The sequence below is a fragment of the Puma concolor genome, chromosome C2 (assembly GCF_028749965.1).
Source record: "Puma concolor isolate L17-30 chromosome C2, mPumCon1.1.hap2, whole genome shotgun sequence".
Taxonomy (NCBI): Eukaryota; Metazoa; Chordata; class Mammalia; order Carnivora; family Felidae; genus Puma; species Puma concolor.
The window spans coordinates 131178491-131755206 of record NC_141675.1 but is presented as its reverse complement, the minus strand read 5'-3'; the positions used below and the strand labels follow the sequence as shown (position 1 = coordinate 131755206).

Genomic DNA, 576716 nt, shown 5'->3' with positions numbered 1-576716 from the left:
TTTAACTCCCACCACCTTGAATTAATGGAGATACAGTTGGGCCAAAATTTTACTACTTTATGTATTGAATGTCTACCAAGTGCAAAGCATTATATGGGATAAAGGATAAATTAAACACGAGTCACACTTGATCTAAAAGGAGAAAAACCTTCTCATACATAATTGTAATATAAGAATCATTCTGGTAGAGGCTATATATTTTAGAAAATGGTCAGTATATGGCAAGTTGTTTATAGAATCCCAGAGAGAAAAGTTATTCCTTGAACATAAGAAAAATAAATATACATGAAATAATAATAATATAGTTTTTTTTTTTTTAACCAGAGGCACTCATTTATAAATACTGGAAAACAATCAAGACAAGAATTTTAAAAATTGAGCAAGCAAGATGGATCAGGTAGTAAATAATAATTCCTTAGACTCTTGAAAATGGTAGTGTTTGAATTTTTTTTTTTTTTAATGAAAGATTCCAGGAAGCTAGAGACTTCTGGGTAATGTTTAAATCATTGGGAATTGATCTGACATTTAATGGCAAAATGTTGACTCTCTAATGCCGTAACAAGGTCAATAGGTCAAGGGACCTCCATTTCCTAACCTTAGCTGTTCTCTTTACATGACATATCAGAGTATTGATCAAGGCTGTTATGCGGGATTGGGCATAGAGTTCTATATCCTTATTATAGTGTTCTTAAAAAACTAGGTCTAGCCAATATATTGTATTCTGCTATGATCTGCATTTTTTTGTGTGATCCCAGCGAAGGGGTCTTGCTCTGTTTCTTGTTTATCCTCCTGCTTTGATTTGTCGGCATTCCCTGGGCAAAACTTATGTCTTCTTCTGAATGTTCTGTATCCCGGGTTCATTCACTGATGGTCTTAAGACTCTCTAGGCTTCCACACTATATTTTGTCTTCAAACTTCATTGATCTTCCAAACTCAGTGATGCTACCAAAATGGTAGTCAGTTTTGACGTCCCTAGAGCTATGACATTGAATGATTGAATTCACATTCATATTTGCTAGTCATTATATTTTATGTGATTATGGAAATATTGGGTACTGGTTTCATAGGCCCAAACTAACTCCTTCTTAGATTTAAACAATGAAAGAATAATTCAATTTAATTTCTAACACTGTAGAACTATACTACTTTAGCTTTTCCAAAGAGCTTTTATACATTTTCTCATTTTATCCTCATAACACATCTGTGTATAATAATTCATAAAAGGACCCTAACATTTCATCAAACGCATTTCCATTGCAGATGACTAATGTGAACCATAGGAATAGGACAATTGATTCTTGAACCTTTAGTGTATCCTCATGTTCTTAAATTAAAGTCATAAAAAGGTTGAGAGGGTATGGTGGAGACTGTGAATTGTCCACCAAATCTGTGTTCCACTGTTTCCATAGCAAAACAGAGTCATGACTGGGATGAAGCTGCCCAGGCATGGACCATATTTTCCCCTTTCCCTTGGCAGCTAGTTGTGGCCATAAGACTAAGCTCTCTCCAGTGAAGTATGAGCAAAAGTGATGGATTCCATTCAAGCCTTGCCTTGAAAATTTGTGTGCTCACTCCTACAGCTCATTCTTCTTTGTCACAGCTGAAATAGCCATGACAAGACAAACCTTAGAAGCCACGTGTTGACAGTGCAAGGACCGCTTTCATTCTGGGTTGGTTCCTAAATGACTGAGTGGAGCAGAACCCTTCCATTGCCTTCCCTCCCCTGCACAGATTAGCATATTATTACTTGAGAGAGAAATTATTAGCATATTATTACTTGAGAGATAAATCCACTTCTATATTATTTCAGCCATTACACATTTTCAGGACATTTACTTCAGTAAATATTGCTGTAGATGGCTACTTGATTTTACTAGGAAAAACTTCAGAAGCATTCAAGCTGGGGTTGATGATGAGACTGAAAATTATCAAGTCCTGACTTTATTTCCTCTCTCCATCAGATATTTGATGGTGGGGTGGGGTGGGGGGAGGTTAGGATAACAGGAATAAAAGAGAGGTAGGTCAAGGTTGGAAGAAGCAGTTATGGAGGCAAGAATTGTACTACAGAGATGTTTACACCTACTCAGAAATGAGAGTGAATAAAAACATTAAAAAAAATAGAACCAGAAAAGTACTCCCTCCCATTTTTTTTTTTTTTTTACTACATAAAGTCTTTATTGAGTATTCAAAATTCATTGGGTATCACCAGCTAATGGATTCTTAACTCTTTGTGTTTGATTTGCTAATTATTACAGTGAATTAAGCACAAAGAATTCAGCAAGGGTTCTAAAGTAAGCCCTGCAGAATAGTCACCCTGGACACATTGCAGAATGTAACCCCAAGTTTTCTTCTTAAGTCTTTTCCAATCAAATTGTGTCTTTTCTCTTTAACACTTGTCACTTAGATCTTTATCTTAGTAGGTCATCTCAGAAGTCTTGCATGCTAGAATCCAGAGAAATAGAGAGATAAGCATCACCAACATTTATTGATGAGCAACGACTTAATACCCTCCAGAGGTGCTCCTACATACATTCACATGAAAACGGGACCAGAGAGAAACTTTAAAGGGACCTCAAAGGAGAAACCATGGGGATAACGTGTGCAGTAGCTCACAGTCACCCCTACCCTAATAGTATCTGATCTGAACCTGGCATAGCTTCAGAAAAAGCCATGTGTTCAGGCTAAAACAAGAATGAGAAAAAAGGAGAACGGTTGCTTTCTTCTAATGTGGTAAATAGGGCATGAAGTTTTCATGGTTAGCTAGTAGAACCAGTTTTACAAGTTTTCTACTTACCCAGAGGGCTCAGCCTGAAGGGAGAAAAAATATTTTTATTCAGGAAATATCCTAAGACTTTTGGTAGGGCGTTTAAATTCGGTATACCGAATAAAGACCTATATTCATGTTGTGTCTCCATTTATTGGGAAGAAGTTTGAAACTGAAACTGTTACATTTTAAAAGTTTTTCATGAGTGCCATACCTTCCCCTTCTGGTTTTGGCATGAGGAAGCGATAAAAGAAAGCTTCCTTCTTTTGTATCCTCCTTATGTGTCCTCTTATTACTAAGTTTTGGTAGATTCCTCATATTCATTTAGGTTTCTCTCCCAGATCGTTTATTTTAAATGTCAGGAAATGATCAGTTAATGGATCCAGGTTTTGATTCTTCTCAGTTTGGAGAAGAAATAGCTTTAAGTAAGAAATTCCCACAAGGTGCCCATATGTGTGTCCCTCTGGGTGAGACTGAGTGAGAGAAAGCCAGGCCCACAGCTAGTGGCAGAGAATGTGACACAGGGAAAGGAGACAAAGAAACCTCAAGGCAATAAAGCGAACTCTTAAGGCAATAAAATGTTGAACATATATATTTGCACATTTCAAATTTCCTTTCAAGTTTCAGCATCTCTCAACAGAGTGGAGGTGCCTTCTACATATGGCTGCTTCTGCGGATGGTACTGGTGGGGGAAACAGAACAAGGGGTAGTTGAAGAGACAAGAAATACATGTGTGTTTGTATGTAAGGTTCATATCACTCTTTCCTCTCTCCTAGTTCCGTTGGTGGGAAGTATTCTTATACTGATTCTTTCATTTAACAACTTGTCTGCTTTGACAAAGACAAATCAACTTCAGCTTTTGGTGACCCCTAGGGAAATATTCTATATCTAGTGGTGAAACGGATTGATTTTATTAAAGCCACTGTGAAATCTCTGCTTCCTCAGGAAGAAAATTATATTTTTCTTCACTGAAGATTGAATAAGAGAAAATAATCTGAATAAATATTATATGTCATATTCAATTTATAAATATATAACTAGGGAGGGTACAAAGATTGCCTTTAAACTTCAAGTTTGGAACTAAATATATATACATATGCATATGTTTTACATATTCTTAGTGGAGAATACTAATAAAATTATAAAGTCTTAATAACTGAGTGTTTCACCCACTCACAAATTAGAATTTTTAATAACACTTAAACAACTTTTTCTGAATCAAGAGCAAAGTACTTTTCTTCCATTTTTCATTTGAGGAGCTGAAATTTTATCTTCAAAGTTTGGTTATGCAGCTGATAGCTGGCTTAACAAAATATCCCTGATTCCTCTTCCACAAGGTCCTCTCTTATACTTAAATTCAACCCTGTGCAGCAGTTTTGAAGCTCTAAAACAATTACAAAATTTTCTGGTCTTTAATGATTCTCAAAGACTGTGAGAACTCAGGTATGCCACAAAGGCATTTGAAAAGAACAAGAGGGACAAGTATTGGCTTCGTTCCATTCAAATTAGGGTAGCTGCATTACTGCTAATTTTTTTTTTCCAGTAAAAGCTGTTTCTCTACGTTTTCCCTATCCTCTAAACTTTAGCATCCTGGATCACAAAAACATGTGACAATCCTATCAACAAACAGCCCATATTTTTATTAAGTAGACGGAGGAAGGTAGAACTGATTTCTTTTTAAAATTTTATTAATTTTTTAAAATCTTTACTTATTTTTGAGAGAGAGAGAGAGAGAGAGAGAGAGCAAGTAGGGGAGGAACAGAGAGAGAGTCACAGAATCTGAAGGAGGCTCCAGGCTCCGAGATGTCAGCACAACTCCGGACGCAGAGGTTGAACTCACCAACCGTGAGATGGTGACCTGAGCCGAAGTCAGAAGCCTAACCAACTGAGCCACCCAGGCACCCCGGAACTGATTTCTTATTACTGAAAAGTGATGTGAGCAAGAAGGGAAAATCCAGCCTGTCACCATCACTCAAGGCAAGGTTGTACTCAGCATCAAAATTAAAGGGAGACCAGTTGAAAATGAAAACCCTTTACATACTTCATTTTACTCAACTCTTCTTTCAACCTCTCCTTGGAAAAAGAATGTTTTGTTTTGTTTTCTTTTCCTTGTTTTACATTTTTAAAAAAATGTTCATTTATTTTTGAGAGAAACAGAGACAGAGTGAGTGGAGGGGAAGGGCAGAGAAAGAGGGAGACACAGAATCCAAAGCAGGCTCCAGGCTCCCATCTGTCAGCACAGAGCCTGTTGGGGGGCTCGAACCCACAAACTGTGAGATCATGACCTGAGCCAAAGACGAACACTCAACCCACTGAGCCACTCAGGTGCCCCTTGCTTTGTTTTTTCTAAGCAAGGAGCAGTGGAGATGATCTTTTCTTGGACAAGCCAAAGTCTGTCTCCTTGTCAGGTTGAAGAAGACTCTGCCTCCCAGAACCAGAGTGCAGAGCTGTGATTCTGGTTCATGACAAGAACAAAGGGTGCTTGTTGGGGGAGCAGTCAAGCACGATGGCATCTCCCTTGCTGAACCAGAAATTAAAGCACTGCTTTAAAAATTATACATATGACACTTTGAGCCATGCCAAGGATCCTTTTCTCATTTTAGTGTCACTAGTGGTTAGTTTGCTTGTTATGTGACATCATTTTTTTTTTTAACGTTCATTTAGTTTTGAGACAGAGAGAGACAGAGCATGAACGGGGGAGGGTCAGAGAGAGAGAGGGAGGCACAGAATCTGAAACAGGCTCCAGGCTCCGAGCTGTCAGCACAGAGCCCAACGCGGGGCTCGAACTCACGAACCACGAGATCATGACCTGAGCCGAAGTCGGACGCTTAACCGACTGAGCCGCCCAGGAGCCTCTGTGACATCATTTTTTAGGAGCCATGAAACTGTGAGAAGAATGGAAAGACCATAATATGGTCCTGTGGGATACCACTGCTTGAAAAGCAAAATGTGTATTAAACATGTGCGAGCAGGGATTAGGAGTCAACTGTCTGAAGCAGAACACATGTGATTTCTACATGTCTCTTCCCTCCAACTTCTTATTTTGAAAAATTAAAAAAACCTGAAGAAAATTGCAAGTATAGTACGCTAAACACACATATGTCCCTTATGTAGATAGGGGTCGTCACTTTCTATATGTGGCCATTGGCTACTTCAAAAGTGGTTAATCCATATTGAGGTGTGCTAGTCTACATGCCTTTCTAAAAATAAATATTTCCATAAGTTTTCTGAAAAGTGAACAGACATGCACACACACAGATAATTTATATATATGTATATATATATACAATTATGACTTGTATACACACACACACACACACATATATATACATACATATGAGTTCATACCAACAAATAGAGAGAACACATATATGTGTATATCTATGTGCATATGTTTAACTATGGATCTAGTTTTCATTTTCAATAAATCACTGAGAAAAAAAAGAGATACTTTGGAGAGGTGAGATGAGGGTTTAGGCATCTTTCTTTTATTTTTATTTTAGAGAGAGAGGGAGACAGCATGGGCAAGGAGGGGCAGAGGGAGAGAGAGAAAATCTCAAGCAGGCTCCGTGCTCAGCACAAAGACCAGTGTAGGGAAGCCGTGTGTAAGCACAGTCCCACCACTGTGAGATCATGACCTGAGCTGAAATCAAGAGTCAGACACTCAACTGACTGAGCCACCCGGGTGCCCCAAAGCATCCAGCTGTTAAAAAGTTCTTCACATTTCTCCACGGAGTGGACCTACGCCTAATTAGAAGTTTATTAATTCTCACATGGAATATATTAGAAATAACAGAATCTCTCTTTTATTTTGCAAAATAAAAAATAAAAATATGAGTTAAAAACAGAAAGCTTAAACATTAAGATGTTTCATTTTGGTGATTATGATTTTACAAGACAGCTTAAATCCCAACCTTGCCTGTTTGAAATCTTCCTTGTTTCACTACCTACTCCAATGCAAGCTAAAATATAGGCTGGTCAACATCTATCTGAGATCAATTCTAAATATAATAATCAATATCCAGAGATTCACCATTGGAAAATCAGTGAAGCCATTAAAAGAAGGTTTAAAAACCAGCAGTCAGTGACTTTGAACCTCTTTTAATCTGCTCCCATATAAAATGGAGCCAGACTGTTTAAGAAATAAATAGAATATAGTCAAATGGATGGTGTTGCCTTCTGAGTCGTGCCTTCCTTTGAAAGATGATTCTCTCATGAAAGTGTGTTTTTTAAGCATATTTCTATTACTACCCATAAAAGTACCATATCATGCTTCTTGGTAAGTGGATTTGAATCTTGCAAACTGACTTGTCTAAAAACCAAGTAGGATGATAAGATTGATAAAGCTTCCTGTGTTAGTCAACTCAGGTTGCCACAATAAAATAGCAGAGCCTGGGTGGCTTAAATAACAGACGTTTATTTCTCACAGATCTGGAAGCTGAGAAGTCCAAGATCAAGGTGTCGGCAGGAAAGATTTCATTTGGAGGTCTCTTCTTTTGGCTTGCAGGAGGCCACCAGGTCACTGTGTGCTCACATGGCCCTTTCCCGGTGTGTGAGCAGAGAGAGAGGGCTCTGTCTCCCTCTTCTTATAAAGCCAGCAGTCCTACTGAATCAGGACCCCACCCTTGTGATTCCATTTAACCTTAATTTCCTCCTAAAGGACCTATCTTCAAATACACTTCTATTAGGGGTTAGGATGTCAACATATGAATTTTTGAAAGGACACACTATCTGAATTTTTGACCGCCCCAAAGGCACTAATTATAAAGAACAAGGCTATTTTTTAATTTATTTTTTATTTTTAATGTTTATTTATTTTTCAGAGAGAGAGCATGAGTAGGGGAGGGGCAGAGAGAGAGAGAGAGACACAGAATCCAAAGCAAGCCCCAAGCTCTGAGCTGTCAGCACAGAGCCCGACGTGGGACCCGAACTCCCGGACCATGAGATCATGACCTGAGATGAAGTCGGACACTTAACCGACTGAACCACCCAGGCGTCCCAAGAACAAAGCTATTTTTATGCACATGTGTGGTTACAGCTTAAACAGTCCAGAATATACTTCCAAATGAAAGCTTTAAAAAAAAATTTCATGGCGTGCTAGCAATGTTTGAAAAAATAGGTAAAGCACTTCTTTCTTTTTTTTTTTTTTTTTAAGTCAACAAAATAACATATTTCCTTTTCAGAAAACTTGGGAAATGAAGAAAAAAATTGAAGAAAATTGAAACAATTTTATGTTCTTAAAATTCTCTCAGAATCACATTTTCCCAGTACCTTTCCTAAAAAAAATATACAAACTTGGAATTGTATCACTGAGAAATGTTGTGTCCTGTTCTTTTCCATTTAAAATTATTCCATGAACACTTTCCAAATTAAATAATTTATGAAAACTTCTCTTTGAGTGCTTTTTGTTGTTTTCATTTCTCCCTGTTGTACGTAAGAGTTTATTAATCCTTGCTTTTATTTATTCATTCTTGTATATAAATATTTGTTGCAGGCCTGTTTATTTCCTTGGGATAATTCTCAAAGAGAGAAATTACTAGGTCAGAAGATATTAATAATTGTTAGATACTTGATTCATATTGCTGAACAGCTCTCCAGCTAAACTGCATCACATGAAACTCTCACATGATATTTGAGAGGGGCAAGTTCATTTGCCAACACTGGTCATTACACTTAAAAACATCTTTCTCAATTTGTAAAGGAATCTGCATCTGGTTTTATTTTGCAAGTGAGAATTGACTTTGTTTTTTTTGTATCTGCTTATTCATCCTTTTCTTCCATTTCTGAATTGCCTATTTTCATCCTTTGTCCACTTTTCCCTTTTCCTTTGAGAAAGTCAAGGTTTTTGTTTTGTTTTTTTTAATTAATTTTTCTGCTGATTTATGATATTTCAAACCTTTGTTATGTAACATTATAATTCAGCTTTTTACCAGGTTTTTTTTAACTCTTGATTTTGTATGTTTCTTAGAAATATCCATTTCTATGTAGTAAAACTATCAATCTTATTCTGCCTGGCAGTGGTTCTCCAATTTCATGTGCTCCAGAATCTCCTAGTGTGTTCACTAAAACACAGATTCCTAGGCCCTGTAGATCAGGGTGTATCATTCATTAATTCTCTGGTGGGGTCCTGGCAACTGTTTTTCACAAGAAATGCAGCTGATTCCAAATGAAGTAGTTTATAAACTACACTGTGAAACACTGCCTTGCAGTTTCTTGCTTTCGATTGATACTTAGTTTCTCTCAGTCATGTCACATGAACAGCAAGGTAAGTTTTCTTCTATTTTCTCATGCTTTCATTTCTCTACATCTAACTATTCGATTCAGCTCGAATGTATCTTACTGTCTGCTTTACCTCAAAATATTGAACCATTTTTCCTAGCACAATTTATTTAATAACAATCCAACATTTCCCCAGTAATTTACGATTCCAACTTCACCGCTTACTACAATTTTGTAAATATTTGAGCTTATTGCTGAGCTTTTTTTCCCCTGTCCTATTGATTTATCTATTTCAGCCTACTGCTTTAATTACTCTAGCCTTTGAGTATTTCTGTTACTATGAACAATGTCCTCTCCCCATTACTCTCCTTATTCAAAAATATTTTTGGTAATTCTCACCTGTATAATTAAAAAAATTAGTTTGTCAAATTAAAATAATAACAATAATAATTTTTTTTTTTTACTGGAGTTGTATTTAATCTATAAAATAATTTGAGGAAAATCACATCAGTGCAACACTGAGCCTTCACTAAAACATATATTTCTATTGATTTATACATTCTTTTATGGCTGCTATAGTCTGAGTGTATGTATCCCTCCCTCAAAAGTCATATGTTGAAACCCTAACCCCCAAAGCTGATAGTATTAGGAAGTGAGATTTTGTGAGGCGCTTAGGTCATGAGTGAGATTAGTGCCTTATTAAGATGCTCTAGAGAGATCCTTAGCCCTTCCCATCACAGAAGGACCCAGCAAGCTGGCTCTGAATCAGGAAGGGGCCCACACCAGAAGGCATGGTATACATATGTGATACTCAGATACTTATCAAATGGATAGAGATGGGTCTCCTTACTTGAATTCAGTACCATTTTGGTATTGTAGCCATGATGAGAAATATCAGTAACCAGAAAAGTTTTGGTAGTAGTTTAACGATCTGCTCTTTTCACTTGTAAAATTCATATTTAGTCTTTGTTTAGACCCTGAGTTTACCAATTCTCCTGATGTTCATGACTCGAAAACACGTCTGTTTTTAGATAAAATGCCATTTTCTGGATACAAAAGTATAGAAAAAAATATTAAAAAAAGATTTTAGCTGGTTTGCGAAGTCCTCATGATAGACAGTTAGATTATATCCCAATGTTCTGGTTTTTAAAAATCGTCATGGTTGACCCTGCCCAAATTGAAAATTGGTCATTGATCTCCCTCTATCCATGTATGGAAAAAAGGGTTCATTTGAAAAATTATAACTAAATAAACACAAAAAGATTTTTTTCTCGACAGTTCAGAACTTTATTATACTGTTAAAGTTGTTCCAAAGTAGGATAGAATTTAGTTTAAAGCTACGAAAGAAAGGAATTCTGGATGCAGAACAGAAGTGGATCCCTTCCTGGTGGCCTCTAGGGCAGACACTCCCTGCTTTGTTCTTGTTTCCTCGTCTCAGTCAGATCTGTAGCCTTCCCTTGGGCATCTTTGTCTGACTGGTTTCCTGCCCTCCACCTGGGGCCAGAGAGAGAGGAAGAAAGGCTTGTTCTCATATCAGGCCCCTTTGGAAGCAATCCTGGAGTGTAGGAGATGACAACAAAGGAAGAAGGGAAGGGAAAACATACCAAAATGGACTTTCAAGACTTTTCTAACTCACCTTTAGGACAGGGATTTATAAAGATGTGTTTCTTATTCTTAAGGATAATATAAAAATGAGAGGAGGTGACAAGCCCTATTGCAGAACTCCCAGGGAACATTATCCTTGGTAACATGGATGAAAGAATGGTTAACTCTGAAAGGGTAGATGAGGCTTCTGAATATTATTGAGTTTGGTGTGCTTCAGGGAAAGATGGCCAGTTCGTTGGCCCATGGAGCTTTAGATAGGTTCAAATTTAGATATGAACTAGACAGGCTCGAACAAGGAACATGAAAATGGAGAAACAGTGAGGAGTCCTGTAAAGTGTGTAGCAGGTCTCCTGGAATAATACGGTGTGGTGAAAACCTATGAACAAGAATATTTTAAGAAAGTACGTTAGTGGCACCTGGGTGGCTCAGTGGGTTAAGCATCTGACTCTTGATTTTGGTTCAAGTCATTATCTCATGGTTTGTGGGTTCCAGTCCCGCGTTGTGCTCTGCGCTGACAACAAGGAGTCTGCTCGGGATTCTCTCTTTCTCTCTCTCTGCCCCTCACCTGCTTGTGCTCTCTAAATAAATAAATAAATAAATAAATAAATAAATAAATACTTAAAAAATGTTAGTGAAGGCCAAAGGTTTTCTCAATAGCATCTATGTTAGTTTCCTATGGTTGGCAAAACAAAGTACCATAAAATGTGTGGATTCAAACAACAAAAATATATTCTCTCAGGGGTCTGAAGGCTAGAAATGGTAAAACGAGGTGTTGCCAGGGCCATCCTCCCTCTGCAACCCACAGAGTTATCCTTCTTTGCGTCTTTCTGTCTTCTGGTGGTTTGCTGACAATTTTTGGTGTTCCTTGGCTTACAGCTGTATGATTGTAATCTCTGTTTTCATAGTCACAGGCATTCTCCTTATTTATGTGTATGTGAATATGATATTTATATATATATGTATATTAGTATTTATATCTATACATAGGTATATAGATATAGTTAGAAATACTAACATTGTAGTAAATTGGTTATTTTCTATTAATGTAAACTCCTCAGCTATTCCAATCAGTATTAAAACACTGATATAAGCTTATTAGATTCTCTCTCTATAGGTTTACTTTTATGTGTCTGTATATATATACACATATATGGGTGTGTATATATACATAAACACTTTCCCATACTTTGTACTATTTGCCAAGATTCTTAATATTACATAGTCACGAAGGCAGGCAATATTGTCATAAGATGAAGGTCTGACATGAGGAAGGCATTTGCATTTTATAGTCTAGTGTACCTATTTTTCCTTCAGAGTTCAGAAAATCAGCTTATTTGCTTGTTCTATGTTTAGTAAAAAGTTGTTTTGTTAGAATCCTATTTCTGCCCCCAAATTTTCCAGCATAATAAATACCTCTGAGAATTTTAAGATTTTCTCTGCCAAACATGCTGCCTATCTTTAAATATTTGTGAGTATATACTTCCTATGTACCCTCTAAAACATATATAGAATGTGTTTTATTATTCATTAATAAATATTTTGGTTAATTAAACATATATTCGAATTGTGCATCACTATAAGGTTGTTTGATTTAGAACAGTATTTGATTTCAGGGATAACTTGCATCATGAAAACACTTAAAAATGTGAGCTTATTTCCTTGTAATCTCTCCTCAGGAAAGTAAACAGGAACTGTTGAAGACATACCCAGCGTGGCTCAGGGACTACTTTATTGGCTCAGTCCAACTCTCAAGTGTGCTGGCATTTTTCCTTTTAAGGACAGTGAAGTCATATCTCTGAAGGCCACGGTGTCATGCACAGGGAAGCCGCCGCCATTCCCTGACCAGGTTCAATATTGCCCCCATCAGGAGCATTTCTGCAATGGAAGGTTTCACTTACCTCCCAGCAGTTTAAAGAGCAGGGAGAGAGAGAGAACTTCTGTTTTCACAAACAAATGAACAAAACAACAGAAATGATAGAAAAACCATTATTCTCCATCTAAATTGGAGGCCCAAACAAATCCTGTCTGATTTGACTTACAGATTCTAGTCTGACTTTCACATTCTTCCTTAATGTCCGTCCTTTTCTCAGGGCCACGAGGCACACTTTCTGTTATGATGTGAGTCAGCTGCAAGGATTCGTCTACTTGTCTCTTGACTGTTAGACAACCTTGCCTTTTCATTTGGCTTTTAACTGGGCAGGCTGTGGTCTCTTAGGTTTAGCTTTGGGAAGCTGCCCCCTACTGGGCCTTGGTTGGTGGGAGAACTTCAGGACCTAGGAAGGAGAGCTAGTGTAGTTGTCTGTGAGTGGACCCTGGACTTTGGAATCTTTGGATAACACAGTTGCTTACCATCTTGTTATCAATCTGGAAACCTAGTCAAGCGATACATTTCCAATCCCCTGACTGTCTCATGACCAACCTGTAGGTACTAGGCAAAGTTTAGTCCAGAAGGACTGCCATAAAGTTGTTGACTGGACCCTGTCTCAGGAAAAGTTTAGCGTGTCCTGGAAAACTTTATCACACACCACCAACTCTGAGAGGTCAAGGGTATTATGTAGAATAGTAACGTTCTTAAAACTGACTCATGAACTGGGCTGTGAGTAACCGATTCATCCCTAGTCTGACAGAGAGGATATCAGGTGGCCCAACATGCACTTCCTGAGGATCAGTGACAACAGGGATAAGGAAGGGGTCAGTCATGTAAGAGAAAGTCTGGACAAAGGCTAAGTCAATACCAAAGAAGCTGTCGGTCTGTCTGCATTTTTCACACTGCCCAAATGTTCCACTCAGCAGATTCTGGCGCAAAATGTAGATAATGTTATAAGTAGTTGGTTCTGAAATCATGGTCACTGTTACAGGGCACACGCTTTCTATGAGAATACTTCTGTTTCATTAATTATGCTTTCTTTTGAAAATGTAACTAAATGTAAGTGATGTCACTTCTGCCGCTTTTACAAATAGGTTTTGAGTACTTAATTGTATATGATAGATGTTAATATTTCTGTGTTGGATGTAAGAGAGGTCATTATAGTAAGCAATGCCGTAAAATATTTGTTTTATGTTAAGAGAGAAATACTCGATCATTTTTATTTACATTCTTGTGCAGCTTGGGTCAGGTTGCCCTAAGGAGTTCTATTTTCTAAAGAATAAATCTATGGAACGACTACATCATAGATTCAAGGTACAGTGTGAAACAAATACAGCCTCAGGACTTTTGCTATCCTAAAGAGAAGAAACAGTTGTTTTGTTTAAACTTTATTCTTTATATGTAAAACTAAAGAGTTTTATATATACTATCCTTAATTTTCTAAAACAGTACAAAAAAGTCATTACAAATCATTTTGAATAAAACTTTGATTTATTATTTTATTTTTAAAGACCTTCATGAGTTCAAAGTAATCAACAAAAACCTTTCTGCCCTGATAAAATATAAATAACAAAAATAAATCTACTAGTGATATAATTTTAAATGCAACTTTAAAATAAAATATATATATATTTTTAAAAGACTATTTTTTTCCTTATGATCAAAGAAAGACAAGTTACCGGATTACCTTTAGGCATTTATGTTGATATGTTTGCATTTATTCCAATTAAAGAAAGATACAGTACATTGAAAACAATGACAGAAGGTTAAATTGTGTCTTAAATATAGGTAAGGAAAGAGATTTTTATTTCTTATTTTTTTTTTTTTAAAGAAGCAAATAGGGTAGAGAGCAAACAGGCTGTTATGAAATGACTGAGCCACAGAAATGAAACGTACAGCAAAGGGAATATAGTCAATGGTATTGCAATAGTGTTGTATGGTGACAGATGGTAACTACACTTGTGGAGAGCATAGCATAATGTATACAGTTGTTGAATCACTATGTTGTACACTTGAAAGTAATGTAACATTATGTGTCAACTGTACTTCGATAAATTAAAACATAAACAAAAACCAAAAAGTCCAAATAGGGTAGAAATTGCAGTGGCCAGCAGGGGGCTTCTTTTAGGTTCCTTTTTTCCTTTAAATTAAGGGCTACACTGAGAATGCATTTTACTCTTTAGTTTTGCATATAGGGAGTAAAATCTAAATAAAACAACTTTTTCCTCCTTTTAGTTTACTTTTCTACTTCCTTTCCCACCACCAGTCTTTCTCGAGACCTATAACATGTGATCCCTGCTGCCTGACCACTGCTGCCTTGGACCCCACCAATTAAAATTCTATCTTTGAAAACTGCTCAAGGGAGGATTTGGATGATGGGCTTCCCACCAGACATAAATTAAAATTAAATTAAGAGCAAGGAAGCATATTCTTGTTTGATGATTTAAATGGTAGTTACAGAGACCTGGTTTCACCCTGAACCATTTGGGAAGGACTTTCTGAAATGACTGGCTTGAATAGTAGTATAAAAGGTAATGAATGGTCATGTAATATGACATTTTAATAGTGTTGTGTTTTCCCCGGAATTTGAGAGTGGATGAAAGGCCTCCAGAACTAATAGGCAGATTCTGACCCATTTTGGAACATAGCTTCAAATCGCCTTCTCATTTTTTGATTTGCATAAAACTACCTCCTATTCACCTCCTTTTTGCGGGCCCATTTCATAAATGTAGGCTCAATTAGTTTAACGGCAGTGCAGAGCAATTCAAGAGATGGTGAATGGGAAGGTAAAACTGTGTCATTTGTTATCCAGGTGAAATCTCAAGATAAATTGAAACTGACTTCATGTAACTTTTCAAATAAGAATGGGGCTCCAACAGGGGAGATGAGCAAGATAGTAATAGTCACTTTGAAATCAGTAATTCCAGATTCAACACCCAATGCACGAAATTGTTAGGATTTTGTTTTAACTCAAAGAAAATGAAACTTTGACTGTAAGGATAATACAGAACAGAATGAGTTAGGGTCATGTTCCCCAAACTGGGATACATAGCAGGGTGACATGGGTTACCCAATTTACATGAGGATTTGGAATAAAAGAAGATAAGTGATATAGCTGGCAAAAAAATTTTCAAATACTTTTTTACTACTTTGATAGGGCTATGTTATGAATGGGAGTATAAAATTCAAATGATTCACCTAAGATAAAATATGAAACTTCAAGAAATTTTGAACAAAGGGCTCCTGTAGAGTGAACCCCTCCTTTTCAACCCCTACCTTAGATATATTAATTAGATAAATGCTTTGGAAGCCAAACTATCAGATTTTTCATCTTGGCATAGTTAACTTGTCACACATCAGTACGACTGGTCATGACTTCTAGCACAATTGAAGAATTCTTAGAAAATTAGGATTATAGAGTTGAATATTGCCTTAAACCATTTGTGTGGGTAAAGGTATAAACACCGCTGTAAGTGTGTTTGTTCGAAGTCTTAGGATCTACCTGACAGGATAAGAGGGAGAAGTTGGAAGCAAAGATATCACAACTATTATGAAAACATAACTCTGATTTATATGTGCTTGAATAGCTTTGTCTTCCACTACACCTTCATTCTCAGGGTTATCCTTCAAAATAGGGAAGAAATGTATTTTTACTACTGAATGATTTAACCAGTGTCCAAGATTATGAATTACAATGTTGAATTTTAAGACTGTTGTTTATGGACCTAATTTGAGCCTAAAATTTAATAGGTTCCTTCTCTGGTCCTAAAATAAGAAGTCAACAAGAAAAGAATTCATAATTTTATCTAGTTGTGGTTTACAATTCCTGGGAATGATATCGAATACAATTTACTTGGTCCAAATTACTCCTTAATATCTATCAGTATAACTATCCTAAGGAAAAGATGCCCTTTGATACCATAAGGAGCCTCTGATGAGCATTGAAGGAAATGTGCAAAAATAAAGCCCCTGTATTCTTTCTTTTAAACAAAACTATATCATTCTCCCCTTTTAAAAATTTTTTTCTTTGCTCTTTTTATTTCTTTTTCTTCTGTGAAAGTTAGTGTATGTAATCATGCATTCATTGAACATGGTTACCTCTCAAATTTTTCTTCCCTTGTTATTATATTACTTTGGAAAACTTTGATACAAATATCTTAGGAGGAAAATGAACCAAAGATCACTTAGTTACATGGCACTAACGTTTAATTAAAATATAGTTTATCTTGGTTGATAAACCAAGGTTGCTCAATTGGTTGAGTGTCCAACTTTTGCTCAGGTCATGATATCATGGTTTATAAGTTCGAGCCCCACATCGGGCTCTCTGCTGTCAGTGCAGAGCCTGCTTCAGAGCCCCTGTTCCCCTTTCTCTCTGCCTATCCCCCTCTCATGCTTGCTTCCTCAAAAAAATAAATAAACATTAAAAAAAAAAGAAATACTGATATTCTAAAAAAAATAAAATATAGCTAATCTTTTGTTCAGGTGTGAGCCATTCATATCAAATTACCCAGAGCCTTATTGCCGATGCAGAGGCAGTTGGATTTCTTTCTGCCATATTCCTTCTTCACCCTCGGTCTATTTCTCAGTAGTTTGTCCTGAAGGCATCTTAAAAAACAAACAACCCTACACTCAATTAATTACATGCTGAAAAAGAGCCTTAGAGATTACAGTAAACTTACTGTATTAGTGACTTCAAATTTCTATGCAAAATTATTCCATGCCCATGGTAGCAACCTCCCACCCTGGTCCTAACTTGGCTGTGTGACTTATTTTGGCCAATGGACTTACAGCTGACTTGATGCAAACAGAGACTTGAAGCACACTTCCTTCCGCATTTCTGCTTCCTTTTGTGGACCCCTGGAACTGCCATGGGAATATGCCCTGGCTATCCTGCAGGAAAGATAGAAGAGGAGTCCAATGAAGGAGAGCTGAGTTTTCCCAGTGATGCCACCAAGATCAGCTAACTACACGGACCAGTCAGCTGATAGCGGATGCCTGCGCAGGCCTAGCTGAGATCAGCGAACACCGCTGGTTGAAAGAAAGAAGTGGCTTTTGTCTTCAGCCACTAAGTTTGGAGTGGTTTGTATGCAGCATTAGCAGATAAATGCAGGTTTATTTGTTCCAGACTTTCATTTTAGAGTGAGAAAACGGATGCTGGGGATTTACATTTCCCCTTTTTAGAGCTGCTAAACCTTCCCAATATTTTAGAATTGAGAACTCTAGTCCTGTATTATGTAAGAGCCCAAATAACTAGTTATGGATAAACTACTCAGTCCTTAGCAGATAATTCCAGACAATAACATAGTAAATAATGTTGCCTAGAATTGTTTTGGTTAGTATTATGTTTAAGGTTAAAGATTTTGTCAAGACGAAGCTATGCATTACATTGCAGAAATTGTGATTTATGTGAAATTACTCTCTTGTGCAATGCAAAGTCTTGTTAGTTTGCTGAGTTTGTAGTTGTGTTTGATGTTTAAGAGGTTAACCCTGTGACGTAGGTTACTACTGTCCTCTAGAGACTGGGCTGGTTTCCAATTGCTTTCAAGTTGCAATTCAAATTGTTGTCTTTCGTATATAACAACTACAGTAAAACCTTAGATTGTGGGTGGCTTGTTCTGTGAGTGCTCCACAAGATGAGCAAATACCTGTAATAAATTTTAACTTGATAAACAAGCGATGTCTTGCAATACTTGTAGTCCGTGACACCAAACATCACATGGTTACAACTGAGCCAATGGTTCTCTCTCTTTCTCTCTCTCTCTCTGTCCCGCTGCAGGATTGTGGGTGATCATCTCCCTTGCTTGGACGCCTGGTCTCAGGCCACAGCGTTTGGCAGAAATTAGTGATTTTTCAGAATGGTGGAAGGTGCCCACAACTGACACTAGTGTATTTTTTGTCACTTCCAAGCACCTTTGGACAGTCCTTTGCTTTTCCATATAAGAGTGAGCTTAGGAAGGCTTTGCTTCATTCTAGGTCAGGCTGCCTGCAGATATAGACCCTTTCCTCTGCTGCCTTATTGCCAGTAACATTAAATACAGCAGTTGACACAAGTTTATTAATACTGTACTGTAGTCAATACCCATGCAAGTGTATACAATGGCCCCCATGCAGAAAAAGGTTGAAAAGAAAGGCGGTGAGAAGGAGATGATTACTGTGTAAGTTAAGAAGGAAATCATTGAAAAGTGGGAACAAAGTAGGTGAGTTACCAAAATTGCAAGATTTTATAAGAAGTCTACATTTACATCTTGTCAGCAGAGGAAGAGGGGGAAAAGTGGAGGAATCCCTCACTTCAAATGAGGTTAGGGAGATGTGTAAAATGTGGGAAACGGTGCAAAATTTCGTAGAAAAGAACCACCTGAATAAGGCTGTTGCAGTGCTAGCGATAAATCTGTTTAACGGCAATGCCATGTTACATTTCTGCGAAATCCTCGAAAGAACACAAAAGCAAGTGTTATTGGATAGGTTCCTGGTTAAAGTTGCGTGAAAAGAAAAAGATTTCCAGTGAGCCAATAGATAGCAGTGATTCTGTTAGCGATAGTGAAAGTCGTCCTACTCAATAAGCTGCCTCTCTCTTGTGTCCCTCACACCAGCCACAAAGATTTGCAAAGGTAAGGGCAGGTTAATTTGCTTCTTTTTCTTTATGTTTTGTACTTTATTATTTTGTATTATATTACAGTATTGTAAACATTTTTATACGAATATTTTTGGGTTGTGGAATGAATCATATGAATTTCCATTATTTCTTAGGGGGGAATTCGCTTTTATATACAAGTAATTTGGATTCCAGACATGTTTCCAGAATGAATGATGTTCACAAATCAAGCTTTTACTGTACACTGTTTTAATTCTTGACTCGCAAACATGACTGACAATAAAATTCTAGTCTTTGGAACTGGAAGACTTGTTACCCTGGAATATATGTAAAAGTAACAACATATGAGTTAGGGTGGTTCTTGTCTAACTGAAGCTTTCAGGTCTAAAATATGAGGCATTCTACCAAAATGTCTTTTCTTATGGCATACGTTTCTTATGACCATATTTTTGGATTGAGAAGTGTACATTCAGATATTTTTCTCTTCTAATATTTTGCTATTTAGTATGATTTCCATTTACTAAATGTATTCCTTATTTTCTTCAAAATTCTTACTATTTTGATCTGGTATATTATTAGTTACATATCATTAGTTAATTATATATAATATCTGGTATATTATTAACTCCAGGACAGCACTGCAATTGATTTACTCTGATTTTCGTTTATTTAATGACATGGCCAATACTGCAACGTCATTAGTGCACCACAAGAAATCTATATTTATGCTTTATATTAAATCTATAAATTAAGTTGGTTTCTCTAGTCTTTCTTTCTACTCAGGTTAATTTTTTATGTGTGTGACAAGATATAAAGAATTTAAAAGGAAAATCTTAAAAAAAAATAGTTTAGTGAAGAAGGGATAGTTCAGTGAAGAAGACCAATGCTTCTCTCACTAAAATTCGTAAGAGACCATATTAATATCATTGTAATTGTTACATTGTTCCTAGTAAGTTATTGAGTGCTTCCAACACAAAAGATGAAAAAAAAACAAACAAAACCCTAGAATATTAGTTATCTAATAAATACAAGAAATTACAATAGGTACAAAATGTACAAAAAATTACCCAAAATTTAATGGCTTAAAACACTTAGTATCTCATGGTTTCTGTGGGTCAGGAATCAGGAGCAACTTAACTGGGTCCTCTGCTCAGCATATCCTACAAGCTACTATTATGGTATCATCTGGGGCTGTGACCTAATCTTGAGGCTCAGCTGAGGAAGGATCAACTTCCAGACTCATTCATATGGTTGCTAGCAGAATTTAATTGCAAGTTTTTGGACAGAGGGTTTCATTTCCTCATTGACTGTTGGCCAGAGGTGAGCCTCAGTTCCTTGATACATGGACCTCCTCAACATGGGAGCTTGTTTTATCAAAGCCAGCAAGAGAGATAATCTGCAACCTAATAACTTAAATGACATGACATCACTTTTGCTATATTCTATGCATGAGAAGCAGGTCACTAGGTCTAGTGCACGATCAAGGAAGTCAAACAAGAACATGAGATTATTCAGAATGTAGGGATAATCGGGGAGCTTCTTAGAAGTCTACCAAGCATAGTTAGAGTGGTCCAATTGTCTTAATGTTGTCCCCTTTCATATATACATCTTTAAGCTTAATTTTTCTTACCAATAACATTTAATTACATTTACTGTAACATCACAGGCAAATGAGATCATTGTAATATACACCAAAAAATTGCATAAAGTTTGCATGAAGTGGTTAAGCATTTAGTTCTAGAGTACTCTGGCAACATTAGTGAAAACGTGGGTGTTCAATAGTGTGTTGGGGTGCTGTTTTCAGGTTTCATTTTACCGGTGAGTTGTTCTCGTCTATAAAAAGAAAAAGTTTTGGCACAAAAACAGACACATAGACCAATGGAATAGAATAGAAACCCCAGAACTAGACCCACAAACGTATGGCCAACTCATCTTTGACAAAGCAGGAAAGAACATCCAATGGAAAAAAGACAGTCTCTTTAACAAATGGTGCTGGGAGAACTGGACAGCAACATGCAGAAGGTTGAAACTAGACCACTTTCTCACACCATTCACAAAAATAAACTCAAAATGGATAAAGGACCTGAATGTGAGACAGGAAACCATCAAAACCTTAGAGGAGAAAGCAGGAAAAGACCTCTCTGACCTCAGCCGTAGCAATCTCTTACTCGACACATCCCCAAAGGCAAGGGAATTAAAAGCAAAAGTGAATTACTGGGACCTTATGAAGATAAAAAGCTTCTGCACAGCAAAGGCAACAACCAACAAAACTAAAAGGCAACCAACGGAATGGGAAAAGATATTTGCAAATGACATATCGGACAAAGGGCTAGTATCCAAAATCTATAAAGAGCTCACCAAACTCCACACCCGAAAAGCAAATAACCCAGTGAAGAAATGGGCAGAAAACATGAATAGACACTTCTCTAAAGAAGACATCCGGATGGCCAACAGGCACATGAAAAGATGTTCAGCGTCGCTCCTTATCAGGGAAATACAAATCAAAACCACACTCAGGTATCACCTCACGCCAGTCAGAGTGGCCAAAATGAACAAATCAGGAGACTATAGATGCTGGAGAGGATGTGGAGAAACGGGAACCCTCTTGCACTGTTGGTGGGAATGCAAATTGGTGCAGCCCCTCTGGAAAGCAGTGTGGAGGTTCCTCAGAAAATTAAAAATAGACCTACCCTATGACCCAGCAATAGCACTGCTAGGAATTTATCCAAGGGACACAGGAGTACTGATGCATAGGGGCACTTGTACCCCAATGTTCATAGCAGCACTCTCAACAATAGCCAAATTATGGAAAGAGCCTAAATGTCCATCAACTGATGAATGGATAAAGAAATTGTGGTTTATATACACAATGGAGTACTACGTGGCAATGAGAAAAAATGAAATATGGCCTTTTGTAGCAACGTGGATGGAACTGGAGAGTGTGATGCTAAGTGAAATAAGCCATACAGAGAAAGACAGTTACCATATGGTTTCACTCTTATGTGGATCCTGAGAAACTTAAGAAAACCCATGGGGGAGGGGAACAAAAAAAAAAAAAAAAGAGGTTAGAGTGGGAGAGAGCCAAAGCATAAGAGACTGTTGAGAACTGAGAACAAACTAAGGGTTGATGGGGGGTGGGAGGGAGGAGAGGGTGGGTGATGGGTACTGAGGAGGGCACCTTTTGGGATGAACACTGGGTGTTGTATGGAAACCAATTTGACAATAAATTTCATATATAAATAAAAAAAAAAAAAAAGAAAAACCACAAAAAAAAAATAAAAAGAAAAAGAAAAAGTTTGTTATATCTTTTTGCTCTGCTCCAATGTGGGTCAAATAAAATACGGAAAACAATACTGAGAAATAGAGAATGCAATGACCAGAACGATTTGTACTCACAGCTGCTATTTCACATAATATTGGAGAAGTAAATTTCTCAAATTCTTAACTGTGCCAAGCTTTGCAATAGCTAGAGCTATAGAAAGAGTGAACAAAGCCTTTTTTACATGACATTTAGATGTGAATAATTTCTGATATTGAGAATTCTCTGTAATTAACCATATAGATTCTGATAATATAAGGAGCTGGTCATCCCAACACAAACTGGCACAAAAGATCAGAGCACTCTCTACGTTATGAAAGGATAGAATCTAAACGACACCAGGTAGGAAATATTTCTCTTCACTTTACTTAATCAAGGTTTTCATCAACTCCTTCATATAAGGTTGAGGCAGACATTACAAATCCTCTCCAATATCAAGCTCACAAAAGTTACAATTTATAGCAGCTTTTCAGCTATGTGGGATCATGTGACTTTCTGGCCAAAACATCAAAATCCAAAGTGATATCTGTCACTTTCTAGACTAAAGTTAGAATAGAGGGTCTGAAATCTTCATGTACTCTCTTCCTCCTGCCATGGCAACCCGTGATTTTCAAATGATGGAGTCTCTGTCAACCTGAGTCCTTGATTATGTAGAGGAAAGCTTCTGCACAGTCCAGTGATGGACATGTATTATATCTAAAGTGATAAGTTTTTTTTTTAATGTTAAGACCCTTTGTCTTCGTTTTTCTATTGCTGCTGTAACAGAGTACTCAAACTAAGTAGCTTATAAGCAATGCAATTTATTATCTTACACTTCTAGAGGTTAGAAGTTCTAAAATCAATGTTTTGTCAAGGTTGCACTCTTACTAGCTGATTTAAGGGAGAATCTGTATTCTTGCCTTTTCCAGAATCTAGAGGGCACTTACACTCCTAACCTTGTAGTCTTTTCCTTCATCTTCAAATCTATCAGCATAGCATCTTTAAATCTCTTGTATCTGTCTCCTTTTTTTCCTCTTTTTCTCTCCCTTCATTCTCTGCTTCCACCGTCACATTTCTTTCTTTGACTCTGACCCTCTTGCCTTCGTATTATAAGAACTCTTGTGAATACATTGGCCCATCCAGATATCCTGTGTAATTTTACCATCTCAAAATCCTTAACTTAATCTGCAAAGCCCCTTTTGTATGTAAGGTAACATATGCATGGGTTCTGGAAATTTAGATATGGACATCATTGGAGATATTTAGCCTACCATATCTTTGAATTTAGGGGTTTATGTTACAGCTTACTGTATGATGAGTAATACATAAGTCACTGGAAGTTAATAGCAGAACTTTATTGTGCATTAACAATAGTATGAATATGCTTAAATTAGCTATTTAGTGGATTCAACTAGTCTCAACTTTCTCTTTATGGGATTGCAAATTACAGAACTTGCTTATGAAAGATATGTACAAAATGCACAACACTGATAGTTATGTATCACTCTCAGGTTTCCATTTGTGCATGTGATGTGGTACTGGTGGGGGACTGTGTGGAATACTCTTGTTGTATGGTCTTCAGGTCACAATAACTGCCTTTGCTTTAGGGATTTAGCCTTATCAACTTTGGAAGCCCAATGTGTCAACCTCTTTAGGCTGGTTCTAGAAAGCAATTCATACTGGCAAGATATATTAGAAAACAGACATCTACAATGAATGATGCTTATACTGTAAAGATAAGGACAAAGGTTTCTTATTCCAGGTTGATAGTTCTTACCAAGAAGTCATAGTCATTCATCTTTGTATGAGATTTAGTTTGAACATGAAATCAGAAAGTTTTAATTTGTATGAGGAATTTTATGCTGATGGTGTACGAACAATAAGGAATGCTTATGAATTTTCTCATTCTACCCTTTTGAAAGGAATTAAATACAAATTAATTAAATGATGTATTTAATAGATGAGAACTGTATTTCCTAAATAGCATTGGGCTCACATAAATTCTTCTCATTCCAATGGTCTGTGTAAGATAAACAATTTACTTGTTTACTGAGCCTTATCCTGAAATATTTATTTATATAATGGTCAATCTATAATATGGCTTTAATATCAACCAGAGTGCTCTGTTTCTATTGGCCTTTTTACTTTTGTACATTTCTCCTCTGTTCCTTTTTCCCTCTGTCCCCTTTCAGCAGCATCCTCATTTACTTGCTACCTTTGAATCTGCTGGCCCTGAACTAAAGGCTTAGCTACTGTGGTGGTAGTGGTTGGGGGGCAGTGAAGCTCTTGCTGTCTTCACTTAGGTAAATGACTGAAGTTAGGGCCGCATATACCTAACCTAAAGGGGGGAGGGGAGGAGGAGAAAATACTTCCATGGGAGGAACACATGAGTTTCTTTAGGAAACATAAATGGATGCTTAGAGAAATGAATGAGGGAGATAAATTTGTGTGACAATGTTTGTTTATGTAGGTGTGGGTGGTCTTTCTCTATCTTCTTCGTGGCCGTAAAACTCCCCTAGAGAAGGGATTTATGATAGTTTAATTCTTTTGGGAGGCTCTGCCTGTAGGCAGATAAGGGGAATTCAGAAAAAGTTTCTTCATGTGGCTATATTCTGGATTCCTTAATTTCCACTGTCTGAAACTTTCCTGTAAGTTTCAAAAATAAGACGATGTGTTGTTGGATGGCCCCATATCCCACTGAACTTGTCTCCTAGTCCTGGGGCTAGCCCAGTCTAGTTAAACAGTTGTGTCTCATTTCTGGAGGTAGTGGTGCAGATGGTGATGGGGTACCCATCAAAGTGAGGCCTTTGTAAGGGACAAATGGGCATTTAATGACTGATCTTTCCAGGGAAACAAAAGAAAAATAAAGATTAAAGTTTAGAATAGACTCTAAATCCAGGTTGTTGGTTTTTCGTTTTCGTTTTTGTTTTTTCAGTCCATTTAAAGCGTCTTTAGACGGTGGAATGAGGATGGTCATGGCAGTGTCACCGTCACAGCTATTTCCTAGAGCAAAGTACAGAAGATGCAGGTGTTCCAGTGAAGTTTCTGAGTGGCCCACACTGTTACAGTGATCAATCTTTTGTATTAATTAAGTCATCCAGCTGATTGAGCTTATGCAAATAACTATATTGCCAGAGTTTCCTGAATTCTGGAGTGATCAAGTAATCAGAAAAAGATAAATGCTTCATTTTTATTTACAAAGGTGTGATCTATTAAATTGTTGTATATAGGTGGCTCAAGAGAAAAAAAAAAGAAAGGGTTCTTTATATCAAGCAGACAGAACATTAATGGATCATCAATATTCCAAGAAAAAGTCATACAAAATTATAATAAGTCTTCATTAGCTATTCAGTCCCACATAATTAATTCTTGTCCTGCTTGATCTTAAGTGGTTAGTGGTTTTACAAACTCATCACCTTCTCCGTTAGTTGTGGAAAACCTTACTCTATCCAGTGCATGATCTTAAAGTTATTTAGGCAATACCCTCAGAAGCTTGTACTCAGAGTACCTGTCATAGTCTTTTCCATAAGTCTCTGAGACAGTTTTTTGTTGTTGTTGAAGTTGAAGCCTTTTGAGTACTACCTGACTGTAAGAGCTTTCAGAAAAGCATCAGGGTAAAACAATAACCATATGTAAATGACAAGAGACTTAAAATGGCTGTGGTTAAAGATCTAATGAGGGCTTACTATAATGCAATTGAAAGGGAAACTTGGTTGTCTGTCACATACAACATTTTAAGTTCATAACCGGAATCATGCCTGATAAAATTATACCAAGACATGATGGACAACAAAGACATTGTCAAATTTCTAGGAACTTTATATAATTTCTGAAATACCCATATTAATAATACGTACACATACAAATATAACCTAAGAAACTTAATAATCTCTACTTATTTGACAATGCTTCCCATACAAGTTAGCATATCAAATAAATCTAATTAGTTTGGCATCTTTCTTTTTACAAGGTGAGGGAACAAATCCTTTAAGATTAAAAAAATAATAATGTTTATTTGTTTTTGAGAGAGAGACAGAGCTTGAGCAGGGAAGGCGCAGAGGGAGAGGGAGACACAGGATCCGAAGCAGGCTCCAGGCTTTGAGCTGTCAGCGTAGAGCCCAACGTGGGCTTGAACCCGTGGACCCCCAGATCATGACCTGAGCAGAAGTTCGACGGTCAACCCACTGATCCACTCAGGCACTCCTCCTTTGAGGTTTTCTTAGGGTTCCTTTGAGATATCTCAAATTCATTTCAAAGTCAAGAAGACTTCCTTTAAAATTTGATTTGGAGAAGTTGTCAAAATGTCAAAACATTTGAACACTTGACTAAACAGGATCATAGATCACTATGAAATAATACTTAGTTATCTATTTAGCCAAAGTGATAATAAAAGATTTTTAAAGTAAATATAGGCAGTAGCATAATTTTAAAAAGTACTTAGCTCTTTTCACGTTAAGAGAGGTCAAAAAGATTTGGTTCCATTAAATCTGTGAGGACATGATAAAAACAATATAGCACAGGAAATTATTCAATAAAACACAGGATCTTTGTTTCCTAGGTAGATTACTCAAAAGGTAAAGAAATACCTTTTGCAAGCTCTTACTAAGAGAAGAAAACTATGTCCTTTTAAAAGAAAAAAAAAAAGCCAAACTCTAGTTTTTCGTTGGTACACTATTGATATGAAAGCTCATTTAAAAACCTTGTAATAAATCCATTCAATCTTAGCCAGTTTGACCATGTGAGTGATTCTCTCTTGCTCTCTTCTCTCTCCTATCTTTTCTGCCAACCCATTATAACTTTCTATATCCATTCAGATTTTTTTCTTTCATTTTCCTCTTTCTCATTCTGGAACAACCTTTTAAAAACCTCTAAACAATTAGTTTAGGACAAGATTACCTTCCCTTTTTCCTTAATGAAATCATTCTACATTCTTTGAATACTTTGCATAGAGTTTTTTTTTTTTTCTTTCTCTCTTCAATCTTATTATTGCCAGTAGTTTCATTTACATATATTGATTAAAATTTTTACCCCTTAGTGACCTTAATTTGTAGGAAAAAGAGTAGACAATATGAACTGTCATAAATCAGCCTTCTGTCTTAGATTAGCAAGTTTATGAATACATCATTACATAATTTCTAGAGGCATATGCTTCTTTTTTTTAAGTTTATTTATTTATTTGGAGAGAGAGCACATGCATGAGGGGAAGGGCAGAAAGAGAGGGAGACAGAGAGAATCCCAAGTAGGCTTTGCACTGTCAGCACATACTCACAAACCTGGAGATCATGACCTGAGCTGAAATCACCAGTTGGACGCTTAACTGACTGAGCCACCCAGGTGCCCCATCTAGAGTCATAGCCTCCTGAGAGTAAAAATTTTTAATATGGCAAAAAGAACATGTCTATTAACAGACCCAAGTCACTCTCTTCTCTCTGTAAATATCAGAAGCTAAAAGTATATAAATTTAAACTAATGCTTAGTAATTAATGTCTCAGTATTCTATCTTATTTAGAAACAATATTCAATAAATATCAATAATTTAAATTAGTATAAATTTAAGGTTTCAAGTTACCAAAAAGATTTTGGAAACTACTTCTAAGCAGATAAAGTATAAAACCTAATTATTGTTGAATTGTATTGGCAGGATTGTCCGAACACTGACTCAGGTTGATTAAAATCAAATCTGTAAATTTTGTAATCTTAAACATCTAATACATGTTAAGTAAACACAAGCCTACTTGACTAGTAAATCAAGGCAGAATAAAAATTGTATTTCTGCATATATTTAGTGCTAACAGTTCTGAAGGTAAGCAATTTTTACTAACTTAATGTTACCAAACTGTTCTTATTTTAAAAAATTTCCTAAACTATGTGACTTTGAAAAAACATTTGGGTTAGCTACCATATTGTTGAGAGTTTTAGGAATATTTAATTTATCAGCACTTTTTTTTTTTTTTTAAGTAGGCAGGGAGGGATCGAGAGAAGAAATTCTTTGTGTTGGGCATCTACAGTTTGAGTGAGACCTAATTGAGAAGAAGGCTCAGAGGAGCCTGATTGAAAAAGCTGAGGCTTGGGGCAATTGCTATTCAAATTTTCCTTTCTCCTAAGTATAGGATAGTCCTTTTCTTAAGGTCCTGGCTTTTTACACCATCTACAAGTATCTTGAAATGAATGGGGAAGGCCTTGTGGTTGATAAGAAAAATGAGTGGGCTTTGTTACTCCTAGAGTTATATTTCTGTTTCTGCAAAGGCTCGATTTATATGATAAAGATTATTGATTTTAATTCCTCACTTTTATTGCTTTCTTGCGAGCTACTTCCAAAGAAATGGTTGGCAGCCTCAGCAGTAACGCTAGGGCTGACCTGTCCGTCCAACATTATTTTGATTCTTACAATATGTTTTTTACATCAGGAATAAGATTTCCAACTAAGTCAGAAATCAAAAGATTCCTATGTTCAGCGGTCCTGGATTTAGAGTTGTCTGCCTTCGGAATATTTGTATAAGTTGTTCAAGAAAGGCTTTAGGACATATTTTCTCCTTCTGAGTATAGAGCTCCACTTTAGTCCAATTAACATTTGGAGAGAAAACTCATAAAACAGCTCCTATAAAACCCTGAATATTGCCTGTAACTAAGCCAACATTGATTTACCAAAGGGTCTAGAAGAGGGTGTGACTATTTGTTATCCTGGTGAGGAGGATTTTTTCTGGTTTGTTGCATAACTACACTAAAACTGTGGGTGGGAGGGTTTATGGTCGGTTTGGATTTAAATTTTTGTTCTGAATCTGAATTCTGCTCTTTAATTTTGTCAGGAAGATATTTCAGGCCAGCCATGATACTTTTGTCCTTCTTTCAATCTGATCTTCTCATAGGTACCAGTAGCACATTGGTGTAGGATGAAAACTCTCTGCCCTTTAAAAATCTTGTTAAATATAAAAGTTTCTCCGAATCAAAGGATATGTTATCTGGCCATTGATGACTAGGGTCTCCAAAGTTATAACTGTTCCAAAATGTAACTCAAACCAGTAAGACTTACAGCTTAACTATGGACACAAGACACATCCCCCAAAAGAATGCAGAAGGTACAATCACCATGATCCAAAGTCACTCCCAAAGATAACCAAAGACCAAGAAAGAGACTTAGATGAAATTGAGAGTTGGCAGTGGTCTGTAGTTCACCAATTGCAAATGAGATGCCCAGGCTACCCACATTTCTGTCTAACCAACTACAAATTCTTAGGGCCTCCCGATCTCTGTGAACACAGACCCAGCATACAGAAAATCACAGAGAGAATGCTGTCATGAAAGAATGCTCTCAAGGGATCAAAGCCACGCCATCAGGACACAAAATAAGACAAAGAGGCCACAATAGCTACATGTGGGAGGGAAAGGATCTATAACAAGAGTACTCAAACCAGGAGTCAAAAATACCCGAAGTACTAGTTCCTTCAAGTGTTTTCTCCTGGTCATCTACATCCTGGAAAGAAAGATCAAGGAGAGGTTCTTATTGCCCTAGCCCAACTAGACCTTTAGCAGAGTTCCAGGAGTTTGACTCTTCAGGAAATTTCCCTTTTCCAACTTAGTCAGAGATCCCAACGTCTCAGCTGCAGCCTCCAGAGTGATTGATAGATCCTAGTCCTTCCATCCTCGTCATCAAACTGTCAGGGAGGAAAAACTTTTCCTTTACCCGCTTAGATTAAGGAACTGTGTGCCTCAAATTAACCTGACAAAAGACAGATTAGCAAGAGAAAAAAAAAGTTTATTTGTAATGAGGAGGGAGCACACAAAACAAGTGGTTCACTAAATGGCTAAAGTTAGTGGTTTATATATCTAAATCAAAAGGTGGAAGGGAGGAGAGAGAAAAGCGTTCTGGGATGAACAAATGAGTTTCTTTAGGAAAAGCAAATGGGTTCTTAAGGAACAAACAGGAGATAAGAAAGCTTGTGGTAATGCTTGTTCCTGTAGGTGCAAGTGGTCTTTTTTCATCATCTTCATGGCCATAAAACTCCTGGAGAAAAGATTTTATGATAGTTAAATTTTGGGGGGAGGCTCTGCCTTTAGGCAGATAAGAGGAATTCAGAACAAGATCCTTCACAGTGCTATACTCTAGATTTCTACCACAATCCCCTTACAGCTACTCTCCACCTTAACTTCCATGATTGTCCTGTTCTGTAATGCAAGACATAATTCCCTAAAGCCTCATACAAAATGACAGTGAGGCCTGATGTATTAAATATAGCATGTACTGTGTCTATTTTATTTATTTATTTATTTATTTATTTATTTATTTATTTTACTGTGTATATTTTATTTATTTTTTTTTTCAACGTTTATTTATTTTTTGGGACAGAGAGAGACAGAGCATGAATGGGGGAAGGGGAGAGAGAGAGGGAGACACAGAATCGGAAACAGGCTCCAGGCTCCGAGCCATTAGCCCAGAGCCTGACGCGGGGCTCGAACTCACGGACCGTGAGATCGTGACCTGGCTGAAGTCGGACGCTTAACCGACTGCGCCACCCAGGCGCCCCTATGTATATTTTAAACCACTGGCTAGTTGAACTAGATTTTTCAGTTTTATATATATATATATATATATATATATATATATATATAAAGTTTATTTTGAGACAGAGTGCACGTGTGTGTGCAAGTGCATGTGCGTGCTCGCCCGCGAGTGGGGGAAGGATAGAGAAAGAGGGAGAGAGAGAATCCCAAGCAGGTTCTGTGTGGTCACTGCAGAGCCCAATTAAGACCATGCATGAGATCATGACCTGAGCTGGAATCAAGAGTTGGACACGTGACCGACTGAGCCTCACAGGCATCCTTATGTACTTATTTTTTAAATGATCATGTGCTGTAGGGAATACATGAAAGACACCAGAAACCCTGACTTACTTTCCAATGTCTCATAAAGTTGTTCAATCTGAAGTTGATTTCTTGAACTGTGTTTTTTTTTTTTTTCTTATGTAAGGTGAGGATAGTAATATCATTCTTATAGGACTGATAAAAGATGAGATAAAGAAGGATGGAAAAGCTTGGTAGACAGTAGTAGGCATTCAATGCATCTGTGTTGAATCTAGATATCGTTGAACCCAACTTCTTATCACGGCCACAAAATAAGACATTACGTTTTGTCTCTGTTTCCATTCAGTGGCTTGTCTTACTTTTAACACAGTTTTAATTATAGCAAAGATATAATAGTGTATTCTTATTTTTTCAGTTAATGTTATTTGATATATGTTTACACTACATTAGTACCATGTTATCCCCTTTAAGGTCATTATGCTATGTTGTCACTAAAACTCAGTCAAGTGGAATCACACAGTCATTCGCAAGTGCTGGTTATTTGTTTGGCAAGGTGGAAGCTTATACTTTTAGATCATAAATTAATGACTAAGTTAATCTCCCTTTTTTAATTAAGAAAAGTCAACTAAGCATAAATGTTGATTAAAAAGACAACGGTACTGAAGGCAGCATATAGATAATATATGTTACACAAATTACTTAGCCTGTGTCTTTCCATGAAGAGTAAAGAGGGAATGAAGGTGATTGTCTGAAATACATGAGCATAAAATCTAACAAAACAATGTTTACCTCAACCATATCTATGACTTTTTGCAGGAATTATCTGTTTAATTATTTCAATAATCCACTTAGCTTCTTAAAATTTTATCTAAACCCTCTTTGTTTAGTTACTAAAAAATCATGATTTTTCCCTTCACTGTTTTATACATGTAAATATTGAGAAGATAAATAATAAAGAGTGACTACTAAGCTCCTTATAGGAGGTACTGAGAATAAAGGCAAAATACAAAAATAAAATTTCAAACTGTTAACATTATTTTGGGTGGAATTTTTTTTCTTTTTATTGTTTTTGCTCAATATTTCTTAGTCTTGAGGTAAACTTTAGGGAATAAGTATCCTAAATGATTTCTATAGGGTATAAATTCATCTGCTATTCCTTCATGTAAGTTATTTATTTTTAGAGAAAAGTTGATTTTGAAGTTGAGACTTTATCAGGCCAAAAGGCAGCTAAAATCCAGCCATGAAACTGATCTCATTTGCACATCAGTTTGAATTCAGGTATCTGTGAAACTCTTGAATTTTTGGATTTTCCCTCATTTTCCAGCTGGCCTTATGGTCAAAGAAGAAAGGGGTATAATGTTTGTTGTCTAAATACCAAACATTAATTGAATCATTTAATGGGTACAGATACTAAAGAAAAAGAATAAAACAGAGGCATTTCATTCCTCACAAAGAATAAAATAGCTTGCACTCCATTTATTTAGTATTCAACCTCTTTTGGCACGCACTCTTTTCTTCTTGCTTTCACTGTTTATATTCCAAAATCTAAAGGCATTTATCAGATTGCCTTTGGAGACTGCCTGTGAGGATAGGGATTTGCAATCACTTTCAAAGATCACAGCATCTTGTCATAGAAAACATTCATACTATTATGAAAAGAAGTAGTCTATACTAAAAATATACAAGTGTCACTTCAAATCTAAGCTCTTAAATACGAAGGAGGATATCTGGTCATGCTTCTGCTCCCTCAACTCTCACAGTCTGGAAACTTGCAGAAATTTCTCTTAGCAAGTAACCCAACAACTAACTACGCAGTATAATAAAACCTTAGGAACGTACCCTGCATTGATTAAAAAATGTAAAACAACAAAGAGCTGAAGTCTAGTTTACAGTCATCAATTTTGCAATACACACTTGTAAGAGTTTAGAAAGTATAAGTAAGGGTTAAGTGCACAATATCTTCAGAGGACCTTTGTAAAATTTTTGAGAATATGAAATAGTATACAACATTCTAAAGGATTTATCATTCTGACCTGTTCATGACTTGGGATAGATATCTCCTCCAACTCAGTCTCGATCAGTTCATATCATGAAGGATTTTATTACACATTCTATCTTCTGCTATGGGGTGCTCTTTCCCCAAATACTCCTGTGACTTAATTCTTTATTTTCCTTTAAGTCTTCACACAAATATCACCTAGATAAAATAGCATCTCTGCTGTCTCCAGGGCACATTCTAGCTCTCGCCCTGTCTTTTTTTTTTTTTTTTCTTCTTAGCTCTTGTCACCAATTTGACATACTGTGCATTTTTTTTTTTATTGCTTCTCACCTTCCACTAAAATGTAAACGTTATGAAAGCAGAGACATTACTGGTTTTGTTCGTTCTTTGTTCTCACGGCCTACAGTAGCTCCTGGCACATAGAAAGTACACAATAAATATTTGTGGAATAAAGGAACAAATGGACTTGTTTGCTTGACTCTGATGCAGAAAAATAGACTAAGGAAAAGACACCGATTGATAAATAACTGATAGAATATTAACACAGAGAAAAGACCCTTTCTATTTGTGCCTGATGTTCTCAAATCTATTTGTTATTTGTTTTTTGCTGGGCTTGAAATGTAGGCATTCAGCCAGGAGCCTGCATGCTGACTAATGAGAAAGAGATACAGATCTAGCCCAGCAATATTCATACATTCTATATGCATTCATTTTTCTCTAGTGACATTTTAATATATTTTGGTGAAGATATTCCTAAGATAATGAAGATATGTCGAGTGAGCATTGAAAGTGATGAGTCTTTTTTTCCATTATCAAAGACAAATACAGGTGTGTAATATATGCAGAGCATTGAAAGTAGGGAAAGAAAATGAGAGAATCCCAAGTAATGAAAAGAAATTAAAGCTCTCCAGTAATGAAAAGGAAGGCCAAACTGAAAACATAAATCTCTAGACTCAGCAACGATTTATGCTGATGTAGAGTGAGTGGACCAATGGCTTTCATGATGTGATTCATTTTGAAAAAAATGTCATTTCCACTGCCAAGTAGAGTTCATGGTTTAGTGAAAATTTCATCTTCAGTCTAATCACACGAGCCAAATTCTGGCTCTATTAATTCTAATATGAGGAATGAACTAATTCCTGAGCTTATTTGTGAGATTCTAGGAATAATATCAAGGAGGGATGGTCACAGCTAAGGTGAGATCTTGGTATATTTACATCAGTCCTTATGCTACACACTGAAACTTCTGTGTAATATGACATTAATAGAAGAAAAATCACTTAATTCAAGACTGCTTTAGACTTCTTCAAAAAGACTCAGAAAAATATCAACTCACTTATAATGCAGTCCTGATTATGGTACAACCATAGGGTATGCGATCATGAATTATGTTACCAGAGATTCATAGAATTACAAGGCAGGGGAGAATGCAGGTCATTTTCAAACCAGACCAAATCTGAATCAATCCAGAGATACTTCACAAGGTTTGGAGATTGGGTTTTAAAGAACCACTATCGTTGATCAATTTTTTTTTTTAAATTGATAACATGGCAGTAAATTAAATTAGGACATCTCTAATACTGGATATGTAATAGCAAAATTCGTGCAAGTAGTTCACACAGTTTGTACCAAGAGACGATTAAAATGATGGGACACCTGGGTGGCTCAATCAATTGAGTGTCCTACTCTTGATTTTGGCTTAGGTCATCATTTCACAGTTCAGGGGATCGAACCCCAAATTGAGCTCTGCACTGACAGTGTACAGCCTTCTGGGGATTCTCTCTCTCCGTCTCTCTCTAACCCTCCCCTGCTTGTATGCTCTCTCTCTCTCTCTCTCAAAATAAATAAATAAACATTTAAAAAAATGAATCCAGCTATTTTATTGGGAGGATGGGCAATTTCTCTAGAAGATAAATTAGGTAGTAGTAGCTAATACAAATAATAGTCACACAGTGTAGGGCTTCCTACACTAGTCTGCTCTATATTGGGTGTCATGCATTATACCATAAAATTTGACTTCAGTATTTTTCCAAAAATTAAGGATTGGTTGTTTAATTCAGTCACTAATAAATTGATTTCCAATTCTTCTGGCTGGAGTAAGTAAATATTCGTAGAAGTAGAGAAGAAAAAATGAAAGCCAAAGAGTAGATGTAAAGATAGATGCACCAGACTGCATAATGTTGGTTGTTGTTGAGCTGAGGTTTAGATCAGGAACAGGACTGCTTAGTACTGTTCCAGATGACAACAACCACTTAAATGGTCTTTTGCTGAAAAATCATCTACTCTTTCATCTGCTGGAAGGGACTAAAACCCACAAAGTTGAGTCAGCAGATTTTTCAAAACTCTGGGTAAAGTTGTTATACTCGAGAGGAATATATTTTAACAACACTGTTAAAAATCATAATGTCACATTGTGACACAATCCTCAATGTGTATATCTTCCGATAAGTCTCTCAGTTACTATAGATTTTCCCAGTCATTGTTTGTTTGTTTACAGAAAACAGTACCCATCGACTTAGGAAGATATCACTTGTTTCAAGTTTTGGCCAGTATTTCCATTTGCTCTAGTTTGAATTCTCTCAAAGTGGTTGGCTTCCAAAAACAAACGTAGAGTATGAAATAATAAATCAGAATCTAAAATACAATACATATTTGGAAAGCTTATTCTTCTATCTTCTCAAATGAGTGGAACTTTTGCCAAGATAAATAGCCTATGTTTTCCAGTATGACATTTAATCAATATAATATTCTTTCCTTTTGAAAGCTAAAATTAATTTAGCTATATTGTTATTTGAATGAAATATGCAGAATAGAAAACAAAATATAATTAGGCCTCAATAAACTTCCAACATGGCTTTCTCTAACAGTTGCATATGAAAAGAAAAAAAAAAAAAGCAATATAAAGGCTTGTTTTCCTGAAACACCATCTGTTATTTTTGTTTGAATTAAGCTCAGTGCTCAAAAGGTTATGGATACTGTGCAAGTAATTAGCACCATTATGAGAAATGTTGTTACTTCTAAGTATTGGACCTCCACAATTATACACATATAGAATTCCAAAATGATCTCTTTCATCAGAGATGTGACTAAATTTCTCGCTTGCCCTGTAATATCAGCAATGTAATACTGGATTGTCAATTTGTGTGCTCTGAAATGCAAATAAAATTGGAGCTTGTTTTGCATATTTTCCATCTAATTGTTGTTTTCTTTATGTCATAGAGATAGAGACTTTGAAGAAAGTGGTCATGAAATTGCTATCAATTATCTATAAATTATATTGATTTCTCTACTTTAGGGGCATTAGTTTTCTTATAACTAATAAGGGGAGGCCAACAAATTTCAAGTACTTTTATATATTGAGTAAATATCAGTAAATGTTTTGTACATTGTTTCCCCCCTGTTCTTTGGGAACAGTGGTCCAGACATAGTTAATGGGTGGCACATGGTTATAGATATTTTATATGAAGGTTATATCTGTCCTTTAACTTACAATTAAAATGACAAATCTCAGATTCATGTTTCTCAAGCATTGCTCTTGGAATGTTTTCAGAAATAATCTTGAATCAAACCAAGATAGAAAACTAAATGGTGTTTAAACACAGGCCTGACCTAGTCAAATCAAGGCTTTTACACCACCTATGAATTCCAAGAAAGTAAAAAGTAGTCGAAAATTCACAATGCTCTTTAGAGTCCAGCAGTTGTCTGGCCATAAGCTTCATCAGGGTCAGTGCCATGTCATTGCTTGCTATGGTCAGCGTCAGTGATTGCCATCTGGTTAACTCATTTAACGATGATCATAACTAACGTTAAGTGTACACGTGAAATATACTGAATGCTTTATGTAAATGAAGTCACTCAATTATGACAACAAATTCCTTATGGTGGGTGCCATTATTATCTCCATTTCAACGGTGAGGAAAGGAAATAACACGCTCCGTTGTCCCAGGAAGCAAGTGGCAGATATGAATCGAGGCAATCTGGCCTCAAGGTAAGTCTGTGCTCTTACAACCTACCCAAAGAAGCCAGCCAGCAGCTGAGGTTTGCTTTATGACTGTCTTAAAGGACAAACTTCATGAAGGAAGTCCAATGTGTAAATGAGGGCTCAGTCTCTACAATAATACTAACAAGCCCTTAGACGACATTTGCTCTGTGCTGAGCACTTTATATCGACTTAATCTTCAAACACCCCTAAGCGTTGTGTAAAGTGAGACACAAAGAGATGGAGAGCTTGCCTAGGACTGCGCCATAGTGGCAGAGACAGGCTTTGAGTTCAGGCTGTCTGACTACACTCTATACAGCCTCTACTCTTATGGGATATGGTATCATATCTTGGACATTTAAGACCTTAAGTATAATGGGAGAAATGCCGTTTATGGGAGCCAAATTAAGAAGAAAGAGAAAGGAACTTATGAAGTGCCTTTCAAAAATTAAAATTCAAGACAATAGGAAGAAATATATTTAAAAAATCAATGACAGTAATACGTGGACACTCTACAATTTAATCTACAATTATCTTCCTGTCTCAGTACTTGTTATAGGTTGAAATGTGTCTCAAACAAATTCATATGTTGAAGGCCTAACCCTGAGTACATCAGAATGTGACCTTATTTGGAGATAGGGTCTTTACCAAGGTAATTAAAGTAAGGTGAGCTTATTAGGGTGGGCTGTAATCCAGGTTGACTGTTGTACTTTAAAGGTGAGGAAATTTGGACACAGACACACGCTGAGGGAAGATGATATAAAGAGATTTAGAGAGGGGCGACTGGGTGGTTCAGTGGGTTAAGTGTCTGACTTAATTTTGGCTCAGGTTAAGATCTCACAGTTTATGCAATTGAGCCCCTCATTGGGCTTTGTGCTGATGGTGTAGAGTCAGCTTGGGATTTTCTCTCTCTCTCCCTGTCTCTCTGCACTCTCTCTTTCTCAAAATAAATAAATGAAAAAAGGGGGGAGAGATCTAGAAAGAAGACAGCCATTTACAATACAAAAAAAGAGGCGTGAAACCCAGCTTTCCCACAAAGCTCTCCGAAGGAACTACCCTTGCTGATAATGTTTCAGATTTCTAGCCCCCAGAACTGTGAGACAATAGATACTTATTGTTTAAGCCACCCATCTTGTGGTACTTTGTTATAACAACCCTAGCAAACTGGTATGGTACTCTTAGATTAAAATTAGCAGAAAACCATTTCGAACAGCTTAGCCAAAAGACAGAATTTCAGGAAGGATACTGGGACCTCTCGCGAAATCCAGGAAAGTCTGGACAGCCAGCCTGCCGCTTACAGACTGGAGGGCACCAGGAGGTCAGGCAGTATCTATCTCTAAGTCTCAGTCTCTCTGCCTCACAGGCTACATCATCTCTAATTCTTCTCTTTTTTTTCACTTTTCCACACGACTGTACTAACAAATACTTCCTAATAATTTAAATCTCAATTCTGAACCCATAGGAGAGAGAATCTGATAGGCTTGACATGAGTAAAGTGTTTATCCCTATTTCAATCAGCTATAGCCAGAGTGGCAGGGCCATGTGGGGTAAATATGGCTTTTGGGAGCAGGGCCACATTATGACTTTTATGGGGCCTGGGCACTTTTGTCCTCATGGGTGGGCCCTATCATCCCTAAAAGAATTATTAAAAAATTATGTTTTATGATCATATTGACATAAAAATTATTATATATTAAAGCATTTTCCTTGACATGCAGTTTACATCTAATAAAGTGTGCCTACTGTGCCTAATATGGCTTTTTTTTTGATGAAATGGACTTTTTAGAGAGAGAGGAAAACTATACGGATATGTATATATTCCTATTTAGCTAGGCTTTCCAAAGCCTTTCCCATCACTTTTTCAGTGAGACACTTGTAACTTGTGGTGTTGATGATAATACAACCAATGTTAATGCTGGAAAGCATATTTTCCTTATATGTTCCCCTATGTAAATGCCTTCCAGATTTATAACTGAAAGTTTTTGACTTCCAGCTCCTGATTCCCATATTGTCTCAAGGATGTAGAATAATCTGGATGCTTATGATAGAAAAGACCTGGGGTAAATTATTTAAGCTCTTGGACACAGCTGAGTATTTTCAAATCCCTTCTCCAATACACAGGGTTATATTTTATTAGCTATATCCATGATAACAATTCACTGAAGCATATGCCATTAGTCCATCTTTCATAAGTAAAATAAATCAAGAAGTCCACTTATTCACTAGGAAATACATATATCTTGCCTTTAAGATGACATTTAATTATGGGTCAAATTGAACAACTGTAGAGGTCTATTTTCTGTGCTAGAGGCATGAAGGGGCTTCTAAAACTTATTCAACTTCTCCAACTATTATGTGCCACTTTTGAGTCCTTTCATTTGTGCTAGCTATCATGATAGCAATGCAATAACAAAGGCAGGATGATAAGTGTGCAATTATTTTCTGAGTTTCAAATCTAATAGGTTGGACATATGACTTAGTTGGATATAAGCATTACACCTAAGTGACTATTTCAAGTGGGACTACCATCATATGACTTGAAATATCCAGAGAAGCCCATCTTTGGGGAAAACAGCCACAGCTCTTGCACAGTTGTGGGTTACAGAGGTAGGGGTAGTTTCACAGAAATTGGGTGGCTTATTCTGAGAAATCAAGTTAAAGGAAGGTTCTGAAGAGTCCAAATAGAGCTATACACTGGAGCTGTTGCAGATGTTAGCAGGTATTGGTTACTCAGTGTCATTTTAGGCTGCGTATACAATGTGCATTGCATTCACCTTGAGACTGCCAGCTTTGAGAGTGAAGGATCACCCTCTCCAATAATAAAATAAGTATGAAAAGGTGGAGCAGAATTACCATTGGACTATTGGCTATTCAGTCTGGAACCATGATAAATTATGGTGGTTAATTTTATGTGTTAATTTGACTGGGCCACAGGCTTCTCAGATACTTGTTTAAACATTATTCTGGGTGTTTTTGAATGAGAGCAATATTTGAATTGGTAGACTGAGTAAAGTAGATTGTCCTGCTTAATGTGGATGGACTTCATCCAATCAGTTGAAAGCCTGAATCAAACAAAAAGGCCAACCCTCCCTTATGCCTGCCTGTTTTGTGCTGGGACATCAGTCTTTCTTTGGCCTTCAACTTCAACTAAAACATTGGCCTTTCTTGGGTTTTGAGCTTGCCAGGTTTCAGACTGGAACTGAACCGTCAACTATACCATCGGCTGTCCTGGGTCTCTAGCTTGCCAACTGGGGATGTTAGGACTTAACTTCTCTAATCACAAGAGCCAATTCTTTATAATAAATCTCTTTACACATAGATAAGATATATGTCTGTCTGTCTGTCTGTCTTTCTGTCTGTGTATCTATCTGTATCCCGTTTGTTCTGCTTCTCTGGAGACCCCTAATACAATGAGCACATTTTAAGGAAGGCCCAGTGTAAATTCCTGCCTTGTAACCTACCAAATATTTACTTTTTATAATTTGGCCAAGGTGAAACTAGCACATTGTAGGCTCTCAAAAGGATTTACTATAAGGAAAAAACAATGAAATAGTAGTTATGATACTCATGATCAAACATTATTTCAGAACAGAAGCTTTTGTTTCAATCTAGTCATCCCATTTTGAAATTGGACTAGATTAAAGCTTTAAAACTAGTGAGCTGTAGCACATTTCTGCATAGTTAATGGGGTACCTTGAAAAGTTGAAACTTTGGGCAGGTAAAAGCAAGTGGAGAAGAGGAGTTAGAGATGGGGCACCTACTCTGAAAGCCTCCTCCAGAAGCAGCGTGGTCCTTTGCCCACCGGAAGTGGCACCATTGAGTGGCATTGTAGCTCATGGAGATGAGATCTACCCATTAGCCAAGGTGAAACTGTTAAGCAAGCTGAATAAGCGGGAGGCCGGCAATGTCCTAGCAGCTAAGGTGTCATGGCACCACGTGTATAAGGACAGCAACTGGATCTTCCTGGGAAGGCTTCTGCATGAACTGACCAGAGGAGATCTCCTCTGTGTGTTCTCCCAGGACAGTGGGATTGTTAACATTAATCTCATGCTAGACAGAAAGACAGACACGTTTAAAGCTTGAAGTTCTGTTTTATCTGCTATGAAGACTAGCAGAGTACAGTTTTGGCCGTTGACAATGTTAATGGACACAAGTGCACCACGTGTCTTGTTGCCCCTGCTTCGGGCCTCGGGGGGTGTGAGTGGCACAATCACAGGGCTCTGGGAGAGGGGCTATGGGGACCAGACTCCCTTACTGGGTACATCTGAAAGCTCTTGTGAGGAAAAACTCTCAGAACAGCACAAACTAGAAAAGCAAAAAAGAAATAAGACCAAAAAAAAGACTGCTGTACGACTTAAAGACAAATAGGGACAGACTGACCAGCCATCATCCCTGGCAGCAAGAGGCCAGTGGCCAGATTAAAATGGAGAATAACATCCCAGGCTGCTTCTTAAACATATTAAAGTGACAATCCAGTGAAGAAATGGGCAAAAGACATGAATAGACACTTCTCCAAAGAAGATATCCACATGGACAACCGACACATGAAAAAATGTTCAATATCACTCATCATCAGGGGAATACAAGTCAAAACAATAATGAGATACTACCTCACACCTGTGAATGACTAACATTAACAACTCAGGCAACAACAGATTTTGGTGAGGATGTGGATAAAGAGGATCTCTTTTGCACTGCTGGTGGAAATGCAAACTGGTGCAGCCACTCTGGGAAACATTATGGAGTTTCCTCAAAAAATTAAAAATGGCCTACCCTACAACCCAGCAATCGCACTACTAGGTATTTATCCAAGGGATACAGGTGTGCTGTTTTGAAGGGGCACATGCGCCCCAATGTTTATAGCAGCACTATCGACAATAGTGAAAGTCTTGGGAAAGAGCCCAAATGTCCATTGACAGATCAATGGATAAAGAATATGTGGGATATACATACAATAGAGTATTATTCGGCAATCAAAAAGAATGAAATCTTGCCATTTGCAACTACGTGGATGGAACTAGAGGGTATTATGCTACACGAAATCAGTGAGAGAAAGACAAATACCATATGACTTCACTCATATGAGGAATTTAAGATACAAAACAAGTGAACATAGGGAAGAGAAGCAAAAATAATATAAAAACAGGCAGGGGGCAAAACATAAGAGACTCAAATATGAAGAACAAACAGTGGGTCGTTGGAGAGGTTGTGGGAGGGGGGATGGTCTAAATGGGTAAGGGGCATTAAGGAATTTACTCCTGAAATCATTGTCGCACTATATGCTAACTAACTTGGATGTAAATTAAAAAATAATAATAATAAATTAAAACAAACAAACAAACAAACAGACAAAAAATAAAGTGAAGTTAGGGCTACGGAAGACCAAAAGCCTCAGCCCAGATGCCCTGAGGCTGGGGACAGCTTGCAGCAGCGTGCGGAGTGGGGGCTGAGGAAGGGGAATTCAGGTTCTGAGCCCAGCCCTTCCTCAAAAGCTGGAGAAGGAAACAGAGAGCCCATTAGGGAAAGAAATGGAAACTCAGTCACATTTTAGGTGATAAAAGACACAGCCGCAAACATTCTCCAATCCCAAGGACCACGGGTGGGACCAAGATCTGCTCAGATCCTCATATTTTGAAATGAAATGTGATATTTTGGGGCGCCTGGGTGGCGCAGTCGGTTAAGCGTCCGACTTCAGCCAGGTCACGATCTCGCGGTCCGTGAGTTCGAGCCCCGCGTCGGGCTCTGGGCTGATGGCTCAGAGCCTGGAGCCTGTTTCCCATTCTGTGTCTCCCTCTCTCTCTGACCCTCCCCCGTTCATGCTCTGTCTCTCTCTGTCCCAAAAATAAACGTTGAAAAAAAAAATTAAAAAAAAAAAAAGAAAAAGAAATGAAATGTGATATTTAAAATACTATGGGATGGAACTTTTTATTAACTTGATAATTCCTGTAAATAAAGTAACAGATAATTTCCTTAAGGTTTGAACACTTTTTTTCCCCTGCAATCATTTAGAAATCTACAACAGTTGTGAAATTACCTTAACTGGATTTCAGTGGCTTCTTTTGTAAGCTCCTCGGGATTTTGATGCCTAAGATCTTAAGAGTAGTGCCCTATAGTTTTTCACCATGTGGTATCTACCTCCCATGGTATCCTACCTAAATATTACCATTCTCTACAGAACAGGATCTGCAAAAGGTATTGGCAAATAACTAGAAAACTAGATAACCTCTATAGTCTTTTATAAATAACTCGATAACCTCTATAGTCTTTTATAGTTTCGAGCTTCTCAGGCTACCATGGGAGAAATTCAGCTAGCATAGAAGGGATTTACTGCTATCATGTATTTTTTCTAACAAGCAATAAAAAAATATTCAAAATATTTAGGTTCCTGCTCCTATATGAGTTTATGTTTTTTGTTTGTTTATTGAGAGAGTGACGGGGGAGGGGCAGAGGGAGAGGGAGAGAGGGAGGGAGAGAATCCAGCATGGAGCCCGCTCTGGGGCTCGATCTCACCACCGTAAGGTCATGACCTGAGCCAAAATCAAGAGTTAGTCATTTAACCGACGGAAACACCCAGGTGCTCCATGATTTTATGTTTTTAATAGTAATAGAAATTGTTTTCTCCCCATTATAACTTTAGCTAATAATAAAGGGCAAAGGATATTCTTATGGAAAGCAGTATTAGTTGATATACATAACTAATCATACATGCATTACGTATCTCTGTTAGCACATTCTTGCTATCTCTACTTTGTATATATACATGTGTATATATATATATATATATATATATATATATAGGTACATATATATACACACATACATCTATACATCTATATATATGTAAAATTCAAGAAAGCATGCTATTTTATTCTGTCTCACAAGAAGTTATTTTATTTGCTAGAGAGCTTGGGATATGTAAAATGATATGGCATAATTGGAAATGCAAAATGTTTCCCAGATTCTGTTAGTATTTGATGTTTGATTGATGAGTATTTCATTCCCATTTGCCATTTCATATTCTGCATATGGACAGAATTGTGTATATGAACTCGCAGAGGTTGCTACTTAGGATGGAAACCTTAAGCTAACCTTTTGGAAATTGCCTGTGCATTTTAAATAAGAAAAAAAAATTCCAAGATTCTAATATCTTGAATGATTTTGAATACTGTAACTTTGGGCCAATCGTTCCTTATACAGGCATACCTTATTATACTTCATCCTGTATTTTTTACAAATTGGAGGTTTGTGACAGCCCTGTATTGAGCAAGTCTGTCAGGACCGTTTTTCCAATAGCATTTGCTCCCTTTGTGTCTCTATGTCAAATTTGGTAATTCTCGCAATATTTTCAACTTTTTCCTTATTATTATATTTTTTATGGTGATCTGTGACAATGATTACAACTCACCGAAAGCTCAGATGATGGTTAGCATGTTCAACAATATGTACATTCTTTGACATAATGCTATTGTATATGTAATAGACTACAGTATAGGGTAAACTCACTTTTTTTTCCATTCTAATTTTTAAATTTTTTTAAAAAAATCTACATCCAAATTAGTTAGCATATAGTGCAACAATGATTCCAAGAGTAGATTCCTTAGTGCCCCTTATGCATTCAGCCCATCTCCCCTCCCATACCCCTCCAGTAACCCTGTTTGTTCTCCATATTTAAGAGTCTCTTCTGTTTTGTCCCCCTCCCTGTTTTTATATTATTTTTGTTTCCCTTCCCTTATGTTCATCTGTTTTGTCTCTTAAAGTCCTCATATGAGTGAAGTCATATGATACTTGTTTTTCTCTAATTTCGCTTAACATAATACCCTCCAGTTTCATCCACATAGTTGCAAATGGCAAGATTTCATTCTTTCTGATTGCTGAGTAATACTCCACTGTATATATATACCACATCTTCTTTATCCATTCATCCATCGATGGACATTGGGCTCTTTCTATACTTTGGCTATTGTCGATAGTGCTGCTATAAACATCGGCGTGCATATGTCCCTTTGAAACAGCACACTTTTGCTGGGTCGTAGGGTAGTTCTAGTTTTAATTTTTTGAGGAACCTCCATACTATTTTCCAGAGTGGCTGCACCAGCTTGCATTCCCACCAACAATGTAAAAGAGATCCTCTTTCTCCGCATCCTTGCCAACATCTGTTGTTGCCTGAGTTGTTACTGTTAGCCATTCTGACAGGTGTAAGGTGGTATCTCATGGTGGTTTTGATTGTATTTCATGGATGATGAGTGATGTTGAGCATTTTTTCATGTGTCGGTTGGCCATCTGGATGTCTTCTTTGGAGAAGTGTCTATTCATGTCTTTTGCCCATTTCTTCACTGGATTATTTGTTTTTTGGGTGTTGAATTTCATATGTTCTTTATAGATTTTGGGTACTAACCCCTTATCTGATATGTTGTTTGCAAATATCCTCTCCCGTTCTGTCAGTTGCCTTTTAGTTTTGCTGATTGTTTCTTTCAACTTTTATATGCACTGGGCAGCCAAAGAATTCATTGGACTTGCTTTATCACAATGTTTGCTTTCTTGCAGCGTTCTGAAACCATACCCACAACATCTCTGAGTTATGCCTGTACAAGAAATATATTCGGCCTAAAATTTTTCTTTAAAAAACTTAATAATTTTGCACTGCTCTATGCAGAAGTTACCAGTACTATAAGTAATGAGAGCATTGCTAATCAGTGTTTACTCATCAATAGAACTTTGTATAATAGACATTTACTGTGGATTTTAAAGATCTTTCCTTTTTAATCTTTTCTTAAAACTAACTCAAAATAGAAAGAAACGCTTTTAATCCAGTTATCAGGACCAAACTGTTTTCATTTTTCCACACTTCCTTCCAGACTTTGCCTACATATGTGCATATTTTCCATAGTTGCAGGTCCTTTCTTCCTTCATTTACTTGTTTGTTCACTCATTCAAGAAATACTTAAGTTTCTACTAAATACCAGGTGCTATAATATAATTGTGGATACAAAAGTGAATGTGACACAGTGCCTGGCCAGAGGAGGTCAGAATACGGTGGACGAGATGCATGTGCAGAGAGTAAAAGCAGACCTGGTGCTAGAACCACACTGGTTCTAGGGTGCTAGAACTGTAAAAGGGGACACAGGCAAGGGAGCGGGGCAAATGAAGTGAGAAAAGACCTCGTGGGCAGAGATTCCAGGATGTGCAGAATCCAGAGAAGTTGGAAGTAGTTCAGTGTAAATGGGACCACAGGATCTTGCACATAATTGTGAGAAATGAGGCTGTTGAAAAACAGGTACAGGAAAGTTCTCACATGCTATACAAGCTATTTGAGCTTATCTTACTTTGAAGGAGTCAGAGATTTTAAAGAGAAAGTAACATGATGAGAAATAGATTTCTGAAAAAAGCACATGGTGGGAAGGTGCAGGATGAATTAGGCTGGGATGGGGAGCTGGAAGCAGAAAGAGGAGTAGGAAGGCAATCCTGTGATTTAAGGAAGAGATCGTGAGGGTGTGAGCTGAGGCAGTGTGATGCAGGAGAGAGAGAGGAATTCAGGATTTCCGCACACGTTAGGAGATAATTTTATGAGGCAAGGGAAGACCCTCAAATTTCTGACTAGAGAATACAAGAAGAGGAGCAAATATCTGTGATATAAGAGCAGAGTATCCATGGTCGGGAGGGGGTGGGGAATGTTAGGTGATGACAGAGAAGGTGAAGTTCATTTTGCTTCTTGTTGAAGTCAACCCAAATAATGGGTTGACAGTGGCACAGGCTTGATTGGAAATGATTGGTGACCAGAGTATGAGCAGTTCACAAGAAAGTTGACAGAGGACACCAGGTAGCACTAAGAGGTAAACAAATATAAACGACAACTTTACATATTGTCTTTTGCTTGTTATAGGCTTATATAATGGTATAGTCCACCAAAGGCAACTTTCATAGCTACATAATGTGCCATATAATGAACACAGAATAACTTAGCAAACATGTAAAAATATTTTTCCCCTAAAAGAGCTGTGCATTGAGTACATTTGTGCATAGGCTTTTTTTGGTGTGGTTGTTTTTTGTGTTATTTTTATAGGACAGATTCTCAGGAACTGCGTCACTGGGTCAAAGGATACGAGTGGTTTTAGCCATTTATCATCATTTGTACATATGATGTTAGGGAATGGATTCGGGCATAAAGAATTTGACAGGTGAAATAAATGACAGAATGCTGAACTGAAATTCATAGCTTTGGTGAATATGCCTAGAAATACTACATCATTTGGTCTGAGGCTAATCATTTTTTGCACATATTATCTATTCATAATAAATGCGGTTCTAGAGTTAGACTTCCACCAAAAGTCATTTCTTGACTTTGTAACACTCCTGCTTGAGTGATATATTTCTCTTGTTATTTAAAGTCCTAATAGAAGGAAGCAAAATACTTGTTTTATCAACATTAGGAAAACTAATCTTATTTTTTTTTAAGAATAATTTTTCTAAATTTCTTACTTGTTTATTTTGAGAGAGACAGAGACAGCATGAGCTGGGAAAGGGCAGAGAGAGAGGGAGAGAATCCCATCCAGGCTCTGCACTGCCAGCGCAGAGACCCATGAGGGTCTTGAACCCACGAACAGTGAGATCATGACCTGAGCTGAAACCAAGAGTCTGACACTTAACCGACAGAGCCATCCAGGTGCCCCAAACTAATTTTATTCTTAATTCTGTAAGGTGAGAGTAAAATTGAATGTATCATTTGAATCTTCATCTATGGAATCTTTCGTGGCTACCTAGGTCACCTGACGAAAGCAAGCAGTTTATAGTTTTGATGTTTTGTATTTATATGGAGGAGTCCACTTATTGTCTAAAATGTGTAACATCCAATAATCATAGGTGGTAAATGGAAGATAATCCACAAGTTAAATAATGATATTTGTTATCAAAGACGATCACTTTTAGGAATAGATAATTTGGGGCAAATCTGTTACATAAAACGCAATAATTTGTGTTGCAATAATTAAGTTGCCTTGACAGGCCTATTGTTGATTTTACTGTCTTTTTGCCCCCTGTGTTTTTGCTTTTCATTTGTAAAAGAGGAAGATGACACATGATATGAGTTTGGCTCATGTGTCTGAATATGGCTCCACAGGGAAGGCTTGATACAGCTGAAGCTATTGCTTTTTAGAGACCTTTTATTTTGAGCAGCTGCCTTAACAGCCTTCATCTTTTTATACGAGCTGTATCTCTGCGATAGGAAGAGAAAGATATGACTGAGCAATACTTTTTGACTAAAACTTAAAATTACAAAATCAGAGGTGGATGTTCCTGAAGTTATATTTCTATAATATGTGACAGATACACAATTTTCTTATCCTAGTTTTAAAGCATTCCCTTAAGCCCTGGAGGTTTTTGTTTTGTCTCATTCACACAAATTCCTTGCCATAAACTATTGCATTTGGTTTAGTAGTTTGAGTCCTTATCCAGAAGGCATCTCAAAGGGCTCATCTACAAAAATAGATTCCAGGGCCACTCATTCTGAGGAACAATTCAATACCTCCTTTCCTCTCCTGCCCCTATATGCACATGAAAAACCTCAGTTCGTCAGCTGTTAACGTCCTTTAAAGAATGAGTTATGCTTGTTCTCTCATCGTGCTTAACCCGAGGACTAGGGTGGAGTCAACCACAGCTTCATTCGTGAGCTGTAGCATTTGACTCAATTTACTAGTCGCTTTGGTACATTCAAGAAATAATCCAAATTACCTTTTCATTTTAGTGAAGGAACTAGTCAGGGAAAGTGCACTTTGATTTGTTGAGAGGCAGAAGTTCTCTCCTAAGTGACATCCCCCTTGGCCTTCTAAAGTCTAAATTGAACTGCAATATCTCTTTCGATACTTTGTTGCATTTGATTCTTTTACTCTTTAATTGAAAGCCACTTTGTGACTGTAACTGCATAGAAGATAAAAATATACCGAGCTTAGGAGTGTGGTCTGCTGAATGGGTGAGGACTTCAGATTTCCCCTCATGAACATAAGTTTTGAAATAAGAGCATGCAATGGTTGTAATAATAGAAAAAAATAGAAGGGGCATCTGGATGGCAACTCCAAATATATATCAATAATGCCCTAGAGTCCAACACAGAGGATAAGCAATTTTTCAGAGATGCGGACTTTTTCTGGGGGCTTGTTCATTCCAGCGAGTTGGATTTAGAAGAGAGTAGGCCTAGAAAATTCTCCCCTGGCAGGGCTTGTCTTTGGGGTTGGCTTGAAGCCAGGTTTGTTGGTAGGAAAAGCTTGAATAACAGGATAAGTGTCAGAACACCACTTCATATTTAAACTCAGAGAAGTTTGATATGTTTAAATAATCTTGAACATAGATGGACTTGTACAGGTAGCCAAATTAGAGGAATACAAGCACAGGGCAGAAACATAGTTGATGTGACATTTTTACATTTTTAAGTAGGTATTTCTTAGGATTAGTATTCTGTTTTGTTTGACTTAATATGTAATGACTAGCATTAAGAATAAAGGTCTTATACTTTTAAACCCCTTAATTGAATATTTTATAGGAATGGGCATCGCTTTGTCTTTAGCTGTTTTAGTTAGTGAGTAATGATTAGCAGACAGCATGATGAGTACCAAAAATAAAGCCTTCTCTGAAAATGCTAGGAATTTTTTGTGTGAAGTGTTCCCACATTTTTTATTGTAATTTTCTTTTCCACGGTGTTTTTGAGACATTTCTGGCATGTTACTTTAGCTTCTTGTTTGATTTCTGTCAAACAGGATTTTTCAGTAGTTGTGTTGCCAGTGAGAGGAAAAAGCAGATCATTGTTAACGTTAAAATGTTACTGAGATTTCAAAGGTGGGGGACATTATCTTTTCCTGTTTTTCTTTATGCTACAGCATCTGCAATGTACTGTTCTCAAAATAGTAAGGAACTTTTGGGAAATAAGTTTAGTTAGTTCTAGTTCACGAATTTCTCACATAAAACCAACAAAAAAGGTAGTGCCATCAGATTAAGCTATTAAACTATATTTACATAGTCTATATCTATAAACTATTAAGCTATACCATTACAACAATAACTACCCACGATATTGACTTACCAGAACTTATCCATTTTTATTCATACTGACCTTACTTCCAGGATAAAGGATTTTCTTCTTATTTCTATTGGTTATGAATGGAAGTCATCAATTTTTTTTTCTGACTTTCATCTTAATGGTTTGAAATAAAGAGTCAGATGCATGGCTTTCAATTTCTTTTACTACTTTATTTTATTACCTGGTTATTTTAAGGTCAGAAGATTGCCATTTCCAAAATACATAATAGAAATAATAAAGCAGTAAAATTTGGACTTAGATAATATGGACATTTTTCTTAAAAGTGTCAACATGATTTACAAATTATTAAAAAGGCAGTAAAATTTGAACTTACATAGCATAAACTTTACCTTAAACTGTCAGATACATGATTTTAATGCTATTTTATTAATATATCACTAATAACTATTTTTCTTATCAACAGAGAAAGTGAAGTAAAATCCAGTTACTCAAAAAATCATTAGATTTGGAAACACTAGGTATTCATGTGTTAATTTGGTTTCATTTGTCTGAAGTCTATAGTTCTGTATTATCTGATATCAAGTCTATATAATCAAATACCTGAAGGGAAAGTGAGGGTTTTTTTTTTTTTTTTTACTGAATCAAGCTCCAAACATTATTTTTATGTTAGTTATATGGAGAATTGACGAAAGTGGTTTCATTTAAAGGCCATCTGTAGGAGATAATTGCTTCAGTTTTCCATTTAGCTAGAATGATCCTGACCATAATGCCCTCTTCTGTTGAATTCTTCCTCAAAGTAGGATTCCAGAATCGCTACAAAATCTGAAACAGTGATCTTCATTTGGGTAACTCAGCATCCACACAGAAATCCTGTCATCATTCATTTGTAAAACAATAAGTCTACATATCTAAAAGAGTTTTTCATAAGAAGAATGTTCCATAGAAAAAATAGTTCTCAGGGAAAAATAATTGGCCTTTCCCTTAGAGAAGATGCTATTAAATAGTGTGTTATGAGAATGGGTAACATTTTCCTGGTCTTTGTGATTTTTTCCAACATAATTTTGGTTAGAGAAATCATTTCAAAATAGAATAATCAGTCTATAAGTGGTTCTTTTGAGGACTGTTAAGTGAAACGGCACAAAATAAAGCAATCATTTGTGTTTGCAAAACTATTTTCATTCCCAGGAGGCTTGCAGCATTTGGTATTTCTAGAAAGCTACGGCAGAAGTGGTGCTAGAATTGTGATTTTTGCCAAGAAAAATATTCCCTAATGGCAATAGACCCTCCTGAAAAGAATTGAAAGTTAATAATAATAGTATGTTCTATGTATTGTCAGTATATTCTCTAATATTTATTATTAAGTATACATCAAGTATAGCCAATTGTGATAATAACAATTATATCATAACCTTATAAACACCTGTTGTCAAAGATCTTTGAAGCAAAGCTTGTAAGATCAGGTACCAACAGGAATGTGTTCCTTGAAATGATATGATTGTTTCAAAAATATCCTCCACCAGTCTCTCCCAGTGCTTACATGGTCTGAGTGTTTGGGCCAAGTGCTTGAAACATTAAGACACAACAAAAATAGTTTTGAATGTTTTCTTGTTCAAAGTGCATTTGTTGTCAGGACACTGATCATTTTATATCTCGTGTCTCAAGTGTTTAAAACACTATATTACAGGCTTGTGATTCCATGTTGGGTAATTTTAAGTCCATGTGTCAGTAGTGAACGAGCTGATTAGTAGAGTGGAGGACTTCTGGGATCTCCCCTTCCCTTTATTGACAATCCTTTATAAAGAGAATGCCAGTCCTGCAGGCTAATAATAACAAATGGTGCTCCCTCCCTTGTTCATTAGACATGCAGCAGTAAGATGGGTAGGATAACTATGGAAGTATATTTGCAATATGTTCTCTTTGCTCAATACTCGTACAAATACTGCCTGCCATCTCTATTTACTCAAATTAATAATGTATAATAGTATTTTTAATGTACTTACAATGTACTTAGAGTCTCTTGTAGGTTCCTGTGATCTTGAATTAGCGCTCATTTCAGACAATAATGGCGGTATTAGAAATTGCCATCCTCATCTTTTGCAATTATTTTAATTTTCAAAGTCACCATCATAGTACTTTTCATATTTTGAAATTTCTTCTTTTTTTTTAACTTCACTTTTCAGTTGAAGACCGTTATTCACCCCTGGAGGACTCATCATGTTAGAGATTTTCAACTACTGTCCTAAAATGGATGCTTCACTGGAATAGTTTCATCCCATTAGGAATGTGGGAAAACAAGCAGCTACTTACCTCTTTTGGCTTAAACCAAAAGAACGTCCAATTGAAAGAAATAAACACAAACTATTCTGGTGATACTTCTAGAAAATGCACTAATGACCTGAGTGCTTATGGGTCATCGTCATTGTCATCATCACCATCACCATCATCATCATCATCATCATCATCATCAAATATAGTACTTCCCATGTGTCCAGCACTGTTCTGAGATCCTACCCATATTAACTTAAAAAGAAGCCTTTGAGGTAGGTACTGTTCTTTTGGGGGGGGGGTGGAGATAAAGGAGGCAAGGAGAACACGGAGGCAAGACTGGTTAAGAAACTTGCCCTAATCACCCAGGTAGAAGGTTCCAGAGCTAGAATTTGACGCCAGGCAGTTAGGCTTCAGAATCAACCCTGAGTTATCATGTTTTAGCTTCATGTCATTATATCTTTCCTCTACATTTTTTATGGTTTTGTATAACTTTGGGTGAGCAAACATTCACTTGAACGTTCCCATTTTTTAATCTTTTATTGGGGCTTTGAAAATATCTTTTTAATAATAAAAACTTATAGCTGCTACAAAATTCCCAGAGCATGTAACTTTTGAGAAGTCGTTCCAAGCCTTCATTTGTTTCTGGCCCAACTTTTTCTGAATCATCATTTACAAAATCAGAATAAGGCTGATCTTATAATATTGCCATGTTCAGCTCTCCAAAAATAACTGAGTAGCACATGACCTACCATTCTTATGGATTCTATTGAACGATGAGCTCGGCTGCTTGTACAAATCATTTTATTTGCCTTCTCCTTTAATACTGTTTATCAGAAAATCAGGAGGCAATATTTCTTTTTGTGGTGCTACTCAGAATATAAGAATTTTACACTTGTAAAATGTGCTTTCATATGTAGCCCACTATTATAACCAAAGCCAATTAAAGTGTGCTGAGTTACAACTATTTTCTAAATCACTAAATGCCATATTATGTTTGTTATTGCCTTAAAATATTTTTAAAAATCGAGTTAAAAGAGCTTGGGTGGATAGAATTTAGCAAGTGGCAAAAAGAAAAAAAATGACCTCTTGATTGTTAGATCAAATGCAGTTGAATTTTGACCTGCCTGTGATGGCCTTGTCCACAGTTAATGACTAAATTGATCTATTCTTTGTTGATTTGGTTTTTTCTTGTCAGCTTTAAAGATCAATTTTTGCCTTATTGCTCAGGTTGTCATGTACCCACCTATCAATCAGGGATATGTCTCAGGTAAAGATAGACAATAAGGAAGTCAGATCGTTGAGTTGAAGAAATCACAGATGTTGAGGAATACAATTTTTTAGTATTTTGTTTCATCAGTTTGGCTATTTATATCTATTAAAATGTGTAGATAATGAATGACTTGCTCATTACTTATTAAATGTCTCTTGGTGTATGGTGATGATCTGGATTCTATCCCAAATCAGGCCAAGAACCTGATAGCTTATGGTTTATAATCTAGGGCCAGAAAAAACAAGCATACATTAAAAAAAAAAAATTAAGTTTATTTATTTTGAGAGACAGAGTGTGAAAGCACACATGGGGGAGGAACAGAGAGAGAGTGACAGAGAGAGAATCCCAAGCAGGCTCCACAATGTCATCAGAGAGCCCAATGTGGGGCTTGAACTCATGAACAAAGAGATCATGACCTGGGCTGAAATCAAGTTGGATGCTTAACTGACTGAGACACCCAGGCACCCAATAAGCATAATTTTTTTTAATATAATGGATATTTAAATAATGGATACATTATATGTGGAACAGGGAAGAGATAAATGCATTTTGTGGTAGCAAAGATTGATTAAGAGTGTTTAACAAAGGGGTTTAGAAAAGGTCTCTTTGCCTTAATGCTAGTCAGAGGTAATTCATCAATGGGGTATATTTTCAAGAGGAGTTGGACACAGGGAAATAGCTGTTAGTAGGCTTGATTTGGTGTAATAAAGACATTCTAGGAATGGACTTTAACATGGAAAATACAGATGTGGAATGATAGCACTGGAGGCAAGGTACAACGTGGACCTTGCAAGGCATAAATAAATAGAAGGCAGAACTAAAAGTTAAAGACTTTCCTTAATTCTCTGAAAGAAAGTGGTCTTTTAATGAAGCCAGAGTACTATGAAGACCCTGTTCACACCTGGAAAAAATGTATAGAATGTGTTACATTTAAATTAAAGTCATCCTATAACAAATTAGTCATTAAGTATATTCTAGAACACTTTCTTAACTGGTGTCTGAAGCACCTGGAAAACAATCATTAAGATTTCATTTATATTTGGTGATAGGCAGATCATTCCCTAGAACATTGTCTAAATGCTGCTGAGAGATGTAATTTGACTAGTAGATTAATGGTTTCTGGTGATCTTAATGTTAACATAACATTTGGAGGCATTGCTCATCAGGGGTGCAATATTGTGTTTCACAAGATGCATGAGACAAAGGCACTTAATGAGTTTTGGCTGCACTGCACATATTGTGCACAACTCTGTTCAAACTGTTACAGGCTTCCTGCCAAGATATGTAGGAGAAATTGCCTAAAAGATTAGTAGAAGAAATGGCTTCATCCCCTGCTGTGTACCCTTGTGATTGGTTTGTCAACAGTTGGAGAAAATTTTGGTATAGACAGTAAACAATTAGTGTCCATTGATAGAAAGGCTGGATGCCTATAGAAGATTTATGAAAAGAGAAATAGTGACTTAGTATAGTAATTTCTTCTTTGTGATAAGTGGTGGCTTTCATAGGTAATGGCTACTCCTAATATTCATTATTCATGTCCATTCACATTTTTAATAAAAATGATCTGGGATAAATTCCATTTGATATACTTCTAGAAAGTGAACGGCTAGATAACATTGCAAGTTTAATATTCCTTTTTTTTGTATACATAGCAAAAATATAAAACTATTCACATCCTTATTAAATTTTAAACATAGATAAATAACAATTAAAGTTGTTGCCCATTAATAGTATACAAATGAAAAGTGGCAAAGGCTGTTTGTTATCCTACGTGGTCTGCTGCTTAGAGGACACACATGCATAAACATTATTCCTGGGTTGTAGAATCAGTGTACAATTGAAGAATAAATTACCTATAAAATTTTAAACATACACAACTGGAATAGCTTTATTTAAAAAATTGTGGATTTTTACAAATTCTCTAGTGTATACTCTTTGTTGGTTATCAACATTTTTTCTTGTATGTTATCTTAAACATATCCATTCTTTATCAGCTTATAAATGTTTTACACAGTAACAAAGCTTAACTTTTTTGTTACCCCATTACAAAACATATTGGCCAATATTTATTGGATGTTTTCTATGTGCCAGGAACTGTTCAAGGTGCTTTATATGTGTTAACTTATATATTAACTCACAATAACCCTAAGAGGTAATTACTGTTATCAATATCACTTTACAGAAATGTGAGGTACTGAGTAATCAGGAAGTTTGTCCAACCTCAGAGCTGGCAAGTGGTGAAGTGAGGACTCAGTTTGGATAGTCTGACTGAGTCAGTCCTGTCAACAAGTATGTATATTACCTTTTCAGATTTTCTGGGAATAAATGTTTGTGGTGACTTTGAACTGTAGAATGGTTTTAAATTAGAGGATCTTTTTAGGGGTGCACATGTTACGTTTTTAAAAAAGGTAACAGCCAAACTAAGATTTGAAATAAGTTTGTGTTCAGTATAATTATTATTTTTACCGTAATAACTATTTTACATATATGGCTCAATAAATCAGTACATTCATACTGTCGTGCAATTATCACCACTATCCATCGGCAGAACGTTTTCTTCATCCCAGAATGAAATTCTATACCCATTAAATAATACCTTCCCATTCTCCCTTTTCTCAGCCCCTAGAAAACACTATTCTACTTTCTGTCTCTGTATCTCACTTTTCCCTTCTATAAAGTGATGCTGATAACAGTAATTAGCTCTTAGGGTTATTGTGAGTTAATAATAGGCTTAGCATAGCATAATATCTCTTCAAAGCTATGTCAGACTGTAAGGGGAGGCACTTGGATGGTAGCGTTCTTCTAAGATGAACCCAACATCATTTAAATTGCTTGCTATTTCACTATTGCTTTCTGCCCAAAGAAAAACACTTTCATGGTATGGGTGTTGGGTGGGGAGTGGGGATAGCAGGGGGCTGTGAGTGGGAAAGAGGCAAGATGGGAAGGAAGGAAGTTTGAAGAACCTAGTAGCAGGAATGAAATAGATAATTGGCTTATAGCAGGATTCCAGTGGGGTGTGTGTATGTCTGTGTTTATGTTGGTAGAGCTTGAGGAGTTAGGGATAGATATATCAGAATTAACTGTGAGTTGTTTTCAAACTATTCTTTGCTGCCTTTCACTTCAGTTCTTCAGGAATCAAACTAGAGTCTTTGGGGGTGGAAGTCTATGCCATTTGTAGAAGCCCTTTTGGTGGCGTAGGTACTCCCCAAAGCTCATACCCACACGGCTTTATACACCACTACACAGGCACTCACACATCAGTTAAGAACCACTGCACTGACTATACCATATAAAAAGGAGAAAAAAGAAAGGCTAGTCCATAGCTAGCCTAACCTGATTACTTTGCAACACATTTGGTAAGATGGAGGCAAGCAGAACTGGGAATTTCAAGTATATTTCGGCCAACGATCTTGGACAATGATGCCAAGAAACAGAGAACATGGTCGTAGTTATGAAACACAAACAAACAATGACAATGACAGAAAAACAATGACAGAAAAAAATCAAAAGATGGCACATGCACAGAGTTAGTCTAGGAAGGCTCCACGGGCTCAGGACTGAGGCCAGGAAACAGAGCCTGTGGATTCATCAACAAACACATAACTAGATATGAAAATAAGCAAAAAATCAATTTAACACCTGTTTCAAGACAAACACTGAAGTGCTCTGTTTTTGGGGATTTGATCATTTCACTTTTAAAATTGTTAAAATAGATTCCTATGGTTCATTTGAGATGAATGCCTAATTCACTTATTTTTTTAGAGGTCTTAAAAATGAACATATCTTGAGTAAAGTTCAGGCAGGATCACCAACTTGTCTTGATTTTCCCAGGACTCTGTCAGTTTCAGCACTGAAAGTCACAGGTTTTCTGGTATTCCTTCAGTGTCAGGCATTTGGTGATAATCGGTCACTCTAAGTTCAAGACATATTTATTTATAACCATATCTTTATCATTTTATGATAGATATATTAATTATATTTTCCTACTCTGTATTTCTTTCTGTTTTCATTTTCATATGTCAGAGTAATAAATAGTATACAATAAAGCCAACTTTTCTTCGAATTGCAAAACTGTAGTTCTGAAGCAGACATTTTTGCTTTCAAAGGAAGAAGGAGGCAAAATGTTATTGAAAGCAGTTGCATTTAATGCTTAAAGTGATACTTCCTAAATTGGATACCTGGCTAGTGACCAGATGTTTTAGGAATGTATCTTAATTAATTATAATGTCTGGCTTCAAAATGCACATGCATGTGTTTGGAAAATCTATCTGTTGGACATATATGTCTTTCTTAAAATAATTCACTCCGATGGAAAGGAAGAAAGCACAGGTGTTAGAATTATTGCTTTCAGATATTCATTTGTTCTCAGATATTCATTTAAAACTGTTCCTTTTTCTTCTAATATTAGCATTTTGCACTATTCATTTCCCTCTAGGCATTGCTTTAGCATCTTCCTATTCCTTTTGATACACTGTTTTTATTTTCATTAAGTTCAACACATGTTCTCAGTTTCCTTTCAACTTACTCATTGACCCGTGGGCTATTTAGAAGTATGTTGTTTTATCTCCAAATATTTTGCAGTTTTATAGATCTTTTTATTATTTGATAACTTTTTTTTTTTTTTTTTTTTTTTTTTTACGAATGGAGAAGACACTGTGTATGCTATCAATTATTTTCATTTCGTTGTGGTTTGTTTGAGGCACAGATTAAGGTCCATCTTGCTGAATGTTCCATGTCCACTTAAATAAATGTTGAATCTGCTGTCGTTGGATTAAATCAGTTAATACTGAAGTCTTCTAGATCCTTAGCGATTTTCTACTTGTTCTATCAATTACTAAGAGTTGTGCTGGAATCTCAATCAATAGTTGCAGAGTTGTTCATTTTTCTTTTAAACCTTAGTAGTTTGTACTTCAGCTCCGTTGCTAAGTGCGTACATATTTAGGAATTTTATGTCTCCTTGGTGAATCTAACCCTTTATCATTGTGTATTTTCTCCCTTTATGCCGTGTAACATTCCTTATTCTGCAGTCTATTTTGATAGTAATATAGCCACTTCAGCTTTATTTTGATTTCTGCTTGCATAGTTTGTTTTCCCCATCCTTTTTCTTTTGGCTTACCTATCTTTATATGGAAAGTGGGTTTCTTATAAACAGCATAGGTTTGGATTCTGCTTTATTCAATTTGATCATCTCTATATTTTAATTAGTATGTTTTAATCATTTACCTTTAATGTAACTATTTTATGTGGTTTAATTGAAATATGCCCATATTGCTACTTTCTAGGTGTTCTGCTTGTTTTTCTCTTCCACTTTTCCTTGTTCTGCCTGCTTTTGAATCATTTACTATGATTCCATTTTAACTTTATTGGCTTATTATTTATACCTCATTATTTTAGTGTTTTCCTTGGGTTTACAGTATACATCTTTGATTAATCACAACTTACCTTTAAGTAATATTGTAACATTTCGTGTGTAATGTCAGAAACTTACGGCAGTATACTTCCAATTCATCCCTCTCAATTTTTCGCTATTGGTGTCATAAATTTTTCAGGTCTTAGAAAAATACAACCTTTAGGACAAAGCTAGTCATACTCATTCATTTATGTATAATTTATGGCTACTTTCATGCTACAAGGGCACAGTTGAGTAATTGCAACAGAGACCTATGTATGGCCCACAAGGCTGAAGATATTTACTACCTGATATTTTAAAGAAAAAATTTGACAACTTCTGCTTTAAACAGTTATCCTTTGCAGTGTGATTAAGAAAAGATTATCTTTTATATTTACTTTTGTTTTAACCATATTTAGCAATCTTCTTTTTTTTTCCCCAAGAGATCCAAGTTCTTGGGTTTTATCATATTCCTTTTTGCTGAAGAACTTCTCTTTAATATTGTAGTTCAGGTCTGGTGGTAATGAATCTCTCAGTTTTGTTTAATCTGAAAAAATATTTGTATTTTATTTTTTAGTTATTTTTGATGAACATATTTTTCCTGGCTTCACAGTTGTATTTTATCTCTCACTCCATAGTCTAGCTTGCATAGTTTCTTTCAAAACTTCTGTACTAATTCTTACTTTTATTTCTTTGTATATTTTTTTATTTTTGGCCATGTCCAGTACTTTTTCTTTGTCTTTAATGTTCAACTATTTGAATTTGATGTGCCTAGGGGTAGGTTTCTTTGTTTCCTGCCTCTTTTCTCTGTGTTCTCCTTCTGGGATTCCAGTTACGCTTATGTTAGATTATTTGATATTTTTCCACTGCTCTTGAATGCTTTATTATTTTTTTCAATTTCTCTCTTTCTTATCTTTGTGTTTTAGCTGGTGTAATTTCTATTGAGCTATCTTCAGATTCATTGGTTCTTTTCTTGACTACGTCAAATCTAATGAATCTCTCAAAGTCACCTTTCATGACTATTACCATTGACTTTTATTTCTAGCAGTTTTTTCAACTCTCCAACAATTTCCATTTTTTTCTGTTGGAATTCCCAATCTGAGTGTTTTTCAACTTTTGCACTAGATCTTCTAACATATTAATCATAGTTGTTAAAAAAATTCCTGCCTGGGGATGTGGAAGTGGCTTTGTCGGTTAAGCATCAACTCTTGATTTTAGCTCAGGTCACGATCTTACTCATGGTTCATGGGTTTTGGTCCCACGTTGTGCTCTGTGCTAAGAGTGCAGAGCCTGCTTGGGATTTCTCCCTTTGTTTCTCTCTGCCTTTCCCCTGCCTGAACTCTCTTTCTCAAAATAAATAAGTAAACAAACAAAAAAAAAAATCCCAATCTGATAGTACTAACAGTTGCAGTGCTTCTGTTTGGATAGTTTCTAGTGCTCTACTTTTAAGTTTTTAAGTTTAATGATATTTTCTCTATCAGTATCTGCTAAACCTATCCTAGAGGATAGTTTTCATTTCTTCTTTGAGATTTCCTATTTTTTCCTCATTATGTGTAAGTTTTACTTTAAATCTATCTATCTATCTATCTATCTATCTATCTATCTATCTATTTAAGTTGATTCATTTATTTTTAGAAAGAGAGAGAGAGAGAGAGAGTGCACATGCATGTGTGTGAGAGGGGGGAGGAGCAGAGAGAGAGGAAGAGAATCCCAAGCAGGCTCTGCACTGTTAGCACAGAACCCAATGTGGGGTTCTATCCCATGAACTATGAGACTATGAACTGAGCTTAAATCAAGAGTTAGTCACTTAACCGACTGAGTTACCCAGGTTTGCCTCAACATATTTTTCATCACTGCTTTAAAGTTTCATAATTCTATCTCTTTTTTTTTTAATTTCCATTTTAGGATCAATGTTTATTTATGACTTTTTTTTTATTTTCTTCTTTGCATATCTAGTAATTTCTTATTGGATGGTGGACATTGTTGAGCTCACATTGTAAGTGTTTGTATTTTATAGACTGTTAATAGAATGTTGAAGTTTGCTCACGTAGACAGTACATTTTCTAGAGTGTGTGATTTATCATTTTGAGACTTCATTTTAAGCTTTATTAGGAAAATTCTCTAGTAGAACTTTTATTACAGGACTATATTAGCTACTTTTCATGTATGGTTTTTCTTTTTTACAAAATTTTTAATGTTTATTTATTTTTGAACAACAGACAGAAAGCATGAGCAGGAGGAAGAGCTGAGAGTCATGAACCATGAGATCATGACCTGAGCCAGAGTCAGACACTTAACCGACTGAGCCACCTGAGCGCCCATCATGTATGGTTTTTCTTAATGATAATGGACACTAGCTCAAGTTCAAAAAGAGAAATGTGGTATGAATCTAGTATAAGGGCTTGACACTAGAAAATTCACAATAAAGTACCTATTTAGAAAAACCATGAAATCTTTATTCATTTATTTATCAATCAAATATTATTCCCATGAGGACTACGAAGGTATTAAAAAGAAGAGGCAGATTCATGGATTTTAGGCCAGGAAATGTAGAGAGGGTTGTGGGAATTCTGAGGAAAGAGTACAGTCTTCTGGTTTTAGGAGATGCTAGGAAGTCAGATTCATGAAGGAAGTGATATTTTAATTGGATCTTCAAGGGAGGAAGGAAGGAAGGAAGGAAGGAAGGAAGGAAGGAAGGAAGGAAGGAAGGACTTACATTATGAGGTCTGGTGGAGGAAACACATTTCAGGCATTGCTAAAGGATATAAACAATTTTAGAAAACTGGTAAAAATCAGCATGTCAAAGGTGTCAAAAGAGTTATGTGGGCATATAATAGTACTTAATATGGTTACGGTACATGTAAAATGAAATAATGCATGTAAAATGCTTAAAAAAGATTTGACATGTGGTATGTACTAAAATATTTTGAATGTATTTGGGGACGAATATTTGATATTTTTTGTTTTTATTTTATTTTATTTTATTTATTTTTTAAATTTAATTTTTTAAAATTTACATCCAAATTAGTTACCATATAGTGCAACAATGGTTTCAGGAGTAGATTCCTTAGTGCCCCTTACCCATTTAGCCCATCCCCCCTCCCACAACCCCTCTAGTAACCCTCAGTTTGTTCCCCATATTTATGAGTCTCTTTTGTTTTGTCCCCCTCCCTGTTTTTATATTATTTTTGTTTCTCTTCCTTTATGTTTATCTGTTCTGTCTCCTAAAGTCCTCATATGAGTGAAGTCATATGATTTTTGTCTTTCTCTGACTGACCAATTCCACTTAGCATAATACCCTCCAGTTCCATCCATGTAGTTGCAAATGGCAAGATTTCATTCTTTTTGATTGCTGAGTAATGCTCCATTGTATGTATGTGTGTGTGTGTGTGTGTGTGTATATATATATATATATATATATATATATATATATATACCACATCTTCTTTATCCATTCATCAATCGATGGACATTTGGGCTCTTTCCATACTTTGGCTATTGTTGATAGTGCTGCTATAAACATGGGGGTGCATGTGTCCCTTCAAAACAGCACACCTGTATCCCGTGGATAAATGCCTAGTACTGCAATTGCTGGGTTGTAGGGTAGTTCTATTTTTATTTTTTTGAGGAACCTCCATACTGTTTTCCAGAGTGGTTGCACCAGCTTGCATTCCCACCAACAATGTAAGAGATCCTCTTTCTCCACATCCTCACCAACATCTGTTGTTGCCTGAGTTGTTAATGTTAGCCATTCTGACAGGTGTAAGGTGGTATCTCATGGTGGTTTTGATTGTATTTCATGGATGATGAGTGATGTTGAGCATTTTTTCATGTGTCAGTTGGCCATCTGGATGTCTTCTTTGGAGAAGTGTCTATTCATGCCTTTTTCCCATTTCTTCACTGGATTATTTGTTTTTTGGGTGTTGAGTTTCATAAGTTCTTTATAGATTTTGGATACTAACCCTTTATCTGATATGTCATTTGCAAATATCTTCTCCCATTCTGTCAGTTGCCTTTTAGTTTTGCTGATTGTTTCCTTTGCTGTGCAGAAGCTTTTATTTTGATGAGGTCCCAGAACTTCATTTTTGCTTTTGTTTCCCTTGCCTCTGGAAACATGTTGAGTAAGAAGTTGCTGTGGCCAAGATCAAAGAGGCTTTTGCCTGCTTTCTCCTTGAGGATTTTGATGGCTTCCTTTCTTACATTTAGGTCTTTCATCCATTTTGGGTTTATTTTTGTGTATGGTGTAAGAAAGTGGTCCAGGTTCATTCTTCTGCATGTCGCTGTCCAGTTTTCCCAGCACCACTTGCTGAAGAGACTGTCTTTATTCCATTGGATATTCTTCCCTGCTTTGTCAAAGATTAGTTGGCCAGATGTTTTTGGGTCCATTTCTGGGTTCTCTGTTCTGTTCCATTGATCTGAGTGTCTCTTCTTGTGCCAATACCATACTGTCTTGATGATTACACCTTTGTAGTATAGCTTGAAGTCTGGGATTGTGATGCCTCCTGCTTTGGTTTTCTTTTTCAAGATTGCTTTTGACTATTCGGGGTCTTTTCTGGTTCCATAAGAATTTTAGGACTATTTGTTCTAGCTCTGTGAAGAATGCTGGTGCTATTTTGACAGGGACTACATTGAATATGTAGATTGCTTTGGGTAGTATCAACATTTTAACAATATTTGTTCTTTCTATCCAGGAGCATGGAATCTTTTCACATTTTTTGTGTCTTCTTCAATTTCTTTCATAAGCTTTCTATAGTTTTCAGTGTATAGATTTTTCACCTCTTTGATTAGATTTATTCCTAGGTATTTTATGTTTTTTTTTGTGCAACTGTAAATGGGATCAATTCCTTGATTTGTCTTTCTGTTGCTTCATTGTTGGTGTATAGGAATGCAACTGATTTCTGTGTGTTGATTTTATATCCTGCAACTTTGTTGAAATCATGAATCAATTCTAGCAGTTTTTTGGTGGAATCATTTGGGTTTTCCATATAGAGGATCGTGTCATCTGCGAAGAGTGATAGTCTGACCTCCTCCTGGCCAGTTTGGATGCCTTTTATTTCTTTGTGTTGTCTGATTGAAGAGGCTAAGACTTTGAATACTATGTTGAATAACAGTGGCAAGAGTGTACATCCTTGTCTTGTTCCTGACCTTATGGGAAAGCTCTCAGTTTTTCCCCATTGAGGATGATATTAGCGCTGGGTCATTCATATATGGCTTTTATGATCTTGAGGTATGCTCCTTCTATCCCTAATTTCTTGAGGGTTTTTATCAAGAAAGGATGCTGTATTTTGTCAAATGCTTTCTTTGCATCTATTGAGAGGATCATATGGTTCTTGTCCTTTCTTTTATTGATGTGATGAATCACGTTAATTGTTTTGTGGATATTGAACCAGCTCTGTATCCCAGGTATAAATCCCACTTGGTCGTGGTGAATAATGTTTTTAACGTATTGTTGGAGTCAGTTGGCTAATATCTTGTTGAAGATTTTTGCATCCATGTTCATCAGGAAAATTGGTCTATAGTTCTCCTTTTTAGTGGGGTCTCTGTCTGGTTTTGGAATCAAGGTAATGTTGGCTTCATAGAAAGAGTTTGGAAGTTTTCCTTCCATTTCTATATTTTGGAACAGCTTCAAGAGAATAAGTGTTAATTCTTCCTTAAATGTTTGGTAGAATTCCTCTGAAAGCCATCTGGTCCTGGACTCTTGTTTTTTGGGAGATTTTTGATTACTGATTCGATTATGGGTCTGTTCAAATTTTCTACTTCTTTCTGTTTCAGTTTTGGTAGTGTATATGTTTCTAGGAATTTGTCCATTTCTTCCAGATTGCCCATTTTATTGGCATATAATTCCTCATAATATTGTCTTATCATTGTTTGTATTTCTGCTGTGTTGGTTGTGATGTCTCCTCTTTCATTCTTGGTTTTATTTATTTGGGTCCTTTCCTTTTTCTTTTTGATCAAACTGGCTAGTGGTTCATCAATTTTATTAATTCTTTCAAAGAACCAGCTGCTGATTTCATTAATCTGTCCTACTGTTTTTTTGGTTTTGATAGCGTTAATTTCTGCTCTAATCTTTATTATTTCCTGCCTTCTGCTGGTTTTGGGTTTTATTTGCTGTTCTTTTTCCAGCTCTTTAAGGCGTAAGGTTAGGTTGTGTATCTGAGATCTTTCTTCCTTCTTTAGGAAGGCCTGGATTGCTATATACTTTCCTCTTATGACCACCTTTGCTGCGTCCCAGAGGTTTTGGATTGTGGTGTTATCATTTTCATTGGCTTCCATATATTTTTTAATTTCTTCTTTAACTTCTTGGTTTGCCCATCCACTCTTGAGTAGAATGTTCTTCAGTCTCCAAGCACTTATTACCTTTGCAAATTTTTTCTTGTGGTTGATTTTGAGTTTCATAGCATTGTGGTCTGAAAATATGCACAGTATGATCTCGATCTTTTTGTACTTACTTAGGGCTGATTTGTGTCCCAGTATATGGTCTATTTTGGAGAACGTTCCATGTGCACTGGAGAAGAATGTATATTCTGCTGCTTTAGGATGAAATATTCTGAATGTATCTGTTAAGTCCATCTGGTCCAGTGTGTCATTCAAAAGCCATTGTTTCCTTGTTGATTTTTTGATTAGAAGATCTGTCCATTGCTGTGAGTGGGGTGTTGAAGTCTCCTACTATTAAGGTATTACTATCAATAAGTTTCTTTATGTTTGTGATAGATTTATATATTTAGGTTCTTCCACATTTGGCACATAAATGTTTACAATTGTTAGGTCTTCTTGGTGGATAGACCCCTTAATTATGATATAATGCCTTTCTGCATCTCTTGATACAGTCTTTATTTTAAAATCTAGGTTGTCTGATATAAGTATGGCTACTCCAGCTTTCTTTTGTTGACCATTAGCATGATAGATGGTTCTCCATCCCCTTACTTTCAATCTGAAGGTGTCTTTAGGTCTAAAGTGGGTCTCTTGTAAACAGCATATAGATGGATCTTGTTTTCTTATCCATTCTGTTACCCTATGTCTTTTAATTGGAGCATTGAGTCCATTGACATTTAGAGTGAGTACTGAAAGATACGAATTTATTGCCATTATGTTTTTTGTAGAGTTGGAGTTTCCGGTGGTGTTCTCTGGTCCTTTTTAATATTAGTTGCTTTTGATATGTATATATATATATATATATATATATATATACACACATATATGTATATACATGTATATACATACATGATATATATATACATACATGATATATATATATATATATATATATATATATATATAATTTTCATCTTTTCTCCCCTCAGAGAGATCCCCTTAAAATTTCTTGCAGGGCTGGTTTAGTGGTCACAAACTCCTTTAATTTTTGTTTGTCTGGGAAACTTTTTATCTCTCCTTCCGTTTTGAATGACAACCTTGATGGATAAAGAATTGTTGGCTGCACATATTTCTGATTCAGCACATTGAATATATCCTGCCACTCCCTTCTAGCCTGCCAAGTTTCTGTGGATAGGTCTGCTGCAAACCTGATCTATCTTGCCTAGTAGGTTAGGGACTTTTTTCCCCTTGCTGCTTTCATGGTTCTCTCCTTGCCTGAGTATTTTGTGAATTTGACTATGATATGCCTTGTTGATGGTTGGTTTTTGTTGAATCTAATGGGGGTCCTCTGTGCTTCCTGGATTTGATGTGTCTTTCCCCAGGTTTGGAAAGTTTTCTGCTATGATTTACTCACATAACCCTTCTACCCCTATTTCTCTCTCTTCCTCTTCTGGGACCCCTATGATTTTGATGTTGTTCCTTTTTAATGAGTCACTGATTTCTCTAATTCTTAAATCGTGCTCTTTTGCCTTAATCTCCCTCTTTTTTTCTGCTTCATTATTTTTTATAAATTTGCCCTCTATATCACTGATTCTCTGTTCTGCCTTATCCATCCTTGCCGCCGCTGCATCCATCCGTGATTGCAGCTGAGTTTTAGCATTTTTAATTCCATTCTGACTATTTTTTTATTTCTCTTATCTCTGCAGAAAGGGATTCTAATCTATTTTGACTCCAGCTAGTATTCTTATTATCGTGATTTTAAATTCTGGTTCAGACATCTTGCTTGTATCTCTGTGGGTTAAATCCCTGGCTGTCATTTCTTTGTGCTCTTTCTTTTGGGGTGAATTCCTTCATTTTGTCATTTTGAAGGGAGAAAGGAATCAATGAGGTAGAAAAATTTAAATTAAAAAATTTAAATTAAAAAAATACTAAAATTAAAAAATTAAACACACACACACACACACACACACACACACAAATCGAATAGATGATGCAAGATCCTAGGTGTGTGTTGGTCTGGGTGTTGAAAGTGGTTTGACAGATTGGACAAAAACCAAAGCGGGGGGGGGGAGGAAAAAAAAAAAGGAAATCGTTTGAGAATTTGAAAAAATGAAAACACTGAAGTAGACTAAAATGAAATGATTGGAGTAAAATAGAATTTGAAAAATATACACAAAAGTAAAGAATATAGTAGAAAAAATTAAAGAAAAATATTTTTAATAAAAATTGAAAGTAAAAATGACTTTTTTCTTTTTCTGTATCCAAGAAAAAGAAAAGAAACAAAAAAGAGAAAAAAGAGAAAAAAAGAAAAAAAGGAAATTGTTTGAAAATTTGAAAAAGTGAATACACTGTAGTAGACTAAAATGATGGAAGTAAAATAGAATTTGAAAAAAATTACATAAAAGCAAAAAAATATAGTAAAAAAATTAAAGAAAAATATTTTTAATAGAAATTGAAAGTAAAAATGAAGTTTTTCTTTCTGCATTCAAGAAAAAGAAAAGAAACAAAAAAGAAATAAGAAAAGAAAAATATCGTTTGAAAATTCGAAAAGATGAAAACATTGAAGTAGACTAAAATAAAATGATGGAAGTGAAATAGAATTTGAACAAATTTAGACAAAAGTAAAAATATAGTAGTAAAAATTAAAGAAAAATATTTTTAATAAAAATTGAAAATAAAAATGAATTTTCTCTTTCTGTATTCAAGAAAAAGAAAAGAAGTGTAAAAGAGGGGAAAAAAAGGAAAGAAAATTGAATAGATGGACCTGCTAACAGATTGAAGTAGGACTGAAATTACTTCGTTTCCCTTAGAAGTCAAACTATGAAGCACTTTACAATCCATAAACTAAGCTGGCGGTGAGACTTGTGTTCTTGAAGAGCGAAGTTGGCCCAGTTGTGTGGGACTCAGTGTAAAGTCTCCGTTCTCCACTAGATGGCGCTGATAGCCTACTGGGGTGGAGTGTTGCGGCGCTCGTAAGTGCGTATGCACAAGCGCGGGGGGGAAAATGACTCCACCCAGTAACCCAGTCTGTTCTCCCGGATCAGCAAGAGTGCACCCGTCCTGTCTTCAGCTTTCGTCCACTCCCTGCTTTTTCACTCTCCGTGACCAGGCCGCAGGCAGTACCTCTCTCCCGAGTTTTGTCTCAGATGCAGATGTTTTCCCCAGCCCCTTACTTCTGAAGGAATGTGGCTTTGACCCGTTCTGCCCCTCTGCGGGAGGGTCTCACCAAGCAAGGCCGAACTTTGGCTGAACCCAGTTCACTTGCTGGCCCTTGCTGCTGCCGGTGCCCCGAGACTGCGGCCAGGTGCCAGGCCGCCGCTGAAAAAGTTCGCGAGATAGTGTAGCAGCTGCATTTCAGGGATTATGGGAAATCACAAGACACAACTGGCACCAGGCTCTACCCTTAACGACCTTGTTCCAGCACCAGCGAATGTGGCCGTTTTCTGGGATCTGCTGGGACCGGGTGGTTTCAACAGTCTCCACCAAATGTCCTTCCAGCAGTGGAACCGCTTTTCCCCGTGTGGCCTGAGAACCTCCCGGACCCCACTCTGTTCCTGGGGATTCGACCTTCCCACCAGAGCACCACCAGGTATCGAGCTGCGGAGCTGCAGACTTTGCGCTCCCCTTGTTTACAGTCTTAATGGAATTTAAACCCTCTCCTTTCTCCTTTCTCCTCTCTCCGTTCACAAAAGCACCTCCCTTCCTGCTCCTTCTCGCTTCTCAAGTTTACCTCTCCGCACCGCGTACCTGCTGAATTCTGTGGTTCAGTTTGTGCAGACTGTTGTGTTAATCCTCCAATCAGTTTTCTAGGTGTGTAGGATGGTTTAGTGTTGGTCTGGCTGTATTTCATGGACACGAGACACACAAAAAACTTTCCTGCTGTTGCGCCATCTTGGCTCCTCTCTATGTGATATTTTTTAAACTGGAGATGAGAAGCTTGTGTATATTTATTAAAAAATAAATGTGAATGTCCCATTACATTTTTAAGAGATATTTAAAACCACTGTTATTTTTGTTTCTAAAATTATTAAATTTTTATTGTCTTATTTTTAAGATTAAACCTTATTTATTGAAGACCCTCTATAAAGGTGGACATTTTAATCTTCATTCTTTAATTCTGGCAATACACATCATAGCATTAGAAAGAGAAACATGCTTTGAACTTGACTTCGAGAGACTTAGATCCATAAATATCTGAACAATTATACAAAAATAATTCTCTGTTTTTTTCAGTTATATAGGATTTACATTTGCAATTTATAATTGATCTTTGTCATGTTTGGTGACCTTGACTTTTTGACATCGTTGCCAAATATTCAATCATTGTTATATAGATTCATGTTCTTGTCATATATCTAGTAATTGATCTATTCTTTATTATGTTAAACCTATTTGGATTTAGAAGGATGGGCTTCTTCCTAATTAACCTTAGCTGTTATGATAAGATTATATTGCAGATTGACACTGGCAGTTTATTTTATGACATTGTTTATTTGGTGTTCAGGAAAGCAGTTAATCACTTAGCTAAAAAACTGTCAACCAGATTGTTTTGGGAGCCAGAATTTGGCTTTCACAGTTTTAAAAAAAAAAAAAAAACATATTTTGACACAAAACTAGAGAAATAATCATGGAAATCACTAAGTACCTAGGAACCAAATCCAATTTAAATAGCATATAAACTTTTAATAAAAATTACATAAATTTCTTGGAACTTGATATTATAAATAGCAATAAACCAGTGGAAAAGATGCATTACTGTGACGAAAGAAATATTCACAGGAGTTGAGATATCCATGTGTTCAAGAACATCAGGAAAGGGGACTTGTGATTGATATAAGCTTCTAATATGGAGGTTAACATTTTTGTTCCCTTTTTAGGTAGAGTTCATGTATTCTGAAGTATTTGTCAAGCTGCTTCTACTTTTGTAGGTAATGAGACAACAGATATAGTAAATATAAATTTAGATTTCAGGATGCCTATAATTAGATAAGACATATTTGTATGACATAACGAAATGAGAAATTATCTTGTTCAACCACCTTACTTTATAAATAAGGAAATTTTATGTTATTTTAGCAATTCATAGACATGATAGGATTTTATGGTAGAGTTGGGGACTCAATGACAAGTTTTTATTTAAAGAAAAAATTTTTAATGTTTACCTATTTTTGAGAGAGAGACACACAACATGAGTGGGGGAGGGGCAGAGAGAGAGGGAGATACAGAATCCGAACCAGGCTCCTGGCTCTGAGCTGCAGCACAGAGCCCAATGTGGGACTCGAACTCATGAACCCGTGAGGTCGTGACCTGAGCCAAAGTTGGATGCCCAACCAACTGAGCCACCCAGGTGCCCCTCAGTCACAGGTTTTTAAATCTTTTCTTTGTTTCTACACTAAACAAAAGAATATGGTTGGGTTGCCTTTTCTCCTTCTGTGCAATGGGCATTATCGTCATGCCATTTTATCACAATCATTGTGAGGATTAACTGAATAAATATTGCAAAACAAATGTTAAGAATATATTAAAGACTCAACCTGAAGCTGTGAGCAGCAGCATTATTTTCAGTTCTGTGTTATCTGGCAAAGACTATATTTAACGCCTTAGGAGTTTAGATGAAAACATAATTAATGTAGAATGGATAAGCAGATTCTCGGCCACACAGTAGAAGAGCACATGGTTCCGTGCAGTGGTTAAACGAGGGCTTCTAGACCAAGGCAATTTGTGTGTAAACCCTCTGTCACTCACTAACAGTACAACTATGTACATTCAGTTATAATTTTAAAAGCTTGAGCTTCCTCAGGTTTATAATGATAAAACCTGTGCTTAAATGTGTCAAGCGCACAAACTTGGCGTATTTGCAGTATATGTTAGCTTTTATTTTGCTACTAGCCAAACAATTTGATAAAATCTAACAACTGGCTAATGAAGTCAGTATAGCCAGAGGAAAAAATATATTTAAACTAGTTTGTGCTGTATATATAGAGCTTAATTATCAAATTTTAGTAACATCAAGGTTAGGTTTTTCCAAGGCTATAACTGAAATGTTAGAATTTCTTAGTAATTACTAAAAATATTCATTTTGCCATTTCTTTTCCATTTTATTTTTAACTTTTTCTTGTATACAAAAATCCCTAAATGAAATGTTTTTAGTAAGAACTCTTTGTTTTAAAAGGCTACCAGTGTGATTAGTCTTGAAATAATGTCAATAAGTAATATATGGTGATGGTATAAATATTACACTCGATTTTTCTCTATTACCGTTTTTAAAAAATGAGAAATGCGTTAGGCTAACAGATGCAATGGGAGCACAATCTTATCATTCGTATTATATTACTCCTTGTCAGCAAAGAGAATTGTCTATCACTAGTAGAATTTAATCTGTCACTATACAAAGAGAAATTTTATGTTAATAGATATTGACCCTGATATTTTCATGTGTGTACATGTGTGTGTGTGCGTAAGACTTCTAATGCTTTTAGACATTAGAAAGTAATATTATAAAATCTTGATACTAATTGAATGCTAAGGAAAAATTAGCAATGAGTAAGGGACAAAGTAAAAATGTTCATTTTTCCCCTTTGTCCTTTGAAGAATGAGATCCAATAGATACAACTCTGAACAGTGACAGTATATTAAATATCTATTGTTACATAACAAATTTCTCTAAAACTTAGCAGCTTAAAACCACAAACACTTATTATTTCACAGATTTTGAGTCAGAATCTGTGAGTAGCTTAGCTAGGTGCTTCTGCTTTAAGGTGTCTCATGTAGTTTCAGTCAAGCCATTGGCCAGGGTTGCAGTCTCATCTGAAAGCTTGATGGGGAGAAAAGTCTGCTTCTGATCTCATTCACATGGTTGTAGGCAAGCCTCAGTTCCTCCTAGAATGTTGCATTGAGGGCCTCATTTCCTTTATGGCCGCTGGCCAGAGACCTCTCTCAGTTCCCAGTCATATTGGCCTCTCTATAGGGAAGCTCACAACATAGAAGCTGACTTTCTCTAGAGTGAGTGACCTCAGAGACAGAAGGCCCTAGGCAGAACCCACAAGGATTTATAACCTAATCTTGGAAATGACAAACTATCACTTCTGCCATATCCTAATGTCATACATATCAACTCTGGTATGAAGTGCGAAGGGACTTCACAGGGTTGTAAATAGCAGGAGCCAGCAATCATTGGGAGCCATTTTGAAGACTAGCTACCACTGAGGGAAAGTTGTTCTCCTTATTTACTGACAAAGAGAGTGTTGCTACCATACCTTATTTCTAAAGCTCTTGGGGCTATATTCTCTGCTTTGGGTGGTGATTTCTGTGACACTAGCCTGTAAACTCACTGAAGTTCTCATCTTACTGATTAGCTAGTACAAAAGACATAAGGTGTTGGTCTAAGCAGACATTTGCTTACTTTTTCTCCTGGTTTTCTCCATAGAACATTTAATCTGTTTCATCAGCCCTTCAAGGTTCTGAATCTCTCTGTAACGTAAATTGAAAGGAGGCTTTATTGAGGATATTTACATAAGGTATTAGAATTCCCTTTATGCCATTTCACCTCTAGAGTGCACCTTTTAGAGCTAGTCATCTGCATCCAAGGCTGGGCTTTAAAACAGTTCTTTTGCAGTTTAGGGCCCCGTAGCTCTCTTTTGTGAGCAAAAGAGGAATTGGCTGAAACTGGGATCATTTCCAATAGACAGTTTAAGAAAGGTCATTGCTGGGTTATCTCTGTGACCAACTGACATGTATAATAAGATTTGAAGTCTTGGTGAAAATAGTAAGTTTAACATATCAAATAGTGGCTTATCAAAGTGATCACACTTTGTTGGCTGGAGGAGTTTTGTCTCATTTAAATTGTGTATATTTTTCACTCAGAACAAATGAATGAAAGAGTATTTAGGCCTTCCTCCTGATTCAACCAGATTTTTTTTTTTTGGGGGGGTCACCCAGGCTCCAGTGTTTGCTGTGTAATTGATTCTGAGCATCTGATAGACAGGTTGAGGCAGGCAAGCCACAACCTCAAGGTCTCTTTCCTGAAACTGCCTTATTATCTCTTTCTATATTTATTTTGCCTGTATTTTGGAGTTGAATTTAAGTGCTTGTGCCAATATATCATATATCAATACGTGATTGCTTTTTCTACTGCCTTAAGAGTGGCAGGAGAGAGCATAGCTCACATCTATAGAATGGGGTTACTCTTTTAGCTTCTTTAATCACATGTGGCAGGTTTGTTATTGTTCCTAACTCTGTGCTCCCTCCCCAGGAGGTATACCTCCATTCCCTTTGCCATATGACTGCCAGTACCTTCTTATAGGCAGAATATGCTTGCCATGTCATTGTTAGGTTTGGCCATGTGCTTTATTTTTGTAATAGCAGAAATAGCCCTCCATCATCAGTTTGGGTCCCAGAATAAGAAAATATGTGGAGCAGGACTGAACAGAGTTGTAGCAACTCTCAAACACGTGAGTGGGAAATGCATGTTTATTGTTGCAAACAATTTTTAGATTTTAAGGTTGTTTGTTTCCATAACCAAAGCTGATTACTACACCATAATCCTGTGAAATGGTCATGTATCATGATGGATACATATCATGGCTGCCAATCATAGAACAGCCTGTCTCCTATAAAAAAAGGGCTGCTGGCACCAGCCATCATTTCACACATTTGAAAGTAATAAGGAACAGCATTTTCAACTGTGAAGAATATTTATAAATGTACTTGTTTTCTGTCTCTATAAAAAAGAGGATTCAACAGGCTAGATGATGTTGAGCAGCTTAAGTTCAAAAAGAGAAGTGTGGTATATGTTAATCTAGTATAAGAGTTTGACATTATAAAGTTTTCAGAAAAGCACATATTTAGAAAACCTACGGGATCATCATTTATTCGCCTGTCAATTATTATTCCCATGAGAACTAGGAAGATAGTAACAGGAAGGGACAGATTCATGGATTTTATAGCAGGGAATGTACAAAGGGTTGCAGGAATTCTGCAGAAAGAATACAGACTTCTGGTTTCAGGAGGTGGTGAAAAGTCAGACTCATAGAGGAAGTAACATTTTAATTGGACCTTGAAGGGAGGAAAGGAGGAAGGAAGGATGGAAGGACTGACTGAAATTATGAGGTTTTTTTTTTTTTTTTGAAATTATGAGGTTTGGGGCGCCTGGGTGGCGCAGTCGGTTAAGCGTCCGACTTCAGCCAGGTCACGATCTTGCGGTTCGTGAGTTCAAGCCCTGCGTCAGGCTCTGGGCTGATGGCTCAGAGCCTGGAGGCTGTTTCCGATTCTGTGTCTCCCTCTCTCTCTGCCCCTCCCCCGTTCATGCTCTGTCTCTCTCTGTCCCCAAAATAAATAAACGTTGAAAAAAAAAATTAAAAAAAAAAAAAGAAATTATGAGGTTTGAGAGAGGAAAAGATACTGAAAGTTAGATCCAAAATTTAGAGCAAAATGTCAGAGATGAAAAAAAAAGGGATGTTTCTGAGAAACAATTAGCATTTTAATTGTAATGCAGCATAAAGCCAATGGAAGGTAATAGGCCCAGGTGCCTGTATAAAAAGTCTTCAATGTCAAACACTTGAGTTCAGGTTTTGATTTCTAGGAAATGGGGAAGCATTGAATAATTTCAAGTAGGGGAGTAACTATTGTTATTACTCAGAAAGATATATATGGTAGCAATAAGTAGTATATTTGACTCCTTCTATCCATTTTTCCTCTATCTTTCCCCTTTTCTCAAAAATATACTATGAAAATTGTTACTTGGGAGCCTTATCGAATTGAGTACTTCTTGGAGAATTCTGATCTTTGGTAAAGCAATCTTACTAAGTTTTGCTTTCATCATTTACCTATCTGTTTGGAAACATTGTCATTCCTTCCTTCCTGTTTGTCAATTCTAAATCTACCACTTGGTTACAAGCCTCTCTATAAAATGTCAAGATTTATGGTCAGACTTCTAGGGTGAAGACATGAAATCCTGCAATGAATAAAAGACTAGGAGATGACAGGAAGGACATAATGAACTTCTAGTAGCCACGAAAGGTAATGTTTTCCTCTAAGAAGGCAGCCCAGCCATTTTACATTTGAAGCTCATTGTCTGTGGGTCATACACATAAGTGATACTACCGATGTTTAACCCAGGTATGCTTTACTCTAAAGTCACTTAAAACCTTTACTACTTCCTGATATTGGAGGGAACAGGAATTTAACAGACATACCAGGACATACCATATGTCATAGAAAGACCAAAATTTTAGTAATTTGTTCTAACATCTGGGGCACTTTAAGTTTTGTAGATTGATTCTAAAGGCAAATATTTAGCATATTGCTTAAATTATTTAAGATACACCTTAGAATGGATAGTGTATTCTAGTCTTCTGTGAAAATTTCCTAACGGTTGTTTTCTCTATTCTTGGTTATCAGTACTTACTTTTTTTCTCCCTGTAGTTCAGTCTAGTAAAAATGGGAAAACAAAGCAAATATGAAAAAACAAAAAGTATCTCTGAGTCTATTTCAGAGTTAATGAGGGCAAAATTGAGAAGTCTATATCCTAGTTTCCAAAAGGGTCTAGGGTCAGTGGTAGTGGTGTAGTAAGAAGATCCCAGGTCAGAGACAGGTGATGGCTTTTCAAGAGAATAAGTTCAAAGGGCAACTGTCAGCGACATGTGAGTAAAAAGTAGTTTTCCAGGAACGGAATTGAAGAGGGGATCAATTTTCATGTAGGTTGGAGAAAGGCCTCCGTGGTTTTTTCCCCTTCAAATTTTCTTAATGTATAATTTACATAAAATAAAATACACCCATTTTAAGTATACAAGTATGATGAGTTTTAATGAATGTATAACTCACATACCACCAAAATCAAGACTTAGAACACTTCCGTTATCTGCCCCGACCCCCCTCTGCAAAGTAACGATATATCTCTTCCAGTCGGTTCTTTCTACCTATGACTCCAGGCAACCAACTAACTTGTAACTCATGGTAAAATAGCTTTGCTCATTTTAGAATTTCCTATAAATGAGATTATAAAGTATGTAACCTTTTGTGTTTATCTTTTGTTCACTATAATATTTTTAAGATTTCAAAAATCTATCTCTATATATATATTTATTTTGCTATAGGTTTATATTCCATTGTATTGATATCCTACATTTGGTTTATCTATTTGCTTCTGATTAGATATTTTGATTGTTTCCAGTTTTTGGAATCCATGAGAATAAAGCTGCCTATCAACATTTAGGAACAAATCTTAGTGAACATATGTTTTCCTTTCTGTTAAATAAATTCCACCTAAAAGTGGAATTTTTGGGTCACATATAAGGTATATCTTTAACTTTTTAAAGAAAATCTCAAACCATTTTTTCTTTTTTTTTTTTTTAACTTTATTTATTTTGAGACAACAGAGACAGTGCGAGTGGGTGAGGGGCAGAGAGAGAGGGAGATAAAGAATCCCAAGCAGGCTCTGCATCACCATCATGGAGCCTGATGTGGGGCTTGAACTCATGAAACCATGAGATCATGACCTGAGCCGAAACAAAGAGCTGGATGCTTAACCAACTGAGCCACCCAGAAGCCCCTCAAACCATTTTCCAAAGAAGTTGTACATTTTACATTCCTACTAGCAATGTGGAAGAACTCCAGTTGCTGTACAGCCTCTTCATCATTTGGCATTGTTTTTTTTTTTTTTTTTAATTTTTTTAAAGGTTTATTTATTTTTGAGAGAGAGACAGAGCAGGAACGGGAGAGGGTCAGAGAAAGAGAGGGAGACACAGAATCGGAAACAAGCTCCAGGCTCTGAGCTGTCAGCACAGAGCCGGATGCAGGGCTTGAACTCACGAAATGCTAGATCATGACCTGAGCCGAAGTCAGACGTTTAACCGACTGAGCCACCCAGGCGCCTCATTGGCATTGTTTTTTTTAATTTAGCCATTCTAGTTAGTCTGTGTAGTCTGACTTAATATTGAACATCCTTTCATGTGCTTATTGGCCATTTGTATGTTTTCGATTACAAATTTCAGTTCAAATCTTTTGGGCATTTAAAATTGTGGGTGTATGGGGCACCTGGGTGGCTCAGTCAGTTCACCTTCTGACTTTGGCTCAGGTCATGATCTCATGGTTTGTGGGTTTTAGCCCTGCTTTGGGCTCTGTGCTGACAGCTCAAAACCTGGAGTCTGCTTCCGATTCTGTCTTCTTCTCTCTCTAACCCCCATGCTGTCTCTGTCTGTCTCTCTCTCTCTCTCAAAAATAAATAAACGTTTAAAAATGAAATAAAATAAAATTGTGGGAGTATGTATGAATTTTTATTTTTAAGTTTAAGAGATCTTTGTTCTACATGTAAGTCCTTTGTCAGATATATGTATCTCTTAATCTGTAACTTTTCCTTTCATTTATTTACAGTTTTTATTGAAGAGCAGTTTTTATTTTTAATGAAGTCAATATAACCACAGATGTCAACATTTTATTGTATTTCATGCTTGTGTCTTGTCATGAAATCTTTGCCTTCTCCAAGTTTGCAGAGATTTCTGCCTGGTTTTTTTTTCCCCCTAGAAATTTCATAGTTAGACTAATTAACTATTTTGAGTTAGTATTTGTACATGGTGTCAGGTGATGGTTAAGTTTTAGTTGTTTCCATATGGATATTGAGTTGTTTCAGCACCATTTGTTGAAAAGACTTTCCCCCATTTATTACTTTGCCATCTATATTTCAATATAGACTATGATATACTATATCAAGTGACTATGTGTGTAGGAGTCTGTATCTGAGTTTTATACTCTATCCCATTGATCTATACATCTCTTTTTACTATATTTTCTTTTTTTTTAATTTTTTAACATTTATTTTTGAGACAGAGACAGAGTATGAGTGGAGGAGGAGCAGAGAGAGAGGGAGACACAGAATCCGAAGCAGGCTCCAGGCTCTGAGCTATCAACACAGAGCCCAATGCGGGGCTTGAACCCACGAGCTGTGAGATCATGACCTGAGCCGAAGTCAGACGCTTAACCAACTGAGCCACCCAGGTGCCCCAGTTACTATCCTTTCTTGATTACTGTAGATTTAATCTTCTACCTTCCATATTTGTTTTCAAAATTGTTTCCCCATTCTAACTAATTTCCTTCCATTTCCATAAAAAACTTTAGGTTATCTCATCAATATCTATAAATTAGCCTTCTGGGATTTTGGCTGGGATTTGTTGAGTCAATAGATTAGTTTGGGCAGAAATGACAATTTACCAATCTTGAGGATTGTGTTCAACTAACATAGCTTATATCTCCTTTTATTTAGGTTTTCTTTAATTTCTCTGAACATTGTTTTAGAGTTTTTAGTGTACAGGACTTATGTTTCTTTTGGCAGATTTTTCTGTGTTTTATAGTTTTGGATGATATACTGGTGTAAAATTTTATATGTTGGCCTTGCATCCTGAATTCTTTTTAACTTCATTTATTAGCTTTTTAGGTGATTTCTTAGAACTTTCTGCATAGAGTAAATTTCATGTGCAGATAGACCCCTATTTGTCCTATGTTACTGTTCTTTCTAGAACTTAAAGTACAACATCAAATTGAAGTGATGAGAGAGGAAATTCTTACTCTCACCTTGTTTCAGTTTTATGGGGAAGGCATTTAGTTTTTTCCATTAAGTATGATGTTTGCTATAGGCTTTTCAAAGATTCCATTTATTGAGTTGAATAAATTCTTTGCAATTCCTCGTTTGCAGAGTTTTTTTTTTTTTTTAATGATGTATGAGTATTGGATTTTGTCAAATACCTTTTTTCTGCATCTATTCAGATGATTGCATGCTTTTTCTCTCATTTTAATCAACCTTACATTCCTGGATGAATTATCCTTGGTTATTCTGTATGTCCTTGATTTGATTTGCTTATATTCAGGATTTTTCTGGGACTGGAATTCTTTTTGTGGGAAGATTTTAAATTATAAACTCTGTTCCTATAAATGACATAAGTATACTCAATTTATTATTTCTTTTTGAGTCAGTTTTGGTAATTTGTGTCTTTCAAATAATTTTCTTATTTGTGTTGTCAAATTTATTGGGATAAGATTGTTCATAATATTCCCTTATAATTCCCTCTTAACATCAGTCGCTTTTGCAGTGATATTCTTTTCTTTATTTTTCTTGATTATTGACCTAGCTAGATGTATTAAATTGATCTTTTCAAGACCCAGCCTTTGTTTTTATTGATTTTCCCAATTCTTGGTCCATTTTTTGTGTTACTAATTTTTGCTCTTTTATTCTTTCCTCTTTCTATCTCTTTGGTTTTACTTTTCTTTACTAGCTTCTTAAGACAGAAGCTCTGATCATGTATATTAATATTTTTTCTTTTCTTATAAAAGCTTTTAAAGCTATAGATTTCCTTCTAAGCACTGATTTAGCTGCAACTAAGATTTTGATAAGTTATACTTTCATTTCTTTTCCCAAATATTTTCTAAATTCCTTTGTGAGCTTTTCTTTGACCTATGGCTTATTTATTTTATTTTATTTTATTTTATTTTATTTTATTTTATTTTATTTTCAAGTTTATTTATTTTGAGAGAGAGAGAGAGAGAGAGAGAGAGAGAGAGAGAGTGAGAAAGAATGAGGGGCAGTGAGAGAGGGAGAGAAAAAAATCCCAAACAGGTTCCATGCTATCAGCACAGTCATGTCAGCTCCATGCTGTCAGCTGCCCCTGATCTATGGCTTATTTCGAAGTATTTTATTTAATTTTCTCATATCGGGGGTCTTCTACATATCTTTGTGTTATTGATGTTTTATTTAAATTCATTGTAGTCAGATAATGTATTTTGATTTATTTTAGTATTTTATATTATTATTATTTTTTAAAGTTTATTTATTTTGAGAGAGAGTGTGAGCAGAGGAGGGGCAGAAAGAGAGGGTGAGAGAGAGAATCCCAAACAGGCATTGCACCGTCAGCCTGGAGCCCCACACAGGACTGGAAGCCATGAATCGTAAGATCATGACCTGAGCCAAAATCAACTCAGGATGCCCAACTGGCTGAGCTACCCAGGTGCCCTTATTTTAATATTTTAAAATTTGAACAATGTGAACGTACACTGAATTGTACACTTGAAAATGGTTAAAATGATGAATTGTATGTTATGTATATTTACAACAATAAAAAACGTTAGCTATAATACAGAGTATAATAGTTTTTGAAATTGTATATGAAGAAAACTGTTGAGATTTGCTTTAATATCTCAGGTCCAACTGGTCTATAATAGCTCTTCCAGTGTCAGTGTATATGCTGCTATTGCTGGCTACAGTGTTGGATAACTGTTGATTAGGTCCAGTTTGTGGAGAATGTGTTGGGCATATCTTTTGTATCCTTACTGATTTTCTGCAGAGTTGTTCTACGAATTACTGAGAGAGGAATGAAATCAACTATAATTGCAGATTTTTCTGTTTCTCCTTTCAATTCTATTAATTTTGCTTAGTGTTTTTCTTTGTTTGTTTTATTTTGTTTTGTTTTTGAGCTTTGTTCATGGGTGCATGTCTATTTGGGGTTAAGGGGTTAGGTCTTGTTCATGACTGACTCCTTTATTATCATGAAAAGTCCCTTTCTCCCCCTAATGACATTTCTTGTTCTGAAGTCTACTTTGTCTGATATTAACATAGCTACTCCAACTTTCTTATACTTAGTGATGGCATAATATATCTTTCCCCCCATAATGTCTTTTATTTGAACCTATCTATGCTTTTACATTTAAAGTGTGATTCTTCTTGGGTCTTTTTTGATGTGTTTTCTTTATTCCAATCCTCCCACTTACCTTTTTTTGTAACTATTAATGTGATTGGGTTAATCTATGATCTTACTGTCTGTTTTCTATTCGTTTCAGGTTTTTTTTTGGGGGGGGTGCTTTTCTTTTTCTTATTGGTTGTTTTCTTTCTTTTCCTGTTATCTTTTTGGCTGAGTATTTTTGATATCACTTTATCTCCACTCAACTTATTACCTGCAACTCTATTTATTTTAGTGACTGCTTTGTGTTTGAAATTTATTCATGCATATTTAAATCATATTATTATATAAGTTAATATTATTTATATCTCTTCTCTACTTTATGATAATATACTGCTATTACTCTCTCCTGTTCTTTGCACTATTTGTATCATACACAATTATTAGCTACTGTACATTCATAAATTCCAGCATATTGTTTTTTTTTTTTGTTTTAAACAATTATTTTTATTGTGGAGTGTAGTTACTATATTGACAGTATATGACAACATAGGGCTCTCTAGGCCACTCCCCTTCTGTGGGGAATCTATGATAGAAATTGTGTTGACGATGAGAGATTCTCACTGTGTTAGATTCAGTTGAGGCAGGGATTCTCCAGAAGAAGGAGATCTCTCTCTTCCTATTTTACTATTACCAGAACTAATGGTCCAGGGGACTCTTATTCCTTGGGTGCTATGCAGATCATAAGGTATACCACCTTGTTTCTATAATCAAATTGATTATCATATCAGGAAATGAGTTTGACAAAGTGATCATGAGGGGAGTGCCAGCCTCGTCATCAAAGGTAAAATAGTAGGTGTCATTGTTAACATAACAGGAGATATCCTCATTCTCAAAGGGCCCTCTAACACCTTCATCATTTTTTTTGGATGTCCTCATACTTGGCAGCTTTCTCCATGCAGTAGGTCAGACCCATAACCAACACATTAGGGGTGGAGACACAAAAAGCCATGCTAGTGAACTTCTCAGTCAACTTGGGGATGATCTTGCCTACAACCTTGGCAGCTCCAGTAGACATATGAATAATGTTCTGGGTATATCCATACTGTCATGCCAGTTTCCCAGATGGGCCATCCACAGTCTGAGTGTCAGTGATGATATAGACTGTAGACTGTAGTCCCTCCATGATGTCAAAGTCATCCTGGATGACTTTGGTTCAGGAGGCAAAGCAGTTGGTGGTGCCGGAGGCATTGATGACAGTCTTGAGAAAGTTGTCATAATTCTCATGGTTCTGGTATGGACACTGTGTTGAGGATGGGGGCATCACAAATATGGAGGCATCAGTAGAAGGGGTAGAGATGATGACCCTTTTGATTCTAGCCTTCAATTAGCCCCAGGCCTAATAGATTCCACAGCATGTTTAGCACCAACAGTATTCCATATGTTGCTGACATCTTGCTTTAGAGATAGAGATGGCCTTCCCATTGTTGACAGACTTCTTGTTCTCAGCCTTGATTGTGCCACGCAAGTTGCCATGTGTGAAACCATAGCGTAATGTGTTAGACCATGTAGTTTATGCACTAAATGGGACATTGATGATGATAATTTCCTATTTGTTGAAGTTAAAAGCAGCCTTGGCATCCAGACGCTTAATATGGACAAATCTATTTACTCTGACCTTAACCATCGTGTCTCGGGGATGTGACTGACACTGCACAGTAACGTATGGCTTTTGTGGAATAGGGAGAAGCAAAGGGCAAATTACCTTTTAAAGAACTTAAAAATGAGGACAATATTCTTATGTATTTACTCCTACTTACCATTTTTGGTGCTGTTTATTCCTCTGTATAGATTCAAGTCTTCATCTGGTATAATTTCCCTGCTCCCAATGGTTTCCTTTAACATTCCCTCTAATGCAGATCTGTTGGTGGAAAATTTTTTAGAGCACCACGTTTATCTGGAATCTTATTTTACCTTTGGAAGGGTATTTATGCTGTGGCCCCAGGATTTTAGCCAGCAGAGGGCGCTCTGCCTCTCTGCAGTTTCGGATGAGGCTAGAAGCTGGACCTTTTGCCGACCTCTAAGCTCTCACTGAAGCTGGAGTCCTGATCATGATTCCAAGTCAGCTGAGAATTGTTTTAGTTCAAGGCTTGACAAGAAAAGAGAACAGCTGCTGTCTACAGTCTACTAGATAAATGAAAATATTACCAGGAAGTGGTAATAGTTTACTTAAAATAGGTCAGCAGAAATTTGTAGTATCATTCAAATATTGAATTTTTTTTTTTTTTTTCTAGAAAGTTTACTAGTGTGAGTCATAGCTTAATTTTCATTCCTGGGGGAGAATTGGTCTAGGTTTGCTTTTCATGTAAGTCTTTTTGTCCCCTCCAGGGCAGTGTTCTAAGTTCAGGTTTTTCCTCTTGAAAATGTCCATTCCTTTATAATGTTGTCTCACAGGTACATAGTTGGAGCATTTATATTCACGATTTGAACCTGAGTGCCGGAGTATTTTGTCACTTGTCTGAAGATTATATTCTATTATTAATTTCATTTTAGATATATGAATGTAATGCTTTATTTTTAAAGAATCTTATCATTTGTTTTGAAATAGAAGTTTCCCACCTATAAAAGCCCATGAAATGTTCCACATGCAGAACCACTCAAATCTTGTAATGACAGGTTGATGGCCAGGACTTATGTTACAATAGTTAGTGAGTTTCCTCTTGCCAGGATGTTTTTCATTATATGTGGGAACTCATGAGTAATGAAGCCATTTTCCTTCATTCTGTGATAGAAGTTTTGCCTATTCTATTTTGAAGCTAATCACCATTCTAGAGGCAGCTGGACAGACCTTTGTAGACACAGCTTTGTTACATACTGGTTGCAGGACTTTGGGCAAGAAATTGAATTTCTAAACCTCAGCTCCCTTTTCTGACATTGGGATAACCATAGTATTTAGCTCATAGGGTTACGGCAAGTTTAATGGGATAACACACGTAAACCACTAGGTACAGTGTATGCCACATTAAGGCAATAAATGTCAAGGATTATTTTAATTAGCTTTAATGTTCAGTGAAGGAAATACATGAAATTAAATAAAATTGAATTATCTCCATTGCATGAATAGCTCAGGAAGCATGGAGAGAATGCAAGAGAGATAAACAGTTAAATGGGCAAATGCTAATGGTTTTCTAATTTAATGGAACATCCTGGTAACTCTAATATAAACAGAATGCATATGGTTTTCTGAGAACCTTTCTGCTATAAACCAGTACTGCTGGTCCAATGTAGTGGAAAGGCCACGGGGCTTTGTATCAGAAGACTCTGCTTTATCATGGCTCTATCACTTCCGATTACCTAATTTTTGCATATAAGCCTATTATCCTCTTTGGCCAGAAAGTTTCTGACGCCTTGTCTGGGAAGAGCACTGGCACTAAGAATAGGTGAGACTATACTCCAGAAGTAAATAACTGGATCTCACCTGCAATGGATTGAATTGTGCCTCCCCAGAGTTCGTATATTAAAGTCCTACCCGTCCCCCAGTGCCACAGTCTGTGACTGTGTTTGGAGATAGGGTCTTTAAAGGAGCAATTAAGTTTAAATGAAGCCATTGGGGTGGAATCTAATCCAATATGACTGATATATCCTCATAAGAAAGGAAGATTAGGACACAGACACACACAGAGCGGAGACCATGTAAAGACATTGGAAGACGATGGCTGTGTACAAGGCCTTCAAATGACACCAACACTGCTGACACCTTGGTCCTGGACTTGTAGTTCCAGAACTGTGAGGAAATAATTTCCTGTTGTTTAAGCTACCAAGTCTGTGGTACTTTGTAATAGTAGCCTTAGCAAACGAATACACCAGCTGTTTGTTTCCATTCTCCTTTGTTAGCTTGATTTCTTCAGGGCTGGGAGCCTCTACTATGTGGGTAGTGGTCATAAACTTATGAGGAGCCCTCTTCGTCCTTCCCTTAAATAAAAATAATTAGATGTCTGCAAAGTGGAAGACGGCTGAACTGAACTCACATTTCAAAGGCTCTATTTTCCTTTAAGTGCGGAGGTCTGACAATATGTCACAGATTAAAGTCTGTCAAGATACAGCAGTGGGGCTACCTCGTGGCTCTCCTCTGAACCTTGTGAACTAAGTTTCTTCTACGTAGAAAGATCCCTCTGAAGGAGAGAACAAAGACAGACACCTCTTTCTAGTCTTCAGAGACTGACATATGAATATCAGATGCTGCTGCCTAGACTATGAGGGAAGTGAGTATACCCTCAAGACAAATATACTAAAGGAGTGATTGCCTCTAGAAGGCCAAAGGAATAGTGCAGATATTCTGAATATTACAAAAGGTTACTAGTGAAGCCCTCATGTTCTTAATGTTAAATTGCCAATTGTTTTTTGTTTTTGTTTTTGTTTTTGTTTTTTTACTGTTAAAAGCAGCAGGTTCATTGCAAAATGTGGGTCGACTGTAAGAGCCTTTTAACTTAACACCAGTGTTTGTTTACTGTTGCTGCAATGAAAAATTACCATGAATTTAGCACTTAAACCAACACCCATTCATTATCTCTTAGTCTACAAAGTCAGAATCTGGACATAGCATGGCTTAACTAGGTGGTTCTCAGCTCAACATCTTACAAAGGCTGAAATCAAGGTATCAGCTGGTCTGGCCTGGGTTTTTACTTGGAGGCTCTGGGGAAGAATGTTCTTTCAAGCTCTCTGTGGTTTTCAGAATCCAGGTTTTTGTAGGTGTAGGATTGAGGTCCTATTTCCTTGACACATAACCTCCTTCATTTTCAAGTCACCAATAGCGGTTCAAATCCTTCTCCTGTTTTGACTATCCAACTTCCCTTTCTGTTTCCCAGCTGGAGAAAGATCTCTGATTTTAAGGGCTCCTATGATTAGGTTAATGCCACCTGGATAATCTCCTTATTTTAAAGTCAGATGATTAGTAAACTTACTATCATCTATCTATCTATCTATCTATCTATCTATCTATCTATCTATCATCTATCTATCTATCTATCATCTAATATATTACTGGGAGTAATGAATACATATTACAGAGGCCAAAGTTCTGCCTATCACACATCCTTAAGTGATACCCACTTAGTTTACAAAAGTGAATTTTTATTTCATTTTGGAACAGTTATAAACATATAGCTAATATTTAAATAATGACATTTGACTTTCATGGATGCACTTGTCTTTGCATTTTTATTTTTTACAATAAAATCTTCATTTTTCTCTCTGTCTTACAAATCCAAGCCCAATTCAGTTTTTTGGTACTGATGGACAACTCCATGATTATCTCTGGGCTACTTGGATAACAAGTCTATTAATTTGGGCTTGGTCATGAAATGCCACTCTTTAAAGAATTCCAAATATGAACACAGGTAACGATAGTAAGATACTCCTAATTAGAAAAACCCCCTTTATGTCAGTGGTTCTGAAACATTAGGATGTATCAGAATCAGCTGTAGAGTTTGTTAAAAACATGGATGGCTGGGGGCGCCTGGGTGGCTCAGTCGGTTAAGCGTCCGACTTCGGCTCAGGTCACGATCTCGCGGTCCATGAGTTCGAGCCCCGCATCAGGCTCTGGGCTGATGGCTCAGAGCCTGGAGCCTGTTTCTGATTCTGTGTCTCCCTCTCTCTCTGCCCCTTCCCCGTTCATGCTCTGTCTCTCTCTGTCTCAAAAATAAATAAAACGTTAAAAAAAAAAAAAAAAGAACAAAAACATGGATGGCTGGGCTGCACTCCTGAGTTTCCGATTCATTATCTATAGGATGAAGCCTTTTTAATGAATTCCTAGTGATGTTATTACTACCAGTCCAAGGTCTACACTTTGATAACCATTTCTTTAGCTTATTTTATTTCTGTTTATCCTATTTATGAAAAAGCACAAATTTGGTGCTTCATGGCTTTGGGGATATCTGTAATATACATGTTACTGTGATTATATTTAACCCATAGAATAATGTGCATACAGTAGAAACCTGAGAAGAAATGTAACATTGAAAGAAGGGATCCTGATCATAATGATATTTAGGGCATTTTCCTTATGTTCCATGTGATGATGAGTTTGTTTTTAATCTCTTATCTATTTTCTTGCTTTATCTAAATATGGCCCTATTAGTATCAAGCATAAAACAGTAAGAAGTTTTGATAACAAGAGACATCCAAAAAAGAAAGAGAATGGTTAGCATTCAAATGTTTCTATGGGAAGTGTGTCCAGGGAAATTGTTAAAATTGTGATTTAAATTTCATTCCTCATGTATATAGCGATGTAGTTGTCCACATTGGGTAGCATCATGTTTATTCTAAAAAAAGTCATGTGGGAGGATTTACCATAATATATTTCATAGTGAAGATGGGAAATTTTCAGCAAATAAGGATAGTACTTTTTGCATATGACAGTTCTTTCAGATTACAACATTTCTATGAGTGGTAATTATCACTAATTCTGATGAAGATAATATTGATAAAGTGGTTTCCATAAATGTGGTTCTCTTAATATATAGTATATAATACTATATATTACAATATAAGGGTAAGTGTCAAAATTTTAATCTGTAAATGGAGACATTAAGGTGAGGAATATGGAAGGCTATGTGATACACTTTGGAGGAGAGGAAGCACAGAAGGGAAGAATTCTGATAAAAGAAGAGGGAAAAAAGATGATAGAGCCAATGAAAGGGATTAATTTCTCATTTCCCATGTTATAGTGGATTTCTAATTCTCTCCTCTGACCTGTTTCTTCAGTATGACTTTAGTCAGTCTGCTAGAACCCTAGTTGGGAAAAGTAGGGATATATATTCCTCAACACCTCCAAAATTCTACATGGAGTTCCTTGAAAACCAGGCAATCTCACTCTCCAATAATTACCCTCCTACCCCCTGAACATGCCTGCTCAGCTGGAAACAGCACCAAAGGCCATGGGAAAAGGCAAATGAGTTTTACACATTGAGGCTGTTAAGGAATTTTTGGTGTCTACATGGGATTTAATACTTAATTTTTTAAATATGTGTTTTGGGCTTTAATATACTGAAAATGATTTGTGGTATGAGTTTGGGGCAAAAGTAGACCTAGAAGCAATGTCAAAAGTTAATATATAGCCCAGCCGTGGGCTGAGGCTCTAGCTTGAGATGATTCATGACGGAATAGACAGATAGGTCTGTATCCTGTGTAGGGTAAGTCGTTTTTATACAATGGTGACAATGAATTGGAAGCAGATGAACAAAAGCCTCGGGCTTACCTCAGGTTCTAATGATTTGTGGGTTCTGGAATAACAACCTCAAGAATGTTCCCTTACATCAGCAAGTTTGTTGTTTTCATTTTGGTCAAGGATACTTCCATGCGAGCTTAGAAGCTTGAAGCGACTCCAAAAGTCACAGAGTCCTGCCATGCAGGAAGCCAGAGGCGAATCCCTGCTAAGTGCTACCGTTTATTTTCTCTCTTCAAGTTGAAAATTGCTACTATGGATCTTGGAACCAGATAGCGCTCCTAGGCCATATTTTGTGATTAAGTGGCTGATCTATCAATGGGGGTGAATTTACATGCATAGAAAACATCTTTCAAATCAAAGTGTAGTGGCAGCATGTGGGTCTGTGAGATGAAATAGAAGGACCCAGAACAGGTATTAAAGTCCTGTCCAATCAATCTGGGATTCATTTGTTTGTTGTATGTATGAGAGAGCATGGTTTCTACTTACGTCAGAGGCCCGTTCCAATTTGAAGCTTGTTATGTTTGGGGACGAGGGGAGGGCTCTTCTTAGACCGACTTAAGAGACAGGGAGGGGTGAAAGGAGGAAACGAATACGGTGTGTCCTTGAGAAGTATCCTGAAGAGAAGTACAGCACTGTTCTTTTTCACCAGCTTCAGGAGGCACAAAAACTGGTACTAACAAGGCAGAAATACTAGCTTGAAGTGCATGCGATGTGCTGGGCGCTAGGTAAGATGTTTACGTTTGATTCCAATAACAAGGAATTTGAGGACTCTGAAGCTCAGAGTGGCAGAAAGATTGTGAATGGATTGTAAGGCTGGGTGATATCTGACTTCAAGGCTCACTCGACATACTGAGGTGTTGTGGAAATCTGATTAGAATAGTGACCAATGACCTGGGTGATTTTGCAGAAGTCAAAGTGAGTCATAGTGTTCTCATAGGTAAAACACTAGATTATCTGTAAGGTTTATTCAGAAAGGTCCAAAAAACATGATTGCATTCCCAGGAAATTAAGTTAGCGTTGTAAAACGCTCACCTCCATTTAACTTCAGCTTATGCGAAGTCCTTTGGGTCTAAATACTGAGCCATTTTAACAAGATAGTCTATTATTGTCATATTGTTGTTATTATTATAATTATTATTAAGAAGATAGCATGACAAATAACAAAAATTGGCACCAGCAATAACTTTCTTGGTTTTACTCATTCTAAATTGGTTTCTTTTCATTTCTCAAGAGGAATGAGGAACATTGAGCATGGTCCTAATGAAAGTCCTGTCACGAGCGTCACAGACACTTAGACCCTCACGGAAGCCTCAAGCCTCAACCTGCACATCCCTAACTGATCTGGGCCCTGTGCACCTGTCCGGTCCATCTCCTACCGCTCAGATAGAGCCACGTTGGCCCTCTTGCCTGAAACCCTCCAGGCTCTGCTTCCCCAGGACCTCCCTATTCTCTTTGCCAGCCATGCTCTTCTCATAGATACTTTCATGGCTTATTCCCTCATTTTATTCAGATCCAGACACAAAAGTTTCCTCATTAGAGTGGGGTTGTTTGACCACCCCAGCCTCCACTGGCTCTCTCTGTCCTTTTGCTCTGCTCTGTCTGTCTCCATAGCACTTACTCTTATACTGTGTTACACATTGATTTCTTATTTATTTTTTCCTCCTCTGGTCCCTAGTGGACCCTAGACTGTAAGCTTCAAGAGGTCAGGCAACATGCTTAACTTGTTTCGTCAGTGTACCCCAGGCCCCAGGACAATCCTGACCAAGCCAATGCCCAATAAACGTTATATATGCTGAATGAATCGATTGACTGGTTGCAAGTAATTTCTGTTTAATAGTGTTTGATCAGAATAGAGCTTCTCATGGAAATTAAAGCCCAATCAAAGGGCTAACCAGATTAATTCCCCCCCTCTGTCTTTGCTTTAAGTAGCAGGCAGGAAATTCCTGGGATAGGGCACCACACAGAAGCTAGCATCAGTTTAATTAGAGAGGATTCATTTTAAATAGCAGAGTCATTTTGACCCCGTGTTAATGAGGGAAAACCGACGTCGCAGCTGGGGCTCCTCTCCTGGCCTTGTCGCTGCCGCCGCGCAGATCTGGCGGGAGCACGTTCCACTGCACCCAGGCTGCCACTGCGACACGAGGTGGTGCCACTCGTCTGGGCAACCAGGGCATCTCCTGCGGGAAGGTCAGCCACACGGCACCGTTATTACGAAAGCATGCAGGAGCCTCTTCCTCTACAGCAGGCCTTTGGGAGGAGGCACGGGGGAGGATCTCAGCGTCAGGAATCGGGAGAAAAACCCGCTTCTGAGGATGCCGGTACACGGAGACACTACATTGATGAGTGACGAAAAGATTGAGAGGGGAAAGGCAAGGGAGAGGCTGGATGACGTCTGCTCCTTCCCCTTGCTTCCTGTGTGTACCAGCATGTTCCGTACTTGTGGGGGGAGGGGCGCACCTGGGACCCTCCAGTGAGCCTTAGATGCACTCCTGATTCACAGGTTTACTCTCCAATTTTAAGAGTGTGCGATGAGGGGAGCCTGGGTGGCGCAGTCGGTTAAGCGTCCGACTTCAGCCAGGTCACGATCTCGCGGTCGGGGAGTTCCAGCCCCGCGTCAGGCTCTGGGCTGATGGCTCAGAGCCTGGAGCCTGTTTCTGATTCTGTGTCTCCCTCTCTCTCTGCCCCTCCCCCGTTCATGCTCTGTCTCTCTCTGTCCCAAAAATAAATAAACGTTGAAAAAAAAAATTTTAAGAGTGTGCGGTGAAAAAAGCAACGTTCATTTATATTAGTGGCATTTTATTTCAATATGGAGCATCGAGCATAGGTTAATGAGTGTCTAATCTATGAGAATCTGTGTGCTTAGAACTGAAGCCACAAAGTGTCATAAAGCATGACTCCTCTGGACAAGGTAAGGTTCTGTAAATGATGTTATAAATACCACCTAAGAGATAGGAGCAGGACCGAATGGTCTTCCCAAGGAAAGTGTGGCAATAACTGGGGGGTATTGGGGAAGGCTTCAGTTAGAAGGTGATATTTGAATTTGAAAGATGAGCAAGAATTTTTCAGTCAGAAATGTCAGGGAAAGGGCATGCTGTGCAGAGAGAGCAGCATGTATCAAAACAATGAATTAGATTGGGGTAATGGCAAGAATTTTGCTTTCGCTGGAGGATAGGATGTGTGTGCGTGTGTGTGTCCACTTGAGTGGGTTTATCTGTCAAGGTTTGTTCAAGAAAACCTCAGCACTCTTTATATTGCAAGTTTGAAATGTTTAATTCAGGAACTTAGAAACTTATACTCATTGGAAAGCCTTGGGGAAATTAAGACTATCCTAGTATGGAATGATCCTGAAGAGCTTTCAGGAAAACTAGGATACAAAGAGAGAGGGAAGAAAACCGAAAGAGACTCTTAAATACAGAGAACAAACTGAGGGTTGCTGGAGGGGAGGTGGATGGGGGAGTGAGTTAAATGGGTGATGGGCATTAAGGAGGACGCTTTTTGGGATGAGTACTGGGTGTCATATGTAAGAAATGAATTACTGGGATCTACTCCTGAAGCCAAGGCTACACTGTATGTGAACTGACTTGAATTTGTATAAAACAGAAACCAAAAAACCAAAAAAACGGAATCAGCAGAAACAAACAAAAAAAGAGCCCACTCAGAAAGTGCTTCAAATCTCCTGACCACCCAAGCATCTGCCTGCAATATCTGAGGAATAATGCTCTCTTGTTGGGGCACCTGGGTGGCTCAGTCAGTTAAGCATCCAACTTCAGGTCATGATCTCACTGTTCATGTGTTCGAGCCCCACGTTGGGCTCTGTGCTGACAGCTCAGAGCCTGGAGTCTGCTTCAGATTCTGTGTCCCCTGTTCTCTCTCTGTCCCTCCACCATTCCTGCTCTGTCTCTGTCACTCAAAAATGAATAAACGTTAAAAAAATTAAAATAATGCTCTCTTTTTCTCTTTACCTCCCAATTCTTGTGTGATGCCTATCAATAGTAGATTCTAAATCGGAACCACGTAGGAGAAGGATATTCTCAGTATCCTCTTTGTTCTTAGCTTCTTCAGACCTTAAGGAGGATAGAGTGATGTTGAATTGATGGGAGAGAAGCAAATTCAGTGACAGACAGGTAAGGTTGGTGGGAGTCTTACTATACGGCTTTCATGGTATGATATGTGCTTGTACTTCCTTTTAGAATCATTGGGGAAATTAATGATTGTCTTAACAGGGAATGAAATGATTAACTGAGTTTTATAAAGAATAATCTATTGCTTTTATTAACAGAAAACTAAATTTATAAATGTAAAGAGAAAAAATAAGGAATGAGAGAGAAAAGGAAACATTTTATGACATTTTGGTAGTTCTGTGAAAGGAAATAGAGATAGAAGGCAAGGAGGCCAGTTGCTTCCCAAGATTTCACTTTCCCTTAACAGCCAAGTTTGTCTCTGGGAATATTCATGTAGCCCCTATACATCACCAGTATGCTTACAGAAAGAGAAGCACCCTGATAGTTTGCACTTTCATACTTTCTCAATTCTGTTCACTTAACTAGCAACAAGAAAAAGGTCACCCATGACTTCTGTTGCAGAGAATGCTAGCTTTCTACTAAACATTTGCATTATCCTTGCACAGCATAGAGGATGTTGTGAAATAGCTGCTCAGCCATGGCCTGTCCTTCCCAATTCTCTCTTATTTATGTGGGACAATACGACTAAATTCTGTTCAGTGGAATATGGGTAAAAGTGAAGTACACCACTTCCAGAATGGATGTATAAACCCCTTCCGCATCATCCAATGAGCTCTTTTCTCATCTGCTGGTTGGATGAAACCCTGCCAGATGGCCTTGGAAGCCACATAATAAAACAGTTAGAGTCTCCATGAATTTAGGTCCCAGAACCACATTCAGCCCCATACCATCCTGCTGCCACCACCGCAAACTGAACCATATGGGAAGAAGAAAAATATTTCCACTTCATTAAACCATGGAAATTTTGGAGCTTTTCTGTTACCATAGTTAGTAATACTTTTCTCTATGCTACTCTGTAGCATTAAGTACCATCCCATTAGCACATAATGCTAGTAGCCATTTAAATGAGAATGTCTTTGGGGTACTTGAAATGTAGATAAGAAACTCAGGAGGGTCTGGATATACAGAATTTTGGAGTCATGAGCACATAGGTGGGAGCTGAAATCATGGGCCTGGGCAGGGTGTTTCAGGGAAAATGGATAGAATGAGAAAGGAAAGCCAATATAGGAATCTCGGGGAGTCAAGCAGGAAAGGTACAGGCAGAGAAAAATGGCAGCACAAAGTGTGGAGAAGTTAAACTATATTCTGTCCTGGAATTTATGAGAATTCAAAGAAAGGAAAACTATGCCAAAAGCTGAGTATAAACAATAGGTCACTAGACTACAGAAAGCAAAAGTAAAATTGCTGTGCAGTGAGGAGTTAAAAAATGTAGTGAAAGTGGAAACAAATTACAGCTGATTCTAGAATTGTAACAGTAAGGATTGGAGACACATAGTTTCAACATCAGCAAAATGAACTCATGCTTTTATTATTTTTTTTTTAATTTTATTTTTTTTAATATATGAAATTTATTGTCAAATTGGTTTCCATACAACACCCAGTGCTCATCCCAAAAGGTGCCCTCCTCAATACCCATCAACCACCCTCTCCTCCCTCCCACCCCCCATCAACCCTCAGTTTGTTCTCAGTTTTCAACAGTCTCTTATGCTTTGGCTCTCTCCCACTCTAACCTCTTTTTTTTTTTTTTTCCTTCCCCTCCCCATGGGTTCCTGTTAAGTTTCTCAGGATCCACATAAGAGTGAAACCATATGGTATCTGTCTTTCTCTGTATGGCTTATTTCACTTAACATCACACTCTCCAGCTCCATCCACATTGCTACAAAAGGCCATATTTCATTCTTTCTCATTGCCATGTAGTATTCCATTGTGTATATAAACCATAATTTCTTTATCCATTCATCAGTTGATGGACATTTAGGCTCTTTCCATAATTTGGCTATTGTTGAGAGTGCTGCTATGAACATTGGGGTACAGGTGCCCCTATGCATCAGTACTCCTGTATCCCTTGGATAAATTCCTAGCAGTGCTATTGCTGGGTCATAGGGTAGGTCTATTTTTAATTTTCTGAGGAACCTCTACACTGCTTTCCAGAGGGGCTGCACCAATTTGCATTCCCACCAACAGTGCAAGAGGGTTCCCGTTTCTCCAGATCCTCTCCAGCATCTATAGTCTCCTGATTTGTTCATTTTGGCCACTCTGACTGGTGTGAGGTGATATCTGAGTGTGGTTTTGATTTATATTTCCCTGATGAGAAGCGACATTGAGCATCTTTTCATGTGCCTGTTGGCCATCCGGATGTCTTCTTTAGAGAAGTGTCTATTCATGTTTTCTGCCCATTTCTTCACTGGGTTATTTGTTTTTCAGGTGTGGAGTTTGGTGAGCTCTTTATAGATTTTGGATACTAGCCCTTTGTCCGATATGTCATTTGCAAATATCTTTTCCCATTCCGTTGGTTGCCTTTTAGTTTTGTTGGTTGTTTCCTTTGCTGTGCAGAAGCTTTTTATCTTCATAAGGTCCCAGTAATTCATTTTTGCTTTTAATTCCCTTGCCTTTGGGGATGTGTCGAGTAAGAAATTGCTACGGCTGAGGTCAGAGAGGTCTTTTCCTGCTTTCTCCTCTAGGGTTTTGATGGTTTCCTGTCTCACATTCAGGTCCTTTATCCATTTTGAGTTTATTTTTGTGAATGGTGTGAGAAAGTGGTCTAGTTTCAACCTTCTGCATGTTGCTGTCCAGTTCTCCCAGCACCATTTGTTAAAGAGACTGTCTTTTTTCCATTGGATGTTCTTTCCTGCTTTGTCAAAGATGAGTTGGCCATACGTTTGTGGGTCTAGTTCTGGGGTTTCTATTCTATTCCATTGGTCTATGTGTCTGTTTTGGTGCCAATACCATGCTGTCTTGATGATGACAGCTTTGTAGTAGAGGCTAAAGTCTGGGATTGTGATGCCTCCTGCTTTGGTCTTCTTCTTCAAAATTCCTTTGGCTATTCGGGGCCTTTTGTGGTTCCATATGAATTTTAGGATTGCTTGTTGTAGTTTCGAGAAGAATGCTGGTGCAATTTTGATTGGGATTGCATTGAATGTGTAGATAGCTTTGGGTAGTATTGACATTTTGACAATACTTATTCTTCCAATCCATGAGCAGGGAATGTCTTTCCATTTCTTTATATCTTCTTCAATTACCTTCATAAGCTTTCTATAGTTTTCAGGTACAGATCCTCTAAATCTTTGGTTAGATTTATTCCTAGGTATTTTATGCTTCTTGGTGCAATTGTGAATGGGATCAGTTTCTTTATTTGTCTTTCCGTTGCTTCATTGTTAGTGTATAAGAATGCAACTGATTTCTGTACATTGATTTTGTATCCTGCAACTTTGCTGAATTCATGTATCAGTTCTAGCAGACTTTTGGTGGAGTCTATCGGATTTTCCATATATAATATCATGTCATCTGCAAAAAGCGAAAGCTTGACTTCATCTTTGCCAATTTTGATGCCTTTGATTTCCTTTTGTTGTCTGATTGCTGATGCTAGAACTTCCAGCACTATGTTAAACAACAGCGGTGAGAGTGGGCATCCCTGTCGTGTTCCTGATCTCAGGGAAAAAGCTCTCAGCTTTTCCCCGTTGAGGATGATGTTAGCTGTGGGCTTTTCATAAATGGCTTTTATGATCTTTAAGTATGTTCCTTCTATCCCGACTTTCTCAAGGGTTTTTATTAAGAAAGGGTGCTGGATTTTGTCAAAGGCCTTTTCTGCATCGATTGACAGGATCATATGGTTCTTCTCTTTTTTTTTTGTTAATGTGATGTATCACGTTGATTGATTTGCGAATGTTGAACCAGCCCTGCATCCCAGGAATGAATCCCACTTGATCATGGTGAATAATTCTTTTTATATGCCGTTGAATTTGATTTGCTAGTATCTTATTGAGAATTTTTGCATCCATATTATCAGGGATATTGGCCTGTAGTTCTCTTTTTTTACTGGGTCTCTGTCTGGTTTAGGAATCAAAGTAATACTGGCTTCATAGAATTAGTCTGGAAGTTTTCCTTCCCTTTCTATTTCTTGGAATAGCTTGAGAAGGATAGGTATTATCTCTGCTTTAAACGTCTGGTAGAACTCCCCTGGGAAGCCATCTGGTCCTGGACTCTTATTTGTTGGGAGATTTTTGATAACCGATTCAATTTCTTCGCTGGTTATGGGTCTGTTCAAGCTTTCTATTTCCTCCTGATTGAGTTTTGGAAGAGTGTGGGTGTTCAGGAATTTGTCCATTTCTTCCAGGTTGTCCAATTTGTTGGCATATAATTTTTCATAATATTCCCTGATAATTGTTTGTATCTCTGAGGGATTGGTTGTAATAATTCCATTTTCATTCATGATTTTATCTATTTGGGTCATCTCCCTTTTCTTTTTGAGAAGCCTGGCTAGAGGTTTGTCAATTTTGTTTATTTTTTCAAAAAACCAACTCTTGGTTTCGTTGATGTGCTCTACAGTTTTTTTAGATTCTATATTGTTTATTTCTGCTCTGATCTTTATTATTTCTCTTCTTCTGCTTGGTTTAGGCTGCCTTTGCTGTTCTGCTTCTATTTCCTTTAGGTGTGCTGTGAGATTTTGTATTTGGGATTTTTCTTGTTTCTTGAGATAGGCCTGGATTGCAATGTATTTTCCTCTCAGGACTGCCTTCGCTGCGTCCCAAAGTGTTTGGATTGTTGTATTTTCATTTCGTTTGTTTCCATATATTTTTTAATTTCTTCTCTCATTGCCTGGTTGACCCACTCATTCGTTAGTAGGGTGTTCTTTAACCTCCATGCTTTTGGAGGTTTTCCAGACTTTTTTCTGTGGTTAATTTCAAGCTTCACAGCATTGTGGTCTGAAAGTATGCATGGTATGATTTCAATTCTTGTAAACTTATGAAGGGCTGTTTTGTGACCCAGTTTATGATCTATCTTGGAGAATGTTCCATGTGCACTCGAGAAGAAAGTATATTCTGTTGCTTTGGGATGCAGAGTTCTAAATATATCTGTCAAGTCCATCTGATCTAATGTCTCATTCAGGGCCCTTGTTTCTTTATTGACCGTGTGTCTAGATGATCTATCCATTTCTGTAAGTGGGGTGTTAAAGTCCCCTGCAATTACCACATTCTTCTCAATAAGGTTGCTTATGTTTATGAGTAATTGTTTTATATATTTGGGGGCTCCGGTATTCGGTGCATAGACATTTATAATTGTTAGCTCTTCCTGATGGATAGACCCTGTAACTATTATATAATGTCCTTCTTCATCTCTTGTTACAGCCTTTAATTTAAAGTCTAGTTTGTCTGATATAAGTATGGCTACTCCAGCTTTCTTTTGGCTTCCAGTAGCATGATAAATAGTTCTCCATTCCCTCACTCTCAAACTAAAGGTGTCCTCAGGTCTAAAATGAGTCTCTTGTAGACAGCAAAGAGATGGGTCTTGTTTTTTTATCCATTCTGATACCCTATGTCTTTTGGTTGGCGCATTTAATCCGTTTACATTTAGTGTTATTATAGAAAGATACGGGTTTAGAGTCATTGTGATGTCTGTATGTTTTATGCTTGTAGTGATGTCTCTGGTACTTTGTCTCACAGGATCCCCCTTAGGATCTCTTGTAGGGCTGGTTTAGTGGTGACAAATTCCTTCAGTTTTTGTTTTTTGGGAAGACCTTTATCTCTTCTTCTATTCTAAATGACAGACTTGCTGGATAAAGGATTCTCGGCTGCATATTTTTTCTGTCTAGCACCCTGAAAATCTCGTGCCAATTCTTTCTGGCCTGCCAAGTTTCAAAAGAGAGATCAGTCATGAGTCTTATAGGTCTCCCTTTATATGTGAGGGCAGGTTTACCCCTTGCTGCTTTCAGAATTTTCTCTTTATCCTTGTATTTTGCCAGTTTCACTATGATATGTCGTGCAGAAGATCGATTCAAGTTACGTCTGAAGGGACTTCTCTGTGCCTCTTGGATTTCAATGCCTTTTTCCTTCCCAGTTCAGGGAAGTTCTCAGCTATTATTTCTTCAAGTACAGCTTCAGCACCTTTCTGTCTCTCTTCCTCCTCTGGGATACCAATTATGCGTATATTATTTCTTTTTAGTGTATCACTTAGTTCTCTAATTTTCCCCTCATACTCCTGGATTTTTTTATTTCTCTTTTTCTCAGCTTCCTCTTTTTCCATAACTTTATCTTCTAGTTCACCTATTCTCTCCTCTGCCTCTTCAATCCGAGCCATGGTGGTTTGCATTTTGTTATGCATTTCGTTTAAAGCGTTTTTCAGCTCCTCGTGACTGTTCCTTAGTCCCTTGATCTCTGTAGCAAGAGATTCTCTGCTGTCAGCTATACTGTTTTCAAGCCCAGCGATTAATTTTATGACTATTATTCTAAATTCACTTTCTGTTATATTATTTAAATCCTTTTTGATCAGCTCATTAGCTGTTGTTATTTCCTGGAGATTCTCCTGAGGGGAATTCTTCCACTTGGTCATTTTGGATAGTTCCTGGCGTGGTGAGGACCTGCAGGGCACTTCCCCTGTGCTGTGGTGTATAACTGGAGTTGGTGGGCGGGGCCGCAGTCCCACCTGATGTCTGCCCCCAGCCCACCGCTGGGGCCACAGCCAGACTGGTGTGTGCCTTCTCTTCCCCTCTCCTAGGGGTGGGATTCACTGTGGGGTGGCGTGGCCTGTCTGGGCTACTTGCACACTGCCAGGCTTGTGATGCTGGGGATCTGGCGTATTAGCTGGGGTGGGTAGGCAAGGTGCACAGGGGCAGGAGGGACAGGCTTAGCTCGCTTCTCCTTAGGTGATCCACTTCAGGAGGGGCCCTGTGGCAGCAGGAGGGAGTCAGATCCGCTGCCGGATGTTTGGCTCCGCAGAAGCACAGAGTTGGGTGTTTGCGCAGAGCGAGCAAGTTCCCTGGCAGGAACTGGTGCTCTTTGGGATTTTGGCTGGGGGATGGGCGGGGGAGATGGCGCTGGCGAGCGCCTTTGTTCCCCACCGAACTGAGCTCTGTCATCCGGGGGCTCAGCAGCTCTCCCTCCCTTTGTCCTCCAGCCTTCCCGCTTTCCAAGCAGAGCTGTTAACTTATGACCTCCCAGACGCTAAGTCGCGCTTGCTGTTGGAACACAGTCCATCAGGCCCCTCCGCTTTTGCCAGCCAGACTCGGGGGCTCTGCTTGGCCGGCGGGTGGCCCCTCTGCCCCGGCTCCCTCCCGCTAGTCCATTCAGTGGGCACCGCCTCGCCGCCCTTCCTACCCTCTTCCCTGGGCCTCTCGTCTGCGTTTGGCTCTGGAGACTCCATTCTGCTAATCCTCTGGCGGTTTTCTGGGTTATTTAGGCAGGTGTAGGTGGAATCTAAGTGATCAGCAGGACGCGCGGTGAGCCCAGCGTCCTCCTACGCCGCCATCTTCCCAATCCAGCCTGAACTCATGCTTTTAAAAAAATATGTATTATTACATATTCTTTTTTATTTTTATTTAAAAAATTTAATTTCAGTACATTAACAGTGTTATATTAGTTTCATGTGTACAATATAGTGATTCAACAATTCTATACATAGTAATGTATAGCCTTCATCATGCTAAGTGTACCCTCAATCCCCTTCACCTATTTCACCCATTCCCAGACCTGCCTTCCCTCTGGTAACATCAGTTTGTTCTCTATGCTTAAGAGTCTGTTTCTTGGTTTGTCTCTCTCTCTCTCTTTTCCTTTGCTTGTTTTATTTCTTAAATTCCACATATGAGTGAAATCAAATGGTATTTGTCTTTCTCTGACTTATTTAACTTAGCATTATACTCTCTAGCTCTCTCCGTGTTGTTGCAAATGGCAAGATTTCATTCATTTTTATAGCTGAGTAGTATTCCATTGGGTATCTATATCTATATCCTTTCTTTAAAATTTATTAATTTATTCTGAGAGAGAGAGAGAGAGAGAGGGAAGAGGGGCAGAGAGAGAGAGAGAGAGAGGGAATCCTAAGTAGGCTCTACACTGTCAACTCGGAGCCTGAAGCGGGTCTTGAACCCATGAAACTGTGGGATCATGATCTAAGCCAAAATCAAGAGTCAGAGGCTTAACAGACTGAGCCATCCAGGCACCCCTTATATCTATTCTTTATCCATTCATCAATTGATGGAAACTTGGGCTGCTTCCATAGTTTTGCTATTATAAATAATGCTGCAATAAGCATAGAGGTATATATAATTTTTCAAATTAGTGTTTTCATATTCTTCGGGTAAATAATCAGTAGCACAATTACTGGAACGTATGGTAATCCTATTTTTAACTTTTTCAGGAAACTCCATACTGTTTCCACAGTGGCTGCACCAGTTTGCTTCCCACCAACAGTGCACCAGGATTCCTTTTTTCCACATCCTCACCAACACTTGTTTCTTGTGTTTTTGATTTTAACCATTCTGACAGGTGTGAGGTGATATCCCATTGTGGTTCTGATTTGCATTTCCCTGTTGATGAGTGATGTTGAGCATTTTTTCATATGTCCGTTGGCCATCTGGATGTCTTCTTTGGAGAAATACCTCTTCATGTCTTCTACACATTTTTTAACTGGATTATTATTACTTTTCTGGTATTGAGTTGTATAGTTCTTATATCACTTGCAAATATCTTCTCCCATTCAGTAAGTTGTCCTTCAGTCATTGTTTGCTATGCAGAAGACTTTTGCTTGTTTGTTTGTTTGTTTGTTTGTTTTTTAGAGGGGGGGCCACAAGTGAGCAAGGGACAGAGAGAGAAAGAGAGAGAGAGGGAGAGAAAGAGAGAAGCAGGGCTTACCTGAAGCGGGGCTTCTGCTCACTGGAAGCAGGGCTCAAGCTCACCTGATGTGGGATTGGAACTCAGAAACCATGAGATCATGACCTGAGCCAAAGTCAGATACTTAATGACTGAGCCATGCAGGTGTCCAAAAACCTTTTATTTTGATGTAGTCCCAATAGTTTATTTTTTCTTTTGTTTCCCTTGCCTCAGGAGACACATCTAGATGTTGCTGTGAATGATGTCAGAGAAATTACTGCCTGTGCTCTTTTCTAAGATTTTTATGATTTCAGGTCTCACATTTAGGTCTTTAATCCATTTTGAGTTTATTTTTGTGTATGGTGTAAGAAGGTGGTCCACTTTAATTTTTTTTTTTTTTTTTTGCATGTAGCTGTCCAAATTTCTCAACACCATTTGTTGAAGAAACTGTCTTTTTTTCCCATTGCATATTCTTGCTTCTTTTGTTGAAGACTAATTGATCATATAATCTTGTTTTTTTTCTGAGTTTTATTTTCTGTTCTATTGATATGTGTCCATTTTTATGCTAGTACCATACTGTTTTGATTACTATAGCTTTGTAATATAACTTGAAATCTGGAATTGTGATACCTCCACCTTTGTTCTTTTTCAAGATTGCTTTGACCATTTGGGTCTTTTGTGAGTCCAACCAAATTTTAGGATTGTTTGTTTCAATTCCAAAAAAAAAATGCTTTTGGTATTTTGATAGGAATTGCATTAAATCGATAGATTAGAGTCTTTGGGTAATATTGGAATTTTAACAATATTTATTCTTCCAATCTATGAGCATGAAATATCTTTCCATTTATTTGTGTTGTCTTTAATTTCTTTTATCAACATTTTATAGTTTTCAGAGTATAGCTCTCATCTGTTTGCTTAAGTTTATTCTTTGGTATTTTATTATTTTTGGTGTCATTGTAAATGGAATTGTTTTCTCAATTTTTCCATTTCTCTTTCTTGAGCAGATGCATTTAATTTAAAATTTTTTTAATTTAAATTATCTTATTTATTTTTGATAGAGAGACAGAATGCAAGCAGGGAAGGGGCAGAGAGACAGTAGAGGGAGACACAGAATCCGAAGCAGTCTCCAGGCTCTGAGCTGTCAGCACAGAGCCCAATGCGGGGCTCAAACACATGAACCATGAGATCATGACCTGAGCTGAAGTCAGAAGCTTAATTCCTGACCGAAGCCACCCAGATACCCTGAGCAGATGAATTTTAAATACGAGGATAAGTTTAAACAGGTTTAGAAGCTGAAAAGGAAGGGTCAGCAAGAGGGGATATATTGAAGATATAAAAGGAGATGGACATTAAAAAGGCCTTTCAAGACACAATAGAATGGTAAATCCATGAGGAGAGGAGCTTCACTTGTCTTGTTTAACATTGTATGCCCAGGTTTAGAATATCCTGGTGCTAGAAGGCAGTCAAAAAAACATTTATTGAAGGAATGCATGAAGAGAAGAAGACAGGAAAGGCGGGGTGGGGGGGATGAAATCAAGAATACAAATAAAGGTGTTATCTTTGGAAGAAAGGGAAGGCATCCTCTGGGACAGAAGGGAAGGAGGGAAATCTGGAGAACATGCAGATAATATAGGAGGTGGAGTTTATGACTGATGGTTGCTATTTTCTCTGTGAGGTAGGAGGCTATGCCATCTGTTAAAACATGAGTGGGTGAGTCCAGTTAAGTGATTTAAAGAAGAATGGTAAAGGTTTGTAACAGCTATTGGCATGATTAAATATGGTTATTTACTTGAGATGAAAATACTGGACAATCCTAACAATGCATAAATTGTGAGAATTAATTCATTCATTTGAGATCATTTAAAGAAATGTTTACAGAAGAGAAAACACTGGATAACTGGATTTTTAATCTGACAAGATTTGATTTTAAGCTTAAAACCTGAATATAATTTTTTTTTTCGCAGATTATACAATCTCAGACACTATGGTGGTCTTTATCTATGAACTTTAAGGTTCTGTCTTAACATCACATTAGTAGTGGTAGCATTGTGCAATGAAGACTTCACCATTTGGTAAAATTATGGAAGAAATAAATTATCTTTTATTCTTTGATTCTTTGATATTCTCTGATTAAGTCTTAATGCCTTTTATGAAGAAAACAGAAGTGAATAAATTCTATGTGAATACTTAAATTTTATAGACTGACACTGGCTCTGAATATGTACATTTCATAATATTGAACATCATGAATATTTCTATGTATATAAAGAGCTGTTTGCTTAGTATTTTAGTACACTGTCAAGGCATGTACCCTTTTATCAACTGAATTCATATAACCTTGGACATGACTCATTCATTCAGGGAATTTTTGTTTAAAATTTTTTAACATTTATTCATCTTTGAGAAACAGAGAAAGACAGAGCGTGGGCAGGAAAGGGGCAGAGAGAGGGAGACACAGAATCTAAAGCAGGATCCAGGCTCTGAGCTGTCAGCACAGAGCCTGAAGTGGGGCTCGAACTCACGAACTGTGAGATCATGCCCTGAGCCGAAGTCAGAGGCTCAACCGAATGAGCCACCCAGGCGCCCTGAGGGAATTTTTGGGGAACACTTGCGGAACCCTGGGGACATAGCGAAGACCAGAACGGCATGGTTTTCCTAACTCATGGGGATGAATATATGAATATTTTCATTAGCTTCACCATGAGCTCTTCCCAAAATTTCCCCATGAACTATAGATTCCTACATCTTCACAATTTTATTGAGTCCATGTTGAATTGGACTCACCAGTTATTTGCTCATATCTCATTTTGCCATGATCATATGAGAAAAGTATGGATGTGAGCAAGTCCCAATTTTATTTGGCTGGAATATTCTAATGTCAAGATTAAAGGTTTTGTGTTGTATGAAAGACTGTGAGAGAAGTGGACAATGGAATCTATGCTTGATGGATGAGTAGTAATATTTTAAATGCTTATTTTTTTTTTAAGTTTATTTGTTATTGAGCGACAGAGAGAGACAGAACGTGAGGGGCAGAGAGAGAGACACAGAATCAGAAGCAGGCTCCAGGCTCTGAGCTGTCAGCACAGAGCCCGACACGGGGCTCGAACTCACAAACCGCAAGATCATGACCCGAGCTGAAGTCGGTCGCTCAACTGATTGAGCCACTCAGGCGCCCCTCAGTAGTAATATTTTAAAATATGAAGAAAACATAAAGGAATCTTTAAGTACAACAATCTGCAGTGCATATACACTTTTGCGCTGCTGTCCATCAGGCTGAGGCAATTCAGATGTAAGACAATTATCTGTGGAAGTCCCTTTGACTATCATTGTATTATGATTTATATTGTGATGGGTTCTCTCTTTGAGGACAGAACGTCCTCCAGGGAGATAAAATAAGTATTATCTTATATTTGAGCACATATCCCTCCTTCCCAACCCCCCCGCAAAGAATGGAATGGCTCTGGAATTTATGCTTCAGCTGGGAATGGAAAGCTTGACTTTGTAATTTTACATTTTTAGTATAAAGTAGGGAGTTGAGATTAGGAAATCTTTATTTTGCAGTTAGTATATGATGATCAGTATTTCCTACTATAAACTGCCACGTTTGCCAATTGTGTAATTTTACAATGATTACTTTTTGTCATTGAACTGTGTATATAAATAAAAAACACAGTATAGATGAAAAGATTCTTTCATATCTACAAATAAAGTAAGGAAATCCTTTTTTGGTGAGTGCTACAAATTGCAATTTTTAAACAGTAATGGTAGAAAACACCACATAACATGAGACCTACCCTCTTTACAGAATTTTGAGTACAACACAGGGCTGTCTGTTCTGTATTGTTAATGACAAGCACAGCGTTGTACAGATCTCTAGAACTTTTCAAATCTGCATGGCTGAAACTCTAAACCAATCGAACAGCAATTTTGCATTTTCCCCTGCCATCAGCACCTGGTAGTCACCATTCTACTTCCTGTTTCTGTGAATTTGACTATTTTAAATTTTTTTTTTCAAAGTTTATTTATTTTTGGGACAGAGAGAGACAGAGCATGAACGGGGGAGGGGCAGAGAGAGAGGGAGACACAGAATCGGAAACAGGCTCCAGGCTCTGAGCCATCAGCCCAGAGCCTGACGCGGGGCTCGAACTCACGGACCGCGAGATCGTGACCTGGTTGAAGTCGGACGCTTAACCGACTGCGCCACCCAGGCGCCCCTGAATTTGACTATTTTAGATAGTCATATATAAGTGACTGCACTACATATACCTGGAACCACGTATTATTTGCCTGTCTGTGACTGACTTATTTCACTTAGCGTACTTTCCTTAATATTCATCCATGTTGTTGCATGTGACCGGGTTTCTTTCTATTTTTATGACTGAATAATATTCCATTTTCTATTATACCACATTTTAAAAATTAATCTGCCAATATTTATTTAGGTCATTTTTACCTCTTTATTATTGTTGCAATAAACACAGGAGTGCAAATATCTCTTCAGGTTCCTGATTTCAGTTATTTTGGATAAATACCCAAAGGTGGGATTTTTGAATCATATGGTAGTTCTAAAGTTTTTGAGGAAACTCCACATTGTTTTACAAGTAGTTTACCATTTTCCATTCCCACCAATAATATGTAAGGATCCAATTTTCTCCATATCCTCACCAACACTGGTTAGTGTGTGTGTGTGTGTGTGTGTGTGTGTGTGTGTGTGTATGCACATATGTGTGTATTCATAGTGGCCATCCAAACAGGTGTGAGGTGATACCTCACTATGGTTTTGATTTGCATCTTTTCATATACCTAATGGTCATTTATATATCTTCTTTGGAGAAATGTCCACTCAAGTTCTCTCCTCAGATTATTTGATTGATTGATTGATGGCTGTTGAATAGTAGGAATTCTTTATGTGTTTTGGATATTTACTCTTTATCAGATATATGGTCTGCAAATATATTCTCCCATTCTGAAGGCTGTCTTTTTCACTGTCTTGATTGTTTCCTTTGCTGTGCAGTAGCTTTTTACCTTGACATAGACCCATTTATTTTTGTTTTTGTTGTCTGTGTGTTGGGTGTCATATTCATAAAATCATTACAAACATCAATGTCATGAAAATCTTTCCCTATGGTTTTTTGGGGGAATTTTATTGTTTCAATATAGTTTTATGCTTAAGTCTTTAATCCATGTTGAGTTGATTGTGTGAAGTTGATAGCGTAAAGTAAGGTAAATTTCCATTGGTCTGCATATCTATTTTTACTGTGTGTCTATTTCAATTACTATAGCTTTGTAGTGTAGTTTGAAATCAGAATACTGACACTTCCAGCTTTCTTCTTTCTCAATATTTCTTTATCTATTCAAGTTTTTATGTGGTTCCATAAAAAACTTTAGGAAATATTTTTCTATTTCTGTGAGAGATGTCATTGGTATTTTATTGAGGATTGCATTGAATCTATGGATTATTTTGGATAGCTTGGGCATTTTAACATTAATTCATTCAATCCATGAAACTGGGTTATCTTTCCATTTGTGTCTTCCAACAAAGTCTTTTAGTTTTCATTGCAGAGCTCTTTCATTTCCTTGGTTAAATTTATTCCTGTTTCTTGTTTTTTATGCTATTATGAGCGGGATAGTTTTTTTTTAATTTATTTTCTGATGTTTTATTATTAGTGTGTAGAAATGCCACTGATTTCTGTATGTTGATTTTATACCCTGAAACTTAAATGAATTTGTTGATTAGTTGATTACTCCTAACAGTCTTTTTTCTTGAGTCTTTAGGATTTTCTGTATATAAGATGACATCTGCGAATGACAACAGGTTTACTCCTTGATTTCCTATTTGGATGCCCTTTATTTCTTTGTCTTTTGTAACTGCTATACCCAGTACTTCCAGTACTATGGTTGAATATGAGTGGTGAGAATGGGTACCCTTGTGTTGTTCCTGATCTTAGAGGAAAGCCTTTCCATTTTGCACCATTGTATATGATATTTGCTTTGGGTTTGTTGTATATGGCCTTTATTATTCAATTTTTCAGGTATAGTTTTCTTAAATAGTTTGTCATTAGTCTGTATGCCAGAATTAAAAATGACTTATATGCCAACATTGCAACATTATAGTATTCTCTATTTGTATATTTACACTTGCCAGCAACTTTTATACTTTTGTATTGCTATCTAATGCTCTTTTGTTTCCATTTGAAAGTGTTTCTTGTAAGGCAGGTCTAGTGATAAACTTCCTCATATTTGTCTGAGAATGTCTTTCTCTCTCTTTCACTTCTAAAGAATAGCTTTGCCAGGTATAATATTTTTGGTGGGCAGTTTTTTTTTTTTTTTTTTTTTTTGAGCTCTTTGTATGTTTCATACCACTCCCCCTAGCATGCAATGTTTCTGCTGGGAAATTCACTTATAATCTTCTTTTGGTTATGGCTGCAATTCCATTGTGTGTATGTGTTTGGGGGTGTGGGGTTCCTGCACAACACCAAGTAATTCTCCAGACACCAGCAGGGTTTCCAAGAATTCAACTCAGTATTGACACTATCTACCTGGAAAGAGCATCAGACACCACAGGTTAAAGTTTAGTCCTACTGCACCCACTTATCCCAACTTCGGATGCCAGTCACAAACTCAAGTTATTACTTGTAGTTCTGACCAACCAGCTATAGATTTGGAGGCTCTAGTGACCCCCTTCTTGAGTTTCTGACATTGTTAAATCAGAGGTTCTCATAACCTCCTCCTCAGGTTCATTTAATTTTCTAGACTGGCTCACAGAACTCAGAAATATTTCACTAGTTTGATCACTGGTTTATTATAAAAGGTTATAACTCAGGATCAGCCAGAAGGAAGAGGTGCATAAGGCAAGGTATGGGGAAAGATCATGGATTTTTCAATGCCCTTTTCAGGTGTGCCATTCTCCTAAAATCTCTATATGTTCAACAATCTGGGAGCTCTCTGAACCCCATTTTTGGAGGGGTTTGTGGAGGCTTCCTTATATAGCACGATTGATTAACTCATTGGCCACTGTTGTTTGACCTCTGTTGTTTGGGGAGTAAAACTGAAAGTTCCAACTGTCTAATTACATGATTGGCTCCACTGGCAACCAGCCCTTCTTTAGGGATCCAAATTCACATCATTAACGTAACAAAAGATGCCTCTAGCCTTTTCATCACTTAGGAATTTTCAAGAATTTTATGAGCTCTGTGCCAGAAATGGGGACAAACACCAAATATATATTTCTTATTAATTATAATATCACAAGTCTTGTGGGATTCTCTTGTATATGATGAGTCTTTTTTTTTTTGCTGCTTTCAAAATTCTTTCTTAGTCTTTGACTTCTGACAGTTTGATTAAAAAAATATGCCTTTGTTTGGATTTCTTTGGATTCATTCTAGTTGGAATCTATTGGACTTGTTGTATTTAGATGTTATTTTTCTTCCTAGATTTGGGGTGTTGTTGACCATTATTTGTTTAAAGAGCTTTTTGCCATTTCTCTCTGCCTTCTTGTTCTGGGACTCCTAAACTGGGTGTATTGGTCTTTTTTGATCATGTTATATAAATCTCATGGATTTTCTTATTTTTGTTTCTTTTTTTCTTTGTTTCTTTTATTGGATAATTTCAAATGACTTATCTTCAAGTTTGCTTATACTTTCATCTAATTGAAGGTATCTGTTGTTGAACACCTCTAGTAATTTTTCAGTGCAGTTATTCATACTTCATCTGTAAGATTTCTGTTTGGTTCTTTCTAAATATTTTCTATCTTTGTTGATACTTTTACTCATTCACGCATTGTTTTCTTGAGCTCATCAAGCATTTTATGATGGTTATTTTGAATTCTTATTCAGTTCATTCATATACTTTTGTTTCTATGGGTTTGTTTTCTGGGGGTTATGTTTGTTCTTTTGATGGGCCATGTTACCTTCTTTCTTCAGGTATTTTATAACTTTTTTATTGGGATTTTTGCATTTAAAAAGTGGCCACCTCTCCCAGTCTTTACAGACTGGCTTTGTACTGTGTAAGACCTTCACCAACCAGCCCAGCTAGAAATTCTGACAGCATCTGAAATCTTTTTGGCAGATAGTGTAACTTCTCTGGGCCTATGTGTGCAGTTTCTCAATTGCTGGTTTCTATTTCAGGAGCTTGCAATCCTCTGCTCTCTCTGATATCTGTCTGTGGAACTGCAGTTCTCTAGTTCTACAAAAGAAATCTGCCCAGCTTTCCCTTGTTCTCAGTGGCCACTAGACATCCACAGTATACCTATCAGCACCCTATGTTACATACCAGCTTCCTCAGGCAGCCCACTGAAAAGTTAGAACTCAGGACACATATTCTACTCTTTTCCTGCCCTCTTTTTTACAATTTTTTTTTTAATGTTTATTTAGTTTTTTTGGAAGAGAGGGAGAGTCAGAGCACGAGCAGGGGAGGGGCAGAGAGAGAGGGACATACAGAATCTGAAGCAGGCTCCAGGCTCTGAACTGTCAGCACAGAGCCCAACGTGGGACTAGAACTCATGGACCGTGAGATCATAACCTGAGCCGACGTCGGATGCCGAACCGACTGAGCCACCCAGGCGCCCCTCTTTTCCCGCCCTCTTGAGGGAGTAGCATCATGTTGTGCACCTTCTCGTGATCAATGCTATACTGTACTGATCATAGCAAACCACCTATCTCTTTCCTATCTTCTAGCAAGTCCCCAGACATCCAAACTATGTTGGTTCTATCAGTGCTCCCAATGAGATGAGACAGAAGTCATCCCTTGGGTAGTCTTTAACAGAGCTGGAATGTCAGACACATGTTCCAGTTCTACTCCTCTCACTCCCTTCTAAGGGAGAATCTCCAAGTTGTGCTACTTCTGCCAGTTGTGCTGAGCTATGCTGGCTGCAACAAGCCACCCACTGCTGTCCTTTGTTTTCAGAAGTCCGCAGGCATGGAGAGTATACTGGTGTTGTCAGTCCTCCAAATGAGTGAGACAGAAACCAGTTCCTCAGGCAGCTCTCCAATAAGCCAGAACATTAGAGGGATGCTCCACTCTTCACTTTCCCCTTAAGAGAGTGGTCTCAGGATGAGGTGCTGTCTCCTGGTATTGAGTCTTGTGTTGTGCTGGCTTGGGGGAAAGTCTGATGCAGGTAAAGTGAAATTACGCTTCTGACCTGTTTCAGTGTAGCTGTTCTCGGTTTTATTTTTGCCTAGGGTCTTGCAACTTCTTGATTGGATTCTGGAATTCACGTAAAGATATTTTGGTCCATATATCATTGTTAAATCTGTGCTTTTGAGCATTAAACAAAGGCTGGGTCATCTTGCTAACATCAACCCTATTACAGATTGTTTTGAAACGTTTCAGTATGTTAACAATTAATTTTATTCAGATTGCTTGCATCATCAAAAACTATCCATCAATGAGACTCTTACTTAAAAACATGTGAGTAGCCATTGGGATGAAAAGGTCAAGAACCTTCTGGGAAAAAAAAAATTATTATTGATTATCAGTTTCTAGCTGTGTAGTCTCTCCCTTGATACTGGGGAAGCCTTGTTTCCCTTGAAATAAAGTTCATAAATAGGGTATTAGGAGGTAAAAAAATAGGTAGTACTCTGGGGTCTTCACTTAGAAGCTTTAATCTCAGCAATTTTGACCACTACTCATTCTTCTGAAGCATCCCTTCCCTAGAAGAAGATGGTTGGAGATTGAGAAAATGGGGAAAACATATTCTGGAGAGAGGATTTTTTTTTTTTAATTTTTTAACGTTTATTTATTATTGAGAGACAGAGAGACACAGAGCGTGAGCAGGGGAGGGGTAGAGAGAGGGGGAGACACAGGATCCGAGGCAGGCTCCAGGCCCCTGAGCTGTCAGCACAGCGCCCGACACGGGGCTCAAACCCACAAACTGTGAGATCATGACCTGAGCCAAAGTCGGTCGCCCAACCAACTGAGCCACCCAGGCACCCCTGGAGAGAGGAATTTTACCTGAGAATGGTGTAGGTAAGATTTCAGCAACATATTTCCAAACTCTCTTTAATGTGCAACATGGGATTTTTGTCATAATTTAAGTGGAAAAAATGTGATTTTTATACCCAGATAGTCAGGAGAGGATTTAAAGTTTGTTTTTTATTCTTTCTCTTTTGCTCTGCTTCCCCTCATTATTTTATTTTATTTTCCTTCATATGTATTCGTCTACTTGTTGCCATCCCTTCCTTTTGAATGTTTTTATGCATTTTATATTGTCCCTTGTATATTGCCATGCATGCTCACTAATTCTACTCCCTAATTCTAGTTTATCTTACTTTTCCAATGACCAGTGTGTGTTCTTTTTCTCCTTTATCTGGCCCTCCCTTTCTTCTCTTTGGAATAATTGCTTAATGCTTACAAAGAATGCCTTGAATGCTAAATCTATAATTCAGACACTGATTTTTAAGCAGAATCCAAAGGTTGCATTTGAGGCTGGCTCAACTATGTATCTGCCATATGCCACTGAAATAATCTATTGTTTATTACTGTTTTATTGTGTTCTTATACCGTTTTATACTGCTTGGGTGTGATCTGGCACTGTTAGCTTAGCCACTTCAAAATTAATCAAGCCAGCTGGAGGAGTGTAATTTAGAGGAGTAGCACATGGGTTTGTAAAGGCTGACATCTTGAATGTGCTCTGGGGGTGTCTCATGTTTCTTTCTATCCTAGTTGCACCCAAATAAACCGTGACAATTAAAACACATATCCACACTCACTCATCTGTATATGCACAAAAATCTTTGAATTGTTCGGTTTTTACTGAAATATGAAGCAAATGAAAATAATAGTATATGGAGTTCCTTTAGGTCATAGTAAGTCTGTGGTATTTGTTAGCATTTAAGTATGGTGTGGTATCTAAGTAATGGTTATTTCCAGTGTATTTTCTATTTTTAAAATTCTTTTCATCCTCCTTCTGTCTTTTCTTTCTTCTGCAAATACGTAAGGAGCATTAACTATGAGCCAGAGACTCCAGTGATGAATAAGGTAGTCATGGAGATGTTTTATAGGAGAGACATATAGTGTATACAAACACATAAATAGTGAAAAATATATGATTTTCAATAGTGGTAAGTTTCGGGGCACCTGGGTGGCTCAGTCGGTTGAGTGTCTGACTCATGATTTTGGCTCAGGTCATGATCCCAGGGTCCTGGGATCCAGACCTGTGTCAGGCTCCTTGCTGAGTGTGGAGCCTGCTTGGGATTCTATCTTTCTCTGTCTCCCTTTACTCCTGCCCTGCTCAGATGGTTTCTACCTATGTCTATCAATTAAAAAAAATTCCAATAGAGGGAAGTTTTATAAAGAAAAGTCATAATTGTATGACACAAATTCAAGCAAGTCATCTTCAAGGAAGTGGCATTTGAGCTGACACCTAAATGACAAGAAATAGCCAACCACAGGAGCACCTGGGCTCAGTGTTCTAGACAGACAGACAGCAATTATGAAATTTTCAGAGTTTAAGGAATATAAAGCAAGCCGAGAATGGTTAATGAGGGGGAAAAGTGGAAAGATGTTAGTTCAGAGAGGTAGGCAGGGTTCATAGGCTGATGAAGGTCATGGGGAATGGGTTAGATTTTATTCCAATTGTAACAAGAAACTGTTGAAGAGTTTTAAGGAAGGAAGTGATATGGTTTGGTTTATGTTTTTAAATTTTTTTTTGAAGTAGGCCTCACATCCAGCACAGAGCCCACTGTGGGGCTTGAACTCACATCCCTGAGATTAAAACCTGAGCTGAGATCAAGAGTTGGACGCTTCACCAACTTAGCCACCCAGGTGTCCCTAGTTTATGTTTTTTTTTTTTTTCTTTTTTTTTTTTCAACGTTTATTTATTTTTGGGACAGAGAGAGACAGAGCATGAACGGGGGAGGAGCAGAGAGAGAGGGAGACACAGAATCGGAAACAGGCTCCAGGCTCTGAGCCATCAGCCCAGAGCCTGATGCGGGGCTTGAACTCACGGACCGCGAGATCGTGACCTGGCTGAAGTCGGACGCTTAACCGACTGCGCCACCCAGGCGCCCCTAGTTTATGTTTTTAAAAGATGACTATGGCTGCCACATAGGAAGTGAGGAAGGTAAAGAATGCAAACAAGAACTGCAACACTCCAGCACAAATATATTAAAATGCTTGTCCTAGAATACAAAAAGAGCCACAGAACTAGAACCCTTGTCTCCTGACTCAAAGTAAAATCTTCTTTATTATTGTATTAAATTGAAGATATACCTATGAGATATACCATAATTTTGTCCTCCAGATATAATCTTCCTTCCTATCGTCTCAGAGTATTTTAACAATTACTCAGTTACCTTTTAATCTATTTGTCTTGTGGCTTTACCTTGCCAGGTTATAGAAGTATGTTGTACTGTCTTTATTAAGGTATAGCCTTTAGTGAGGATATGCTTGGTGCATGTGCTGTATGTTTGATTAAATGTAAAAATATCGTTCCAGGATACAATTGAGCAGATTAATACCTTCTCTGTTGAGAGAAGACACTGAGAAATAAGACAGTAGTGAAAGAAAACTAATTCTTAATGCTTACAAGTGCTTTTCATAATTGGTTTCTATTGGTTCTATTTAATTTTCCAAGGGAAAATTGTTTACTTTTGTAAAATAACTCTTGTCTGGAGACATTTGGGTGAATATATGAGATAATTCATGCACCGTTTAAAAAAGTAGAAGTTTTAGATGAAGAGTGGATACTATGTAGCCATATTAATTTAAAGTTGAACAGAATAAAACTGTTGCCAATCCTTTTAGTTTTTCCATTAACTTATTTATTCATTAATTTCTTCATTCAGCAAATCTTTATTGTGTAATTTGTGTGTGTAATTTGTGTGTGCAGGGATAGATGCTCTCACATATCTTTGACTTCTGAAGTACTAATCTTCCTTTGTCCATTTCTTTTGTTTTTTCTTTTTTTTTAATGTTTATTTATTTTTGAGACAGAGAGAGACAGAGCATGAATGGGGGAGGGGCAGAGAGAGAGAGAGAGAGAGAGAGAGAGAGAGGAGACACAGAATCTGAAGCAGGCTCCAGGCTCTGAGCTGTCAGCACAGAGCCCGACGTGGGGCTCGAACTCATGGACTGTGAGATCATGATCTGAGCTGAAGTCGGACGCTCAACCGACTGAGCTACCCAGGCATCCCGGTTTGTCCATTTCTTATTTCATGGGCTAATATATTCCCCTAACTTCTTTATGTATTCTAGCAATTTAGTTATGGTGTCCTTGCATATTTCTGCTAGGTTGAGCATTTCAGTCATGTTTCTTCTCTGTTAATCCCTTTCTATGTTTCCTTGGCTCCTTATCTCCACACTCTTCTTCCTTAGTTGCAGCCATCTGATCTTGCTTGCACATTCTAACATAGACTGTTCTCTGGAACTTGACCTGTCCAGTTTGTTGGTATTTAAGCAATCTTTCCTGAGTAATATGTAGGACACAACATCAAAAGTCAACCTTACTGCTAGTTGTATTTATGGTTTCTTTGCTCCTGATTTCTAATGATTATAGTTCTTCTTTTTCCAGCGATCAGTTCTCTACCTGAAATCCTGCTTTTCTCCCAAGTAAGAACATGTCATTTGGCTGGAAAGCCTAGCCTTGAACCATAATTCTATATCTAGGCTAGACTTCTCTGTCTAGTCTCTGCACATTACTTACTTTAGACCTTCTGTGTCTGTTTGCTTCACCTTATAATATGTGACCTTAAGTGATTGGATTACCCCCTTTATGTATTAACCAAGAGAGATTCTAAGGTCTTTTCAGATATCCATCTCCTACTCAGAGGAACTCAATACAATCTATTTTCCCAATCCCCCACAATGTATATACTGACATCTCTAAGGTCACAAATAGCTTTCTGTTTGGTGTATTCAGTGGGCATTCAATAAGGGTTGCCATCTGTTTTGATCTTTGGTACACTTGTCTTTCCTAACCCAGTTTCTTCTTTCTTTCTTTCTTTCTTTCTTTCTTTCTTTCTTTCTTTCTTTCTTTCTCTTTTATTTTGCTGTTTTTCACAGTTCTTCTCTGCTTCCTTCATGGACTTCTGCCACATGATCCATTCTTCTAATGTTGTTTTTTTAAATCAGGATTCTGTCCTTGAATCATTTGTCATTTTATTTATTTATTTTTTGTTTTTTAAAAAAATTTTTAATTTTTTTTTAAGAGAGAGAGAGACAGAATGTGAGCAGGGGAGGTGCAGAGAGAGAGGGAGACACAGATTCTGAAGCAGGCTCCAGGCTCTGAGCTGTCAGCACAGAGCCTGATATGGGGCTCGAACTCAGGGACCATGCTATCATGACCTGAGCTGAAGTCAGATGCTTAACTGACTGAGCCATCCAGGTGCCCCAATCATTTGTCATTTTAATTACTCAGCGGACAATCTCATCCACTCTTTTCTTTAATTTTTTTTTAACATTTATTTATTTTTGAGACAGGGAGAGACAGCATGAACGGGAGAGGGTCAGAGAATCTCATCCACTCTTATTTCAATGGGCATTTGCCCTGCCTTAATCCTCATGCTCTGGATTCATATATCCAACTTTCTGTCAACCATTTATCATTACCTTGATCTTAATATTTTGCAAACTGTGTCATTTTCTCTCAAAATCGTTCCTTTTCCTAAACTTTCTGTTTAATCATCTTTCTTTCCCATAATTCCATATCTATAAAGTCCTAAGTTCTAATAGTTTTAATGCCTAAGGACTTCTTGACGTTTTCTCTTCCTTTCCCTTTTATCTCCACTACTTCAATTCTAGCTAGATAATCACAAAAGTGTCCATATTGATCTATCTGCCTCTGGTTTTGTCATCTTCAAGCCCAACCCTTATAGGACTGCCAGAGAAATCTATTTAAGTTGTCAATAACGCTAAGTCAGGCTGCTACAGAACCTTTTTGCAACTTCCCATTACTTATAGACTAAATTGCAAACTTCTTTTTACGATATATACAAGTCATCTGTGATCTTGCCTATACAGATTCGTCTCATCACCCACTGCCTAGAACTTCGGGTTCTGCCTAGAACACAGAACTATTTGTAGTTCTTTGCAAGTTTTGCATGTTTGCCTCTTTGATCCCATGGTCCCATTTACCTGGAGACTTCCCTTCTTCTGCCTGACTGTTCTCCCCTTTTCACTCGCTCCCACTGTTAGTCATTTACTGTTCGTCTTCAGCTTAATTTCATTTTCTCCATTTCTTCTGGCATGACTAGTCCAGTGCTGGCACTCCTGATTCCTGTCCAACATTCCTGTGTCATGGTGAGCGAGATGTCCTTCAGCAACACTCCAAGGTACTATGTGCTTTCTAATATATATTGTATTGATTATCTGTTTATGTGTCATAACTTCTTTTGCATTTTCAATGGTACTTGGATTACCACTAATCGCAAAATACAATTCATTAAATATTTGTGGGTTGTTTGACTTTCAAGTAAGTTTATTTCAGTAAAGAAGCAAGATGGATGCTGTTCGTCTCTTGGCCCTTTTTTTTTCCTCATTCTTAAGCATCTTACTAAATATTTTTGGAATAGTTATATTGGGAGGTTTATTTTCTATGTGGAAGAGACAGTTTCAAAAACCTTAAATAAGTAAACTGAACTATTCCAAATAATATAAATCTTATTTCTTTTAAAGCCTATTTTCACCCTAAAACTAATAAATATTTATCATAGAAAATGACTAGTCTTCTTTCTGACAATTATGTTAATTTCAAAAGAATTGAAAGGATATGCCATTTCTTGAGACACTTGTTTTTATTTTAATTGTATGATCTTGGGTGACTTGCTTAAAGTTTCTATTTCTATTCTGTTAAATACTAATATCTTCTAATAAACATTAAAATGGACAGAATGCCTAACTTAGAAATTCTGCTATTGAAGCTATTTTTAAATAGTGTATCATGATTAATATATATAATATCCATGTGATCCCTTCACTCTTTAATGTGATACTATTTATTAAATACTTAACCATTTGCTAGCCACCGCTTTTCAATGCGTTATGTATTATAACACACTTAGTCTCATTATAGCCGATAAAGTATTACTATCTTCATTTCACAAATAAACTAACTCATATATGCAGTCATCAAGTTACTTGGCCAAACACACCTCTTATGAACTAATTGGATCCCTCCATCCAAATTAATTTGTTGATGCTTTTTTTTTTTTTTTTTTTCAATGCTTATTTATTTTTGGGACAGAGAGAGACAGAGCATGAACGGGGGAGGGGCAGAGAGAGAGGGAGACACAGAATCGGAAACAGGCTCCAGGCTCTGAGCCATCAGCCCAGAGCCTGACGCGGGGCTCGAACTCCCGGACCGCGAGATCGTGACCTGGCTGAAGTCGGACGCTTAACCAACTGCGCCACCCAGGCGCCCCAATTTGTTGATGCTTTAACCTCAATATAACTGTATTTGGAGATAGGGTCTTTAAGGAAATAAATAAGGCTAAATGAAGTCATAAGGGCAGGATTCTCACCTGCTAAGACTTTTGTCCTTGTAAGAAGAAGAGACACTTGGAGATGTGTGCACACAGAAAGAAGGCCAGTGAGGTCACAGCAAGAAGGCAGCCATCTATAAAACAGAGAAGAGAGAGAGAGAGGGATCTCACCAGAAACCGACTCTGCTGGCAACATTATTATAGACTTCTAGCCTCCAGAACTATGAGAAAAGATATTTCCGTTGTTTATACCACCCACAATATCCTGTGGTATCCTCCTATGGCAGCACTAGTAGGCTAATATGATATCTAGCTAGCAAATAGCAGATTGGAATTAAACCTATAGGATGGATTCAAAGCATATTCTTAGCTATTATACTGCCTTAAAAAATTGCCTTGACACTTCAAGTTCAGTTGAAAGTTTATAATGATTATATGTAAAAATTTAGCTGTTTAATTTCTATTTCAAATGCATATTTTCCTTTCAATAATTATTTACTCCTGGAAAGCAATTTTGGACTATTTACTAAATTCTTTAACAAACTAATCCATGCCCCCATAGGAATGTTTATACCCTTTGATCTTACTTCTAAAATTAAATCTCTCAAAAGTCATTAAAAAGATTTGAAAAAAGTAACAGCAGATGCCCCATAAATACAAAAATACAAATGATTATGAAAGAATAATATAAAAATTATATTCTTAACAAATTGGACAATATAGAGGAAGTGGATATACTCCTAGAAACATACAATCTTTAAAAACTGGATCAGGAAGAAATAAAAAATCAAACAGACCAATTACTAGTAGTGAAATCAAATAGATAATCAAAAAATTCCAAGCAACAAAAGTCCAGGACCAGATGGATTCACAGGTGGATTCTATCAAACATTTAAGGAAGAGTTAATACGTATTCTTCTCAAATTACTGTACAAAATAGAAGAAGAAAAACTTCCAGATATATTCTATAAAGTCAACATTACCCTGATACCAAAATCAGACAGGCACTAAAAACAAACAAACAAACAAAAAAACAAACAAAAAAAAAAAAACAACAAAGTAAAGGCCAGTATCCCTGATGAACATAGACGTAAAAATCCTCAGTAAAATATTATCAAACTGCATTCAACAATACATTAAAAATATATGACCAATTGAGATTTATTCTGGGGATGAAAAAATGGTTCATTATTCACAAATCAATCAATATGATACACCTCATAAAATGAAGGATAAAAATCACATGAGCATCTCAAGAGATGCAGAAAAATCATTTGAGAAAATTGAGCATCCATTCATGATAAAAACTTTCAGCACACTGTGTTTAGAGGGAACATACCTGAACATAATATAGGCCATTTATTAAAAACTCACAGCTAACATCATATTCAATGGTGAGAAGTTAAGAGCTTTTCCTCTAAGATCAGGTAGACAAGGATGTCCACTTGTACCACTTTTATTTAACATAGTACTAGAAGTCCTAGTCACAGCAATCAGACAGGAAAAATAAATAAAAGACTTCCAAATTGGTAAGGAAGAAGTTAAATTGTCACTGTTCACAGATGGCATACTATATATAGAAACCCCTAAAGACTCTACCCAAGAACTGCTAGAAGTAATAATTGACTTCAGTGATACACAGAAATCAGTTGTATTTCTATATACTAATAACAAAGTAGCAGAGAGAGAAATTAAGAATTCTTAACTATTCTATTTACATTTTTACCAAAAAGAATAAAATAACTAGGAATAAACTTAACCAAAGAGGTAAAAGACCTGTACTCTGAAAACTGTAAGACATTAATGAAATAAATTGAAGACAATACAAATGGAAAGATATTCCATGCTCATGGTTTGAAAATATTAATACTGTTAAAATGTTGATACTACCCAAAGCAATTTATAGATTCAATGCAATCCTTATCAAAATACCAATAGCATTTTTCACAGAACTAGAAAAAATAATACTAAAATTTGTATGGAACCATAAAGTTCTTGAATAACCAAGGCAATCTTGAGAAAGAACAAAACTGGAGGCATTACAATTCCAATTTTAACATATACTACAAAGCTATGTTAACCAAACCAGAATGGTACTTGTACAAAAATAGACATGTAGATCGAAAGAACAGGGAGCTAGCAATAAACCCATGCATATCCAGTCGATTAATCTATGACACAGGGGTAAGATTATACAATGGAGAAAGGATAGTCTCTTCAATAAATGATGCTGGGAAAACTGGACAGCTACATGCAAAAGAATGAAAGTGGAGTTTTTTCTTACACCTAACACAAAAATAAACTCCAAATGGATTAAAAGCCTAAATGTGAGAGATGACACCATAAAACTCTAGAAGAGAGCATTGGAAGAAATTTCTTTGACATTGGCCATAGCAACATTTTTCTAGGTATGTCTCCTCAGGCAGGGAAACAAAATAAAAAATAAGCTATTGGGACTACACCAAAGTAAAAAGCTTTTGCACAGTGAAGGAAACCATCACCAAGATGAAAAGGTAATCCTAGTGAATGGAAGAAGTTATTTGGAAATGATAGATCTGATAAGAGGTTAACATCCAAAATGTATAAGGAATTTATACCAAACTCAACACCAAAAAAACAAATAACCTGATTAAAAAACGGGCAGAGGATCTGCATAGACATTTTTTTAAAGAAAATATACCCATGGCTAACAGACATATAAAGAGATGCTTAACATCACTAATCATCAGGAAATAAAAATCAAAACATGAGAAGTAACCTTTACCTGTCTGAATGGCTAGAATAAAAAAGACAAGAACTAACAAGTGTTGATGAGGATGTGGAGAAAAGGAAATACTCATGCACTATTGGTGGGAGTGTAAATTGTGATAGCCACTGTGAAAACATGGAGATTCCTCAAAAAATTAAAAATAGAAATATAATATAATTTGATAATTTTACTACCGGATATTTATCCAAAGAAAATGCAAACATTAATTTGAAAAGATATATGTACCCTCTGTTTATCAAAACATTATTTATAATAGCCAAGATAAGGAAGTAACCTATGTGTCCATTGACAGACGAATGGATAAAGAGGATGTATATATATATATATATATATATATATATATATATGCCACAAAAGTAGATATATAGTGTAATGTTATTATAATGTATATAATAACAATATAACATATACTGTAATAATATATAATTATATGTATAATAGAATATTACTCAGCCATAAAAAAGGGTGAGATCTTGCCATTTGTGACAATATGGATGAACCTAGAGGATAATATGCAAAGTGAAGTAAGTCAGGCTGAGAAAGACAAATACCATATGATTTCATTTATATGTGGAATTTAAAATAAACAAACAAATGAATAAGAAAAAGACAGGCACTTAATAATGAATGAGCAAAGCAACAGACACTTAAATACAGAGACCAAATTGATGATTGCTTAAGAGGGTGGAGAATGGGGAGATGGGCAAAGTGAGAGAAGGGAAGTAGGAGATACATACTTAGAGTTATGGAATGAATAAGTGATGGAGATGGACTGTACAGCTTAGGGAATCTAGTCGGTGGTTTTGTAATAGTATTGTACCATGACATTGGGTAGTTACCCTTATAGCGAGCATAGCATTACACATAGACTTGCTGAATCACTATATTGTACACCTGAAACTATTGTAACATTATCAACTATATTTCAATCAAAAAGTTTGAAAAATAATAATTATCTAAATAGTTAAATGAACTGTTAGTCAGTGAATATATTGTAACTATTAAAAACCATTTTCAGAGACTTTTTTATGATGTGAGAGATGCTTAGAATTTTGTATTAAAAAGCTTGCAATGCTGTATTTATAGAACCATCCTAATTTTATTAAAATAGCCACCTACATATACAAAGATATATGTACCTATGCATATTAAAACTAACATACATCTACTATGTATATATGTGTATGCATGTGCCCATATATCCATACATAGATACATGGTAAAAAGAATGATAGGAAATATGTTAACAGTTGTTATCTCTGGTGGTGATTTATGGGTGAATTTCATTTTTCTTCTTTATATACTTTTTGTATTTCTCATTGAATATAAAGTAGCATGCTTATATTATTTATCTCTAACTAGAAAAAAATCCTAAGTCATATTATTTGAAAAAATTATTACCAAGTTCTTTGGATTTTCTGAGTAAATTTTGCATTCCTCCAATTAGACTGTTTACTGTGAAACAGCATCAGGCTGTTCTAAGTTCTTAAGGTCTGAAACACTGATAGTTCCTTATTACTCCCAGTGAATGCTGTTTGGAAAACTAAACCCAAGGAGGCACTTCTGTGTTTTCTTCTTTCTTGTTTTCTTCTTCAACCTGTGCAGAACAGGTGGTAGAATCACTTCGAAGGTTCTCTGTTACCTAGAAATCCTAGCTGTCATGATACTAAGGATGGCTAAGAGTGACTTAAATGATGGATGTCTATGAAGGCCTAGTTTTTCCATTTTTCTGAGCCTGATGGTATCAGCAACTTAATAGGCTAAATATCTAATTATTTGAACATTTGGATTAAATTTGGATACTTGGATTAATTATGTGGATCAAGTATCTGTGAAGAAGAACAAATGTGTTGCATTTAAGAATTTAAGAATACTATTTTCATGGTTCTAAACCCTAGAAAACCAGTCCTATACAGCTTTCTAAATGTGTTCTCTTTAGGTACAGTATAAAAATGAATGTCTCACTCCTTGGTTCTTCTGTATGGTGTGTATATAGGCAAGTATATAGTTTTTTTTTTTTTTTTAATTTTGTAGTTCTATACAGTATTACTTAAAGAAACTTCCCCTTTGCTTCTGCCCATCTCCAGCATTCTAAATTTGCAAGCTTAATGCTATTTTAATATAGTTTTAAAAATTCTAGAGCACTATAAAAAGAGAGTATGAAGAAAAAATAAAAATAGAATGATATAAAGAAATGGGGAAGGAAATGAAAATAGGTTGGAGAGAATATAGGATGTGGGTGTGGTATGTGTAAATCTCTAAGAATCTAACTCTAAAATTACATGATTCAGTGTAATATGCACATGTGATTGGAAATATCACATACTTTGCATTAACCAGGAAAATTAAATATGAATATGGAATCAATTTTTCTCTCTTCCTTTTCCTCCCAGTAGATGCAATATCTGTTGAGTTTATGTTGGAAGACAAAGAAAATAAGAGAGAGAGAAAAGCTTATTCAGATTCTAATACTCTTTGTTTCTAAATCTTCTAGTGATGACTTTTTTTTTATTTTTTTTTTATTATTTTTTTTTAATTTTTTTTTTCAACGTTTATTTATTTTTGGGACAGAGAGAGACAGAGCATGAACGGGGGAGGGGCAGAGAGAGAGGGAGACACAGAATCGGAAACAGGCTCCAGGCTCTGAGCCATCAGCCCAGAGCCTGACGCGGGGCTCGAACTCACGGACCGCGAGATCGTGACCTGGTTGAAGTCGGACGCTTAACGAACTGCGCCACCCAGGCGCCCCTAATGATGACTCTTATAATTAAGTAAAAACAAATCCAAGAGACCATCTAACCATTTTACAGCTCAGTTATATAAATGGTTTTTCTTCCTAAATTAATTAACTAGATAGGACACATTCAAGAAAAGCATAATGTGTCAAATGTCTTCATGACAAACTCGGGTTAACTGCACGGTTTTGAGTGTTTTGGAAACTTGTCACAATTAATGTATCGCTACATATCACATTATCAAAATTGGAAAAACTGACTATTAAGGAGTTGCTTCTTTGAAGTGAATTTTCAGATAAAAGCATGTGATTAAAGTAGAAAGGGATAGGAGAGGATATGCTGACCCTGTTTGTACTTTATTTCTTCAAATTTCTTTCATTTGGTCATTCAGTATATTTACTTGAGTGTTTACTAGTTATTGATCACCTTTTATTCTATATTTTGTTTGGGTATGTTACATTTTAAAATGGGCTTTACTTCATTATTTCAAATATTTGAGGTAGGATATGCTACTTGGAAAGAGGATTGAAGTATAGTTACTGGATACAGCATTTGTTAACTTATCAAATACATCTCACCCAGTATATGGTGAAAACAGTATACAACAATTTCAATCAATGAAAATGACTTAGACTGACAGAGTTTGGAGAAAGAGTAGGTGTGGAATTATTGCATAAAAATTCTATAATCAAATCAAGCGTTTTTCCCTGTGGAATATGTTAAGACGTAGGGATATTTTTACCATATGGAATTATTCTTTGCAATGGGAATTTTAAGGAGATTTTAACTGGAACACAAGCAGGAAGGTAGCAGAAACTTCTAGGAACTTGGAACTCATAAAAGTACCTTTTGTTTATAAAATGTGTACTTTACAAAATGAGTTTACACTCATGTTCTCAACAACACTATGAGACTGGCAATAAGAAAGCTAAACTAGAGATTTTAATTAGGGGGAGCAGCATGGGGTAACTCAGTGGTTTTTAAATTGTATTCTAGATCAGTGCTTCTCAAGTTTATAATGCACACCTAGGAGAACCACCTGGGGATCTCCTCACATGGTAGATTCTATTCAGTTAGCTTGGCATGGGACTGAGATTCTGCCCTGCTGCCATGCTTTCACGTGATGCTGATGACCACTTTGAGGAAGGGCTTTGAAAGTTCTAGGACTTTCTAGGAGTTGTTACTGCTTTGGGCCTGAGAAGGAAGAGGTCCAATGGAAGTTCTTAAGACTTTGGCATCACTTTGATTTGATCATATGTTGAAGTTGCACATTCAATTTTATTTGAAGAACATTTTGTCACTGATTTTTTTTTCTTACCCACTGGTTCAAAGTACTGGAGGAAAAAACTAAGTTTACATCATCACTCCAGCAGTATGTATCCTCAGTCTCACAGGATGTGTTTGGTCTTCTATAAAGTAAATGAAATCAAAGACAAAAATCTCCAAAATAACTGACAGACCTATAAATTTGATAATTGTTTTTACTATAAAACTGTTAGTAAGTGGTAGAATCAGAGGTTGGACCCAGATCTTCCAGGTTCAGGATTCTTCTCAATACATCACATGTTCATGCAAATGTTTCTGGAGGTCAGAAAACAAACATGGCCTTTTTGTTCATGGTGAGTAAAGGCGGAATCATTGGTTCTGCGAGAGGATTCTAATAAAAAAAAATTGGAGAGTAATAGCACATACCGTGTGATGAGAGAGGAGAAAAACTTTCTTGCTCCTTATAGATGATCCTTGAGTATCTTGGAGAATTCAGGGTCAATGAATCATAGAATTTAGAACTAGAAGGGATCTGGAAGATTTTTCTAATTTGAACATACTGTTGCAGTCACAGAAGTTAACTAACTAGTCCCAAGGTCACCAGAGAATTAGTGTAAAAGTTTGGAATAGGCTTTGGATGTCCTGGTTGTTGTATGGATATTTTTGTACTTCTTTTTAGTCCTGTAACAAACCTGTTACTAGTGCTGGTAATGTGAAGCCATGTGGAAGATTTCATAGCTTTTGTTTCTTCCATCACCCCTTCTCAGCTTCAGCTCTCCTGCTAGTTCCATCATTTCATGAAGATGATATAAATAGAAGCAGAGCAGCAGATAGTGAAGCCAACAGAAGCCAGAGAATACGCACTGGGGAACTGAGCATCGACCAGATTACGGAGGTCCTATTACTTCTTCACAATAGAAATCGCCACCATCATGCAAGTTTTGGATTCCCTGGGGTTAGTGCATTCTGGTGCAAGCACCCCTCCCTGGGATACTGGGTAAAGGGTTGAATTTTATGAGAAGATAATGTGAAGCCATAGTTAAAATAAGAGATGACATTGAAGGAGGCTCCATGAATGCAATCAAAAAATTATTTTCAAATCCAGTAATAAAAAATTTTATTAACAATACTATTTTCCCAGACTAGTTAGTATTTATTGATAACTTAGTACATAGTAGACTATTGTGTTTTATACATCTTATATCTTTTATTTCTCAAGTGCATTCAGTTTCAAGCCTGTGTTGCTAGAGTGATAGCAAAAAGAGATGAAAACGGCAGCCCACAAGTAAGCTTCTGGAAGATTGACTTTTTTGTTGAATTTGCAGTTGTTTGACTTAATGCAGCAAACCATCTGCTTTCTTGGGCATCCTATGGGCACACATCTTGGCCAGGTCACTTCAGACCTCTCACTTTATATTTGATCTTGTAATGTAGAGCCTGCAAATGATTCTGAGGCTCACTTTTTCTCTTTAAGACACACAGAACCACTTAAAACATGTCATTATTTTCTGTTTCTGTTCTTTTTCCATCCCACCTTAAGAATAATGAGTATAAACCAAGAAATCTTATTTTAGGCTTCCTAATTCTTAATCCAGTACTTTTGACATTAATGGTTGATATGGTCTAGATTTTATTGTAATTGTCATTCCATTTTCTAAAATTAAGTTCTTTATTGTAATTTTAGTACAGTTAACATACAGTGTTACATTAGTTTCAGATGTAATGATTCGACAATTCTATGCATTACTTAGTATGGAGATTCCTCAGAAAGTTAAAAATAGAACTGCCTTATGATCCAGTAATCACACTACTGGGTGTTTACCCAAAAAATATAAAAACAGTAATTTAAATGGATACATGCACCTCTACGTTTATTGCAGCATTACTTACAATAGCCAAATTATGTAAGCAGTCCAAGTTTCCATTGAAAGATGAATGGATAAAGAAGATGTGGTGTACATATTGTCATTCCATTTTATTTTTTTTTATAAGAGCATCAAGTTTCACTTTAAGGTATCAAAATAATTGCTTTTTCAAATATGCCCTTAAGTCCTCCCCTTCCTTTTTTTTTATTTGACTATAGTTGACACACAATATTACATTAGGTTCAGGTGTGCAGATTAGTGATTTGACAAGTTTTTACATTATGCTATGTTCACAACAAGTATGGATAGCTACCATCTGCCCCATTTTGTCACTACTATGATATGATTGACTGTATTTCTTATGCTTTGTTTTTTGTTTCCTTGACTTACTCATCCCATAACTGGAGGCCTATATCTCCCTCTCCCCTTCACCCATTTTGCCCAACCTTCCTACCCTTTGGTAACCATCAATTTGTTCTCTGTATTTATAACTGATTCTGCTTTTTATTTCTTTATTCACTTTGTAAAGATTCCATTTATGAGTAGAATCATTTGTTATATGTCTTTCTCAGTCTGACTTATTTCACTTAGCATAACACCATTTAGGTCCAGCCATGGTGTCTCAAATGGCATGATCTCATCCTTTCTTATGGCTGTGTAATATTTGCGCGCGCGCACACGTGTGTGTGTGTGTGTGTGTGTGTGTGTGTGTGTGTGTACGCGCATGTATGCACACCACATTTTCCCTATAGGTTTGTCTATTGATGGACATTTAGGTTACTTCCATGTTTTGGCTATTGTAAACAATGCTACAATAAAGATAAGGTTGCATATATCTTTTTAAGTTAGTGTTTTCGTTTTCCCTGGGTACATACCCAATAGTGGAATTATTGGATTGTATGGTATTTCTATTTTTAATTTTTGAGGAACCTCCAGACTATTCTCCACAGTGGCTAAACCGATTTACATTACTACCAACAATACATGAGGGTTCTCTTTTCTCCACATCCTCACCAACAGTTGCTGTTTCTTGTCTTCTTGATTTTAGCCATTCTAATAGGTGTGAGGTGACATCTCATCATGGTCTTGATTTGCATTTCCCTGGTGATGAGTGATGTTGAGCATCTTTTCATGTCTGTTGGCCATATATATGCCTTCTTTGGAAAAATGTCTCTTCAGATCCTCTGCCTGTTTTTTACTTGGATTATTTGGGTGTTTTTTTGCTATTAAGTTGTATGAGTTCTTTATATATTTTGAATATTAATCCCTAATCAGATGTATCATTTGAAAATATCTTCTTCCATACAGTAGGTTGTCTTTTTTTTTTTTTTTTTTTTTTTAAGTAGACTCCATGCCTGATGTAGTTCAAACTCATGACCCTGAGATCAAGAGTCCCATGCTCTACCAGCTGGGCCAACCAGGCATCCTCAGTAGGTTGTCTTTTTGTTTTCTTGATGGTTTCTTTTGCCATGCAAAATCTTTTTATTTTTTTGTGTAGTCCCAATAGTTTATTTTTACCTTTGTTTCCTTTGTTTTAGAAGACGTATCTAGAAACAGTTGCTATGGCTGATGTCAGAAATTACTGCCTGGTGTTCTCTTTTAGAATTTTTTATGGTTTCAGGTCTCATGTTTAAGTCTTGAATCTACTTTGAGTTAATTTTTATATATGGTGTAAGAAAATAGTCCAGTTTCATTATTTTACATATAACTATCCAGTTTTATCAGCACCATTGGTTGAAAAGACTGTGTTTTCCTTATTGTATATTTTTGCCTCCTTTGTCATAGGTTAATTAATCACATAAATGTGGATTTATTTAGGGGGTCTCTATTCTGTTCTTAATAAAATAGAATTAAGTTCTCTTCCTAATTTGTTGATCTATCAGCTACAAATGTTAACCCCCAAGTATATATAGTTTGTTTCCTCTGGAGAAAAGAGTTTTATGAAGTTGATAACCACTGTGTAAAGTATATTACCAACCTGTCAGTATGTCTGTGTGCTATGTCTAGTATCCTGGGTGTTAGAGAATGCCAGTGTTCCATCTATCAAAGTCATTATAGATAGAGATTACCTGTGATATGCCAGGGCCTGCGGATTCAGTACTGAATACAACAGATGATCCTACCCTCATGGAGGTGACATTTAAGTGGGAGGATAAACATTATGATTTTATAGACATGGATCTCATTCTTCTTAGTCCTCTACCTACTTCATCTTTCTCTTTGATAATATGATCATTTATATTCTCCATGAAATATTTTCCAAAGACTCCAGAAATATTATTGGTAGGATTCATTTGGAGTATATACATTTGTAATTTTGTATTGCCATCTACTTTTTTATGTGCAAATGCCTTTTCTCCATAGCTAGATCTGATCATGTTTCTACTCACTAAACCTCTGAAACCAAATATGTGGTGTTTTCCTTCCATCCAATAACCAATTCTCTAATTTTCTCTATATGACTTGAATATCCTACAATTCAATCCAGTTCTGTCACTAAGTACTTGGAGTTGGCACATATCTTATAAGTCAAGGGCTCAGGCCCACAAGATTATCCCATTTCAGATGCCCATGGTAAGTCTCAGGTTTCCTTCTGTACTGCTGACCAACCAGTTATAAATTCAGGGGATTCTCACAACTCCCTCTTCAGGTTTGATAATTTGCTAGAAGGGCTCACAGAACACAGGAAAAAAAAAAATACCCTCATTAGTTTATTACATAAGCTAGAACTCAGCAACAACCAAATGGGATATATAGGGCAAGGTATAGGAGAAAAGATATACAACTTCCATGTCCTCTCCATGTATACCACCCTCCTAGCACTTTAATGTGTTCACCAACCTGGAAGCTTTTTGAACCCCATTGTTTACACGTATTTAAAGGTTAACAGGTTTTTTTAAAGGTTCCATTATGTAGGTGTGATTGGCTGAATCATTGGCCATAGGTGATGAACTCAATCTCTAGGTCCATGGGTGGGACTGAAAGTTTCAGGTCTCTAATCACATGCTTGATATTTCTGGCAACCATCCCCCATCCTGAAGCTGTGTAGGGACATACACAGAGTCACCTTCTTAAGATAAACTCAGATGTGCTTGAAAGGAGATTTTTTTTATGAATTACAAAAAATATTCCTGTTATCCCTATCACTCAGGACATTCCAAAGGTTTTAGAAAATATGTATCAGCAACTGGGGACAAAGACCAAATATGTATTTCTTATCACACTAGAGTCCTAAGTGTGTAAAGTCAAGGATCACTGCACTTTTTTATTAAATTTTATTTTGCAAACATTTACATACACAGAAAAAAGTATAAAGGAAGATAAAGCGAATGCATGTAGCCACCACACAGCTTAAGTAAGTGAAATATTATCTGTATATTTGAAGTCCTCTGTGTTTTTCTCTCTGATCATGTCCTACTTCTTTTTTGCCTCTTCAAGAAGCCACTGTAAGGTAAGCTGTTTACCTTACAGTGCATTTCCAACACATCAACTACATATGCCCCTAGGCAATATGTAATAATATTTTCTTGTGTGTTTTAAGAGCTTATATAACTAATCTCATACCAATGTGTTCTTTGTTAACTTGCCTTTTTCCCTTAATATTTATGCTCATGAAAATCCTTCACACTGATAGGTATAGCTGTATTTTATTCCTTTTCTGTTATATAGTATTTTATTGTTTGAACACACCACAATTTATTCATTCCTTTATTTGTGGATATTTAGTTTTTTTCTAACTTTCTACTCTTTTAAGTCCTTATACCCCATAATTTATTATAGATGAAAGGTAATCAGTAAATACACTATATAATTTTTATTTCAAATTATAAGTTATCATTATATTACCATCTCATATGGAAAGCTGTTCGTCTCATTTAGCTAACTGTGTTTTTCAGTTTCAATGTCTTTCATAGTGAGGTGTTATAACCCCAAACTCAGTGACCCTCCCCTGTATTTTCCAGTGGTCAAATTTCAAGCTGAAATCAAAAACAGAAAGAGTGAGAGCTAGCGTTGAGGTGAATTTTTTCAGAGCTTTATAGTAAATTAAAGGTCCAAAGAGAATTTGATTAGGAATTTAATGATAGGACTTAACTTGCGGTGAAACATGGCTACTGAATGCCATTTCTCAGCACACAAACACTGCTATTTTGCAGTCTGTCTGCATTACCTTCTAGACGGGACTTAACTTGTATTTATATTTGAGTTATTTATAAATAAATCACTACTTGCATGGCTCATTTTCTATAAGGAACACTTCCAGAATTGCTTTAAAGACAGCAATTGGCTTGTGGCTGTTATTACTCAGTGCTCCAGAAGACAGGCCCCCTGTGGATGCTGAAGGGCAAAGAACACTTGCTGCCACTCTGCTGTGCTCTACATGGGTGTATGCTTTGCTTTTCTGGCATGGCTTGATTTAACCTACTGGGAAATCCACCCAATTGGCTTAGATCTGTTAGAGTCTCTCAATACTGGGTACAGACTGTGCGGAGAATACAAATGTGCCAATAAAAAAAATAGCTTCACCGATGACTAGTTTCCCCCCTTCCCCATATTTCTGAGTTGTGCTGCAAATCAAATAGACAAATGTAGAAATTCAAATGTCTGTGTGACTTTTTGTTGTTTGGCATTTATCTCAGCGAATGAGGAGATGATGTCATATCACAAGAGAGGTGTGATGATAAGTGTGAGGACAAGTCATTCCTTAACAAGGGAAGATTAATGTGCTGTTCTAAAATGGAACTATTACATGTGCTGTTTACTCAAAAGGAGTATGAAAAGTGAACAAATGGAGCTGTCAGACAAAGTGCTGATGACATACAAAATATTGAAATAAACAGCTGATGATGCATGAAGCATTGAAAAACATGTTGATACCCCTGTTGGCTCCATTGCTCATTTATTTCCATGTGATTGTCCTCTTCGGAATGTGATATAGCTTTTGCTCTGTTAACAGTCTTCCAGGTTGGGTCTTCAGAGTGACAAGGAGTCAAGGAGTTGGGCAATTTTCCATTGACTATAAATTAAGAGAGATAACAAATTAAAAGAACTCAAAAAAGGGAAAGCGGTTTTCATGGTTCACAAGAAATTATTTTTGACTGAAAATTAATTAAATCAGTCATCATGATTATGGAAATGGCTAGCTACTCAGAAATCTGTTCCGTTTTCTATACACACACCATGAACACATCGCTCAGCATTCTTTGCAGTTGAGTTAGGGCCATGCGCCTAGTTTAGACAAAGACGATGTGCATGTAAGTATTGAAAGTCAACTCCAGACTTAGCACCTAAAATCTGCTGTGAGATCCTTCATTTGTTTGCTCTGTCTGGAAGTGAAAGACTCCAAAATGGCAAAACCACATAATGGAAGGAACTCAGATCCATGAGTCCTCGCCTGAAGAAGAGACAGCCATGAAAGCTGCCAAATGCATAAGAACTTTCTATGCTCAAGAAATAAAACTTTATATTGTCAACAATAAAATGTGGGTGTTTGTTCAAGCAACTAGCATTTCTATCACAATATTGTAAGCAAATAAGTTTCATTAAAAATTACATTTTTTTGTTTTAGATAAGTTATATGATCTACTAGGTTTTAGATTTCTTTAGTTAATAGAACTTTAATTGGATATTCCTACAACTGAATCGAAACAATGCAGTTTAAGAGGAACAGACAATGGATTTCACTTCCAAAAAGGAGACTTTATGACTCACTTGAGTTTTGATTTCTGTTTCTCAGAAATCCTACAGTTTCTAATCATTCAGATCAATCCTTTGTAAATAATTTTTTGTAGTTTCTAGATCACTTTGGCCTCTAAAATACAATAAATCATTAGAAATGAATGATAGTTTTAAAACTTTCTGACAGTTGTAGGAAGAAATCATAAGATTTAAAATGGGCCAAAAAGATTGTTTAAGCACATCCTTCTGGGTTATTCCATTCTATGGTTCCATGGATTCTCTATGCCTTTTGTTGTCTTTGAGCTACTTTATAACTCTTTCGGTTGCAGATAACTAATAGCAATGCAAATGATTCTTGTCCATAGACATACAAAAGAATTTTGCATAGTGAAAAGAAGATTGCTCTCCCTGGTGCATGACATCGATCCCTCCCACAGAATAAGTCAGTTTTGTATCTATTTATAACTGTATTTCAGTATTATTGTCTTTATATGTGTGGTTCTTTGATTACTCTTTTGATCCATTTATAGTATCCTATGGATGGCCTCATTAATTGATGGATTAAATAAAATCTTTGATGTGTTCATTTTATATTTGTATGGGAGTCATGAATATGTCCTCTTTTTAAAATCACCCTTTAACAGTTTTGGAGGTCCCGTCAAGATGCCCAGGGAATTCACCTGCCATAGTCTGGTAATATCATTGCCTAAGCCCAAAACCTCTTGCTCAACTCCCAGTGGTTGAATCCCAAGTGGCAATAGAACTATAATTCATTCTCTTTTTCTGGAAAATTTTTTTCCTTTCCAGTGATTTTGTGTTTTGTTTTTGTTTCTGGATTGTACATGGCTGACGTGAGTTATGAACCACTGGTGGCAGCAGTTACTGGAAATTTGGTTTAATGGTCTGTTTTTGATCTCTGTAGTTGAGTGAGAGAGAGAGAATCTGGTTTGTTGTTCTTTGTATTTGTTGATTTGTTTATTTTTCAGCTTAAATTACTGCAGAATTTTGTGCACTGAGGAGAAGTATAATTTTAATATCTGGACTATTAAGGTTGTGTTTCTCTCTTTACAGCTGACTTGTAGCTAAAGTTTTAAATCTGAAACTAAGCACTTTATGAGCCTGTATGTCTATATTTCTTTGATTCAGAAAGGTTTTTACTTCTTGTTTTGGTGTAAAATATCTTCCTAGAGGATATTTAATAAATTAGATTGTGAAGTCTCTCAAAGGAGTTTTGCTCTGATTAAATTATCAGCACAAAAATTGAGCACTACTAAAATTTTAGAAAAATAATAAATTTTAAACTTCTAATACTTTAAATGTACTTGACTTTAAAAATTCTTATAGAAACTGAAAAGAAATTCTTACAGAAACTAACTTAGAAATATTTTAAGAATTCAGGTTTATGTAATAAAGGTTAATCTTTTGTAAGTGAGACTAGATCAATAATTTTGGCTTGATAAAAAGAGCTATGTCTTCTCTGAGTTATCAATGTTAAGTAAAATATAAGCATGTTTGTCTTTTAGGTTTGTGTTTTCTATGCTGATACAGGTTTACTGATCAAATAAAACAGCATTACTATCATATAAAGTTTAAGATTATGAAACAAATAAATTTGTATTCACCAGGAGTAATGTTTGTGACAAAAGTTTATTTTGACAGTAATTATGTTTTATAGTGTGTCTGCTTGAAGAAAATTTCCAATATCTGTAGTTAACTTATCTTGAATTGATATTAAATTGATGGTTAATCATTGGAGACCTCGAAAATGTCTAAGTAATACAGGTGCTGGTTACTAACCATATTTAAGTTCATATACTTTATTCTCATTTGTATGTGCTAATGAGAAGTCACTGGTGCGTTAATGCATGTGTTTACTTTTGCCACTTTGAGAAAGTATCTAAAATACTTGTGTGACATTAGAAAGTTGTGTGATGTGTGCCCATGTGCTTTACTCATCCACTAAAATGCTTGCATATGACAGACAGTTATTAATGAGCCACCTCCCACCCCAGTTTTCTCTGTGATTATTTATTGAAGAGGTTAATTAATATGAGTGATTGAAACTACACTGGGAATGATAACAGAGAAATGCAACTGTTTGTACTTTAGAGGAAAAGAGTGTTTTTGTTTTAAAGTAGCAGTTTTCAGGGTTTGTTTGTTTGTTTATTTTTCAGTTCCTGAACCCATTTCACCCTTATACTCTTGAGATTCATTGAAGATCCCAAGGAGTTTCAGCTTATGCGAATTATAAATAACAATCTTAACCATGTGAGGAATTGAAACAGAAATTAAAAAAAAAATGCTTATTGATCCATGTTAAGATCACAAAGATGAATGCATTGTATATGAACGTAAATAGTATCTACTATGAAACAAGTTATTACCTCACAAACATTCTGAGATATGTCCAAGTTAAAACATGAGTTTGCTCCATAATATGAACAAACATAAAGGTTGAAATTTGAAAAGTGAATTTTTTTTGGCTTTGGTTTATAATATTGCATCTTAAAAAAGCTATGAGGGGCACCTGGGTTGCTCAGTTGGTTAAGCATCCAATTTTGGCTCAGGTCATGATCTCACAATCCGTGGGCTCCAGCCCCGCATCAGGCTCCGTGCTGACAGCTCAGAACCTGGAGCCTGATTTGGATTCTGTGTCTCCCTCTGTCTCTGGCCCTCCCCAGCTTGCACTCTGTCTCTGTCTCTCTCTCTCTCTCAAAAATAAATAAATATTATTTTTTTTTAAAAAAAGCTATGAAATAGGGGTGCCTGGGTGGCACAGTTGGTTGAGCTTCTGACTTCAGCTCAGGTCATGATCTCCCGGTCGAGGAGATCGAGCCCTGCGTCTGGCTCTGTGCTGACAGCTCAGAGACTGGAACCTGCTTCAGATTCTGTGTCTCCCTCTCTCTCTGCCCTTCCCCACTGATGCTCTGTCTCTCTCTGTCTCAAAAATAAATATAACCATTAAAAAATTTTTTTTTTTAAGCTACGAAATATGTTGTAGTGTTAGCAGACCCTACTCAGTGAGTTTGCTGCCTTGGTTTACTGATTGTCTTCACCTACAATATGAAAGGTTATTCTTAAAATTTTTTAAGTTTATTTATTTTGAGAGAGAGAGTGAGTGTGAGCGAGGGAGGGGAAAAGACAGAGGGAGAGAGAGAATCCCAAGCAGGTTCTGTCAGGGAAGATCCTGATGCGGGGTTGGGTCTCATGCACCGTGAGATCATGACCTGAGCCAAAACCAAGAGCTGGACACTTCATGAGCTGGGGCACCCAGGCACCCCGAAATGTTATTCTTTACCTTCTGTGTAGTCTATATAGATTAGCAGAGAATCTGTATTTTACCAAAAATAATTTTCTGTGCTTTTCATTGACTTATTTGACTTACTTTCAAGGACATATTTCTTTATTATGCAAAATGAAAAAAGAATGAACGAAGGTTCCTCACTTACAAAAGAGCTAAGGTTTCTAGAAGCATCCTAATTTCCATGTTTATTTTTAAATGTTTTATTGTTCCTGTACTTAAACAGGTAACCAAGAGAGTGCCCCAGATTTCCTCCTAAACATTTCACCTTCCAAATTCAGGTCCTAAATGTAGAAAAAATAAAATAAAATTTTCAGCATATCTTGTACTCCCAAACTATCTTTGGGATTTCCCAGAGGGTTCCTGAAAAATCACAAAGATTTGTTCTTTTGCTTATAAAAAAAAGACGCTAGAGCTATTTAGATCTTTTTGCTACCCTGTTATAAGAGTTGTGGAGCAAAAGCTGTCAAATTAGAAGAGACATTCAGTCTTCCCTAGGTTAAGTTTGCAAATATTTCAGAAATCATATGCTTCATTTGAAGTCCCTTGTCTGTCAGTGTTTTGCTTTCCATAATATATTTTAACCTCTCATGAAACTCTGATCAAATTTCTTATGAAATAGTCTGTCAGATTTTGTATAATTGTCAGAGTCCTAGACTGTTTTATGTGATGATGTGAAGCACCAACTATAGCATTATCTGTCACTTTTCAGTTTTTACTTTGCCACAGCTTTACTTTTTTCATTTGAGTCTGTTGAAAAAGACAGTTGTCCCAGGGTTTCTTATGCCCTTGTGTGTCTTGCTGGGAATGCAAAAATTTCAAGGCCCTGACTGCTCTTTCACCCTGCCACTTCTCAGGGCCGTGTTCTCATGATTCACTTTAGGAAAGAAGTAATATTTCTTTCTGAGACAAAAATTAAGGCTTGCTTACTGCTTTCTTTTTTTTTTTTTTTTTTTAATTTTTTTTTTCAACATTTATTTATTTTTGTGACAGAGAGAGAGAGAGCATGAACGGGGGAGGGGCAGAGAGAGAGAGAGACACAGAATCGGAAACAGGCTCCAGGCTCTGAGCCATCAGCCCAGAGCCCGACGCGGGGCTCAAACCCAGGGACCGCGAGATCGTGACCTGGCTGAAGTCAGACGCTTAACCGACTGCGCCACCCAGGCGCCCCTGCTTACTGCTTTCTAAAGAAGCAATGGATTTCCCCAAACTCAGTGTTCTTCAGATCGTAACATAAACCCTCTGCCTGCACAGCATCCATCTGGGCTTTCTCTGTCACCCCAGTGGGATCTGGGGACAAGGGAAACTAATGCAATTTTATGTTCATATGCTTGTTGTGATATGAGGAATAAAGTCCTTTGTCTCTGACCAAAGAGTCTCATATCTTCTGTCAGAATCCATAAGAAGGTAACAGGATATCTCAGTAGCTTTCAGGTAGGGTGAAATCAAATCCCACACTGAACAAAAGCTAGCATCTTCTAGGCCAGTGGTTCTCAAGTGGAGATGAACATCACACTTAGCCAAGAAATTTTACACATGTTTAGACCCTACTACCGACTTGCTGAATCTCTCTTCTTGATATTCTTGCTATATTCTTCATATATGAAATATTATTTCTCAGAAATATTGTTGCTATATCTTTTTTTCCCTTAAAGCTATTCTATTTGTTTATATCAGATATAGCATTTAATGACATCTTTAAAATTTTTTTTTTCCAACGTTTTTATTTATTTTTGGGACAGAGAGAGACAGAGCATGAACGGGGGAGGGGCAGAGAGAGAGGGAGACACAGAATCGGAAACAGGCTCCAGGCTCCGAGCCATCAGCCCAGAGCCTGACGCAGGGCTCGAACTCACGGACCGCGAGATCGTGACCTGGCTGAAGTCGGACGCTTAACCGACTGCGCCACCCAGGCGCCCCTAATGACATCTTTAAAAACAGACTTAATCATTACTCTTAGAGACTTATTTTTTGGAAGACTTTGTCATCTTTGGTTTTGATGTCATAGAAATAGTCATACTGCTGTTAATTGCATTATTCCTATCAGAAACCTCATCCAATTTTCACATTTGAAAATTGTAATAAATTAAACCCAGTAATTAGTTCTCTGTCATCTACAGATAGTATTTGTTTTACTCTGACGCTTGCTTGTATGGAGGCTCAGCTGTAAGCTACAGGAAAAAGTTTGTGTCCAACAAAGGAGAGTTTCAGAGCCTCAAGAAAAAGGACTGTACTTCAAACTGTTGATGTATCTGGGCTGATCTTACATTGCTCAGAGTAAGGGTCAGCAAATTATGGCCTGCTGGACAAATATATCCATTGTCTGTTTCTGTAAATAAAATTTTATCGAAACATGGTCACATACACTTATTTATGTGTATTGTCTCTGGCTAATTTTTTTTGCTACGATGATGGAATTGAATAGTTGTAATAGAGAACATCTGGCTTGCAGACCTTAAAATATTTACTATCTGAGATTTTACAGAAAAAGTTTGCTCTCAGACTATACCTGTAGATGGGTCTAGATTTTCATGACTGCTTTTCATTGAAAGTAGATGGCTTAATGACACTGGTAATGTGAGATCAAGGAGATCAAGAATTAGTTAAATAGGTCTGAATGAATTCATGATGAAATTTTTATGACAGTAAATTTTTGTAATATTGTATTTTTCTGTTTTCTGGATAGATGAGGGAGTCCTATCTTTTTAAAAGCTATTTATGCCCCACAGTAATTTAGTAAATGCTGCTTTTGTAAACTAAAATGAAAAATTGTAAGTAATAGCTGATTCTCTCAGACTTTCTGGAATTCCAAAGCACTTAGTCTTTACTTTTGGTGATAATATAGTTATGTGTATAGGTTCAGTAAAAATCTGTCCTCCATTTTCCATGATTATAATTGGACAAAACAATTATACAACCAATGCCTTGCTTGAAATGTCACTTTTGAAAATAATACACTTTTAATCAAACATGACAAGTCACCCTTAAAGAACTAAAGTTGATTTTACATATGGAGCCAATGGCTAGAATGCATCCTCAGGAATATTGACTCTCAGAATTCCAGTCCTACAGGTAGTAAGATGGTCACTTCCTTGCAGCATGGGCTCTGAAAAATTTGGGGACCCTTAGAACAGAGGAATCCATTTAAATTTATAAGGTACTGGAGATGAAATCTGGAGTAGATATTTTCTTGGGTTTGATTTTCCAGTCTTAGAAGAATAAATGAGATGTTCATAAAGGTCAGACCAGAGATTCCGTATGAAAACTTTCAGACAGAAGTTAAATTTAAAGCCTTGGTGGTTGCTTGATATTGTACAGTTCTAGGTTGGCAAAATAAGCTCAAAGAGATTTATTAACACTCTTGTTGCGCCTGTGTAAATAATCAGGCCAAACATAATGGGATCACCATTTTTTGTGTGATGAAGGATAATCCTTCTTTGAGATAATTATGATCTTAAAATGGAGGGTGACTAGAGACTGTATTAATGTCTTGCTGCTGCTGTAAAAAATGTATCATGAATTTAGTGACTTAACATATTTATTATCACATTATATAGTTATGAGGTCAGAAGTCAGAAATGGGTCCCAGTAGGCTAAGATGAAAATGTAAACAAGCCTGCATTTCCACTGAGGCCCTAGGGAATAATCTGTTTCCTTGTCTTTTTTTTTTCCCAGAGGCTGCCTGGGCTCCTTGGCTCATGGCCTCCTTCCTCCATTTTCAAAGCCAGCAGTTATACCAGCTCAACCTCTGCTTCTATCATCACCTCTTCTCTGATTCCAATTCTCCTAACCCTGTCTTTTCTTATAAAGATCCTTGTGATTACATTGGGCCTGTCTGGATAATCCAGGATAATCTTCCAGCCTCAGGATCCTCAATGTAAACACATCTGTATGATCTCTTTGACCATGTACAAGTAGCATATTCATTGGCTCTGGGGATTAGGACATGGACATTTAGGGGCCATTATTCTGTCTACCATAATGTGACAAGTCCGAAATGGGCTGGAAAGATTACCGAGTATCTTCTTGAAAACTAAGTGTTGCCTGGTTATTTGATTTTTATGGCATTTCTGCAGCATTCATTGCCTTTAAGCTTTGGAACAACTCTGTAAATTGCAGGTAACTGATACAAAGCAGATGATTCTTGAATATAGACATCTAAGTGCATTTTATCCCATGGAAATACAATGGATTTCCCAGCAGTACCACAACAATCTTCATGGAATAAGCCAATTTTGTAAATTCATTTCACCATTACCACTTATAAAGGTTTAGTTCTTTGAAATCCCCTTTGAACTAATTATAACATCTTTTTGGTTTCCTCATTAAATAATAAATTACAGTCTTTGACATATATTCATTTTATAGTCTATGAAAGTTGTGATTATACCCTCTCTTAACATGTAGCATTTAACATGGAGATTCACAATCATATACAAAAATAGATAGGATAGGAAAAAAAGTTTCATCACTTAACCCCAATAATATCAAGCTAAAGTCAGTCCTGTTCTTTCTACACTTTCTTCCAGTTTCCTCTGTCCTGTTATTCTGAAGTGAATTCCAGAGACCATATTATCTTATCCATAAGTATTTATTATGTCCCTTTAATTATAAGGAATCATTTAACATAACCACAATACTAAAATCTCACCTAAAATTAATAATTTCTTAATATAATCAAAATGTCCAGTGTTCAAATTTCTGATGAGATTTATTTACAAATGACATTTATCTGTTGTTGTTGTTGTTGTTGTTGTTGTTGTCGCTGCTGTAACTTAAAAATCCAGGACAGGGGCGCCTGGGAGGCTGTCGGTTAAGCATCAGACTTCAGCTCAAGTCATGACCTCACGGTCTGTGAGTTCAAACCCCATGTCAGGCTCTGTGCTGACAGCTTGGAGGCTGGGGCCTGCTTCAGATTCTGTGTCTCCCTCTCTCTCTCCCCCACTTGTGCTTGCTCTCTCTCTCTCTCAAAAGTAAATTAAAAAAATAAAATAAATACAAAAAAAATAAAATAAAAATAAATAAATAAATAAACCCAGGACACAAATAAGATTCATACTTTGAGACGTTTTGATATATATATGTTAAGTCTCTCTTTTTTGAAACTATTTTATTGATGTGTATTCTCTGTGCAATAAATCGCACCTACTTTAAGTGTACAATTTGATGAGTTGTCTCAATATCTTTTATTTATTTTTATTTATTTTTTTTAACATTTATTTATTTTTGAGACAGAGACAGACAGAGTATGAACGGAGTAGGGTCAGAGAGAGAGAGAGAGAGGGAGACAAAGAATCTGAAGCAGGCTCCAGGCTCCAACCTGTCAGCACAGAGCCCCACTCGGCGCTCGAACTCACAGACGGTGAGATCATGACCTGAGCCGAAGTCGGAGGCTCAACCGACTGAGCCAATCAGGTGCCCCTCAATATCTTTTAAATGTATGATCTCCTTCCCTATCTTTTTCTTCTTATGGTTTATTTGTTTAAAATAAATTTGCCTATAGTTTTCCAGAGTATGTATCTGCCTGATTGTTACCCTGTGCTACAATTTAATACATTCCTTGGTCTTCTGCACATCTTGTAATTGGAGGTCAGTGTCTTGTTCCATTAGTTTGTTAGAATTTGAAAAATTATGAAATTCTACTTTCTTGTTCATTTCTTATTTATTAGCTAGAATATTTCTATACAGAGAAATGTCTCCTGGTCTTTTATTTGATTATCCAGTGGTATAGTTCATGTAGGAGAGGCGATAAATAATCCTTTCTCTTTATTTACTATTTTCCAAAACTTATCAATAGATGCCAAAAATCTATCTGGTAAAATTTAATACATAATTTAATTAATGAATTAGAAGTAAATAATTAAAAATACAAGAACAAAAATACTTCTAAAATATTAGAAATAGAAATATGCTTTAAAGAATATGTATCTCAAACAGAGAGCTAACAAAACACTTGGTGCAAATATGCAAGTATAGATGAATTTTCTTACTGCATGTAATAGGCAACTTTCTCCAGATTAAAAAAAAAGGAAAGACAAGAAAAAATAAATCAAGTAAGCAGGCAAGAATGTTCACAATTATTATTGTTTTTAAATTCCTGGTCAACACAGTATGATGTAAAACTGAAAACACATCATCATTCATGTAATGGTATAAATATAACTCTTCAAGATTAATTTTTAAAAAATGTATTGTGAATATGGGGCATGTAGGTGGCTTGGTCAGTTAAGCATTTGACTCTTGATTTCAGCTCAGGTTATGATCTCATGGTTTGTGGGATTGAGCCCCATGTGGGGCTCTGAGCTGATGATGTGGAGCCTGCTTAGGATTCTCTCTCTCCTTCCCTCTGCCCCTCCCCTGCTCACTCTCTCTAAATACATACATACACACACACACACACACACACACACACACACACACACACACATATATATATATATATTTATATGTTGTGAATAAGTTTAAGTGACATTTATATAAAATCAATGGCTTTTCTACTTATCAGTCGTGAAATATATAACACAGCTACATGAAAATAGATTGAAAATAGATTTTGCGTATAGTAGCATGAAAAGTGTTACATATCTACTAATAACTTCAATAAGATACATAAAGAAAACCACCAGATTTACCAGGAAATATAAAAATAAGACTTAAATAGTTACACTGCAAAGATACAAATGCTATATGTGTTTAATATAATAGGTATAAATAGCTCACTGGGCTTTTTTTTTTTTTTAACAGACTAAACCATTATAAAGTTATCTGGAAGAAATAACTTATAAAGATTTAAGAAAACAACAGAGAATTACCTACTAGATATTGAAATTAATTATAATGGGGCATATATTATAATAGAAAGGTACTACCATGAGGGTGGGCAGATAGATCAATAGAAAAAGCTAAATGGGCAAACAGATCACTACATATACTAAATTTAACATTGATGAAGATGGCATCACACATTAAGATGAGAGGAGAGAGAGATTTTGAAAAAGAGATAGGGAGAAATTGACTAAATTTTTGAGGGGAAAATAAAAACATTGTAGATCTTTCCTCATACTATAGGGCAAAGTAAATTCAGATGTTTAAATATTTAAATGTAAAATGAAAACCAGAAAAGTTTGTGAAGGAATGGGAAAAATACAGATTTAATCATAAAAGATGTACTTTTGGACATTAAACAATTTTATAATCACGTTTTTGCAACATGCTAACAAAGGGTTATAAGCTCAACTTATAAAATTAATTAGAAAAATCCAGTAAGGGGTGCCTAGGTGGCTCAGTTAGTTGAGCGTCTGACTCTTGATCTTGGCTCAGGTGGTGATCTTGTAGTTCATGGGATTGAGTCCTGCATTGGGCTCTGCCCTGACAGCATGAAGTCTGCTTGAAATTTTCTCTCTCCTTCTCTCTCTCTGCCCCTTCCCCACTCACGTGCATGCACTCTCTCTCTCTCAAATAAATAAATGAACATTAAAGAAGAAAAATACATTAAGAATTATAGTAGACAAATGACAAAGTTTATGAACATTTTTCAGAGAAAGAAATACAAATTGTTAGCTAGTATACTTAAAAGTTTATCCAATTAAAAACTATAGAAAAAAGGCTACCAAATTAAGAAAGCTGTTTTAAAAATAATAATACTCTATCTTGGCAATAGTATGGTAGAATTTATATTATTATTAAATAAATTATTATTATAAATTAAAGTTTGTTTTGTTTTGTTTTTACATCATTTGGCATCTTCATCAAGAGCCTTAGAAATGTTCACATACGTACATTCTTTGACTCGGAAATTTCACTTCAGGGAACCTAAAGATAAATGAAGAGCAAAAAAGAGAAACAAAGAAAATTTCCAGATTAGGGAGTAGTTACATAAAGTATTATTATGTTACCATAGAATATTACCTCCTACCCACTTGTATGCTTCTCTACCCAACTCTGCATTTAGTGATATCATATTGACAGCTTTAAATTGACTGCAAAGAGAGTCTTTACTTCATGTAAATTAGAGAATGCTAATATGAATTAGGGTTTTTTCCCCCTCCTTTAGAGATCTAGTTGTTAACTATTTACCAGCATGTTACCAATTACAACTGCCCTAACCGTTTAGAATAATAGTATAATTTTCTTGTTTTACTAATAGGTATATAATAACTTGTCCAAATTTGTACAATGAATTAGTGGTAAAATTAGCATCTTGTTCTCCAAAAGTTCTCCAAGAACTTTTCAATTTTAATATGTTGCCAAGGAAAATTATGTTACCTGTTTTCAATCTCCAAACTGAAATAATACTCTTGACTTGCATACCAAGTTCCAGATGAAGCTTCGGGTGCAATGATGCCTATCTGATAATTCTGTCAATATTTACTATCAAGTAAAGCACAAATTAATCACTAGTGTTTATTTATACTTGGAAATCTTGCTTTAGATTGGCCTTGGCACAAAGCATCCATATTACTGTGTCTCCTGTAGGTATTCAGAAAAACGCCCTAGGAGACAGTCTAGCATATCACACTTGCAAGCATTCTAACAGTAAATCACAACTAGATTTGTAGAATATCTTTGTGATCAAAATACATAAGGTTCCATTCTCTTAGAATCTCCACATTTGTAGTTCTTAATACACTGACACACTACAAATGAGACCCAGAATTTCCATCTATCCATTCATCCAACAAAAATTTGTTGAGGGCCTATGCTGTTCCTGGCCTAGAGCTTGAATGATTGATTAATCCCTGCCAGAGCCCCCTTTTCTCACTAAGTTTCCCTGATGACTTCTCATGGCTGTTGACTCCATCTTTTAAGGAGCTGCTTTTAGGGAGCTCCATCTTTTAGGGAGATTTTAGTTTGAAAAAAAATCTTTCCTTCTTATCATGATTGTGATCACCTACAATCTCTTTAGATACTACCAAGGATTTATTTTTCTTTCCAATCTTTCTGTTATTCTCAGTCATAATCTTAGTCAAGAGGGAAATTGAGTTTTGGGCTCCACTTCAAGGTTTCATAATTTGGAGACTTACCTTCTATCATGTTTCACCATTTTAAAAACCGAACTGTGCATTAAAGTTACTTTTGTTAATTGTGTTGTTGCTAAATCTCACTCTCCCAAGCCTTCCCACAGTTCTGATCCAGTAGACCTGGCATGGGTCCAGGATTATGCATTTCATAAATCCAAACTGTCAAAGATTCTGATGATCAGAGATTTATTCCCCCAGAAACTCTGCTTTCCAGCAAGTTTTCAGTGAATGGTTCCAAGGTGGATCATCAGAGAGCTCATATAAACTGACAAATGTAAGTCACCATCAGGTGACCAGATATTCATAAACCTTTGTACTTCACTTTATACCAAATCTCAGTCTAGAAAGAATTATGTGAGTGCAAAATGGAATTTTTGAGAGTTTGATTGGTAATGTGAAATTTGAGATGTGCATACTTTTTAATAATTAATATATTTAAATTAGAAATCAAAAGATGACTTGAGAAAAAGAAGTCTTTGAAATGTTCAAAAATAACTGTTTAGATTTTACTTGTTGGCCTTCATAATGCTTTTAGTGCCACTTCATGTGTGTGTGTATACATATATAACACACACACACACACACACACACACACACACACATATATATATACACACACACATATAATTTTTAATGTTTTATTATTTTTATATATTTTATCTTTTATATTAAAATAAAATGCATTTTAATGTATACATATATTAAATATTTATATAGTTATATATATTTTTTCATGTGGATATATATTATTTTTATTTAAATCATGTTCTATAATCCCAATTCATCTTCAGATTTTAAATTAAAACTGAGTGAAGATTAATCCCCATTTTTGATAAATATCTCTAAAAAATAATGAGTTTTTATGCATATTTTAAGTACAACTTAAAGAATATAAATAGATGTTTTTATCCATAGCAGTTTAATACACTTTCACTATACTTTATTTAACTTCATGATATAAGAATTCTTTTTCACTCTGACACCAATAAATACTGGAAGTCTTTAAGTCCTACCATGACATTACTGATGATAGTAATCCTGATAAGTATTTAATTGTACACGCTAATACCTGACCTACTTGGTAGACATATGCAAAAAATATTCATAAGAAAATAAACTGTGGACACTCATCTGCTATTCAAAAAGAGTCAAACAGTTGGTAGAGCTAAATATTCTTATTATTTATTTGAAAGATGAAAATATCTGTGTGTTAATGAAAAACGTGTAGAACATGGATCCACAAAATAAGGTCAGCTGGAAGGTATAGGTCCCCTTCTATTTTTACGCCCTTTTTTGCCTACTTTGATTCATCCTTCAGATTTCAGTTTAGATAATATTTACTCTCTTCCATTCTGTACTTAATCCTTTTGGAGCACTTCCCATATTCAGTTGTAGCTGCGTGTTTCCCCATCAGTGCTCCTTTAAATGGAGCTATACCTTATTTACTACTGTATCTTTGTGCCTCCTACAGGTGCTGGTAATAATTGTTACTCTATAAACAATCATTACAACAATTAGAAATCTTCAGCATTTCTGACAGAAAGTAAGCCTCCTGAGTATACATATTCCATTCCCACTATTTAGCTCTCCATAAGAGGCACTTGATAAATATTCTGAAGCTAATGAAAAAATATAAGGGAAGTCAACTATGGCATCCCCCAGAGGGTGCTAGAGCCCCAAGTCTTACTCACTTCTGCCTCAGTAAAGTTGCTCTCAACCATTTTAGTTTAATCCAACATTTATTTATTCTTTTTAAAGCTTAATTATTCACTTTGAGAGAGTGAGAGAGGGGGGAAGAGAGAGAGAGAAAGGGAGAGAAAATCCCAAGCTGGCTCCGTGCTGTCAGTGAGGAGCCCATTGTGGCGCTGGATCTCATGAACTGTGAGATCATGACCTGAGCTGCAATCAAGAGTCAGGCACTTCACCCACTTAGTCACCCAGGCACCCCAACACAACATTTATCAGGTTCTGTGGGTTTCCCTAGAATTGCAAAGATAACCAAGACTCATTTCTTGTTCTTGAGGCATTTGGAAGCTGGTATGGCAACTACTGTAGTTGACAAATGACACCAAGATTATCCACGAAAGGCAAAGCATCTGGCCTTTTAGACAACAGTAACTTAAGGGATGTTGCAGCACCCAAGACATTTATTCTAGGCTATGCCAAGTAACCACCACAGACCACCTGGATCACTTGCAACCGTGCCTTGGATTCCTTCCTTGTTAGGAATTCCACTGAAGGTTAGGACAATTCCTCACCCAAGAATATCTAGGATTGATGAAAAATTCAAAAGCTTTCTAAAAGCAATGTTCTATTTCTCCCTAGAAGCAGGTTCAGGATTGGCCAGACCTAATTAGCATAGAAACCTCACCCCTTTTGGTCCTTTAAGACAAATTATAGATCATTTGATGGTGAGTAGATGCATTTAAATTAATGGTCACATGCATTTGGCCATATGCCCAGAAATTTGGGCACCACCAGAGGTGCCTGTGGGGATAATGACCTCTTCCTGGCCATGGCTTCTAATTGCAAATGGCTGTAATACCATAATCTGAACTGAGGTCAAAGGACTGCTGGGTGAAGTTTTCCATAGTGCAATTGCATTTTTGTTTTTCCTGGCAATAATCAAAGGCTTCCAGTTGTGCCTAATTAGAGAGATATGATATTTGAGTGACCAAGGCTTCAAGTTTATTACCAACAAAACATGTATCACCTGTTCCCTAAACTGAGTTGGAACCTATAATTCTTCTGGGCCAGAAGCCGGTTTGCAAACTTATTTTAAGTGCTAGAAACTTTATAACAGAGTTTTTATTTTTTTGAATGTTATATTGGGAGTTAGATAGAGTAGTAATTCTTGATAGGAACTGCTTGGCCAACTCCCTGTGTCTCACTGAAAATTTACATCCTAATATTAGCTTTTGGCCAATGTATATTCAGTGAACAAGATATAACTGCTGTTTTAGTAAGGACCCCTGTTGAAGGAAAGACATGGCCATGGGAAGGTCCCAGTTCTTATCCACACTTACGGCACTGTGTCCAAATTGAAATATAACCTAAAGAGGATATAGATACAGGATTATATCTATATATAGAGGATATAGATAAGGGATTAGAAAAGAGGGAAGAGTTAATGCATAATGTTACCTGTGTGTGAACCAGGATATTTTGCTTTTTTTCATCATGCAAAGAACGAACACAGGTGTTTCTAAATAATGGCTGGTTCAACAAAGAATGTGTTCCTTTAATAGCAAGAGCCATATTTTTGTGTTATGCTGGCTCACCACACAGTTAAAATTGACATACATTGGAGCACTTCAAATTTATATCTTCATTTCAGCCATTCATTTAGTAGGTCAAATCATCATTATATTTCACCAGTCTGGTGGATTTTAATTCATTTAACATTTTAATCTTTCATCAGGTTTTCATTTAAGAGGATTTCACAGCATATACGGGATTTGTATAAATTTGTGTGCAGTAAATTTATTCTTTTAACAGTTTTATTCTTTCATCAGAAATTCATTTAAATGGATTCCACTATATATCACTTCCACTTCCAGTGCAGCTTTAGGTCAGGCTGTAATTGATGCAAAAGCAATGAGGTATTAAAAGAGATAGGAAATATCTGAAATTGGAAAGAGTTCAAGAAGTGGGCCATTGTAAGGGCATTACACTCCTCAGATAAGGTGGGGAGGGGAGAATAATAAGGCATTTTGATCTGAAGCCTTACATGCTTTATAATTTCAATTCTCAACAAAGTCAGAAAGATCTATTTTATCTAAGCTTGTGTCTTTAAAACAAAATTAACTGCTTCAGTGCCCTAAAACAGCCCCCATATGGCCATGTGAATGTGCATGCTTGTCTTTACCATCCATTTGAATTAATGGCACAGTTTCTTTCGGTGAACATTCTATCTCCTCCCTCCCCCCCACCCCCGCCGACATTCATTAAATGACATCCAAGTGATAAACATTAATATAATAAATACAGTAGCTCTGGAAATAACCCAGGGAAGAGGTGCATTCTATCATGTTTTCATACAGAAGTAGATGAAAATCACCAGTAGTGCATTATAGTTGGTGGAGGAAAACTGCAGTTATGAGAGATGCCCTTACCAGGAGCAGAGGTGCTGGTGTTTGCATTGTGTGCATCGGAAAAGTAAAAGGTGACCTTGAGAAAGTCTTCCTTGCTCTTTAGGTCTCTGCAAAAGGAATGATTGCTTTTATGACATCTACTATTATGAGGGCATTGTTGTCTTTGATTGGTGAGTGAAAGATGCTAGAGAAATGATAGGTGGAAATCAGTATTTACATTTGTTAATGTGTCTTTGGGATGACAGTCCGTCAGGAAGAAATGTTCTCACCATACACAAAAACTGATAATTCTGTGGGATGATGGATAGGTTAAATTAACCCTGTTGTGGTAATCATTTCACGAATATATGTGAATGTATAGAAAATACACGATATACATGTATCAAAACATCATGTTGTACACCTTATATTTACACAGTGTTGTATGCCAATTAAATGTCAATGAAGCTGGGGAAAAAAAGAAAAAAAGAAAGAAGGAAGGAAGGGGAAAAGTGGAAAAAGGAAGGAAAGAGGGAGAGATTTACCTTGTGATATTGTTGTATTTAACATACTTCTTTATCAGACTGACAACTACTTCTGTCTTCCTCTGGTTTTATTGGCATTATAGAGTACCTTTCACATCAAATGTCTAATAACTGTGAAATTGAATTGAATCGAATGGTACTGAATTGAAAGAAAAAAATTTCAAATGTTGAAAAGCTGATCTAAGCCCACTATACTCTACCCACCATCCCCCCTACAACCTCACAGTATAAACTGATGTTAGGAATATGGAATCAATTTATTTATCACTCTTCATAGAGTATGACCCTTTTCTACATCTGGCTAGGGACAGAATGTGGCTGAGATAAAGAAAGATTGCACTCAGACTAAACATCTAAATTAGTATTTCTAACTAAATAGATGATTGGTCATGAAAGATTGCAGGAGGACTGTAGGAAGAGGACCATATCTTATTTCCACTCTAATGTCATGCTGAGCCCTCCTGTGGCTCTCTTATCAAGTTATGGGAATGCCTAGTTCAGGGCCAGCCACCTATAGATCTATGACAGTTTTTATACGGGAGTTCACATGCGAGTTGGGGGCAATTACTGGATTTCTCTATAGGTACAGGGTCGCTCTCATTGGTTCCAGAACCCACAGGACATCCTAGAATTTGATTGAAAAAAAAAAAAAATAGAAAGTACATTTTCTAGCATATTTTCATCTGTTTTTAGAAATTAAAAAAAACCCTTCACTTTTCTACAATGGTCTAGGGGAAAAAGCAAGGGATGATTTTTTGTTTGTTTTTGTTTTGTTTTTTTGGTTTTTGGTTTTTGTCCATGGCTTCCAGCACTTTAGCAGACTGCATGCAGTATGGTCTAGTCAACAGGCTTTCTGGTCCATTTGAGTGAGGCCTCTGGTCCTCTAAAAGGCACTATAGGTACCAGGAAGTTTGTTATAGTAATTTGAAAGCATCTTATTGAAGGCTAATTTGATTTGGATCTAACTTATCAACCTTGCTGTCAAACTACAACTGAGAAGGTGAATGTGACTGTGTGGACAATTTTATAACCTTTCAAATGATAATTGCCTGAATTTTTATGCAGACATATATTGATAGAGACTGACAGATGTTGAAAAGAACAGAGCCACAAGCCACACCATAGAACTGAGGATAAAAATCATCTCTTCACTTGTCCCTCTTCTATTGCTATTTTCGTACTGCATTAGAACTCTTTCAAATGCAAAACATGAAGCTGGGCTCTCATTTATCTAAGTGATCTTGCATATGTGCTCCCTTTAGCTTTGGCTGCTTTTCTGACCAGCAACCTCCTGCCAACAATTTCATATCAGTGTGCTCATCTAGATGGTTTTCTAGTTATTACTATTTAAAAATATATACATTAGTAAGATCTTGACTCAGTACTTGAGTAATTTGGTTCAGGAAGAGCTAAGAAAGTCTGCAAATCTGTAGTAATCAAATGGTTTCATCAACACTGGGCCCCACCATACATTAGAGTATTTGAACATTCTGAGTATGTTAATAAAGAAAGAATTCTCTCTGAATTTTTCTTTTAAATTGATGCTTGTGTAGTATGTCTTTTTTCCATCCTTTCCTTCCAACTCACCTGCATTGGTTTTGAAGTTAATTTCTTGGAGGCAGCATACAGTGAATTGGGTCATGTGGGTTTTTGATGTTTGTTTGTTAGTTTGTTTGTTTTTAAATCCACCCTGCCAAATGTCTTCTAATTGGTGTATTTAGACCATGTATACTGAAGGTAATTATTGAAAGAACAGGACTTACAGCTGCCATTTTGTTCGTTTTCTGTTTATTCTCATACCTCTCTCTTTTCTTGCTCTCCTGTGAGTTACTTGACCATTATTTAGGATACCATTAATTTTTTTTTTTTTTTTTTAATTTTTTTTTTCAACGTTTTTATTTATTTATGGGACAGAGACAGAGCATGAACGGGGGAGGGGCAGAGAGAGAGGGAGACACAGAATCGGAAACAGGCTCCAGGCTCCGAGCCATCAGCCCAGAGCCTGACGCGGGGCTCGAACTCACGGACCGTGAGATCGTGACCTGGCTGAAGTCGGACGCTTAACCGACTGCGCCACCCAGGCGCCCCAGGATACCATTAATTTTTAATGATTTTGAGTATATTTTTTTCTACAGTTTCATTAGTACTTGCTCTAGATATCATAATATAACTATATAACTTATCACAATGTACTAGTCTTGGTGTTTTACTACTTCCAGTGAAATGTAGAAAGCTTATTTCCACTTAGGTCTCTTTATCTTTCATCTTTGAAAATATAATTACCTTAAATATTTTCTCTACATATGAATACATTGAATACATGGTCTTATAACTTTTGCTTCAGTGATCAAAAATGATTTTGAAAAAATCATGAAGAGAAGAAGTTCTGCTTAATTTTATTTTCACCTATTGCATTGTTTGTCCTTCCTTTCTGGAATTTCAGATCTTATCTTGCAGCCATTTTCTTTCTGTTTGAGTGTTTTCTTTATTCTTTGAGAATAAGTCTGCCGATGACAAATTATCTTAAATTCTCTTCATCTAAAAATTTCTTTTTTTTTTTAACTTTTTCCCTGAAGGATATATTTGGGGTTGAGAGTTCTTTTCTTTAATTATTTGAAAACTGTCATACCACTTCTTTCTGGTTTTCATGGCTGCGGATGAGAAAAATATTGTATGTCATCCCACTATGGGTAGTATTTTGTTTGGCTGCTTTCTCTCTGGCTGCTTTCAGATTTTTTTCTTTGTTTTTAAAACTTAATTTTAATGTGTCTTGATGTGGATTTTTTAAAGTTTTTATTCAGTTTGATGTTTGCTCACCTCTTTCAAATCTGTCGATGCATGTATTTTACCAAATTTAGGAATTTTTAGCTATTATTTTTTAAACATGTTTTCAGCCCCATTCTCTTTCTCTTCTTCTGGCACTCTGATGACATGAACATTGGATCTTTTATTATTTTGTTTCTGTGTGTATGCTTTCCCTATTGTTTGCATTGAGTAATTTGTTATTCTAGTTTCAAGTTTACTGATTCTTTTCTCTGTCATATTCTTTCTATTGAGCCCATCCAATGAAAAAAAAAATTACTTCAGTTATTGTGTATTTTAGCTCTATGATGTTCATTTGGTCTTTTTTTATTTTCAAGTGAGATTTTAATTTTTTTTCAAAGATACTTATAGTTGCTTGTTGAAGCAATTTGATTATGGCTAAGGTAAATTCCTTGGCGAATAATTTCAATAGCCTGTTTTTCTTAGTTTTGGCATCTGTTGTCTTTTCTCATTCAAGTTGTGATTTTCCTATTTCTTGTTATGGCAAATGATTTTCGCTCTGTCCCGGAAATTTTGATTATTATTTTAGGATACTCTGGATCCTACTTAAGTTTTCTGTTTTATCAGGCAGTCACCTTCTTCATTTTTTCTGTCTTGTCTGGTTTTCTGTACCTTATGTTCTGGTTTAGCATGGAGGCCCTGGCCTACATTTCATGGGCTACGGTTGCACTGACAATTTATCTTTATGAGCCTTTATAGTCTATTTTTGTCTCTCTGGTTTTCCTGCCTGGTGCCAGCCACAAGGCCAGGTACTTAGAGTCTTTAAGTGTTTAAGGGAAGGGAAACTCTTGCTCATGGGGTAGAGATAGTTCCATGGGCTTCCTATTGTTGGCAGGGTTCCCACTTAATCAAGGCTGCCTATATCTCTGAGTTTGGAGGTGGGGGATAAGATTGGCCATGGGGCAGAGAACAAAAATCTATGCTAATTGTTTCAATCTGGGAAAGGAATTCAGTTATTTGGACCATATTCTCCCATTTAGTTGGGGACCAGAAGATGTTGGGCCTGGTTCTCTTTCTGCTGGTGTAAATGGGGACAGGAGAAGGTCAGAAGATGTCAGGCTGCTATGTTACTTTGGGTTCTGAGATTTCTAGCCAGTTCACCTTCCTCTTTTCAACTTTCAGAGTTGCCTCTTGGGTTATTTTCAGAGTTTTTAGCTGCACTTCGTAGGAAAAGATGATCTGTGCCGTCTTGTTTCCCTTCTGCATTTTTTCAAAGTTTGTGTTTGTTTGTTTGTTGTTTATTTGTTTATTTATGTAAAGAGACCTTCAGTGAAGGAGGGACAGAGAGAGAGGGAGAGAGAAACCCAAGCAGGCTCCACACTCAGCATGGAGCCAATGTGGGGCTCTATCTCACAATCCTGGAATCCTGACCCTAACTGAAATCAAGAGTCTGACGCTTACTGGACTGAGTGACCCAGGCACCCCTTAAGTGTTCATGAATACATATTTTGGTAAGCAAAATGTCATCATCTATGTTTTAATTATAAATTTTGGTGTTTTTATGTAGTTAGTAACTTTGAATTAAATATTATGAATGAACTTTTTAGAAAAATGAATGAGAAGAAAACTCATCAAATTTTTTAGTGATTTTCTTTTAGTTGATGGGATTATGGTGATTCATATTTTCTGCTTTATTTTCTGTATAAGTTTTTTTTAAATCAATGAACAGTATTACTTATCTTATTAGAAAAAATGTTATTTTTCAAAGAACAAAAAAGAATCATGAGAAGGCTATATGTATTATGTATGGCTAGACTATAAAACAACTGAAGAATAGTGGAAATGATAGCATCAATGCTTTTTATTTTCAGGAACTGGGTTAATGATTTTCTGTGCATCAGTATTTACTGGATAACATCTTCAAGAGTCTCATTAGCTGGCTAAAAAGAGGAAAAAAAGGAAAAGATCTTAAAAGTCACAGCAAAGGCAGCCTTAGGGATTAATGGGGAAAGGATGGTCATTTAAATAAATGGTGCTGGGTGAATTGGATACCCATCCATAGGGGGTAAATCTATATCAATCTATATCTATATCTATATCTATAACTATATCATCTATATCTACATCTATATCTATATCTATCTATTAACTCATATCTCTCAACCACACACAAAAGTCAACTGTAGATGAAGTACAGAGCTGTATTTAGAGGTAAAACAATGTCTTCTAGAGGAGGCACTGAAGAATATCTTCAAGATCTTAAAGTAAGGAAGTATTTCTTAAATATGACCTCAGAATCAATAACCATATGAGAAAAATTAGTAACTTGGATACTTTTAAGAATGTCTGTTAATCAAACCACACCATTTATAGAGTGAAAATTAACCCACAGATTGGGAGAAAACATTAGTAAATCAATAAAAAAAATAAAGACAGAATTCAAACAGGAAAATAAGCAAGAATTCAGAAAAAAAAACATATTGAGGTGACCAACAAATATATAATAGTGTTCAATATATAAAAGATATTAAGATGGCCAACAAATATATGATAAAGTGTTCATTGGAAAAATGAAAATTAAAATCACAGTTTACTATAACTACATGCCCATCAGAATGATTAAAATGAAAACAGTCAACATCAAATATTGGTGAGAATGTAGAGCAACTAAACTCTCATAAATTGCTGGAGGGAGTGTACATTAGTAGGACTACATTGGAAAATATTTCGCAACTCATACTAAAGTTGAATATAGGTATATCCTATCCCAATAGCTTTAGTCTTATTCATGAAGAGAAAAGTTTACATATTTTTACTGAAAAATACATACAAAAATATTCATAACAGCACTGCACAGAATGGCCCCAATCTGGAAACTACCCCAAAATCTATCAATTGCAGAACTGATAAATACATTACAGTATAATCACACAAGGGAATTCGGTAACACAATATGAATGAGCAAAGTACAACTGCAGCCACAATATAGACGTATTGCGTAAACATGGCATTAAGTGTAAGAAGCAAGACACAAAAAAGTACGCACTATTATTTCATTATATAATGTTTAGAAACAGATAAAACTTATCTATATCGTTGGAAGTCCAGATAGTAGTTATCCTTTGAGGGAGGAAGTGCCTAGAAGATGAGACAAAAGTGGTTGGTTCAAGGATGTTAGCAATGTTCCATTTCTTTTCTTTTTTAAACATTTTTTTAATGTTTATTTATTTTTGAGAAACAGAAAGCGACAGAGAGGAGGCTGGGCAGAAAGGGTTAGAGACACAGAATCCAAAGCAAGGTCCAGGCTCTGAGCTGGGGCTTAAACTCACAAGTAGCGAGATCATGACCTGAGCTGAAGTTGGACTCTTAACCAACTGAACCACCCAGGTACCTTGTCAATGTTCCATTTCTTGATCTAATTACGCAAGTATGCTCTCACTTGTGAAAATGAATTGAGCTTGCATTTATGTTTTATATCCTTTTATGTTCATAAGTTATTGTTTAATAAAAATATGACTGTATTTTCACATATAATAGGATTTTATTAAAAATAAAATCAAATAAAAACTATATTTTAGGCTTTTTAATCAAATTTATGTTTTTAATCAAATTTAGATTATTTTTTAAATATTTACTTATTTATTTTGAGAGAGAGAGAGAGAGAGAGAGAAAGCGAACACAAGTGAAGGAGGGGCAGAGCGAAGAGGGAGAGACAGAATCCCAAGCAGGCTCTGCACTATCCAGTGCAGAGCCCAATGTGGGGCTCAAACAATGTGGGGCTCAAACTCAGGAACCATGAAATCATGACCTGAGCTGAAATCAAGAGTCAGATACTTAAACAACTGAGCCACCCAGGCACCCCTCAAATTTAGAATCTAAGCAATTTCTGTTTCCCCAGGCCATAGAAAGGGAGAGGACAATAATTAGAGACAGGAATTAGTGATAGATGTTCCTCACTCTTTAATCCACTATCCTGGAATGAGGCAAGTGATGGCTTAGGAAACATATCTCATGCTTCCCCTTGACTTTGGCCACAAAACAAAGGCTATTGTGCTTGATGTCAGTATACCAATTCTAGCATTTTTTTCATTGCTGTTTGCATAATATATTTTTTTCCATTCTTATTTTCAACCTATTTGTGTCTTTGAACCTAAAGCATGTCTCTTGTAGATAGCAAATAGTTGGATCTTTTCTTGTTTTTTAGTCCATCTACCAATATGTCTTGTGATTTGAGTGCTTAATCCATCTACACTTAATGTAATTTCCCACAAGGCAGCATTTACATCTACATTTTAATGTTGGTTTTCTATGTCTTATGCTCTTTTTGTTCCTCTATTCCTCCATTACCACCTTTTTTGTGTTAAATAGATATTTTCTAGTGTACTATTTTAATTCTCTTCTTATTTCTTTTTATGCTACTTCTTGAATTATTTTTTAGTTGTTGCCCTAGGAATTACAGTGAACATTTAATACATATCAATCTAGTTCAGATTAATGCCATATTAATTTCAATTGTTTAAAAAACTTTGCTCCTATATAGCTGTATTTCCTCACCTTCCTTTGTGCTATTAGTGTCTTACAACTTACATTTTTCATCCATTATAAGTCCATCAACACAGTTTTATATTATTGCTTTATGTGGTTGCCTTTAAATCAGATAAGAGTCAAAACTAAAAGTACATACTTTTACATTTACCTATATAGTTACCTTAACCAGTGCTCTTTCTGCTTTTTTTTTTAACCACCACCACCAACAACAACAACAAAAACCCTTAACCTGTCACTAAAATGCATATTCAGTAAAGATTGACTCAGAGGTCAAGTTCAGAATTGCCAGAGATGGCAGAATGGGAATCCTAAAGCCTGGCCTCTTTCTGGTTCAGTCTAGCTCAGTAGTGAGGACAGTGTGGTATCCGACAGTTCTCACATTTCCTATGCCTCCCATTGTATCACTTAAACTTAATTGCATTTGAACTGGAATCTGGGCCTGTGGTCTGTAATGTGAGAACGTTAAATGTGTGTCACACGGAAAGTATTTGATATGATGCTGTACATCATAATATGCTACTAAATATTAGAACCAAAGGAACTAAAGAAACCAAAATCTGTAATTATTAACACTTGTGGGAATTGTTCTATTTTAATCCAATTTTCTTTCTTTATAATCCTTAATGAAAAAGGTAATATACACAGAGGGCTTCAATCTGCAACCCTCCTTTTTTATGAAAGAGCCTTTTTTTCTTTATGAGTTTTTATGAAATTTTTCTCCTTTATTTTTTCATGTGAATTCAAGTTACTGCTTAGATTTTTTCGTTTCAGCCTGAAGCACTTTCTTTAGTATTTCTTGTGGCAGTATGGTGAGTTGTCTTAGTTTTCATTTATCTGGGAATGTCTTATTTTTGAAGTATAGTTTTGTTGAATATAGAATTCTTGGTTAACATTCCATTTCTTTTGTACTTTTGAATGTGTCATCTCCTACTGCCTTCTGACCTCAGTGGTTTTTGATGAGAAGTCAGCTGTTAATTAAAACATCTTGTACATGAGTTATTTCTCTCGTCACTTTCAAGAATGTCTTTCAACAGTTTGATTATGATATGTAAGTATGGATGTCTAACATTGCCAATGATACTTGTGCAAACTTTACTGATTTTACTATGGAAACAAAGTCTGTTACCAACAAAGTCCCAGCTCTTTTCATTAAGTTTCCTAAAGGGTAACTTTACATTCCCTTAGGTCCAAGTACACATATACATCTGTATCTTCCTTCATGATAGTAAAATAGTATCTGTCTGATCTGACCACACCTGTTGCCTCAGACGAAGGCCAATCCCTTTTACTTATTACCTACCATAGGGGTTACTCTTCTCATGGGATTAGAACTACTTTTATTTTTTTTCTTTATTAGTTTCAATAAGATGTTCTCCAAACTTTTCTTTACCATTCTTCTAAGAATCAGTTGTCCTCATATGAATAAAACCGTTGGTGTCATAACAGCATTATGGATGACTTGACTTTCTTTCCTCTCACTGACCACCTATCTTCAAGTTCTTCCTTAAGCGAAAGAAAATGGTAACTTCAAGAACTAAAGGAGCTGTTGAAGTGATTTGAGAGTGCTTACTAGGATGCACTACTTTGTGGAAGAGTTGAAAATGCATCACAGTGGTAAAGAGACATGAATTAGGAAAAAGAACAGGGCCATCTCTTTCTCTTCTTACCAAAGTCAAAGTTCAATGAGGCCATATTCTAGTGAACTATCTTTCAAAATAACTGTGTTAAGTGATACATCCAACTTTAAAATTTACTCTTCCATTTGGGAAGAGATTGATTGTAGCAATATAGTGACATGGGACTTTGGACAAAACTGAGTCTTACAAATGGAAAAATACACAGATTTTGAAGAATTTCACACTAAGCCCTGATCCTAGGCATTAGTTGACAGAGCATATAATTCCTTTTCACTTTCCTTATGGAAACTGGAGAATTTCAGATGGCTAGCATTCCCCATATATAAAGAAATTTCCTCTACAAGGGAAAACAAACAACAACCAGGCAAGTGAATGAAGACGTGTGTCAGAATATATCTAACAACTGACTCTTTTGTGTTTTGTTTTGTTTTAACTGCAATAGGGACTATTTCCAGGTATATTAATTGGCCAAGTTATTGATAAACTTAATAAAAATTGGATAGTAAGAAGTACCAAGCAGAGGTTACCATACTGACACAAAAGCATAAATCATAGTGATCTTGTGTTCTTTTATTAGATGCAGTATTCTTGTATACATAGATGTGATTACTGAGGGAAAAGCCTGATATGGCTGCGCACCAATAGTTGTTCTCAGACCTGGAAGACTTGTATGTATGTTTTTATAGTCCTACTACAGTAGGACCTCAAATATTACTGCACCACTTCTTGTGATTAGTGAAATGCTGTTGCCAAAACTAAACACAGCCTGGTTCATAAACTTGGTACATAAACCAGAGAGATTTTAGGAACTATTATCACTGACTAGAATGGCTACCGATGTGCAACTTGTCATTTTAGAAACTACAGATATGGCATTTATAAAATTGTCCTACTGTTTGTCATGAGATTAAGCTAACATTTAAAAGTATAGGCAAGAAGGAGCATGTCTTGTGCTCCTTGAATATATTTTAGTCCTTCGTTAGATTAATATTAGGGGTTATCATGTTGATAAAGATGTGGATAAACTGAGGAGGACATTGAAAAGAGAAATGAAGGTGATTAAAGGGACGAAAACAGATCTTATGTGCAAAGATTAAAGAAATAGGGAATATTTAGTTTAGAGGTAAGAAACCCAAGGGAAGACTTGATCGTTACTGTAAAATTTATTAAAGATTTTTTGTGAGGAACACACATAATAGTTATTCTTTCTGTCCAAAGGAGGACACAATGAGAAAATAGATTTACCTATTTATTATTGTTATTTTACTTTCTGATTAACTGCTTTGCTAGATATTAATGGAGTTTATTTCTCATTACCTGAATCACTCCTTGGCAGTAATTTGGACCCTAAGGGTTATACGTTAATTTTTTCAGAGCCCCAGGGCACCATTTAGCACTCTTGAGCAATAGAGCTATGTACTAAATAGTACAGAATAACCTGATGATAGCTCATTGATCTTTTAGTTATAGATCAAAAAACAAATTTAAGAGATCATCTGACCAAGGCTCCTGAGGAGAATAATGCATCACATGAAACATAGGTTTTATTCACTTCTTGAAGCTCTCCAGGGATGGACACTCCACACGCTGTCTCATTAATGAGAGACACATACATATACTAACAGACACATAAATTCATTACATACATTTACTGAACATATGAAAGCATGTATTAGATGCTGATAGTGAGAGAATGGGTGGTGGAGGGAGCTGAGTGCGAGAAGAAGCCATTAGTTCTTTTTAAAAATGGACACATTAATAAATAGTGAATACATAGGAAATGGTTTATGAAGTCATAAGTCTAATTGTAGCTTTTTTCACATGACCCAAATTAATGTAAGTGCTTTAAGAAACTTGAGGTATATAATTAGTTAAAAATCAAAGTTATATGCTTTGCCTATATATCTCCTTAAAGTGGTCAAAGGGACAGATTAAGTTCAAATAGAAAAAATAACTAATGTTAACAGGATTAGTTGTAGAGCTTCAGGGAAACTGGCAGATCCTCCTTCTGAAAGAGAGTTGAAATACCACTGTATTTCATTTTACAAATCATTAACACTTTTGTTTTTCCAATAAGATAAATGCGATATTAATCTATGGTGCAAGGGGGAAGTGAGTCCTGGTAAATTTTTAGTCATATTTTAGTCATAAATCTACTTTTTTAATTTAAATATTATTTGGAATCTTCTGCACTATAACTTCAAAACCACTGTCCTGTGCCATCATTATTTCTTCTATTTATGAATGGATGTAGGTGGTACCTATAATTCCGACTTTCTCTTTTGGGAATTCCACCTCCAGGCTGATAATGCCATCTCAGGGTGTCAGAGAGCGAGTTCCCGGCTTGCTGCACTCAATTTCTTTCTGACAGCCAAGAAATTTGATTTTTATAATGAGGTGTAAATCGTAGAAAAGGGTTGTCTATAAAAGACTTCAGCAGAGATAAGAGCAGGAGTGTAAGAGTTTATGTCAGTGGTGCTGAGGGTTAAAGGAGAATGTCAGAATTAAGGGTACCATCAGAGATTAAGGGGACTTCAGCTTACATGTGTATTCTCTATCTGAATTGAATATACGGTGAAGGTAAAAATTACCAATGGTATATTTCATGTTTGGGTCAAGTTTTCCTATGATGGTAGGCAAGTGCGCTGTCTAATGAACTGAGGCATGGCACAATGCATGATAATCTCTGACATCCTGCTCTAACTTCTCACAAGGCAAGGAGAAAGTAGTAGGGGAATGTTCTCCCTTCCTAATCACCCACACTTGAGCATAATTATAGTGTGATGTCACTAAAGACCCTAGACCTGTAAAATGAAAAAGGAGAATTGAGAATTGTAGCGTGAAGAGTAATCTTTATTGAGGTAAAAAAAAAAAAAAAAAGGTGCTTGTGTTCTGACAGATGGAGAATATAAAGGTTTTATTTCAGGATTTAAATGTGATATTGGCACTTTTGGTGTTTAGTCAGCTTTTTACTTTATTATTATCCTTGCATATCTTTTTTTTTGGTATTTAATATCTCAGAGAGTGGTTAGAAAGGAAATGAATAAATGAGATGTACACCCTGTCAGTGTTCTCGTCCTGCCTCCTTCCCTAGCCCCAGTGAACTGTCATTAGATAATACTAGTTTAGCACCTACGTGGGGTCATTGTAGACCTGAAAATGCTCACCGTTAATTTACAAGTTTCAAATTATAGCATTTATTCATAAAAATAAATGTGACATTATGATGGATATATAATGTCATTGCTTATGAATTAAGATTATTATATACAATATACCAATATCAGATATTGGCCCAAAATACATATTTAGGTATTTGTACACAAAGTATGAAGCAGTCACATGAGAATGACAAATTTCAGTTAAATATGTGGATATTTTACTTATATAACATGAAACATTCAGATATTTAAGAAACATTCAGGTATTTAAGAAATATTTAAGAAATTTAAGGTATTTAAAAAAAATCTAAATGATTAGATGTCTCTATATTCCATGCAGGTATTTGGCAATATTTGTTGATGTATTTGCTCATGTAGCAATTACATGGAGATATGCAATCTTTTATCATTGGAGATAAGTATGGGCAGCAAAACGGACATAAGTCTTAGGATATTATGTATATTTTCCCTTTCCACTATATACATCATGTGGTTCCAATTATTCTTTCACCATGGTTATGTTTTAAGGTTAATGTTCTTTCAGTCAAGATTAAGGCTAGATACTAGAAGTGGAACTGGATCATGAATATAAATGTATCTTCTACTCCTGAAACCAATATTACACTATATGTTAACTAACTAGAATTTAAATACAAATTTGGGGGAAAAGGTATCTTCTATCGTCTATTAGGCTTATATCATTACTGGGAAAAATTTCAACCTCATTGGTTGGGATGCTCTATCTGTAGATTTATATGACTCTTAAATAACAGTTTGAGAAACTCTAATGTTGCTGACGAGGCTTAACAGCGATGATTCACAAGAGAAACTTATTTGTTTCTCTATATTTGCTTGTTGCACATCATTCCTCCTGTTGGATTAGTGAGCAGAAGGAATTGTAAAACCACAGGGGAACGGTTTAAATGGGATAATGCAGACATTAGAGAATGATTAACAGTAATTTCACCAAGGTGGAAGGTAAGCTGCTCATTTTTATGGAATGGAACAAATGTGTTTGGAATGATTAACAAAATAAGACATGAAAAAATAGAAAAATGTAACCACTCAATTCTATTTGGGTAACAAACCATATGAGATATAAATGCAAATTCTCCCCCAAATTCACATACTTAACATTATTTAATGTTAAACTTCAGCTAGACTGTGGCAGACAACCAGCACAGAACATAAAAACCAGTGCTTAAATGCCAGCCATCCTACTCAGTTAAAAGGCAGTTTATGTAATGTGTACTTTTCTTAAAAGTTTTTTTTTAATCCCACATAAGCCAGCATAACTCACTGCTTAACAACAGCATTTCAATAAAGCTTAATTGACTAATTGGTCAGACAATAACTTCCATAACAAATAGGTCAGACAAGTCACTTAAATTCTGAGCGCTTATAATATAAAGAACATTCATTTATTCATTCATTCATTCCACATATGTTTAGCCTCTTCTACGCAGAGCACTATCTTTGATCTTGTGAAGAATGACAAAGGAATCTATATAAAGCATTTTCCTATGGAAGCTAGGTAAGGACATATCTATTGAAAATAAGTTTGTTACTATCCAGAGGCACTCTTTTCTCCATCATTCAGGCTAAGTTGGGACGGGCTTTAACTTCTAGAGAGCTGCTACTTCAATGTTCTGAAACAATTTCCAATATCATCCAACTATTTTTTCCTTTTTGCTTCCTTGCCTCTGTTTAGGGGTAGATGAACCCTAAGAACTTTTTTGAAAACAACATCTCTCTAGACCTCCCTAGCGCAGCAGTCTACATAGTTAGCCTTGTTCTGTCTTTACCCCTTTCTGATATGTGGTTCTGAAGAACACAATGAGGGTGCTCTGGAGCTTTGGTATTTTGAGAGAGGTTAAGGTTTAGGATTGTTCTTGAACCTTAAGCTTTTTCTAAGAAAGAAAAAAAAATGTGGCCAATGGTCCAGTAATATGAACATCACTTAAGAGTTTCTTACAAAAGCAGGATATCAGGTTCATAACAGATGTAATGAATCAGAATGTGTATTCATAGGCACTTTCAGGTTTGAGAGGCGCCATAATAAACTACCAAAAGATAAATGAATTGGAGGAGCCCTCATTTATAGTTTTAATTTGACTTCAGATTAATTAAGGCACAGTTGGTCAGAGTATGGTTTAATGAAGTCTTGTATTCAATACCATGCAGGCAATTTAGGATAACGATTATATCTCTCAGCAATGTTTCCCAAATGCCCAGAACAGTATTGACATGCACTAAATAGATATATGTTGAATGAGTTTGTATATTCTGCCCAGCATCAAGTATAGAGTTCTCTCTATGCATAGTATATGATTGTTGACTACTGATTTGCAGATAGAACCTTCATTTCCCAATGTCTAAAAAACCATTACCTTCAATATGATGATGAATTCCATTCAGTCAATCTGTAATATTTCTTGAGCTTTACAACTATGCTCTTTGTTAGGAAGTTGTAATTAAAGAATTAAAAGGTTTTCCCTGCCCTCAGGTATTTATACTCTAGTTCATTGACAGTTATAAAAATATACACTATGCATATATTTGGATGGATATATAAAGCACAATACAAACGTAGAAAGATAATGTAATTTTTTTGGAGTAAACCACGAATGGCTTCACAGAAAGTGATGGGTGAATTTGGACTTAATGGATGCATAGTACTTAAAGTCAGAAAAGTTTGAGAACATTCTAGTGAAAGAATCGAGGTGTAAGAGACCTTATAACATATTTATATATTATAAATAACATATTATAACATATTTCTGATGTTTATGCAAAAAGGAGAAGAAAGGGGACATGATACTGCACAGAAAGTCAGGGGTCTGACCAATGAAACCCATGCATGACTAACTACTGAGTCTGTATATCACAGAGCAGACAGTGTGGGAGTCATTGAAGAATTTTTAACAGAATGTGATGTGGTCAGAAGTATACTTTCGAAAGTATGGACACTGAAGAGGAAGAATTGCAACCAGAGTCAGAGAGACTAGTTAGGAGACTATAGCAACAGTCTACATTAGAAATGATAAGAACTCAGACTATGACAGTAACAATAGGAATAGAGAGAAGGGAAAGAGAACTGTGCGCAGGAGGTAGAAAAGTGAGGAGGACTGTAGAGTTCCCAAATTCTTTCAGCTTGGGCAAAGTGAGAGTAAATTGCTCTTGGCAGACTTATTTCCACTGCCATAATGAATAGTTACTTGTCATTTTAATCAAGTAAAAGGAAAAGGTGGCCTTCTGAGGATCAAAGTTATGTTTGGTTTAGGAACCTAGAAGAAGATTCTACCAAAATTTCAGAATCAACGCAAAATGGAGAGACCCAAGGCAGAAAAAGTATCCTAAAATGCACCAAGACTAGCCTATAATATAAGCTAATAGACTGTGAGTTATAACTGATTTATTTCCTTTACAAGGTGAATAAATATGAACAAGACTTTCCCCTACATGATATGATTTAAAGAACAATTTCAGAAAGCTCCTCTGCCCTGACCTTACTGGTGTCCAAAATTCTCATCATTGTAGAAGAACCATCCATGCATTTAAGGTAGGAAGTTGCTCATTTCAGGGGAAGACACTGAAGATATTCTTGAGCTGTTGAGGCACAATAGAGAGCCAGGAAAGATAAGGTCAGACCTCATGTAGAATTACAGAAATGTTTATGAGTATCAGAAGCCTATTTTCTGAATTTCCAATTAGAGCACGGTTTAGTTAGAGGATAGCTAGTCAGACCAGGGCTTTATGAGGTGTAACTCAGAGCTTCTCAAATGTTCATGTCCTTACAAAACTCTGAGGATACTATTAAAAATCAGGTTGTGATTCAGCAGGTTTGAGATGGGATAGGTGTGAGATGGGACCCATCTCAGCAAGAGTTGTATTTTAACAAGTTCCAGGTAATGTTATGCTTCAAACACTAGTTGAAAACCAAACTCCCAGAAGTGAGGAATAAGGAGACCAGAAGTTCACAAATGAATTACCACTATGCCCACCCCCAGGGCCCTAAAAGAATGAGACACAGGGTAGGTGATTTGAGGTGTGTGGGTGGGGGTGGGGGAGTAGGTAGAAAGATTTATTTGCCTTCATATTACCTTCACATAAAGGATGCCTCTGAATGCCATTCATCTAATTTATTTCTACAAACATTGCCAACAGGTTATGTAGGGCCTAACCTGTCATCATATATACTCTTAGAAATCCTCACTTTTCTGAAAGTAGAGTCTAAAGGCACAAATAACCCTGCCATGCATGACCAGTTTGTAAACAAAATGCCTTAAGATTATTTCAAAAGGACCTGCAGCCAGATTTACAAAGCCACAAACTGTAGAAAATAAAAATGAGGAGAAACTACTTACAAAAGTAAGATAGAAAACTGGAGATGATTCCCCGGTATGCCCATCTCAAAAACCACCTCACTCTGCACCACTCATTTGCATGTTTTCAGTTGAACTTGCTCTTATTTTTTGAACAATCTAAACAATGTTTCACATTTTCCACCTCACGTAGACACATCCTGATTATAAATAGAGAAAAAAAGTGCATCTGGTTGACTATAATCCAAAGCATAGAGCTGAAGTACAGATACCAGATATAGGTGACAGAAGACTTTAAGGCACAATTAAAAGATTGGGTCTGGCTGTATTTATCATTGTCCTTTCTTGCGTAAAAATAGTCTTTCATTTTTAATGAACAATTAAAATTTTACTAAACATTGGCACTTTGGATAGCAACAATGCTAACAAATGGCAATTTCATCTGGCCTGAATTCAGCCTATAAAAACCTCTGATTTGTTGCTTAAGAGTAACAGCTACTTTATCTGGGTCAGTTTATTTAGTGATTTTATATTTTAATTATATTAAAAATATGTGACCACATAATATTGCCTGGCTTTGAAAATTAAGCCTGTGGCTCTATACCTTCTGTGTAGCAATTTTCTGAACTTGTACCACAAAACAGGCAGGCATAGTATAAGAAGATGATTAAAACGGTTTTATCAGGGGTAACAAAGAAATCTCCATCATTCATACAGCCTAGGGAATTCTATGAAAAAAAATTTTTACATATAGTTTATTGTCAAATTGGTTTCTATACAACACACAGTGCTCATCCCAAAAGGTACACTCCTCAATGCCCATCACCCACTTTCCCCTCTCCCCCACCCGCCACCAACCCTCAGTGTGTTCTCAGTATTTAAAAGTCTCTTATGGTTTGCCTCCCTCCTTCTCTAACTTTTTTTTTTCCTTCCCCTCCCCCATGGTCTTCTACCAAGTTTCTCAGGATTCACATAAGAGTGAAAACATATGGTATCTGTCTTTCTCTGTATGGCTTATTTCACTTAGCACAATACTCTCCAGTTCCATCCACGTTGCTACAAAAGGCCATATTTCATTCTTTCTCATTGCCATGTAGTATTCCATTGTGTATATAAACCACAATTTCTTTATCCATTCATCAGTTGATGGACATTTAGGCTCTTTCCATAATTTGGCTATTGTTGAAAGTGCTGCTATAAACATTGGGATACAATTGCCCCTATGCATCAGCACTCCTGTATCCCTTGGGTAAATTCCTAGCAGTGCTATTGCTGGGTCATAGGGTAGGTCTATTTTTAATTTTTTGAGGAACCTCCACACTGTTTTCCAGAGCGACTGTACCCATTTGCATTCCCACCAACAGTGCAAGAGGGTGCCTGTTTCTCCACATCCTTTCCAGCATCTGTAGTCTCCTGAGTTGTTCATTTTAGCCACGCTGACAGGTGTGAGGTGGTATCTGAGTGTGGTTTTGATTTGTATTTCCTTGATGAGGAGTGACGTTCAGCATCTTTTCGTGTGCCTGTTGGTCATCTGGATGTCTTCTTCAGAGAAGTGTCTATTCATGTTTTCTGCCCATTTCTTCACTGGATTATTTGTTTTTTCGGGTGTGGTGTTTGGTGAGTTCTTTATATATTTTGGATACTAGCCCTTTATCCGATATGTCATTTGCAAATATCTTTTCCCATTCCATCAATTGCCTTTTAGTTTTGTTGATTGTTTCCTTTGCGGTGCAGAAGCTTTTTATCTTGATGAGGTTCCAATAGTTCATTTTTGCTTTTAACTCCCTTGGTTTTGGAGATGTCTTGAGCAAGAAATTGCTGCGGCTGAGGTCAGAGATGTTTTTTCCTGCTTTCTCCTCTAGGGTTTTGATGGTTTCCTGTCTCACATTCAGGTCCTTCATCCTTTTTCAGTTTATTTTTGTGAATGGTGTAAGAAAGTGGTCTAGTTTCATTCTTCTACATGTTGCTGTCCAGTTCTCCCAGCACCATTTGTCAAAGAGACTGTCTTTTTTCCATTGGATATTCTTTCCTACTGTGTCAAAGATTAGTTGACCATACGTTTTTGGGTCCAATTCTGGAGTCTCTATTCTATTCCATTGGTCTATGTGTCTGTTTTTGTGCCAATACCATAATGTCTTGGTGATTACAGCTTTGTAGTAGACAGGGTAGGGAATTCTAAAGCATCAACAATTTATCTGGCTTATATGTTACAAAAACTAAAAAGTATGTATTTTGAAACCAATCACCAAATCCAACTATAATGCAAAAAGTTGCATTGCAAGTTTGATTGGTACAATTCATGCTGAATGAAAAAAATAGGGCAAGCTCTTGGAAAAGCTGGCATCCAATAAGTTTGACAATAAAAATCTCATCCAAAGCAGTTAAAAAAAGGTATTTTGAAAAACATACTGCTTTACAAGAAAGTTACTATCTTTGCTGTGCAAACATTTTTTTTTTTTTTTAGTTTGTCAGGATGAACAACGTAAGGCATTGACTTTTGCAAGAAAAAAGTTAACAGCTGCTTTAGTCATGTATACATAACTTTGATTACAGTGTTCTTGGGATTCTTTCACCATCCCTATCATTGGTCCAGAAGGACTGCTCTTTTTTTTTAATGTTTATTTATTTTTGAGAGAGAGGGGGAGAGAGAGAGAGAGAGAGAGAGAGAGAGAGACAGAGCACAAGCCAGGAAGGGGCAGAGAAAGAGGGAGACACAAAAATCTGAAACAGGGTCCAGGCTCAGAGCTGTCAGCACAGAGCCCATCATGAGGCTCAAACCCACAAACTGTGAGATCATGACCTGAGCCCAAGTCGGATGCTTAACTGACTGAGCCACCCAGGAGTCTCTGAAGAACTGCTCTTAAGAGCTGAGTTCAGACAGGGCTCAAAGGGCTGGTCCTAGTCAAAAAAGAAGGTTTGTTCAGGAACCTGTAACTCCTCTCCACCTTTTCCCTTCTCTTCTGTCTTGCTGGACTTTGGCGTATGTCTGGTGTAGGCAATCTGTTTTTCTTTATTTCTTACACAAAGTCAAAGGTTTGTTACGGGAAAGGAAAAGTTATTACTGATAACATCGGCATAATAAGCTAGTTAACAGAAGAATCTCCTAAAACCAAATTAATACTTGGCAAATCTATCACATTTTCTTCAGGGATCATTATGCGTATTGCATAACAATTGAGTGTAATTCATGTTTTATGTATTATTAGTAAATTAATATTCCTAGAAAATCTTTTTTTAAGGAAGTATCTCCCCAAAGCCCAGTTAAAACAAGTTTTCAATACAAACACAAAAGTCAATATACAAGATGAGAATAATTTCTCATTCATAAAATAGAAAAAAATGTGATAACAGAAAAAAAGATTTAGGTAAGATGAGTTCTCTCTACCCTTCCTCCCCTTTCTTTCTCCATTGTTTTGGAAATCCTTAAAGTATCAAAAATATGCAAAAAGAAAAAAAAGGACAGCCAAATGAATATGAAAATAGTCAAAAGAAGTTGAATTTGAGATGAAATGGTCATTGAGGAAATGGATCAATAGTAGAAATAGTTTTAGGTGATTAGACTTTAGATATCATCCTGGATTCTAATGGTCAGGGCTTCTTTTGCCTTAGTATCACTTGCCAACTTATTTGATAGGTAGATGCCATCCCTGACACAGACCTCTGAATCAGAGTCTTTGGAAGTTGGGTCTTTTTTTTTTAATGGCCACATTTTTTTTTTTTTCTTTTTTGCCTCTTCAACTTTCTTTATTTTGAGAGATTGAGTGTGATTAGGGGAGGAGCAGAGAGAGATAGAGAGAATCCCAAGCAGGCTCCGTGTTGTCAGTGTGGAGCCCAATGTGGGGCTTGACCCCACAATGATGAGATCATGATCTGAGCTGAAATCAAGAATTGAATGCTTAACCAACTGAGCCGCCCAAGTGCCCCTAGAAATTGAACCTATAATCAGTGTTGTAAACAAGCCCCTCTGAAACTCTTGTGTATGTCATAGTTTGAAAAACTCTACATGATTGGAATCAACTGGCCTTGTGTGCTCGATGGTGAGTGACAGTGTCGAAGGCTAATGGTTGTCTTTTCCTTGCATTGTAAATGTGCAAAAATGTCATGTTGCTTCTACAAAGTAAGGTTGACCTATTCTCAATTTATCTGCCCCTGAAAACTCTTCATGAACTAGGAAGGTGAAACTCTGTTCTCACCAAAAAGTTATCAGTTTCCTGAATTTGTCCCCAATTTTGTATGGTATTTCTTAAATCGACTATCAGGTATCAAGTCTCTAAAAAATCAACACAAAATACGTTGAAAAACAAAGCTAAGTTTATTAACTTACTAGAGTAAGGGAGAATACTGCCTAATTGAATCTTAATAGTGTCTCAAGAAGGCAAATGTCATTTATAGGACGTTTATAGGGTCTGGGGTCTGGATTAAGTAGGCCTTAGGGTGGATAGTTCAAGGTGGGGAGGTGATTGGACTTGGGCAACGTATGTGACGTAACAGTTTAGTAGTGGTGGACTTAAGAGGACATGGCCTTAAAATGAATCTTGATAAAGTAAGCTGAAGTTTGATAAGTGAATTTTTTGCTCAGAGGAGCAATCCATTGTCTTGATAAGTGAGCAAAATAATTACCCAGACAAGTTGGCTTGTAGGAATTTTCCTAAAGCAAACAGCTAAGTTATCTTTCAGTTTATAACCCTATCTTCTAAGGCAAGAATTTCCTGCTACAGGTAGTTGAGTCGTGTTAATGCAGATAACTTTAGTTCTCTTTAATAATTGCTATTTGTAGATAGAGACGGTCTTGTTTCTCAAGCCAGTGAGGATCAAAGAGGTCTCTTCTGAAACATCTTTACTCTAAATTCTTAGAGAACTTCATTCAACAAATGTTAATTGAATATTCAGGAAAAGATGGAAAGGGTGAGGTGCAGATACTGCTATTGTCCTCCCTCCACACACACACCAACTGCCCATCATAAACATTAATAATCAATCACAACATTCCATTCATCTTGAACTTGACCTCATGATCTTTTTCAAAGTAGCATTTAAGGCAATCATTTTCAATTCATCAGAGTAGTCACTCAGATTGCAACCTAATGGACTGTGTTAAGCATTTGGGGAATATGAAAGTGAATCAGGCAGGCATTGTGTTTTCAAGGAGTTTGGAATTAAGAAATCATAGCATACCCTAACAACATCACCATGTGTCCAGTTAGAGGCAAAGTGCCCATGAATGTGGGTAGTATACAGTAAGTCCAGATAGAGAACTGATGGCCATTGTTAAGTGATCTTTAAGGTGAAAATAAGAATGTGTGGCACTTACATGATAGCAAATGAGGAGTAATTGAATCAGGAAAAGCTGGGAATGATGGAATCACATCTGTGTTTCAAGAAGATTATTAAACTGGAAATAGACAAGAGATTTTATAAATCCAGAGAACAGGTATGAGGCTATTGAAAGAATCTTGAAATAACATAAATATAAGAATAGATCAGATCAGTTATAGGTACATGGAAAGGAAAGGGTGGGTGAGAAGAACATGTTGGAGAGATTGAACTGACAAGTGTTGACTGCAGTGGTTAATTATAGAGAAGCAATCAAAGGAAAGAAATTACTTTTAAAAATACAAATTTCGTGTTTTGAGCACCAACAAAAATGTAGTTGTTAAATTTTGAACAACAATGAAAGGAAACAGTTTCAATCAAAATTCAGTATTTATAAGGAGAAGGAGGTAAGAGAGAAGTTTGAGAGCGATTTGAACATTGCAGTGGATATTTTATCTATTTGCTTAATTGCTCTTCCTTTGAGAAATTGCTTGTACTCTTCTCCATGTGACTTGTTAAAAGTTTATTTATTTAAGAGAAAGAGACAGAGAGTACATGCATGCACAAGTTGGAGAGGAGCAGAGAGATAGAGAGAGAGAGACTCCCAAATAGGCTCTGCACTATCAGCACAGAGCCCTCTGCAGGGCTGGAGCTCAGGAACTGTGACTCAGGACCTGAGCCAAAACCAAGAGCCAGATGCTCAACTGACTGATCACCTACGTTTCTCTCTTCATGTGACTTTTCTGGAATACAGAAGTACAGACTCTGTCTCTCTTCACCACAGGGTTGTTGCATATCCCACACTGGACCAATTGTTGGCACTCGATTGGGAATTCTATCCCTAAGGTGGAACACTCAGGAATGAAAGATGGTAGGATCACTAAAGAAACTTTCTTTGTGTTGAGTTGAATTCCCTAAGGTATCCTAGTTCTTATCCTTCTGGAGAGCTGATGGTTTAGTTCTTCTTTTGAGGCTATGAGCTATTCAATGAGAGCCGAAGCCAACACAATTCCTTGTCCCTGTGTGAGGCAATACTGAGATCCAGCAAAAATTACTTAGCTTCATGTTCCAGGATATACGTGTTCCTGGAAGATAAGATTGTAAACCAATTAAAATCAGGACCAGTAGCTTACTCATCAAAACTCATTTCAAGGCCCTTGCTTCACTGTGCTCATTTAACCTAAAACTATTATATCATAAATTCTGCCCAGATAGTTCCCTGACTTGCTGACTTACTTTACAATCGTTATATCCAGACCGTAGAGCCCTATAAATGTTGGCTTTGTTTAGTGTGGTAGGTCTAATACACCTGGGTCAGCAGGTTTTTCTTGTGGTCTTTTGGTGAGCCAAAAGTCAGTATTAGTAAACAACCAATAAATTCTTTTTTGTTCTTGATAAGTCAGATAAAATTAAATTATGTTACCTGCAAGTAAATATTGCTAATTATATCATGCATTATCATACCTGCTCATAGAATGTCATTTTGTGTACAGTTGTCCCATAAAGTTAGACTGTCAATTTCTGAAAGGCAAAAGAAAATTGTCCTATTGAGGGATAATGTTAAGCCATCTAAAATATAAAGAAATAGGGGTGCCTGGGTGGCTCCATCAGGTAAGCGTCCAACTTTGGCTCCCATCATGATCTCACAGTTTGTGAGTTTGAGCCCTGTGTCATGCTCTGTGCTGACAGCTCATAGCTTGGATCCTGCTTCAGATTCTGTGTTTGCCTCTCTCTCTTCCCCTCCCCCATTCATGCTTTGTCTCTCTGTCTCTCAAAAATGAATAAACATTTAAAAAATATTTTAAAATGTACATAAAAAGAAAAGCTTACTACTTTGTGCCATGACCCGTCTCTCAGTTACTAGCATATTGCCTTAATCAAAGTAGATCCCCAATATCTATTGTTTGACAATGGTGGTATCTATTGTGCTAATTACCTACGGTCCATAACTTTTAAATAAGATACTACAGTAGACATTGTTGGAACGTCACCCATTTCCTCGTGGATTCTCTTTTCATTTCAGTGGAAGGCAGCCCCTGATTCCTACAACACAGCAGTAGCACGGTTATCTCAGGGCTGCCCTAAGGAAGTTGTTGCAGAGGCAGCCCTTAACTAATAACTGATGAGCATGAGGGGTAATTCGCCAAGGTCGTTCTGAGTTTCTCAGGGGGATAAATTTTGGTCATCCAGTGTGGTGACTGGCTTAAATAACACACCCTTTATGGATTGTTTTCCCTCTACCACCTCTCCACTCTCCAGTTATACACAAACATGACATTCTTCAAACATGCACAATAAACTGCCATGACTCAACAACTTTTTGTTTGCAAGTAATGAAATTGATTTTGTCTAAGAGGGATGTGAATAAGAGGGATTTATTTATGGTTACTGGTGCTTACTCCCTGGATGGCCAGGAGATCAAGCACACCTAAGATTGCTTCAGGGTCTGCTTCTGGAGAGAACTCAACTAATACATGGAATTCTTAGGAAAGCATGTTATCTTTATCATTTCGTGGCAAAATAGTTCCTAGAATTGTACCAGAGATAATTTCTGGTCAAAAGTCAGTTAGATTGCACACTCCCTGACAAGAATGATGTCTGATTTGTCTTTATCTGTTGTCTAGCACAGTGGATATCACAGAGTGGATAATGAATAAACATCTGCTGAATGAATCTCCATGGTCTAAGTAGCCTGTCCACTGGACCTGATAATTCCAGGGGTATGGCAATTACAGCAGACTAGAACTGAACCATGTTGAGGGATGAAAGAGGCATTTATTTGTTTTAGCCAGTCCATACCTCAAAACCAGGACTGATTCTTAGGCAACACGTACTTAGATGGTTGGACCAATTGTCCATGGTTGTCCATCCTAACACCTGCTTTGCCTGTTGTGATTGGTATGGGCCCAGACTCTCCCACTTATTAAATAGTTTCTTATTATCCATGTTCATAACCATTTTTATCAACTACTTTATTTCAGATGTGCTTAAATCTTGCTCTTGAAATCTGGAGAGAAAGCTTTCATATTCTTGCATATACATTGTTTTATATCTCTTCTCACCATTTCCTTAGCACTTCAGAGAGAGAGAAAGAGGACGTCTTGGCCAAAGTCATTGCCTATTTCTAAAGCAATGCACCTGATCGTGCATCCATGCACATATTTGTTTTCCTCCTTCGGAATTATATTTCTTTTCATTGATTGCATTGGCCTAGTGCCAGTCTCCTCTGTGCCATGTTAGACAGCATAAATATTAGTTTTGGTTGATACCATAGAATATTACTTATGATAACCTGGGCAGTTTTAACTCAGTGCTTAAAACCAATCATCAGAAAATAATGTTGTAGTATCTAATTAGGTAAAGCACTGTAAAAGGGACAAAAGGGATATACAAGAATTTCAACAATGATATTTGCCTTCTAAATATCTGATTCTAATCCAGGTGTGGTACATAGTATTTATATAGCCCCAGGCAATTAATTTAACCCTTGTGTCTCCTTTACTGATATGTCAAATGAGGCTAATAGCTACTGTGCAGGTTTGTTGTAAAATTTTGAACACATAAATACTCCTTAACACATAGTAGGCACTCAAAAATGCAACTAACTGTATCAGTCTAATGTCTAATGTCTAATGTCATCAGTCTAATTGCAAAGTTGAGATGTAAAACACATGTAACAGTCTAAAATATCACATGATAGATATAAAAAAGCAGGTACATTTTTCACCTGTACAGAATCTATAGTACTGTGAATTGGGGGGAAACAGCCATTCTGGGCTGGAGAAATCTAGGGAAGCCTTTAGGAGTAAGTGAAATTAGAATTGAGTATTGGAGAAGGGGTAGACTTTGAAAAAACATGCTCCCTGTCTTAAGAGGAGACAGTATAAGGTGTGTGAAAGTCCCTGGGCGAGCTGCCTTAACCACACTGTATTAGGCTTCCGGGCTCAGAGGCTGTGGACAGGGGTAGAATGAGCCTAAGAGTCATCTCTTTGATCATGAAGAGATCAGATTAAGCAAGTCAAAATTTGGCTATAACCACATGTAATTACTGCAGAAAAACAAGACTGTAATAGGCTAAATTTTGCGAGGAAACAGATAGTGTAGGGGCAGAGGCTGAGAACTTTGCCGACGAGGTCCTGGCTTATTCAAAGATTAGATGAATACACTCAGTATCTACTTTTTGAGAATCAACATAGCTCTTTTTCTTTTCATTCTCCCTAGGATAAACATATCCATAGTGGTCAAAATGAATGCTAAAAGTAACTTGCTTTCTTATTTTTAATTTTATTTTAAAATAAGTTATGAAATCTTATCTATTTCACAAATGAAGATTCACTTTCTAACTCTTTTGCCCATGTCATGCAGGACTTTCAAGTTTTTCCTGCCTTGATTGTATTTATGGGCAAGAATAGTATTATAAATTATAACTTCATGGAATAGCAAATAGAAAAAAATATTTCGTAATTTACATTTTTCATTTGTCTTAAAATTGACCAGATTTTTAAGAAAAAATATTTGTATAGGGTCTACCTAAAAGAAACCTTTAGAAATGAGACTAATGTAAAAGAAAAAATATGCTCTAGACTTATTCTTAAAATCATCATGTGCTACGTAGAGATGAAGGTGTTAACTTCGGTCCTCAGGTCCATTTTTATGTCACCGATGCGTCCACTGAATTATAGGTGTGAGAGCCATTATCTCTCAGGAGCACCTTGAAAAAGAGATGTCTAATCTCAATAATGTGACTTTCCGCATTAAATAAATCCACCATGTTCAGTAGTTCTTCTTTCTTAAGGGAAAAAATGTCTTATCCTTCCTTCCATTCACCTCTTCTAATCTTAAAAGAAAAGAACATCAAAGAAATTTGAATTTTTACTAACCAGAATTGATTTGTTTCTTTCTACTTGGTATTCTTTATCATACGGTGCGTATGGGCGTCGTGTGCACGCACGCGTGCGCGTCTGTGTGTGTGTGTGTGTGTGTGTGTGTGTGTGTGTGTGTTATGTAATGGATGAATAAACTCAGGAGATTCCATTTGCTCACTAAATGTTTATCATAGAAACTATTTTCCTTCATTTTTACTTTTCTCTGTATTTCTTATACTAAAGTATATGATTGCGAAAAAAAAGCAATTAGCCTAATAAGCCTAGTTTAATGAACACACCTCTGGGGTAAATCTTGGGTAATGCCGAAGAAAGTATTTAACAAGGATTTTTTAATGGCTCAGGAGGCTCTCACTTCTGCTTTGCAGATGAGATGCATTTGAGGAACATCCTGCAAGAGCTTTAGTTTCTTTTAAAAAATTCTGCTGTACACACTAGTAGACTAGTTCTACGCTAATAATAATGTGTGGCTTGGCATTTGCCGGAAAGTTTCTGACCAAAATCTATTCAATTTTGGCATCAATGTTGTGTCTTCTCCCTTATAATTGCATGAGATAACGGTTGATGGATTATATTGAATGAACACTTGAGCAATAGAAAGTAAAGAGAAAATTCTTTTTTCTGTAAATTTAACTTTAGATGACTTCTTTCTCTCTCTTTACCCAAAGCAGGATATCCATCCCTCCCGAGCCTCATATTCCCTCAACCTCAAAGAAACTGGAATAAATATTGATAGAAAAAGAACAAAGGAACAAAGGTAAAATTACTTGTTAGCATTAGTGCCCCCAACCGGTGTCTTGGTTTACTGAGTGACAATAAGTTTGTATTTTTATTTTACTTATTTCTATTTTGACTATTATGGAGAGGCATGCAATCCACAAACATATAGATATAGCAGTAACTTTAGACACAAGTCTTAAATGAATGGCATGTACCTTACTTCATATTTTAATTTAGATATGAAATTATTTAGCTTGAGAAATCCAGAGATGAGGTTCCCTTGAGTCAGAATTTTAGAGCTAGAAGAGATTATCAAGATTACTTAGTCCAGTTCTCTGTATCAAAAAAAGGACTACAGAGATAACTGGCAGTTGGTTCTAATTAAGGGTAGAGACAAGACTAGAGTCCATATCTTCAGTAGACTATAAAATGATCTTTCTTTCTCTTTAATCACTGTCAAAATAATGTCCTCTTATAACACTTTGTTGTAAACACAGCATTACAAAATCTTAAATATTTAACACTGCACGCTTTGACCAACTGGCATGATCTCCCTTGTCTGTGTGCCCCTCTGGTATTTACTGGCTGAATGTCAGCTCTACTTGGAAACTATTAATGAAGATTTCTTCGTGTTTCCTGACACACTGTGCTTGTATTAATACAGCTAAGAATTGCGCTTCTCTTAGTTACAGTGCTGCATTATTATGCCAGGATTCACGTGGAGTGAGGTCTGACCTCAAATGCCTCTCTGGCTTAGACAAGTCAGTCTAGCTCTCTCTGGATATTTTCTTTTTTCTTACCTAATGGACGTGAGTGGCACCTGGCACTATATTATTACTTCATCCTATTTAGACCCACAGGCTATTTCAGCTTATAAAGGTCATGTCTATTTTAGCTACTTTCAGCTAATTCATAGCCATCAGAAAATGATTTAGAGAGCAGATTCACTGAAGACTATCTATACCATGGCCACACTTTCAGTTGATTCAGTCAAATTGGTAAAAATCAGTCCAGATAGTTGTTTTCCTTTTTAAAAATTAAACAACAGATTAATTTATCGTGTTACCTTTTAGTAATTGTGCTGGATTGTTAGTGAAAAGCATCAATATTGTATAAGGGTCTAACATAGGTGGAATGCCACCAGAATTTTGACTGCTTGATCAAAAATATCCACTGGTAAAACTCCTCCTTGGGAATGACCCCTAGCGGTTTTACAGTCACCTGCTGATAATTTGATTTAAATCACATTGCCTCAATCTGTTGGTGAGTACCATATGCCATTTGGGATAGGATGAAGAGATGTATTTTGGTGAGACATATTGTGTCTATTTCCTTCTCCAACCTAGCAAGTTTGTCAATGTAATAGAAAAAGATGATTTTTTATAGCTTCTTAGAACTTGGTGTTTAAAAGCTTTTCTTAATTGGGTTCAATAATTTTTAACAGAAGCCACATGGTCGACAGAAAACTGTCGTGACTAACTTGAGCATGATAGAAAGTAAGGTTCTTTTAAATAATTAATAGCTGCTAAAAGGTCCCATGCATTATGGAGAGAGGAGGGAGAAGACTAGATTTAATCAGAAGATTCAGGAAGGAGGTTTGATGAGAGAGATTAATCAAACCAGAGCATGGTCATATAAGGGACAGGATCAGATGATTCACTCACAAAAATGAGTAAGAGCAAAGGAAGCAGAAGATGGGGGGGGAGGGTGACATGATGGAGAAGGTCGCAGATGTGGTGGTAGTCAAATGTCAAACCTCATTAAAGAAGTTGTCCACAACATCGCTAATGAGCTGGAAAAAATGTGTGACAAACGTGGTTAGAGGCTTTTTTGCACAAATTCAAACTCAGGCCAGGTTGCTCAATGGGTCTTCAGAGAAATGACAAACTCTGGAGTGAATCCTAGCCAAGGAGAGCTGTGTTAGCAGACTTTCCCTAACCACATAACTTTGGCAATTGAGACAAAGATAAAGATACCTTACCTCCTTGAGGTAATACTGAATTGGCTTCACCTATATGTTGCCACTTACAATTGCTACAGAAGGTATCAGGGTTAGAGAAACTAAAATGAGAACAACAAACAAGGCAACACAGTTTTTCTAAAATGTCAGGATCAAGCAAGGCCAGGGGCCAGATATCAGTGAGCAGAAGAAGGATTTGATGGAAATCTGTGTTCCTCTGCCAAAGGACTTAACTACACTGAGCCACCTAAGCCATCTGTATATGCAGAATGACCTTGGCAGAAGTGGAACACATTATTTGTTTCCATGGAAGGTTGTTTTTTTTTTTTTTTTTTTAATTTTTTTCTAAGTCAGGCTACATGGTCTAGTGCAGAGGTGTCCTCACTTTTCCTGCCAAGAACTCCTGGGCATCTGATGAAATGTTGTGAATTTCTTTCAAGTTTTTGATCTAAGTTTGTCCTCCATGTCTGCTTTAAAATTAATGGATTAAAAAAGTCATCAGACCTCACCTCATTTTTTTTTTCCTTTTCTTCCTCCAATTATAAGAAGAAGGAATGATCTTCTGCAGTCATCTATTGATTATGTCACTCTCTTTAAATAACTTTAAAAGAACTCCTAGTTTTGATTTGCATCAAAATAAAATGTTCTGACTCTCTTCCTTTGTCCATCCTGTACCTTACTGTTCTTTTGTTTCACACACTGTTCTCTCCTCCCTTCTGCAGCCAGACATAAACTCTTTGCCATCTAGCTTCCCTTATTATTTTCTTCCCTTAAGATTTGCTATTATTCTCCCTTAAAGTGGCATGTGCACCCCTTTCCATTAAACCAGGTCACGTATTTCTGTCCAAACTCTAATTTTTACACTGTTATTGCAGCCGTCTCCTGTTGTATGTATATACCTATTTCTATACTCTTAAAACCTCACATGCATTTATATTGTTCTTTTCTCCACCAATAGTTTGCAATTTCCTTAAGGACAGGAGCCCCATACCCTTCTTTTTTGTCATTATCTTAGTGTAAGGCTTCTCAATGTCAATTGATTATTGGTCCTATTTATGTACCAGTAATACAATGCTCCTTTGCGCTCCACGCAAGCAGGGGCAGACTGTATTGCTCTGTTCTCAGATTAATCGTTTTGCTTTTCCTTTTTTTCAGGTTTCTATGTCAAGTCTTAAAATGTTTCCCTTGAAATAATAACAAGAGCACTTGTATGAGCACACTGTAGATGAATCCAATGTGCCAGGTCATGCTTTGGAAGGCTGAGTGTGAGACCAGTAAGAAACCCATAACTCTCTGTTCTACCCAGTGGTTACCTGACTCTGTGTTTATGTGCATAATGTTAGGTTCTTACATTCTCATCAGTAGCCAGCATGCCTGTTATTCTGTTTATACTTAGAGTGATACCAGAAGTATCACTTTTCTGTTGATTAATTTATATTGTCTAATTCTGTAGCATGTTGCTATGCTCCCTGTCCCTCTTAATTACTTATTGTGACAATTAACCGACCAAAAACAGTTTCTCTCGCAAAGATTTCCAGAGGAAAAAACAAAAACATAAAAAACATTGTAAATGATGCCATTTTCTGCCTAAGCCTCTCTTGAGTCCCAGCCATGATCATGTTACTTGTTACAACAGATCTGCTGGCAAACAAACTCTGAGGGCAACGCATTGAGACACTGCAGACCTTTAAATGTGAAGAATTTAGTCCTAAACATGTGTTTGTGGGCATGTGCAATATCCACTCCTTTTAGAATGTCTCAGACTGACCCCAAACAACCTTTTTATGGAATCCTACCCTCAAGGACTAGTATTAGTTATATAATTGCCCTACTATTACCCTGTCTCTCAGGGTGTAAGTCTGCCTTTGAGACCATTGTAGTAACTTAAAATATTTGTTAACCAGCAAGTAGACAGACTTAGGATAAGCTCCTATTCTAGGAGGCCATAAATTTTCCATTGTACCCGTAATGTCCAATTTAACCCCTCAATATTTCTCTCAACAACTTTTTTTCCTATCAAATCTCAATAGCAAAAACAAAACAAAACAAACAATAATTGAGAGAAAGAATTGAGATAGTCTAACGAGAATACTTCTCTGAAGTTTTATTACAATTCTAGCTAGGAAAAAAAATGTATATATATGGATATGTGGTGCTGTTAGGATCTCTGTGGCATGTGAATTAGAGAGCACTTATAAGAGAGCTTTGTGAGGTGTGCCTGGGGAGGAACGTTTGGATTAAATAATAAAGAAAGATAACACATTGATCCAAGCTATTATTTGTATTTTTAATTTGCACATTATGTAAAACTGCTCCCCTCAGATTTTGGAGAAGCTTGTTAACAATTCCCCACAGGACTGCTGGGTTAACTCCTCTGGGGTTGTATTTAGAGAATCCACCTTCTTAACAGGCTATTGTAAGTGTGGCTCTGGTTCAGGGAAGTTTGAGGACCACTATATACGCTAAAATAGTGAATAGAAATATTCATTGAGTGCTATGTGCTGTACTGGATGCTGAAACGCAAGAATAAATTAATCAGACCCACTTTGAGAATTCCCAAAGGCAAGTTATAACACCAAAGAAAGTGAACACAGTTTTGTATCCCTATAGAATTTATTCAAACTGTACCACTTGAGAACTGAGGTTTTAAGTAGGTTAGTTTTAGCTACTTTAAGTGGAAATGGATTTTCTTATCAATTAAATTAATCTGAATAATTTATTTAAAAGGTTCTAAAATGTGAATAATTTATTTAAATAAATTTATTTAAAAGGTTTACTAACAATTACAGTAAGAAAGTTTTGAAAAGTTGTCTGCCTAAGCCAGTCTAAGATGTTTTGGTAGGCAAAGTTGTGTCTTTGGGGCCCCGTATTTTCCTTTCTTTGTCTCTAGCATCTCCCCAATGTTTCTTCAAGGCTCCCGTGACCTCCTGGCCCTTCCTTTGCTCTCCTGTCAAAATTGCTCAAATGATATGGGTATAATGAGAGTGCTAAGATGGTAGTCAAGAGAAATGGGTTTGCACTGTGCCTCTGATACTAAATAAATTATATGGCTTTGAGCAAGTTCCTTGAACTCTCTTTGAGTTTCCTTACCTGAAAAAAAATAAAAGGTAGAGTTTTAGGAGCCGTGATATGTTGTCCAGTCCTCTTTCTATGATTCATTGAGTTGTCTGTGCATTGCACTTTAAGATGAGGATGGAGATATTCGTTTGGCAGGAGGAGAGATTGCATGAAGAGGAGTCACGGATGAATTGCTTATGAACTTTGAGCAGGGATCTCAGCAGGGTTCTTTAGAGCTAGTGAGGAGTGAGAGCACTGGGTCTGAGTAAGCTTAGCTCTACCTCTGACTTGGTGTGTGAAATATGAACATATCCCCTGGCTTCCCTGGGATTTATTTTTCTCACTTTGTGGTGGAGACAGCAATCACAACCTTTCTCACGGTGTCATTGACATTACCGAGGGGATGAGAAGATGTTTGTAAGGAACATGGTGGGCATTCCATAAGTATGTCTCCATTCACTGTGAAGGTGCAGTTTATTCAATGCCTCGCTTTACCTTCCCAAAGTTGGTTTATTTAACAAGCACACAGAGAACTCCTAATATCCTAGGAACTAATCTAAGAGTTTGATTTTAACAGTAACTCTATTAATCCTCATAACAAGACTGCAAGGAGCTATTATGATCCCATTAGACAGTTAAGGAATCTAAGACTCATAATCTGCCCACAGTCACCCTCATAGCAAGCAAGTCTGGGTCCACAGCCTGTGCTTTCAATCATTGTTCTCCCAGCTTAGACAGAAGGTCAGAAAACAAGAAATGGAATGGAATGCGGGCAAGCCAACTGTGTTATTTGTCAAAGGCTGCATAAATTTGGTGTATCAGAAAGATATCATAGTAATTTAGAAAACATCTAAAATTGTAAATGTTAACCTACAAACAGTCCAACCACCAGGTGTTGCTTTTGAAGAGACATTAGTCCCTTAGGAATATTTACACAGCATCTTAAATATGTATAGCAACCCCTCGCAGTAAAACCAAAGGGGGAGGACATTCAGAATCTTGAAATAGGAGTTGCAACATTTCTTAAACACTCTCTTTCCTGCATGGCTTCCCATCTCACTTCTTCTAGGAGTGGTGCTCACAAAGGTCTCCCCTGCTGGTCTTCTAACTCCTAAAAATCTTCCCCAGCTCAACAGAAACAACAGCCTACCTGCAGCCCCAGGTGCCTTGCCTTCTCTCTCTTTATTATTTATATCATTATGCATTATCTTATTTTCTTAAATCCCTTTTAAGAGACTTAAGGAATACTCTAAGAGAGTACAAATGTAGCATGCTGCAAGGATAGGTCTTGTTATAGAAGTAATCACTAAGGCCTGTTGCTTACCTGGTTTCCCTTAGTCTTGTGCATGGAATCTTGACTGTGATGGTCAGGTTTTCATTTAGCTGGAGATTTTACTGGGGCTTCTGGGTGGCTCTGTCTGTTAAGCGTCCACATCCTGATTTTGGCTCAGGTCATGATCTCACGGTTTGTGAGTTTGAGCCCCATGGCAGGCTCTGTGTTGACAGCCTGGAGCCTGCTTGGGACTTTTTCCCTCTTCCTCTGTCTCTGCCCCTCCCCGACTTGCTCTCAAAAATAAATACAAATTTAAACTGGAGATTTTAGAAAACAAGAAAATGATTTGCTAAGAATAACTATGGATATGAACTACTGTATCTACCATTTAAGATATGATAAAACCCAGCAAAATTATTCACAATAAACCGAATGATCATTATTTCTAATATGAATTTCCAGTCTTGTCTTGGGAGCAAATGGCCCTATTTAGCCAATGAGAACTGAGAGAAAAATTCTGCTCAGCATTGGTTTCAAGTGTTAATTTTTTTTTTTTTTTTTTTTTGTACTGCTCAAATTCTGCCAAACTTCTTGGGTAACATGAGATTCTGCCCTGAGATGTTGCTTCCTTATTTCGGGTTCCTTTTGCGACAAGCAGGGCAACGCTTGGCCTCTGCTTATGTAATTCTTCAGAGGGATCTTTTAGTACAAACTTTATATCATTCATATTTCTAATGGGGTTCACTCCCAGCAACATGCTCTGCCAAATTCCTGCTATTAATTACTTATTGCCCGGGGTACGATTTCCCTTGATTGAAACATGGCCCTGAAGCTTTCTGTTTCCATAGGAGTCCTCCATCTTCTTGCTCAGCAGCCTTTATGTTTTTCATTCTTCAAACTTTGACTGAGTACCACTTACGCGAGACACCTCTGGGCACTGAGATTACCAACACAAATAAAATAACAACCTTTGTGTTCTGGAAGCTCACCCTTCACAGTGGGACAGCTGTATAGATGGATACCTATGATATTATTTGATAAGTGCCCTGATAGAGCTATCCAGGTACCATGGCGACCTAAAAGAAAGATATCAATTGCATGCTAGCAAGGTGGACAGGGAGGGCTTCACCAAGAACTTGACCTCTACGTCAAATTTTGAAAGGGGGTTGAAATTAGGTAATGAGTGATGTTGGAGAGGCCAGAGCACTCCAGAAGGAGAAGCAGGATGTGCAAAAACATGAAAAAGTCAGAGAGTTGGTGCATTCATGAAATTAAAACGTATTTTCTATGACTGGGAATGAAGTGTGCAGGAGAGATGGCAACACGAGGATGGCAGAGGCTATTGGGGCTAGGTCGTGAGGTGTCTTGGACTTTACGCTAAGGTCTGTGACTTTGTCCTGAAGACACTAACCTTGATTATATTTCAGGCCTATTTCAGAATTGAAGGAGACAGAGCACCTCTCGTAAGAAAAATGAACATCCACATAGAAAAACTCAAATTCATGCAGATTTCAGAAAGTTTTCAAGTCTCCAGATTAAAATCCGGTGCTTTAGATGAAGAAGAAGCATGGACTTAAGTTGGAGAGAGGTATGTCCATATCTCTCAGCAGAGGAAGGAGTTTGCTGTAGAGAGCGGTGTATACAGGATACTTGGGGTACAGACACTCAGTTAAGAGATGGGTGCAGAGAGCCTGGTGAATAATTATGGAGGCATACACTAAAACACTGGTCTTTGACATTGAGCAGAAGTGATCGTGGCCTTGGATTTGAGGCCTATTATGAATGTAGTATTGTTAGAAAGTATTAATTAATGGGGTGTAGTGGAGACTGAAGTGGCCCAGAAAAGAAGAGGTGTGGAATTAACGGACTTCAAAGCTCTACAAGAAGTCTTTTCAGTGTAGCCCAGGCTGAAGCTTTAGGTAGGTCAGAAGCTCAGAATTTCACTAGTCTGAATTTTGCCCTTTTGTATTTTATTTAGATTTCTGTCCTTGCTAAATTTAAGGAATGGATCCCATCGGATCCCATTTCTCCTTCCTTCCTTCCTTCCTTCCTTCCTTCCTTCCTTCCTTCCTTCCTTCCTTCCTTCCTTCCTTCCTTCCTTATCTGTTTTAGTCTCAGATGAGGTCAAGTATCTTCAGGCTTTAAAAGTACCCCAGGTTCTTCTAATGTCCAGTGAGGTTGCATAGTACTGCTTTAAACTCTCTCTATTCAGTATCAGTACTCTCTTTCTTCAATATTTGGTTGGATCAGAGACAGCAGGCTGATAAAAGACAACTAAAAAAATTAAGATCCTTGGCCAGTTCTTAAACTGGCAGGTATTATGCTGTCTGCTGAAAGGAGATGCCAGGTAAGTAGGTGCCAAGGTCTTCTACACAAGTTTTATGTTCTTTCTATTACACCCCAAAGGGCTGAGAATCTACAGATTAGATCAAGATATGCCCTCCTAACACACAAATAAGGTAATTCATTGAAAAAAAATATTTCTACTTTATTGCCCAGATTTCTGCAAATTGATGATTTGGATCTTGGCTTCAAGAGGTCATGTTGATCTATTTGCTCTGACAGTAATAAGCTGACAAACCTTCCAGAGATGACTCCTTAATATGATCCAAATGCTCCTTCCTATTGCAATATTCAGTTTTTGCATAACCTGTGTCCTTATGCATTCTACCAGGATGCCTAAATCCATCTCTGATCTGACAGATACAGACTGCTGCCATCATCTAACTAAGAAATATCGCCAACCCCTGTTAGGTGAGGCTGCCCCAGGGTCATGAGTTCATTTTGGGCTGCATTACCATTTTGGTCTGCGTAGTGTAGGTGTGTCGGGGTGGGGATGGCAGCTGGCCAGTTATCTCGACATTTTCTATTGCTGCAATTTTTTTATTATTTCATAAAAGTGAGTATTTCCACAAGGCAAGATAGAATAAGGAATTTTATGAAATGTTTTGACTCGCAGAATGGAAATCTTCTTATAATGTCCAAGCTATTGCTTAACTTTAATACTTCTGAATTTTACTTATTTCTTCAGGAATTATCTTTGTTAAACATGGTAAATCTTCATAGTAGGCAACTTCATTACAAACATTACCTAAAATACAACTTCATTACAAACTTCCCTAAAATAAATGATCTTATTTTATATTTGTAGTTTTGTGACCTGAGTTCACTTCTCTAGTTCAAACAACTTATTTAGTATTGTAGACAAACACATAACCTACAGAGAAGTGTTCAAGGTTGGAGGATTGATACGTGTACAGCTCACAGTGGGGATTCAAGGGAAGCATTGGTTAGTACTTGTGGGAGTGTCAGGACCAGATTAATGACAGAGATAACAATTGAGATGATTGTTATACTGTCAGGTGTCAATAAGCAAAGAGAGAAGGGCATTCTAGAGAAGCATAGACCAGAGCAACGCATCAACATGAGATCAAAGTTTTTCCTGATGGTTGTGAGCATTGTCTGCAAGAAGAAGGAGAGGCAGGGTGACTCAAGAGGTAAGTTAAGAAGATGTGCCATAAAGAAAGTAAATGACATTTGTAAGACCTTTGCAGCAGATGTTGTCAGAGCCTCACTCATATCCCTTGTACCTTAACCAGCTTACTCTGTTCGAGTGCTGACTTCAAGCTGTGCCTGGGGGCTTTACTTGATCTGTAGAAGGTCACTTTGGCCACTCCTGGCAGGCCATAAGTGCCAAAGGAAGTGAAATCCCCATCTCAGAAGCAGATTGACTGAAGTTGATATGTATGCACCCCAGAAAACTTCCCCCTACAGTGGAATGACTCTGAGACATGGATTTTGCAGCATTTCCCCAACTATTCCAGCAGGATTAAGCCTCCGTCACCCTGCCTTCCTATCTCTCTAGCAGTTCCTCGTTCTCTTACTTATTCTTTGTACTCCCAAACAAACCACGAGTGCATCAACCTTTATGTCAAGGTCTGCTTCTGGAGAAATTGCAGCTAACACAACATGATAAGGAGAGCTAGGAAGGCGTTCAGTTGTTTTAGATAAAAGTAAATGTGAGAGACCACACTGACAGGAATGAGATAAATGAAGTGGAGGTGAGAGAGAGAAGAGGCAGCAAGACCTGTGAAAAGAGAATCTGCTAGAGCCTGAGGAAAGATGGTAAAGACTGAACTAAGGCGCTAGGGGATTGGAAGGTGGAGATAGATGTGGAGTACTGCAGAGATGTTACGGCGGACAGTAGGTGGACAGGCAGAATTGAGGTCTTAGGGAACACTGAGAGGGCTTGGTCAAAGGAATAATAGAAGACCAGGAAAAGGGGTTAGTCTTTCCAGCAGGGAAGGAGCGATCAACTGTGCTAAGAGGTTCTGAGTTGATATCACAATCAATGAGCCTATTGGGAAATTTTGAATCATAATAACCTGCAAATCACTTTCCATCGAAAATGATGGGGTCAGAACTCCAATTGGAGCAGATTAAAAAATAAATGATGTGACTAAATGATTATAAACTAGTTTTTGGAATAATTTTGTTGTGAGAGGAAGGAGAAAGAGAGTGATGGTTAATGGAAGGAGGCCTAGGGTCATAGAGGGTGTTTTTAAAGACAGAGTGGCTTGAGCTGCTGTATAGACTACAGTGATAGACCAGTATGGCCGAAAAGGCCGAAAATACATCAGTTAGTAATATAATATCCTTGTTCTGGAAGAGATGGTGGGGCAGGGATGAAAGCATGAACACAGCAAGGAGTTTAACCTCACACTGCAAGTTAAAGAGCAATTGTTCATATGCCAGATACATGAAAGAATGAAGGAAGTCAGGAAGCTGGTCTAAGAGAAATGTTCAAAATTCCTTCTTCCAGTCATTTGGATAGGCATTCCTGAGAACTCACATTCATGAAGAAAGAGTGTGTTTGCCGATGCAACCCCAGGTCTTCAGATGTGCGCTGTAGAAACAGAAGGGGGAATATAACAAGGACTAAGAGTGGGGAAAGAAGGGCGCCGATTTGGGAACTGGACTGTAAAGTTTGATGCTAATGATTTTTAAACATTTTTGGAAGCGATGGAAAGAAGAATGCAAATAAAATGAGTTTACTTTCTAAAATGCTTTTTTTTGTTGTTTTGCAATTTCCGTTTGCTAATGTCATCTAAATTGTGTCATCTAAATTTTCTCTATTTTGAAAATATGAAGACGACATCATATATGTAGATTACATCACTCCAGCAGCAAAAAGTCAATGAATTTACTAGGTTTTAATAAAGCAGGTTGCTATTTTACACTAGCTTACTGACTTCTCTATATTCTACTTAAGATGTGTACACTCATCACCCTAACATCCACTCCTGCAAAGACAAAAAGACAAACCCAAAGCTCTCAATATTTATCCTAAGTACAGCTCTGCCTGACCTCTGTCTGCTATGTACAGGCTTGGTTGATTTTAGTTTTTCAGATCTTCTTTTTGGTGTCTAATTTCCTAAAGTTCAAGAGACAGCTGTCTGAGGCCTGCGAAATAAGATGATGAACATGCAGATATCAAGGAAATGGTTTTCTTACACCAACAGCTCCATTTAGATCTGAGCACTTCCTCATTCTTGTCTAACATTAGAGCTTCCTAAGGTATAATATGTGCTGAATGCAGACATGTTCTTTCTTACTGATGGGGGTGATTAGGGTTAACTTCTTTAGCCTGCTTTAAGTTAAGTGAGACAAGATTTAATTAAAGTAATCTCCAGATTCCAGTAGTTTGACGTTTCAACCATGTATCCTGTAGAAAAACACAGCATGCAGATATTTGTAAGTTACACCAATGGAAAATATTCAAACTTTTTTTTTTTTTTTTTTTTTTTTTTTTTTTTTTTTAGCTGTCAAAGAAGGCTGTTTTTATTTCTGGGCAATGACACTTTCTATTTTAGCCATTGCTTCCCTACCAGTCTAAGAAAAGTAAAGCATTTTGTTTTCTCTTGTAGTTGGGGTTTCTAATAAGAGTATGTTACTTTTCTGCATATTAAAACAGGAAGCACGTTTGACTAGTTGACTAGTTGACTGACTTCCTTCTTTTACTGGCTAAAGTTTGGGCTTCATAAAATTGGTTGAATCTTTATGATCCAAGTAAAATTGAAGGTTAAGAGATTAACCACTTAATTCAAACTGTGTGAACAGTTAATCCAAGTGATTTTAACATTAGGCACTTTCACACCCTGAATTATTGATGAAATCTACATGGTAGAATATTGGTGATGAGCCAGTGTCAAATTGGGTCATTTAGGACATGAAGTGGACAACTCAATTTCTAACATAGATTATTTGTAATCATACTGGATGACTTATATTAGCTTTGTCAAATGGCTAAACTAGCAATTTTAAAATACTTCCAACTTGCAATACCATGATGTTGTTTGATTTTATGACATTCTCTGTCACTTCTATATTCTATATGGCACTTTTGCATTTTACTAAGTGAATTTATACTTATAAGTGAGTTTAGCTAAGCAACTACATGCCACTTTACATGTAGATTTTCTTTTTCTTTGAGTTACCTAAAAACCTTCCAGTTTGCCTTAAAGGCAGTTTTGGAAACCATTGCATTAGAATTAGAGAACCGTGAGGAGTCCTAGGGACCATCTGGTCCTCATCCTTATTTTAGAGATAAGGAAACAGGCCAAACGAGGTGAAGTGAACTGCCTAAAATCAAGCATCTAGTTTCTGGTCGTGGTAGACCAGTTACAAAATGGTTGTAATTGTCCTTGTCACTTGAGTCCACATCCATTGAGATGTGACTTTGCAGCTTCCTCTATTAAAAGGAGGCATGTGCCTCCACACACCTTGAATCTGGGCTTGCATTTTGACTTCCTTCGGCAGACAGAATGCAGAAGAAATAAAGTGCCAGTTCTGCTACAGTAGATAACTAATACATAATTTATTTTATTTTACTTTTTTCTTTTTAACTCTCCAACTATTCTAGAAAATCGGTGTACTCAAAAAAAATTTTTTTTTCTCAACTCTCGCTTCCAGCTACTTGGCAAATTTTCAGGTTATTTGCTTTCTTTGCTTGTATATTGTGTAACGTCTTTTACATCGTCTAGCTCGTGAAGCTGTGTAAGAGTGTTCTTTCTGTTTTTGAGTTTTTAGGAAACTCTTCGGCTGAGGTGAAATTTTTGACTATGCTTTGGGCATTACTTTGTCGCACAAAATTTTAATCCACTTAACAGCCTTCAGCACATGTATTTTTTTGGCAGGCAGGTGATGCTGTCAGCTATGTCCATACCAGCTGGCAAATTGCAGCACGCAAGCAACTCTTGAAATGAGTGAAAGAAATATCTTTAACCAAGGGGGAGGTCAACTAGCTGTGTCTGATAAATTTCACTTCTTTGTTACTTGAAGCTATGCACATTAGCTTAAGACGTTATCATATGTGTGGCATGAACAGAATCATTATCTGAAATCCTCTATTTTGGATGGTTTCTTCATTCTTATCTGGGGGGGAGGGTGGTGTGGTATAATAAAGTCAGCACTGAACTTTATGATTAGAATCCTGTGTGTATATTCTGGATTATCTACCTATTAGCTGTGTCACTTTGGGAAAGTCACTTAATGTCTCTTAAATCCAATTTCTTTAGTTTTCGTTTCCCAATGTGCTTAGGTTTTTTGTTCGTTTGAGAAAAAGGTGAAGCATGTAAAGCATTTTGTAGTCTGCAAACCGCAAACTCTCATCTCTACTCCCCTGAACTCTACACATTTTCATTTGCATATTAGACATTCCCTGCTGGGATGTCCCACATCTAAAATCTGTCTCGACATGCGCAACTCTAGCTTTTATTTTCTCCTGACTTCCGTAATTCTGTAAATTGGTACTCAAATTTTGTCATTTTCCAGGTTTCAAATTTCCAAATAAGTTTTTGATGACTCTCTTATTTTTTCCTTGTAAGGAATTTATTTATCTATCTATCTATCCATCCATCCAGGAAATGCTTATTAATTACCTGCTCTCTTTTCTGCTGCGGCACCACCTCCTCCTTTCAGTCCCTTCCCTGTGTTTATTTTTTTATTTTTATTTTTTTTTAATTTTTTTTTTCAACGTTTATTTATTTTTGGGACAGAGAGAGACAGAGCATGAACGGGGGAGGGGCAGAGAGAGAGGGAGACACAGAATCGGAAACAGGATCCAGGCTCTGAGCCATCAGCCCAGAGCCCAACGCGGGGCTCGAACTCACGGACCGCGAGATCGTGACCTGGCTGAAGTCGGACGCTTAACGACTGCGCCACCCAGGCGCCCCCCCTTCCTCGTGTTTAAACCAGACTTTGCTCCATCTTACCTCTCTGTTTCAAACTCTGCTCGTCTGGATTTGGCATCCATCTTGGATCTGTTAGCCCAGACCTTGACCAGATTTGATCCCTTCTTTCTTAAGTCTTTTCTCCAGCCCCAGTATCTCTTGTCTCTGATAAGAACACCGTGCTTCTAGTCTGTGCCCTTTAGGACCTGTCCCCTACCCCTCAATTGCCAGCTGTACCACTAATCCAATTAGTTCCCACTCCATCTCTTTGATGGAAGAAGAGACTCAGACACTGTAAGTGACACTGAGGGTGTTACCTGATTGTTATAAACATTTCCTCAATTATAAAATGAGCGGGATACTGCCTACCCCACTAGGCCACTGTGAAATGAGGTCACACATATGACAGGCAGAGAGGAAGCACTCACAACCTTTCCAACAACAGTTCTTCCCAAGGACCTGGATATGAGTGTGTAACACTAGACACAGTGCTCCTCATCCAACAAATCAAAATAAAAGCAGCTTTGAATCGAATTAGGGAGACGAGAACAAAATGTTTAATGCAAGTTGTGTATATAGATAAAATATGAAATGCAGTGCGGGTGGATGAGTACAAAGTGGAAAGGTAAGGAGTGTGAAATAGGGTTACTCAAGGAAGACAAGCAGGCAGTGACTTATAAAGAAACTAATAGATGTGAACTGGTGAAAAGACAGCAGGACATCGTAGGTGTGGAGACTGCCATAGATAAATGCTCGAAAATAAAAGAGTGTGACACCGTGGTGCTAGCCTGATAAAATGAGGGATGGGTTTGAGGTTAAAGATCGTGTTCAGAGTGGTAGGGGGGGTGCCAGTCACAGCAGACTTAAATTCTTTTCCTAGTAATGGAGAGATATATGTGAGCTGATGTTTCTAGGAATATCCAAATTTGATTTGCAATAGACGCTGTGCATTTTGTGGTGTCATTCTTAAAGTGTCAAGTTAGGAAGTTAATGAATTTGTAAATTCTTTGATATTATATTCAACACATGGTCTCTCAGCCCATTTTCAAATACATTATCATAAATGTAAAATAATATTTGTGGAGGGAAAATTTGGCTGTGTTTAAGCGACCATACCTCCAAGGGAGGTTTCCTGTGTTTTATTTATGAACGTTAATGGCCTTCCCTTTCTTTGTAAATTGGGCTAGAAAATCACGAATGCAAAAGTCTTCGGGTTTGTCTAATCCAAACCCTGCATATTTTACAAATGAGGAGCAGAGAGAGGGAGGTTAAATGTCTTTCACAAGGTCATAGCTAGACACTAGCCAAGATGAAATTTAAACTTCTGTCTAGATTTTCAATCTAATGCTTTAAAAAAATATACTGAAGGGCCTAAGAGAGCCAAGGCAATATTGAAGACAAAGAGCAGTGCTGGAGTATATCCACTACCAGATAGCAAAACTTGCCCTAGAGCTAATATAATTAAGAAAGTGTAGGTAGCTCAATAGGTTAAGCATCTGACTCTTGATTTCTGCCCAGATCATGATTTTGCAGGTTCTGTGAGATCCCCTGCTCCTGCACTCTATCTCTCTCTCTCTCAAAATAAATAAACTTAAAAAAAAAGTGTAAATATTGGCACATAGATAAAACCAATGGAATACAATAGAGATTCCAGAAGCATATCTCCACTGAAATGGTGCCCCAAATAAGATGTGGTGTGGATGCCACTACACTTCAACAGAGAACCAGTGGTCTTCCCAATACATACTGCTGGGTCAATTGGATATATCAATGAAAAACAAAAACTAAAAATTGTGACCCTACCTCACACCAAACAAAGAAACTAATTTGAGACAGATCACAAACCTTACATACGAAAGCTGATAAACTTCTGGAATAAAACATGGAGACCATCCTTATGACTTTGAAATAGGTAAAGATTTTGTAACTAAGATACAACAGTTACTAACCAAAAAATAATAACAAATAAAAATACATTTAATTATTTAATTAATAAATAAAAACTTCTGTTTATTAAGTGATAGCATTAAGAGGATAAATGTCAAGCTACAGGCTGGCAAAAGATTTTTGTAATATTGCATCTCTATATATTTGTCAAAGTTCTCATTAACAGGGCATAAAGAATGTTTATGAATAAATAAAAAAAAACAAATAATTAAATTACGAATGGGTTAAAGATTTGAACAGATATTTCAGTGTCAAATGGCTGACAAATATGAAGAGTGGCTCATCATTGTTAAAACTGCAGTTGAAATACATACGCCAGAACAGCTCACCTTAAGAAAACTAACAATACCGAGTTTTGATGGTGATGTGAAGCAACTGGAATTCTCCTTCATTGCTGATAGGAGTGTACATGGGTGCAACCACTTTCGAAGATTAGTTGCTAGTATCTACCAAAGTTAAACATCTACCTCACCTATGACCCAGTTTTCTACTCTTCGTTATATGTCAAAGAGGAATGAATGCAGATATACACCAAAGGACCTTTCTAAGGATGTCCAGAGGAGCTTCATTCATAACAATTGAAATGGAAAATAAAACAAAAACAGAACAAAAACCCATTTCCCATCAATAGTACATAGGTAAATTATGGAATATTTACATCATGGAATACCACACCATAATGAAGAAGAAATAGTACAGCATGGATGAATGTCACAGACAAAACTTTTTGAATTAAAAGTCAGATCTACATTAAAATAAAAAGCAAGTGGAACTAGTGTATGTTGATAGAAGTGAGAATAGTAGTTACCTTGGGAGACAGTGAAGAGGATCCTCCCCAGGGGGATGGAGGGTGTGGGGATACAGTTTAGCCTTCTGAACACTGGGGGCTTGGTCTGATGTGGGTGGTTGTTGCATGACTGTACATATATGTAAAAATGTATTGAGCTATATTATATACTTATGGCTTACTCTATGTATGCTGTGTCTCAATTTTTCAAAAATGGCGATGATGTTCCTCCCTGGAACAAATAATCCACCATTAAGAAATCCTGGAGAAAATCTTGTCTCATTTCTTTCAGGCTACTAAGCGCTTCAACCATTTGCTCTTGTCCCACCACCATAACATGATGACATTCCTTGTCTCATCACGGCACACATCAGTAAGGTTGATATTTTTCCAGTAGACCGACACTGTATACAGTCAACAGAGACAGGTCCAGAATCACGAGCCCCTCTAGGGCCCGTCTTGTAGCCTGGAGACATATCGGTATTCTGGTTTGGCCAATTCTGTGAAAATCTAGACTGTTTTAGCAGTATCAAACAAAGCATTGGCATAAAAGCAGATATAGTCAGGTTATTCTCAATAACACTGCATAAACACTACATAAGCAAAATGAGATGTTCAACAAGCTGACACTCGTGGCCTTTTAGTGGCATATATTTTCCTTGATACTAAATTTGCACTGTACCTAAAGCAAATAGATGTTACAATAAACAGCCATGTGTACTTCCTACTGTCATCATATATTATAAAGGAAAAGTATTTCAATTTAGGTCAGACAAATGCAGTATTCCTGACTCTCAGCCCCATGTAGCTAATATGGAGTGCTCTGTGAGGCTAGTGATCAGTCTTCTCTTGAAATCTGTGGGCAGAAGATAATAGTTTGTTTTTCTCTATCTATATCTTTTCTATTAAATTAAAACTTTAAAAACTACTAATTTAAAAAATGACAATTGTTGGGGCTCTTAGGGGGCTCAGTCGGTTGAGCGTCTGACTTCGGCTCAGGTCATGATCTCACGGTTCACAGTTCGGAGCTCCGTGTCGGGCTGACATTTTGGATTCTGTGTCTCCCTCTCTCTCTGCCCCTCCCCCACTCATGCCTTTTCTCTCTCTCTCTCTCTCTCTCTCTCTCTCTCTCTCAAAAATAAATTAAAAACATTAAGAAATTATTTAAAAAAATAAAAATAAATAAATGACAAGTGCATTTGCTGTCATAAAGCAGTCTTTTAAATTAAGTACATTTTTTTCATTTAGTTTAGTTTTGTCTTATATCTCTTAAACTCTAATTTATTCCAGTTTGCTTACAAAGTTTTAAAGTCATCTTTCATTCATTACAGTTTTCTTTTTTTTTTTTATTTTTTTTAAATTTTTTTTTTTTTTTCAACGTTTATTTATTTTGGGGACAGAGAGAGACAGAGCATGAACGGGGGAGGGGCAGAGAGAGAGGGAGACACAGAATCGGAAACAGGCTCCAGGCTCTGAGCCATCAGCCCAGAGCCCGATGCGGGGCTCGAACTCACGGACCGCGAGATCGTGACCTGGCTGAAGTCGGACGCTTAACCGACTGCGCCACCCAGGCGCCCCCATTACAGTTTTCTATAGAAATTTGAAAAAAAATCCTGAAGAATCTTACAGTTACCCAGTTGTAGGCCATAGGCTTTATAGATGAAGTTGAGATACATGTATATCATATATTTAGCCTTCCTCCACTGGAATACCCTTCTGTAAACATTTTCCAGGTGGCTTAGTCAGTTGAGTGTTTGATTCTCGATTTCAGCTCCGGTCATGGGCTCAGGTCATGATCTCATGGTTCATTAGGTTTCTACACTGGCAGCATGGAGCCTGCTTGGGATTCTGTCTCTCTGCCCCTCTCTCCCACCGGCTCATCACTCTCTCTCTCTCTTTCTCTCTGTCTCTCTCAAAATAATAAATCATAAAAATAAGTACATAAACATTTTTCTTCTCTGCCACATCTGCAAATCACTCTTTTCTAAAACAAACCTTTTGAACTTCCTAAAAGCTTATTCCTTGACAAATTCTACTTTGGTTGCAAGAAACATTAAAAACCTTTACCAAATAAGAGTTGAAATTTCAGCATTGAAAAATCAAAACATTTCCATAAACCTTGATCAAATAAATATGACTCTTCCTAGCTCTCCTTGAAAAGCAGTCAGGATACTTATTATCTGCACCAAAAATGTATATACTGTTAGAGTTCTCTTTCTCCTTGTCTTCCCTTCTCTCTGTCTCTCTCTCTTTCTCTTCTTCCCACTCCCCTCTCCCTCTCCTTTTCCTTTCTTTCATTGACACCGGATGCTTAAAAATGGGGAAACAATGTTATCTGGGTTGACCAGCTAATAGATATGATTGATAAATAGATAATTTATTTGAATTATTTCTAAAATGATAGGTATTTTCATGTCCCACTATTCTAATTATTTATTTCTTCAAACTTTATTACTTTACATATGTGCTTCGTTTCTGAAAATTCAGAAATGGACTTGAGATAATAAGTGATTATTTATCAAGCTAAGCTATTTCTTTGCAATGAAATGGACTGCGTGATTTATAATTGTTTCAATTCCATTTTAGAAAGTGCCCTCTGGAGATATATGGTGGGGTCTCAGAATTGTCCATATGATAGTTTCATGCGGCAGTCCACAAGATGTGAATTTAAGCGTTAGATTTACTTCTATGTTTTTCCTCTCCCATCACTCATTTTTTACCATTTTCCCTGCTCCTAAATATCCATCGTGAGTTATCATGAGCTAACGCGACTTTAGATTCCTCCAGTTCAGAGCTTGCCAGCAGTGTGAGGTGACATGCTGATATGATAGGAATGGTTACGGATGTGTTGAGATACCATCTCCTTGAAATTTGAAAGAACTGATAAAGCCTTGAAGAAATGTGGTGTGTGTGGTGTGTGTGTGCTGTTATGTGAAAAGTGTTGAAAAAAAAACTGATTCTATCTCTTTTGTTTGGTAGATGAAGAATTGAAAGCCCTTGGAGTTTTGAAGGTATTGTTACTGACTTCCTTAGTTTTAGGGCTAGGTGCAGAATCCAAATCTTGTGGCTTTTGCTCTGATGCACTTTGGCCAGGATAACCTTCCTTCCTTCTTTTTGAGTGAGACAGTAAACTTTAGTGAGTGCTCTTGGTAAGCACTTTCATTGGAAGTGACCAAACTGATTCATGATAACAGTTTGCTGAATTCGTCCTGGAATTCATTTTATATACATTGGTATCAATTCATATAAGAAGTATGTATGGCAGATTCTATCACCACTTTTTTATAGAGGTGGAAATTGGCATTCAGAGAAGTTAGGTGACTTGTTAAAGATTTCTCGGTAAGTTACTGAATTCAAATGCAGAGCTGCCTGGCTCCAAAGCTTATGCTCTTTGTGCACTGTCATGATACCTACCTATTGGAATGAATCGCCATCTTACAACATATAGAAATGCTGCTTGCACAGTAAATAAATAAAAGATAGTTAATTTTCAGTATATGAAAAGAGAAGAATGCGAGAAGAGGAAATAGGGGCATTTGCTGTGTCTACCAGGTCCTGTTCTCTTCTTTACAGTGGAAATGGCTTTGGGGGAGTGGTGTCCTGGTACAATTCCTTGGAGACCTTTTGCAAAAGAATCTTAGGATGTTTTATTGTTTTTATTGCTTCTTCCAGGGACATGAATCATGAAATTTTCTTTTCTTTAAATTTTTTAATGTTTATTTATTTTTGAGAGAGAGAGAAAGAGACAGAGTGTGAGTGGAGAGGGGCAGAGAGAGATGGAGACACAGAATTCAGAGCAGGCTCCAGGCTCTGAGCTGTCAGCACAGAGACCGATGTGGGGCTTGAACGCACCAGCTGTGAGATCATGACCTGAGCCGAAGTTGGACGTTAAACCGGATGACCCACCCAGGTGTCCCAGGAAAATTTGAAGTTGAAGAGTAAGTGCAGAGAGACAAATTTTTACAAAGATTTGAGAAGTTTGATACTATAGTACTATTTTTAGATTCTGCAATGACCACCTGCTTCCTAATGGCAAGAGTCCATGGAACAAAAGGATTGCAAGGAACTATCTCTGATCCTCAGCCGTACCACCAACAGGTAGTTTGAAGAGATAAGTTCTCTAATCATGACCCATACACAGGGCTAGATACGTGGGAAATAATGGTATCTTAAAACAAGGGAATGAAGGGGTGCCTGGGTAGCTCAGTCAATTAACTATCTGACTCTTGATTTTAGCTCAGGAGATGGAGCCTCGGGCCTGCCTGGGGTTCTCTCTCACCTCTTTCTCTGTCCCTCCCCCTTCTTGCACATGTGCATGCACGCTCTTTTTCTCTTTCTCTCAAAATAAATAAACTTAAAACAAAACAAAACAAAAAAACAAGCAAATGAGAATCAGAGAGAAAAAAGAAGAGTAAGATATCATGGCACATGGATTTGGCCTTTCAGAAACTCTTAAAAGATTTCAGCCTTTCCTTGAATGGATGACTCTAGATTTGAGGAAGAAAATATATAAAATGAGCCTAGGACACCGTGTTGTGCTAGAATCCAAACAATTCAGAAAACAATAAGCTCTTCTTTGCCAGAACACATGTATTGAAAGCCTCTTAATGGCTAAAGATAGGACAAAATTGGGCATCAAGAAGAATATGGAAGCATTAATTGAAACACATTACGTATATAAAAGTCTAGAAGTTCATAACGTGAGGAGAAAGAGAGAGAGGAAGGAGGAGGAGGAGAAAGGGAAGAAAAATCACTGAAAAATAACTAGAGCACTAATTCCTTACTCTGAAAATGTCATCCTATCTTTTCTGCTACATACTGTACTTTTGGTTAAACATAGTCCTAGTTGGTGAGAGACATTGCTACTTTACAAAATTTTCCAGCTGATTAATGTGAGTTGACTTACATAAATAAAAATTATCTTGTAGCTCCTACTGAGGTTATTTATTTAAGTTTGGGTGATCAATAGATGAAACTAGATCTTAGTATCAACAAAAGCGAGAAATATTAAGTGTCCCCTGATACATTATAACATGTAGCACCTAGCACCATCTATGAAAAGTTCTTGGAAAAAGGTGAATTCAGAATATAACTAATTTCCATTGGTAGGAAAAAGCTGATATTCATTTATAGGAAATACCAGAGATGGAAGAAGAAGTTAAATGGTACACAAGGAAGCAAACAGAAAATTTGGAATGTGGTACATTTCATAGGAACTGATTTCTGCAACAGGTTAGTGGCAAGGAAGAGAGAAAGGCAGACGGGAAGAAAGTGAGAGAAAGACAAGTCCTAGACTAAAGACACTTGAGTGACATGATAACCAAATGTGACATGTGGTCTTTTTTGTTTGGATCTTAACTCAAATGGTGCAAATGAAAAGATACTTTTTTTTTTTTTTCTTAAGATCATTGGCGGATTTAATTATGGAAATATTTTGGCAATCTTGTCACATGGTGGACCACTTAGTGGCTTAAAACAATTTATTTTCTCACAATTTTGCACTCAGGTCAGGTCTTTTGGGGATAGCTCTCTGCCCCGTTGTCATAACTAGGGTGGTTCATCTGGGACTTGAGGATTTACTTCCAAGATGGTCTCACTCACAGGGCTAGCACATTGGTGCTGGTTGTCAACGTGGACAGCAGCTGGAGCTGTTGCTGGAACCCTTGATGTTTTCTCATGTAGGTCTCTTCATGTGCTGCTTGGGCTTCCTCACAATAGGACAGTTGGGGTCCAAAAAGGAGGAAAGGGGGGTTGGCAGCCCTCTTAAAGGCTAAGCTTAGATCTAGCACAGTGATATTTCTTCCATATTCTATTTATCAATGTAGTCACAGCTTCAGCCCACATTCAAGGAATTGGAGAAATAGATTCCATCTCTCTGTGGGGGGAATGACACAGGGAGGTATTTGAAGTTTTCAAGGAATAATTTTAAAGCATAGCAATGGCACTCTGATTATCTAGGAAAATGTCAAAAAAATTTTAGAGATACAAAGTGAAGTGTGTAGGAGTGAAATAACATGATGTCTGGGGTTTAAAATACTTGCACAGGAAAGAAAAATGATAAGGATAAAATGGGATAAATTTAGCAACTGTTGTAATATCTTGATAATTACTGAATATAGGTGATGGGAATGAGGAGGGATTAATGAACTCTACTTTTGAGTACATATGAAAATCTCATGATTAATTTTTTAAAATATTCAGACTCAAAATAATATTAGAGTTCCTAAAAGAGACTCAAAGTTCTAGTTTCATCTGGTTTTGATTTTGATTAAATTTTAATATTAAATCTTCTCAAAATACACCTGAAATAATATTCCCCAAAAGTACTAACTTGGGAAAGCACGCAGAAATGGAATCTTACAGGGGTGCTGTGGCGACTTTGGGGAAAATTAATAGCCTGCAGCCGAACACAGAGGGCTGCTTGACAATGGTCCCCAAGATGTGTTTTTTTTCACTTGAAAGAAACTGTGAGGACTTGATGCTTTGAGGTTCTGCATCCATCTTCAGAACAGGAAGGGAAGGCAGGGGACTGCAGAAAATCACGATGACTCTGATCTCACTGACCCTCTGCATCAATACCAGCTGTTGTCAATCCACAAACCAATTCTTACATGAGGAGAGTAACTCTTCTTGAGTAAGCATCCTCAGAAATGTAGTCTTGTTACTTGGAATTCAAAGCATTTTTTTAAATTTATTTTTGAGACAGAGAGAGAGAGAGAGAGAGGTCACAAGTCGGGGAGGGGCAGAGAGAGAAAGGGAGAGAGAGAATCCCAAGCAAGCTCCACACTGTCAGAGCAGAGTCTAATGTGGGCCTTGATCTCAGGAACCCTGAGATCACGAACTGAGCCAAAATCAAGTCAGACACTTAACTGGCTGAGCTACCCAGGCACCTCGGAATTTAAAGCATTCTTAACTTACAGCATTCTATGAGCAGAACATGTGAAGGGATCTCTCCAGATATCCCGAGTTTAAGAACAAGGGACAACTATGGATGCCCTTTAGAGGGTATTAAAAAGAAATGTTATTTACAGAAAAAAGAGGTGCAGGACCAGCTGAAGAAGAAGCGTATTTGCAAGTACAAAATTCAAATTTCCAGCAGTTTCATCTCTGGTTATGTATGTACTCAAGAGAATTGAAAGCAGGGACACACACAGAGATTTGTAGACCCTTGTTTATAGTAGTGTTATTTCCAATAGCCAAAAGGTAGAAGCCACCCAAGTGTCCATCAACATATGAATGGATATACAAAATGTGGTATATACCTACATATATACATACAATGAATATCATTCAGCCTTAAAAAAGATGGAAATTTTGACACATACTACAACATGGGTGGACCTTGAAGGCATGTGTGCAAAGAGAAATAGGCCAGTCACCAAAGGGCAAATATTGTATGTTTCATTTGGATGAGGTACCTAGAATAGTGAAATTCATCGACACAGAAAGTAGGATGGTGGTTGCAGGGGCTGGTGGGAAGGGAGGAATGGGGAGTTGGTGTTTAATGTGTATGTATTTTCAGTTTTGCGAGATGAAGACTTCTGGAGAGGGATGGTAATGATGGTTGATGACATGAATATACTTAATGCCACAAGAGGGTTCATTTTAAAATGGTTAAAATGCTACATTTTGTTATGTATATTTTACCACCATAAAAGGTACTTATTTGAGCTTTGTGTCCTATAAAAGACCCAACCTTTTTTTCTTTTTTAAATGAATGGAAGGGAATAGAGGAATGGGCCCGGGGAGGCACATGAGACACAGCTTTGACCTACCGCCTTTGAAAGGAAGGTGTTACTTTTATATTGAAGAATGACCTTTTTTTTTTGAAGGTTTGCTCCATACTTTCTATTCAGTTAGCTAGGCCTATAAGGTTGTTTTCACTGCAATTTTGCCTCAGATTTTAGTAATATTATTGCCACCTCCGAAATCTGTTTACACAAATCATGCTAAGTCTCATTCTCTCATTTTATTAGTCAGGCTTCCTCATTAATTTAGAAAATTGTTTGTTTAATAAAGACCTATCTTACTTGGTCACGGTCTCTGAATCCCCTGGATTATGGCAGGGGTTTTACTTTGTAATAATCTCCCAGGAGAGCTGCCCGAACAGCTGTGAAGGCAAGGGAGAGCTACAGGGGTGGTCACATTCTCTCAGGCACAGCAACAAGGGACTGAAGCTGACCAAAATGAATCTTTTCTGCTTTTCACTGGTGAGTTTCTTTGGTAACCTCATTTTTATTTTACTGTATCAACTAAAAGGCATGGAGTTAGGGAATGCCCTAAACTTCCTATGCGGTGATATTAATTAATATATTTAGGGTCTCATGAGAAAAGTCCACATCAGAAAGAGGAAAAAGGATGTTTTTATTAAAGCACTTAAGCCAACTCTGTTCAGAGGCAAGTGATTTACAAAAATATATATACATTTATCTAAAACAATTACTACTTCATTAATTTTTGATGCTGAATCTCTAAGTATAGTATGTCAACTATTTTTGAGGAACTATTTTCTTCTATTTATTATAAATACGAGGAAAATTTTGCAAAATGTGCTGCACTTGGGTTGCTTGCTTCGCTTTGGGACATCCTAGGAATCAAAATGTCTTCTCTATTGTTTGAGTAATGAATTCCGTTTAATGTTGGCTTTGTTAAACTACCATGGAGACAGCTTTCTGAGTTACACAGTACTGTGGATGCAAGGTACGATAGATTATTTCAGTCCTGCAGATGTGCTCATTCAAGGGTATAAGCACTTCTCAAATTCTTTTTTACATTATTACCTTATTTTTTAGTTTAGCCTGAAGTAGATCAGTGAAAGTTAGCAGGTAGTCATAGATCTGGAAATACTTTATAACTCTAACCTGCAATTGTGACCATCTGCCAATGCTAAAAATGGATTTCAAAAATAATTTTATTCATTTCTATGTGTGTTTACAGCAGGACATTATGCCTATCCATTGGTTTTTCAAGATGTGGATGGGAGATCCCTGTCATTCGGGGAAATAAAATGGTTTACTTTGATGTTTGTTTTCTTTCCAAATTGCAAATAAGATTAACATAAGTGCTAGAGCTGGTGCTGACATAGGTTGTAATACCTAAACAAGAGGCATTTTAAGCCAAGATAAGGGATTTAATCTTAGAGCATCTTGAAAAATAAAATGCAATTGTGAGTTGTGGCAGGCTGAATCATCGAGTTCCAATTGCCTATGTAGTCCCAATTTACAAAATAATTGCCGGTGCTCAACTTTGCTTTATGCCATATAAATCTGACTGGAGAAATCCCATTTCAGGTGATTTAAATGGTATTGTGCATTCTTTTCTAGTCGATCTAAAAGAGCTATATGTGGTTTATATGAATATACGTCCCATGGAAATAGGCAGTGTAGCAGCCGAGAAAACTGCGTTGTGAAATCACTCTGAATGGTTCTATAATCAATATGCTAATGTTTCTAGAACATAGCATGGCTCAGCATAGTGTGGCATACGTTCGTAATCCTGCTAGTGAAGACATATAACCATATACTGAGCATGATTGTCTCTCTGGGTAATATAGGAAAAGGAGGGCATACTCAAAAAGGATGGCTTCAAAGTCATGCCTCATGAACTCAATTTGACTGCAAGTCTTTTCCATGTTTTAAAGTCCTTAAAAATTTACTTGTGCAGAAACAGATTTGATTAGACTACACCATCATCAACACTTAAATATTTTGTTCAAGCATTCTAAAGTTTATCAAAATTAATTGCTTTAATAATAAAATGTCCACAAGGTACTTGAGAAAAAAATCAAACTATGTTAGGTGGTTTTTTATTCCTTCCTGTGGAGTAAATAAATAAAATTATTTAGCATATGGGCTCTCAACCAGGGTGTTGAGACACCCCACTGTGCTGTTGTGAGCTGTGAAAAAGGGGTGGGGTTACAGTCTTCCCCAGGAATTTGTGCATAGTTCAAAACATATTTTATCTGTGCATGTAGGAATGTGAACATATGGGGCATTCATTAAAAAAAGAGACTAAAAATCCCTGATTTAGTGGAAATAAAGATAGCAGAATTAAAAAGTAGCGGTGTATATAAATATACTGACCTTTAATTCTGTAGGAAAGAGGTGGCTCTAAATACTAAGCATCCCATAAAGATTGCCACTGAAGAAAGCCAGAGAAAGAGTTAAACATTCCCTTATTTAAGTGTAGGGGGAAATTGTAAATCTTTTAGTAAATGGGGTTTTTAAGAGAAATATAAAGCAAACTTAATGAACTACCCATTCTGAACCAAGGATACTATAAATAATCCATTAAGGGTGATTGCTATTATTTTGGATCTATAAACTCGAAATGGGGTCTATCTTTCAAAAGGGAGGCAGGGATATCCTTTTATGCATGCCACTCTGACTCCAGAATTTTTCTTACAGTTTTACATTGTGATTAGGCTTTTAGAAGGCTTGCTCATTAGAAGCAGGATGATTTTCTTGTTGAGCTCATCATATAGTTATTGAGTTTAACATGACTTTGTAACCCAGTAAGGTTACAAATCAATTATCCCTGCACCATTTCTTCAGTGATTTGCAATGCTGCCTCATTTTATCTGGAGTCTATTTTATCCCATTGGTATATCTCTACCCCTTTCCTTATACCTGTTCTTTTACATACCTATTAAGATAATTCTAATGCTAAGTAGACAGCTTACTCAAGAGAATACCCTTTCCTTGTCCTTCTTCAAAATTTGGACTCTTTAAGTCTTGGTGCTTCTATGTAAATTTCAAGTTATATGAAAATCTTTGATGGAATTTTGATTAAAATGGATTTAATTTTATGTCATCTTTAAGGGAAATTGACTTAATTATGGAGTTGAGTCCTCCCATCCACAAACATGTGTAGCCTTTCGTTTATTCTAATTTTCTTTTATGGACTATTAAGATAATTTGTACTTTGCTCTATAAAGTTCATGCGCATCTTTTTACTAAATTTATTGCTAGGGGTCTAAGAATTTTGTTTGCTGTTGCGATTATTTTTCCTAATTTGTTTTGTGATTTATAGATACATTATAGACGTCTTGATATTGAAATTGCAAGTAAATAATTTTGCTGAGTTAAAATTCTGGTAGTCTACATTTTTTTTTCTTAGATTTTCCATGCAGATAATCTATAATGTTTCTTCTTCTTTAGTAATTACATCATTCTTAACTTTTCTCTCTCTTCTGTAAAGTTGACAAGAACGCTCTAATAGCAGGCATCTTACTCTTGTTTCTAACATTCATGTAGTTACTCCTGAGTCTTCCTGAGGTTTTGTTTTTTTTTTTTTTTTTTTTTTTTAATTTTTTTTTCAACGTTTTATTTATTTTTGGGACAGAGAGAGACAGAGCATGAACGGGGGAGGGGCAGAGAGAGAGGAAGACACAGAATCGGAAACAGGCTCCAGGCTCTGAGCCATCAGCCCAGAGCCCGACGCGGGGCTCGAACTCCCGGACCGCGAGATCGTGACCTGGCTGAAGTCGGACGCCTAACCGACTGCGCCACCCAGGCGCCCCCCTGAGGTTTTTAATAAATAACCCTAATGAGGTTAAGGAAGTCCTGTCTTTTCCCAATTTGCTTAGATTATATCGCAGATGAATAAATTTTTCAAATTTTATTTCTCAAATAGAATAAATTTTTCAAATAAAAAGTTTTCCAATATATTATTTCAATAAGTTTTCTTTTTAATGTTGTAAAAAGGCATTTAAATGTTGAAATATCCTCATATTCCTACATTAAATACTAATTTTTATGTACACTATTAAATTTAATTTTGTTAACATCACCTTTAGAATATCTTAAAACTGTTTTATAAGTAAAATAGGTCTGTAGTTTTCTTGAATTGACAAGAAAATCCTGTCATTTTATTTTTCCACAGTTCTGATTAATTTTATGTTGTAATGTCTTAATATATTACCATCTACACTTTTACCCAAATGTTCCATGTGTTTTCTATTTATTCTTATACGCTGCACCATGGGTAGACTCTTCAGCATTTCATAATTTTTTCAAAGGTCTAGAGTTGATCTTAATTTTTTTTATTTTTAATATAAATTTCTATGATTATATTACTCATTTTCAAGAGTTTTTTGTTGCTCTTTAATGATTCTTGTTTCATTTCTGCCTGTTTGGTTTTATCATAGATTACTTATAATTGGATGTTACTTTTTCCTTTGTTCTATGAAGATCCCATTCTTTGGTAAATTATTTCTCCATCCATTTCAGGATTTCAATTTTACCTGGAATGAAATGGTTTTATTTTCAGATTGTCTATTCAGTTGGCTCTCTTTTTCAGCATTTAATCCCTTCATCCCTCGGTCAATGTCAAATGACAAAACTCTTTGCCCTCCCTGAGTCCCTGTGGCTCCCTCTCCCTCACCCTGCTCCCTCTCTTTTTCTTTCCTCTCTTCACCTCTCTCTCTCTTCACCTTTCTCCCTCTAGTTGTGAAACAGACATCTCAAGTCTCCTGAGGCTCCAATTTAGAACCAAGACTTACAATGCTGGTCTCGGGATGTTATCCCAAGGTGATAGTTGGTGTATCACCCATCCAGTCACTGAGCCAGCTGGCTGCTTATTTCAGATCCCATTTTGCTGGCTGTGTTATTAAATTTTGCTTTTCTGGGGGCGCCTGGGTGGCTCAGGCAGTTAAGCGTCCGACTTCGGCTCAGATCATGATCTCGTGTTTCATGGGTCCAAGCCCCGCACAGAGCTCTGTACTGACAGCGCAGAGCCTGGAGCCTGCTTTGGATTCTGTGTCTCCCCCTCTCTCTGCCTCTCCCCTGCTTGTGCTCTCTCTCTCTGTCTCTCAAAAAATGAATAAATGTTAAAAAAATTAAAATAAATAAAATAAATTTTGCTTTTCTGGCTTACAAATTTCTAGAAGCATGGGTCCCAGCAGCTATTGGAAGGAGATTTTTTTTTTTTTTTTTTCAGTCTTCTTTCTAATCACGAGTGCTTCTGTAGCCTCTGGAGTTGCTTTATGTGCAGGATGTCTACAGCGCATTACTCCACAAAGCCCAAGATCTGGCCAGTGCTACCTGTTTGTGGATGGGTGCTTACCAGGTGGAAAGTTACATTCATTCACCGCTTTGTGTTTCAGTTAGATTTTCAGTCTTCCTACATGTTTAGGGATTTTAGAGCATACGTGACTTAGTTCTTACTTAAGTCTTTTTAATTTTCCCAATAATTTGCCATGTGTTTTGAGCGGTGGTTATTGACAATACAAAACTGTAGAGCAGGTTAGTTTAAAGCTCTGTAAGTAGACAATGCAAAAGCAATTCAATCTTAGCTTACATCTTAAAAAAAACATTTTTAAAGATGAAAACGTATTCACTGCCACACTACAGTTTTTACTCATTGTTTCAACCGAGAAAACTTTTTCAGAATCCAACAAACCTATGACACCATTATCGGCATCACCAGTTACCATAGAAATTTTCAACATACTGTATGTATACCTCTCTCCATTAAGGTTGTCTCGAGATGATGTCATAACTAGACCAAGTTGTCTCAAAAGAAGAAAATACAACAGCTCAACTCAGTTGATAAGTTTGCTTCCCGAGTACAAACAAAATTCACAGTATAGGGGCGCCTGGGTGGTGCAGTCGGTTAAGCGTCCGACTTCAGCCAGGTCACGATCTCGCGGTCCGTGAGTTCGAACCCCGCGTCGGGCTCTGGGCTGATGGCTCAGAGCCTGGAGCCTGTTTCCGATTCTGTGTCTCCCTCTCTCTCTGCCCCTCCCCCGTTCATGCTCTGTCTCTCTCTATCCCAAAGAAAATAAATAAACGTTGAAAAAAAAATTATTAAAAAAAAAAAAGAAAATTCACAGTATAGTTCACAATGGTTTTAAATGCAGACTCATACATTTTAAAGTTCATTATTCCATCAAAGAATAAAAACAAATAAATACTACGATTTATTAATATAAATACTATAGACATTAATATTAGTGCCTTCATTGTACTTGTGAAATACTTTTGCTGTTTCCAAGTATACTCTGTCTATTCATGTTATCCTGACAGCTCGTCTGTAACATGAATGAAAGTGCTGCTTTACAGTTGAGGAAGCCCAAGTACAACAGATTGTGTTTCTTACACAAGGGCGTAGTACTAATTAGAGGGATATGTATATCTGAAACCTGTGACCTGACACCCAACACAGTTTGTTGCTGTCCAGATAGGCCTTTATTGAGTTCCTGGAACTGGATGTCTTCATCATGCTTCTTGAGAAACTGCCTCACTTTGTGCATTGCTCCCTGACACTTGTCTTGTTTGAATTCCTGGTTCTGTAGCAAGTGATGAGGATGCCTTTTTCTACTGCCTTGTTCACTGCTGAAAACTGGCATAGCATTAACTCAACCTCTATGCCCAGGAGAATTTGGATAGGGTGCTTTATAAAAGTGGGTAGATAGGATAGATGACTTTTCAAGGAAAATATCATTTTGTTATTTTTCGCCTCATAAATGTCTTTTATTACAGGAGGGCTCTATGGATAGCTTATATGAGCCAGTCCCAGAACAACAAGCTAACCAAGGAAGCACCTCTGTCGGGACTGGTTCTCTTATCTCACCTCATGGGGAGAGTGGAAAAGCACACGCCAATCTCTTCATGGTGAGTGAAGCCTTGAGTTGGGTGGGTGACTTCTCTATTACAAATTGAGAATATTTTGCTTAACGATACCTGTTAATGCAACGAAAACCACTCGTCTCAGAAAGTTCTTCATTTACTTTTAGTTTCTGATTTTCTCTTCACTGTTGTCTCTTTCGTGATTTTAGCTTATTAATATGAACTACCTTTTATAGAATATGTGATTACATAAGTTAAGTCACTTAATCCTCAAAGCAGCCTCATGACAAAGAAATAATTATATCTTATTGGAGATGAGGAAACTGCAGGAGAGAAGGGAAAATTAACTTGCTAACTGTGAGGTGTTAAAGCTGGCAACTAAATATATGTGGGTCTGCATCAGTAGTTTATTGGTACACCAGGTGTTCGGGATGGGTGGGGGGGACCCCCAGATTTGTAGCGTTTGCCGCTTGTCATGGTCTAAGTGCTCCTACCGTGGTCATTTTCAAGCCACCAGAGGTTTAACAACTGGCTTCCAATAGCTGAATATTTATTTGTTCATTATCTCTGGTGCCTACTCCAGCGTACCACTGGTGGCTTTAAAATCTGTGCTAACCACTTTACTAAGCTGCTCCTTAAGTTTATGAGCACACATCGTGAACTCACAAAGCCTGAGTATGACTGGAATGCAAAAGCAGATCATTTTTTTGAATTATCTTTATAATTACCAGAGGCACAGAGTTCCCTGTGCTCTGCAAAATTGGCTCTGTCCCTGTTTAACAGTGCCGGCTGTTTTCTTAGTTGATTGTGCTGTATTTAAATTAATCCCATACTAACAAACTTACTTTGCTTCTATTGTGGCTTAGTACAGTAGAAAGCATCCTATGTCTGCTACAAATAAAGAACTGTTTTAGGGACACCTGGGTGGCTCAGTCTGTTAAGCGTTTGACTTTGGCTCAGGTGATGATTTCGTGGTCTGTATCCCTCCTCCGCTCATGCTCTGTCTCTCTTGCTCTCAAAAATAAATAAATCATAAAAAAATAAAGAAAGAACAGAACTTTTTTTATCCTTCTAGATATAGATGCCCCAATAACAACACAAACATTAATATCCGCTTCCTATAAGTAAAGCACTGGAACAGGTGATGTTACATATGACATTATTTGTGTTGATCATCACAATAACTTCAGAGAGGTTTAGAAATGTTGAGAAGGGTTAAGTACCTTTCCCGCTTAAAAAGAGGATGACCTACGATTGAAACCCAGATCTTTCTTTGCTCTAGAGAAAGGATTACAGTAAAGTACTTTCAAGTTTTATACCTACCTTTATGCCTACCTATTTTATTCTGTGGGAACATTCCTATGAACTTCTTTTTTATATAGCTTACAGATGTAAGCAAACAAGTTCAGTAATAAGTCTCAGTAAGTAAAAATAACCCCCCAAAAATTTAGTGTGGTGGAAACTCTTCCCTCAATTTATACCCTATTCAATATCCATTAAGATGTTGATGTTGACAGATATGCATAAAGAGAGGCAACAATACATTTTACATATTAATGTGAGAGAGAGAGAGACTTACATAGAGACTCTCAATTGAGTCCACAAAATGTTTGTAAGCATTTTTACTCTATCATTAAAAAGAAAAATTGAAGCTGAAGAGCCTGAAGATATTTCTTTAAATGTGTTAGTTTAATAAATATGCATGAAAAACAAACAAGTCCATGGCCAAGCAGTCTACTAGAATTTTTATCAAACTTCACTTACATTACAAAAGTAAATGAGAATAATAAAAACAGGATTTAAATTGCTACAACCCTATCTCTCTCTCTCTCTCTGTATATATATATATATATATATATATATATATATATATATACACATATACACACACATATATACACATGTATATCATATAGATGTATATGACTCCATATTTAATTCAAAAATATGTGCATACATGTAAGCATAAATTTGTGTGTGTGTGTGTGTGTGTGTGTGTGTGTGTGTGTGTATACACTGAAAGGCAACCAGTTCAACCACTGATTCTAGTATTAACTGTTAAATTATACCAGTCCTTTCAAATTACAACTGATATTATATTCTTTATAAAAATTATTCCACAGCTTGGATTTAATAAAATAAGTCTTTTAATAATGACATTTAGTGATTTACAACTTTCCCTCTGATCCTCTGAAGAATGGATCCTTTTCTCCTCCTAGTATTCTCACTTCCTTTTTTCCCCGCTAATTCAAGGGAAAAAAAAAAGTTTTGGACTAGTTTTAAAAATACCAGAAGAATATTATTCTTTTTGGATTGATGTTCTAGAAATACTATAAAACCAACCCTAAAGTTCATGGAGTTATGTCTCAAGCTCCCAGTCCTCAACCCAAGTGTATCTGTGACCTTCCCAGAGAGGAGAGGGTGCTCTCCAAACAGACAGCATATCTAGTTGATGTAGTGGAAATTAATAGCCTATACTAAAAGTAATATCATTTGTCACATGAATTGAAAAGAAAACTCACAATGAGAGAGGAATCCTAGGCTTCCTGACTTCCCTTAAACATACTTTATTTATTCCTATTTATTAGGAGTTTAATGATGTAGAAAACACTGTTTTAAACAAGGTGTGATGTAACATAGATGAGAATGAAATAATACAGAGTTCCAGAGGAGATAATCCAGTGTAGATCAGCTTCAATTTAAGGGTTGAATAAGTATTAAAGGGAAAGACATTTATTTGGAATTTTTAAATTAAAATTAATTGAAGTATAGTTTACATATACTTCAAGTTTCAGGTGTATAATGTAGTGATTTGACAGTTATATACATTATGATATGCTCATCATGATAAGTCTAGCTACCATTTGCCACCACACAAAGTTATTACAATATTATCGACTATATTACCTATGCTCTACTTCTCATATCTGCAACTTATTTTAAAATTTTTTTTTTTTTCTTCAACGTTTTTTATTTATTTTTGGGACAGAGAGAGACAGAGCATGAACGGGGGAGGGGCAGAGAGAGAGGGAGACACAGAATCGGAAACAGGCTCCAGGCTCTGAGCCATCAGCCCAGAGCCCGACGCGGGGCTCGAACTCACGGACCGCGAGATCGTGACCTGGCTGAAGTCGGACGCTTAACCGACTGCGCCACCCAGGCGCCCCTGCAACTTATTTTATAACGGGAAGTGTATACCTCTTAAGCCTCTTCACCTATTTTGCCTATCTCCCATCCTCTTCCTCTCTGGTAATCACTAGTTTGTTCTTTATATTTATGAGTCTCTCTTCTTGTTATTGTTGTTATTTGTTAGTTTGTTTTGTTTTTTAGATTCCACATCTAAGTAAAATCATACGATATTTGTCTTTCCATCTGACTTATTTCACTCAACATAATACCTTCTAGGTCCATCAATGTCACAAATGGCAAGATCTCATTCTTTTTATGGCTTTTTGTATATAATATATAATATTCCATTGTACATATAAACCACTTCTTCTTTATCCATTTACCTGTCTATGGTCATTTAGGTTGTTTCATATCTTGGCTATTATAAACAATCCTACAATAAACATAGGTATGCATGTATTTTTTCTTCAAATTAGTGTTTTCATGTTCTTTGAGTAAAAACCCAGAGGCGGAATTACCAGATCTCATGGTATTTCTAGTGTTAGTTTTGGGGGAACCTACAAACTGTTTTCCATAGTGGCCATACCAATTTACATTCCCACCAACAGTACATGAAGGATCCCTTTTCTCCACATCTTCACCAACAATTGTTATTTCTTGTCCTTTTGAAACTAGCTGTGCTGACTGGTGTGAGATGATATCTTATTGTGGTTTTGACTTGCATTTCCTTGATGATGAGGGATGTGGAACATCTTTTCATTTGTCTGTTGGCCATCTGCATGTCTTCTTTGGAGAAATGTCTATTCAGTATTTTGGGATTTCAAGTGAAGAACATTTGAAATGCCCAGGTTTCATTTTAATTGCCGTTCCAGGGTGGTTGGTAAAGGAGAGCTGGTCTAAAGAGAAATCAATTGAAAATACAAGATTTTATTAAATTTCGTGAAGAGGAATAATAAGCCATCCACTTGTATATTAGCAAAGCCAGAGAGTTTGGGAAAGATACTGCTAAAAAAAAATGGGTGAGGGGCGCCTGGGTGGCGTAGTGGGGTAAGCGTCCGACTTCAGCCAGGTCACGATCTCGCGGTCCGTGAGTTCGAGCCCCGCGTCAGGCTCTGGGCTGATGGCTCAGAGCCTGGAGCCTGTTTCCGATTCTGTGTCTCCCTCTCTCTCTGCCCCTCCCCCGTTCATGCTCTGTCTCTCTCTGTCCCAAAAAAATAAATAAACGTTGAAAAAAAAAATTAAAAAAAAAATGGGTGAAAAGTTTTATGGAGTGAATACTCCTGCAACTAAGTAAATATGCTGAAAGAAAACATGCGAATATACTAGCCTAAGGGTTGACTACTTTGTTACTATATTAGCTACAATGCATGCCATTATGGCTTGATTCTTTACCTATTTTAGTACCTCTTTATCATGTCTGAAGCTAATAAAATATCTTGATTTAGAAATAGAGTGAGAACATTAAATATTTGTACCTCTGCCAGTTGGAGGTTAACTGGATCAGTCTTGAATTATCTGATTTGCCATCTATATTGACTGAAGTAAGCAAATAATTGTCAATTTTCACTTCATTTTGTAACTCAGAAGTTAAACTGATAAGAAATTTGAGCCTTTTCAAAAAGAGCATTAATGTGGGGTAGGGGCAATGTCCCTATTATTTACATGCTGAACATATTTTTTATATGTTGCACAAATATTCCTTCAATAAATATTTGTAAGCTAAATGAATGGATAAGTGAAGTTCCATTAATTACGCCAAAGGAAGTCTTAATAATGGAGTATGTATGCTGCAGGGTTAAAAAGCATGAGCTTTGGAGTTGAGCAAATAGAACTTCTCATTCTAGCTCTGCCACTTACCAGCTATTTGACCTGGGAAAGTTGCTCAAATTCCCTAGACCTGAGTGTCCTTCTCTATAGATTGAGAACCATCCTTTGCATAGGCTTGGCTGAGTTTATTACTCCTCCTCTCCACATGTGGGAAGGATCCAGCACAGAAGTCAAAGAACCATGGGAAGGGCTGATATGTCACACTGGAGCTGAGGTTGCAGACTGCAGACCCAGGGGCCGATATTTTATGGCCCATGAGCTAAGAGTAATTTTTGCATTTTTAAAGGTTTGCTTAAAAACAAAAACAAAAGTCAGAAATTGTATGTGACCCACAGAGCCTAATATATTTCTATCTGGCTTTTCACAGAAAAAGTGTACAGACCCCCTCGGGCTGTGCAGTTACAGACACAGGTGGCAACTGAGTACTTGAAAAGGGGCTAGTCCAAATGTGGATGGCAATAGGGGTAAAACACATGCCATATTTAATTTTTTTAAGTGTATTTGTTTTATTTTGAGAGAAACAGAGACAGTGTGAGTAGGGGAGGGGCAGAAAGAGAAAGCGAGAGAGAGGATCCCAAGCAGGCTCTGCAATGCCAACACAGAGCCCGATGTGAGGACTGAACTCAGGAAATATGAGATCATCACCTGAGCCAAAACCAAGAGTCAAATGCCCAATAGACTAAGCCACCTAGGCGCTCCAATTAAAGCCTTAGCATGAAAAATGTATAAAGCATCTTATTAACAATTTTCACATGAATTACTTGTTGAAATGAGAATATTTTGGGTATGTTAGGTTAAATGGAATTTCACTAATTTCTTAACATGGCTACCAGATTGTGGCTTCCACATCACATCCCGCCTTTCAAATGTTACATGGATATTTATGTATTCTACCAAACCTAAATTATATATGCTATTCAGGCTTTAGGAAACTTGTAGAATGTAGTTTTTAGCCTTTTGGCCTCTGATAGATGGAGGCACACCAGAAGGAAGGTGAGGGTATGTTAAATGTCAATCTACTATGTCCATCATCCTTCCTTCAGAGTCTTTCACCTCTCTTATCATTAGCATTACTATCCTCAACAAAACAAAACAAAACAAAACAAAAGCAGTGCCCTTTCACCTCCGGAATTCCTCTACAGTGGAGGGGAAAAGTGGCTGGCTTTTTGAAGGTGGCTGTTTTTTGTCTTTGCAGAAAATAATTTGTATCATCACTACCCCAGGCTAACAGTATTATCCTAACATTTAAAGTGAGTTACAACCCTTCCGTAATATTTGGGTCTTCTAAAGTGGTGATAAATTAAGACGTTTGATTTTATCCAGTTAAGAAGGAGAGGAATGGGAAAAAAAAAACTATCTAAAACTATTACATTAAAAAATAAATCACAAAGAAAAGAGTTGCTATCACTTTGCTAAGACTTTGCTACAACTTCTGGCAGTTGTCAACAGTATTGAGACATCAAAGTAACCAGGTAGTGTCATACGTTACTTCGCTTAGGGATGCATAGATATTAAAGTATAAAACTCTTGATGATAAACATTTAATTACATACTTTTAGACGTAGAGGAGACAATAGGGAACATGTGTGTGTTACCCAATGAGGAAGTTGAGATTAGTAACTTGTCTGAAGAGACAGATGGAGTCAAGACTGGAGGTATGGCTTCCCAAATACTAATTTTGTCCTTTGTCCCCCTCTGCCAGAAGTGTGCATGAGTGTGTCTGTGTGTGTCTGTGTGTGTGGTATGAATGTGTGTGTATGTGAGTTAGAGAAATCAGGAAAGCAGAAGACAGGTGAGTGGCAGAGTACTCTTGGGAGATAAGCAGTGAAGAGGAAGAGAAGATAGGAGGATAAAGAATCCAACCTTATAATATATATGCTAAATATAATCTGATGATAGAGAACATAGCAGGAAGAACTTGAGACAGGCAATGTAGTTAACAGACTCGAGTTTTATTCCTGCTCCCCAGGCGGCTGAGAAATGTGTGTCCTTGAAAATGTTATTGAACTTCTCTGACCCTAAGTTTCCTGAGCAATAGAATGTGGATAAAAATGTCTGCGTCTCGGTTTGTAGTAAGGATCAAATGTTATAACACACGTTAAGCACCTGGCATAATGCATGCTAATGTTCATTTTCCTGCCTTCTGCAACCCATCACACCAGGGCAGAGTGATCCTTTAATTTAATATCCTTGATTAAATGACTTTAAGTCAAACTCTCACTTGAGCTCGGATGTCGTTTTAAAATAACGGCTCAAAAATAATTTGTAATCAACACTCCTCACCTAAAAGCATTGATTTTTACTGGGCTGGACAAGAAGAAGCAACAGGATTTATTGTTGATGTGCATTAGAACACCCAAGATTTTAATCTCCACAAATTGCCTCGAATCATGAACACTCAGGTTGAGTGCAATGTTTGACAATTCAGCCCGAGATTTCCCATGATGTGTAGACAGCAGCGAACAAGGAAATCTATCACAGTGTCTCTTGTTTGCCTAATTCCTATTTCAGGATGGTTTTTTGTTGTTGTGTTGTTATTTCGTTTCTTGGGTGGGGGAGGTCCATGTTAACTTAAATATTATTAAAATGCAAGTTTAATTTTTTATATACTCACTCATCAACATTCTGTACTGGAAAAAAGCACTGGAGAAATCAATTAAACTGTTCCCAGCTACCAGATGTTAATCAGAAAGTAATAGAGCAGATTCAAAGATAGTTTTAAAGACAAACAATACGATACATGTCTAGCAGTTGGTTAGAGCTCAGCACTAATGAGGCCAAGGTCAGGGGTTTAATCCCCATATGGCCAGTTATTTTCGCTGTGTTCCATAGCCACTGGCAGTACGCATGACCCCAGTCTGCTGTCTTGCCTATGTGTGCCATTGATCATTAAGGAATCTGGGTTGGAAGATGAGAAGGCACAGCACAAAACCATTACCCACAATGGGAAGAACAATCAAGGCAAGAACAACCTTGCTGACCAGTAGTTCATTTGCCCATGAAGATTTTCCTTCGCTATAATCAGTCTTCAGGCCACCAGTATAATTCTCAGCTTTCAACTTAGGATAATTCATGGGTCAATGGTAAGAGCGTTATGAAAGAAAACTGAGTTCTTGCCCTGGCTTTGTTCTTAAATAGTGCTGAATAAGTCCTTACACTGTCTGGATCTCAGTTTCCACCTCTACAAGATAATAGGATAAGACTAGATGGTCTTTAAGGCCCTTTGCTGCTCTAAAATGTTTTCTTGAATATGTTTTAAATTATTTTGGAAAGGGAGTGTTGTCTAACATAAAATACTATTATTTTCCTTTTGGGACTGTAAAAGACAGACTTCTAGCATGACCTCTAATGAACCCAGCTTTATTAGTCAGTGTTCTCTAGAGAAACAGAACTAATAGGTTGTGGGTATATAAGAAATTATTTGCAGGAATTGGCTCATGTGATTATGGAGGCTGGCAAGTCAGAAATTTTCAGGGCAGGCTGGCAGGCTGGAGCCTCAGGGAAGAGTTGATGTTATACCTAGAGTCCAGGGGTGCTTGGGTGGCTCAGTTGGTTAGGTATCAGACTCTTGATTTTTGGCTCAGGTCATCATCTCACAGTCATGAGATCTAGCCCCATGTCCAGCTCCGTGCTGACAGCGTGGAGCCTGCTTGGGATGGTCTCTCTCTCTCTCTCTCTCCCTCTCTCTCTTCCTCTTCCCTCATTGTGCTTCTCTCTCTCTCTCTCTCAAAATAAATAAATAAACTTTAAAAAATACCTAGAGTTTAGAGGTAGTTTAGTGGCAGAATTCCATCTTCCTTGTGGGAGACTAGTCTTTTTGTCTTAGTTCTTCAACTGATTAGATGAGACCCACTCATATTAATGAGTGTAGTTGCTTTACTTAAAGTCTACTGATTTAAATGTTAATGTCATCTGAAAACTACTTTCATAGTGATCTCTAGGCTAGCATTTGACCAAATATCTGGCCTAGCCAAGTTGAAACAAAATGAAGCATCATATCTGCCTTCCGATATTTAAGTCCTTGTGTAATCCCCACTCTTGTGTATGATTTGATTCCTATAGGATTTGGCAAAAGTAACAGGAAGTCACTTCCATAATTAGGTTACAAAAGACCCTGACTTCTGTTTTGCTAGCAGACTGGCTCTATCGCCTACTTGGCTTGAACATTACGATGAAGCAAGAGCCCATCTAGAGAGGCCCATGTGGTAAGGAACCCAGAGCAGCTAGTCAGCCCACAGCCAGAAAGGAAATGTGGCTTTTATTTCAACACTCTCAAAAACTGGATGCTGCCAACAATCACTAAGTGACCTTAGAAGAGGATCCTTTCCCCAACTAAGCTTTGGATGAGACCTCAGACCCTTGGATCGACAACTTGACTTCAACCCTGTGACAGATCATGAAACAGAGGACCCGTCTAAGTCATGCCCATATTTTTGATCCACACCAGCTGTGAGATAATAAATGTGTATTGTTTTAAGCCATTGAATTTTGGAGTAATTTATTGCACAGCAATACTTCACTAATACAGGAACTAAAATTAATTTGACAAGTTATTGATCAGATTCATTTGCAGATAACCAAATCTATGCTAGCTGATTTAAGCAGAAAGGGATATATTACAGGTTAACGAGAGCTCAGAATCTTTGGGAGGTTGAAGACAGATACCTGGCTGAGCTTGCAGAATTACTCTGAGAAACACACTGCAAAACTTGCCACTAAAGAGATTGTTGCTTCTGTCACAAGCAGAAAGTCAAGAAGACACTATCGCCGTGGCTGCTCCAGAACCACACTGTCTCTGCTGAGATTTGTTACATTAAAAATGGATGCCCATACTTCAGCTTTTGCCCCATGTTAGTCAGTTTTGTATCAGTGTCTTAGGGTGGTGCATGAGGTGGACAGGACCCCACACATCTCATTCTAGTTACAAGAGTAGTTTCTTTCTTTCCGTCTTTCTCTCTTTCTTCCTTCCTTCCCTCCTTACTTTTTCCTTCTCTTTCTCCCTTCCTCCTCTTCTTCTTACCTTCTTCTATACATTGATTTTAGGTTTAGTGAATGACAGATGTCAACTACAGCAAGAAATATACATATACCCAAAATATGTAGAGAGAAACATAAGTTGCTATGGAATTAAATGCCTTGCTGTAAGCAACAAGCTTGACTTCTGTAAGAATTTTCAGAAGGAATTTCCAAAAAATATATAATGTAGTTGTCAGGAGCACAAACCTTGGGGGTCAGATAAATCTTATAAAAATTCTAGTTTTGAAATTGACCAGCCTTGTGATCTTGAACAGTTTCCTTTAACACTACAAGCCCGGTTTCTTCTATCCAATGAGGGAACTGTTTGCTGCTCTCTTATTCATCATTTGAGAATAAAAAGTAACAATATAATTAACATTATTAGTACGGTGGTTGGCACAACATAAATGATCAATTGTAGGGTGTTATCTCTAAGAACCTAACTGTGGTTTGTGGTTTAACGGTGCCAGTTCCACGGAGGTGAGATTTAAGCTTTAAAGGAAGATTTAAAGGAAGATTTGAAGGAAGAACTAGGGTTAAAAGCGGTGAAAGGAGGCGGTTAAGACATTATCATCGCACGCTGTTCTAGCATCTTTCACAGAAGAGCTTAAAAAGCACTTAAAGCCAAGTGTCTTACAAATGGATAAAAGGACACACTGAAATGTGACATGTCATTTTAGAATAGATGAATAATGGAGAAGTCAAGGCAGGTGACTCTCAGGTTGGTATTCTACCACTCAACTGCATTTCTGACTTGCCTCCAAACTATTAAAACTGGGATTTTTTTGTTCTGTCTCCATATTAGCATCAGCATTGACAGAGCTATTAATAACATAGACACTAAAGGAAGAAAATGAGATTAACAATGGCATCCCATCAACTGGGTCTTCATCAAACTATGAACAAGAGGAGTCAGTGTCAAAACAGTGCATGTAATCCTTTTCTTGATTTCTAGATTGTAAAATGACTCCTAACAAGCTGACATATAAAACATAGATTACCTTCATTAAAAAGACTGCACTTTTCTTTCACTTCTTATTTTTTTACCCATTATATCTATGATGACATACGGTTTTTCTGCCACCAATTCATGGGTGAACACTACCTGGTGGTCTTAATTCGTTTCCTCTCGTAAATAGAGACTTATGTTAAAGTAAAATGAAATCAATAGATTAAGGTTAATTATGCCTTATTCTTTTTTTTATTTCCTCAGCTTATGATACAATGACTAATTGAATCTACTGAAAGCCATGGTTCTCTCTTTAATCATGTTTTAAAGAATAAGCCCATTCTCACTTTAATTTTCTCTTAAATGCTTTTGTCATCCCTACTGATTTTGGATTGAAACAGTGTAGATTTAGGAACCATGACTTGTTTCTACTGGAAGAGATTTTAAAGTTCTGTTCACCAACCTTATTCTATAGATGCAGAAACTGAGGTTCTGTGAGGAGTTTTTGGATCTTGCTAATTTAGCAGCAGACCTGGGGAACCAAGCCAGCTTCTGGAGTGCCAGTTCAGTGTTTTCTCATTGTGAGGATGGAGTTTGGTATTTTTACCCATCGCATTTCCTATCACACTTCCAACAAGTTTGTTTGGCTTGCACTTGTTCCATTTGGGGCTATGAGGATTAAAGAAGATAATAAGTGACAGCAAATAGGAAACTTAATAAACATTAGTCACCCTTCCCCTTTCTAAAACCTTGTGTAAATATAATTTCATACATCATGACACACTTGAAGATACTTAAGAAAAGCTCTGTTTTTAAAGAAATCTGGAATGGAATCTTTTTGTAAAGGAAGAATCTTTTATAATGCAAATAACCATCCCCTAGGTAACTTGTTTTGTCATCCTGGGTATTTATAGCGCTGTGAGAGGAGTTTGTTAGTTCAGGATTGATAGAAAGCTCACTTGGCATACCCGTAGACAAATGGCAAAATTTTATGTGATTTACCAGCTCTGTCTGTGATGGATTAGATAAGGTACCTGTGCATTCTCCAGGCACTACCAGCTTTGTGATTTGCCCTGAGATGACGGGCCATGTGGGGATGCCATCCACCACCTGCTTCTCTTGAGGATATCAGAATTCATTAGCTATATAGGGTTGTTACTTTTTGACAGGAGCTGGACAGGCTGGCAAGAAAGTCTACTGTTCCCATCAGGAGGAGCTGACATTGCTTCTTCTTCTTCAGTGCATTCTCATGGGGGGATGAAATCTGTTCTCTCTCTGAGAACCGTGACATTATTGTAGTAATATAGTGGGGGACCTCCAATGTACAGACTGTCATCTAAATTCAGTGGCTCCTGAAGTGCCCACTTTTAATTAAATGTGCTGTTATAAATTACTGGACCTTCTCTGATGATGATGGCAGCATCCACAAAATGATGAACGCCGTTAAACACATCAATGTGCTGTCTATGCACTTGTCTTCAAATAATACTAAATTATTAGTATTGATGCTTTGGTAAGGGTGTATTTTCTGAGTTGTTTGTTTAGTAGTGGTGAACAGTATTATATTTTCTCTGCTTTTTCAGTCACTCTCCCTCCGGCCACTAGCTCTCATTTGTGAGATCTCTGATCTAGATGGCAGGTGGCTTCTGTACCTGTGCAGTCAGGTATAGAAGTAGAATTGTGTTCAAATTAAGACACCAGGCACAAAATACCAGTTTCACCACAAATTAGTTATGTGACCTGAGGCAAGGCTTCCCACTGCTCTGTGCCTCCGTTTACTTATCTGTGAATTGAGGATAATGATGATAATATCAATCTCACAGGATTGCTGTGAAGATTAAGTGAATTACTATATATAAAGCATGAGAATTGTGCTTGATACTACATGACTGCTGTGCCATTATTGTTCTGCAAATGTGTTAAATCAAGAAATTAGCAAAGCAGTAGGATTTAAAGCCTTATCCCTCTCAGCAACTTGCTTTAACCAGTTGGGCTCAGACTAGCTGCATCTACTAATATTTCTCTTTGCTGTGTGATCTATTTGATAACTTAGGAGACTCCATCATGGGATTTTTCTCCACATGTTTGCAATAAGATGTCGAGGCAAAGTAGAAGAGCTCATGGGCGGCAGGACTCCTTTACGTGGGTGATGGTCTCTTATCCAGTCACACAAATGTCCTCTTTGTTTTGAGAACAGAGCTGATGGTTCATGTGTGTGTGTGTGTGTGTGTGTGTGTGTGTGTGTCCGTGTGGTGTGAACACACTCTCTTTCTGGTGGCTTTAGGTGTACTGCAAAACTACTATATTAATTTTGAAGCATCATAATCCTCTTTGCCAGATGTCTATTAGAATTTTTCTGTAAGGAACTTACAAGAATGAGTTGAACAAAATAGAAATTGGGTTAACTCATTTTAATGAGAAGTTATATGTATGCATACATACATATGTGTGTGTATTTGTCTTTATGTTCAACTCTTGCCTCAGTATTAGAAGTCTATGTAACTAAAAATGAATAATTAACTTAATGGGAAATAACATCTATGAGTATCTTCAGTGTGTTGGGCATCATGTAAGGATTTTATAAAGACTAGCTCATTTAAACTTCAAAGTTAAGGAAACTGTGAACTCCAATAGGATCCTGAGATGAGCAGTCACTGATGGTAAATATTTGTGAGAAGTAACACTTGTAATTCTTCTTTGCATCCAAAACGGTGTCTGGTCCATAGTACATGCTCAATAAATACTTGTTGAAGGAACTGTGAATGTGTCAGTGAATGAATTATATAATTCCAAAAGAATATATTAGAATTTAAAAAAATGACTAACATTTAATCAAAGTTGAGCACTGTATGCATGACCCTAGACAAGTCAATTTACCATTTGGGATCTCAGTTTATTCATCTGCAAATCAAAGGTCAGATCTCATCAGCTCTGTAGTCTTAAAGGTTCACCATGGGATTTACACCATCCTTTACTGACAATCAGTTTTCTCTGGTGCAGAAACACCTTTCACATTTCCATTAGTTAGGCAACAACAATTCCTAATATGTTCACTTCATTTTTCCTTTTGGCTTTGTGATTTGAAAGTAAGATTTAAAAACCAATAATGCAAGAAACAGACACATATTAGATTCAACCCCAAAGGACAGTCGACCATAACCACCGAATGAAAATAGAAATACAGCATTTAGTATTCAAAATTTCTTTTAAGTGGCCCCTTTTCTTTCTTCATTTTGATTTTTTTTTTTAATTTGACCTAATTTTACCTTGTTTCACAGTTAGGTGAAAATGCTTTACCCCTACAGTCTACTGTCATCTACTTGAATAATAATACATTTTGGGCATATTCTTCACTTTCTGTTGGCCTGTTTGTAATACGTTGCCTGCATTTCATCCTTTATTTTCCTAACAATTGCCAGGGGTAAAAATTAAATTAAACCACAAACTCCCTAGTGAATGAAAGGTAAAACTAACGATTAGTGCTTGATATAGGGGATAATGAAATGAAGGCTAAAAGGAACAAGTTTTGCTTGGTATTTATGGCAAGTGTCAAATTAATGTACTAGACAGAATCATTTCACTGACTCTCTGAAATGGTATCTTCTTTTTGGAGTTTAGAGTAACACACACACACACACACACACACACACACACACACACACACACATAGATGTAGTTCTAAAAATAAATGTATATCTAGTCTTTGACTTGCCCCTTTAGGAAAACAGGGTCTAAACTCTGAATACATAACCGTCTGCTTATGTAAGCAGCAGTCAGAATGGAAAGCAGCTGCTTTGAGGCTGGTGCAAGCAGTACTAAAAACTGCTTAACCAATTCAGTAGTAATCTATAACTAGGCAACATCCAGGGAACAGACATACTATTAAGTAGATGTTGCCCTGTTTGAGTAATCCCTTTCCTCCATATAATCGCACTTCAGACACACATTTAATGTGCTTGACTCTCCCTCCCTGTTGTAGGAAGGAGATTGCAGAAGCAAAACAACATTAACTTTTACATTTTAATAGGGATTAAGAGAACTTCTAACTAAAATCTTTTGTAACATTTTTTTTTAAATGTTTATTTATTTTTGAGAGAGAGAGAGAGTCAGAGAGACAGAGTGCAAGCAGGGGAGGGGCAGAGAGAGAGGGAGACACAGAATCTGAAGCAGGCTCCAGGCTCCGAGCTGTCAGCACAGAGCCTGACGTGGGGCTCGAACTCACAAACTGTGAGATCATGGTTGGAGCCGAAATCAGACGCTTAACCGACTGAGCCACCCAGGTGTCCCTAAAATCTTTTTTTTTTTAAGGTTTTATTTATTTAAGTAATTTCCACTCCCAACATGGGGTTTGAAGTCACAATCAAGAATTGTAGCTCTTCAGACTGAGCCAGCTAGGTACCTGTCAAAATCTTTTTCAAAGTATCCATTACAAGAGAACTCTTCAACAAAAAATATCCAGGGCTTGCTTTGGCAACACATATACTAAAATTGGAATGATACAGAAAAGATTAGCATGGCCCCTGTGCAAGGAAGACACACAAATCTGTGAAGCATTTCATTGTTTTAAAAATACTGATTCGAAGGGGCACATGTACCCCAATGTTTATAGCAGCATTATCAACAATAGCCGAATAATGGAAAGAGCCCAAATGTCCATCGACTGATGAATGGATAAAGAAGATGTGAGATACACACACACACACACACACTACACACACACACACACACACACACACACACACACACACACACAATGGAATATTACTTAGCCATCAAAAGAATAAAATCTTGCCATTTGCAACAACATGGATGCAATTCAAACATATTATGCTAAGCAAAATGTCAGAAAAAGAAAAATACCATATGATTTCACTTTAATTTAAGAAACAAAACAGATGTGGGATTTAAGAAACAAAACAGATGAACACAGGGGAAGAGTAGGAAAAATAAGATAAAAACAGAGAGGGAGGCAAACCATAAGAGACTCTTAACTATACAGAACAAACTGAGGGAAGGTGGAAGCTGGAGGGAAGGTGGGTGGGGGGATGGGTTAAGTGGGTGATGGGCATTAAGGAGGACACCAGTTGTGATGAGCTCTGGGTGTTATATGTATGTAAGTGATGAATCACTAAATTCTACCCCTGAAACCAAAAAATAAAAATAAAAAAATCTCCAAATCAAAGTGATTCATTACAAGTAAAAACTGGATAACCCGGTTTCCAATAAAACAGAATAAAGTAGATAGTCCCTAGAGAAGGTTATGGCAATATATGTCCTAAAAATAACCAATTGCTATTCCTGGTCTCACGAAATCCTTCAGTCTTGATCCAGATGTCTCCAAATCTCAGCTCAGAGCTGTGTCCCTTTTGCCACAATCCACAGACATATATTTGACCAGTTTTGTGTAGGCCCAACACCTAGTTGTATTAACTTAGCCAAGACTTTACCCAAGTGAAGCACGACGCTGTGCTTGAATAATATGCCCCCTGTCCCAAACTCAAACACTTAGGGCTCAGTTGCACACAAGTTTTGTTAACCCTCTACAGTTAATCTTTTTGGTAGCATTTTTCATGTAGCACAAAATAAACTTTAGCACGTAAAAAAAATAAAATAATGAATTACTGATATAGTAAGTTAATTCAACAGTTCTGTGATTTGCATGATTAAAAAGAAAAAGGGGCACCTGGGAGTCTCAGTTGGTTAGACATCCAACTCTTGATTTTTGCTCAGGTCGTGATCTCACATTTGTGAGATCGAGCCCTGTGTCGGGCTCTGCCCTGACAGCATGAAGCCTCCCTTTCTCCCTGTCCCTCCCTCACTCTTTCTTTCTCTCACAGTAAATAAGTAAATTTAAAATTAAAAAAAAAAAAAAAAAAAAAACAGGGCGCCTGGGTGGCTCATTCGGTTAAGTGTCTGACTCATGTTTTCGGCTCAGGTCATGATCTCACATTTTGTGAGTCTGAGCCCCACATCAGGCTCCGTGCTGACAGTGTGGAGCCTGCTTGGGATTCTCTCTCTCTCTCTCTCTCTCTGCCCCTCCCCTGCTCACTCTCTCTGTCTCTTGCTTTCAAAAATAAATAAACTCAAAACAATTAAAAAAAATAAAATAAAACAAAAAACAAAACAAAACAACACAAAAGATATCTAATGTTTCCCATCTTTCTTATTGCAGATCGACATTTTGTATTGGTTAACTCTATACTAGACCTCTCTTATACCCGGAAAAGGTGGGATATGTTTTCAAGAGTCCAGGACTTGCAATCAGAAGAAAGTTACCTAAACCCATACAACAAATTCATGAGACTCAGAACAGTAGATTCTGATTATTGAAACATATTTGACCCAGATTTTGTAGGTTATGCGAACATGGAAGCTAGCTATATTCCAAATATATGTGACAGGAAAATATAACTACAAAGACAGATGGCCGTCCTCTTTCCTAATGACCCTCACAAAGTTGGCGTGGTTGCCAGTTACGGTGAAAGGAACACGGTTGGCTTCTAGGCTTATGTGTGGAGACATCCAGACCAAGACTGAAAGAAATTCTTAAAAAGACCATGGATAGAGATGGATTATTTTTAGGCTACATGATGACAAAGCATAAAGAATTAAAAGAGTGGTCAGTCTGATCAAACTCCTCAAAGGTCTTTCAATATCCCCACTCACCTCAGGGCTTGGTTCATGACTCCCACATATTCACCTCCACTTCCACCTATTTCCCACCAGACGTCTTCCTTGGGGTGATTCACAGGTATTTTAACTTAGCAAAGCCTGTTCCTCAAGTTCAGGGGCTGAGTTTCAGCACAGGGAATTTTCACTGACACTCTACTCAACAGTGGATTCAGGTAATTCAGATCATCCTTGAGAGATAAATCTTGATAAAAACACAATAAGAGTTAAAGAAATGCCCCCTGTCCCATTTACTCCCCTCAGAGTAACAGTTTAACAGAGTTAAACTCCCCTCAGTTACTCTGTAGGGGAGAAATTATGCTGGATTTGGCAGTGCTCGGATTAACACCATCAACCATTGGAATAATAAAACCATTTTTCCTTTTTCTGATTTTTCATTCACTACTCTTCCCAATCTCTGCATTTGTGTTTTTCCTTCTATGTGGAACATTGGTTCCAAGATTCTTTACTACACAAATCCCTTCCATACCGATCAAACCTCTCTACAATATGCTCTGTTGCTTATGACATAGATGTTCAAAAAGCACTTTGAACATCAAAAACATTAATGGTTTTTGAATGAAGGAAAAAATGAACGATAACAAGAAAATCTGGAAGGTTCTTAAAGGTGTCTTGGAGCAGTTTAAGCTCTTTCAAGGATGGTGAAAGATGTGGCGACATTTCTTCCCCGAAAAGTGTAAGGGATTTTACACAACATTCAGTTGCTCTGAAGAGAAAGGCCAGATGAATCACAGGTGTATTTCAACACACTCAGTGTATTGTGATAGATTAAACTTTCTTAAAGGAAGGTACTGTGTGATGTAATTGGATACTCTGGCTTGTATCTCTCCCCTTGGTGTCAGTAGGTTGATGGGGTATGGAAAGTTGAGGTTATGAGGATTTAGTTGCATGGTTTTTGTTTTTTGTTTTTTGTTTTTTACTTAAAAGACATGCTTTGTTAAAGGCCAGGGCTTAGAATAAGGTATAAGCCCTAGTTAATAAAGGAAACACTCTACTTCTCAAAGTTAGAAACATTACAGGAGGAAGAAAAACTTGAACCCAGATTCTATGACATAGTACTAAAATGCAAGGGGGAAACACCAGTCATTTTAGTAGGAAAAGGCAAACTGATCTGTGTTTGGAATATACTCAAAGATGAACCATACTTGAATTCTCCTTCTGATTTCTTAGAGTAGTCTTATTTTATTTTATTTTATTTTATTTTTTATTTTTCAGGAAGTTTCTAATTTTGAGAATGCCAAACCAAAAAGAAAGTAAGTCAAGTTTACTTTGAAAACTTTCTGTTCTCTTAGTTCTATAATGCTGAACGGAGTATTTTAGTGGTTTTCCTGTCAAAGTGTGCTTTAAAAAATTGTCGTGCACAAATCTAGATTGGTTTTACTTTGCTACCATTTCTCTGTTATGCTGATGCATAGGAAACCTGTGCTGTGACATTCCTGTACACAAGGATGTGAAAATTCAATTTCTAGAAGAAGAAACATGTGTTTAAACTAGGCTCAGATTAAAGTGGGAGCCTCCTCCAAAACACGCTTCTATTGGTGACCCGTTAATCTTCTGAAGAGTTCTTCTAATCCAAATAAAAATGTGTTTGCAAAGAGATTTGGGTTATTTCGGTCAGGCTTGGTTTTACAGTCAGCACAGCAAGCTGCCGGAGGATGTGATACACACATGTTGCATAAGGTAATGGGATTTTAACTAACACATAGGAAATACATAGGGGCCGGAAGTTGGTGTATGGGGAAATTTCCAGATTGGTTGCTGATGATACAGAATAGCTTCCTTGCACTCTGGAATGGTCTGAGACCAAATTGTTAACAGGTGAAATTCTCTCCAGATGTAGTCTTTCTGGACAGCCTTGCTTTCCTGCCCCCAAGGCATTCTCTGCTTTCCTAGGCTTTCCTCCCCTTCCTGCTTTCTCCCAGGAAGGATATAAAATACATCCATAGTAAGTAGGTAATTGGATGATTAACAGCTTAGAGCACCTGCTAGGCAAGGGTAGTTGTATTTTAGCCACAGTTAAGTACTTAAACTTCACAAGTGGCATTTTAAACCTGAGCTGGAGTGAAGAAGGAGCTTTTTTGGCAGTGTTCTCTCAGGCTTAAAAACTGCCGTGCCGATGTAGTTTTTTATTCTATTCACGAATAAGGAACTCACCAATTCCAAATAAAATACTTAAATGAGATTACAGCCATTGGCCTATGATTGATGCTTCTATAGATTAGAGGATACCAAAACATGGAGGGGCGGATGGGGAATGGGTGAGGGGGAAGCTCCTGATGCTGACCGAATTAGAATTTTCCAAAATCCGTTAATGTGCTCCTTGGAATCCAACCACATAAAATCAAACTGAAGGCTCTTGAGTTTCTTAATTCTTTTGTCCACCACTCCTCTAAAAGGAACAACATCTCATGTTGTTATGCACCCACTTCACCTTAGGATAGTATAAATAGCTGTTTTGAATACTTACTATTTGCTAAGAGGTGTCCTCAGTGTTTGCATTAAAAAAATAAAGAACAAACCAAAATAAAATGGTAAAGAAAAAAATTATATATGCAGGTTTTTTCTGAGCTTAAGATGAACTTGGCTTTAATTTAATGACTACCAAGAATATAAATAGTGGAAAACACTTAAGCTGTAACAAAGTTAACTGTAGGTACAGGACATGTGTGTGTTCACCGAGCGCACAAAATAATTAACATGATTGAGTCAGCATAGTCCTATCCTCTCTGTTTTAGACATTTTATTATGGAGATTTTTAATCATACACGAAAAATGAAATAATAATGAACTCCCATCACCAAGCCTAAACAGGTATCAATCTATAGTCAAACTTGTTTAATTTCTACCCATTTGACTCCCCAGCCCTTCAATCTCCACTATTTTTTGTTAAAGCTGATCCCAGACATGTAATTTCATGTCTTGATGCAAAAGCAAGTTAAAAAGCAAGCACTGTATTTTTAAAAACATAACTACGTAACCACCACTGCACTAGAACAAAAAAAGAAAGATTGCATAATATGACCAAATATATAGTCATTGTTAAATTTTTTCTGATAGTCACAAGTGCTTTTTTTAATAGTTTACTTGAATCATGATCCAAACAGGATCCATGCAATGCATTCGGTTCATGTCTCTTAATTCATAGGTCCTTCTCTATTGATTTGTTGAAGAAACTGGATTGTTTGTTCTGAGGAATTTTCCATATTTTTGAATTTTGCTGATTGCATCATTGTGGTATTTTAAAAAAAAAAAAAACTTTTTCTTTTATCCTCTGTTTCCTGTAATTTTTTAGTTAGATCTCAAGGCTTGATAATGTTCAAGTTTGATATATGTATATATATTTTAAAAGTAGGTCATCGGTGACTATGTACTTCCTGTTGCATTACACTGGAAGCCCATATATCTGGTTGTCTCTATTTTTATGACTGTGAATTTGCTTAGTGGGTTCAGATGATATCTGGTTGATCCATCCAGTACAGTTGCCCATCAGCCTTTCAATTAAAAGTTTTAACAGCGATTGTTGATTATTGCTTAGATCTATTGTTTCATTAGGGATTGTATATGATTATACTCAATTTCTATCATTCTTTCTGTATTTATTGAACAGAAGTATTTCAAAAAGAGCTTTTCCACATTAACTGTTGACCAGTTTGAGACACTTTCATGTAAAAATGGCCCACTTTTTTTGTGTGTGGGTTTTATGAATGTTGCATGGAAATTTCCAGGCCAAGATTGTACTTAAATTAACTGCACTTTGCCAGCTAGGGTCAGAAAAATTCAGGGCCATATATAGACCTTAGTTAGAGGTAGAATTATTTCTGCTCTCAAAGGTATTGCAAATATGTCTAGGTGATCTAATTTGTGATTAAAAATGTTATTTACTAGATGTAGACTTAAATATGTTTCTTTTATTCTTCTAGGTCAATCCGGAGATCTATGTCTGAAAACAAAGGATTTGGTTAGTAATTTATAAGATTACTCATGCAGATAATATGTTTTGTTTCCTTAAAAGTTCTTTTCTTCTGCTCCTTCCATAAAGCAACAATAAGTGATTAATGGAAGTCAAATTGAGTTGTCTTTGAAGTCTATAGAAGAAATTTTTTAAAAAGGAATGTGGTTCCACTCTAACTGTAAATGGCTAAGACAAAGAAATCATTGATTTATTCAGAACAATTTCCTTTTACATTAAAAATATAATTCTCTTTGATGGTTTATTGGATGATTATCTTCCAGTTTCCCAACTTTAGCTTGGCCGACCATGGTCAAGGTGACCTCTTCATATCTTTTTAGATATATGAATCTAAGAGTGAACAAAAAATAAATAAAAAATGCTTGCATTACAAAAGACTCTTCAAACACCGGACCTTTTCTGTTTTTGTGATTACAGTATCTGTAGTAGTAATAAAGGCAATTGCCTTAATTTCTATCTTAATTCTGAAGCAAATATCTAATTCTATTAATCACTTTAGAAAGCTAATGGATAATGGCTCTCCTTCTCTTGCAGAGTATAGTGTCACTGGTTATAAAATAGTCACAGTGACAAAACATCTGGATTATTCAGTCAATAATTTATTTTTATGCATTTTGTCAAACTTGTGGGTGCCCTTTCTCCCCAGCAGAGTTTAAGAGCTGGATGTTCAAACTCCTTTCCCTGTCTTTACAAAAGCCTGTCTTCTAGGTAGGCTCTGAAAAGCTCATTCAGACCAAAGTGGTGATCATCAATGGATGCAGCTTCCAAGGGTGTCTGTATTTTAATCAGGTCTCATATTCTTCCAGTGGCAGCGTCCACAGGGGCTATGTCCTATGTCACTAGTTAAGACTCTGTAGGCAATTGGTCATTTTGAATATCATCCCTGATTTAAATAATGCATAATCTTAAATAAAAGGAAGTAAGGCACAGTTTTGTTTTCCATCTAGATTTATTCTCATAGCATGCTATGTGGTTTCTACACACAAAGCTATAGGTGTTTCCATCCCACCATATTTCTTGATGCTGGACTGCCTTCCCCATAGTCAAATATGAGAGCAAAAAGTGACTTTATAAACAGCATAGGTATGCTGACTTTTCCATGAGATGCTTTGGTTGCATTATGTCAAATTTACTTTTCCAATATGATAACACAGCATGTGGAATGATTCATCTTTGGTAAGGAGATTAGAAGGGATTCTTAACTCTTCATTCTGGTGCAGTCTGGTCCTTCACAGCGTGCCCAGGCCCTGCTGCAGGTGTTGGGAGGACAGGGCTGAGCAAGTTATTGTTCTTCCACTCAAGATCTCACATTAGAGTTTCTTGAAACTATCACAGCTCAATGGACTCTGTACACACTTAGTCATTTTGTTGAAAATGATGAGGAATGTGGAGGGTGGGGACATTTGAACTTATTTATTCGAAAAAATAAATTAAAAAAAGAAGAAATACTTCAAAGAATAATGTAATCAGAAACTACCAACAAGTATTTCAATAGCACCATTCTACCACATATGCGTGGGTCCTTGTAGTTCATGGAAATAAATTGGAGCCCACAGGCCACTTGGGGTTGTCCACCACGGAGTAGAACTCTCCATTTTGGAGAGCTCTCTTATCACTTTCCAAGTTACAATTGTGTGCTGATCTTGTTCTGATTTTAAATTTCTTACACTTACTGGACAGATGTTACCGTGAATTCTGCTAACCAATCCTCTGCTTTTTTAGAAAGGAAAATAGCGAATGACACAACCTGGCAAGAACCCAGCAAGCCAGAGAATGATTCCCACATCAGAAGACTCAGTCAGCTAAAAGGTAATTGTTAAATTTAGTTCAGCTGACTTTGCATTTTCCCAAAGTAGTTTAAAGGGCAGGTAAGAAAAATTTACATATTTCTCTATTAAAATAAGCTGGGCATTGTGGTCTACTTAAAAGGGAAAAACAACTAGAATAGAGAGGACGTATTGTTAATAGCATATATACATGTGATACGTGTGTGTGTCTACATGTGCATAGATACATACAGACATATAAAAAGGAAGTGGAATCTAATTAGGTTGCCTGTTGAAGAATCAATTGCAAACAATATTTGAAAGTCTTTAATGTCTATAAGAATTTTATGATGTATTAAACATCACCACATAGAAAAACCCTCTAAAAATAACATCAGTATATCAATAGTTATTACATTTAGGTTTTCCTTAAAAAATACAAAAGAATAATCTCAACTACTAATACAAAATTGTATCATTTCATAACTTAAAAATTCCCAAGAAGCAAAAATCAGCAGCCTGGTAAAAAAAATTATTAATGATAAATGACTTCATAATTATAATTATTTAACTTTGGGAAGGCAATGAAGAAAACAGGAAGTCTTAAGAGTTCACGAAGATGGGGGCGCCTGGGTGGCTTGGTCGGTTAAGCGTCCGACTTTGGCTCAGGTCATGATCTCACGGTCCGTGAGTTCGAGCCCCGCATCGGGCTCTGTGCTGACAGCTCAGAGCCTGGAGCCTGTTTCGGATTCTGTGTCTCCCTCTCTCTCTGGCCCTCCCCTGTTCATGCTCTGTCTCTCTCTGTCTCAAAAATAAATAAACCTTAAAAAAAATTAAAAAAACAAAAAGAGTTCACGAAGATGAACAACAGCATAAAAAGTTATCTGCTTGGTATTCTCCTTCTGTAGTTACTGGAACAAGAAATTCTTGATTGTATTAGTTACTGATTAAGAATTTCTAGTTTTTAATTACAAATATTTTTAATATCTTGGGAGGAAGGAAATTATAATGCATTTTTATCACTAGGAGCTTGATAATTTGATTTTATATTCTGTTCAGATCTCACCTTTTGTTTAACACTGCTCTTAGATGTACAAAGTAATTATTTATGAAAATAATTTATTTTGAAACATTTCAGTTTTATTCAAGATTATGTAACATTTTGCTGAATAAATTTAACTGAATTTTTAAATATTTACAATTTATTGTAAATAAATTGGTGAAACATTTTCTTTTCTTTTTTTTTGACCTTAACCGAAATCAAGAGTCAGATGCTTAACCAATTGAGTTACCCAGGCACCCCCTAGATATTATCTTTTAATCACAACAGAGGAAATGTGTTAATAATATCATGTTTTGATTGGATTCTATCTTCACCCCAAGGATGCCAGCTATCTTCATTCACACTCTCTGTAGATTAGTCAAACACTCATCCACATCATCCATCCGTGCATCCCTTTAATAAACACATGAGATTTTTAGATTATTGGGTATTGACCTATGGATCAAGAAGTTATAATTGCACTATAAATTATTTTTAGTTATAGATTTTGCCACAAATGTCTTCAAGAATTCTATTCGCTAAAACTACCTTTCTGAGATTTCTTGTTTGTTTTGTTTTGTTTTAATTGAGGAGTCATAGGCAGGTGATTCTATTACAGCTACTCTGAAGAAAAAAATCTTGGTTTAAAATGCGGCGTTCCTGATTAGTGATGTGTTCTTTGCCAGAGAAGAATAACAAACAAGAAATCCTTTACAGAAAGCTTCTTAGCTTTGGTTTCGCGGATTCTTGAGCTACCCTATATCCTGTGTGTGTGTCTGTGCCTGAGTGAGAGTGTGTGTGTGTGTGTGTGTGTGTGTGTGTGTGTGTCTAAAAGTTCAACTGGCATTTCAGCGGTAGCAGCTGAGTCACAGGACATTTCTTAGGGATTAATGCTGTGCTAGGGAGAGTTGATGGCCTGAGACCAAGGCTGTCGGTGCCACTGTAAATTGAGGGGAGAAATTCAGTGGGGAGGGAGGGCCACACGTTGTGGACTTGGGTTTTATGGGTGGGGTAGCTTCATTTGGAAAGCTCAGAGTATTTCTAGGCAATTAGTGCCCTACACATCAACCCATAATATTTCTTTCTCATTTTAAAGACTACTTTTCAACTGTTAATTGGATAATTACTTCAGAGAGGTTTACTGTGTCTGAGGATAGGCAGTCTGTGAGGTTTAGTGAGATGAAGGCCGGAAGGTGCATCGTTGTTATCATCCAGAGCCCTTTATTTTATTGAACACGAATGATGATATTTTAAAGACAGCCGCAATAAAATAGAAGAAAATATATAGGGAATTAAATAGTAGGAGTGGCAAAACTCCTAAAGAATCTGTTACAAACACTAAGACCAAAAAAAAAAAAAAAAAAAAAGGGTATTTCTCTCAATTTCAATTTCAAAATGGTATTTATACATGACATATATTAACATTAACAAATTAATTATAAACATGTTATAAACATAATATGTATATAAACATAACATATAAGCAAATTATAAACATAATTAACAAATTAATATATTAATTTTAGGCCTAAAGACTATTGGGCCTGATGAAAGCAACGTCCACAGGCTATATTTAGCCAAGGATTTGTGCCTGGTGTTTTAATCCACAAAGATATTCACATAGCTTGATAAAAGACTATGTTGTGTCAGTTAAGACAAAATTTATCAGAATAAGTTGAGTGCCAGAAGCATAATATTTTTAGTTTATCTAGTCCATTTCCTTCTTATAAGAAGAGTTTTATCTAAACCTCCATCTGTGCTGTTAAAAGAGACTACATCTGTAAAATAAATGCAGGATAAATTGAGTGCTCAGGACTTTATGACTGAAGCATTGGCAAAGTGTAGGTATGAAGGAAAATTAATCTGTAATTCATATTAATTGTATTTTCAGCATCACAAACAGGCAGAATATTCATCATGTACATATTTTAGTAAATTAAAATCAAATTTAAAGTTTTCAAATTTATTTTGGCCTTAGGTTTACAAAGGAAATAAAAGTCTGAAAAGAACAAACTTTGAAATCTGTGAATTGGAGTTTACCTAAGATCAAGTTTTGATTTAAATAAAGACAGTATCCAGAACAAGGTTTTCACATTTAATGTCAGAAAGTACAAACGATAAAAACAAAGCAATTTTTTTTTAAATAATAAAAAGGACACAGAACATATCTGGAGATTTTTCAAATGGTGTGACCACGACAGACTATTCCATAAAACATAAAATATGCCCCAAATAATTGACCTGTTAGTAAAGGAAGTGAGGGGTAGATAAGGTCAAGAAAGATGGTTAGTATTGAAAGGAATATTAATTTCGCCCATACTGTGTGAAATTATCTTAAAAATACCCTTTTCGTGTGATTTTGATGAGATTCATTATCCAAAAAACCTAGCAGAGGAGGGATGTAGTTAGGGCCTTCCAGTTTAGCACTTGAATTGCCATTCCTTTGAAACCTTTCCTGAATTCTAGTCAATATTATTGTTTGGCCAGCCTCTTCAGAGTAAGCATGTAAATATTTTGACTTAATTTTTCCAAACCTTATTAATTCTCTTTCTTTGTTGGCCTGATACCTTCTCATTCAAGATGGCAAATGTATAAAGTCGCAAACATATTTACCATTCTGTTTAATTTTCAGGGACCACAATCTAATTTAAAAATGATTCCTTGGGGGGCGCCTGGGTGGCGCAGTCGGTTAAGCGTCCGACTTCAGCCAGGTCACGATCTCGCGGTCCGTGAGTTCGAGCCCCGCGTCGGGCTCTGGGCTGATGGCTCGGAGCCTGGAGCCTGTTTCCGATTCTGTGTCTCCCTCTCTCTGCCCCTACCCCATTCATGCTCTGTCTCTCTCTGTCCCAAAAATAAATAAAAAACGTTGAAAAAAAATAAATAAATAAAAAAAATAAAAATGATTCCTTGGGAAGCTTGGGTGACTCAGTTAGTTAAGCATCCAATTCTTGATTTTGGCTCAGGTCATGAACTCACAGGGAGACTGAGCCACACATCAGGCTCTGTGAGGACAGTGCGGAGCCTGCTTGGGATTCTCTCTCTCCCTCTGTCTCTGCTCCTCGCCCCCCTCAAAATAAATAAATAAATATTTAAAAATAAATAAATAAAAATTGTTTCCCTGGAGCCTGTAATTTAACTCTGGTTAGACTGGATTACATGAGGAGTGACAGAGAGAAGCCCTATTTCACAGCCGAACATCTACACGCTCATCCTGTGGGGATAAACTCCTTGAGCAAAGGCCACTATAAGTGGACCTCTTCCAAGGAGGTCTTTCTGAATTGAGTGATGAGAATGTTCAGCATCCTGGTGTTTTGTACAAATGAATCTCCCTTTAATTCTTTAGGGGAGTTCTTACTAGGATGATAGTTGCTTGAGTATGGTCAGAAATATCTTCATTAGAATCACCTAAAAGCTGATTAGAAATATTGCTTTTTTACCTAATCTCATTTCTTCCCTGCATCTGAATTTGAGGGGCAGTTGGAGTCTGAATGTTTATGTTGAATGGTGCATTCCTATGTATACTATTGCTTGTGACTCACTTATGTAGTTTATGCATGTTCTGATAATCTTGTTGCTGCAAACTACCGCAAAACTTTTTTGAAATAAAAATATTTATTTATTTATTTATTTATTTATTTATTTATTTATTTATTTTTGAGAGGCAGGGAGGGGCAGAGAGAGAGGGAAACAGAATCCCAAGTAGGTTCCTCACTGTCAGCCCAGAGTCTGACGTGGGGCTCAAACTCACAAACTGTGAGATCATGACCTGAGTTGAAGTCAAGAGTCGGATGCTTAACAGACTGAGTCACCCAGGTGCCCCAAACTATCCCAAAACTTAAGGGCATCAAACAACATTTTATTAGGCTCGTGGATTTTGTGGGTCAGGAATCTATTCAAGACAAGTGCTTCATGATATCTGAAGCTTCTTCTGAAAAGACTTGCCTGACTGGGGAGGACTCCAATGTCTGGTGGCTGGAATCATCTAGAATCTTTTTCACCTGTATATTTGGCACCTGTTCTGGGATAACTTGAAGGCTGGGCTCAGTGGAGACTTTTGACTGGAGAACAATGTGTGGCCTCTCCAAAAGACACAAGCTTTCTTCAGGCCAAGAGCTGGGTTGCAAGAGGGAGGGACACGAAAGGGAGCCTCACACATCATGGAGGAAGTGTCTGGAAAGTGAGCATCCCAGATGATCAAAGCAGAAGCTGTATGGCTTCTTCTGACTTAGTTTGGGTGCTTACAAATGATCATTTACATTGCATTGTCCTGTGACAAGTGAGTTACTGAGACTAGCTCAATTCAGTAAGAAGAGGCATGCCAAGTTCATATTGCAGAATATGTGGTATGAGAGATATTTTGGTGGCCATTTTTGGAAAGCACAACTGCATATTGCCTAATTCATCCACTGCAACTCTTTTGCTACGTAGGACCAAATTGCTTCCGTTTTTATAAATATTCTCTCGTTGGGTAATATTTGGGAGATTACAAATAGATAAAAGTGTATAAGACCACAAAACAAATGGCTAATCTTCATAAAATACAATTTTTCCGGTGTCTCTTCCTTAGTCCAACACCCTCAAAGGTCTTCCATTGTCTGCAGCAGAGGCCACATACTGGTAGCCGTGTAACTGAAGTTATTCTGAGAAAAAGTCTGTTTGGACCATACAGTATTTTAAAAATCAGGAAATTTTACATGAATATCCATGTATTTATACCGACAATCCTGAGCTCAAAGTCTGAGGTGATTTCAGTTGGGAAAGCTGAGAGCAATGGTGACTCTTCAGCTCACCACATGTCTCCCATTATCTCCCTGACGAAATTCACATCATTTAGTTAAATTACTTATTTGAGTTCTGCAGATATATTTGTATGTGCAACATTGGTCTAGTAGGTTATGTCCAAATTCCTCGACCTGGCACTCAAGGGCTATTAAAATTTTACTTTATTTACTCTTCCAGCCCTACCTCCTTCTATGCCATATTCAGAATTGCCTATCATTTGACCAGTTTCAATCTCTACACTTAATTAAATATGTTCCACTTATTGCACACTGTAGGTTAGCGTTCATAGCACTGCTGCTACATTTGTCATTTTTCTTTTTCTTCTACGTTTCCAAACTATATCCACGCTTCAAGCTTCCACTGGGGCCCTACCTCTCCCAGGAATACCCTGAGTCATAGTGATCCGTCCCCACAGTAGCATCTGAATCACTCATTGTCCTACTTTGCATTGTTACATAAGCGATGTAAATGCTTTGTGCACACTCCTGTGCTGCTTCCGGATTCTAGAGTAGAGGTGACCACTTTACTGTTCTTTTCCCATACCCAGAAGGATAATTATAGAGGGAGTTCTCCAAAATTCATGTTAAAGGAATCCAAAAAGGGGAGAGATAAAAGGAATGAAGGAACAGAGCACAGATTTTTTTTTTTTTTCTGAATACAAATCCTTAAAAAAAAAAACAATAAGTTGCCAAAACTGCTTCTGGCATCCCGACACTGTAATGGAAAATCTTGCTTCAAAGAGCCAGCTCACAAAACCAGCTCGTTTTAACATTTAAGTATTTTCTGGAATCCTTTGTGGTTACTCTGATTTTAAATATTGTTAGTGATGTAAACAACTCTGAGACTGAGCTGGGAATCTGAACTATCTTTTTAAGAGAGCCAAGATGGGGATTTGGAGGACAACTTGCCCGTGTTTTTCACTGTGTGTGGAGGGTAGGTCTTGTTGGCCGCTTTCTCCCCCAGTGAATATGAGAACAAGGAACAGTGGGAAACTGAAGCAGTGATTGCACATGAATAGTGAAGGTGAGAGCGAAAGTCACTGGCCTTGTGGCCAGGTGGTTTCTGTAGTTTCAGTTTCCTCATCCAAGCGGGTTGGATTAAGTGAGGTGTAGAGGGCTACCCTCTTTTAGCGCATGTGCATTTCAGATTTACATAAAAGGAGCCCCTTTTCCAGAGCCTGGAAGGGAAATGTTGGAAGATTTCATGTAGCTGCAAGCTAACGGACACCACATTCGAAAGCTTTTGCAAAAGCATACATAGAACAATTTCAACACAAATAATCCATGTTGACAAGACATAAGCTAATGAAGCTCAAAATGCCAGAGGTGGAAAACTTAGTTTAATAGAAACAGGTGAGGAGATAACTTCGTGGAATCTAGCATGTTGCAGTTAGACGTGGCTTTAGTAGCTAGTATGCTACTCTTTTATTACTGAGAGGGAAACTGAGTCTCACAGAGGTTCCATGGCTTGCTCAGATACACAGATGGCCAGCAACATTCTTCATTTTTGTTGGTGGTGGTGTCGTTAAGTTTGTATTTTATTTTGATCTGTTTCTTGTGAGAATAACATATCCTTAGGAAAATAAAACATTTATGATCTAGACAATGTAGTACCTTAACAGACTAAACGAAACTATAATGAGTATTAAATTGCACTTAAACTTTTAAAATCCTGTAATTTCTGATGATCTATATATAACATTTATCTCTTTTCATAGATCTAAATGAAGAGGATTTTCTTTTGAGTAATTACATGCATACTTTTCAAGGAAAAAAACCACAAGGCATTTCCTGTCAGGTAATGTGAACAATCAACACTTGGTATGGTGTTTTGTGAACATCATCTTGTTATTGAGCTCTGTAATACTCTAGATGTAGTGTCCAATACTTAGCCTTGTAACTATTTTATCTTTAGTTATTGTAGGTTGTTTTGTAGTTGATACGCTTATATCTCTGTGAATTGGAATATAAATGAAAGCGTTCACTGATGCCTTGAGTTGATAAGCCATTTTGATTATGCAAAACATCATGCTCTACAGCCTTTTGATAAGTAACTCTAAACCTGTTAAGTTAATGTACTGGGATTTTCTCTGACAAGACCTATGTTAAGTGCTGAGAACTGTCTGGCAACCTTTAGTGAGGGGCATGTCCCTCATGTTTTTACGTTTGATATAAAAGCATATACTATTATTTCTGACATATCCCTTATAAATTGCATTAGTTAGCCCAGGAGTTCAGGCAATTAAGAATGTCTGAACCTCGGGCCTCCCTGATAGTAATAATAATATAACATTAATTAACAGCCAAATAGTTGCTATTCACCCTGCAATGAAAAATAGTATGTGCGTCAGTCGGGCCAACTCCAGCATCATACTGATTTTTGATATTTTTCTGACAGCCATGAGATTCTCTTTAATCATTCTGATAGTTTTATTTATTAGAAAGTTAAAACTGGCCTTCCTTGGTGCAGTAGATTTATCAATAGGAAGACGGGATACAGTGTCTGAATCGTGAGGGACTGATTTGGTGAGCAAAAGGAGCTCGCGTTCCTCAATCCAGCCTGATACCTGAGACTGTCGGAGGCCGTCCGATGGAGTAGACAGTGGACCATAACTTTTGATCAACCACAGTTTCTACTGGCTGTTCTGACAGTGCCAGAGTCACAATCCTACGCTCCTGAGGGTCCACACCACATTGCCTGAGGGCCTTTAACCAGTGAGCTCTCCCGCAGGGCACGGTGGAGAGCTCTGAAAACAGACCGAGCTCTGAATCTTAGTTTGCCCCTTAGTACCCCTGTGATTCAGGGAGATTTACTTAATCTCTCTCTGCCTCAGTTTTCATGATCTGTAAAACTGGTCTATAAAGAAACTTTATCTCATGGCTGTCCTGAGGATGAAGTGAAATACTTCAGTAAAGCACTTAGCATCATGGCTGGCATTTAGAAGATGCTTAAAACAAATTCAATTGTTGTCCCCCAAGGCTCCTCTCTCCCCCTTCCTCCTCTTTTTACTCTGCGAGGGATGGACACTTTCACAAGTGCGGCTGGGAGATTATTTCTGAAATATGCAGTCTCATTCTCCTAAATTTAGATGAGGCCTCAGATACAGTATCTAAGTGAAACATTGTCTGATAGCCAGGAGGAAATGAAGGCTGATTTACAGTAAGAATTCCCAAACATGTGTTGTGCCAAGAGAAGTCCTTCTTTAGGGTTTTAGCAGAAAACCAGAACCGTGTCTTAGAATGAAGAAAATAATATATAAAGTTCTTGGAAGAAAAGGGTTCAAGGTAAATCTTTACCAATTTTTTTTGGCATTTTCATTGGCTAAGAAATGATCCTTCTAGAACAGTAACTATTCACTTGTACTATGTAGTTTATCATTAAAGATCATTTGAGAAAATCCATAAGCAGGGACTGACGAGCAGGAGATACCTAATCTAGAAATTCTCATTTTGGAGGGTAGGGGTGGTCTTATCTATCTTTAGTATATCTCTTCATATTCATGGTGGGCATTCAATTGAACTTAACTAATTATGAAACACTTTTTCTGTATGACAAAATACTATAATGAGATACTATTAAGTATTAAGAAATGTTATGCAATTTGTTAATTTTTTAACTCCTTGTGACTGAGGAAAAGTCAAAGCAGTTTACCCTTTGGAAGACGGGGCAGAGAGAGGGACACATCCTCTTGTGTGAAGGGGCAAACTGACCTGTCGGTGACGTCCATAAGAATGGACTTTGGCACAGACTGTAGCCTCTTATCAAGTGAGCAAATGACTTATCGGAGCAATATTTCTCCAAATGTGGCCTGGGGACTGTCTGTGTCAGAATCAGGATATTTGTTAAAAATGCAGACTTCTGAGCCTCACCCCTGTCCAAATGAATTATCATGTCTGGGGGCCAGGAGTAGGTATTTTTATGAGTGTCCTGATGGTGCTAAGTACATGAACCATGAGACTCCATGGCATCCAGACATTTGATGGGCACTTGTCTACTGATATGATGCCCCATGCAATTTCGCTTCCCAAGCCCAAACCTGGCTCATGTCTGGTCTGGCAAGACAGTAGCCTCATGGAAAAACTGAAGTTGATTTTTGTCTTATATTGTGAGAATGATATATGTTCATTATAGAACATTTAAAGATCATGTAAAAGTAGAAATGATTAAAATAATGAAGAGGTACCTGGGTGGCTCAGTTCATGGAGCATCCAACCCTTGTTTTTTGCTCAGATCATGAGCTCACAGTTCATGGGTTTGAGTCTCTCATCAGGCTCCACACTGGTGGCATGGACCTGGCTTGGGATTCTCTCTCTCTCCCCATCTCTCTGTACCCTTCCTCCGCTCACATTCTCTCTCTCCTCTCTCTCAAAATAAATAAATAAATAAACTTAAACAAATAATGAATAATATCTTAACAGGGTCAATATTTTCATATGGCTGGCAATTTTACTGAATATCATTAACATGAGATAAAGTTCATAGGATGTAAAACATATTCATAGTTATACTTATCATGTGACTAGGCCTACGAAATATATTTTGGACAATAAAAAACATTCATTATAAAAACTTTTAACATTAACTGAATTTCCAATCAGAAATACTCAACTTGGGGCACCTGGGTGGCTCAGTCCGTTAAGCATCTGACTTTGGTTCAGGTCATGATCTCGAGGTTCCTGAGATCGAGCCCCATATCGGGCTCTGCACTGACAGCTCAGAGCCTGAAGCCTGCTTTGGATTCTGTGTCTCCCTCTCTCTCTGTCCCTCCCTCGCTCATGCTCTGTCTCTCTCTCTCTCTCTCTCTCTCTGTCAAAAATAAATAAACCTTAAAAATTTTTTTAAGAAAAGAAATACTCAACTAGACATGTTCCTTTAATGTACTTAAAAGAAGAGGAAAGATCTAAGGCATAGAAGAAAGTACTAGGAACCAAGTGGCAGGAGGTAGGAGCAGGAAGTGTTCACGGAATGCTCTCTTCAAAAGTGACTTAGCTCCATAACTATTTCTGACTACTTGGGTCTGGGATAAACCTGCTGGAGAACCCAGCTGGCAGGACAAGCGCTGATGCGGAGAGTTTGAGGCAAAGCAGACTGCCTGGTAACCGTGATCATTACCCCAACCATAAAGAACATCTTGGGGTAACTTGACTCCCAGCATTTATTTTTGTATCCTTGCTCTTATTTGTTCTTTTCTGGCAGCATTCAGTTGATGGCTCAGACCTTTTGTAGCATATTGAAAAGGGTATAAACTATGCAGTAATACAGACTTTGGGCTAATATATTTTCAAAAATGTTTCATGCCTCATTTCTCACGTAAATTCTGAGGTTGCTTTCAGCCTTCAGAGCGTCATTCATATTCATGATAGAAAAGAGGGATAACATTTATTACTTTCAGTGCTGGTGATATTAAGCACTGTCAAGCACCCCCACCCAGGACTGCACCAAAACATTTTCTCCCTAAGCTCCTTCAGTGGAAAAAGTGTTGCTGAGTGAATTCATTTTTAAAAGTATGCCTGCATATGTATGGGTGTGTTAGGTTCTCTTCTAAGGCTTACATCACTTCACACCCATTTCAACCAATTTCTTTTTTGATGGAGACTGCAAGGCTAGGTATTTGAATTCTCAGCACCCCCTGTAGCTAGGGTGGTCATGGGATCCAATTCTGATCAGTGAATTATAGCTAGAAATGCCTGGTGGTGGAGTGGGTGAGGGGGTTCTTTTCAGGGAAAAAAAAGCCTCATGAGAAGAAAGCTTTGCCCTTTGCCTGTCTCCCTGCTGGAAGCTGGACATGGCTGAGTTAACAGCTGTCTTTCAGCCATAAGGCCAAAGGCACATGTTAAGGATGGTGGGGCACAGCCATGGAGCCTGATTCATCAGCGACATTCCTGAGTTACTGCATCAGCATTGGGTTGCCTATATTTGAACTTCTTGTGGGGAAACATAAGCCTTACACTTGTTTAAGCTGCTGTGATTGGGTTTTCTGTCCCTCAAAGCGGGACGTGTTCCTCATGAATACATTTTGTTTGTGAAATTGCCACTTTTGCTACTGCGGAACCTTGATTGCTCCAAACCTTGCCCACAGGGTTAGATGGTGGCTAGACTCGGCTCTGGTTGTGCCATCTAAACTAGCCTCCTCCAATTCTCGTGCAGTGTAATCAGTATCTAGAGTTGAGAGTTAGTCATTTAGTCTTTAAGAGGAAAACTGGATTAGTAACAGCAGCGACAACAACAAAAACCTCTTGGCTGCACGCAACCCATTGGCAACGTACAGACTTAAAACTGTTTCCGGTGCAGCACACCGCTGTTGGAAAAATACGGAGGTTGGATCAAAGCGGGACTGCCTTTTGGTGCCCTTAACCGAGGGCACTGGACACCAGGTGGCTGGGAAAGAACCTTAAGGTTATGCCGTGATCTGTGAATAAGCAGGACAGGTAGGTCCCTCCTTAGCTTCCATCAGACAAGATTTGGGGTGGTTCTAAACAAAGATTGTGAACAAACGGTAAGGCAGGAAATAAAGAGGCCAGAATGACAGATTGTTTAATAATTTGTTTCTTAACGTTAATTTATTTTTGAAAGAGAGAGAGACACAGAGCTCAAGTGGGGGAGGGGCAGAGAGAGAGGGAGACACAGAATCTGAAACAGGCTCCAGGCTCCGAGCCGTCAGCACAGAGCCCGACGCGGGGCTGGAACTCACGAACTGTGAGATCATGACCTGAGCCGAAGTCGGACGCTTAACTGACTGAGCCACCCAGGCGCCTCAACAGATTGTTTAAATAGCACTTGCAGTGTCAACCAAAAAGTAGTTTTTATGTATGATGTAATATAAAAATGAACAAATTATATTATGCATTGATCTTATCTTCAAGTACTTTCTTATCCATTATATAACTTTGCTACTGTCTTAGTTATCTATAGCTAAATAGCAAATTACTCCCAAAGTTAGGCGTTTAAAACAACAAACATGTATTGTCTCATAGTTTCAGAGTTGGGAGTTTGGGGATAGCTGGCGATTCTAGCTCAGGATCTCATATGAGGTTGAAATCAAAATGTCATCTAAAAGCTACCTGTGGCTGAAGGGTCTGTTTTCAAACTCCTTCCCCCTACTGTAGCCAAGGGTTTGTACTCCTTGCTAATAGCTGTTTGGAGGAATTAGCCCCTCATCTTGTTGACCCTTCCATATGGCTGCTTGAGTATATCATAGCGTGGCACTTGGCTTCTCACAGAATGAGTGATCCAAGGCACAGGGTAAGAAGGGTACCATAATGTCTTTTTTTTTTTTTTTTTAATTTTTTTTTCAAGGTTTATTTATTTTTGGGACAGAGAGAGACAGAGCATGAACGGGGGAGGGGCAGAGAGAGAGGGAGACACAGAATCGGAAACAGGCTCCAGGCTCCGAGCCATCAGCCCAGAGCCCGACGCGGGGCTCGAACTCACGGACCGCGAGATCGTGACCTGGCTGAAGTCGGACGCTTAACCGACTGCGCCACCCATGCGCCCCCATAATGTCTTTTAAGACTTAGTCTCAGAAGTCATACACCATCACTTCCACCTTATTCTATTTACTATAGACAAGTTATTAAATCCAGCTTATACTAAGGATAGGGGCATTACGACCCACCTTTTGAAGAGAGCAATATAGAACAATTTAGGAACATATTTTAAAACCACCAGAGCTACCTAATAATATTACAACGTTATGGATGGAGGAGTTTCCCAATATCCCAAGAGCAATATTATAACTCATTTTGCAGATAGAAAGAATGTAGAGCTCTATTTGTTATAGAAGAAAAATGAAACTTCTTTTTTTAATAGAAGATTTGAAAGAGTGGTTTTAGTTGGTGTTAAAGGAATATTGAATGTTAGTATGAAATCCATATCTTTGTCCCTGGTGAAATGAAATTAAAATCAGAGTAGATTTTCTTATTTTAGTATCCGAAGTCATTCTCTCTCCATCTGTCTATCATCTATCTGTCATCTATCTATCTACCTATCTAATATCATCTATCCATCTATTTATTCCCTCATAAAACAAGGAAAAGAGGTTAAGCAGTTGCCATTTCAACTTTTAGTTTATACAAGGAAAATAAATGCCTGGTTCTAACAAATAAATTTTATGAATGAACTAACTTAAATATATACAGATATTTTCCCATCTTGACCACTTTAAAAGGTTGATAGGAGTTATTTGGGTATTCCTTAGCACAATTCTCATTTTTAAAAGAGTTATACAATACAAAAAATGTCTCATGAGCACATTCTAGTAACTTATACTGGGCCAAACACCAAGCACTAGTTGACATCATTAAAATGTAACACAAACCTGAAAATGTTGGCCTAATCCTCTAAAAATCCACATGCTACACCCAATGGCAAAATAAAATGCAGGCATTCAGTATGAGCTTCAGTCCCTTGAGCTATTTTGTATTTCTACTTGCTTCTCAGTCCTTGGCTAGGTAGGATTTGTGGGACTTCTGCTTAGCTTTGGACCTTATAGTAACCAAACTTGCTTTACCTTTACATGAGTTATAACTTTTGACTTTGGACTTGTTTAAATTCTCTGTGTCTCAGTTTCCTTATGTGTCCAATGGTGATGAGAAAAACTTCTTATGGTTGTTAAAAATATTAAATGAAACAGCATACATATATTATCCCCAGATGTTCAGTGAACATTTGCATCCTCTCCCTAAACTCCTCTTAATCCTACTGTAGGCCCTACCCTCAAATAAAATTTGAAATTCCCTTCTATTCTATTACAAACTCCATCCAATGCCCCTAGCTTAATACCAGGTACATGGGTTTTTCAAGTAGATGTCTACAGTAAGGAGATTACATGGACAAGTATTAAACCTAAAATATCCTGTGCTATGATTCCAGATATTACTCAGCTCCAAATATATATGTGATTTGATTTCACACTCTATCAGATATTCAACAAGGATGCCTATTGTATACCTGATAGTGAAGGGCGTTAGGGGATTAAGGTTTAGATTGCTTCATAAGCCATTTTCTTGGTTCTAACTCTTTCTACCAACTTCTGGGTATGGATCATGTGTTGGGACTAGAGAAAGTGAAGGATAGTAAGTGAATCCACTCTATATGTAATGTGTGTATATATATATATATATATATATATATATATATATATATATATAACACCGGCACACATATATTCACCTTTATATGTATGTATTTGATGAAACATTAATCAATGTATTTTGATAACTTGATTATTATAATTGAGAATATGGATCCTTTCCTCACTATTTTACACCTTTGTGCAGTTTTATTTATTTACTTATGTTAAAGAATGTTAATATCAATCTTGTTTTTCTAATGCTAAAGAGGATAACCTTTAAATGGTGGAGTCTCTTTCATTAGCAAAGACATGTAAAACCCGGGCATCTGGGTGGCTCAGTTGGTTCATGAGTTTGAGCCCCATGTCAGGCTCTGTGCTGGCAGTTCAGCCTGCTTCAGATTCTGTATCTCCCTCTCTCTGCTCCTCTCCCACTCATACACGCACACTCTCTCTCTCAAAAATAAATAAAGATTAAAAAAAAATTTTTTTAAGACATGTAAAACCTACTGCCAAAGAAATAGTAGAAAACTTCTCCCCAAATCATACTATTTTTTCTGTTTCCCTGTAATTTTAATGCAATGAGAATTGTTTTCTACAGTTCTTTATTACATTTGCCACATGGAAGTGTTTTTAGAGAATATAAAAAAGACTTGTTCTTATTGAAAAGCTTTCTGAGTTAAGCATAAAGCGGTACCTTTAAAGAAAGATGAGTCTTTATTGTAAAAAAAAATTCCCCCAAATTTAGGAATTTTTCCTGAGAGAAAGAAAATTTTGTAGTGTTAAAAAGTGTATCTTTGTGTGCCAACTCTCTCTTGTATTAAAATCCTCAGATCATATTAACCACCGTCCTCTCCTTGTTGGCCATTGCTAAACACAAGTTCAGGAAATGGACATGTTTTAAAGGGTATGGAAAATTTCCAGGACACTCATGTACGTCAGCAAGTCCCGTAGTGTTACGGAACTGAATACACTGTAAGCCCTCTTTACAATTTTTTTTTCCAGACTTGCTTTTGGGAACACTGCAAGGTAAATGATACAGATTTATTTGATTATTATTTCCTAAGATGTAATATAACTTGCAGATTCTGTGGCAAATAGCTACTTTCAATAAATCATGTTTCTTGATGTAGGGATGAACATGATAATTTCAAGGCATCTCCTTTCACAGCACGCTCTTCCCAAAGATAATTAAGATGTTAACATCTAAGGTTCTAGAATAGTTTTCTTCTCAACAGTGCTTTTTTTTTTTTTTTTTTTTTTTTGCCTAAGGGATGATAGCTATTCTAGGTAGGAAGAAGTGATGAAAAAGTACTGTTTAAATATTACTTCTATTTCCTGAAAAACTAATGTACTCTGCCCTTGCTGGTTCTCATGCCTTCTAAGTTTTTAATAACTAGTTAAATATCAAACAGCTGTAGGAAAAAAAGAAACCCGAATCATCATGAATACAAAAAGGACTTCCTAGATGAAAACGAAGCTATGCATTTGGGAGGACTATGAAATAACTTAATTAGAAACAGAATCAAGAGAACCCCATCAAGAGATCTGGAGCTACCCCGATGCTCTTAGGCTATTAATTTCACATTTCTTTGCCTCAGTTTCCTCCTTTTGAAAGTAAGGTATTGGACTAGATGAACACAAAGATCTTTTTAAGTTCTAATAATCTGTGATCAATAGTAGCTCATTCCTACTTTTTCCTTGATATTCTTCTCAGGTCTAAGAGTTTATGTAAAGTAACAAAAGAAGATACTTATCTAGTTTAATGTCCCTAAACTTATTACAAGAACAATGAATTCCTGTGATCCAAATCCTCATTTTATAGAAGCACAGAGAAGTGAAGTGGCTTGTTCAAGTTCACATGGCTAGTCACGAAGCAGAACATCACAGCAAAACAGTCACTTTGATGTGGAAATGTTGGGGTTCAGAGCCAACAGCCAAGAAAGAATTCTTGAGATGTCTTCAGTGCAAAAAAGTGGTTTTATCAAAGCATGGGGACAGGACCCATGGGCAGTAAGAGCAGGTGACTGATTATATATCAGTGACTGATACATATTGTGACGGGTGACTGATTATATATTTTTAAGTTGGGAGGGGGTTAGGTATAGCCCAATTCTCTAAGGAATTTTGGAAGCAAGTTTTCCAGGACCTTTAGGAGGATAGCTATTGTTAGGAAAAGGTCATTTATTACTGTTTAGTAAAAACTCTGTCATGAGGCCCTTCAGATGTATGTCAGTGTGCCATACACTTGGTGGATGATTGCTAGCATAGATTTGGGGGGTAGAGATAAAGGAAGTTTCCAAAATAATTTTTATATGTTAAAGTAGACTTACAGGACTCTGGGGCGGTCAGGCTACTGTTAAGCTAAGATTGCCTCTTGCCCTTAGCAAAATGTCCTCATCAAGGCAGCTGAGTTCCTAGAGGAACATCACTCTGACTGTCTCAAGGATTTGTCAATGGGCTGTAAGTTGTAAGGAAATTTAATTTTCTTTTGCCTTTGTTTCCCACATCAGCTTATCTGCAGACCAAGGCTGATTCTATCAAGTCAGGGTTTCCCTGACATTTTTATTTCTTGTAGAGATTATAACTCCTCGATACAAGGGTTGTATTTTTTTCTATGTAATTTCCTATATTCATAGCTCCTTGTATGCTAGGAATCTAGTAGATGTTTAATAAAAATTAATGAATTTGTATACTGGCACTTATATTTCCTACTGTGTACATTTTTGGGGGTCAGTCAAAGAATGTACCTAAAGAGAAATATTCTTATGAATAGTTCTAGAAACTTCTTTGAAATTTCAGAGCAGACGCTATTACGTGGAAAGTAATCTCTGACTTGATGTAATCCAGGCAGCCCCCAGGTAGTCTCAATGTCTTCACATTAAAAGACTGACCCCAACCTGTGGGTAAAGGAGCAAAGAGCAGTCTTGGCTCCCAGACAGAAGTAGGAGAGATGACCATGGAGCTGTAACTTCCTTGTGCTGTGGAGAATAGAGCCCATGTGGCACATTATTCCAAGACCAGAATTGTGAACACCAAAACCTGCCTGAGATGAAGCAGAAGGAGCCAGAAACATGTATTAGAACTTGAGGACGTGATTTGTATTTATACAGTGGGATAAGACTGTTACATAAAGGGCTTTGTTAGACTTGCGGAATTACACCGCTTAGCTGTTCAAATGCCTGTTAATTCTCCAGGCAGGTGCAGTTCCCTTCCCCACTTTACCTTATGCAATCTTTCTCTCCTGTGAGTAACCATCACATTTTATTTGTACTTCTCACATGACACACATTAACCTTTTCTTCCAGATGTATTTTTAGCCAGCTGTTCAGCTCACATCTACTTATTGAGCATATTAGAGACCAGGTTTGAGATGTGCAAAATAACTCTGGAACCCCAAAGAGCTCACCCTTTTCTTGGAGGGGACAGGCACAGAAACAGACTACTGATTTTTAAAATCACTCATACTAAGCAATGACAGACAAATACCTGAATCTCCCAAAGATTATATGCTTAGTAAGTGTGTGTTGAATGAATAAATATTTTATAATTCTTCTAGGAGAGTGTATTCTATTTCCCTAATTCATTCAATTGAATATGCATTCAACTGCCTTTTTTAAAATTGTGCTTGACCTTATTTTAAGTATTGGTCCAGCATTTTATCTTAATTTCTATTATTAAAAAAATAATAAATTTTGTAATTATAATTACATAAGAATACCTAGCATCAACATGGCAATTTTTCCACCAATTATTTTTTCAATCAATATTTGATTTATACAGATGAAATATTTTCTTTTTTTTTTATTTTTTTTAACGTTTATTTATTTTTGAGACAGAGACAGAGCATGAACAGGGAAGGGTCAGAGAGAGAGGGAGACACAGAATCTGAAACAGGCTCCAGGCTCTGAGCTGTCAGCACAGAGCTTGACGCGGGGCTCGAACTCACAAACAGTGAGATCATGACCTGAGCTGAAGTCGGACGCTTAACCGACTGAGCCACCCAGGCGCCCCCAGATGAAATATTCTCAAATTGTCATTTTAGTTAGTTGTAGTTCCAAGAAAGCAGTAAAATAATCCTCTGAAAAGAGACTTGTTTATTTTTGTATGTTTGCATTGATTGATTCTAGTTTATAATTCTTGGTTTTATTACTGTGCATTGAGTTACAAAGTGTTAATTGATCACTGTGACCTTACAAATTATCTTTTTAGAGTATGTTTTAAGTCGTAAATAGACAGTAGTCACTTTTATATAGAAGTGAATGCACATATAGCTTCGAGGTTTTAATAATCTCACCATTTAAAACCAATTCCTTTTGTTTTTACCATGAAGATAACTTTCCTCATTTTTACCCAGTCCCTAGGTATCTTTTTTTTCAAGTGGCTAGAAATAAATTCACAGTAAAAACACTGGGTACTTTCTGCTTGGCAGAAATAGATTTGATTATAAAACCTGTATTCTAGGGGTATCTGGGTGGTTCAGCCGGTTGAGCGTCCAGCTTCGGCTCAGGTCATGATCTCAAAGTTTGTGAGTTTGAGCCCCACATCAGGCTCTGTGCTGACAGCTCAGATCCTGGAGCGGGCTTCAGATTCTGTGTCTCCCACTCTCTGCCCCTCCCCCTCTTGCGCTCTGTCTGTGTCTCAGAACATTAAAAACAAAAACAAAAACAAAAAAACCCTGCATTCTAAATATGTTTTTTTTAAATATAGCATTTCTCTAAATTATAGGAGTAATATGTCTTTATTCTAGAAAAATTGGGAAATGCAAACTATTTAAAGAAGGAAAAGAAAGTCACTTAGAGTGGTGTTTATACTTTCTGTGCAAATGTACGTACTGACTTTTTACTTAATAGTGTATTGTGACCATTGAAAAATCATTTCTAAAACCCTAAAATTGGCAAATCTTTGGTAACTAAGTGAAGAGTCAGAAGACTAGGGAGCTGAGAACAATTGTCAAAGCAAAATATATGAAACTATCTGAGGTTTCATTTCAGTGTTCACTATAGCCTTCCTTTAAAATAAGCCAAGATAATTAATTTTAAAAGATCTCTGTTTCCCATGTTGAAGAAATTATATGAAATAGACGTCAAGTGATCAGACTTTTTCTATTTGAATACTTGTTAAAAAGGTCATGAGAGAGGAACAATTCTTTTTTTAAATCAGAAGAACAAAAAAAAAAGAACAAAGGGAAATTATTTTACTTCATGCAAAGTCTATCATTACTTTCCAGCTTCCTTTTCTTTTTTTTTTTTTTTCAACATTTATTTATTTTTGTGACAGAGAGAGACAGAGCACGAACGGGCGAGGGGCAGAGAGAGAGGGAGACACAGAATCGGAAACAGGCTCCAGGCTCTGAGCCATCAGCCCAGAGCCCGACGCGGGGCTCGAACTCACGGACCGCGAGATCGTGACCTGGCTGAAGTCGGACGCTTAACCGACTGCGCCACCCAGGCGCCCCTCCAGCTTCCTTTTCAATTCAGACAGGTGGTCTGGATTTATTTAGTTTCCATAAGCCTAAATTTCTTCTGTGTAAAAGAAGGGATCCTATTGGAAAAAACAATTAAATTCCCCTGTAGTGAAATATGTATGTTAAGTAAGATGTGTGTGTGTGTGTGTGTGTTTGAGGTGTTTAATACATTTACATATTTATATCTGTATATAAATATGTAATACATAAATAAGATAAAAATAATAATGATGTATTTATATACACATGAAACAGGAGGTATATATATAAAAAAGAATAGGCCTATAAATCTAAGAGTGTCTGCCTGATACTTATCCTCCATTGAAGAGTCATATTTAATTTATAAATCAAAACCTTGGGTTTGGTTGGTCTTAATTTGGCTTTAAATCCTAGATAACTAGTAATTATGTTAGCTTCTAAAAATCTTGTGAGAAAGGACATTGGATTAAAAGTCATAATATTTGATTCTCATCCTAGCTCTATTATTAATGAATTATCTTTCTCTGGATAAGCCACTTAGCTTCTCTGGTTTTTCTCATTTTTTAAAATGCTGGTAGACTAGATGTCCAATAAGTTCCATCCTAGTTCATAAAATATGGTTGTAAGACTAATCCAGTTCAATAATTCATTGATGCTATTTTCTAAAAATTATTCTATCATCCTAATAGTCAAGCAAAGTGTCAGAATGAGGTGTATTTAATCTAACACTTCTAACCAAATTTTTACATTATTTAAGGAATATGAACAAAATTAATTAAAGTATATACAGGGGCGCCTGGGTGGCTCGGTCGGTTGGGCGTCCGACTTCGGCTCGGGTCGCGATCTCGCGGTCTGTGGGTTCGAGCCCTGCGTCGGGCTCTGTGCTGATGGCTCGGAGCCTGGGGCCTGCTTCCGATTCTGTGTCTCCCTCTCTCTCTGCCCCTCCCCTGTTCATGATCTGTCTCTCTCTGTCTCAAAAATAAATAAACGTTAAAAATTTTTTTTTTAAATAAAGTATATACATACTTATATATGAAAGATACAGAATATACATAGCAAAACATACATATGGGAAATATTATCATTTTATTGGAGAAAATTTAAAAGTCAACTAAATACACTAATTTTCTTATCTCTTCTCATTTTCAACTTCCAATGCTGTTCTTTGCATCATTACATTTTAAAGAAATATATTTTACCAAATCAGGTCTTCATCCGTTTATTCATTCATTCATTTCATATCATTACTTCAACTAATTCATAGAGAGTACCAACTATCAACAATGTTATAGGTATTAAGGATACTGCATGGTACCTATATGGAAGGTTATGGCTCCTGTCTTCTTCCTTCAGTTTAGAGTCTATGGGGAGGAAAGACATTTAACCAATGATGACAAAAATATAAATCTGAAACTGTGGTGAAAGCCAAGAAGGTAAAAGAATGGGGACCTAATTTGGGCTTGGGAGTCAGGAAAGATCTCTCTGAAAAAATGGCATTTATGGGGCGCCTGGGTGGCGCAGTCGGTTAAGCGTCCGACTTCAGCCAGGTCACGATCTCACGGTCTGTGAGTTCGAGCCCCGCGTCAGGCTCTGGGCTGATGGCTCAGAGCCTGGAGCCTGTTTCCGATTCTGTGTCTCCCTCTCTCTCTGCCCCTCCCCCGTTCATGCTCTGTCTCTCTCTGTCCCAAAAATAAATAAACGTTTGGAAAAAAAAAAATTAAAAAAAAAAATGGCATTTAGTATGAAGTTTCTGGGGTGAGTAGGAATTAACTAATCCAGGAGAAATAGAATAAGCATTCCAGGCAGAGGGAGCAGCATACATAAAAACACTGAGAAAAAAAGAGCTCTGGAGATTGGGAACTTAAATATATTTACCTTGTGAGTGTGAAGGGAGCCTGGAAACACAGGTCATACAGACCGAGTCAAGTATTTTGGATTGTATTTAAAGAACACCAGGAAATTTGGAGTAATTTAAGCAAGATGGTAATATCATCAGATTTATATCTTTCAAGGAGAACTCTAACATTTTATTGGGCATCAACTGGAGGAAGGCAAAAGAAAAAGAAAACCAATTAGAGATTTGCAGTTGGGTGGTAACAATGGAAATGGTGAAAAAGAAACAGATTCAAGATACATTTAAAGAACAGACCAAACTCAGTAATGGAACAGACCAAAGTTAGTAATGAAATAAATATAAGTCGACAAAGGAGAGTAAGTGGCAAAGGTGATAATCTTATTTACGGAATGTGCAATACGGCGGAGGAAGATGGGATTCACTGAGTGGAAGAATACCAGATGAGAATCATGTTTGGGGGCTAGAGGTCAGTCTTGATAGGGCTTATAAATCATTTTAGAGAGACGGTTGAGTATGTGAGTCTGAAGCTCTGAAGGAAGCTCTGAAGAAATAAATCGGGAATCATCAGCATTTAAGTGGCATTAAGTGTGTGTGTGTGTGTGTGTGTGTGTGTGTGTGTGTGTAAAACGAATGATGAATGATGGTGATATAAGACAAGGGCCCAGAGCTAGTTGTAAAGGATTTAAGCATTTAATTTTGAGAGAAAGGAATTGTCAGCATGTAGGGGTTAGAGAAAGAATGGCCAAAAAATTTGGTGAAAGGAAAACCAGAGAACATGGTGTCCCAGAAACCAAGAAAATAAGTGTTTCTTGAAGGTCGTCACGGTCAGTATTGCTGGATACCAAGCAGTAATGGAGTTTGGGAATGGTTCATTGGAAAACAAAGGCAATCTAAATGGAATATCAGAAACACAAGCCGATTGCTGAGTACATGAGGTGATTTGAAGGGATGAGAAATGAAAGGAATTAGGGGAAGTAAACATAGTTGACTTTTCTGAGAAGTATGCATGGGAAAGGGGGCAGAAAGGGTGGTAAATAAAATATGGTAAATTAACGATGGATCAGATCAGAGCATATTGGAATGCTTTTGGGAAAAGTCCTTTAAAAAGTAAGATGATCACAAAGAAGGATCAGTAAAGAGGCAAGACGAATAAAAATGTAAACCAAATGTGTCACTTGCCTGATTAGAACAAAATACATGCTCTTCAACTGTTCTACAAAGGCCTCCCTGAGAGCCCCTCATTAAGTCTCTCGCTCATCTTATGACCCTCTTCCCTCCTTTCTCTTCCTTGGGGCAAATGCTAAGAATTCTTCCCGGAATTTCAGCTGTAGAACCCCTGCACATGTCTTATCCTCACAGGAATTCTCTTCCCTCTGCTCTTTGCCTAGCTGACCCTTCTCTGTTATTTAAATCATAGTCCTGGAAATGTCCTCCCTGACTGTCCGTGGAGCTCAAAACTGTCTCCAAATCTTCACATCTGAACTGAGGTTCAGGCCTCAGTTTTAGTGAACATCCTCCATCAACCAATGTAAATTAGTAACTGTCCTCCCATCTACACTCAGTCATGCTGTTCTTAGCATAGCCTATGGCACATTTTCTTGTTTATGTACTTGTTTATTTGTTTATGGTATGTCATTTCTCTCTAGAATGTAGACTGTATGAAAGCAGGGGTCTCATTTCACGTACTCAATGCCACATCCCCAGAATGCATGATAATGTTGGCATATCGTAGATGCTCAATAAACTTTCGCTGATTGGTTGAATGGTAAGTTCAATTTAAAAGTCAGTCTTCTTAGAAAACATCTAGGAATTAAAAGGCACATTATGGGGTGCCTGGGTGGCTCAGTCAGTTAAGCATTCAACTTTGGCTCAGGTCACGATCTCATGGTTCATGAGTTCAAGCCCCGCATTGGGCTCTGTGCTGACAGCTCAGAGCCTGGAGCCTGCTTCAGATTCTGTGTCTCCCTCTCTTTCTGCCCCTCCCCTGCTCACACTCTGTCTCTCTCTGTCTCAAAAATAAATAAACCTTTAAAAAATAGAATAAAAGGCACATTATTGTAATTTTAATCAAATTTAGCACAAATTTATAAGTAATAGATTAGGAGACTACAGTGAATAACAATTTTGAAAATATTCTAAAGGATTTCTTTTTAATAGATAATCTTAATGATTCTATATCTCTTATCATAATTTTTATTCTAAGTTTCATCACTCAGGTATGTACTACCTAATAGCAAGAGAAAGCTTTTTGGAAGTAGTTTGCTATTAGAAAGTAGCCAGTCTAGTGTAAAAAATTTACTGTGGATAATCCATTTGGTAGATAAAACATATGTATGAACTCAAAAGTGTATTTACATTTAGCAAACATTTATCAGGCCATGTACTATACTAGACATATGTAATTGAAAAATGAATAAAATGCAATAGACTGATCTCTATTAACTCAAAGCTCCATGAGTGATTAAAGATACGAAAGTTAACAAGACTCTGCTTTAAAAAGGCTATAACACAGTTTGAACAAAATAATGAGAGGTCAGTTTGTTTTAACACCTCTGGGCCATGAGATCTCACTTATATGAATTTAGACACTATACAAATGCTTCTCTTCCTCCTAGGGGCAAATCATTAATATGGAATTCAGTTACCCTGGTATGTAACACCTTTCCCCATATCAAGTGAAAGTCATTTTCACAAAGAAGGGGGAGGGAAAAGGCCATTTTTGATGCCAGTGTTTCAGTGGAGCAATTAAGCATTGGCTGGAATAGGAAGAGGTTGCTATAACAAAAGAAGTACAACAAAGAAAATTGTGTTCAGTGGTTGTGCAATGTCAGCTTATTATTTCTGGAAGAGCCTAAAGATTAGAAAATGACTCTTCTTGAGTTACAGGGCCTGTAAAACTGAGTAACTCAGAAAATACTGGAGGAACACAGGAGAATATGATACAAAAGTAAACAGCAATAGAAATTGTGTTGAGCTGAGCATGACCTTTGGAAGAGAGGGAAGATTCTGCATATCAAGAAAATCTCATCCCAGGTCTCTCTGAAAGATTAAAATGATTTCAATATTTCCCCATTTATTTAACGCAAACAGGTATGGCTTGCTCTGACAAAACGTCACATTTCCTACTTAGGTGCCATTATGCAGAGACAGAGCATCAAGTTTATATTGGCTGCTCAAAGTCATTCTTAAAGACCAAGAACAAGTGCTGAATCTAATGACTGGAAATGTTTGGATGCCAGAGAGCCTTTTCTTGCAAACATTTCTTTGGGCTTATAGTCTCTCTCAGAGGATGGGAAAGCACTATTATAAATATTTTTCATTCAAACATTAATGAGGAAGCAAAGTCATTCACCTTTTGCGAACTGCAGTATCTGTTTAGATGTCATTTATCAGCCGTTCAATGGAAAAGATAGGCAAAAGCAGAGAGAAATATTTCTGAGTCCAGCGATTTCTGGATGAGAAAGAAGTATTCCTCTATGTAATACTTCATATCTAATTAACATCACAGAATACAACTATTTTACCAATTAGTATTAAATTTAACATATAAAATATCAGCTTCCAAAATATTGTGAAATTGTTAAGAGTAGGTTATCCTAAATATAATAAGTAAAAGCAGTATAAATACAAATTTGCCAACATTAAACTCGTGGGAAGCGTTTCTGTACCTCCCGAAGAAATTTTGAGTCATAAGCGTTACTAATTATTTTATCCATATTTTTTGCTATAATAAACCAGTGACACTTATATACTACAGTATAGAACAATATGGCTGTCTTTTTCTTCCTCAGTGTGTATCTAAAAAGCAAGAAGCAATATTCAAAGAAAAGTATATTATTTGAAAACATTTCATGCTTGAAATAAAATGCTGGTTTACCAGAAATTTCCAAAAGAAAAAAATGAAGAAAAATGAAGAAAATTTAAATTCTGTTTTTGTTTTTTTGTGCATACCATCAGTCTGTTCCAACAACTTGCAAGTAGCAACTTTAAACCTCTTATTCCTTCTTTGTTACCCTGCAAAGACCTTGCGTCTTTCCACTATTTCACACTGAGCACAAGCACATAGATGGCACCAGATTCAATCCATTTTGTTGCATTTTGAAGTTAAAAAAGAAGGTTAAAAAAATGCCCTACTTTAGTATGACTGGCTGGTTGTAATATATTTTACAAGTTTGAAACCAAAAAATTGTCTGCTTTCAAGTTATTGCTTAAAATTGTCTCAGGCTACAGGTTTTGAGGTCACATTATTAATTTTCTCATATTTATGATCTCGACACATTTTAAATTTAACCTTTTGTGAAGAATAATTTGTCCCTACCTTGAGCTGTGTTTGTGCTAGGCTGTAGGATCAGGCGGTGACCCAGCGGAATCAATGGGGACGTTAAAGAGACTACAGAAACTGGTTTGGACCAAGAAAACCAGGGTGCCGAGTCTGAATGAGATAAAACCCACATTAATAAACCTTGGTAAGTAAGAAGTCAAAAAGCTGCCAAAAATTCTTTGAGAAAGAATTTGAGTAGCATATATAAAATGAAGACCATTTTGATAAGGTCTTAAAATAACCATTAAATCTTCAGGGTTTTTAAATTAGAAATTTATTTGTGAAACAGATATCCTTACCCTATTCCTGAATTTTGCTTTATATACCATATCTCCTTCCCTTCAAGACAAGACTCGGGGATAGCGTGGGAGAACGAGATAATAAGGGTCCTAATTGTTCATTATTCCCATTCTTTGGCCACGGGAAACAGTATTTTTCAATTTTTATGTGAGTGCAGCAAAATGGCATGTCATGACATGCAACTTTGAAGTTCATTTATTTATTCACAATTACATGCTATTAATCATAATCTTTGGTTTACATCAATGAAACATTTGCACTGAAAGAGATTCTGTGACATGGTATAATTTCCATACATGGGTCACATGTATTTCTATTTTCTGTAATTGTTTTATATATTCCTAGAAATTTCATCAGACCCTTCACCACATGTAAAAATATAGGTCTCACTAATCAACTCCATAGTATTAAAGATATACTTTCTTTTTGTTGTTCTCTCAGTCTTGTTCTTCCTTTTCCAAAGTATTTCACTATGAGAAACACTTTATGCATAAATCTATTTATAGACTGATATCAGAAAAAAATTAGAATACCAGTGGTATTTCAGCCCATGTCCACTGAGATTTCATTTTTTATTTACGTACAGGGAATAATTCATTTACTTTCTTATTATGCTCTCTATACACATTATTTCCAAAAATCAAAAAAAAAAACAAAAAAAAAACTTAAGAATACAAGCACACCAGGACACCTGGGTGGCTCAGTTGGTTAAGCATCCAATCCCTGATTTTGGCTCAGGTCATGATCTCATGGTTTGTGCGATCAAGCCCCATGTTGGACTCCACACTGACAGCACAGAGTCTGCTTGGGATTCTCTCTATCCTTCTCTGTCTCTGACCCTCCCCTCGCTCTCTCTCAAAATAAATAAATAAACATTAAAAAAAGAATGCAAGCAGACCATACCATGTTTCTATGATATGGGGAATTTTTTAGTTTGTAATTTTTCTAAAATATCTTTTAGTATACTATTTGCATGTGGCTTTCAGTCAGTGTAGCCAGACTATATATAATCGTTACATACAGCTTCAAAATCTTCTAGGTCAATCTGTTCTTACAAAATAAATCATTTACTATACAAAGGATTACTCTTTAAAGAATTGCAATTTAAATTATTTTGTGAAGGTAAATGAATTCCTGGTTTGTCCTGTGATGTTCATTCATTTCTACTATATCAAAGGAAGTATAAAATCCATATTATATTCTTAACTGATTTTTCTTTGTAATTCAGAAGATGAAGATGAAACTTTAATTTCCTGTATGAAATTAACCAAATCCCAAGAAAAGAAAATTAGTAATGTTAGCACAAGGGGAAAGGAAGAAATGGAGAGGAGATTGGATTCTATTTCTGCATCACTGGTTAGATCCAGCATTTCCACTGGAGGCAATATGGCAGAAATGTTATCACACAATGAAGGTGAAGTTCAGATGTGGAACAGCTGGAAGCTTTTTCCAGAAACCCCTCTCTGGACATGTGTTGATTTTCAAATTGCCCAAGTTGGACCCTGGAATGACTGTTCGCGCTGCACACACCACCCACGACTTAAGTCTTCTTGTACAGATATGGATCTCCCATATTCTTGGGTAAGTTTGTAAACTGAGGAAATGCACTGTCTCATCTCGATGTTTGTACGAGCAAGAAAGAAACAGATAATAAAAGTGCTAATCAGTCAACTGTATCAGTGTCAGGAAAAGTTACCAAAACTAGAGTTGTCTTTCCAGAAAGCATTGCAGCTCTTGTGACTTTTGCTATCACGTTACTATAGTCTGTATATTCCTTGTGTTCAAATAAACTACTGCACGATATTTTTAAGATAATTTTTTTTAGTTGAAAGAAAACTTTGGATGTTGATTCAGCTCAAGAAGGTGTGGATTGAATTGTCTAAATCACTGCTGTGGTCATGAAGTTTCTGTGACAAATAATAGCTAATTTAAATGAGCATTTTCTATGTGCCTGCCATTCCCCTAAGCACTTCATTCTTTTATTTAAATCTCACAACAATCCTGTAAGGTAGGGAATGCTATTTTAATGCTAATTCCCCCATTTTATAATTGAGACAAATGAGACACAAAACGATAGCAATAGGTACAGTGTCACAGAGCCAACAAAAGTGGAACCAAGATCAATCATACACTGAGGATCCTGCTTTTAGCTAATAGTGTTTCCCATCTACTGAACTAGGCCCTAAGGCTATATGGTACAAGAGAAAGAGTGTGGACTCTGGAGTTACAGAAATTTGGGTTTGGATCCAAGCTCTTCTATTTGTTTAGCTTAGGCAAAATATTAAAACATGTTCATCTTAATTGTATCAACTGTAAAATGGAAATAGTAATATTAAATTCATGAGGTAATTAGGAAACTGAAATTAAATAGTACAAATATTCTAGCACTTAAGAGCAATTTTTTTTTCACCTTGGTTATAAGTTACTAAAGGCACATGTTATATACCTTTATTTCTCTACAGTTCATGGTCATTTGAGCTTGTAGGGAGTGAATGGAACAACTTTGTGAATGCAGGAACCCTACTCTACACCACTTGGCTTTAAGAATCAGTCTCTCATTAGAGGCTATATTTCATGGTGCATTAGCGCTCTCTGAAGAGGCTTGGAGTCTTTTTCCTCTTTTAAGATTTGTGTATTAAGTTAGGTCTTTGCAGACTAGTGCTAAAGTAATCTGTGTTCAAAGTACCACATTAAATATTACAGGTGTCTAATAGCAGACTCAGAACTGATAAAACTGTCCAACATCAATTATTTTTAGGAATGTCTCTCCCAATTCCTTAGTCTTCATCTTCTCCTGTGGGGCTTCTGGGCTTTGCAAGCTTCCTCCCGGAGCACTTTCTCGGAGAGCAGCTGATACTATAATTAGGATCTACTTCTGAAGACTCCCCCTGACAGCTTTAGAATCAGGATCAAGAATAAGGACTACTCGGCAAGTAGCAAAGCTGGTGTATAAAAATCTAAATTCAAATATTCAGAGCTTCTTTCAAGAATAACATCTGGATTCCTTAACTTGGCGTTTCTGGATTTTAGCAGTCTGACCTCAGTCTAACTTCTCAACTTGATCTAAAGCTTCCTTATGGAAAACTTGTGCTGGACTGCCAAACTGAATGATCTGCTTCTTCCTAATGACTGTCTCGCTCTTTCCTGCCTCTTTATCTTCGTGTTTACATATCAGCCTCTGCCTAGCGTGCTATTCTTGCCGTTAACCATTACCCTATCCCTCAGATTACTTTGTCCTTTAGAAACGCTACCTGGGTCGTGCCAGATAAAAATAATTGCTTCTTCCTTTGAACTTTTTAGGGAACTTAAAGGCATTTTTCTTTCATTATATATTTTTAAAACACATATTGGCATCACTTGTATCAGTTCACAATATTAGACACTAAGGAATACAGAGCCAAACAATACATACACTGCCCCTGTCTTCATGGACCTTACTGAGTACTACTCTATGGTAGAATTAGTTGGGCATCTGTTTATTTCCTATAAATACTTGTCTTTGTATGCTCTCTAATCCCTAGAGTATTATGGGAACTCAATAAATACTTGAGTAGCATTTCCTCACTAAATAAATGGAGTTTTAGAAACCAACAGACTTTATTTCCATAGATCTACATGGAACATTTATCCTTATTCTTTTAACTATTCTCATATTAATCCAATCTATATAAACTCAGTTATCATGCGTATGTGTTTGTGAATGTGCGTATAGATCTGAGTATATATACATAGTAGCATTTTTCTTTTCTTTTTGGTAGTTTTGTCTATTATAGTTCATACCTAAATGATTAAGTAAACGAGTCTTATCTGCAGAAGGTCAAACATATCTACAGAATACACACAATTTCAGATGATAACATTCAGCATTTGTGACAGGAAAACCTCTTTGGATTTGGAGAAAAGGTTCAAGAACATGTTAGAGTTAAATTGGTTTGGTAAACTTAATGAGACCACTTACACTCAGGGATTTGAAACATAGAATGAAAGGAGTTGGATGAGTGAAAATTATTATTTTTATATTCTACAATATATTCTATAATAATACCAACTGAAAAATACCCAGTTTCATTTTAGCATAGCTGGTATTTTTTTCTGTAGTAATTGCAGGGTTATTACTTGGGTTATACTTTAACTTTCATTCTATAGAAAGTACAGAAGGCAAATAGTGTTGAGGGAAAAGTTTTGCTTCTGAAATGAGTGTTACTTACCATCAATGACAAGTAGTTAGAGGTGACATTTTTGCAATTTTAAAGGGTAAAAGTATGACCATATTAAAAAAAAATATGTACCAACATATACAGATATGCTGGAGCTGAGCCAAACCCCCACATTTCAAGGGAAATAAACCAATCCACAAAGACGCTAGTTTCTCCTTAACTTCAAATATTTCAGCAATAGTAGATTCCAGTTCCTTTGATGCCATTATCAAAGCAGAGTTTTCAGGTGGCCTGAAACTGACTTGTCTTGCAGAAAGTTTTTATTCACCCTAGTCTGATTCTCGACTAAGCCCTGCAGGCTCATACTGTCAAAGCTGGTTCTGATAGAACTGGGTTTAACACCGGTTCTGACATCGCCTGCAGAGTGAGCTTGAGCAAATTCTCTACCCTCTTTAACCCACTAATTCCAGTTCTGTGCATTGCTTTCCAACTCTGCTCATCCCCTTTCTTCTGAGTGAACTTGTGTGTGCTGAAAACACCCATTTGTAAACCAAGATTATTGATGTCTATCATGCAAGGCTGTTGGGGGAGATTAAAGAAAATGGTGCCAGGACTCAGTTGATAGCCGATAATATTTATACCCAAACCAAAGAATCTAGAGGCTTGTGCTAGACTTGGAAAGAAGCAACATTTTATTCAGTTGAGATGCCATAAACAAACTGAAGCCAGACAGGGAAATGTATTATTTGTGAAGGGCTTTTCACAGTAGTCAACAGGAGAGGAACGAGACATACACAGATATTTAACGCGCAGTTTAGTTGTTTGCAAGGTCTGTGGGATCTGGGGCATGGGGAAAGATATGTGATTATGGAATTGATATAAACTGAGAAGGGTAACGCCAGATTTATGAAAGTGTATACTCCACAAGAAAAGTGTGAAGAGAAAAACTACTTAAGGATGCAGAGCTCTTTTTTTCATATCCGAGATGAGTGGTGTAGAGAGGGGGTTTCAGATGGCTTTAAGAAAGGTAATAGTGAAGGTAGCCAAAAATAATATTTGAAGCCAAGTGTTTACAATCAATTTACAAGAAGAGTGATTGAAGGGTACTTACAGCGTAGCTCCGCATGCTAAGAGCTTGAAAAACCTTAACAAAAGAGGGAAGTGAGTCAGAGAATTGGTCGGGAAGAAGAGCAAGAAAGAAAGAAAATTTGTGTGTTGCAGAGGAGGTGAGGCCTTCCTTGAATACAATGTCATGATAATAGCAAACGTATTTTTCAAAATCTGGGATAATTTTTCAGATTTATAAGAGAGATAAATTATTTTTATAATATTAAGAAATGGAAGTAATCTTGACATGAAAAGGGGGAGCAGATATGCATTTCTCCCTTGATATTCCAAAATATTTTATAAAAATAAAATGATATATTTAAAAAGTGATAATAACAGAAGCTCTTTCAGGAAAGAGGAAAGTAAAGGCCTGAAGGAACAGAACAGAGACTCAGAGCACAGGATCATTCAAGTGCAGTGTGGATAGAAAAATAATAGTGAGAATTGCATAAAAATCGAAGAAAAATGAGTAAAGTTTATATACAGAATCTCAGGGTGAGAAAATAAACAGAGTTCCACTTAAAGCATCTTAAGGTACATAAGAAGAAGACGAGAAGAGTAGAGATCTGAGGTCTTCTTGGAGTACTATGAGAACCTGTCAAAACTGTGCCAGAAGAGAAAGTATGGATAGTGGAAAATTTCTTTATGGAACTGTTTCAGCGAGAGGAACAGGATGTCTGCTGATGCTCGCCGAGAAGTAAAGGAACAACATGTCTTACAATTAATCGTTCAAATGGGAAGTAATGTATGCTCTAATTATTGACAAAGGGAAATGATCTTGGGACCCGCAGACCCACTGCTAAGTTGGTATAAGAGGTTTTTTTTTTTTTTTTTTTTTTTTTTTAATTTTTTTTTTCAACGTTTATTTATTTTTGGGACAGAGAGAGACAGAGCATGAACGGGGGAGGGGCAGAGAGAGAGGGAGACACAGAATCGGAAACAGGCTCCAGGCTCTGAGCCATCAGCCCAGAGCCCGACGCGGGGCTCAAACTCACGGACCGCGAGATCGTGAACTGGCTGAAGTCGGATGCTTAACCGACTGCGCCACCCAGGCGCCCCGGTATAAGAGTTTTTATACTGACCAAGAAAACTGATCTGTGAGGAGAAAAGTGACCAGTATATGCTATTTTTGCGTGTCTAATTTCTCTTTTCTCAGCCTTGGCAATCTCTCCCAGTCTCTCTGACCAGAGTCTACTTCCTTCAATCAAAATGACACGTCACTACCAGTTTAATCTACCAGATCAATTTACTTGACTACCTGATTAACGATTCTAAAGCTCAAATCTAATGTTACTGCACCCCTCGCAAACCTTTAAACATCTTCTCAACACCTACAGGATTAAATGCAAACTCATTCACCTAATCTGCCTTAACTAGAACCCCACAAATCTCTTTCACACACATACTCTGCTATCAACAAGGTGATACCACCCTTTTGCCAAAGACTGATTTTTCTCCATCTTCCTAGCTTTATTTATACTGTTTCCCCATTTAGTCCTTCCTTTCTTCTCTACCTATTTGATGAATAGTATGGAAGTTTAGAAGTGTTGATGGATAAGAATCCATGGTGTACACTTTGAAGAAAAAAATACGGATATGGAAAGGAATGAAGATTGGGACGACCAGTAAAAAGAGAGTAAGGAAACACACGGCTTAGGGGGGAAAAAGGCAGCATTAATTTCAGAGATTCTATTATTTTCTTTGTCCGTTAGTGATGTGAGACTCCTACCAAAAAAGTCTCTGTGGTCCCACTGAATAACGCAGGCAAAGAAGACTGCTCACGAATCCACCCAGAGGGAGGCGGACTATGAACAATCTATGCATAATTTCTCATAGTCTCATACCCCTGTGTTCAACTGTGACAACAAAAACCATTTAACTTTTATCTGCTAACATTGGAATTACAGTAGTATGGAAAGAGAATATGATTCAATGAGTAGATTTGGACAATTTTGAAAGGGAAGGCAAAGTAAATAATCTGTACTGAGAAAATCAAAAGGAAAAATAGAAAAATGTGATACCAAAATACCAAAAGATATCTGTATTTACTACACTCTGCACTGAAATTGATGAACCTGAGCATTGAGATTCTAAAAATAATTTTAAAAGCCTAAATAAACAAGAATAAATTAGTTAATTACAAATATTTTACATGACAAATTTTTAACTGTAGCCAATATGATGTTTGGTGGCAGGAGAATTAACATTTACCCAAGAGAAGAATGTGAAAACTAGGAGATGCTATAACAGCTTATTGATTCGTTTTTTCCTTCATTCATCGATTCATTCACTCGTTAGCAAATTCTCGTTAAGTGCCTCGTGAGGCTATGAATGTATGAGCTTAGAAGTGTGTATGTGGGGTAGCCAATCTACTATTTCATATTTATAATGAGAATTTATGGGTTAAAAGGAAAAATTAAAAAGGAACAGAATCACACAATCCTTGGTGTGAAAATACACTAGGATGGAAAACACACTGCAGTAATTGTATATAAAACAATCCAGGAAAAGAACTTGTGAGACATGTAAACAAATTTTCCATTAATAAAAAAAGAGATTATAGAAGAAACAAATCATGAGACATTGTAACAGCACAAAGTATCAGGTTAATGGAAATGTTTTAGGTTGAGTTTGAGGGAAGTAAGTTGTAAGTGTGTATAAAATTTTTGAATGTCTTTTCTAATAAAATTATGTATAACAAAAAAATATTAAATGAGAAAATGTAATTGCTCTGTGTGAAGTAGTATTCTACAAGTCCAGGGTAACCAGAGATATCACTAAGTTAGACTTTTGAGGCAGAACAAGAACAATGAAAACCAGCCTAATTATTTGGGTTGGTGTATGGCTTTTCCCGGTTACACAAACCTCATGCATATCAGTGAGAATAAGAGACATGTGATCTAGTTCTAAAACTGTTACAGAAGCAAAGAATCCTTCTCCTTCATGTATCACCCTAAGGTTTTGCCCCACTTTTCTCTTGGTTTTTGTTTTTGTTTTCACTGTGTGCTTGTTTATCAAATGCATCATTAGGGAGAAAGTTGATTCGTACTCCTCACAAGAAAATCTTTTTAAAGTCATCATAAAATATTTGTCATTTGAAATGGCTCTTGTGATAATGGAAGGGGATCCACGATGGTCAATTATAACTACATTTTGGTTTCCACAAGAAAGTTGAAATTTGTTTCACTGGATCTTCAAATGGAAGGAAGACAAAGAGCATCAATCTGAAGAGAGGATCCAATGATACTCACTGGCCTTGGGAGACCTAAATGTCCTTCTTTTCTTTTTTTTTTAAGTTTACTCATTTATTTTGAAACAGAGAGGAGAGGGAGGGGCTGAGAGAGAGAGAGAGAGAGAGAGAGAGAGAGAGAGAGTATCCCGAGCAGACTTCATGCTGTCAGTGCAGAACCCACTGGGGGGCTTGATCTCATCAACTGTGAGATCATGACCTGAGCCACAATCGAGAGTCAGATGCTTAACCAACTGAGCCACCCAGGCGCCCCTAAATAACATTCTTAATTAGAGCCTGATTATTTTGCATGGTTCAAAAGAACAAAGAAATCACTAAATCTGGACATCAACCTTTGAGAGTAAAGCCTGACTATTAGAACATTGTATATAATATAATGAGCCTTGGAAAGCACTCTAAATGTTGGTAGATTTTCTTTTGTGGAAGAGAAAGAAGTACTTAACTCAAACTTTTGCTAAGCAAGCTGAAGACCGAAGTCATACTCTGAGTGTGTAGCATGGTGTGTTGGAGGCCATGTTACACATCAAAGGAGCACAGGTTGAAGCCAGGAGAGTCACGTGTGAGTTCAACTCTGTCACTTAATAGAATCACTGTGAGTGAGATTGCTTGATCTCCATCTTTGCTTAATCCCTCATCTTTAGAATGAGGGAGGACTAACAATTATTTTTAAGGTCTTATTTAATTTTATGTTCAATGTTTGGGACTATGAGGACACACCGAGGATGATGAATTCTATATACAGAAAGATTAGTGAGTAGATTTTCTCTCAGGTGTTTAATTTTTTTTTACTTTATTTATTTATTTTTATTTTTTTTTTCAATATATGAAATTTATTGTCAAATTGGTTTCCATACAACACCCAGTGCTCATCCCAAAAGGTGCCCTCCTCAATACCCATCACCCACCCTACCCACCCTCCCACCCCCCCATCAACCCTCAGTTTGTTCTCAGTTTTTAAGTATTTATTTATTTTTAAAGAGAGAGAGCAGGGGAGGGGCAAAGAGAGGGGGAGAGAGAGGATCCCAAGCAGGTTCTGAATGTCAGCAGAGTCCAATGTGGGGCTTGAACTCATGAACTGTGAGATCATGACCTGAGCCAAAACCAAGAGTAGGACACTTAACAGACTGAGCCACCCAGGTGCCCGTCTCTCAGCTTTTTAAAAGCAGCTCTTTTCTCACTCTTCAGATGACCATTACTGACCTTATTTCTACCATTTTTTTTCTTTTACATAAGCTATTTTAGGTTTGGGTTTTGGTTTTTGGTTTTTTATTTTTCCTGACCAACTGCACTTCCTCTGTCCCTGCTACTTCCTTTCTCCCTCATGTTCTGAACCTGCGACTGTGTATATGAATATTGACTTCCCTTGGGATATAGCCATGAAATCTTCTTCATGGACCAAAATGTCTACATTTCCATTCTCAGAAGCCAAGAAGGCTTCTGCCACTCACAAAGAACAGCTTCTAAATATCCTTTTGAATATAATTTCAGAGGACTGAATTCTGCTTTGAAAAATGGGTGGGTGATTAAGTAAGATTGTAGAGGGGAGGAGAAAAGCAGGGGCTATGCGGGTTAAAGAGTGCCGGGTTGGAGTGAGACATCCTTTTTAGTCACCATCACCCACCACATACACGCACACACACACGCACTAAGTGCCACCTTGAGTACTGTGTGCCTTGAGATCTTGTTCTGACCATGCAGACATGTCAGTATAATGATGATCATGGCTTCCATTGACTTAGCACTTGAAGGTGTTTCAGGAGCTTTTATACAGGCTATCTTGGTGTCATGATTCAGTAAGGTGGTGTTATTACCCCCATGTTTATGATAAAAATCTGAAGCACAAAGAGGTTAAATAATTTGTGCAATGTAATAGTAGGTGGCAAAGCTGGATTTTAAGCTCAAATCTATAAGAATCAAAAGTTTACTGCCAAGATCATGGCTTTGTAGCATTTGAGACCAGGCTAGCAACTTACGTGTGTCATTTGTAAAAACGAAGACATTAGTTCCTACCTTGCAGTATAAAAATGAAATGATCCATGTGAAAGTGTCAATTCAAGGTAGGGGCTTAATAGCTTAATAAATAGAGTCTCAGCCTTCAAGGTACAATATAACTTTTCCCATATTTTATCTTATACTCGCTCTATGAATTAGGCAAAACTTTATTGCCATTTTACACATGGAGACATTGAGGCACAAGAAAGATTAAGTGAATTACCTGAGGTTCCACAGCAGATGATGGCAGATACTAAACATCAGCCTCCTAAGTCTCAGTCCAGACTTTTCCTACAACTAAGTTTTCTTTAAGTAGTTTTTATTTTTCAGCAGAAAGGGAAATAAATATGCCTGTAAAGGATACAGAGTGGAAATTCCATGAATGTTGGAGCCAAATAAGCTTGGTCTTCAAATCGTATCCTCATTGCCTACTGTGTGACTAAGCCAGTTGATTTCTCTGAGTTTCAGTTTCTTATCTATTAAATAGACATAACGAAGATTTCTTTGTGAATTGCCCATAAAGTGTTTAACTGTACCTGATACCCAGTTGGAACTTAATGAAGAAAGGCTACTATTTTTAGTGGAAATTATTACTATTTAATTATAATTTACAATTCTGCATTTATAATTATCCTTCACTCAATGAACACAACATAACGTCTAAGACATCTGGTATTGTGCTGGGTTGTGGGGCCACAAAGATGACTAAGACACGTACTTTGCATTAGCATCTCACCATCAATAATTCCCTGCAACATCATATCATATGAGACAATGTTGTATTAAATGTACATTACTAGTTTTCACTTATTTTTAAGATTTTTTTTTTACACAGTTTGCCCGATTTTCTCCCTGGGGATAAGAAAGCCAGAACTGCCTAGCTCAAATATACACAGTATGTGTAGGGTGAGGCTCTGCTTTTAGCTTCCTGGGGTTCCTCTAGTATCATCATGCTTGTGATTCTCTGAAGCATGCAGACAAAAAGAAGGTGGGGCTGGGGGTGTATGTGCTGGGCTGACCACTGCCCTTTCTGGACTCCTCAAATTATCACTGTATTAGCAGCATGTTACTTATGTAAAATTATTTTAGCCTTTCAAGGCTCCTTTCCTGTGTTTATCATAGCCGTATCACATATGCATTTTATGATATTTATTTCACAGCCAGACTATAACTCTCAGGCATAACTCACCTTTTTTAAAGAAGAGAATGAAAAATGAAGGCAAGAAATTGATGCTCTCTCTCCTTCCTAGGAAGTTGTAAAGCAACTGGTTGAATTCACTCTAAAAACCCATATGAACATTCAGTGTAAGATCTTTGTGATCAGTGTAAGGTCTCATGGTTCCTAGCTATTAAATATAACTATGCTGATAAATAATTGGATTAGAAATATGGCCTTATTGCAGCTCATCTTAAGCCCAACCCAAACTGAAGCCCACATCTCATTCGTAAAAAGGGATTTTCAGCCAGGGCAGAAAATGAATGACGTTCAAGAAGTCATTTACTCATTCACTGAACAAATTTGTTTTTGGAATATTTACATTGTTTCGGAATATTTACATTAGGGAGGATAAACTGTTGGGCAGAAACAGGCACTATGAACCTCACAGTCCGAGAAGAGACAAACAAAGACATAATCACACAAATAAGGATGAAATGAGACCTTTGATGAGAGCTAGGAGAGCTCTGTGGTTCTGTGGAGGCCTACAAGAAGCAGATTGGATCTAGTCAAGGAGTCAGGGAAAACTTACAGGGATAATGATGACTGAACTCAAACCTGATGAAAACAGTGGAGGTTAATTAGCCAAAGCTAGGGAGAATGAGATAATGGTCAGAACAGCTGGGAGAGAGCGAGGAGATGTGGTACAAGGTAAGTTTGAGGAACGAGTCACTTATGGTTTGATAGGTTATCCTAAGTTTTGTTGTCTGTCCCTTAAAAACATTGGGAAGCTACACAAGAAGTGTTTTAAGCCAATGGCTTAGGGTCTGTTTTTGTTGTTTGTTTGTTCCTTAGCTGTTGAAGGTGTGAGATATGGGCTTAAGTTTATATTTTTAAAAGATCACTCTCCATAGTGACGAAACCTCGATTGAAGGGGAAAATTGATGCAAGATGACGGTGGCTTGAACTCTGGTGGTAGAAAGAAGAAGAGATTAATGAAAAGCTCTCAGGCTTGTAGACTTACGTTCCTAGTGCACACCTTTCTCCAGAGGAAAGAAACATCAGTTTTGAAAGTCATTTTTTGTGATGCAAACCGAAAAGCCCCATTCATTTTAGGACATATGGTCACAGATGACAGCAGAGAAGTGACACGGTGACGTGACTGCACATTCCAAATCTGTGCTTTAATTTTTAAAACTTAGAAGCTCAGAGCCACCACAGTGACTTAATGGAATCATTACCAACGGATAAGGAAATGTCATCCATTTGCTTCCCCTGATTCCACTTGGACATAGGCCATTGTTTCCACAAAGAGTGGCTTGGAGCCATGCAAGGTTTCAAGGGAAATTGGCCTTTCAGAGGGGCATACGAATAGATAATGCATATTGCCACCATAAAATCTCTAATGAATATTAAGGGTGGCTTTCATTTGTGGTGATTGAAAGGAACTCATAAATTCTCTCTCTAGGATGCGGGAATTTTTTCCTCCCTGTGGAGAGATTTAATGGATTTGCGGCATTCTGAATGATTTGGCAAGAAATCAGAGGTACCTGCGCAGTCACCCACAAAGGGCACTTAGTTTCTCGCATGTGATAGTCACCACCACAAAATATTTTCTGTAAGAACCCAGAATGATTGATGCAACCCACCGTAAGTCATGACAAGGTGTCACCTGAAAAACTGGAAAAAGAAGTGGTTAAAGACACCGCAGCTTTAAAAACAAATTTGACTTTTAGAGAAGGGTTATTTCCTTTTAGAAAAAAAAAAGTTAGACCTGCCACCTGCAAGAAATTTAGATTAGTTGTTTGTGGCGAGAGCCATCATATTTTGAAGCCCCTGAGAGCTCCTACTGCTCTCTGTATGGAGTAGATTAAACTGCTCCCACACAATGATAAATATATCGCAAAAAGCCATAACAGGAATACAGTAAGTTGTAGCAGTTAATGGTACAACTTCCAGTTAAAACAATATTCTTAGGGTTTCTTTGGCCTGTTCCCATTTTATGCGTGCTATTTTTTGATAAGTTAATTTTTTTACATCTGCAGAATCAATATCTTTCAAAGCTTTACAGGATTGAAGAAGAGAATTAGAGGCATGAGTTCCAGGGAGTTTTGCTAGCTGTGTGGCCCTGGGTTAACAGGACCCATTTTGAAAAGTGCAGAAATAATCTATAATAACAGCAGATGAGGATTAAGATTAAAAATATCATCAGCTCTAAGTTTTCTGTACATGTGGAAGGAAAGTGGGGGCATTCTCAAAGCAGCAATTACCCAAAAGGTATTCAGATTTTACTGTGGGATGTGGCAGATAGTCTCTTTTCACAGAAAGTAACTTTTTAATGCTTCTTAATGCTACATTTTCAGTACTTGAAGTCAAAAGAGTTCGGAGCAATTTCGTTTTGTTGGAGTAGTGTATTTCTTTGTGAGATGAATCAATGATCTTGCCTTTTCATTCCATGAATTAAATACTCTGAAGGAAGTTAACCTAAATATCCTGCATCCTATTTATATGAAGAAATTGTTACTATAGTTTAAGGCCCTGGGTTCCTTTTTCGACGCTGGCTTGCAAAGCGTGACTCAGTGGGGAAATTTTTCTAAGTGTAGACTTAGTTCTCAATTAGGTTTCTCTTAGGTGGGAAACTTCTTCATTTGCGAAGAACAAAGATTCTGAGTTGGAGGACGAGCCAGATAATATAGGTTATAATTTCCTTAGCTGTAAAATAAATGGATAAGACTAGGTAACCAGTAAGGGATCTTTCAGGGATAAATATTTATGAATCAACTTTGTGAAGGAATAAATAGCAGTTGAAGATTACATTAAGCCATTATCTTGGGGATAGGACTTAGTTCCCATGAAAATATTCCTAAACTTAGAGCCTTACATTTTAAAAGTTAAAATGGTGAAAACCTATTACCCAATTTTAAATAATTAGGCAAAGTGTAGTGTTCTAACTTGAGTATCTTGTCATTGCACACTTACTAGAACTCAATGCTGCTTGGATCTGAAAGGTTGGTATAGTTTCATTTTTGAGAGGGACTTAGAGAGCTCATCCTAGATGAGAATGAGAGACTCTTGGAAACCTGAAGGTTTGAAGGAGAGAAATGACATTGGAAGAAAGAATTGCAGCACATCTGATAATTCCAAATAAAATATCTATTTCACAGTTTTGCTAGAATACTGTGTTCTAAAACTGTTTCTGAATGTGTGGTTCCATGAACCAAAGGCATCAGAATCACCTAAGGCATTCGTTACTAAGGTCTACCTATGCCAGACTTACTGAATTAGAATATCTAGGATGCACATTCTTTTTTTTTTTTTTAATTTTTTTTTTCAACGTTTATTTATTTTTGGGACAGAGAGAGACAGAGCATGAACGGGGGAGGGGCAGAGAGAGAGGGAGACACAGAATCGGAAACAGGCTCCAGGCTCTGAGCCATCAGCCCAGAGCCTGACGCGGGGCTCGAACTCACGGACTGCGAGATCGTGACCTGGCTGAAGTCGGACGCTTAACCGACTGCGCCACCCAGGCGCCCCTAGGATGGACATTCTTTAATAAGCTCCACAGGCGATACTGTTATGCTCACCAAAGTTTGAGAATCACCTCTGAGTAGAAGAAAACCATTCATGATTCCCTGATTTTCCAATTTAATCTTCACTTCTCCAGAAAGTATTTTTGAAAAAAATATATATATGTGTTTATATAAAGTAGATAATTCAATTTTCTGAAAGAGTCAATAGGGCTCTGTGGATTAAGGAACTTCTACCCAAGTTCTGTTCCAGGGCCAAGCTGAACATTCAGTCAAAGTCTTCTGAATCCCATTCCTATAAGATAGTCATATCATCTTGTGGACCTCATGCTCAGAACACAGGAACATAATGCACCAGGCAGCCCTTGGGAACTCTCAGTACTCAAAGCCCTTACGATCACCCTGCATGAAAGTATACAGAGCCTCTAATGGGTACACCTGACAAATCCCCAGAAGTAGTTTTGTGCTTTCCAAACTGACTTGGTTAAAACCCGTCAGAGAGTGTTTGGGGCTTTTGATAAATCACAGAGCAGAAAAGTCCCCAGATAAAGGATATAACAAACTGCCAGACCACTTACCATACATCTTCCAGATTTTACAAAATGCTTTTGAATATAAATAACTCTTTGATTATGACATAATCATAATTTTCCTTAGTAACTTTGTAAGTAGAATCTGATTTTCTTAATTGGATCATTGCTCTGTTCTTTTGAGCTTAACATCCAAGTTGGATTAAAAACCATTTGCCCAAGTCATTTTTGTGACTTTCTTCAATTTATGGGGTGCCTCTTTTCTATGTAGCCTTTCTCAATCCTCTTTTCTGCCAACTCCTCCTTCGTATGGATGTTTTAGTGAGTAGCCTTCCTATGGTTCTAGTAGTCATGGAACTCTCTCCCAACACTTCTGTATGACCTAAGGCCCCTAACACAAAATTCTACCCAATCACTGAGGAGCAAAAGTCATCTCCTGTCAGAGGATTAAAGAAAATGTCCAGTATTATTATGCAACCCACTTACTTTAGTAAGTATTTCCAATCTCATTTGGTCTTAATCCCTAAGTCCTAAAATGTTTGAACCAAGCTGATGGGTTTGGAAGGGATATCGAGGCAGTGTGTGTATGTATATGTGATTATGTGTTTCTTTACATCAGATAACATTAACATAACTCAAAAAGAAACATGTGAAAAAAGTTGTCTTTGATTCACCATGGCCAACCTTCTTCTGTCTTTATCTTTATTCCAAACCCGTAAATTGTAAGTGGCATTATATGATGGTAGTCGTATATGATTCAATAGGGTTTTTCTTTTTTTATAATGTTCCTTTAAATGTCAGAATAGGTTGTGGGAAGTGAGAATCATTGGTGTTAAATGGTAACAAAACTGATGATTTTGAAATATTTATGTTAAAAGGCTTTTTGAAACTGAGTACTTAGCTTCTGTAATGTGCTTTTCCTGACAGTCTGCACCCCTTGAATATCCATATTCACCACAATTAGTAAATTTGATGGCTGTATTTATTGTGCATTAATTCAGTTCTGATGAAAGTGGAGAAAAGTCTCCTTTGACTAAAATACAATTGAATTTAAAGTCAACCAAAGGAACCGCAGTGCAAATGTGGTTGCTGCCAACGAGTTGTCAACCAAAGCAATAGACTGACCTTTGTAACTGGGAAAATTATTAGAACAGCTAGGTTATATCTTTATCAGTAACAAAAATAAGACTAATTAAAAAGTCAGTCTGCGCATATGTAATTGGAAGTGAATAAATTATGGTATGTCTCCGTTCTTTCCATTGTCTAGATATATGCCTCACTTCCCACCCCACTGACAGGGAGACATGCTACAATGGCTTGCCTTTTGAAATTAAACACATAAGCCAATCATCAATATTTATTAAACCCCTAGTATCCATAGAAATTTTTTGCATTTTTAGTGTGGCTAGCCTTGTACTTAGAAGTTTTATAGCATGGGATAAGGGGAAGGCATTACACATTAATGGAAGGAATCTTGAGGTTAAATTTGGAATCCATGGCATACACAGTCACATTACTGTCTGATCCCTGGTTGCTTCTTCTGCATGGTGGGCAAAATATAGCCCTTCTCCCAGACTTATTGCTAAAATGGTAAGAGATATTTTATGTGAAGGTTCTTATTTAGCTCTCTGCCTGGCATATAGATGGTTACCCCAAACCCCAAGAACCAATGTTAAAATGGAACAAACGCATATTTTAGAAAGCTGCATCTCAACACCATTGTGAAAATTATAAATTTAGAGGTAAATGAGACATTTTGTTGAGCTCTTTACTTGCTTTTGAACTTTAATACTGTCTCTAAATTTCTCAGTATGGCTGCTGGTGTAAATGTCAATATGGTCAATAGAGGGTCAATAGTTGGGGATACTTTGAATACATCTTTGAAGACTTCTGTAGGATACACATAGAGTAAAATGTGTTTTCTTGTTAGCTTTCCATGCCTCGTGGTGCATCCCTTCTGTTTTTCTCCCCTCACTTCTGCTCAATTTCAGTAATGTCTCCAGTTGCATTTAAATCCCTTGGAAGCCTGCACGCTAAATGGTGAGTTTGTGCTTCTTCAACTTCTCCTGGCTCGATTTTGAGCTTACCGTGCTCTGCCTTCAATTTCCTTCTGTAACTGATCCTGAAAAATACTCCACTGGGGTCTTAGGAGGAAGGGGTAGTGTAGCAAGGCCCAGGAAAAGAAGTGCAAAATAGAAAGTAGGGAAAGGAAATAGACCAGAAGGGACAGAGGACAAAGGTGAGGAGGTGGCCCATTCTGTAGTTATAAAACCAAGTTTTATATGCACAGCTAACTACCAAAGAAATGAGAGGTGTTGCTTTTGGCGGGCAATCTTCTCCCTTAATTTGCTTCGAGTTTTATTTTGCATAAAGGGTTTGGCTCTGTAGTACAGTGGAGTCAGTCATGCCTGCGTTCAAATCTCTACTCCTTGTTAGCCTTTTGACTTTAGGTGAGTTAGCTGTTTTGTGCCTCAGGTTCCTCTTTATAAGTGAAGAGATAATAACAGTTTATAATATAATATAATTAATATAATATAATATAATATAATATAATATAATATAATATAATATAATCTTAACAGTTGTTAAGATTAAATGAGATACAGTGACCTATACCTGGGTATCAGTAAATATTTGCTCATTTTATTCTTCCAAGACGTCACTCTTCTTGTCTCTTCTGTACTTTAATAACAAATTAGACTGAATATGTGAGTATGGGGCATTGTGGCTTTTTAACTTATAAACAATATTTCTCTGTCTATATATCCATATAACTCTTCTTTCAAGTCAGTGTTTTAGAGGCATCTAAATTCTTTTTAGATTATCTGATTTAAAAGCAAATGCATGGGTTCAGAAATAGTAATTTTCTTCCTCCTGAAGTCCAGCTAACATATGCAAATGAAACATTTTTTTCTTTAATGGAGATATTCTCTAGTGCTAGGTACATAATAAGCACTAAAAAATGTATTTGGAGAAATGAATGAAAAAAATGAATGAATACCAGTGGGTAAATGTATCTAACGTGACCACCCCATAAAGATACAGGGTATTTTTTGTTTACTTTCACTTCCATTCTTAATTGTGCCTGTGTCACTTGCTCAGCCTTTCCCTATTTAGGTATTTCAACCACTACTGGTACTGGCACAAATATTAATTGCAGAGAGGTTACCACTTTTATCCACAGCCCTTCGCAGATATTCTAGATCTGTTTTTCCTTGGAGGAAATGTGTTTTACAGAATAAGAAACTATCGCGCAATACTGATGAAGGCTTCCAACTTCTCTAAAAAGTAATTTTGTAGGAATCACTAGGTACAGAACCCCCTGTTGTTTGTGTACCCACAGCTTATCACTGAAGAAGAAGTCGTGTGGCAACGGCACAGCACTATATTTGTCCCACAAGTGAAAAGACTCAGGCTCTTGATCACTGCTGCCATTAGCTATCTCTGTTTCCTTAACTTAAGGCTCTTCATCTTTCTGAGCCTTAACTTTCCCAAGGGAATATTATAATTTTTATATGTCAGTGTTCAAGACATCCAAATACTAAGTTGCATACACAAGTGTTCTATGTTTATTTAGGAAGAGTCTTAATTTAACAATCTCGTGATTTTTAAATTTATCATACTATGTACTTCGTGTTTAAAACAAAGGGAAGTCATGTTAAATTGCTCCTTCAATATAATACAGTCAGAAACATATGTACTTTACATGTTTGGTTATGCTATGAAATTAATATATATATTTTTAAGTAAGCTCCACACCCAATGTGGGGCTTGAACTCAACAACCCAAAGATCAAGAGTCACATGCTATACCAACTAAGCCAGCCATGCACCCCAAAATTAATATTTCTGTGACACCAATTATCATATTCAGTACATGAAAGTTATTGAGACATGTTTTATATTCATCAAATTATTTAGTCATATATGCAAGTACAACATGATGTGTCTCAGGAGATTATGATGAAATGGCAGAATGTGAATCAGAATGCCTTAACAGTGTCTTCTTGCTCTCTAGTGAATTCTATCCCTTTGGTAAAGATGTATCACTTGTAAAGTGTGTGTGTGTGCACGTGTGTGTGTGTGTGCATTTACATTGCTTGAAATACTGAAAACATACTCAAACCTTCTGTATTTATAATAGGATCTATTTAAACCATTTAAGATTAGAAATAGCTAAAGGGTATATAGCCTTAGAAGTGTCAGAGGTTTGAATGCCACCTACTCCAATTAAAAAGTCATTTGTTGGGGCGCCTGGGTGGCTCAGTCGGTTAAGTGTCCGACTTCGGCTCAGGTCATGATCTCACGGTCCATGAGTTCGAGCCCCGCGTCAGCTCTGTGCTGACAGCTCAGAGCCTGAAGCCTGCTTCAGATTCTGTGTCTCCCTCTCTCTCTGACCCTCCCCTGTTCATGCTCTGTCTCTCTCTGTCTCAAAAATAAATAAACATTAAAAAAAATTAAAAAAATAAAAATAAAAAGTCATGTGTTTGTATCAAATTTGCCAATTATCACTGCAATTCATAATATTTCTAGGAAATACACTTAACAGAAACAACAGGTGTACTCCAGCATCCCTAGTATTGATCTTAGTGTATGTTTCTTCACAAGTTTTTACTTGCATAGGAATGGACATTTCAAAATATGGATATAAATCAGTTTGTCCAATTAAGATAAAGATCAAAGAAAACCATTCTGGGAACTCAAATGGCTTGCTACTGGAAAATTAATTTTATTCATCTCATGGTTATGAGATTTTCAACTGAATTATATTTTTTATCAATATCAAAATATCAATAACAAAATCATTTAAAGTGTCTGTATCATCATGTTAGTACTACTATCATTTTTCATTGTGACCTTCCCATCACTAAACAAGGTAGTCTGGCAGGATGAATTTCAAAGTGTGCCACTTCCTTATCCAGGTAACATTATACAGAGAGGAGAGCTTCGCTGTAACATTTTGAACCAAACTAAGAGAAGAAGAGTGACCTTTTCTCCATCCTTTTTGTTTGTTTCGTAGATGAGGCAATCCTAAGTAGAGTGGTCAGGAAGCTTTGGAAATTTTGCAGATTTTCTCCATTCCTCTTCTCCAGTCTACGCTCCACATTTCAGCCAGAGCTTTCTATCTAACACACATCTGGTTGGGTCACTCTCTTGTTTCGGCAATAGTTCTTCAGTAATTCCCACCCCATACAAATGTATCCTCTCATTATATTGAAATCTATACTCTTTAGTATGGCGTATTAGTTTCCAAGGCTGCCATAATAAAGCAGCACCAACTGGGTGGCTTAAAACATAGATATTTTACTGTCTCACCATTCTGGAGGTTAGAAGCCACAAATCAAGGTGTTGACACAGCCATGCTGTCTCTGAAGCTTTTAGAAAAGGATTCTTCTGGGGCATCTGGGGGACTCAGCGGGTTAAGCATACAACTCCTGATTTCAACTCAGGTCACGATCTCACAGTTTGTGAGATTGAGTCCCACGTGGGTCTTTGCACTGGCAGAACCAGAGCCTGCTTGGGATTCTCTCTCTCTCTGTCTCTGTCTCTGTCTGTCTCTCTCTCTCTCTTACTCTCTCTCTGCCCCTCTCCCACTTTCTCTCTCTTTCAAAATAAATAAGTAAACTTAAGCAAAAAGAAGAAGAAAAGGAGAATTCTTCCTTGACTCTTCTAGCCTCTCGTACCCCAGGTGTTCCCTGTGGCTTGTGGCAGAATAACTCCAATTTCTGTCTTCATTTTCACATGGCCATCCTCTGTGTGTGTGTGTGTGTGTGTGTGTGTGTGTGTGTGTGTTTCTACTTAGTCTTTGCTCTGTGCATGTGTGTGTCCACATCTCCCTCTTCTTTTAAGGACACTGGCCATATTGGACTAAGAGCTTACCCTATTCCAGTTTTCAGATTAACCAGCTATATCTGCAGCAACCCCATTTCCAAATAAGGTCACATTTTGAGGTACTGGGGGTGTAGATTACAATGTAGCTTGTTGGGGGAAGATACAATTCAACCCATAACACGTGTCCTCCAAACCATTCATGGTCTGGCTTTAAACCATCTGCCAGCCCCATCATCTGTCTTTCTCTTTGTTTACCATACACACTGGCTGTAAGAAATTACTCCTCACGTCCACTCCAGGATAAACACTCTCATGCCTCTGATCCTATCATATACTCTTATCGTTGCTAGCATGTTTCTTTTTTCCTTGTCTGCCCAGAAAATTCCTATTTGGCTCACTATTACCTCAAACATTGCTTTCTTGGTGAATTTTTTCCCTATTTCTCCACACAAATTAGCAATATTTTTTTCTCAATTTTTTTCTCCACACATTGCAACTTGCACACATACAGAATGTGCTACATTGGATTCTCATTGTCTCTTGGTCTGCCTGTAGTCCCACTAAACTGTAAATTCTTATAAGGCAGTGCCCAGGCCTTCCCATCTGGCAGAATGCCAAGCCCACGGTAGTCATTCAATAAATACTTTTTAAGCAAATAAATAGGAGGGGCTGTCCTCAACATCTTAGAATATAAGAATGGTAAGAGAATAACAAAAACAACATCTTATGTCTGCGAGGGATTCAAATCCCACTCAGTCTTCTTTCTGTCTACTTAATAGGTAGAGAGATTATACCAAGTTCTCCTCACCAGTGCAAGAGTCAGTCACAGGAAAGGCCTTAAAGTATATTAAGGTTTTCCAAGATGGTGGCCAAAGCTGCAATGACTTAAAGACCAGCGACAGATGTCTAGTTTCCAAACTGGTACCTTCTTCAGGTGGTACTGTGTAGTTTCTGTTCACCTACTGATCTTCAGAAGCAGATAGGACCTTTGCTGGTTGATAGAAAGAAGTTGGTTTTGCATGAACCATACGACATACTTACTGATTGCACTAAGGACTAGAAACAACATCCACATTTTTCCTCTAAATATTTATCATGTAAAGAAAGTTTCTTCTCTCTTTCAAAGGAGAAGTGTTAGTTTTTGAAAGAAGATTCTCCACAGGATGAGTGGATAAGTCAAGCTGTAATATTCAGAGAATTCGAGGGCCAAGATTTTAGTGGAGATGGGACCAATATAATTTCTTTCAACAGCTTGTAAGGAGATATTTCATTTCAATGAATGTTTTTTAGGAAAGCTCATCAACTCAGAATTAGAAGTTCTGGAATCAGAGGTTGAGTTGATAGAAGAGGAAATTCAAATAATCAGTTTCCCATATGCATAAAAACAGGATAAGTATTTCATAGGAAAGCTGTTTAGGTAAGATAATTTATGTTAAAAGGTGCTCAAACTTTAAGAAAAGATGTTATATAAATCAACAATAGATCATTATCATCATTAGGAGGTATGTTGATATATCTATCTCATGTGTTTCTCCATAAAGGAGAAAGTATTTTATAAAGTGGTTTATAGTCTGTATATTTCAAAATTTTTTGCAAGATGTTTTTCTCATAATGTCTAATTAAACAATTATTCTGCCTGCCATAGTCCTTTTACGGGTATGAATTCTGAGATTTTGATCCTGATACTCGTCAATCCAAGGAGGTGGCCCCTAACCTGTGCAAACCTGTAGAGTTTAGTTTGTTCATTCATCCAACAAACATTTCCTATGCTTCTCTCTGTGCCAGCCTCTGCCTTTGAAATAACCAACCAACCAAACAAACAAACAAATTCAATGGTGTCCAAACACAGAGAGAAGACAAATATGGCCAGGTCAGAGAAGAGAGGAGAGTGGCATAGATAGGCAAAGGCCATAGAGGTTCAGGGTAACACTCCCATGTTCTGGTCATGGTAAAGAGTATGGAATTTGTTTTAAGTGCATTTGCAAATCCACAGTTAAATGTTCATTCCCCAATCTAAGTGAAAGTAGAAGTGAGTTCCCCTGTAGAAATTTCCCCTGGTTGTTGGCAGGGGATAAACAGCATACTCAAATATCATTATAACACGTGACAATGAGAGGACATCATGCGTGGGCTTTGGAAATCAGAGGTTGAACATGTTACCAGGAAGTTGGGACACACTGTGACCACATCCCAGAATGAGGGTGGGGCTTGAATCCCTAAGAATCTCATGCTTTTCTACCTTTGTACTTGAAGGAGAAAGAATGAAAGTAGCCTTTGTTAAGACCTCCTTTGTCGGGAATTGTATACATATTTATATGTATATATAAATACTGTTATGAGTAAATATTATTTTACCCTTTTACCAGTGAAGAAATTGAAACTTTGAGAGATCAAAGGTTTGGCCCAAGTTTATATAGCTTGTCTGAGTTCAGACCTACATCAGTCCTCTAAAGTTCACATGTTCTCAGGACACCTGAGTGGCTCAGTCGGTTAAGTGTCCGACTTTGGCTCAGGTCAAAATCTCGCAGTTTGTGAGTTCAAGCCCCACATCAGGCCCTCTGCTGACAGCTCCAAGCATGTATGGAAACTGCTACAGATTTTGTGTCTCCCTCTACCCCTCGCCTGTTCACACTCTGTTTCTCTCTCTCTCTTAAAAATAAACACTAAAAAAACTTAAATGGCATATGTTCTCATCACACCACAGGGCCCCCAAGGATGGGTGGTATGAGGAAAATCAGACCCCAAGGCAGGCTTGCTCAACAGAGGACGAGTCACCAGAATGTTTATTGTAGGGACCACTTTGGGTGGTTGGAATTCTGTGCCATTGAAAATAAACAGGGAATCCAATTTTCTCTCCAACCAGATATTAGTTTCCAGTTCATCTGTCAGTTTTCTCTGGCTACTGGGCACAGATATTAACTTGGCTCTTTGGCTCACCAAATACTACTGATCGACAAGGAAACCAGACTTTTCTTTCGTTTCTCAAAAGTATAGCCTAAAAGTTGTGGAAAATTTTCTTGATTGAAAGGAAAATAGAATTGAGCTGTGGGTAACATACTTGTAAAATCCTGTAAATGATCACCTGATCTTTCCTTTCCTAGAAATGACAAATTCAGAGGCTTTAAAATTAGAATACAGGGGGGTTTCTGAAGAGCCGTGCCTCACTGCGGCTTCACACTTTACATGGAAACCTTACTTTATGTGGGTTGGGTCATGGAAAGCAATGTGTATCTATTTACAATGTACTTGCTCTCCTAAGAAGCTCTCCCATTACCCTTTGTATTAAGAAGAAAAGAAGGAATTTCATCCAAATGAACACACACACACACATTCACACACACATATATACCACATATATATACACACATATATACACGTATATGCAAATGTATGTGATGTGTGTATAAGTATACATATGACACTATGAAACTTGGTTTTGCCTTGTAAACATTTTTATATTAAAAACATCCCCTGCAATCACATTCTATTTTTTCTTTCATAATTAAACTGACATGCAATTAAAGTATTTCATGTTATACTGTAGCCAAAGTTGAGGGAATGAAGATCACATAAAGGATTTTAATTATTTAAATAGATAAGGTATACAATTACTATCTCCTACAGCTTTACAGTTTTAGTGCAGATTCAAATGGTAAGGTCTGAAAAGCAGTCTGGTAACTCTTGAATTGGCTGTAAATTTTTCTGATGAGTGAAGAGAGAAAGGAAATAGAAATGACTTCGTTCTTCCAGTTTAAAAATAGGTTTTCTGAGGAAAGGAACTCATATATATCTCTTCAGCAATATTTTATTAATTGCATTTTTCTTCAGTAGGTGAAGACAGGAAATCATGGTCTATTGATCAGCACAGTCTACCTTCCTCTTGTACTTCTGGGGAAAGAAGTACGAATTAAGCAGGGGATTTTAACAGCACATGTGATGTGTACAGTGTTCAGATAAAAGTTCATTAGAAAACACTTTTGTGCAAAGTTAGTTCAATTTGTTTGGTCAGTTTTTGGTCGGAATTTCCTTTCGGCCTAATGAGATATGATTCAGGTGACACTGAATTATAGTCTTAGTTTAAAAATTACTTTGAATATTTTTTTAATGAAATATAAGTTTTTTATTATTGTTTTATACTGTCTATAAAGAATTAAAAGGCAAACTATTTCATAAGATACTGTATGTCTGCGCTTATGAAAGGAATCTGAAAATGTCTAGAGAGCACAAATACTTAAATGTGAGAGTGGACTTGACATGGAAAAGCTTCCTGTTTGTGGCCTGGCTTCTTCCTACCATGTCATACCAGTAGCCATGTCCTATGTATACCTTAGAATTCGTAAGGTAGTAGTAGTAGTGACAGGGACTGGCTTTTTGTAATTAGATGTATGTTCCATATAATTAGGATCATGGCAAATAAAATAAAGAGACTCAAATCTTTCTTTCTTTCTTTCTTTCTTTCTTTCTTTCTTTCTTTCTTTCTTTCTTCCTTCTTTCTTTCTTTTTCTTTCTTTCTTTCTTCTTTCTTTCTTTCTCTTTCTTTCTTCCTTTCTTTCGAGATGGGTGAGGGGAGAAAGGGAGAGGGAGAGAAAGAATCTTAAGCAGACTCCATGCCCAGCACAGGGCCTGACACGGGGCTCGATGAAGGGCTTAATGAGAGGATCTCTCAGGATTGTGAGATCACGACCTGACTTGAAATCAAGTCAGATGCGTAACCGAATGAGCCACTCGGGTGCCCCAAGATGCAAATGTTTTAAAGGACAGAATGAAAGAAGAGAGTCAGAGGTGATAAAGATGTGAAGAAACAGAGTTGGCACAACTAGACTTTGCCTAAATGTAGTATATTATCTCCATACGTTTATCAAAAAGATGAAAATCCACACCAACAAATACACTCGGTAAAAAGATGTGAGGAGAGATGCCAACTAGAGTTTGGGACCACAAGAAGTGAATGGAGGACTGGAGCAAGTGTCAGTCTCAGGACTTGCAGAAAAGGATGCTTCAGCACAGTGAGGCAGCATACACCAAAGAGCCACCAAAAGCTGCAGCGTTTGAGAACTGCAGGGAAGCTCCTCCCTCTCCCCCACAGCCCTTCCAGGACACAGAATGATTATTACCTGCCAAACCTGAATGCTTTCGGAGAATAGAACTCCAGAAACTGCCATCTGGGGGTCTTCTGCTGAAAAAACTTCCTCTCTGCCCAGTCACCTCATAAGCCCACCCATTTACAGAGCCAATAACGATTTTCATACCATGCTCTTAGTGATGTACTGACAGCCAAAGGTAGCTAGACATTTAAAGAACGCCTCAGAGATGAAAGACAGAGATCAAAGCAGACAGAAGAAAGAAGTCAGAGAGAGACCAAGATAAAGAAAGGGACAGAAGGGAAACAACTAATGATAATTAATGACCTCAGAAAAAGAACATATTTCATGTATGTATTTAGTTCTCAGTGTCTAGTACATGCCAGATGCTTCTTTGTACTAATTTTATAATAATGTCTAACATAATGGTCACAGTATTCTCTCTGAGGTATGCAATACTGCCAAGTCCATTTTATAGAAAGGCCAAGGAACTTTCCAAAGACATCCTACTAAAGGTAGAGCCAGGATTTGAAATGAGGTAGCCTACTGTGTACAAAGGTGCACCCTCTTACCCAATATGTTTTACTACCTAATCAAGGATTAAAAACAGAATGTTTTTCAAAACCCACTTTCTTTAGTTTTAATAATATATTATTATTAAAATATAACCAGGAAATAAGAGGTGAGACCTCGAAAATAACCTGTATCTGTCTATGCTGCACTCTTCCCCTGAGTGAATCATTATACTCAGGGCTGTGTTCCTTACTCTTTCCTTTTTTTAAAAGTGTGTGTGTGTGTGTGTGTGTGTGTGTCTTAAAGACAATCATACTATATGTAATTCCTTTGGGAATGTTTTCTTTTCATTTAATATTATATTTTTAAGATTATCCATATGGTTGAATGACAGTTGATTTCATTAATTTTTACTGCTGTATTAAAAATAAAAAAGAACAGAATGTTATAAAAAGAACAATCAGAAAGAACTTTGGCAAAATAAAATATTATAGCTAAAAACATTTATTAGGTCGTTAGTAGAAAAAATAATGGAATTTCCTAGAAGGTAAAAAAAAAAAAACAACAAAAAGAACAAAACAAAGAAAAAGAAGTAGAAACAGAGAAGTACAAAAGAATATGCATATCAATCCAGAATGTCTAACATTGGATTAATTAGATTACCAGAAAGAGAGAACAAAGAGAGATGAAGAATTTATTAAACAAACACAGACCAGAAGGTGTGTGTTTCCATTTTGAAACGCTTCATGAGTTTGCATATCACCCTTGTGCAGGGGCCGTGCTAATCTTCTCTGTATCGTTCCAATTTCAGTATACTTGCTGCTGAAAGCGAGTATGTGTGTTTCCATTTTGAAAGAACCATTGAATGAACAGTACAGGGGATGAAAAAATAACCCATATCAAGGCACATAATATGAGATTTTAGGACATACCAAGCATAAAGGGGAAATACAGTTAGAGACAGGGAGTCCATATGCAATAAACCAGGAATCACAATGGCATTAGATTTTCAGTAACAACTCTGGAGGCTAGAGGACAATGGAGAGTCCTTCTAAATTCTAAGGAAAAATAAGAGTAGAATTCAATTTTAGGTCAAAATAGCATCCACATGTGAAGGATCTACAAGGACCTAGAACACTGCCATTTGGGAGGTGTGTTTTAGCAAATGAGAAAATAGACAAGTACGATGATGTGAGACTCAGGCCACAGAGTATCCAAATCAAGAGAGAATTGAGAAGTTCCATTTCAGCCTTAGTCATGTATACTTAGAGAATAACCAGACCCCTTTGGAACAGAGAAAAAAATAAACCTGAGATGTTTGAGCATTTGAAATTACAAGAATGACGTCTATATTTAAATATTCAAAACTAATCAGTTGATAGATTTGTTGGGGCATTTATCTGGGATATATTAATAATTATACATAGGGAATCAACTATTAAAAAAAGGAAAGTAATCATGAGCTCTAGAAATGGACAAAAAATTTAAGCATAAAGCACTAAACACAATTTGAGTTAGCCACAGACAATATTTACAAAATAATAATGACTACTGATTTAACTAAACAATTATAAGGGAGTTGGGGAGTGAAAGAGTACAAAATCCTCAAGGATAAAAATAGGAATCAGCAGGTAATGTCTAATACTCAAGAAAGTTTGGGCCTATCACAGAAAAACATGAATGTACACAATAAGAAAAATGCTTTTAATACTAGAGGGAGTCAGGAAAAGAACTAGTAGAAATTCTGGAAGTAGACAGGGAAGCTTCTGTTTTTTTGTTTTTTGTTTTTTGTTTTTTCAATTTTTACAGAACTTCACGTGGTATTTAGGTGTGTTGAAGGGAAAAATATTATAGAAATGTGAAAATCATGACGATAATTTAGATGTGACCTTGAAGCAAGCAGAAACTGGTGAAATTAAGAGTCAAAGATTAAGAGAATAATACATAAATTTTAGAAACATAAATTTGGGAGCTGTTGCTCCAGATCGAGGAGGAAAAAAATGTGCTCCTGGTAGTATCTTCACAGATAGCATGAGTTTATAGATGAAAAGTATCAAAAGTCATCTTTGGGGTACTTCAGAATATAGGTAATTCCATAAAGTGTGGATGAGTCTAATTTGTACTCCTACCTTGATATTTACACGTGTGAAATTATTAGTAAAGATAGCATTGAGGGGCTCTTAACTATTCTTAGAGTCACAAACAAGGTAGCTTGGGTTGGAGAAGGAAAATGACGTGGTAGCAGGTATCCCTGTGGTGCTGTCTTAATTAAAGAGGGTTCTAGATGGGTTGCACAATTACTGATTTTAAATTATTTTATAAACATAATGATTGAAACACTGTCTCCCACTCAGCCTTACCTTCTTCACATCCTTTACCATTTGGAACCTAATCCCCAAAGAAATCACTCCCATTTTACGGCAAGTCTTTAAATATGCCAGTGCATAACTATGATAGAGAATTATGGTTATGAGCTGAGGCTTTGGTTTAAATCCTGATCCCACCACTTCCAGCTAGGCAAACTGGACACCAAACCTAACTTCACCTGGAAGTTGAGGTTGACAACGTTAGAGCAGCTTATGGAGATTTTCTGAGGATTACATGGAAAATATGACTGAAGTACTCAGCATAATGGCAGCCGTATAATCACTCAAAACTGATATTCATTATTTTTAACTTTGAAACTAAGATTACTCTATTAGTATTTATTATAACTTTGAATCATAAATAGATGAAATTTTATTTTATCATTACTAATGGTGACTACTTAGTATATATTTATAATCTATCGAATAATCTGAATAGTTTGCACTTATCTCAAACTAAGCTTCCCTAAGTATTTTTGTTACTTTGGAACTGGTACACCTCACTTTTTGCTTACTAAGTCTTCTTTTATGTTGTTTTCCAACATCTTGCCATGCACAGATATAATCTAAGTTCTTTGTCTCTTTCAAGACAGTTTCTTACTGTATGATTCTTTACGTTCCCCACTCATCTTAGATCATTGGTCCTTTTTGCTTATCTCATTCCTCTATTTCTTCTACAACCGAGATAATGAGATAAGATTCTCAATTATCTTGTGGGAAATTTAAAATATGAAATAATGTTGCAGGCCCAGGCTCTCTCTCAAGAGACTTCCCAGGATCTCTAGGGCCTGACCAGCTGCTCTCCTATCTCGGAAGGATAATGTTTGAGCATACCAAGAGTGGATCCTTTTTTGGGATATACTCTGATCAATCAGCATAGCAATTCATTAACTTATACTAAGAAATACGACTGCAGTGTCTCAGGTATTTGATGTCCGTATGAACAATACATTTGCCTTCTGTGGGCAGACCTACCCAAGGAATTCACTCATCATTTAAAGGTTACTCTTTGAGCTCAAAATAAAAATAAAATAAAGAGAAGTAGTTAGAAAAAATATAAAAATAAAAAATAGAAAGTAGTTAGAAAAAATAAAAAAAATAGTAGTTTCATAAAAATATGAAATCCAGCTAAAATTGCTTGATGCATCCATCTCCGCATGATGGATTATCTTGTTAGAGAATTAAGATGCTCGAGGTTTACTGAAGCTCTCTTTCTTGAACCCAGGGGCTTGAGTGGGTACTACCAAATATTTGCCTCTGTTACACTTCTTTCTCTATGCGGGGCAAAATAAATTAAGACTTCCTCCCACCTTCTAAGTGGTTTGGCCATCACCTCCATCACTGTTAATGAAGGTATGAGAACTCTGTAATAAAACTCAGTCAGGGCATCATATCACAAGGAGAAATTAATAGGTGAAATGTGAATTTCTCATATGGATTCCATATGGGTTCTTGGAAGAAAATTAATCCTTGGGATACATATGCTTAATTTCAGGCCTCCCTGAGAAAAACAAACTGCTATAGCTTCTTAACACGTGCTGTTAGTAGGATCAGAATTTTCTCTTCTTTCAAGTATCTCCTCAAAAACTCTTCATCATTCCATAAAGCAAGTCACTGGGAAAAGCAGAAAAGCCACTGTAAGACTTTTCAACTAGAAAGACATTAGAAGGGATTTCAAGAGTTTAGGGAAGGGGGTGGGTCCCTTACAGAAAAGGGTTAGTAAATAGGGACTCCAGAGACCCTGGTAAATGACCTCAGAGAGCTAGGAAATGTAGAAGATTCACAGAAAATCCACCATTCTCCCCAGCCGCCCCTCCCCTTCATCCCCACTGTAGGTATGAGGGAATACCCATATCACGATTTCTCTATAAACACCCGAGTGTAAACAAGGAGGTGTTTTATCCATCATATTGTAAGAATAAGTCAACCCCAATATGTTGTATATGGCTATATACATATGGCTATATGACTTTGAAACTACCAACCAAATTATTCAGTAAAGATCTGCAAGAACATCATCAGATCGATATGTGCGTTTGCTTCAAGAAATCCTGTGTAGAGTTGGAATTTGTATGATAGTGTAGGATCTCCACTTCTAGCAAGCCATAAACAGGCAAGAACAGAGCAGCCCCACTGGGCTTCTTTCTATAAACTTTTCTTCCCCATCTGTAAAGAGAAACCTGCTCCAAGGAGCCAGAAAGAAAAGCAGAACTATCAAGTTTAATGTGTTTTTATGATTGACTCCTTCTTTTCTTTATCGTTAAGTGACTAAAGTCTGTAGATCTACATGGAATACAATCCATTTTTTCTATAAGATAAGGATTCTATCTTACATTAAATATGAACTTCAGAGTTGTACTTCATGATAACAATCTCACTTCTCTTATTTTTCAAGTTCTTAGATGTTTCTCTGTTGTCCCCCTCCAACAATACATTTGAGGTATAGTCAGGAGTATTTTAGGTTAGTTACTTAAATCGCTTTCGGTCATGGTTGCCCCAGTAACACATGGAAGCTTTAGATTTACTGTGAATGAGTCCACATGTTGGAGGTGTACACATTAAGGGGGTGTGGGGATTATTGTTCCATTTTAAAAGATTTGGAAACCCTCCTTCCATTGAAAAAAATATATGTGTCTTTAAAGTATAGACTAGGATTAATCCAAACATTACAAATTTCAGTCTTCAACCTGATGACAGGGAACAAAGAGACAGAGGCCATCAGGCAATCAAGATATCAGAATGAAAGGCATCAGACCACATTTTCTTTTACCTATTCTTTTCTGATTTGAATTTGATAATTCATGTTGTAGCAATCCACCAATAAATATTTGTTGAACTACCGAAAACAACTCTTTATAGTCGCACTCTGTTTTCTCATAACATCTACATCCCAATAACCGTTATTTGATTGCAGTTTCTCTAAAATTTTGACACAACCTATGACGCAGAAATAGTAATATGTATGTCACAAAGTCCCAACCTTGCTTTGCCCTGCCTGGCTTCTAAGACCATTAAGGTAATTTGTAAAAACAAAGCACCCAGACTGCTGTTTTGCAATTTCCCTGCTTCAGAACAAGTCTTAAGCAACATGTGGCTTAGTGGTTTAATCATGATAGGGAGTTAGATGTGCTCAAGAGTTACTCTTTACCCCATTCTTATTGCACCTTTGACTTTTGAATTTTCTGGGTCATTCTGGTCACTAATTAAATGTCTTGGTGGCCCCAGAATTCCAAAACATAGTAGATAATTGATAAAAAAAAAATTTGCTACCTTACCACCTGAGATATTTTGAGGAACAAGTTGTTTAACAGACTATGATAGGACTTGAGATGTTTTTAATCCTCAGAAAACAGTTTTCCTGAGTAGTAGAGGTAGAGGTTAGAAAATTGCTTCTCAGGGCACCTGGGTGACTCAGTTGGTTAGGCGTCTGACTCTAGATTTTAGCTTAGGTCATGATCTCCCAGTTCATGAGTTCAAGCCCCACATCAGGCTCTGTGCTGACAGTGTGGAGCCTGCTTGAGATTCTCTCTCTCTCTCTCTCTGCCCTTCCCCAGCTCACTCTTGACTCTCAAAATAAATCAATAAACTTTTAAAAAAAGAAAGAGAAAATTGCTTCTCCCATTTGTAATTCTGAAAGAAAATATTCCTGTTTTACTTACATTTTAAAATATTTCTGATAGTGTTAATGATGGTAAAGTGCCTAGAGATCATAAATTGAGTTTTTATCAAATTACTTGAGTGTAACACTTTTTAAAACTGCATATAGTCTAGCTCATGTATGTCACCATGAATGTGAGTGTTCTCTAGTCTTTAGTTATCACTGTAGAAGTATAATTTGAAATCTCATACTTCAAGGTCCACAAACGTTTCTTGACATAAAACAGTATTTAAATGTTAAGTCATATGATAAGTATGCTCTTTATTGGTATTCGCTTTTACTCTCACTAAAACTCTATTACTGTAGTAAGTGAAAATATTATCATTCTCATATTGTTGATTGAACTCCACAACTGAATTAAACTTCTATTCACAGGTAAAAAAAGTGAGGCAAATGTTTCTGTTAAGGAATATATTGTTATGACTTTCAATTCCTGAAAAGATGAAATGAAAATACACTTAGGTCACTGCCTTCACCTAAGCCATACTTCTAGGGAATTACCCAACCTCAGAGTCCTCACTGTTATTTTGAAAATGCCAGTCTGATAACTCCTAAAGATAGAATTGTGCTCTTAATATCTCATGGAAGAAGCATATTAATCATAACCTTAAGTGTATTTCTTTAATTCTATTATAGGACATATATAATTTTAAGCTAATCAAGAGGTATGATATACTGTCAAACAGCACACAACGTTTAATTTAATATTTGTTAAATGATTAGTGAAATTTGAATACTTAGAACTGGGCCTCGGGGGGAGGGGCTCAGAGATATGAGGGAAGACTGAGAAATAGAGTCAGCTGATTTTTACCTAGAGAAGCTGCTAATTAAGAATATGACACCATTGCTTTTCAACCCCGGAGTTTTATAAATGGAAAGCTAGGTTGATTTTAACAAGCCTGTTTTACTAGAACTGGAATTTTAGACATTCCACAAGGCTCCCTTTGGTAAATCCCTCATCAACAAGAAAGCTTGAACTTCTTGCTTTTACTTTCTGGGTATCTTGGTTTTGACACTATAGTAAAAATATTACACCATTTATTTTGATGAGAAAAGTCTTTCTAAGCCATGTTAGCCCTATTCCAGGTCTATTAAATTGAGACACTGGATGCTTCATGTGAATGTACCATTGATCCATTGGACCATCCCTGGAATAGCAGTTATCAGGATATGGCATTATCGTTTGTAGCAGAAAGACATCTGGTTAATTCAGGGTTCTGTTTAACTGATTTTCACATTAATCAAGGCTTTACAACATAGTAATGTGTTTAAAAAGTAACAATATGCATAATCAATTAATTCTGAAGTCATATTCCTATTTATATTAATTTCATCCATGCTCTACTTTTGAGTATATGCATATACACTTTAAGTAGGATTAGTATTTCATAAAGTCTAGTTTATTTCATCTTATAACAAAGTTTACTTAGAAGTATAAAACTGACTATCATGAATATTCTGTATCATATAGTTTTATGGGAGATAAATGAGATAATATTCTCTATCATATAGTTTTATGCCTAAAGGCATGTGGAAGTGTGAGATTTAGGAATCTACCTCAGACTATAGCAAATACAGAACATTAAAGAGTTACCAAAGAATTACCATTAAAAAAAACCAAAAACCTTTACCCATGTAGTTGTGAGGTCATATCCTGACCAAAAAGGAGGAAGTGGCAGGTCACTGGGCTCAAACTTATCTGCTGTACATCATAGACGCACACTGCTGACAGCCTTCAGTTGTTTCTGTAACAACAGGAAGTGCACACACTTGGAGTAGTCTGAATTGAAAATGTTGAAGAGAAAACCATCCAATGCTTCAGAGAAGGAGAAACATCAAAAACCAAAGGTAAGGTAACTATACACAGTTACATAAAACCAAACCATTTAATAGAATACACTAGAATACACACACACACACACACACACACACACACACACACATTGTTCTTAGCTGTCAGTTATAAATTAATTCAACCCTAGGGTCAAAGGCCTCGTGGCAGGTGTGAAAAACAATGAGTTGAAAACTTAGAGGTTAAATAATACATGACAATTATTGTTTCTGTAATTTTACCTTATAGTGTATATTTGATCATTTACATTTGTAACTGAAGTTGGAGCTCAGATCCAAGTTCGTGGAAATCAATTGGTGGTCTCTGCTTGAAAGGTGGATATTATGAAATATTCTTGAACATTTTTCATAACTATAAATTTGTCAATGTCTATTTAACTGAATGCAATTTATCCCTTATGGGTTCAGCTCTCATATTACTTTTAATTATGAGAAGATTGTAAATAGAGAGGATTTGGCTGAGCACTTGATTTTTTTCATTTTTTTGTATTAAAATATGATAGCTTGTTGAAAAGATTATGTTTCCCACTCTTGCTTGAACTAACATTATACTAGAGAGTGGATTGGGTTATATTTTAGGAAGCACCAAAACTCCATATATTGATAGATTTGCCTAATTGTTTCTATTTGGAACATTATGCTAGCCTTTGTCTTGACAATAATTGCCACTTACCAAAAAGTACAGCATGAGATAACAAAGTTTAGATTCTATTGTGGAACTCTAAATTAGTTTCATTAATCATGTGAAAGAAACCATGAAGTACTGGTGTCAAAGGTTTTCTCCAATACGTTTACATTTCTTGAGTTCCTTAGATAAATAACATTCTTAATCTATCTGTGAATGAGCTATAACTGAGTTCAGATGTCTTTTTAAAGGACTGACTTATTATCTATTATTGGTCTGTATTTGCTTGGCACTTGTTCTGAGAGAAAGGAGTTGGGAATTGATTGCGAACTTCTGGATTGATGAGGCATCGAACAGTGGTCAATGTTTTATAAGTCTTTGCAAGTTACTATACAACCTGTCTGAAGGAAACTAATAAATAAATGATTTCCAATCTTTAAAAAATAAGTCAGGGATCTTCAGTTAAAAATACAGCTGGATAATATATCATGATGTCTATCTTTTCCCCTAATATAATAAAAATTCAAAGGCATGTTTCCCAAAGAGTGAAAAAAAATTCTAAAAGCATCATTTACTTTTATATTTAAGATTGATCGTATATAGAATGTACTCAATTAAATGCAACTAATATTGAGTTGACAATAGTAGGTTCTAAGGGGATCATAAAAGTTAATATGAATTGGTACTTTTACTTTAGGTATTTAAATTCTGAAGTTAAAGTATCTCACAAGGACTGCATTATGTAGTGAGTTACTATCATAATTATGTCAGTGAACTATTTTCAAAATAATAGTTTAGTCTATCATCATCATTTCCCTTAATTGAAGAAACTATTGAAATATAAGTGGGTATTGTTCATCCTACTGACTTTACTCATTTACAAAAATATATCTGATACTCTCTCTCTCTATATATAGGAATAAAACATATCACAGAGTGTAGTCACATTGGAAACATATTAACTTATGTTGTGAATGAAGTCCCATTATCTTTAGATGAGTGGTTTCATTCTATACAAATCTAGAGATATGTGAGTGTATATGTACAAGTGTGTTTTTTATACATTTTGGGTCAACAAAAGCCTTTGTTTTTATATTGAGGTAATATTTTTCCAATTATTGTAATTATGTCTTAGAAACAACTCCTCTTTAATTCACATTTATTTGTTTTACTGGATAATTTTTGTGTATTTTATGGAAAACCAACAGAATCCCTAAGAGATGGTAGAAATGGATGTCATGATGATCTCTACAAACAAATGGTTAATAGAATGAAGAGTGCAAATTCCTTCATCTACTGGAAGGGACCAGAGGATCTGTGTCTAGAAAAATAGAACAGAACCATCAAGAAATCTGTCTGAAATATGGGGAATAACAGCCTAAGCTAATTAAGTACATACCTAACAATAGCTTGCCTCTCCTGACCCCTAAAGGGGGTCAGTACGATAGTCTTTCAGAATGTCTGAGAGAGATTTGCTTGCTTTGTATTGCGAATGTTGAAATAAAGAGCGATAGCATTGAAAATGAGGGAACTATTATTATTGCAGTATCTAGTTCATGTTAACTTCTGTGGGTTATATTTCAGGTGACCTAGTACACAATTCAAATGGTGAATGCATATTATAACTAAGGTTCCCTCAAATAAAAAATTAGGAAACTGTTTATTTGAAAAGGATATCAATGGAGAAGGACTTTGTTATTAGTATTTTTAAATAGATCTTACAATTGTGAGAAAGTTCCAAGTATTCATGGATATAAAAATGTAGCGATAGATTTTATAAATCTATATATGTAATAATTTATTATTTTCTTAAATTCAGAAGACTTACCAATAGACATGTCCATGACTCAAAAAAAAAAAAAATGAAAGCACACATTAAAATTCAGTTTTACCATCTTTAATTTTATCATTAATGTGTCATTTTCAGCTTTTATTCCTGTATCTCCATTTTTGGTATGAGATCTTTCCTTCAGATAGCTCATAAATAGGACCAATAGTATTCATAGTGGTTATAAGAGATTCATAGTGGAGGCTAAGAGAGTGAGACCAGAGATACTCCAAGAAGGAAACTGGAAAAGCTTTGGAGAGTTATTACCAAAGAAACCCATTATGTATACTGGAATGTTAATAAATTCCAACAAGTTTAATTTGTGTTTCAGAACTCTATATGGTGTATATAGGCAAATTTCAAATTAACATGGAAATTTGATGAATAGTGCTTAAGTGTTATATATTTAGATTAATCTTTCAAAAATAGCCTTGCTTAACATACATGCAAAGTACTGTACTTTCTTTTTTGAAGTCTGTTTTTGCCTTCTCATCACTACTGCCCACTGCTGCTAGTGATTTTTTAAAATTTTGAGCATATCTGGGATTCGGAGTAGATAAGATATGATCTCATTACACTCTATAAATGCTTAATTTTTAGAACATAACTTTCTGTGATTGTTTCTCTATCTGAAATGTTTTATTTTAGTTTTCCATATTTATTGTGAGTATATTATATACTAGTTGCTGTGGTTCTCAGGTTTTGTACATTAATTTATTTAATATTTCTAACAAGTCTGTGAGAGAATCACTCTTATTTAGCTGCACGGATAAGAAGGCATAGAGACGGTTAATTAACTTGAGCAGGGACACATACTCAGATGAAAAAGAAAAGTGTGTGATATGTCAATTTCCAGTACTCCTGTTCTTATTATGCTGCCATTATGAGCATAGGGACTGTAGATATTTCTTCTATTTCTGTCTTAATTACCAGCTAAATTTTATGAAAACCAGGGAGAACATATGCTTAAGAGCCTCTGCAAGTTGGAAAGGAAGTTGGAGATACCCGTTCCTGTCTGTGATTAGGTATAAGACTTCCACCAATAAAATCCCTCCAGGTGTCCACTCAACTGTCAATGCTTAAAATTGTAAAACCACAATAACTTTTTAAATATTCACATGTTCAAATTGTCAAAAAAAAATAACGGCCTAAAACTGAGATAAGTATAACCACGTATCTCCCTCCTGCACCTAGCATAGCACCTTTGATGTAGTAGGCCCTAATAAATATTTGTAAAGTGAATGGAGTCTCTTGAGTCTACTCTATGTATCCTGGTTCAGGAATAAATACTCTTTAGTGCAGTGTACTTTCATTATTCTTGGCACTAAGTCTGCTAGTGTGCACATAAGAAAGTTTATGTGTATGTGTGTAAATGCAAACTGTAACTTATTTTTAAGTTTTATTTTAAGGACTCCAATATAGCAAATGCTATGCCAGACTCTCTAGAGAGGCCCACCATTACATAACCATAGACCTTTGTTCCAGGTCAGGGAATATGGTAGAAACTTCAAAATCAGGAAAGGAATAGACAAATGAAACTTTGCAACTATAATTAGGATAACTTGGCCTTTATTCATCTGGGATTAATGATCTGTTAATAAATTTTAACTCAGGATATTTTAAGTAAAGAAGATTCAAATACCACAGTTATTTTAAAGGGAAACACTGGAATAATGGCAGTTCTGGAAATAGCCTTTTTTTTTTTTTTTTACCATATTTTTAAATCTAAAGTACATACTAAATGAGACACCATTAGTGTCACAGAAGCTAATTTTCACTAGCAATGACTGAAGTGGCATTCTTTCCCATTTGCATCTGATCCTAGCAATGATGAGAGGTGATGAGTTGATTATGAGCTGTTTTCACTGCACTGCCCGCTGTGCGAATTTATGCTCCTAGACAAGGATGACACGTAGTTGTGGCATTAAAGAGCTTTCTTCACTGCTTTTCCTATCAAGACTGCTAAAATACATTTTAACTCTTATCTAACCAGGTATAAGAAAAGGGAAGAAATGTTTACAGGTACAGGTGTTTACTTGAGGCCAGGCACTTACATAAGGGGCTTATGGCATTCTTCTCCCAATTTACAGGAAAGAAAACAGTTCTGCAGATATGAAATATTTCACTCAAGGTAACATTGCTAGTAAAAAAAATTTTGCAAGATTATATGGGACAGTTTCTTCTTCTAAACTTGTGGATTTCCCCCCATTACTTCTTTTTGCTTCTTCATCTGGTGTATAATTTTGGACTTTAATTTAGATGAATTCAGTTGAATATGTGGATTTTCAAACAATGTGATCCCAAATAAGATATGTGATATACAATGTAGGTAATATTTTAAATTCACATTTCCCATTTAAAAATGATGGGTGTAAATATATATGTATATATATATATATATATATATATATATATATTTTTTTTTTTTTTTTTTTGCTTTTGGTTATTATTTCTCGCCAACCCCCCCCCCCAAATCTCCCAAAAGGTGCTCTTCAATTATATATTTACTTAGTATTTATGTCACATTTGTTTTCCAAGAAATAGTTAAAATAGATTATGATCTCAAACTAAAACAAAATAATTCAGGTGAAAATGGAGTAGAAATCCTGTTAGAGGGTTTTACAGGGCCACCAAGGCTGAGTTGAACATGGATCTGAGTGCTTGCTACTCAGTGTGTTCATACAGACTAGCAGCTTTGGCATTCTAGGAGTTTGTTAGAAGTGCTGATTCTCTGGCCTACCCCAAACCTATTACATCAGAATATATATTGTAACAAGATACCTAGGAGTCCTGTGAACACTTCAGAGTTTAGAAATGATGTTCACATCCATGGTTCTCAACCGAGGTTGCACATTTGAATTACTGAAGAACTTTAAGAAATACTAATGATTGGATTCCACCTTCAAATATTTTGATTACCTAATATAGGATGTGCCTGAGCATCACGAATTTTTAGTTACCCCATCTGGAGACATATTTTCTACTAACCTTTTCAAAAGACTTAGGTAATTTATTAATCCATTTACCCATTCGTTCATTCATTCATTCTTCAATACAACAAATATCTATTGAGTGCTTACTAGAGGCAATATACACCATATATGCAGAATATAGTGGTGAATAAAACAAAGATCCTTGCCCTCATACAATAAACGAGATAAATATGTTAAATATATAGTATGCTAGGTAATGATGAGTGCTGAAAAGGGAAGGAAGGATACAAGGAAGGCACCAGGAAAGATTTGGTGAGGATGGGAATTTGAAAAAGGACCTGAAGGAAATGAAGGAGCTGACCACGAGTTTGACTGAGGAAGTTGTATTCCAGGCAGAAGAGAGATAGAGTCTAAAAACCTTGAGGCAGGAGCATCCCAAGTGTTTTGAGAAACAGGGGAACAGAGTGCATAAGGGGAAGAGTGTTCACAAACAGCAGGATCACAGAGGGCTTCCAGGTCATTATAAGGATTTGAGCTAGTATTGAAAGATTGTGAGAAAACGTTCTGGATAACATTTTAGAGGGGTTATTCTGTCTTTTGTGTTTCGAATACACTGAAAGATTTGGACATAGTAGGGAGAAGAGACTGGTTAGGAGGCTTTACAGAAACTAGGCAAGAGATGGTGATGGCTCACACGAGGGGAGCAGCAGGCAGGGTAGATGTTGAGGAGATGCTGAATTTGGGATATTTTGTACATATTGCATCCATTTGAATATACACAGGAAACTTAACCACACCACATGTGACCAAAAGATGATAAACAGAAAGGTTGCCACTGCCCTACACTGTTCTTGCTTCTAATTGGTGCCCACAATTCTAGGAGAAATGCCCATATTTCTCTGTCATAGCCACCAGAAATTCATCCCCAAATTGATGTGCCACGTCCCAAAATTTTCTGCCTCTTTCTTCAAAATACAATTTTCTGTTGACCTTAATTTTCATTTCTAGGGCACTTCAATCAGAAGAGATGAACTAATTTGTTCATTTCGTCATGTTCAATCGAAAGAGTTAAATAATTTTGCCTTGAAAACTTTTCTCCAAAACACTAATTCATTCTAGCCTCCCCATTTTGTAGGCTTTGAATCTATAATCAAATTGTGTTGCAAGCAAGTAGCAAAAAATTGGGGGCCAACTAGGTTGGCTCTCCTTGGAGAAAAACAGTGTCCAGACAGTATACAGAAAGTTCAGGAGACAAATGGCTGAGAGAATGACAAAAATGTAGCCTCTCTTTCTTTGGAAATTTGGATATTATATCCTATAGGAAGAGCAACAAGTCACTATTTTGACTACCAAAGCACTGGATTTGTTACAAATCAGTTGAATGAGACACATCTCTTTAATCTTTTCTTGCCTTGCTTTGGAGACAAATAGCTTCATTATCCCTCAAGATTGTGTTTTGTTTTGTTTTTTCTAATGGAATTAAGTCCATACTCTACATATCTAAGTTTCCAAATTTAGCATTACCAAACTGATCCATTTCTCTTTCCTTCTAGTGTTAAGGATTTAGGTGAACTTTTAGAAACAAGACATTCATAATTAGCTTCTTAGAGAACAAAAATGTCCTACATTAAGAATTGATTAATAAGAATAGAAGAGGTTTTTAAGCTGTCTCTAGTGGTAGACGAAGTGATTCTTCTATACATAGAGAGGGTCATTTGTCAACACAGCTGGCTATGTCTCCTTTCTTGCCTCACATGATGAGCTTAGAAGTCTGGATCTCGCCTCTAGTGGTTTGGTAGGGTGACCATAAGAAAATACCACAGGCTGAGTGACTTCAAAAACAGAAATATATCGTCTCACAACTCTGGAGGTTGGAAGTCCAAGATCGGGGTGTCTGCAGGTTTGTCTTACTCTGAGAGTCATGAGGGAAGGATCTGCTCCCCAGGCCTCTCTCACTGGCTTGCGGATGGCCACGCTTGCTCCTTTTCACTTGCTCATTCCTCCGTCCATGTATATCCCTGGTGTTTCTATGTGTCTAAATCTCATCTGCCTAAAAGGATGCCAGAGGATTGGATTGTAGCCTACCAGAACAGCCCTATTTCTACTTAATTTCCTTTTTAAAGGTCCTATCTCCAAATGCAGTCACATTCTGAGGTACGAGGGATTAGGTCTGGAATACACGTTCCATTCACAACATAGCCCATAAAGTTCTACTAATTAAAAGTGAAGATTTGGTTTTCAGCTGCTTCCTTCTTTCCAATTGCCTTCTACCCCTCTTCACTTCCAGTTGACCAGTACCCTCATTCAGCCAGCCACCCTGACCTCACTACAGTGGCTCCCTTTTACCCACACTCTCCAGTCTTTTTCCTTGTTCTTTCTTTCCATCTAAACTCACGTCTGCAACATCCCACTAAGCCCCTATTAAGAAACATTTGAAAACTAATAAAAGTAAAACATCTGCTCTACCCCTTTGGCCAGTGACTTTCTGGCTACATTCTAAATTCATCTGTCTAGCCAGACAGTTAAGCCCGCAACAAAGCCTCTAATTAGCCCATGGCAATGTGTCAGAGGCCATTCTGGCAGAGCACTAGGGAAGATGAACTAAAGTCACATAAGGGGTGCCTGGGTAGCTCAGTTGGTTAAATGTGCAACTTCGGCTCAGGTCATGATATCCCAGTTTGTGAGTTCTAGGCCTGCGTCAGGCTCTGTGCTGACAGCTCAGAGACTGGAATCTGCTTCGGATTCTGTGTCTCCCTCTCTCTCTGCCCCTTCCCCGTTCATGCTCTGTCTTTCTCTTTCTCTCAAAAATAAGTAAACATTAAATAGTCATACAGACTTGGTTTTGAGGTTCTATTTTTATATTTCCTAACCAGGGGACATTGCACATTTTATTAAACCCCTTTTGAGTCTCGGTGTGCTTATCTGGAGAAGTGTATATTAAAGCATGTCACATCTGATTGATGTGAGGATTTAATTAATTACCATATGTAAATTTTCTAGCACATAGTACATGTTTCATTAATAACCTCGCCTTCTGTTCTGTTTTCTCAGTGCTTGTTCCAACCTCCACTGTTTCTCTTAACTATTATTAAGAGTTTATTCCACTATGCTCTCCCAACCATAGTCACCATCAAGAACAGGGGATGTTTAGGGGCGCCTGGGTGGCGCAGTCGGTTAAGCGTCCGACTTCAGCCAGGTCACGATCTCGCGGTCCGTGAGTTCGAGCCCCGCGTCGGGCTCTGGGCGGATGGCTCAGAGCCTGGAGCCTGTTTCCGATTCTGTGTCTCCCTCTCTCTCTGCCCCTCCCCCGTTCATGCTCTGTCTCTCTCTGTCCCAAAAATAAATAAAAACGTTGAAAAAAAAATTTAAAAAAAAAATAAAAAAAAAAAAAGAACAGGGGATGTTTATTATGTATATTTGCATCCCTGGAGTTTTTGTTGGGGAACGAGGAGGCCTAAACTCAGTCTGTCTGACTTTTAGACTCCATGTGCTTCCTATTACACTTGGGCTATGGCCAAGAACACTTATCATATAGAACATAACTGTGATGTCTCAATGTGTGTACAATGAGTGTGGAATGACTAATGGATAATATTAGTCACCTAAAGAAGGATTCTACCCCAGGACATAGTTTACAAATGGGTCATTGAGAAAGATCTGGGTAACACCCACATAAAGCAAAGTAACCATTGTTGGAATCACAATGTAATGAAACAAAATGATAATCAAACATTGTGATTTAACGTGTCTGAAAAGAAAAGCATTAGCAAAGGGGCTTGCTTTGCTGGAAGACTAGAAAGGAGTGGGACAGTAGAAATGTGCCACTGCGTCTGCAGAACAACATCCATCAGCCGAAGCAAATGTTCCATTTGGCTCAGCAGACTTGCTCACTTAGGTAAGAGATGCAATTCAGGCCACGTAGCTTCGTGCGTGCCTCTAGCCCTTTATGCCGCCGAGTTACTGTGGCTTTTACTACACAGATGAAACAAACTGTGAGCAGTGATCTTGTGTCTCATACAGTGTTTCCTCCAGGGGAGAACATTCTTTGCTAAGTCAACAAGAATATGCATTTTTCCTGACAGTTGAATTTCTCATACCTCATCAATACTTGGTATTGCTATTTTTGCTACCTTTTTAGTTTAGCTTATGAGTCAGTCCCTCAGAGATTGTTTATTTCAGAAAGCTTGAAAAATAAACCTTCTCTACCTGATAAAGTGAGGGTCTGACAGACATGGAGACCTGGCCAAGGAACTGGTTTCCTAGCATGGATGAGCCTGAGTTACCACTTTTTCTCTACATACATACAGTGAAGACGACTCAATATAAATAATGATGTTTCCTTTCTATACTTTCCCTAAATTTAATACTTTAAATTCCTGAGATAAGATTTAAAGCAGGTTTACCTTGCAGTAAATTCTATTTTATAATATATATAGTGACATGGCATTAATCGAGATATTTTTTCTAGAAGTTTTTTTCTGAATATTTCAAATGGTTACAGTTGTGCAGCATTGAACTTTTTAATAAGGAAAAGTCATAAAATGAGTAATTAAATATATAAATTTTATACTGCTTATGGGTATGTATTCCTTATATTACTAGTTATTATATATAGGCATCATCTTTTCTCAGGCCATCTGTGTTTCAACTTACTTTAAGATTGTAAATATCTCACTATAATTATTTATCAATTTTAAAGCAGCAATTACCTATATAAAACAAATAATTACAGCAAATTTGTAATTTTGGAAAGAAAATTCTTTCCAAGGTAAATGTTCTACAGTTGTCAGACATGATATTGTAAGTTTAAGTATTATCATAAACCGAGTTCATTTCTACCACGACTATTACATTCAACATCACTATCGACCCCTCAATACACTGAAATCTTTATATAGCCAAACCCAAATTTGCTGAAAAGAGAATGTAATTGATAATAAGGAAGTTATAGAACCCTAACATCTCTTCCAAATATCCTAGCATGAACTTACTACTGTTTTTTCCCACCCATTCTTTCCCTGTTTGGGATTACATACTGTATATTTGCCCCACATAAACATGTCTGTTCTTACTAAGGAAAAAACGTTTAAATTCCTAACCATAGTGGCAGCGGGTGCTGCCTGAGATGGGAATGTTTATAAGCTTTATGATATTAACTGCAGCACTCAACCTCAGGTGGCATAAAGCATGCAAAAAAGAACTTTCTGTCAGTTTTATTATTTCTAAAAAGGTTCCCCTTGAAGCAGAAGAGTGACCTTGCTCTGCTGAGCTGACATATGCCATTGGATTAATGGTCGAGCTCTGCTGGAGGGAAGCTCACGGAAACATTACAACTCCAGAAGCTGGGCCGGCGGTGACCATTAATCAGGGGCACCAAAATCATGCATCACACTCATTTAAAAGTAGTAAAAATGACTTAAAAAAAAAAACTTTTTGAGAATTAGCTTATTGTTTGTCATTACTTGTGTTCAAGGAGATCACTGCATGACTAAAATATCCCTTGAGGAGACCTTTAGAAAGGTTATTATGTACCCAGAGGCCACGTGAATGCAGAGGACATTGAAGACGAATGAGAGTAACAGGTTTTGTTCCAGAAAATTTGACGGGGAAGTTTATAATGGATTCTGTTTCCCTGACTTAATTTGCATTCCTTTATTTAACCATTATTCCCAAACAATGAGTATTTGCTTCTTCGTGATGCTTTTATTTTTTAAACTGGAGTAACTGAATTTAGTGGTATAAACATTTGGTTGGTAAATACGGTAGGAAATTGTTCAGGAACCTAAAGATTAGTCAAAATTTAACTATTAAGTCTGTTAAAAAGTATCATAATAGACTTAAAAGTATATTCTTTCACCATGTGTCAGCTAATGAAGCACTTTGAAGATTTTTTTCCTCTCTCTGATTATCGAAAAGAAAAAAAAAAATAAGTCTAAGATCCAGAAAGAGAATGCTCAGTTTAAGTAAGTTACTCTTATTCTTTTTTAAATCCCTTTGATAAAAATGAAGACATAATTTCTCTTTTATATTTTTAATAGTTTGTCTTTTAGATTAACGAAACTATGCAAAATGCATATGATATAATTTCATTAAAAGGTAAAATAGAAGGGGCACCTGGGTGGCAGAGTCGGTTAAATGGCCCACTCTTGGTTTCAGCTCAGGTCATGGTCTCACAGTTCGTGAATTCAAGCTCTGTGTGGGGCTCTGCACTGACAGTGTGGAGCCTGCTTGGGATTCTCTCTCCCTCTCTGCAAGCCCCTACTCTCTCTCTCTCTCAAAATAAATAAATAAACTTAAAAAAAAAAAAGGTAGAATAGAAGAATCAGGTATTTTTTAAGAAAACCAGAATTTTGATACTTAAGATTATGGTCAATTTAGGAATGCCTGTTATGATTAGTACTTGAAAATTATTCTTCTCCTAAATAACTGTTGCCTTCTTTCACCATCATGTTCATATTCACTATTATCTTCTCTTGTTAACCAGATCCTACACAGGAAGATTATTTATACAGTTATTTATATATTTTTTGCACAGGTATTTATTTGTTTTTGGAGTTTAGTTATAGGATGAAAATGGCTGATAATTATGTGCAAACAGTTAAAATATTTAATAGTTGGTTGTAAGTAGAAAAAATCTAATATTCATACAATAGAAAACAAATTATAAATTTATGGAAAGATAATACATATTTTTATAACTGGAAATGGAAATCATCTATCTTTGTTACCACCTTCTCACTTTCAAGGTACTTAGAAAACAAAATTAGTAATAAGAAATGCTCAGGAAAGTTACTGAGAGTAAGGATGGTAAGTAAATACATCAAACTTGTTATTACCTATAATTCCTATCCCTCTCCCCACTGTCTTCCCTAAAACACATAGTATCTTCTGTAACCATTGTTGACACAGTTAATCCTTATCTCTTTACCTCTAAGCCTGAACGTGGTTTCAGAACTCTTCTCACTCATCTCAACACAGCTTTTTGTGAAGCTTTAAACAAACTGTGCTGGTGCCAGAATTGAAAACTTATTGCCAATTTTGGTTTTGAGAGAAAGTCCTTCCAGACAATGGAAAAATCCCAGTGAAATATTCTTGTACCGAATACACACTTATAATGACCAAAGTTACTATGTTCACTGGAAACAACCCTTGAAGAGTTCAGGAAGTAATTATGTTAGACACATTTTTGTTATCCAGTACTCCATTCAATATATAGTGTGTGGCCCATCACCTTTTTGTTTCTTTGTCATCATTTTAGCAATCACCATCTTTGGATTTGGAGATTTTTTTTTCAACATTTATTTATTTTTGGGACAGAGAGAGACACAGCATGAACGGGGGAGGGGCAGAGAGAGAGGGAGACACAGAATCGGAAACAGGCTCCAGGCTCTGAGCCATCAGCCCAGAGCCCGACGCGGGGCTCGAACCCACAGACCGCGAGATCGTGACCTGGCTGAAGTCAGACGCTTAACCGACTGCGCCACCCAGGCGCCCCGGATTTGGAGATTTTTAAAGAGTCCCTCAGTCAGCAACCACATAATCTCTCAGGGTAAATAATTTTTGAGGCAAATTCAAATTGTGTTGATTTCAGCTAATTTAAAAATTTCTCATCATTTTAATTTGCCTTTCTTTAGACTGACTATAAATAACATAGGTATAGACATATGTGTACAAAATGCCTTTCATGTACTAAGTGGTGCCAATTAGTATTCGTTAGTGGATGAATATAAGTTTCCAGGTTGACATCTATTATACATTATTAAGTTCATTTATTTTGTGAATAAATATAATCTGCTTTAAGGAACTGCTTCTATATTTGTATACCATTCGTTTGAATATGAATCTATTTAACTCTTACAGATTGAAGTTATTTGGTTGATGGCACCAATAGAGTGTAAATTCCTCCAGGATAGATTCTTGTCTTATTCCTGCAGACAGCTTGACCCCAACTACAAAGTTTAGCCATAGAAGCCACTTAATTTATTTGTGTTGAACTGCATAATATATTTATGTTGAATTACAGTCTTTAATTAAACATCAGCAAATCATCTTCTGTGACTATAACATGACCAGCTTATAATTTGCTTTTGTGTTAACCATGAAATATATGGTTTTGAGGCATTTACCCTGAAGAGGAATGTAGGATGTTATCTGCTGTGGTTTTCCCACGCCTCACGGCAGTAGGACTTTTCTGCAGAGGTATTATATAGCACTTAAGAGCCATAGTAGAGCAGGAACAACCACTGCGTGCTAAACTGAGGAGGCACTGGCATGTGATCTCATAGGGAAGATGGGACTGGGTCTTGCCCTTGAAGAATGGACTGGATCAGAGTGGGAGGAAAAAAAAAAAAGAGGAAGAACATTCCTTGGAAAAACAACAAAAACAACAAAAAACAGCATAAGCAACAGCTTAGAAGCAAAAGTGTGTCCACAGTGACCAGCAAGAACTGTCAGAAGTTCTGCCGAATAAGACTGACTACCATTACCTGATACCATGGGGAACCATGGATGTGCATCATGCTGAGTTTGAGCGTTATTTTATCGCCTAAGGAAGAGCTACTTAAACTCTATGAGACTCAGTTTTGCTCATCTGTAAACTGGAGAAATCTATACTAAGCTCAGAGGGTGATTGTGTTTATTTAATGAGATAATTGTAGATAAATCTCTCGGCATGGAGCAAATTCTCAGTAACCATCATAACAATATGGAGTAAGCTTTACACTTTGAGAGGAACCAAATGATAAGAACAGGTATTTTTGGAAAATTAGTTCAATGGTGTGGTGTTAGAGGATTGGAAAAGCAAGAGTTTGGGGACTAAAAAGCTGAATGTTAGTGGGTTGGCTCAGGAATGAGGCTATCAGCACATATTTGACCAGCAGTAATGAAAATAAATGCCTAAAACAGAGATTTCAAGAAAGAATTGACCAGATGTGGAGGCTGAAAGACTGCATGTGTGGTATATTGGCCATTATATGGCCAAAGTTCCCAAAGTGAGCAAATACAGGTTTCCAAGAGCACAGGGAGATGGCTCAGAAGGCAAAATCAAAGCAGATCCTCAGGGGCAACTGGATACAAGCAGAAAGAGCCCTTGGTTGGTACATCTGCCTTCCAGCACGAAGGCAGGCAGAGAAGCCACTGCCTATGAATGTGGGTTCCCTGGAGAAATTCTTGAAGATTTCAAGGAAGCAGTGGTATAATGAAACAATTCCAGGAGGATCAAGAGGGACCGTTTAGTGTATTTGTTAATGGGTTTAGTAGTAGGAGAAAGAGAGAATGAAGGAATAGACAGTGTACTATATATAACAATAGTCTAGGAGTGAGCGAGCCAAGCAGAAGCTGTACAATAGGGAAAACAAGAAGCTGATCAGTTCAGGGTAGTCTGATCATGCTCACATTTTAAAAAGTTTTTCATCTCCTTTCTATTCTACAGGATTTTGTAAGAATTGGTGATATCAGGTGACTGAACTTTTGCCACATTATGCTTTTTACCTGAAAAAAGATATTTAAGACCTATCGATGTTATTTATTTTAAAAACTCTTTTCAACTAAAATAGACTATCTTAATTTCCATTCAGTTCTTACAACTGCAGCATGACTTACAATCTGTGGATGTAATGTAAATCATAACATACCGTAATAAATCATGCAGAGGTACAATTGAGGATTTTAAATATCTGAGTCTTTTTTACTCACAAAACTTGTTTTGTTACATTAAATAGGCTGATATGAATAATCATTTTACAGGTAATGGATCATTCTGCATTGATTTTTTTTTTTAATTCTAGTTTCTTTCATTTGGGTAATTTTCTTTAAGGCAGTTTCAATTTGCAGAAAACATCTCTAGTGCACATTGACTTTTGAAAGTAAAGCTTCACATGGAAATTTTGACACAACTTTAAAACACTAAAGTGGAGTCAGAATCTGCATTTCCTTTAGATATTTTGCAGTTGACGGAAAAGACACTGAACCAGAAAGATCAAGTAAACTAACTTTTGTTTCAAGAGCCCAGATCTACATTAATAATATTTAGAGCATTGATAAATGTTTGAACATTGGGTGGCCTTTACTCAAGGTTAAAATGTTAGTGTTGAAGGTTATGTTTCACAGCTCAGGCAGTCTTTTAGTTTGCAGCCCCCTGACACTCCACACAACCATCTTCCATTGGCACCACATGATAGTGTAATTATTTAACACTGAAGCAATCCTAACAGGTTATTCTAAGTGAGTTAAATTTGTTTCGCACTCCTCAAAAGATCTCAGCACCTTAATTAAGTTAGGACAATCAAATCCTCGAATGCCTTTGGATAAAGGCTGAAAAGCTTATTGAGATTTAGCATAGTATTATTGGAAAATATTCACACAAGTGCATGCTGAAACAATTCTGATCTTCAAGAGCATATTACTAACCATTGCTTTATGTGCAGTATTTAGAAGATGTGAGAACGCATTGGCAGAGTGTGTGTAATTTTCAATTTGCCAGTACATTTCAAAATACTGCGGATGTCTGAGTCAGATATGCAAATTTTTTCTTTGAAATAGACTGTGAAACTTTTCCACCAGTTCCTTACCCAAACGGCTGGAGATAAGATTTTACTTAAATACCCCGAAAGTTGATGGCTGGTTAAGACATGAAAATAAGGGTCAAGTTCTCTTGACCTTGGCCAAAAAGTTGATTCACATTTCCAAAAAGAGACCCCCCCCCCCGCCCCGCCGCCGCCAGTTGTCCTTCATGTTGATACATTTAGGCTCGCCATTGTCCTAAGAATTGTATTTAGTTCCATTTGCTCTATCAAGCTAACATTCCAAATTTCCACCCTGTTTAGATAGCAAGTTTCTTTGAAAATGGAAGACAATATCAAAACTTTAGAATGGAATGTCATAGTTGAGAGCACATCAGTGTGAAGAATTGAAAAAGAAGGGACTTATTTTTGCAACTTCTTGTTCCCATAAGTTTCCTCATTGAGAAGGATTAGATCATTTCCAAGAACCCTGTCAGCTGTATATCATGTAATGACATTCTGTAATGATTAGAATTGTTAAACAAAACTAGAGAAAAATTTTGACTAAAAAAAAAAAAAAAAATGAATCCTCTTAAGTTCTTTTATATTATTCATTGCATGGGTAGGGACACACACACATGTTCAAACACACCAAATGACACTTGCTCAGCCCTTTTAGGTGGAAACCAAGTAGACTAAGTGGAAGAAAGTAATCTGCTTCATGTCATTGCAGATAGTATTCAAAAGTAAATCTAATAACGTGCATCAACGTCAGGAAATTGGTTGTTCTAAAATAAACTTGGAAAGCAAAACTTTATTTTCTCCTTAAATATGTCTATACTTCCAAACAACTATGAGCTAAGAAATATTGATGATATTTTTACAAATTGTTTCCTTAGAAAGTTATGTGACCATCAACTTTTTTCAAAAGACTGTTTTGTAGAGTAATTTTAGATTTTCAGCAAAATTGAGAGGGAAGTACAGTTTCCCATGAACCTCTCTGCCCCCACACGTGATTAACTCTTTGTAAATTATTTTTTAGATATTTTATAGGTGCATCTCTCTCTCTCTTTTTCTTTTAGCCTAACATTTTCCTAGGGAAAGCCTCAAGAATATGTAAAAAGAGATTACTACAATCTACCTCATGTATCTATCACCTGGTTAATCATTAAATAATGACCAGTCATATTTTTTCTTTATTCTCATACACTTTATTCTCATATTCTCATACATTTCATATTCTCACTAGGTTACCTTGAATTACAACTAAAAAATAACAGTATTTTCTCAATATCATCAAATAGCTAGTTATTTAAAAAATTTCCTCAGTTTTATCCTGGCTGTTTTTGTTATAGTGGTTTATTTAATCTATATCTAAACAAGATCCATGGGCTATATTTGATCATACAATTCTTAGAGGTTATTAATCTACGTGTTCCTTCTTTCTATCGATTAGTTGAAGAAACCAGGCTATTTGTCCTGTAGATTTTCTCATTGTCTAGATTTTTCTGATTCACTGCATCTTTTTGATGTCATTTAAGATGCTCCCTTGTCTCTGTATTTTATGTAATCTGGTAGTTACATACAGAAGTTTGGTGTGAGTGCTTTTGTTTATTTATTTACTAGGTTCTTCACTAGTGGGATTAGGTGCTACTATTATGAAACACATACTCTGGTTCTTTCTTTTTGAAATTCTAGGAGCTATTGAGTATTATCGCTGGGAACCATTATTTCCTCAGGGGTTTCAGTAATTCCATAATTTCACCATTCTTAATTGATTAGCTAGAATACACACACACAAAGATAAATTTTTTTTCATAAACTATTTACTCTGAAATATATTTCATACATGAAAAGCAGATTAAATATTTAAGTATTTCCCTTTATTTGCCAGTTTTCATAATATAACTGTAATGTTTCCAAATGTGGCCACTGTTTTTTTTTCTTTTGGTATCATTATGAACTCATGAACTTTGATATATTTCAATATTCACTTATTATTCCCATTGATACGAAAATTATCCCATCTTTGGATGCAATCTATCGCAGTGAGAATATTTTCAGAATGGCCCCTGTGTTGTTTTGACTTAGTCATAGTAGGCTTTGAAAGCTTATTGTTTTATGCTATGACCACTATGACAATTTTGACTGAGAATCTTAATTGCAAATGTCATTAACATCATTACTTATTTGCATTGTCCCTCAACATATGTATTTATATATACTGATAGCATTAATAACAATATGATTACTGAAAATGGGTTAACATTTAATTTGTCATTGTTTTCTTTTCTTTGGACAGTCAAATTACTGTTCTTAAAAATCACTTAAAAGAATTCTTCTCTCTAAGCCACCAATGCAACATACAATTAGGTTCATTTGTTTCATTTTTATTTGAAATTTTTAGGGACTGCTTTTATTTTTTATTTATCTTTTTAAAGTTTACTTATTTTGTAAGAGACAGAGAGAGAGAGGGAGCATGAGCGTGAGCAGAAGGGCGGAGAGAGGAGAGAGAGAATCCTAAGCAGTTTCCACATTGTTAGTGGGGAGCCCATTCATGACATCATGACCTGAGCCAAAATCGAGTCAGATGTTCAAAGGACTGAGTCACCCAGGCAATATTTTGTTTTTGTTTTTGCTTTTATGTTTATTCACTTATTTTTGAAATAGAGAGATAAAGAGAGAGAGAAAGAGAGAGAGAGAGAGAACACAAGTAGGGGAGGGGCAGAGAGAGAGAGAGGGAGACAGAATCCCAAGCAGGCTCCGTACCACCAGTGCAGAGCCTGATGAGGGGCTTGAACTCATAGGAACTATGAGATCACGACCTGACCTAAAATCAAGAGTCTGACACTTAACTGAGTCACCCAGGTGCCCCCCTACCTCAGGATTGTTTTTATTTTATTTTATTTACTTCTGCTAAAAATATGTAAAAGTTACATAGTTTTAAAGTCAAATATACAAAACAAGGTATATGCATTTTGCCCCATTTCTCTAAGAAGGAAAATATGTATTTGCCTGTATTAAAACTTAAGCATATATTTAAATCCTTAGATAAGTGGCAGCCTGCTATGTACATTTTTCTCTACATACATTTGGCTTTTTTCACTTACACTATATCCTGGAGATCATTCCATAGTAGTATAAAGAGATACATTTTAACTTTCTACAGTTGCATTGTTTTATTGTTTGGATTTACCATAAATCATTCAACCTATCTTGACGAAGATTAGGGTTTACAGCTTTTTTATAATATAGAAATTTTACAATGAATGTGGATGTGTAAATCAGTTTATAGCTAAGAGTATCTCTGGTATACTCTGGTATATGGAATTCCTGGGTCTAAGGGCAAATATATATGTCATTTTGTTAGTTTTGCCAAATTACCCTCCATAAATGTTGTGCCATTTTACAAATGCATATCTAATTGCAGAAGGAAAAATTGCATAAATAGAGAAAGAGTGGAATTAAAACTAAATATTATCTAATGTCAACAGAAACAAAGACTTATCTGAAACATGAATTGCAGTTTTATTTAAGTTACTGTTCCCATTGATAGCTATTCGTTTATATAACGGCTCTGTCTTGATGGGAGCTTCTGTCACAAGATAATATTTGCTAAAGCTAATCCATTATGATTATAATGCAAAATTATTGATATTCAAATACATTCTCATTTATCAAGGACTATTATCTGGGAAGCCAGCTTGCTTCCACATGATTCACCTTTTTGTTAGAAACTTAATAGGACAAATTATAAATTTGTACGTTGTGCATACCTCATAGTAGGCATTAGCCCTTTCATCATAAGCCGTAACCTATACATTATGAAACCACCTCAGAAAGTCACTAACTTTTAGACTAGAGAATAATGAAATTTTTAAAACAGCATTTTAAATGCTTTGATTTGCTTCTTAACAGTGTCTTATCATGGATTGATATTATACTCCTCTGGCTTAAAGCTGTCGAGTGATTCACAATGAGATGACTGACAAAACCCAAAGTAATAGTCTAAAGACTTCTTAAGCCACTACTTCTAAATCTGCTTCTCTTTATTGATATAATGAGGGGAGAATTAATTTTAAAAGGTGGTGACTATTGATTACTTAATGGCAGAAGATAGTGTTGAGAAATGCTGAAGTGAGCCTATTCTGTGCCCTCCTGGGCAACAGGACCCATTATCCAGTGGTGGAAATCATGCTGTAACCCTCATTAATATTTAATAGGCAGGACACAGGCTGGATGCAGGCTACAAAATTGCCCCAGGCATAGGCTCCAATAGGCCATCAGAATGTTTCAAGTATATAAGAGTAACAGATTTCCCTGTGTTCAGATTGTTTATAAGCAGGACAACGATACATTCAATTCCCTTTCGTGATCTCTGGGCGGTGATAGCCTCATGGAAATGCCTACTAGGCAGGTTGAAGTGATTAATGCTCGGGAAGTCATTCTAGGTTAGTCAGCCCTGCATGAGAAGACTTCGTATTTTCCAGTGTGGTTCTCAGTCTCAGCCCTTGTCTTTCTCTCTTCTCTCCACAAGCCGAAGGGCTGGTTCAGCAGGGGTGGCGAGTCAGCAAAAGGCGTTAATTGTGTCTAACACAGCCAGCATCCTCCGAGCGGTATTATGTATCACACTGTCTATCAAGCTAACCCCTTGTCACACGTCAGGATCTTTTTATTTTCAGCTCATTTAAAAGGGAAACAGGGAGTTTCAAAGATAGCTGGTGGGGAAACATAAGTCTAAGAGAGCGTGGAAGAATGAAGAGCCTTTGAAACTGACTTGAACTAATCTGGGCTGTGACTTCTGAAAAGACAATACAAGGTTTTATCAATTACAGACGCCCATTGTTAACTTTTCAAATCACCAGGTTGCTTTGCAATACCACCAGCTTGTTTTGAAAATATCATAAGATTGGAATGAAGTTAAGTTCTCTGTATAGAACATATTCTGAGGATTTATGGGTACATAAAGGGCATAATATCAGATAGCCACCATTCCAAACAATGGATAAAAGTAAACAGGCAGTAAAGACACATCAGTGTTTCGACTCAATGACCCTAAAGATTGTTGAACATGTATTTAGGATAACAATTTACTTTGTAACATATCAGGGATTATTTATAATTACCTGCCTAGAATGAGTTACATACATGAGAATAAAAATTTAGTTTTGTAGGCAAAAAGTATCCAAGGGAACAAGTCTTCTATTAACATGTTGAGCTTTTTGTCAAAACCAGTGAATGAAATTTCCCCAGAGGTCTCATTTTATTCCATGTTAAATGTGGACAAAGTCTGTTTTACTCCCAGTCTTAGACTGTGTACGCCTAAACGCTGCTCTCAATTTATGAACAGGTCTCTGTGTATGCCTTCTCTTTCTGACACCAAGTAGAGAGTCTCAAATGATCAAGTTATCAGTGATAAATGTATTTGTGTTCAATTTTGGCTTTTTGACAAATATGATCTTTATGAGGCATATTGATAGATCTACTTAGATGTCTGTGTTTGTTTAGTTGTTATATATTTATTAGTTGGTTAGTTCTCAATTCTTGCCATTCCCTCATGGAAATAAGTTTGTGGTTGACTCACTTCAAGAAGGCTCAGCTTAGAATTTTAGATTCTTCAGCTGCCATTCCCAAGAGCAGAAGTAACACTATCAATTGAAAATAATTTAATAGATTTTCTCCAAGGTACTTAACACTATAGCATAAAACATATGAAGGCATTTAATCAACCGTAAATATTATAATGTTAATAATAGTTATACCTTCAGTGCCTTTAGATATTCCAGAGAGAAAGTTTTTTTAATCCGATCATTGCACTATACTGGCACTTATTGAACCATAATGTAATATATTTAGCAATTTTATCAGCGAAAGTCACAAATCCTAAATGCCCTTTCCTTTCTCTTTCCTATTTTATAGCGCAGCAGCAGTTTTGGGAATTTCGATCGTTTTCGGAATCATTCCATTTCAAAACCAGATGATTCAACTGAGGTTAGTATTTTTGTTACAATTGTTAGGCAAACACATTATGAAAAATTATGAAGCCAATATCACTTTTGCAAAGTACAGTAAGAAAAATAAGTGTATTTGAAAATCACAGTCCTGCCAATATTTTTATGATAAATGAACAAACAATTTAGTACCTAATACCATGCTGGGTGTTAAAAGTCAACAGCTATCTAAGAAACCTAACATATTAGGAAAAGCAGAACATGAACTTATGAAGAGAGTTACAATGTAAAGTAATACAGATATTCCCAAATTTTCTGAGCATTTCCACAATAAAACAATACATATGTTAAATTTTATGTAATTGTAATTGCTTTAATTTAATCGCATAATTAAATAGCTTAGTTGCAAGTTTGTCAAGGAGAGCATACAGTTGTTCAGTTGTACTCACATTTCCACCATATGCATTTAAATGTCTCATAGGTGACCATTACATACACGTTTGCAAATCATGAACACTTTAGATGTAGCACGAGAAAAGCTTCCCATAAAATTAAGTGTAAATAATAATAATAGTAATAGTTCTAATAATATCTACATTTAATTGAACACATCATCATATAAGCACACTAAACACTTTACCTACCTATAATGTAGGAACTATTAGCATTACTATTTTACCATTGAAGAAAGACATTTCATTGAGGAAAATTACTTCTAAATTACACAGTTAATAAATGACAAAGACAGAAGTCAACTTGTCAGACTTCAAGTTTGCCATTCTGTTATACTATCTCACAAATGAAAGGTCAACTGTGATAAGTGATTAATGAAAGGTAAAACAATTAATAAATTGATAAAATGGAGGATATATATTGAGAAAATTAAGAATACATGTTTATCATTGAAAGTGATTCAACAACTCCACATGTGATATATTTTCGATCAGTAGGTTTTGGAGCTTACCTATTTCTTAGTTACTCATTGTCATTATTGTATGCTTACTTTTTGTTTTTTGTAAGGGATTTTTCCATTTATCATATCTAATTTCTCAACATACTTTTCAGGTTCTTATGTGTATATATCTATAATATTTTAAAATAATTTTATTTCAGTAATGGAAATTGTAAACAAAAGAAATTAAAATAGAATGGCATCTATTATTAGTTTCTAAATATATCCATTAGTATACATATATGCTTGTGGGTATAATATATCCCCTTTTATACATATTTATATTACATATATCGTCTTTTATCCGTATATATATATGTGTATATATATATATTTATATACACAGACCTATGTGAGAAAGCGTGTATTTCATTTCCAATTATAATCTTATATACCCTTTCAACTTTCCATAACCACACATAGATATATTCTACTACTATTTACTTTATAATTCTAGAGTTAACCTGTAAAAGTAGTTTAGGCTCATTCAGGTTCATTGATTAGGAATGGTGACTTAGTAATTTGTGAAAGAATTTAGTGAACCTGAAAAAGTAGTTCACACATTTTTCAGCAATTCAGCATTCATTCATTTAACAAGTGTTTATTAACACCTACTCTATGACAGGGTTTCCAGTAGGCACTCAGAAATTACTACTGCAATAACCGATGAAGATCCCTAATACATGAAGCCTAAAGTCTAGAGGGAGAGACAGATCTTAGAAAAGCAACAACAATTGTAAATAAATACCTAATAAAGTTGTAATCCAGGCTATGAAAGAGAACAGTATAGAAAAATGTGAAAGTTTAAAATATGCTGAGGTAGTTTCTTCTAAACTTCTGTAAAGAATGATAGTAAAACCTAAAATTACAAATATTTGTGATACTTTTTTGATGCTTAGGCAATGGTAATTTAACACTGGTGGTAATAAAAAATATACTTTCTTATTTATTTAATTATTATTATTTTTTTAAGTTTGTAGTTTTACAAAGAAGGTAGAGTTTACAGAGGGAGAAGAGAGAAGAAAAGGGCTAACTTTAAAAATTTAAAGTGTTTCCAAGTTATATTTTATTCAGGGCTTTTGGATTAAGCAAAAACTCTTTGCCTTTATAACCTTGAATGTAGAAATTAATAAAGTTCAATAAGTACTTAAATTGGCTGTCCATTCATATTTATCACAGGCAATTTGGGGTAAGATACGAAGCAAAACATAATATTTATTAATAATGATGTTAATTTTGTGGTTAAACCTTCATATTAAAATATTCATGTTCACTAAAGAGAAGTTTCCCTGATTTCTGTATATGCAAGAAATATCTGGCTGTCCATCCACTGAGAATGGTGGGCAATGCTTAGATGACCTTAAAGGGTCTTTTCTTGCCAATCCGAAATATTAAGGATATATAACCCAAGTATGTCCTTCAAGAAAAAAAAGTCACTCCAAAGTTCTACATGAGAAGTTTAACTTATTCAAAAAATATTGTCAGTTCCTGGAAGTATTCTAGACATTTAGAATAAGTAAGAAATACAAAATCTCTAGTCTCATGGAGCCTATCTCGTAGTGGGAGATGCAGGCAATAATCAATCAAAGAAACAAATACATTATCAGGTAATGTTAAATACTTAGAAGAATAAATTACGTTAACTACTTGAAGATTTTTGTACCAATGGCTGTACGAAGTTCATATTTACTATTGCTTGACAATGTGGGGAAATATGTATGGGATACTTACCTGAAAGATAAAAAAAAAAAAATGCACTTTCTCAGTGGATTTACTTAATTCCAAACCTTTTTAAGAAATGACCATTTCTATTTCTATAAGGATCAAGAGGATATTTTAAGGCCCACTATAACCTTTCTAAAGCCTCCAATAAAGTATCTCCCATCTCTGTAGACTTAGCCACTCATTATTCCTGGCATTTAATTCTATTTTTGGCATCTCAAAATGGGTAAAACTAAAGTGGCTCTACTGTACAGGTATTTAAAGAATAGCTAAATTCTTTAAAAAAATTTAGATGTGAAGCTCAGGTCCTTCGACATCAGAAGTTTGACTTTCTGAATTCATAACACATGTAACCAGGCTTGGACAACTTTAAAAATATGTATTATGTCCAGATTGAAACTTTGGAAGCTGCGGTATACGATGTATATGAAGTTCACAAATTTGGAATCTTCCCTCTAATAATGTTTTCAAATAAATGATTTTTATTGCTTTATTATTCCATCTTTTATTTTTTATTTTTTTTTTAATTTACACCCAAATTAGTTAGCATATAGTGCAACAATGATTTCAGGAGTAGATTCCTTAGTGCCCCTTACTCATTTAGCCCATTCCCCCTCCCACAGCCCTTCCTATAACCCTCAGTTTGTTCTCCATATTTATGACTCTCTTCTGTTTTGTCCCCCTCCCTGTTTTTATATTATTTTTGTTTCCCTTCCCTTATGTTCATCTGTTTCGTCTCTTAAAGTCCTCATAAGAGTGAAGTCATATGATTTTTATTCTATGTTTTGTAAACAATCCTAACTAGGTGTATGAAGGGGAATCCATAAATGAAAATGGAGAACAAAATAAAACTTCAAATAATGGAGGAGGTTTAGGGAAAAAAATGAGAGCTATTTCCTGGACAATGAAGAAAAAAGTGGGTAAAAAATACATCAAAGCCCTTTCTGAGGAAAAGGTAAGCACACTCTGTTAATCATGTCTATTTTTCTGTTAAACTTTTTCTTAAAATAGTCAAAGATGCTTCTTATAGACATAGAATTACTTGATGTTTTAGGGAGGACTTCAAACATCTGTTTTCTCCCTCAATAATTTTTCCCAGAAGTTGGATGGAAAACAACAGCAACAACATTATTACTCCTATTTTAATAGAAGAAACAGACACTTGGAAAGATCACACATAGAGTACATGAAGAACAGTATGTCATATGTTGTAACAAACATCAGTGCTTCATTTATTTTTATTGCCAACTAAGATTCCATTTTATAGGTAAACTAGATTTTATTTTTCCTTTCATCAGTTGATAGATATTTGGGTTGTTTCCACTTTCTGGCCATTGTAAATAATGCTGCTATAAATATTCGTGTGTGAGTTTTCGTGTGGAGATATTCTTTCATTTCTCTTGGGAATATGGTAACTATCTGATATTTTGAGAAATTAGCAACTGCTTACCCAAGCAGCTGATCATTTTACACTCCCACTAGTAATGTGTGAACATTCCAATATCTGCACATGCTTGTCAGCACTTGTTACTGTCTTTTTGTTGCTAGCCATCCTAATGGGTGTGAAGTGGAATCTCAATATGGCTTTGATTTGTACTTCCCTGATGACTAAGGATGTTGGGAATCTTTCATGTTCTTATGAGCCATTTGTATAGGTCTTCTTTAAAGGAATGTCTATTCAAATATTTTCCCACTTTATAATTGGGTTATTTGGGTTTTTTAAAGTTTATTTATCTATTTTTGAGAGAGAGTGAGAGAGAGAGAGAAAGGGAGGGACAGAGAGTGAGAGGGAGAGAGAGAATCCCAAGGAGGCTCCATGCTGTCAGTGCAGAGCTTGATGTGGACCTTGATCTCAGGAACCATGAGATTGTGACCTGAGTCAAAATCAAGTGTCAGATACTTAACCAGCTGAGCCACCCAGGCACCTTGGGTTATTTATTTATTTATTTTTTACTGTTGACACTAAAGTTTTTAAAAATATGTTCTGGATACAGGTCCTTATATGACTTGCAGTATGATATATTTTCTCCCATTCTGTGCATTGTATTTTCATTTTTTTGATGGTAACATTTGCAGCACAAGTGTTTATAATTTGATGTAGCCCAACTGATCTTTTTTTTTTTCATTTGAACTTTAAGTATTGTATTTACAAAAAATAAACTATCGCTTAACCTAAGGTTACAAAGATTTACTCCTGTGTTTTCTTCTAAGAGTTTATAGTTGTAGTTCTTAAATTTTGGTGTATGGTCTACTAATTTTTCTATGGAATATAGTAGGAGTCCAACTTCCTTCTTTTGCATGTGTATATCCAGTTGTCTCAACATTAATTTGGTAAAAAGACAACAATTTTCCTATTGTATTTTCTTGACACCCTTGTTGAAAATCAATTGATAATAAATACATGGCCATAATTATGGGCAATAAATATAGGGGTTAATTTCTGACTCTCAATTCTATTACATTGATATGTATGTCTTATGTCCATTCTCTTTTTAACCCCTTTTAATAGGACTTCTGTCCCCAGTACTCCATTAAAACAGTAGTCACAATCAGTGTTGACCTCTGTGTGGTCAAATTCACTGATAACTTTTCTTTCTTCTTACATTACTTTTCAACTCTATTTGACAAGTGATGATTTCAATATATATTAAACATCATCTTTTCTTGGTTCATCTAACTGAGTGTTCTTCTGGCTTTCTTTCTTTCTCAGAGTTTCCTTTCTTGGCTTTGCTTTTTTTTCCTGTCTCTCTAAATATTGAGTCTTCCTGAGGCTTGTTCCTAGATGCTCTACTCAATGTACTCTCTCCTCCTAAGTGATCTCATCCATGTCATGACTGCTTTTCATAATTATATCTTTAGCTATGACAACTTATCTGTTGTGCTTAAACAACCACTTGTGAATTTGATATCATCACTTAAATGTACAATAGATACTGGAACCCAATATATCCAAAACTGGATTATTAATTCTCTATGCTCTACCAAAAAAAAGTTTCTTGTGCAGTCTTCTTAGTAGTAATAGACAACACTACCATAACTCTAGATGCAGGGAAGGAGAGGAGAGGAGAGGAGAGGAGAGGAGAGGAGAGGAGAGGAGAGGAGAGAAGAAAGAAGCCTAAGAATCATTCAAAACTCCTTCTTTCTCTCATTTTTCACACTAATTCATCAGCATATCCTCTTGGTTCAAACTTCAAAGCATTATCTAAAACCCCTAATTCCTCCATGTAAACTATTCCTGCTTTAGACAAACAAATAAACAAAAACAATAACAACAACTCCTCTTGCCTCGAGTACCATAATAATCACCTAATTGGTTGTCTTTCTTCCATTCTTTCCTCCATAAAAACCATTCTCCAATGAAAGCTAGAAAGACCTCTGAAAAGTAGAATTCTGAATACATCACTCCCCTTGATTAAATTTTTTTTTACAATGCTTTCACAATGCATTCTTTTACTATGGTATGTTCATTCCAGTGCTCTGAGAAACAGAGCCTAAGAAAGGAATAGACACACCAAAGATTATTGGGGAAAATGTCTGTGAAGGATAAAGTAGAGAAAGAATAAATGGGTAGGGAAAGCTTTCAGACTACAGTGCAAGTTTGACACCTGTGAAAGGAGAGGAACAAAGCTTTAGCCAGATTGGTAGACAGTCCTTGAACCAAAGTTTTTCACTAGAGGAGACCGATATCCTCCCAGATCGACTCAAATGGTACCCACATTGTTTCAGTGATTGGCAGAGAGCATGGCTTCCATGCAGACACAGTGGTGGATTCGGTAGCTGGGCTGTTGGCAAAGAAGGGTCCTGCAGCAAAAGATCTGAGTGGCACATTTCCATGACCACCACACATGGTCTATAGAGCTCTCCCTTATCTGGTTCCAGTCTCCATCTCAAAGCTCATCTCCTAAAACTGTCCCTGCTTTCACTCAGCTCCAGCTACATTGGCTTTGTCTTCCTGTGCATAACCCAAACTAATTCTGAATTTAATCATTTTGTTCTTGCTTTCGTTTTTCTTAGAAAACTGCCTCCAAATCTTCACATATAATATATCTTAGCATTCAGGTCAAAAATTCAGAACATAAATTACCTTATAGAGGAAGTCTTTGGAGACTACTCCATCTAAATCAGCTATCCTTCCCCAACCTTAATCTTAGTATCTAATCCTCTGATATCACTGTTTTATTTCCTTCATAGAACCTATTCTCTGCAATTTTCTTGCCCATTTTGTTTATACACATGTCCCCAAACACAACACACACACACATACACACACACACACACACACACACACACACACACACACACAGCCCATCACACTAAACGTACTTTATTAGAGCAGGGACCCTGTTACCTTGTTTGCTATGGTATCTCTAGTTCCAAAAAACATGAGAGGTACTTACAAGGTATTCTATAAACATATGGGGAATGACTGAACAAGTGAATAAAAGAATGGATAAAAGCAGAGAATCAAACTGAATACATAGCATATATGTATTCTGAAACTTCATCAATGTTTAGAAATGCTCATAAATGAGGAATATTGAATTACATTTTGATGAGTATTAAGAAATGTATAGGTTTTGTCCAAAAATCTAAATATGGAAGACATTTGAGATGTTTTCAAGCAGATGTAATTTGTTTTGAAATTGTCTGTCTTTCCTAATTTTATGCGGGATTTGCTTTTCACTTGACTAGGTGTGCAAGCACGGTATGAGATTTGTAAAGCTTCTTAGATAAGCTTTGCTTTAGAATTGCAAAATGTGCATGTTTTATTCATATCTAGTGATCTGGTAGGGTGCAAATAACTGACATGAAACAACTATGCAGAATTTAAAGTTGTAATATCAGATCTCAAAGGATTAGTAATGGTGGTAAATAGATGATAAGAACATGAAGAAATAAAAATGCTTTCACGGATAAAGCATAGATGTTAATAAATCTAACATTTCTGATTAAATAGTCTTGATGTGATATTCATCCTAATTTACAAATGAACTATTATAATTTCAGTTGAATTCCATAATGTGGAATGTTTCATCTAAAGAATTTTTCCAAGTATAATATGTTTTGCTAGAAATTGAACTAAAGATTAATGACTCTCATATTTTATGCTGATGTATTCCTAAGCATTTTATTGCTAAAATATGTCTCGTTTGTTAAATCAATGCACACAGTGAATATCTCCAAGGAAATCAGTTCTCTGCACTTAACCTCTGATGTTTTTCTGAAGGATGAGGAGGATGGAGAGGATACCCTCCCGTACCGGAACAGTGACCCAATGATTGGATCTCACACAGAGAAGATCTCCCTCGAAGCCAGTGACTCCATGGATAGTCTCTACAGTGGGCGGAGTTCATCAAGTAAGGCTATAGAATAAGGGACAACTGGGAGGCCTGAGTTAAGTTAATTAAAAACAGATTTTAACTATAGAGAACAAACTGATGTTTACCAGAGGGAAGGTGGGTGGGGAAACGGATGACGTAGGTGATAGGGATTAAAGAGTACATTTATCATGATGAGTTCTGTGTAATGTACTGAAGTGTTGAATCACTATGTTGTATACCTGAAACTGATATAACATTGGATGTTAATACTACCAGAATTAAAATAAAAAACAATACAAAAGAAACAAATTGCAAATGAAAAACAACAATAGATTTGGGGCTCATCACATTAGCAACAAGGTTCCAGCTACTTCATAAGAGAAATAGTGAAAATGTAGGATGTGATGAATCCATAAAATTGCTATTGTTTAAAATGATATACAACATATTAGATAGAATTATGAATTATTTTAAAAATTCCTTTTTGTAGTTGGCAGGGCTCTTAGGGGCATGTCTCAAAAAGATCACGTTGGGTAACTAAATCCTCATCCTTAAGATAAAAAAATGTATGCTTGGGAGAACTAGGATTATCTTGCGTCATAATTACTAACATGAGTTGAAGAATTCAGAAAAACAAAATCCTGTTTTCTGTCTCTTCTTCCCTCCCTCTCTTTCTCCTTTTCCTTTTCTTTATTCCTCCTTTTGTTTTCCTTACTTTCTTCTTTCCTCTTTCTTTCTTCTTCTCTCCTTCCTCCCACCCTCCCCTTCCCTTTCTTTCTTTCTCTTCCTTCCCTCTTTTTTCTTTTTTCTTTTCTTTTTTCTTCTTTCTTTCTGTCTTTCTTTCTTTCTTCTTTCTTCCCTCTCCTGTCCTCTCTCATTTTTTTCCTTCCATTTTACCTGAAGTATTCTGAAAAGAGCAGGACATATGCATCAATTCTGACATTTACTTTTTAGGTCTCCATCCAGCATTATGAGTAAAGAGTGACATACTATGTAAATACTAAATAGAAGGAATACCACTAATTAGGTGACAGAAATGTGTCAGTATGTGTTTCTAAGAAGGAATTCATTCAGGTTTCAGTCACATATCTACTACAATAGTTGGATGAAACTACTGATAACTGAAGGATGCCTTCTAACTTATTATATGTACACTGTTATACATCCTTCTAATTTCTTCTGGGCTTTAAATGTTGTTGTTGTTGTTGTTGCACAAGGTTTATTTATCTTGTATTTCCTTTGAAATCAACTTTCTCTTATTTGAAGACAGATCACAAAGACCAGATGTTTCAAACATCGTGAATTATATTTGTATTTTCCTATTGGCTGTACAACAGTTATTTTGCGAAAAAAAAAAAAAGCTAATGCAGAAACATTTGAAGGATATATTTTTGCATGCATGAAACTCAGATTTCATTAGTATTCATTTCTGCTGGAAGTTTTAAAATTCTAAACTGTAATGCTGAATGTGGGTAGAATTTTATTAACTAGAGCATACCGTTTAAAGCTGAGGCCTGAAGTGGTCATGGAAGGAAGGGTGTGAGGAAACAGTGGCCCACTTAGCTGTTGTAATATGCGGCTTAATTTCTGTAATTACATGCAGCTCACCTTTCTTTTATACCAGTTCATATACAATATGGAGCATCTCTAAGGTTCTTTACCGTATTGCCATAATTATTTGAATACATAGAGAAACCAGGGCTGTTCCGTCATTGAACAGAACACTGAAGGGCCATACTGAAAGAAAAAGTGAGGTGACAACGGAGAGTGGTGGACAAACAGAGTTACTTCCACTGGGAACCATTCTAGCCTCCATCTCGCAAGCATCCAAAATGGAATCCGTTTTCTCTTTTTTCCCTGAGCTTCCAACTCAGAAGGGAAAAGGATCAGAGAACAAGGATTTGGAGCAGTTTTAAAAGCCCAGTTTAGAAAGTTTAGAACCATTTGGGCACAGGCACATATCCTCCTTCCTTCACACTCAAACAACAAGCAAAAGCATTATCTTTTATGCATAGAGATGTTGCTTCAAAATGGCTTGTGGTACATAATATGAAGTTTGGGAGAGTATTCCAGCTGTATTGTGATAAGCATGGGGAAACTTGTGGTCTTATTCTTTGAACATTTGTGATCAGTAGCATACAAAGATCAAACTGTTGCTATAGGTTTTTGTCTTTGTTTACAGGTACAAAATTAATCGTCTGGCCTGCACAGGGAGTTAAGCCTATACTGTCTGCCTCTTTAGCAAGTGTTCAGTGCTCAAAACACTATGCTACTAGATCAGATCATAAAGACTGAAGTGAGAGGGTGTTTTTGGTTAGTGTTTGAGGAAAGAGGAGTCAGATTGTCTGGAGAAAGTTCAGCTATGGCTCAGAGAACAGAGGTCATGAATGGAGAGTGACTGGGAGGCAGAAAAAAAAAATAGGAATCCATCACTTAGAACCCCCTCAAAAGGCTGGCATCCGATGTTTCAGCATTGTCCTTGCTTAGCTGTATCCAGACGATGGTTCAGAATTTTGTGAACCTTCAGGGAGAACCGTTAACCTCTGCTTTGCTTTCATCAGGTGGAGTCACAAGTTGTTCAGATGGTACAAGTAACCGGGACAGTTTTCGACTTGATGATGATGGCCCATACTCTGGACCATTCTGTGGCCGTGCCAGAGTACATACTGATTTTACACCAAGCCCCTATGACACTGACTCCCTCAAAATCAAGGTGTGTGCACATCATATCTGTATTCTGTATGGTCTGTCTAGTGTTGGTTGTATGATCTGTGTCAGGAAATGCACAGTGGGAACCAGGTGTGTGGGGGGTGGGGTGGTTAAATGTGTTCTTCCCAGCAGTAGAACTGAGCACTGGTTTAATGTTGCAAGAATTTGAACAAAACATGAGAGGTGGGTAAGGGAATCCATCTGTTGAGGCCATAACATATGTCGCTGTTATATAGATACTGCAGAATCAAAGCCTGTCAGGGGAGAAGAAATTGTCTACATTTTTCTGTAAAGCCAAAAGCCTCACAGGTTACTGGAGGTGCCCAGCCCTGCCTGATGCTTGCTGGAGTAAAAGGAGGGAGAGAAAACAGTTGGAGATATCTGGCAAGAGACGTGCAGAGCAACTCCCTTGGGAACCAGACTTGGCTGGGCAAATTTAGTACTTAAGTTGGTTGCTATGAGTGACCATATATCCTTCTCCCAACGATATTATCTCTTGAATTCCCTCTTCTTACTCTTATTATCTGTATTTTCCATTGATGTGTAATAAATTTCCACAAACTCGAGGCTTTTTAAATAACACAAATGTATTATTACCTCACAGTTCTGTGGGCCATCCATTGGTCATGGCTCAATTGGGTTCCCTGCTTAAGGTCTCACTGGGCTGCAATCAAGGTGTTAGCTGGGGCTATGTGTCCTCACCCGGGGCTTAGTGTCCTCCTCCAAGCTCACTGGCTATTGACAGAATTCAGTTGCTTGTGGTTGTAGGACTGAGGTTCCTGCTTTCTTGTTGGATACTGTCTGGGAGCCATTCTCAGCCCCTTGAGGCTGCCAGCCATGGTCCTCTTTATAACATGGCAGTTTGTTCCTTCAAAGCCTTCAGAAGAAAAACTCACTCATGTTTCAAATCTCTTTATTTTGGGGGGCTTCTACATGATAAAGTTGGAAACATCCAGATAAGCTCTCTTTTAATTACAAAATTAACTAATTTGGGACATTAATTATATCTGCATAGTCCCTTGTGTCATATAATACAACATTGATTGTGGGTATGAGATCTATTATTTTTGTAGTTCTACTCACACTAAAAGGGATGTGCTGTTGCAATAGTACAAATAGAAGGTTTAGTGCCAAAGCATTTTATACATGTTAAATTATTCCTTTTAGCAACACAAATAGATATAGCTAAAAGGACAAAAATGATGAATTTTCTATACTACCAACATCAAGCCAGGATTAACCAGTAATTATGATAAGTTATGAAGTGTTGATGTTATTATTTAATATTCAAGACACTCAGCTTTTCTCTTTATCCCTTTTAGGATAATAAATCAGAGTAAGCTCAACTGGAGAATGAAGAAAACATTATTCTTCATAGTTAGCTCCTCAATCCTTGGAATGAAATAATTCGAAGTCTAAGTTCAAGACTTGGGGGGAAGAATGCTTGTAGCCTAGTAACCATAGTTGGGGAAGGACTGTATAAGGGAATAAATTGAACCCATTTGACTCAGGAAAGCTTTTCGCCTTCCCTACAATGCTATACCAGTGTATCACCACTTGTCCTGCCTAAGGTGATATTTGTAGAGCTCTTGTAGGACACAATAAAAATCCCACAGTTACCACTGGGGATTGAATGCTATTGTTTATATCAGGGGTCTTATCCACAATGAAATTGGGTCTTTGCTTGGTGACCTATGGGCTTTCCTGGAATGTATACTTTTTATGAGTTTAAAGGATAATAGGAAGGATGCAGCAGAGAGCTCCCATGCTTAGCAACTTCCCTTAGAGCTTCTGGGGATTTTCTAGGTCTGCTTAGCTGATCCTATCAAGCCCAGGATTTGATTCCCCGTAGTTAGAGGCAGGAAGAACGAGATGAAAAGCTGATAGGGTCAAACAAGCAGATGATCACAAATCAGAAAGACCAGATCTTTTGATCACATTGAATCCCACTATTAAAAATACAATTTGTGTTTTAGATAGAATACACATTCATAGAGCATCAGTAAAAAAGTATTTTTAGCAGCAGACTTAATGCTTTGCTTGAGGGTAGACCCCTAAAATGGTAAAAATATCAAATCTATAATGTCCTCTCTGGGGTAGAAACTTATAAGTCTCAAAGGAGTAGCTATGACTTTTAAATGTAGGCACTGTATTTGCATAGAAATCAATTTTCCTTATAAAGAAGTACCCCTGTGTGTTTTCTACTCTTGCCAATAACTGGCAGCCTATAACCAATTAGAGTCTCAGATGTGAATAAAGAAAAAGACCAATTGGTTTGTCCATGCTTATGTGCTCAGTCATACATCAATCCAACTTTGGTGTGGAACTAAATCTAAGTATTGTCTTCTTTAAAATAATTAAGTAGCATAATTTATCCATAGTGCACACATACTTTTCTTACATAGTTGGTATATACAAAGTTCTTAATAATTTCCTTATTTTAGATGAATGCTACACTTAGATGGTTTATTTTATACTGTAGGTAAAATTTTCAGATGAACTAGAAGCATGGACTGAGATACAGACTTCTTTTTTATCCCCTTCCTTATTTGGGAGCTCCTCCAGGAATCATGGCTTGAGCTTTGTTACATATCTATTGCTTTGACAAGATGAATGAAAAGAGCATCATTTTTGAGTTCAGACGACTTAGACTTGAGTTCTGGTTCTGTCATTTGAATTCAGACAACTGCCATGATTTTCAAAATTTAATTTAATGTTTGCATTTGTTTTCTCTAATATTTAGAGTAATAATGAAACCTTGTATATGTACCTAAGAAGTGTATCATGGGCATAAAATGACTCAGTATATGCAAAAGTATTTCTAAATTCCATTGTGCTCTACAATTTTAAGTTCATAAATTGATATACCAAAAACATAAAGATATCATCAAATGTATGCAAGACCTTTTTTCAAGTTGGTTGAAATTTTCTTCATTATTACTAGCATATAGTTCCCTTGAACTTTTAAAAGGATTTTTCTCTTAGATTTATTTCTGTTATCAGTAACCACCCCCCCTTAGCATATTCCCTCATTATTCTAGTTTTCTATGATTCTATTCTTTCTACCAATTGTTATAGCACCAGAGTTCTCTGAAAACTGATTGGTATATTTCTTTGTCTTTAGAAAGGAGACATAATAGACATTATCTGCAAAACGCCAATGGGGATGTGGACAGGAATGCTGAACAATAAGGTGGGAAACTTCAAATTTATTTATGTGGATGTCATCTCAGAAGAGGAAGCAGCCCCCAAGAAAATAAAGGCACACCGAAGGAGTGGAAAGGAAAAACCCAAGACTCTGCAGGAGTTCTTACAGAGGATTGACCTTCAGGTTAGCAAACTTGTGGCCTGTTTGATTCTGGTAGCATCTGGATGGAATAAATGAGGAGAATAGATCAGTGTTTGTATAGTGTTAAAAAATATATGACTTACAGCAAAGGGAAATCTGTTTTCCAAGAAGAGTTCTTATTTCTCCTTTATTACTTTTATTATGCAAGGACAGGTCTTGATATAACATCCCTTGGACTAAACTCTAATGGTACTTAGCAGTGACAGTAGAGATTAATGTTGAGAAAGTGCAGTGAAAAATGAAAATACCTTGGAGAATAAAAGGCCCAGAGAAAACAAGTAAATGAGAATGATGGAATATGAAGAGTAAAGGTAAAAATCCAGAGAATTGAAAGGAAAACTGAAAAGAAAATTGCATTTTCTATAGGGCAGAGATCAAAAGCAAGTCAAGAGAAGACAAATAAATATAATTGTTCCAAAAGCAATTTGTTAGGAAATAGTGATCATTAAACCCCCATGATGATTGCGTTAAGGAAACTGTGTTGTTTATATTTATAATCCAATTATTTTCTTGTTATATTAGCAAAATTTCTATGAAATATCTACCTTGTTCAATGGTGTGTACATACAATTTACCTAGCCTCACTCAATTTACTGTTTTGCAATCCATTTCTAAAATTAATGCAGCAGTACTTTGATAATTTTCAAGATTCATCAAGGCAATAGCCAATTAAACTTTCCTTAATTGTTTCTCTTGAATTATCTAGTTATACTCCTGTCTGTAGACAAACTACCTCGGCCTTCCTACATTACGATGGGTGCCCCTCAAATGGGGCACTGCTTGGATGAAGTACAAGTTTAAACCCTGCTTCTTCTTTTTGTTTGCCCTGTGACCTATGAGAAAACCCAGGTCTGAGGAAGTGAAATAACTTACTCAAGAACCCACAATCAGACATAAGTCAGAATGGGAATTTTGGTTTCTCTGTTCTAACTTAGTACTCCATCTAGGAGACATTATTTTTTAAAAAGAAGTGGTACTTTTTCTTTCTTTCTCTTTCTTTTGTAAAAAGGGGCTGGTAGTTCTTCCCAATTGCTTAAAACTTTTATACCTCCTCTTATTCAGTTTTAGTAACCAAAATAAGGATATTGAAATTATGATCAAGTAAAATGGAAGGAAGTTTTGAGGAAGTTGTAAAGCAACTTCACTTTGCATTTTTATTCCGTTAGAGAGAACAGAGGTTACATAAATAACATACAGACTCAGAAATCAGAAGCCTATGAATTTTAAACTAATATATATTGATGCAAATGATAGACAAAAATATACATGCTGAGAAAAGGAAACAATACTTTTCCCAACCACAATGCTTTTATGCTTAATAAAAGCTTTTAATTAAATAGAAAGTCTGGAGTTCCTTCGGTTTATATAATGATTTCACAAAATGCTAGGTCTATTTTTTATAAAGAATTGTGCCTGTTTCATATTCACTTTTCAAACTACCCCAAGAAGTTAGTGAGGGCAAATATTTTTGCAAGCAAGCAAACAAGGAGAGATGGAGATTCAGAAATATTACTATAATTACTCTTCCAGAGGCATTTTATTGATAGACATAAGGACACCCTAGCTTTGTCAATTGAGCTATCTGAGAAGTGAAAAAGTGCCAAATGGGATGAATGATCCAGCTATTTAATTGATCCATGATTTAGCGCTGCGCAGCTTAAGGTAATTATTTCTTCTTTACATTTGTCCTTCCAGAAGGTGAGAATTATCCAACATACTCTTCTAAATGCCCTAGAGTTCAGATGTGGAAAACTAGTACAAGTTAAAAAAAGTTACACAAAAGTCCTATCAGTGCCTTTGGTTTCCATATGCATTTCTACACTTTCCTTAAATCTAAAGAGAACTAAAAATAAAATATTTGAATCTGGCTAGTTTATACTATACATATTTTTTTCTCCCTCATAGGAATATACCTCAACACTGTTACTCAACGGTTATGAGACCCTAGAAGATTTAAAGGATATAAAAGAGAGTCATCTCATTGAATTAAACATTAAAAACCCAGAAGACAGGATGAGGTTACTATCAGCTGCTGAAAATCTCCTTGATGAAGAAAGTAAGTGTATACACCTACTTTTCTCCTTTGCTGAAAATCACATTTCAATGTAAAGAGTAGAATTATTAAAAACAAAGCCCCAGTTTTATTTACGGAGAATCATACAAAGCATCCTTTCCCATAGAATAAGTATTTTCTTATCTATTTGGAAACAACAACTCTGGTCAAGTCTATAATTAGGAAAAGGACTTTTTTTTTTCCTTATTGGACTCAGCAAATGAAAAGGACTTTTCCGGGCATCTCATTTAGATTCTGCAGAGCTATTAATTTACACACAAGTGGATGTCTGCATTCCCAAAGACTGAGGGAGTTCGAGACAAATATTTAGTGACAGCATGAGCCATTAGTGAGAAATGTCATATGCAACTTCTGCAGAACAGCACAGAACAAGGCTCTAAGCTAATGAGCTTTCGCGCCACACAGGAAAATTCATTTCATTACCATATAGTCACATCTTGTATGTGTTTATAGTATTCCTTCAAAATGTTATAATAGCTTGCAAAAATATTCAGCACTCACTTTTATTATCTGAGATGGTTCTCTGTATTTGTAACGTATAAACTGGAGATGGAGTAATTCATGCACATTCACTTACCGACTGGGTTTGTAAAGATAGGATAGCTTTTGTTTTTACAGTTGCCCAATCTGAACACTCGTCTTTCTAAATCTGCTCAGCCTTCTGAAACCCTGAGCTCAGAACATGCCAAACTCCACAAGGAATATTTTATTAGGAAGAAAAGAGGAAGGTGTCGACTTTTAAAGATGAAAAAGAACTTACACTAATTCAACTGTTCTCTTTCAATAATGATATGAATCATGATCATTACCTACTTTTTTTGAATGTATATTCTGAGGAAAACTTGATCCAAGATCGTTACATTTATTATCTTCTTCCATGCACTCCACATTTCTGTGAGTTCGATAGTACTATCCCTATATTTATAACGAGAAACTGAGAAGATGAGTAACTTGTCCAAGTTCACACACGTAGCGAATTGGAGAGCCAGGACCAGTGTTTGTGATGCTACTATACTTTCCACAAATAACAGCCCAGATGGAGAGCAAGGAGGAAAGTTGTATTTAGGACCCAGGCCTCCTGAGTGTCTCTCAGTACGTTTGCCTATATCCTAGATCTCATCTGCTCCAAAACGGGCACAGTACGTGTTTCCACACTGGCCTTTTATCTAGTAGGAATAAATGTACTCTTTTGGAAACTGTATTTCAGTTCTCTTGAGTTTGCATAGAGCTTCATTCTTTTCAAAGAGCTTTCACATGTAAGACTAATTTGGCACCTGCAGAATTTATTTAATCTTAGGCCTATGTGTTTACACGCATTCTTTGAAGTTGTGGAGACTAGGAGAGGGAGATGGGGTCACAGAGGCAGACAAAGGTCAGCCTTAAGAAAGGAGCCAATTTACTCAATAGTACAAGACAAAACAAAACTGATCAGTGTCAACTGATGTAGCAGTATCTTTCAGTAAATGAGGCAGTTTATTTCACCCTTATCATTTCAAAACATGGATTCTCACTAAATAACAGGCTACAAAAGAGATTCTGTAGATTTCTTGCAAATGAGAATGTTCGGTATCGTTGTCAATACCCTCCCAAATAATTTGATGTAGAAGTCGAGCGAGGAAGGAGAGCATTTTTTGAACACTTGTAAATACATTACTTTTCTTCTATAATACTATCCATGTGGGTATTTTGTCCATCTTACAGATGAGAAAATATTTCAGAGCTGAGTTGCAAAGTGGCCAAAGAGCTAGATAAGTAACAGAGCTGGAGTTTTAAGCAAAGGCAGTCTGCTGTAAAAATCCAAGTTCTTTCTTCCACACATGCAAACTGGTAAATATAGAAAGAACAATGAATATTTGAAAATTGAAGTTTTCTATGATGCCAGTTTTCTCAAGGGCTTCAGTTAGGTTTTCCGTCTCAGAAAGTAGAAGTTAATATTTCAGTGAGAACAGAAACCTTGCAGCAACATCACTGCCTTAAAGGTGCAAGGCTACTGTGGCTGCGTTGCAACAGGACTTGAGAATAGGAGGGGCTTAGACAGCCTGGGTGAGAAGGGTTTGTAGCCATAAAACAGTGGTCAGTCTGGACCCACGGAGGGAAGATTGGTCCAGTGCCAAAGGCTTGGGCCATGGAAGGCGTCTACTTAATTTATTCATCCACGTCCTAGTCCCTATTTACTTTCTATGTTAACAAAAGAACAATAATGTATAAATGACATCGTATTAGAGCTAGGTGTAATTTGAAAAACCATCTGACCCAAATGCTTCCTTTGCAAGATGGAGAAACTAAAACTAGATTAGCTAAATGGCCTTCTCAAGGTCACATATCTAGAACCCAGCCTCCTAAATCTATTATAAACATATTCTACTATGCCCTGATCTCTGAAAATGAAACACAGTATCTCCAAAGCACGATGTGACTTTCAATGTTTAATATAAAAAAGTACAAATCCCCCAAATTATTTCCCTTATAAGACTTTAGAAAATGGTATTTGAAGGTCACTAGAAACTGACCATTTAGCAATAGCCAGGAATGTACAAACCTACACACACTGAGTCAAATTCTGGGGGATGAAAACTAGAAAAAAATCCCGATGCAACCAGTGTTTGTTGTCAACACACAACGCTGAGATTTTTCTTATTTTAATCTTACGGTCTAAAGTAGTGCTAGAATATACATGTCAAAAAGATGCATATTGCATGTTAGGCTATTCTGACTGAAAGCTATTTATCTTATATGAAACTGCTTTGCTCAAGAAATAAAGAAGAATGACTTCTATTTGTTGATAAGATGGTGAGTTCTGATGATTCGGCACCATGCTGCTGCATGCTTATTTTTATCTATTCTCTACTCTGTGAATCATATCTTCTACAACCATGCTAAAGATTAAATGCACAACCTTCATGTACCTTGAATGATAAAGACCTTGAATATATGGTTATATAAAACTAAGATATTATTAAAAACAAATGTATGTCACAGTCACAGTCACAGGTTAAAAAATAGTTAGCTGTGTGTGTGTGTGTGTGTGTGTGTGTGTGTAAGAATAAGGTATGCAAATTGGCCAGGATTTTATGCATGCATTTTATCTTGATCATTGAATAAAGCCAACTTGGGGAATGTCAATAAATTCCTAGTTTAGAGCTTCTTAGGTTGGGAACTGGGAAGTTTTGCTTGCCATTTTTTCAGTATAAAAATTAAGGAGAAGGGGCATCTGTTTCGAGGGCGAGTTAAAATTTTGAGATGATGAAGGGAATACTACAAGCCCCATGTGAGCCTTTCATACATCTAGAAGGACCAAGAGGGTGGGACAATAGAAATCTAAAATACTTAGAGCAAGAAATTTTCCTTTTCTCTTAGGCCAAATAGATAGCATTGTACCCACTCTGACCTTGAGAATGTAAAGTGGATTAAAGTGTTTTAGGTCACTGCTTGACAGGAGGTAAAGGGGTTTCTCCTACAAGCTGTTAGAAGGGTTGGTGAGTGGTGTTAGCGCTGATTATAGGATTACCTCTGCATCAGGAGAATGACTTTGGGGTTCTGCAATCCCAGCAAGGCCAGTACCGAGATATTCTGAATTCACTCCCGTGTTGCATTAGAACTGAGCAGAATTAGGTCACTGGCTCCCTCAGCTGGGAATCTAGATGAGGATAGAAGAAGAAGAAAAACTGGGGTGAGACTCGGCTTTTGAAGGAGCAAAAGAGCAGAATCTGTTTATTTTGTGCACATTAGGGTTTCTCTATTTATCATCTGAATTTTAAAATGCTTTGTTTGCTTTGAATAAATATCCCCAGTAAGAAAAGAAAATGTGTGTGTGTGTGTGTGTGTGTGTGTGTGTGTGTTGTTCATAAACACAACCTTCAAGACCCTTTTGCCTAGCTAATAAATGCCTCTTGCAAATAATAAGAAAGTTAACTGCTATTTATAGTAAATATTATCTCTTTATTCTGAACTTGTTCCTCTTTTCCCACATTTAGAGGCACTTTGATGTGTTTTAAAAGTGTGTCTATGAGAATGTGTACATTGTCCTCAGGGAAAATGGGTGATGGAAATATCTTGTTGTCCCTATAGCACAGAAATAATTAACTTTTAAATTGGAGGGAAAAAAAAACAACAACTGAGTAACCGCATAAGCACACTGTACGAGAAGCTGTGTATAATATATTTTAGTTAACTGCAACCTTTGTTTGCAGGGCTTGGTGAGGAGGAAAGGGGTGGGGCGGGTTGCGTGCCAGGATGTTGGCACCAGCTGTGGTCACAGCAGCTCCACATTGCTCAGCTATCCCCAGTTGTGCCTTCCTGCCTGCCTACCTGCCCAAAACGATGCAGGGCAAGAGGCGAAGCCCAGCCAGGAGCCTGGAACACGAGCTGCCAGCGGGGAGATTTGTAGTTCTGCCAAGCAGCAGTCCAGCAGTTGACCTGACAGCGTGCCAGGGTAGCTTGGTGCCCTAGCCCCTGACATGCATGCCTGGTGTTTCCAACCCGCTTGCCATATGATTTGAATCTAGATTCAAGAAAGGTACAGCTTTTAAGAAAGGTACAGCTTTTAAGAAAAGATATGCTAACCATCCACATATACACACTAGAGAAGGCACACAGCCATCTTATTCCTATGTACTTATGTTTATAAATTGTTAAAATAAAAAAAATACGTATTTCTAGTCAGAGCTGTGGGGCTTTATGCAATTCAATTTCTTCAGATTACTCTGAAGAAAAACTCTTCGGTTTTACTGCCCCCCCCCCACACCAAGATTTAATTTACAATCGATGTCATATTCCATATGATACACAAAACAACAAAATGAAATGTAAACATGTTTACTCTTCTATCAGAGAACCACTCCCAGAGTAAAAAGCCCGTGGAATTTTAACCTCAGTCACCTAAGGAACTTGTAATGTGCTTGTTTGTACATTGTACTATGTTTGTGTACTAGGGGTGACTTTGTGAGGATGACCCTGGTCAAACAGGACTGAATCCTCTGTTACCAAGTGCCTTCCCAAAGCCCCTAGTTCTGTGCTTTGCATTGAGTGGATGGTTTACAAGTACAATGAATCATCATTGAGTGAGGGGATGAAGTGTTTTATAAATCGTAGGCAAACGTTTTTTTCTGATTGTAAAGCTTTAAGTCCCTGGTAACCCCACCCCGCACATAAAAGTTTTTTAGTAGGCAGATGGGTGTTTGTATGTTTGGTCAAAATGTGTGTTATGTATATGCTAACTACATGTGCCTGTATATGCACAAGTACATATGAGCACTTTTCTAGAGGGCAATAACGTAAAAGCTATCAAGTTTGAAATGTGCAAACTTTTGTATCCAGAAATTTGATTAACTTCAACATATAAATGTGTAAAAATACTAGCTAAATTACTAGTACTTTTAATTAAGTGTGAACTTCCAGTAATAATTAATTGTTAAATTAATTAGTATATGCAAACAATAAAGTAGAATGAAGATATTAAGAGAATGTAATGCATACTGATATAAAAATATGTCCAAAACATATTAAAATAGTACAAGCAAATTGTAAATCAGTGACATGCAGGGTAACCCTATTTTTGTCAAATAAGCTTTAAAATAATGAAATTAGGTGTTTTTTTTTTTCACTATACCAAGTAATTTAATCTATAAGAAAAATGAAACTCATTTCCCAAGGCCCATAATTAAGCAGTATGTAATGATAGTTTTTGATCTTATTTAAAAGATTCTTATCAAAATTGCCCAGTATGACAACTCAACCAAGGGTAAATATTTCTTGGGACCAAAGCCTTCCACAAGGGCGTCTGATTGCCCAGAGTGGCATCTGTGCTGGTTCTGAGTGATTAGCTCTTAGGGGAGTTTGCCTCTGACCTTCCTGAAGCAGCCAGCATGCTGGAAGTGGAAGGTGCTGCGGATGTGAGTGAAAAGATTCACGCCCTGGCCCACATTTCATTACAAGGTGGACTAGGATGTTAAGATGCAAAGAGAGAAGTGCAAAAAGAGGGAGATCATTTCAGCTCCTGTGTTCTCGTGGCCTCCAGAAAACAGTAGCAACTGGTTATTCCAGGAAGGGACTCTTGTTTTTAATTTGGGATTTTTCTAAAAGGTAGGTTAGTATTTAAATGAAATGAATACCAAAAATTCATTATAATTATAAAATCAACATGTTCAGATAATTTAAGGATGTGCTTAAAACAAAATCAGAAACAACTACAAGTTGTGCCATGTTGTCTACTGAATGCTCCTCCTTGGACAACACTGCACATGTACAAATAAATGCAGCTGTAGTTACCTGGAGAATGCCTGAGTTTTATTCTGAAAGACTCAAGTGGGGCTCCAACACGAGGGTGAGGTTTTGAGCCATCCTCAAAGAGGATGACATAACTTTGGCTTTTTCTCTTTGGAGCCGGCACCAGTAGAGAAAAAGAGGATAGTAATTCAAAAAGCCAAGAGGCATATTCATTTGAATTTCAACAACATTTCTTATTTGATCTTAGTGCCTATTTCCTTTAATTAATCTGAACATCACGTTCTTTTTATTTAAAAAATATGTTTATTGAGCACTTTCCCTGGCCAGGCATTTTCCTATGCCCTCTAGATTGCATTATGTTATAATGAAACAGAAGCCCAAAGGAGGCAGAAGCATTATACCTAAGACACACAAGACAGTAAAGTTAAAATCTGAAATATTTGGGTGAAGAAACCTGAGAAAGAAACCTATGTGAATATAGGACAGATTTCTCTCTTTAGAATATGAGAACTTTTCTCCAGCATTAGGATTTAGTTTGATTTCCTTAAAGCTTTCTTCACTTTTAGTATAATTGAAATTGCCTATATTTAATAAATTAAATGTCACAATTCCAATATAATTATTTTATGAATAATTATATTAGCTGTCTTCTGTTTTAATCACCATGCCACTTTTTATCTTTATTGATGACTATCTTAAAATGTTGAACCATGGGCTTTACATAATTCCATAAACATTTTGGTAAGAAATAAAATATTTTAATATTCAGATTAGCTCTTTATGACAAAATATTTCCTCAATAATTATTTCTTAACATAATTATTTTATTTTCATTATATAGAGTACAGAACTGTTTGGGGCTGCTTTCTGGCCTTCCGAGTATCCCTGCTGTTAACTGGCAGTGATAAGAGACACCCTTTTTCAAATTATTTAATAATTTCCCAATATACCCAGATTTGAAAATGTATAGTCTTCGGAGTATTTGCAAACCATTCAGGGGCTTATTGAAAAACTGTACCATTTTATTTTTTTGTTTTGTTTTGTTTTTTATTAAAACACAAAACATTATGGTAATGTGAGAAATAAAGAGGAAATCTATCTAAAATTTTAACACTTTCATTTGTGAATTATATACATATGCCTATATGTTGTCACATATTGTTGATAATAGAATACTTAATCATATATACTCATTTTTTTAACTTGACATATTATCAGAAAACACTTTGATATTAAACAAAGATGCACTCATATCTCATAATGGTAAGTCTATAATTTTGGAGGCAAACTGTTCCCTATTCCAATGTATTTGCCTGGTTAGCTCAGATGATTGGACCATGGGCCAAAACCGAAGAAGGTTATCAGTTAGCATCAGGTCTAGGTAGGTCAGTTAGCTTTACTCTGTTTCACGGGCACATGAAGGGACTAAATGATTTAGAAAGAAAATATGGATATATTAGCATGAATTCATCCCCTGTGCTGGAAAAACTATCCATAGCACTAGACCTAGGTTTGTGCCAATCCCGAAGCCATTAGTGTCAAGATGGAAAAAACAAAAACAAAACAAAACAAAAAAAGAAGAAAAGGAAAACCTTGACCTCCAAACACAAAAACTGAATACTATATAGCTTTCATTCCCATAATATAACATAATGGCCTGCCTTTTCTTTTTATAGTTACAGTTGAGGGGCTCTAGCTGATCACCTGCCTGAAATTATTGCTAGCCTGGTGGGAAGTGTTTGAGGACGCATAGTCATGTTTTCACTTCACTAGGAAATCATTTAGCAAATTACTGCTGTTCTGTAAATTACTGTGCTGCATAACTTTCATACTGAGAAACTATTTCCTTTTTCCATAGAAATTGCAGATAAAAGGTTTCTACAATAAATAATCTGTATTTAAAACAAACCAATTCCTAGAATTGAGAGAATGTGATATAGCATTTCTCGTGTGAAACTAAAAACAAACAAATACATTTTATTACCGATATTAAAAAATGACATAGTCTCTGTTAAAGTCAGATTTTCATTTATTGTTTGTTTTCTTTGTTACCCTTTGAGGTGAATGGACACAGCCTTCTGAGGATGAAATAACAAGCTAAGTACTTATCTTTTGAAAGGAAAAGAGCTGGTTTTGGAAATCAGAATTCTTTAAGTCTAAATGTTATATCTTAAAGAGGGCCCACAATCTGTAATCAATCTAAATAGAACACAGTATTGGGAGCAGTTTTTATTATGCCAAGCTCCGTTTAAAATGTCAGTCTGGGGGCGCCTGGGTGGCGCAGTCGGTTGAGCGTCCGACTTCAGCCAGGTCACGATCTCACGGTCCCTGAGTTCGAGCCCCGCGTCGGGCTCTGGGTTGATGGCTCAGAGCCTGGAGCCTGTTTCCGATTCTGTGTCTCCCTCTCTCTCTGCCCCTCCCCCGTTCATGCTCTGTCTCTCTCTGTCCCAAAAGTAAATAAACGTTGAAAAAAAAAAAAATGTCAGTCTGAAGGGAATTAACTCTGTTCTTTTAATTTTGTGTTGAGGTGGTAGGCCCAAATACAATCTGGGGAAATATGGCTCAGCTCACACTCCAAATATGGTGAATCACTGCTGATGTAGCAGGAAGCATTACAAAAGGACTAATTTCTCCGGCCTTTTCCAGAAACACTTGGATAATAAAACTCAGAGCTTGTTCTTTCATTTCAGTGGCAATAAGATACAAAAGCAGAGGCAGGGGAGCTAGGTTTTCTTCAGAGAATGCGGTCCCATTTCATCGCTGTCTTTTCATAGCAGAAGGGCTTGGAAACAAAACCTAATGACCCTTATTCACAAACACTAATGAAGTTAAGAAGATTCCTCCTAAACTTAAAAAGTTGCTAAGACTAACAAAGAGAAAATGTTTCATGGTAGCTAAAATTTTTAAATAACAATCTCAATTGATACATATTAAAATTAAAGCTCCTTATACCTAGAAGTAGTTAAAACATCACCAGACTTAAATATCTGATTCTTGAATCCACACCTCAATAAAGTTGTGGCATGGGGATCCTGATTTCGGCTCAGGTCATCATCTCACGATCTGTCTTGAGATGAAGCTCTGAGTTGGGCTCAGCACTGGATTTGGAGCCTGCTTAAGATTCTCTCTCTCTCCCTCTCCCTTTGCCCCTCCCCACTAACTCTTTCTCTCCTTCTCTCTCTCTCTCTCTCTCAATAAAAAGAATAAATAAAAAAATAAAGTTGTGGCAAATATAGCAAACGTTCAGAATAATGGCATAAACATTTTATTGTTGGAAATTAAAGCTTTGAGGAAAAGGTTAAAAGAAGTGTTATGATTCATTTTGAAGATGAGTAGACTAAAATGATCTTTATCCTTTTCCCCAAACTTTCTCAACCCGTGTTCCTCATCCAAACCACAGAATACAAAAAATAATGTGACTCTTTTCTCCATTCTTCCATGGATGCTTTGTAAAAGAGTACCATTCTAGATACATTGAAGTTAATTCATTACATACAAGGATGCTTCAGGGCACCAGGGCTCAATTCTTTCCCATAAAGGATGTTGATAACAATTGGATACACAGTAGAACATTATGTTGACAAGATACCTGGAGCCTAGAAACTGCATTCAAAAAGTGGGATATTTGTAGAGAAGACAAGGGGTGGATTTCTTAAAGATAAATTACTTAGCATTTTACTTTTTAAAAGTCTATTGAGGAAAATTACAGTTTCCTTCTTCCAGGATTTTGAAGTTGGGATTTATTTTCTCCTCACTAGAATAGGATGAAGTACATAGTCTCTGACAGCAGAGGTCTTGTCCCACCCTGAAATGTATGTTTGGTTCTTCCAAAGTGGAGTTACTCACATCATGCAACGTGGGGAAGCTCTGGGGTTAGAAGGGGAAAGAGCTAGACATGCTGATACTGCTGACAGGTGGTGACCTAAGATACATCTCCTCCCTGAGGACCCCATCTCATGATGCGGAGAAACACACATTTACTGGTGTCAGGGAAGTCATAGAAAGAAACTTTGCATTGACAAAGAGAACATTGATGCTGAAGGATTCTTGAGAAGAGTAACTTTATAGTGCTGCTTAGGTTCTTTAAAAATACTTTCTGGGGTACCTGGGTAGCTCAACCAGTTGAGGACTCTGGCTCTTGATTTTGGCTCAGGTCATGATCTCACAGTTCATAAATTTGAGCCCCACATCAGGCTCTGCACTGATAGTTTGGAGCCTGCTTGAGATTCTCTCTCTCTCTCTCTCTCTCTCTCTGGCCCTCCCCTCCTCATGCTCTCTCTCTCTCTCTCTCTCAAAATTTATAAACATGAAAAATATTACAAAAATGTAAATATTTTGTTACATCTCTAATATCATTTTTTTTTCAAAGAAACTGTCTATGGAATCTAGAATACTGCTGTGATAACAGTCACCAATCTGAATATAAATAATTGTTATCCAGAACTACAGAGATGTAGAAGAAAAACCAAACAATTCAGATCCAATGAAAATGGTGGTGTTTTACTATCTAAAAGCAACCTCGTTCTTATGTTGATTTTTCTGTTGAATGCAAACATAGGAAAATCTGAGTGCTTTAAGTTTTATTAGTTAAATTCCAAGTAATTGAAGTCTAACTGTACATTGTTGCCCACAGAGATTTTTTTTTCATTAATTTACATTATCATGATTCTAGAATTGTTCACAAAGATCACTATTGAGGTGCATTGTACAGTTAAACTACAAAAGACTTTTTCTAATGTTACTTTAAGGAGTATTTGGACAAGGCATCAGTCAAACTGTGGATACAATCTGCTTTCTCTGGCAACTTATCATTAATGTAAAATGAGAGTCCATATTGATCTTCGCTTATGCAAGCAGTTCACATGAATCCCACAAAACTGCAAGTGAGCAAAAAAGAGGGCAAACTTTATCTTCTAGGATATCCAGGCTTGAATATCTGAGTGTAAATATCTCTTTAATAATAAACAAATACATTGTTTACTTATGGAAGTTTCAAATGTAATGAAGTCAAGGTTGGTACAGTTAAATGGCTCAAAGATGAATGAGTGCATGAATAAAACTTGTCTTGGCTTCTCCTAACTACTGCCCTCTTTTCCATTTACAGCTATTCAAGAGCAAGAAAATGAATCTGTGCCCCTATCCTTAAGCCCAGACATCTCCTTAAATAAGTCACAGTTAGAGGACTGCCCAAGGGACTCTGGTTGTTATATCTCATCAGAAAATTCAGATAATGGCAAAGAAGATGTGGAGTCTGAAAATCTCTCTGACATGGTACAGAAGATTACTATCACAGAGCCAAGTGACTGAATACACATTCTCAACTTTATATCTACAGACACATTTCACTTTAATTCTATTTGAGCTAAAAGATCAAATAGGACAGAAAGAGAAGTATTTGCGAATACAACCTGAAGTTAAAAAATTTTAATCAGAATGATTTTACACAAAAGTTCATGTCTCCAACATTCCCAATTATTGTAAATAGTATGTATATTTATTATTTTGAATGCTACATGTTAATATTTCATTTGCCTGTATGAGAAGAGGTATGGTGTAAGTCTTTGGTGTGTGTGAGATAAGATTTATTCATCTTTATTTTCTAAGTGCAACATGAAAAATTCTGCAGGGAAAACTCATTTTTTCATCCCTGCCAGTTTTGAACTTATGTACGTTATTGAACAAATAGTAATGGAGAGAGTATATGTATAACCAATTGTCCAAGCAGCAGTTACACTCATTTTTATACTTAATAGGAAAGTGTGAGTTGATACTGGAGACATTTTCTCTTGATCCAGAGTGGAGTTTTAGTAATTATTTTTTGTTGATTTCTTCACTGTTATCTGCTATAAAAGAAGAGTTAACAAGATGTTGTCAATTCTTATTTAGTAAAACTAATTTTAATAGTTGTACAGATGTTTCATTTTTAATTATAAATATTTTAAATTTTGAAATAGCCTAATTTTAATAATAAAAAGAACTACGTGCATTTACTCTTTTCCACACGAGTGGTGCTTAAGGTATTTTTTAATGTTTTGACTTCTAGACAAAATATCTCTTGCCATACAAGGTTTTATAGTCAGTCTCTCTCTCTCTCTCCATATATATATATATATATATATATATATATATATATGGATATACATACATATATATATATATATATATATATATATGAATCCCACAAAACTGCAAGTGAGCAAAAAAAAGGGCAAACTTTATCTTCTAGGATAGCCAGGCTTGAATATCTGAGTGTAAATATCTCTTTAATAATAAACAAATACATTGTTTACTTATGGAAACAATATATATATTGTTATATATATTATTTTAATATATATATTTTATTTTATATATTTTATATATATATATATAAAATTTCCAAATCAATCAACACTTCAATCTGTCTCCTCCTGATAGATCTGTGTCATCCAACTTCCTGAATACTTCTATGTCTTAGTCAGCTCAGGCTGTGTAACAAAATACCACAGATTGGGTGGCTTAAACAATAGAAATTTAATTTCTTACAGTTCTGGAGGCCAAAAGTCCAAGATGGGGCTGCAGCATGGGTGGACTTTAATGAGAGCTCTTCATGGCTTACAGATAGCTACCTTCTCAATGTGTCTTCACACATCAGAAACAGTAAGCTTTCTGGTGTTTTTTCTTAGAAGGGCACTGGTCCAATCATGAAGGCCCCACCCTTACAGCCTTATTTAAACTAATTATCTCCTCAAAACCCCATCTATAAATACCATACACTGGTACCATACACTGGGGTTGAGAGCTTCAACATATGAACTTTGTGGGGAGAGGGGTCCAGTTCAGCCCATAACACTCTAGAAGCTTCAACTCAACATACCTAAATCTTTGATTTTCTCTACAAATTTGCCTCTCCTTTTTTATTCCAAACAAAGCTCTCTCTTTAATGGCACCAATACCCAGTTACCCAAAACAGAAAATCATTTTTCACTTCATCTCACTTATACATTTCTCATACAGATTCAATATGTAATCAAGTCTGACCTCTAGATGTGCTCTGCCATTCATGGCTTTCTATCCATTCCCATGGCTATTGTATTGCTTTGGAATGTCATTATCTCATATATTAAATAGTGAAATGGCTTTCCAACTCACCCCTGTTCTACCTGTGCCCTACCTTTTAATCCATCCTCCCACAGCTTCCAGAAAGATCTAACCTGTATATCAAATCATGTACTTCCAGCTTGAAATTTTTTTTTAGCTCCTCACTATCTTTAGTATAATAATATTTAAACTTTCTTCCAAGATACATAAGGTTCTTCACAACCATTTTTTTACCTAACCTATGAGTTGTATCTTTCCTCTCCTTTCTCTCATTCTATGCTCTGCAGCCATAACAATCTAGTTGCAATTCTACAAATTCACTATTTCTTTTATGACTTTTCTTATGCTATTTATTTTCCTGGAGTGGCTACTATGAATTTCTACATCTAGGAGACTCCCTCTGTTTTTCCTCTTTTTTTTTTTTTTTTTTTTTTAAATTTTTTTTTTTATTTTTCAACGTTTATTTTATTTTTGGGACAGTTTTTTTTTTTTTAATTTTTTTTATTTTTCAACGTTTATTTTATTTTTGGGACAGTTTTTTTTTTTAATTTTTTTTATTTTTCAACGTTTATTTTATTTTGGGGACAGTTTTTTGTTTTTTTTTTTAAATTTTTTTTATTTTTCAACGTTTATTTTATTTTTGGGACAGTTTTTTTTTTTTAATTTTTTTTTATTTTTCAACGTTTATTTTATTTTGGGGACAGTTTTTTTTTTAATTTTTTTTTATTTTTCAACGTTTATTTTATTTTTGGGACAGTTTGTTTGTTTTTTTTTTTTTTTTTTAATTTTTTTCCTCTTAAGACACATCACAAAAGTCACTTACTCTGTGAAGTGTTCCATGATTTCCTTCAGTGTACTTCTCTGTGTTTCCATAGCAACTTGTATCTCTGCTGGTTATGGCACTTAACATATTATACTTTATCTATTTGAAAGGCACTTGCCCTTCCACAACACTGTGATCTTTTTGTGAAAGAGATCCCTGATGCCTGGTATAATACTGGGTACAGAATGGGAACTTAGGAAATGTTTGCTGAAGTGCATTGAATGGAATTATTCCCATATAACAATTCTATATTTATGTTTAAATCAATGTACTTAGTCTATAGGTAAATGCCTGCCAAAGTGATCTAAAAGTTTCTTAAATATGTAAAGCACAATACTTTAGGAAAAATCAGGAAACACAAAATGTTATTTCAAATGCTGGGAGACAATATTACACTGTTAATCTCTAGTGTATTTTTCCAGATCCATGAGATTTAATCCTATATGCAGCGCCCAGGTCAGGAGTAAATCACATGCCTACTTCTCTCTCCACAGCAGGAAATAGTGTTTCAGTTTCAACCCTCTAACATGCTTCTTGCATCATAGCCCCACTCCTGGCCATGGTCAGCACTCCAAATAGATTATTCTAGGACCTCCTTGGACACTGCGTAGCCACTGACCATAATTTTTAAATTTTCATCAACCTGCTGCCTCAGGGAGTTCCAGAGAGTACAGCTTCTTTATGAAGATACCAAGAAATTGTAGGTTAGGAACCATCTAAGGAACCGCTTAAATGTAAAATGGTGGAAATTGCTGGTGAAATGTCCTCAGCCATGATTTCTATCCTTTTAAAGTGAATATCTGGCATCCAGTCAGGGATTTATGGAAACGCTTATGAGCAGAAATGCCGCAAAGGCCATGAGGAGATTGCAGAAGAAGAGAGACTGGATTCCATGAGGTTCAAGTTACCAGAAGGATGACCCCATCACATAGCACAGCACTGAAAAGGATACCTGTAGCCATATACACCACACTAAAGAGAGTACTGCTGCCTTCATTTCACAGACTGGATCCCTGAAGCTCATTTTCCTTAGGTTTTTCTCTCAACTATGGAAGCTGGATAAAGAGGAGTGAAAAGGCAAGACATAGTTCATCCAAGGTTGTGAGGCAGTTGAGAGACTTAGGCCTTCCACTGCCCTTGACTAGAAGATAGACAAGAATTTGAGCCTTTCGAGAGTGGATGTGAAGATGGTTAGAAAGTTGACATTTTAATGGTTACCAGATGATCACACTGGTTCTAGGTTGAAACCTGGCTTCAAGAGAGTCCCAGTCTTGTTCATTTATTTGCTCCCCAAGACATATATGCTCCCCAAGACTATGCCAATAAAGGCCCTTTGGCTCAGATAATCTGCATTAAAATCTTGCCATAGTCTCTCACTGGAACAAGCTGAGTCCTTCAGTACAGAAATGTTGTAAAACTGTTCTGGGATGCAATGATTATTCTGATCCCAGGAATCAGAAATTACAAATTCAAGTATGATGTGAAGTATGCATGGCTAGAGAAATTTTATTCTAAGTATGGATAAAATCCTTATAATAATTTTTTGATAATAAGAACAAAAATGAGATCATTTAAATTCTGCCCCCTCATCCGATTCTTTTCCTGATATAAGTACCAATATACCTTAACCCTGAAATTGTTATCAGAAGCTTTTCTTTTTTATCAGTTACATTTCTAAGATAATGAGTTAAGAAATAAAATAACTTTTAAAACTTCTAAAGTGATAGCTAAAGATTATCAGGTTTTAGACAACATCCAGTTCACTGAGGTTAGTCAAGCTCCTTGCAACTTCCTGTGTGAGGCCAAATTGATGACATTTCATGTTGAGAAACTTCCGTTACAGGCCTAAGTTCTGAGAAAAATAACATGAAGAAATTTTAGATACTCTGTCACGCCACACACACACACACACACACACACACACACACACGCTTCCATTCCCCCACCACCACCAAAGGAAACTGTGTAACTAATCAGCATGCACACTTCAAGAAGAACTCCTTCCTAAAGTGGGAAGTCATGCTAAAATTATGTAAAGGTTGAGAGAAAAATGAATAGGGACTAAATATAGGTAAAAGAACAGCAGTTTCTAAATTTGACCAGGTTTTCTGCCTACAGAACTAAGATGGAAGTAACCCTTACTTTAGGCTACTTCCTATCTTTACCATTGAATTCATCTGATCACACCCAATGTTGACCCAGAGGTCCTGGTTTGAGGATTATGTGACTTTGGGTGGATCACTTATCCTCCAAGCTTTTTTTTCCCCTCCTCTGTGAAATACAAATACTATAATACTAATATTTCATATTTCTGTGTTGATTAAATGAAATAATGTGTGCAAAACACTCAGTACAGTGCATGCACTGCATGCATAAAAACTAATATCTGAACATAAAATAAAAGTGGTGCATACGCTACCATAGGACGGGCTTAGGCTCGTACTAATTGAAATTCTTCAGACCCAGATTGTATGAGGGCTAGGACAACTGTGTCTTCCAGTAGCAATGAGAATCAGCTGATTCACCAGAACTTCACAGATAAATGACTGTTTTGTCCTGACAGAATATTTCTTCGTTGAGTTATGACAGTTTAGGAAGAGGCTGTATGGTATTTAGCTTTGACTCCTCACTCTTGACACATAATAGGAATAATCACTTTTAAGGACTGAATGATTGAATATATAATTAAATGCCCACATTAATTAATTAAATAACATAAAACAAGATTTGGGGTTATTACTTTTATTACTGCATCTTGGGCCCAGGTCTTTACAAAGTATGGAGTCACAGCTGACTGTGCAATAGCCCACACAGAAGCCCTTAGAAAGACACCTTAACTGTAGATTTTCACATATTTACAAAGCTTACAGGCATTTAGGCAAATGATCTGCCATGGGAAAATCACAGCACAGAGGAAAATATGAGCTTTTCATTATTCTCCCTTTCTTTCTTCATCATGCAAACTTCTCACATTTGAATTACCAACAGTTCTGAGTATTAGGTTGTCTGCGTGATGTAGATTATAAATTAAGAAGCCATGACGGAAAAATCTTAAAAGTGACATTAGTGTGTTCAGAGATCTCCTTTGGCCTTCTGGGGTCCCTGGTGGGCCTGAGGGCAGAGCACTGTCTCCTCTTAGGGAAGGAGTGGAATCCTGATGCAGAAGGCTAACGGGATCGTTTTCCTCTCTGAGTTTTTGGGAACCGTGCCAAGTGAATGGGCAGGAATCATTCCATTTGCAGAGTAAAATGGGGTGAAAAGCACTTCTGGCACACTTTGTCCATATAAATTATACTTGTTTGCAATTCATCAACTCCTTCTCTACTTTATATCCATATGTAATGTAAATGATCATCTTTCTCTGAAGCTCCATAACGATGTGCAGCTCCAAAATGTGATATAATCAGCTAAAAGAGAGCAGATGGAAGTTTTTCCCCCAATATGCATATTCATAAAAAAATAGAGAACTCAACAAAAGGAGATACAAAAGTACTTCTACCCTGGAGGGCTGCTGCATGGACTTCTGTACAAAAGTAAGTTGGTTTTCTGCAACTATTCATTCTTGAAACCTTTATTCATTCATTCCTGCAGCAATCATTGAAAATGCTCCAGAAAAAAATCTTTTTGAAAAGTAACAAATATATTTCCCTTTAGATTTTTTTTCATTGCACCTTAGAACCCATGATTGAGGAAATGATGGTTAAATATTGTACCAGAGAAATATAATTAGAAGGCAAACCACGTAGAAAAGTGAAGACTTCACCATCGCTTTAGCAATACAGACTACAGACATTAAAATTCACGCTGATATGGGTGCCTGGGTGGCTCAGTCGGTTAAGCGTCCAACTTCGGCTTAGGTCATAATCTCACGGTTCATGGGTTCGAGCCCCGTGTCGGGCTCTGTGCTGACAGCTCGGAGCCTGGAGCCTACTTCTGATTCTGTGTCTCCCTCTCTCTCTGCCCCTCCACTGCTCACACTGTCTCTCTCTGTCTCTCAAAAACAAATAAATGTAAAAAAAAAAAAATTCACACTGATATACTAAAAAAAGCTATATAGACAGAATAATAAACTGTCTGGATAGCATTTAGCTATTATATATATATATATATATATATATATATATATATATATATATACATACATATATTTACTCAGAGGCTAAGTTTGTTCCTTTGTGTGTACTGGGTAAGTAGCATTGCTGCTAGAAATTTTGTTAATGAAAACAGCCTCAGGAGATATTGTGAAAGAAAATAACCATAAAAGAAAATTTAAGAAATGGGTAAAAACAGGGGGGGAGACATAAGAAAATCATTCAAAGTGTAACTATGAATTTTGGTCACAAAACCAAAGAGGTTGTATTCATACCAAAATTAGATGTTTCTGACCCTGCATGTCTCCCTTCAGATCCACTCTCCACATGTGAGGCCCTGATATCCTTTTAGAGAGGCTCATCTGTATGGACAACATCCTTGATCTGTACCCTCGGGTTCCTGTTGGGCTCAATGAATGGGAAGCCCCATCAAGAGACTGGAGGGAGAGAGAGGAATGAGGTCAGGGTATTTGCTCACCCCATGAGATCACCTTATGTTGCCTGTCTCCCTTAAGGAAAGGTCTAAAAGTGTCATTCTGTACATGATTCTCCTTCCTTCAGATTCTGGTAATTGTTCCTTTCCTCTTACTTCTAAAGGCTTAGATTTAATAACTGTTCTGTGGCTGTTAGCTCACTACCTGCACAGCCTTTAATGGTTCCTTTACCCTTCACTGTGCCTATACTATTGCAATTAGTCCCTTTATAAATCAGCCTTCCTTGAATTATCCTAATTTGATTGTGCCATCTGCTTCCTTTTGGTAGCCGGACTAGTGTACTGATCTATCATTGCTCATGACTTTCAGTTACTTAGGTCATGTTCTTGAGTCTAATGAGCATTGCTCCATGACTCCAGCATAACTACATTTACATGGTCTCAGGTCATTTCTATCTGTTTCACTACCAGCCTCCATCCCTACTGACAAATAGTTTTAAGGTAAAGCATTTCCACTAACACTACCAAAACTCATGCCCTTTACCCCTTTCAATTTCTTATTAATCTGTTTAATGAGGCCCATGCACATATTTCTCCTTTTTCCAAGCAGCTAAGAATCACTGGAATAGGATTGGCAGCATATAAATGAAGGTTTTCATGGTGCAGTTCATACCAACCTAAATGCATGGAACACATGTTCTATCCTTTCCTAATAACAGTCTACTTTGCTGTGAAACATAGGATCATTTCTATTGGGATAATATACAATCTACCAACATTAATATTCATCCATCAACTATGTAATAAAATAGAATGAAGCAAATGCATATTTTAGCTGCTTGCTACCTAATCAAAAATATCTGACATTAATAGCATTTTGGTTTTTTTATAAATGAGATGGCACATTGATACTGGAATTTTACTAGTGACTTTTCATTGCTAAAATTCTTTAATTCTAAGTTATATTTCACCTACAATATCATTTGCTAACATGGGTCTCTCATACACAAAGCCTCAGGACTCTTAATCTCAAAAGAGGTTATCGTAAAATATGGATGCCCAGATAATTTGCATGATTAATGAAAATATGTTTTAGAATATTAAACATTGAAGATGTTAGCATTTAGTAGGCTTTCTGACAGAAGTTAAAAGACTATTAGAATGACTGATGAATTGCTACAGTACATTAGCCCTCAGAACAGGGAATGTGCTAGAGGACATTTATGTAACTTCTTAGCGTTCTTGTTTTTTTCTTCTTCTTCTTCTTCTTTTTCCCTTCCAGCTAAGCTGTCCTTTTGTGACCTTGGATCAGTTGTAGATGACCAAGCATAAGACTGCAAAGTTTTGAGAAACTTGAAAATGAAATGGAAGACCACTGACAGAGGGACAAAGAAAGCAATTGTATTAACCAGGGCTTTACACCTAATAGCTGGCGCATAGTAGGAGATGAATAAAAATGGGCCAAAAAAATAAAACATCTTCTCTCCTGATTCAAATGTCTTACCTCCACACAGTGGAAAAAATGAAACAAAATTCTTCCCTGTTCAGGCACAAGGTCACTGACAGTTTAGCTGTTCACAACTAGGCAATGTAGACAAACTTATTCTTTCCATTTGTTAGGAACTGTATTTCAAAATGAAGCTCCACCTACTGATATCTTCCTGGAGACTTTTGTTTTTTGATTGCTGCAGAGCTTATCGGGACCTATTTGGTCATTTATTTCCTCCTCTTGTTATCCTTAGAGATGAAATATACCAGAAAGGACTGTCATGGAGGTGTTTATATCCCCACTGGGTAAAAAGTAAAATACCATTGGAAAGGTAGGACCACAAGAAATACCAAAATAAATTCTTAAGGTAGGAGCAATAAACTGCTTAATGGCCTTGTTTTGGAAGAGACAATTAACATTACTTTAATTTATGTGAAGTATTATCATGAAGTTATGAGCTCCCTCTCTGAGCCCTACTTGCCAAAGCCTGCTTCTTTAGGCAGCATTTCATTTATAGAACTATTTAGTTTATAGTTCTCCAGCACTCACTTACTGTATGGCACCCTCATTCCTGTGTCAGTGAGCATAGAGAAAAATATACTATTATACATCATCTAGAATTCCACCTCTTAGTCAGTAATGCAAAAATGGGCAGGGTAAAAGTATAGTAGGCTGATTAACCATTCCCAAAGACAGAAGATCCTAGTGCACAGAGCCTCATAAATATTACCTTATTTGGGTAAAGGGTCTTTGCAGATGTGATTAATTAAGGATCTTTATATAGAGAGATTCTGCTGGATTATCTTGGTGGGCCCTACATATAATTACAAGTATCCTTATAATAGAAAAAGATTTCTTACACAAGGAAGAAAATGTAGTGTGAAGACAGAGCAAAGAGATTTGAAGATGCTGGCTTTGATGATTGAGTGATGTGGCCATAAACCAAGGGATTCTGGCAGCTACCAGAAACTGGAACAGTCAGGAAACAGATTCTCTTCTGCAGCCTCTAGAGGAAGTGTAGATCTCCAGACATGTTTTGAGTTGTGGTGCAGTGATAACTGATTCGGGACTTCCGACTTCCAGAACTAGGGGAAAATAAATTTAAGCCACCAAGTTTGTGATAACTTGTTATAGCAGCCACAAGTAACTAATACCATGGATAAACCATTCCCAGCCTTAAAGAGAAGGATAGTAACCCCTATACATGGGTATTACTAGTAGACAATGGGAAAAAAATTACAGTATTAACAACCAATTTAATACAAAGGAATATTAACATATATATCTGCTGAAACCTGTGTATATTGTTCTTCCTTACTTTTACATGTGTTAGGTGAATGTATTCAAGCAACTCATTTTTTAATAGGAAAAAAAAAGCTCTTTTATTAAAATACCTAATTTATAAATATGACAGTTAAATACGTACTATTCTTACCCTTCAGATGTTTTAAAATTTCACTTAATAGGAGTATGCTTTCTTTCATCCTCCCCTGGAATACAGCTGTTATGAGCTAAAGGATAATGCAAGTTTAAAACATTCTTGTAAAACAAAACAAAACAAAAACTAATTTTGGCTTTATTAAGAGTAGAACCTTCTTTAAGACTTGGAAATATATGTTTTGCTGAAACAAAAATGTTTTTGTATGACTTATTTCGTCCTTCATTCCTTCGTTCCTTCATTAAATATTGATTGAACATATTCTGGGTGCCTGGAAACTATACTAGGCTCTGGAAATAGCAAGATGAACAGCAACAACACCTGTTCTCAAGGAGTTAAAGAGTTCAGTTTACTCCTTTGGCAAATGTGTAAATAAGTAAATTCCTATGAAATGTGAAATGCTAAAGTAGTGACCGTAGCAAGTGGTGTGGAAGCAGGATCTAAAGATAAATCATTCACTTTAGATGATTCTATGAGCTTGAGAAGAGTTAAGTTGTGTCTTGGTAGAAAAAGAATTTAACATTACAGTGGAAAAGTTTCTTATTCCTTATTTGAGACATTTATAGACAAAACTGTATTCAAGGTTATAGACAAGATGCAACACCTTCAGATTTTGGATAACGGAATTAGCAAATTACGGTGGTTTTCTCATGGTTTCAAAAACAACTACTTGTACAATAAAGGTTGCTTAATTAAAACTTATCCAACTGAAACATCCATTTATCTGAAACAAATGCTTGTGCTATAGACATCCACCAACTCTTCACATGAGTAACTAACAATAAGCAATGGGATGATGCTCGATGAATATCAATTAAAACAAATTCTTCCCAATAAACTCTTTCTTAAAAAGATACATTCCTGCGTGGGCGTACATTTATATGCATGCACATACACTTTGCTATTGTAACTTGTCTTCTTTAAAACATTAATTAGCATTAACTATTTATCTTAAAGATTTTAAGCATAAGTTTCAGGTGGGACTAGCTACATAATGGGGGATGTCGAGAGCTTAGAATAATGGCCTAGCACAAAATCAAAATGCAGAGCCCCATATTCAAAATTATTAAGACTCTTAAGACAGTAGTAGCAGAGCATTAAAAAAATACGGAGCCTTTGTGGGAACAGAGTCCTGTGCAACAACACAGGCTACATGTCTGTAAAACTAGTCCTGGTTTCAGATATTCCTTATCAATTGTCCCCATTTGGATTGTCCCAAGGGCCATATTATAGATTATGAAAATGAGAATAACCTGCCTAAAAGTCACATTATGGTCATATATTTTTTTGCACAGGCTTATGTTAACTATAAAGGCATTGTTGGGGACCCATTAAAATTTTATCAAGATCAAAATTTTTCATGCTTGCTTGATTTCTCTTTTCTCTGCTTTATACAAACTTATCTAACCTATGAAGCAGGAAAAAAAAATGCTATCGTTTCATTAAACTGTGTCTATCAGCCCTCTTACACTTGGTTGGGTTTGTGTGACAAGTTCTGGCCAAAGTTAGGACCTAGCTCCTAAGTTCTCCTTTGAGGTTCATGTTCTCACCTCACTAGGTTTCCCTTATTCTTTCCTGTCCTTTCCCACTCCTTTATTTGTATAGCTTGAAACAATGAACTCTGAACCAAAGAGCCCATTATAGGAAAAGCCCGAACCCCCGGGTCATTTTTGGAGGACAACCATTCAGGCTCTTTATGGTGTTTGACCCATATTAGAGTGCCACACAAAATTAAACTTTAATGTCTTAAGCCACTTATTATTACCCTAATACTCTATGTTTGATAGTATGATAGTCTGAGACAAGGAGCATAGGACCCAGACCGGTATTTAGCTCATTGAGCGATTCTGAAACATCTTTTGAGAACAATGATTGAAGTCATCTTCTCAGTTGACTATAAATCTATGTGCTAGTCAATAGCTATGGTATTATCTCATGGAGTTCTTTACATTCTTGTAATAACATGAATTTATAATTTACTTTCTTTTTTATTTGATTTTATAGTTTCCAAAGCACTCTTTCTTATGTAATTTTAGAGGATTCTGGGACATTGTAAAGACTTCAAAATTTATAGCAGTGGATTATCAGGGATAGAATGATCAATAGCAACAATGACACTTTGTCAAACATCCCTTTCAAATCTCACAAATTGTCACCTGTCAGCTTATAGGACTCACAGACCTCAATAATTCAGATTACCCAAGTAAGTATTTGATAGAAACCTTGGAATCTGGGCTGAGTCTAAGCATCTGGGGACACTGCTCTTAGGAAACTCGGTTTGGTGTTACTGGGAGGGACAAAAGGAGATGGCCAGAGTGCTTAGAATAATGGCAAGCGTTCTTTTCCCTTTGGCTGCAGAATGTCAGCATTTATGGGAAAAAGTCGATCAAGTACTTACTGGATCTGCTTAATCAAGCATAATTGTCACCATGTGACTGGCAGTTATTGGAAGCTCCTGTGTGAGACAGTGCCAGAAACAGTATGCAAAGAACTACCTATATTTTAGATAATAAAAGAAAAATAACTTTTCCTCAACACAGGAAATGAACATGATGCAATTTAAAAGCATAGATTTTTGGAATGTGAGAGATTTGGAATAAGACTTGGTTTCAGCACTTATTTGTTTCAAGTTCTTCTAGTTTATTCCAGTGTAAAAGAAACATTAGTGCCTACATTGCAGAGTTGTATCTTAAACAAACTTGAACAAGTAAGGCACCTAGCATGATATCTGCAATGTTTTACCTCTGTCAGGTCCATTGTTTGTATTAGTGATATTATCTTTGGTAATAATACTTTAAGAATTAAGAATGAAGGGGCGCCTGGGTGGCTCAGTTGGCTAAGTGTCCAACTTCAGCTCAGGTCATGATCTCATGGTTGGTGAGTTCGAGCCCTGAATTGGGGTCTGTGCTGACAGCTCAGAGCATGGAGCCTGCTTCAGATTCTGTGTCTCCCTCAGTCTCTCTGCTCCTCCCCCACTTACCATCTGCTATCTCTCTCTCTCTCTCTCTCTCTCTCTAAAATAAATGAACATTAAAAAAATTAAGAATGAAGACGCACTCCCAGGCACTTTCAAATTTATATAATAAAGAATCTTACTGAACATCCTTCCTGCCCTCTTTAAAATTTAGAAATTATTTTTCCCCAATTTTTTTAAAGACACACAGTGTCAAGCATTTATAATCACCCTTTTTTCCACACAGCCAGACATATACGTGTATTTCAAATAATTCTTTCAATTGTCCAAATACTCATAAGTTGTAGGAAATAATAATTCATTAAATATTTATGAAATATTGAAGTATCATATTCACACCAAGGGAGTTAAATGAGAGAAATTACTTTCTTATCCTGAATCTTAAAAAGGACTCTGGGAACTATGATTTATGTAGATTTTCCTAGAGTGTACCTTTTATACTGCCTTTATAAATGTTTTATTTACTATGCTTTAAGAGGTCTAGGATAGTTTTCCTCTGAATAAAGCCTCAAAACTCTTTAAAATGTAGGCAAAGTATGTAAATTTAAGGATTCTTTACTAGTGCATTTCTGAAACAAGAATCAGATAGCACATAAATTTCTATTAATAAAAATCAACTATCTTTTTTCAATAATTAGAAAGCTGTCTCAAATCTTAATGTGCACTGCATGTTGATAAAAAACTCATTTATCCAATAAATTGTTATTTTAGATGAATTAAAGGTATTTTAAATGTTGAAATACCCAATTCCCACAAAAGATCCCAGACTAAACTGTGGTAATATCTAAAAGACCTAAATATACCTTTTGATATAAGAGAAACAGAATGACAAAAATTTAGAGAAGTTAAATTCTATAAGAGAAAAATAGCTGTTTATGCAGTAAGGATGTTTCATGAATTAGGAAGTTCAATAAGTAGATAAATGTTTGTTGATTTTATTGTGAACTTGCAATGGACAATGTGTCTCTTGCCCTATCTATATAATTCCAGCAAATATAAATTGAATATTTTTTAGATAATTAAAACTCTATTAGACACTTTGGAATATATGATCATAGGATACATGGTGTTTTCTCTCAACATGTTTGCAGTTTAGCTGAAGAGGCATGACAAATATCAAAAAGTATCATAGCAACAGAATCCTGTATCAAGAGATGCATCATAGTGCCAAGCCAACAGGACAAAGTAATAGCTGTAGAGTTCAAAGAAGGGAGACACCGCTAAATGTTGGGAGATAGGATATTTGCCTTCTAAACTGAGACACTCTGGTCCTCAATATATAGATTTTTGGGGGGGAATGAGGCAGAAACCAAACAGACACTTACTATATAACCATATACTAGGTAAGCTATTTTTGAAGTACCAACTACTTAGTTGTATACAATATGACTTATGTGAGTTATTATCAGTTAAAAACTGAATAACCACTAATCACCCCAGAGTGAATTTCAATGTCCCACCGTAGACCAAATTATTCATTTCTACATTACATTTTCATTTATTTTTGTGGAAAATTGTTTACATTTCAGTGATAAAAGGAAATCTTTAGCCTATATAATTTTTCCATAAGCATTTTTATACACAAAAATATCATGTCATATAACATAATAAGTGATTAGTTGTGGGGCTAAATGTTAAATGGTAGGTGTTAGGGAGATTTATAACCCCTAAACATACTCCCAGACCTTCAGGGACTTATCTTCTGTTTAGGAGGTCAGGTTTTATATATGACACAATAATACAAGGGGGGCATACATTAAAGGCTGAATGAATCTATCAGACACAAGTGTCTCAGTGGTTATAATACTCCTCAAACCAAAAGAAGCCATTCTTATTGTAACCCTGGATCCATTAATGTGGAAATGGTGCAAATAAAGCCTTCTTCTATTTCAAATTCCCCCAAATTTCAAATATCTGCAATAATACAATACAGGTAGGGGTGACATCTTGGGAGAAAGGAGTTCCTATATATTAGTCACTTGAGTGTCATAAAGAATGACTTTTACAAATTATATACTTAATATTTGAATACTAATGGCTATATCCTTAAAAGAAGGGACTCTTGACTTCAAGGAATCATAGATGTCAGACATGAAGGGGACTTGGAGAGGGTCTGTTCCAATGCCATCATGGTGTAGAAGAGATGGAGGCCTAGAGGAATAAAGGTCCATCCATGATAACATCTATTCACAAATGAGAAAAGTTCATATTTGCATTGAGATCTTCTGGAATTAACTCCAGGTATCTTTCCTTCATAGCATGCTGCTTCACCATAGGAGTAACACAGGGTACCAGGTAAAGTTGAATATTTAACATAATTTCGCTGACTGAAGTTATGTCTTATCAAGAACAAGTCACTTCTCTCACCCATACAAATCCTCTAAAATCTGTGTTATACATACATACACTATACAATAACATATGGTCCCTAAGTAGGAAAAAAGTAGAATCACTAGTTTGGACATCATTGACCCAAAGTAATAACAAAATAGAAATTGTCAGCAATATAATGTTTGCCCATATAGAATCCTGATGAGAATCTATAAGAATCTATGAGGATGCTAATAGAGAATAAGAGAATTTATAAGCTCAAGGAGGCTTTCACAAATCTTTGCCACATCTGCGTGTAAATTATGAAATCTATGCCAGTCAACTGAGAGAAAAGTCATACCTCCTTTAAGAAGTCTTGAACGCCGTCAGGACCTTATGAAACACATTTTGATTAGCGAAGTGAAAATGAATCACAATCATTGGCAAAGGGTTGTGCTACAGTTTTCCTCAAACCAGTAACGCTTGGTTGAAAAGAGGTGGAGCATCAAGAAGAAAGATATATTCTATGCATTGCATTTTGATTAGGCTCCTGGATCTCCATATTTAAGACTTCTACCTTTCCCAGGGCTCGTCATCGCCTGATGATAATTACAAACGCATGGTAATGGCGGGCCTTAAATCAAACGTGCATGGTAGATGTGCTGTCACGGCAAGAACGAGCTCGTTGCAAGCTGGCAGGGAAGGATGTGCTTGCCTTTCAACTGGCAGAGCAGGCCCCTTGGCTGGCACAGCCACTAGCTCTGCCTTAAATCTTCCTGAGATGTGTCCGGTTATAGGACTTTGCCTAATTTAAGATGTCTGTCTTTGGAGAAATCCTTCGTAACGTTAGTTTCATTTGCAGGTTGCCGAGGAAGATCGCTCGGGCTGCAGTGTTGCCCAGCTGCCTATAAAGCCCCTGCTCATCAATAGTCCTATCTAAAGAGTCCACTTTGACAAGGGGCCATCCAATGACCTGCCAGTCATGCTCTTTTGCCAAAAGTTACATGTGAGCAAAGTGTCTTGAACGGATATGAAGCCTCTGGTAGAGTAGACAATATAGATTAATAGTCCACCCTGGACAATTCTAGTCATTTGAAGAAGTAGTGTGAAACTGGGACACTTCTAAAGCAAAATTTGCCAACTATATTTAATTTTAAAAGTAAAGTTATGGTACAGCCAATTGAGGAGAATCAGCAGAGAAAGAAAAAAAAAAGAACCAAAGTACAATCTTTCATAATTCAGAAAGAAGCTGTATCTGAGACACTGTGGATTCAGTTTCATGGAGAGTGGTTTTAATAAAATTACAATAAATATGGCACCGTGTTTCAGTGTTCTTATTTTATAGGCATTTCATCTTTGAAATCACAGAGCATATTTTCTTAATCTTTAAATCACTAATCTGCTAATAGAAAATGAGCAAGTTTTCAATGCTTGCCAGAAATGAGAGGCACTCCCCCTATGTCTACCCAAATAAAATTCTACCAAAATGTATCAGTGAACTCAACAAACAAGCTGAGAGCATTGGTAGGAAGAATAAATCAGTCTCTGACGAGGCAAATCATTTTTGTTTCGTTCTTCTTGTTCTAGTCCAGTTCAGCCTCAATTGGCCTCTGGTTTCACTTTTTCCTGTGTCTCTGAGTCCCTTATCTAATCCTACTCTCATTTTGCTCTGTTGGTCTCACAAGCCTCCTATATACATTGACTCATTCTTGCTTCACCTTTTATTTCTTTCCCTGAGCACTTTCTGGCTGGTTTCAAACCTGCCTTTCTTCTTCATGTGGCTTATTGTTTCAAAGTTTCCTCAACCGCCCCAAACTAGCAGTTATAAACATTTACAAACACAAATATTTTAAGTAGAACAATCAATCCAGAACAATCAATCTGTATTCCCAAATACAGATATGATATCTTTGGGATCTGATAGCATGCCAGATGTATATCTCCTCAAAGCTCATTTCTCAAGGATCTAAAATATGCTTTGCTGAGTGCTCTCTATTATATGTCCTGGGATGAGCTCATCTATTTAAAAGTACACCCCAGCTCAGCAAAGCTATCCTTCAAATTTATTTGTAAGTCAATCCTTTGGAATTCTAAATGTCTTTTCTAATGGAAACTATCTTACACAGAATGGTTTAGGTCATCAACCAATTCCAAATATCTACCTCGTCCAGAATAGAGGTTTTGTTCAGAATAGTACTGAATGAAAAGATATTGGGGGCCCATTTGGTTAGAGCTGAAACACATCATGGAGATTACATAATACAACTCTTTTATGGTATAGGTGAGAAAACTGAAATTAAATGGCTAACTTTTTCTTCCTTATATGACATCCTCTTCTTTACTGTAAAACCTAGGTATTATATAAATTAATCCACACAACAATCACAAAAGATTGGTATTCCTATCCACATGAGACAAGTGAGGTTGAAAGAGCCAAGTAGCTCCACTAAAATCATGCAGCTAGCACCAGTAAAGTGATGGAGCTGGGATTTCAACTCAGTTTTCTCAGACTTTATATATGTCCCAGTCCACTACCCCTCACAATGCCAGTCATACAGTTTCACCGAGAATCTGTTTTGAGGCAAAATTTATCCGTCTAAGGTCACATTTCTTTCCCATACAATGGAAGAAAAATCACTTTTCTTATCCTCAAATACAAGCCACTAGTGATGGCCCTATGGTCTAGGGTCGAGACCAAAAGAAAAAAATTGTGAATAAGAGTAAAGTGGTTAAAATGATCCCTAGGACAAAGCAACTTTTTTGACTTCACATTCTATTCCAGCTACTGACCTATATTATCTCTCCTTTTGTTCACAGTCCAGGCTCTTCATTCTAAACTTGTTTTCTCTTTTTTACCTCCTATTCATGTTACAAATTACTGCAGTTAAGATTCTGCCTTTCCACCCCACTGCAATTGCTCTAACAAAGATCACAGTGACCTCTTAGTAGATCATTCAAATCCGTAGTTTTCAAACCATTTTCTGAACTATGTGGGCAGCATTCAATAGCTTTGACTATTCTCTTCCTAAAACTCTTTTCTCTTTTGTTTTTTATAAGCCCCATCCATCTCTGAACCAATCCCTATCTGACTCATTCATAAGCTCCTTGTTTTTGTCCTGGTCTTAAATGCCTTGTGTTTTCTATAATCAGGCCCTTGAACCTTTCTCTAAAAAATAAGTGGGTTTCAACTTTGCCTGAACATTAGAAGCTGTCCATAAGGAGCTTTTAAAATTCTAATAGAAAACACTTTAAAAGGCAGAGTAAAGGCCTCCATGTATCCATTCCTCCATAAAAGAAATGAGAATATTAGCAAAAATAGGCAAAATAAACTTTTTCAGAACTCTGGAAATTAATCAAAGGTTTTGAAAAATATAAGAAGCATTTATTCAAGAAAAATAGCTGAAACTTGGTAAGAACAAAGTTTTGTGGCATTTTGATTCTTCCTATCCCTACCCCTACCCCCCAATCTCTGTTGTAGCCTTCAAACCAAAAGCTACATGATTTTATTCATTGTGAAAACAGCAACCTATCAGCCACTGGAACAAACAGAACAGGTTTGGAGTTACTCCTCCCCCACAAAAAAATTGCATCCCTAGAGAATTGTCACTATTTACCTGTCTTGTATCTCCAGTCTCAGCACTTATTTTTTGTTAACCTGGGTGACTGCTGGATCAAACTTGACTTAGCTCACTCGGTGTGAACAGACCTACCCCTACGGCATTTGTCAAAAGAAAATCAATATCAATCGTTTAAAAATTCAGGTGCCTGAGGTAGCAATACCAGTTGGGTTAAGTAAGAAACTTACTAAAATATTATAAAGGAAAACCAGGGAATGAAATTTTTATGTGGGATGTTGAAAATATTCGACATATTCCTGGAAATCTAAAAGGCCATATGCATGTGCAAGAATGTGCACATGCTCAGGAAAAACGTTGAGGAGGCTCTAATCTCCCATGTGTAGATGCCTGTGAGTCTGCACAAGCAAGAAGTGAAGGCTATTGTAGTGTTTTAAACTGCCTACTGGAGTATTGAAATATTCCTCCCCAACACACACAAATCCCTCAACAAAGTTGGGAAGACTTATTGGTTTAGTACATTCAAGGAGATTTCTGTCCAATCATTAGCTGACCACTACACTAACTGAGAAGAGATGTTGAGTTTTATACAAGACAAAGAATTCAGACTCTACAGAATTTGCTCAGGAAACTGAATAAACAAACCAACATCCATAACAGCCAAATCAATACCAAACAACAAAACTACAAGGATTGTGGGAGGGGGAGGAGGGAGCTGGATTTCCAGAGTCAGAAAGATTTATTTTTCAAGGGTGAGGCATGGGGGAACTATAACACATGCAAGGAAACAGGAAGTTATAGACCATAAAAATGAAAAAAAAATAAGTGAAAAGAAACTGTCTTTGAGGAGCTCAGATACTGGACTTACTAGACAAAGACATTAAAATAGCTATTATAAATATGTTCTAAAAACTAAATAAAACCATGTCTAAAGAATTAAAGGAAAATTTAAGGACTATATCTTACCAAATAGAGAATATCAATAAAAGGAAAAAATTGTTTTTAAAAGGGTCAAATAAAAATTCTGGAAATTAAAAGTATAAAAACTGAAATGAAAAAAATAATTACAGGGATTTAACAGCAGATTTGAAATGGCAGAATCTTAAGACAGAACACCTTAGATTATTCAGGCTGAAGAACAGAAGGACAGTTAATGAAGAAAAATTAACAGAGCCTCAGAGACTGTGTGATACCAATAAGCATACCAATATGCACATCATGGTTGTTCCAGAAAAAAAAGGAGAGAGAGAAGGTAAAAAACAAAACAAAACAACAAACAAACAATTTGAAGAAACTGAGGCCAGAAACTTCCCAATTTGATTAAAAAAAAAAAAAAAACATGAACATGCACACCTAGGAAGCAACATAAATTCCAGGTAGGATAAACTCAGACAGATTCATTCCTAGACAAATTAGAGTAAATTGTCAAAAGCCAAGGAAAAGAGATGATCTTGAAAGTAGCAAAATAAACGTATTTTATAATGTACAAAGTTCCTCAAAGATCAACAGGTAGTTTCTCATGAGAAAGCATAGGTTCTAGGAGGAAGTAGGATGACAGGTACAGGGCACTGAAAGAAAAACATTGTTGACCAATGTTCTCAAGAATTCTATGTTCAGCAAAACTATCCTGCAAAAAGGAAGGAGAAATGAAGATATTCTCAGTAATTGTAAACTGAAAGAATATATTGCTGGCAGACCTACTTTATAAGTAATACTAAGGGAGTGTTTCAGGCTATGAGAGGCACTAAACAATAACTAAAATGTGCAAGAACAAATAAAGATCACTGGTAAAGATAAGTGCACACATTAATATAAAAAACATTATAAATGTATTTCATTTGTAACTTTTTTCTGCTATTTGATTTAAATTACAGAAAACAATAACTATAAAGCTGTTGACTGCCTTATAACATGTAAAAATTTAATCTGTATGACAATAATGGCACAAAAAGTGAGAGAGAACAGGGCTATAATGGAATAAGTGTTTACAAACTATTTGAGCTAAACTTCTATTAATAAGAATTAAATTTTTAAAAATTTACAACTCTGTAATCCTCAGTACAATTATTAAGAAAATCTTTAAAGTAAAATAAACAAAGAAATTTTAACAGTCTAATTCAAAACATCTATATATCACAAAAGAAGGAAGTAATGGAGAAATAAATGAACACAGACACTACATACAGAAATCCTACCTTACCAGTAATTAAGTTAAATGTAAATAGTTTAAATATTCCAATTAAAAGACAGAATTTGCAGAACCCTCAACAAAGTAGGTTTAGAGGAAAAAGACTTCAACATAATAAAAGCCTTGTATGAAAAGCCCACAGTGAGCACTATACTCAATGGAAGAAAAACTGAGAGCTTTCCCCTAAGGCCAGAAACAAGACAAGGATGTCTGCTCTCACCACTTTTATTCAACATAGCACTAGAAGTCCTAACCACAGCAATCAAACAAAAAATAAATAAATACATAAAAGACACCCAAATTGGTAAGAAAGAAGTAAAATCTTTATTATTTGCAGACGACATGATACTCTATATAGAAAACCTGAATGAGTCAATCAAAACAACTAGAACTGATAAATGAATTCACTAAAGTTGCAGGATACAAAATTAACGTCAGAAATCTGTTCCATTTCCATACACTAATAATGAAGCAGCAGAAAGAGAAATTAAGAAAACAATCTCATCTATAACTGACCCGAAATTAATAAAATACCTAGGAATAAACTTAACCAGGGAGGTGAAAGACCTGTACTCTGAAAATTGAAAAATAAAACAAAACAAAACAAAACAAAAAACACTAGTAAAAGAAACTGAAGATGACACAAAGAAATGGAAATATGTTCCATGCTCATGGATTGAAAGAACAAATATTGTTAAAATGCCTAGAGTCTCAAAGCAATGTAGACATTTAATGCAATCCTTATCAAAATACCAACAGCATTTTTCACAGAACTAGAATAAACAATACTAAACTTTGTACAGAGCGCTCACTTCAGCAGCGCATGTACTAAAATTTGTATAGAACCACAAAAGACCCTAAGTAGCCAAAGTAATCTTGAAAAAGAGAAACAAAGTTGGAAAACTTCAAGTTATATTTAAAAAGTTGTAGTAATCAAAAACATGGTACTAACACGAAAATAGACACATAGATCAATGGAATAGAATAAAAAACCTGGAAATAACCACACAATTATATGGTCAATTAATCTTCAACAAAGAAAGAAAGAACACCCAATGAGAAAAAGACAGTCTCTTCAAAAGATGGTGTTGAGAAAACTGGACAGCTACATGCGAAAGAATGAAACTGGACCACTTTCTTTCACCATACACAAAAAATAAACTCAAAATGGATTAAAGACCTAAATGTGAAACCTGAACCATAAAACTCTTAGAAGAGAGCACAGGCGGTAATTTCTCTGACATCAGCAGCAGCAACATTTTTCTAGATATGTCTCCTGTGGCAATGGAAACAAAAGCAAATATAAACTGTTGGGACTACATGAAAATAAGAAGGTCTGCACAGCAAAGGAAACAATCAACTCTATTAAAAGGCAATCCTACTGAATGAGAGAAGATATCTGCAAAAATATATTTGATAAAATGTTAGTAATCAAAATATATAAAGAGCTGATACAACTCAACGCACAAAAAACAAATAACCCAACTAAAAATGGGTAGAAGACATGAACAGATGAAGAATACATGCAGACACATGAAAAGATGTTAAACGTCACTCATCACCAGGGAAAAGCAAATTAAAACCATAATGAGATATCATTTCACACCTGTCAGAATGGCTAAAATCAACAACACAAGAAACAAACAATAGGTGTTGACAAGGATGTGGAGAAAAGGGAACCCTCTTACACTGTTGGTGGGAATGCAAACTGTTGCACCTACTCTGGAAAACAGTATGGAGGGTTCTTCAAAAAGTTAAAAATAGAACTACCCTATGATCCAGCAATCTCACTACTGGGTATGTGCCCCCAAAATATAAAAACACTAATTCAAAGGGATACATGCATCCCTATGTTTACTGCAGCATTATTTACAATAGCCAAATTATGTCGTCAGCCTAAGTGCTAATCAATAGATGAAAGCATAAAGAAGGAATGGCATACATTCAGTCATAAAAAAAAAAAAGAATGAAATCTTGCCATTTGCAACAACATAGATGGAACTAGAGAGTACAATGGTAAGTGAAAAAAGTCACAGAAAGACAAATACCATATGATTGCACTCATATGTGGAATTTAGTAAACAAAACAAATGAGCAAAGAAGAAGAGAGAGAGACAAACCAAGACACAGACTCTTAACTGCAGAGAACAAACTTACAGTTATCAGAAGGGGAGTGGGTAGGGGGATGGGTTAAATAGGTGCTGGGGATTAAGAGTACACTTACGATGAGCACTGAGTAAGGTACAGAATTGTTAAATCACTATATTTTACAACTGATACTAACATAACGTTGTATGTTAACTATACTGGAATTAAAATAAGAAACTTAGTTAAAAAAATAAAAATAATAAAAAATAAAAAGACCTTTTGGCAGAACGGATTTTTAGAAAACATGATTCAACTGTATACTGTTTACATGAGACACACTTCCAGTTCAAAGACACAAGTAGGATGAAAGGAAAAGGACAGGAAAAGATATGCAGAGTTAAGCAAAAGAGAACTAAACTGGCTTTTTAAATTTCAGACCAAATAGATTTTATGTTAAATTTTATTATTAAAAAGATAAAAACAGTGACATTTAAACAACTAGGCGAAAGGTCATTCACTAAATAGAAGATTTCAATAACACAATAGGCCAAGTAGGCTTAACAGAAATCTATACAACACTCCATATAAACAGAAGAATACACATTTTTCTCAAGGGCAGATGGAACATTCTTGAGTATACAGCTACGTGATAATTCTTTTTAAATTGGAAATTTGCAATAATACAAAGTGTGCTCTCTGATCATAGTGGAATGAATTAGGAACCAATAGATATTTGGGGAATTCAAAAATATGTGGAAACTAAACAACATACTTCTACATAATCAATGGGTGAAAGATCACCAGGGAAGTTAGTAAATACTTTGAGATGAATGAAAATGAAAATACAACATGACAAGTTTTAGTGTATGCAGCAAAAACCATGTTTAGAGTGAAACTGATAGGGTAAATGTCTATACTGAAAAAGAAGAATGATCTCAAATTAATAATTCAGCCTTCTATTTTAAGGAACTAAGAAGAGTAGACTAAACCCAAAGCAGGCTGATGGAAGAAAATAATAAAGATTAGAGGAGAAATAAATAAAATAAAGAATAGAAAGTAACAAAAAAACACAACAAACTTAAATTTTTTAAGTTTCTTATTTATTTATTTTTGAGAGACAGAGAGAGACAGAGTGCAAGCAGGGGAGGGGCAGAGAGAGAGGGAGACAGAATTCAAAGTAGGCTCCAGGCTCCTAGTTGTCAGCACAAAGCCTGACACGGGGCTCGAATCCCTGAACTGTGACATCATGACCTGCCCTGAAGTTGGACAATTAACGAACCAAGCCACCCATGTGCCCCCAAATCAACAAATTTAAAGCTGGTTCTTTGAAAAAAATCAACAACTAACATAAACAACAAAATTAATAAATCTAATTTTGTTAAACTAAACGAAGTTAAATAGAAAGAATCAATTTAGTAAAATCAAGAATAAGAGGATGTGATTACTGCCTACACAGAAACAAAAGGAATTATAAAAAATATTATGAAAAATTGCATGCCAACAAACTAGATAACTTAGATGAAATAGAAAAATTCCTACAAAGAAACAAATTATTGAAACTGACTCAAGAGGAAACAAAATTCAACTAGAACTATAGCATGATAAGAAATTGAATTAATATTCAAAACCTTCCCACAAAAAAAAGCCCACAACCAAATAGCTTTACCAGTGAGTTCTATCAAACATTTAAAGAATATTTAACATCAATATTTTGAAAATCTCCCCCAAAATAAAAGAATGGAAAACTTCCCAAATTATTCTATAAAGCTGGTATTATTCTGATACAAAAGCTTAAAACATACTACAAGGGAAAGAAAACTACAAATAAATATTCTTCATGAATATAGAGGCAGTAACCCTCAACGGAATACTAGCAAGACAGATACAACAACATACAAAAAGGATTATAAATCATGACCAGGTGGGATTTATCACAAGGATGCAAGCGTGTTTTGACATTAAAAAAAAAGCCATTTATGTAATACATCACATTAATAGAATGAAGAAAAATTTATCATCTCTGTAATCTCAACAGATGCAGAAAAAGTATTTTACAAAACCCAACACTCTTCCGTGATAAAAACACTTATTAGACTGGAGACAGAAAGGAACTTCCTTAATATGATGAGGAATATATATATTATGTATATATATATTATAATTTATATATATATATATATATATATATATATATATATAAATGTCAGAGCTAACATCCTAGTTAATGGTAAAAGAATGAATGTTTTCTCCCTCTCCACATTTAAAAAATAAAATAAATGAGTTTGGTAATGAAGGAGGATATAAGATCAATATTAAAAAAAGCAACTGCATTCCTTTACAATTGTAGTGAATAATCCCAAAAGGAAATCAAGAAAACTATTCAATTGGAAAAATGTATGGAAAATAATACAATGCTTAAGAATTAATCTTTAAAAAGTATAAGATATGTACACTGAAAACAAAACATAACTGAAATACACTGGAGACCTAAATAAGTGGAAAGATACCAGTGTTCATGGATTAGAAGACAACATGGTTGAGATGGCAAAACTTACCCCAATGATTTACATATCCAATGCAACTGTATCAATAGTTCCTCTGCCATTTTGCAGAAATGGACCCACTGATCCTAAAAGTCCTATGGAAATGCAAAGGACACCGAATGAATAGTCAAAACAATCCTGAAAAAGAACAAATCTGAAGTATTCACACTTCCTGATTCCAAATACTCGCATAAGGTTATACATATGGATCACTAGAATAGTATTGAGAATCCAAAAATTAACCTTGACATTTATGGCCACTTGATTTTCAACAAGCATGCCAAGATATTACAGTGAGGAAAAAATAATATTTTTAGCAAATGCTACTGGGACAACTAGATATCTTCATGCAAAAAATAAACTTAAACAGTATAGAAAAATTAATTCAAAGTAAATCATAGATTAAAATGCAAAAGCTAAATCTATAAAACTCTTAGAAGAAAACATAAGGTTAAACTTTTCCTGACCTTGTATTAGGCAATAGTTTTTTAGATGATACAAAAAGCACAAGTAAGAAATGAAAAATAGATATACTGGACTCATCAAAATTAAAAATAATTTTTTAGGATACTTTTTTAAAAATACTACCAAAAAAATATAAAGACAATCCACAGATTGGGGGGAATATTTACAAATCATATATCCGATAATAGACTTGTATCCATAAAGTATGAAGAATCCTTACAACTTAATAATAGAAAACTAAATAACCCAATTAAAAAATTAGTAAAGGATTTGAACAAACATTTCTCCAAAGGAGATATATGCATGGCCCCAAAGCACATGAGAACACGCTCAATATCATTAGTGATGAGGGAAATGAAAATCAAAACCACACTGAGATATTACTTCACACTGACTGGGATGGTTAGAATCAAAAGGACAGATGATAACGAATGTTAAGAGTGTGGAGAAATTGGAACCCTTAGGCATTGTGGTAAGAATGTGAAATGGCACAACCCCTTCGGAAAACATTTTGGCAGTTCTTCAAATAGAGGTCCCATGGAGTTAAATGTAGACTTACAATATGACTCAGCAATTCCACTCCCAGATCTGTATCCAAAATAACTAAAACAATATTTTCACTTACCTCAGTGATTCTATCCATTGTAGATTTTCAGCCCAGCCCTTCAATTCAATGATTTACTTTCAATGTCTCACATGAATTTCCAACTTAGCCTATTCAAAATTAAATTCACTACCTTCTTTCCAAAACTTTATTCTCTACCAGTGCTCCATCATCCACCCAGATTCCAATTAGAAATATAAAAAGAAAAAGAAAAAAAAAAAGAAAGAAATCCAAATTACCATTGATTCTTTCCTCTGCCATCAATGCCAAAACATTATACTCCAAACTTATTCCTTCCCCTTCCTGCCCACTGCCTCAGCCTCAGGACATGTAATTATCTCCTTTTTTCAAAATTATACCATCAAAATTCCAACTAATCTCAGTAACTCCATACTTGATCTTCTCCAATCCATTCCCCAGACTGTATCCTATATCCTAATATATCCTGATTACACCACTCCCCAACTGAAAATCCTTCCCTGGTTCTCAAGTACTTTATCTAAAAGGAATTCAAACATTTACACTGATTTTTAATTATCTGCTTCTACCTAATTCTCCAGCTTCATCATTCATCACTCCACCACTCCTACCTCATTACCCTATCCACTTGTGATAGGAGATTGCTTTTAATTTTTCAATGTGCTTTGCTCTCAAACCTTTCAAACTGGTTCACACCCCCTTGCTCCCCACATCTAGGACTGCTCCTTTGACTGAAATTCTTCATCAGCCTTCAAGACTTAGCTCAGATACTAACATTTTCTGAAAGAATGTCCCAGATATCCTCACTATGATTCAATAGCCTGATGTGTGTGCCCCCACATAATTCTGGGCATTCTTCTACTACAGCATTTATCACTCTCAGGAAATTGTGTGTTTACACTCTCTGTTAATTTGATTGCTCTCCAGAGCAAAAATTGTATCCTTAACACTGAATAGAGACTCAACATATAGTGAATGGGTAAAACCTAAAATATGCAATGGAGAAATGGTTAGCTTATTTGTTTGCTTTTGGGGACAGAGGATTATATATAATAGCATTGGAATGTATCATTTATTACTAGCTTATTAAAATTATAAAATAAAATGCACAGCTGTATAAATGTATATATGTGTGCATATGGGCATATATATATGAAACACACACATATATATTGTGGTGTTTCTCCTGACTGGATGGGGGCCCCTAAATGTGGGGCAACCCCATCAGCTGGAAGCCAGCGACATAGGCAGGACAAAGGAGATATAAGTATATTAAATACACTGAATATACTGCAAGGGAGCAGCAGGCAAGACAGCAAAGGAGAAGTCTGCAAAGAGGCAGTGGGTGAGGGCTGTATTTAAAGGGGGGGTGAGAAGATATGGGGACATATGGAATTTTTCCTGCCTGGTTGTAATAGTCCATTGGTCAGCTAGGGTTTATGGATATTTTGAGATGGGCCGCTTAATGGGCCTGTTTGTATTCAGTCATGAGGTTGGGGTCACTCTGGGCCCTTTTGCGCTGATTAAGTTTCTATTGCTCAAGCCTGTTGCCCAAAAGCGGCTTCTATACATATTATACACTGTATGTATGTACATATAAGAAAAACCTACACAAAAGTTGAAAAAACATTAATAGGAGTTCTCTAGGTCATAGGATTGGATATTTTATCCTTTAGAGATTCTTAGAGATACTTAAATTCTTTAAAATTTTTTTCAGTATTTTCTGTGGGAACATGTATTATTTTTGAAATAAAAATACTTTTTAAAAGATAACTTGTCTATTTTTTCCCACTGATTCTATCTAACACAGTTTATAAGCCAAACAGAACAAAATTCATTCTCCTACCTTTTTTCCTCCGTTCTGTTGTCCCAAATTAAGCACAAAACTTCCCTGGGCCCAGCCAGGGAAGTGAAGATTCTGGAGCTGCAGGCATTGGCAGAGGTTGTAGAGGTAGGTATGGCTCACGGGTTACATCTTTTTCCCCCTCTTCACGTCATAGTTTCTAAAGATGATATGAAAATAAAATTGATTTGTGATGGAATCAAAAGTGAGTTCAGTGAGTACTTTGAATGTCTCATGTTTTGAATCACTATGATCACCATTTACAAATTGTAATTAACTGCTTTCTTGTAACTTACTAAGGGAGAAGAGTTGAAAGGGGGGGAGGGAATAAAAGGTGAAGTTACATCTTTATGTCATAACCTAGGACTAAATATGAAAAATTCACATTTAATCAGACTAAAAAGACAATGTTAAGAGTCAAATGCATATCTGAGATTAAACATTGCACTCTGTTGAAATACTGTTTACCCAAAAATTTACAATGGCTTCTTTCAGAGCAGCAAAGACTGATTGGTAAAAGTGTCACCATTGGGAAAAATGTCCCACATTAAAGCAGTTAAAATCATGCTGTAAATAACATAAGCTTCATATTCTATTAAAAAAAATGTTTATTTATTTTTGAGAGAGAGAGAAAGAGAAAGATAGAGCAAGAGCAGCAGAGGGGCAGAGAGAGAGGGAGACACAGAATCTAAAGCAGGTTCCAGGCTCTGAGCTGTCAGCACAGAGCCCAATGCAGGGCTTGAACTCGCAAACTGTGAGATCATGACCTGAGCTGAAGTCAGATGCCTAACCAACTGAGCCACCCAGGCACCCTGGTTCAGATTCTGTTTTAAAGTGGGATGCATTCTTAGTTTGTAGACTATTTTCCTGATTTTGTTATTAATCTGACTGAACCACTTGGGCATTTGGTCTGAATGTTATAAACTATGTTGAATTTCCATTGAAAACTCTTGCATGTTTAAAAAATTTAGAAAGCATTATAAAACTGTTAGTTCACTTTTCTTCTATAAAACCATGATTCCCAAACAGTTTTCGATGAGGGACAGAACAACATAAACAAGGCAAATGAGTGCCTAACCACACATCTCTTCGTTTTAATCATCTTAAGTCATTGCCTAGTTGTCTTTAAACCCCTCTCTTAAGAATCCCTAGTTAAGAAATATGGTTAAATTCAGGTTTCTCTCAAGATTATGGAGCAAATCCAGACAGAGCAGAGATATATCACCTACCTGAAGAAGAGAGATTGTGGGAATCAAGGAAAATCTTAAAGGGGAAAATAAAACACAAAAGAACAATCTGGAGCTTGAGCAAAGAAGAACTTGGAACAGAAAGAAAAAGGCAATGGGCCTTGCCTTCTGATATTTATATGAGTTTTTCCTATGAATATAGACTCTAGTTTATTTGCGTGAATATAAACCTAGTTATTTACAGGAGTATGAACCTCAGGTCTTTTAAAGTATTATGTGGTCTCCCTCCCTTCTCATTCCTACCTGCACTCTCTCATCCCACCTCCTAAGCATTCCCAACCTCATCCCAAATTAGGACGGGTATTATCTATGCTCTCCCTACTACCACCTCCTATCAGGTACTTGAACTTAAATGTAAATTGGAGGATGATGTTTTAAAATCCAAGGATACCTGCAGCAGGATGACTAGAGCAACAGACCTCTATCTTTGACCTCTTTCCATATCTCCCCCCCATGTGTACTTTGTGCTTTTAGCACAAGAGAGGTCCGGGAACTTCTAGAATTCTAAGTAATAAATGTACTCATTTGTAGAGGATTGGTTCTCTTCAAACAAACCTGGGTCTACACATAAGCATATTTATTAGGTGTTATATAATGTGATACTAAGGCCCTGTATCTAATGGTAACATAGCAAAAAACAAAGTATTTCCCTGTCTTCTGCCCTAGCCCCCACACCCCAGTAATCAAACTGCCATGGTATGGTGTCTCATCTCACCTGTGGGTGAGAAAATTTCCTAAGATGGCTCCTTTTAAAACATAGATGACTCAGGGGTGCCTGAGTGGCTCAGCTGGTTAAGCATCCAATCAAGCCCAGTATTGGGTTCTGCACTGACAGTGTGGACCTTGCTTAGTATTCTCTCTCTCCCTCTCTCTGCCCCTCCTCTGCTAGCACTGTCTCTTTGTCTCTCAAAATAAATAAATAAACTTAAAAAAATAAAACATAGTTAGCTCATAATTCACTAGTAAGTTGACTACACTGGTTCTTCAGGATAGCTAGACTCAAGAAGACTCATTAGGGAATGAAACATAAGAATAAAATCTGTCCAAAGTCTCAAGGTTACAGGCTGTGGATCCAAGTAAGTATAGTGAAATAAAGCTGTGTGAAGAGTCACTCGCCTGGGGTTCCAGTCCCAACTCTGCCACAAGGAAGGAAACAAGGAACTTTGCTGACCACAAACAAAGGACAGCTCTCTGAGTTATTCTATTTTTTTCAACAAATCTAAAATTACTTGTTCAATACTTCATTACGATGCCCTGAAGGTAAATGAGATAATTTACTTTATAGTTCTCTGAAAATTGCTGGATACCATACAGATAAAGAGCATCAATACTGTTCTTACAGAAATATAAAAATTTAAAGATTGGGTTGGTTCAGGTATATTGGACAGAATGGGATTTATTTTAAGCAGGTCAGTTTCTTTTGAAACTTTTTAATTGATGTATTGTGTATATTCAGAAAAGTGTACAGGTTCATGTACAACTTGTTGAATTAGCAAAAAGTGAACACACCCATGAAATACCCACTCAAGTCAAGACATAGAACACTGACCCCACCTGAAGTCTCACTTTGTACTCAATCCAATCATCCACTCCTCTTCTCCTCCCCCCAGGCAATCACTGTCCTGATGTCTAATGCCATAGATTAATTTTATCTCCTTGTAAACTTTCTCTAAGTGGAATCATACAATCTATATTATTTTCTATTGGACTTTCTTTGTTCACTGTAACTTTTGTGAGGTTGATCTCTGTTGTATGTAGCAACCATTTGTAACTTTCATTGCTGTTAGTAGTTACATGCTGTATATACTAATAAATGAGTATTTACAATGTATTTATAAAATTTTTCTGATTATGGACCTTAAGTTGTTTCAGTTTGAGATGACTGAAAATAATACAGATATGAACATTCTTTTCAATGCCTTTTGCTATGCCTGTATATGTATTTCTATTGGATATTTCAAGAAGTGAATTTTTCTAAATCATAAGTTTTAGTAGATAATGTCAGATTGCCCCACAGTTTTACCATTGTTTATTCCTACCATTTGGTAAAGGAGTTCTAGTTGCCTGGCACCTGGCATCTGAAATAAAACATCTGAAATAAGGTAATCCATACTAAAAACAAAGAATCGAAGTAAAGGTTTATACCTTCATACTGAAATCCCCAGTTCTTTATCCCTCCTAACTCTGAGGATGCTGGCAGCAGGCTTTCTCCATCTGAACAAGAAAAGGTTTTTATCTGGAGAATCTGAGCCAGTCACAAGAAAAAAGATCCAAACATTTTGACTTAAGATATCCAATGAGAATAAGCCCAATAAGAATGCTTTAAAATAAAGCCTACCATCAAGTCACAAACACACATACACACGCATATACGTTTACAAACACTCCAGTAAATTTTTTAGTGCCCAACCTGTATATACAAGCATACATCCAAAAATCACCAGACATCTGAAAAAAGTCTCTAATATGAAAGACAGGTGCAAACAAGCCAACATTGGAAAGTAACTTATAGGAAACAATTTATGCTGAGAGAGAGGAAAAAATATTGTTAATAGTTTCAGAGAAGAAAGAGGAACTATTTCATTCATGAAATAAGCATCAATTCTACAAAGGAGATAATCAAAGAACAAGAAAGAAACCTTAAAAATGTTAAATATTGCCATAGAAATTAAAAATTAATAAAAATGTTAAAGGAAAATATTTTTAAAATTAAATATAAAATTAAAAAAAAAAAAGAAAACTATAGGACCAGAATAGGATGTACAATATCCACCAAAGAGATACCAAAATCCTAATAGAGAAAAAGAAAAGAACTACATTTTTTAAAATGTTGTAGGTAAAATGTTCTGAATTGAAAGATCTAAGATTCCACTTAAAGGGATCCACTGAGTGACCCACAGAATGGATGATAGATGCACACATTACCTATCACCATGAAATTTCAGAATATTAGTAAAGAAGACATGATTCTACAAGAATTCCAGAAGGAAGAAAGATGACATAAAAAATTGGAATAAAAATCATTTATATCCTTCCCCAGAGAAGCACTAGATATAGTAAAACAAGAAAACAAAAGATCAATGCCTTAAAATTGTAAGAAGTTATTCATAACTAGGTTTGCATATTTAGCCAAATTATCAATAAAAGGAAGCAAGATGAAGTCATTTTTAGACACGCATGTTATTTAACAATTTATCTCTAATTTACCCTGTTTCAAGTAATCACTGGAAGACATGTTCCACTAGAATGAGGCCATAAACCAAAAAAAAAAAAAAAAAAAAAAAAAAATATTAGGGGTCAACTCAAGTGATAGGTGAAAACAACTCCAGGAAAGCAATTATAGAACTGATATGCAGAAAACCAGTACCATTTGGAGCTGGTCAAAATGCTAGAAGAGAGATATTGTCAAGAAGGCAGAAGAGGCACATCCTGTATATAAGCATACAGAATAACAAAACCAGTATAATAGGAATTTCAGGAAGTTTAAAAAAATTTTAAAAAGCAATCTCATATGCATTAGATATCACAAATATCCCATTCTGTTCTCTTTCTTGAGAATTCCACATCCCAATATTCTTGCAATTAGACAAGGCCATATGACTGATCTGGGCCAATGAAACGTGAGTAGGAGTAGTATAAATCATTTCTGATCTGAAGCAGTAAAATCCAGGGGATTTTCCACTCCATTCTCCCTCTTTTGCATTAGAGGTTGCTGTTGAGCTGGCACAGCCACAAGATGAGAGCATTCTGGACTGCTAGGTCAATGCATTAAGGGAAAACTGCCCAGGGGAGCCACTGGTCCTTTGCTGGACTTTGTATGAGCAAAAGCCCCTGTGGTTCTGGCATTGCTCATCATTGTGATGTAGATTAGCCCATTCTGTCTAACGCAGTATTTTACATAGTTCTGTCATAAATAACATTTACATGTTCACAGTAATAAAAACAGTAATTATTGTTTTATCCAGAGTCCTGATATAACTATATGGCAGGCATAGGAAAAATAGTGTGTGAGAATGCTGTGCGGGGTGAGGGAGCTAGGCATCTATGTTGGGGAGGTGGAGATGCTGGGTGTCCAAGAGAACAAAATTCTCTTCTTCCACAGTGGAAGGTCAATAAACAGTACCTAAAATTCAAAGAAATAGTAACGGAAATGCGTCTTGGCCTCAGCTTTGGACTGTACTTTCTATTTGGAAAAGCCCCTCTTGACAAGCATATAAAAGGCTGATCAAGTGAAAACAGATATTGGGTTTTACTTTCATAGGAGTGACTACAAAAGCTCAGGTTTTTAACGATGGTAAAATATGTAACCGTTAATGATACTTGCCTGGCTTCCCTGACTCAGAGTGGTGGGGTAGGTGAATTGGTAGCAGGCCATCCTGGCAGCCAGGGATGTGTTTCATTATCAAACCCTTAGCGGCAGTTAATTGAAGGAAGGGTACTCATCTGACATGAGCGGAGACAGTAAGAGTGGAGGCTAAAAGACCCTCAGCTTAGTATGGTTTGTTCGTTGTTGTTATTGTTTTGAAATAAGACAGTGTGATCCTAGGAGCTATGAGGGGTCTATCTTCCCCTTAGTGTTAACTGAAAAGCAAAAGCCAGTGTGCAACATGAAGAGGAGGAAACAGATGTACAGGGAGATAATGCCCCGTGTCCTTGTAAAACCCAGTTCCCACCCCTGGAAGCAACTCCTACATGTAAACTAACTCAATTCTTTTTCATAGTTGGAGCCAGAGAGTTCTGACTATTAAAACTAGTGCTTACCAACTCAGACCTGGAAAGGCAGCTTAATTCTTTCCTCTGCACCTGAAAATACACATTCCTCAGGTAGTTAGAGGGAAGGAGCTCATGTGGACTCTCTCCTGTGCCTCCACACTTTCTCTGCCAGCTGTGCATGTCTTAGAATTGGCCTCTGGTCCTTCTTTAAAAAGCACTGAAAAGTTTGTCTAGGGAACAGTGTGGAACCAACAGAAAGATTCAAGTCTTGAACTGGATGTTTTCACTACCATTCTCACTATAAGCCACATACAACACAAAGTTTTTATAGGATATGAAAAAAAACCACTCTCCCCTCTAACGTTTATATCTTTCAGTAGAGGAGACTAACATTAATTGTCTCTTTCCCCACCTCTAGAAACTGCTGGAGTCCTTTTGCTGATAGTGTCAGCTCGGGTTTATAGCATCCCACTCTCCTGAAAGGCAAAAAGAGAGTCAAATGCATTATACTACTGAGAGGACGTAAGCTGATGAAGAAAAATGATTAATCGATATTTGTGAGCAACACATTGAAACAAAGAGAGAGTCTGCATTAGCTGCAGAGTGTAAAGCATTTTGTAGAGAGAGCATTTCTGAATCCACTTCGTCATTCTTGATTTAGCAAATGTGAGCTTTTCTTCTTTCTCAGCTAACAGCCAAAATAATTAACACAGAGTTTATGTGAACTTAGAAGGTGCTGCGCTGAGAAAAAAAGAGAGAGAGAGAGAGAGAGAGAGAAATTGTACAAACCCTGTGGCCAAGCCATTTGCTGCAAGAAATAGAACTGTGGACATCTGTTTTCTGGGAAGTGCTAGCCTGGAGTGCAAAGGTGACTGAAACTCAGAAATCAGATCAACATTTTCCATCTTCACACCCTATGCAAGTTTCTCTGAGTATCTTGTCAGGAGAAATAAGGAGAACAGGACCAGCTTTAGGTTAAAAAATCTCAGAGGAGAGAAACTGATTATTTAAATCAACATTAAAAAGTACATCAAAACGAAAAAGATTTAAAGTGTTTCAATTGCCACTGTCCATTCTAAATTCATACCAAAGCTAAATATTTCAAGCTTGTTATGCGTTTGCCTTTTGAACTGAAAGAGACCCGTAAGATCACTCAGTTCTTCATTCTTGCCTTAAATGGCAATGGAAGAGGACGCCTAAAAGGTTAAGCACAAGTCCAATTTCAGCAGCTGGCAAAGAGCAGAAGAGAATATCAAAGCCCATCCTCCTGGCTGCTGATTAGTCTCCTTTCACCACGCTGTGCTTTAGGTAAAGTCTGTAAGAGTCCCAGTATGATAATGGGAATAAAGTCACGCATGAGAAGCCTGGTGGTCTCCGAGGAATATCAAACTTCCCACTTGTTAGAAGGCAATTTTTCTTTCCCAAAGAGGGAATGACAGCCTTCTTTTTGAAAGCTATTCAAAGGTACAAATGTGTGAACTTTGAGCAACCCGCTAAGGCAAGTGTATTGCCTAAGCGTAAAAAGAAATGGCGCAGGTAAAATCAGGTGATTTCATGTAAGAAATTTTATACCCTGGAGTCTAAATATCTTGATGATCCTTAAAGAACAAAAAAAGCAGGCTCCTTGTCACCACAATTGAACTGCAACTCCATTACTGAATCAATACTCTCGCTAGCAAATATCCCTTATGGAGTAGTGTTGTAACACAAATTAGAACAGTTTTGGGAGGGGGGAGTGGTAATGCTGGGAAACTTGGAAAAAATAATGGCTTCAAAACAGAATTTATTTAAAAGACAGAACTGAGGCTGGTGGGTGGGGGCATGAATGGCTTACATTTTGATGAATTTTTTAAAAGAAGAGCAGGGTATACACAGTTTGTTTTCAAGTTAGAGGATAAAATGATGAAATGGATCTTTTCTCCAAATAAATACTGTTATGCTACATTTTCATGGTCAATAGTGCTCCATTCGTAGGTGTCCCTCGTTTCAAAAACCAATTTGGCTTATCTGTTTGCTCCTCCTTACACATATCTCAAAAGCTGTAACAGATTCAGGGAAACAGATGACCCAGTCACAAATGCTTACTTCTCCAGGGACCTGCCTTTAAATTGACCTTGAGCTTCACAAACCAAAAGGAGCATCTGTGTACCTCAGGACAGTATTAAATCTGGAAAAAAAAAAAATTAAATAAAAAGGAAAGCAGGATAGGCAGAGTTGGCCAAAGCAAACAAATACTCAGTAGGGCAGCCGAACCAATAGATGAGAATGCAGAGCCCACATTAAGTAGGCTGGTTTGTTAGGGGGTGTAAGTGGTTACAGGAAATGTCTGTTTAGATTAATGCCACACAATCCTCGGTCTTTTACAAGAAATTTTTAAATGTGATCTTGTCCAACTTTTTATATGGCTTTTTATTTCTGTCCTTTTAGTTTAGAAGATTTAGTTGGTGTTGGGGGAAGAAAGAAGAGCCTGGGGTTCCGTCAAGTAGTACCTGTGTCAAGAAAAATTTAATTGTTTACTAATAAATTTTAACGTACTGCTCTAAGTCCCTGCCCTCTGAAGAGGAAACACACACAACCATGTGGTGATATTCGTGGAATTACAGGCTACCAATGGATAAACTGAAACCAAGTTTTGTATGATTTGCGACATAAATAAAAATCACCGCTACCAAGGAAGGGAAATTACCCCAGTTAAAGCTCAATGGCCTGTGCAGGATCTGCCAATTTTTAAATCTCCAACTGCCACCTATTGATGAGGGCTATTTTAAGAAGTATGAAAAGTTTTAAAAAAAAAAAGTAAAGAAAAAGCAAAGGTAAAGTCTGATTTTTCTCTGACAATCTGAAATAAACACAAAACCAGAATTTTTGAAAGATATATAGCAGGACATAAAAACTATAGATTAAATATTTATCTAGTACTTTCCAGGTGCTTTGCTTAGTGTGGCTGGTTAAAGATGGCTACAAATTCTTTAATGTTTCTCCCATGGAAAGGTGGGGTCTAGAATTCCTTCTTGAATCTGGGTTGGTTCTGTGATGATTTAGACCAGTTGAATATGGCAAAAGTATCTCTGTGTTAGTTTCTGGACCCAGCCCCTAAAAAGCCATCAGCTACTGTTTCCCCTTTCTTAGAACGCTCTCTCTGGGAGCCCTGAGCTTCTAAATAAGAAATGATTATTCTGAGAAAACCTACTGAATAGGTCACATGAAGGAGCGCTGGTCTACTGTTCCACCCTTCCGGTCATTCCTACCACATGCCGGACATGTGAACGAAGCCACTTGAAACCTCTCTACCTTCCCTGAATAGCTCATCTGCCAGCTAAAAACCACCGAGTGACTTCAGTTGATAAAATGGAAGAATAAGGTAGAAAAACTGCCCCACTGAGAGCTGCCCAGGTTCCTGACCCACAAATTGTGAGAGATCTTAAAATGGTTGTTTTTCAAAGCCACTAAGGACTGGGGTGGGTATCAGAAAAGGTAATATGCATGCTCTTTACATTTGTTAACCTATTTAATCCTCATAATAGTCTAATCATGTAGGTAATACTATTTGCCCCATTTTAGAAATAAGCCTGAAGAAACTGAAGCTTAATGAGATTAAGTAACTCACTCACAGTCACATTGCTAGTAAAACGGCAGAGCAAGAATTCAAGTTCGGGCAGTCTGATGCCAGAATCTATACTTTTAGACATGACATTTTTTTCCATCTATCCTGAAAAAAAGTTAAATAAAATCACAATCAATAAATATTCATGGAATGCTATGAAATATTGTAAAATACTCTGATAGGTGCAATGTAGCATGGGAAGCATGACCAGTGATAAAAGAGACACATTCTCTGATGCCCAAGCCAAAACAAACTTCCTTCCTTAATCTATCCCATCTCCTCTCCAGTTGCTTCTATCTCATCCCCCCAATTTCTTTACAACACTTAACCTGATCTGAAATCACCTCATTCGTTAGGCTGTTTATTGTCCTTCTCCCCCTTTAGAACTTAATCTTGGTGGAGCTGGTGTGGTATGGCTTGAACACCCTGTTTTCTCATCCTTTTCAGGATAGGCTCTTAACTCTAAATTTCTCAAGGTTAAATATGGAAGTGTTGAGGAAAAGGGCCCAGAAGAACTCTCCAGTTGTGTGCATTTATTTTGGGAAGGAGACCATAACTGTCAAAAGAATACTCAATTCAAAAAGTATAAAAAGCTGGGGCACCTGAGTGGCTCAGTTGGCTAAGCGTCTGACTTCAGCTCAGGTCATGATCTCATGATCTCGTGGTTCGTGGGTTCGAGCCCCTCATTGGGCTCTGTGCTGACAGCTCAGAGCCTAGAGCCTGCTTCAGATTCTGTGTCTCCCTGTCTCTCTGCCCTTCCCTTGCTCACACTCTGTCTCTCAAAAATGAATAAACGTTAACATTTTTTGGGGGGGGCTATTTTTTTCAACGTTTATTTATTTTGGGGACAGAGAGAGACAGAGCATGAACGGGGGAGGGGCAGAGAGAGAGGGAGACACAGAATCGGAAACAGGCTCCAGGCTCTGAGCCATCAGCCCAGAGCCCAATGCGGGGCTCGAACTCACGGACCGCGAGATCGCGACCTGGCTGAAGTCAGATGCTCAACCGACTGCGCCACCCAGGCGCCCCAAACGTTAACATTTTTTTTAAAAGTATAAAAAACTATTTTAAAAAAAGATTGTTTCTCAACCTTTTTTTTTTCACTGCCATCCATCACAAAATACATTTTTCTTAAGGGTCCAGTATGTGACCTTGCACACAAAGAGAGAAAAACATGGAAACAAAAATTTCATGAAATAATATTTCCTCTAATTTCATGCAGTACACTCTGATATTTTTCTATTTTATTTATTGCATTTCATATTCGAAAATGATGGCCTTGACCCACAAAATTGATTTCAGAACTCACTAGGGACAAACACTCACATAGTGACAGTTGAGCCACTTAAAAAAAAAAAAACAACTAATTCTAGCTCTCCTTCTGGATGAAGTGTTAGAATCAGTTAAGAAGAATAAGTGTGGCATCTTGGCAGACTGGTAGAAACATCTGAGGGCAGGTGTGAGCTTGTGAACTTCTCAGTCATACTGTGTATCAGGTACTTGCCCACCCCCCTCTAGGTAAGGTCCACTTTAGAAAACTTATTTCCATGAAATAGGACTTTCTGCGTGTGGGTATGCATATCTATCTGTGTGCCCATGGGCTTCAGGGGTGGGGCAGAGGGATACAGTGAGGAGTATGATAGTCTGATCTTTCACAAAGGAGGTTCTTTGAGAGCATATCCTGTGGCGAACCTACAGATTACCTACCAGAACTTCACACAGCATCCTGTGGGTACGCTGAATAGGGAGGCAGCTAGTACAAGCAAAAGATCACTGCACCTGGAATCAAAAGAAGTGGGTTGGAGTCCTAGTTCTACCACTTGGGCAAGTTACACAAACTCTTTGAGCTTCAACTCCTTCTTCTTTATAATGATAAAAATAAAGAACTCTGTTCACCTAGCAGGGTTATACTGAAGAACAAATAAAACAATGACTAGGTAGACCTGGGGACTTGTTATTCTTTTCTCCTTAAACTAGTTCCCACTCGTTGAGAATACTTCCAATTAATGTAGTAATTATTTTCAAATAACTCACATTCATTCAATACATGTTTTTTTTTTTTCAGATAATAATTGTACAACCTCCTTCAACTGTATTTCAAGTATTTCATTTGCTGACTGATGCCTCTTTTCCTCTCAGCTAACCCACTCCATCTTCTGAAGAGAAGGACTTTAATTTGTTCAAAATCTTACTAGCGGGGCGCCTGGGTGGCGCAGTCGGTTAAGCGTCCGACTTCAGCCAGGTCACGATCTCGCGGTCCGTGAGTTCGAGCCCCGCGTCGGGCTCTGGGCTGATGGCTCAGAGCCTGGAGCCTGTTTCCGATTCTGTGTCTCCCTCTCTCTCTGTCCCTCCCCCGTTCATGCTCTGTCTCTCTCTGTCCCAAAAATAAATAATAAAAACGTTGAAAAAATAAAAAATAAAAAATAAAAAAAAAAAATCTTACTAGCAAGAAGCAGCACCTTGGGATGGTGGGAAGTAGAGCTGACTAATTAGATGGAATAAAGTTAGTAGAGAAGAGAATTAATGATACAGAGGGTATGGTCCAGAAAATTCTGGACTTGGGAGTCAGAAAACCCATCGTTTAAGCCCCAGACTCTTTGTTTGTTTGTTTGTTTGTTTTTGAGAGAGAGAGAGAAAGAGAAAGAAAGAGAGAGAGGGGAGCGAGGGAGGGGCAGAGAGAGACACACAGAATTCGAAGCCAGCTCCAGGCTCTGACATGTCAGCACAGACCCTGACGCGGGCTCAAAGTCAAGAGCTATGAGATCATGACCTGATCCGAAGTCAGATGTTTAACCCACTGAGCCACCCCAGACTTAAACCCCATACTCTTAATTCACTACCTATGTGTTATGGGCTGAATTGTGTTCCCTCCCCAAAAATCATGTGTTGAAGTCATATGTGACTGTATTTGGAGGTAGGTTCTTTAAAGGGGTAATTAAGTTAAAGTGAGGGCATTAGGGTGAACCCTAAACTACTATTCCTATATAAGAAGAGATTATAACACAGGCATGTACAGAGGAAAGACCAGGTGAAGACACAGAATGAACAAAGCCATCCATAAGCCAAGGAAAAAGGCCTCCGAATAAAGGAACCTTGTCAACACCTGAATCTTGCAATTCTAGACTCCAGAACTGTGAGAAAATTAATTTCAGTTATTGAAGACACACTGTCTGTTGTAGTTTATTATGACAGTCCAAGCAGATAATATATGTAATCTTAGCTATGTCATAAGAATTAAATTTGATAAAATGCGCTTTAAAAATTATTCTGGGAATTTCTTGTGTCTTTATTTTATCAAGGTAAAAGAAAGAGGACTTTGTCATAAACAAACTCTGACAAAGAAATTTTTTTAATATTTTTTTAACTTTTATTTATTTTTTTGAGACAGAGAGAGACAGAGCATCAACGGGGGAGGGTCAGAGAGAGAGGGAGACATAGAATCCGAAACAGGCTCCCGGCTCTGAGCTGTCCGCACAGAGCCCGACGCGGGGCTCGAACTCACAGACCGTGAGATGATGACCTGAGCCGAAGTTGGACGCTCAACCGACTGAGCCACCCAGGCGCCCCGACAAAGAAATTATAGACTTTTGGAAATACAAGCTACATCCTTGCTCTAAGAAAATGAGTAGCATCTTCATACCCCTTGCTTAAATTCCCCTTTGTTTGCAAATCCTTCTTGTTTGTTCTGTTTGGTAAGTATATTCAAAGATAATAATCTTTGAATGAATAATAGAGAATCTTGTGACTGCAAAATAACTGCAGAAGTGAATTTTATAACTTGATTTCGTCAATGGGCTCATAATCTTGATTCTGGGGAAAGTAACAGAATTGTAACAGCCCCTCTTCTTACTGGACACTAGCCTGGTAGTCCCAATGATGTTCAACTGTAAGCAAGACCCCTCTGACCTGTCCTCCACCACCAAGCGGACAGAGCCAGCTTTGGGGAAAAGCACCACTCCACCGGTGAAAATTCTACCCATTCAATGAAAGACTGGGAGAGTCCAGGTGATTTCTGCATGGAGACTGAACATCGCACTTCACATGGGATAAAACGCATGTGAAACTTTTTGCCTTATATCCTAAAATTTCCTTCTTTGTTCTATAGAAGAGGATAGCGCCAGTTCTTTTTTCATAAGTTATGGTAGGAATGTACACAAACATTGAAATGCATATGTCCTTAAACCCAAATGCATACAAAAATTGTGTTTATTCATGAATTTGGAGATTTTTAAAAATAATCTTTACCTTTTGTCCAGTACTTTCCAAATATTCTAAATTATATTAAATTTATAACCAAAAAGAGAAACATTAAATTGGCATGCAAGTGTAATTTAGAATGGGGATTACTTGTGATTTAGTAAATGATGCCTGGTAATCATCATGAATAAACATATGAATAAATAAATGAGTTATCTTTGACAACTTGAGAATAAAAGCTAATTTTAAAAAATGACTCTGCTTTCTCTGTCTGATGATTGGGCCATTCAGAAACCACACAGAATGCTCTCCTTCTAGGGCACCCTACTTTGCAGTAGGGAGCCCAGGGCATGGCCACCTGTTGTTGTCCTCTTATGGTTCTCTCACTGATCGTTCTGAGAGTACGATAGCACACAAACCTTAGAGGTCACGTAACAGCTTCCCAAAGAGTTTGCACACATCTGTATCTTTAAATCTTCTCTTGCTATGGCAGGGAATCGCCATTCAATTCTTTGAAAGAGAAACTGTACTGGGAGTTATTATGTCTTATGATGCCTAGATTTCTTTTCACACTCTAGATTGTGAAAATGTGATAAGAGGAGGCAGGTGGTAGAATGATAAATGATCAGTAGTTCCCTGTTAGGGAAAAAACACAAGTTAGAACCATATCTACAAGGTCTCATAATGGCCTCTAGTGCTTACATCTCTTGAACATCAATGCATTTAAAGTCATGTCACAAGATAGAACAACCACAAAATATATTATGCAAGCCTTGATTGACAAAGACAAATCAGGTGTGTATGAGACCATACATCGATTTGCATACACATTGCACAATTGCATCAATCATGGCTTTTGGAGCACTGTGTGTGTGTGTGTGTGTGTTTTAAACATGGCCTTTGGAATCAGGCACATACCTAGATTCAAATTATGGCTCCACTACTTGCTACCGTGTGATCTCATGTAAGTTATTCAATTCATTGAAGAACTACTTATTTAGTGATTTTCATGAGCCAGGCACTGTGCTAGGTGCAGGAGGTATTAATTATGACTATAATAGTCATGGTCTCTGCTATTATGGAACTCAGTATGGTGAGGAGACAGGCATTAAAAAAATCATAGAGGGGCGCCTGGGTGATTCAGTTGGTTAAGTCTCCAACTTTCGATTTCAGCTCAGGTCATGATCTCACAGTTCATAAGTTCAAGCCCAGCATTGGGCTTTGCGCTGACAGTGTGGAGCCTGCTTGGGATTCTCTCTCTCCCCCGTCTTTCTGCCCCCCTCCCAGTTGTGCTGTCTCCATCTCTAAATAAATAAATAAACTTAAAAAATCACAGAAATTAATGTAACAAAACACCACTAAGTTACATATATCCCCCACAGCTTTTTATTTTTTTTATTTTTATTGTTTTTTAGTGTTTATTTGTTTTTGAGAGAGAGAAAGAAAGAAAGTGGGGCAGGGGTAGAGAGACAGGGGCACAAAGTATCCAAAGTGGGCTCTGCGCTGACAACAGAGTCCCGCTCGAACTCACAAACCTTGAGATCATGACTTGAGCCAAAGTCAGACGCTTAATAAACTGGGCCACCCACATGCCCCTCCCCACAGCTTTTTAAACCATTCTAGTGGCTGGATTGTCTGTGTAGACCAAGGTGTAACTAGTGGAGATTAGTGGGTAGAAGCTAGACCAGAAATAATTGCTATGCATTTTGAATGGGGAATATAAGTGCTATTGCCTCGGGGAATTGGTGGTGGGAATTCTAGTGCATTTATTGTTGCACTAGTGCAACAATAATCTAGTGCACTAGTATTGGTTGCATCCTGTGTGATGGTGAAGTCAATGTGAGAAGGGACAATCAGAGATTTTAAGAAAAATTCCCACAGAACTTTGCAGATCAGGGTTTTGGAATAAAATGTTATGGAACTATGGTATCCTGTTCCTTTTTTTGGTCTCCAAGTCTTAAGAAGTGCCTCTAAAGGCATCACAATCCCAGACTTCAAGCTGTACTACAAAGTTGTAATCATCAACACAGTATGGTACTGGCACAAGAACAGACACTCAGATCAATGGAACAGAATAGAGAACCCAGAATAGAGAACCCAGAAGAGAGAACCATAGAGAAATGTATGGCCAACTAATCTTTGACAAAGCAGGAAAGAACATCCAATGGAATAAAGACAGTCTATTCAGCAAGTGGTGCTGGGAAAACTGGACAGTGACATGCAGAAGAATGAACATGGACCACTTTCTTACACCACACACAAAAATAAACTCAAAATGGATGAAAGATCTAAATATAAGACAGGAAGCCATCAAACTCCTCAAGGAGAAAGCAGGCAAAAACCTCTTTATCAAGGCCACAGCAACTTCTTACTCAACACGTCTCCAGAGGCAAGGGAAACAAAAGCAAAAATGAACTATTGGGACTTCGTCAAAATAAAAACTTCTATACAGGGAAGGAAACAATCAGCAAAACTAAAAGGCAACCGACAGAATGGGAGATGATATTTGCAAACGACATATCAGATAAAGGGTTAGTATCCAAAATCTATAAAGAACTTATCAAACTCAACACCCAAAAAAACAAATAATCTGGTGAAGAAATGGGCAAAGCACATGAATAGACACTTCTCCAAAGAAGACATCCAGATGCCAACCGACACATGAAAAAATGCTCAACATCACTCATCATCAGGGAGATATAAATCAAAACCACAATGAGATATCACCTTACACCTGTCAGAACGGCTAACATTAACAACTCAGGCAACAGAGGTTGGCGAGGATGCGGAGAAAGAGGATCTCTTTTGCATTGTTGGTGGGAATGCAAGCTGGTGCAGCCACTTTGGAAAACAGTATGGAGGTTCCTCAAAAAAATTAAAAATAGAACTACCCTACAGCCCAGCAATTGCACTACTAGGTATTTATCCAAGGGATATGGGTGTGCTGTTTCCAAAAGACATATGCACCCCAGTGTTTATAGCAGCACTATCAACAATAGCCAAAATATGGAAAGAGCCCAAATGTCCATTGATGGATGAATGGATAAAGAAGATGTGGCGTATATATACAATGGAGTATTACTCGGCAATAAAAAAGAATGAAATCTTGCCATTTGCAACTATGTGGATGGAACTGGAGGGTATTATGCTAAGGGAAATTAGTCAGTCAGAGAAAGACAAATATCTTATGACTTCACTATAATAGGACTTTAAGAGACAAAACATATGAATATAAGGGAAGGGAAACAAAAATAATATAAAAACAGGGAGGGGGACAAAACATAAGGGACTCTTAAATATGGAGAACAAACAGAGGATTACTGGAGAGGTTGTGGGAGAGGGGATGGCCTAAATGGGTAAGGGGCATTAAGGAATCTACTCCTGAAATCATTGTTGCACTATATGCTAATTTTGATGTAAATTAAAAAAACCTAAAACTAAAAATAAATTAATTAAAAAAAAATTTTTTAAAGTGCCTCTAAAATGTTTTTCTTTTGTTTTAAAAAATGCTAAGTGATTTTGGACTTATGCAGTAAAATTATGGCAGGTCTAGGACAGCATCAGAAAGGGTCTGAGACAAAATCTATCCATGTGGATGAAAATACAGTAGATATAGCAGAGATAAATGGATACTGACATACAGAATGCTGCTATGAGAGCAAAGAGCGAACAACCTATTTTAGAGGGATGAGTTGAGGAAACTGAGAACCGATGTTCCAGCAGAGACCTAAATGAGGAGAAGCAGTAGCCAGGCAAATTCTGAGGGAGTGCATCAGGCAGCCTGGGTGCAAACAGCTCATGTGAAGGAAAGACAAGTGTGCCTCTTCTAGAAAAGAAAGACAATCATGAACCTGGAGTGGCATGAGCAAGGACAAGGTGGTAGAAGATGAGGCTGGAGAATTGGGTGAGATCAGAACAGCCAGGGTATGGTGGGTTGGCTTCCACAGAACATCACAGAGCAGGATTTTACAGGGAGAAGCAATGTGAATCAATATGCATTTTAAGAAGGTACTTGTGACTACTATGTAGATTGGATGGGAGCCAGAATAGAAAAGAGGACTGTTACTACAGGAGGCTGTGAGGGATGATAGTGCCTTGAACTAGCAGGTTGACCCTGGATATGGTGTTAAGTAGACTGTTCAAGTTGTATCCTGGGGATAGAATCAATAGGGCCAGTGATGTAAGTGGGGGGTGAAGGGATGGCCAACTTACCAGTAGAATAAAGGGACAAAAACAAAAACAAAAACAAAAACAAAACAAAACAAACAACCAGGATCCACCATACAGGCTCAAGGTGAGCATGAAATAAAAATGCATATCAGGTGCACATAGGAAACATTCCTCATTTGTAAGCTGTTATTATACAATAAATAAGCAGTTTAAAATGATTTTCAGTCATTTTATTTTTTTAAAAAAATTGCCCAGAAGATGAGCATACTGCCTGGTCAGGAGTTAAAGAATATTGAGCGTTGATACTTGGCTAATTCTGAACACTTCCTTTAGATGCACATATCTTCGAAGGTACTATTATTTTTCACTTGTTTGGAATGACTGCCCATCACTTTACTACATCCTGAAAACAACCCCAATCAGAGGAGAGCTGTTTACTTTCTGAAGGCATGAAGGAGTCAGAGAGATGACAGTTTAAAGGATGAAAACTTTCACTCAAGACCTCCTCATAAATAGTCCAAAGCATCCATAAAGTTGGTGCATTTCTCATGATTCAAACGGGTAAACCCAATCGAAAAATTTTAGTAACCTAACTTTTTGCCTCTGTATCTTGAGATCATAATTCTGAGAGAGTTTTCTTACATATGACAAATACTTGACCTTTTGTAAAGGTGTCATTTTCTCAACATGACTGTAGGAGTGACAGGAGAGGTGGCAGGTCAGAGAAGCCAATGAGTGCTATTTGCATCTTAAGAAAATGAAAATCAAATTGCAAAAGTGCTATGCACAAGACAGAAAAATAGATCATTCCTGGTCACTCGTCCAAGCTGATAGACTACCGCACCCCATCAAGGAAGACCTCTGGTTGTTTTCCCAAATAAAATAAGCATTAAAGGGTCACTTTTTTCCACAGGTGTCTTTCTACTTGTCAGCCTTGTTGTTTTTAAGGGTTTAGTAATGAGCAAAGAAGGAGGCATAGGTACTTTAGAAAAGTCCACATTCAAGTCACAATGGTGTGATAAAATTTCTCAAGGCTTCTGACAGAAGGAACTGCAAACATACCATGAGCCCTGATGACAGAGGACTCAGAAGGAGAACTTTCTAAAAAACTGAATAGACTCATTGAGTCACCCAGATCTGTCTTCCCGATTTTCATTGATTTATTTTCAAAGTTTCTGCAACAATTAATTGGTCATTATTTACAATATCCTTCTGGAGTGAATCAATGCTATTATCCCTGATGTAGTTCAATACCGTAATATTATCTCAATAACTTTTCATTCTACTTACTCTGTTCCCTGGTCTGCAAGGATGGCTTCTTACCATGACAGCTCCTCATGCAAGTTAGCTATTGATATTTTTAAACAGCCTTTGTATTAGCGGGTTTTCTTTTCTTTTTTTTTTTTTTTAATTTTTTTTTCAACGTTTTTATTTATTTTTGGGACAGAGAGAGACAGAGCATGAACAGGGGAGGGGCAGAGAGAGAGGGAGACACAGAATCAGAAACAGGCTCCAGGCTCTGAGCCATCAGCCCAGAGCCCGACGCGGGGCTCGAACTCACGGACCGCGAGATCGTGACCTGGCTGAAGTCGGACGCTTAACCGACTGCGCCACCCAGGCGCCCCTTGTATTAGCGGGTTTTCTACTAACTAGTAAAATGGTGTCCTGCCAATCCCAAACCTAAGAGGGTTAGACCTTTAATACCTTTAATGTCATTGGCTGCCAGACACTCCAAGAGTGCAAGACTGTTAGAAAAGTCCACCACTTCCTACTGGCTGTTCTAGTGCCCTCTGTGGAACTGCAGAGAGCATTCAGTGTTTCATGCCACGTTCTGACATAACAAAGGGGCTGTGAGGTCTAATGCAGATGGACAAATGATCCTCTCATCGGGGTAATAATGAGACACTACTGCTTATCTGTACATACAACTGAAAGTTCCCTAATCGCGATATATTGTAAGCACCTGACGCGTCTGAAGCAAACCCCTGTTCATTTCTGCATGCTTTGTGCCAGTCACAGAACATGCTTTCAAAAATGTGTGATGGATTGAACTGAATTCGGTTTAAATAAGGAATAGTTTGACCATTTGGCTTTTTCCTTTTCCCCAGGTCAATAAAATGGCAGCTAACCTGGTTGTTATTTTTCAGGTGCTCTCAGCTGAAAGTGGCAAAAAGCCAGGTAGGTGTGATGAGAACTGATAGTGTATTTCTTCTGTTCCCAGGCTTCTGGGTCTTTGCCACAGGAGAGAGTGGCAGTGAGCCAGAAATGGAAGCCAGAATTGCACAGGGAGCACAAGTCTCTGCCTTATACTAAAGTGTCCATAATTATAACTTACTCAAAGCTAGCATGCTAGTACGAAAGAAATGAATTAGGTACATTCACAACTCTGGAATATTCTGATGGAATCATCATAGGTTCAGAAGTCAAACAGAAATGAAAGAAAAGTTAAAACATTTGTTGGAGTTTCCGTTATTTCATTTTACAACTTACCTCTAGGAAATCTCTGCAGTTGACCTTCTTTATTAGATCTATAAACACTTTCAATACAAATGATACCTAATAGGGGTTCCTGGGTGGCTCAGTCAGTGGGGTGTCCAACTCTTGATTTCTGCTCAGGTCAGGACCTCACTCACAGTTTATGGGATTAAGCCCCACTGTCTCTCTGCCCCTCTCCCCACCCCCTTTCTCTCCTTCTCAAAATAAATAAAATTTAAAAAAGAATGATACCTAAGTTATGACTTTCCCTTTGATCCCAAGTTTACAACATTTGTACCAACAAACTTAAGTTGAAAGGCTACAGGGGAGAGAGTCTGGGTGGTCTTTCATATAGAAATGAAACCACATGCCAAGAGCTCAGTTACAGAAGAATAATGCCTTGCAGGCTCCAGGGTATGGGACAGTTCTCATGGTGGCAGCAAGGTAAGCGTTAGGTCTCTGAGAGAGAAAGAGCTGTAATTTTTGAGATCTGAGGTTTAGAGTGAAAGACTTGTAGCAGTGGTTAATTTTGTTACTACAAACACAAACACAAATCACACACACACACACAAACACACACACACAGACACACACACACAAACTGGGAATATTAGTTATACAAGTAACAGATATTCATATATGCCCTCATTGGCATAATTTATATTGTCAGTACTAAAGGGCTCACATAGATTCAAAAATTAAATTTAAATTGGTGATGTCTGACAACAGTTCCATGAGCACTCAGATACAATTCACGTGAGGCTACTCTCTCTAGCTCCTTCCTTGACTGACTTTCTTTATTCTTTCCTTCTTAATTTCTATGACCATATTCATTCCATCTGCATTTGAGTCCTACCATTGATACATTGTGGGCATAGTAGTCTAAACGCAATGATGAAAGAGTTAAAGTAATAGCTAAACTTTTTTTTTCTATAGAGTTGTGTACTTAAACTACGAATTGACCAGGAGTCAATGGACCTATACACTAACCCAAGCTCTTCTAACAGGTATTCATGTGATTATTCACATTTGCTAGCTCATTGGACAACTTCTTAAGTAATCTGGGCCTCGATTTTCCATCTGTAAAATGAAACCAAGAGTCCATTTCCTGTCCACCCCATAAGGCTATAGGATCAAGTGAGAATACATACATGAAAGCTTTTTCCAAACTGGAAAGTGCCATAAAGTACCCTTGAATTTATATATATGGTCAGGAAGCATGAACTCATATCTACAATAAAAATGAAATAACACCAAGTGATTATTTGGAAATGTAAAGATAAAAGGTTGAAAGCAATCTGTAGGAACTAAGTCAAAATTATGATAACATCAGCAATAAGAATGTTTAATGTGATCCTATTTACATCACGGCCGAAGTCTGGTAGAGGCAGAGGGGCATTTGAATTGTGTATAATTGTCGATATATTGTTGATTTAATACCCAAAGTTTGTTTGACTGGCAAATATCACAAATGCTAAGCTAATTTTGAAAAAACATCATACCACCTTCTTGTGACCCCCAATCTCTGCCCTATGCTTTAAGTTTCATTTCCTGTTCATTATATATTACCCTCAAGGTTATAAGGAAAGGAATAAAAAGGATGAGTCAATAATAAATATCCTCACCAGAAAAATAAATACTGAACTGAGACTGTTGTTAATAAGAGTATCACATGTAAACACAGATTATTTTTCTTCCCTATGTGGCAATTAAAAGCACTCAACATTGAAGTTCTTAGTTTTTTTTCTTAAAGCACATCAAGAAACTGGAAAAAAATTCAGAGAACAACAACCAAATTAAAAAGTTTAGTAAATAAAGAAGGGTTGAGAGTGGGGCAACCTTAGATATGAGAAAAATAAAACAACTAGCATGGTAAAAGGTCAAGGGAAGATAGAAAATTTAGAACCATTTTGCATAGCAGGCAAAGAATAAAATACAATTAAAGTTCTTACTGGTATGACCTACCGTTACAAAAGAAAATACACAGCAACATGCCAATTATTTAGTTTCACTTCAGTGCAAAAAAAAATCCCATTCTTAAGAATCAGCTTCAGGATTAAATTGTAATCATTCACAATGCCAACTTGTTTGAAATGTCCAAGTCACTTCCATTCTTTCTTTTTCCATGAATGGCAGAAATAAAGATGCAAATAACGGACACCATCCCTCAGAGCTAATAAAATGCTAAAGTGTAAACAGTGCAAAAAAATAGACATTACAGGGGCGCCTGGGTGGCGCAGTCGGTTAAGCGTCCGACTTCAGCCAGGTCACGATCTCGCGGTCCGGGAGTTCGAGCCCCGCGTCAGGCTCTGGGCTGATGGCTCCGAGCCTGGAGCCTGTTTCCGATTCTGTGTCTCCCTCTCTCTCTGCCCCTCCCCCGTTCATGCTCTGTCTCTCTCTGTCCCAAAAATAAATAAACGTTGAAAAAAAAATTAAAAAAAAAAATAGACATTACACAATAAATAATTTGTATTTTATTGCTAAATTATTCAAAACCTCATGGAAATGTGACCCCTATGGTTGTGTAAATAGTAACACCCAAAACCATGACTGCTGGGAGACTATTTAAAGATGTTTCATCAGGAGTATCATGACTTCCATGTTTTTGCACAGTGGGCAATTTATTTTCATTTTGGGTTCCAGGCAGGAAGTGTTTATTCTTGCCAAAGAGGATGTAAAAATCTTCCCTACTCCTGTTGCCATTGAGGTTGCTGCTACCACAGAGAAAACAGGATTAGTTGCCAAAGAGAGAACATGGATCCAAATGAAAGACGGAGACATGAGAAAAGAGTCACAGCATCATATGGCCACAGAGAGCATTTGGTGAGATTTGGACAAAATTGGGACTTCCAAAGAAATTGGTTGAGAAAGATTCAGTACATTATGTACTCATTAAATATATACACATAAAATAAAAGGTAATGATAAAAAAGTAAGCAGCAGATGTTTTACTGCAGATCACATGGGACCAGAGACTTGCCCGGTACAGAGAAAGAGTCCAGATCAGGCCAGATGAATTTCCTCAGATGATATAAGATTATTACTAGTCCTTTAAAGAGAAAACTTGATAAAATGTGGCAGATATTTCTCCTTTTAAAAAAAATGCTTCTAATATAAAAATAGAAAAGATAATTTCCTAAACATCATAAGTAGTATTTACTAGAAAAGAGGTACCTGGCTGGCTTAGTTGGTAGAGCATGTGATTCTTAATCTCAGGGATGTGAGTTTGAGCCCCACATTGGATGTAGAGATTACTTAAAAAAAAATTATATATATATATATATATATATATATATATATATATATATATATATATGAAACCAACAGAAAACATTAAAAGATGACATACTAAATCATCCCCAACAAAGCCAAGAGTAATACAAATATAACTGAGGGTCACCAATAGTTTGGAGGCTATAGCTCATGCAACAAGTTTCAGAAGAGTTTGCTAATTGATCAAATTGTGGAAAAGAAGAGAAAGAAACTATTATTATTTGTGGATGATGTAATTTTATGCTTAGAGAATCCAAAAGAAATAACTAAATGTTTATTATTATTACTACTACTACTATTTCTATTAGAAATAGGATGTCATGTCTGAGAAAGTAAAAGTTGGAGCCCATAAGTTTTCATGATTGTTTGCATGGTGGTAGCAAAGTAAAGGAATTACTGAAGTCCAACATTTTAACTTTAATAGTGATCTTCTCTCTATCTCCAATACAATGACTTTACTGCAGGCCACCACCCTCTCTGGTCTGGGTTACTTTAACAACTACATTCTTTTTTTTTTTTTTTATTGTTTAATTTACATCCAAGTTAGTTAGCATATAGTGCAACAATGATTTCAGGAGTAGATTCCTTAATGGCCTTACCCACTTAGACCATCCCCCCTCCCACAACCCCTCCAGCAACCCTCTGGTTGTTCTCTATGTTTAAGAGTCTTTTATGTTTTGTTCCCTCCCTGTTTTAACAACTATATTCTTTCTTCTCTAATCAATGATCCTCACAGCTGTTGGAGTAATTTTTTTTAAGTTGAGATATAATTGACACAAACCATTATATTAGTTTCAAGTGTACAAGATAATGATTTCAACATAATATATATACTTCAAAATGATAACTACAATAAGTCTAGTTAACAACCATCACTACACAGTTAATTCTGTTTTCTTGTGATAAGAAATTTTAAGATCTACTCTCTTAGCAAATTTCAAATATACAGTACACTATTTTAACTATAGCTTCCATACTGTACATCGTATCTCCAGGACTTTCTTATTTTATAACTGAAGTTTGTATCTTTTGATGACCTTCACACATTTTATCCACCCCAGCAACCACAAATCTGTTCTCAGTATCTGTAAGTTTGGGTTTTTAGGTTTGTTTTTGTATTTGTTTTTGTTTTAAGATTCCACACATAAGTGAGATTATACAATATTTGTCTTTCTCTGTCTGACTTATTTCACTTGGCATAATACCTTCTAGGTCCATTCATGTTGTCACAAATGGCAGTATTTCATTCTTCTATGGATGAATAATATCCTATTGTATACATATGTCAAATTTTGTTTATCCATTCACCCATAGATGGACACTTAAGTTGTTTTTATGTCTTGGCTATTGCAAACAATGTTGCAGTAAACATGGGGTTGCATATATGCTTTTGAATTAGTGCTTTCATTTTCTTCAGATAAATACCCAGAAGTAGATTTGCTGCATCATACGTTAGCTCTATTTTTAATTTTTTGAGCAATCCCCATACAGTTTTCCATGGTGGCTGCACCAATTTACATTCCTACCAACAGTGCAAACGGGTTCCCATTTCTCCACATCCTGGAAAACACTTATTTCTTATATGTTTGATAATAGCCATTCTAACAGTTGTGAGAGGATATCTCATTGTGATTTTGACTTGCATTTCCCTAATGATTAGGATGTTGAGCACCTTTTTGTGTATCTATTGGTGGGTGACCTGTATGTCTTCTTTGGAAAAATGCCTATTCAGATCCTCTGCCCATTTTTTAATTGTATTGTTTGGGTTTTTTGTTATTAAGTTGAATGAGTTCTTTATATATTTTGAATCTTAATCCCTTACCAGATATATGATTTATAAATATTTTCTCCCATTCAGGATGTGGTCTTTCCATTTTGTTTTGGCTTATTTTCCTAAGTTAAAATAATTTTAGAATAAGTGAGTTCTATAAAGTGGACCTATATAAGAAAATATGCATAATTTCCTTTATGAAAAAAAAATAAAGTTAAAAAGAAAATGGAGAAAACGAACACATTTATATTAGTAACAAAAATTGGTAATGTTTTAATATGAAAAAAAAAATAAAAACTATAAGAAGAAACCTATACAGCCTTACTAAAGGACATACAGGAAGAAACACGATTTTCCCCGATGAGAGGACTTAATTCCATTCATATATAAAGGATATATATTATTAGATAAGTGCAATGATATTCCAAACAGAAGCTTGACCTTTTATTTTCTTTTTAAAATCTGACAAGTGGATACAAAAGTTAAGAAAATTTTGAAAAAATAATGAGAAGAGATGTAGCCCATCAGATAATAAGATGCACTCCCTTGTCATTATGAATATAAAGTCTAATACAAATATAAGAATAGAGAAATTGGTCACCAGACTAGAATAGAGTTCAGAAACAATGCAAGTATATATTAGAATCTATATATGATAAATTTGACATTTAGTATCAGTGGGGAAAAGGAAGTTTTATTCAATAAGTGGTATTGACACATATGAAAAAGAATAGTTGAATTCTTATATCACATTTATACCACAATAAATGACAGATCATTTAAGATATAAATGTGAAAACAACGAAATTGTAATCAAATTATAAGGAAATACAGAAGAAAAATTTTATAATGACGCCAATACAAGTCAAAATAAGTCAGATACCATTCTTCATGTATCAGCTTGGCAAAATTAAAAAAAGATTAAGTTGATTTACAAGTGGAGAAACAGATACTCTCCGATGTTGTTGATGAGATTATACATCATTAAAAACGTGCATACTCTATGACCCAGCAATCATCCTTCTAAGAATCTATTCTTTGAAAATAAAGAAAAGAATAACAGTCAAATTTTTGTTTACAATAGCAGAACGCTGGAAACAAGTTTAAAATCCATAAGGGGGTAATTAAACAAATCATAACATGTCTATACAATGGAATACTGTGCAGACATTAAAAACAATGAGGTGGATAACCTGGAAATATGTCCTGAATATATTGTTAAGTGCTAAAAGCAATCTTTCAACTATTATGCAAAGTATGGTTCTATTGACAGGCTTAATTGGTTCCCGTGTGAAAAGCATAGAAACTGGCTGACTCTGCAACCCTCCGCCCCTATGTATCATGCCCCTAACATTATAGTAGGGTTTGTCTCCAGGAATGAGCAGTGTTCAGGTCAAAGAGACATGTCACCCAAAAAGGTGATGACACCATGGAAGATTTGGCAGATGTTAGGGCCAGAAGACCAGTTGCTGAGACATTATTCCCTTCTCTTCATTGTAGCTGAAAACAGGTGAAGTTAACCCCTTGGAAGATGATTCCACCCTTCCTCCTAGGCTGGCTACCAACAGTTGGAATTCTGAACTATAGAGATAAGTTTTGATGAAAACCAAAACCATGAGGGGGAATAATGAAGAAAGGACTGATAAGTTAGTAAAAATAACTACTTCTGCAGTCAGAAAAGATATTTAAAATGAAATGTAATTATCCTTAAAGTGATGCAGGAAGGTATTTCATCTAGGTAGTAGGGACAGAAAATTATGAAAAAGAAGTAATATGTATTTGTAGAAATTAAATAACAACAACAAACCTTTATATGTAGACTGAATAGTCATTGCTACAGAGCAAATCAGTGAGTTGGGAGAGAAAATGGACCAATGTTCCCAGAATACATCATAAATGCATAAAGTTTAAAAGTAGAAAAAAAATCATCTAGAGACGTAGAGGAAATTCCCAAGAGGCGAACATCCATCTGGTATAGTTTCCAGAAGAATAGTCTGGAAAGAATAAAAAGGAAGCCATTGAATAAAAAATCTGGAAGGATATAGTTACAAAATAATTTTACAGTGATTACAGTGAAGTAGAGCTCAAGGGAGATGGGAGAAGGTAAAGGAAAATTTTTAATAATGAAATGTGCTGAGTGATTTAAAAATTTTGTGTTGTAACAAAAGCTATGTGTATAGAAAGTGTGGACTCGGTTATTCATAGAAAAATATTTTTATTACCTTATAAAATCTTAAAGAATACCTACAACTATCTTTTTAGATAGCTACCCAGATCAGGTAGAATCTTGCTAGCTATGAAAAATCACTATTCTATTGTCCAAAGGAAGCAAAAACCAAGAAAGCAGAACGCCTTACAAATCTCTGCCTTAATGAGACTTACTTTATCTTATATACTATCACCTAAATAAATTCATCGCCATAATTCTAGCTCTACTGGTTTTAGTAAAATATGTGACAATTGTACCACAAAGAATTTGCTTTACTCTGCTACAAGCATCCTCACGTCTGTTTAGTTAGGTAGTAGTTTCAAATAGATGTAACGTGAGAGGCCAAGTCATCATAACAAGAAGTGGAATCTTGGAGACATTATCTGGATGATTCTAAGAGATCTCCTACTTATCATCCTGGGCATTTATTCCAAATGATCGATTTGTTAATATACTAGAACAATTTTCTAGTTCTTTTCCATGCTTATAGCTGGAGTCTTATCCTAAATGAAGAATGAGAATCTCATCATCCTGTTAGATAACTACAAGTCACATCCAGACAAAGAAATAGTGAAGAGGGTTTCCCCTTCGATCGAGTTCAGAGGATGAGGATTTTTGAGGTGTATTTGTTAAAAGAGGCATAAGGCAAGGGCTCCATATAATTTTACCTGCCACTTTCACTACCATCAGTCTTTGCTTCAAATTTGTATCTCGGGATCCACAAATCAGATGTAAACATTTTCACCTCATGCCAAAGTGTAAGGATACCACTGTTTCCCATATCTATTTACTGAGTGGAAAAAGAAAGGCTATTTGAGAATGGCAGCCAAGATGGAACTGGTGCCAGGACGTAGGGGCCAGAGCAGATGGAAGCAGCAGAATCACCAAAGTGGTGCTGACAAAGGAGACGAGTGAGCACAAAAGACACTGTCCCTTAAATTTTGTGTGTGGTGACAGACTAAAATTCAGCCTATCTGTAACGTAAATATTAGAAGAGGCCTGGGCTCAAGCTGAAAAGGGTTACAAGGTCAAATGAACTGTAATGTTTACAATTTTTGAAATTCTTTATGAAATGTCAAATAATAGGAGAGCCAATAATCATGAAAATTTTGGAGGTGAAAGAAACCAAGGTAAAAAATGAATATTTCAAAAGTAATTTTGAAAGCAGTTTCTTAGCACTGGCCAGTTCCTCAGAGCTTCTAGAAAGACATGCCTATGCTAATGTATGCAGAAGCAGCAAATCTCCCTGAATTTTCCACATAGCTGCTTCCTGTCTCTGCTTTCCTCCTGCTATGAAGACTTGATCCCCCAGGAGACATTCATTTACCAATGCCACCAAAAACAAAAACAAAACAAAACAAACAAAAAACAAAAAAACGAGGTAAAGTAAGTACTGTCAATCCTGAAGTGGCAGGAATTTGTGTATATGCATGCACAGGTGTTTGTTTCCTTAAAACAACTCCAAAGCCTCAGTTCCTTCGTTGTTTGTTGTTCTGTTTTAGAGGCTTAGCCCTTTTCCAGAGAAGACCATTTGCCCTGGAGTTCCCCTGCAGGCAATGGAACATTGTAAAGCTCTATTATCTTGAAAGCACTTCTTTGGTAATTCCCAAGACTTCATCTCTCAAGCCAGCAGTGTTGCTGAGCAACTGCATGTGTTCTTCAGAATCAGAATTACTGTCCACAAGAAATGTGGCTCCCCCTGTCCCTTTTAAGTCCTTTTCTGTGTACTTTGAGGCAGAACATTTGAAACATGTCCCATATAAAAAATGTCACATATCTCAGAAAAATTTACTTATCCAAAGGCCGTTGTGGTAAAAAAAAAAAGAACCAGTCTTGGTCTCCTTAAACATCTTTGTGCCATTTTCTCATCCAGATGTTGGGTGTTGTCGTTTACTGCCCATGGGAAGTGCAGTGACCTTTTTCTCCCATCATCATGTCCAAGACTGATTTTATATTAACCATTTACACTTTAGTATGAATTTTACATATTGGCTATGTATATGTATAGCCAGTTTGGGCCATGCAAATATATATACACATTTTTTTTTAGAGAGAGCATGTTCAAGTTGGGAAGAGAGGCAGAGGGAGAGAGATAGAATCCCAATCTACACACTGACAGTGTAGAGCCTGATGTGGGGATCAATTCCACAACCGTGGGATCATGACCTGAGCCAAAATCAAGAGTCAGATGTTCAACTGAAGAGCCACCCAGGTACCCATAGTTTGAATGACTTTTATTGTAATTTTTCCTGGATAATTTGCATTTAAGCCTTGTTTCTAATTGTATGACAAAACATTTTGTCCCTCACTAAATTAAGTGTCGGTACCTTATAAAACTGGCCAACTGTGAATTCTCATATTCCATGATCTTTCCTCTTGATCCATTATCATTCTTTTTTGCAAGAACCTAATATTTCAGTGATCAAAACCCATTTATCCTGTGCTTTCTTCCCTGCCTCAGGTCTATCTAACTAAACCTCCAGGTGCTTAGGGAGCACCACATCCATATGGCCTAGAAGTTCTACTTCTTTAAACCCTTCATTTTACAAATTACTCAGCTGGAATTTCTGAGTGTGGAAAAGGATCAGGAAGATTTGAGAATGAAAATAATAAAGTGAACAGGAAGACGATAAGAACACCAGTGTCCTGAAACTTGAAAAGTGAAAGGTACCCATAGATTCCTCCCCCTTTCCTTCCCACCACTTGCACAGAGCCAGAGACAATCTGGAGCAGGAGGCAGAAAAACTTAAAGCAGGGAAAGAGAGAAAAAAAAAACAAAAAACCAGTGACAAAGCCCTCACTTCTTCCACATTGTGGCTTCCAGGCAGTAGCAAGCCAGAACTGAGACAGGTTATTGTAGCTATAAGTGAAGTAAGAATTTATATTGAAACTCTGGATTGAATCTATTACTAAAATGAGGCTGTTTTTAAGTTGGAAAGTGGTAAGAGTTCTTTTATAATCAGAAAAAATAGAAAAGTCTAAGTCCAACATATCAAATTGGGTAAAAAAGTAGAACCACTTACCTGAGTGGTTTAAGGGGATAATAGAAGAAACAGAAATAGTGTCTTTAGCATGCACCCCAAAAGGAGGTGTACATGCCATAGTTTGACATAAGTTATATTCCATTTGTTTTCATTTAGGAGTAGCGATATTTGAGGCAGAATTGTCTAGGAAGTAAAATGACAATGGCATTGATAATTATATTCTTTTGTTTGTCACTGGTCTTGAAGAAAGCAAATGCAATCCAGAGACTAATACATATTGAGTATGCTGAATAACAAGGAGTCAAAAAGTGTTCAGTAGAAAAATTAGTGATGCCAGCAATTAATGTTAAAGCTTGCTGAAAGAGCAAAGTACAAAACAAACAAACAAACAAAACAAAAACAGTATCAGTAGCCTTTACTGTAAAAATCCTATCCCCTGTCCAGGGTGGAAACAGCTTTGGGCTGATGGGGAAAAGTTCCTGGGAAGCTGCTATAGATGTAGATGAGAGAGAAAGAGTTCTGAGGCGTCTGAGAATTCGCACCTTTCCTCTTTAAGGAATTACAGAAGAGGAGAGTATCAGTAGAATTATTTGTGAAAATGACCACAGTAAGGCAGCTGTCAGAAGTATGGAGTGATACCTAGATTCTTTCTTCAAAGCTGTGGATTCTTAGGTAGACTTTACCTCATAAAGTAAAATGACCAGAGTTCAGACTCTGGATTTGATTATTTAATTTATTTATTTTTTTATTAAAAAGTTTTTTTTAACATTTATTCATTTTGGTTTTGATGATTTTAAAGCATGTCAGCAAGTCCTTTGACATTGTTCTCAATAATAGTTAGTTGTAAAGCCTAAGTCCCTCCCCTTGGAAATACACTGACTTTGGTGACGCTTAACAGAATCAACAGCATCACTGCATGAATTTTGAGTCTAGGTCATAAAAAGAGATAAAATAACCACTTGGCTCTCTCTTGGAATGTGGCCTTGGAACTCTGAACCACCATGGATGAACTCCAACTACCCTGAAGACACTGTGCTGGAGAGAAACAAAGGGAGAACAGAGAGAGACAGAGATGGTATGAGGAGCCTCAGCTGTTGGCATCTTCCCATCCTAGGCACAACGGGTGAATGAGCAAAGCTGCCAGATGATTCTGGCCCATCACTATTTGACTGCAACCATGAGAGATGCCCTGAGTGAAAACCACTGAGCCCAGTCAACCCTAGAAGCAGGCAAAATAATAATAAAATGCAAATGCTTTTAACCTACAAATTATTGTTTTGACATGGTGTGTTACATAGCAATAAATAATTGGAACACTAGTACTCATCAGTACTTTATAGTTTTTTTAATGTTTATTTTTAAGAGACACACAGAGAGACAGAGAGAGAGAGAGAGAGAGCACAAGTGGAGGAGGGGCAGAGAGAGGCGGACACAGAATCTGAAGCAGGTTCCAGGCTCTGTGCTGTCAGCATAGAGCCCGATGTGGGGCTCGAACTCACACACCGTGAGATCATGACCTGAGCCCAAGTCGGATACTTAACTGACTGAGCCACCCAGGTGCCCCTCATCAGTACTTTATTAACAAGGCTGAACAGACACCTGGTATGTAGGAAAGTATCGAAATTTTATACGCATTTGCTATTGAATCATCTTAAAACTTAGTTTGGAGTATGATTTATACTTTACTCAAAATTAATTTAGCAGTGCATGCATATGATTCATAAACATACAAACATATACTTGGGGATGCTTCTCAAAATAATTTACTGATAAGCATATGCCATAAAAGTATTTGGAGACCACTGTTGTGGTAGTCCACATCTTTAGCTAGGAATCTTGAAAATTGGGTTCAGGTCTCCATTCGGTCCTGTTAATTTTGTAACCTTGAGCATATATCCGTGTACTGGTTTCCTGATCTGCAAGTGAGGATTAATGATAATTACACATCATATTTATGAGGGCAAATTTCAAAACTGAAAAGTAATACAAAATAAAATGTCTTACTAAATTACATTTTCCCAAATTTTACTGTTTTAGGAAAAAGCTTTGTGATGTATCAGGAACCAGGATAGACTTCATAATCTTAAGCTTTTTTTGTTTGTTTGTTTTTAAGAGAAAACTCAAATTAATTTTATTCTGGAAACCTAATTAAAATACAAGTTTTTAGACACACTTTAACCTTTTTTCTAATATTATCATCAGTGCTCAGCTCAAAATGTCATCATAATACTTAGGTTTAAAGTCTGACTTTATGACTTTGTTTATTTTGTTTGTTTTTAAATAGCTTTTTTTTTGAAAAACAGATTAAGATTTACAGAAAAATCAAGAAGACGGTGCACAGAGTTCCCGGACCCAGCTTCTCTTTTTATTAATATCTTACTTTAGTATGGTGCATTTGTTACAATTAATGGATCAATACCTAATAACCCTTTTTAGTTCCAGGATTCTATCCAGAATGCCACATTACATTTAGCTGTTATGTCTCCTTAGGCTCCTGTTGCCTGTGACAGTTTCTTAGACTTTGTTTTTGCTTGATAATCTAGACATCTTTGAGCAGGATTTTTGCAGTATCCCCCCAACTAGGAGTTTGCCTGATATTTTTCTTATGATTATACCCAGTTATGGATTTGGGGGGAAGACTCTCATGGCATTAAAGTGCTGTTTTTCTCACAGCATACCAAGGGTACATACTATCACTATAATTTATGACTATTGCTGTTGATCTTAACCACCTGAGTTAGTGTTTAATAGGTTTCTCCATTATAGAGTTATTCTCTCCACCCCTGTTCATATTCTCCTGTTTGGAAAGAAGTCACTATGGACAACCCACACTTAAGAAGTGGGCAATTATGCTTCTTCTCCCTGAGGGCACAGTAGCTACATCAATTACTTAGAGTCCTTGTACATAAATTTGTTCCTTCTCCTACCATTATCTACTTATTCAATCATCTGCTACATTGATATTATTAAGACAGTAAGGACTCATGAATATTTATTTTATACTTTGGGTTATAACCCAATACTACTTTATTTTTGTGCTTAATTTGTTCCAGTTTTGGCCATGAAGGGCTCTTTTGGTTGGCTTCTGTTTCCCTTTGACACACTCCCATCAATATGGATTTTGTTTATTTGTAAGCATTTCCTTATTTTCTGGCACCACAGAATGGTCCAGACTCATCTTGTATAATTCCTACTCCAGTTCTAGAATCAATAATTTCTCTAGGGAGTCCTAGTTACCATGCTTTGTGCCATCATGAAGATATGCATGCAATATATGCTACCTCTGCACGCGGAAAATATCATTTAACTTATAATAAAACAAAATGCATCAAGATTTTATATTTATCAGAATTATGTGAAGAATGAAATGGGGAGGATCTGATACTAAAGGCACTGGAAACATGAAGAGACTATAGTTGTAGAAATAAACTGGTGAGACTAGAAGAATTTACTTATATAGTAACTCATCGATATATTTTACCAATGATGATCATAGAAAAGATAAAGGTCTGAAAAATCCACACTTCAATCCTCATGCACCGATTCTGAGTTGAAAGATCAAACATAGCAATGAAGAAGTATACACAGAAGCTGAGGGAGTAAAGTTTTATTGGCATATGATATTAGAATTCTACACCATTAGCTAGTGAGATTCTACCAATTCGTAGCAAATATCTAGAGGCAGAGGAGGACAGACAAGCAAGATTAGGACCACACCAAGTTTATCAACATTATCTGTATCCACTTCGACTATCAAGAAAGAGAGAAGCCATCTTTTAAAAACAACAGTAGAAATTTAGGTCTGGAAAAGACATTATCAGTGATTTATTAATATTACTGTATGACATTGCTAGGGCTGCCGTAACAAAATGCCACAGACTAGGTTGCTAAAACAACAGAAATTTAATTTCTCACTGTTCTGGAGGCTAAAAAGCCAAGATCAATGTGTTGGCAGGTTTGGTTTCTTCTGAGACCTCTCTCCTTAGCTTACAGATGGCCACCTTCTTGCTGTGCCCTTCATATGGTCTTTTTTCAGGGCTCATGCATCCCTGGTGTCTGTGTGTCCAAATTTCCTCTGCTCACAAGGACACCAGTCAGAATGGATTAGGACGCACCCTAATGGCCTCCTTTTAACTTAATCATCTCTTTAAAGGCCCGCCTCCAAATATAGTCACATCCTGAGGTACTGCAGCTTAGAGTTTCAACATATGAGTTTTGAGGAAAAACAATTCAGCCCATAACACAGTCCAAACTTATTATTTTACAGATGAGAAACCCAAGATTCAGTGAAGTAAACAGATTCATCTAGGATTATAAAAAGTTGGAATTCAAAGCCAATTCCTTCTCCCAGGCCACAGCTTTTTCTCCACTGTACTATCTCTAGAAGAAACTATTTTAGGATTAAAATGACAGTGAAGGACATGGAAAATTTCTTATACTAATATTGTCCTAAGTTTTATAAAATTGTGCTAGAATATATGATCAAGTCCAAGAGAAGATAATTCATGGAAAATTCAAGGCATAGTCTAGTCTCATTTCTTTTTGAATAATTAATATTTTTAATTATTAAGTAACTCCAAAGTAAAGAAAATAATATAATATCCTTCATACAAAGTTTATTTTAATTTTTTTTAATGTTTTTATTTTTGAGATAGGGAGAGACAGAGCATGAACAGGGGAGGGGCAGAGAGAGAGGGAGACACAGGATCTGAAGCAGGCTCCAGGCTCAGAGCTGGTAGCACAGAGCCCAACATGGGGCCCAAACCCATGAACCGCGAGATCATGACCTGAGCTGAAGTCAGATGCTCAACTGACTGAGCCACCCAGGCACCCCCAAAGTTTATTTTAAATAAAAGTTACAGACACAGTAAAATCCCCATTCCTCTCCATTCATTATCTACTATCCTGACCTTGGTGTATATTATTGTCATGAATATTTTTGTAATTGTTACATATGTATATGTACATTAATAATATATACTATGTTTCTGTGTTTTAAATTTTACATAAGTAGTATTACAATATATCTTATTTTTTTACTCATATTTGTGACAAATGTATATACTGAAATAGGTTGATATAGTCATTTATTTTTTTATTTATTTTTTTTTTAATTTTTTTTTTCAACGTTTATTTATTTTTGGGACAGAGAGAGACAGAGCATGAATGGGGGAGGGGCAGAGAGAGAGGGAGACACAGAATCGGAAACAGGCTCCAGGCTCTGAGCCATCAGCCCAGAGCCCGACGCGGGGCTCGAACTCACGGACCGCGAGATCGTGACCTGGCTGAAGTCGGACGCTTAACCAACTGCGCCACCCAGGCGCCCCTATAGTTATTTATTTTAATCAAGAAATTAGAGTGCATTGCATAAATAGAACACATTTAAGTTCATTTATATCTCTATTAGGTAACAAGTTTTTCCACTTTATTATAAACAGTCTAGACTTGAATTTTTTTTTTCTTGTGAATGTTTGGGGAAATGTTTCTAGGTTGTAGCCACAAGTGTAGAATTACTGGTTGGATGCTATGCACATCTTCAACTTTTCTAGAACTACCAAATTGCTCTCCCAAGTATATTAGTATGTAGATCCACCAGCAACCCCTCAGAGCTCCTAGCAACTGATATGTTACCAAGATTTGCGTTACCTGACCAATTAATTTTGTTCATCTGATGGGTATGAAATTATATTTCACTTTGATTTAATTTGTACTTCCCCAATTCCTAGTTAGCTTTAACAGCTTGTCAGCTTAATGTCCATTGATTAATAATCGCCCATTTTATCCTTTGCCTATTTGTTCTGAAATGTTTGTACTTTTCTTTTATTAAGGGTTAGAAGTTCTTTGTAGAGTTTGGATACTAATTCTTTGTTAGTTATATAGTTACAAACATTATCACCCTTTTTGTCACTTTTAGTGAACCCACAGATAAATAATTTAAAAAAATTTATGCTTACTTTTTGAGAGAGAGAGAGAGAGAGAGACAGAGCGGGAGTGGGGGAGGGGCAGAGAGAGGGGGACACAGAATCTGAAGCAGGTTCCAGGCTCTGAGCTGTCAGCAGATAGCCCAACACAGGGCTCGAACTCAGGGACTGGGAGATCATGACCTGAGCCAAAGTCGGTCACTTAACCGAGCCACCCAAGCGCCCCCATTGATAAATATATTTTTAAATGTGTTTTTGGGGTGCCTGGGTGGCGCAGTCGGTTAAGCGTCCGACTTCAGCCAGGTCACGATCTCGCGGTCCGTGAGTTCGAGCCCCGCGTCGGGCTCTGGGCTGATGGCTCGGAGCCTGGAGCCTGTTTCCGATTCTGTGTCTCCCTCTCTCTCTGCCCCTCCCCCGTTCATGCTCTGTCTCTCTCTGTCCCAAAAATAAATAAACGTTGAAAAAAAAAATTAAAAAAAAAAAAGTTTTAAAAATGTGTTTTTGAGGTATAAACTAACATTAAAGTATACAAATCTTAAGTGTATAGATCAATGAATTTTTACATATTTGTGTGCCTGTGTACCCATCACACTAATCAAGGCATAGAACAATGCCAGCACCTCAGCAGACTTCCTTGTGTCCCTTTCCTGTAGATACATTCTGCAAAAGTAACAAGCATTCTGACATCAACCATGACAGATCGGTAGTGCCTAGTCTTATGTCATAGGAATATAAAGATACAATGTCAATTCCTGTAACTGGTTTCTTTTGTCAGCATTATTTGTGAGATTCATCCATGTTGAGAGTAGCTATAGCTCATTCTTTACCACAATTCACTCATTTTCATGCTTCTGGCCATTTGAGATGTTTCTAGTGATAGGAATACTAGAACCATGACTACAAGTTCTGTAAATATTATTGAATGTGTGGATTTGCTTGGCCATGGGGTAGGCATTTGTTTAGAGTTGGTAGAAACTAACAGAAAGTTTTACAAAGTAGTTATCTCAATTTACACTCCCATCATTGGTATATGAATGTTCCAAATGCTCCACAACCAATGTCAACATTTGGTATGTCAATCCTTTTCATTTTAGTCACTCTGGTGGGAGAATAGAAGTATCTCATTATGATTTTAATGTTTGCATTTCCTTAAGGATATTGAGCATACTTGAATATATTTACTTGATACTCCTTTATAGTTTCTGCGTGTTTTCTTGTTATCGTATCTTCATGCTATTGGATATCGTATGCTACTCCAATAGCATAAAGATATGTTCTTTTAAAATGTTTAGTCGGTTGGGCGTCCGACTTCGGCTCAGGTCATGATCTCGCGGTCCGTGAGTTCGAGCCCCGCGTTGGGCTCTGTGCTGACAGCTCAGAGCCTGGAGCCTGTTTCAGATTCTGTGCCTCCCTCTCTCTCTGACCTTCCCCCATTCATGCTCTGTCTCTCTCTGTCTCAAAAATGAATAAACGTTAAAAAAATTTAAAAAAAATAAAAATAAAAAATAAAATGTTCAGTTTTGCTTTTTATATTTGGTATATAATCTATTTGGAATATAGTTTTATATTGGTGAGAGGTAAGTGTCTAGCTTTACATATTTCCAAAGGTATAGCTACTTATCCCAGTACCATTTATTGAATACTCCATCCTTGGTTTACTGATTTGGTAGTACCTTCTTTGTCTTGATTACAATAGCTTTTAGAATATGTGTTATAATTAAAGCAATGTCAGAAATAGACCCTAGAAGAAGAAGAAGAAGAAGAAGAAGAAGAAGAAGAAGAAGAAGAACAAGAACAAGAAGAAGGAGAAGAAGGAGAAGGAGAAGAAGGAGAAAAGAAAAACAAGAAAGAAAAAAGAAAAAAAATTCAGAACACATAGAAACAGACCTGCATTGATCTAAGAACTGAGACCTGACTTTTGATGATCTTTATTATTCATGTTTCTATTTCACTTCACTTTCTTATCATCATTATATTCTTCCCTCTGGCTTTCTATTTTTATTCTTTAACTTCTTTAGTTGAATGCCTCAATCATTATTCATCACTCTGACTTTTCTTCAAATGAATTTAAGGCTATACATTCTCTTTACTGCTTGAGTGGCATCTGGTTAAGTTTTGTTATAAAGTGTGTTCATTGTTATCCAGTACTAAATAATTTCTAATTTACATTTTTATTTCTACTTTGGCCCATGAAATATTTAGAAATATGTTGCATTAATTTCCTAATGTGTAAGGATTTTTATTATATTTTTATATTATGGGTATTAATTTTAATTTATGTAATTATTTCTATATATTTTCCTGGTGAGGGAATGTTGCCTGTGTAATATTGATTCATTTGAATTTTTGAGATTTTTTGTAGGTTGAGAACACAATTAATTTTGGTACATTCCATGTGGTCTTGAAAAGAACATGCATTTTATAAAGATTGGGTACAGGGTCTAAAAAAGTCCATGGGTTAAGAAGGTTAATTGAAATGCTCAAGTCTTCTACAGTCTTATTAATATTTCATTGGCCTAATCTATTTATTAACTGAAGGGAATTTAAAAATTCCTCATTATATTTGAAACAAAAGTGAACACAAACACCTATATTTTGAGGCTATATTCTTAGTGTATTTAAGATTGTTATATCCTTCTGGTGAATTGTTTGCCTTATCTACCTGTGCTAGAAAGAAATGAAGCAATTTTTTCCTCAAAAAGTTCTATTTGGTTCTTTTCAAAATATTTTTTAAAAAAGCATTTCCTTCTTAATGTTCTAATGTCTTCTTTTATATCTTCAAAAAAAACCATGTTTAGTCTTTTAGGTTGTTCTATTATAAAAGTTCTGGAGGTTCTATTCTTCCTGTTTGTTATTTGCTATTTTTTGTCATTTTTGTGTGGATTTCTGTATGATGTGGATTATGTGGTCTAATTTCACTATGATTCTGCAAAGTCTTCCACAAAATATTCTAGAGTATCCCAGGCAGGGGCCAACTTTTATGTTAATCTCTCAGTTTGCAATTTCGGCTTCAATTTGGATCCCTAAGTTGCAAGAGGAAGAGCTAGGAGTTTTGATTTCTCAGAAAAGACCACTACTGTTGTGTTTTACTTTTATTTCCACCCAGGTCCCAGTTACAGAAAACTTCCTTATTGCTAGTGATGGATATTTTTTCCCTTTACTATATAATTTCTCTCAGTAGCATAACTCTTTAGGATCATGGCTTTTGTATTGATCTAGGCTCAAAAGGCCTGTCAGATCCCAAGCCTCATAGTTGGTCCCTACATGAGACTTAAAATACAGCTCCTTGGTTACCAGGACTGAGACCTCCATAAAGGGCATGGTGTATTAATGCACTTAGCACTCCAGGAATCAGTTCCCTCTTCATTTGTGGCACCTGGGCATTTCCCTGTCTTTTTCTGAACTCATCGATACATTTAAAAATTATTACATTTTATTCATGTTTGCAGCAGGAGGATAATCACACCTTTGTTTGCTTTCATCAGGCATCCCACTGGAAGCATTCCATTTAACTTAAGCATCCTATATAACTTGTATATGGAAATGTAAGAGCTATTAATTCCTTATTTCCACTTTGAAATACAGACTATTAATACTTTAAGAAGACATTTCACATGGAGGCAAAGAACAAAAACTTGGGAAAATCATTTAGAAAATACTTTGCAAGTAATGTAAAATAGAAAAGTGTTCAAAATGTGTTCTGTCCCAATATTGCCTTCACACTCAAAGTAGTACAAACATTGGACTCATTATTTTAATACATTTATATGCATATTAATTATGCACATGGGATAGAAACAAAAAGTTCTACATTAGTGGTTCAGTACCCTGCTTACTCTATTTAATTGCTTTCAAGTATATAACATGATATGTGTTCTGTGATTTCATTTTACCATGTGACTAGAGCACACCAGTTTTTTTTTTTAATAAAATGAACACACTACAGGAAATATATATGCAAAAAGGAGTGACAATCAATCTCATTTTATTTTCATTACATTAATTGCAATATTTTAAAACATTAATGTGATTTTATTCTCCTGCAGTGTGTGATTAGGAAAGATGTGAAATCAGCATCTGGTATGGTGGACTTTCTGTCTTGCTTCCAGACAGACAAAAGAACTTATGATCCAATAAGATCTAGTCACTCCTAGATTTTTTATTTTTTCATTCTTAAATCTCTTCTAATATGCTGTAACAAGTTACTGTATTGTTTAAATCACCATGTGTTAGCCCACGTTGCATTTTGTAAAATATATATGTTTTTTTCAAAATTATTGTTTGTTTTACGATATGCTTTCAATTTTACATAAGGCAGATGATGTGGATCTTGCTTCCTTTTTCTATTATAGGTAATAGATTTCCACTAATCCATAGGTAAACTTCAACGCAGTTCTCCTGAGGCACATATCTGACAAACAATGGTATGGAGTTAAGGCACTGGGGCTAGATATACAGCAAAGCTAACTGGCCTATAAAACCCAGCTCCCTGACCTTATTAACACTGTACTCTAACTTGAAAATATGCTCAGCTGTGACTTCTGGAACAACTTATGGTGCACTAAGGAAATCTGTGTGAATGAGATCATTCTCAGCTGACCAGGGAAAGCAGGAAGCTTCAAAAATACATTTAGTCCAAACAAATAGTTCTTTGTACTAGTCAGACATCAAGACAACTACAAGTCACATGTCAGCACAGACAAGAGTGATATTTAAGTGAGGCATTGCAGTGGTTAATAGTTTGGACTGCCTTTAAAGAAACATTTGATAAATATCAGCATAATCCCACATGTGTTAACAGATTGTCTCAAGCTCTTTTCAGATGTATTTTCAAGACTAGATGGTATTTCAAAAAAACTGACTTTAGATTAGATGCTGGAAAATTAGCAATCTTTATAAATGGACATTTATCATTACTATATAATGCTTTCATAATAAAATTTGCCTAAAATACTTAACACATTTTATAAGCACTTTTATTCATTTTTCCCAGTGCTCCTATAAATTCAATAAACGGTGTGATTGTGTCTCCTTCATAGAGAAAGTAATGTAAATTCATGAAGGAAGCAAAGAGATTAGAACCACCCAAATTTTCCAATTATTTCAAATCAAATGATGATCGCTCTCAATCAATGATTCTGAAATGATTTCATAGCACAATTCACATGACCTAAATCAGCTTCTACAACTATTTACGCTGGCATACGCGCGCACACACACACACAAATGACAAAGGGAAGGGTAAAGTTATATAATTCTAGAAGATCTCTCTCTTTCTCTCCCCCTTCTCTCTCTCTCCCTCTCTCTCTCTCTCTCTCTCTCTCTCACACACACACACACACACACACACACACACACACACATATCACTTCCACTCCTCTCTCTCCCAGAGATTAACTGGAACTAAAGTGAAAGAAGACCTAATAAAGAAGTCAGGAGAAAAGGAAGAGAAAACTATTAAGAAGAACAAACAGCTGCTGGGCAATTTTAGGATAGTACCAGTTCTAAGAATTAGTGTTTCTGAACTTTAAATAAAAAAATGTGTATGTGTGACTATGTGTGTGTGTTTACAAGAAAGGACCCATACATTACAAATTATTTTTAATTTAGCTTAATTTTAATTCATCAGTATATCATGACTACCTTTATTTTTTTTAAGTTTGCTCTTGAAAAAGACAGAGAGAGAGAGAGTAAGCACGAGTGGGAGAGGGGCAGAGGCAGGCCGTGGGTGGCCCCAACAATCATCTTTCAATGTCAAGAAACAGTCTTCTACAACTTGATTTTTAATTGTTCATTTGTATTCTATTAGATTGATGCGGCATAATATACTTAATCCATTAATCCTCCTTGCTGGATATTTCAACTTTAAAATAGTCCAGTGGTCATTTGTCCCTTTTTTGATTTTTGGTCTTTCAAGGTTTATTCCCTCTCCCCAACAGCACCCTAATTTTTAGAAAGTAACTCTTTTCCACTGTTTTAAGTCTTGGGAGAGAAAAATTCTCAGAGACTGCCTTCCATTACAGCAGCCAAAGGGAAGAAATTATCTCTTCTGTTTCAACAGCCAGGTATTGTTGGCAGGTAGCCTAAATTGGACCAGCTGGAGGCCTTCTCCTGGGACTTTGAACATCGAGTCTTGAGGTAAGTAAAGAAGGAAGATGTTAGAGGTTGTTCATCTGAACAGGGGTAGTGTCTGCTAAAGTTATGAGGGCATCTGGACCAGATCTACTAGCTACAAGACTGCTTCTTTCCTCTTCCTTCCTGGTAACTTGATCCTTATTGAATCAACTTTCCATTTCTCTGGAGACTCTTTGGAAGCCTCATAATAAATAAATGTCTGTGGAAATCTGATTCTGTAGTATTAACTAAGAATTTCAATATAAATTTTCTAAAAACAATAAAACCTTGTAGATACAGTTAGCACTTATCCATTATTGTTTCTTTAAATTTTAGAAGTACTAAGTCAAAAGTTTGCAAAATTTTAATTAAAAAAATAGTGTCAGGGTGCCTGGGTGGCTCAGTTGGTTAAGTGACCAACTTCGGCTCAGGTCATGATCTCACAGTCTGTGAGTTCAAGCCCCGCCTCAAGCTCTGTGTTGACAGTTCAGAGCATGGAGCCTGCTTCAGATTCTGTGTCTCCCTCTGTCTCAGACTCTCTCTCTCTCTCATAAATAAACATTTTAAAAAATAATAAAAAATTTAAAAAATAGTGTCAAACTGTCTTCTAAAAATATAGCATAGAGGTCAGAGGTTAGGAATGTTAGCCAATCTCTTACTGTATAACCCTGTGCAACTTATCTCTGGGCCTCAGTTTATTCACTTATGAGATTAATCCATAGCACCAATTAGAGCTACAGTGAGAAAAAAAGAATATATACAAAGCTTAGCACATACTAAACTATAGATAAACGTTAGATTCTGTTGGGAAGAATGTACAAATTATGCTCTCACTAGCAATGTCTAGGTGTGCTCATTCACTCTGTTTCTGCTTTCATTTGACTCTCCTTTGGTCTCCTTTATCCATTCTACTTTGTTGCTGTATGATTTAAATTCTTTGCAGGGGAATTCTGCATAATTCTGGGCTTCATCTTGACCCTCCCTTTAACTCAGTGATACATTATACAAAAGGCAGCCCAAATTTAGAAATCTCTCAATATAGATCATCAGATTTTTTCTAAACTTTTAAGGAAAAGAATATATTAAGAAAACATTACCATGCTGCCATAGTTATTATTTAACTTTTAGTTACATTTTTTGAAAAAACATCAAATGTCCTTACCATTAGCTAATTTACTATATTTTGATTTAATTACATATGTGGAGATGTGATATCACAATCTTTTCAGTACTTAGGGTAAACATCTTAATCCAGCCCTCATTCTGAAAGATTGTATAAGATGAATTTAGAGAAGGAAGGCAAAAGTCAGGCACTAAAAAATAATTTTGGATACAGCACTGTAAGGAAAATAAGAAGCAGAGCCATGATTAACAACATCAGAGTAATAACAATTTCTTCACATGGCATGAGAGAAGAAAGGAAATTTAAATGTAAAAACTGAAGAGAATTTAGTTAGATGTAAAATAGGGTCAATGTAAGAAAAGCTTCCAGAATCTCAACTGTATTGTGTAACAGAGACACCTGCTGGTTATCATCTATTTCACTGTTCAAATTCTCAAATGCATTTGTTTTTTCATTCTGTATCCTGTTCCCTCAGATAGTCTCCAAACCACTGAAAATTCACAGCATGAACATAATGATAGATTCCTATAAAAAGATAATTAAATCAATGGAGTGTATTTTTCACTTTGAATCTGGAGAAAAATCTGTGCTACCAAGACAATTTTGCTGATGCCATTTTAATATAATTACATTAAAACTGCCTTGTGTAATGTAATAATGTTGCTAAAAGTTAAAGTATACCATACAAGTCTCCTTTACCAGAACAAAAATAACCAGTGTTTGCTTTTTGAAAGTACATAATAATAGTATGGTTAATGACAATGATAAAAATGATAAAACAAATGTATCTAAGATACCAAGCTAGCATTTTGTCTTAGAAAAAGAATGTAAGCCATGATTATGTAGAAATAATAAAAGCTTACCTTCTAATACTATATGCCAGTAAAAGAAACTGGTTTATCTCCTCTCACTGCTATAAAATGTTCACCATAGATGTGTCTATATCAACTATAGCGGTACTTAAAAGGCGTCAGACAAACATTAATCAGTTGATTGAGACATAAATTGGGACTCCTATCACAAAGAGAACTTTAACTCAGAAGTTATTTTTTTTCTAATTGAGATTAATACTATGAATAAATATACTTTTGTCAAACACAATATAATTTGCATTTTCCTTAGCGCCGTCAAATCTCTTGCTTTGAAAATAAAGATTTAAAAAATATTTCAAAACTAAGAATTACATTCAGAATCTAAAATTGCATGTGGCATAAATTAACTCAGTGAGATATTGTTCATGGCTAAATTCACAATGTGAGTAAATATAAAAAGGGCTAATTGTAATCAATTAGTTCATCAGTTGACATGTATTAACCCTCTGTGTTCAATAGTAAGGATTGTAAAAGATGCAGAACTGTAAGACAATCTATTCTCAATTCTAATTGCATAGACTACTTTATTTCACATGAACTATTGTACAAAAATGTCAGCATTTAATTATAGGCTAAATCAAATGATGATAACCCAAAGTCACGTAAAAGTTCCTGCATGAGTGCTAGGATGGTTAGAAACCAGTTAGGGAAATGTTCATGGTAGAAATAAACACTGAGTGGGCACATGAATACTGTGCTAAAGTCGAGTAGGTAGTTTTAGTGAAAATTGTTTCAGGCAAAGAGAACAACATGAGTAATGGGAAGGGAGCAAACCCTGGTAAGAATTTGTTTGTGAGCACAGGGTAGGTCTCCCGAAAGCAGTGAGTGAAGTTATGGAATAGTAAGAAATATTTGTCTTGAAAGTGTGGGGCCAGTGTAGGGAGATTTTTGAAAGCTTGGCAGAAAGTTTAGATTTGATGCATCAGGACATAGAAAGGGGAGTTTTGATAAATTCAAAGAGAGTGACTTGATAAATTCACTGTTTAGGGAAGATTAGTTTGGCAGGAATCTTCACCATAAGTGGTCCAAAATAGATTGGCTCCACTTGAGTTACTTTGCTAATAATATTTGGATTCAAACTTCAGCTGCAGGGAAAGAAGTTCATATATAACTTCATACATTCGATATGATGATTAAATTATTTACTTGGTATCTATGCCAATAATAAATGAAGAAGAAAGTTAAGCAATAAATTTGATTCATATTGATGACCAGTCTGGTAAATGAGATTCCCATGCTCACTCTCTTCTACTGTCCTTGCTCTACTCCCTGATTGAAGGATAAATACTGCATAAGAGAAAGCAACAATTATCATTGTCCTTTTATTATCTAATCCTCTTCAAGAAAAAGTAGATTTGTCCTGAATTATATAAGACTCCAGTAAGTATATACCAGTAATTGCAATAGGGAATATATGCAACTATTAATGAATGCCTTCAAACATAAACGACAATATTATCTCACTTCATTCTCACAAAAGTTTTGCAAAGAAGAGATTGTGATCTCTATTTCTGTACTGGGGTTGCTTGAGGCTCACAGAGTCTGGAAGAGCTTCCCTCAGATTGTGTATTGGGATGTGAAGTCAGGTCCATATAGCTCCAAAGATTGTGCTCTCAGTATGATCCTACTTAGTCTCTCTGGGGAAGACACTGCTTGAAACGTTGAAATGAATCCTGTCCCTGCCTCATCCTCCTAAAGCTAAACATTCAAGTTAAAGCCTGTTTCAAACTACATCCAATTTGTAGCATGCCAAAATGTTAGCGGACTACTACTGAAGTCATCATGGAAAGTATGAGTATTGATAGCAAGATCTGGCTAAGAACTCAGTTGGCAGACTTTCAATTCAGGATTTCAAAAATAACTTGAAGTATCCTAGAGTCATACTGAAGATTGACATTGAATAACAGGTAATATCATAATCTAGTTTTGTTTGTTTCAGATACTTAGTTTGGAGGATATCATTCAGGCATATCTATATTGTAGCTTGTTTTTTAAAGTTCTTAAAATTAACTATCGACACTGAGATTTTCTTGATTGCTTTTCTCATTTTGGCATGGCTTTTCACTATTATTGATTAGTATAACCCTATTTGGGAGCAAATAATCTCTAATTTATAGTTTTTAAATAAGAGAGAAAGAAGGTTAAGGGCTGCTATCTAGGTACACAGTTCTTTCCAATTTCGGTAATAATGTACAATAAAAAAAGAGGAAGTGGGTCTGGGTCAATTGGTTTTAATGGCAGAGCTAAACTGTTTGGTCACTTTCACTGACCCTAACTCACAAGTAAAAATTACCATTTCAAAGGTCATCAGTCAATTCAAAATGTGACATTTTTGGCTCAAGAGTTTTAAAACTGCAACATAAGAAATCTGGAAGACTTGTATTTCTGGAAAAACTGTGTATTAGACACATTAAAGAGCCCTCTCATTAGGAAAAAGGTGGGGGTTTCCATCAACCATTGTTTTAATTGCATGCTAATCTCATGAAACTTGGAGGAAAATATCTGAGGGATGAAAATATTTTAAAAGTTTGTTGAAACTCAAAAGGAGGGAGGCAGAGATACCCTAAAGGCAAATGCTAAGATCATCACTCCAAATTCTGGGCCACTAGCAAGACAGAGAAGATGAACCTGAGATACATGGATTTAGCCAAAGTCCTTGGACAAGACTAAAGTGGTCCAAAATCAATTATCCTGATCAAAGTGGATCATTTCATAAGTCATTTTTTTTATATAAATACTTAATTTAAAAAAATGTTGCTGTTGTTTTGTTTTCTTTTTATTTGAGAGAGAGAGAGAGAGAGAGAAGCTGACATGCAAGTGAGAGAGAGCAGGGGAGGGGAAGAGAAAGAGGGAGAGAGAATCCCAGGCACACTCTGGCAGTCAGCACGGAGCCTGATGTGGGGGCTCCACCCCACAAAGCATGAAATCATGACCTAAGCTGAAACCAAGAGTCAAATGCTCAACCAACTGAGCCACCCAGGAGCCCCAAGACTTATTTTTTTAGAGCATTTCTAGGTTCACAGCAAAATTATTGGGGGTGGGGGGTACAGAGATTTCCCATATATTCCCTTCTCTCACACATGCATACCCTCCTCCATTATCAACATTTCCCACCAGAATGGCACATTTGTTACAACTGAAGAACCTACACTGACATATCATAATCACCCAAAGTCCATAGTTTACCTTAGGGTTCACTCTTGATTCTGTACATTCTATAGGTTTTGATAAGTGTATAATGATAAGTATCCATCATTATAGTATCATTGAGAGTACTTCAATCATCCTAAAAATCCTGTGTTCCTCCTATTTATCCCTCCCCTCTACTCCAACCCTTGGCAACCACTGATATTTTACTATCCTCACAGGTTTGTCTTTTTCAGAATGTCGTATAGTTGGAATCATACGGTACGTAGCTTTTTCAAATCGACTGCTTTCACTTAGTAATAGGCATTTAAGGTTCCTCCATGTCTTTTCATGGCTTGATAGCTCCTTTCTTTTTAGCACTGAATAATATTCCATTGTCTGCCCGTACCACAATTTATCTATACATTCACCTACAGAAGGACATCTTGATTGCAAATCACCTACAGAAGGACATCTTGATTCCAAATTTTATTAATTATGAATGAATAATTATTATGAATGAAGTTTTGATAAAAACTGCCAAAATGTTTTCCAAAGTGACTGCACCATTTTGCATTCCCACCAGCAATGAATGAGAGTTCCTGTTGCTCCACATCCTCACCAGCTTTTGATGTCAGTGTTCTGGATTTTGGCCATTCTAGTAAGTGGATCGCACGGTTATTTAATGTGCATTTCCCTGATGACATATAATATATGACATCTTTTCATATGATTTTTTGGTATCTGTGTATCTTCTTTAATGAGGTGTCTGTTAAGGTATTTGGCCCATTTTTAATCTAGTTGTTTTCTTATGGTTGAATTTTAAGAGTTCTTTGTGTATTTTGGATAGTTATCCTTTATCAGATGCGTGTTTTGCAAATATTTTTTTCCTAGTCTTTGGCTTGTCTTTTCCTTCTCTTAATATTGTCTTTTGTAGAACAGAAGTTTTTAAATTTTTTAATGTTTCTTTATTTTTGAGAGAGAGAGAGAGAGAGAGAGAGAGAGAGAGATACAGTGTGAGTGGGAGAGGGGCAGAGAGAGAGGAAGACACAGAATCTGAAGCAGGCTCCAGGCTCTGAGCTGTTAGCACAGAGCCCAACACAGGGTTCAAACTGACAAGCTGTGAGATCATGACCTGAGCTGAAGTCAGATGTTTAACTCACTGACCCACCCAAGTGCCCCAGTAGAACAGAAGTCTTTAATTTTAATGAAGTCCAACTTATCTGGAGTGCCTAGGTGGTGCAGTCTGTTGAGCATCTGACTCTTGATCTCTGCTCAGATCATGATCTCACAGTTTGTGAGTTCGAGACCTGCATAGGGCTCTGTGCTGATGGCATGGAGACTGCTTGGGATTCTGTCTCTCTTTCTCTCTGCCCCTCCCTCACTTGTGCGCTCTCTCTCTCTGTTAAAATAAAATAAATAAATAAACTTAAAAAAAATTTAAATACTTCACTCTCTTCTTGCTTGCATGGTTTCTGAGGATATATCAGATATAATTCTCATCTTGTACCTATATTATCTATCTATCTATCTATCTATCTATCTATCTATCTATCTAAATAGAGAGAAACAGAGAGAGGGAGAGAAGAAGAGAGATCCAGTACAATATGATATCAGATAACAGGATAAATTCCACACCCCTCCCATTTCTCCTAGGCAATTAACAGGATAAATTCTGCAGTCGCCCCAACACCCCACCCCCCATTTCCCCTAGGCGACTGTCTAGTTCTTTCTGAGCTTCCTGGATCTGTCTTACGATTAGTTCTGAGGATCTTAGTGAATCTATGCCTCTGGACTGTAAATTTCACAAGTGTTTTACAAGCCCCCTCTCCACCCCCCAGGTTGGAATGGATGGCTAGAGTGGGATGGGGTTGAGTATTTCCATTCTCCCACACAGACGGCTAGAACTGAGTAAAGTTGGGTACTTCCCCTCCTCCAGGCCAGCTGGACTCTGGTTAACTCCTAAGGGCAGACATTATTAAGAAGAACAGAGAGTTCTTGTTTATTTCAAAATGGTTCCTTTTCCCCCTCCCTCCTAGAAGTAGAAGGGGATTTTTCTCTGATATTTGTTGTCCACCCAGAGCTTCCAGCAATTCACCAATTATAGTTCAAGTGTTCCTACCCTGGCACTGGTTCCCACAGCAATTGCTATTCCTGAGTCTCTGCTCTGGTAAGCCATGACTCCCTGTATTCACCTGTTTGTCTCTGTAATCTTGGGAACATCAGTTTACCCTATGTCCTCACCTGCCTTATAAATCGTAAAAGAGTTGCTGATTTTTCAGTTCAGTCTGTTCACCTTTTTACTTGTTGTTAGGACATAGTGGAGGCTTCCAAGAGCCTTACATACAGATCTGAAAGCTGGACAGTTTCCCTCCTAATGTTTTTATGAAGAATAATGGAAAGAGAAATGGCCAACATACTCCTGAAGAAGAGGAACACAGCAAAGGTATTTCCCTTGATAAATAGCATGACCAACTATAAAACTATAATAATAAAAACAGTGTTTGATCAATTGATGGGCAAAATAGAATACATAGCTCAGAAACAGATGTATGCATATTGAAACTTGATATATGAAAGAGATGGTCACGTAAAATATTATAGAAATCATGGACTCTTCAATAAATATTGGGCTAATAGTTATACATATGGGAAAAAATGGTATAGGATCCTTGCCACAAACCACATACAAATCAATTCGAGGTTGATTAAAGACCCAATCTCAAAACTAATAGAATATAACACAGGAGGATTTATTAATTACCCCAGAATAGGTTAGGTATTTTTAAACAAGATACAAACAGTGCTAACCATAAATGATTGATAAAATTTGGCACTTTATATAATTAAAATTTATGTCATTAAATGGAACTACAAATATATTAGAAAGATAAACCATAGAGATATTTGCAACACATATAATCTGCAAAATGTTAGTATTCAAAATATACAAAGAACTTCTAAAAATTAGGAAAAAATAAAAAACAAAACAAGTGAAATTATACAAACAGGAATTTCCACAGGATAAAAAGAACTGGAGAATAAACATGAAAATATATTCAATTTCACTGGCAATCATGAAAATGCAAATAAATATCACAAAAAATATCATTCTACTTTCATCAGACTAGCAAATATTAAGCGGTATGATAATGCCATGTATTGGCAGCAATGTGGTTCAATTAAAACTTGAAATGGCATGAGTAGGAGTATAAATTTGGCAAAACTATTCTGACAAGCAATTTGGAATTATTTTATAAAGCTGAACATTTGTATATCATACTTTCTCCTATTTCTAAACCATCAGGAGAAACAGACAAGAGTGTCCACTGTAGCATTCTTGATGATGATGGTAACTGAAAATAAGTGCAATATCCAGAAATGGGAGAATGGGTAAATAAATTTCAGATTTTTCCCATAATGAACTATTTATATATCAACAAAAACTAAGGACATATAGCCACACAAAACATCTTACAAAATAAATATGGAGAGGAAAAAGGCACATAAATCTATATAGACTGGATACATTTTCCATCATGTCAATTTAAGTAATTTGAAACTACATGTCCCATAATACTTCTTTCTGTGATTTTTAATTAAGTTTGCTTGCTTAAAAAAATGTATCTGAGATTTTTAGAAGGTGAAAGTTTTAACTCCCAGAAGGTCAGAATCATTCATGTGTAGCTGTAGCTCCAGACACATTGTCACTGATCTGGGCAAAAGACAGCAGCCGGGCCTGCCTGCAGCTTCCCCAAATCCCTACACATTTTCTCCCTCAGGTTCTCTGACTCTGGCCAGATATGGCTCAGCTCCGGGGTGAAGGGAATCATCCTTCAGGTCACCTACATCATCCAGACTGGAGGCCACAGGAAATAAATGTGTTTGTTAGTGGTCTCTCCCACTTCATGTCCAGCTTCAGACTCAGACTCAAGCCTGGCTGACTTTGAACTGAGAAAGGCCAGACGTACATAAATTGCCTAATTGGTTCCATAATTACGGCTCCATAATTGCCTAAATTCTGATCCCTGTGATAAATCCCTTATTCATTATCACTCACATGGGTTCTGCTTCCTTGAGCAAACCCTACCTGATACAAACAGCATGACGTCAGAGTGTGTCCAAATGTTTTAGGTAACTCGAAACTAAAACTAAAAAATGCATTGCTTTGCTATGCATCATATTGATAACAAATTTTTTAAGACAGAAAATGGCAAACACAAAATTGCCTCTTGGAGGGAAGCAGGGATAGGAAAGGATAAGAAAGAAATACATTTGTGGATTCAATGGTATTCAGAATGGCAGGGGTAAAGTCCTCCAGGTGAGAGGGGAGATTCACTGGTGTTCATTTTATTATTTCACTTCACAATTTGCATATATATTATGCATATAATTTTGTGTGTATCAAATAGTATGTAATAATAATAAAAAATAAAGCATTGAGATAAGAAAGGCATAAAAACAAGAGTTAAGACATTTAAAAAAATGGACAGGAAAAGAATGCAGTGTCTAGGAGCAGAAGGTGCACCAATTTTCTGAACCACCCTAGAAAAACCCATCCTCAGAGATAGCAAAGGCTACAAACATGAGCAGACCCAGGTGTAAGCCTCAGGGTAATCAAAATAATTTAGGAGTAGTAATTTTAGTACTCTGAGTATACACCAGAAAGGCTTGTCTGTCCAACGAACTAAGGCTGTAACCGGTCACGACTGCGTTTAGGACAATATTGCAGCAGGTTCCTAACACGGTTCTCACAGGCAGAGTAGCAATGGAGTAGTACGGTAAAACCTTGATTTGTGAGCATAATTCATTCCGGAAATATGCTTGTCATCCAAAGCATTTACACATCAAAGTGAATTTCCCCAATGAGAAACAATGGAAACTCAGATGATTTGTTCCACAACCCAAAAATATTCCTATAAAAATTATTACAATACTGTAATATAATATGTAATAATAGGGGCGCCTGGGTGGCGCAGTCGGTTAAGCGTCCGACTTCAGCCAGGTCACGATCTCGCGGTCCAGGAGTTCGAGCCCCGCGTCAGGCTCTGGGCTGATGGCTCAGAGCCTGGAGCCTGTTTCCGATTCTGTGTCTCCCTCTCTCTCTGCCCCTCCCCCGTTCATGCTCTGTCTCTCTCTGTCCCAAAAATAAATAAACGTTGAAAAAAAAAATTAAAAAAAAAATGTAATAATAAAGACAATACAAAGTATAAAGAAAAATAAACAAATTAACCTGCATTTACCTTTGAAAACTTTCTGGGCTGATGTGAGGGAAACAAGAGAGCAGAGGGTTATTGTGTAGGACGGCTTTCACTATCACTAACAGAATCACTGCTATCAATTGGCTCAATGGAATCTTTAACAGGGAACCTATGCAATAACACTTGCTTTTGCCTCCTTTTGAGGATTCCGTGGAAATGTGACATTGCATTGTCATTAAACAGATTTATCGCTCGCACAGTACAGTCTTATTTGGGTGGTGCTTTTCTACAAAATTTTGCACGGTTTCCCACATTTTACACATCTCCCTAATCTCATTTGAAGTGAGGAATTTTTCCGCCTTTTTCTACTCCTTCTCTGCATACAAGATGCAGACGTAGACTTATCATAAAATTTTGCAATTTCAGCCACTTGCATACCTTGTTCCTACTTCTCAATGATTTCCTTCTTAACTTCCACCATAATCATCTCCTTCTTCTTACCACCTTTCTTATCAAACTTTTTTTTTGCATGGGAGCCATTATATATGCTCACACAGATGTTGACTACAGTACAGTATTAATAAACCCTTGTCATATACTCACACATATATGTCATATATATATGCTTACACAGATGTTGACTACAGTACAGTATTAATAAACCCTTGTAATATACTATATTTAATGTAAATGGCAATTAATAAACCCTTGTCATATACTATATTTAATGTAAATGGCAGCAGAGGAAAGGGTCTAGATCTGCAGGCAGCTCAACCTAGAATGAAGCAAAGTATCCCTAAGTTTACTCTTGTATGGAAAAGTAAAGGACCATTCATATAGGTGCTTTGAAGTGACAAAAAATAAACTAATGCCAGTTGTGGGCACCTTCCACTGTTCTGAAAAATCACTGATTTCTGCCAGACACAGCTGACTCTGAGCATGGGAGCATGGGAACATCTGAGCATGGGAGCATCTGAGCATGGGAGACGATCGCCCACAATCCCACAGCAAGCGAGTGAGAGAGAGAGAACAATTGGCTCAGTTGTGATCATGTGCCATTCAGCGTCACATACTCCTATTGCAACAGGTCACTCCTTTATCAAGTTAAAATTTATTAGAGGGGCGCCTGGGTGGCGCAGTCGGTTAAGCGTCCGACTTCAGCCAGGTCACGATCTCGCGGTCCGCGAGTTCGAGCCCCGCGTCGGGCTCTGGGCTGATGGCTCGGAGCCTGGAGCCTGTTTCCGATTCTGTGTCTCCCTCTCTCTCTGCCCCTCCCCCGTTCATGCTCTGTCTCTCTCTGTCTCAAAAATAAATAAATGTAAAAAAATTAAAAAAAAAAAAAAATTTATTAGAAATGTTTGCTCATCTTGCAGAATACTCACAGAACAAGTTACTTGCAATCCAAGGTTTTACAGTATTCCCAATAACACCATTCTACATAGTGCACATGAAAAGAAAAATGCTTCCACCCATTTCCTGGGAATTCCTTCCCTATTTCCTTACTCCACAACAGAAACCAAGTATCATTACATGGAGATGATCATTACTTAGAAAATCAGAAACAAATCAAGTATAAATAAATTCAATGATCTAATGTATCAAAAATCAGCAGTTTAAAAGTTTTTAATTGGCAATATAACTCTAACAAAGATTGCATAACAATACCAACAAAAGCTACAGAATACCTTGGAATAAAGTTAACAGAGAATGTGTACAACTATTTGAGGAAAACTAAAACACTGGACATAGAAATCTTTATTAAATGTATAAATATATCTTATTCCTAGATAGGAAATCTCATTGTTCTAAAGATGTCAATTCTTCTCAAACTAATACATAAAATTAAAGTTTTAATCAAAATCCTTGTAATGTTTTTAGAGGAAAGGGAAGTAAGTTGATTCTTAAGTCCATGTGGAAAAGAAGGTCAATGTAAAGAGACAAGAAATTGTCAAAATGAAGAATAATAAGCATATATTTGTCCAACCAGATATAAATATTTATGACACTGCTTCAGTTACTAAAACTGTATGTTACTCACCTTGACAATCAGATTAATGAAACACAACAGTCAACCAAAGACTCATGTGCATATGGAAATTTTATATATGGTAAATGAAACATTTCAAACCAGTGGGGAAAGAATAGTTTATTTGGTAAATATTATTTTAACAATTGCCTTTATATTTAGAAATAAAGTTGGAAATCAATCTTGCAACATATGTTATAAAAAATTTATGTTAAGATTTTAATATTTAAAAACATAAGTATGTAAGAATAAAATGTGGGGGAGCATTGTTTAAATCTTAATCTGGGAAGTTCTTTTAATGCATGATACCAATTTTAAAAGTCAAAAAAGAGACTTATCTATATAAAAATGTAAAATTTTAACATGAGAAAAAGATGGTATAAACAAAATAAAACAAATGACATACTGAGAAAAACTATTATGGCATATAACTGTGAGTCTTGATGTGAATATTAATAGTAAGTATCTACAAAATAATAGGTAAAATCAGTAATAAGTTTGGATATGAAAAATAAGTATAAGTGAATTATAAACATTAACAAAGATTTTTAACAACACCAGTAAACATATAATTGCAAAAATAAAGCAACGACAATGTAATCTTCCCTATGAAATGAGCAAATATTGATAAAATGCAGCACTGGCCAGAAGGCAGGGAGGGACAGGGGCAAATACACATGAATATACAAGAGTATAATTTGGTACACAGCTTTTTAGATGGCAAAATAGCAATATCTATTAAAATTCTGAATCTGTATAAATTTTAACCTCAATTACTGGTACACAAAAATTATAGAAAAAGGAAAAACGGACGCAGAAGGATTTCATTGCAGAATTATACTAGCAAAAAGCTAGAAATAACACAAGTATCCAACATTACCCAATTATCTGACTGTTTAATAAATTACAGTACATTAGTGTAGTGGAAAATTACGTAACTATTAGAGCGAAAACAGAATTATGTACAATGGCATGGAAAAATATCCACTGTGTGTGTGTGTGTGTGTGTGTAGTTAAGGAAGATATACAAATTACAAAATTGTATCACAGAAACACATTCCTGTTAATAAAAATGTATAGCTATGTTATGCATATCTATGCAAAAACATTTTTTTTCAAGGAAAGACACCATATGGGAAAGTTGGATTGTTTGAAGGGGAAAAGTTTTCTTTCTAATTTTATATACTACTGCATTGTTGAGATTTTTTATAAAAAGCTATATAAAGAGAGTGCTTTCAGCTGGCCTAAAATCTAGAAAAAAATTCACATTAAAAAAAAAGGAGAAATCTAGGGCACAGTATATTTCACCTAATCCTCTGAGCTCATCATCTTCATGAATAAAACAACTCATTGGCAACTTTTGTAATTCCTAAAGTAGAAGGCACTGAAATCTCCTAGAATAGTGCAAAAGAAAATTTTTAGGAAATGGACAGATAATGTTGCTTAAAATGTATTTATAAGAGTCCTTCTGTTAGCCTAAAAGAAGCCCAAGTTAGACTGCATTACAAATGTTATTTTCTTCATAGAAATTTTAGCCCATTATCAATTAAATTTTTCTTTCACTGCAGTAAGGGGAAAAAAAAAGACTCTGAATGCTTCCCTTCAATACATGGGAGTTTAAGTATATATAAAGACATAAAATAATATTTTTAAAAAGCCTCCTCTCCACTAAGGTAAATTTTTCTTTGAAGCAGTTATCACACTTAAAATTATATGACTATTTCAGCAATTAAGTGTTAAATGTCTGGGCTCTTATAAGCTCCCTGAGCTCAGGAATTCTTTCATTCTGGTTCCTTACTGTGTGCAGAGTGTCTAGGAAACAGTAGGTATAAAACAAATATTTATGGAAGGGAGGGAGGAGAGGAAGAAGGAAATCAGTCACATTTTGGAAGAAAAAGGTACTCCGATGCCATCTCTCTTTAGCAGAGATAAAAGAGATACAAGAAGTATGTAATCAGTACAACCGAGCTGGCCCTGGAATTGTGTTCTACTAACTAGACCAGAATTTTTCTGCTCTACCAGACAACAGATGCTATTTTGTTTCAATTAGTGGATTTCATCCCAGTTTGAATATCTTCATGTATTTCATACGGCAAATTTGGTAAAATTTAGGCAAACCTTTCAACACTTATCACTAAAATCTCAGATTGTTGTTAAAACATTTGAATCAGACCATTTGAATAGGATCAATGGATTATGAATGTCCCTTCCCTTCCCTTCTCTCCTTTGTCTCCAGCCTGTCTGTAGTTAAGGTTAGAAGCTATTTTATTTTGCAACTCTGTCAAGTTTCTTCTTTATGTTAGGTAAAAATTTAAGGCCAAAACTATGTGTTATAGAAAACTAAATAAATACATTGAAAAGAGCACGTTTCTTAAGGATTTCTTTGTTGAAAGAAAAAAGAAACCTGAAAAGCTGCCATATTCTAGACTCCATATTAACTCCCTTACTGGCCCAGCTATGTAAAATAATTTTTTAACTATCAGGACAGTTTTCTTCATGTGCTCAAAAGCATATCTTAAATCTAATGATCGTCCTGTGACAACATAATATTTTGATGGGCTGAGGAACAATGAAGATGGCAAGGAGGATTAGACACTTGAAGTGCCAAATCATAAGGCATAATTAAATTTAGGGGCCAGAAGCTGAGTTTACGCTTTGAATTCTAGAGCTGCTAGCAAGAACAATTAAAGGATGTGTCATTTGCATTGAAAACAATGCATAACTTACTCATACTTTGGAGACAAAAAAATCGAAAATCCTATAAGAACACAAGTCTGTGTGACCATAAACTTATTCTTCTCAGGTGGTGGAATGCATTTATTATTTCACCATTACTCTGTGCCATTAGTTACTCATGGAGTTATTAACTGTAAGTCACAAAATGAATCACACCCAGAAGACAAATAAAATAACTGAAAAATAACTCAATATATTAAAATATTTCATCCTCATTTAAAAATGATAACAATGCTAATTACAAAACTGCATATTATAGTGTTTAAAAACTGCTATGGATTGAACTGCATTCCTCCAAACTATTATATTGAAGCCCTAAGCTCCATGTGACTATATATATATGATCTATAGGAGGTGATTAAGATTAAATGAGGTTATATAGGTGGGGTCCTAATCTATAAGGACTATGACCGGGGCACCTGGGTGGCTCAGTCACTTGTTCAAAAAAGCTTATTTATTTCCTTTGAGAGAGTCAGAGACAGCGTGAGCCAGTGAGGGGCAGAGAAAGAGAGATAGAGAATCCCAAGCAGAATCCCTCTGCTGTCAGTGCAGTGCCTGACATGGGGCTCGAACTCACGTACTGTGAGATCATGACTTCAATCAAACCAAGCGTCAGATGCTTAACTGACTGAGCCGCCCAGGTGCCCCTTAAATAAATAAACTTAAAAATTTTTAAATAAATAAAAATAAAAGGATTATGACCTTATAAGAAGAGAAATCTCTCTCCCTTCCCACGCCCCCTCCCTCTCTCTTAAAACCATGTGAAGGGGCGCCTGGGTGGCGCAGTCGGTTAAGCGTCCGACTTCAGCCAGGTCACGATCTTGCGGTCCGTGAGTTCGAGCCCCGCGTCAGGCTCTGGGCTGATGGCTCAGAGCCTGGAGCCTGTTTCCGATTCCGTGTCTCCCTCTCTCTCTGCCCCTCCCCCGTTCATGCTGTGTCTCTCTGTCCCAAAAATAAATAAACGTTGAAAAAAAAAAAAAAAAAAAACCATGTGAAGACACACAGAAAAGGCAACCCTCTGCAAACGAGGAAGAGAACTTTCACCAGAAACTGAATCAGCTGCTACCTGATACCTTGATCTTGGAGTTTACAGTCCCTAGAAATATGAGAAAGTAAATTTCTATTGCTTAAGCCACCTAATCTATGGTATTTTGTTATTATGACAGCCCAAGTTGACTAAGACAAGAAGATAGGTTGTTTGTTAATGTCTTTAATAAACAGACCTAGTTTCAAATTCTCCCTTAGCTAACTCTCAAAATCTGTTTCCTGTCTTTAAAAAGTTATTAATCTATCACAAATCTTGCAAAAAAAGCTTACAATACATACAAAGCAGCTATTATAGAAGTAAATAGGTAACTACTATTATTTTATGTTTTATTAATAATTCAAATAAACTTTTTAGCAAACCAGAGACTGTTATACCTTAAAGACAGCTCAAATAATACATATTTAAATTCAAACTCATCATTAAAAATTGTCCAGAAAGAAGTGGTTTATCTTTCATGAGTCTAATCATTTGTTTTGATCTTCAAGTTCAAGGTAGTGTGATCTTTGAATGACTAGCCTCATGGCAGAATATACTAATACTCATTAAAGAAGATAAAAGCCTATAAAATTATTTTGTCAGGTTGTTGAACACACTGTTTATGCAGCATTTGGCACAATAAATTTAAAGATATAATCATGCTATTTGTACAAACTCACATATCATTATTAGCTTAAGTAAAAATCGCCCTCAGTGAATACAGCATGTGACACAATTTGGGAATAGATAATAGTTCATGGATAAATCCAATTATTTTAGTAACACTAGAAATATATGTGATGACATGTTCCAATACACATTCATTCAATCACAAAGCATCTAATATTCATGTATGGCATGCTCTGAAAATATTAAAATGTGCTAGACATAGTCAGAGTCTTTAAGCAGCTGGATCCCTAAGACTTAGTAAAGTGTTTCACCCATATACTTTCATATCCTTTCGGTATTTACTTCTTTTATTTATTCATTCAGTTAATATATTTTAGGCAGCCACCATGTATTTGGCACTCACAGTTCTAGGAACAGGGAATATAACGAAGAACAAGACAACAAAGCCCCTTGTCTCCTGAAACCTCCACCATAGTCTGCACTGTACTTGCCTGTTTCCTTCTTCATCTTCCTCTGTCTTGGGCACATTTACCATGCACCAAAGTTTTTAGCACACAGTAATAAATAGTGCAATCAGACATAGGAATAGCATGCATGCCACACCTCCATATCCAAACCCATGGTAGACATTGTTAATTAATTATGGCTCTCATTCCCCAAGAATCCGAATGTGATTTCAAAATCCTTTTCAATCCTGTGAATACCGTGAACACTGTGAATCACAGTATTCACACCAGCAATGACTTATCACTTAAAGTTAACAAGCAAGATGGGGCTCAAGTTGGTTGAGCATCTGACTTCCACTCGGGCCATGATTGCAAGGTTCGTGAGTTCAAGCCCCACATTGGGCTTGCTGCTGTCAGCACAGTGGAGGTTCTTTGGATCCTCTGTTCCCCTCTCTCTCCACCCCTTTCTGGCTCTTGCTCTCTCCCTTTCTCTCTTTCAAAAATAAACATTAAAAAAGTTAATAAACAAGTTAAATTATGTACTTAAAACCCCTTAATATAGGGGTGACTGGTGGCTCAGTAGGTTAAGAATCAGACCCTTGATTTCAGCTCAGGTCACGATCTCATGGTTCATGAATTCAAGCCCTGAGTCAGGCTCTGAGCTGACGGCAGAGGGATTCTGCTTGGAATTCTCTGTCTCCCTCTCTCTCTGCTCCTCTCTCATTCTCTCTCTCTCTCTCTCTCTCTCTCTCTCTCCCCCTCTGTCTCTCTCTCTCTCCTTCTCTCTCAAAAATAAATAAATAAAAGTAAATAAAAACCCCTGAGTAGAATGCAGAACATAGGAGCAAGCTCTAGCCCCTGTTTCAATAAACAAGAAAAAAGGCATGTAACTCAAGTTTGTAAAGGCAAACCTGAAAGTAGTGAGAGAGCAAAGAGGACTAGAAGAATTGTTTCCAGGGATGGAATAGCTCCTCTTGGGCAAGATAAGACCAGTGGCAATTCTCTTCATTGGGAGCATTTGCAAAATCTTCCATGTACATACTAAAGATCCAGCTTGACTTAAATTAAGAAAAAAAACTTGCTACAGAAAGAGAAATCAGCAGAGTTTTGGCTGGTCGTCGGCAATAGAATCTAAAGGAGCCCAAATGTGAGTGTTGGGGTGGTGCAAAAATTCCTGCTTTTTTGCACAGCTGAGGAGACAAAGCCCCTTTAGAGGGTGGGGTCCACAAAAACACAGAAAATTTCTCTACTTGAAATATATGAAACCATAGAAGTACTAAATTTATCTTACGTTACAATTAAGTGCCCACCAAGCTAAATTCCCTTGTGAACTGAGATGATCTGCCCTCAGCCCATGTGTGTAACAAAGAAAAGGGCAAATGCTGAGGGAAATACATCAACCTCTCTCTTCATGGTTCTTTGGCATGCAAAAGTAAATATGAGACACTGGAAGAAGCAGGAAAATGTAATTGAAATGGGGGAAAATAAGATGATATAAGGAGACCACGTCCCTTCCATGAATGTCATCAGAATAAACAGACAAGAGCTTTAAAGTAAATAACAAGATTACAATAATTTTAAATAAAGTAAATTATGTAAAGAATAAAAGATTGATATTTTCAACATATAATTAGAATCAATGTAAAAACCAATGAAACATTCTAGAATCAAAAAAATACATATATGAATTTAAGAATTCATGGAATAGTTTAATACCAGATTCGACACAGTAAAGACACTATTAGTAAACATAAAAACAGAAAAATATTCAAACTGAAGCACAGAGAGAAAAAAATAGAAAGAACAGAAAGAACTGAGTATAAATGAATATAGGAGAAAAAGTTAATACAAGACATGAGCTAATGTATGTGTAACTGGAATCTCAGATGAAGAGAAAAGGGACAGAAACAATATTTAAAGAGATATGGATGAGAATTTTTCCAAGCCTTATGAGAGGCATCCATCAGAGATCCAGGAATCTCAGTCAACCCCAAAAAGGACAGATACAAAGGAACTATACACGGCAAAACATAGGTAAAATGCTCAAAAACAAATAGAAAAACTTTTTAATCAGGCAGAGACAAGACAAGAAGATTTCAGAAGATTTGATTAACTTCAGAAAGTAAGAATGAGATTTATGACTGACTTTCCAAAAGAAACAACAGAAGACAATGGAATGGAACCATTCCATTGTCCAAGAAGATGGCAATGGAACCACATCTTTAAGGCAATTATTCCTTCTTACCCCCTAAATCTGTTAAACTTAATCCCCAATATAATAATTTTAGAAGGTGGGACCTTTGAGAGGTAGTTAGATCATGAGGGTATAATCCTCATGAATGTGATTAATACCCTTATGAAAGACCCCAGAGAGTTCCCTTGTTCCTTCCACCCTGTGAAGACACAGAATGAGGACAGCAGTCTTGAACCAGGAAACAGGGACTTCACAGCCTCCAGAACTATGAGAATTACATTTCTGTTGTCTATGAGCTATCTAGCTTATGTTATTTTGCTATAGTAGCCTGAACTAATACAATAATCATATAATTAGAAAATGATGATAGATTTGCCTATTTTTCTCGAATTTATACTTTCTATTTATTTTTTGCAGAGACTGCTAATTCCAAAGTACTCTTATATAATAGTTGTAAATGAGTATTCTTATCTCATTTTCAACTGTACTGGTAATAATTCTAAGGTTGGTGCTGGTTTATTGTTTGGGATATATCTTTGATCATACATTTCTTATTGTAAACATATGTGATATACATTTCCACTTAAATTAATTTAAACTTACAGACAATAATGAAAATATAAGCTATTTTTAAAATAAAAGGCAAACATATTCATCTTTCGAAAGTTTGGAGGTATAATGAGATTCTGTGAAAAAACAAAAACATTAGTATCAGCTTTTTCGTTACAAATCAAATTTATTTCCTACCAATACCTTTACATGAAAAATCTTCATGCAATAAATTTTCAATGCCCTGAAAACAGAAATATATGGAACCATAACAGTCTAGCAGAAGGAAAAAATGTATAAATACTCTGGCTCAATACATGAGATCTGTCCTATTATGGCATAATTTTAACACAGTAGTAATCTTTTATGCTCCAATATTATAGTGCTTCATAGAATCTAGCAATGTAACTTAAACTAAATTGTAATTTCAATACACTTATTCTTTTAATGAAAGTGCAGAGAACTGGATCAATTTTCCATTCAATGAACTTTTTGTATACAGATGAGGGAAGAGAAATAAGTGTGAATTAAACAACAACAAGGACAATTTGTCCCCTGAATTAGATTGATATATGGTAAGATTTTTATTATTTGGCAGTGATTTTCCTAATGGAGCACATTTCTGAAATAATAATGAGAAATATCGGGATATATAATTAGACAATTTTTCACTTCAGCTACTATTGTTAAAGATTACCTCTAATCACCAAATTGAAGGTGAAGTATAATTTATTAAGAGAATGAACACTAATTGAGATCATAATTTTCTTGACTTCTCTTGGCCTCTATTTTTCTCTCTATAAATAAAGGGGTGGATCCAGATGCACTCTAAGATTATTTTCCGGCTATGAACTTCATTTAGTTATCTATTTAAAAGTCTCTAATAAATACTTACAACTGTGAATAAAAAAAGACAATCTGGTAGTTTTTAGCCCACCCTATTTATATTTATGCATACAATAACAATTGATCCTAAATCTGTTATCTGGTAAATTTTTTTTTGGTTTATTGCTTCCTTTTTTCATATGTTTTGGTACATAGATTTCTTAAATTTAACTTTAAATGACACGTATTGACACTTTTCTAGGAAAAACTGAAAAAGGTATATATTTTAATTTTGTCCTACTTATTCTTCTTTATAAACTATTCTTTTATCCGTATATTTTATCATTTTTTAGTCATTCAGAAAGTTGCTTTCATAACCTTGAATTATCTATTTAAGCTTTGATTTCTTAAATTCTCCATTCCAAATATCTATGAACTCCCTGCTAAGAAAAATGAAGAAAACGGTATATCCACATTTCTTTCCATATCCCTGCCCTCATCCTTATTTCCCAACTCTGGGGTTTGCAGTTCTATTTAACATTAGTATAACCAACATTCTTATCTAAGTATTTCATTGTTCCTCTGGTTATAAGCAGACAAGAAGGAATAAGTGACCACAGCTACCATTCACTTTAGAAGATTTAGGTAATGATATTTAGAACTTTTGAGCTGATGATGTTTACAAGAGTTTCTTGGACTTTGAGTTGATGCTGTAGTAGGATGAGACTTTGCATGTGGATGGATACAAATCTTTGGGGACCAGAGAGCAAATTGTGGTAGGCTTAAGTTCACATTCTAATTCTTGTAACCTGTGACTATGTTACTTTGCAAGGCAAAACAGGCTTTACAGATATTTTTTTTTTAAGTTACAGGGCTCGAGATGGGGAGATTATCTTGGATTGTCCAGGTGGGTCCAATTTAATCACATGATGTCTTCTGAGTCTACTGTTGCCACAGAGGTAGAAAGTCTCTCGGTTAAGTAATGTGGGTGGCCTCTAGAAGCTGGAAATAAGCCTAAATTTACAGGTAGCAAGAAAATAAGAACCTTGATCCTCCAATCGCCAAGGAAATAAATTCTGCCAGCAATTCCTATCTAGCAGGAAACAATTCCCCCCTAGAATCTCCAGAAAGGAATGTAACCCTCTGCTGTTTTGATTTAATCCAGTGAGATCCATACCAAAATTCTGATCTACAGAAATGTAAAATAATAAATTTGTGGTAATTTGTTAAGGCAGTAATGTAATGGAAAAATGGAAAGTGTTTAGTTCTATTTTAGTTTCTCTCCTATATTAAGAGCATTCCACGATGAGATCATGTGAGCTCTACCTACTTCTTGACCATATCAGGATCCTATTAACAAGAAGGAAGGAGTGGGTGGCAGGGATAATAGGGATAATAGGGCCTGCCACAAATGACTAATCCTCTTGATTTGGTTTATATCTCTTGTCCTCCCTCTCAGACTTTCACCTATTGCTTTATGATCCAGAACATCTAACCTATGAGATTATTTTCTGTTTATATGCTCTTGGTAATTCAGTTCCCTCTTTCTGGGACACCTTCAACCAATTGCTTCATATTATCCTATTAACCCATCTCCTGGCTCCCTTTTACTCTTCTAAGCATTTCTTAGACATATTCTCTTTCACTAAGTCTTCTCAACTTCAAGATAAAATTACAGTGTTTATTCAATTCTGTTTCTGCCCTCTGTCCATACCGCAAATACGGTGTTGTCAATCCTAAAACTAGCCAGTTATTTTATTAGCAAAGTGAGTTTATTCAGGAATAGCAGAGGAATTGCAACTTGGGACAAGCAAACTATAGTGAACCACAGGCAAGTCCAGAGCACAAAGTCCAGTGGCTTGCTTTTATGGAGGAAAGGATGAAATTGTGAAGCTCTTTCTTAAAAGTCTGTTGGAGTTGAGTGAGAGTCTGAACTTCTCATTGGCTATTGCTATTGCTGGTCAAGGAGATAAGTTTACTTCCTCCTGCTGGGCAGTAAATTAAGCTTCTTCCTGCTAAGCATGCAAGGTATGATTCCTTCTGGTGGAGTCTGCAACTGACAACCAGTGGTAGTCCCAGAGAATTGCCCATTCAAGACTTCTGGGCTCCATTTTAGATGAGGTTTCCTTTATTGTCACAGCATATACCATAATCAATTACATGTATGTGTTTACCTTCTGTCTCTCCTTCTGTTGTTACCAGTGGTTACCACTATGGTCAATAAATGTTTGTTAATATGATCATTATACTTAATAATATCCATGAATTGAGTGAATTATGTGTTCTTCATAAGGAAATTATACTCAATAGTACTCCCTAGACATACACATACTTTTTATGCTTTACATTGTGAAATATTTTTTTTCAATGCACGAAATGGAGAGATTATAATAAATCCCCATTAACTATACTTCCTTCACCTTCAATAACCATAATATTTTCATGTATGTGTTTTAAGCAGCTAGAAAGCCAGTGGTGGTGTATTACTCCAGCAGGTAGACTTGTTATCAACAGGGATATCAACTTGATTTACATCTAAGGTGAGGAAACATTTCAATTCTCCAGGATCATAGTTCTGGTGCCCTTTAATAACAGCAATAAAAGACAAAACACTCTCAAAAAGAGCCATTAAGTACTACCCAGTAACCAAGAAGAAAAGAAGAAAAAAAAAGGGGGGGGGGGGTTGTATATTATAGACACGGACCTGAGAAAACACTTCACAAGTGTCCTAAATGGCCACTATATGTTACAGGACTTGTCCATGAAGGCAATTCCTACCAATTGTGACTTAATTCAAGAGAAAGCTCAAGTGTTTTGTTTTCGTTAGTAACAGTCCACTTCGGTGTTAGCAAGACAAAATGCTTCCTTGCTGTCTTGAATAAATCACATTCACTGAAGACTGCTTGAATACTTTTATCCCAAAACAAAAGTAGAGGGCTGAGGAGCTTTATTGGGAGTTTCAGCGATGCCCCATCAGCCTGCCTCTGTGCCCACACTGCTGTAGGGGCTGTTGTAGGAAGGCTGGAGGGGTGAGGGACGCTTAAAGGATCCCCATGCGGAATCTAGATCTAGGCAAAGGAGCACTCTTTGAAAGGCAGGAATAACGAAAAAGCAAAGGCTCGAACCCGGGCCTGGTTAGGAACAGGGCCAAACGAAGCAATAACCTAACTGTCCTCACTCTCCCTCCAGCGAAGAGGGGCAGGCCGGAACTACACTTCCCATAATGCAAAGCGGCAGGGCGGTGCTAAAGAAATCGTTTGTTTTTACCTCTACTTGGCTCCAGTCGCTTCAGGTTTGATTATAAATTCCAGTCCCTCTTCTTGGCTCTCCTCCACCTCAGCCTCATTGGTTCCGTAGCCCCGGCGTAGGAGGGCGGCTTAGACGTCACTGGCAGCTGTTGAATGGAAGTTCTCTGTCCTGCGACCTGACGGTAAATGAAGTCCCTTCTCTGGTCATATATGTAGCTTCTCCGACTGCGTCGGAGAAAAAGAACTACATTACCCAGTAGGCCTTGGGGCTGCGGGGCGGCGTGGGGGCGTCACCTCACGTCTGGTACAGTCATCCCAAGCCTCTTCGGCGGGACTGTGATGGCCGGAGAGATGACGATCTTAGGTCAGTGACCAGGGGTTCCCTGTGGCTGTTGCGGGCACTCGAGCGGTTTGGGGAGGCGGGGATAGGCGGGGGTGGTTGTCACCTCCTGGATCCAATTGGCGCAGTGGGAAGGGCTTCGAAAAGATGACTTAGAGTCGGTTTTTGGCTCTTCGGGTTGCCGAATTGGGGGTCGCGTCTAGAATGGCCTGGGCCAGAGTAGGCCATGCAGGGCCGGCGGCGACCCTCTGCGTACATCCCAAGGACATCGGGCCTCAGGAACGGGTCTTTTCAAAAGAACGTCGATTTTGAGTCATTGGTTGAATTGAGGCCTTCGAGAGGCCGCAAGAACGTGCATCCCCAAGACCTCTTTGTAGAGGAAGGGGGAGGAGCAGCACCAGCAGCCTGAGCTGCAGAGTCCTGGGATCCTGCTGCATCTTGAGAGGTCAGGCCTCTTGGATGTGTGGTCTGATGCTCTTTCCACCCATCTAGTTTAGCAATTAATCCTCCCCGAACGGGAAAACGATGAAATGTTTCTGAAGTTTCCCACGTAGGAGCAAGTGGAAAGTGGGGTTGGCGCTTGATGTCCTTTTTTTCTTTCTTTTTTTTTTTTTTTTTTTTTTTTTTTTGAGTTATGTGTTGAAGATGAGCGTACAGTTAGTGAAACAGACTCCTACCGATTGACGTTTGGGGTCGTATGTAACACGTATGGATATTCTTCCTGAAAACAAATAACAGATTAATTGTAATTTCAAAGTGGCATCTTTCTTCATCACTTATGTTTACAATCTGCATGACGTTTGTTCATATTTGTGTGTGTGTGTGTGTGTGTGTGTGTGTGTGTGTGTGTGTGTGTGTTTTAATCAATTAATATTAGTTGAGCCTCTGCTATTTGCTAGGAGCCATTCCTGGTGGAGGGGATACAACAGGGAACAAAACCTGCCTTCAAGGCGCTTTATGTTGCCTTCAGGGTTCCACATTTATGGTTCTCTTTCCCTACATATTAACTCCTCAAGAAGTATTCCTTAATTCCTGTTTAAATACAAGAAGTTAACTGTGTTCTGTTGTAATGTGATAGTTTAATATTTAAACAATTTTCAAAATCATTTTACCAATTTATCCCGTTCATTCTTTTGGAAAGAGAAAGGAGATGCAGGGGTAGAGTTTTAGCCCTACGATAATAACAAAGTGTTTGCTGTGGAAATTTTAATAATGAAATTTCTTTTTAATAATGATAATTAAAGCTGTGTAGAAAGCTATAAGATCTAAATACCAAATGATCAAGAATTTGAAATGCACCTATATTTAACATTTATCTAGCTTTCGCTAGAGATAAATGGGTTTTCCTGTCAGCATCAGCACAATTAAAAGTTTTTACTTCTCATTCACCAAGGTGAAGTACACAGACCTACAACTAGAGGAGTTTTTTGTTGTTGTTGTTGTTCCTTCATTTTAATTGTGTTATGATCACTTTGCATTATGAAAAACTTGATGCCTGAGAGAATTGTTACCATTAGTACTATAAAAGAAAATATTTTGAGAGTGTGGATTATTAGTCTTACCTCAAAGAGTGATATTAAAGGGAGTTTGCTATAGTAATTTAGCGTATCATACTAGTTTACTAAGACCTATCTTTTAATTTGCCTGTATTTCAGGATCAGCTGTTTTGACTCTCCTGTTGGCTGGCTATTTGGCACAACAGTATTTACCATTGCCTACTCCTAAAGTGATTGGCATTGACCTTGGCACTACCTACTGTTCGGTTGGGGTGTTTTTTCCTGGCACAGGAAAAGTAAAGGTCATTCCAGATGAAAATGGGCATATCAGTATACCCAGCATGGTGTCCTTTACTGACGATGATGTGTATGTGGGTTATGAAAGCTTAGAGCTCGCAGATTCAAATCCTCAGAACACAATATATGATGCCAAAAGATTCATAGGCAAGATATTTACCCCAGAAGAGCTGGAGGCTGAGATTGGCAGATACCCATTTAAGGTAAGTGATTAGGCTAAAATCTATTTTAATTTTAGTTCAGCATATTGTTGCAAATGATGCCTTATACAACATTCTGTTTCACCCTAATCTGCGTGGAAGTCATGTTACAACAAGCAGACCTACAGCAATTCCAGAATGAGTTGATTCATTGGCTCCACAGCGCTATCATGGACTCAGAGCCTTAGCTGTATCCTTGCTCTGCCATCCTCTGAGTGTCTACTTAGCTCTTTGTTTCATTGTAGCAAAAAGCTGAAGCCCCCACATACTATGGATCAATGGCCAGATAGCCAGATAGATGGACAGATGCTTTGTGTGTGTTAGGTTATACACATTTGTGTACTTAAAAAAAAAAGAGAGAGATCATACTAGGCATTGCTGTTTTATGACTTGTTTGAAACTCAACAGTGTGACACGGACAGTTGGATAATAGGTTCACATTGTTTTCATGGACACTTGGAACGGCTATTCCTATATTTGTCCATTCTCAGTAAGTGCACATTTTATTTTTTCCCTGGTTTTCCACTTATGTTGTAACTTCTTTGAGTAGCCTTGTACATATATCTTTGTGTTCTTCTTGATCATTTCCTAAACTGGAATTGTAGAAGTAGGAGAATTTGAGTTCTCTGAGTACTTTGATTGATATTGTCAAATTGTGCGCTGAAAGGTTGTGTGTCTTAACTATCTTTTTTAGAATGCTTATGTCTTCCCTAGTTACTATTTTTTAATCTTTGCCAATAAATAAGTGAAAATGGTATCTTATATTAATTTTTCATTCCTTTGATTTTTAGTGAGGTCAGATTTTTTTTTTTTTAATATGTTCATTGGCATTTTTATTTTCTTTAGGAATCCTATTTTGGGGTGTATGTTTTTTTATGACTATAAAATACCTTTGTGATATGTTTTCAGTGGGTTTTTTTTGTTTCTAATGTTCTTTTTATTTAACTGATGCTATATAATTTTGCTTTTGAGCTTTCAAGAATGTTAAATTTTCAGGACACCTGAGTGGCTCAGTTGGTTAAGCGTCTGATCTCACAGTTCATGGGTTCGAGCCCCGCATCAGGCTCTGTGCTGACAGCTCAGAGCCTGGAGCCTGCTTTGAATTCTGTGTCTCCCTGTCTCTCTGCCCCTTCCCTGCTCATGCTCTGTCTCTCAAAAATAAATAAACATTGAAAAAAAATTTTTTTTAAAATGTTAAATTTTCATGTGGCAAATCATCTTGAAATTTAAAAAAAAAAATGCTTATAGTCTCTTACAGACTTACAATGCCCTTTTCCATCCTATCCATTTGAATTTTTTTCTAATACTTTTACTTGAGCATTTGTAAGGTTGTGCTTTGATGTTTTTTCTTTTAAATATTTTAATTCTTTTTTTCACTATGGTAAGTGTACTCTTTAATCCCCATCGCTTATTTTATCCATACCCCCGACCCATGTCTTTTAAATATTTAAATGTTCTTTCCATAGAGGGTTTTTTTTTTTCTTTCTTTTTCTTTTTTTTTTGGTAATTATGAAGTGGAATTCTAAACGAATAGGTTTTAAAATTAATAGCTGTATCAGTGCTGCTTATTGAATAAAATTCTCAGATTTTTTATGCATATACAAAGGAGAACATAAATTTACCCCATGTATTTCTTATATTTATTTCTTTGTTCTTTTTTAGCTTTATTCTTAGAATCTTTTATTAATTTATAAATCTTTCGTAAGCAGTGCTTAAATTATATAAAGCTATACATGTCCTCAAAATTATGATTTTGAGTGTATTACGTATTGACGCAAGTTATTTTTTCCCTGACTTTTAGGATATAACTGACATACAGCCCTGTATAAGTTTATGGTGTACAACATAATGATTTGACTTAAATATGTTGTGAAATGTTTAGCACAATAAGTTAACATCCATCATCTCATATAGATACAGAAGAAGAAATAAATTTTTTTCCTTTGTTGTGAGAGCTCTTGAAATTTATTCTCTCAACAGCTTTCATATATACCACACAGCGGTATTAACTCTGGTTATCATGTTGAACATTACGTTCCCAGTACTTGTTTACCTTATGACTGGAAGTTTGTACCTTTTGTTTTGACCACCTTCATCCATTTTGCCCATGCTCCCATCCCCTACCGCTGGTAAACCAGCTGATAAACCAGCTTATCTGAGTTTGGTTGTTGTTTTAGATTCTACACATGAGAGATCATATAGTGTTTGTCTTTCTCTGACTTATTGACATTTAGTGTAATACTCTCAGGGTCCATTCATGTTGTCACAGACAGAAGGATTTTCTTTTTCATGGCTGAATAATATTTCATTATGTGTGTATATCAACATAATCCATTTATCTGTTGATAGACACTTAGTTTGTATTCATGGCGTGGCTATCGTAAGTAAATGCTGCTGTGAACGTGGGGGTGCAGATAGCTACACAAGGGTATATTCCCAGAAGTGGAATTGCTACATCATATGGTAGTCCTAGCTTCAGTTTTTTGAGGAACTTCTGTACTGTTTTCCAACACAGGGTTATTTTCAGTTTTTGTTGTTGTTGTTAAGCTTCTAAGTGTTTTGATTTTTTTTTGTTGTTTGTTTCAGCTGGGCTCTGAGGGTATGGTGTCTTTGAATCTTATTTTAATCGTGTCTTGTTTTTGTTTTTCCCAGATATGTCTGTTTTAATCGTAGCTTGTTTTTGTTTTTCCCAGATAGGTCTGTGGATGGTCAAGTTTTCTTCATTGAAACCTATTATACAGTCTAGAGCAATGAGAGTAAAGTTCTTATAATTTCTTAGAAGAGACTAATTGTCTTTACTATTGATATTAATATAGTCTGTTGGTGAAAGTGGAATAGTATGTTTTAGAATTAATCTATTTCTTTGTTTTTATTTAATTTATTTTTTAAAGTTTATGTATTTTGAGAGAGAGAGAGCATGCATGCACAAGCAGGGGAGAGGGAGAGAGAGAATCCCAAGCAGGCTCCACACTGTCAGTGAAGAACCAGACTAGAAGCTTAATCCCCCACGAACCGTGAGATCTTGACCTGAGCCAAAATCAAGTCAGATGCTTAACTGACTGGGCCACCCAGGTGCCCCTCATCTAGTTTATTAAATATACAACCACATTAGCAGGGATAAGGAGCTAATACATGATACATGTTTTCCTGGAAATAAGAATGTAAATGATACTTGATTCTTGGATAAGAACATAATGAACTACTAAAATGATTCGTGTTAATATGTACCAGAACATTTGTTCAGTTATCAATTATTTTTGGAAACAAGTTAATTAAAAGAAGATCCTGAATCAAATACATGATCCAGCAACTTTTATTCCTTATATTTCACCTTTTTTCTTTTATTCGTTTAACAAATATATATTGAAGATCTTCTGTGTTCCATTTATATGCTTGGTGATGAATTTGGTTATTCTGCTGTTATTGAAAGCTATGGTGTTGATTCACTTTATATATTTTGAAGTATAACTTTTAATAACTTCTCATCTTGGTAAATGACAGATTACAAAAAATTTTATGACCTTATGAAGTTAAATTTTTATTGAATAAGTCCAGTGTGTATGTATGTATGTGTTTAAGTATATGTGTGTGGATGTGTACACACACAGTTTTACATTTCTTTCTGTCCTTTTTGTTTTGTTTGTTTTTTACTAATCCTATTCATAGGTTTTAAACAAAAATGGAATGGTTGAGTTTTCGGTGACAAGTAATGAGACCATCACCGTTTCCCCAGAATATGTTGGCTCTAGACTACTGTTGAAATTAAAGGAAATGGCAGAGGAGTATCTCGGAATGCCAGTTGCTAATGCGGTTATTTCTGTACCAGCAGAATTTGATCTAAAACAGAGAAATTCAACAATTGAAGCTGCTAACCTTGCAGGTAATACCACCCTTGCCTGTGTTGCATTCTTTCTCAAAATGTTCTTATTTTGAAAATCTTCTGTAGTAAGGTATATCACTTTGCAAACCACCTAATTATCTAGGCATGTAAACCCAAAGGAGGTAAATTAGATGGATTTTGATATACATTTAAAGATAAAAATTAAAAAAATTCTATAGCGCAATGTAAAATGCAACATATTATGATGACGGCCAATAAGATAGTCCTGTGACAAAGACTGAGGACATGGGTTCATGATAGCAGTGAGGAATTTTTTTTTATAAATTTTCTTTAATGTTAAGATGAGTGTAATATTTTTTTTTTTTTTTTTTAAATCTGAGGTGGAAGAGACTCATTTAAAACCATTCAGCAAATATTGGGTCCCTTGGCAAACAAAACATAAATCCCTGTTTCCGTGGAGCTTCTATTCTATTGGAGAGAAACAGAAAGTCTGTATTAAAAATAAGTATATTATGGGGTTTCTCACCCCTAGCATATTGGGCCTAGATAATTCTCTTGTGGGGAACTGTCCCATGCATTATAGGAGAGTTAGTATCATCCCTAGCCTCTGCTCACTAGATGCCAGCAGCACCAGCCTCTCCAGGACGTGACAGTCATCTGTCTTCTGGCATTGCCCAGTGTTCCCTGAGGGCCAGAATTGCCCCTGGTACAGAGCCCTGATAAATGTGTATCAGAAAGAAATGTGCTATGGAAGACAGAACAGCATAAGACGAGGATTGCTGGGAGTGGTCAGGAAGTGGGGGACTTGGGTTTTACAGTGGCCAAGTAGGCCTCCTTGAGAAGGTGACATGTAAGCAGATTTGAAGGAGGTGAGGTTGTTAGGCAAGTAGATATACAGAGGAAGTCTGTTGCAGGAGTGAAAACAGTCATTTAGCAGCCATAAAATGGGAATTTGCTGGCACATGTGAAGATGAGAAGTAGGTAGTGTGGCCAGAGCAGAGTGAGTGATGAAGTCAGAGAGCTAAAGGAAATGGTGTTAAGGTTTTTAAATAAATTCTTCAGAGTTTGAATAGTTTTTTATGGTTCCTGATGCATAATAGCATATTGCTTTCTAAACCACTCATTAAGTGTGGCACTTAGGGTAAAGCAAGAAATTTGCACAAAGAAATCTGAACTTTCACTGTTCACTGTAATGTTTAACATTATCTTCAAGATCAGATTGCTGTATATTTCAGATTTGCATTTGAGGGTCCTAAATTTTTTTTTGAGCGTCCTAAATTTTAAGTCTACTTTTTGAGTCTGTGTCTATTGAAATATTTCATCTAATTTTTTATCTATTTATCTGCTTGTTTTTATCAGTCTTTTTTTTTTTTTTTTTTAAGTTTCTTTATTTTGAGAGAGACAAAGAGCAAGTAGGGGAAGGGCAGAGAGAGAGGGAGTGAGAGAGAATCCCAAGCTCAGAGCCCAACACAGGGCTCGATGCCACAAACTGAGATCATGATCTGAGCCGGAATCAAGAGTCAGATGCTTAACCAACTGAGCCACCCAGGAGCCCCTGTCAAAGTCATATATATGTATATATGATCTATATATATATATATATATCATATATGTATGTCATATACATATGATATACATATATGATATATATCATATATATATGATGTTTTATTTATTTTTGAGAGAGAGAGAGAGAGAAAGACAGTGCAAGTGGGGGAGGGGCAGAGAGAGGGAGACACAGAATTTGAAACAGGCTCCAGGCTTTCATTTCCACAGCAATTTATTATAGCACATAATGATTAAGCTTTTATTGCTTATGTATTCCCAAGTAAAATAATGAAAATTAGAAGAAGCTAGGAGTTTTTTTAATTAAATATTAATTAATAAAGACTAGAATGATACATTCCACTGAATCTGGGCTTTTCTTTTTCTTACCTTAATAAAAGCCATTGTTACTCATTGGGGTTCATGCTTTAGAAAACACACTAACATTGTGTGAGGTTGAGTGGGAAGAAATTTTGATAATGGTGTCCTCCAATGAATTGTTCTTCCTTCCAACCAATCTTACAGGACTGAAGATCTTGAGGGTAATAAATGAACCCACGGCGGCAGCTATGGCCTATGGCCTCCACAAGGCTGATGTCTTTCACGTCTTGGTGATAGATTTGGGCGGAGGAACTCTAGATGTGTCGTTGCTAAATAAACAAGGAGGAATGTTTCTAACCCGAGCAATGTCCGGTAAGAAAAATACAGGGAGAGTAAAAGAGGTTCACACAATGCTTTCCTTAGCACACCTAATGTGTTAAATGTTTATTTAAAAATTTTTTTCAGTGTACTTTGACTTCATTTTGGTAATCTATGTATGTTATTTTATAACCACCATTTGTGTATTTTTACAGCAAAAAGTAAAGTCTAAAAAAAATGGGCATCCTACATGGTAGATTAATATACTGCCAGTTGTAGTTCACTGAGCCAGTAGGACTTGATGGCTGTGGTGAAGGGGACAGAAAGCAAGAAAAACCCTTTAAAATGAAGAGTGATCAGTTTATTTCATTTGATAATATATTTTACAAAATAGATGTCTTTAGAAAATCTAATACTATTAATAGTATTCTCTAAGAAATAAGAGGATTTTGCATTCTAAATCTTTCTTTAAAGGTTTTGTTTTAATTTAAGGAATTGAGCCTGTTTTGAAACAGAAGTTGTCAGTTATAGGTTGTCTAACTCCTGCTGTTTTCTTTTTCCTAACTGGATTCTTTAGAACCAAGTTCAGTGCCAGGGGTTTGTACCACATTAATCTTTTCCCTTTACATCTTTTTTTTCTTTTAATTTCAGCTCTTAAGCAAGCAAACATGTTATAAAAAGACAAAATGTCTACTGCTACTTTTTAATTATAAGGACTTTCTCCTTTTGAGAATAATGGCAGTCAGTGTTTTTAAATTGCAATTAAAAGCTAATCTGTTGTCAATCTTTATCTTCTGAAAAATTATTTGATATCATTAAGAAATATTTCCTTTTCTATCATTTAAAAATTTTAACCATGGGGGAAGGGAAGGGGAAAAAAATAGTTTCAAATAGAGAGGGAGGCAAACCATAAGAGACTCTTAAATACAGAGAACAAACTGCAGGTTGTTGGGGTGGCCAGGGGAGAGGGGAAAATGGGTGATGGGCATTGAGGAGGGCACTTGATGGGATGAGCACTGGGCGTTGTGTGTAAGCGATGAATCATGGGAATCTATTCCCGCAGCCAAAAGCACACTGTGTACATATGTTAGCTAACTTGAAAATAAATTATATTTAAAAAATTAAAACTAAGAAAAATAAAAATTTTAACCAGATATGCACTGTTTTTAAATAGAACACATTTTAGTTAAAATCTTTTTAACCCAATTATTTTTAATCAGTTTTTGTATGAATAAAATCTTAATAGTTAAGTACATTAAGCAAGAGATGTATGTCTAGAATATCATTTCCATACATACTACAGACATGTATATGCATATACACATACAAATGCATAAATGTAATATGAACTTTTTTATTTCTAACTTAGGAAACAATAAACTTGGAGGACAGGACTTCAATCAAAGATTGCTTCAGTACTTATATAAACAGATCTATCAAACATACGGCTTTCGACCCTCTAGGAAAGAAGAAATTCACCGATTAAGACAAGCTGTGGAAATGGTCAAATTAAACCTGACTCTTCATCAGTCTGCTCAGTTGTCAGTATTACTAACAGTGGAGGAAAAAGACAAGAAAGAACCTCAGAGTAGTGACACTGAACTGCCAAAGGACAGATTTTCCCCCGCTGATGGCCACCATGTGAACAGTATGTTTGGAGCTGGCCTTTCTGAAAAGAAAAGTGGAGAAAGTCAGGTGTTATTTGAAACAGAAATATCACGGAAGCTCTTTGACACCCTTAATGAAGATCTCTTCCAGAAAATACTTGTACCCATTCAGCAAGTACTAAAAGAAGGCCACCTGGAAAAGACTGAGATTGATGAGGTGGTTTTGGTTGGGGGCTCTACTCGTATTCCTCGAATCCGCCAAGTCATTCAAGAGTTCTTTGGAAAGGATCCCAACACTTCTGTAGACCCTGACCTGGCCGTGGTGACAGGAGTGGCCATACAGGCAGGGATCGATGGAGGCTCTTGGCCTCTTCAAGTCAGTGCTTTAGAAATTCCCAATAAGCATTTACAGAAGACCAACTTCAACTGAATTATAGAGGGATGATTATTTGTGATTGTCTCATGATCTCTTCCTCCTTATCAGACCACCTCCTCCAATAAAGAAAAATCTGTAAAATAATCTCACAAATTTGCCTGAAAGGGAACATTTAGATACACAGAAATTTTACATAACATTTTGTTTTAGGATGAAATGTGACCAGATTGATCCTATTTGATTTTGGAGAGATCACATTCCAACAAATACTTCTAAAATGACAGAATTGAGGTAAAACTCTTAAAGGAGCATGGGTAGCTTTGTTTTTTGGATTCTGGAAGTAGATAACCATGTGCACTTAACGTTGTGTTCTGTAAACATTGCCTGGTGCCGATTTTACAATTCCCAGTTCTTACTAAATTGTATTAGCAGGAGCTGGTAATTGATTGACTTGGTTATCACATGTAACTATTAGTTTGAGCTATACTTGAAGGACAGTATTGGTGTCAGATTTTTACATTGGCTGGGAGATAGGCAGTATTATTAATATAAGCTGCATATGTAATATTCAGTAACTGACATGTATGTAATAAATTTGCTTTCACAAATTCAAACTTACGTGATTTATTCAAATGTTTCAGTACCAGACAGTAAAAGTAACCAACCTACACTGTAGTTCCTTCATTTGTTATACATTATTTGCTTGGATTTCCATGATTCTGCCTGGTTAGAAAACAGGAATTATTAATTTGATTTGATACATGTCTTAATGTCATAATAAAGCCATCATCACTATCTCTTTTTTGTTATCCACAGTGCTTGCAGACTTGGTAATTAGCAGTAATTAGCTACAGTATTTATGTTTTTGTTTTTGTTTTTGTATCTTTATTTTCAGTGAGCCCTGGACACTGTAGCTTGCATTTGAACTATCAAATCCTACTTGATTCAGTTTCTACGGAGATTTTACCCCATGTTATTTGACTGAAGATCATTTGTAAAATCCTTATTACTGTTTCCCACTACCATTTTACAATAGTCACTCTTGGACTGTTTTTAGCCTTAAGGTTAGTATGTGATGAGAGCAAAAAAAAATTGTGAATATTGGAAGTAATGTTGCAATCTAATGTGAAAGGCAATGTGGAAAAATTTCTACAAATCAGCATTTGTAGCAGTTTTGTTTTGCTTTTGTTTGTTTCTGTTTAGAAAAGCTACAGGGACCAAGAAAGAAAATATAGCAAGCAGTTCTGTTTCTGAGATGCCCATATTTAAAGATTTATTTATTTATTTTTCTTAATACAAGCATGCTTCATACCATATTCAAAGATTATACTCTGGTCAACATGTTTGTTGATGTAAAGTATGTCTGCTTTGTATCCATTGTTGAATTTAAAGGCTGTTGAATTTCCAATCACTGAAAAGAGAACTAAGCAAACTCATTTCAGCAACATCAAAACAATTCAGCTACTCATAATAAAAAGCTGAATGTTAATATTTTTCGCAGATCTAAAAAAATAATGTTAGCAATGAGATTGCTGTTAAGACACAATTTCAATCAAATAGTTTGTGTACGGAATGTCAAGTAGGTAGGAAAAAAATGTTTGTTGACATATTTTATTTTAGAACTAACAGAGAAATGCCAAAGATGAATCCTTCACTGCATTATGAAAATATTTGAGTGTTCTCTCAGACGATATGAATCTTTAATAGATTTTAGACTTGGAAAAGATCTTTTTGCAAAGGTCTTTAAGAAAAAAGTGTTTCATCTGTCAAAATCTCCACATAAAATATCAATTTTAACCTGAAGAATTTTGACATTTTTTTAAAATAAAACCTTGACTTTCTCAAATACATGAGATAGTTTAGGACAATGTGTTAGGGCAACAATTTGTTAAAAAAGGGCAGCTAATCTCATATACTGAAAAGGGAATTTAAATAATTTGTGTCTGAAAAATAGAATGGCAGTGTTGGAATTTGGGGGCAGTGTTTAGCATATTCTCTAATATAGTTACACCTTTAAAAATACGAAGTAATGTCTGTCTTTGATCATATTTTAGGGGGCTATATATAAATGGTCTTGAAATCGATGTAGTTTATTTATTTAAAAGATAAAAATGCTTCCTGAAAGGGATATTTATGCCTAATCTGAAAACATTTTTCATAAAACAAACCTAATACATTTTGGTTGTACATCTAGCTAGTGTTTTTTGAAGTGCATAACTTTTTAAATATTAACTGTTGTATGATTAGAATATGTGAATGAGTAATTTATTTTGTATCAGGAATGTTTTGGTACTGTGTTTTCACTCAAACCACTGACTTAACAGATGCTACTGTGTATCACATGTACTGAAAACTATATAGTTCTTGTGCATAGCAGATTGTGCCTCTTAAATTTGTGTGTGTACAGGTAATTCACATTTTAATATAAATAAATACCACTTTGAAGTTTGTTTTTTAAACTGTGTACTTTATTTTCCATTCAGGACTAGGCCAGAGTACATTTTTGAGGTTTACAAGTGACAGAGAAGGTAGGGATAGAGCTGATCTGATGCTCATGGCATGTGACTTCAGCAGCTGTTGCCTACTTGCCTGCATCCTGATTCTGGGGTTGCTTCTGTACTTTTCTAATTTTTCTAATTTCTGTATTTTCCTAATTCAGAAGAGACAGTTCCTTTACCATCTGAATAGTATGTCCAGTATTCTGAATACCAATTCATGGCCTTTGACCATAATGGAGCCAAGACCTAAATTAACCTATAGTTAATAAATAATCCTGCATAATTGGTTGATTCATTAATACTTTGTAATTTTCTGATAAAGTTCATCTTATTCTTTGGACAAAAACTACATAAACATTTGGCCAAAGTGTCATTTGTTGCCCCGGTGCTTCTGGCCAAGACTGAATGAAAGGGAACTGATTCAACTAAATATCAGATGAAATGTATGAAACAACAGGACTTTGCACATCATGGTTAACATTAATTCATGTCCATTACCTCTGTAAAATCATAGATATGGCAATGCAGGGAAAGCAGAAGACTGTTTTGTAATACCTGGAGACTTACACAAATGATCAGAACAGAAAGCCAAAAGCAGATGTTTAGAGGGAATTCATGGTGACTGAAGTGTTATCAATATGTATATTGCATTCCTATTTGCACTTCACTGTCACATTCCAAATCATTTAAGTCTTACTTTCTGAACACATTACATTTTCTACTACATGTATCAGCAGTAAACCAATTGTAAATATATTAATGATGAGCTACATTTTATAAATGTGAATGCAAACATTGACCTTTATTACTTATCTTCGCGCACACACAAAAATGCATGTGTGTTACTTCCCTTCTAACATCTTGGAGCAAATACTTCTCAAGATTTTCACAATATGTTTTTATAAATATCAAATATTTCTCCATTTATAACCTATTTTTACATTTTACTCATGTCTATTCATGTTTATTTTGTTCTTTGTGCCATGCTCAGGAGATAAACAAGATTCCTATCTTTGATCAACTATATAACTACCCATGTACTCAGATTGGTCAATCCATAAAAAAACAGGTGAGCAACTCTGGTTACCTTTGTCAGAGATCAAGAGAAGCCAGTCAGCCTTGTCCCCATTCATACCCACTACCTTGGCCTTACTAATTCAGTAGCACAGCAGCCACATGAACTACCTAGTCTTCATCTCCATTAGCACATTTAGAGAAATAGAGCTCACAATATAGCCAGAAGTCAAGATTTCAGTATTCTAGAGATGGCCCACTTGCTTAGAAAATGACAGCCAGAAAGATGGGAGTTGGGAAAACAGGAAGGAACTAGATCTCTCCTGACTGCTGCCTCCCTCAAGTGACATAATAACCTGATAATAATGTAGCCATATTGTGTAGCAATGGGGATTAGATCTTATTTTAATACCTGGTTATCCCAAAGTTGCTGTGTATAAAATAGACTTTCATAAACATTGGCTCAATTTTGCCCTTTTTATTTACTTAACAGTGCATTCTGTGATGGGTTTATAAATAGGAGACACCAATTGCAAGGAGCTGTGACTGCTGATATTGAAATGGCTAACATGTTATTGAATGTGTTTTATATGCCAGACACTGTCCTAAGAGTTTGTGTTACATGATTTAATTTTCAAAAACTTTAGGAGGTAGATAAAATTGTTACTACCAAGTAAGTCCAGAGAAGTAAGTTAACTTGCCCCAGTGTACAGGACTACAAAGTGGTGAGAGTGGAATTGAACATCCTATCTCACGATCCAGTAGCTTTAAAAACTACTGTATTTTCCTTTTTTAGTTTTCTTGATTATGTTTCCTAAGCGGAAGGCTCTACAGATCAGTTATAACTATTATTTGTGTGTATATTAAAATACAGCATTACATCTCAATACTGTTGGATACCAAAGCTATGCTAGAAAACATATCAAATTACCATTACTAAACCATTTTGACCTACAAAAATGGCTATTTCATCTGGTTCAAACTAATGATACATTTGAAAAAGCAGCCTGCCCCCAAGCTTTAATTCCATTTACTATGCTTACAACACTATTGGTTTTAAGTCCTTCTCCTCTATTTTTAACCACCAGACTCTTGTTAACTAGCTCTCCCAGGAATGGGACATCTTAGTAGGCACTGCAAAGACAATCAATTTTCTCATCACGTGGACCTGGAGTCTACATTTTATTGGCCAAGATCTTGAAATCTTATTTTTGGAAACATAGGGTGGATAATAATACCTTTCTTATATTCCTTAGTGAAGACGGAAGTAACAAATGATTCCAATGCCTCACACATTAGTTGGCATAGGTATGCTTTCAATCATAAATATCCTCAATATCCTAAAAAATTCAACTTAATGCTGTTTAGGATTTTCCTTCTATAAGCTAAGATAAATATTTCTATATATTGAAATTATAATCCTTATCTTCTTAAATCTGTTTCGGAGTTAGTCTTTAAGCAAACCAGACAATCTTTAAGCAAACCAATACACCTGTTTGTTTTAAAAATTCAAATAAACTTACTTCTCTGTAATCCAGTCATACTGAGGACCTTGCACTTTGCTTCTCGTATACTTCAGCGATTGAATAAGCTTTGTGAACGTAATTGAAATGAAAATGTAATACTAATTTCTTAAAACATGAAAAAAATATTTTTGAGTAATTTTGACTTAGTCATATTTTATGTTTACTTTTGCTTTCTTTTTACTCTTTAAAGTATACTATATGTTATATGTGTGTGTATACATATACATATGTGTGTAGATATATAGATATAGATATAGATACAGATATAAAACTGCACTCCTAAGTATATGGCTTGATGAATTTTCACAAATTGAACCAATACTCAGACCCAGATCAAGAAACAGAATATAACCATTATCCAAGAAGCCCAATTTGTGTACCCCTTCAATCTTGTCCCCTCTGTCTTTACCAAGAAGAAACAGTATCCTGACTTCTAGTAGCAGTATACTTTTTCCTTTTTAAAAAACTTTTGTAGAAACAGAATTATAGAATCACATACTACTACTCCTTTGCAGTTGGTTTCTTGCCCTCAACATCTTACTTGTGAGATCCGTCCTTACTGTTGCCTGTAGCTGTTGTTCATGCTCATGGCTGTATACATTTCTACTGTGTGACTGTGCTGCAGTTTATTCAGGCTACTGTTGATTTCCCATTTGGTTTTTTAAATTACAGAGGGTCACAAATAATAAACGAATGAATGAATGAATTAATTAAATAGCAGAAGGTCTCTGGTTGATTTACCAAAGGTGTAAAGAGGCTAAAACAATCTTTTTTTTTTTTTTTTTTTTAACATTTATGTATTTTTGAGACAGAGAGAGAGCATGAACAGGGGAGGATCAGAGAAAGAGGGAGACACAGAATCTGAAACAGGTTACAGGCTCCGAGCTGTCAGCACAGAGCCTGACGCGGGGCTCGAACCCACAGACTGCGAGATCATGACCTGAGCCGAAGTCGGACGCTTAACCGACTGAGCCACCCAGGCACCCCAACAATCTTTTAACTTAATGAAATATCTAGATCCCTTTCCTTTTTAATTTTTTAAAAATGTTTATTTTTGAGAGAGAGAGGGAGACAGAGCATGATTGGGGGAGGGGCAGAGAGGGAGACACAGAATCCAAAGCAGGCTCCAGTCTCCCAGCTGTCAGCACAGAGTCCAACGCGGGGCTTGAACTCAGGAACTGCGAGATCATGACCTGAGCTGAAGTCGGACGTTCAACCCACTGAGCCACCCAGGTGCCCCTCCCTTTCCTTATTTAAAAAAATATATTTTTTTTAATGTTTATTTATTTTTGAGACAGAGAGAGACAGAGCATGAACGGGGGAGGGACAGAGAGAGAGGGAGAAAAAGAATCGGAAGCAGGCTCCAGGCTCTGAGCCATCGGCCCAGAGCCCGATGCGGGGCTCAAACTCACGGACCATGAGATCATGACCTGAGCTGAAGTCGGACGCTTAACCGACTGAGCCACCCAGACGCCCCTCCTTTTTTTAAACTGAAGTATAATTAACATGCAGTATTGTATTAGTTTCAAGTGTACAATATAATGATTCAATAATGCTATACATTACTCAGTGCTCATCAAAATGTGTAGTTTTAATCCTCTTCGCCTCTTTCACCCATCCCCCTACCCATCTTCCCTTGGGCAACCACCAATTTGTTCTCTGTATTTAAGAGCATGTTTTTTGGGGGGCTCCCTGTGTGGCTCAGTTGAGTGTCTGACTCTTGATTTTGGCTCAGGTCATGATCCCACAGGGGCGTGCGATAGAGTCACCCATCAGGCTCTGCCCTGAGCACTGGAGTCTGCTTAAGATTCCTTCTCTCTCATGCATACTTGCACTCTCTCTCTTAAAAAGAAAAAAACCAAAAATACAAACAAAAAAAACACTGTTTTAAAATCTTCTTGTCCTTTTTTTCTTAAATTCTACATATGAGTGAAATCTTATGGTATTTGTTCTTCCCTGACTTGTTTTACTTAGCATTTTACCTTCTAGATCTATCCATGTTGTTGCACATGACAAGACTGATTTATTGTTCTATAGCTGAATGATATTCTTTTTATATATACACACACACACACACACATACATACATACATACCGTATCTTCTTGATCCATTCATTTATTAATGGGCACTTCAGTTGCTTCTGTATCTTGGATATTATAAATAATGCTGCAATAAACACAAGGGTGTATATATCTTCTCAAATTAGTGTTTTTGTTTTCTAGTAATGGAATTACCGGATGATATGGTAATTATATTTTTAATTTTTTGAGGAACCTCATTCTGTTTTCCACAGTGGCTGCACCAATTTGCATTCCCACCACAGAGTTCCTTTTCCTTCACATTCTTGCCAACCTTGTTATTTCTTGTGTTTTTGATTTTAGCCATTATGACAGGTGTAACATTTTGATTTGCATTTCCCTGATAATGAATGATGTTGGGCCTCTTTTCATGTCTCTGTTGGCCATGTATATGTCCTCTTTGGAAAAATGTCTATTCAGGTACTCTGCCCATTTTTAATCAGTATACTCATTTTCTTGGTGTTGAGTTGTATACGTTCTTTATATATTTTCGATATTAACCCTTTATCAGATATATCATTTGGAAATATCTCTCCCATTCAGTAGTTTGCCTGATGTTTTGTTAATGGTTTCCTTTAGTATGCAAAATCTCCCAATAGTTTATTTTTGCTTTTGTTTCCCTGGTTAAGGAGACATATCTAGAATAACAATCCTAGGCCAATGTCCAAGAAATTATTATGTTTTCTTCTAAGAAAACATTAGATTTCAGGTCTCATATTTAGGTCTTTAATCTATTTTGAGTTTATTTTTGTGTATGGTGAAAGAAAGTAGTCCAGTTTCATTCTTTTGTAGGTAGCTATCCAGTGTCCCCACCATCATTTGTTGAAGAGTCTAGATCCCTTTCTTAATGGAATTCAACAGATATTTATTCATTGTTTACTGAGTACAAAATATAGTGGTTGACTCTTCAGGGATTGTAAAGACAGGAAAACACCTCTAGTGGCTTCCATTCTAATGGAAGGAGGCTTTAGATAATCTAGGGTTTTATAACCTAAAGCAAATTTTCATAAATACCTGTTGGGATGAAGCTAGGTTGTACATGGCTGTAGGAAGGAGAAAAAGTGAATAAAAGAAATAATTGATGGTTTTTCAAGAACATGTTAAAATATTTTATTAAAACCATCTTGAAAGGAAAATGCCATTAAAATTTAAATACTTCAAATTTGAAGGGCAACTCAGAGAAATAATATTGCTTGTGTTACATAAAACTACTAAATTAAAAAGTCCTTCAAAATATGATTAGTATTACAAATCAACAATCTTCTTGTGAATGTATACCATCTGATATATGTCACTGAGGTTAACCCAACCAAAAGTATAATGTTGCATAGAAAATACCATTTTTTAATTCAAAGTCAATAGTAAAAATATTTTTTTAAATAAAGCACACCAGAAAATTCAGTTAATATACAATCACTATTTCCAAAATCAACTGAATAACTCTTAATATTTTTTGTGATTCCTCCATCATTTTATATACTGTCCAGTAGCTCAGCATATATTATGTATGTCTATAAATACCTGTATCATATACTTGAAAATGCCAAGTCATTCATTCTTCAAACATTTGTTGGGTATCAACTGTATGAAAATCACTATGCTAGGAACTTCACATACAAAGACAACTGAAACTGGGTACTTGCCTTTAAGTAGCATTAGTGGGAAGACAGACTAAAATAACTGAAATAGAGTCCCTGCCATGGTACCTGGGTATGCACGTGGGGATGGTGAGGGCACAGAAATGGGGCAGCTGGATCAGACTGGAGAACAGAGGGGAATATCAGGGGACATGTCACAGAGAAGGTGACTCCTGGATGAACTCAGAGATTTTAAAGGACAAATGGCATGTAGCACATTGGGCACTGTGGAGCAGGCCGATATTCCAGAGGGCAGGAATGGAACAGAGAAGTTTGGGTACAGCCCAGGAAAGTTAGAAATATGATGCTTATCGATATTTATGCCAACATGTAGCTAAGGGCCTGTCTTTGTGCACTGCTCCTTGTCATTTTTTTAAATACTAACTTATTTTTTATTGAGTGTAACCAATACACAGCTAAAATCATTATTTTGTCACTGAATCTTGTGTTATTCCAGCTTCTGTTAGCATTTCAAAGAAAAGTCCTTTCTGGCATATCAAATTCTGTGGTGTTCCAAATTCTGTAATCCTTCCAGAGTCTAGAACAAGTACCCTGCAATGTGAAAAGAACCCAGTCAGGTAATTATAATCAGTTTTCCAGTTCACCTTTTTTTCTTTTTCTTTTTCTTTTTCTTTTTCTTTTTCTTTTTCTTTTTCTTTTTCTTTTTCTTGATAAAGTAAAGTTTAGATTACCTAGTGAGTTATGTCACTACAAAATATGGGAACCACGGAACTCAAGAAGTATATCCAGTTTTCTAATATTCTGTCAGGATTAGCATATTCTTCTAGTTGTTTCAGAAAACAACTGTTTTCAGCACAGGTAAAATTATTAATGGCAATCAGTATTTTAGTGTATTCAGTGGCTATCTCTATAGAGATATAGAGAGATGTTTTATTTCTGAAAACAAAGCATACCTATCAGAATCAATGATAGAATGCAATCTGTGAGCAATCGTCAGGATGGTACAATCGGAAAACTCCTTCCTGACTGTGGTCTGCACCAGGTTATCAGTCTCAAAATCGATGGAAGCTGTTGCCTCATCCAAGATGAGAATTTTTGTTTTTCGAAGCAAAGCACGAGCAAGACAGACAAGCTGCCGTTGTCCAACGCTGTTAAAAAAATAGTAAAATAACTTCTACAGTGGACTTTATGGCTACACACTTCCTGTTCTGTAATTCTGATTACATTGCAATTCACTTTCTAAGCCACACATTCATTTATTCAAGAAATATTTATTTTGTCAAAAGAGACAAAAATCTCAATGTGGAGTTTATATTCTTATGGGTGGACAGAAAAAATAAACATGATAAATGAGTAAAATGCATAGTAATAAGAAGAATTCAAGCACACAGGAAGGGAGGGTATAGAGAGTGGGCATGGGGTGAACATTAGATGGGCCTGCCAAAGAAACCCTCACTGGATTGAGGAAGTTGCCTTTTATTTTGAGACCCTTAGGAAGGGGAGACTGAGCCACGCAGATTTCCAGTGGAAACTTGTTCCTGGCAAAGGGAACAGAAGATGCAAAATCCCTGAGGCAGTCAAGGGCTGGCTAGGCATGTTCAGGAAACAGCAAGGGGGCCAGTGTGGCAGAAACAGAGGCAGGGAGAGAGCAACCAAGAGGCTGAGTCATGCAGCGCAGGGCTTGAGGGGATCTAGTTCTCTTATGTCTCTGATCACATGGAGGATCTAGTTCTCTTTCCTTATGTCTGATCACATGAAAGGGACTGTCATTGGTCATCAAACCGCAAGGAAGAAAAAAGGAGCCCTTTACAACATTTTTAGGAAGTTATTCGAGTAGGAGTCTTTATAAAAGAAGAGTCAATTAAATATGACTTTTCATACTGTATTGTTCCTTCCCCCCGCCCTTTCTTCCTTTCACCAGCATTTTATTCCTTGTACCTCTTCCCTAGAGGGAATCAGCAATAGTGTGCTCCGAATAGACCAAAGGAGGTCTCTGGCAACTCAGGAGCGACTTCCCTTTGAGGCTAACTCAAAGTTCCTAAGGAGCCTTGGAATGAATAACCGGACCAAGCTTTGTTCTTAGCAGCTTACCTGAGGTTTTCACCACCCTCTGAAATCTCATGCAACAGCTTCCTGGGAAGGGACTGCACAAACTCTTTTAAGTGACACAGTTCTAGCACCTCCCACAGCTGGCAATCAGAATACTTGTCTAAGGGATCCAGGTTCATTTGGAGGGTTCCAGAAAATAAAACAGGATCCTAGAGAATAAAATCATCACCAGTAATCTCATTGTCACATGATGCATAGATACATTAAAAAATTAGATTCAGAAAATAAACAAGGAAAAAGCAAAATGATTGACCTAAATAGTTATAAAATTCATTATATTGAAAACAAAAGCAGAAGACAATCAGAATAAGCTATAAGTGAGATTGAATCATTTTCAATTTCCTGATCATCTTTCTCCTTAACAATGTCAATACTAGCCATAATAATAATGATGATGACAGCTGCCATTCGGTCAGAGATATAAGATAACACAGAATTGAATAAATGCAAACTATAGTATGGACATAATGTTATCAATCATCTTCCAGAAAGATGGAAGTCCATACTCCCATTTTACAGGTAGTGACCTGGAGGTTCAAAAGAATGCTTGTCTAAATTGTCCAAAGACACAGAAGGTAAGTGGTTGGGTAGAATTCAAATAGGACAAGTCCATGCTCTTTCCAACTTACCAACATGCCTGGTGAAACTGTATATTTTACTACATCTGTATTTACTTTTAAGAGAGGAATGACTAATATCTCTTTTCTTCATTAATTTTTTCCCTGCAAGAATTCCATTCAAATTTGCTTTTGAAGTAAATTCATGAATAGAGGCATATGTCTAAATAATATGACAAAGAGATTAAAGTATTTTAAGATATTTTTAGAAGGTAATACAAAGATATCTCATAAATGCTCAGCTTAAATCTCTCAAACAACTGAATAAGTCATCTTTGACTACAGGGGCATATTCTTGAGCCAATTTGCATACTTGTTAATGATCAAGTTCCTTTGATGCCACAGAGAGACAAATCAAAGGACTTGAAAAAATGATCTAACCGAATTATTATTCTTTTCATCTTTTAAAATGTGTTTAAATTTCAAATCAAAAGAGGCAAAATTCTACACTCACTCTACCAACTAAGCAAGAGCTTTTGTAATTTTTTTTCTTCCAAAAAATACCAATGTGTGTTTCAGTCTGAGATCCACTTCATTCAAATTTTATTTGCATTTACTATTATGAAGGGAACTTGTAAAGCAATGTGCCAGTTTTTCAAATAGATAAATGCATTTAGGAAAAATACTTTACAGTAAGAATGTTTAATAGGATTCAGTTATGTAGTGATATTTCATAACACATCTAAAATGCTCTGACTTTGAAAAATGAATTTAGATGCTTGGAAGGAACACACTAAAAAAAAAGAAGAAGAAGTTTATTTAGAGGGAGTTAAGAAAGTCTACTGACAAAACAGGCTTTACCTGTGGAATAATATTAAGTTTGCCCCGAAGGTCATGAAGTCCAATAGTTGATATGTCAATTCCATCGATAATAATTTTGCCTCCTGATCTTTCCACAATTCTAAATAGGCAATTTGAAAGTGTTGATTTGCCTGCTCCAGTCCGTCCCACAATTCCAATCTGCAATAAAATGATCATGGGCAGTTTGCACTGTGGTTTTTGTAAGGGACTGGGGCTTTTGCACTGACAACAGATACACTGTCAGGTCAGCGGGATTTAATTTTGCCAACCAGAATAACCCTGACTGGCATGGAATATGTAATGTGGACTGTAAGGATAAGTCTTTACCCAGACACTCATTACTCATGGGAAAGGCTCAGGTTAAAATGTATATTTTCTCTACTTTTGAGTTATTTAATAACCACATAACCAAAACACGCCAGCAGCCCCAGGAGGAGCAGACCACCCCTGACCTATCCTGGGACTAGCCATTAAGAGTGTGGCCAAAGATGACTCTGATAATGGGGTGGTTTTCTTGGGACTTTCAAAATGAGGCTTCTCTAACTCTCCTTGCCCCCCGAGGGACAAACAAACAAAGGGAACAAAGGGAACAGGAACCCTTTGCCAGAAGAATAGCAAATCCAAAGGAATGTTTGCAAATTCCCTTGGTGTATCAAAACAGGTACTGCACTAAAACTATAGAAGGTGGCCACAGATAACATGTAGGATCTTGGATTCCTGGACAAAATAATCACCTTGTCATAAATAGCAAATGATTGCAGATATTCCTTTGACCACGAGGACTGAAGCAATTCCTCTGGGTGTTGATTTGTACTTTGGTGTTAATGGGAACATAAGGCAGAGAAAACATTACGGAGGTTGGTTTTCCCTGATAAAAGATCTTAAATCTGACACTCTATGCCAGAAAAATCAGGAATCCGTTAAATTAATTGGCATAATCAAAATTCCACAGTGATTTCATTTGTTCCAAAGACATTTTTTTGTCCTTGATGTTATGCAGTGGACCTGGTTTAGACATTTAGAAAAAGAGATGGCTGGGGTTACAAAAGCCAGGTCTGTAAAAGAAAAAATGGGCCACTGCCGTTAATTTTTTGTTCATTTTTTTTTTACTTTCACTTATTTGTAAAATCTTTCTGTCTAGGGAAATAATATGTTTTGATAAAACATTTTCAACACTATGGGAAAAACTATAGAAGTAGAAACTATTTATAATCCTGTCACCTGAAGAGAACTACTATTTATGTTTTACAACTGTTCTAGGATTTTTGCTAATGTGTTTACCTGTTTGCTTTTTTAAAACAGAAAATTGATATAGTATCAACAGTTTTGTATATAGTTTTTATTAATCAAATTACATCTCAAGTATTTTCCCATCTCACTAGTAATGCTGGAAAACATGTCATTGACTATACAGATATTCTCTCCTATGAATTTACTATATTTCAGGTAACTTAATTTTATTGTCTTATTATCACTCTTTACCTAATAGAGGAAGTAAAAATAATAGTACACTACTACTGGGTATATATCCAAAGGAAATAAAATTAGTATCTTGAATTGAAATCTGCACTCCCATGTTCATATTCCCAATAGCCAACATATGGAAACAACCAAAGTGTCCATAGAAGAATGGATAAAGAAAATGTACACACACACACACACACACACACACACACACACACACACACACACTGGAATACTATTCAGCCATAAAAAGAAAGGGAATCCTACCATTTGTGGCAACATAGATGAACCTGGTGGACATTCTGCTAAGGGGAATAAGCTATATGGAGAAAGACAAATACTGTATGATCTTGCTTATACATGGAATCTACAAGTCAAACTTGTAGTACCACAGGGTAAATGGTAGATACCAGGGACTGAGGAGTGGGCTAAATGGGAAGATGTTGGTCAAAGGGCATAAACTTTCAGATGAATAACAAGAACGTGTTCTAGGGATGTAAAGTACAGTGAGCTAACTATAGTTAAGAGTACTGTATTGTATACTTGAAATTTGCTAAGACAGTACATCTTAGGTGTTCCAACCACATGCAAAAATAAATGAATAAATAAAACGTACACTAAAATCATGTTTCATAATATAGTATGCACAATTTAAAAATACCTTTTTTAAAGTTTATTTATTTATTTTGAGAAAGAGAGAGAATGAGTCGGGGAGGGGCAGAGAGAGAGAATCCCAAGCAGGCTCCACATTGCCAGTGAAGAGCTTGATGTGGGGCTTGAACTCACAAAACTGTGAGATCATGACCTGAGCTAAAATCAAGAGTATGATGCTTAAGCAACTGAGCCACTCAGATTCCCCTAAAAATACCTTTTTTTTTTTTCTTCAATGTTTATTTATTTTTGGGACAGAGAGAGACAGAGCATGAACAGGGGAGGGGCAGAGAGGAGGGAGACACAGAATCGGAAACAGGCTCCAGGCTCTGAGCCATCAGCCCAGAGCCTGACGCGGGGCTCGAACTCACAGACCGCGAGATCATGACCTGGCTGAAGTCGGACGCTTAACCGACTGCGCCACCCAGGCGCCCCCCTAAAAATACCTTTTTTAAAAGAGGAAATTTTATTCTATATATAGCAAACAGTTGAGTTTAATACTTTTATATGAAATTTGAACAAAAGACCATCTTCTATTCCGTACTGTATTAAACTTGGACCTTAACAATGAATACTTTCAGATAAAAAGGAGAGTGAAACTTATGAAATGTATATGGTACCTTCTCTTCTCCATGAGTCTGGAAAGTGATATCTTGTAATGCTAAACCAAGATCATCTCGGTATCGAGCCTGATAATTAATAAATTCCACTATTCCTTTGTTGGGCCATTGTGCTGGAGGCCTTTTAGACATTATCCAGGGTGCCTTGAAACAAAGAAAGATTACAATAACTACAATAAAAGTACCTTTCCCTCTAAAAATAATTACCATGCATAAAAAACACAAGTGATGGAAAACATTTGTGGATATTATGATCTCCTGAGTACAGTTTTAAATATTGCCGGCATAAAACTTCTCATCTAGTTATAAGAAAGCTTAGAAATAAATTTTTAGAGGTAACCAGGCTTCCCACTCCCTATCCAGTTATTAAGAAGAGTCTTCTTAAACCCTACAAAGGAGCTGAAGGTAATCTATTTGAAATTGCAGCTGAGATGAGGACAGTTTGGCATTCATTCATTGCCCAAATACTGAGTATTTACTATGCTAGTCAGTGCTTTAGTTGCTGGAGATTCAGCAGTGAGCAAAACAGACACAAATTCTTGCCTTTACAGAGCATACAGCCTGCTGGGAAGGGACAGAAAGAATCACATAGCATATGCAAAATGCTAAACAGTGATAAAGCTTTGGAAGACGGGAGATAGGCAAGTTAGAGGTGGTGTGATTTTTAAGTAGGGTGGTTAGGAAAGGCTCGGTTGGACAAGATATGAGAACAAGCTGTTGGGATATGGGTTGAATCACTTTCCTGGCAGGCACCTAACAACACGTGCTGAGGTCCTGAGACAGGGACTGCCTGGGATGTTGGGGGAACAGGAGGAAGCGGAAGAACACGCAGGAGAGTGTGATGTCTGGTGGGGAGGTGCAGTGCTTTCATGAGAGGGAGTGATGCCCAGTGTCAGATGATGGATCAGGTCAAGGGAGGCCTGAAAGGAGACCACGGGTGATCTCCAAGGGCAGGTTCAGTGAAGTGGTGGAATTAAAAGCCTGTTTGGAGTGAGTCCAAAGTAGGATGAGAGAAGTACAGGCTATTCCAAAGAATTCTGCTGCAAAAAGTGCAGACAACGTGGGCTACAGAGAGATAAACAGAATTATCTGGACAGTTTACTTCTTGCATGTCAAGAGGTTTTATAACTTGAGTTACCAAATTACATAAAGATGATTTTTTTTAATGTCTATTTATTTATTTTGAGAGAAAGAGTGCATGCAAGTGGGGGAAAGGGCAGAGAGAGAGGAAGAGAGAGAATCCCAAGCAGGCTCCTCACTGTCAGCACAGAGCCTGACTCGAGACTTGAACCCAGGAACCGTAAGATCATGACCTGAGACAAACCCAAGAGTTGGGTGCTTAATGGACTGAGCCACCCAACCACCCCACATAAAGATGATTTTGTTTTAAAAATGTGTGGGTGTGGGTGTGTTATGTGTGTATTCACACACATTTTATTGTTTTTTACAATATGAAAAGAATATATATATAACATTTATACATATAAAAAGTTTACTTATAAAAATATTTATACAAATATTTAGAAAATACAGAAAACAATAAAATGATACAGTGGCAATAGGCTGAGCAAACTGAATACTGATAATTGGAGGTTGTGAAGGTAGATTAACCTTCCATGAACCATGTGTGAAAAAAGAGGTTAAGACCTGAGGAAGACTCTAGAGAAGAATCAAAGTTTAGGTAGAGATGGAGGATATAGATATTAAAATTTTTTAAGTTTATTTATTTTGAGATAGAGAGGCAGGGAGGGGCAGAGAGAGAGGGAGAGAGAGAACTCCAAGCAGGCCCCTCACTGTCAGTTCCCAGCCCAATATGGGGCTTCTAGTTGTGAGATGATGACCTGAGCTGAAATCAAGAGTCCGGATGCTTGACCTACTGAGCCACCCAGGAGCTCCAGGCTGTTGACAATATTTTAGCATGTTTGTAGGTTAAGAGAGGCAAGGGGGTCAGGGGACTGATACGTAGGAATTAAAGGAAGTGGTTAATGAAGCAACATCTGAGAGAAAAAATGAACAAATATTACCAAAAATACAAGTAGAAACTCAGGTTTTCTATTTGGAGGAGGGACACCTCTTCCTGAGAGACATGAGCAAAAGAGGAATGTTTCATGAAGATTCAGATACCTTTACAGGTGGACTGAAGAAGATACAGAAACTCAAGTCAACTATAACATCTGCCTTGTTAATTCATGGAACTGGGAGACAGAAGTAAATCAGATTAGTAAAATACACTGATATCTCAAATATTATACTGTCAATAGTCTAATTCTTCTACTCTTCAAAAAAATTTTTTAAATGTTTATTTATGTTTGAGAGAGAGAGAGAGAGAGAGAGAGAGAGAGAGAGAGAGAGAACAGGAGAGGAAAGGGCAGAGAGAAAAGGAGACACAGAGTTTGAAGCCGGCTCCAGGCTCTGAGCTGTCAGCACAGAGCCCAATACAGGGCTCAAACTCACAAACTGTGAGATCATGACCTGGGTCGAAGTTGGATGCTTAAGTGACTGAGCTACCCAAGGACCCCCTTTAAAAACTTTCTTTTAATGTTTATTAATTTTTGAGAGACAGAGAGAGAGAGACAGAGTGTTAATTTTTCTACTTCTTTCTTAAGTTTATTTATTTTTGAGAGAGAGAGAGTGGGGGGGGGGGGGAAGCAGAGAGAGAGAGAGAGAGAGAGAAGGAATCCAAAGCAGGATCTGTACCACCAACACAGAGCCTAATACTGGGATCAAACTCAGGAATCTTGAGATCATGACCTGAGCTGAAATCAAGGGTCAGGTGCTTAATTGACGGAGCCACCCAGGCACCCCCAATTCTTCTCTTGTCTAAATTATAACTAATTAAAGGAAAGAAAACAGACTGATTTATTCTCCTCCTCCTTCCCATGTGCAGAGATGCTAATGATGAGTAAATGAAACAGAAGGCATAAGCAATAAATATATAGTTAATTTAAAAATTGCACAGGCTTTAATTATGAGAGCACTATATTAATACACCTTTCTCAACATAAAATCCTCACAAAGTTATAATCTTAGATTGCATATTTTACTCTACGTTGGTAGAGGACAAATCATTGTGCCTTCTAAAAACAAGTAATCATATTTCATTTTTATAACATAACAAATGTTATATATCTTACATTTTACAAATGTATCTTACATTTTATGTATTATCCTAATTTAGTTATCTGTGGTCTTTTCTTCTATTTTTGTGATATATAAAATAATGGTGTATTCCATAATACATTGGGTTTTAATTTTATTGAAATGCTGAATATTAAAACATGAATTTGGAAAGGTAGGCTTTGTTTAAAATTTATTTTTTTATTTTATTTTTTTAAACATTTAGTTATTTTTGAGATAGAGAGAGAGACATAGTGTGAGTGGGGCAGGGGTTGGGGGCAAAGAGAGAGAGGGAGACAGAATCAGAAGCAGGCTTCAGGCCCCAAGCTGTCAGCACAGACCCTGACGCAGGGCTTGAACTCACAAACTCTGAGATCATGAGCTGGGCCGAAGTTGGACACTTAACCTAGTGAGCCAACCAAAATTTTTTTTAAATGTCAATTCAAGGTGCACTACAATATCTCAATCCTGCATCTCTTTATTGGTTATTTAGGAGTGCTTACCTCTTTACCCATATTTTCATATTCACAAACTCTTTCAATGGAAACTGCATTGGTTTCAATTTCACAAGCTTTCCTTACCCAAAAATTCAGAGATTGAGTAATCTGGAGGGAAAAACCCAAGAGCTTACTGACTGGTTCTTTAGTATTTTACATAATATTAATCATACTTTATACACTTTCACTTTTCATAGTTTTCATGTACTTTTCTCTCTTCTGATTATTTAACAACTTTAGAAGTAAATATATTTATACACATGCACACAAGTGTTTCTTTATGTTAAACTGATCAATACAAACAATGTTTTTTTGGCAGAAGATAGAATGAATATAGTTCAGCAGGTATTGAAGGAGTCCATACTTAGCGTGAGGAACGGTGGATACCAAGACTGATGAGATGTGCCTCAAGAAATGTACGTCCCAAGTGAGAAAAAAGTTGTGAATAACATTACCTTTGGCAGGATTCACTGGAAGCAGGAATCTCCTAACCCTTGACCACTCTTGTCTCCTCTTTTTTTTTAAACTCTACTTTCTTCTCACCCTACCCACAAGTACAGGAGGTAATTCAAGCCTAATTCTGGACGTCAAACAACTCTTGTTAGTTCAGTTTTTCCTTAAGTTTGCTGCCAAATCATTTGATGGCCAACCTGACTTGAACTGACATGGGGCTCTTTAAAGTCTTTACTGAACCCACTTAGAGTAAACATTCATATATTTTACTGCAAAGCAAGTAGTTTGATTATGGGATTCTGCCCCAGACCTTGACTATGGTATATGTGTCATTATTTCCTTTCTACAAGACTAAGTTCTGAATTCTGAAATGCAACTGGCCTTAATTAAGGTTTTTGGATAAGGGATGAAGGGCAAGTACCCACATCATCTAGACTTATCCTCTAATAATATGTAATTATACTAAGTAATTTAAGGAATATTCTATTTTACAAAGAGGGCAAGAACACACTCATACCACTAGTACTTTTCAATGTAATATAAAATAGGGCTTATTAGGGAAAAACTTATAAGCAAAGAAGGAGAGCATGTACTCTCCCCAGAGTTTGCATTATCTCCTTGGTTAGACTGGGCAAACTGGATTGGCAGGCCACAGTGGAAAGAGCCCCCCCCCCCCCCCCCCCCCGCCGCCCCGTTACATGCTATAAATCCATAAAGATAGGAGAACAAGAAACTTCTGGGTAACTGTGTAACAGCAGGAGTTTCCTGGTCTTTTAGCACTCAGCCTGTTCTTTCTGTGAGCTGACTTAGTATTGCTGAGCCAGCTTCCTGCTAGTAGCAACAGAGGAAGAAATGAGCCTCCAGGGCAATCCAGATTTGTCTCTCATTACTTAGTTAATACAATCTATAATTCAGACAGGCAAAGGAGAGGATAGTTTAATTAATTGCATTATAAACATATCATATACCACAAAATCATTATTACTTACATTTAGGGCATAGGATATGGACAAGCCAACTATTGCTGAATCTATCGAACTGCCAGCCAGCACAGCAAGCAGTGCAGCAAAAAATACCATTAGGTTGCCAAGGAATTCAAGTCTAACAGACAGCCACCTGTGATAATGGAAAATATTCTTCAACTGAGATGCAAGATTTTTGGTGTACTTGGTCTGAACTCTCCTCTGGGAAATGGAAAATAAACATCAATAACTGCTTTCTTTTCCTAAGAACTCAGTCAAAATAGGACGATTGCAGTGATGATACATTAAAGGATTCCTTTGCATAAAAACACTTTACTTTTGCAGAACTTTGCTTTAAACCTTAATCAGAATAAAAAAGTCAAAAAAGAACACCAGCTAAAATGATGCGTCGTATTTTAAAATCCTATTAGAAAATCAATCACCTTTCCGATTACATATCCTTTTTTCTATGGTAACATTAGTCTCCAAAAGTTATATGTGCCCCACTATTATTTAATATTTCATTTTCCTCTGTATGTAAAATGATGATCTCAAATTTAAACTATTATAAAGTATTGCTTGCAAATAGAACATATTCTACAAATATAGAATATAACAGAGTCATATCTCTAGAAATTCCAATAGCATCCTATATGACCTTCAAAAAACTTGGGACCTTATTTTCATGTAAAGTAGATTGTACTTTTATATGAATATGAACAGATACATTTTAACTTAAATGTCCATTAAATATTAGAAACAGTTAAGGCTTTCTTCTTTTTCTTTTTTTAATAATTTCATGAAATGCCATTGCAAAACATTCCTTCTGTTTAGAAGTCAGGGCACAAGACATCTTAAAAGAGACTGGTCTTGAGGTAGGTATATTGCTCTCACTTACCTGTTTGAAATTACATTATTGTAGAAACAGACCAAGTTCTCATTCACCACCTCTTTGTTTTGCTGGATAAACCTCTGTTCGTGTCCAAATGCCCGGATAGTGGACACCCCTGATAAAGTCTCACTAAAGTGGGAAATGATAGGAGAGCGAGAGGCTCCTGCCAATCGTCGAATCTGCCGAGAGCTTGCTACGTAGTATCTCTAACCGGAAAACAGAAAAAGGCAGTTGGAAAGATGGAGCAGAAATTGCTTCCATAGTTTGAAAATGACAAGACCCCAAAAAGTGAAGTTCAAGTTCAGTCTCCAGTACCTGTGAGTGTGGCTTTATTTGGGAATGGAATCTTTGCAGATGTCATTAAGGATCTCCGGATGAGATCATCCTGGATTTAGGGTGGGCCCTAAGCCCAACTCCGAGTGTCCTCATAAGAGACAGAAAAGGAGAAGACAAAGCCACAGGGAGGAAGCCATGTGAGGATGAGATTGGAGAAATGTGTGCATAAACCAGGGAAAATGCCAACCATTGCGAACAGCCACCAGAACCAGGAGAGAAGCATGAAACCAATTCTCCCTCAAAGGCTCCGGAAGGAACCAACCCTATGTACACCTTGATTTTGGACTGTTGGCCTCCAGATCTGTGAAAGAATAATTTTTTTTTGTTTTTTTTAAGCTACCAAATTTGTTACAGGAGCTCTAAGAAACGAATACACACTTGGCACAGTAAAAAACCCAGATTCTGGACAGCACAACTAGAACAGAGGTGGGTAAGGTTCTACTTTGGTAATCTTTTCAAACAACCATTACTGAGCACCTGCTATGGAAAAAGCTCTATGTCACATGTTGGAAATGTGACCAGGGAGTGAACCCATTAAGTGAAGGAAGTTAGTCAAGTATACAAACAATACTATTTTTGTTCCTAAATATAATTATGGAAAAAATATTCATTTTTCTGGTCTACAAGCACTTCCCTCCAGTGCAGCCACAAGTATAATTGGCTACTTCCCCTCCAACTTGGTTGAGAATAATTGGGATGGGCAGAGACTGGAGGGCTGGAGGGAGCATGTCCTAGTTAACTGGACCATCATTCACCCACCCCAGATAATCACAACACACCGGAAATGAAAATCAAGAATTACCACGCTTTGCAATGTTTTCAAGAAAAATCTTTGGGCTTGGAGTTTTATGTAAAATCACTGATTTTAAAATGTCTTCATTTTAGTAAAAAACACTGAGCAGGCTGGACACAAACATATTGGAAACTCCATATGGCCTGTCAACTTGCAGTCTACCAGCTCTGCTCTGTGTTAAGTGCCCTGGAGAACACAGAGGAAGGATTATGGCATTCTGGGATTGCAAGGGGACTTCAGAGATTGTCATAAAGAAATTTGCAGGAAATTTCGACGAATTGCAAAAGCACTGGAGTTCTTCCACAAATCTATCTAGAGTATTTAGTTTAAGAACTATTGATCTAGATCAATGTTTCTCATACTTTAATAAAAATCACCTGGAAGGTAAAACACAGACCGTGGGCCTCACCATGATAGATTCTTTATTTCCTCCCAGTTTTATTAGAATGTGATTACCAAATAAAAATTATATATGTATACATTAAGATGTGATTTTTTAAAAAAGAGGTACAACCAAAGATTCTGATTCAATAGGTCTGGGGTATCTCCCATAGGTCTAGGGACCATACTTTGAGTAGCACTGATATAAAACAAAACTCCTGTTTTATAGGGGGGATCAATGAAGCCTAGAAAGGGAAGTGATGTGCCAAACATAAAAGTCAGGAAAGTAATTAGAATTTGAGGCTCTTGAATTCATATTCAGGTCTCACTCCATACAGTGTCCCCTAACAAGAGATGGTTTCTAGATCGTTTCCACTCCTGGTCACCCTGTTATAGTCTACCAACCACAAGACTATCACATAAATTTTCTTTTGTGATATGAGGGTTTTTTTTTTTTAAGCAGGTACAATTGTACCATCAGTACCATCCTTCATGGTCTAGATTTGTTTCTTTTAGCCCTAAGATGTAGTTGTCTTCCCTAGAAGACTTACAATCTCATTGGAGAGATAATTTGTGGTCTAAAAATAGCCTGTAATACTAGTAGTATAATAAATCAATAATACCTGAATGAGTCTCATCTCTTTGCACTATTTTGGTAAAGAATACTTCATTCACACAGAAAATGAAATATGACCTAGGCCATGAAAGGTAAGTAACATCCAGTCAGGCAGAGAAAATAGGGAAAACATAGAAAGTAGGAGGAATAATAATCACAAAGGTGTAGAAATAAGAAAATGATTAACATTCTGGTTTGGGCAGATTAAACTCCAATACGAATTTTAAAACTTGGGTTTTGGGAAAGCACTGAACTACAAGAACTGCATCCTTTCATGTAAACAGCCTCAAAATACTTTCGTATTTAAATTAAATACGTGTTAAGACATCTCATTAAAAAATAAATTTCATTTTACACTGTAGTCTCACAGTGACATAATTTTGGAATGTGGTTGACCACATTTTAATTGGAATATAAAGATATATATCATGTCATGAGAGATCTGTTTAGTTCTTCTAGGAGTACTTTGCCGATATCAGGGATAACAGGACAAAAAGGCAGCATCTGTTTCTCTCTTGGATTTACAGACAAATTAACTTTCTGCTAAAATGCAAATACCATATAGATTTTGTGGTGACCATAAAAATACACAACTCAGTTCTCCAGCTGCAGGGAGAACAGCTGACTGTCAGTCCGGCTGCTGCCCCGGCATCTACTACTCTATTAAGCATGGAGGCCATGTTACCCACAGGTTGTTTCCAGGCAATGAGTGGGGATGGCAGGGGTGCTAGAGCAGGCCCATCTCGGGGACACATGGAATACTCCAATGGGTGACATTGGTTGTAGATTCCCCATCCATTTGATGAATCTTTCATGGAACTGTCCTGTAATCCAAGATTTTCCCTACCCAATCCTCTTCTCTCCCTCACAGGAATCAGACATGCATTGCTGTCTGAGGGCTCACCCCTTGGCTCCCTCTCCTCTATCTTTTGCAGGCATTCTCTAGTCATACTCTACTATATGGAATCCTTTCTTGGAATCTACTTTTTGGAGAACTTGAACTAACAGGCAATTGAAGTGGGCTTGAACCTATAATTGACTGTGAACTTCTGTTATTAATACACATAAAAGTCCATGTACTTACCTGTATAGTGAAATAGAGGAAAACCAAGGGAATAACCCCCAGAATGAAGAGTGGTAAAGCTCCTACAATGACCAAAACTGTTCCAATAACATCCAATGTACAATTCACCCAGGTCCGTAAGTAGTAATGGAAACGCATATCAATTATAAACATGTCCTAAAAAATTGATATCAGGTCACTATATTTTTAACTTTTCATGGTTTAAAATGAGAAGAAGAAGAAATATATCATTCAATGTAAAAATTTTAAAAATACTTGGATGTGACAATATGATGATTGAATACGTCTAACTACATGGTCTTTGCCCTTCCCAATCTATCCCCACATATTTTCCCCCTGTAGTCAGTTGTAATAGTTAAGAGGGTATTTAGTAACAAAATGCCTATGATCAAGCAATGTGTGTTTCCCAGTGACAAATACACAGCACTTAGTTTATATGACTAATATCAGACTCTGCTTAAAAAGATTTTAAAAAAGAGTCCAAACCCCAGTAATTGGGTGTTCAGGAGCATTGGCCTAGCACTAGTCACTACTTAAAATATGTAAAATACTCCTGGGCCATTCTTATCCATCAAGAACACGTTCAGTGGCCTTCTTGGCTAGCTGGGTCCTGTCAACATCACAAAAGGCAGGAAAACAAAATAATTTTCATTTACAAAATTAGAAACTGAAAGATTGAAGTGGACAATGGGAATGAGAGAAGAACATAGCGGGGGTTTCTGGGTGGCTCAGTCAGTTAACTGTCCAACTTCGGCTCAGGTTCCTGAGTTTGAGCCCCACATCGGGCTCCCCACAATAGTGTGGAGCTTGCTAAGGATTCTCTCTCTCTCCCTTTCTCTCTCTTCTCTCTCTGCCCCTCCCCTCCTCTCTCTCTCTCTCAAAATAAACTTTTAAAAGAGAGAGAGAGAGAGAGAGAGAGAGAGAGAGAGAGAACATAGGAAGGTCATCTATCAATTCACATATAACTTAATCAAATTTATGTTGTCAAATCTATGGTATAAGGTATGACCTATGAAATCCCAGGGAATAGGAAGACATCCAACCTTAAGGGATCAACTAATCAGCTTATAACAAAATTGACACAAAGAGTGGAGCTGGAATTTTATTAATTCTAAGTCTTGCTTTGGGATTTTCCTGATTATCTCATGAACCAAATAGGGTAAGAGCATCATATCCGTATGTAGTTTCTTGCCTGTCTTTATTTTTTTTTATTTTTAAAAAATTTTTTTAACGTTCATTTATTTTTGAGACAGAGAGAGAGACAGAGCATGAAGGGGGAGGGGGGGTCAGAGAGGGAGACACAGAATCTGAAACAGGCTCCAGGCTCTGAGCTGTCAGCACAGAGCCCGACGCGGGGTTCGAACTCACGGACCATGAGATCATGACCTGAGCCGAAGTTGGAAGCTTAACCGACTGAGCCACCCAGGCGCCCCTCCTGCCTGTCTTTAGAACACACCTTCCCAGGGCATCTGGGTGGCTCAGTTGGCTAAGTGACCAACTCTTGATTTTGGCTCAGGTCATGATCTCATTGTCCAGGGATTCAGCCCTGCATCAAGCTCTGCTTAGCACGGAGCCTGCTTAGGATTCTCTGTCTCACCCTCTCTGCCTTTTCCCTGCTCATGCTCTCTCTCTCAAAATAAATAAATAAACATTAAAAAAAACAGTAAATATAATGGGGGAAATCCTGGAGGTAAGCAGAGACACTCTGGGAAGCTATACCCCTTCCCACATTCACCATAAGTGAGTTGACAGTTTACTTAAAAGCAGAATGCTTAAAATACAAATGTCTCCATAAAGAATTAAATTTTCTTTACCTTCTCAGCTTAAATTAGTGATTCTCAAGCTAAATATACACAAGAATTGGAGTTGTAGACACCAGAGCACATATACTTTTTTGATTCTTCCAGCAATTTTCAAGGGTTATTTTGATTATGTGTGTAAGATGTGATACTGCTATACATCAATTATAAATATCCCAAGAATTAGAAATACAATACCAAAAAAATCTATACTAAACATAATCCCATCTTTTCAGGGTGATTTTTTTTTTTTTACAAATGCTATTGCAAAGGGGTGCCTGGGTGGCTCAGTTGCTTAAGCGTCCAACTGCACTCAGGTCATAATCTCGCGGTTCATGGGTTTGGGCCCCATGTCAGGCTCTGTGCCCCATGTCAGGTTCTGTGCTGACAGTTCAGAGCCTGAAGCCTGCTTCAGATTCTGTGTCTCCCTCTCTCTCTGCCCCTCCCTCACTCATGCTCTGTCTCAAAAATAAACACTAAAATTTTTTTTTAAAAATTTAAAAAATGCTATTGCAAGGTATTAAATATGGATCATCATTTTTAAGCATACTATTCAATAAGGTACAGCTTTACTAACCTTGGTGAACCGATTGATTATCTGGCCTACAGGACTGGTTTCAAAAAACTGGAGCGGGAGGTGTAGCACATTATCCAATAGCTGAGCATACAATGTTCGAGAGGCAGCCAGGGACCCTCGAGTGAGTATATAGGCTCCAGAGCAGACAAAGAAACCTAAAAACAAATTGTTATCAAGGGCATGTTAACCTTTTTAAGGAATTTTATATTTTAATTCTCAAAGTGTTGTTTATCATAGCATTTTTTAAATGGAAAACTCAAAGAGCAAACTTAACATGCGACTGTGGATCAAACTAAGTATAAATGTAAATGGTGCATTTATAATAAATACAGACACTCTGATGGGTTGCAATCCTATCAAAGAAGAACTCTCCTTATTCATGGGCATAGATTCTAGAGTAATGCACAAAATATAACAGATCAACCAGGTTCACAGAATTCTAGCAACCTATTTGTGATGTCCCATGGGACAATATGGTAGTCACTGGTGCTGCTAGCCAAATAATTTCAGTTCTCCTAGCTTCTAGTCCATGGTAGAGTTGTCCTTTCTGGTCTCCTTGTGATGTAGGGGACCATATCAAGGGTTCTGAAGAACAAGTTGAGGGAGAAACAACACATAACACCAGGTTAAAGCATTTAATTGCTGGTACCAGAACTGCTCACGTTTATTCCTTGTACAGTGCCTGTTAACATTTATAATGGTGGTTGGATTGCTTCTTCAACTTGGGTCACAAGAACAAGTGTAGTCCTTTACTTGACCCACAATGAACACATTTTTTTTTTTTTGGTCTGTTAAGCTACTGAGATTTGGTTGGTGGAAGAGTTTTTCTTGCCACAGCTGAAAAGGCAGACATATAAATAATAAGCATCTAGCTTTATCTATCGACTATTGTTACTTGCATTTGACCAAGTATGACAAGAAAGAGACAAGCTCATAGAAGGCTATCCACGTGGGAGAGGAAATGAAAGGACAAATAATTCTCAAAATGGAGAACTTATAGGGCTAAAAGAAGTCATGCTTCGTTACAGTTATTGGTCAAGGATGTATATGTGATTCAAATTGTTTCAAGGAGTAAAATTTTATGAATTTCTACGAACTTCAAAGGAAGTTCTTTGAAAGAGAACATTTCCATCATCATGTGAAGCCTGAGAATTAAGCCAATGAGGACAACAAGTAGAGTTCGTAAAGAATAGTGGACACTTCATCTGTAGTGTGTATAATGACCTATGCCTAGACTTTTCAGTCTGGGGAGCCAATAAATTCCCATGTTACTTATGCTAGTTTGTTCTGAGTCACAGGGGATACACAGTTGCTCCACTGCTCTCTAATACACGAAATTGCTAACAAAAGTGTGATGTCAGCATAATTCTTATACCCTGAAAGTATGTTTAAAACAAAAGAATGGTAGTTAACCCTGATCATCTTAAAATTATTTTAACTAATTCCTTTATATTTTAAATAATATCATATGCTGCTGTTAAGTGATTTCTAACTTTATACATTTTCTTTTTTTTTCCTACCTCACTCCCCCATACTTCCCTCTTTCCCTTTCAAAAACAGGTTGTTACCCTCTTTCCTCAAATAAATATCCAATGTTTATATTGCCACCAAACATACATTATGTATGAAGTTAACAAAATTTATTATGGTTGTACCATTCTTTTTTCATATTCTTAGTTTTCTATGCAACAAGCACTAATTCATTCCCAAACACTTCAATTGTCAGCAAATCTTTTCCAAATATATTCAGACTCATCAGATATTCTATTTCCTTCATCCTATTTAGCCCTCTCCTGTTTTGCAGCATCATCTACTCTTTTGGAACCCTCTCACTTTCCACTCTAACCTGGAATGGTTGCAAGATCAGAACACTTGCATTCTTCAGTTTTGGGAAATGCTAAATATTGTGAATTTGACCATTTTCACCTGCATTTATTGAAAGATGTATTATGTGAATGTTGAACTTGCTGGATTATTCCCTTAATTTTCTTATTTATCATTTCGATTTATATTTTTTATGTTGTACTTCTGGAAAAATGTCTTCTAACATATCTTCTCACACTTGTATAATCTCTTTAAATTCTTTAAATGTTTCAAGTATTTTTTGTCTATGATTGAACTTTTTTCAGCACATTTTTGCACTGGCTTTGTGGATATAGTATTTTGAATCTCTGAAGATACTAATTTGACATTTTAAGCTTCTTTTTCAAATAGGATTGTTTCATTACTAAACTCCATTGCTTGATTTGTTAGCCCTTATTTATACTGTTGGTTTAATTAAAATGCAAAATCATTCATCATTATCAGTTTAAACGTATGAAATAAACACATGGTTAATTAATAGAGGTACCTGATGGCTTCCTTCTGCTATTGCACACATTAATTTCCCCCAACATTTTTTTCCTCTGAATGGAAGAAATTGCTTCAAATTCCACAAAATTGGGTAGGTGTGACACAGAGAGTCTGGAATACTGGAATATAGACACATAGGCTGGAGCTTCTCCAAAAGCCATTTAAGGATTTCTTCTATGTATGTCACACACACTAGAAACCCTCATTTCCTCTTTATATATCAACTTTCTAGTTTTCATTGTATCACCACAATGAAATTACTACAATGACAGTTGCTGTGCACATTGGTGACGGTGGTGGGTGTTGTAGGAGAGGCTAATGGGAGGAGAACAATGGTCTAGTGAATTATTTTGATTATTTCCATGCAATTCAATCCTATTCTCTACCCATGACCATGAGTTTAGTGTTTATCCACTGCTCAAAGGAACAACTCCCTCTTCTGTTACAGCTTCTCCCATATCTACAGGTTCCTCTACCCTTGATTATCTATCAGTATAATAACTGCTTATGTAAAACTTTATCACTCTGAAATCTTCTGAAGTCTTTCCTTTATATTTATTCACTGTCATTTCAGTGGTATTTTGTGAGGTAAGTAAAGGAGATGATCCACTTACTCATGTTAAACTAGAAACAGCAGTGTACTCTAAACAGTGCACTTTGGGGACGTCTGGCTGGCTCAGTCGGTTGAATGTCTGACTCTTGATTTCAGCTCTGATCATGATCCCAGGGTCATGAGATCAAGCCCCAGTTGAGCTCCATGCTGGGCATGGAGCCTGCTTGGGATTCTCCCTCTCTGTCTCTCTCTCTCTCTCATTCTCTCTCTCTCCCTCTGCCCCTTACCCTGCTTGCACATGAGCTCTCTCTTTCTCTCTCTCTCTCTCAAAAAATAAAAATAAATAAAAATTTAAATAAAAAAAACACATTGCACTTTGAAAATAAGGTGCCTATATGTTCACATTGGATTGGAGAAAGGTAAGGCATAAAACACAATAGATAAGAGATGTTCAGAGTGTCCCAGAGATTCTAAGGCAAATAGCTGGGACCCGGGGAAAAAAAAGATGTGCAGAAATACTTCTTTTGTAGAAAATAAGGTAAGAGTTTTATTATTGTTATAAAATATAGATCTAACATTGTGCTTTGAACTCTAGCTTATTTTGAATGTTAACATTTATATAATTCATAAGAGGCCTGTGGTAATAACATATGACAATGCTGTTTATGCTTTAACCGCCCCTCTGCCCCCACCAGCTTTTTTATTTTGTGAGCTATGATGATGTCAGTGAATACAGCCTGCTCTTGATTGGACAAGATTCCATAAGATGCAGCTATAGTCTACTAAAAAAAATTAGAAATTATGCATTTTCATTTCTTAGGCTCACCCTACTTATAGATAACTTATAATTGCATCTAATAACAAATCTTCAGAAATTTTAATTTTTAATACAAAAAATTAAAAATAAAGAAAAAATAGAGAAGATTCATATTTTAATGACTGAAGACCACTCTACACAAAACACGAATCAAGAAAAAATCTTTTGATTAAGCTGTGCATAATCTATTGCCTTCATTACAAAATATTTCCTGTGTCCATTGATAGTTAATTAAAAACAAGACAGTCTCTTCAACAAATGGTGTTTGGAAAACTGGACAGCAACATGCAAAAGAATGAAACTGTACCACTTCCTTACACGATACACAAAAATAAATTCAAAATGAATGAAAGACCTAAATGTGAGACAGGAAACCATCAAAATCCTAGAGCACACAGTAGTAACCCTTTTGATATAAAATGTAGCAACTTCTTACTAGATGTCTCCTGAGGCAAGGGAAACAAAAGCAAAAATAAAACATTGGGACTATATCAAAATAAAAAAGCTTCTGCACTGTGAAGGAAGCAATCAGCAAAATGAACAATTCCAACAACCTATGAAATTGGAGAAGATATCTGCAAATGACATATCTGATAAAGGGTTAGTATACAAAATTTATAAAGAACTTATAAAATTCAACCCCCCAAAAGTGAAGAGTCCAATTAACAAATGGGTAGAAGACATGAACAGATATTTTTCCAAAGAAGACAGACAGATGGCCAAGAGACACATGAAAAGATGTTCAACATCACTCATCATTAGGGGAATACAAATCAAACCACAATGAGATATCACCTCACACCTGTCAGAATGGCTAAAGTCAACGATACAAGAAACAACAGGTATTGGTGAGGATGTGGAGAAAGGGGAACCCCCTTGCACTGTTTGGAATGCAAACTGGTGCAGCCACTCTGGAAAGCAGTATGGAGGTTCCTCAAAAAGTTAAGAAGAAAACTGCCCTATGATCTAGCAATTGCACTACTAGGTATTTATGCAAAGATTACAAAAATAGTAATTCAAAGGGATATATGCACCCTAATGTTTATAGCAGCATTATCTGAAATAGCCAAATTATGGAAAGAGCCCAAATGTTCATCTGCTGATGAGTGGATAAAAACATTGTGGTGTACACACACACACACACACACACACACACACACACACACACACACCACATGGCATATTACTCAGCCATTAAAAAAGATGAAATCTTGCCATTTGTAATGACATGGATGAAGCAAAGAGTATGATGCTAAGGGAAATAAGTCAGTCAGAGAAAGAAAAATGCTATATAATTTCACTCATATGTGGACTTTAAGAAACAAAGCAGATGAATATAGGGGGAAACAAAAAGAGAGGCAAATCAGGAAAAAGACTCTTAACTATAGAGAACAAATTGAGGGTTACTGAAGGGGAGGGTGAGGGAGCATGTTAAATGGGTGATGGGCATTAAGGAGAGCACTTACTGTGATGAGCACTGGGTGTTATATGTAAGTGATGAATCACTAAACTCTACACCTGATACTAATATTAGACTGTATGTTAACTAACTGGAATTTAAATAAAAATTTTTTAAAAATTCTCATTTTACAAAAGTAAAATTGTGAGTACTAAACCTGCATACCTTGTCTAGTATAGGGAATGATATTTGCTCACTTAAAATATTCTTCAAAGTATACTGAATTTCCCTGAAAGTTGTAACACGAGCTCCTGGATCGATATGAGTTTAACTCTCATATGCACATGTGATAGACATAGATATAGAGATATTTGTATATATGGATCCTCTTTAGCTGCTTAGAATTCTAGACCGCTATATCCATTTTTTCCTCAATGAATTGTAAACTGCAAGCCAATAAACTTGACTCTCACTGATTCAAAGGCAAACATAGTGTATCTTTCATACTATAGCTAGTCCTTATATCTCATTTTAGTCATTAATATAACATCTCTTTCCCCAGTGAATTATGTTAGCAGAATGACAAAATAAACATAAATCTGTCTCAAAATATTTGCTTACTTTTTGATGGAGATACTTACAAGAAATACTCGGGCCACACAATAAAGATGGGAAAGGACAAAAGAGAAGCAAAGCCCTAGTTTCTTATTTTTTATTTTATCTTTATTTTATTTTCCCAAATGCATGTACCTCTCTTTGTCTTTTCCCTTATGAATATCCTTAGATAGCATGACTTCCATGCATCACTTTCTAATTTGAATTTGCTATCATTCTCCCTCAAGGTGCCTTACTTTATTCTTATAAAACACACACTCAAAATGTCTATACCTAAAAAAATCTTCTATTTCTACTGTACTTTTGAATATCCTTCAATTTTCTCTTTCAAATCACCTAACTTCTTTGAAGGACAACATGTATCTACTCCTTAATCATCAATTATTCAACTACCTACAATCTGCATTCTTTTCCTACCTCTTTCTGGATTATGCATCTTTGACTATAATCACAGAACTTTTCTCAATTTTCTTTCTCCTTAACGTTTCCATAGCATTTCAGAACTATTAAGAAGTTTTTTGAAAGACTATTTTTTTTTTCTTTCTGGCTTTTGTTACATTATACTTTTCACTTGGAATGGAGCATATAATAGTATAGAGTTTTCCAAAATGTATTCTGTGGAAAACAAGTTGCTCAAGATGTTAATGGACAACACAAGAAAATAATTTTTCCCTATGGTCAAATGGATTTGAGAAACATTGGTTTAAATATAATTAAATGGGTCAGTTTATTGAAGAATATCTCAAACTTTTTAGCAAAAGGAAAGAAAAAAGATTTCAGATGCACAGAAAAATACAGTTCTCAGTTTTGCAGACCTATTAGAGGACAGAATCCTATATTTGTGGAGCCTCTCTATTGTTTCATGTAAAACTCTTTTGGAAATGTTAATTTAGTGGTTAAGTTTGGGGAATCAGGTAGACATGAATTCAAATCCTGGCTCTAAAACTTTCTATCCGTAGGATTTCGTGCACAGTATTCATTCTGTATAGTGTTAAGTAACGGCCAACACTTACTGCACTCTTGGTTTATGCTCAGCACTTTTCTATAAGCTTTACACATATCATCTAAGTAGGATGCCCAAGTTTCAGGAGTCCCTTCATTAGAACGTATGTTAAATGAATTAATAAATTAGTTTAAACACATATAGTGAGTAGCCATGTAATCAAGACTTTTGAGTCCTGAATGACTTAGCAGATGAGTCTCAGTTTCCTCAGCTATAAAATAGGGATAATAACACCTTTATAAATAATTTTTTGTCAAGACTAAATGAGACAAACACATTATTTAGTGTGGGCCATGTAGCTGACACACATAAGTTTTGGTTTACTTTCTCAAATACGGTGAATTAAAAACATATGCATTTAAATTATTCTAAAATATATGCAAATTATGGCACAGATTTTATGTGAACTAAAATGATGCCATATGCTTGCATGAGAATAGGACAGAAAGAGAAAAGAGAAGCAGCTGTTTCTTTGTTTTTTTTACCTTGCATTAATCCCAATAATCCATAGATATTAAGTTTATTGCTTCTTATTTGCTTCCATTCTGTGAACTCATTCATGTGTTTTGCTTCTTTTGCCCAGGCACTCAGCCATAGATTCTGCCCAATGCCTACCAAATTCTGCCCTACATAACTGGCCACACTCAGCCACACCCAGAGCCAGCCAAAGGCTTGGAGGTACTTCAGAATGATTGAGAACTTCACCTAAAAGCAAAGTTGATACAAAATTAGGTTACTGTACTTAAAAGTGAGACAAGGTAGATTTAAATCCTACTTGACATTTCTGGAGGCATGTGATCTTAGTCAAGTTACTAACTTCTATATCTCTCAGAGTACTCATCTCTAACTTGGAATAGTAATAGTAGCCACCTTATAAGTTATATGTAAAGTGCTGGCACAGTCTGGAGCACTTAAAAATAAATATTCAAATAATATTAGTTACTATCATTAGTAAACAAGAATATATATCACTAAGTAGCATGTAATCCTAATTAAACAACACTATATATCCAATAGTTCCATTTAATGTATGCTCTTCAAATTATTAAATAACAAACCTCCTCAAATTCAATGACAAATATAAATTTATTAATAATGCAATATAATCATATACATTAATATATATTAATAACAAATAATAATATTTATTCTGGTGCTTACCCCACCAATAGGGATCTTTTCCTTTTTCATTGAGAATTGTTTTCCTTGATCCAATGAGGGCCTGATAAAGCAAGACAATGTACATTTTGTAAGTTTTAGATTGACCAAGCATTTTTTTTAAATTATACATTCTCAACTGCTTTGCTGCATATTCCTCTGCCTTGATGATATAGCATTGTTCCTTTAATCTCTTCAAATGGAGAGTTCATTCTCTGATATCCCATATATTTTAAAGTCAGAAGAATAAGTCTGATCTTTTCCTTCTTCTACAGATAATTATCCTTCAAGTTTGAGCTAAATCCCTAGATTATTTAAGCTAATGCCACCTATCTGTACCATAATCTATGTCTTCTCATCTACTTGCCTCCTGGCCTATCAAAAATGGCATCAGGCTCACCGTCCCACTTTGTTCTGCCACCATCCTGAGTGATGTCATAGCTTACAGAGACAGCTCATTAAACTCAGTCTCTTTTCAACTTCAGAGCCATCATATATTTAGGGTCCTTCATCTGCATTCTACTTTGACCATCAATTGTCAGGTCCTTAAGTCATGAATCTTATAACCTGGAACTAACACACCTTGGAAAACTCAACTCTAAACATTTCAATCTCTGGCCATAACCTTTTCTATTCCAAATTGTACATTAAATTATTCTCACTACATTTGGTTTTTATTTCATCTAGACTTCCAGATCCTGAATCCAACTTTCTACCATCCTTGCTCTCTAGGATGACTAATGATTCTGGTTTCCCCAGATATTCTTAGTTTTAGCATTAACTGTCCCACATTCCAGGAAACTCTCAGTCCCATGCAAACCTATTATTTCTCTCTATTCCCTTCGATATGCAGCCTGTACTCCATGATTACCATCTCATCCAAACGATGGCAATAATGCGAAGTCTCAGGCTTTGCTTTCTTTCCATTAAACCTTCATGTTAGAACTCACATGTCAGTGCTCATCACACTTGCTTCAAAAGATCACACAGCTGTATAAATTGGTTCCACCGTGAATTAACACCTTTCCTCCACCTGGGCTCTTAATAGTGCCTAGAAATTCTTCCATGACTCTCAGAAGGGGCCCCACCTCTTACTTGATGGAGAAAGTAAGGGCAGACAGGAAAGTCAGTCACCAGATCTCTACATTTATCTGCATCTCTACACAGCCTTTTATAGTTCTCTCCTACAGCAAACAAAGGAAATTCTTTATTAATATCCACGAATAGCCAGATGATCTGAATTCCATTCTGTCCCATTTACTCAAAACACTTTTATTTTTTAATGTTTATTTATTTTGAGAGAGACAGAGAGAGAAAGACAATGTGAGCGAGGAAAGGGCAGAGAGGGACGGAGGGAGAGGGAGAGAGGGAGAGGGAGAGGGAGAGAGAGAGAAAGGGAGAGAGAGAGAGAGAGAGAGAGAGAGAGAGAGAGAATCCCAAGCAGGCTCTATAGTCAGCATGGAGCCTGACACAGGGCTCCATCTCATGAACAGTGAGATCACAACCTGAGCTGAAAGCAACATTTGGATGCCTAACCAACTGAGCCAGCCAGGTGCTGTAAAACACATTTATTAATTATAGTGTTTCCACACTTTCCTATCAATGAGTCACTTGATGGTGCTTATTAAAAATACAGATTATGGGGCGCCTGGGTGGCGCAGTCGGTTAAGCATCTGACTTCAGCCAGGTCACGATCTCGCGGTCTGTGAGTTCGAGCCCCGCGTCAGGCTCTGGGCTGATGGCTCAGAGCCTGGAGCCTGTTTCCGATTCTGTGTCTCCCTCTCTCTCTGCCCCTCCCCCATTCATGCTCTGTCTCTCTCTGTCCCAAAAATAAATAAACGTTGAAAAAAAATTAAAAAAAAAAATACAGATTATAAGATTTCCCCCGTAGAAACTTGCCTTTCAAATAAATGATCCAAGGGATTTTCATTTAGGGCAAATCTAAGAAACCCAGAATTGTTCACAATCTCCTAATCTTCATTTTGTTCTTCCCTTCTCCTGACTCCTTCCCATCAGTCTATAGAGAATAACATATTCTTCTTATCTTTTTAAAATTATTTTAATGTTTACTTATTTTTTTAAATTATTTTTTAATGTTTATTTTTGAGACAGAGAGAGACAGAGCATGAACGGGGGAGGGTCAGAGAGAGAGGGAGACACAGAATCTGAAACAGGCTCCAGGCTCTGAGTGGTCAGCACAGAGCCCGACGTGGGGCTCAAACTCACGGACCGCAAGATCATGACCTGAGCCGAAGTCGGCCGCTCAACCGACTGAGCCACCCAGGCGCCCCAAATGTTTACTTATTTTTGAGAGACAGAAAGAGGCAGAGAGAGAAGGAGACACAGAATCCAAAGTAGGGTCCAGACTCTGAGCTGTCAGCACAGAGCCAGACGACCTGAGCCGAAGTCGGATGCATAACTGAATGAACCACACAGGCACCTCACATTCTTCTTATCTTAAAACCAATACCATCACCACTAAAATGATTCTACTCTCAATGCCATATCCCTCTTCACTTCCTATCCTACTTCATGACTTTTTTATAGCTAAATGTTTTTCTGCCAAGTGACCTTTCCTTTTTGAACTACTTGGCACCTGGCTGAAAGCGTTTCCATCAACAACATCTTAATGAAATAAGTAAAATACTTATTGTTGTATCCATGGAATATTTTAAAAATTACTTCACTTTAACTCTCCATGACATTCATCACCACTGACCACTCCCTTGTTTAAGGGACATTTCCTTTTACTTCCCTACCACCATGCATTTGTCCTTTCTCACTCCTCTCTGCCCCACCCCCCATTTGTTTCTCTTTGGGTTTCTTTCTCTGTCTTCCATTTAATGTTCATTTTTCCTTAGGTTCAGATCTAGTCATTACAGTCTACCCTTGAGCCACACAGGCTAGAAGTGCACAGGTCCAGTTATGTGTAGATTTTTTTCAATAAATATACATACAGTACTGTAAATGTATTCTTTTCTTTTTGATTTACTCAATAATATTTTCTTTTCTCTAGCTTATCTTATTGTAAGAATACAGTACATAATACACACAACATATCCAACTGTTGCTTTCAGCTCAGGTTGTGATCTCACTGTTCATGAGATGGAGCCCTGTGTCAGGCTCCATGCTGACTATAGAGCCTGCTTGGGATTCTCTCTCTCTCTCTCTCTCTCTCTCTCTCTCTCTCTCTCTCTCCCTTTCTCTCTCTCTCCCTCTCCCTCTCCCTCTCTCCCTCTCCCTCCGTCCCTCTCTGCCCTTTCCTCGCTCACATTGTCTTTCTCTCTCTGTCTCTCTCAAAATAAATAAACATTAAAAAATAAAAGTGTTTTGAGTAAATGGGACAGAATGGAATTCAGATCATCTGGCTATTCGTGGATATTAATAAAGAATTTCCTTTGTTTGCTGTAGGAGAGAACTATAAAAGGCTGTGTAGAGATGCAGATAAATGTAGAGATCTGGTGACTGACTTTCCTGTCTGCCCTTACTTTCTCCATCAAGTAAGAGGTGGGGCCCCTTCTGAGAGTCATGGAAGAATTTCTAGGCACTATTAAGAGCTCAGGTGGAGGAAAGGTGTTAATTCACGGTGGAACCAATTTATACAGCTGTATGATCTTTTGAAGCAAGTGTGATGAGCACGGACATGTAAGTTCTAACATGAAGGTTTAATGGAAAGAAAGCAAAGCCTGAGACTTCACATCATTGCCATCATTTGGATGAGATGGTAATCATGGAGTACAGGCTGCATATCGAAGGGAATAGAGAGAAATAATAGGTTTGCCTGGGACTCAGTTAATACACACAAATTATGTGTTAATTGACTGTTTGCTATCAGTAAGGCTTCCCAGCAACAGTAGGTTATTAGTAGTTAAGCTTTTGCAGAGTCAAAAGTTACACTCAGATTTTCAACGGCATGGGGAGTCGGTGCCCCCAACCCCTCACATTGTTCAAGGTCCAGCTGTATTGCCTTTGTATGCTCCACACTCTCCTGAGCAATCTCATTCACTCCCAGTTACAAAAACTTTCTTCCTTGTGGGTGACTCTCAGATTGATTGTTCTAGTCCATACTTCTTCCCTGAGCTCCAGATCTATACAGTAAAATGCTTATTCGACATCCAATTCATCTCATTGCTTGTTTATCTCTACACCACCCTAAATTGAATCAGTTATTTTCCTACCTTCTTTAAAGCTTTCCTTGGCTTTGCAAAGGGCTACAAATACTTCCTCTGTCTCAATCTTGGCACATTTCTAACCAATCACCAAGTGTGTGTCAATTCCTCTAGAACTGTATTATTGGAGAAACATTTGGAAAATGTCTAACAGCATGAAGAAAAGTAATGGCAAAGGAGGAGGGAAAACAGAGGAGGGAGAGAAGCAGGAGAAGGAACATTCATAATCCTATGCTCCAGAGACATTCGGTGCTGAAGTGCTTGTGAATATTACCACAGTCTTTTCCCTACATGTGTGTAGTATCACAATACAAATGTTGTTCTAAAACAAATTTTTAATTTTTAAACCATTTTATACATGGTCTTTGTAGCTCAGTATATAATGAACCTAAAATATTATTCTATAGGGGCGCCTGGGTGGCGCAGTCGGTTAAGCATCCGACTTCAGCCAGGTCACGATTTCGCGGTCCGTGAGTTCGAGCCCCGCGTCAGGCTCTGGGCTGATGGCTCAGAGCCTGGAGCCTGTTTCCGATTCTGTGTCTCCCTCTCTCTCTGACCCTCCCCCGTTCATGCTCTGTCTCTCTCTGTCCCAAAAATAAATAAACGTTGAAAAAAAAATTTAAAAATATTATTCTATAACAGCATTATATTTTATATTATGATGATATATTTTATCACTTTACTATATTAAGATTTACATAACAAAATCAGTAGTTATAGTGGCTGCAGTTTTTTCCTACTTTTTTGCTGCAATGGTCATGCTTTTTACCTATATCTCATTGTCCCTTGTAGGGACATAGAAACGTGAAGTATGCCAAGTTCTAGGTCATTTGATTTATCTAATATCGAACTGACCTCTAGAAATACTGAACTGAGCTATGTGCCCTCATTTCTCCCCATTTCCCATGTTATTTACCAGAATAAGAAAGGCTTTATTTGATCAGTCTGGTGGCTCTTCCCTTTCTGTCTCTGGCTCTAGTGTCAAGAAACATTCTGTGGGACGTTGCAATACATGGCCTCCGTACAATCAGCTTCACCATCAGGAAAAGATACACTATTTAACAGACACTTTCATTGGAACAACTCCTGGTATATGATTTGGGTTAATTACTGTCATCATCTTTCAAGCCCTTGGCATGGCTTCTGTTTGGATAAGCAAATTCGGCATTGGTATCAAGCCAAAAAATTAATTCTTAATGTAGCTGGATATAAAATGCTGTGAAACCCAACTGTTAAAAGGGAATTAAAGCATCGTAATTAGACACAACTAACAAAGACCAAGAATTTATTGGACACTATACAGGAGGGTATTGCTTTTCCAGACTACAATGTTATTTATTCTTTTTCCACAAAATACTGCATTTAGTTTGGGGCACTTTGTTGTGAATAACAGATTCTATCTGAATTTTAAAAGAGCGAATTATTTTGCTGGTAGAGAAGTTTTAAAAATGAGTTTCGTGTTGTCCTTCAGAAACCCTCAGGAAAGTTGGCACAATACCCGTCTGCATATTTTTGTATAAAAGATATAAAATTAACATACTGAAACCATTATTCTTGAACTGAGCATGCAGTTGCAAAGTCTGGAATGTGCATGGGAGGATTAAAGTGATGAAAAGAGTCTGACATGAAAGACAGAAAGGGGGCAGTCTAGGTACTGAAATAACACTCCTAATTTAATTTATTTGTGGAAGATATTAAGGAATATTTAAAGAAATAAAATAATTAATATATACCAGGTAACTTTAAACCAAAAAGTGAAAAAAAAATGTGGAGACAGTTCAAATTATTTTAGTCCTTATTAGAAATCTGAATTAACCTCAGAAAATGATTCTAAGCCTTAAATTTCAGGGGGGGGAGGGATTCTCAGACATTATTTAGTCCAACTCCCTTCCTTTTCACCTACCTCCTGATGGGCAATTAGCCATTACCCCATAAATTCTTCCATGAAGAAGACTCACTGTATTCTCTCTCTGTACATTCCATTGTAGAGAGTTTCTTGCTGTTGTATAGTTCCTGCCTCTGTGTATCTTCCAACCCCTAGTCTATTTTAATGCTGCACTAATGGAAATTTGGGTAATTCTTAAAAATAGAAAATTAGGTTGAAAAGTCAGGAAATTTCCTCCATGTAATATTATCTTACCAAATAGTAAAGCAGATAAAAAAAATGAAAGCAAGAATGGGAAGTAGCACAGAAAATAATAAACTAGGAAATACATAGGTAGTAGCCAAACATGCACATATTTTGGAAAAATTAAAATAGGCCTCTGGTCTCTCAAACACAAAATAAAAAATGATTTAATTACTATGGTGACAAACAAGAAAAGATTAGCATGGGGGAATTTATGGACCTTCATTACATTTTTATCACAGTCATTAAAAAGGAAGCTTGATAGTGGGCTGTGTTGATAAGAATATGACATACTGGAGTTGAGGCCATCTTCTCAATGTGCTCCTTACTGGAGAAGGAAGTTTCAGAATGCTGGCTTCAGTTTGGGTCTCCACAACTTGAGAAATGTTTAGAAATCAATTCTGTAAGTGTATTTTTATGGGGGTTGGGATTCTTATTTTAAGTAGAAATTTCCCAAAGGTGACTCACAAAAACTATGAGGGGTTCAATTTAGATATTATGACAACAGTGATTTTATAAATAAGAGAAATTGATTTATTATAGAGAGAAGGGTATGATTAAGTTTACAACAATCCTTATAGATTCTTAAGTTTTAAGCTTTTAAACAAGTTACAATTTGGCTGCCAGTGAAACTACACACAGGCGAAAATTCTCCTAATGATCAGAGATGTGTAGATCCTACAGCACATAAATTTCAAAGTCTGGTTCAGTGCTCCTGGATTTGCTTCTCTTAGGGATGCTTAAAAACTGGCACTCATTTAAATGAAAGCTATTGTTATAAAGCTCAAAAAAATAACATAGAACAAATGATGGATTAAAATCACTGAGTGTTCTTTCAGACTTCAGTTACTTATTCATCCATCCAACAAAATATTTATTGAACATCAGCTTATATGCTACTCAGGGTTTAGTTGAAACTTGTTTAGATGGCAATAAAGCAATGAACAAATAGACAAAAATTTCTGCTGTCCTACAGCTTAAAACCTAGATGAAAGGCAAAATAAAAGTAAGTAAGTTTTCCAGTATACTGAAAATTAATAAGAATTATGGGGGAAAAAAATTAAGCCAGGAAAGGGGAGGAAGTATTATGTTAAAATAGGGTGACTTAACCTAAAGTCTTCATTCATAAGGTAACATTGGAACAAGACCTACAGAAGTTGGGTGAGCAAGCCATGATATCTGGGAGAATGATTTAGTTGATCTATTGAGTCAGCTGAATCTGTCACGGAGGCAAAACTCAAACCTGTAATGTTCACATCATCCACACATCCTTAGGGATATCTACTCTTTTCAAAATAAATAAATAAATTCCATTTATTTTAAGGTCCATTTTTTTAATTGAAAGTCAAATCTACAAATTTCTAAGCTATTGGATCCCAAAGTGCTTGCTTCCCTATAATCCATTCCAATTCTCCATTTTAGCAATCTTGCTGAGTGACCGCTCCTTATAATTCTGGCACTGACTTTCTAATCTTTTTATTCCTATTATTTCTTTTTCTTCTTTCAGGCTCCTATTTGCAACTGCTGTGGGGAAATTTGGAGCAAATAACAGATTAGGGTAATAAGCTTCAATTACTGCTCATTTTGGAAACTTACAAAAAAAGAAGTGTAATATAACAAAATCCAATCAGGGTCAACGTTGTATTATTTTTCTTTCTCTCTCACTTTCTCCCATCCTTCTTTCACTTCCTCCTTCCCTATTTCCCTTCATACCTCCTTCCCCACTTTTCTCCCTCTCTTTCTTCCTTCCTTCTTTCCTTCCTTTTGTCTTAGCAAACAGATTCTTCAATTCCTACACCAAGTCTGTATTTCTAGGTTACATATCCTGGCCTGATAATCATCCCAGTCCATTGTAGAATTTTCATGTCTCAAGCTTATTTTCCCATTTACATCAGCAGTGCATATGAATGCTATAGGTTGGAGATATTTTTAGTGCGTGCACACACACATACACACTTCTTCTACTAGAATTTGTCTAGAAGTTACTGAGAGTCTAATGAGCATATCTTCCCCAAACTAAGTCACATCCATCTCACTTAAAAACTGAGACACATCCATCTAACCTATAGTTCAAAATTTGGAAACTACTAAGTACTTTTGTAGCCATTATAATGTGTAGATCCTTTATAAAGGATGCATTTTAAATGTTTAAAAAATTGTAATTAGTCCATAATCCCAGTGAGCTTGGTATCATCCTAATACTCACCTATCATTTTGCTCCAAGATTTGGTCTTTCAGTATAGTTCTGGAGTTGATTACACTGACTCGCTTTAAAGCATGAGCTGGAGAGGAAGATGGTGAGTGCTTTTATATACATATAAGCAAACAATGCATTAAATAGTGAGAAATTTGGTGAAAGATTATACCAGTTGAAGAAATTTTTGTGTTCTGGATCCACAGGAATATAAGGAGTCCTTTCATTTGCCCCATAATTTCCCTTTTGCTTGAAATATCTTGTAATATCTTCATAAAAACTGAGATTTCATAATGAATAAGTCCACAGAAATTATTTTTTTGGACATTAGAGTTCTAACTTGTTTTGGATCTTCCACAGAAGGGCTAGTTATTTGGCCAAGAGGAATATGACTCTAGTCTTTAAAGGAAAAATGTAATTTAATGAAGTCTTACAGAAAATTGTGATTATTGTGAAGATTATTGATGAAACACAATGGTAAGTCCCCCAAATCTCTGTCATCTTCTTACTAATATCACTAATACTAACTTCCTATGTGGCAGGCACTATTCTAAATCATATATATATATATATATATATATATATATATAATATATATATATATATATATATATATATATATATATATATATATAAATTCTTCCCTTAATTCTCAAGAGTGTCCCTATGAGGAAGATAGTATAATTATCCCTTTATCTTGGGGATAAAAAGACTGAGGCACAGAGAAGTTAAGCAAGTCACAGAAACAACTGTCGCATCTAGAACTACAACACTGAGAGGTTCGAGTTATCTGAACCTGAATCTGAAGGAAAACATCTCAGAACTTGGCTGGGTTTTGTCTTTTTTTACAGTATGATACCTAAACTCCTTGAATTTCAGACTTCTCATTTTTAAAAGATAGAAACTGAAGTTGGGAATTTCTACAATCTCTTATATGAATTCTATGTTTTCTTATTTCTAGAAATAAATATCAAATAGCCCTTAATGGAAGAATCTGACTTACATCACCTATCTCTCTGAGACATGAGATTCCATGTAAATTTATCATTAGTCCTCATATCTTTCTTCATTGACCTTTCTTTTTACCTCTGATTGATTCTCTAATATAATATTTCCAAAAGGTGAGATTTATAGACTTTTCAGAGCTGGGTGGATTCTTAAAGGTCTGATGTATCCAAACCCAGATCATACTGTAAAACTACTTTTTTTAAGTTATCTGTTCTCAACCCCAATAGCAAGACTGAGGATGATAAGAAAAGGAGAAAAAGCAGCTGAGTCATAAGCAGTTTTGAGGGCAAAGGAGTGATAAAAACCTGCATTGTTCAATTCCACATCAGCCACCAGGAAAAGTGGATCTAGTTCAAGTCCCATGTTTTATAAATGGGAAGAACCAGAAGAGTTAAGTCATATTTATGAAGATTCACCTAGTTAGGTGCTTGGGGCACCTAAAATTGGCCCAGTGTTGTTTCCACCAGGTTGTGCTGACATTTACTCCCACTCTGGTGTCACATAAGTTAACACAAATTTTAAAATGGAAGGACTGTGTTCTTTTTAAAAGAATTCTTGAACAGACTCAAGATCAAAGAAGATAAGTTAAATAAATGACAGATCACAGGGTATTTTCAAACTAAGGATCATACCTCTTAAATTTTACTACCTGTCCAGACAATCTTTTTCCTCTAAATCCCAACAAAAATGCTCTCAGATATAGTTTGGGTTTTCCCTACTACTTATGCAAATTAAAAAAAGAAATGCCCCACAGGGACAAGCCTGCATCTCACATTGGTGGGAACCAGGGCAAGAGTATAAATGAAGGCCCCACATGCCATATTGCTAATTATTTAATAGTTACAGATTGAACAAACAGACTCACAAATATGTTCTATTGCTTATCCTTAGCAATCCACCTCCCCAACCATATTCAAGGCAAGGTCCATGTGAGAGTATTTGGAACCCTAAGAGTTCCTCTGGAAAACATGGAAGTTCTGGGTGACATGGCCTCAGTCAAGGTTCCTGTCCCCTTCTCTCCTACCCTGGCCCCATCCTGAACCATGTCTGTGGACAGACACTTCAGGCTACATGTCTAGGCTGTACTCACCCTAACCCTTCCAAGAAAGAAAAAAAATTCCTCAAGCCAAAGAGTGGCAAATGCCAGTAGATCAGCCTGCCTTTGGGAGGGCAGAACTGAGGAGCAAGTTTATGTCATCTCGACAGAGAATTCTGGAACCCCAAATACCCAGAACAGTAGAAAAAAAAGTAGAAGATGAGGTTGGTTCATCTTCTGAACCTGGCTGGTTCAGTCATTTGAGCATCCAACTCTTGATTTCAGCTTGGGTCATGATCTCATGGTTCATGGGTTTGAGCCCCGCATCAGGCTCCATGTTGGTGGTGTAGAGCCTGATTGGGATTTTCTTTCTTCCTCTCTCCCTCTTCCCCTCCCCTGCACACTCTCTCTGTCTCTCAAACATAAATAAATAAAATTTAAAAAAATTGTTTAAAAATACAAACAATAAAAAAGGTAGAATATCAGAAGGGGACCCTTCATGGGCACAATAATCCCTTGGGCTCTTGGTCAGAGAACCAGCTAGGAAAGTCTGAAACAGGGACTCTCTAAAGCATGGAGCATAGTATTGGGTCACATTGGCCTATGTCTAAGGGCAGCACTGCAAGAACTTGACACTGAATGTAACCTGGTTTGAAGCTATTGTTTAGTGGGGTGTTTTATGTCATCAAAAACTACTTTTGCCTTGCTCTGTGTGACCCCTAAGGGAACTGCACTGTACATAGCTGACCTTTTACAAATATCTATCTAACATCTAGTATCATCATGGGTAAAGTAATTTGATGACTGCTTTTAAAAAGCCTTCATTTTACATTTTTATTCAGCATCCAAAAAATCAAAGTCCTAGAAATATTCATTTAAAAATGTATTATATTTTTAATGCAAAAAATAACTCTATTCATCACCTTCCTGAATTTTAACAGAGAAGACACAACACTGCAGTCATTAAGAAAAAAAAGTTCAATTTACATTTTTCTAACTTATGGCATATTTCTGGTGGTAAGGCAGTGACATCTATTAATGTCAGCCCTGCTTCAAGAATAATACTGTTTTCACTTGTTACCATAGAGGATTCATATACATAAGAAGGTATATAGAAATACAGAGAGGGCATGATTTTTGTTTCCAAAAATGGAGTTTTAAACAAGAGCAAATTCCACAACTTTCAAAAGACACACTGTTCATATTTTATGGTGAATTAAATATGGAACATTGAAGTTATTGTCTGCTTTTAGAGCTCTATTTTCCAAAATAATATAACTTATATTTCATGTGGCCTTTAAAATAAATGGCCACATGAAAAATACACTGATTCATAGCATTCTAAATCATCCCATTAATTCCTGAGGAGACATACTTCCGGCAGATTCACCTGCTTAACAGCTACTGAGTACCTGTAATCTCCCTTGCATGAGACTACCTAAGGGCTGGGAAAAGAAAAAAAAAATGACAGACCACATTCTCATTCTAGTCCTGGAGACATTCACAGACATCTCTTTCCTATACTTATACTAAATATAAATTATTACTGAGCCTGACCAAGTAAGTAAGAGATCATTTCCAAAATCACTAGCCATTAAGAGAATAGGAGGTACTTCTTTTATTAAGAATGACCACAGCCATCTGATGATGCATCAGATATTTCAGAATGCACCTGCAATAGAATATTTGAATTTGAGAAAGAATAAAGACGAGGTATAGAAAAACAGTGGTGCATAACTAACTGGTATTTGCTGCAGTCCAAAAAGGAAACACATCAGCAAAATTGCTTTGTTTTTTAATTTCACAACATTCAAATAATAAATTGCACTGATCTTGTTATAAACTGGTTACACATTTTTATGACGTTTATAATCAGGCACAATGTAAAGTGAATTAGTGGCTACCCAGTTCATATAGAAAATACAGGGGCGCCTGGGTGGCGCAGTCGGTTAAGCGTCCGACTTCAGCCAGGTCACGATCTCACGGTCCGTGAGTTCGAGCCCCGCGTCGGGCTCTGGGCTGATGGCTCAGAGCCTGGAGCCTGTTTCCGATTCTGTGTCTCCCTCTCTCTCTGCCCCTCGCCCGTTCATGCTCTGTCTCTCTCTGACCCAAAAATAAATAAACGTTGAAAAAAAAAATTAAAAAAAAAAAAAAAAAAAAAAAAAAAAAAAAAAAAAAGAAAATACAAAGCATAGCTCAATATTTCTTCTGTTACCCCAAAATTATGAAATAGTTAACTGATTTTATAGTAATTTTTCAGTAGTATTCTGGGAAGTTACAGGACAATGATCATAGTGGTCTACATAAGAAACCATCTAGCTAGAAAAAGATGATGTGCATTAAACTTTCAGAGATGGGAAATAATGGACCCCTCGGATGCTTGATTTCAAACATCCCTGTGCCTTAATTAGGTAAGGATCAAACCACTTCATTTACATAAACATTTATGAATCTTAAGTTAAAATGCTAGGAGTATAATAAGAAAAACTAGCAAACTCAATTGTTAATTCATAATAAAAGTTAGACAAATATCATTTCCCTTCTTTTTTTTCTCTCCTTCAACATGCAACATTTAAAATATTTATTATTTACTTGACATAGATTTATGCTCCCTGTTCTTAATTTAAAAGAAAGTAGAATGTTTAGACCCATTATATTCTAGACCTGCAGTAGAGCTTATAAATCATCTAATCTCTCATTTCATAGATGAACAAACAGATCTTGGGGCATGACATTTTGCTTAAAAATCATAAATGAGGTTAATTTTTAGCTGATGTGTTCCAATGTATTTGTTTCCTTTCTAGAGAAAGGAAGGTGCCCAATTCCTGACTTAAGCAGGATGAATAAAGAAAAATGCATTGTAAGAAATCACACAATTAATGGACTTTCAGAATGGGTAGGCACGCTACATCTTAGGCTTATTTTTCATTGTGTCTCACCTTTTTCTTGTTCACTGAAGGCCTGAAGCAAATGTGTGAGGTTTCTGGTTTTAGACAGCAGCTCCTGGTATGTTCCCATTTGTGCAACTCTGCCCCTCTCCATTACAACAATCAAATCCATCTGTGGTAGCAGTGTGAGGTTGTGTGTCACTAAAACACGAGTCTGAAAAACAGAGTGTTTTATTTCTTGCATTATAGTAAAAAATGGCAAAAATAATCTATTTTTTTTTTATTTTTTTAACGTTTATTTATTTTTGAGACAGAGAGAGACAGAGCATGAACGGGGGAGGGTCAGAGAGAGAGGGAGACACAGAATCTGAAGCAGGCTCCAGGCTCTGAGCTGTCAGCACAGAGCCCGACGCGGGGCTCAAACTCACGGACCGTGAGATCATGCCCTGAGCCGAAGTCGGACGCTTGACCGACTGAGCCACCCAGGCGCCCCAAAAATAATCTATTTTAAGGAAAGCTGTAGTCTTTCTTACTTTCTTTTTCTTTCCTTCTTTTTTTTTTTTTTTTTTTTTTTTTTTACTATTTGAGAGTGTAATTGTTGGTTGGTATCAGTTTAAGGCAGCATTTATATATTTCACAATGAATGATTATATGCTGCTAGACCAAAAAAAGGATTGCAAAATGTTTATTTATTTTTGAGAAAGAGAGAGACAGACAGAAAACGAGGGGGAGAGGGCCAGAGAGAGAGGGAGACACAGAATCCGAAGCAGGTTCCAGGTTCTGAGCTGTCAGCACAAAGCCCAACACGGGGCTCAAACCCACGAATCCTAAGATCATGACCTGAGACCTGAGCCAAAGTCGGACGCTTAACCAACTAGCCACCCAGGCTCCCTGGACTGCAAACGTTTTTAACCCATTGGTTCAGGGATTCTTCATTCATTAAAAATGAATCAATTTCATAACAAATTTAAAAATTTCGTATCTGTCATACATGGCTTAGTTTTTGAAAGGCCCTATAGGATTACAATAAAGTGTTTGATTACAGTCATAATTCATATTTATTTTTAAATCTTTCCATATTACTGTACACGCACACATAGGATTGAACCATAAGTTTTTATCTTGGGTTAATTTTGATAAGTAAGGTATTTATCTATTGTTTACTTAGATATATACTTTATCATTTTACACATTTATTTAATGTTTCCAGAGTGCTTATATTAACAAATCCATAAATGCATATTATGAAGGAATGAGTATGGCTTTGTGGTCAGACAGACTTTTTAAAATCTGTTTTGTTTCTTTTTTTTTTTTAGTTAAAGTACAGTTGAGGGCACCTGGGTGGCTCAGTTTGTTAAGCATCGCCTTTGGCTCAGGTCATGATCTCAAGGTTTGTGTATGTGAGCCCCGCATCAGCCTCTCTGGTGTCAGTACAGAGCTCCCCTTCAGATCCTCTGTCCCCCACCTTTCTCTGTCCCTTCCCTAGCTCGCATTCCATCTCTCTCTCTCTCTAATAAACATTTACAATTTTTAAAAAATTAAAAAAGAATAAAGTACAGTTGACACACAATATTATGTTAGTTTCTGGTGCATAACATAATAATTCAACAATTCTAAATGTTATTACAATCTCTGCTCTTCTTAAGCTAAGCAACCTATATCAAACTATTTTGAACTACAAGTTCCTTCAGAGGTAAAACAGGAGTAATGTTAATACGTATTCAGAGACTTGGTTTAAGAACTAAATGAACTAATTTAGTTTCAGACATGGAATGTACTCAGTAAATATTAATACCCTTCTTCTTGGCCCTTTCACAAGAGAACAGAATTGTTATTGCTCTATTAATAATACCATAATTTTAAGTAACAAATTAATAGTCAGTAAAATAATACTTTCTATGAAATTGCTATGTATGAAAATACCGTTTTTCAAAAAAATCAAATAAACTAAAAACAACTCATTTTGACATACAAATTCCCTTTAGAGTGTGGTATCAGTCTATAAAGTAACAATCACATAAATTGTTGTCACAGTAAACTTGTAAATAAAACTTTAAAAAATATTCATGAAAATTTGTCTGTAAAAAGATTAATGTAATACCCCCCTTTCACATAAAATTTGACTACTTTGCTTCAACAAATGAACAAAATACTGGAATTTTAGGCACACTGCGATGCAGATTATCTTCCCTTTATCCTCTCAAAGCATAAATGACACTATGGCTACCTTGTTTTTCAAAATACCCGAGGACCCAATCACTTTTTCAAAAAGTTGCTTTCCAATATGGACATCAACTGCAGAAAAGGGATCATCCAGGAGGTAGATGTCAGCCCTGCTATACACAGCTCTGGCCAGACTCACTCGATGCTTCTGGCCCCCACTTATATTCACACCCTGAAAATGGAGCAGGAGAAAAACCATGACCAAAAATGGGTAAATCTCAAAGCACATAGAGTGACATCCAATTTCTCTTCTGCAGCATGGACAGATGACAATTCAAGATCAACCCTCAAACCTTTCTTTATTCCAAAATACAAAAGGCCTAGCCCCCATCCGCTATTTCCAAGTGCTACTAACTTGTGCAAATTAACAGATATATCTGCTTTCTCTTAATTGCTTACTCTCAAAAGTAGATACTAACAATTAAGGAGAAAAGAATTTCCAATCCCCTAACTCTGAAAAGTCATGCCTCTGATATATTAAATAAGATTTTTGGCTGCTAACCATATACTGACACCAGTGATCATTTTTAAATTGACACATAGAAAATTGAGAATAATAGCTAAATTACTAAAGCAGTAATCATCATGTCCTATTTTATTCTGTGGAAAGATTACTACAAGTCTTGTTGGCAAAAGTACAACTCTAAGAAGCAAGAAATAAGGAATATCCATCATTCCATGTGAGAATTAAAGTCGACATGTACAGCCCTGTATAGAGAATTATGGGGCCAGGCCCAATTTACTTGATTTATTTTATATTTAGTGTTTACAGATCTGGCTTAAAAGCTTTCCTTGCAGCACAGAACTTAGCCAGTTACCTCTAATTGTAAAATGCCATTGCTTTTTTGCCTTTCTCATCTTGTGCCTACTCAACAAATACCTCCTTTGTACAATCATATTCTGGGTGCTAGATAACACTTGGGATTCAAAGATAATGAAACTGAGCCTCTGTCATGAGGAGGTCACAGTTTAGCAGGGGGGAAAGGCATGCAAAAATATATATAAAATAATATAATATGTGTGTGTGAGTGTGTGTGTGTGATTATAACAGCCCCCAACTCATGGGTTTGTCATGAGCATTTAATAAGATATTTACAATAAATAAATTACAAAAAAACAAAAGATATTTGTAAAAAATTTAAAAAACTTACAAGTTTACAACAAATCCAACACCAAGTACAGACACAATCAACATTAGCTATTATCCCCAATCACTCTTCTAATTCACCCTCTGCCTTGTCATTGCATATCCTGTGATTATGTCATCACTTTGTTTAAAAACCTGGGATGCCCACATCTCATTTGCCATCATCCAGGAGCAACAACAAATTCCTTAGTATAAATCTACAATAATTACGTTCTGGTGTTGACTCATCTTTCAACCATTCTCCTGATACTGTCCTCACCTGAAGGTGGCCTGCCAGCCAGACTGGCCCAAGCTGTTCATTCTACTTAGAGCCCATATCCTCCCTTTTAATTCAAAATCTAGTCACTCTAAGAAGTCTTTTTCCAAAGCAATCTTCCACCCACTGTTCCAAGTAAAGTGATTCGTTCCTTCCATTCTTGTCTTGCGATGCTTAGTTTACTCATCCCATTGCCAGAAATGGCAATACCCACATCAGTCTCCCTCACAAGCCTATGATCTAGTTTATCCTTACACTCCCAGCACATAGATTGTGTCTGACACTAGGTGATTAATAAATATTAATAAGGACAACTGATAATATCATTGGCAGAGATACACTGGATTGCAAATCTCTTGAAGGTAGGGGGACAGTTCCCTTGCTCACCATTATGTACCCCATAGCAGAAAAAAGGCATATAATAGATTTAAAAATATTTGTGGTCAATTGAAGAATGCCAAAGGAAAAGATGAATAAAAATGAATAAAATTCTATATCCATTATCTTAGTTGTCTCATAAACAGCTGTAAACAGATTTCCTTTTGAAATAGTCAATTACATGTTTATTTTAAAGCATATCATCAGATTGGGAGACATCTAATTACAAAAAGTGTAAGTTATATATGGTGATGACATTTATGCCTATATTTAATATATACTTCACATTTTGCATTTTCTTCCTCTTTAAATTCTTTTTACTTACATACTGTCAACATTTCATATTGTTAGAGTTTGGTTTTATCAGCATAATATTCAGTATGTATTAACAAGTTTGAAGAAGTCACATTTCTGCATCATTTTAGCTATGGTGTCATTTTGCCAAGGGATAGCAAAGACACCAAAAACAAAAAACAAAAAACAAAAAAAACGACAACACAGATGTGGTGGAAAAAAAATGAAATCTATTTAATAATTTGAGGAAATACATCTGCAAAGTAACAGGCTATGAACAAAGCCAACATAAGTCTCGTTAAAAGGTAAATTTTGCCTCATTCTAGATCTTAAATATTTCTACTTTCTATCTTTTTGCTCTCTAATTATTTTATTTATCAATTTATGTAACAGCACTATTAAACAACTTGGGGCCAGGGGTACAAAAGCCTAACAACACTATGCTGACTCTCTTTTCAGAAATTCAAAGCACTTGGTAAAGATCATTTACCCATCTTCACAGCACACATGAGTCACAGGCAGAGGCTGCTTTTGCATTCATGTTTAATTAATGGAGAGTTTAGTCACGGGTCAGAGATAATCTCTCAGGGTTCATACTTTGGCTCATGCTCTCTTGTTTTGTTTTGTTTAAACTCCAAAACACTGGGCAGAGTAATGACTATTCATTAACGCAATGAAAATAAAATAGAACAAAGAATATGGGAAGCAAGATCCTCTTAAGCAAGAATGAGCAAACATGGAGAAGGCATGTTAACGACAGCATCGTCTGAGTCTTTTTAGAACCTGGCCTCGGTGCCACCGCTGGAGACTGGTGTTCTGTTGCTACTGTCCTAGGCTTGACTTTGCGCACAAGAGATACAGGAAAAACACAAAACATCATTCACTCATTAGACAGTGAACAGCATTATGGGAGCAGCTAAAAACAAAGTGTTGATGATCCAGTTGGTAGGCTTTCGTTCCCCCATGTGGACACTAACAACAGCATTCCCTGCTGATTTTAAATCTGTTTTCCAAATAGTCAATTATAGATAATTATTTGTCCTTAATATCGCCATCTCTTTCATAGAAATTCTGTAATGATTTTTAAAAATTATAGTTGTATAGAGCTCTTTAAGACTTCAGAAAAAAGACTATAAATATGTTATTAGCATGGCTGAATGGAATTCTATTCCTGCATGTGATGAATTATATTTTCCTTACTCTTTCTCCAATCTCAGTTTGATCTCCATTTGGTAACTGCTCCAAATCAGGAAGGAGAGCACAGGCTTCCAATACTTGCTCATAAAATTGCTTCTGCATGGTGGAGCCAAAGAGAATGTTTTCTTGTAAAATGCAATTCTGAATCCAGGCCTGCTGGGCAACATAAGCCACGGAACCCTAAAAAGGAAAGAAATAAAAGAAACACTCCTAACAAGGGAAAAGAAAAAACATTGCATGTACCACATTAAAGGAACATAAACATATTTAGTCCATGGTTTTGTTTTCTTTTAACTTTAAACTGAATTTTTACAGAACTAGGTTATTTCTTAAATATAAATATATCCTATTTGCATTTTAATTTTATATATGTTTATTATAGGCCCTTTCAAAGGAGTTACTTTTGTGCTTTTTTTATTTACTTTCTCTGTAGTTTCTCTCAAAGTTAGCTGTCTTTGGTGGAGTTTTCTGGAAGTAGAGGCTGAGTGTATTAGCTCCAGCAGCCATTATAAGGTACCACAGACTAAGTTGCTTAAACAACAGAAATTTCTTTTCTCACAATTCTGGAGGCTAAAAGTCTGACAAGCTGTCAGCAAGATTTCTCCTGAGGCCTAAATCTCTAGCTTGTAGATGATTCCCTTCTTGACTTTTCACATGGCCTTCTCTCCGTGTGAGTATGTGTGTCTTAATTTCTTCTTGTAAGAACATCAGTCATATTGGATTGGGCCCACCCTACTGACCTTATTTTAATTTAATTGCCTCTTTAAAGACCGTCTCTCCAAATACAGTCACATTCTGGGGATTAGGACTTCCAAATATCTATTTGGGGGCGGGAGGTTTGGCCCATAACACTAAGCCTGAAGTACAGGTTGCTCACTTGGGATCAATGCTTGTGGAAGAAAACAGGGTAGGAGGATTGGGTAGATGGAAAAGTCACACTGTGATACAGATCCCACAAGGTTTTGACCAACCCCCCAGAGAGACATAGAGGAGTATTATCCATCAGAGTTGTTCTGTGTTAGGCTAAATTGGCCTGACCTTCAGGAGTGGGGCCTTAGCCAGGCCAACCCTGAATGAGCTGGCTTGCATATTATATGTATTCCCACAGCTGGGAGGCAAGCCCTTCCTAGAAGGGGGATCTAGGTGGCACAACTGTGTCTTCCACATACTCATTGTTCCTAAGTTTATTTTTTGATGATTTTATGTCTCAAAATGATTCCTGAATATATGACAGTCTGCTGCATAAAATATCCTTTTAAATAACCCTTCTTTTCTTAGAAAGGACCCACAGTATTTGAACTAGAGACTTACCTTTCAATCTACCCCATGGACTCTATCCAAACATTGATTTTAAAGAATTTATTTTGGGGCGCCTGGGTGGCGCAGTCGGTTAAACGTCCGACTTCAGCCAGGTCACGATCTCGCGGTCCGTGAGTTCGAGCCCCGCATCAGGCTCTGGGCTGATGGCTCAGAGCCTGGAGCCTGTTTCCGATTCTGTGTCTCCCTCTCTCTCTGCCCCTCCCCCGTTCATGCTCTGTCTCTCTCTGTCCCAAAAATAAATAAACGTTGAAAAAAAAAAATTTTTTTTTAAAAATAAATAAATAAAGAATTTATTTTGACTGCTGTGTGCTGTACAATAATGCAAAACACTGAACGTAGTTTTTGACCTATGAACTTATGCGTATGTATATAACTACTAACATTTTGATTTCTATCAGGTACTTTAAAGATCCAAGATTAACTTTAATTCTTCTTTTTTGAGCATGTAAGACATGGAGTGGCTTTTGATCCAAAACAATGTAATTCTGATCCGACTTGATCTTGAACACAAAGGTGACTGCTCTTGAATAACCTTTAATTAGAATAATATTAAATCAATTCTCAAGTGATAAAGATTTTGAACACTTGCTATGTATTCGGCAAGATAAGGGGAAAGAGGATGAAAAACACAGGAGAAAAAGGCTGAAGAACAGCAAAAAATGGCACAAAATATAAAACAGAAACTAAATACTACATTGACAGGTATAGACTCGATGTGCTGGTATAACTGGAACTACAGAAGAGTTGATCCATTTTCACAGAGGTGTAAGTTTTTCCTTTAATTTTTATACTAGTATTTTAATTTTATACACAAATGAAAATGGGTTTTTGTTTCATTTTATTCTTAATAATAAAACCACAATAGAAGATTTGCTAATTCAAAAATGGTCTTCCAAATCTGTAATGTTCCATCAAACAACACCAAACACTGAATACTCTGAATAAATAGTGCCTGGTGTGAACCTTTGATACTGAGAACCAGGAGACCGGAGGTTGAACATCGTAACATGATATTCCTCAAAAAATTCTCATGTGAAACCTTGAGGAACAGAAAGATAAAACACAAAAGCACCTTGTAAACACAAAGTGTCACGTCTATTGTTATAATTATTATTACTAAATCAGAGATAAGAAGAATGATAGTTATAAATTTAGTATTTAAAAAGTTTTGGGAAATAATTCATATATGACACCTCATGTCCTGCCACTGCTCCAGACCAAAGAACTTTCTGAAGGACAAAGTGGCCAACTATACTGACAGACAATATCTGCTCTCTTCCACAAGCTTAGCTTAATTTAAACAAAGGGTTTTCTCTCAGCTTTATAATTAGGAACAGCATTGTTATGGTTTCTTGCATAACCATGAACATTTTCTTAATTTCAAACCCTCAAAGGTATCAGAAATAATCTTTAAATCTTACCATGAGAGTCTCAACAATCATAGTAAAGATAACAATAACCATTAAAATTCACAGGGAGCTATCTGACTCTGCCAAGAACCAGGCTAAGTCTTTGCACATTAAAGCATTAGATGAAACCCAAAATTGATATTGTTGTTATCTTGATTAATTCCTATTTTTCAAGATCAAATAAAAGGCTACCTCCTCTCTATAATTTTTCTAACTCTTCAAGGCAGAATCTGTTGTTTTTTATACTTTGATCCATTTGTTTATGTCTGATTTAAATACTCGTCATAATTAATTTTAGTATCTCTCTCATCGGACTATGAACTCTGTAAAAAGAGGGGTATGTCATACTCGTGTTTATTTTGCTTGTACTAAGTATCAAGAACACAGTATGTGTGCAATAATTGCTTGGTAAAAATAGCTGAAGAGACTAAATGAAAATAAAGTCAATATGATAATCATAATATTTTTAAAGGACACTATTGGCCTAGGATATAGTACAATCATCTTCAACTATAGACAAAAGGCTGACTGCAGTTGTTATGAAGAGCACAGGGCTACAAACACAATATACTTAAGGTTAAAAAGTAGGGCTATTCATTTCAGTATAATTGTATCAGAAAAAGTCTCAGACATCATAGTTGATCCTAAAATAAGTAACAGTAATAATGCTGAGAGAGAAGAATAAATGTAGAACTATTCATTGGAGGGCTGGAATCAGGAAAGATAAAAGGATATGAGGAAATACATATTATGAAGAAAAATAAAAGAGTTGGAATTGATTCTTCCTAGAGAGAAAACTGTGAAGAAACTGGTCTCACATCCATAGAACTTCTCCATTTTATCAGAAGTGAGGAGTAGGTTAGTATTAGGTTAGTATTTTATCCAAGAGCTAGTTAAACCTAAGGAAAAACTCATTAGATAGTCTAATGTTTCAAAAAAGAAACAGCTGATTAAGAACCTGTTGAATTCTTATTCCTATTGACCTTTAAGAATAGAACAAAAGGCTTGGAGTAGTCCTCTCCCTAGTCCAAGGCTGAAATTTAAAAGTAAGCTATTAATATTATTATTTTTCTGATTTTTTTTCTAGGTCAAAAATCCTACCCATGAGCAACTACAAGACTTCTTAGAAATGTGGCTGTAATTACTTAGGGAACTTTGCAATGGATGATAATTAGAAAGCAAATCAAATTAAAATATAAATCACATTAGTTTCTCTATAATTGGTTGCAATTCAGTTAATATCATCAAACAATTACCATAAGCATTCATAAATGATTTGCTAAAGTATTTGGAGGACAGAATGCTGTTACTAAGCCATCCATAGCTAATCAATTTTTGTGGAAATTGAAATGTTTGTTACAAACTAGAAATGCCCATTACATACTTGCATCTTCAATTTGATTTGATAAATTCTTAGGACACTAACCATGTGTTGGCTATGGCCTATTACACTAGGAGATAGAGAATGAATGTATTGTTGGCTCTACCTTTCTTTGAACAACTCCTGTAAGTTTCTCCATTTCCCCAAGCATGGCAGAAAGCACAGATGATTTTCCAGATCCAACTTGCCCTATGACAGCCACTAAACCTCCTTCTGGAATCTTTATGTTCAAGCTGCATTACAAGAAAAGGAGAGAGTGATATAGGAAGTTCTTGTTACAGTTTTCAATGTATATTCCTAGATAAATTAGAGCATCATCCTTGAAATTGCTTCTATTCATATAAGACTATACTATTCTATGAAAACCCAACCTTTCAAACTGTGAACAACAAATGCTACAGAGGAAACAGAGGAAATGAATAGAAAGCAAGAGAGGGAAAAAAAACTATAAAAATGAAAGGTATTGTGAGAGATCTAAAAAAATAGCCTTGTAAATTTCAATATATTCATCTTCTGCTTTAAAAACTCCAAGAAATATGGGGCACCTGGGTGGCTCAGTTGGTTGACCAGCCGACTCCAGCTCAGGTCATGATCTCACAGTTCGTGAGTTTGAGCCCCGCGTCGGGCTCTGTGCTGACAGCTCAGAGCCTGGAGTCTGCTTCAGATTCTGTGTCCCCCACTCTCTCTGCCCCACCCCTGCTTATGCTCTGTCTCTCTGCCTTTCAAAAATGAATAAACATTAAATTTTTTTTAACTCCAAGAAATAAAAATATGGAACATAGAATTCAATGCTAAAATATTTTTTGTTTTTAATTTTTCCCAAATTATGACTTACTTTTTAAGTACTGGAATCCCTGTTTTATCCCAGGAGAAGGAAGCATTTGTAAAACCAATGGCATGATCTGTGAAGAAAAATAAATACAATGGTGCATTTTAGAGCCAATTATCTTCAACCCAGAAGTCAAATAAATATTGAAGGCAGAGAAAATGCTGACCTCCTATGTAGTTTGTTTCAATATTTTGAGGAAGAAGCTCCTCAGTGTTGAGAAAGTCTTCCAACCGACCCAATGATATTCTTGTCTATCAGAATAAACACAGATGGAATTTATTTGGGGGTCAAGGAGCGCTTCAACTAAAAAAATTTTGTTGGGACTTTACAGTACGATTAAAAATATTTGATGCAAATGGAAGATACTGATATAAATTTTCAGTTAGCATAGTTTGAATTATTTTAATGTTTATAAATAATTTCATTCCTAAAAAGAAAGAACAGCTTCAAGGATCAAAGACCAAAACAAACATCATATATGCAGGAAGGCATATATGCCAAAAACTACTCCTTAACACTCTAGTAAAGCCATAATGACTAATTCATTAATAATTATAGAAAGATTAGTTTTCAAAAGCAACTTCAGAATTGTTCAATGAGTTCTGCTTCTGAGTATAAAATGATAGTTTTGGCAATAATAACATTTAGTTTTAGTAAAAAAGCTATAAAATGCTTACCTACAATTAGGATAAATAAAATCAATTTTGTTTTCCTGAAACTGACTTACATGAAATCTCTAGTATGTTTTTATTCACACTATGCTAGAAGATATCTATTGTTAGTGGATAAGATGTACTGGGCCACGGTTTTGTTTACCAAGTGCGGCATATAGGTATGCCTCCTTTCCTTTCTTTCCTTTCCCCTTCCCTTTCCCCTTCCCCCTCCCTTTCCCCTTTCCCCTCTCCTCTCCCTCTCCCTCTCCTCTCGCTCTCTCTCTCCCTCTCCTCCCTTTCCCTCTCCTCCCTGTCCTCCCTTTCCCTCTCCCTCCCCCCTCCCCCCTCTGCCCCCTCTCCCCCCTCTCCCCCCCCTCCCTCCCTCTCCTTTCCTTTCCTTTCTTTTGACAACTGTTCTCCATATTTATTTAGGGAAGGCAGTAGTGTACCACTAGGAGTTGGAGAACACTTTGAGATACTAGACCTTTAGCTAGATTCTAATTTCAAAACCAAAACAATACTTATTCTAAGAATGGCATTTTTCAGAATGCCATGAAAACAAGTTGTTAGAGGCATCACATCAATAGTACTTCTATGCCCTCTGTTGGTCATTATTAGTAAAATAACAACCAGAAAAGGTATGATAAAACAAAAATGGATTACTTGGTATTCACTATATATTTATTCAAATAATATACTATTACTATTATAATTTTAATATAATTAATATAATTTAATATAATTATTGCCATTACAGTTACTATTAGTAACTATAAGTTACTATTTACTTAAATAATACAAAAAAATTTTTTTTGAGAGAGAGAGAGGGCAGAAGTGAGTGAGGGACAGACAGAGAGAAACTCATGAGAGGCAGAGAGGGAGTGGAGAAAGAGAGAGAGAGAGAGAGGTGGGGCTCACCGGAAGCGGGACTTGAGCTCACCTAAACCAGGGCTCAAACTCAGGAACCGAGAGATCATGACCTGAGTCAAAGTCAGATGCTTAACAGATGGAGCCACCCAGGCACCCATCAAATCATATAAAAATTTAAAGGCAAAGTTCATAGATTCAAGAGCTGGTTCCAATTAGCAAAGCTTCACTTTGCTTATGAACTCAGACTTGAGGAAGAGGATTCAATGGAGGCCACCCAGAAAATCGAAACCTGACATTCAAAAAATTTAACACAAAATCTCAGCGCAAAGGGATCATTCTCCACATTCCCTGTGGTTTTAGCAGCTTTCTACTCATTATAATAATATTAAAAGAGCCCCCAGTGACTGGAGATTACAATAAAGATCTGCTGAAGCAGATACCTCATACACGGTTTGTTGGCAGACTGACATTATCAGTGCACTTGTTTCCCTGTCTTATTCCTTCAGTACAGATGAAATGTTGCTGAACCCTGGAGAAACATTCATATCAAGTTCCATACAAAGCATCTAGCTAAATATTTTTTCAACTGAAAACATAAAATGAGACTTTTGATGGCATTATGTCTAACACTACCTTTTAAAAAGCTAACTAAAATAAACTAACACTTAGCAATGAAAACAATATCCTATATGGAAACACTTAAAAGTCATTTTGATAGGAGAAACGCATAGGCAAAGAAAACATGATTCCTTCGATTCGTTAATGTTCCCTATTACTCATTAATTCGGGGAGATTAATTTTGAAGGCAGTGTAAAACAACAACAAAAAGTGAAATAAATACCGAAAAAAAAAGACACAGAAGTAAAATGTGCAAAACCACAGACTTCAGTAGATGAATGACTCTTCTAAGGTTTAAGCATATTTTGGATGTACCTGGACCACAGCTGAGATCACCATTGGTAAATCAAACAAAGGAAGCTTCAAAATATTAAACAAAGACATAGATGTGAACACTTTAGTGGCTGTTAAAAAGTTTCCTTCATCCAATAAGAAATAGATGCCAAACGTCGCCAGGGACACCTAAAAAATACAGACATGTTCTTTCCTTCAATTATTCAGTGCTAACAACAGTATGAGTTAAAGTCCCCCCAAATAGGGGAAAAAATGTTAAAACCTTTTTTATTGTTGTTTACCAAAATCCAGTACTATTCAGTATGATTGCTGAAGAATATAAAATAATATTTAGATAATACAATTGTGTACCTTAGAAAACGGCACCCTTGAGACCATGTGGCCCAACTCCCTTCTTTCAGATATCATGTTCCTACTGGAACTATTCCCATTTAAAATGTGTACTAATGCACTGTCTGTGCAGAGCCTGTTGGGAATTCTCTTTCTCTCTCTCTCTCCCTCTCTCTCTCTGTCTCTCCCCTGTCCAATCTCTCTCTCTCAGAAGAAATTTACTTAAAAAAATTTTAAAAAATAAATAAAATGTGTACATCTTTTTTTTTAAGATGGAGTATTATGTAAATTTATTTTCCAATGGTATATGTATACACCCGGACTCATATGTAATGATTATACTTTCTGTGAGTCACAAAATTAACTGAAGAAAGTATGAATAAATCATGGCTCATAACATTTATATTTACTTTTGTAAGTGTCATTTAGAAAGGGCAGAAAAGTTCATATATGCATGAGAATATGCTATCATGTACATAGGACTTATCTTAAGCAAATACTTCTTGGACATTTTTACCAAAGAATTCCAAATGTAAATATCGCTTTTTATTTTCATAATACTCATATATTTATCTAAATAAAAAATAATAATATTTAAAATTACCAACCAGGGAGACATATGGAACTTCCCCTGGCCCCCATCACCACCAGGAGTGGTAACTTTGATTAACATTGATGCTTCAGCTCTATGTGGTCTGGTCTTCCTTTGGCTTTCAGTCATCGCTTTATACCTCAAGGCACTTTATATTCTAGTTTAAATAGCATGGAATTCCCAACGCTTACATGGTATGACAGAAAGAGAACACCCTCAGTTCATATCAATTTGCCTCCGAATATTAATCCTATAACTTTGAGGATATTACCAAAGTAGAATGGACTTTCATTTCCTATTGTGAAATGAGAAAAGCAATGCCTTATCATTGCAAGAATGAAACAAGGCAACCTCTATTAACTTGTCTGGCATGCTGGAGAAGCACTCAATAATTCTTCATTCCCTTCCCAACTCCATATAGTATGCCTTTGGGTCTTGCTTAATCACACCAATCAAGGAATTTTATACCTGAAATGAAACTCTTAAATGCAGGTTATACTGTTTAAGGATAGAAAGGCAAGTGGTCGATCTGTGAGCAATTTGTAAAGAAACAAAATTGTATTATAGGTAAAAAATACAGACCAATGAGAATGCATATACTTTCCTCTTCTTTAAAACTTCCATTCTCTAATCTACATAAATCAACGACTGCATTTCATGAAAATGTTATTTCAGATACAGAAGACTCCACTTTGGACACCTTAAGTCCAGGTAATTTGGAGGTGATCTGCAGACCAAATTTGAAAATCAAAACAGGAAATATTATACACACTCACCAAGAATGGAATGCAAGTTAATGTCAGCATAGAAAATACAGCAAGATACCCAGCTGATTTTTGAACTTCTAACTCCTGTTCTCGAATTTCAACAATCTTCTTTTTATAGGAGGGTTCCCATGCATAAAGTTTGAGGATCTGTAAAGGATGCAGACAATGACTATTTGATAAGTCAATATCATATAAGAAATAAAAACCTGCGCCCATACAAATATACACAGTATACTCCCCCGGCCCCCAACATACACACAACTGTAAAGGTTTTTTAAAAAAGACATTAAACTCATAAAGCAAATAATACTCCTATTTTCACCTGGGTCAAATTTTTCCTGGGGCTCCTGGGTAGGTCAGTCGGTTGAGCATCTGACTTGGGCTCAGATCATGATCTCACGGTTCATGGGTTCAAGCTCCACGTCAGGCTTTGTGCTGACAGCACAGAGTCTGTTTCAGATTCTCTGTCTCCCTCCCCCTTTGCCCCTCCCTTGCTCGTGCTCTCTCTCTATCTTCTCTCCCTCAAAAATAAACATAAAAAAAGTATTTCTTTTTATTATGGGTTTTTGGGGGGTAGATGGCTGGGAGTAGAAAATCACCACCTCTCCAGGTTTCTGTCCTTCTCATCCACCAATAGCTTATTCCTGAGCCAGACTTCAGCAACATCTCAGCTCTGGGCATGAGCCCCACAGTGTTTCTGTCTAGCTTAATATTAGTACTCTTCCTGCTGGTTCAGCTCTCACTTCTGTCCACTCCCAATACCCAATAGCTATGCTCCTTTCTATGGCCTCTCAATTTCTGGAAGACTGATGGCATGGGACTTCAAGCCATTTTCTGAAAGGTGACTAGTGTTCTGAGATTGTAAACTGGAATATATACAGTCCCATACATCCTATTGCTCTGTTTCTCTGGAGAACCCTAAAAATCTCTCACTGGCTCTGTGAACTCAGACATGACACTTAACTTCTCAGAGACTTTGTTTCCTTATTTGGAAAATGAAGATGAGAAGTTATTTTCTTGGGGTTCCTAAGAATTGCATGAGGAAACAGATCCAAAGTGATCATTACAGCACGTGGCACGTAAAAATTGTTCACTAAATGAGAGCTATTATCCTTATCAGAGAGAGGCTATAGCATCTGTTTTCTTCCCCCAAACCCCAGGGATGCTGACTGCCCACACCTTCAAACTATCCTATACTTTAAACTTCCCTATACTTGGTCCTCTACCAGTTGTCTAGTATATTCACTGCTGGAACTAATTTCAAATTTTTGACTTTGCTCAGATATCTAGGAAATGTTCTTTTATTTTATCTACACTGTCCCAGTCTTACTGATAATACAAATTTCCTTTTATGAAGATCAATCTTTATTTATTTATTTATTCATTTAGAGACAGAGACAGTGTGAGGGAGGGGCTAGAGAGAGGGAGAGAGAGAGCGAATCCTAAGCAGGCTCTATGTTGTCAGCACACAGCCCGATGCAGGGCTCAAACCCATAAACTGTGAGATCATGACCTGAGCTGAAATCAAGAGTCGGACGCTTAACCAATTGAGCCACCCAGCACCCCCCCCAATATCAGCATTTACAACCTATAAACATATATTGCTACACTTTGCATGAATGCAGGGGTTATCAATTAACCCACTGAGAAGTACTGGATGCATTAGGATAACATTCCTTTGGGGGTGTATGACCTTATTACAGAATATCAGCTATTCAGTAATTTAATCTGAGTTAAATTTCAGAGCTACTTAAGGGTACTCTTATATTCAGATAAGTAAGTGAATCATATCAGTCTCTTTTCAAGGTATCTTTAACAATGTCTTTCACTTCAGTAGTTTTCAATTTTGTGAAAGTTCTACACAGTACAATAGAGCAGAATTTTTAATGATTCCTAAAGTGAATCAATGTGTACATATAATGGGCATATCCTATGTTTGTAATGATAAATGCACAAGACAGAAAATTTCCTATGCAATTGTCAATTCCAGAAGGAAATTCCATGTGGGCTTTACAAATTTTGTCCTTTAGAAAAAATCTAGGGGTTCCTGGGTGGCTGAGTAGTTAAGCACTGGACTCTTGGTCTTGGCTCTAGTCATGATCTCACAGCTTGTGAGTTTGAGCCCCACATCAGGCTGTGTGCTGACAGTGCAGAGCCTGCTTGAGATTTCTCTCTCTCTCTGCTCCTCCCTGGCTTGCTCTCATTCTCTCTCTGTCTCTCTTTCTCTCAGAAAATAAATAAATAAACATTAAAATTAAAAAAAAGAAAAATCTGATATGGTATAATCTAGGTGAAACAGAATTTGAAATTCTATCTATCTATCTATCTATCTAGAAAGTTCATGAGGTTGCACTCTTTTATGATAGAGAAAATATTAGTAGAATGGGGGGTAGCTTTCTTAGGGATAAATAATTTATAACATACATTTTGTAAAATACCATTTGTATGATCATTTCCATTCCACCTAAAAGAACCTGAATGACATTTCATCACTTTCCCCATATAAACCTGCCTTCAACCTGATGATAATGTCATTGCCACTCTTGCCTGCCTCATTCCATCTCTTCCACACAACCCCTTAAAACAAGTTATATGTTGTCTCTTTGGGGATATTTATGTTTAATTCTTGGGTGAGAAACAGAAAGAAAATACCTGCATTTTATTTGGTTTCATTTAAATGCTATTTTAACAATAAGAATTCCTATACATGAGACTTGAAATACTCTGCCAACAATTACGTGTGTGTGTGTGTGTGTGTGTGTGTGTGTGTGTGTGTGTGTGTATACCTATATATGTGAATCAATGTGTACATATAACGGGCATATCCTATGTTTATAATGATAGTGTTGATGAATGTTTATAGTGTAGTAATGGTGAATGTTTATATCCTATGATATAATGGTAGATAATGTGTATCCTATGTTTATATGATATACTCATATGTATTTTTTGCACATATATACATATAAATATATATATTTCATTACTTTCCTTCAATATATATATTTCATTACTTTGATATTGAGAATGGTAAAAAATTCATTTATTCACTAACATTACTGTATTCTAAATAGTGAAATTAAAATCACATTCCTTTTATATTACCTTAATTCCATGTAAGATTTCATTGAGTAGTTTTATCTGTTTATCTTTGTTCTTCGTTTGGCTTTTCTATTTAAGGGGAAGAAAATGATAGCATATTTGACAAAGGTTGCTAATAATTTAACTTACTTTGCTACAGCCTTTTTAAAAAATACAGTCTCTTCCCTCTATTTTATATAATATTTAGTTGAAAACCATCATAAAATATTCATATATTCTTTCATTGGTAAAGGTAAAAATTAGTTATAAGTAGATATTTTAAAACTTAAAAGTAGCCAGCAGCAGAATAAGAGCAAAGTGCATACTTTACAAAATAGTAGAAAATTTATTTATTTACATGTAATTTGTTTAAAATTGAATAAAAAAATAATATCCATCCATATTCTATTTAAATGGGATTAAATTCCCCAAATTTTATCAGAGAGATATATATACATATATATATTTATTTATAACAGAATAAACATAAAAGTCTGTATATTATAAGTATACTATATTGAGTATTAATACTTTGGAAATTAAAGTTATTAAAATGGATATTTTCAAATACTGATTCTTTTTTGGCAAATAATAAGTACAGTATTTGTATATCTAACAAACTACACACTTACAAGCTACTATCCACAATACTATTTGTGTGATTAGAGGCATATTTTCTGTTTAGTATATTTGTACATAATGTTGTACTCTCTTTGAAATTTTCCCCAAATGTATTTCAATTCATAAAAGTTTGAATTTAAATTATTTAAAATCTAGAATTTTTAAAAGCTAGTTTAAAAATATTAATTATAATACAAACTTGTTATTCTAAATACTATTGTGTTAGTAATTCATAATTATTTCATAGTTATATGGTATTTTCTAGTTTTCATCTCTAAAGACTAGTCATCTTTCTAGTAATTATTTGGTAATAATTTTAGTAATTATTTGGTGATTGATCTGTATTTAGAAAATTCAGAAAAATATAAAAGAAGGTGTAAATCCTCATCCCTTAAATGTATTCAAGTAATTAGTGAAAAATCTCCCTCCTTCCATTTAATTCTACTCTATAGGTAACTATTCTTAAAAGACTGGTGCTTCATCTCTAGATTATTTCTATGCCTATAAAAATTCATTTATATCTAAATCTGTATCATTTCATTTACTTATCTCTATCACACCCATGTGCATAGGTATATTCACATTTTAAAAATTTGGGGCGCCTGGGTGGCTCAGTCTGTTGGGTGTCAGACTTCGGCTCAGGTCTGGATCTCATGGTCTGTGAGTTTGGGCCCTGCATCGGGCTCTGTGCTGACAGCTTAGAGCCTGGAGCCTGCTCCACATTCCATATCTCCCTCTCTCTCTCCCCTCCCCCACTCATGCTCTCTCGCTCTCTCTCTCAAAAATAAATAAAGGTTAAAAACACTAAAAAAAAATTGGGTTATGTATATGTACATGTATGCATAATATACACATATATCTGCATACATAGGTTTCTTTATTTTCCCCCTAATATGTGATTGACACATTTCCATGTCAGTACATAGATAGTGTTAATCTTTTATCCATTTAAAATAATAAAATAAGTGTCATAAGCAATACACCTGCATGTGTGTGTTTACTTTAACACATGAAACCATTCGTCCTTCCCCTTAAACTGTGGTTTTTTGGTGCAGTAAACTATGTCCTGTTTCTCCATTTCTACAGTATAGGATAGTCCACACTGTCTGGTACATGGCAGACGTCAAATAAGGTATTAACAGTAAGATGAATGAATGTAAAGTAAGAATATTAAAATTATTTCAGTTAATCACTTACCAACTACTTTCTGGATGTAGTCACTCCTTGCTTACTGTAACCCACCAGCCTCCCTGCCACTCTTCAGACAAAACAAGCACACCCTTATCTCTAGACTGTGTGCACACTGTTACTTTTGCTTAGTAAATCTTTTTCTCAGACATGTACATGGATTCCTCCCTCACCCTGCTGATATATCATATCCTTCCTGAGGACTTCACTATCCCGTATGTGAAATGGCACTCTGTTACTCTATCATCCTAGCCTAATTCGTATTTCTTCGTACACAAATTAAAATCTGGCATTGTGCTATTTATTCATTTCTCAATGCCTTCTCCTCCAATGAAAGCTGGAACTCATCAGTTCTCCTCACTGCAGTACTTCAGCACAGAACAGATGTCCAATCGATATTGGTTGAATGAATGAATGACAAAGTTGGGTTATTTCCACATATACAGAATTTGCTAGATGGTTATTGTCAACACAAGTCAGAAAACTTGGCTTCTGTTTAACACGTGTAACAGGATGCAGTCTTTTTCTTACCTTTAGCTTTTTTACTCTAGTTGCAACCAAAGCATTTATTGGTATAACCAACACCAGGACTGCTGTCCCTGCCAACACTGCTGGACCCAGCTCTTGCCAAAGCAGTGATACGGCCATCAGGATTTGTAAAGGGGCTGACCAAAGGAGATTGAGGTTTGCAGTCAAGTCCATGAGCTGCTGGGCATCTGCTGACATCAAGTTAATAACTTCCCCAGTTGAAAACCTCTTTCGTGAGACATTAGATAAAAGTAGGGCCTAGGAAAAAAAAAAAAGAAGCAGCAAAATATTTAAGAGTTCTGTAGAACTTGGGGCATTATTATCATCAAACAATGGTAACTTTTAATATCAATTTTTAATATATTTAGGAAAACGTACAAGATTATTTATGCATTAGGATTATAAAATATTGAGAACTTTTAATGTTATTACATGAGGAAGATACAATTATTGATCAAAACATATAGTTTTAAAATTCACTGCATATTGGTAGAGAGTAACATTTGTATTCCCAAGCAAATACCTTCACTAAGAACCCTCTACAAATTGCTGATTACAAAATAAAAAAAAAAATCTGTTCTAGGGGTGCTTGGCTGGCTCAATATGTACAGCATGTGACTGCTGATCTTGAGGTCATGAGGTCTAGCCCCACAATGGGTGTAGAATTCACACACAAAAAAATCTATTTTATTTTTTTGGCATTGAAGATCTTCTCTATTCGTTGGCACCCCTAAAATGCTAAACCATCTAAATTTTATCAATACAAGGTACATAAAAGAATCAGTAAATATCTAATGCATGCTGATGAATAGTATTATGCTTGAAACTAGAAAATTTAAAAATGACACTATCCTAATTCTCAAAAAGATTATAATCTGGTTGTGGAGTCTACTTACCACCACCCCCCCACACACACACATATACCTCCCACACAGAATGATAGTAAGTATAAAAATAGCTAAGAAGGGCTATGGGAATTTAGAAAGATAAAAATATTGGAAAGGCTTCGTGGAGCAGATGGAAATACATTTTTTCTTCCAAGGCCCAATTCTCACTTTGTCTCTATGCACATTATTTTAATATTTGTATACTGAATTCAATATTCCCAAGTTTAATTATTGGTAACTCTTACTAAGGTTGATGTTAGAAATTCATTTATTTAATGCTCCACTCATTTAAAATTCCCAGTGAAATGAAAAAATAAACTGCAAAAGTAGTGGGGAATTGGTATTTGTACTGGAAGCCAGGCAAAAGTTCATTCATATGCCAAGAATTTTAAGGAACGTCCACTGCACTGATTTAAAGAGGGACAGGATAGACAGCTGGGGCTAACAAGAGTAAATGGGATATAGGAAGCACTCAAAGTCTATTTTTTTCAACAAATGAATAATAAAAAGCCAAAGAAAAGGCCCATATTAAAAATAAGTAGGTACGACTTTCAGTGGAACTCTTCTATAATTCCTGAGTTTAAAGCAGGAGGGCTTCATGTAAGAGGGAGGTACAACCTTCTTGGGGGCAGGGGGGGTGGTGGTCTGCACAGCCTCATAAGGTTGTATAATATCCATATCCATATCATAAGGGAGCATCATAAGGTTCCAGAATCCCCCTAACATTTATGACTGCTGCAGTGTTCAATCCTTGTTTACATTTCTACACAGTAAATTAGAAACAGTTCTATTACTGACTAGTAATGGGGGGACAGTTGTGCTAGTGATAAAACAGAATGACTACTACTGCCACAAGAGGGGGAAAAAAAGAAAAACATATTAGTCATTATGATATTAAGCTTTAGCCATGTCTCCCCCAAAGGCAGCTCTTTAACCTTCCCCTAACATGTTACTGATCGCCTAATTTGGCCAAGTGAAACCATGGAAATCCTAGAACTGTAACTCTCATTTCATTAAGTCTATAACATTTCTTAAGAGAGGACCATTGATCTCTAATAGAATCCACCAGCAACTTATAATTATAAAAAGTTATAAACTATTTTCTCTCACACTTATAGAAGGAAAAGTTAAAGAGTATTTAGTATTTATGAAAATACTAGCAGATTGAATAGTTCAAAGTAGCTAAATTATCCAAGGAATCAAATAAATGACCTATTGGAACAAAATATATCACAAGAAACATGAGAAATATATGAATATCCCTTTTTAATCTTATAGCAAAAGAACACGATAACTGTTTAAAATGAGTAAAAACAAAAAAGAATAATTTAAATTGAAAATACAAGTGTCAAATTGTATAAAATTACAGTGGAGGCACCAAAAGTCCAAATGGATGTTACAAGAAAGGATTTTTTTTTCAATTTTATGTTTATTTTTGAGAGTGAGAGAGACAGAGAAAGACAGCAGGGGAGGGGGCAGAGAGAGAGGGGGACAGAGGATCTGAAGCAGGCTCTGTGCTAATAGCAGAGAGCCTGATGTGGAACTTGAACTCGCGAATTATGAGAGCATGACCTGAGCCAAAGCCAGACACTTAACTGTTTAAACCACCCAGGCGCCCCCAAAAATGGAATTCCTAAACCAGTAGATATGTTCAAAAACTTTTCCTAGATATTAGAGAAAACATATTTTAAACATGAAATATTAAAAAAAAAAAAGATTTAAGGCATGGAGGAGTTTCAGGTAGGTATACACTCATGGGATATAAATATACACACATATATGTATATATTACATAAATATGTTTTAAATGTATTTTATTTATATGAATATATTAAATATATATTATAAATATATAAATACATATTAATATAAATATGTATTTATATTAATATGTATTTACATATACATTTATATTTCTTTATAAATATAGATTAATGAATAACCAACTTCTAGGGTGAAATGCCTGGGGTCCAGGGCCAGCCAGTAACACTATTTCATAACTCTTTGACAGTGGGTAAGTTACTCAATTGTTCTGACTTTAAGTTTCCTTATATCACATATGTGAGCATTATATTGACAGCTACATCCATATCTATAACTGACCATGTATCTATTTCTATATACATAATAGTGCTTAAAACAGAGTGCAACATATATGTTTGTATGTGTCTATTATACACATGTGTGTATATTATATATATATATATATATATATGTAGACACATAAATACATAACAATTATTTTACAAGTAAAGAATAAGAAATAATTAAAGATAAAACAGAAGACAATCTCTCTGATTGAAGAAAATATCTCAAACCAAAAGCAATCAGGAAGTACCAGTCAATTTAGTTAGAAAACAGTACCTTCTCTTATCCTGGTAAAATTTGCAAATTCTATAATGTTAAAATTATCCTTAGAAAGATATACTTATGGGGCACCTGGGTGGCTCAGTCGGTTGAGCATCCGACTTCAGCTCAGGTCATGATCTCACAGCTCATGGGTTTGAGCCCCACATTGGGCTCTGTGCTGAGTGCTCAGAGCCTGGAATCTGCTTTGTATTCTGTGTCTCTCTAGGCTCTCTGCCCCTACCCCATGCTCTGTTTCTCCCTGTCTCTCTCAAAAATAAATAAATATTAAAAAAAAAAAAAAAAAAAAAAGAAATACAAGCACCCAAACACAGTAAAATTAAAATAAAACAGGTTATCTGAAAATGGTGGGGTAAGAGGTGGGGGTTGGCAGCAGCTGTAAAATCTGTAGTCAAAAGACAATACTGCTATGGTTATAAAGAATGTGTGGAGGGGCGCCTGGGTGGCTCAGTCGGATAAGCGTCCACCTTCGGCTCAGGTCATGATCTCGCGGTCCATGAGTTTGAGCCCCGTGTCGGGCTCTGTGCTGACAGCTCAGAGCCTGGAGCCTGTTTCGGATTCTGTGTCTCCCTCTCTCTCTGCCCCTCCCCCGTTCATGCTCTGTCTCTCCCTGTCTCAAAAATAAATAAACGTTAAAAAAAATTTAAAAAAATAAGAATGTGTGGAAAAAGAACTCCAATATACATTGAGTGAACCATATGTATCATGAGTGAAGATGGTAAACAAGGTGACAAGTAAATCAGGCAAAAAATGACAGTAGTAGGAAAAAGTGTAGTGTATACATATATGAAAGTTTCTGCTATGAATTTAAATTGTGTCATATAACAAAGTATTTTCTCAACATGTTTGGTCATGACCTATTATGAAATAAATAATAGATTATAAAAAAGTATATTTCACATATATATGCATGCATGTAAAATAATTAGAGGAAATTACATCAGTGATTACCTTTGCAATCTGGAATTATGAATTGCTGTCATTTTGTCTGCCCCATTTTATTCATTACACATATTTTCTTCAATATACAAAAGAAAATTATCTTTAAAAATTAACTGCTTTCAAAATATTAAGATTAAAGGGCACTATCTAAATGGATGTTGTTCTGCATTGCATTTTTAACATCAGGAGCACTGATTTTTCTTTCAATATTTTTTTCTGCCAACTAAACTTTTACATTTCTGTGAGGGACAAAATTCACAAGCCATGAAGGGGAATTTAGTTACCATTTATTCCTAAATTACACAATCTAAACTGCCTCTTTGTTATACAAAACAATTTGGAAGAATACTGCAATATGACACCACAAGTATACTGGATGGTGCAACATACTGAAGAATTATCTGGTAAAAAGTATCTAACCTTATAAAAGAGAGAAAGCAACACTGAGGTAAAAGGGAAAAAAAATGTAAAATCTAAAACCATATGAAAAGTTGAGAGTTTATAAATACTCTGCAATCAAAATGAAAATTAGCCAATTTTCATTTAACAGTCATATTGTAATCATAATCACACTCACAAGCTCTGTTATTTTTAAATTCCATCCAAGTTTGAGATTTCTTTTCTAGAATATTGTAGAATATTGTCCTTATCTAGTCTACACACACACAGCACAGGTAGGTGACTCATCACATTGTGAAACGTCATTGATTTCATACACTGAATTATACTCCAACAAGAACCAGATGAGCCAGGTATGGCCCCAGCCTTTAAAAACATCTTATTGACTGGAGATATCTTGACTATCACTGAACTCAATTCACTAGTATCTCATTTTATCATCTGATGGTGAAATATGTTTGCCATTTCACATTCTCCCTCTTAATGTATGTTTTCATTTCTAGACTCACTGCCATGGCTCTGGTTCATATCTTTACTTCCAGAACTGTTAATATAGTTCTAAAATATTCTTTATTTCCAACCCAACCTATTTTAATTACTTTCTCCTGATTATCCATCTGTCCTATGGCTCAAATGAGTCCTAACTTCCTCTAGAACTAAAGTACATTTTTACAATGTAGTTTTCAAGCTTCTAAAAAAATGAGCTGCAATCCCTTCTTTCTTACCATCCTAACCCTCCCCACCATCCTGCTCATAAAATATTATCTCTAGCTACATTAATCTACTCATCATTTTCTGAGTAAGCCATGTATTCATCTGTGGACTCCCTCCCACTATATATTTTCAACAGTAGAGCCTTTGCCTCATGCAATTCATCCTTCAGACGTAGGTCGTGCAATATTATGCAATATTAACCATGACATTTTTCCTGACCAATGCTTCTATAAGTCACAGAAATCACATAATTTAGAGCTGGAAGGGCCCTAAAAATTCCTAACCCAGTGATTCTAAACCAAAAGTTACTATACTTCTAATGACATAAGGTGTACCTAAAGGTAGACCCTCGTAACATTTATAAGAACGCATTCTTCTTCAATTCCACTGCATGCAATACAATATGCCAGAATTATCTTTCTGACTCTACGTGCAGGATCTGGATTCTGCTTCTCCTAATCCTGACCACAGTAGAGTGTCTTTATTTTAAAAAAATATATATGAGGCGCCTGGGTGGCTCAGTCGGTTACGTGTCCAACTTCGGCTCAAATCATGATCTCACAGTTCATGAGTTCAAGCCCCGTGTCAGGCTCTCTGCTGTCAGCACAGAGCCTGCTTTAGATCCTCTGTCTCCCTCTCTCTACTCCTCCTCCATGCTCTTTTTTTTCTCTCTTTCAAAAATAAACAAAAATTTAATATATATATATTATCAATTTTTTTTCATTTTATAATTATCACAATTAAGGTAAGAATAAATCTTTAAAGTACAAATGTAGACAGTCTAGGCACTGTAATACTATCCAATATGGTAGTCATTAGCTATGTGTGGTTATTACATTTAATTAAAATTAAAAATTCACTTCCTTAATCTTACTAGCTACAGTTCAAAGGCTCAATAATCATATGTTACTAGTGGCTGCCCAACCAGATAGTGTGGATGTAGTACTTTTTTTAGTTAAAAAAATTGTTTTGAAAGTTTTATTTTATTTCACTTTATTTTTTTCCAGATATCTCAAATCCTCATATTATTCCTTCAATGGAAAACAAAACTTTGGTCTCTAACTCAAACCTGTTCTCTTTGTCAGCACTCCATGTCCCAAATCTCTCTTGTTTTTCCTTTTCTCCCCCCTCTTTTAAAACTTGAGATGTACTGGGGTGCCTGGGTGGCTCAGTTGGTTAGGTGTCCAACTTTGGCTTAGGTCATGATCTCACGGTTCATGAGTTCAAGCCCCGCATTGGGCTTTATGCTGACAGCTCGGAGCCTGGAGCCTGCTTTGGATTCTATGTGTCCTTCTCTCTCTGCTCCCCCACCTCTCTCTCTCTCTCTCTCTCTCTCTCTCTCTCTCTGTCTCTCAAAAATAAACAAAGGGGTGCCTGGGTGGCTCAGTCCGTTAAACAACCGACTCTTGATTTTGGCTCAGGTCATGATCTCATGGTTCGTGAGCTCAAGCCCCACACTGCGCTCCATGCTGACAGCATGGAGCCTTCTTGGGATTCTCTCTCTCTCTTTTTCCCCTCCACTGCTTGTGTTCTCTCTCTCTCTCTCTCTCTCTCTCTCTCAAAATAAATAAACTTAAAAAATAAATAAACAAACATTAAAAACATTTTAATATAAAATTGAGATATATTTAGTTGACATACATTAGCTCCAGGTGTGTAACATAATGCTTCGATATTTGTATACATTGCAAAATGATCACAAGTCTAAACATCCATCACTACACATAGTACAAAATTACAAAATTTCTTGTGATGAGAACTTTTAAGAACTACTCTCTTGGCAGCTTTCAAATACAAAATACAGTATTATTAACTATAGTCACCATGCTACACATTATATTCCCATGACATTTATTTTTTAAATAGAAGTTTTATACATTCTGATCATCTTCACCCATTTTTAAAATCACAAAGATTCTACTGGACAGTGTTTGGTAGAGGAATGCTCTCAGACTGCCCACATTAAACCCAGGATAACTGATGCTGCTTTTGAAACATATCCCATTTCTTAGACCTCAAGAATTGTCATGGAGCCGTACCTGTGAGCTAAGGTATAACAAAATCTGAGCTTTGAGACTCATGAACTCCTAAAGTGATCAAGTGGAAGGAGGCCCCTGCTTTTTCCACAAACCTTAAAATTGGTATGCCCTGACCTTTATTCCAAACGAGCAGCATGTGAATGGACAGAGAACAAGGAAGTCCTAACAGCTCCCCTCTTCAACAAGAACAGGATCTGAGATCAGGTTTACCCCACTCTAAAAACAAGTCCTTGATGAACTAGAGCCAATGTCAGATTAATATGGGTATCTGGTGCCACTATGAGAGACATTTTGGACATTGAGTATCTAAGTACGATGAAAATCAGAATTCTACAACCTGTAAAGAGACAAAGAAGAGAAAGAGAAGAGAAATTTAACTACCCTAATTAGTTCCATGGAGAGAGACTCCCTCTAGAAAGCAGGTGTAGGATAGGGGACTCAGAAAAAAGCCACCCTTATAAAATCAGTGGCATGTGCACATGCTACCTCAGTGCATCAATGCAGGTTATAACAACAGGTTGTAATGTCTTCTGCTGCTTGTTTGATGGACTTGGAATTAAATCATAATCCCTAAGGCAATGTCTACTGAGCTGGCTTGATTGATATACTCCTTTGATCCTGAGTGTTCTTTGTTCTTAAACAATCTCTCTAAAGAATCTATGGTTTCCTCCCTGTAGCCAGTGTGACCTTTTACGTTATTATCTCCAAGGTCTCTCTGCCCTTGTAAGAGTCACCCACAATGCTTGATTTTCTTCTTTTTATTTGACAACTTGTTCTAATTTCTACCACATTCCCCTCTTTCATATTTGCAAATCCACCCAAATCCTACACTCAAACTCCAATGCTTTAATCACTGAATGAAATCCTATTCCATATGGACTGTATATCAAAGACAAGTGTTAACATTTAAACTGATTCCTCGATTTGTTGACATCTTTCCTCCCTATTAGGATTTCTCAGAATTTATAGCCTCTAGAATTATGACTGTGGCAGTATGACCCAGCACTTGGGCTAAAACCATTCCATACTCCCATTTTGGCCCAATATGGCGAAATGGCCTGTAATGCTTAATGCCCAGCTCAGTCCAAATTGTAATACTTCCTTCCACTCATACAAATTCTACACTTTTCCCAAAGACCACTTCAAGGCTTCCTTTCTATGTGAAACCTTCCTTAACCGCACACAATCATTGTAGATTTCCTGTTCTTTTGACCTCTTATAAAACCTGCATTTAGTTCCACACATCAATTATATATGCTAATAATTCCCCCTAATTTCTTGAAGGAGTGGCTTGTTTATTTACTCAGACATCCAGCTTTTTATAAAAATGTATAAAAGTCACTCTCCCAGATGATAAAAGTACAACAGGTAAATAGGTTTCTATTCCAAATCTTAAAGAGCCCACAATTTACAAAAGAGTAGTGAGTAAGAATGCAAAATACACTTAATTGAATAATTCAAGTGATAACTACTGGAAGGAAGAAATTCTTTAATAGTTTAATTATGATGTAAATAAGCTCTTTAACAGTTTAATTATGATGTAAATAAAAGGCTCTGGATGGTAATGAGGTGGTATTTAAAACTGTATTTTCAAGAAAGAACAAATTAAACTTCAGGGTTAGGACAAGTATAAGTATCAGCCAGGTTTCGTTTCTGGGGGTGCAGTGCAGAGGCAAGGCACAGAATGAAAGAGTAGCAGATAATGACTGCATGGAGAAAGATGGCTTTGTTGCATGAGAAAGCAGGGTGAGCACAGGAAGAAAAAAGTAGCATGCAGAAAGAAAAGGATCATGAAAGGAAGAAATGTTCGTACATAAACACAGACAAACATGAAAATACTCAAGGCTATTCACTTTGTGAGGAGGAGTTCAGTGACACAACAGTGGACAGAAACCATCATCTAGTTTCCTGGATTAGGGCTCACTAGAAGTTTCAGGGACTGTAAGGACTATAGAGAACCATAGAGAGAAATTAATACAACCAGTATTGATGAGTCAAAGTTTTTTAAAGCAAAATAAATGTATATTCAACGGGCACTCTAAGAATTTTTAATATACTATATGCTATTTCAAAGCATACAATGAAAGAATCCATTTAGAAATTGAGAATTCCTTAACTTTTTACCTTTTTGTAGATGAGTCCAATTACAGCTGTCTTAATTTTTGCTGAAGTGAGCATGTTAAAACGTTGATATTGCTGAAGGATCAAGGTTTGCAAAAAGACTACAACAAAAAGTGCCAAAGCATAACCATAGCCTCTCCATCCAAAATCTTGGCGATGTTCACAGAAAATAATCATTTGCCTGAATGTCATACAAAAATTGAGAAAGGGGAAGAAATGTTAAACATCTAATAGTTAAATGCTAATTAGAGTTAAGTGTTTTCAAACTGTCAAATACACACACACACACACACTTATTCTTACTTGTAGAATTTAGTGATTCATTACTTAAATATAACATCCAATGCTCAGCACAACAAGTGCCCCCATTTATTTTTAATTCAAGTATTATATAATAAAATTAATAGAATCAACAGTTACTTTCAGATGCTTTTGAGTGCAAGGTTATTTTCTAGTTTTCATATGGTAATCTCATCAACTAACTGTTCTGGTCTAACTTCATCATAAAAGTTAAGATACAGAAACTTAAAGCTACTTTTTTATCATAATCATGCATTTTGTTAAATATAGGGAAACATGACAGTTAAAATTTAAGTAGTGAATCTCTTAAAATGGCACATAGGTTTTTTTCAAAGGTCTGAATTATATCTCACCTCTTATTATTACGTTTATCCTATCCAATTCCCCTCTATTCTATCTTCCCTTATTTTCTCTTAAGTTTGGTGAAGGCAGGGCCATGATATCAGGTCAATGCTGGGGACAATGCTAGACAATGGGGACGGTTCTAATCATAACGATCTTGGTTGTTTATTGTCCTTCAACTATACACTGGTTAAAACTCAGAATGCCTGATGTCATTGTTAATAACATTATAGTGGTACTCTTAACCTTTTTTCAACTGCCTCTATGTGACTAGTAATAATAATATTTTTAAAAGACTACATATACTCTACATAATGGTGGAACAACTTGGATATATTCTTTCTATACTACAGATTAATACGTCATTTATTTTGCAGGCTCAGTTCTTGACTTAAGTATTTCCTGTTATTTTATAGGTAAAAAGTATAATATTAGAAGATGTTTTAGAAATATACCTTTTTTTACTCTGAGTTCTGGAGATACAGAAATGTGCTTTGTCATTGTGAATAGCCATTTTGAATGTACTTAAGGTTATACTCACAGGAAGCCACATGTAATTAGGTAAGACTATACCTAAATTATTTTAAGAACACTGAATTTAAAAATTCATTGTTTAGGGGCGCCTGGGTGACTCAGTCGGTTAAGCGTCTGACTTCTGCTCAGGTCATGATCTCACAGCTCATAGGTTTGAGCCCCATGTCAGGCTCTATGCTGACAGTTCAGAGCCTGGACCCTGCTTCCGATTCTGTGTCTCCCTCCCCCGTGCTTGCTCGCTTTCTCCCTCTCTCTCTCTCTCAAAAATAAACTTAAAGGGGTGCCTGGGTGGCGCAGTCGGTTAAGCGTCCGACTTCAGCCAGGTCACGATCTCGCGGTCCGTGAGTTGGAGCCCCGCGTCGGGCTCGGGCTGATGACTCAGAGCCTGGAGCCTGTTTCCGATTCTGTGTCTCCCTCTCTCTCTGCCCCTCCCCCGTTCATGCTCTGTCTCTCTCTGTCCCCAAAATAAATAAACGTTGAAAAAAAAATTAAAAAAATAAATAAATAAATAAAAATAAACTTAAAAAAATAAAAAATAAAAAATAAAAATTCATTCTTCATGTGAGTTTACATTTTTAAAGTTTACATTTTTAAAAAATAAAAAATTAATGTCTAAGCTTGGATCTATTTTATTCGCACCTTGGACAGCATATGGGTGAAAAATTAAAAGCAATCTGTGTTGCTTTATAAACCAAATTGCTTTATAAACCAAGTACTTCAAAATATTAACTTTATTAAAATTGTACTTTGGAATCAAATATATACCAACCAGTGTTTCTAAAATTACTATTAAAACCTCCAGTCATTGAAAATTATTTGGAGCATTGTATATTCTCAATGACACTATTAAATTATTCCATACCCCACCTAGATAAAATAATAGGAGGTTTGGTACTTATCAGTGGATCTGTATCAGATGCTATCCACTGGGACACCAAATTATTTTTACAAGAGCAACTTACTGAATGTTTTCTTGGTCTGGAAATTAAATTTCCTGAAAGAAGTGCACTATTCTTATTGTGGATGTATCTACCTATCAGACTTTTTCCTTTCTCATAAAATCAAACAACTAAATGACTATAATAAGTATCATAGTGGGTCTACACATATAAATCAGGAAGTACTAAAAATAATCTGTGATCAATACATGGTGAAGACCATAAAACCATATTCATCATATCAGATGTGAATACTCATTTTTTTGTTTGACTAATATCATAATAAAATTCATAGAAAGGGGGAAAATAGTAAGCACAACAATCAGCAAGAAACATGTTTCTTCTAACAGTAAATTAATGAAAGTGTTATTTTTAGATGTTTGATTATTACATATATGAGTCATGATAACAGGACAATATATTTTCATCCTTACAAACAGTCCTGTCTAGTACTTTTCCTTATCAAAAGAAAAAATAGACATCTCAAAATTAGCTAAAAAAAAAAATAACTCCCCCAGGTTCGGATTATGATCATACAAACTCATAAAATTCTTTCTTTTTTTATGTTTCAACTTTTTATTTACATTCTAGTTAGTTAACATATAGTTAAACTCATAAATTTTTTTCTGATCATTTATTCTTCAATGTGGAAATATTAAGGCTATTCATCTACTTTAGAATGAGAATCTCTTGATTCTCTTGATTCTTGAAAAGTATAACTTTGGATAAGCCCATTTATTTAGTATTCTATTGAGGAAATGTATTTGAGTCCTATGTGCCAGGCTCTGTGCTAGGTGCTAAGGACACAGACATTGAGTAACACATGATCCTTTACCAGGAGGAGCTGGAAGTCTAGGCAGGAAGAAATACACATCAACTCATTTCAATACAATATTGACACTACTGTTTTGCAGGTATGGTCAAGCTAGAATGTTACAAAAGTATGTCATAAAATTATGGGCACCATTGTGTAACCCTTAGGCAAGGAGTTAGCAATTCTTTAACACCCTATTATAGACTGCAAATATTTGGAGAAGATAGAGACCCTGAATTGCCATCACCTATAGCTATTTTAGAAAACAGTAACCACAGTGAGATTCTAGAATGAGTTTTTGAGCAGTAGTCATTGGAAAATAGGAATCAGAGCATGCCTAAAAATGGCTGGGAATGTCTTACTACACCTTTCACTGAGAAGTTAAACCTAAGTATTCTAATTCTCCTCCCCTTGGCTCTGGGCTAGTTTAGGGGCTTGTGTGACCAAACTAATGTGGCAGAAGTGACACTCTGGCTCTTCTAAGCCTAAGTCCTAACAAGACTTGTCTGAGCCTCTTGGCATGTTCACTCTGAAAAAATCCAGCTGCCACGTGAGAAGTTCAACTTACCAGAGACTCCTGTGTTCAACCTAACCATTTGGAGAGGCAATGGAGAGATAGAGACAGACAGACAGACAGACAAAGATTGATATCAGGCCATTTCCACCCATCATAGCCCAGGCATCAGTATGTAAGTTAAGAAGCCATCCTGGACATTCCAGCACTAGTACCCATAAAAAAGAACCAAAGTAACCCAGCTAACAGCCAGAGCCAAGGCCCACAAAATTTGTCTCTATTTGAGCTGCTACAGGTCTCTCCAGCCATTCAAGCTACTCAGCTAAAGCCACCATCATGGTGGATCAAAGAAAATCCATCCCTCTCTGAATACACAAGATTATGCCTTGTTTTTAATACACGAGATTATGCCTTGTTTCTGTAGCGCAGTGATTACTGTGTTTGCCTCACAGATACTTGTGAACATAATCATCGTTGTTTTATGCCAATAAATTTTGACATGCTTAATACTATGGCAATAGATCACCAGAACAGGGCAGGAGAGGAAGATGCTGTTTAATATACATTTCTGATAGATTTCTGGCCAAAGATGAGGTAACTCTATGGCAACTCCTTAAAATAGCCGGGATATATAAGGGTGAGCAGCAGAGGTAGAGGGGAAGGAAAGGTATGTTACCTTGTCTGCGGGGGATTTTAATCCAGCAGACATTTGGATTATATTTCCATAGGCAAGGGAACCAGACTTTGGGGTGAAAAATGACAGGACCAGTTTTCTGATGGCAAAGAGATATCTTCTTGCCCTAGATTCTCCAACACCATTCTCTCTGGGTTCTCCTCTCTTTGCACTATGCACTCCTTCTCACTGTCCTTTTGTGAATTTCCCTATCTTCATTAATTCCACACACTGGAATAGCTGATTATCTACAGAGATGTTTACTTCTCCTTATCCATGGTAAGGTGGTCTCATCCAGAAAAAATGATTTGACATACCCAATCTAATTTGTTGGAACAGTTCCCAATTTTATTATCTCAGCTAATATCTTTCTTAACTCCAGACTTAAGCTTACTCAATCTTTTTGGATTGGCTAGACGGCTGTCAGGGATCCCCAACGCCACTCCCTAGTTAAATGATCCATTAGAAGGACATATAGCAGTCAGCATCTAGTTATACTAATGATTATGATTTATTATGGTGAAACTATACACAAAAAATCAGCAAAGAGAAAAGGTACATGTAGTAAAGTCCAGGAGAAAACAGATATAAGCTTCCAAAAGTCTTCTCTCAGTAGGGTCACACAAAACACACTTAATTATCCTGGCAACTAGTTGTGGCCGCATATGTAAAATGTTGTCTACCAGATAAGCTCATTAGAGAGTCAGTATCCAGGGCACCCTTTTCCTAACATATGCCAAAATTCCAGACTCCCAGAAGGAAAGCAGGTATTCAGCATGAATCGTATTGATTGTTAAGCAGTTTGGACGTACTGAGCCACTGTTAACAGTTATGGTAGCAGGAACCCTCCTGAAATGCAAGTTCCAGTTGCCTACCAAAAGTCACCCCTCTAAGCAGACCTTCCAAAGAATAGCAGTCAGGCTTTCCAAAGGACAGCAGTCAGTCAGTTCATTCTTTCCTGCAAAATGGCTAATATGTATTTCAAATTTAGCAAGTCCAAAAGGAAACCCCACACCCTACTCTACTCTTTCCTGAGCCTTCTATATCTCAGTAAATGGTGTCTCATTTACCTTGTGACTTCAACCAAAAACTCTGAAGGCATCCTTGATTCCTCCCCTCTCTCAACTTACATTCAATCCATCAGTATATGATGTTGACTCCACCTTTAAAATAGAGCCAGAATCTAACTACTTCTTATCACCTTCGTTGCTACAACCTAGCTGAAGCCACTACTGACTTTTGCCTGGATTATCTCAGTATTTCAACTGGTGATACTTTTACTTTTCCTCCTTTTTATATTATTTTCTGCATAGCAGCAGAGTGATCCCTATAAAACTTAGGTCTAATCATATCAATTCCTGCTCAAAATTTCCAACGTTTTCCCTCTTAACACAGAATAAAAGCCTATTTCCCCCATCATATTCCATAAGTTCCTTTAAAATCTTGTTCATTCCCAGACCTTTCTTACTTCTGATTTCTTCTCCAATTCTTTGTTCTAGCCTCACTTATCTCCCATGAGTCCTCAAAGACACCAAGCATGCACCTGCCTCAAGGCTCTTGCCCTTCTTGTTCTTCCTATTTGCAATAGATATGGTCTTGGCTTCCTCTCTAACTTCCTTCAGGACTTTGTTCAAATGTCACCTTATCACTAGTATCTTCCCTAACTTCTTTAAATTAACATAGCACTTCGATCTCCCTAGAGAGGCATTTCCTACCTCTCCTTGTTGAATACTTTGTCCTTAACACTGATTATTTCTTAATATCACTTATATTTATTCATTTGTTTACTATTTGTCTCACCCCTCTGAGTGTCATCAGAGCAGGGACTTTTTGACTTTTGTCTACCCCTAGGGTCAATCAAGCACAGTAGCGTGTAGTAAGTACTCAATAAATACCGGACAAAATACAAGCCTGGACATTATCTAAGAGTCAAGTAACTAAGGATTAATTCTGTTTTCATGAATTGAATAGCTCTTAAAAACTCCAACAACCTGGAAATGTATTCAATACAAAAATATTATTATAGGTCAATAAAAAAATTTGTTTTTCCTTCATATATATCATTTCATTTTCTGAATATACATCTAAAACAGAGTTCCTAGATTTTAGTCATAACTCTGGCATTTTCTAGCTCTGTGAAGTTAGGCAAATTACTTAAACCTCTCTGTTTCTGCATCATGATAATGATTGTAATAATACTTCCTATCTCATAGGATGGTTGTAAAGATTGAATAAGATAATTAATATAAAGAATTTAGAACAGTGTGTAGTACACAGTTGGCTTCAGTAAATATTGACTATATTATCATCATTCACATTTGTGTGAATGGCAAAGCTAACAGAATGTCCATATCCTAAGTAAAATTTGCAATAAGGTCTTTTCCTACTCTTTTTTAGTACAACTCTTAGAGTGAAACACTTGCTTATCATTTGCTTATCATTTAACTGTAGAGAGAGTAAAAAAAAAAAAAAAAGAAAAGACTACAACTTACTTCATTATGAGTGGGCTAGTGAAGGACAAAATATCAGCAAACACTTTGAATAAAGCAACTTGAATCAGGACAAACTTAAAGGTGTTCCACAATGCATAGAGCAGAGATGGTTTCCTGGCACGTGCCTCTTTATGAAAGGATGCCTACATAATGAAAGAAAATAAGAAACCATGAGAAAATTGGACAGAGCAAATACAAGTAAAAATGAAATATATATATAAACCAACCATAAAATTAGTAATGTAACCCAAAGATAATAAAATAGGGGCACCTGGGTGGCTCAGTCACCCAGTAAGTGTTCGACTACTGATTTCAACTCAAGTCGTGGTTTCACAGTCATGAGATTGAACACTGCATGGGGCTCCACATGGAGCCTGCTTAAGATTCTCTTTCCCTCTCCTTCTGCCCCTGCACCCCCACTCATGCTCTCTCTCTTTCTCTCCCTCTCAAAAAATATAAATAAATAAATAAATAAATAAATAAAACAAAAATAATAAAGTAATAAGAAAGGGATAAATTCAGTTAAACTTGAAAATATGACCTGTATCATTGGTAAAGTATGTCTCCAGAACGCCTGATATTACTTATATCATGGGGTATAAATGTACAAGAGAAATAGTTGTATTTTATTACTTTTGTGAATGTTGAAACTTTCATTAAAATAATTAATATAAATAGAGTTTTATCTTCAAATTATATTTTCTTTTTGGGAATTCTAAAGAGGAGATATGTGTGCATATGTGATACAAGATATGGAGTACCTGACCCTGCACCATAAACTTTGGCCATGGTTGCCATATTACTTACTTGGACCAATAGATATGAGGCCATGAGATATAGAAACCATCTTTGCCATGATAGTTGAGCAAAAGATACTGGTGAAAAGCCAAAGATAACATATCAACACATTGTTCTTGATATTAAAGGGAGGAGATGCTGAATAATTTTATGACATAAATTAGTTGCAATAAAAATCAATTGTACTTATGAAAATGGCTTGTCATTTCACATATTTTAGGAACTTTCTAAATTAATAAGAATATCTCACATTTGGAAGAAGCTTTTTCTAGTTTTAGGTAGTAATTAGGTACTTAAGATTTAAGAATTAATTACCTTGGGGCGCCTGGTGGCTCAGTCGGTTGAGCGTCCAACTTCAGCTCAGGTCATGATCTCACAGTCCATGAGTTCGAGCCCCACGTCAGGCTCTGTGCTGACAGCTCAGAGCCTGGAGCCTGCTTCCAATTCTGTGTCTCCCTCTCTCTCTGTCCCTAACCTACTCATGCTCTGTCTCTCTCTGTCTCAAAAATAAACAAAAACATTAAAAAAAAGAATTAATTACCTTTATTTCTTGCCTCTCTTGATTCCTTAAAACTTCCTTCCTCCATTGTTTTTCAAAGATGGGACACACAATATAGGAAGAATCACTTTCATTTAGTTCAAAAAGATCTTCTCTTTCCAAAGGTTTCTTATATCCTAAAAGAATTATTCTAAAAATGAAAGAGTAAGGTAAACAATTCAGCAAAACTAATAATCAACTTAAAAATAATTTTTCATGCATTTATTTTATTCTTTGATTTATAAATTATTTTTTTAATCAGGATGGAATGATTAGACTGTATTTTGGAAAGTCATACAACTTATCCTGCAGTTGAACAATGTGTAATAATCATTTGTAGCTTTTAGAATTATTGGGACATCCATTTATTTAGTGAAACACTAAATTTACTCATTTCATATTGGAGTTACCTACTACTTACCTACCTTACTGAAATTTAAATAGTTAACATTCACAGTAAGGTGTATTCACTCCAAAACCCCAAACTAACTGCTTTTTAGTCTTGAATAAGAGGAGAAATGGATCCAACCTCTGCATCTGCAACTTCTCCTATTCCACCGGGACATTATATATATACCCTTTGCCATTTGACTTTACAAACTGTCCAACTAGATGTGGAGTACCTGTTTGTGCCCCATAAACATCAGCCTTGGCCATATGACCTATTTTGACCAATAGACTATGAGCCAAAGTGACAGTGTCATTTCTGAGCCCATGCCTTAAGAAGTGTGACAAATGACTGCTAGTCTCAGCACTTCCACTCTCCCCCATTCAATGAACTTGCCCCAAGGGAGACTGTGAATAAATTATGCAAGAACAACAGGTCTAAATTAGAACTGTCCCAGGCAAACTAGGATGCATGATCTAGTTACACCACAGATGTTGTGGCAGACAATAAATTATACTTACCTCACAGCCATCCTTCTGCCCCATCAACTTCCTACTACCAGGAATCTTGATACTTATTCAGGTGAAAATCTCTTGAACTCAGGATAAGTCCTTATCTCAGCCAGAGTCATAATTATGATCAGTCTAAAGCAGTCCCGGTAATCTGACAACATTTTGCTTGGCATTAACAATACAACTCAGTCTGCTGAGGAGAACTTTCTTTTCCAAAAGAAGGCTCACGCTTCGAGAGGAGAAAATGTCTTGCCTCCTTTTCCCTTCCCCTTCTTCCTTCCTGCCTGCACTGAAGGCATAATGCTCTGATATAGAGAAGCCATCTTCTTCACCATGGGTGAAAAGCCAAATAATAAGGATGGGAAGTAGAAAGAAAAACTCTGGGCCCTTGTAACATTTCTGAGGTAGTTCATCAGCTTATTCCCAGCGTTCTTCTCAGTAACATAAAAAAAATAAATACCTATTTGTTTAAGCTATAATTATCTGGCTATTGTGTTGCTTGAGGCAAAACATGTTCCTAGGTTCAGATATACTCAGTTTATGAGCTTGGTGACATGACTTGTTCAGTAAGAAATTAAACCCACATTTAAACTCAGGCCTTCTGACTCAATAGTTTCTGTTCTTTCCATTATAAAGTACCTTATTAGTCCAAGAAACCATAACATGGTGTTACACTATCCCAAATTGGGACTGCTTCATTGTCATTATTACTGAACAATCTCTATTATTGATTGACCCTGAGATGGATTTAAACTCTGTGGTAACCAGAGTCTCCACAGGATTCATTTTTACTTTTATTACACTATATAATATCATATTACAGTTCATATTTAACAAAAAGGTTTAAATGTAATAAGAAAGGACCTTCTGTAATCACGTTTCTGTTGGCTCAAATATGCTGGACATTTTCCTGCACTGCAGTTTCAAAACCATATTAAGCAATAAACTACTTTTAAGTCATATTAAGCCTTTCTCTTCCATTCCACAAAATAAATATTCATTTTCAAAATAAGATTGCATTGATTTTCACAAAAGCATTTTAATAACATTTACTGCCTCAGCATTTTGAGTTAGAACCATGCAAAACTCAGCGGTTTTGGAGCACAGGGATAAGTGACCCCTGGCTTTCATGCTGAGTCTCCAAATAATGCAGCATCTAAAAGTGACACTTACACTGAATTGATTGTGATGCACATGGCTCAGTTGTTTAACCACCGTGACTTCCCTTTTCCCAGGTGTGTGCTTCTTCCTTCTCTTTTGCTCTCTTCTGTACATTTAAATATGATCATCACCCTGGCTTATCATTCTACCACACATAAGCATCCAGGAAAAGAGGAAGCAGTGCTTCTTTAAATCCAATGATGAGGCAGCTCTTAGGGAGGCAACAAGGACCAACAGCTGACCCTCCCGATAGTGGAATGTAGCCTGGACTGGGTCCCATAAACTTAAGGACTTGATTCCTAAGTGGTAATAAGGTTCCTGCATGCATCTTGTATGTTTTACACTGATAGTGCTTTTCAAAGGTCATTCAGTTCAATGAATTTGATACTCACAACTCTCTGAAGCAGGCAGAGCAGTATTAATTTCCCGTGTTTACAGGCGGTTAAACACCAGGAACTCCAGAGCCTGGTCAGAGTTTTTTAAATGTGACATAAACTGGTGCTAACGTGACCATAGGCAGACAATGCCGTTAAGTGTAATATTTCCACTCTGTTTTCAATATTGTTACCTTAGAATTCTGAGTATATCTGACATTAACAAGTGTGAGTACACATCTCATCCAACTGATGTTAAGAGCAGCAAACCAGTAGCAGTAGGCCAGGAAGATGAGATGAAAGGTAAATTTTGTAGATGTGTAATACCAGAAAGCGTGGAAAGTATAGATATACAATCGAATTATCAAGTTCACTACTGTTAATCACCTTTTTAAATATTTCTGGAAAGCGGTGATTGTGTCACAGGAGAAGGCAAAAAGTCAGTCTGTCCAACAGTTGTAGGATAGGACAAAGTCAGGCAGTGTACAAGTTTTATTAATATGTGAGGAAAAGGTAGGGCAGACTGAATAGTGTATCCCTGGTTAAAATAGTGATTCAATTGTGACCGGTAAAAACTTTAACTAGAGTTTTCCGTGTATGTCAAGGGGATTATTCTATGACAATGATTATTATACACTGATGACAGATTATATTTGCTAATAAAGTCTTCATAATTATTTGATCATCAAAACCACTCTACAAATTCTGCCTTAGGAATTAAGGCTCATAAGCATATAATTCCCTAATTATTTGTATCATCTGAGCACATTTTAATTGAATTATTCATATAATTATGGGAGCTTGCCCTGATTTTATTCTGTAACTCAAAGAACAGATCTGAGAACACAATTAGCCACTGTCTTCAAAAAGGCATTCTCTTAAACAATAGCTATGTTTCAGCTGCTACTGTTTAATTACCAGATAAGAAATCAAATTAGATTCATGCCAATGACAGTTCCAGATAGGAGCATGCTATAAAAATATTTCCTATCTAGGTCTAAGATGTTAAATTTGAACAGAAAATAAATGTTATATTCAACAATTACATCTTATTGGTTTGATTGATCTAAGATAGTGACAGATATTGAGGTGCCATACTTTAAAGTTTGTTGTGCCTTATCCTACATATTAAGTTTAATTTCAGCTCATATTTTAGGCTTCATAAAATGGTATTCATAATATTTAAAACAAATACATATAGTTTTTATAGTTTGATAATTAAGTTTTAAAAGTACAGTTACTTAAAATTAATTTTATTTGCATTATTTAAATTCTGTGATATTTTCTGTGACTTAAAACTGACAGTCTGAAACTTTTAAAGCCAGAATAGACCTCACTCTTTCTCTCAAGACACGAATGAAATATAACTCAGGTTTGGAAAATAAACATGAACAAAAAATCATTAAGTATAAATAGCCCACGTTTACATAATTCTTATTTAACCTTTCTTTTTTTATAGTATATATGTATAATTTAACGTAGTATGTTGGTGTAAAATTTTTGCCATCCTCCTTAAGTGATTCATAGATTTGTGTTAACTTGGAATTCTTATAACCCAACCCAATTATATGCTTCTGCCCAATTATTTGCTCACCAAGTATACCAGTTCTCTATTTACACTGCTTTCATAAAAATCACCAATGAACTTTACAATGATAAATTCAATAAAGAATACTCAATTCTTTTTTTTTTTTAATTTACCCCTCTTCAGCATTAGGCACTACTGACCACCTTATCGTCCTCCTTTTTTGACAGTTTCCTTAGCTTTCAAACACACTCTTTCTTTTGTTTGTCTCTTACACTCTGAATGTCTTTCCTTAGCTTTCTTGTTGGATTACCACTCCTTTTACCATTTAAATACTGAGGAATCTCAATGTTCCATTTGTTCATCCCGTTCAATAAGCTCTCTTTCTGGATGATCTTATTCATGCTCATGGCTTCCACTACTGACATATAGTCAATGACTCCCAAATCCGTATTCATAGATCAAAAGCCTATATATCCAAACACCTATTTAATACTTTTTATGGGAATGAGTTAGACATCTTAAATTGACGCTTCTCTACACTGAACATAAAGTTTTTTGTCACACCTGAATCTGACAGTTATCTGAGCCAAAAAATGATTAACATTCTTCCCAGTTCTTCAATTTCCTTATCTAATCAACATTACTAATTAGCTTTTGAATCTGTCCCTTCCTCTTCATCCTCTTTATCATTACGATAGTTCAAACTTTAGCCATAAATCTACCAGGATAATTGAAGAACCTTCTAACCATTCCCTCTATCTCCATTTTCATCTGGTACATACCATATCCACACAACTGCAAAGGTGATTTTCTGACGCGCAAACACGAATACATTACTCTCTATTTAAAATTCTTCAGTGGCTTCTCATTATCTTTGGAATGACCTAGAAAACTCTTTATGATATGTTCTTTCAGTTTGATCTCTTGCCACATCAACTGGCTGCAATGGGGGAGGGGTCAGTTCACTCTTGCCTCTGGTTTGCATACAGTATTTGCTCAATTTGGAATGCCACTTGGCTTCATCTTACACATTGTCAAATGTTGAGTTAAAAGCATGAATTACTTGCAAAACATTCCCTAACTGTGCAAATGTGCTTACATGGCGCTCCTGAAATTTGTGTTTCTTTATAATGCTTATATTGCCTTTTGCCTTTTTGGGTAATTGAAAGAGCACCTTTTAATCTTTCTAAATCTACTACAAATTCCTAGATGATAGGAACTAGGTCACTTTTCTCTGCATTTTTAAAGGTTAGCATAATGCAGGGTATCTGGCACACAATCAACCTTTTCTGTTTCTTTAAGGATTCATCTATGAGAATCATGACAGCATATTTGTACATCAAATTGGGAAATTTTGTTTCTATTAACTATAGAACAAGGGGCATAAAGTTAAGATAATAAATTTAGTTTCCTATGATCATGACTTTTCTGTTATGGGGGAAAAATACATTTCTAAAGAAAGCTTCTGAATTTGTAAAATTAGAAAAAGTCAGCTCTGCTCTTGTTTGAATTCTAGATGAATTACTCTGTGAGATAAATCACATTGTATGTCTTATAAAAATGACTGTGGGGGCGCCTGGGTGGCGCAGTCGGTTAAGCGTCCGACTTCAGCCAGGTCACGATCTCGCGGTCCGTGAGTTCGAGCCCGGCGTCGGGCTCTGGGCTGATGGCTCAGAGCCTGGAGCCTGTTTCCGGTTCTGTGTCTCCCTCTCTCTCTGCCCCTCCCCCGTTCATGCTCTGTCTCTCTCTGTCCCAAAAATAAATAAACGTTGAAAAAAAAAAAAATTAAAAAAAAAAAAAAATGACTGTGTATGTGTTTTAGTAATTAGTAATAGTAATTAAGTAATTAGTAATATATATAGTAGTTATATATAACTATATAATAGTTATATTTTATAATATATAATGTATATATATAATGTCTATAATATATAATACATATAATATTTTATAACATATATATGATATATATACATATATAAAAGCTCAAATTGAGCTTGTGATATAGATAGATAGACCTCAAATATTTGTGGGAGTATTCCTAGTAAAGAGTAGAATAACAAAATGAAAAAAAAAAAGCATGAAACATGGACTCAAAGAATCTGACTTCTAACACCAAGTTGGTGTGCTTCTTCCTGGGTATCAATGGACAAGTTACTTCCCCTCCTTAAGTTTCAATTTTCAATTTTCTCATCTGTAAATGCCTATCTCATAAGACTTGGGGGAGAATTAAGTGAAATTATATACACATATATACTGGGTAATAAAAAAAAAATCCAACTCTCTGCCCCTCCACAGTGCTAATATGATACAAATCCTATAAAGGGACAGCCATATTGCAGGACTATTAGCAATCTTCTCTGTGAACCACTTTCTATGATACTATCTGTGGTTTCTCTATAATAAAATGTTTTCTTTTTTTTTTTAATTTTTTTAACGTTTCTTTATTTTTGAGACAGAGAGAGACAGAGCATGAACGGGGGAGGAGCAGAGAGAGAGGGAGACACAGAATCGGAAGCAGGCTCCAGGCTCTGAGCTGTCAGCACAGAGCCCGACACGGGGTTCAAACTCACAAACTGCGAGATCCTGACCTGAGCCGAAGTCGGACGCTCAACCGACTGAGCCACCCAGACGCCCCTATAATAAAATGTTTTCTATGAGAAAAAATCTTCACAAAGTCATTCTATAAAAATATTCATGCTGGAACATCTAGGTGGCTCAATTAGTTGAGTGTCCGACTTCAGCACAGGTCATGATCTTGCAGTTTTTGAGTTTGAGCCCTGCATAGGGCTCTGTGCTGACAGCTCAGAGCCTGGAGCCTGCTTCAGATTCTGTGTCTCCCTCTTTCTCTGCTCCTCCCCTGCTCGCTCTCTCTCTCTCTCTCTCTCAGAAATAAATAAACATTAAAAAATATATATTCATGCTTAGAGGAATAACATTTAGGTGTCGTTTCCCTTGGAATCTTCCTTAGGGTAGTATGTTACATACAAATTAGTAAAATTCCTACCTGCTAAACCAGGAATATGTCATCCGACTGAAGAATGAAGCACTTTTCTCTGGATTGCATTTCTAGAAAGAAAAATACAACAAGTAGTCTGTGAAGAATATGCCTTTACTTTATATTTGAAATATCTTTGTCAGCAGGTGGAAAAGTACACATGAAATAATTTCATTTACTAACAATCGCAGCTATGTTCATATCATAATCCTTAAGGAATAAAATTAAGATATTAGAATGGTGGATAGACTACAAGCATTTTAAGATTTCTCCCAAAATTATCATTATGACTCGTTTTCACAGCAAAAAAACATGTAGGAAAGGAAAATCATTTCTGATATTTCTACTTCTCATTCTCTCTCTGTGTGTGTATATATATATCCTCAAATTTCTATGACTGTGTATATATGTGAAGATATATATATATATATGTATATATATATAAGCTAAATTTAAAATATTTTATCCACTAAATTAAAGATAGCTTTGTCTTTTTCTGGAAAATAGAAAAATAAGAGACTAATAGTCATTTGGTTTACTTCTGTGTGTTTAATTACATATTTTTGTATAAATGTATAAATACATAAACAATTATCTATTTATCACCATTACATATTATTTTGGGAAGTTATAACATTTCCATAAATTCCTTCCTGTTGATCTGGTGAGTTCAACCAAAAGAAAGTTTTAACAAAGAAGGCCTCAAAAGTAATCATTTTATATTTTTAGAGTCAGCATCAATGTCTATATTTTAAAAAGTAAAACTGATCACCACAGTCAAGCTCATTATTAGAAACTGTCCCATATTTAACAATTTTATCATACATCCTCTCTAATCCAGTTCTGATTTCATACATAAAGTGTTTACCATGTTTTTAAAAAATTCTTATCCTAGAAGGAGTGAGTGCCAAAATTCTATCCTGTACAGCAAAATGTCCTGAGTATAGAGGTGAGAACATTATTTATTCCAAATCTGCTGAGTTGTAGCAAATGACATACGATAAATCATTGAAGATATATATAATTTACTCAATTGCTATCTACCTTGATATTACTGTTGCAAAAGTAAATGCAATGACAAATGTAAACAGTCATCATCACACTGTGGCCCAAAACAACCACTCACTCCTGTGACCTATGATATCATCATCACTACTATTACCAAACGTATCATTTGGAAAATAAGTGCACATATTATTGTGGAAAACATTCTGAAAATTCTTCAATTAACCTGGAAGCACATTTTCTTTCACAGGGAGTTGCCAATTTGATCATTTACCACCAATGAAAAGATTTTATTCACATCCAAGACACATGTATGTCTGTGGCAGATTGAAAATGGCTACACATTCTTAGCAGCTTTTCCCATCAAGAGGTAGACTCCATTTTCCACCCCTTGAATCTGAGCTGGTGTTGCTTCTTATTTTGATCAGGAGTGACACAAAGAGAGCTCCAATTCTAAGCCCCAAGAGGCTTGGTGTGCTCAGAACCCTGAGTGCACCACGTGTCTGATCCTAAGCTGGCCTGCTAATGGATGAGAGACCCCGGAGAAGAGAGTTGAGGTGCTCATCTGTCTGTCATCCTGGCTTGGAAACTGCCAGACATATGAGTAGACTACCCAGTCACCATTCAACCCTCCAGCTGGCAGTAGTGCTTAAAACAGTTCAGCAGAGATCAGTCAAGCTGACCCAAACTAGGTCATGTTCCAACTGATCAGAGAATCATGAGCTAATTAAAAAAAAAAAAAAAAAAAAAGGTGGTTGGTTTCAGCACCCATGTCTTACAAAGCTTCTAGAGAGGGTTATTTTAGCAGACCAAGAACTCAGTATTTGATTTAACTTTCTGTCTAGGCCCACTGTCCATGGGAAAGCATCTCCTATGAGGTCCTTTGAGTCCTCTGTTAAACAGACTCCTTAGATGTGGGCCAGGCATCTTACACTGAACTTATCACAGTGAATTCCAAGCATATTTACCTCCCAGAAAATAAACAGTAAACAGGTAAAATATCTGGTGAAGGTAATAAGCCTTACCAAGCACCAAGAATGTATGAATGAGTTTTTAATAAATACTTACTGAATTCATAGCACAGGTGTCACTGAGTTCATTATTGATATATTGCCACAAAGCAACATCTATATAGAAAACTAAGACAGGAGCGCCTGGGTGGCGCAGTCGGCTAAGCATCCGACTTCAGCCAGGTCACGATCTCGAGGTCCATGAGTTCGAGCCCCGCGTCAGGCTCTGGGCTGATGGCTCGGAGCCTGGAGCCTGTTTCCGATTCTGTGTCTCCCTCTCTCTCTGCCCCTCCCCCATTCATGCTCTGTCCCTCTCTGTCCCAAAAATAAATAAACGTTGAAAAAAAAAATTTAGAAAACTAAGACAGAACAATTCTTAAAGTATCTTTCAGTGTTCTGATTTCCTCCTATCCTCTCCTAAGCATTTCTTAGTCCTTCTAACTCACTTACCCTCACTCTGACAGTATTTTTGGTCTGCAGATCTATTTACCCCAAATCTTTCCCATTTTCCTCATCTACCCAAGCCTAGTACAGGCCTTTGTTTTCTAAGCCATTTTCTTATCTACTGTACTTATCTACCATTGGGCATATAGCAGGAATTCCATAAACATACCTTAACATTTCTGACTTAAGGGCAATTTCAACTAAATAGAGGTCCTGTTATTTCTGGATTATGATAGAAGAACAGGAAGTATTCAGACCATGAGACCACAGCATAGTCAGGGTCCAGGATTAATGCAGCGTGTTGCTTTCAATCTCCTTGGGTTCAATCTTCAGATGTGGCCAATGAAGATATGGTTTGTGTGACTGCTACATTTAACGATATCTCATAACCCCTAGCTTCAGGAGCTCTCTTTTAGATACTGGAGGAGAGTTCTGGAATTGGTGGAGGAAATTAAGCGGAGGTGGAAGTACAGCTTCATGGAGAAGGGAAAACATCCAGAAATCAAAAAGAATTGGTTCCTTAATCAATTATTATGTGCCAGATTCTGTACAAAGTATATTATCTCATTAACTATAACATGTCTTTGTGGTGAGACCATTTTTTGTCATCCCCATTTTGCAGAAGACAAAACAAAGACCTAGAGTTTAAGAAACTTACCTGAAGATCCTCCAGCTAAGAAGTTTAAGCGATTGGATCTAATCTACTTAGTTCGCTCTATCTCCCAGCCATAATTCCACACTCTCAACTCTACCTGTTACAGGCTTTTGTTGATGCTTAGAGATACCCTTCCTCCTGCCCACATCCTTCTACTTCACTTCTGGCTAATTCTCACTTGTACTTCAATCCTATTTAAGATTTATTGCCTTCGAAAAGAAAGAAAGAAAGAAAGAAAGAAAGAAAGAAAGAAAGAAAGAAGAAAGAAAGAGAAAAGAAAGAAGGAAGGAAGGAAGGAAGGAAGGAAGGAAGGAAGGAAGAAAAAAGATTTACTTTGATAATTACTTTCCTCCCATCCCAGCCTTCAAGGCTTATATTGTTGTTCTGGGTTACCATAGCAATCTCAACACATTCTTCACGAAGGATTTAAAGGGCTTCAGTCTTCACTGAATTTACCCTCACTGTTTCCTGACTAATCATTTGCTCACAGTTTCTTCTCTCCTGCTAGACTTAATTGCTCTGAAAGACAGAAAACCATATTTGATTTATCTTTATATTTTCAGTTTCAGCCCAGAGACTACCTCATAACAAACATGTTTTGGAGGAATGAATGAATGGCCACTAATCACTGCAAGAAAAATATTTAGAAGCATTCTATTCATAGGTCACCATGCCAACCGTAGACTCTATCAGGTAGTCATATTCTTGGGGTGCGTGCGTGGCTCAGTCAATTAAGCATCCAACTGTCGATTTTTGGCTCAGGTCATGATTTCACTGTTCACTGGCACTGTCAGCAGGGACCCTGCTTGGGATTCTCCCTCTCCTCTCTCTCTCTCTGTCTCTCTCTCTCTCTCAAAATAAATACATAAATATTAAAACAAAGCCATGTTCTTAGTTTATAAGTAGGTAGTATTCTTATCTGAGATCTATTATGTCAAAAATATCAAGTCGTTTTAATGGAATGTAATTAATCATAAAAGGTTTTCAATATGCTTTGAAACCTTTAACTTTTTTTTTTTCAATTTGACATCACAGAAATAACAAAAAGAAAATGCAATTAAAACTAGTATTTTCAATCTTACCTAAATGGATTCCTGGTCCACAAAGCTATCCAGATTGAATAATAGTCAAAGATATAAACATTGATGGAATCCTATGGGAAGAACTGACTGGAATTTGGGATAAGAGAATTATTTGTTTTATAAATTCCCTCCCTACAAGTGTGTGATTTACTGCCACCTCTGTAGTTGTATTAGTGATGTTAAACCCGTTTCCCACTTTAAGCCTAACAAATAAAAAAGGTGTATTGTCCTGGTGGAGCTCTTTCATATTTTTAAGTGATTTATTCAACATTTATGTTTTATAAACTTTTAAAAGAATACTTTCCATATAATTTGCTTTACCTTTAAAGAAGTTTATAGTTTCATTTCATATGTAATCAGAACAGTATCGTCATATATATTTGACACTTGGAGTCACTAACAAAAACCAGGAGTAGAACAAGATTACCTGGATCTGAAATATCCCCCCTCCTCCTTCTTCTCCTCCTCCTCCTCCTCTTTAGAATTACAGAACTACTTACGTTAGGGGCTATTTCTAAGACTTGTCTCCTATAGTGGTGAAAAGTAAAACAAGTGGAATTTTTTGTTAAGGAAATTCCTCCTAACACACAAGTACGGGGTTCATTTCCCTGTACTTCTGCCCTAGCACGTGACTCCTATTGTGGAAGAAGCACGTGTTATCATGGGGGCAGAGTAAGGCACAGTTCAGTGTCCGCAGTTTCTGGGTTGCCCCAACCTCAGTCTCCCAAAACGGTCGGTTAACACAGCATTATTTATCCCGAGTCTCTCCTGCGGCTTCAATGGGGTCTGCCACCGCTTGCAGAATTCTAATTCCAACCTCTACTCCTTCAGCGATGCCAGGTCCACTCGTTCTTTTCTCAAATGCTTGTTTCTGTTTACTACGGGGGAGTTACTCATCCCTTCAAACAAAGATGCCTTTCTCTCCTCCAGCAGCCTCCTCGACTGCCGCTCTCAAGACTGCCCTCGCGTGTGTGTGTGTATGTGTGTGTGTGTGTGTGTGTGTGTGTGTGTGTGTGTGTGTGTGTGTCTCGTGTGTGATTACGGCTAAAACACGGCTCTAAACCATCACTTCGCGTTTCAGCGTCTTAACAGGAGGCTCTCCCCTCCCCAACTCCCTTTCCCCATCGAGAGTGGCCGGGAGACCGCCCGCCTCTCCCCGCAGGACCAATAAGCATTACCTGCGCCTCAGGCCCCTCGGGGACCCGCTCGTAGTCGCCGCGGGCGCCCCACCTCCGCGGGCCGGAGAACATGGTCCTCGGGCGCCTGGCGACGACGGGAGGCGGAGAGAGGCACCGAGGCTGTCACCCCTCTCCGCTGGGGTCGGTCCGTCCGGCGCCTACAAGGTGGAAGGACGCGCGCACTCAGCCCAGACCTAGTCGGCAGTCGCCGTGCCCGGACCCGACCCTTCCCGCGAGCGCGCCCCGGGCGACCGGCAGGGGGCGGGAGGCGGGCGCTGGGTGGAGCAGGCAGGGGGGTCGGAGTAGGAGGTAGGGGCGGAAGGAGAGGCGGGACCTTCTGTAGGGTACTAAGATCTGCCTCCGGGGGAGTTTGCACTTTGTAGGTCTCCACTCTTGGAGCTGCAGGATTGCTCTGTTAGAAAATCAGTGTTTCTTCATGATAGAGCACAAAGCTCATTTCTCCCTGGGATGAGGGGACAAATTTTGTTTGTAAACAGAATATTGCAGTTGTCCCCTACAGGAAACTGTTAAGGACAACAGGTGTCAGTAGAATTGTATGAAGTGAATTTTATTGGACTGGTTTTAAAATTAGAAACACATGAAATGCTTCCCTTACTATTAGAAAACCATAGGAGTATATGGAATCCAAATTTTTTTCTTCAAATTAAGTATAAAGCAACATAATAAATGAAAAACTCCCCAGTAACTAGAACTAGCAAAGAGCTAAACGAGATACAAGACATATAAAAGGGAAAATAATGTTAAGGATGGCATTTTGAGTTTCAATAACTATTAAGGAACAGGGAGCCTTGTATAAAGACATACTGCTGTAGGGGCACCTGGGTGGCTCTGTCAGTTAAGCATCACTCTCTTGCTGGTTTCAGGCCATGATCTCCTGGTTGGTGACATTGAGCCTAGGGTCAGCTCTGCGCTGACAGGAAGGATCCTGCTTGGAATTCTCTCTCTCTCTCTCTCTCTCTCTCCCTCTCTCCCTTTGCCCCTCCTCGACTTGTGCTTGCTCGTTCAAAATAAAAAAATAAAACATTTTTAAAAAAGAAGAAGTCTGGTGTACGCAATACTTTGAGGAAGATTTGCTGATCCCTGAGATGTGTCATTGGTCTGAGGAAATATTTTGTTTCAATTAACTTAGACCCTGAAGTGACAGAAGAATGAGCAATTTTATTTATTTTTATTTATTTATTTTATTTTTTAAAGTAGGCTCCATCCCCAGGTAGGGCTCGATCTCACCACCTTGCGATAGAGAGTCTTGCTTCACTGGCTAAGCCAGCCAAGCACCCCAAGGGGAAGAAATTTTAGACATTCTGAATAATGGGGTAAAGATAAGGCAGTGTGATGATTTTGCAAGGATGGGTAATTATATTTCAGGACAAAGGAAAATTCTGTCTGCTTCTTGAAATTAATGTTACAGGTAAATAGAAGAAATGAGATTTAGCATTGGAGAGAGCCAGCTTCCAAGAGAAAAAGGCCCAAAGATGATACCTGGGGGAAGTTTTAGTCTGCTCATAGAATGAGTCAAACTGTGAGGAACCAGATAATTTCTACATAAGGGTTAGACTAAATGATTTGTCATAGAAAAGATTTATTTGGCTTTCTTCCTCTCTTTGGACCACGTTTGTCTGGCCCTATGCAAAGAGGAAGTGACAGATTTTACTTTAAAACAAATGTGTCTATGAAGAAATGAGATCGCAGCTCAGGACTTAGAAACTTTGTCTCACTTCTTCCAGAACTTTACACAAACTCATGTGCCAATCTGGGGATATCTCATATTGAGCAGCCTCAGCCTGAGGGGCCCTTTCTCCATCTGTACTTTGAAACTGCTCACTGTGTGGATTCCATGTGCAAGATCTTCTTGTAGATCTAGTCCTTGCTTTTCAGATACAAGGAAAGAAGGAAGTTTGGACCTGTGCCATAAAGGAGGTAAGCCAGGAAGAAGAGGCCTAAAAATAGCTCAGGCTTTAAATTCAACGTTTGTTTTCCTTCCTCTTCTTGGAATCAGTCCCCTCAGAAAAAGCTGGTTCTAGCAACTGAAAGCAGACAGATTTCTACACATACTCAGCTCTATAGAGACACACAGTTTACTGATCAGTGGGAGGAGAGAGGTCCCCAAGGTAATTTAGTAAACATCAGGGCTATAGGTGTGTTGGGAAACTGGAGTAATACTGTCTCCACTCAAAGGAATTGGGGAAAATCCCTGGGAGCCCCCAGCATCGTATTTTAATGCCAAGATTCTCTATTTTGAAGGAGGTATGTACAGTAAGACTGCGCTAATGAGATGGAAGGCATGAGAGGTTTTTAAGAAAGGAATGACAATTTTCATTGCTTCAATACTTAAAAAAAAAAAACAGTAAAATATTTAGATTTACCTAGGCAACAGAAAGTATGAAAAAAATGACCTTGACATAAACTAAACATTGCCACAAAGTTAGCATTCTATCACTGAACTCTCACACTAGCTGAATTATAAAATAAATATTTCCTTCTCAGCAAAAAGAAAATCATGGAGAGAGGGAATAAAAGGGCATATGGATTTAGTAATGGGTGGGACACGTTTTATGTCATAGTATTCAATTTTTTTAGCTTGCTGGAAAGACTCATTTTCGGGTTCTTTTCCTTCCAGGGATTCTGTTCTACTTTAGAAGTGCTCTAGGCACACACCTATCCTTTCTTGTTGAGAGCTTCATAGATTAGGATCAGAATCTCTGAGGCTGATTAGAAATGAGGCTGATTAGAAATAAGGCTGAAAGAAAGAGCTGCCTGTTTCCCATAGTTATCTGGGCAAGTGTTTGGCGCTGTGGCCGACAGGGGAGAATTATTTTCCTCAAGGCAATCATAGTTTATGTTTTAATGGGAAGGGGGTGGTATGGAGTAGATGTTATTTTCATTGCTTTTTTTAACCTTGCCATTAAAAATTGAATAAACAATACTATTCAGTTCATGGCATACTACCACCATTTTGTGAAGGGCCATTTTTATTTTATTTTGTTTCATTGATATTTCCCCACTGGTTCTTTTTCCTGTACATTTATTAGCCACCATAAGTCATTTATCTGGAATAACATGGAAGTATACAAATGGCATTTTCCTACAAGTCATCGCAATTGCAATACAATTCCTTCCCTCCCCCCATATTTTTTAACTTATTCTTTGTAGAGGATCTACCCACGTGAGGCTGTGCGATACTCACCTGCTGTTCCTGACTTCTCCATGGTGCTTTGTTCTCTGTAAACACTACAATTTACAGGAACTTGAATGTCATTAAGCGTGTAGACTGTGAGGTAAGACTTCAGGTTAAAGTCCAGCGCCACTATTTAACAGCAAGTCATTTAACATCTCAGAGCTCACTTTCCCATCTATAAAATGGAAGTAATAGCAATGCCTTCTTCATAGATTCGTGGTAAGCATTACACAATTCAATCGTGTAATAAGTAAAGCACTTAGAACAGCAAGAACACATGGTATATATTACATAAATTATTGTGATGATTATTACTTAACTAATTGCCTAGTGAACAAGCTATAGGCTCACTCCAATTCCTTGCTCCCATGGTCAGTGCTGTGAAGAATCTCTCTCTCGGAAGACTGGTGTATGAATTTCTCTTAGATCAAGAGAGCTCTAACTTTTTGGATTCAGAAACCCTTTACATACTCCAAAATTACTGAGTACTTAAATAACTTTTGCGTATATGGAGGATCTCTAGGGATATTCACTACATTAGAAATTAAAATGAGACTTTAAAATTTTTGACTTACTAATTTATTTAAAGCTAACAATAACCCATTACCTGTTTTCATTAATGATATATTATTTATGAAAAATAGCTATATTTAAAGAACAAAGTTTTTTTTGTTGTTTTTTGTTTTTTTTTTTTCTAGGAATACTGGCATGGTTTTACATTTTAGTGCCTGGTTTAGTAAAAGATGGTGGGACTCCCATGCCTCCTTCTGTATTCAGTCTATTACGAGGTATGCTTTTGATTGAAGTAGATGAAGAAAATCTTCACACACATTATAGTTGGAAGAGGTGGACTAATTTAGTTGCTCTTCAGGTAGTCCCGGATATCTGTCTGATAATAACAGCAAACCTCTGCTAGTTTCTTAAAAGTTAGTTGCAATGTAGAACCTGAAACCCTATCAGCAAACCTTTTGTGCTACATTAAAATTCATTGGTCTATCTTGCATTTTGAATGAATCTTTTATAACTGTATGATTTTATAACTGTATGATGAGTTATGAATAACTCAGTATGAATAACTGAGTTATGAATATATTCCAAATGTTGACACATATCATAATGCAATATCCAAAAAAGCTTATTGATATCATCAACTTCAGCAAAAAATTTTTTAAGTATTGGAAAGCTGTCAAGCTCAAAATGGTGAATACTGGTAGTGGAAAAATACAACTTTCTCTAAAAACCTTGAATTTTTCATTGGCAACAAACACTGTCAGTTATATTCCTTGCAATGATAGATTCGCTCTATTTACTGTTGAACAAATTCTGCCAGGTATCCAAGTCTGAATAACCATAGTTTGTCTTCAATCATTCTTTCATGTAAAAATGGTGTTCTGTGATATAGTGTCAATTCAGCTTCAGTTTAGACTGTTGTATAAGTGTTTTTCCTCAAAGCTACTATCATACTTTGTCATGTAGCAGAAGTTCTTTGTGCGACTTAGAATTTCATCACACAAAATACTAGAAATACATACTCAAGGGTCAAGATTTAATATTTGTACACACACACACTGTAATTTACTGGGACACACAATGGTAAAGAAAGCAGTGACTACTTGGACTTGGCTTGGCTTTCCTACATTCTTTTGTCCTGGGGAGCCAGCAGTTTTACCCGGGATTACTTTTGCCTTATGGGTCCAAATATTTACAAAGTGAGGAAGACAAGTGAAAAAAGACAAGGTCCTAAGACTAATTATTCATCCGTGGTGCATAGCAAGACTATCATTCAGGAGAGGTCTGAAGAGAATTTACATTATATTTAAAATTTAATTTTAGGGGTGCCTGGGTGGCTCAGTCGGTTAAGCGTCAGACTTCAGCTCAGGTCACAATCTCGCGGTCCATGAGTTCGAGCCCCGCGTCGGGCTCTGGGCTGATGGCTCTGAGCCTGGAGCCTGCTTCTGATTCTGTGTCTCCCTCTCTCTCTGCCCCTCCCCCATTCATGCTCTGTCTCTCTCTGTCTCAAAAATAAATAAACGTTAAAAAAATTTAAAAAAAATTTAATTTTAAATAACAGAATTTCCTAATGATTCACATTCCACCCCAAGGGAATAAACAGCAATGAAATCGAATGTTTTATTGATAAATATTTTCACTGGGTCATTATTTATATATTTCGAGCAAGGAAAAATTAAAGTATAGCAATAGGACAACCTTTGAGTTAATATATATACATCCACATGATGCAATATTATGTCATGATATTTATGATAAAAGTTAACATCTGAACATGCTAACAATATAATTATATAATTATACAACTTTTAAAGGATATAGCCCCTATCTGTGACAGCAACTATAAAGTATACGTAATTAGTTAAATTATTGTCATTTAAAAATGTTAAATTATTTGCTGTTTGCAAATAAGCAGTGTTAATAGTGGTCCCCATGGGATAGTGAGATTATGAAAGATTTTTATTGTCCATATTTATATATTTTCAAAATTCTCTATAGCAAACATGCATTAGTTTTTAAAGTAGACAAAAATAAACGTTAAATGAGGGATGTTTCTCCATTAGGCAGATGTGTTTTTAAATAGACATATAATTCTTCAGCACATGCTTTGTACTTCCATGGCTCATTATCAGAATAAGAGAGGAGGAGATTACTGAGGACCGGGTTGAAAACAAGGCTTGAGCCTGAGAACTGGGCTAGAATTTCGGTTTGCATTTGTGACCTGTGTGAAACAAGGCAAGTTACTTAGCTTCTTGTTTCTTAGCCTCAGCTTTTCAGCCTAATTTTTACCTCACAGGGCACCAAAAGTACTAAATTAGAATCTGAATTAGAATCTAAATTAAAATGTCGGGCACAGAACCTAGCATGCGGTTAAGTACTCAGTAAACATTGCAACCACATTACATTTACAGCCATATCTAAAAAGTCCAAAGGCTAGGGCCCAGCTGACATGGGAAACCAGAAATGTAAAGCACAGCCAGTGAGCAGAATTATGAGGCTGTCTTTCCAGATTTCCTTATCCACATGGGAACGAGAGTATTTGAAGGAATGATTGGATTTACTCCACGAAGAGAACCTGTAAAATATTAAGATGCAAGAATTGAGACTGCTTTTGAGTGTGTCACTGTGGGTAGGAAAGTGGGAGGGAACTGGAGACCAGCACATCTCAAAGAGTATAAACCTTGACAAGTTGTATTTAAACAATCAGCCACCAGATCACGATTCCAAACATGACTTTAGAGGGGCAGATAGAACAACTTTCCAAAGGACTCTGCCAACAGACAGCTGTCTATTAAAGGTGAACTTGGCTTTCTTCTACTGGGTTTACAGGGAACCCCACATGCAGGTCTGTCATTTGGAGTTGATGGCTTTTTCTTTATTGAACATGGCTACTATTTTTTCCCCCAGTAGTAAGCATAACCAAATTTCTTCAGAATTTCCACATGAATCACAACAATGGCATTTAGCAGCAAAAGGAAAGGGCAGGTATTGATTTTGACAGGGAGAATCAAACGTTTTTCAGGTTAGAATATCTTGGTTTATTTCTATCAAGTATGCACAGGTTTTTTTCTCTATGAAACTCAGACCTCAGACCTCAGACCTCAGAATCTGACAGTATAGAGAAAATTGCCAACTTTTTCAGCCCCGCGTTCTTCCTATTAGCTAAGTGGAGTTAGAAGAACATGTTGACCTTAAAAAACAAAAGAGCCAGTTATTTTACTAGCCAAATGAGTTAATTCAAGAATAGCAGAGGAATTGCAATTCGGGACAAGCAAACTTTGGCAAACCGTAGGCAAGTCCGGAGAACACAAGAGAGGGGCTTGCTTTCATAGAAGAAAGGAGGAAGCTGGGAGGGGCTGTTTTGCTGAGTTCAGGGTGGTGATGGCTTTTCATTGGCTGAGTGCGGCAGTTTCTCATTGGCTGGACTATTGATGGGCAAAGAGAAATTCTTCCTGTTGATGCCGTATGAAAAGTAAATTTCTTCCATTTGGGATGAGGTACCCTTCTTACATTGAGTTATAGTGCATGACAGCACCCCTTTCAGTGCCCCTGACTCCGTTTTATTATTATTATTTTTTCTGACTCCATTTTAAATGAAATTTCTTTTATATATTTTCACAAATAATAGTCTAAATAGTATAAGGTCACTTATTAATTCCATGTATTAAAAGCAAGTGCAAGTTGCTCTGCTTTAGACTGTATTACAAAAGTTAAAAAATCAACACTAGAGAAATTAAAAATAAAGCAATATTAGAAAAGATCTCGAGGTTCTAAGGATTTATTCCAAATCCACTATGTCACAGAGGAGGAGACCAGGAGGCCAGGGGAAAGTGCAATGACTTTCCTACGACTCCAGTTAGAAAGAAAACCAGGGCAAAGTATTAGATTGCCTTGAATCCAGGATTCTTTGTGTTTGTTTTTCCACTGTAGCAATATAATACCCTTTCCTTTTACCTCAAATAACTAGTGATTTGCGAATGTATGAGAGAAGCTATAAGTCTACTCATTTTTATGGTAACAATTTATTTGTGATCGTTTTTGTTTGATCCCAAAGTTGTATGCTCATCATTGAGCCAAGAGAAATTTCCAAATATTTTCCAGAGAATTTCTTCAAATCCTCACTGCTTTATTTATCACGTCTTAATTCTTTTTTTTTTTTTTTCCAGTTTACTTATTTATTTTGAGAGAGAGAGACAGACAGCGCGGGGCAAGGGCAGAGAAAGAGGAGGAGAGAAAATCCTAAGCAAACTGCACATTATCAGTACTGAACTGGATGTCGGGCTCCACCTCATGAACCGTGAGATCATGACCTGAGCCAAAATCAAGAGTTGGGCGCTTAGCCCACTGAGCCACCCAGGTGCCGCTCTTTATCATGTGTTTAACAAGCACTGACTACTTTCTATGTGCCAGGCATTCTGGTAGGTGCTGGGACTGTAGTGAATTGTTCTTGTCTTCACTGAATTATACACTAGTGGGAGAGACCGACAAGAAAATAAATAACTACAAAACGTACAGTGATATGAAGAAATGAACAAGATGCAATAATAGAGAACAGTGAATCAAGATACGAAACACCGTTCCAAATTAGCTGGGGAAGGCTGGCAGGTTATAACATAATGAATACACTATAGCCAACCACAATAGCACGAGGCAAACAACTTCAGGTAGAGAAATACTATGGCAGAAACCTAAACACTTTTTCTTTGTGTGTTTTTTTTCATGGTTTTTATGATGCAAATTACTTGAAAACAGGCAATCTGCCCATGACTAGGTATTGCTAAACATGCAGCAGACCGTAGTCTTTATTTCTCCATCTTTTTCCAACATTGCCTGAATCATTATTTGGTTTCTAGAGAGACATTTATGGAGCAAAGTCCACATTTATCTTATTTAAATGAACATGTATTGAGCCACATTACACAACTCTGTCCATGTTTTCTTCTATACATTCTGTAGATAATGCATAGTGCAAATCTATTCTAATAGATTTGAGTATTTTTTTTTTATCAAACTCATGTAAGATGCTAAAACAGACCCCTGAAGACTTTAAGATCCAAACTTAATAACAGTTAACATTAATAGTGCATTTACTATGTTAGTTGGTATATTATTTACATTTAAAATCTAACTAAGTCCATACGACCAGGAATTTTTGAGAAAATAAATAACTTGAGTCATATGGCTGATCAGCCAAGAGTTGACCAGAAGCATTTTACCATCAAGATATTCAGAATGGAAGGTAGCCAACCATGCTACGAAAGCCTAAAAACTATGGAAGATTGTGTGTAGTGATATTCACACAGCTAGGGAAAGGTGGTGTCAACAAAATGGGTGGGGTTGTTATCATAGACTAGGGTCAGGGAGAAACATATTTTCTAAGTGCATAACCCCAGCGTTTCAAAGGGAGGACAATTCCTGAAAGCTAGGAGTGCTTGCTTTTTTTTTTTTTTTTTCTGAGTTTTCCACAGTTCAGGTGAATAGTCACTTAGTCATTCATCTGTTACTCTTTGAGTATCTATTATGGGGTAGGTGCTGGATAAAATACTACTGTGTAGGTGCTGGATAAAACAAAAACAAAAAATTTTAAAGGAAGTAGAATCCTGTCTACATAAAACTTAACTTTACATCTGGGGGAACAAACAGTGAATACATACATAAAGCAATGTTTTGCTGTCAGTGCACTGTGGGGGGAAAACAGTAAGGGAAAGAGGGAAAGAAATATGAGTGATGTTGTGGCAATTTGTATGTGGTGATCAGCAAAATGTTTACTCTCCGAAAAAGGATTTTTAAGCAAATTCCTGTGGGAAAAGAGGAACAAGGAATGTGGTGTGAAAACTTGCAGAACAGGTGTCTGCCGTTTGGAAAAAACTGGACACTTTTCAGAATGTCCACCTACACCGGCTCCTGATGGCACAGAGGACAATGTGGTGCCGACAAACAGGACCACAACAACTCTGATCTGAAGAGGGATTCATAAAAGTTGGATCTGAGTACCAGGACGTTTTAGAAATGTATGAATTGATTTGGTTTATTCCTGTTCTATCATTTTCATGCAGGTGGAATAGTGATAAATAAAAAAAACTCTCTAAAGTCTAAAAACATTCTCTTAGAAATATAAAATAACACATGTGATAGATAAGAAAACCTATTTCATAGTTTAGTTGGTAGTATAGTTTTTTCCTTAGTTGTCCATGAAATAATGGTAAATCTATAATCATTGACATCTTAGATCCAGTGAATTACAGTATTGTGAACAGCATATGGTGTAATTTAATCAAGGATAAAAGTTTGCAAAGGAGGCTTCTTACTAAAAAAAAAAAAATACTTTCTAAAATAAAGCTAATGTATTTATTTTTTTAAATTTATTTTGAGAGAGGAAGAGCATGCATAAGCAGGGGAGGGACAGAGAGAGAGGGAGAGAGAGAATCCCAAGTAGGCTCCACACCGTCAGCACAGAGCCTGACACAGGGCTCAGTCTCACAAACCGTGAGATCACGACCTGTGCCGAAACCAAGAGTTGGACGCTTGACCAACTGAGCCACCCAGGTGTGCCAGAGGTAATGTCTTTCAAGTAGAAATGATAAAATCATGTGTATTTAAAAGCCTGAAAAGGGGTCATGACAGGCTGTGCACAATTTCTGCCTCTTTTCCTGTCCCCTCCTTGACCAACATTCTCCTACTTAGAATCACCATCAATCTTTAGCTATTAAAGGAAAGGTGATGGTATGACACAAGAATGTAGTAATTATCTTCCCATTAACATTAACAAGATGAATTTGTGGGATAAGGATGAGCTATAGAAGCAAGAGTTTTATTAATTTGGCTGTTAAAATGCACATTAATGAACAGAGAGAAGTCAAAAAACCTTTAGATTCTTCCAAGACTACCAACGTGATTATCCAGCCTTAATTGCAGTAGATCCCTACAAAAATTTGGACATGGTTTCTCCCCCAGTGATTCATTGTTAATTGGGAGTTAATTTAAGGATTAAAGAGAAGAAAAATTTATCTGAATTTGGACAAAATGGAAAAGAAAGTGAAAGTATGTATTGTTTAATATGATAAATTTATTATCTTTGTAATTGCTAAAACAATCTACTTTAAAGCTCACATTACTTTGAATTTAAATGTCAAATATACCTACGTTCATATTTGAAATAATTATGATGATGAATATATTAAGCAAATTACCTGAATGTATCATCTTACAATTTCATGAACTGAACAAACATAAAAAAGATTTTTAAAAAAAGCAAAGAAGAAAATCCCCCAAATTCCATGTTCCTCTGATGGCCACCCTGTGGATGATTTTTCTATGTTCTGATTTTCTCTATGAGCACCATTACTACATTTAATTGAAATTTTACCATGATTACATTTATGTTTTTCCTTTTCCTACAAGGATTGCCTTTTGCTACATTTTCTACATAGTTACTTTGTCTTATTTATTTTTTATGTTTATTTATTTATTTTTTGAGGGTGAGAGCATACACATTCTCAGGAGGGGCAGAGAGAGAAAGAGAGAGAATCCCAAGCAGGCTGGGCATGATCAGCACAGAGCCCAGTGTGGGGCTCAAATTCACCCACTGTAAAATCATGACCTGAGCCAAAAACAAGAGTTGGAAACTTAACCGGCTGAGCCACTAAGGCACCCCTATAATCATCATTTTAAAATAACTACCTAACATTTTATTGCTAATGTAGCATAATTTAATTAATAAAGTATTGGTGATTCTTCAAATTTTAGATTATTTTCTAATTTTTACTGTCACAAAGGACTCAAGTCATAACCTGTTTGTGCACAAAGTGTTTCTGTCCACTTCGTTTCACTACTTCCTTGAAATGAATTACCAAGAATTATTCGTTGAACCAAGTTCAGGAGGTTGAAACATTTCAATGGCTCTGGTTTTAGCTTTGGCAATATTACCCAGAAGTATAGACTATTAACTTACATTATTTCACCTGGTTCTGAACTCTCCTCTAGCTCTGAGAATACTAATGATCATGACATGACAACACTACTAAAATTATAAACTTGACTAATTCAAAATACGCCAGGTACTTTTCTAAGCACTTTATATAGAATTGTAATGGAAAATTACACATTTTATATTCAAATGAACTTGTGTTTGATTCATTATTCTTCTAGTAGAGAGCTCAGTGACCTCGGGTAGTTTACTTAATCTCTTTAAAATAAGTTTTCCCAGTCATACTATGCAATTGGTACTTAAAAAACTTACGGGATTTTTGAAAGGATTGGTTTTCTAAAGTCTTGAGTTTTTAAATCGACTTATTTAATATAACTGGAATTTATTTTTAATATGTTAAAATATGTGGATATAATTCTTATAAATATTGTTCATTTATCACAACACTGCTTATTAAATATCCTTTTTGCCATGACTTAGTGTTATGTACTTCCTTACATTGTGAATTATCATATACAATTGTATCTATTTCTAAAATTTCTATCCTTTTTCACTGATATATTTTTATGGCTGTACAAGGGTACTTTAGTAACTATTGGATCAAAATATGTTAGATTCTTTGGTAGGCTATACTTTCTTACTAAATCCATGGCTTTCATTTGTTTCCCAGTATTGTTTCATAGTTTTGCAAATTTATTTTTTACCATAAAATGTATTTAGTTACAAAATAAGTGTATGGTGTGGGATTGTGTTAAATGTATATGTTAACTTCAGGAGTATTGATATTTTTTCAATGTAATCAAAGTCAAATTGTTAAGTTTTTGTCACTAGGTCTCAATGTAACACAGGTGCAATCATGTGCTTAAATGAAATTTAGGGGAGAGAAACCTTCCAGGGCTTCCATCAGAGTCCCCTGAATAAACTTCTATAACTAGAACAAAACTGTGTCTGATTGTAGCTACAGAATGTAATATATTTAATTGGATATTATTTGAAATATATAAGATATGCATTCCAAACTGTTTATTACATTTAAGTACAAAATTTGCAACTATAGTTTAATTATCAAGAATGTAAATATTGATATATTGAACCAGAATATGCCATTTATAAAATAGAATGAGGAAATTAATTCTGGTCCCTGAATTAAATCCTGATTTAATAAAAATTCATTTAAATTAAATTACATACACTCTACTTAAATGAAAGATAATAGCATTGCATTTTGTAAAGAAATTTGATTAACATAAAAGATTTAAATAAGAATAAGGACACATTTACCCTAAATGAGTGGCCCAAATTACACAAAAAATTTTTAATATTTTAGATGCATGTTCATGAAATTTAAATTTCTTAAATAATAGTGATAATATTAACTTTTTTTTAGCATTTCTTATATGCCAGGTATGTTCTAAGTGTTTTATTTGTACTCATGTTGTCTCAGAGAAACCTATGAGGAAAAACTATAATTATTCTCATTTTAAAGCTGAGGAAACTGAGGCACAGAGAGACTCTGAGAACCTTGTTCCAAATTGTACAGAGCAAATAAATGTATGAACCTAGGTTGGTTGTCTCCAGAGCTATACTTTCTACCATTTTGCCCCAAATAATTAAATCCTTTATATACTATAACTTCAACTTTACTGAGCAAGTGCTTTTGATTATCTATAGCTTTGTAAATTTGAATTGAAATCCCTTATAAAATCTCAAATACTCATTTCAATTGATGGGGGAATTCCTATAAAAGATCAAATAAAGCTTAACAAGTGCTCTTGTTCGGGATTATACACTAACCCTAGAATAAAACAGTATGCCTATGCATAGTATGGATTAAAAATTGAACACGCTTTTCAAATATGACTTTTCCATTAAAATGTATGATATATGATTATATAGTATTATCTTTATGCCCACACACTTTTAATTTCAAGAATATTTTATGATACTATAAAAACTCTATCAGTAAGTCTATAAAAACTAGAAGGTATTGGTTTAACCTTTATTCTTTCTACTCCCAAAGTAAAACAAGCAATTGGATTCAGCTCCTATATAGAAGCAGGAGGCTGTCTAGCCAGCGTTTTAACAATTGCAAATGCAGACTTTACCCTTCCAAGGGGAAAAGCAGGGGCCAGTGGATGCAAATCAATTCCGCCACTAGCCTGCAGGAGCGGCAGTTCCACTACGCATGTTACTCGGGCACCATCTGCTGGACACTTTTTAAATAACATCCCATTTGCTGTGAACTTTGGAATACTAAGGGATAGAAGCAGGGAAAATTCCCAAATTCCAGATCTACTTATACCCCTTGTGTTGTAGCAATACATTTTATCTAGCTTATCAGAATTAATTGCCCACTCAGGACATTTACCCCCTTTTTTGTCTATTGATTTATTGGCATGTGGAGCTCCAAGTGGCCAGATGGTAGTCTCAACTTCCAATTTAATGGTACCTTATTACTGGGTCCTCTAGTGCAAGAATTACTCCATTGAGAACCGAGATCACTAAGTTAACAGAAACAAAGATCTCTAACACAACCACTCGAGTCTCCCATTGCAGTATGCAAGCAGCCATCGACAATGTTGTGGCTATATTATTACAATACATATTTATTTTAAAAAATAAACAGCAAACTGAATGTGGCCTATAGTTCATAATTTACTAACCCCTAATATATGTGATATCTGTCTTTACAATTTTTAAAGACTTGTTTTATGACTCAGTATAAGTTCAGCTTTCTTAATTGTTTAGTGTTCTTGTTGGTGTGATGATAGATAGATGGATATAGAGTGAGATAGAGATAATAGTCAAATAATTAAGTTATTAGTTACATTTGATATCAATATCAAATATGAATTATCAATATTTTGATATCAATATCAATTATTATATGTGCTGCCGAAGTGAGCACCAATATCAATTATTTTTAATTATAATTGATACTTGCATTGTTCAATTTTACTAAAGCCTTTGATTTGTATATCTACTTCTTTATATTACGTGTAAACTTGTTTAAAACTCTCACTATAGGGGCACCTGGGTGGTTCAGTTGGCTAAGCATCCGACTTTGGCTCAGGTCATGATCTCACAGTTCGTGAGTTCAAGCCCCACATCGGGCTCTGTGCTGACAGCTCAGGGCCTGGAGCCTGCTTCGAATTTTGTGTGTGTGTGTGTCTCTCTCTCTCTGTTCCTCCCCTGCTCATGCTCTCTCTGTCTCAAAAATAAATAAAACATTAAAAAAAATTTAAATCTTTCACTATAATTGTGACTATTTCTCTTCACAGCTCTGGCAATTTTTTGCTTTACGTATTTTGATGATGATATTAGGTACATACAATTTTAGATTTATACCATACTAATGAATTGAACTTTTATTGTTTTCAAGTTCCCACTTTATCATGTATAATAGTGTTTGCTTTAAAGTCTCTATTTCCTGATATTAATACATTTTTGCCAATTTTTTCTTTATGTTACCATGGTATATACCTTCCCATTCTATTACTTCTGACATTTAAGTATCCTTTGCCATTAGTTGATTTATTGTAAATAGAAGATGGGTGGACTTTTAAAAAATTGGTGTGAGGGTATTGAGGAGGGCACCTTTTGGGATGAGCATTGGGTGTTGTATGGAAACCAATTTGACAATAAATTTCATATATTGAAAAAAAATAAAATAAAAAAATAAAAAATTGGTGTGAAAATGTCATTTATCTAGAGCTTTCATATATCATGTGATTACTGATGTATTTGGGTTTAAATATACCATCTTATTTTGTGCTTTTCTTTCTTTCTTTCTTTCTTTCTTTCTTTCTTTCTTTCTTTCTTTCTTTCTTTCTTTCTTTCTTTCTTTCTCCTGTCCTGTGTTTCTTTATGGCATTACCCCCAATGGCATGCACTCTGGAGTAGCCTACATTAAATGAGGGTGATTGAGGCTGGGGTATAAAGACCAGGCCATTTCAGTCCAAAACAGGATAGCTCTAATTATGAACGGACGTTCATGTCTCCCTCTGTCCATTACTGCTCACATCTCCCTCCTTTGGTGTTGATCCCAAGTCTCTCTGATAAACATCTTGCACACTAAACTCCATGTCAAATTTTACTTTCTGGAGAATCCAAACTGTGACACATCCTTTAAAAAGTGGAACAGCTATATCAAAGGATTGTATAAATGTGAAAGTGGAAAGCTGACAAAATCAGTATAATATACACACACCCTTATTAAGTGAATGTCGAGGTGACAGAGCATTCCCCTGACCCTTAAAGTCATGTTCCAGAAGTTAGAGAATAGCTTTCGAAAGGAAGGGAAAGTAGGAATGATACATATTGAAGGGCTCTGAGCAAAAGAGTCCAAGACAAGAGTCCAAGCTTGGATTAGAAGATGCTCGGATAAGAGAATACATTTTGGGTAACATAATCCAGTTCCATGAGATGCAGGTGGGAAAGAGCTGTATACTTGATGTTTTTCAGAGACTCTGAATTTTTTTTTTAATTTTTTTTAACGTTTATTTATTTTTGAGACAGAGAGAGACAGAGCATGAACAGGGGAGGGGCAGAGAGAGAGGGAGACACAGAATCTGAAACAGGCTCCAGGCTCTGAGCTGTCAGCACAGACCCCGACGCGGGGGCTCGAACCCACGGACCGTGAGATCATGACCTGAGCCGAAGTCGGACGCTTAACCGACTGAGCCACCCAGGCACCCCCAGAGACTCTGAATTTATTGTGTATGATTTATAAATCTATCTTACTATGGGTGGCCTTTCAAAACAAGAAAACTGGACCAGAAAGGAAAAGAAAACTAAAATGAAAGGAACACTGGGGTTCGGCTAACATAAGGAAAATAATTATCCAGCAATGTTAAATTATCAGAAACTTCTAGAAACTGTTGAGTTTAGCTGAAGTAGTAGGGGGATAGCAGAGGAAAACTTCAGGCTAGAGTATGTGGCAGATGCTGTGGATGAATCTTCACTCCTTTCCCCGGCCCATCTGAGTTCACTAGCCGCTAAGTACAATGTCCCATAGCTCCCAGCTTTCTCCCTCCAGCCAGTCAGTCTCCTTTCTGTCTGCAAATTCTCCAGAGCCCTGGAAAGGCTGGAATGGGTAGTTAATGTGCCCAAGGCAACTCTTACCTGATGGGGGATGGAAGTCCAAGGATAAATGGCCCCGACTCCTTACCCTCCAGTGGGATGACTCTGGGGTACAACTTTGGATATTGTGATTTGCAATAAGAAATAATGTTTGGTCTTCAACTTCATTTCTGGGATAGGATTCCGAAAACCCTTGGAATTTCCTAAGAGAGGAGTTACGAAGGGGTCTCTTGTGATGTTAATGAGGTGACTTTTGGAACCCACCTGAGGGTAGAGCCTGAGTGACAAAAACTCCAACCCTGTGATTTGAAAGTTGGACCTTTGAATCCCACCTCCCTGAACTCAGAGAAGGAGGAGGGGCTGGAGGCTGAATCAATAGCAGATGGTCAATGATTTAATCAATTGTGTTCATGTTCATTCAAGGAGCCTCCATAAAAACTCAAAAGGACAGGCTCCGAGAGCTGCCAGGTTGGCAAACACATGGAAGTTTGGGGAAAGTGATGTGCTCACAGAGGTCATGGGAGCCCTGCACCATTTTCCCATACCTTGCCTATGCATCTCTATTTGGCTGTTCTTAATTATACATATTATTTGTAATAAACTGCTGCTCTAGTAAGTGAAGTGTTTCTCTGAGTTCTGTGAGCTGCTCTAGTAAATTAATTGAACCAAGGCAGGAGTTGTTGGAACCTCCAATCCAGATCCAGTTGGTCAGATGATAACCCAGACTTGCAAATGGTGTCTGAAGGGAGGTATTGTAATCAGGGCCCAAGGGTGCAAGAGGTCTCCAGGGGTCTCAGATAGACCGGATTCAGCCACTCGCTGCTGACAAAATTCAAAGGCAGAGAGAGACGAGTGGCATAGAAATAAGAAAGGAATTTATTTTAGTGAGGTCAACACCAGGAAGATAGCACACTACAATCTCAGTCTCAAAGACTGTCTCCAAAATGCTGAAAATACTTCTAGGTTTATATAAGAAAATGTGGGACAAATGTCAGTGGGTACAGACAGCTGGGCAGTAAAGGTTGGGTAGGTCCTTGTTTTGGGGTCAAACATGTGGGGTCTTGCTAGAATCAGGGCAGTTGTTATTGCTTGGGTAGGTCAGGTTCCCATCACAAGATGCCTTGCCTGCCAGGTCTTTTGCCTGAGTTAAGAGATAAGCTAGAAAGAACTTAATCAGTGAGAAAGTACAGACTAAGGTCAAAATGGAGGTCCTTAAACTCTTCTTTCACATCTTGCAGGACTGAGCGCTTACTCTCCATGCAGGCTTAAAGAATGAGAAATCAGGGTTGAAAGGGGAAATTGAGATGATAAACTTCTGAATATTTGGGAGCGTACCCAAATAAGAAACCTCAAAAAACCTGCAGACTGGGGCTATCACCATAGGGATTTCCTAAATTTTATAAGGCAGCAATCTTTAAATATCTCTGAGAAAGGAAATGGGTATATAGATGAACTTTTCCTTCAGATGTGACAAAACACATTGTCAAATTAAATCCTTCAATGGGAGTGGTCTCCAGTTGTTTTTACTGGATCTGGAAAACTTATGGAGACTATGAGGCAGAACCCAGATGTAGCCATAAAGGAAACCCAGCCTCAAACAGGCATGGAGAATTGCTCAAGCTGCTACTGAGAAGAACACAAAACCACAAAATATTTTAATTTCTTTGGACTCTAACTTAAAAATTTTTAGAGTTTTGGGGCCTTAACTCACAAGGACAAGATTATTTTATTTCAGTCTATGGGACTTTAATTTCCTTTTCATTTCTTTCAGGTTGTGAGGAGATTAATTTTGTTAATTTCTCCCTGGAAACATTGTCAGTGATTATATTAAAATGAGGAAATCTTATATTGACATTTGATTACTAATGCATTTTTTGCATTTTATTGTTGCAGTATCTTAACATGATTTGACTTCCTGGCCTCACCAGCTGCAGTCTATATTAGTGACCATCGCTGGACTTAGTGGGAACTTAAAATCGGAATTGGCATTTCCAGTTTCCATTCCTTGACCCTGAATGAAAAAGAGGTTCAAATTCCAAGGTGAAAAAAACCCTATGAAATACACCAGAAAACTGCAAACTAGAAAGAACTTTAAAAGAACAAACGCAAACTAGAAGAGCTATGAACACCGCCTCTTATGGAGTGTAGACACTGACACAACCAAAGGGTGAAAAGTTTAGTTCTTCAGAGCCGACATATGTTCCCAGGACTGTGATTTCTCACATGAGTCCAGGGCAGATGGGGAAGAAGATAGGAGTTAAATCCCTACGACTTCCAGTTTTTTATCAATATGTCCATACAATCAGAAAATATGGATTAACAGTTTTCTTCAAGGAAGAACTCCACACCTCCATAGGGTCAAGTAAATAAGATATAGGATAAGAGGCTACAAAGAATTATTTGGAAATGTCCATGGAATGAAAACATGAGGTGAATGAACAACATATTTCCCTCTAATACCCCCAGGCTTTCCATTCTCTTAATCCATTAGCTTAACCCTTAGGTCAAAAGCCAATCAGGGACAGGATATTTCCCATTTGAGGGGGAGACTTGCCGCCTATCAGAGCAAACAGCTTCCAACTTCAACAGCCAACTTCTTCAATACCCAACACTGCTCTTATAGATTACCTCCTAGGTCCATTAAGTAGCTGTGTATATTTCCTCCCACGCAGCAGAACACTAAAATTAAATGAACCCAAAAGTGAGTTTCAAGGTGACAGAGCATTGGCCCAAATTTGAGAGATATGGTCTAATATTCTAAAGGAACAGTTTTCTAAGGGAAGGCCTAGGTATCATGCTTCACGAAATATTGACCTAGTGCTTCATGAAATATTGACCTCCTTATACTTTAACTATATTAACAACTCTTTAGATATTTTAGGAATTCTGTAACATAAAACTGTTATGATTAAATTTATTTCTCAAGCCCACAGCATTGGAATTAGTACCAATACTGATGCATTAACATTAGAGTTTTCTTTCTGTCATAGAAATATAAATATAAATGAAATAGAATCAAAGAAAAGTTGACAAAGTCATTGGTAGATGTGACCCACCTCTTCCAGAGCTACCAGGAGACAGAGGCCCTAGGGCTGCTGCTCAAAGGAGGAGCTCACAGTGGATGGGCTGGGGGATCACCCTGTCTGGATGATCCTTCTGCAAGTAACAAATCACACTGTTAGTTTCACCTGCACCTTCTTTGGCTCTAGCTGTCTACAGACCCTGGGTCTAGAGTGTTTTCATTGTTATCCTACTATTGGGAGCAGTATATCCAATGATTATTTGGGCCATGCTTTGCTTTTCTTTCTTCCAAGATTCCTTATGGGTTTTTATCTCTTATTTTTGGTAGATAGATAGATAGACAGATAGACAGACAGATAGGTAGGTAGATAGATAGACAGATAGATAGATAGATAGATAGGATAGATAGATAGATGATAGATGTTGATACAGATACATACCTGTCTGCTGAGACTATTTTATTTGCCACTATGAACTGGTAACCACTTAAAAGCTCCATGCCAATCTTTTACTCAGTAAAAAGGTGTGCATATGTGTGTGTCATATCAAATCTTTTGTGATAGTTAAACTCTACTACTTAAGATTGTTAAGACTGATTCAAATCCCAAATCCATGTTTTATGAAGTATGCAGGGGGCTCCCCAAGATTTCTAGAAATACCCAACATAGTCATAGCCATAGTCATCTTTATCTTCAAATTCCTTCTTCCACTAAATTAGTATAAACAATATATTGATACTGCTCCATACCTTATTAACTCAAACACTGAACTCAGTGTTTTTTTTTATTTTTTTTATTTTTAACACATGTGCATGTGTGCTCATGTATACACACACACACACACACACACACACACACACACACACACACAAGGTCTTTACTGGCCTACTTGACTTCACTGATTATCTGGATGGATGACTTAGGTTGACATTACATTGATGAGTAATTTGAAATTGTAAATAATTTGAAATGGAGTATTAAACACTATCTCGTGGTACTTTCCACCAACAAAGGATCCAGTCTCGTACTATTTTGATCAGCTGTATTGTCTCTCTCTTGCTCTCCTTTCTGTTTTTCTCAATTTCCCTTCTTTACTCTCTCACACAATTCTATTCATTTCTATGCAGTGCTGGCATTTTTTTTCCTAGTTTCCCACTAAATGATTGCCCTCTAATGGCATCTCAAGGTATTTTGCTAAATAAAGACACTGCCTAATCACCCCTTTCAGCTGTTAAGCTTAATTCATTTTGAAACATTTCACTTACAATAGATTAAGCCAGTCATGCTGAAGCATGATTTTTATATAACTTTATTTTCCAACTTCTTTAAATTGTTGAGAAATTGATTAGAAAGACATTAGTATTTTTCCACTTATTTTGCACAAACATGATTTCTCTGAAAAGAAATGATCTGTCAATATCAAATACAAATATCTTCCAAGAAGTAATTCACTGGACCACATATCATCATAATTCATAATGTTTTGTGTAACAGAAGAAATTATTAAAATTAGAGGGTTTAAGGAGACATACCAAGGGTTTTGCTTTTTGTTTGTTTTGTTTAACGGCACTGACAACTGGCTTTTATGACCCATATGTAAAATTCTGTTGGCTGAAATAATATTTTTCATTCTCAATGATCAGATATGAGTCAAATACCTATACAAACACTCGTGTGATTAAAAAATATCTATTGTATTTTAAAGCTGTCCATGGCACCCCTGAGATACAAGTCAGGAGGATTCTCTGCTGAATCTCAAGAGGCCTCATTTTTTTGTGGAGCAGAGCTGTAACCCCCACTTTTCTCCTTCTGTTCTGCCAAACATCAACTACATCAAATATCTGCAGTTAAAGCACATTGTAAGTACTTGGGAACAAGTGACTGCTATTCAGGAGGGAGTTCAGGGCGGGAATATGGACCACAGGGAGGATTCACAGAGATTATGGATGAGATATTTTTGAGAAATAAAATAGTGAGAGAATAGCAAAGGGTCAAAGGAGATATACTGGTCAGCCTGAAAATATACTGAGTGCCCTTGACTCTGTACGTTTTACTAGAAGCTCAAAGTCTAAATCTTCTTGAATTAAGAAGGGAAGCTTGATTTTCTTTAATAGATAGATAACTAATTATTTCTTTCTATCAAATCTCTGGATTTGATCATTCAGACCAAAAAAAATTCTCTACTCAGAATTAGCTAGATTAATAACCAAAACCTTTGTTTAAAGTTATTTACAAACCCCCAAGGTAAGTGATGATGATTGGAACTCAAGCATCCTATTCTCTGGAAGTAGTTTGTTGTTTGCCCTATAGTTTCTAGGACTGGAAGGATTTTCTTAGCCTTCCTTTGACATCTGCTAAAAAGGGTCAGTGATTCTATATAATTAGTCTATATTCATGACTGCCATCTATCTTCTCAGAAAGCTGTAGGATTATAATGTTACAACTCTCAGACACATGTAAGATGTAATTTTTCTCTTTCTTAGTTCTCATTGCAAAAATGAATTTTGTAAAGGACCTAATTATTGTTATATCCATGGTAGCAAAGAGCATGATGAGTCAAAACATTAATGTTGTTTTTGCACAGGTAAAACTATAGAATAAGTAGGGTGATCTGGCGAACACTTGCATGATCTAGTCATATCCCTATCGCTTCACTGCATTCTGGGATATCCAAATAGTTGCCTTGGACTTGTTAAGAATTTTAGCTTGCTTTCCTGCTGTGTCACATGGCAGCAATTTATCCCTTACAATCTGACTACACTAGGTAGATAATGGGTAAACAATTTGAGGAAATGAGATATATTCCTCATCTAATCATGTTTTCTATAGAATGAAAAATATTAAAATTCTTCCTCACACAGATGACTTAAATTGGAGAATTGTATCAATTATCTGACTCAATGGATAAACATAACCAAAGAGATAATGGAAAACTGAATATAGCAATAGAATATCCTTGTATTAATATTGAAAGCTATTAACTGGTGCTTCTGCATTGAGTGTTTTCTCATTGATGTGGAACAGAGCTTTGCTTTTATGTATTTGTATGGCAAAAGCATCAGTCCATTTCCATGTCCCATCTCATGATTACAAACAGAATTCTTGCAATAGATATGATGAATTACATTTTTGTAGTCCATAAAGAAAAATAATATTTACTAAATGTTTACAAGGTGTCTAGGACATTCTTAGTTGCATTTATCCTTAACATATGAAATAGATCATTGTTTTTCACTTTCAAATGAATAAAACTGAGAATAGAAATGGTACAGATTTCATGGGCTATGTTTCTATATTTGATTTGGATTGGATATAGATTTCAGACATTCAGTTTCTTGAAGAAATGTTAAAGGATCTGTTATACAGAGAATTTAGGACAACTAGCATATGGCAATTTCTGAAAATGTCCTAAGTAGCCATATAAGTCAATTTAAATGCATATATTCCTGCCATCAAACTATTAATCAATGCACACTGACTTCAGTGCTAGTAAACAATGATATCTTCAAATGATTGGTAAGAAAAATCAAATATCTAGTCCACTTGATTCAAAGGCACTATGAACGAATTTTAATCTAAAACAGAACCAGAGAATTTAAGATGGATGTGCCCTCAAGAAAGCAAAACTTAAGGACAGAGAGACTGATTTCCCCCGAATACCTAACAGGTAGAAAACTAGTAATATTCAGATTTTCCTTTTTAAATTTTTTTAACATGTATTCACTTTTGACAGAGACAGAGCGTGAGCAGAGGAGGAGAAGAGAGAGAGGGAGACACAGAATCTGAAGCAGGCTCCAGTCTGTGAGCTGTTAGACATTCAGAGCCCAATGCAGGACTCAAACTTGTGAACCACGCAGATCATGACCTGAGCCGCAGTTGGACACTTAATCTACTGACCCACCCAGGCACCCTGCATTTTCTTAAAAGATAGGAAAGTAGGCAGAGATTTTGGAAAGTTTTGTTTCTTTTCCAGAGTCTTAAACAAGAAATGACCCAGGTTGGGTTGGCTGGCAAAATGAGTTAAATTAAGCTTTGTCTGTAGGACTGGACCGGTTTTGGCTGGCTGGGGAATTTTGAAGAAAGGATGGTCTGCATTTGTTTTCATTTTATCAGGCTCTAACTGACCTCCCCCACCCTTTACACTCCTTCCCATAAATACAGCCCACCCCAAACCCTCAGTAGATTTGCTTGTAGCTTGTTACAGTTTGCCTGTCCTGAATTACAATTCCTCTGTTATTCCCGAATAAACTCATCTTTATTAATGATTTTTAAGCTTGCCTCTTCATTGAGGTCGACAGCATTGTATCTTCTTCAAAAGCTGTGGAGACAGAACAGATGAACTTACTTCTATGATATGAGGCTGCATCAAGAGGACTAATGAGATTTTTACAACATATTTACTCTTTCTGTTTCAATTCATTGTGCCCAGAGCATGTATTTAAATGCTTCTCTTAGTAAAAGATAAAGTAAATGATAGAAAAGTATTTGTAATTTGCATTTTGTTTTCAGGATTATTTGGAAATCAGATCCATCGTTTATACAGTATTTTTTCCCCACCTGCTTGTTTTGGTTTCCTTTTTACATCTCATGAATAAAAAGTAGTTCGACTAATGACCTCTTGTCTTTTTAAGAAAATGGCTATAATTAATTTGTCTCACTCAGCTTCGGACTCAAATTATCAATTCTAGAAGCAGAAGACAAGAAAAACTCAAAGTGGCCACAGGAGTAAACTTGTCTGAAGCTGGGAAATTCCCTACCATCTGCCAGGCTGTTGGAAGTGAGAAGAAGCCAATCAGCTCAGCTGTCAGAAGCAGGAGCCATTCTCCCTCCATTCTCTGCCATTCTCTTCCTGTTTCAGAACTTGAAGATTGCTATCAAATAGAAAATTAACAGCTATTCGTCTACTTTGTAATATCAATATCTACATCCCACTTCAACGTTTTCTACACCTAATTAGATACCAAAATTCGCATACTACTGGTGGGATAGAACCAGGAGCCACCCAAAATCAAGACTGATGGTGGTGGCTTACTATCCTCTGCAATGTGTAAGGCTCACAAACAAAGCATTAGAAACAGGGTGGAGTCGGGAAGATCTCTGGTCACAGTACACACTGAGGGTTCTACAGATCCATGTGCATTATCTGTTTAGAATGTTAAAAACCCAGGTGGTGAATACAGAAAAGGCTCATCTCATTCCTGCAGGACAGAAATAGATAAAAGTCTTCTAAGTAATCAAAGAGCTTATGAGCTCGGCACATGCTCCTGAAACAGTGTTCTGGATAAAGTCCCAACACAAGAATGGGAATTGCACCCAAGTTGGCACACAATGGACATAAACTCATTCCTTATTGCATGTAATTTGGTAAATACTGTTTGAGGAGAGTTCTCGTTTAAAAAGGAGTACATTTTAAAAGAGGGGAATTAAAATGTATGATAAAGCAACAGAATAGAAATCTTCATAAAGTTTCAGAAAAAGAGGAAACTCCAGAGATTGATTACTTTAAGCAATGTAATGATGAGCATGTTTATTTACCTCGTGACACAAGAGGTTTCCACATTAATTAAACATGGCAGAAGAACCACAAAGAAAGAACATGTTGGTGTAAAGATGAATAAAACATTATAAAAAGGGAGATGAATGAGAAAAAGAGGGGTTTTATATATATATATACCATAAATGAAAAAAAAAGCAAAATTGGAAGAAGAGGACAGCATATCTCAGGTAGAATCAACAAGAATACATTCACACCTTTAAATATCCTGTAAATGAGATGAAATCAACACCTTGAATATACTCTCAGATTAAAAAAAAAAAAGAAAACAGAATGATAAAGAGCAAAATCCTAAAAGTATGAAGAGGCAAAAGCTACGTTTCTTACAAAGAATAAGAGAATACTCACCCTGGTCTTAAAGTTCAACTTTGGAACTTTTTTTTCACATATTCATTGGCAATTTGCTTTTTATCTTCCATGAATTACTGGTTAGTATTATCTACTATTTTTAAAACTAAAAGATTTTAGCTCTATCACTGATTCATAAATGCTGGTTCTTATTTTAAAACTCAAACTATACAGAAATATAAAGGGGGAAAAAGGTTTGTATCTTCTAGTTCTCATTATAACTCCTCTGAAAGTTAACCACTTTCAACTAATGCAGCAGGAACACTAAAAGAGCTCATCCTTCTGAGTCTATGAATGCCTAGAAATGCATATAAGTAAATAAATTCACTAATGGTCAGCAGTTTGCATAAAGATGTCTGGCTCAGCATGATCTACAATAGTGAAAAACAGTTCAAATTCCTAGCAGAGTAATCAAGCAGTATTATGAAATGTAGGTTCTCCAGCCTGAAGCAAGAATCTTTCTCTTGCCCTCACCTGTTAATGGAAAGACAGGAGTTGTTGAGGAAGTGAAGTGTAGGATTCTTGAAATTGAAATACGGAGAGGTTGCATTTTTTGGTAATGGGGCCAGGTCTAATATATGACCATGGGAGGGAGTGTATGAGGTTAAGAATTGAGAAGCTTCGAGAAGAATTCAGGGAACTAAGGGACCAGTCCTTCGGAAGGATCTGCTGGATGTACATTGAAATCACTGAAATTTTAGCGGGAATAGATTTGAAGACACTGATAGTGAGCCAGGAGTTAGATTCTGGAAATGAGAGAACACTGTAAATGATGCAGTGAGTAGGTATGGCAGGAGATATATCCCAACAGAGAGAAGAGAGAATGATCTTGAAGTGGAAATGTTGAGGAAAGAGAAACTACCCCTCCTCCAGGCTGAGCAGAAAGGGACAGGTACATAAGGAGACAGCCTCCTCTTGAGAAGGCTGCAAGGGAACCAGTGTCCTCAGGGGAGAATCCAGTTTCAGTTAGAGCATGAAGGCAACAGAACAGCTTAAGGAGACAGGAGATCTTTCTGTTGAAAGACTGTGAATTCTCTATTTTTTTACTAAAAAATTTTTTTATGTTTATTTTTTGAGAGAGAGAAGCAGAGCACGATTGGGGGAAGGGCAGAGAGAGTGGGAGACACAGAATCTGAAGCAGGCTCCAGACTCTGAGCTGTCAGCACAGAGCCCAAGGCAGGGTTGGAACCCACAAATCTCAAGATATATGATCTGAGCCAAAGTCAGAAGCTTTGGCCACTCAGGTGCACCAAAAGACTGTGAATTCTCAAAGGAATTTAGCAGGAAGTTTCAGGAATTGGGAAGGGATGGAATATGGGCAAGAAAAGGAATTTTCACAAGTCTTCTGGTCCCTATAGTCTGGGAGATGAGGGATAACTTAATGTGCTTTTTTGTAGCAACTGAAGGAAATCAAGATGAACACCATAATAAGATCGATCTTAATGGTGTCAGGGAAAATAATTATGGGGGTGCTGTGGGTACCAGGATTAAAAGTAGCAGGGGGAGAGAATGGTGAAGCTCTTACCAGAACATTACAGAGCTACAGAGCCCTCCTTTATTAGTAACGAGAGGGAAGAGGAAGGGACATTTTGTCAGCACACAGCTTGTCCCTTTGGATGGAACCCCAAAAATAATCCAGTCACCTGAGGGATTTATAACTCTGATTTAACCATGAAATAGCTATAGAATCCAGATTCTTATTTATAGAATACTTTATATTCTATACTTATACCTAGATTCCTACTTAATAGTTATAGGAAATATTGGGGAGCCTAATACCACTTAGATGTTTGGAGTTAGAAAGCCTGAGGATCACAAGGCTGGATCTGCATGATGGTCACTGTGAATAAACAGGATGGATTGGGAAAGAAGGTTGGGAGGAGCCGACTTTGTCTCCCTGAAGGAAATGTAAAGAAATGAAAAGTGCTGAGTGAGATAAACAGTGCTTTTGTAATGTTACTCCATCTGAGAAGATTAAGCTGGATTTGCAGCTTTCCTAGGTTGTGTGGTTTGCCCTAATCATAGTTAAATGTGAAGAAGGCTAAGAAAGAGCTGTACAGATGGCCAGCTCAGAGAGGACACCCAGAGTTAACAAGAAGCAGAATACGAAAATTCTTAGAACATCTTTAAGGCAAGTTGATTTCCCAAGTCTTTTTAAGGCCAGCTTTTAAACGTATCTGTTTATGGGTATAGCATATGATTAAATGGGATTTTTTTATGGTTTAAGTTAAATGAGCATTAAAAATTTTACAGATTAACTGTAAGGATTGAAGTCTGTAGTTTTACTTACTCTCTAACCATAAGGAGGGAGAGGTGCCATGGAGATCTAAACTCCCCAGCTAACAGATATGTTGCAAGAAGATTAAAGGCAGGTTGACTGCAGAGATGCATTTAAATTGTTCAGTGAGCATATGGAAAGTTATTTGCGTTGGTTAATGGAATGTGACAAAAAAAAATCAGTTCTTTCCCCTCCATCTCACTTGTATTTAAAAGCAAATAAAACCAATCGGAAATAAAATAAAATTTGGAAAATTGGGCTTGGCAGAAATGTTTTAGAGAGGGATGAAAACATATCCCCCCTTAGCTTCATCTGACTTCTAAAGATATGGGAAGACAAGGAGTGGCCAAAACATAACTATCTATTAATAAAGCTTGGGAGGAAAACGTAGAGTATTACATCTAAATAGTCCCCAATTATTAAACTCTAAAATTCACGAAAGCTTATTAACTCAGCAAAGGTGGTGCTGGTCCAATTTATTGTATAAGGAACAGAGAATACCTACACCTGAGACCAACCTTACCCCAAGAAGATCAATGGAAACAGCTGTTCTTCTTCTCCATATGAAAATGATATGAATGCTTTTCTTCTGTATCCCACCAACTGTAGACTGAGATGTCTCATGCTGAAACATTGTTCCAATTATTTACTGCAATGCAATAAATTATCCCAAAGTGGCTAAAACCTGACTGGCTAAAAAGCCAAAACATTTTATTTTATTTTATTTCATGATTCGGTGGGTCAGAAATGTAGGCAGAGCTCAATGGTGAGGTTCTTCTCCCTATGTTGTTGGCTGGAATCATTCGGTGTTATTCAGCTGATGGGTCCAAAACGGACTCATTCATATGCCTGGCCTTAGCAGGAATGGTTGGAAGGTTGGATTCAGCTGTGCTCTTCTCCCTCTCCATGTAGTCTCAGGACCTCTCCACATAGTCCCTCTAGCAGAATTGCTTACATGGAGACTAAAGGCTCCAATGGTAAGTATTTCAAGATACAGAAAATGGAAACATTAGTCTCTGAAGGCTTAGGTCCAGAAACTGGCATCTCATCACTTTGGCCATATTCTATTTCCTAAGGCTGTCAAAGAGCCCATTTAGATTCAAGGGGAGGAGACAAATACCCTCTAACTCAGTGAGGAGAGAACCAAAGAACTTAGGGTCATCTTTATTGTGTTTTACCTGCCCTCCGACTGCACAGAAAATACATTCAGCCCCTTCCGTGACCCCTGAGGTTCTCATGTTACAGCATCATGCTCAGGTGGTCATAATCTGAATCAGGTCCAGGTATGGATGGGTTCTTTGGCTCCTAGGATGTGGTTCTTCTCTATCTGATAAGCTGTGAACTAAAGAGATACGTTTTTCTGTCACCACAGGATGGTGAGCCAAAAATAAGTGCAGTGCAAATAGGGACAGAATTAGATGCACAGCAGTTACTGGGGTTAGTAATTTTGAAATCCCAAAATGGGGACAGTTTTACTCCTGGGAATGATTCTCCTTGGTTCTTGGCACTGCCTTCTAAGCTCTTGGTTCTGCCTTTTGTGTCCTCATCTATATGGAATGGCAAAGTTTGTGCGACGAAGTGTACTTCTTAGCCTGCTTCCTGCCCACAGTAAATTGGGGATGTCCAAAGACTTTTTATTTTGTACTTTCTAAATCCATGCCATTAAGCATAAACCATACACACACACTGTTGTTTCTTTGTTTACTGAGACGGGCTTTTTTCTACCTTGGGACAAGAGTAAGAATGATGTGGGGCAACATCTATATGATCTAGCAGAGTACTAGGAGACATGTCCTTAGTTTTTGTTTGAGATGCCATCAAGGGGATTTACAGCAGCCAGACACTTGCATTCTTTACCCTAAGTTTCTTTTAGTATGCTGGATTTTAAAGCTATTGCTATATAGTAATTTTATAGCTATTGCTATATAACAATTTTATAGCTATTGCTATAGAGCTGGATTGCTAAAGCTATTTATTTCTCTGAGAATCTTTTTCTGGGTGTAATAGCTGAGGATGAAAACCAATTTTATTTTCAAATCCCCAAATCCCTGAGCCTTTATATCTCTTCTAAATTCTCAAAATCTGAATAAAAATGGTACAGTTCTTTCTTTAGTTTCTCTTCCTCTTCCCAGCCGCCCTTCCATCTTGTGTGTAGTTACAGGAAGCTAGAAGCCTGTTGAGATTTTCCACATTCTGTCTTTAAATCTCTCCAGCTAGATCCAGAAGTTCATTAAATACCATTTTTATTTTCTACATTATGACAGGAAGCTATGTTACCAAACTTTTCAATAACAATTTCCTAATTGTTTTTCAAAGTCTCACCATCTTCTGAAGTGTCTTCCAGCTTGACTCTCTCCAATAATGCTAGTATTTCCTGCTCTTGAGCTAGAGGTAATGTTATATGAATTTCAGATTAGCTGTATGAATTTCAGATTAGCCTCTTCCTAGTTTGTGGATACTAGAGAACCACACCGTGGGAGGGCTCTCCACGGAGAAACACCTGCCTGACAGATTTACATGTTTAAAGACTAGGAGATCTTTAGTCGTTTTTAAGTATTATGTGTCAATACCACTGAAAATAGAATTAGCACATTTTTTTTTCAAGGTTTTTTATTTTTTTTTATTTTTGGGACAGAGAGAAACAGAGCATGAACGGGGGAGGGGCAGAGAGAGAGGGAGACACAGAATCCGAAACAGGCTCCAGGCTCCGAGCCATCAGCCCAGAGCCTGACGCGGGGCTCGAACTCACGGACCGCGAGATCGTGACCTGGCTGAAGTCGGACGCTTAACCGACTGCGCCACCCAGGCGCCCCTGAATTAGCACATTTTTATAAGTGGCAAAGAATTTTCAGGAAAAAAATTATGATACAAGAGCTATTAATTAAATGAGGATGAGAGAAAAAAAGAGTAACATTAGATTGTTCACTTTCTTTTATTTCTTATTTCTAATGATACATTCAAATAAAATGTTCAAAAATATCGATTGTGTTTTATCCTTTTCACTGTAATAGAGACTACTTAAAACTGG

General features: G+C 36.6%; 3 protein-coding genes, 2 long non-coding RNA genes and 2 other non-coding genes across 16 annotated transcripts; 4 read left to right on the top strand and 3 right to left on the bottom strand.

Moving 5' to 3' along the window:
- Window positions 1-175488: 175488 nt before the first annotated feature.
- On the top strand, window positions 175489-180334 carry LOC147577533 (uncharacterized). Its single transcript, XR_015240374.1, has 2 exons — window positions 175489-176145; window positions 179224-180334. It is a non-coding gene; the product is annotated as an uncharacterized LOC147577533 (long non-coding RNA).
- Window positions 180335-201475: 21141 nt separating this feature from the next.
- On the top strand, window positions 201476-343293 carry SAMSN1 (SAM domain, SH3 domain and nuclear localization signals 1). Of its 4 annotated transcripts, XM_086675754.1 has the most exons (15): window positions 201476-201573; window positions 207847-207978; window positions 226760-226797; window positions 229465-229502; window positions 231237-231323; window positions 238822-238901; window positions 257815-257941; window positions 259325-259677; window positions 314920-314991; window positions 318431-318580; window positions 322853-322982; window positions 325508-325659; window positions 328780-328986; window positions 330910-331060; window positions 342408-343293. In XM_086675754.1, exons 1-15 carry the CDS (start codon window positions 201550-201552, stop codon window positions 342608-342610), a joined length of 1944 nt encoding a protein of 647 aa, XP_086531880.1. In that variant the 5' UTR covers window positions 201476-201549; the 3' UTR covers window positions 342611-343293. The 4 variants fall into 4 exon arrangements, with proteins under 4 accessions (XP_086531880.1, XP_086531881.1, XP_025768680.2 ...); XM_025912895.2 differs by lacking the exon at window positions 226760-226797 and having other exon boundaries at window positions 201482-201573; XM_086675755.1 differs by lacking the exons at window positions 257815-257941; window positions 259325-259677 and having other exon boundaries at window positions 201480-201573.
- On the top strand, window positions 223313-223419 carry LOC112850520 (U6 spliceosomal RNA). The gene has a single exon (XR_003222644.2). It is a non-coding gene; the product is annotated as a U6 spliceosomal RNA (small nuclear RNA).
- Window positions 285969-286072, bottom strand: LOC112850525 (U6 spliceosomal RNA). The gene has a single exon (XR_003222649.1). It is a non-coding gene; the product is annotated as a U6 spliceosomal RNA (small nuclear RNA).
- LOC147577532 (uncharacterized) lies at window positions 333906-438115 on the bottom strand. The gene is made up of 5 exons (XR_015240373.1): window positions 437924-438115; window positions 377599-377662; window positions 371230-371386; window positions 368348-368430; window positions 333906-334715 (listed from the first exon to the last, which is right to left on the bottom strand). It is a non-coding gene; the product is annotated as an uncharacterized LOC147577532 (long non-coding RNA).
- Window positions 438116-438152: 37 nt separating this feature from the next.
- Window positions 438153-450704, top strand: HSPA13 (heat shock protein family A (Hsp70) member 13). Its single transcript, XM_025913782.2, has 5 exons — window positions 438153-438268; window positions 439900-440240; window positions 443904-444117; window positions 446149-446316; window positions 447632-450704. The coding sequence occupies exons 1-5, from the start codon at window positions 438244-438246 to the stop codon at window positions 448297-448299; spliced, it is 1416 nt and encodes a 471-aa protein (XP_025769567.1). The 5' UTR covers window positions 438153-438243; the 3' UTR covers window positions 448300-450704.
- A 5744-nt stretch (window positions 450705-456448) lies between these two features.
- On the bottom strand, window positions 456449-546039 carry LOC112850296 (ATP-binding cassette sub-family C member 2-like). 7 transcript variants are annotated; one of them, XM_025913942.2, is made up of 28 exons: window positions 545774-546039; window positions 540409-540470; window positions 533442-533589; window positions 532103-532245; window positions 525499-525676; window positions 516030-516284; window positions 513714-513779; window positions 510618-510755; window positions 508941-509087; window positions 506651-506735; window positions 506491-506557; window positions 505762-505888; window positions 501549-501725; window positions 498278-498445; window positions 496102-496264; window positions 491131-491206; window positions 482631-482691; window positions 481955-482174; window positions 474731-474885; window positions 472355-472510; window positions 469151-469350; window positions 468280-468406; window positions 466844-466945; window positions 463224-463367; window positions 460489-460647; window positions 459053-459219; window positions 457915-458109; window positions 456449-457552 (listed from the first exon to the last, which is right to left on the bottom strand). In XM_025913942.2, the coding sequence occupies exons 1-28, from the start codon at window positions 545843-545845 to the stop codon at window positions 457426-457428; spliced, it is 3885 nt and encodes a 1294-aa protein (XP_025769727.1). In that variant the 5' UTR covers window positions 545846-546039; the 3' UTR covers window positions 456449-457425. The 7 variants fall into 7 exon arrangements, with proteins under 7 accessions (XP_025769727.1, XP_086531876.1, XP_086531878.1 ...); XM_086675750.1 differs by lacking the exon at window positions 545774-546039 and adding an exon at window positions 534348-534489 and having other exon boundaries at window positions 540409-540463; XM_086675752.1 differs by lacking the exon at window positions 457915-458109.
- Window positions 546040-576716: the final 30677 nt, after the last annotated feature.

Coding starts and splice junctions, on each gene's coding strand:
- HSPA13 (XM_025913782.2), top strand. CDS start 438,244: ATGGCCGGAGAGATGACGATCTTAG. Junction 438,269..439,899: donor CGGAGAGATGACGATCTTAG/GTCAGTGACCAG, acceptor CCTGTATTTCAG/GATCAGCTGTTTTGACTCTC. Junction 446,317..447,631: donor TCTAACCCGAGCAATGTCCG/GTAAGAAAAATA, acceptor TTTCTAACTTAG/GAAACAATAAACTTGGAGGA.
- LOC112850296 (XM_025913942.2), bottom strand. CDS start 545,845: ATGTTCTCCGGCCCGCGGAGGTGGGGCGCCCGCGGCGACTACGAGCGG. Junction 532,246..533,441: donor AAGAGAGGCAAGAAATAAAG/GTAATTAATTCT, acceptor TTCATTATGTAG/GCATCCTTTCATAAAGAGGC. Junction 509,088..510,617: donor TAACTTGCATTCCATTCTTG/GTGAGTGTGTAT, acceptor TGTATTTTTTAG/GTGTCCCTGGCGACGTTTGG.
- SAMSN1 (XM_086675754.1), top strand. CDS start 201,550: ATGAATCTTTTCTGCTTTTCACTG. Junction 322,983..325,507: donor CAGTGGGCGGAGTTCATCAA/GTAAGGCTATAG, acceptor TGCTTTCATCAG/GTGGAGTCACAAGTTGTTCA. Junction 331,061..342,407: donor AAATCTCCTTGATGAAGAAA/GTAAGTGTATAC, acceptor TTCCATTTACAG/CTATTCAAGAGCAAGAAAAT.